Consider the following 487,587-nt stretch of genomic DNA (forward strand, 5'->3'; position numbering starts at 1 on the left):
AATCGAACAAAAAAAAAACAATAAGCAACCTCCAATTTTTCAGTGATATAATACTCACATTCCCATTTTACTTGTAGTTACAAAGTGAGTGTATTCAACTAAGTTAGTAATGTTTATATTTCCATATAATTATCATCTAATATATGAATATTAATAAAACAATAAGAAATTCATTATAATTACTATTATTATTCAATCATATTGAATTTGACTAGAGTTATCGTTTTCACACCAAAAAAAAACTTTGTAAGCTATGACCTAAAGAAATTCACTATAAATTATTACTATTATTCAATCATATTGAATTTGACTAGAGATCGCGTTTTCATGCCAGCAAAACTTTGTTGGCTCTGTCCTAAATACATCATCGTATATTTACCACCTGATGAGTTGATACAAGATATATCGTCATCACTGAATTGCAACGAAATACGTTTTGGTAGCCATGTTTTAAATAATTTATCATTGCTCACATCTTGCAAAGTTAATAAAATTGATTTACCAAATCGTGTAGAATAAGTTGACATATTTTTAATTATGTACACTTCATCAATTGGCAATGATGATAAGGCCTTTTGCTCTAGTATTTCAACCTCCTGTACAATCAAATTATTAATTTTATTCAAGTCTACTTTTGAAACGGACATGATGAAAATATATATGAAAATATAAACAATTTCCAACAGACAAATACACTCACCGTCTTCCTTCTATTACGAACTGAATAACACTCTACCAATTGCTAACTGCTGCAGATATATTCGTCTACTGATTTCATAGTGTGCCAGGCATTTCTTTTATATTAAACAGTGTGAGTCACCCCCACCATGAAACCGTGAAAGATTCACATTGCTAGTTGCTATCCACTAGAGATGCCTGACGTCACAGCCAAGCCCATCTCCCAACTTGATGCGATAACAGTTGCCGGTACGAGCAAGCAGTGGTCGTTGCGGTCTCGGAGAGGGTAGACGCTAGGCAAACAGTCCTCGGCTGCCGTTGTGTCACCATCGATAGCGGGGCTAGAGCGAACCTTCATCGCTTCAGGAGAGGTGAGGGCAGACCGATGAATACGCATTACTCTGCCACACGTCGTGGAGTGAACATGTCGCTCTCTAGCCGTTGAACGGTTATTGCTGTGACGTCACTCCACTACTAACTTGGTGCCCTAACACCGATGGAGCATTTATTACTTGGAGGATCTTCGAAGTATGCAGACGTATGTTTGTACATAGACAAACAAGCACATGATGAAACCCTGTACCGTGCATTCTCCTACACACACACATAAACACACAAAATCTCATATGAAAAAAAAATCTGAACGATCCATGCACCAGACACTTCAAGGTCACAATGCCTTGACTTCACTGCACAACAAAAAAACTTCACCAAACAACAACCAATAAAAAAAGCAATTAATACGTCATAGTGGTGGGGGGAGGCCGAGAATCAGCTGTAAACAACTACTTACGTGATAGGCAGCATTGCATCCACTACGGCAAATTCTACGAGAGATACGGGGGAGTCAGACTCCACGAAAGAAGGGCTTACCCCAAAAAGTACCATCACGAGTTACAAGTACGCATCCCCGAGGAAGAGTCGGTAGTACTAAAACGCGTTGCGGCCATCGAGGCCTCTACTCCGCCGGGCAAGACCATTCATAGCTTACATGGAAAACGCTACCGAGCTGACAAAATACCAGATACTTCATAAGAGTAGTAAACCACTGAACGCCACGCTTTTGGCTGAAGCCAGGGATGCGGCTAGGAGAAATTCATTAACTGGTCTTTTGGCCGGGAATGGTAGCTCAGCCACAACCAGCAAGGCCACTACACCTACGGCCAAGTCGGATGCAATGCTGTCCTTGACAGCAACAACTATAGAAGCTAGTCCACCTACGGCCGAAATAGACGAAGAGCTAAAGAAAGAAGACGAACATCGCAATGCCTCTCTAACGAATAATATATCAATTCCGGACGCAATTGACAATAATGACACAACTTGTGCGGAGGAAATTGAGTTGGAAACAACTACCTACGCCACCCCAACAGCTTCAGCAATGCTGGATGATACTGCGGCTATCGATGGCTTGCCTTTTCAGACGCCTGTCGCAGTTAGCCCTCTACTGGCGCCTTCGCCATTATCATCAATACCGAAGAGGCTAGTAATACACACATCTCAGGTTGTCGACCTTTCCGACATAAAGTTGGTTGGCACTCTGCCTCCCACCCTAAGCGCGGGGTCTGCAAGTGACCCTTCCCCCGTGCAGATCAGAGCACGAATCAAGAAAGTGACGTAGGTCAATCATCACCCCGTCGCCCCCGAGGTACAGGAGGCCAGGAGGCTTCGAATTGAGAGGTCCACGATGACGACAACCTCTAATAAGCCCGCTGTAACTATAGCAACAACGGAGCATCGACCAAAGTTAGCTGATAGCACCTCCACCATTGTGCAACACTCTTCAAGAGTTGTTCCGAAGACGGTTATGTCACCCGTGGCCATCCCTCCCGAGCTTGAAACCTTTCTTTTGCGTTTGCAAATCGGGATCGAGGAGGAACTAGATCGCTAAGTTGACTAACTGAGGCTGGGCTCACTATGAGTGACGCCAAACTGTCACAATTCCTAATTGTCGATTGGCGTCACATACTCTGATTCTTACTGGTAGAGGTCCTCGCGCAGCCAATTATAAAAAAGCGCAAGACCTCTACTGCAAGACCAAAAAAGCGTTGGTTGACCGCATCCTGGCAGAAAAAGCGCTCGACCAGGCTGATGTCTACCTTAAAATGAGCGATTTGGAGACCCTCTTCGGTGGAATACTGGAATACTCATCCCCTGAGGACGACGAGGTGGTACCTGACCCCAAACCACCTATTAGGTCCACCTTCTCCCCTATAACTGTTGAGGAAATCGACAAGGCCAAAATCAACTGGCCCACCTCCGCCCCAGGGCTGGACGTTATAAGTGTTGACAAAGTGAGAATGTCACCGAGCAGGCTGCTGTCGTTGCTCTACAGCATAATTTATATGAGAGATGCACAGCTGTCTGCCTTCAATAAAATGCACAGAGCATTGTCGAACCGCCTGAAAACGTCCACGTCTCTGACGCGGCTTTACAGACGTGGATGGGACACTGGCCAACTCTATGATACTAGGCACTTATATTAAAGAAAGGCGAGGTGCTAGGAAAGGCTACTGTGTGGTGTCACTAGACATTCGTAAGGCGTTCGACATGGTAAGCCATCATTCCGTAGTTAGGGCACTTGAAAGACTGGGTATCAATCTTAGAACGGTCTTCTGGCCTCTTCATCGACGACTATATAGTCTGGTGGCGAACATACCAGGGATCTACGTGTCCGTAGGGAGGTTATGCAGGGGGATCCGCTCTTTCCAACGTGGTTTTGGACGAGCTCGTAGATAAACTCAACAGCAGGGAGCATGGCGGCACGCACATCGCTGAGGGGGTGAGGGTGTCCGTTATGGCCTTTGCCGACGACCTTGTCCTTCTGGAAGACGAGGCTCCCAACATCCAATCCACACTAGCCTTGGTAACGGACTTCTTTACCAGAAGTGGGATGGAGATAAATGCCCGGAAATCGTCATTTGTAACCAGGCTGGTAGCTGGGGGCTCAGTAATCTGCTGGACCAAATTCGACCTGAGGATTGGTTGTCAATTGATCCCCGTGGTAACTGAAATATCGTCCTTTAAATATCTAGGATACCAGGTCGGTGGCAGCGGGTCGCTAAAGCCATCGTTTGTCAACTTACCGTTCTGGTTGGGCAACCTTAAGGATGCGCCACTCAAGCCAGATCAGAAGCTGACAGTCCTGAAGGACTTCGTCGTTCCTAGGCTTCTATATGGGCTCCAGAACCCCAGAGTCACGGGGAGAATACTGCGGGCGGCGGACCGCCTGATTAAGAATTGTATGAAGACTTGCCTCCATCTCAACGAACATACTCTGAACCCAGCTTTGTACGCGAAAATTCGCGACGGCGGACAGGGTCTGTTAGAGTTAAGACACGGCATTCCTGGTATGTTTGCTAAGATACGAAGGTCCCTCCTAGAGAGACCGGACTGAGGCAGGATAAACTGAAAACAGCCCCCACAATTGTTGGGCTAGTGCAGTCAGCCGACGACACTGCGTCAAGAAGCTAGCCAGCTTCTTCCGCAGCCTCAGAATAAGCCCCAAGGCTGGTCAGGGAGGGACTTCGTCCGTGCTGTTCAGTTACGGACAAATAACCTCCCCACCAAGGGGATGTCTCATATCCCCCTATGTGAAAGGAAGTACAGGGCTGGTTGCGAGAAATCTAAAACTCTCTCACATGTCCTACAGCAGTGTCTGGCCGTACACTGGGAGAGGATACGTCTTCATAATAAGTTGGCTAAGAAGATAGCCGACCATTGCAGGCACAAGAAGTCAATATTAATTTCGATTCATTGAAGATCATACCATTCAAAATTGAACAAACCATCATCCAGCTCACTGTTTTCATTTCATGTCATTTACAAATGATCATTAATTAATATGTCATCTTTTTTTCCTAATTAGATCATATATGTGAATTTCTTAATTTGTCAAATTTTTAATATATCAATTTTTTTTATATGTAGCCTTTATTTATACTCTGTCATTATATTAAATGTCCTGTAAATGGATTCAGCTGTTGGGCAATAAATTTTGTTTTTTTTTTCTTTTAAATATGGCAATGTGATTCAGTGACATATACACTTATGGTACTAGTCATCGACGAGTTTTTCACGCCTATATATGAAATACGAAAAAAAAAAGAAAAAACTTTTTCAAGATATCTACTTTTCCAGTAATATATGAAACATATGAAACTTGTTGATAAAACAAAATTTTAACAACAAAAATTGAATGAACGTAAAAATTATCTGTTTGAAATGTTATTATTTATTCGAAGAATCGAAAAAGAATCAGTATTGAAAAAATTATCACCGAAATATTCGGACAGTAAAGTCAGGAGTGAAAATAATAGCGAAATATTAAAAAGAGAAGTAAATAATGAAATTGGATGACAAAATAATATACAGTACACGCCACGGCTGATGGCGAGCGATCACGCAGGTATAGTCACTCCCAACTTAATTACTATTGGATTATGATAAACCCCTAGCGGAACAGTATCGTACCTATAATTAGTTTTAATTAGGGTAGCGAATGGAACATAATTTCTCTCTAATTTCTTGTCATATTTTACTTAGTATTATAGGTAGTAATACAGTTCATTAAAATGTTATATAATGATACACTCATCCAAAAATAAACTTCAATCAGTCACTATCTGAATTCAAATTAATTTCATCTTCACTGCTGCTTGTGCTGGTATTGCTATCGTCGTTTAAATTTATAATCACTGGATTAACCTCTGTTCGAACGTCTGTGAATGTTTCATTTTCCCAATATTTCAGCTCTATATCGACTACATGTCGGCAACGTTTTTGCCATTTCTCGGAAGTAATCAAACTCGTGTCTCGCCAGTTTCCTCACATCTTCCAACTTCAAAGTTACATTCTTTTGGTATACGTTGTTTTTGACAATAACCCATATGAGTTCAATGGGATTCAAATCCGGATGGTAGGGTGGAAGTCTGAACACATTCTGTCCGTGTTCAAGCAGAACCCCATCCAATTTGTATCTGATATGATGATTTTAATTTTTTTATCAACTCGTATAATTCGGTTTTAAGCAGGTTGTTGGTGAAAATAATGCTTTTTTCGTGCAGTTACTTCACCAGCCTTCCCAGAATTTGTGTTGGGGGCTGAATTAATTTCAATATTATGTTATGGAGCATTACCGGTGACGACTATCGAATTCACGACTATCGAATTCGACTTCTCTCGTTACCATTTATCATAATTTTCAGAATTCATTTTTCAATGATAATCCCCTGATGTTGTGCCTGATTTTAATATGAGCCGACAATCAGGTGTAAAGCCCATGTCACCTCCTGCATGGACAATAATGAGTCTTGGCCCCTTCGCAATATTTTCAAATAACTCTTTGGTTGATTCATGCGTTCAGTTCTTGGGAGATGTATGTTCATTATGAAGGTATTGTAACAGAGGTAATTGAATTAAACGATGTTTACTGTTCGAAAGTATGCTTTATCATGTCTTCAAATATAATTTTCACCTTGTTCAATTACTCAGGTTTACATAAGAATCCAAACACAAAGTAACAAAACGTGAGCCTGACTCAACCCTAAAATGACTAATTAACAGGAGTAGAATAAAATATATACGATCTTCCATTGTTTTGAATAACAACAGCTTGAATAACAATAAAAATTGTGATAACATATGCTGTATGTTTCATCAAGAAACAATTAGTCGCTGTTGGCTACGAAAATAATTGATTTTTTGTAAATACATTATCTATTGAAATATTACTATTATTTTCAGTCCTCCATTTGAAACATATTTTCTTTAAAATTCTACGAAGGGATTTTTCGGAAGCCACAATTCCCAAAACGTCAATAATTTTGTGTTGTGATATGACACTCTTCCTTCTTCTGTAAGTCGTAAATATTTCGTCTACTATTGGAATACTCATACTCGGTTACTAGTGCTCTTGTAGGCCACCTCTTTCATGGGGTGGAACATTTTATTTCTGCGTTATTTTCAGAAATTATTTGCTCCCCCTTTTTAACCACTCTTTCAAACGTTCTCATTGAAATACCTGATACAAAATAAAGATTTGCTTTGAAATAGTTATTTTTTTTATATTTATATAATGTTGACGTTAGACAGAAATATTTCATTTTTCACATTTGATAACGTATCCGACTCATATTCAACACTTTGAGAATAATTGAATCATTTCACGTGCCTGACTCTTGACGACTAGTTTTTCAGAATGATATGTTTTCAGATGACATTTTTTCAGGAACAACACAAATTATACAGACAATTCCGAACGCCATCAGCATTGGAGGACAAGTGATGATACGCCTCTGTACAGAGCATTTCTGTCTTGCAAGAGCTGTAGTGGAGGTTACATTGAAAATAAGTTTATGCGCATGGTAGCGTGCTCGCCATCGCGTTTGGCGCTTGCTGTAAAAACTGTAAATTGTAAGGAAAACATAGAAACAAAATTATAATATGGATTACAACAAAACAAATTATATTCCATGATTAGTGAACTGTTTGTTATTTTTTTTAATTAATTAGTTATTAGTTATTCGAAAATATTATTAAAACAACGATTAAAATAAAAACAACAATAAAAATTAATTGGCGCTCCGGGGCGACTTCATTGATTCCAGTGGCGCATTTGCTTATTCAGCTGCAGGAAAACCCGCAAAAAATCTGCAGCACCACATCATCTGAAGATCTTGATCTACCAATATCCTCTCTCTTATGAAACAAAATGTAGGGTGTTTCCAGAGGCTCCAATAGATTCAATGCATCGTCAGAACACTTCGTCAAACATAAGCGAGTATGTTTCGTCTTTGAACAAGGCGTAATAATGACCAAATTCACCCCCAGAACCACAGTGAACAATGACTGCACGAGAACTATAATAGTGGTCTGCTAGATTGAAATGTTCATCAATTTCGAACCTTCGAAAGAGTTTTTTGCTTCCGTCAGAGGTTGAGTCTTGTTTGAAGATCATCAGTGTTATCATTAGATTGACTGGTGCCTCAGATATACTTATTTCCTTTCAACAGTCAGTTAGTTTAGCGCATGTTTGGCAGTACAGTCGATCATTACCTGTTGAAAATTCCATATTCAGACAATAAGCTTTGCACGGAATGGTTATTAGTCATATTAGGAAAAGCTAGATGAAGTTCCAGAAATTCACACAAGTTTTCTCTACCTCTTGAACATTTCCTGCAAAGTAAACAAGTGAGGATTTTTCCAGCAAAAGATTTACAAACACAAGACGAAATGGACTGTACGGAATCATTCAACTTAGAGCGATAATGTTATAACAGTTCAAAAATTCAATAGAAGTTCAAATTCAAAGAGGTATTTTCTTGATAAGATAAGTTTTTGGCTTTCTACTCCTTTATCTCCATACAAAAATTTTTATTGAATTTGTAAATTTTGTGTCTTCTACTAAGGAGGATGAAATTTTTGAGATATTTGGTTGAGAATTTTAGAATGCTTCGATTTCAAAAAAGATTGCATCTCCGCATTCACAATGGCAATAACACTGTAGTGTAGTACGAGTATATAATTATTAGGAGTGCGATTTGGAAGTTGGGTATAGTTCTTCAGAAACTGTAATGTTTCAATTATTTTAAAGATGATCTCAGGAAGTCAATTTGATATATTTCAAGACTGCTATCTTTTCATTTCTCTAGCTTCACAAATAACGAATATATCTCTTGTTAACTAAGATCTAGGACACCTTGCATATGAAACTAAGAACATATATTATTTCCAAACCTACAAAAGATATTCAAGACGTAGCAATCATCTTGGGAGCATGTTCCAGTAAATTCATTAGAATTTCAAGATGAAGTTAATGAAGAATTATTTTGAAATATTTCCAAATATGAAAAATATAAAAGGTAATAATACGATGATGATCTCCTACCACGTAGTAACGGCTACATCAATCAATTTATCATTGCAGTTATTCCTTTGCTGATTTTTATTTCTCACAAATCAGCAATGAGCAAAAAATAGCTGCATATATATTTGTATTCTGTTCATTTTTGAAGGCGGAGGTAGATTTTAGCCTCCGGAACATTAAGATGAGTATTGTATTATTTCCTAGCCATATTTTTAACAGCCAACATTTTCAAATACCGCAAGTTACTGATAGATAGACCATTTTTCATTGTGAAAAATACTTTGATTTTACGCAGTAACTTATCGGGATAAACTGAAAGGTTTGCCCTTTCATATACCATATTTTCCATATTTTTCAGATTGTAGAAGGTGAAAAAACCTAAAAAAGGTTGATAAAAAAGAAAACATTGTTATCGTCTTTTGATTAATTCAATAAATATTATAATGTTTATGGTGGATATATATTGGTGTATGTTGAGATATTTTCTATTCAACTTTTGAATTTTCAGAAGTACTTTTCTGGCGGAATCTGGATATTGAAAGTAATATATATCATTTCATTTGAAAAACCTAACTTTCATACGACATGCTTCTACTAGTTACCCTGTATGACTAAGGATACTTTCAAAAAGTCAAATGCATTTTTGTCTGAAAATTTCATACTCAATAAATATCGAACCATACATTCGTTCTACAATAACGAAAGTTTCATACTCATTTTATTTTCCTATATCAGTAACCAATTATTCTGAAACTTGTTGTATGGGTTGTCTATATTCATTTGCAGTATTGTATGGTTTTTGAACAGAACACGTTTTCTAATTTGTGATAATTGTATCCTATTCTGAAGTGTTCGTTTTTTTAACTTCGGCTTTGTCTGTCGAAAGACTACTACATAATTTATGATGAACGCTTGGAATGACATTTCATTACTTTTCAAAAAGTGGTTGAAATTATGTTTAATAAAATTTTTTATAGTTAAACGTATGCTGTTCTGAAGAAATATATTCATATATGTATAATGGAATTGGCCGATACTTGATGAAACTCCATAACGTATTCAAAAACAGTTTTTTAAAAACTGTTCAGTGAAAATCACACAAGTGATCTTTCAAATATATTCAATTATCAAGGAATAGTCAAAATCTCAAGGAAGAGATGAAAAATCCTGAATAATATTCTATTCGGATGAATCTTTTTTTTTATAGAGTTTCTTGATACTTGCTTCTTGTTACTTTGTAGTAAAATATAAAAAATTATTATCGTACATGTAGTATTCATTGAGTACCATTGATATAGTTGAATTCGATATAAAATATAACAATATAAAAAAATTAATAATAAATAAAAAATTCAGACACATTTGAGCATTCGAAGGAGTTGTCCCTCTGTAATACTGAATATATCTAGTTCACAGTTTCTCACAATTTTGTTAACGGTTTCGAGACATTGTTGAAGAGGAGACAAATTGTTTGAGACACGAAATAGATTGTCTCGTACGTCAGGTACAATAAAATCAATAGTACAGGGAAATTCAGGTATTTTCAGTTTTTTGAGAACGTTATAAACACAAATCATTTCCGAGGACTCACGGCGGTCTTTCAATGGTTGCATATTAAATTCATGTAATTGGCTAGAATACGATATAAATAAAGGACAGACATTGTATTTTCAAAAAAAAATGTTCTTAATAATCGTTTCTGGACTTTTTCTATAGGTCTTTGGATTCCAAATGACGTAACCACATTCCAGCGAACAATGGAGTTAAAGAGTAACAAATCACAAATAAGTATCATGGCTAGATCTCAAAACAGAGCTCATTTTTCTATAACAGTAAGTATTTAATGTGCCGAGAGAAACTGAACACAGCATTAAAAATAATTCCGAAATCTTTCATCTCATTGATTGTTTGTAAATTGATGTGATTAATGGAATAGTCCTTGACAGTGGGTGACTTCCATCAAGTGAAACTCATTATTTTGCATTTTGCTTCGTTGAGAGATAGGTCAGATACTGAAAAGTAAGTAGATAGATTATTGAAATAATCTTGAAGCATATCAGAATCTCTTTCGCTTTCGATTCTTCTGAATAGCTTGAAATCATATAGGAGGAATTGAGAATGCTTGATATACCGTAAAACGTCATCAACAAATAACACGAAAAGGAAAGGTCCCAAAATCGAGCCCTGCAGAACTCCCGAAGTAGCGGTGAATTCGAACGAAGATACGTTGTTGAGCTGTACGAACTGTATTATGTTGGATGGATAGCAGTGAAAGAAATCAAGTGTGTTGTTTGTGAAACCGAATGCTTTTAATTTCAGGATCAAAACCCCGTGGTTAACTCTGTCGAATGCCTTGGCCAAGTCAGTGTATATAACTTCTATTTGATAGCCATTATCTATTCCATCCGTAACAAAGTTACTAAAAGTGCATAAATTGGTAATGGTAGATGTATTACGAATAAAGCCATGGTGTTGGTTGATTATTACTGAGTTTACGTGTTTGTATACTCGATTATATATTACCCGTTCAAATATCTTCGACAAAGCCGGTAAGACTGTTATGGGTTTTATTGTCGCTTTTGTGTATAGGGGTAAATCTGTCAATTTTGAGAAAGTTTGGAAAACGATTTTCTTTCAGAGAAAGGTTGAATATCGTCAGTGGTTATTTTAACAAAGTCACAGTAAATCTTGAAAAAGTAGGCTGGAATGCCATCGATTCCAATGACTGCTTTGGGTTTCAGTATTTTAATAGCATTTTCAACCTCCTGTTCCTTAATATCACCAATTTCAATGATGTCTAGGTCATACTCAGGAACTAGTGTGGGGTTTTTCGGCACACCGCTATTCGTGAAATATGACTAGAAGAAAGTAGCAAAACCGTCTGCAATATCCTTATCATTGAATAATTCATCATTATCATAAGTGAATCTGTTAGCAACGGCACAGTTTTTTCGACGTTCCTTGAGATAAACCCAGAATTTTTTAGGATCACTGTAAGTCTTTCTTCATTTCTTTTATAAAGGATTCATAACACAAATTATGCAAACGTTTCACATAAATTATGAGGTTTTTGTATTTTTCTTAATATTTTTTTGACTTTTTTTTTCATCATTTTGAAAATGTGTTCTTTCGATTTAATTTTGTGCAAGAGTCCTTTTGAAAATCATGCAGGAAATCGATTCTGGATGAAAGTAATTTTTTTTCCAAGCATTTCTCAAAAACGGCCTTCAGGCGATCATAGAAACTATCTACACATCCGTCGACATTATCCATACATAGAATATTTATCCACAAAAGTTGGGATAGCATTCTGTAGAGCTCCACAAAGTTTCCCCTCCTGAAGTCAAATGCAGTACCGTGCTCACTTTCGGACGATTCGGTTACTTGTTGAAAAGTGACAGTTTCGAGAGCTGAATGGTAGTAATCCAACTGCACATTCGCCCACAGTCGCTTCCGTGATATTTGTTAATATTAAGTCTAAAATATTGTAGCCATTAGAGATATCATTTATGGGATATAGATCATACTCACACATGATGGAATGGATTCAAACCGCTTTTGATTCTCCTTTTCTTGAGTTATATTTTGAATTAATTATTTCAGAGATGTTGAAGTCACCTACTAACAACAACTTTTCGGTGGCGTTGAGCTCATTACAATTTTCCAGGAATTCAGAAAACTGTTCATAAAACAATAAATTATACAATAAAACTTTTTTCTATTCTGTTTTTACTCCAAACATTCGTTATGGAATTGAATCAGATATCATTTGAACAATTGATACACAATATAGAACATGAAAGATAAAATTTCAGTAGCATGGAACACTGTTATTCTCAATGGCGTACATCTGAAGTTTCGAAATTAGAAATTTGCTTTATTGCCTCTTCAGCACCAATCTGAATATCGTTACAAGATGAAGCACAAAATTCATTGATAAAATTAGGACTTCATGTCACGAATGAGTTAAATCTACTTATATCATCAATGACATCGATAAAGTGTTTATATGAATTCAGTTTTTTTCTTTCAGTTTGTGTCTGAAAGTCACTTCTTTGCATGATCTTCAGACCATTGTGTGGAGTTTATTTTGAAATTGATTGGCTTTCTTTCTTTCTCTGGAAGATTTCCAATTTTTTTGTATCAGATGGTATTTTCAAAATGTTGAACGTGAAAGTAGCCTTCAAATTCAACGAATGCTATGTAACTCCTATGTATTCAATAGATCATAGATTGTGACAATAAATGGTTTCGAATAAACACCTATTACTGTAAAGTCGGGAGTACCACAAGGTTCCCATCTGGGTGCTTTATTATTTTTATTCTTTATAAAAGACGTGAAAAATGCTGTATATTTTCCAAAATTTTGTTGTACACTGACGACCTAAAGATATTTTTAAGAATGAAGTCAAAGGGAGACTTCTTAAACGTCCAATCTGACCTTTATCGATTCGCTCAATGTTGCAACTGTAATAGATTGTTCCTCAACTGTCCATTGTTCCTTGATTGTAACAGATTGTTCTCCGACTGAGACAATAGACTGAGTTTCAATTTACATTGCGAATGAGAATTCACATCGCCCCAGTAACGAAAATTTTGTCTATTCACTTCACCACTCAACATGAAAGATTTTTCATCTGAAAAACATGTATTATATAACAGGTTTGGGTAATTGGTCAATTTCTCGTTGAACACCTCACAAAACTGAAGTCGACGATCAGGATCATCTTCGTTAAATTCCTGAACTAGTGTTATTCTGAAAGGATGGAATTCGCAGACTTTCAAAATCCGAAACACACTAGTGGCTGATACACCAGATGCTCTAGCTACTTGTCTGATAGATTGTGGATTATCCATTTGTACATGTCATAAAACTGCAACTTCAACTTCGTTATTTCTGACAGGACGGCATAGTTCATGTTTTCTGCTGTGAACATAACTGATCAACGTAGTGATGGCTGACGCTGTGGTCTGGATGATTCGTATCATAGATTCTTGCAGCAGTTTAGCATTCATCATTTCGATAATATGTTGCAACAATTTCTATTCTTTCTTCAGTAAAATAAACCATGTTGGAACACAGTGAACAAGGATGACTGAATAATAATTCGTGAAGAAGTGACGGCCAACTATCAACTTTTTTTTCTGCGACAACTTGATTCAACAAAAACTACCAGTGTCGAAAAATCCAATAGTGTCGACTATTTCAAAACGTTTACTACTAATTAATTAAATTCTGTGACAGAGAACTGTTCGGGAATGCCGATTTCTGACTCTGGACATCTGCAATAATGTAAGGAACGCTTTCGAAAGTAGACTATATTATTGTATGGAACTAGATGGAGGTCATTTTGAACACTTTATCCGTTGATTATGTTACCATTGATATTACCTTTGTTGATTTTCCCATTAAAATGAGCGACAGAGAGTTTTCTGTTTTTTCTTAAATAAAACGTCCAACAATCAATTTCTCAATAACGAATAAACCAAGTTCGAAAAAATTTTACAGAGGAAATAGAGGGTCAAAAGACCTTTTGAATGATGTATCACTCGACACACGATGCCTCTGAAAAAAATCTGGGGATAGTTGCTGATCGCAGGGGCGTGAAATTTTGGGTATCACTTCCATATCACAATCAGTCTCCCTAGAAATAGAAGTTGACGTGTTCTTTGAAATTTTCGATTACACGTCCGTTTCTGACTCACAGTGGGGGTCAAATTTTCGTTGGAAACGCCCTGTTAATCGAATATAAACCAAAATTTTGCCAATTCACAATGTTTTGTAATGTACAAGATGTTTTATTCATATCTGAAATGCTTTGTGTATCACTGAGTAGTGAGTCTAGTAAATTATCCACGATGGCACATTCTGAGACACACTGTACATATATTGTTTTTTTTTCTATAAATCTTTCTCTAAGATGACTAGTAAATGGAAAAACATTATATTGTTCTCTTCTTTATTGACATTTTGAATCAATACTTTCTTTGGGTGCTGAATTAGCACAATTTCTAATATTATATAATGATCAAATGCATTGAAATTGAATAAAAGTATCCAACCACCGAAAGAATGCAGTTACTCGTGCGTGAACATTGTGGATATATTTATATTTGGGGTGTATGTGTTAAACATTCTTCAAGCACGCAGTCATGCTTGGTAGGATATTTAGTAACACTTGTTATCGATTTCTAAAATTATCCAATTCCTAATCAATTAGATCACTCACTTCGTTAACTTGAAATCATTCAACAAGAATTCCAGCAAAAAGGCAATTTTCAACCACTACACATTATATTTGGTAATCAATATCGAGAGCATCTTCTGATAGAAACCAATATGGTGATTGCCACAACAAAAAAATGGAAAAAACCAATATCTTTCAATTTGCTTGTTCCAGATGCCTAGTCAAGTTCGAGTCATATGTTTAATCGAAATGTTTTTGATCCAATTATAAGTTACGTTAAAACTCACAGAATAGACATGCATATGACCGCTAACAATATTGTTTCACTTTTCTCATTAATTCATTATGTATGTCCGTCACGGTAGATGTTTTTTTATAACTGATTATCTCATATTTTTGGATGTAATGAAGAAGTATATAGAAAAAATGACATCCCCGTTATTAAAAAACTTCTGATGTTTCCAAAAACGTTGAAACTATTTCAACTATACGTTTGTTGAAATCCTTATTTCTATATATTCTTGCAGATAAGTCTACCATGAAGTTGATATAAATAAACCGTTCGTTAATATATATTATCAACTATTTAGGTATATGAAAATCTGTTATTTAATATCAAATATCATTTCGTGATGATGGATATGTAACAAAATAGTTCCAAATACTTCAGCTTAATTAACTGGAGAGATTTATCATTGACTCTCAACTGATGCATTTGAATATGCATAGCTCATATTCTTACGTATTATATGAAATTATGTTGGCCATATTAAATATTTGTTTATAAATAATTGATATTGATGGATATATTAGGTCGTTTCAGGAGTTTTGTCCGTTTTTATCAGTCAACTTTAAACTGTAATATATCACTGAATACTTATTTTATGTAATCGAAATAAACGCCTTTTGAATCATTACTCATTTTCCAACGTAACAAAAGTAAATTCATTTCGTCAGAATGAACATTGTGTGCTTGGGATTTGATAAAGTCGATGAAGACCATTTTTGCCCGATGTTGATTGGCAAAGGTTCTAATAGTAAGAAAGTTATGGGAAGTTAGATTGGTGAGGCAGAACTTTTCGTGATTTGTGAAACGTGCCTACGGATCTTTTCTGTTGACAAGTGCCGGTTGCCAATAATACAATTTTTGGTAGATTTCGTCGATTTCCTTACATTGAGACTCTGACGTGATGATTTCTCCCGGATGTAGAAAGTTATAGTAAATCACATCATCCGCTGACCGTCATTCAATAATCATGGTAGGATAATGGTAGAATAATCATTTCGGTAGGATTTTGCCTTTGAGAAGAGCCTGGGTGGCTCATCAGTGTTCAACTACTGTTCTGTACGTCTCCTGTTGTTGTAGAGGATCTACTCTTCATCACACCTGACGATTTTATCCATTGGTTGCGTCAGAGCAATGAAGAATATACTTCGAAACGTGACAATTTCTGTCGATCGTTCAAATAGTGGGCACCCACTTTGAGGCTTTTTGGCCTTTCGAATACGTTTTAAACCATCAAAAACTGCATGAAAGCTGACGTCCAGTTCTTCCACCGTCTCACACACCGTTTGTGATGGGTCAGTCTACAACAGTGTTCTCAAATCCTCTTCCTGAATTACTGTTACTCTACCACTTCAAGGGTCATCTCCGAAGCTGAAATCTCCGGAATGAAATTTCGCAAACCATCTACGCCAAATGGCTGGTTAATATTTCGGTCTCATTCGAAGCACTTTGATTTAATTTGAAATCTTTGAAAAAAATCAGTTGAAAAGCGGCAAAAAATTGAAATTTGGAAAACAAAACAACAGTTCGAATGTACAATGTAGGTACGAATTCTTTAATCAATCAGTATGCACCACGAAATAGTGGATTGATATTCATTAGAATATGAAGCTACAAATCACATCTCATTTAAATTGATGAATCTTTTCAAACAAACCAATACATATGAGACAACCCTCTCATATAGAAAATTTTACCGCTGAAAAAATGTATTATTTCAGGTATCATTAATATTATATCCGTTTATTCATGACAATTGTGCTGGAAGGTTTCTATATATATATATGAGTGGATCTATTACATCAGTCGTGAAAGGATCCACTACGAAAACCACCAATTCATCCAGAAATATTTTTGAGGAAGCACACTTCATCTTCACTCCTCCTGGTTACTTCTGTGTTTATTTTTCTCGCAGTTGATAACGTTCGATGCCAACACGTGATAAACCATTGAAAAACGATTCATTTGATGACGATATTTTTTGCAAATTTCACTTTTGCTGTCAGTTTCAATGACTTTCGTTCTCAGAATACTGGCCAAATGAAAACTCTTGTTTACTGAATAAAAAAAAAAAGAGAATCGTGTGACCATCTTGATTCTCGTAATGAATATATAACCAAACTTGAAAATAACAGGATTGAGTAGTGGGATTGAACAATTATTGGTGCAATTTTAGCATCGCTACCAAAATTATTTTCATTTTCACTTCTTCAGTGAAAATTCAGGACATGAAAAAATACTGAATTCACAGTTTCATTAACATCATATGTTTTGCCGTTTATTTTCAAACAATATTTACAGTAAACTAAAGGTATCACGCCTATTTATAAAACTTTAAAGAGGCTATGTGGTTCCTGTTGAGACACATATAGTTTCTCATCAGTAACTACAAACTCCAATTTGTAGCTTTCACAGAGAATTGGTTTTAATAGTGCCCGAAATGACCGTAGTTATTTCCTCTGACAGCTGCATGAGCTGCAAAATGCGCGGCCTTAGCAGCTTGAACTTCATGGGTTTCAATGGGCTGTCCGTCTGGTCCAATTTGGGCTGGTGGACCACCTGGGCCGCGGTAATATTCTGGCGCGCCATACTGAATTGTCTGAGGATGACCATAGTAGTTCACAGCTTCAGGAATATTCTGACCTGGACGACTGGCAACTTTAGCATATTCAGCAAAGTGATGAGCTTTTGCTGCTTGCACTTCTGGGGTCTCTACTGGTACGCCATTGTGGTCAATGACTGGATAATGGAGAGGGTAGACTCCGCGACGCCTCCTGTAGTGAGATCCATGGGCACGAGCTGCAGCTTCAGCATGGGCAGCGAAGTGAGCAGCTTTCGCATGCTGGACTTCGGGAGTATCGACTGGAAGACCTGGGGCGAGTTGAAGGTGTCCAACGGAGACTCCGTTGCGTTGAGCGGCTACAGCGTAGTCGTGGAAATGTTGAGCTTTGGCTGCTGCTACTTCGGGAGTGTCCAAAGGAAGGGCGTTATGGGCAAGGGGTTGACCATAGTGTAATAACGGTACCACTGGAGCGCCATACCTTGCTTTAGCGTGAGCAGCGAAATGGGCTGCTTTAGCTAGTTGGACCTCGGGAGTGTCTAAAGGAGCTCCGTTGGGTAGAATAACTGAGTTATGTTGTGAGTAGTAGTAAGGTGATGCGTAGCCAGCTTCACAGATGGCGAGGGCACAGGATATTAAAACCTGAAGAAAAAATGGATGACGTTGAAATTGTTTCTATGATAGTTGTAACTCATATTGTGAATTATTTTTAGATGTATTCAAAATGTCATCAAGGAATGGAAAATAATCGAAAATACTTCAAATCGAACCATCATTTCCAAATTTATATTTACTGTTCGAATCTTCATATAGATTGTAAAGTTAGTTTTTGTATTCAACGTCATTCACAGAAAATAGGTTTAAAATTTTTGGGGTAATGAAAACACTTCTGAAACAACGTTGAGAAATGTTGATTCAACAAATGTCAGCATCATTATTCGGGACAAAAAATGATTCCCTTCGGAAGTTATATGACTGTTTTCCAACTGAAGTTTTTTGTCATCGTTTAAAATGAAGTTGGTTCAGTCTCAGATGTCAAGTATTTGCCTCCATAATCGGTCCTCTCTATAACTCTCTCATGATATGAATAATATCCCATGTTCTTGTTTTCTGATGAGTTCATTCGTTTAAATTTATATCAGTAATGACTTATTTAAAGCCTTAAATCACTTGACTAACTATTCTATGTATGACAGTTTTTTTAATTTTCAGATCAATGAAATCAAAATATAATTTTTTGAAGAAACCACCTCATTAGTAGGAGAGGAGAAAACTTTCGTCTAAGTATGTGTTTGATAACTTTACCCTCGACTCCTGTAATGAAATGAATTAGGTGAATTTCCAACTACACATTGATGAAGAAATACAACTGCATAGAAACATTACTTTTGAGAAATCGAATCAGTGTGATAAAGCAATAAGTGAGTCAAAATATCCTGAGATATTTTAAATGAATTCTTTTCTCGAGGACTCAAAACTGGGTATATGTTTCTCAAAACAAAAAAGTAATCAAAATATCACGTTATAAGAAATAAGACTTGTTTCAGAAAGCTTTCGAAAAAGAAATATATTTGAAGTAAAGGGTCTGAATTGGTAAACTATTTCAATTTTACAAAAAAAAATTACATGGATAATAACGCTGAACATTTTTAAATTGACAATTCCGGATTTTAGCCATTATTTCTATTTTTGACAACATTAGAGTTTTCTCTGAGGCTGAGGCTGATTAATGGAGATGGATGGAAAAGCTATTTTGTGACAAACAGAAACCACTTGAAAATTAATTTTTCACATGAAACTTCAGGAAATTATTCATATTGAAAAAATCAATATAAAATGATTAGTAATCAGGCAAGAATTTGAAGAATTGATTACCTATTGAATTTTTGTTTGAATCAGTACGTATTTTGTTACACAGAATACAAATATTCACGTACGTTTATTTCAGAGAAAATCAAAATCATGCATGCTCAGTGGATTTTTTTGCAACTCTGACTTTTTGTCCGATTGTTATGTTATAGGTTTTTAGGAGGCAACAATTATTCCAACCCATTATGAAATAAAACACTTCATTTATAAACGAACAAATCGGATTCAAAATATGACAGCATGTTAAATTCAAATATATATTTCGTGAATCTGAAAAAAAAACAGCAGATTGACTGTTCCACACAGTATAATGAAGAAAACATTGACTTCGACCAGAACACAAAAAAATTACTTGTTTGATAATATAATACTAATACATCTTTTATTGAATCGGTAAGTAGTTACCACCTAGTTACCTAGGTAATAACTCATTAGAACTCACCAAAGAGTACTTGAAATCCAATTTTCTTGCTTCATTCCTCAAAATTCTAGTATCGATATCTATGAGTGATCATTAAGAGGATGAATCTGTGTTTAATGTCTTGAAATGAGTTTTTTCACCGAGCTTCAACCCCCTCATGCACGACAACAACCAAAATTGAAACATGTGCGAGCTAAAGATTAACGAGATTTCACTATTGAACATACCATTCCTGGCATGTGATTGGGTGATATGATTATGACAGGTACATCATTCAAAAACTTGATGAAGAATGAATTTCAATTGTTGGACTACATGATAATGTGATGAAACTATTTTTTGTATCAGGTTATATCTCAAAAGTGATGATACATCAAAACTTTCACGAATTGGTTTGATCAAAGTATAGTCTGAGATACTTATACGATGTACTGAATGTTTTGCGAATTAATCGAATAGAAACCAAGATAGCATTGTTTTTATTATCATTAGACGGAATTAAAGAAATAGTTTGAATTTATCTATCTGGATTTTACCCCAAAACAGAATGCTGTTTCAGTAATATGTCAACAATTATGTCATTGAATCAAATACCATACAAAACCTATAATTTCATATTATTCATAGAACAGTTATTCATTGCAGGAGATGATTACGAGTATATAAAAACTTTTTTTTTAGTTCTTTGAAATTTCAATAACTCGCTAGACGAGATGCCTTTGCAACCTCGTGTCAACATCCACACGTTTTTTGAAAAAATCTTCCAAGGTTGACAAACAAGTACGCTCTCAATATCCGCATGAGAATTCTTTCCCATATTTATAAAGTTATTAATTCTATCGCTCTATTGAACTTGATACTGATGTAAATGAAGTAGACATATAGAATTCAATTTCAATTTCAATGAAAAAAATGTCAGTTTTATGAGCTCTTGTGGAAATGAATATGAGATATAACTGGACCGCATTTGATATTTTATTCATGACATTACTGCTTGCACAAATAGGAAGAAATGTGCTCGAAATTCAATAGCTCTGTTTCCTAGTGTTATGAGCAGAATAGAAAAAAGCTACGATATGTTTTGATTACAACTCAAAGCCAAGATACTTATTCTTATCACAAATCGCATGTTGAAAAATTTTACACTTCTTGATGACGAAACTATTTTCTGCTGGAAATAAATCAAATTCAAAACTTTAATTCTAATTCACATGAAGTTTACAAATGACCTACTGAAGATTTATTGTTCATTAGTACAATAAATAGAAATTTTGTATCATGCATTTCTCCTAAAATTGCTTGTTTATTGTACATAGTTTTCAACTTCCCCACCATGAAAATACATATTTTAAATTTCAATTTAGTTCAATTCGGAGTAGTATTTTTCGAATCGTGGCCATGTTATTGAAATATTGCACCAAAATAAATGTACACCATATATTTTTTTGAATGTTTTGGGGTATTATTCATATTTTTCCGTTCGACTTGAAAATTCAAATACCTATTTATCCAATATATTTGTTCAACTCAATCCAAATATGTATAAATAATAAATAAAAAAAGTCAACATGAAATCATTCGGTATTTAATATTGGCTCACAAAAAAATACTAAAATAACTGGTGTCAAAAGTTTTATTGGCTGGTGAAAACTATCAGGTAGAGAATAAATGGAAATCTAGTAGAAAAATCATTTGATTCAACAAACATGTATGTATTGTGTGAGAAATTATCAGAATATACACAATGGAAACGAAGTGTGAATTTTCTGAATATATTCTGGAAAAGTTTATCTGACTTGTGATAATCGAAATGATATGTTACAAGGAATGTTTGGTGAATTCCCATGAACTTGAAAGGATTTCAGATGAGAAAGAAAATATATTCTACGATAATATAACAGAAGATAGTAGACAATTGAAAAATCAACATTATTCCTTTCCTAAGTTCGGAAGAAGCTTTGTCATGAATTTTGAAAAGGTACTTGAAGTAGTCATTCTTGAATGTTTTGAGCAGTATAGAAGATTTTTGTTTTGATAAAGATCTTGGTGGTGTGAACAGAAAATTCTCATCGTAAATTGTAGATATCCATCAAGTGATTCTTTTTTAGAGACAACTTTCAAATAATGGACAGAAACTAGAATATATCAATAAAAAGTTTGCACGAAGACGTTCAGATCATGAAGTAGTGTTTTTTCCTGAAACACATACTGGAAGCATCGATTCGAAACAAGTCCTTTCTAGGGAAAATTTCTCTTAGCGAAAAAACTTCAAAACTTTTTTTCTAGATAATTGTATTTTTCATACCACTGGTGACGACGATAACATATTTCAAAAATATATCAATTTCAATAGTGTAGTAATCAATTATATCATAAATGTAAGCTAAATTGTAGATATGTTACAGACCAGTAGAGGTTGGAGATAGACTTTCTAACTTCACAACTTTACATCTATATCTGAATGTTTTTCTTCTGTTTTTTATTCTTCTGCCGTTTAACTGCAGAAGAATAACTGCCGCATTTGCAGTTGTAACGTTTGTAGATTATAACCAAAGAAAACCTCGGCAACATCCAAAAACCAATCAGAATAAATATCTCAATAGTTCAATGGAGAATCAAAGTTATCATAACTGAAAAAGGCATTTGAGAACATCAATCATTAAGTACTCATATAAGAATCTTTGACACTGCAGCAACTCAGCATTTTTTACGATACACCTCAGTAAAACACTCATTTGAGGAGAAGCATATGAGGCATTAAGTTTTCAATACTAGATGATTCACTTCCATCAAATTCTTCATAAAAAAAAAGAAGCTGATGAAATAGCGATTTATAATGAAAACAAATATTTTTATAAACCTTCATGAGGTATAGCAATAGAAAAATACTTTATATTAATATCAACGTCAACAATTTTGTGACATATCTGCTGTTGAAAGGAGATATTTCATAATTCACATCAATTTTTGAATTGATTATGATTTTAGACATTCGACTGTAAACTGTCTTTTATGATGAAGATATATCATGTACGGATCTTAACGATGAAAAGTTCATTGAAATAATAAAAACCCTAATTTTTGACAGAATATTTCAAAAGTAATTATCCATATCGATTCATCACAATGTATTGAAAACTACATCACTTCGTAATAATTACTGAATCAACGAAAAACACTGTGATTATAACGTAAAACGCAAATAGGATACTTATACCGAACTGAAAATTTTTCGAGTAAGCACTTCATCACTCACTATTTCACGTAACTTACCAAAATCATCATGGTGTTGATATTAGTTATGAACCTCCTAAACACTAGGACTGTTAACGAATATTGATTATTGTTTCTCTCCACCTCTGTATATATAAAGCCCCCAATATCCTCATAGTTCCCCCAGCTCACCTTCCTTTCGTGAAGAGCAAGGTCCCTTTCACATTATGTGGATCTGCAACGCCCAGAGAAGGACAAAGAAAACGCAGAAGTAGGAAGGAAAATAATGAATTATGAATGTTGAAATATTTGGCGGGACTTACCACAAAAAAATCTGCTTGTTTCAAAAAAAATAAACTTGAAATATTTGTTTCCGGTGCAGCGACCGTAATTAGTACACATATTTCTTTACCTGACGAAAGAATGTAGCAATGAATGTTGTGTTCAGTTTACTTTACCAAACTATGTTAACATACTCAGAATTTGTCCAAAAAAATTGAAAAATTCTCAGTACATTTCATATCAAGAAATTATCTTAAGTGGAAATAAAAGTAGTTAGATTTATCAAAAGATACTTCGATTGAAAACTTCATTTCATTTGTGGATCATAGCATTAATTCGATCAAATTTGAAAATTTTTCATTTCCATCGTTTGGATTGATATATTAAGTATGCTGAGTTGAATATTTTCAGGATATTTTGCAAAAATCAGCAAAGTCATAATTGTTTTTTTAATAAAAATTTAATTACAGTCAATGATAACGAAATTTTGTCAGTAGGTGAGTATAGTTCATTGGCACTACAATTGATTCTCTATTCTAAGCAAACAGTACTTTTGATATTTTCAGTTAGTTATCTCAATTCACCCCACATTGTTTCAAACTTTGAAAGAATCTTAAGCCTCACCAGTCTGGACTTGTGAACGCTAAGGATTAACATAGTTTTACCATTCAACGTGCGATTCCTATCTTGTTGCAGAATAAATTTCACTCTCATTCAATTCATTTCGAAGGTTAATTTTTTTATCAATAATTTTTTGTTAGTTTATATAAATTTGACAAGTGATTGTTTTCAAGTAGCTGAAATTATGTTTTTAGCACCGACATTTTGAGAGATTTGGCTGAGAAATATATCAAGCACATTAAGTCGAATTATATACAATGATATCGTGGTATTACATTGAATTTCTTCAAGTCATATCCTGCAAACAGATACCAAACAGTTTACCGTGATGAAAATAAATCTGATTTTGAAATGGTCAGATACGTGGTGCCTCAAGGGTCGTCCTTGGGACCCACTTCATCCATAATATATGCGAATGATATGTGGTATAATTTACATTATTTTTGCTGACCATGTAACACTAAATAAATCAAGTAGGTAATGGTAGAGAAATCTTAGACTTTTCCATCATGTCAGTTGAACAGAAAGCTGGTGAATGGTTTGTAGAGGATAATTTCAAGCAGAATCGTGATGGAACACAAAGAATTAGATTTTCGTGGTATCCTCTGAATCAAATGGGTGGAAAAGTCTAGTTCTAGGGCTAGGGCACTGGATCCGTCTCTGAAATGGCAGTGGGACAACGACACACTAACTCCAAGTTTCATAACTAGTTATACCTATTAAGACAACACAGAGGAGTAATAAGCTGTAGCTTGTAGGCTTTGAGAATAGAATGTTTCTCTTTTCCATTTCCAAATCTGTTATAGCTTTTGGCTTATGGCTTTAGGCTTTTGGGTAGCTCCAGCCTATCTTCTACAGTCTTTTTTACAGATTCATAGAAATATTTGAAAATTTCAATCTCATTTTCCGTTACATTACAAGATATAATAATCATTTGCTATTGACTCGGTTCAGGCTTTCTACATCAGTCTGTAATTCTCTTAATTTGAATTTGTTCAATATACTCACTCCCAAATGAGGTGAAAAATATGAGTCATTAAAAATTGAAAGTTTGAATACACAATCAAATGGTTTTTCCTTACAAACTTCTTTTGCACTCGTGACGAATATAAACTTTGCCACCTGCATTTCTACAACAATGAGTTAATATGATGGTGAATTTTTTCAAACTTCTAATTTCTCACCATGTATTAGTTTCAAGTGAATTTGAGCATTTATTTCTATGTATACCAACTATATGATATTTTCATTATACTTGTGATATCAGCAACCGTAGTTATATATTTTTTTCTCGCTGTATATGTTCATGTTTTGTGACTTGCTACAAATGTTTTCAACATAACGTAGTCAAATGAAGTACCTTCAATGATAATAATAATACTAATGATAATAATTCTTTATTTCCAGTTAGATAATGAAATTGTGTAGAAAGCGTCAATAAAAAATACAAATTGAAAGTGAAAAGAAAGGGGGAAGACAAGCTGATACTTCAAAACTGATATGAATGTATCTAATTTTCTAACAAATAATTCTTTGATGATTTTTTGAACACAAAGAAGCTATTCAAGGCCTTTAAATGATTTGAAAGGTGGTTATATATATATATATATATATATATATATATATATATATATATATATATATATATATATATATATATATATATATATATATATATATAATTCGTGGACACAACACTCAAAAAATAGGGGCAAACCGTTTGCCCCTATTTTTTGAGTGTTGTGTCCACGAATTATTTCATTCTTGATTTGTATCATACACACTCGATAAAATCTCTATCTGTATATATATATATATATATATATATATATATATATGTATATATATATATATATATATATATATTTGGACCAATGTATTCCGGTCCACATGACGTTACTTTGAATCTAGCTTAGGGTAAATGAAAATTATTCTTGTTTTCAGTATCATGCTGATGAAGTATCAGATTTGCTGTTCAAGTTGAATAATTTTTGAACACATACATACATAGTTTGAATATATGAACCAATATTAAAGTTAAGACACTATACTTATAACAATTTGCTATGCACCTCTGAATACCTCTGAACACATTTTCTACTGAAGTAGGTCCACACCAGAAACAGACATAATTTCTGAGTCTTGATCCTACTGGGGCAAAAAATATATATTAAGCAACTAACTTTTTGTTAAAATTGTTCGTGAGTTGATGGAGAGATACTGAAGTTCATTGGTGACAGTGGGTTTTCTAGTTTAGAAACTCATCTGGAATGATTCTCAATAATCTTCCATTGTGATCAGTATTTCTTGGGGTCACATTGTTCACCATAAAATATATGCTTTCCACTTTGTTTCGGCCAAATGCGAATACAAATAACTTCGGTTTCGTCTGCATCGAAGGATCATTGTTATTGTTAATTATCTATCATCTTGGAATACTCATGGTGTAGGATTTTTATCATCGTAACCAATTGAGGTTTTTTAATGAATTAAAATAATGTAGGTCGTAGCAAAACTAGCCAAATATTGGGAATATTGAATTGATGTATCATGTTGCTGTTTTTAGCTTTCTTATATGAACTCATTCCATGAAAACGAAGGTTATTATCGAAGTTAATTTTCATGATGAAAACATCTTTTATATTGATATTATCTAAAAGACTTCTCCGCCTACAATTGCAGCCTCAAAGCATGTTCTTCATCAATTTGTTATACTTACCTATATAATCGATGAAGCTTTAGCATATTAATCAATTCAACGCAACGATATTTCACTTAATATTTCCTACAATTTTTTAGTGGGACTGGCGATTAGTGATGATCAATTTGAATTTACTGCTGATTTACAAACTATTTATTGAGAAGAGATCAGATGAAATGAAAGTGGATTGTTATTTTCTTCTAAAATTGTATAGTAAACTGAGGTGTACCAAAGTTAACCCGTTAACGCAAATGATGCCGGTTAATGAATAGTTTGGACGAAATACGTTTATCAACTGGAGTTTTAAATTTACCAATCAATTAAATTAGAGTTTTAAAAATATAACATGGGTGGAAAAAAACTGATTGGAAGTATTAGTCTTCACTTATGATCATGGACAAAGAACATCTACTGGTATTCATTCAGATTTTTATATTCAAAAATAATGTTTATCGGATGGCATTATATATTCCTCTTAGAAATATATGTTATATATCGAGATACGTTTATGTGTGTTTTGTGGATGAACAGGATGATTTTTTGATCACACAAGTACGAGGGTAGTCTGAAAAGTTTTCAACCCAATAAAGATACAAGATATTTTTTCATATTTTTTTAAAAATTTTTCAACGTAGGCGGATGGTCAAGCAAATCAAACCGTAAATCATGGGTTTTCGTAATGGCAACTGCTGAGATGTAAGAAGGTGCGTTGCCTTGGTGAAACAGGATTTTTTTCTGCAAATGTGGCGTTTTTCCGTAAGTTCTGCCTTGTCAAGTAATAGTGCATAGTATATCCCTGTTATGGTTTTTTCTCTTTGACGATTGATTGAAATGATTCCATGATCATCCCAATAAAGAATCGCTATCACTTTCCCAGCCGAAGAAACGTTTTTGTTGGAGCCGGTTCCCTCTTTGCAGTCTAGTGTTTGGAATGTATTTTTGTTTCGGGTGTATAATGGTGTATCCAAATTTCATCAACTGTAATCGTTCGGCGCCAAAACTTGGATTTATTGCGCCTAAACTGAGCCAACAGATCGTTGGAAATGGTCAATCGAACACGTTTCTAGTCTAACGTGAGCAAACGCGGCACCCAACGCGCGGACAGCTTTCTCGTGCCTGAATGTTGATTTGATTTGTAACAAATAAGTCCTCAAGACATGTTCATAACCCCTGATATGTTCCTCACTTTCGTTTCACGGTCATCTAGCATCATTTGGTGAACTTCACCGATGTTTTCGTCTGTAGTTGCAGTTTTTGGACGTCTCGAACATTTATCGTCTCCACGGCCACGTTTGAATTCAGCTTCCCAGCAGAGTCCTCATGCACAGAATTCAACTTATCTTTGATTTGCGTAGGAGTATTGCCTTTCAAAAACAAATATTTGTAGAGGTTAATACTCCATTTTGTACATTTTCATGAAAACATATCAACTCACTCAAACGACTGTTACATGACAACTGCCCCTCCAAAATGGCTGAAACTTTGCTGAATTACTGTCAACAGCTGAACAACAAAATTCGTCAACTTTCATTTACGACCGCTGGCTGTTATCTTCATGTTGAGGTCGGAAACTTTTTTCTTTTTTCAAGATTGAAGAGACCGATGACAGGACGACCTTTTGTGACTATTCAGGAGATCAAAACCGAATTGATGAGAGACCTCGAAGTCACACCAAAAGGTGCACATCAGAACTGCTTTGAAGACTGAAAAAATGCTGGGTCGAGTGTATTATATGTGAGGGGGAATATTTTGCAGGGGAAAAAATAGAAATTGATAAATAAATGAATAGTTTTTGAAAAAAATTAAAATTAATTTTTTTTAATAGACTATGTTTTTATTCTGTAAAACAATTGAAGTAATTCGAAACTATTACTTTCGTAATGAGATGTTTGAAAGTGATTGATAAATCATGTTTACATGATCGCCATTTTTTTGAATGAAATATTTGGTGAAACATTGAATTTCATAAATGAGTTCCATTCAAATAATTTTTTTCAAGTTAATAGAAATACGTATGATATTCAATTTTGGTATTATGACAAACTGTAAATGAGAGAAAATTTGGATGTTCAAAATCTGTTCAGATTTTGATCAGATTGAACAGAATAATGCATTCATGACTGAAGCCTGAAAGATTTGTTCTGAGATTTGAAATATGACTTTGTCGTCATTGAAATCATTAGTGAAATACATAACACCATAAGTATATCCGATAATATTCTTTAACTGTTCATAATTGAAAATCTCAATGTTTGGTAATGTATTCATAATGTTTAAAACGGTGAAAGTTATTAGTGATCCAAAGTAACTTAATTTTGAGGCTCTATGAAAGATCAACCTCTTGGAAATATAAAAAGGATCAATTATTATTTTGAATCTTTATGAAACAGCTTGTATATTATGTGATTAAGACTGTCATCTGTGAGATGTTTATTTGGGGATGTTATATGCATGTTAATTCATGCTTCATATATTGAGTAATACGCATTGGATTGCGAACTAATATATGAGATCATCTCCTGTGAACTGAAAAAAATAAGTACTTTTCGATTTAGGGAATTTAGTATTCATAATAATGATAATAAAATAATTATAAAGATAGAAGTTCCTGTGATGTACTTGTGATGCACTGTTTGGAATCTTTGGTGTATTAATGGATATTGCTGGAGTTTAGTCCCAACACCAAACCGTTATTTTTAACACCTCGGCACGTGTTTCAATCAAGTCAATCAATTACGTACTGCATTAAAATTATTCACCCTCAACGAATTGATTGAATGAATTTACACGACGAAAATACAATATTTATTCTTGAAAAATATCATTCATAACAAACAAAATAAAAATCTACTCTGACATGTATTGAGATATGTCCAGTAGTAACCAAGATATTTTCCAACAAATAGGTATTTAGTTGAAGGGGATTGAAAAAATTTTGTTTTTTTGAAGGCTGTATGAATAGATATTCCTTCGAATTATACTGTCAACAGACACATCGCACCCATCAATAAGACCAACTTGGCTTTTTAGCGGGGTTATTCGTGATATTCTTCAGTTGACTTCGGGAACGCGTTGAATAAACAGCTATACAACATGGAAGGTAGTTGTTTGGGAATCGTGAAACGTCCGAAATGTGAAACGTCCGAAATTGTCACCATTGAATATAAATGAAAAAACAATTGTTATGAATGTATATATTCCTTCAAGATTACAATATTCGCCCGAAATGAAAAGTAAGGAGGAAATAGTGCAAAAATGCGCGAGTATAACCGGTGTCTATAGATCGACAATTTTCAGAATTCTCAAGGAATTCAAGGAAAACAACAACTTTTTCGAGCCGAAAGTATCCACTGGTAGAAAGTGTTTCGTTATCGATGAAGAAGTGAAGAATTCTATTAGGAGAACAGTACACTCTTTTACATAAAAAACGAAATACCTACATTAAATGAAGTTTTGTCAGTTATTCGTGAAGAAAGATCGAAAGAACATGTTAGTAGAAAAATCGGGAGATTGTAGAATAAATAAGAAACTATTTAAGAGAAATGAAGAAAGCCAGAGCACTAGGTGAATCTATTTTTTATTTGGATGAAACATGGGCCAATGAGGGTCATACCGTCTCGAAGGTTTGGCAAGATCAGAACATCAAAAGTGAAAGATAAGCCTTTATGGAAGGTTGGTCCACTAGTTTGAAAATAACAGTTGGAAAAGGTCGTCATCTCATCATCACTCACATAGGCAGCAGTGAAGAATTCGTGAAAGATGGATTGATAGTGTTTGAATCGAAGAAAAATGGGGATTATAATCAAGAAATGGATGCCACAGTATACGAAGAATGATATAAAAACATTCTTGGTGAAACTTCTGCAGGGATCCGTGATAGTAATGGATGAGGCAAGTTACCACAGTAGACGAATCGAGAAGCTGTCGACGTTGTGTTGGAAGAAAGTAGGAAAGGTAATCTATTTGAATCGACTACGATAAAAGCGAAGCTCCTCAACTTGGCTAAATTTCATACGTCAAAATTCATCAAGTATGACAACGATGAGATGGCGAAGACTGAAGGAATGTCGGTTCTTCGGTTGCCGCCTTATCACTGTGAATTGAAACCAATAGAGTTGGTTTGGGCTCAAGTTAAAGGATTCATCCAAGGAATAATAAGACCTCCAAGCTGAGTGAAGTGGAGAAATACCTATACAGTGCTCTGGAAACAGTCGACCAAAAAGCTTGGGAAATGTGGATCTGGATGATCGCATAGACTCATTAGCAGAAAAAATTATTCCAGTTGTTATCAATCTTAATGAAACTGATTCATTCAGTGAAGAATCACTCAACGCTGTAGACTTTTTTCAGATTAAAATTATCGCAATGTCTTATTCGAAGTAGGTATTCCCATTAAATCTATAAAACTGTTTCTGAATCAACTATAAAATCCAATAAGGAATATGAATCTTCATTTCCAAACCAACAAGAATATATAAAGTGTATCTCTCAGTGGAGCCATACTTTTCTACTTCCTGAAAATGTCAATGTCGACTTCGAAACGTCGAACAACGCAAAATTTTGAACGCGGTTCAACTCGAAATCAGATGTTCAAATTTCTAACCGCGGAAATCTATTCTATCTGTATACTTATCTGGTGATGTTTCGAATACTTTATCCATCTTCATTATCATACCGACGATCAATTTGATATTATCAGTGTCAATGATGTCATTAATATCAAATTCATTTACATCAGAAGACGAATCATAACAACAAAGTATAATGTTTTGATTTAAACAGGTTGGATAAAGAAAATGGATAGGGTCTGCAAAACGTCACCAGATGATACATATTTCTTTTAATATGCAAAATTTGTTAAATCCAAGTTAATGACAAATTTGATTTTTTTTCAAAAAGCTAATTTATCAAATGCAGTAATTTTTTGCCCTTTCTACATTTGTATTTATTGATAAATTTAATATTCTGATTATTTTATAGATCTGTAGAAGGTAACAATTCGAAATAATAAAAAACTATTTCAAATATAAATTGTCCTTTCCAAAATGAAATATTTAAATAAAATTAGTTTTCACCATATTTTAATTATCTTCTCATCATACAGAATATATTAATGGAGAATTTATATTAATATCCCCAGTCCGACGCCTATTATTATTATCTTAAACGTAATATCAGAAAAACATCGAGCGGTTCTTTTGGCAGTATTTTCGCGGTGTCTTCGCGTTCTTTGTCGTATATCCCTATTTTAATGGCTTGTTAGCGGCGTTCTCAAGGAATATAGAGGGTAGATATATCTCAATGATTTTGTGGGTGAATTGCAGGGTTATTTGCTTGAGACGACTATGTTGTTTTTTATGATGTAGTGACATGTTTGCATTCTTGAAATTCTTTTACTCTCAGACAATGCTGAATGAACTATAAGTGCTTGAATCTTCAATGAATTCAATCTTGCTTTTGAAGTTGAGGTGTTAAAAATAACGGTTTGGTGTTGGGTCTGAACTACAAAAATATTAATTACTCGATGATCAGAGTTACCATGGTGATATTGAACATTATTATTATTCAAGTACATAATGGAAATCAACATTCAAATAATATGAAAAATTGAAAATCAATTATATTTCACCAAGTCATACATTTCATATTCTGTCCCGTTTCTTATTTGTTATCTTCAATTATATTCGTCCGTTTTCATGATTACTTTTCAAACTGTAATATCTCCGTGGAAACTTACTTCGAAGAAGTTGACGATGGCCGTTTTTGCCTTTTCCTGATAAACAAGGTTCTACCGGTGGTAAAAATAATCGAAGTACTAGAGAAGATAGTAGTCGGTTGGTGAGAGATCTAGAGTATGGTGGGTGAGGCAGAAATTCGACGCTCAATTTTCGATATCATCAGTGATATCAGTGATTTGTGAAACGTGCAGACGGGCGTTGTCATGGAGCAGGATCGGACCTCTTCTGTTGATCAGTGCCAGTACACCGGTGTTGACCAGTGGTACATTTCGTCGATTTCCTCACAACAGGAGTGAATCACACTTTCAATTACACGCGACGATTTGATCCAAAAAATAATCGTTTTTGTTCGGTGAAAAGAATAACGGACCAAGAAACGTGATAATTTCTGGTTGAATAGTGGGTTATTCACTTTTTGAGTTTTTTGAAGTTTCCAGTTCGTTTTATATCATTAGCGCTTTAGTTTGATTTGAATTCTTAGAGGAAAATCGCTCAACGACATCATATAATAGTAAGCTGAAATGGAGCAAAGGAATTAAAATTTGGAAGAAATAGAACACCATTCATTTATAGAGTACAAAATTCTCTATCGATCAGTATATACCACGACACAGTAGAATGAATACTTATACCACTTTAGTCTTTGGTACGGAATTACAGAAAAGTTATTTCGTTGCCTGTGATTCCTGAGTGTTCTGATAACCAGTATCTGTATCTGTAGAGTAGGGAGGGTGAGTGTAGGCCCACGCACTTAGGCCACATGTGACCAATTGTACATCCTCCCGAGGAGTTGTCCTCCTAGGTCATCGTCCATCCTGTCCTTTCCAGGAAGGTGGACAGGTCGCTGGGAGACATCTCCTTTATATCGGCAGGTGTAGGCCAAGACTCGCCGAACACACACTCTCCTATTGACAATAACTCCGGGCACTCGCACAGGACATGCCTGGCAGTCTCATCTTCCTGTTCACACATCCTGCATAGAGGTGTGTCCACTAGCCCCATATTATGTAGGTGTTTCCTTAGCTGACAGTGGCCAGTCAGAAATCCTACTGTAAGGCGTAGATTTTTCCTGGTCATCGCCAGATATTTCTTCGGCGCCAGCTTCCCAGGGTCGCCCAAGGTGATCCTGGCAAGGTTACATCCTTTGATTTTATCCCATCTCTTTGAAGATTGAGCATGGGTGTAACATTTGACTAGTTCCGCAATTGTCGAAGTCATCAGGCCGTGGGTGCCACTGGGTCCTAAAATTCTTAGTCCAGCCGCTTCCTTGGCTAAAGAGTCGGTAATGCGATTACCTTTACTCCTGTCGTGCCCTTCAACCCACCTCAGGATAATGTTATTATCTACCAAGGCTTTGGCTAAATCTTGGTGGCACTCTAATGCTAGTCCTGAAGTAACACGCTGTCTGTTCAATGCCAATAGTGCTTGTCTGCTATCAGTGCAGATTTGTGTCCATGTATGTCCCCACGAGTAGCAAGGGAAGGGTTGGTTACCTTTGGCAGAGCCCCGCATTACCAGAGGAAGGCTAGTTACAATGAGGTTTCGCCCGGTTCCTCAAGGGGATCGTTGGTAACCGCATATAACCCTGCGGCCATTCAGCTGTCGACACGATTCCTTACATCTCAGCTTGGGTAGGCTGGTCCGCGGTGGCATGTTTTGCAGGGCTTTTGGGGGGTTTTAGTTCCCCTCACCCTACTTATTCCTGCCACTGACCAGAAGTCCGTCAACCCCGTCCGTTAGGCCATATTGGCTTCCCGGACAGGACCTCCAGTCCCCTGGCCGTTCCCCTATCCGCCACCTGGGGACGCGCCCGATAGGTAGCCCAACCCACGGGCTGATAACCAGTATATAGTCAATCTATTCTCGTCCGACATCTTCCTCATTGCTTCACGGCCATGTGAGATCAGTCTCGATGTTATTTTTGAACTCGTCAGTGTCTCAGGTGCAGCCTGGCTGTCTGTAGAAAAGTTGACCTGCTTATTTTGTTGAGACCTCAAATTTTTGTTCCTTGCACATTGCAAGATTGTATACACTTCAATCTGAAAAACTGACGTGATCTGACCGAGTGGGTAGCTGAAATGAGGATTTATACCGGCACAGAAAAATCCAGCTCCAGTTCCATTTTCGGTTTTTGACCTGTTTCTATGTCAGGTGTTCCTGTCGAGCATGTTCTCAGGATTATTGTTCATTCTCCACATTTTGCGGTTTATTACTTCAACCGCGGAGTTTATGTCGAAGATATATTTCATGAATCCGAGAACGTTCGATCCCATATAACTCATTTAGTTTTCCATTCTGAATCAGCCCACTCTTGCCTTCCCTATCATTACTAGATGTGGACAGGAAAGATTCAATAGTGTCTCGAATGCAGCTAGCTGGCATTGCTCCCGTTGTTTCCAAACAGGAAAATCTCTGCACCCTGACCAGTTTGTAAATAGCGATCGTTTGTGTTATACTTGGTGACCAGACAATAGATGCATATGTTACCGTGGGTTAACCACCATGTTTGTTTGAAGGTGATTGACAATGTTTCGTGATGAATTTCACTAGTTCGGACTTCCATTGTCTACTATATAAAATGATTTGAAATCCCTGAAACAAGTAAAGAAGAATAATTAAAAAGACTAGTTGAAAATAACAATTATATTAAGCAACAATAAACCTGAAATGAAATGATAGTGAAATAACCTACAAGTAAAAATATAATAACTGAATAAATAAAAATTAAAGGAATGAAAAAAGAAAATAATAAAAAAATAAAAAAGTGTAGAGATTCCAAGTCACGTTAGTTCACGACGTTTCGATTGTTGGTATCTACAATCGTCTTCGGGTGATGACTGGACTGATTCCTCCGAGAAATGACTATTTTATAGGTCGTTGAAATACTTTTACTTTCTTTACTTTCCATTTTCCGCTTCACTGATTCCGTGAGAGATGACCGTTTTGGCGGGAGTTGGTCATTTTTTGTTTGATGATGGGTTTCCATATGTTTCGTATATCTACGACATGTATGCGGCTTCCTCAAATTTTCTCCTGAACCAATGTTCCTCTCTGTGCAAGATCTCAGCTTGGGACCACTCGATGATGTGTTGATGGGTCCAAACATGGTCTGCTATTCCTGATTTGCTGGTTTCTCCTCGCTGTGTGTGCTTCTTGTGCTCAGCAATGCGAACATTCAATGGTCTCTTAGTTTCACCAATATAGAATTTTCCGCACTCACAGGGTATCCGGTAAATGCAATTCTTGGAATCGCAGTCCGCGTTTGGGGGCCTGGTTTTCGTGAGGCTGCTACGGATAGTGTTACCGGATCTGAAACAGGTTCTAATGTTGTACTTGGAACCAATTCTTTTTATCCTCTCCGATAATCCTCTGATGTAGGGAAGTGCAAGCACTGGTTGTGACGGCTTCTCTTCCTTGCGAGGCTCCTGCTGTCTTTTAGCCAAAGTCTTTTCTACCATCGCTTTGGAGTATCCATTCCGCTGAAGATCATTTTTGATGATGTCTAGTTCCTTCTCGAGACCTTCCGTTGTATTACAGAGCCCAAAAGCACGGTCTAATAGAGTCTTGATGATTCCTCTTTTTGTCGATTGATGGTGGTTGGATTCGTGGTTCAGATACTGTCCCGTATGAGTGGGTTTTTGGTATACAGATGTTTCCCACTTAGTGTCGGTCCTCTTCACCAAAACCTCTAAGAATGGCAATTCATTGTGGATTTCCTTCTCCATTGTGAAAGTGATGGAAGGTCTCACGCTGTTGATGTGTTTCAGAAAGGGTCTAGTTCAGTATTCCCATGGTTCCATATTATGAAGGTGTCGTCAACATATCTCAACCAGACTCGAGGTTTCTTGTGGGCTTCTTCAATGGCCAGAGTTTCAAACCACTCCATATATATGTTGGCTATGACTGGTGAAAGTGGCGATCCCATTGGCAGTCCCTCATCTTGTGTAAAGAATTCGTCCTTCAGTTGGAAATAACAGTTTCGTACACAGCATCCTAGTAATTCCATAATTACTTCTATAGGTAGATTCGTTCTCTCTTTCAGGTTCCCGTCTTCGGATAGCTTTCTCTGTATGATTTGGAGTGCTTCTTCGACCGGAACGTTGGTGTAAAGGCTTTCCACGTCGAAACTAATTAGTTGATCTTCCTGTGTAACCTCAATTGACCCTAGTAGTTCGACAAAAAGCCTTGAATTCTTCACAAAAGACGATGTTTTTCCTTGTAATGGTTGTATTAAGGGAAGTAAAAATCTAGACAAGTTTTGAGTAGCCGAATCTCTGGAGCTGATGATTGGTCTAAGCGGAACGTCCTTCTTGTGGATTTTGGGTAGACCATACAAGTGAAGGGGCTTACTGTGGTGCGGTGTTAGCCATGATCTTTCCTTGTCCGAAAAATAGACTTGGTGTTTTTTCAAAATCTGGTGCAACTTCCTTTCGATTGATGCAGTAGGGTCCCGTACGATCTTTGTGTATCGTCCCTTCTGCAGAACCTCTTCGATCTTCTGTTCGTAGAGAACGGTATCCATTACCACAGTAGCGTTTCCTTTATCTGCAGGTAGGATCTTGATGGTGTTGTCTCTACGTAGGCCGTTCAGAGCTCTACGTTCTTCCTTGCTGATGTTAGATGTTGGAACTAGTTCTCGATCCAACTGTTCTCTAATTTTCCATCTGAACTCTTCTGCCTCGGTCTGGTCAATGAGGAAACTGGTAGATTCCACTGCAGTAATTATCTCCAAAGTGGGCACAGATGCTGGCGTAATGGCAAAATTCAGGCCTTTCCTCAACAAGGATTCCTCTATTCCCGTGAGCGGGCGGGAACTCATGTTGATGACGTTGGTGGCTTCATAGTTGTCCTGTTTTCGGTCTGTATTTGGGCATTGTTTCCTCACTAACTTCCCCCACTTTCTGTTGTGAGTATTCTCCATGTCTTGCCGGATCTTCAAGCACGTGCTTTCAATCTTGGCAAAGATTGGTCCATGATCATCTTCCAATGTCTCTCTTCTTATTTCTTCGAATCGTTCTGTGGCATCCTGCAGCGAAGTTGACCTCTTCCAACGGTGATAATTGATTTGAGACCTTATCAGTGATCGGCTGGCGCGTTCCAATATGCGTTTAGCTCTCTCTCCTGGGATTGGCGTTTTCAGTAGAAAACCTTTGGGGATGATGTTATTGTCTCTGGCTCTGCACAGAAAACTGAGGTGAGTTTCTTCCTTTGTAAGCTTGACCATAGTCTTCTCATATCCTCGGAATAAGTCGCTGGTTCCGGGTCCGTACCGGGTATTCAACGTTTGTTTCAAGGTGATTGACCATGTTTCGTGATGAATTTCACTAGTGAAATTAACCACCATGTTGTTGAGCCAATATATCACGTCTGATTTGATTCTCCATGTCTTTCCGTAGGTGCGTCTGGCCAGCATCAGTGCTGATCTTAGGCACTCTTTGGAAGTTTTCTAGTGCTTCAACATCGATTTCTCATTCCTTTTTCTAGAACTCTCTCGATCCGGTCGGTAATATTCTTCACATAAGTTGGACTGGAAAGTTCGTAGGCTAACATAAAAAGAAATATTAAAATTTGATTCAATCTTCAATATAGTTGCTTCGAGGGCAACATAATGATTAAGGCGGTCATAAAATTCTTCGATAGCATTTTTGCTAGCATTGTCTTTAGCCGTAAAATTGGCGAAAAATTTTCATTTCATCCAGCATTTTGTTGAGGTCTGAGAACAGGAAAATGTCGCTGGAAGGTCAGATCTAGATAATACGGTCCAAGCAATTCGAAGCCCAATTCATACAATTTTGTAATCGTTTTCATTGATTTGATTGTCTTGGTAAAACAGCACATTCTTCTTCTTGAAGTTTTTTTGCAATTTCGTCCTTCAAACAGTTGATTTTCTTGATGTAGAGTCCATATATATTTATTAAGCCAAGCATTGGCTTCATCAAGTTTTTCGGCAAAAAGCACTGCTTTATTGAAATACAAAATTTTTTATATTCATTTCCTTCAAACTGACAAAAATAACTCCACTCAAGTTGTTCTATCCCACAAACTGAAAATACGACAGCTGTGAAATCTGTACACGAATCTTTTGAAGATTGGGGTTTGATAAAAATGATATGTGTGTTAACCTGTGAACTGTTCAGTCCACCATATTTAATACGAATGCTTTTTTATTGACAGACCCATTTGGACCAAGTTGAGAAGTTGTAACTTGAAGATTCTGGAGAACTTTTTAATGATTTCCGAAATTTGTTCTATTACTAGGGATTTTTGTTCATTTAGGAACTGCATGAGATACAAATAAGACTGCAATACAATACTAATGATACTAGAAAACAAACTTCAATTTCACATTCGATTTATTTACAAAATGCTTAAACATTGCCATGTCTGGAGTGTCTACTTTTTGGCGAAGGTGGTAGTTGTCATATAATGCGATTAGCCATTTTTAATCACAAAGGGACGATCTTCCCATCTATATCTCAAAATCAACATTTTTCTTCTTTTGGGATTCGTATAGCTTTACCACTTTCCTCTTTCCAGATTTCGTAGTAGTATTTTTGATCTCTTTGGATTTTGTCAAGAATAGAAAAATAATGTTTAACTAAAATTCAAATTACGACAGCACACTCACCTCGTCATTTCATTTGGATTCCAGGACATCGATTGCGCATGCACATCTTCACTGGCAGTAGAAGGTTATATAGCTTAATGAGGATTTAGAGGTGATTTCGAGTTGGGTTGAAAGTAACCAGATTGATTTCAGTGCCACGAAAACCCAAGTATTGGTTTTCTCCAGAAAGATAAATATCTCCGAAACTGATATTATGATGTCAGGACGGATAATTTTGCTTTCTGATTCGATAAGTTTGTTGGGGGTTAAAATGGACACCAGTATGGCTTGACAAAAACTTGCCTGGAATTGCAAAGGCTACTTCTCTAAAGCTTGAAACAGTGTTCCGAACCATGGAACTGTACACATCTTAGCAACTATTGATGCTTTATAGAGCTCAGACCAGAACTTCTTCGGAGCTCTGCCCCAGAGCATATGAAGCTGCTGGATATTATCCAAAAAAGAGCCACCTGGCTATTGGAGACACGAACATCACTTGCAACCTCAATAATAATAATAATAATAATAATAATAATCCCACCGCTGTCACCAATAAGCAGGGATGGCCACTAACACCCTTGGCCTTTGGTGAGTTGCGACATCACTTACCCGAGCAACTGGTGCAAAACCGGACCGGCAGCCCAGGCGCACCCGGGAAGGAGAACTCTATTCTTCCTCCGGTGCCGGCCGTGGGTCCACAGGGCTAACCACCCGGTGGACCCAACACTTGGTTCCCAATAATCAAGGAAGGGGCCCCCACAATCGACCCGCTCGGAGGGGTCAGAGGCAAGGTGGTGGGGCCCAAAACGATGATTTGCCTACTGATGACAACCCTGGCAATGAAAACGGACGTTTTGAGTGGACGCATGAACTAAGAGATAGCCTTATGCATTGCTACGAGAGTAGTGAGCCCGCGCGAAGAGGGTACATGGCGAGATTGCATGCTCTGTGGTGTGAAACACATCCGGAGCATGCCGCCTTTTCCGCCCAAAATCTTAGGGATTACGTATCCTATCTTCGGCGGCAGGGCTATATAGCTCCTTTCCAGCCTGCTAACGAAGTGATGGAAGTGGCAGTTCTACCACCCGTTGGCACGGCTGGAGAGGGGACCAGCACCATACCACCAATGGAGACGACAATCAGAACACGCAGGGCGCTCCACAGGATTAAGCCCCTGAAGCCACAAGAACTGGCTCGTTTGGATGCGGAGGTTCATAGTGTTCTAACAGAAGAGGCTGACATCTGGCAAATCAACACCGCCGTGTATAACGTCGTCCAATCGCTTTCCGAATCGGAAGGACGAAATCCCGGCCTTGCGGTTCGGAAGATTGAACGGCGTATACACAAGATGGAGGCTAAAATCACGTCGGCGAGACAACACGCGTCTCGTATCCAATGTGTGATGGATTACAGGGCAGCCAACAGGCCTTTCACGCCCGCAGTGCGGCGAATAGCCGCCAATCTACGACGTATCCATCACACTTTGAGCCAAGGCGTGCTGCTGACCACCAAACAGCACTGCCTTGATAGGATACGAATGCTAGTGGCTGCTAAGAAGTCACTAGTGAGGCGAGCGAGAAGTATCGCGGAAAACCTTAGGTTCCGCGAGAAACCTTCTCGCTTATTCCAAGAGCCTCCACGTGTTGTGGATAATCCGCCGACCGCTGATCAGGTGGAATCCTTCTGGAAGGATATCTATGAACACCCGCAGCCACTCAACTTAGACACTCCAGCCCTAGCGCAGTTCGAAGCTTTCAACAGAGAGCTTCGACAGCCTGAGCCCAATGAACTGCGCAACCCGATAACCCCAGATGACGTTCGAAGGGCCCTCGTTGGTTCCAAGAACTTTGCTGCTCCAGGCCCAGATGGGCTGAACACTTATTGGTGGAAAAAACTACCAAGTACCCACCACCATCTGGCCAGAGTTTTCAACTCGTGGCTCGATGGAGAGCAGCCGATTCCGGATTGGTTTGTCGAGGGGCGGACCGTTCTTATCCCCAAAAGCGGAGATTTGTCGATTCCTAAGAATTACAGACCGATAACATGCTTGAATTCGTGTTATAAGTTGTTTACAAGCATCTTATACACACGAATACTCACCGCAGTTGACCGAGTTTTCGAACGGATATATGAGCAGAGAGGGTCGAAGAGAGGAGTCGCTGGATGTAAAGAGAACCTGCTCATCGATAGATGTGTAACGCAGGACTCGATACAATATAAGCGTAACCTCTCTATGGCCTGGATCGATTACCGTAAGGCATTTGATACAATTTCGCATGAGCTCATCTTGCATTTGCTCAGATGCCTTGCGGTACCCGACAACATAGTGAGATGCATTGAACAACTGACACCACTTTGGCGAACTCGCTTCACCATAACATCTGGTCAAGCAAGAGTTCAAACAGGGTGGGTCACTTTCAGAAGGGGTGTATTTCAGGGTGATTCCCTCAGCCCCCTTCTATTCTGCATCTCACTATTGCCATTATCCGTTGCGCTCAGAAAGACTCGAGGATATAACTGTGGCACCCCCGGAAACCGGGGGCACAAGGTCACCCATCTGTTTTATATGGATGATCTTAAACTTTATGCCTCTGGAGAGAAGGATCTCTATCAGTCCTTGAGGGTGGTGGAAGAGTACACGCATGCTATCGGTATGAAATTCGGGATAGACAAATGTGCAATGGTTCATCTCAAAAGAGGACGATGCGGGGACTACGGAGAGGATGTGCAGCTCGTAGATGGAAGCATCCTACACCATCTGGATGCCGGAGAGACGTATACTTACCTCGGGGTGGAACAACGCCACTCACAAGAGGTAACTGCAGTGAAAAACTCTCTCCGCGGCAAGTATCAGCACAAACTTCGACAGATCTGGTCATCGGAACTGTCGAGGAAGAACAAAGTAGCTGCAACAAATATGCTTGCCGTTCCAATCTTACTCTACTCCTTTGGAGTAGTGAAGTGGACTCGGGAGGAGCTGTATCAACTCGACGTAAGGACCCGAAAAATGATGCATCTCTATAGGAGTTTGCATCCCAAATCGTCCGTTCCACGGTTGTACTTCCCCCGACAACAGGGAGGTCGTGGACTTTTGAGTTTGGAGTGTCTACATGACAGAATGGTACTGGATACAGCCTGTAAAGTCGTCAGGAGTTCGGATCCCCTTCTCTGCATGGTCCGTGACCATGAGAGAGCAGGAATTGGAGCATTTCTCCTTAGGGCAGCTGCTCGAGCAGCTGATGAACTCGGTATAGTTTTCGACTCTGAACGAGGTGACTACAACTCTGTCACCGAGTTGGAACCCGTTCAGCAAAAAGCTGAGATAAAAGCCGCAGAGATCACCTTACTTCTGCGGAGACACAGGGATAAGCCGATGCATGGGGTCTTCTTCAATAACATTGAAGACCTTGGCTTATCAAAGCGCCTGACGTTCGCTTTTCTCAGGTCGAGTGGGCTGAAGTCGGAAACTGAGGGGTTCATCATGGCTTGCCAGGATGGTGTCTTCAACACCTTAGTCTACCGCAGTCGCGTGATGGGTATAGAGGTTCCTGACACAAGGTGCAGGGCCTGCCGCGAGGCGCCCGAGACCCTAATGCACTTGCTATCAGCATGTCCAGCATATGCGGTCTCGGCCTATATCCATCGACATAACGCGGCCCTAAGAGTGCTATATTACCATCTACGGCACGCTTACGGTATTGACGAGACACCGGTGTTGCCCTACGCTCCGGGGGATATTGAATCCGTTGTGGGGAACGAGAAGTGCCGAATCTATTGGAACTATTCGTTCCCCACCCTCAGGCTCATACAAGCTAATAAGCCTGATGTAGTCCTTCTCGACCACCAGATCAAAACGATATTTGTCGTGGAGTTTTCAGCTCCTGGCGTGACGAATATCGTCAGAAAAGAGGAGGAAAAACGGATAAAATATCGAGATTTTCTCTTCGAACTCCGCAGACTCTATCCAGATCACTCTGTCAAGATGGTCGTTCTGATTATTGGAGTCCTTGGTGGAATGATGTCTTCTCTACTCTCAAATCTCAAAATCATACCGGCTTGCCGCACTAAGGCAGAAATCTTAGCCGCACAGATGCAGAAGGCTGTCATTCTTGGCTCACTGCGTTTGCTCAGGGCACATGATTCTCGGACCCAATGATCACTTACCCCACGGTGTGGGGAGTGGTCATTGGTTGATTATGCTGGCGCGCCCTCCCGAATGTATCGGGGCTTCGGGAGATAGGGCCTGACCAGCGCACACTACGGTGAAAAAAAAAAAAAAATTATGTTTATTTCCAAACAAAAAAGTTACAATTATATCAACAACAAATTGCTTAATTAAATTCAAATGTACTAAGTTAAATAACATCATTCAATACTCTACAAAAATTGCATTTTGAAATAAACAAACGAACCACTAAGGCTAAGAAGCCAGCGCGTGGTTATGGTACGTTATATTTTGTAACACAATTTAGTGTAATTGTTTGAGAATAATTTCTATATTTAAACAAACTATTGTAATAATGATATTCTATACTACATAAACAAAATAATTAAATGATCATAACATGAATAATTTTTTAAAAGTTGCGCGCCAATGTGTATGAGAACCATTTTTTGTGAAAATGTCATTTTTGTATAGTTTTCCTATCTTTCAATGAATATTACCGCAGGGAATTCGGGTCTATCAGATTATGTATTTTTTTCCTCTCTATTTCGTGAAACTACTGCTTTGTTTTTTTTTGAATAAAACAATTGTGGTCAATATTTCTCAAACGACTTTTATTTTTATATTGATCTACCGCTACACGTAGAAAGTAGATTTGTCTGAGGTCCAGTATTCTACTTTCCGAATATAGTAGGGTCGATGAATACGTTTGACATTTATTAAAACAAATCTTTAGGAATTTTTTCTGTAAAATATCTAGATGATTCAAATAACTGCTGGCGACACCACCCCAACCTAGGATTCCATACGACAATGTAGACTCTATTAATGCATGGTACAGGATTTTCATTTGGTGGGTATTCAATATATCTTTAAAGTATATAAATTTAGAAATGATATTCCTCAGTGTACCTACAGTTTTTTTTTTATGTGAACATCCCATCTGATGTGTCTATCAATATAAACACCTAAATATTTAACAAATTCTGAGGACTTTAATTGAATAATATCATCAGCATTTTTTATTTCAAGATATTTTAAATTTGGGATGTGGGATGAGTAACAAGCGAAAGGTAGGAACGAAGTTTTTTCAAAGTACAGTGTTATTTTTTTTATTGAAACAATCTATAATTTTACTCATATCACTTTCGACTTTCTTTTTCAGATTTTCCCAGGATGCATCTTCATAGAATATTGCCGTGTCATCTGCGAAACTAATGATATCTCCGTTGATCTGTGAGGTGAGTATATTATTCATGTAGATAATAAAGAGTACCGGTCCCAATACTGTGCCTTGCGGCACCCCATATTGTACTATTCTTTCTTCACTTAGTGTATTGTCGATTATCACCTGCTGCTTTCTGTTGTCCAGATAGCTTTAATAGTCTGGAACATCGAAGAAACGTTGGAGATTTGTCACTCTTTTATAGATACTTTCATGGAAGATGTTTGAGTGCCTTAGCACATTTGATTTCACCAAGAGCGGGACATAGCAGAAATATTTGACGAACTGTGAGGATCATCGTTTTGAGGTTCAACTCAGTTCACTTCGAACTTCACTGTTCAAGAAATCTTTCCTCTGGAGAACTTCGTTTATGTGGAATGAACTGCCTAAGAACGTTTTTCCGAATGAATGCAATCTTCAACGATTCAAATCCAACGTAAATCGCTACTTTCGCACAGGCACCGCCGTAATAGCGCCTTTAGGATTTTTATGTAGCGCTTTGTTTTGTCCTCAAAAAAAAGTACCTGCCAAGTTTAATTTATTTTTCAATGAACTAATTGAAATTTGCAATATTTCCTTTCCACGAGACAATTGTAAATAATAACAACATTGAACATAACTTATATCCTCGTGGCCAAGTCACTTTATTATATTTTATTCTGGTTTCTTTTGGTATTTCATGTAGTCATCAAGAAGCGTTCTCTTCAAAAATACTTCAGTTATTTTATCTGTGATCGAGATACTATCAATATTTCCTCCTCATTATTAAGTACTTTCAGCAGTTTTGTTCGTTTTGATAGCAAGTATTTCTATATCTCAATTAATATTTATTTCACTATGTCGTGGTATATACTGATCGATATTAGGTAGTATGTAAATTGATGTTCTTTCTTTAATTTTATTTTCTGCTTATTTCACCTTATTACTATATGATGTCATCGAGCGATTATTGGCCAATTTTTCTCTACGAATTCGAATTGAACCAATGCACTGCCGAAACAGGAAGAAAAATCAATCCGGCATTTGACAAAATGTGTTAATGAATGTACTGTTCGACGTTGGTTTGCGAAATTTCGTTCCGGAGATTTTAGCCTCAAAGATGAGCTTCGAAATGGTCGACCTACAGTAATCCAGAACGAAGATGGAGACTGACCCATTACAAGCGGTGCATGGCATGGCAGAAGAATTGAGCTTTATAGTGGTATCATTTCTATCCGGGTTTGAAGGCCATCAAAGTTTGGAACTGCATTCTACAGTACAGGCCTTCAAACCCGAATGAAAATAGTAACACTGAAAATTTCAGCCGTGAAAGCCTTAACCAATTTAACTGAACGTTAACTCACATATGGTTTTTGGAAAGGTCAAAAAGTTAGAAAAAAGGCGATTATTTCGATTGAATTGAATGTGTATTTACTGAAATGTTACAGTTCAAGGTAGACTCATAAAATGGACTAAATTTTTGAAACTACCATGACTAATGGAGAACTAATAGAGATATATCTGATTGGTTTTGCATTTATCTTGTAATTATCGATTTCGAAACCTGTGTACAGGTCATTCTAGAATCTATATCATTTTTTGATATTTCGTCAATAGTTGACCCGAATATATCTCTTTATTCCTCACGAGACAGCCATAATAATATCCCAAAAAGGAGTTTCGGGATTTATTAAAGTGCAAAAAAATAATATACAGGGGGATACCTTGTACCCGGTTAAGTACCTCCTTCAAATATGAGCTCCATATATAAGGCCGCCCGTGAAGGATAAAGGATCAAGATCAGTAAAAAAAATTGATCATCAGAAATTCTCGAGCGCGTCAGATTGAGGTGGGGTGAGTTAATTACCTGCTAAAAAGTGTATTTTCCAGTAATCTGACAATTTGAGAGTGACGTGAAGAAAGGGGAGGGCAGCCAATTTGTAAAAAAATAACGTCAATTCGACATTCTCGATCGTAGCTGATTTTTTTTTATTTTGAAAGAAATACTTTAAGGATAACCAAAAATATATAATCTGACGATTTCCGCAAGCCGAAATAACAAATTCGTCGATAAAGTTCAATGCGTGCAGCAGTGTGATACCTATATTTCCCTCTCCGAGTTTCTATTCCTCTTTCATCTATTAATCTCTCACACCGTCCCCACTCTGAATTCTGTTGCCATGACGTCATCACAGCTGATCACAGAAACTCGTTCGTGATGAATTATAAAAAACTAAATTTTTTTGAGCATTTAAAAAAATTATTTTCTTATGAATACAAGTATTCTACTTGAAATACATACACTTATCCATCTGCATGCTATTTCTTGAGCTTGTCAGATTAGGCGAATCCCTCTAGATAATCGCCAGATTATGAGACATCACATCTAGAACATGAAGATGAACCATATATATCCTAATCTGATGCGCTTGAATATTTCGAAATGGCGAAATTTTTTGCACATTATAATAATGACCGTGAGTTTGCGTCAGATCGAAATCGTCAGATTATTGAAAGAGAGCTTTTCTTTTGTTGCACTTTACACCCCCTTAGAAAATCTGACGCGCTCGATTAATTTTTTTTTACTTTTCACTTTTAACCCTTACATACAACCACCCGCATCATGTAAACGATAAGATTAACATACGAACATTATCAAAAATACGTAGGAAATTGATGCTCGATATCTGACGCGCTCGAGTATGTCCATGCAACAGTATTTTTTAACATATTCAAAAATCTATAGCCGCTTCCCCCACCGATGAAAAAGTATAGTGTTACGGTTTGGATGATCCACTCCGTAACTTCATAATCTGAATTGGTCCGATAAGTCGATCGCCGTTTGCTCGCAGTTCGCCCGAATGGGCGAAAAGAAAAAAAAAAGCGAACAACTGATCTGGGTTTTGATAAACAAGTTATCTTCTGGTCATGTGTATGTGTTGGTATTTCGGAATTGTACCCTTCTCTCTATTGTACAATAAGATTTGAAGTAATGTAACTTATTTACTTGACTTACAAGAATAAGGAAGGGCACTAAAGTGAGAACTCGAGTAGGAACGTTATGTAGAAGTAGAATGTGGCTTATTATAGTTAGTTATAGTTATAGTTAGTTGGGTGCTTCAAAGTTGAGAAGGAATTGGTTTTCATCGTTGTCTCTGCTCTTGGTTGTGGTAGAGTCTAGTATCTGTGGGGAGAAGCATTTCAAAGCGATATTAGGAAGAGCGTTTCGCCAATAATATTCACTATAGGGCGGATAAAATACTGGATAAGCAATTGTGCGTTTTCCTTTGTTACTTATTTTGGATACGAGAGGTTTTGTGGACGTAAGGACCCTCAAGAGGTAATTTAATATGTATTCAAGAGCAACTGATGAGTGAATTTATTTTTTTTGTGCACTTTTTAGGGTTCCAGTGAGGGGCCAATATTCCTGATTCAACTTGTTATCGAAGTTAATGAAGTAACCAGTTGCTTCTATATACAATATTGCTGTCTTGATCAAGTGAAATCGGTAGCCCTCAACTCAATTTCCCGTCTGAATTCTCCAGAGAAAACCGTAAAACTTGTAGTTGTTAGGAATGCTGATTTATTCAAATTGCAAGTTTTGAAATGCCCTTCCATGTTTATTGAATTATTGGTCAATACTATTTTATTCAAGCCCTCTGGTTCGGTAATTTAAGCAAGAACAATACAAATGGAATAGAAAAAAAAAAGATATGAGATTACACTTGAAATAAGAGAAATAGGAATTTGGAAGAGAATTTCAATGACGTTCTTCTTTGAAAAAAAATTATTATGTGTTTTGTTCCTTAGGTAACGTGTAAGCGACAACGTGACGTCACTGCGGCGCGTTAGCTGAGTTTGTTTTACCTTCTTTTCTTGTTGTGAGTAAATACATATTAGATGTTTAGGGGTACTCCTTTTCTTTGTGTGAATTGATTATTTAGTAATTTGTACCGATATGCATAACCTGTCTATTTTTGTAATATAATTGTTGATCAGCTTTATATCGTTCCGATTTTTCTGTTCATACCCAGTCATTCTGGGCAGTCTACTAGTTGAGACTGGCTCATTGATAACTAGTGGCGCCCATTTAAATCAACTCAGAAAAATCAAATGAAATTAATCTCGTGTGCCCACCCCAATCGACACTTGAGCTTGGGTACGAGTTCACGCACTTCAGCTAATGGACAGATGAATAAGGGTACCTAATATTATTTGAGTAGTGCGTAAAAATATATTATATGATTTGTTTTTCTTCGTATCATCTGAGCTTTGCAACCTAATATGTCTCTATGGCGCTCGAGTGAATCCCCATTTTGCATCGTGGGCTCCCCTACTATAATGTTTTATCCATATAGTTGTTCAAGCATACCCTTGATTAGTCTCTGTAACAACACTATAACAGAAATGATAGTTTTTTTGTTCAACTTCACGGAGTTTTTTTCATCCTTCAACGATCCTCATTTTGAAAATATCTAATATTTTTTATCTAATTTTGTAAAAAGTCAGTTCAGATCAGAAACAGTTTTTTTAATCCGTCCAATTACTGAAAAAAATTTCCCAATTCTTTTATATTGCTCATAATCTTTTCTATATTTTTTCTTTCGTGTAATTCAATGTTTATATAGAAGGATTTGTTTCGAGGGGGTTTCTTTTCTAGTTTGTACCAGCAAGTGACTTCTATGCATGATCTAATCAACTTTTTTTCACAAAGAAAGAATTTTGATGCTTGCAAAATAGTGTTGGATCATGAAATTTTTGTTTATGAGTCTTGATTTGAGATGATTCAAATTGCTGATTTATTTATTGTTTGTATTTGTTATCATGATAAATCAGTTTTTTTTAAGGATATTGGGATATTTGATTTTCAAATGTGTCCCATTCGGAAAACCATTAGAAATAATTGTCTATCCTGAGTAGTGGCATTGTTGAAAAATCTGATTCATTATATCAACTGGTTTACTCCTGAAGAGAAAACTCCTGGAAAAAGCTTCACTTCTGAATATTTTCAATAAATGAGATGGGGAAGGTAATATCATAGGATGGAGTACCATTTCGAACATAACATGCTCATAGTCAAAGACATTGTTTGCTTCATTGGGGTGGAAGGATTCAGAATACTATGATCAGAGACTAGAAGTTGCATAATTTTCCACTCCAAGGAGCATTAAATTGATTAACTTTCGTGAACAAGGTGTGATGAGTTTCACTATGAATGTAAATAGGGAGCAAACAATATGTTTACTACTCATTTTGCTTCCAAAACAATTTTAGCTCTCCATGTGAATTATTTCATGCATATCTGAAAATGATACAGAAACAATTTTCCGATTCTTCACTCACAGAAAACAAAATGGATGAGAGGAAGTGCAAGTGAAAATTCGACAAAATAGGCCATGCACTAATTTTGTTTGTTTTTAATAACTAAATCATTCATCTATGATTTGTCTCAGAAGAGACAGAAGAGAATAGTTTCAATTCAAACTGGAATATTATCACGAAAACAGAAAAATCGAAATACTCGATGCTATTTGTGATCTTCTATTTCGTTCGATTCAAGAGATTTCTCGAAATCATGTGTGACAAATGATAATCTGCCAAAATGTTCAGGCATAAATAAATTACCATTTGATATTTTTTTCTTCTCTACTCAGTGTCTACAGTTTTCCATTTTAGAGCCAGTACCTATATTCCGTTTATCGAATTTTCACAGTATTATCTGAAGCACTATCCGAAATACTTTCGAAGAACAGTTGATCTTCCGAATATTTTTTTCAAAAAACATATGTGTTATTTAATAGAGGGTGTTTCAATTTCGATCCTCACCATTGGGATCTCGGAAATTATGAGAGATACGAAGATGGTCAAATTGGGGAAAAGTTGCGCATTTACCTAACTAACAATATGCCGTTGGGAAAGTTCTGAAATTCCAAGTATATCAGAAACTTTAGAAAGTGGCTTTTATTTTGTTCTGGCTTTATTTTTCGAAAGATTCGAAACTAAATTGCACTTCCACATCGCAGTTCTTTCCCTGGTACATAATATTTATTTTTAGATTTGCTATGTGACGTTTCGTCTTCCAACTACTGTCATCAACATTCTGTTTTGAATAGGAACAGATTTAACATTTTCTATGATGTATCAAAAGTTATCATTCTCTTTCGAAAAAACGAGATATTCAAATTAATTCTTATAATAATAGGCTTCGACTTTATGTTTCTAAATTTGACTTTGGCTTTGGAAATTTGGCTTTTACAAATGAAGAAAAACGAGATATGATACAACATTTATTACAAATACGATAGAAACAGTGTTAGGACATCGAAAATATAGTCAAATTTATATTCCGAAAGACGACAACCACATCGAGCTATGTTCAAGTAATTGGATCAAAATCTCACCGAGTTTGGTTCGTTTGAAAAGCCAATTAAAAAATACGGGGACAGAATCAACAACCAAAATTTGATAAAAGAGGTGTGTATGAGGTAAACTAGACATTGTGTCTTTTTCAATGAAAATATAACTTTGAACAAATAACAAAAATTAACTGAAATGTAAAGACAAAAGTAAAACAAAGCAAATGCTCAAAATGCTGGCCTTGTTCATGATAACACAACTGTGCCTTTCTTCGAATCAAATATTATTCACTGCACGAATAATATCCCTCCTCCTCAATCTTCCGAACTCTTTAACAATACTGTTCTCAATATTTTGATATTCCCCATGACCATAAACTCTTCAGCGTACCCCATGAGAATGTATCCATAACACTTAGGTCTGGAGACCTTGCTGGCCACCTCATCGGCATCAGCAAACATTTCAGTCAGGTAATTAGATACTCGTCTAATAGTGTGCGATGGACCACCATCTTGTTGAAACCAGGAAAGTAGATCATCCAAATAATTTCCGAAAATCGACATTGAAAACTGGTGATAGGTTTCTCCATTCAGAATTTTGTCAAATGAATGAGGACCCACAATTCTATCTTCGTAAATTTTTGCACACACTTTAATACTAAATCGCACTAGAGGTCGAATTTCTCCGAACTGCCTGGTGTTGTTTATGCTCCAAATGTGTTCGTTATTTCGGTTGAATATCCCACAATTCATAAAAGTGCTTTCATATGTCCATATTACATTTTCCAGGAAATCAGGAAAATCATGTCTTCTCATTAGCCAATTACAAAATTCTATTAGCCTTTCGGGATCACCTGGATGCAATTTTTGAGATATGTGTATTTTGTATAACATTTCAAACCGCCTTTTTTGGGATATCTCCAAGCACAAATATTCATTTCGGAGGAAATTTGACGTTTAGATTTCCCCGGGTTCATGTTTGTAGGGGTGCGACATCTGGTTAACGGAAAAACAGATTTTAAACCTGATAATGTATCTGAATATAATATTTTTCCTGATTTTTTTTATCAATAACTAATGTATTTTCCAAGCTCTGCGAAAGAAAGTAGACTGCCTGTTACGTCATTCTCAATTTTTTCAATTAATGTAGAACAATTGTTATATTCTACTGTCACAATAACCTCAACTGTAACTGTGGAGAACATCAGCAAAATGTATTTAAAATTTCTATATAACGGTAGGTACATCACAAAAATAACTAAAAATCAATATCAGTCCTAGGAAAAACAGGTAATCCATAAATATGTTAATTCTTGGTATTTTATGAAAACAATGGTGAGTTAATAACTTCTTGCTGTCATTGGAAAACAAATTTAAATGTTTGCTCAATTGATTTCCAGAGATTTCGGAAGTTCAAATACTTCAGCATGACCAACAGACTCACCAGTATCTTGATGCCATCTTGATGCCCTTGATGGTAAAACTTTTTAACAGGGCAATTAAACCCTCACATTAAAAGTAACATCAAAACCTACAGATTACTCAGATATACAGAAAAATCATCAGGTGGAATGAAAAGATCCCTAATGAAGGATAACAACAATATAACATATAAGACTGGTAACTCCTTGGGTAGAGATATAAAGAACAAGTCAAACAAGGACGAAGATAACATATTACGGGTCCAATATCTAACATATAGATCATGACCAGAAGTTTATGTAGGAAAGACTTCAAGTAATTTTAGGTTCTAAACTGAAGAAAACCGATTTTATCTATACTTGTCTACTTTTAGATAACAACAACGATTTCAACAAGGACTACGACATATTGCATATATAAAATAGAGAACGGAAATGAAACCTGCTGGAATCTCTGGAAATCAATGAACGCAAAAATTCCGAATATCTATCAAACAACCAACGAGAGGCGCTGAAAATCACAATAGAGGTATTATGATATTGGTATTGCCTGCTGACAAAGGAAATACAATCGTCGCGATAAGCACCAATGATTATGATGTAAAAATTTTCGCCTTATTCGATCCAGGGACATATAAAAGTCTTTGTTTGACTTCCGGATTTTCAGAAAAATTGATCTCCTAATCCGTTCATTAAGTCTTGGAGAAACAGCGGAAATGGCCATACAAAAATTCGAAGACTTATCGCCACGTCTAAAGAGAATGTGCCAATAAGATCTATCGTAAATGCGATAGGACCACCAAATTATGAGCTGGCCAAATACTTGCAGCCCTATAAAGTCATTTATCGAAGATTTGGGACTCTTTATCGAAAAGAATAGATATATGAAGAGGTCCTGGACACATACTAGTGAGCTTCGACGTGATACCCTCATACGATGGTTCTATCAAGGACACAATGAGGCTAATTAGCAAAGTATTTCCAGCAGATACAACTGTTCTCTTCGCTCATTATTCGTCATCAACTCATTTCCCGCAGGACGGTGTTTTTTACGAACAAATGGATAGACAATTTTGATTAACTGGTCTTAGACCAAACAGCCGTGAAACCATATTGTTGGCTACGCTATATTGATGACACTTTCGTGGTATGGCAAGGCGGGTTAGAGACTCTAAACAAATTTCTGTTATATCTGAACTCTGTCAACCCAAAAATCCAATTCACCAGAGAACGAGAAACCCAAGGGAATTTAGCCTTCTTGGATGTTCTTATGAAGATACATGAAGATGGTACATTGGGCTACCTAGTGTACAGGAAACCAACACACACACAGATAGGTACCTGAACAAAAATTCTAACCCCAGCTACAACAAAAGACAAGGGTAATAAAAACGTTGCTTGAGAGAGCACCACATACAGGCTGATTCACGGTGGATGGCACATTAGACGTTTCTGGTGAACCAGACAACGGATCACTTTGAAAATTTATTGGAGGAAATATTCGGACATTTTCTAGCCAACTAAAATATTTTCGACAATGCGGTGTTGCCGCTTCTATTAGAAAGCAGTAGCAACTTTGATTTTTCAAATGTAACACTTTGTGTATAATATCATTTTTGGAATCTCCAACAATTGCCCGACAACTTTTCTTGATATTTCCCTATACCTATCTGTTACCGTTTTCGAAATAAAAATTAATTTCAATTTTTTTCTTCGAAAATCATGACTTCTAAAAATGCCGATATCTTTCAGTTAAGAAGTACTATGATATCGAAATTTGGTTTGGAGTTAGGTGATACTTGGACACTTCCCACACGTCAGCCTAATCTCCGTTACTTCAATACAGGGTGGTAAAAAATACAGTTTTTTCGTTTGCTTGAAAAAGTTGCTGAAATTTGATTATTTCAAATGGAACACCCTGTATATTATTGAAAATTCGGAAAGCTGCTGAAATTTGCTTTCTTTCTATGTATATCATACCTATACCTAACTAGTCAAGTTTCGGACTTATGAACATTTATTTGTGAAAATATCCCTTCAGAATGGTATATCCATTCGGTATTTGGTAAGCAGGCCATGATTACTATTTGACAGTAGCGTTGTGACATTCTCCTAATAATATCGACATTTTCGTCACTTCAGAAGTTGCAAATACCTTCAAAACGATGGAACAAAACTATTCAAACGAAGTTCTTATGAATTTGTTTATTATTTTTGGACAGTGTGACAAAATTATCAGCAGAACATGTAGAAAGTTCAATGAAATGTATCCGAATCTACCGCCAATGAACCTCAAGAAATTTATACGAATTCAGAACAATTTCAATATGTTTGGATAAACTTTAAAAAAGCACCAAGAAACTTGAAATTGGAAATATTGATATGAATATGAATATGAAAAAAGTAAAAACAAACATGTGGAATATTTCAAAATATATTCGAATCGCTGGCCGTTCACTTCCAAGCACTTTAAAATGCGGGTGTTGACTGCTTTCGTGGTGGCAGATCTGATTTCATTGGGATCCAAATCTTCAAATGTTTGGGCAATCCTTTCTAACAATTCATCTCTCGAACGCACGGGTATTTTGTTAACTTTTTCTTTAAACATTCTTCACAAATAAAAATCTAATGGATTAAGATCGGGTGATCTCGCTGGCCAATTCCATGGTCCCAAGCGCCTCATCCAGCGATCATCAAATAGTCTATCCAGTACTGCGCTCACTTCTCTTGTGCAATGTGCAGGAGCTCCGTCTAGTTGGTACCAACAGTTTCGATAATCTTCGAGTGGCAGATTATCCACGAAACTGTCTACAGTATTCTCCAAAATATTCAGGTAGCTTCTGGATGTTAATGACTCCTCGTATATCACGTACCTCAATTTGTGTGACAAAATTATCAGCAGAACATGTAGAAAGTTCAATGAAATGTATCCGAATCTACCGCCAATGAACCTCAAGAAATTTATACGAATTCAAAACAATTTCAATGCATTTGGATCAACTTTAAAAGCACCAAGAAACTTGCCTCGACCCGTAACTTTCGAAGACAACCAGATTAATGTCTTAGCATATTTTCACGCATTTCCCGAGTCATCGATAAGAAGTGCTGAAGAAGATTTGGGTATAAAATATTCATCGGTTCAAAGAATCTTGCGAAGACATAAAATGCATGATTATAAATTCACCAAAATTCAAGCAATGAAGCCTCAAGATCCTCAACAGAGAGTAGAATTTTGTGAAATGTTGTTGACACGCATTCAAGAGGATCCACTTTTTTTAAATAAAATTATTTGGACTGATGAATCGAAATTTTCGAGAGTAGGGATTTTCAATAGAAAAAATCGTCATTATTGGTCCAGTGAAAATCCTCACGTCACAAAAGAAGCCGGATTTCAAGAAAAATTTAGTTTTAATGTCTTCTGCATGTTGATGGACAACAAATTGAGGTACGTGATATACGAGGAGTCATTAACATCCAGAAGCTACCTGAATATTTTGGAGAATACTGTAGACAGTTTCGTGGATAATCTGCCACTCGAAGATTATCGAAACTGTTGGTACCAACTAGACGGAGCTCCTGCACATTGCACAAGAGAAGTGAGCGCAGAACTGGATAGACTATTTGACGATCGGTGGATGAGGCGCTTGGGACCATGGAATTGGCCAGCGAGATCACCCGATCTTAATCCATTAGATTTTTATTTGTGGGGAAAGAAAAAGTATACAAAATACCCGTGCGTTCGAGAGATGAATTGTTAGAAAGGATTGCCCAAACATTTGAAGATTTGGATCCCAATGAAATCAGATCTGCCACCACGAAAGCAGTCAACACCCGCATTTTAAAGTGCTTGGAAGTGAACGGCCTGCGATTCGAACATATTTTGAAATATTCCACATGATTGTTTTACTTTTTTATAATCATTCATATCAATATTTCCAATTTCAAGTTTCTTGGTGCTTTTTTAAAGTTTATCCAAACATATTGAAATTGTTCTGAATTCGTATAAATTTCTTGAGGTTCATTGGCGGTAGATTCGGATACATTTCATTGAACTTTCTACATGTTCTGCTGATAATTTTGTCACACTGTCCAAAAATAATAAACAAATTCATAAGAACTTCGTTTGAATAGTTTTGTTCCATCGTTTTGAAGGTATTTGCAACTTCTGAAGTGACGAAAATGTCGATATTATTAGGAGAATGTCACAACGCTACTGTCAAATAGTAATCATGGCCTGCTTACCAAATACCGAATGGAAATACCATTCTGAAGGGACATTTTCACAAATAAATATTCATAAGTCCGAAACTTGACTAGTTAGGTATAGGTATGATATACATAGAAAGAAAGCAAATTTCAGCAGCTTCCCGAATTTTTAATGATATACAGGGTGTTCCATTTGAAATAATCAAATTTCAGCAACTTTTTCAAGCAAACGAAAAAACTGTATTTTTTTACCACCCTGTATTGAAGTAACGGAGATTAGGCTGATGTGTGGGAAGTGTCCAAGTATCACCTAACTCCAAACCAAATTTCGATATCATAGTACTTCTTAACTAAAAGATATCGGCATTTTTAGAAGTCATGATTTTCGAAGAAAAAAATTGAAATTAATTTTTATTTCGAAAACGGTAACAGATAGGTATAGAGAAATATCAAGAAAAGTTGTCGGGCAATTGTTGGAGATTCCAAAAATAATATTATATACAAGGTGTTTGTTCCATTTGAAAAATCAAAGTTGCTACTGCTTTCTAATAGAAGCGGCAACACCGCATTGTCGAAAATATTTTAGTTGGCTAGAGAATGTCCGAATATGCCCTCCATTAAATTTTCAAAGTGGTCCGTTGTCTGGTTCACCAGAAACGTCTAATGTGCCATCCACCGTGAATCAGCCTGTATATATGAACCAGAGATTTTTTCTAAGGAACCAGTCAATTTGTTTCTGGTACAACACGTGTCGAAAAGAGCGACCTTGGAGGAGTTCGTCAGGCATTGATGGGAACCACCCGAAGATGTTCATCATAGTTATGGGCAAAACATTCGGAGTTAATCTCTCTGTTGGATCTTGATAATCCAGCCCGGATAACCAAACATCTAATTTAACTCCTCGCAGTGAATGTTCAAAACTTCAATTCAACTAGTTGTGAATTCTTGAAAGTCAAAATGATAAAGGAAATGAACACGTTAACAATAAAGTATTGAATTGTTTGAAACATGAATCGTCCTAAATCGCATCATTTTTGTTTTTTTCCAATTAGAAAGTAATTTGTTTTTGTAACTTTCAGAAGAACAGTTCTTTTTTTAAATAACCCTATAATAACACGATAAGGTTTAGGTTGGGATATTCATATCATCTAAATCATGGTGAGGTTGAAGGGCATTGTTCTACGAGAGTATCATTATAACTCTAGACTATGAATCTCTGGAATGAGCTCTCCTCTCGCTCTACGACACTGGGCTTACAATTAGTCATTATGGGTGAAAGGGCGCTAACCCACCCAAATCCGCCCCAGAGGTTTAGTTTTCCGGACCAGATGCCGGATCTCCGCCAAAACAAACTCCATCAATCAATCAATGTTCTGCTTTCTGGAAGACCGGCAGTATTTCCTGGTTCTCACAAACATTAATAGTAGAATTCACCAGCTCGATTTCGAGCATTATTTCGATGATAACCACGTGAAAACGTTCAATAAATTCTTGTCTGAACCTCGGGAATTTTTTTTTTTTTTAATGTAATGAACAAATATACGAGTCGACTTTTTCAAGACCGAGATGTTGATTTTGTAAATATTTGAAACTTGATTCTTGAGAAAAATCAGTTTTTCTTAGGATCTTTCTAAGGATTTTCACTTTCCATTATCTGAAAACAATTGAAATTGTAATGGAGAACTCAAAACACTGTATTATGACAAAATTCTGATAGCTTTGATGTTGAAAGTCATTTTACGGACGTACGATAAAATTACCAAGGTTTGAAATTGTCCCAATTTCAAAATATCGGACAAAACTGAATAGAATTGAATACAGTGGAATAGAATAGAATATTTATTTACCAATATTTGATACAATACTGTAAATTCGGCACGTCAATTAAATACAATATATTGATGGATGTAGCTGTTACTACGTGGTAGGAGATCATAATGAAAAGAGAAATGAAAATGTCTATATTTTTTACCACTTTTAATTGTAACTAACGTTACTGCAGTTTAGCCCTATATGGACATTCTCAAACTCATCCAATAAACTGTATTTGTACTGTATTGTAACTGTATTTGTAAACTGTAAAGTTTATTGTATAAGTTTGAGAATGTCCATATAGGACGAAACTGCAGTAACGTTAGGTACAATTAAAAGTGATAAAAAACAGAAAATTTCATTTATCTTTTCATTAGATACAATAGAGTCATCTAAGAAAATATATGTTGGTAAAACAGATTAAAAACTGAATCATCTTATTTTTACACATGAAAGTATTTTAAAAATATGATTGTATGATATAATTTATACTTGTGAAATTCACAAAAAAACGGGTGTATAAGGGATAAAATAAAATATTTACACTGCATAAAAAGTTTACACAATGAAGAAATTATTTAGATTCCTCATTCTTCCTATTTTCAATTTGACAGCTCATTTATTTCTCCTCATCTATACTATAAGAAGCATTCAGCATCGAATATTTTTTTATTTCATTTTTAATTGAAGATAACTTCATTTCTCTGACAGGCAAAGAAGCACAGTTAAATGAAATGATACACTTATAGTTCAAAGAGTTTTTAAATGCAGCTGTTTTATGCCCAGGTATCGACAATAACTTTTTATGTCGTGTATCTGCCTTCCCGCAGAAGTATTAAAAGAAAGTATATTAATTTTCGCGTACACCAGACATTTATAGATGTCAATACTAGGTACCGTAAAAATATTATTATTCATAAAAAAATTTTATAGCTATCTAAGCGATTTGTATTGAAAATTAGTCTCAGTAATCTTTTCTGAGCAACAAACTCGCGCTGTAAATGACTCGATCGTTCCCAGGTTAATATATTCAATGAAATATGTGAATAAGCTAAAGAATAGTATACACTTGAAAGACATTGTTTGGCAATTGGGTCTTTAAGCTGTAAAATGGCAAAATAAGCTTTATTAAGCAGGTTGCAGATGTGATCAATGTGTGGTTCCCATGTCAACTTGCTGTCTATAAAGGTGCCAAGGAACTTGGTTGTTTCAGATGAAACAAAATTACAGCCGGGTGTTAATGGTCTCCTAAGGTTCAAATTCATGAAAACCATTCCCACATGATTTAAAATAAGTTTATTTCTTTGACTCCTCGCATATACTTCGTCAAGCGTTACCTTAGTTTTGTGGTAAAGTTTCTCCTCAGTAACACCCGACACAGTAACAGTGGTATCTTCAGCATACAAAGTGGTGGCACCATATTGAATATGATTTGGTAAATCATTAACATAAATTAAAAATAGTAGTGAGCCTCAAATAGAGCCATGTGGAACACCAAGAGTTACGCCATGCATGTCCGATTGAAGTTCATTACATTTCACAATTGGTTTCCTATTTTTCATGTAGGAGTTAATATAGCTCAGGAAACATCCTCTTATACCGATATAATATAATTTTTTAGAAAATATGTTTCTGTCTACAGAATCAATAGCTTTAGATTGGAATTGTTGTGGAATTGGCCGCGGTGGTAGTGCGTCCGACTCACGATCGGAAGGTCGTGTGTTCGATTCCCGCCTCGACCAGAAATTTTTCTCGAGAGAATTTATCTGGTTGAATCACACGTTAAAAAGTAAGACCTCGTTAGTCCTCAGCTCGCACATGTTTCTTAACTTCTGAAAGTTGTCGTTCGTATGGGGAGCGGCAGCTGATTAACGGAAAAACAGATTTTTAAACAGATAGGTCTCTATTGATTTTGATGGCGGCCTAAATTCATGTTGTCAATCCGTGAAAATATTGTTCACTTCAGTACCTATATGCTAAAATGCGGTAGTAGAAAATATGGATAGAAAATAGGGATTATACAAGCTATTTTGAGAAGATCAGGAAACTCTCCGCTAAGAAATGACTGATTTATGAGGTGCAAATATTTCTCATGATGTGAGTAGTAAAACCATTCAAACCAGACGACTTTTTACTTTTAAGATTACTTATAAGAGTTGCTAATTCATTTTTACTCACTGGATAAAAAAATATGGAATTTATCCAATGTTCGGACAGAATACGTGGCAAAGATAAGTTATATCCTAAATTTTCGGTGATATGATTAGTCACAACGCTAGAAAAATTGCATGCAAATAGTCTAATCAACAAGTTCAAAAACATGAAAAATAGAGATAAATGTCCTAAAAATATGAGCGATAGCTCATTCGATTCGGAATTACCCCTAGAAAAATGTTTTTGAAAGATTTTGGTGTAGGGGAAAAATTGCAATGTTATTAACGAACTAAGAATAAAAAAAAATAGTATTTAGTTTTTGTTAATAACTCAAAAAATATTAATATTTGAGCTGTTTTGAAAAAAACTCGTTGAAGAGGAAGAAACTCTATCTCCATTATTCATAATTTTAATTTGACGTTGAAAATAGGGTTCCGCGCGGCTGTTACGGCATGCGAGCGCTACCGCTAAAGAGAGTTTAAAAAAAATAAATAATTTTTTTTAACATAAAATGTCATTTTGAAAATTAAAAAAAAAGTATCTTTTTAACACTTGAATGAATCGAGTCCCGTAGAAAAAAGATTTATCACCATTTTTCAAAAAGTTATTCAATTGTTAACTAACAAAATTTTTCCCAATCTCCGTTGGCATAAATAATGGGATAAAAGGTATGAATAATTCGCCGATAGATTTTAAACTTCGTGGAGCTCTTTTGATATATATACTCCATACGATCCTGCGATGAAAGTTTATAAAAATTTATTAATTTGTTAATTATGATTTTCTATAACTATTGCAAAATGAAATATCTGAAAATTGTTGATAATTTTTTTCAATTGATATTCAGCTATGTCTGTTTTCACATTGAACAATAGCAGTTATTAACGTAGGATATGAATTTCTTACGTAATTTTTTATTGAATTGTTTCAAACAAATAGAGAAATTCAATATTTTTGAATAATTAGTTAAGAAATAATTTTGTTTTTATAAATCATAATTAACACTTTTGAATAGTTTGTCAAAAAATGTTTTTATTTATTATTCAATTGTTTATAAGTTTAACCATTTGTTATACACAAATATTGACCAACGTTATATTTATTTTTCTGGAGCAGAAAAATTTTATAAAAACAGCTATATATAAAAAAGTGCCATGAAAATTATTAATTGATTGATATTAGAAAGTATAATAATAATAATAATAATAATAATTATACAACACCCAACACCAAATCGTTATTTTCAACACCTCGACACGTGTTTCGATCACCAAGTGATCATCTCCAAAGAGGAAGATTAAAACTCTTAAATAGTTTGTCAAAAAATTTTTATTGTTTATTAGTTCAACAATTTGCTATAAACAAATATTAACTAACGTTATATTTTTTTCTGAAGCACAAATAAATTATAAAAACAGCTATACACAGGGTGTTGATTTAGTATGTACCATAAATTCAATAGACGATTCTATAGGTAATTTTAAGACAAAATGTTCATATAAACATGGGTCCGCAAATCCTTCGTTCTCAAGATACAGGGTGTAGAAATAAAAAAAATTATTCGTAAATATCTTAAATATCCTTCACCTAATTATGTTGTAATTTGGCAATGGTATTTATGATATTATGGAGCTTATTTAACCCAAACGTGATTCAATTCATTAAGTCCAGTGACGTCTCGAGCGGGATTTGAACGAATATATTTTATTTAAAGATGTACGCCACTGACTTTTGTGCAATTTTTATCATTTATTTGGATTTAGTAATAAAAAATACAACTTTTTTGTCTCTTGAATTTTTTTCGTATCTTGCTTAGTTTTTAAGTAAAAAAAGTCGACCTAATTGCATATCCCTGTACCTCACAAGAAATAATATGGGGAATTAAATGTTTCTTTTGTAAATTATTATTTTCACAATTTCTCATTACTGATAATGTAACAATAACAACAAATATTAAATAGCATTACCATCTAGATTAACGAATTGCACTGAATTAAGTGTTGGAAATGGCCTCCTTCGGCTTCAATACAACCGTCTAGCCGCCGTCGCATCATTGAATTTCGCACTCTTCTGAATATACCATAAATAATAATCAAGGGTTGCTTCGGAAAACGATTGCAGTATTTAATAAACCACTTGACAGTTGTTGTCAACTTTATAAGCTTTTAATTTATAATTGTTATAACCATTTTTGTAAAACATGGTTCAATTTACTAGAAGGGAAATGGCAAATATGCATTTTTGTTATGGAATGGCTCACGGAAACTCGAATGCTGCAAGACGCATTTACCATGAAAAATTTCCTCAGCGTGTAGTGCCTAATAGAAGAACTTTTGAACGTCTCCATGCACGACTTTCTGAAACAGGCAGCTTTAAAATATCGACGGTTGTCATTGGAAGGCCTGCAATGGTACGAACAGTTCAAATTGAAGAAGCTGTTTTAAATGAGATTGAAGTAAATCCTCATACCAGTACTTGGAAAATAGCTGAAGAACTGAATATTACCCATGTCACAGTGTGGTAGATTTTAAGAGCCCAGCAGCTATATCTCTATCACATGCCTGTAAGACATGCCTGGTTACGCGGTAAAATAAGAAGAAATCCAGGTTTCCTAAGTCGAATATTGTTTACAGATGAAGCTTGTTTTTCTCGCAATTCAATTATTAATTTCCACAACAATCACATTTGGGCCGGAAACAATCCACACGCCTTGATAAAAAATAATTTTCAAGAGCAGTTTTGTTTTAATATTTGGATTGGAATTGTCGGTGACCATCTTATTGAGCCTCACTTCCTTCCACCTAGATTCAATGGAGAAGAATACCGAAGGTTTTTAGAATTTCTTTTACCTGGACTTTTAGAAGAAATTCCAGTCATGGAAAGATTCCGTATGTGGTACATGCACGATGGTGCTCCACCACACTTTAGTGTAGTGGCACGGCAATTTTTTGATGAAAATTACCATAATCGCCGGATTGGGAGAGCAGGCCCACACCAATGGCCACCTCGCTCGCCCGAAATGAATCGCTTAGATTATTTTCTCTGGGGATACCTTGAAGTGTTGGTATACAAAACTGCTATTCAAAGTGAAGAGTATTTGCGGAATAAAATCATCAATTCATGTGACATAATTAAAAATACGCCAAGTATTTTCAAGTGCGAAATTCAATTATGCGGCGGCTAGACGGTTGTATTGAAGCTGAAGGAGGCCATTTCCAACTCTTAATTTAGTGCAATTCGTTAGTCTAGATGTTAATGTTATTTAATATTTGTTGTTATTGTTACATAATTAGTAATGAAAAATTGTAAAAATAATAGTTTCCAAAAGAAACATTCAATTCCCCATATTATTTCTTGTGAGGTCAAGAAATAATATGTTGTATTTCTAATTGCTTGATCCAAAAAAAAAAAAAATTAAAGAAATTGCAAAAAAGTCAGTGGCGTACAATTTTAAGTCAAAAATATTCGTTCAAATTCCGCTCGAGACACCACTGGACTTGAACCACGTTCGAGCTTAATTAGCTCCTTGATGTTATAAATACCATAGCCAAATTACAACAAAATTAGGTGAAGGATATTCAAGATACTTATCTACGAATAACTTATTTTTCATTTTTATTTTAACACCCTGTATCTTGAGAACGAAGGATTTGCGGACCCATGTTTATATGAACATTTCGTCTTAAAATTACTTAAAGAATCGTCTGTTGAATTAATGGTACATTCTTAATCAACACCCTGTATATAGCTGTTTCTATAATTTTTTTGTGCTTCAGAAAACAATATAACGTTAGTCAATATTTGTTTATAACAAACTGTTGAACAAATAAACAATTAAATAATGAATATGAAAATATTTTTTTTGCCAAACTATTTGAAAGTTTTAATCTTCCTCTTTGAAGATGATCACTTGGTTATCGAAACACGTGTCGAGGTGTTGAAAATAACGATTTGGTGTTGGGGAAAAAACTCCAGTAATATTCACTATTTAAAAGTGTTAATTATGATTTGTGAAAGCAATATCATTTCTTAACTTATTATTTAAAAAATCAAAATGTAAAAAAATCGATTTAAAAATTGAAATTGACAAAAAAATTTTCAAATCATAATTATCTCTGGACAACAAAATGAAAAAATATTTAATGAACAAATCACGTAAAAAATTTATAGGCCAATTATTTATAACTTTCATCCCATCATTTATGCCATCTGAGATTGGGAAAAAAATTTGTTAGTTGACAATTGAATAACTTTTTGAAAAATGGTGATAAAACTTTTTATTCTATGGAACTCGATTCATTCAAGTGTTATGGAAATATTAGATTTTTTTCAAATTTTTAAAATGAAATTTTATGTTATAAAAAAATATTTCTTCTGATAAACTCTCTTTAGCGGCAGCGCGCGCATACCGTAACAGCCGCGCGAAACCCTATTTTCAACGTCAAATTAAAATTATAAATAATGGAGATAGAGCTTCGAGAGTTGGGACTTTTTCATCAAAATGTCCCCCTCTTTAACGAGCTTTTTTCAAAATTGCTCAAGTATTGATATTTTTTGAGATATCAACGAAAAACTAAATACCATTTTCTTCAAATCTTATTTTGTTAATAACTATTGCGATTTTCTACCTGCTCCAAAATCCTCCAAAAACTTTTCTCTAGAGGTGATTCCAAATCGAATGAGTTATCGCTCATATTTTTAGGACCTTTATCTCTATTTTTCATGTTTTTGAACTTGTTGATTAGACTACAAAGCTATTTGACACTTCTCTCCCATCAGCAGTTAAATTGTTTTGAATATTCAGAGTAATATTTCTAAAAACAGTTTTTGAATTTCCAAGCTTCTTATTAACTAGAGCCCATGTCTCTTTGGATTCATTTGTTCATTCTAATAGAACTTTTGAATTATGTATAGAGAAAACCTATGTTCAATTCGAAAATAACTTTTAGCAAGAAACATTTGGTATTGATAGGGGTTGGTTTCCTCTCATCCTATTTTTTTAAAGGACAAAACACAAACACTATAGAAAAATCCTTAAGGCGCTCTCAGAGCGGTGCCTGTGCGAAAATATCGATTCACATTGGATTGAATGGATGGAGATCAAATCCATTTGGAAAAACGTTCTCAGGAAGTTTATTTCACATAAATGCAGTTCTCCTGACGAAAAAGTTCTTAAACAGTTAAGTTGGAGGCGAAATGAATTGAACCTCAAAACAATGAGCAGGCACAGTTCGTCTCGTATTTCTGATATGTAATGCTCTTGGTGGAATCAAATGTGCAAGTTACTTGAACATCTCCCGTGAAATTATATATACAAGAGAGACACATCTCTAACCTTTTTTCGATGTTCCAGGCTATCAAGGTTACACGTGATGTTTGCGTCTCCAGTCAGGCTGATGGCTCGTTTCTGGATAGAATCCAGCAATTCCAGGGTATGTTTGGGACCGGCGGAGCTCCATATATGAAAACAATACTCCAAAGAAGGTCTGATCTGAGCTTTATAGAACATCAAAAGTTGCTGAGGTGTGTATAGTTCTCTGGTTTGGAACAGTATTCCAAGCTTTTGAGAAGCAGCCTTTGCAATGTCAGCGATTTGATTGTGCTAAGACATATTGGTGTCCATTTTAAACCCCACCAAACTAATCGAAGGAGAAGGCGGAATTGTCTGACCTGACATTATTATATCCGTTTTAAACACATCTATATTCTTGGAGAAAACCGATGCCTGGGTTTTTGTGGCGTTGAATCGAACCTGGTTACTTTCACTCTAATTCCAAATCACTTCTAGATCCTCATTAAGATATGCAACCTCCTCCTGCCGGTGAAGATGTGCCTCCGTAACCGATGTCGTGGATCCAAATGGAATGACGAGACACGTGTGCTGTCGTCAGCAAAGCAATATAATGAATTCTTGGTCTTTCCAATAAGTCGTTGATATTTCAGTAATAAATATATGGAACAATTTGAAAAATGTTTTGTTGAAATTTTCTGATTCATTCGGCCGTTACTGTATATCAGGTGAACCCTCAATTATTATTACCTGAAGCATATTATTTCAATTCTACATCAACAATAATAGGTATGTCTACGAGGACTAAGATAACATTGGTTTTCAAGAAAACAAATTCAATAATGGTGATCTATTCAAATCCAATTGGTCATTCAATATAATGTTTGAATTTTTAAGTTTAACAATTTAATCAATTTGTTGTTTGAATTTGTTAAACCCTTTAGAACGGACATATATGTGAACGGTTTACTGCTATTTCGTATAAAAGTCATAACGATCTGAATACCCATTTCAACCACTCAAATGAACAACAACTGACAAGGAAGTTTACAATAGAGATGGAACTGGATAGATGGTCAACTTTCTTTTCTTGGTGTTATTTCGAAAAAGTCATCGGATCAAACTGAGTTCATTGAAAGAAATTACTACTGTCGTATACCTCCACTACAATATCAAACCATCATGCAAGTATGGAAGAAAGGTTAAATAAACTGCCTTCATAAGAACGTAGACACGGTTTGCAATACAGCGTTGAGTTTCAAAGATGAAGTAACATTCATGAATTTTTTGAGATCCCCGAACGGCCAATAATTGCAGGTAGCCAAATCTGGCGAATACGGTGGATGTGAGAGCAATTCGAAGTTCAACTCATGTAGTTTTGCCTTTGTTTTGATTGACGTGACGCGATGCGTTGTTTTGATGAAAACAAATTTTTCTTTGCTATATACAGTCGTATTTTGACAATTTCGGTCTTCAAACGCTCCAATAACGCTATATAATAATCACTGTTGATGGTATTTCCATTCTCAAAAAAAAGGGATTTATTTTCAACAGGAGCACCCAGTTACAGGAAATGCTATTATTACAGAGTATATATGGAATAAATATTAAAAATAATGGAATATAAAAATGTATAAAAGTAAATGCTAAAACAAAGTGTAAGTAAAATTTCAAAAGAGGAATGAAAAATTCAGTATATAATACAAAAAGTTACAAATCATGCAATTTAACAGTACTGACACAAAAGCTATTTATAGTATTATTAAAAGTGATTGTGGATACAAGATACCAAGGCGTTCAGAGGGTAGAAATGAATGTCGCAGTGTTCACAGATTTTATTGAAGATACTACACATAAAATAAATTCAATGGTGACATTAAATGTTACACAGAGCCATACTCTAACTTAGATCTGGCATACGCAAAATATAGCAATTTTGAAATGGCAATACTTTTGAAGCTTTTGCCATTTCTGTAAATGAATCCAAGCTTTACGAAAGCAGTCCTAAATATAATGGAATACGATTTTTCAATCATCTCCCAAGTGATATCAAAAACGAAAAAAATATTAACAAATTCAAAGCAAGTTTGAAAAACTATTTAGTGGAGTCTTGCTTTTATAACATTTGTGAATATTTTGCTAATTCCTAGTTTTTTTATTTTGTTGTTTGCTTGTTTGTATGGACGATATGTTTAAAGAAATATAGTTATATGTTTATCGTATGTATATGTATATATATGTACTTATATATGTCTGTTTATTTACATTTTATGACTTGTCCTATATCATGTGTATGATCTTAAAGGATGAATAAAGATTATTATTATTATTATTATTATTATTATTATTATCATCCTATTTGCATCGGTAGTCATATATTTCTTATATGTGTTGTAAATGTTAATTTACTGTCGAATGCCAAGTCATTGATAAAAATTAAGAATAAAAGAGGTCCAAGATTAGAACCTTGTGGTACCCCAGATGTAATTACGTACTGGGCCGATTTGACAGATTTATATTCGACAAATTGTTTTTTGTTAACTAGATATGATTCAATTAGAGTAAGCAGTTGGTTAAGGAGTCCCAATTTCGTCAATTTGCTGAGAATAACGTAATGGTCTATTTGATCGAAGGCTTTTTGAATGTCTGAATAAACAACATCGACTTGTTTTTGCTTGTCCAGGTACGTACAGAGATATTGATTTGAACATGCAAGATTTGTCATACATAATCTTTGTTATACGAAACCATGCTGAGTAGGTGAAATAACTTTTTGAATACGGAAGTACATAACATTTTGCACACATATCACGGAGAGAGAAAAGTTAAGATAGTCAAGATATTACACCCCGCCTATCTCGAAATATCGAGGCCATAATCTTTCCAGCCGATTGTTGTACTTTTGGGCTCTTTGGACGAGGTTCACCAGTTGCTCAGTAGTCAGATGACGATCGTTTTGATTTCGGAGAGAAGTGATGTATCCATGTTTCATCCATTGTCATATGTCGACCGAAGACTTCCGATTTGTTGTTAATAAACATGTCCAAATACTTCGCAGAATCATCAAGACGTCCGTGTTTCTGGTCAACAGCGAGCTTGCGCGACACCCACTTTGAACATAGCTTTCTCATAGTCAAAAGCTCAAACACAAGCACGATCTTTTGATATCTTCACAATGTCAGCTAACTCACGCAACTTCACTCTTCTATCATTCAAAACTATTACGTTTGAAGTTATTCAGCCCATGTAGTACATTGACTGTAATAACCGAATGCCACTACAAACAGCAACACCAATTCAACATCCACCAACAATCACCAATGAAAGGAATGACTTCTTTCACAACTAACGCCATACGTTATATTCCATGACTATCTGAACAGATAAAAGAATATTGAGAATATATATGATGTTAGAACAGAACAAAAAGTTCCATTGGTAATATAGCTAGGAGAGTACTTAACCATTCCTTATGGAAAAACACGAGCAGGTCCATTCTGGCGTTTTTTGGACCTCAGGCCCAGTTCATACGTAAGGGACAAAGGTCAGCGCCTCGTCTCTACCAGACGTCCATTATGTATGAACTGAGCCTTAGCCTTGAAAGCCCACTTCAGACCACCTCCACTCCTTCACTTTCACTGTCATACAGTCGACCAATCAGATGCTGCCTCGTGTGCAGCGGGAAATTCAAATCCAGTAGATGAACAACACCGATTCTGGCCCACTTCAAGGTCGCGCGTCGTTGGTAAGTATATCAGAGAGTTTAATAAGTGGGCCAGAATGGACATGCTCAATTTTATACGTATTTCTCCATAAGGAATGGCTTAGAACTCTCCTAGCTATATTACTTTCATTTACAATATACCTGGTTCTTGTGTTGGAAGTTCTATAGGTGGAACTTCAAGAACATTGGAAGTGCTTGAGAATGCCAGATCACATTAGAAATTGATAATTGAAAATATGAAAATTGCTTGAATGCGTTTCAAAATCTGATGTTGATCGCTAATGAACCACTCGCTATAAGACGTAAACTCAAGGAATTATTGTACATTCTTATATCTGAAGAAAAATGGATCGCAACTGGCTACCTGTTACGAAGAAAGATAATGCAACAAAGTTGCAACAGACTAATATTGCCGTGTATCACATCGAATGTATCAAAAGTCAATAATCATTGACTATTAATATATTTCACGTGTCAAGACGTTTTACAACCCTGTCAAAAATACATCAAAACAAAGATGGTAGACGACTAGCTATAGTTGGGATTTTATATATAATAATAATTATAATCTTTATTGAAAGAGGAAAACTAATATATACATATCTATGAGTGTAATAATAACACTAGCACAATGAAATATAAAAAAAATGTATGTGAATTTTTTTAAATTTAAACAATTTGAGATTTAAACTAGCATGTAGCCGGACAATGAACATCACATATAAAGATTTCTGTATCATATGTTGGGTAACATTTAAATAGATAATGAAATATAGGTACATATATACATTAAATTATTATTCAAACAGTGATATTTGGTTTCATTACAGATACAAATACCCTAGTGAACAATCAAAAACAATTAAAAACAATAGATGATAGCCAATAATGGATATTTTTTTTTATTTATTATTATTATTATATGTATTTTATTGGAATTTCTTGTATTATAATTATGAATGTTTTTATTGAATTTGATGTAATCTTCAAAATGAGTTGTTAGGGATTTTTGTAAAATCTAGGGCTTTTTTAGTTTGAAGGTGATTGAAAATGTTTCATTATGAGTTTCATTAGTTCGGGCTTCCATTGTTTGATATTATATAGAATGATTTGAAATCCCTGAAAGAACTAATAAAAAAGAAGAATTGAACAAGAATAGCTGAAAATAACAATTAAATTCAATAGAAAAATTCTAAAATAAAATAATAGTGAAATAAAATACAATTGAACAAAAATTGAAAATAAAAAGTTAAGAGATTCCAAGCCAAGTCACTTCACGACATTTCGATTGTTAGTATCCACAATCGTCTTTGGGTGATGACTGGACTAATTCACCATAGCTTTTTCTGATATGCACAATCATAAAATAACAGTTATTGATAAATAGGTAGCGCATTTTCTTCTGTGGAAATACATTGAATTCACGCAGTTACTTATTAAAATGAGTTGAAAGTTTTTTCTTTCTGAACCTGTATAAGCTTACCATCACAATTCCTAGTTTTGTTTCAGATTATGGAAGGAAAGGAAAATGAAAGAATTGATATTTTCAATAACTCACTTGAATTTAACAATAAAACTTTCCATTATATGAGGAATAATTCAATTACGGCATAGTTGACTAGCGCGGTACTGTTTATTTTCTTTTTTACTGCCAATATTTAGGAGGCGAGCAAATTGCCATAAAATTATAATGGAGTAAAATTGGCGTATGAAAGGAGATTTTCAGTTCATCAGTGCAGTGAATTATTGGCTTTATACAGGGATATCCAAACTCTCGTCAACTCTAAGACATAGAAAGCCGCCTAATGATGAAAAAATTGACTATTTGGAAGTACTATCAACTATTCGGAAGTACCAGTGAATGATGGAAACTATGATGTGACTCCTTTGATTTTCATCGAAGAAAACGAAATACTTCCAAATTATATTTCATTTAATAATAATAATAAATGAATAAAATTATTTTCAGCCATTCAAACGGCTTTGGAAGCTCTTGTCTCTCACCAAACAATGTTCCATTCAGTGGACTGCTAAAAAAGACTTCCCTCAATACTGGCCTAGAAGTTAATGAAGCTGCTGACTCGCAGCCGCAAACGGTTCTAGAGATCCAGATCTGTCATTGGCATCGCTTCAGGCTCTGCCGAATAAATACTGAACACCTGTACTGGTGAAATCTACCGGGATTTGAGGGGTGTGTTACCGAACAATTATTTGACTAGAGTAGAAATGACCCAAGTTGCTCAACAGGTCTGCTTATTGGTCACTGCCATATGAGTCATATAAAGATATTATTTACGTTTCATTTTATGAATATAATTGATGCCTCCAACATCTCAAAACACCAAATATGATAATTTTCACATCGCAAAACCAGTTGGTTTTTTTTTTGTGTTCAGAGGTCGTCATTCGAATGAAATTCTACAGAATGTTCAACAATTCAGATGCCACGAAAATTTCATCAATTTGTTTTTTCTCCTCATGAAGTCGTTATCACAATCTTATTCATACACACAAATAAAGACCATTACCCAAGTTGAGGACACATACCTTTTGTATTTCAATTCTGATTGATAGAAAAGTCACACTAAAATTCGGAAACCTCTGCATTTCTATCAGAATCAAGACCTTCAAGATCATTTATATGGTTGATATTATTGCATTTGATTCATAGTCTTCCGTAGCCCAACATTTCCAAATCTCAAATTTTTCCATTACTTTTCTCCATATCTTCCATTATTTTATGAATCACGAAATCGTTTATTATGAGTACCCACTTCAGCCTAATGAAACGGTTATGAATAAAATACGTTATGATGCCCCCTCTTGGTTTCCAAAAATGGACGATTAGGTTTCTTGACATCCAAATGATTCCGATGATACCACCATCAGAAAAATTGGATGACTGAAGCGACCTGAATTTATCTTTTTCTCAACCTCCCGGGCTCAAGGAATCCAAATATATATCATTTGTTTCCTTCTACAATTTTTTTCCATACCAAAACTGCCTATTCTTGCATGAAATGTGTACATATCATAAATCATAAATCATAAATGGAAACCCCACCCAAGTCAACGAGATACCCCAAATCAAGGACGCTCTCGAAATCAAGAAATCACCCCAATTCAAGGACCTGTCATCCATCACACTCCTAAATGAGTCCAAATCGGGCGCTTTTACCTAATTGAAGACACATGACATGTCAACAGTCACATGCCATCTGCCTTTTGTCAATTGTCACCTGCAATCTGTCACTAGCTCAACTAACTCATTTCTTCATACAATACCATAGTTTGCCTTCCTTTTCGCCTTGTCTTCTGTCATTCCCATTTTTCTCGCCATCTGGTAACCGTACCCATGTCAATTCTCACCTGCCACCCCGTTATTTCTTCCCATCATGTCTTCTGCCAACTCAACGTATCCCGCCAAAACCAAGCTGACCTGAAATCCTCACTTCTGGCGTTACAAAAACGGTGTAGGTTTACTAAAAAAAAAAGAGATATACTTGAATATCAGAAACTTTACATACGAAATTTTTGATTATCCTTTTCCACCTCAGATTCACTATTTCGATATCAAATTTTTTATGATAATAGTTCTATTTGAAAACACAAACAATATATATATGATAACCGGTGCAAATAAAAGTCCTTTTTTTATAGAAAAAAATATATAGAAACTTTTCTCGTGTAAGACACTGAAACATATTTCGATCACTGTCACTCTTCTAATCGAATTGAATCAATGAAATTGAATATCGAATCTTAAAATCATACCGGCTTGCAGCACCAAGGCAGAAATCTGAGCCGGACAAATGCAGAAGGCTGTCATTATTGGCTCATTGTGCTTGCTCAGGGCACATGATTCTCGGACCCAATATTCACTCGCGCCCTGCCGAATATATTGGAGCTTCGAGCCTGTTCAGCGCAAACTACGGTTAATAATAATAATAATAATGAATGCTTTTATTGAAAGGTTGCTCAGTACGAGAGATACTAACCTAAAAAATGGCAGAATTCAACATCTGCATATGATGAATCAAGGCAGATATTGCTTTTCGATCCAACCTTAATATTGAAACTTCTATAGAAACTCACAGGTTTCATTTGATATCATGAAAATGACAGTGACTAGACCCTTACTCCAATGAAACAATTCCAATGAATATGTAAATCAAATAAAGTCACCAAAACAATGAATAAATACAAGAGACCGAAATGAAAAACGAATTGCTACATTCATGCAAGCTTTTCTTGTGAGAGGAAAGAGTGAAAGAAGAAGAAACTGATAACGAAACAGTGGCGGAAAAAACGAAAAATGAAGTGAACGGAGAGGTCACAGAAAAAGTGAAAAAGTTCAAACGACCAACTCGAGTAGATAGTCTATTTGGCACCAAACGGCGGGAGTAAACTGTCGATGTCTATATGGATGGCCGGGGTGAAGCCAATAAGAGAGACCCCGCGATGAGTAACCTTCTATTTTCAATAATAACAAAGTTAGCTATGTCATTTACACTTCTGAAAATGCTTAGATATGGTTTTTTGATATCGGGATGAATCCATTGATGTCGAAATTATTGAAATCGGAAGACAGGAAGTGGAACCGAAAATAACCATTTCATTGTAGATTTGGGCTCTCCTCAATATAGGCAAATCGAATTCACCATTAATTTCCTTTCATTTCAATTTTTATAAACCGGAAGTGTTCATTTTCCGATGAATCGTAAAGGTCCGAAACTTCGTTAATTCATATATTGGTTACCATCATCGTTGATGAATGGTGCTGATGTATCCCCTCGTCGATGGTGGTGACACAATTCATGGATTGAGAACCGAAAAACTTCATGCCTTTTCTCATAATAATGAATAAATGTATACATTCTGTATGTATATGCATATATATTTCTCAATGACATAACACACGCGCGATCATGCTCTTCTTGAACGATGAAATAGACACTCTGTATACGTTCGTGATTGGGATCGCACACACCCGGTATACTTTTCTAATTGAGATCGCATGTTGAAACGTTAGACCACTCCTTCGTTGAACTGTCATGTATTTTTTCATGAACAATATTTTTGAAACCCCCTGTAGATTTTTTCTGTTACGTTCACATACATTTGAAAATTTTTAGTCATTTTTTAGTCATTTCTTGATGAGATGATGCTAACTGATCAAACGCGCGTCGAGAGTCCATAAATGAAAAATGACAGGCGGTCATTGTTTTTTCTCGAGTCAAATCGATGATCAAGTCAAGGACCAACTCAAGGACCAATTCGAGGACCAACTCGAAGACCAAATCGAGGACCAAATCGAGGACCAATTCGAGGACCTAACCTCAATTTCTGTGCCGCACCTCCAAGCGAAGACCACCCCCAATAGTCTAATCAACAAGTTCAAAAACATGAAAAATAGAGATAAAGTTCTTGAAAATATGAGCGATAGCTCATTCAATTCGGAATCACCTCTGGAAAAATGTATTTGAAGGATTTTGGTGCAGGTAAAAAATTGCAATTGTTATTAACAAAATAATATTAAAAAAATGGTATTCAGTTTTTCGTTAATAACTCAAGAAATGTTATTATTTATAATGTTTTGAACAAATAGTGAGCAACGTTATATGCAGAAAAAAATTATAAAAACAGCTATATATAAAAAAGTGCCATAATTTTATTTTATTTATTATAATACTAATAATATTTATAATATATAGATGATTTTATAATTTTTTTGTGCTTCAGCAAAAAATATAAAGTTGGTCAATATTTGTTTACAACAAATTGTTGAACTAATAAACAATCAAATAATGAATAATTTTTTTTGCCAAACTATTTAAAAGTGTGAATTATCATTTTTAAAAGCAAAATTATTTCTTAAGTAATTATTTAAACAATCGAAATATGAAAAAATCGAATTTAAACAATTAAAAATTAAAATTAAAAAAAAATTAAATCATAATTACCTCTAGACAACAAAATAGCAAAAAAAACTTTTCAAAAATCTGAATTTCTCTATTTGCTCAAAACAATTTAATAAAAAAATTACGTAAAAAATTCATATCCTATGTTGATAAATGCCATTGTTGGATGTGAATAGGTTGACAAAACCTTCTTTTCTACGGGACTCGATTCATTCAAGTATTAAAAAAATACTAGATTTTTTTCAAATTTTAAAATGACATTTTATGTTATAAAAAAAACTCTCTTTAGCGGCAGCGCGCTTATGTTGTAACAACCGCGCGGAACCCTATTTTCAACATCAAATTAAAATTATAAATAATGGTGAAAGAGTTTTGGGAGTCGTTACTTTCTTATCGGAAATTTCCTCCCCTTCAACGAGCTTTTTTGAAAATTGCTTAAATATTAATATTTTTTGAGTTATTAACGTAAAACTGAATAACATTTTTTTAAATCTCATTTTGTTAATAACAATTGCAATTTTTTACCTGCACCAAAATCTTTCAAAAGCATTTTTCTAGAGGTGATACCGAATCGAATGAACTATCGCTCATATTTTTAAGACCTTCATCTTTATTTTTCATGTTTTTGAACTTGATTAGACTACAAGGGTTGCTCTTCACATGGTCTTTCTTTTGCTTCACCCCGCCGTTTGACACCGAATCGGCTTAGACTACCTACCTCGAAAATAACTATTTGGCCATAACTGGCTCACTAATAACGAAAATACCACTGCAATTTGAGCCAAAAGACAATGCCAACGGATGGTGGAAAAGATCAGTTCTAGTATAGCGAACTCGGGTACTCTCCAAAGCATTTTGGAAACTTTTGAAGGCAAATATCAAAGGATTATAGAAGTTTTCAAGTAAGTATACCAGAGCCAGCTCGAAATCAGATTTCAACAACTTTAGGATATGGTACAGGTATATGAGCATATATCGTGGTAGTAATGATATAGTATGTCCTAAATTGTATGACCATCATCACCATTCTGATTCTGTAGGATGTAAGGAAGATAAGCTATAAGGAAACAAAGCTAGAAGTTGATATTAAGTGTATTTAGGTTGTACTAATTGAATGAAGTCATTGATTTGTTGAGTTCATTGAAAATCTCCGACAAGTAGTTGTTTAAAAGTTGAGAAAAAAGCATTGATTCGTCAAAATGCGTCTTTGCATAATCATTTTGGATGATTTTTGATAAATTATCAAATATGTGGATAGTTTAATCTCCAAATATACTTTCCTTCACTTCACGTGACTCTATTACACTGCCACCATATAATATATGAAGAATTGTTGATTTGCTCTGTAACCCAACAAATGAAAAACGTACATAAAAAACATGAAATGGGCTATATTTCGAAGAGAAGATGACGTAATCTCCTTTTTATGCGACGGTAGGGTTAATTCGAATGTTGCGGTGCCTATTACTTAGTCTACTCGCTGTGAGGTATTACGTGTTGTAAATCGATCGAAATTATTTGATGACAACTGAATTGGAATATTCGAGGAGTTCTCAAACACAAGGCTCTAGTTCCTGCCAAGTTAAAGAGCGGAATTTCGAGATTACGCTGGAAGGATGGGAGCTATTATACTTCCTATCAGATCGAGAAATTTTGCAAACAAAAGGATTACAAAATGACGTATATAGCCCTGAGTGATTCAAAATGGAACATGTTTCATTTGTAATAATGTTTACTTGAGAAATTTCCATTCATATTTGAAATATCTACGGTTTCTTGAAATATTCCATGATTTTTAAGATGAACCCTGATTGAATTTATGATGGCAAAAATTTGGGAATTGCCTAGATTGGAATCCGGCGCATAAGAATATTTAATGGTACAATCCAAATATAACCCAACCTAACCTAACCTAACCTCTTACCTAACCTTCAATTACTAGCACTGATATTGAATTATTGGATACTTGAAAGTCAAATTGAAGTGCGCCGAGACTCAAACCAGGCAATGTCACAAATTTTTCTTTGTTTTTTTTGGGTTTATTCTCTAATAAGAATCGACGAGTTAGAAAAACTCAACCTAACTCTTGGTCTAAAGATATATAAACACATCAAAAACACATAATACAAACAACATCTCCTTCGTGGAATTATAAAACTGACGAATCAGAAATGTTTTCAAACTCTTCTGGAAAAGTGCAACAGAGAAAAACTAATTTTATTTCCTGGAGTAAGTTATTGAAAATGAGGATACCAACATATTAGTGGACATTTTTAATGCTGAACATTTTGTAAGAGAAACATGGAAGTTGTCTGGAACAAGGAATATATTCAATAGTCCACCAAGAATAATATACAACTTTTCTCACTTTTTCCTGTTTCACAGTGTCTTTAAGAAAATTCCGTGATGAATTTGAAGAAACATTTGACTTGGCCGAATGATGAGAAGAAGAAAGGGATTACCTTTCGTATGGAATTTAGGTACGGATGAAATTCATGGAATGATAAAATTTCAATCCTGAATAATATTTAAATAAATTGATGGATGTGTTCGTTACTACGTGTTAGGAGATCATAATGAAGAAAAGATAATTGAAACTTTCTATGTTTTTTACAACTTTTATTTGTAACTAACGTTACTGCAGCTTCATCCTATAAGGATATTTTCAAACTTTTCTTCATTATGAATAATATTTGATATATAAATTATTTGATGTGATGCATTCGAAATTCAGTATATACTTCATTTCTTATTTATTTCTGAAAGTCCCATCTATTTCAACACAGTGTCTTGAAGATTTTCTAAGATAAGTTTGGCATAGTTTTCGTGAATAGGAGTACGCATCTGGTGTATGTACACCAGAAATTATTTCCAGCAGTACGACATACTTTTTTTTTAAGTTGAAATTATTTTTGAAATCCTCATTTCTTCTGCGGAAATATGGATTTTCGAAATTTTTTCTACGTTTGAAGTACGGTTTTCGCCAAAAATAATAATATTGATACTGAATATCACTCGAGTTCCATCTCAACACCAAGCCTCTATTTTCAACACCCCAACACGTGTTCCAATCACCAAGTGATCATCTTCGAAAGGAAGATTGAACTATCGAAAATGATCATCTTCAAGAGGAAGATTGAAACACTACACCAAAAGTTCCAAACAGTTCATCACAAGTAAATGTTATTACTAATAAAAATAATGATAATAATAATAATAATAATCGTCCGTTTCACAGTTGTACTTCCCCCAACAACAGGGAGGCCGCGGACTTTTGAGTTTGGAGTGTCTACATGACAGAATGGTACTGGATACAGTTCGGATCCCCTTCTCTGCATGGTCCGTGATGATGAGAGAGCAGGAATCGAAGCATTCCTCTTTAGGGCAGCTGCCCGAGCAGCTGATGAACTCGATATAGTTTTCGACACTGAACGAGGTGACCACAACTCTGTCACCGAGTTGGAACCCGTTCAACATAAAGCTCATATAAAAGCTGCGGAGCTGACCTCACTTCTGAGGAAACACAAGGATAAGCCATTGCATGGGGTCTCCTTCAATAACATTGGCTTGGCTTACCAAAGCGCCTGACTTTTGCTTTCCTCAGGTCGAGTGGGCTGATGTCGGAAACTGAGGGGTTCATCATGACTTGCCAGGATGGTGTCTTCAACACCTTAGTCTGCCGCAACCGCGTGATGGGCATAGAGGTTCTTGACATAAGGTGCAAGGTCTGCATCGAGACGCCCAAGAACCTGATGCACTTGCTATCAGCATGCCCAGCATATGCAGTCTCGGCCTATATCCATCAACATAACGCGGCCCTTAGAGTGCTTTAGTACTCTAAGGGCCGCGGAGAGCAAGACGATCTGTCTGTATCTGTAGAGTAGGGAGGGTGATTGTGAGCCCACGCACTTAGGCCACATGTGACCCATTGTACATCCTCCCGAGGAGTTGTCCTTCTAGGTCATCGTCCATCCTGTCCTTTCCAGGAATGTGAACAGGTCGCTGGCAGACATCTCCTTTGTATCGGCAGGTGTAGGCCAAGACTCGCCGAACACACACTCTCTTATTGACGACAACTCCGAGCACTTGCACAGCACATGCCTGACAGTCTCATCTTCCTGTTCACACATCCTGCATAGAGGTGTGTCCACTAGCCCCATATTATAGAGGTGTTTCCTTAGTTGACAGCGGCCAGTGGCCGTAGATTTTTCCTGGTCATCGCCAGATATTTCTTCGGCGCCAGCTTTCCAGTGTCGCCCAAGGTGATCCTGGCAAGATTACATCCTTTGATTTCATCCCATCTCTTCAAGGACTGAGCATGGGTGTAACATTTGGCTAGTTCCGCAATTGTCGAAGTCATCAGGCCGTGGGTGTCACTGGGTCCTAAAATTCTTAGTCCAGCTGCTTCCTTGGCTAAAGAGTCGGCAATGCGATTACCTTTACTCTTGTCGTGCAAGACGATATTTGTCATGAAGTTTTCAGCTCCTCGCAAGATGAATATCGTCCCAAAAGAGGAGGAGAAATGTATAAAATATCGAGATTTTTTCTTCGAACTCCGCAGACTCTATCCAGACCACTCTATCGATATGGTTGTTCAGATTATTGGAGTCCTTGTTTGAAAAATGCCCTCTCCCCTCCCGAATCTTAAAATCATACCGGCTTGCCGCACTAAGGCAGAAATCTTAGCCGGACAGATGCAGAAGGTACTGCGCTCAGGGCACATGATTCTCGTACCCAATGATCACTTACCCCACGGTGTGGGAAGTGCTCGTTGGTTGGTAATGGTGGCGCGCCCTTCCAAATGTATCGGGGTTTCGGGGGATAGGGCCTGGCCAGCGCATACTTCGGTAAAAAAATATCTTACTTGTCCTGTCCAGTCAGGTTTGTGAAGAAAAAACCAAAACAAAACTCAAAAAATATTTTACATAGGTACATGAAATAACAGAAAGTTGTATAAGTAAGTGAATATGAATTATATTGAACGAACAAAGTTTGATTGAAAAAATTGAAAAAGCACGAATTGTCATCATCTAAATATTTTTCACCCACTGACTAGTAACCGTTTTAGATTATATTCATATGTTTTGTTATTGAGGATGTTTTGGGAAAAAGCTGTAAAAATCAATGAAAACTATGTTTTGATAATCATTGCTAATATATAGGGTGTATAAAGGGAATATCTTAGGTAGGTCTTAGAGCCTTTCTCAAAAATATAGAATTGCGTGAAAATCTTCTACCATTCATAAACATGTTTCTGACTCAGAGTACAATGAGCGTATGTTAGTGTCAACAATCCAAGTGTTCTTGAGCAGTTTATTCATATTTTTTACACAAGAATTGCAAATTCTTTAATCAATTTTTTTGACTACAGAAAATCGCTAAACACGCAAAACACTTCTAATTTTGATGCATGTCACCAACAAACCAAACATGCCTGAAATTGTGGACATATGTTCGAGACGAGTATACCAATCTAACAAAATGAATAAGTCGTCAATCGAGAATGTTCTGAGCCCGTACATATATACTAGTATGTGACTTACAAAACACAAATTGTGTAATTCCATATCCGCCATAATCAGAAGAGCAAACTCAATGAAATAAAAAGTTGAGGAACGTGATATCAAAGTTAGGGATTTGTCTAACTATGTTCAACTCGGTTACATGAAACCGCTCTACTTTCGACCATCTCTACGAAGTTATCGCAACGGATCGTGCAGAATGAGAAGGTGGAATTCGGAAATGCATTCTTAGAGAACTGAGATAGTTCAGAAGCAGATCAAAAACGAATATCAACCGCTTTTAGCTAAGAAACTGAATATCTGAGTGTTTGAATTTGAAACGTGAGATACTGGAATCGAATGAAAGTATATATATATATATATATATATATATATATGAAGAGTATACGAATATTTTGATCTTTGTTTCTAAAATATATTCATACTCAGTAAGCTTGGTCCTGTTCTGTGAATCAAATCATTAATAGATCTAAAGAAAAATCTGTTTTTCCGTTAATCAGCTGTTGCTCCCATACGAACGACAACTCTCAGAAGTTGAAAAACTTGTGCGAGCTAAGAACTAACGAGGTCTTACCTTTTTACTTGTGATTCTCAACATTGCGTTACTAAAGCAATAAAAAATAACTAAATCGAAGTGTCTGGGCGGAAAATCGAACCAGAGTTGTGTAATGAATTAAAAAAAAAATAGCCACCGAAATTGTAGAATTTGTAAAACTGGAATATGAAGCCGTCATGCACAACTTGTATTTGAAGATACCAAGAGGTGAGCAACTTCATCAACTTATGCTGGCAATCAATGGCTATCAATGTCTTCCGTACACTACCGTAGAAAAGTGGACTGTGAGCTTCAGAAGAGGTAAATTGTCCCAGAGACGATGAATATCAACCGGGAAGGTCGGAAGCTATCTCTGAAAATATTGATAGATACCCAAATATCAGAATATTGACTAGAAACGTGCAGCGTGCTTTGTTTAAGAAAGGAAAATTTCTGAAAGCATAGTGATACTGTGAATGAAACTTGCGTATATTTATAAGATCCAAAAACAAAGCAGCAATTGATGAAATCGAGGTAAGCTAGTTCTCAAAAACCTGAAATATTTCGTACTCAAAAAACTGCTGGGATTATTCTTGGTTCACTGTTTTGAACTTGTGAAGGAGTATTCAATATTTAAATATATATTGACTGACCTCTACAAATAGTAATTGTAGAGAGGAGACCCGGAAATTTATCAAAAGATATTTTGTTTATGTAGCACGATGCCCAAAATTTCTGCAGTTGTCGGTTAATTGGTCAAACCACCAACACTGACATAAAAACATGGCGAGTTGACTTGGGTGTCACACCAATAGGTGGTTCCACTTATGTCTCGCTTGCGTTTACGCAAGCGAGACTTTTCTTTGTTATTCACATTTTGTCTTCAATCGAGGACCGCCTACGCGATACTAACGGTGCCCAACAAACTGAAACAGCTGTCTACCGGTGGCTCCTACATTAGAATCAATATGGGAATGATCAGAATAGTACTTATCTTCCTCACAGAGTTAATTTCATTATACATACAATTTTCCATTGATATCGTAAGTCTACTATCACTAGAAAAAAAGAAAATTTACGATGCTATAATCAAATTCACGAAAAAATATAAATTGAAAATATAGAGCAGTTTATGCCCATTTCAAATTTCTGTGGCGAATAGAATACAATCAAAAATCAACTCCCTTTTTCCCCCATCATCATCATCATTTTGATGAGGGATACAAGCAAGCACATATTTCATGCATAAAATGAATTCAAATATCTATTTGAATTGTGATTAACTATATATTTTTCACTCACCATCATTTCATTTTATTACTTTTGATTCATAATATTGACTAATGTATTTCAAATACTTGACGTTTAACAGTTTCATATTTTACTTTTGATGCAACGTTTGGAACCTTTGGTGTAGTAATGAATATTACTGACGATTTTTTGTCACACCAAACTGTTATTTTCACACCTCGACACGTGTTTCGATCACCAAATGATCATATTCAAGAGAAATATCACCAAGTGATAATCTTCCTCTTGAAGATGATCACTAATGCTATAGCCAATAGCCAGAAACACGTATCCGCGGTGTGCCCCCATTTTTTGAGTGTTCTGTCCACGAATTTCTCCTTTTGATTTATATCATACACACTCTATAAATCTATATCTCTATATTTATATCCTGGACCCGGAAGTCACGCAGGTAGCTATAGCTGCCTACGTGGTGATGTTAGATGATGCCTGGAAATGCTAGGTCTTCTAATTGAAACCACAAATGTGCGATTAGCTCCTGTTGGTGACACTGTGCATATGTGATGTTTTTCATCTTTGGTAACCAGTTGTTGTCCATGTTTACAATTGGCTGCACCGCGCTGATGAGGCCAATAGTCAGTGTATGTCAGTGTTGGTGGTTTGACCAATCAACCGACAACTGCGGTAGCAGAAATTCGGAAAGCTAAAAAACTTGGCAAGTTGACTTGGGTGTCACACCAATAGGTGGTTCCACTTATGTTTCGCTTGCGTTTACGCAGCCATTTTTATCAAGTACTTTCATGGTTTTTCTCATTTTGTCTTCAATCGAGGACCGCCTGTCCGGTACTGACGATGCCCATTAGGCTGAAACAGCTGTCTACTGGTGGCTCATAAAATGAAATCAATATGGCAATGATCAAAAAACACTTATCTATTTATTTTTTGATTTTCATGGAATTATTTCCAGCAGCTTGACTGCATTAACTTTTCTAGATTCCATATCATTTCTAGAAACATGTGGATTCGTTTTCCGATGGCATTTCAGGTTAGCTTTTCAAATTTTTGCTACCGCAGTTGTCGGTTGATTGGTCAAACCACCAACACTGACATAAAAAACTTGGCAAGTTGACTTGGGTGTCACACCAATACGTGGTTCCAATTATGTTTCGCTTGCGTTTACGCAGCTATTTTTATCAAGTACTTTCTTGGTTTTTTTCATTTTGTCTCCAATCGAGGACCGCCTGCCCGGTACTGACGATGCCCAATAGGTTGAAACAGCTGTCTACCGGTGGCTCTTAAATTGAAATCAATATGGGAATGATCAAAAAGTACTTATCTTTTTTATATATACACATTTCCTTACCTGTTCTATCGATCTGAAATATTCTCAGCATTACGGCGTTGCCACTACCTACTATCAAAAAGTCCTAGCAATTATATTTTTTTTTAATAGAACACCCCATATATTAATACATTTTTGGAATCGCTCTAGTATTTTAATACTTTTTTGTCAATAATGTCCTATACCTATCTCTATCTGTTTTTGAGATAAAAAATAAATTGTGCCAAATATGGTCCAAAACATAGCCTTAATTGAAATTAAGTACATCAGTACTCTTAATTCATGAAAAGTTGATATGTATTTTGATGATAGTTTGGACAAACTCGAAATATTCAAATAACACCAAGAAATCGACTCCATATCATAAGCGCGTGCAAAAATTACTACTATTTCCATTGCGCATAAAAGTGGTAGAAAGTTCATTTTTTCAAATGAAACCGCCTCTATATTACTCGATAAATTGAAAGATGGTGAAAAATGCTTCAAGATGATATACATGTCCCTATACCTGAATACGTCAAGTTTTCTCAATAAAGCCGTTATTCACGTTTTACCTACTAGTGTTGAAAGTGGCATTAAATTTTGTGAGTGGGGATTATTGCAAAACGAGCGTCAACGAGTGGAGCAAACTCACGAGCAAAATAAAATCACTTTTAACAAAGGTATCATACAAATTTTTTTGTATAACGTTACTGCTGATAATAAAAAAAATTATAGGGTCCATAGGATTTGAACACACGATTATGGATTACAAGGCATATGTTACAACTACATACGCCAACTCACGTCATTTTAAGGAGGATCATTGATTAGTCATGAAGGACTTTCTATAGTTGGACTGAATACTACTTCGTCATCGTCAGTAACTTCACAGGGATTTAGTATTACCAATAGCACGAAGTGCATGTGTGAACTTTTCTAAATGATTTACTGGTAGGTGTTCTGATTGAAGTGTTTCTATCAAAGAGATTTTCAATAACAGTTGTACAAAAAATAATTTTTAAAGAATTTGATTCCTAGGTAGCCGTGGAAATATCAAGCTTATGATAGTTTGGTAACTTTTGTAAGTAATTGATAGATGGTTATTGACGGTGTTTCAAAAAATCGACAAAGATGAATGCAAATATTGATTATTCAAACGAAGTTCTTATGAAATTATTTATTATACACGAACAATGTGATCAAATCATGGCCAGAACTTGTAGAAAATTTAACCAAATGTATCCTGCATAACCACCAATGAACGAGAGGAAGTTTGTAAGATTACAAAATGATTTCCTTAACTATGGCTCCATGTTAAAAGCGCCTTCAACATTACCAAAACCTGTTACTTCAAATGAGGACAATACTGTTAAGGTTTTGGCATATTTTTATGCATATCTGGAAGCTTCAATTCGCAGTGCAGAAAAAGATTTAGGTGTATCACATGCTTCAGTACAATGAATTTTGAAAAATCACAGAATGCATTCGTATAAATATACCAAAGTTCAAGCTCTAAAAGCAGAAGACTTCGAACGTAGAATGGATTTTTGTGAATCCCTTTTAATTCATACACAGGAAGATCGGGAATTTTTGTCAAGAATAATTCATAGCGACGAATCAAAATTTACGAGGGATGGTATTTTAAATAGAAGGAATAAACATTTCTGGGCTGATCATAATCCTCATGTTACAAAAGAAATGGGTTTTCAAGAAAAATTTGACCTGAACGTTTTCTGTATTCTGAAGAACAATAAAATTAGCTTTTTTATTTATGAAGACACACTGAATGCAGAGAGATATCTCCAAATATTAAGGACGACTGTAACCGATTTTTTTGAAAATATATATATATATATATATATATATATATATATATATATATATATATATATATATATATATATATATATATATATATATATATATATATACAGAATTCTGATTCCATACAGAATGTGTTTCCTTGTTGTAGTGAAATCAACATCATAACATCCAAATATCCAGTGCTTATTTAACTAGGTCAACCCCATCAGTCTATTCCAGGCAGGCAGTAGTTCATTATCCAAAGAGATTTGTATCTCATCTGTAGGCGCTTCATGCGGAAGCACTGCCAATTAAGATAAAATTCAAATTAGCATTTATAGCTCCATATAGATAACAACTTGTTACGTTCTTCTATTCAGCGAAGTGGGAGAGCGTCTAATAAATTTTTGATTACACCTAATGCGGAATTAACACAGTAGAGTGTTTACAACATTGTTGTTCTCCATTAATATTGGAATCAAAGGGAATACGAGGCTCAGGTGGGGGCGATAATACTAAATGGTGACACGTTTTGGTTTAACTTGTGTCATTTGAAACTTCGGTAATGCGATTCGAGTCGAAATGGAACTGTAGATTGTGTGATGCTCAGATTGCTTCCGAAGAACTGATATTGGTTTGTTTACAGGATGATCAGTACATGTTCATAATTTATCACGAAAATCTTGGAGGAGCCCTTTACTGGTGATTGAATCATAACAAATTTATTCGGAAAATGTCACACAACACAAACCGAAAGTGTATGGAAATTCCCTGCCTCTGCCAGACAAAAAGTGTAGCGAAATCCAATATATTATTTCAAGTTTTTTTGTATGGTATAGGAAATATTTTTATTCTCCAATGAAAAAAGTTTTACCTTTTGTTTTCAAGATGAATTCCCAACTTCAACCAAGTAAAGTCGATTTCACTGTTCAAATATTCAAATACACTGATAAGATGAGATAAAGAAGCTTCTAATCAGTGTACTCCATTAGCTCACGTTATAAGAGTTCAAAAAAATTTCATTGTTTTGTCAACTATAATTTTTTATAGTAACAAAAAAATGAATAATCGACGTATTGTTTTTATTTTTTAATATTTATTATCATATTCCCGATTTTGTATTGGATATTCGTAACTGATTATTCATGATTATTCGGCTATATACGTGATGCATTTCATTTACAATTGATCTGAATCACAAACAATTGTTATGAATCATTTAATCGTTTCAGAGAAAATATCATGAAATAAAAAAGAGATACCTTTTCACTACATCAGTGGGAGAATAGAATAGGTTAGGTTAGGTTAAGTCCAAAGTCAGTGGGTCTGTTCGACCCTCCACCGCAACCCGCAAGGGTTTATTGTGGCTCACACCTATTCACGCTCGACCAAATAAATTCAGATTCTCAACGAAGCCAATCAGTTTGTATGCCGAACTCTAAAACACTGATCGGTCCCCAGCGGGGCAGGCACAAAGTATATGCTCTGCTGTTTCATCGTTAATGAGGTAGTCGAAAAGTCAAGGTGCAAGATTCCCACTTTGATACCCGCGACAACCTTCCCATAAGTGATTCTGTTATTCCCGTATCCAGCGAGGCTACGTGGAAGCAGGCATCCGATGGCCGGTTTGCTCAACCCCCACATCCCAAGTGGGCAGTGAAAGAAGAACAAGGACAGCCAACCTGCCGAGAAAATAGTTTAATGTCATGCCAAATATTTGTAATATGTGTAATAGAATACAAAACGATTTTTACGAATTATTCACTTATCAACTGCTTCTTTCATATAAGTACAAAAAATGAATTCAGAACTCAATGTTTGATTTGAAACTTTTAATATTCCCAAATATTTCATATTTGTGTGTTTCGATTGCCACATAATGTGATTTTTCTCGTTCCGAGTTGAGAATTCATATCATTTTATGGAAAAGAGAGTACTTTTATTTGGTGGAAGACGAATTAATTCAGAATTTCTTTATTTTTATCAATTGAAGTTTGGATCATTCTCTCTATTAGCTCTAGATAACATAATCTATCTTCCGAAGTATTTTTCAATGAACCACTTCCAAATTATCCAATCAAAGTCTGATAAACATCAAATAGAGAAGCTTTGAACGACTTCACGATAACATCTGGTCAGGATGAAGTTGTATTAGTTAAAGCGCCCATTCTAGTTCAGGATTACGACTTGTCCCCTTAATTGAAACTCATTAATGAAACGACATAGTGTGAGTCAGAATCAGGAGATTCACTAATAAATGCGAAGAGTAAAAGACAAGATAGAATACTTTTTTGTAGCGAAGTTGAAAACATGCATGCATCTTCCTCTGTTTTGTAATATGAAGGGTTCTCAAGAGGAACTTCCGAACTTTCACAATTCATAACGGCCATCTAACAAATCAGTTGTCATTCATTCAGTCTCTTTTGACAAATTACAATGGATGGCCATAATCGTCCTACCGAAAAGACTATTCTCAATGTGGTGGATAAATTTGGGTTCACTGTTTCAATAAATGATCGATCACTACCCGTACGTCGACGAAACGCAAGATATGCCGGAGATTTGTAGGAGAACCAAGGCAGTTGATTTCGTGGCGCTCATAAGATCTCGGCTTTTCGCAAACTACATCTTAGCGAATTTTGGGTCATGACTTGGGCCTGCAACCAGGAATTATTGAAGACAAATGACCATGGACAACAACAAGTGTTCGCTGAATGGGCTTTGGAACAGTTGCCAACTAAACCTCATCAACATCGAAAAATCATCTTCAGCGATGAGGCCCATTTCTGGATGCATGGTTTCGTGAACAAACAAAATTGTCGAATTTGAAACGATATCCATCCGCATCTGATCCAAGAGCGTCCAATGCATTCAGAAAACGCCATTGTTTGGTGTGAAGTTTGGGCTGGTGACGTAATCGATCAAAATCTCTTTAAGAACGACGTTAGCCACGCCATCACTGTCAACGACGAGCACAACAGGTCGATGATTACTAACTTCTTTTGGCCCAAATCGGATGATCTGGACACCGAATGCGAATGATCCACTAACCACAGCAGTCCTCAAAAAGTTAATCTAACCCATGCCATTGCTAAAATTCAGCCTGATTCAGGCACCAGAAACATGGAAAATTGGACGCTTTGAGTTTTGGATACGCTCCAGCCAGAGAAGTCATGGCGGGCATTTGAAAGATGTTATATTACAGACGAAAAGGCATCAATAGGTATTTCAAACAGACAGAAATTTCGATGATATCTGACACACACTTTGTTTTATCCGACACAAAAATTTGTGTAGATGTAGAGATGAGTGTTTTTGAAATTATTACTATTTTTGGACACCAGTCCACACCACACTATTTACTGACTAGTAAGTTGCAAGTGCCCAGTGAAAATATGTAATAAACATGTGCAAATCTGTCAATACGAGTATATATCAAAAATAAAAACTGGACGGCGAAATGTCGTCTTTTGAAGAACTTCCGACGAATGTACTATGGTGAATAGGTACTTGACTTGATAGAGAATTAAAGCAGAAAAAAGACCGGGAATATTATGAAAAAAAAACAATAACAGAAAAGACAAAAAATTATCATGAAAAACAAGAAATAAGTCAGCAAGCATGATGCAATTGTTATCTGGATTTCTCTATTCTTCTGCGATGGCCCATTACATTGCAAGTGAAAAAGTCCAAACGAAACAACGGGAGTATATAGTCGAAGTAAACGATATTGTGAACATTTGAAGTTGGCGACACTCTCAAAGGTACAAATATTCAATACATAGAAATGAACCGGCTACGAAATAGTCCACGAGGACTGCAGAATTGGCGGAAATTGGGGAATGCGCGTATGGTTATTGCCATTGTGTTCAGTTCAGGAATTGATCGCAATTTTAGTGTTGAATCTCGATATTGGTGCAGTTATAATTACTTAAAATTTTTGTTATATATTTAAAATGTGGTCTCCTTGTACAAGTACTAATGGTTATAACGAGTGTGATAACAACACAGACTTTTTTCAGTGTGGCAATTCCAATAGCGATGGTGAACAATGCGAAAAAGAGATACCAGTGAATATTGAAACACAGAGAATATGTTTTATTATATATGAGAATATACATCTCAAGTTTGGTTTCGAGGGAAACGAACTATCACAAGCAACATCAGATATGTCCGAAATTCTTTTCTCAACTCTACCAAACTCTACAAAACCAAACCACATGACTGCAAGACGTGATGTGATACAGGAATACCTTCAGGTGTTCATCTAATAAAATCATTAAAAAAAACAATATACGACTATTACAAGAGCAATGAGATTCCTACAACTGAAATCATAAGAAAGAAATTGAATACTTCCGGCCATAATGTGAGCTGCTATGACGAAATAGAATTGAATAAAGAAACTAGGATTCAAATTTAAAATAATGAACAAACGTCAAGCAGTTGTGGAAAGCAGAAGAACAGTAGAATTGCGACACAGTTACGAAAGGGTGGACTGATGTTTTGAGAATGTGTACGCCTAACATGCCTGTAAACAAAAGATCGCGACTAATCATTGTGCATTGAGGAGGAAGTAAAGGATGGGTTCTGAATTCTCAGAAATTATGAGGAAAAAATTTGAGGACTGCAATAATGACTATCATAAGAACAGAAAGCTAATATTTTTGAGGAATGGTTTGAAAACACATCGATCCCAAATTTGGAAGCGAATAGTGTGACAGTTCTTGACAACGTTTCCTATCATTCATGGCAGCTCATCAAAGTACCGAATAAAAATTCGAGGAAAGATGAAATACAAAGTTTCTCAATCCCATCAATTTGAAGAAAATTGATAATAAGCATCAGACGCTGCTGCTGACGCAATCTTTGGTACATTTCATCGATTTCCTCACAATAAAACTCTACTGTTGTAGTTTGGCTCGGTTGCGGGTTATAGTGAATCACACCAACCGCTGACCGTCATACAGTAACCATGGTCTTTTTTGATGAGTTTTCTCCTCTGGGAAGCACCCATTTTTTGAACTTTCTACCTACCCAGTACGTTTTAAACCAACAAAAACTGCATGGGAGCTGACGCATCCTAGATAGGTCAAACACTTCGAGGCTTATCTTCGACGCCAAAATCTCAAGAACGAAACTTCGCAAATCAACGTCGTTCATTACTATCATTGCCAAATGACTAGTTAATTTTTCGCACGGTTTTGATAGCGCTTCAGTTCAATTTGAATTCATCGAAAAAAAAAAATGGCTGAAAATCGCTTAACGAAATCATATAGTAGTAAGCTGTAAAGAGGCAAATAATTAAAATATGGACAAATGAACAGCATAGTGCACAAAACATTATATCGATCATTATATAACATGACAGAGTAGAATGAATATCTATTGAGATATAGAGCTACAAATACACAAATTGAAACGGACAAAACTTTGGAAACAATCAATATTTTGACCACTATTCACTAGAGATAGCTTTTTATTCAAAATGCCCCAAATATATTTCGGGGCCATTATAATCATACAGTCACATATATATTTCATGCTTATTTTTTTGTACCACCTGAAATGTAAAATATTTTCAACTTTATTTCAATAATAAATCAATTTTAAAATATATAATCATAACGTAGCTGTTGAAAACAAATTTTATGAGGTCATTTGATGTAGTTTAGTTCTATTATGATATTGTGTAATATTATGAAGATAATTAAATGAAATTGATGGCTATTTTGCCTGATCCAGCCGGGGGCAGTGAGTGATATTTCAAGTGGATGGGTGTCAATGAGAATTATACCTTACTTCTCACTATTGACCCTGTTTCAAAAATGTATTTCGGCAAATGTAATATGTAACAAGTGTATCCTGTCTCCGCTGAAGATAAAAAGAACAAAAAAATCTATTCAATTGAAATCATAAAAGTCAATTGAGATCATCTATGGTGACATCCATTAGAAGTAGTTTAGTGTCGTCTTAGTTCAGACACATTAATTTTGCATCAGATTCTTGCCTCATATGAACAATAATTGAGTACGTATTGAATCAATATTTATACGACGAACAAAAACATTGCATTTCAGTTAATTTGGGTTACAACCTTTATTTCTATTTACATCATGTTACACATGTATAGAATAATAATAGAGCAAAACACAAAGAAATGCAATATAAACATTTTCATCAATACGAAATTGACACTACAAAACTCATTATAGATTTGAAGCATGATTTCAACAGCTGCAACTTTCATGTATTCGATAGAAAAATAATTACATCAATTCCCTTCTGACAACTGTATTAGTTCGAAGTCAAGAATACTTGTCATAGGTTAATTAGGTGGTGGAACAATGACGAGATCCTTTTGATGAAAATGCAATTATGTTATTTTCTTTAACTTTTCATACACAATCACCTTTTCGTTCCAGAATGTTTTGGCGATTTATGAACTAATTCAGTAGTTTACCTGTATGTATCTGCTGGAAAATATAATGGCAATCCTCATATTGTACTGTAAAACATCGTAGGCTGAAATTCATTAGGATTTGATTTGAATGCTATAATTCCATTCAAATATTTCACTCACTTGTTCCCATCTTCAATTATTCATGATTAGGAATATTCTCATTGATATAGACTCATTTAATAAAATATATTGTGTTGATCTAAGGTTCATTCTATGCTATTAGTGATTTCAGAATAGTCGTTATCATTAGTAGGTACTGTCGTTGAAAGTGAAAACTGGAACATCTGATGTAGCACGAATTTACTACGAATATTTTTTCCGCCTACCAGGACTGCAATCTTTTTTCGACTAGCATTTCAACAGTCAAGTTGACCTTATTGGAAGATGAGCTTTACTGAATTCCTGAATCCAATTTTGCCTATTTATATCCAACAGAAAGATCTCTCACCTCCATAAATCATTCATTTTGTGGGATCAAATCAATGACAAATTACCTAGAGAAGTTTCTACCACTTTTGGGGGAGTAGGTCATGATTGAAAAACACAATGGGCTTTCTGGAATGAAACTTTCAACACTGTTCATACTTTTCGTACTAAATTTTGCCTAAGCGCAAAACATTCAGATGACTGATGTTATGTACCAGTCTCAACAATACGAGAAGGTGTCATTTATTGTCCGATATTGTTCCAAAGCGTGTTACACGACACCAGATACTTCCCTGATTCACAAAATTGATTATTACCAACGAGTTTCAATAGCTCATCTACTCTTAGCAGATAGTTGTTGGTTCACTGATGGATCAAAAATACCTTCCGGTTCCGGTGCAAGTGTTTTCAGTCGCAGACCCATGACAGAGATATCAAACTGCCTGGGAATCTATGCGACTGTATTTCAAGCAGAAATTTATGCTATTGAATAAAAATATTCTCAGACAGTCTAGCGGCGTTGGAAGTAATGTCTAAATTGGTAGCAAATTGCCAAAAATACTCTCCTGGATAGGAAGACTCAACAGATTGTCTCTGGTCCGGATTCCTGGCCATACTGGCCTGGAAGGCAATGAGGCTGCTGACTCCCTTGCAAAGTAGGGCCATGAAACCTTATTGACATCGCTTTAGGCTTTGCCACACAAAGATTGAACACCTGGATGGCAAGAAGATTATTGGACTTCTTACAGAATCTTCTAGGATTGCCTCACTCCAAAGCGTCCATTCACCCTTCGAAGCTCGATACTAAACAGTTGTTGGACTACAGTAGGGATGAACTACGATGCCTTACAGTCCTCCTTACAGGTCACTGACATCTGAATCATCATATTCAGAGACTTGGACTGTTTATAAAATGATGAAACAGCAGAGCAGATACTTTGTGCCTGCCCCGCTGGGGAACGAATCAATTTTTTTTAAATTCGGCAGAGCCGTTCTCTTACCATCTGACCTGAACGACCACTCACCATACATACTTATCGGCTTCGTTAAGAAGCTGGGTTTATATGGTCGAGTGTGAATAGGTGTGAGCCACAATAAACCCTTGCGGGTTGCAGTGGATGGTCGAATAGAACTAGTCACTTTGGACCTAACCTAGCCCAACCCAGTCTCAGCAACGAACTTTTTCATGAGGTTATTTTCCTGTAGGATCACCCATCACTAGTTAGTGTGACTAAATAGTTTTGAAAACTACTCTCATGTTCATCTATACAAAAACAGTTTCAATTCTACCTTCCAGTTTTTATCTTCCCAGTAGACCCAGGACTACGCCTAATACCACTTATGACGTATATGATAGAGCTAAACGATGATGTTTGGCATTGGACCACGAAAGCAATGTTTTTGGACTCTAGTATCATTCAATTGTGATTATATTTCAGTTACTATTTATTTTGAAATCAGATCATTCAATGAAATTCCTACCCATCATTTCTATTTTTACTTGTGGAGGGATTGCATATTCTTATTCAGCACATCAGTGTTTTTCAGGCTTTCCGTTAGATGTGTAGTGTACCTATTTAATATCGAATTTTTTTACTGACAGCAATTATAAAATCTGTTAGATCCCAACAACAACCTATGTTATCACTTATTACAACCGATGGCTGTCATGTCCTCTGCTACATACAAGCCGTTTCATTAATCATGTAGTAACATTGCTATATTCTAAACCGTAACAGAAACGGAGGGCACTAAATGTCGTTTTGGTTTTCCCCAGTTATACGAGGACAACCAAAAATGCTGTTTTTCGTATTTTTCGAATGGAATTGTTATTTCGAAGAAAATCAAAAAATTGAAACGGAACATTTTATTGTATTCGAAGTGAACTATGACGATGTGATAATAAATATTCGATAAAACGTTTCGTGTCAACATGGCCACCATCAACGTTTTTTTACGGCCTTCTTTCTATCACACATATTGATAAAGCGATAAATTCTCAATCCAACGGTATATCACATTCGATATTTATTTCATCAGTTGGGACTTCCATTGTCTAATACAATAAATATAAATTGATTCAAAATCTCAGAAAGAATCTGTAAAAAATCAAAAAGATTAACCGAAAAATAAAAATTTTATCAAACAAAAACTGAAATTACAAAGAAATAACACGCAAGCAACAACTAAAAAAATGTAAAAATGAAAAAATTTCAATATTAATGAGAGCTGTAAATAAAGGAAAAATGATTATTAACAAGAAATGAAAATTAAATATTGAAGGATTCCAAACCAAGCTACGTCACGACTTTTCGATTGTTAGTCTTCGAGTGATAACTGGTTATCACCCGAAGACGATTGTGGATACTAACAATCGAAACGTCGTGACGTAGCTTGGTTTGGAATCCTTTAATTTTCAATTTTCATTTCTTATTAGTAATCTTTTTTTTTCAGCTCGTAGTAATATTTGATTTTTTTTAATTGTTTTTTGAATGTTATTTCTTTGTTATTTTAGTTTTTTTGTTCAATGAAATTGTTATATTTCAGATAATCTTTTTGATATTTTACAGATTCTTTCTGCTATTTCGAATCAATTTATATTATAGTTCGAACTGATGAAATACACTACGAAATATTGTTAATCACCTTCAAACAATTATTTGATATTTTTTGTCGCGTTTAATTTGAAATAACCATCATCATCAGTGACAACAATCAAACAGAAAAACGATTTATTTTATCATGAACTTTTGGGAAAAATGAAACCAATACGGAAAATCAAAGCTACATGATAATCTACATTGAATGCTCGAATTGACGATCAGACAATTCCTGTGGTAATTTTCTAGCATAATAGGTGTAATAGTAATACATGCATCTCTTATTTTTTGTTTGAGATGGTTGATATCTGTTCTTGGTGTTGAATAAACTTTATCCTTTATGTATCCCCAGACAAAAAAAAATCTAAAGGAGTAAGATCTGGAGATCGAGCTGGCTAGTTATTTGGTCCATTGTTTCCAATCCAATTTTATAGGAATTTTGCTTCTAAATATTTCCTTACTCTTTCTGCATTATGGAGAGGAGCGCCGTCCTGTTGAAAATATTGTATCTCATGGCGGATATTCAGTGGCAATTCATCTAAGTAGCAATCGAATCAATTGAATAAAAAATGAAGATACATTTCACTATTCAAATTATCATCGTAAAAAAGGCCATAGTTGTTTGTTCCCATAATTCCCAACCAATCATTCATTCCGGACCTTTCTTGGAAATTAGTTTTTTCATGTAAATGTTCATTTGTATTCAATTTGTATTCAATTCTCTTTTTTTCATTATGATTTTTTACCACATAGTTACGGCTACATCCATCAAGATATCAACAACGCATTCATTTTTCCTGCCATACAAACAAAGCAAAATTTACGCGTTTAAGATGGTAAATGAATTGAGATGCTATTTCATCATACCAAATTATACAGCAATCGAATTTTGACCAAAAACTAATGTTTTCGTTACTTTCAGGATTGAGAATTATAAAAAAGTACGAATTTTCATTGTGTTACGGTACCTACCTGTCAAATTTATTGGGTTGTCCAAACTATATTTTGAAGAAATCAAAACAATTCACTAAAGAAATAACGTAATTTAAAATGTTGTCACAGATGATGGTAGTTATTTCAAATGAAACGCTATAGAAATATCACCTTGGATTGTGAATTTATTGCTTTATCAATATCTGTAATGAAAAAGACAGATCCGTTTAAAAAAAAGTCATAGTCCACTTTCCATTTTTTGATATTCTCCGAAATAACAATTACATTCGAAAAAAACGAAAAATAGCATTTTTGGTTTTTCGCTCGAGAAGGCCTAGAGTTATTTTAAATTTTTTTCGACCTTTGTATTGTTCCTGATAACAGTTACCTTTTTTCCCCATTTAATCGTCTTCGTATCTGTTACGGTTTAGAATATAGCAATGTTACCACACGATAAAAGGAACAGCCTGTATATCATAACATGTCCCCAGGGATGCAGCAATTTTGATATAGATTGCTTGATGGTTCAGACTAGTGAAAAGTGGATCGTATCATTTTTCTACTTTTTTTCTATTGCAACAACTCTGTTCCAACGTAAGTGAACGGGAATGGAGAGGGTCATAAATACTCGTGAGGCCACATTCCCATTTCTGAAACAACAGCATTTCCTGTTAACAATTTCTTTGCAGTTACTTGTAAGTTTATGGATCAAAATTCCAAACAAATATTGATAAATACCGTCTCCATACTTACTTGTTCAGATTCTTTATGATACCTATTAATTTTTTTTAATAATGTTATGCGCTTCAAATGATATATCTAAAATCATATATCCAATGATAATCTAATTTTGTATCTGGGATTCTACAGCCCAAGAAAGCCGAATAATATATACAGGCGACTAGATTTTTCATGGTATTTTCTTCTCTTGAAATGTATTCCTGATATTTTCTGATCTATAACTTCTTAGAATCCTTTGTTTCATTCATACATGGTCTGGGCCCTTCTGGAATTTTCACAAATCCTTTCAATTATCCAAACAGTAAATTTGATAAGTTAATTGAATATTACAAATTTGGATATATTAAGCAGGTTCATCACACTATCATTGATGGCTAGTAGTAGTGTCAGATTGCCACAATTGGAGCAACGTGTTTCTCTGACCAATTCACAGGTCTGCAAAAAAACTTAAAAAAAAATTGTGTTCATTTCGTTAACTGATCTGTATGTAGTTTTTTGCGCTAATTTCAAAAATGATATTTGTTTTTATCTATCACGTAAGGTTTGCCTACAAAATAAGGATGAAATAATTGGAAAAGTACAAAAAAACGAGGAATTGTGAATTTATTTTTATTACTTTAACATGAAGTAAAAGCAAAAAAAAATGCTACATAGCTAAACTAAGCATAATAGTGATACATAAGTGTTTGCAAAGTGATTATAAGTCTTTGTAGAAACGTTTTCTTTTTCCGTCAAGGCTCCTTTTGGTACTTTTTCGACTGTGTTCTTGTGAATTTTCCCTTTTTAACATCAAACAGTAGTCTGCCATCATGTTAACATTCCACCGACCTTGGTATCTGCGATCCATTTCTTTTATGTCTTGATGGAACCGTTCTCCTTGTTCCGCACTTACAGCCCCTAGATTTTCGGGAAAGTATTCCAGATGTGAGTGAAGGAATAGGACTAAGACACTCATGTTGCAGCTCAACATTTTGTAGTTTTGTATCAATTCAGCAACCAAAGTTTTGTAGTTTGGATTGTTTCCTGTTATAACAAGTTCAGATGAATTTCAGGCATTTTTTCTTTCATTTCCATTTTAGTGACAAAGCTTTCATCTTTCAAAAGTTTTCTTATGTAAGGCCCAACGAAGACTCCTTCTTTGAGTTAAGCATCGAATAGACCAGGAAACTTTTCAGAAAGATACTTGGAACAATCTCCTTCTTTGTCTAATGCTTTCACAAAATTTTTTCATCAGCCCCAATTTGATAAGGAGTGGTGGAAGTAAGATTTTTTTAGGATCCACTGAACTTTGTTTTTCAACATTTTTAACTGTAGGAATAAAACCTTTTCTTATTGGCCACACCTGCTTGCCATAGTGTTGTTTCCTGTCACGGATATCCCATTCACATGGGAAACATGGAAACTTAGTGTAACCACTTTGTTGACCTAGTAACATTGAAATAACTTTCGAATTTCCACAAATAGTCCCCTCATGATCAGAGTAGTTGAGCTTATTAACAACAAATTCAAGATTTTTGTAGCATTCTTTCAAATGGACTGAGTGTCCAACAGGCACAGAGGCATATTGGTTCCCATTGTGAAGAAGTACAGCTTTCAAACTTTTTTTTGATGAACCGATAAAAATTCTCCCTTTCTCTGGTTCACACGTTATGTTGAACATTTCCATGACGCCGGGTACATTGTTGCAGAAAACTAGGTCACCCTCTTGTGTAAAAAAAGAAACAAATTCCCTTCCTCTAAATCGGTTTCATGAAATTAATAATTCAGACTCAATTTACCGCTTATATAGGCTATATAATACAGAAACATCGAACCTATATCGAACCTAAAAACCCATTTAATAAGAAAATTTCAGGTGAAATTTGTGATTTATTTGTAGTTGATAGAATTTTTTTACTATTTTCTGCACACAAAATACTGTTAAAATCACTAGTTCAATATCCTACAATTTTTTCATCGCATACCTGTGTTATATTCAGGCCAAATGGAAAACCATGCTCCTTCTGGCAGGAAATCAATATGTATTTTTATTTTGTGGCCCGGTCTGCAACATTCAGTTCAGATTGTAACAATGCCGTTGAAATATATCTTCGTGAATTTATTGATGAAGGCAGGCAACGAAATTTCTTGATTTAGACCTAGTCTGTTGAATGTTGAATGTCAATTGAATATTTTCAGACGTCCTATTCAGACTATCTATAGCTGTAAATATGACCTACGATGGATCCAGTATTAACTTTTCCAAAACTGCAGAAGTTATTCAATAAAGTATTTCAATATTTACATCTAGTCGTTCTCAATAGTGCTGATATATTTTCATATTCTGATGAATAGATATCTGACAGAGAATATCTGACACCAATTTTTTGACGTAGATTATGAAGCAAAATACAAATTTCAACTGAAAATAAAAAAATATTTCAATATATTCCAATTTGAAAATAAGTAACTCTATACATGGATGTGTAGATTATGCAAAGAAGTAACTTTCATACACAAACTGAAAGAAAGTCCTCCTGAAACAGCTACTTCCATATAAACATTGAATTGCACGAAAGGAAAAAATTCTTTCGAAACAAATACTTCTATGTGAACACTGAATTATACAGAAGATATTTTTCTCTACTAAGTTTGTATTTCAAACATTCGTTGTGGAATAAAAATCAGATATCATTCACATGAGTTCTACTTTGAATGAATGGTAATAAATTGCAATTACATGGAACACTGTCACCCTGTGAGGGTGACAGTTTTTTTTTGTATCAAGATGGAGTAGTAGAAAGCCAAAAACTTTCTTTCCCAAAAACTAATCACACCTAAAAATATAACCCCTTCAATTCAGATATCACTTCTATTTTGTTGTTTTCTTCATGGCTACTTCTTTTCATGATTTGATTGGGTATTGGAATTCAAAAGTTGTAATAAATATCTGAAACAATATAAAATCTCACAAATATGTTAAATTTTTGACAATAAAGTTCACATTGATGACTTAGCAACCATTTTGTACTCAATCTAATAGATATATTTTTGAAACCCGAGTATTTGAAACATTTGAATGTGAAGTCCGCAATTTCCACAAAGCATTTGACCATGTAAACCATGACGTACTCCTGATAAATTTGACATAGTTCGAATTAAGAAAGAATTTTGTTGGATTGATAAAAAGTTATTTGGAAAATAGGAAGAATATTGTCAGAAACAAAAGAAATGCATCAGGAAAATATCATGCAAACTCTGTAGTGCCATAGGGTTCCAATTTGGGGCCTCTCCTCTTACATTCATAAACGATCTATCTTCGGTTATCAAGTACTTAGAATTCCTTCTATTTGCAGATGACCTCGAAGTAGGTATATGAAAAAATACACTCAGTCCGGGATTGTGTTATGCTGCAGAAGAATATGAATAGTATTCATGAGTGGAGTATGATTAACAAAGTGCATTTCAATCCCAGTAACTGTAAAATGATGAGTTTAACTCGCACTAAAGAGCCAGTTTTCTTCAATTATGAGATGGGGGGGAGAGAAACTAATCAGATAAGTATACAGAAATCAAAGATCTTGGTGTAACCTACAATATAGTTTTTTCATTTGCGGAGCATATAGAAAATATTGTATCAACTGCCAACACAACACTAGGATATGTGATGAGGCAATCTGCAACTTTCACAAATATTACCACAATAAAACTACTCTATTTTGCACTAATAAGGCTCAAGTTGGAGTTTGTATCAATACTATGGTTCTCGGAGTATGCATCCTCATTACATAAAATAGAGAGAATACAGAATATATTTTAAAGAATATTGTATTATAGAAAATAACGTTCGTGTCCTGGTTATATTACAGTCAGATCAACTAATTCAAGAAATAAATTTGAAATAAAGTCCTTGGACCAAATAGGAAATTAATCTGCTATTATGTTTCTGTACAAGGTGATCAAAAGTAAAATAAATAGTCCCGAAATTCTTTCACATATCCCTTTTAATGTACCTGAGCGCCGTACTTGTACAATACTTATATTCAATATACCAAATTCTCACTTAACTTTAAGAGCTCCTCTCGTTATGAAATCAATCAACAGTAACGAAAGTCTCGATATTTCCAATATTTCCATTGTGGATTAAGTACAAGCCCCTGCAATTCATTGGGGATACATTGATACGTATTATATTTATGATTTAGGTTCATAGCTCAATAATTACACCTCAAATATTATGTATAGTTGTAAACCATGTAATAAGGCCGTCTTGGCCTGTTTGATCAAATTGATAAATAAATGAATGAAAAATTCAAAGTAGGCTCACTAGTTCTACGTGAACTTAATAGTAGATACGATACTTTTCAATCATTTACTCGATGTCAAAATTGTTATTGAGGTCAAAAACGTATACTATTATTTTGCTATCGTTGTAGATACGATAGTACCGAATTCCAATGGAAGTGTTTAGGATTCTGATATATATATATATATATATATATATATATATATATATATATATATATATATATATATATATATATATATATATATATATATATATATATATATATATATATATATATATGCTATTGCCCCTATTTTTTGAGTGTTGTGTCCACGAATTATTTCATTCTTGATACATATATATATATATATATATATATATATATATATATATATATATATATATATATATATATATATATATATATATGTATATATAATATGTCCTGGTATAATAGTGATTTGTGATTTATTTTGAAGTGAATTTCAATTAATTTTTTATATTAATAAATGGGTTCCGAATTTACTTGTTATATTTTTTATTATTATTATATGTTTACTAAAATTTTGACAACCTGTACTTTAGGTGATACCCTATCCTAAAGGAAACTTCCTACCTTGTCTAGCTCAGCTCAGTTGGATTTAAACAGCATGCAGTGCCCTCTCTCTCCACAGGTAGAGTTCTTGGAAAGGTCTTTGATGTTTATCAAAATTTATTGTGCCAAATAAAATTTCAAAATGCTAAATAAATATAATGTAAAATTTGAAAAAAAAAAACAGCATTGATATTAATCACCTTATCACTACCTAGAATCTGCGAAACATAACTTAATCTAAAATGAGTATAGATTACCACTCTATGGTAATGTTTGTTCTATGATTTCTAACCTTTATCATAGAATGATAGTTTTCTGTTTGTGAATAAACAGAGATTGACTGGAAAGTGACAAATATTGATTTATCGACAAAAACAATTTTCACAATGTTATGATTTGTAAATTAATGTTCGAAATGGTGAAATAATGTTTATTGAGTTTGTGATCACTGAATGATGAAAAAGTCTCTCCTGCCTCCTTATATCAGCAACATATTTTGGAATGGTATATAGGTTTTATTTCACCTTAATATAATCTAGAAGCTGTGACTGGTCTAGTTGGAATTTCTAAAACTGGATATTCTGGTAAGTTTCAATTAGCTGCTTGTTCACACTAATTATCGTTACTGGATTTTTATTTATTTTTAAATATTTTCACCTACTATTTTCAAATTGAATTCAATTTTCAAAAACTTAGCAAAATTTCAACGTGTTTCCTCTTCCAGTGTTCTTCATCGACTCCCTTCGCTTCCCCAATCAATAAACTCCTCATTTCCTTGGCAACCAATTCTCGAAAATTCTAGATCATGTCAACTTGTTATAATTTGTAACTTTTTGGCACTTTATACAAACTAACCTTAGTTTATTCACCATTTGGATAAACATACTCAATCTAATATCTAATATTAACAATTTTGATTGTCTTATGACAGTTCACATTTTCAATTTTACAATATTTATTTTTGAAATCAGGAATTTGCACATTTTATGAACTCTTTCCATTAACAATAACTTAGTAGGCTTGACAACATTTTTACTACATGGTTTTATCATATACTGAGTGTTGTTTTCAGTTACACTTTGATGTACTTACTACATATTGATTTAGATAATTTTGAATGAACTTGTAATGTTATTTTGTTTGCTGATATTGATCTAAATGGTTTATTAATTTGTTTTTGTGTTTCAGGCAATATATATAAATGGTGATTGATCATTTTTAATCATGGATTGTGACATTTGAGCTTCAGTGGAAACAAACTGATTGAAGAAAGATTATTTGTTGTTAATATATGTGCGTAACCAGTATACTGAAAACAAACGATAAGAAATTTCTACTTAAGGTAAGGTATCTAATCTGTACTTCAAATGAACAACTTATGAGCTAATTGGGTTTTGTCAAAATTCCAATGAACAATACTTATATATATATATATAAATACAGATAGAGATTTTATCGAGTGTGTATGATACAAATCAAGAATGGAATAATTCGTGGACACAAAACTCAAAAAAAAAGGGGGGCAAACCGCGGACACGTGTTTCTGGCTATTGGCCTCATCAGCGCGGTGCAGCCAAGTGTAAAGATGGGCAACACTTGTTTGCCGAAATCAGGAAACAACACAAACGCACGGAGTCAACAACAGGAGCCAACCGCACATTTGTGGGTTGTTGCCCATCTTTACACTTGGCTGCACCGCGCTGATGAGGCCAATAGCCAGAAACACGTGTCCGCGGTTTGCCCCCCTTTTTGTATCATACACACTCGATAAAATCTCTATCTGTATTTATATCCTGGACCCGGATGTCACGCAGGTAGCTATAGCTGCCTCCGTGGTCATGTTAGATGTAGCCTGGGAATTCTAGGTCTTCTAACTGGAACCACAAATGTGCGGTTGGCTCCTGTTGTTGACTCCGTGCGTTTGTGTTGTTTCCTGATTTCGGCAAACAAGTGTTGCCCATCTTTACACTTGACTGCACCGCGCTGATGAGGCCAATAGCCAGAAACACGTGTCCGCGGTTTGCCCCCCTTTTTTTTTGAGTGTTGTGTCCACGAATTATTCCATTCTTGATTTGTATCATACACACTCGATAAAATCTCTATCTGTATTTATATCCTGGACCCGGATGTCACGCAGGTAGCTATAGCTGCCTCTGTAGAATGTGCATTTTTCAATCAATCTCAATTTTTTTTATTGAAATATTAAGCATGAAAAACTGTATCTTGACACTAACTTTCACAATTTTAGTTTCATTTCCAAGGCACTCTATGGTTTTTTTTGTTTGTCAAAAACGGCAAAAGTTTATTTGGCAATTTTTGTTTTTTAAATTTGACTACACCACTGGATTCGTAGTCGTTATAAATAAAAACTGTCAAATTTTCATTAAAAAATATTTGTTAACAACGAAGTTACAACAACTTCAATTTTGGAAACAAAGTATTTGTTTGTAATTTTTATTCAGATTATAGACATATTTGAGATCTAACAACACTGTCATCACCAAGTAGAACACCAGTGAATTTGTATAGTGAAAATCCGAAGTCAACAGCTCAATGCGTTCTACAGTTATAACTCCTGAAAATATGGTAATGTGAGAGATTTGTGGTGCAAGCGTTTTGTAATAAAAATCTTACTACGCCACTGGATTTGTGGATAATATTCCCTTAAAATCATTCATTTGAGTGTAGGTTACGAGAAGTGTATTCTAGAATAACAGAAAATTAAAAATTCATTTTCAAGTTATGCAGTACTTAGTAAATTCTTCCGCATAGCCGCTAAAATCAAATTGATTTAAAGCATGGAAATCATTTATTCAATAATAAAACAGAGAGCAGGACAAAAATTGTTCCCTGTAAATTCTTCATAACTCAGCTAAAACAATCTTTTAGAGGAGATATCAATAATTTGAGGAAGCTGAACTCATTATGCAAAGGTTTTATAATAAATCAACAGTAGGCTGTGATTTTGACAGTTAATCATAAATAAAATAATAGTTGTTAGTTACGTGCATTTAATAATGGCTTTGCAATTATCATTAGAAGAAAGAATTGAAATTGTGAGAATTTCTGGGGACAATTATCATAGTGAAAGAGAAGCAGCTAGGATATTTAATCACAGACATCCAAATCGACTTCCCATTGACAGAAGCACCGTCAGTGAAATTAACAAAACATTTAAAGAAACCGGTGCAGAGAGCAAACATATTTTAAAAAATAATCACCGAAGAAGAAATTTAAACGAAGGTGCTGTTTTAGATTATTTTAGAAACCACCCAAACAGAAGTTTACGAGTCGCCAGTTTGGATTTAAACTTACCGAGAGAGACTATTCGACGATGTCTTAAACAAAACAAAATGAGAGCATTTAAACCTAAATTTCTTCACTCTTTAAAGGCAGGTGATGAAGTGAAACGTATGGAATTTTGTTTGTGGGCACAAGGCGAGTACCTGAATACAAGAAATTTTTTAAACTGCATAATGTTTAGTGATGAAGCTTCTTTCAGCACCAATGGGGTAGTTTCATCGCAAAATGCTCTGTATTGGGCTACGGAAAATCCGCACTGGATCATAAATTGTAAAAGTCAATATTCCGAAAAAGTTAACGTTTGGTGTGGTATAGTACAAAATAGAATAATAGGTCCATATTTTTTTGATGGAAACATAAACGGGCAAAATTTTTTGGAATTTCTAAATAACCAATTATCGGACGAAATAGATGAAATGCCTCTTGCGGAACAAGTAAATTTATATTTTCAGCTCGACGGCTGTTCCGTGCACAATTCGAGGATTGTTAAAGAGTGGCTAAATAACCAGTTTCCAAATCATTGGATAGGACGAGGTAGTGACTTAATTGAATGGCCACCTAGATCGCCTGATCTAACAATATTAGACTTTTTTCTGTGGGGTATTCTGACACAAAAAGTATACAGAACAAGACCAACGAATCGAGCTGAACTCATGCAAAGGATACGACAAGCTTGTGCCGAAATTACAGTTCAACAAATAAGAAATAGTGTAAACAATATTCGGAAGAGATACGATAAATGTATTGAACTTAATGGAGGTTTGGTAGAAGCCACAAAAATTTGAATGTTTAGTTTTAAATCAATGTTTATTTTAGTATCAGTTTTTTCTTAATGGCAATTAATTGTTGAATAAATACTTTGAAACTTGTTTGTATACATTTTGTTTCCATCAGCTATAGAAGAAGGTAGAGTAAGTTCAGAATCTCATAAAATGTGATTTTCCAGGTGCGCTGTTACAAAAGTACTATTATTTATTATTGGGAAACTTCCAAAAAGCTTACAAGTATGACCATTAATACTCCAAAATTCTATCAAGATTTGGTAAAAGCGCAATTGGGAGATCCCATGACATGAGATTCTGAACTTGGTCTACTACTGCGTAACTTGAAAATGAACTTTTAATTTTCTGTTATTCAATTATTCAATTTTTATTTTAATTTTCACTTCTCGTAACCTACACTCAAATGAATGATTTTAAGGGAATATTATCCACAAATCCAGTGGCGTAGTCAGATTTTTATTACAAAACGCTTGCACCACAAATCTCTCACATTACCATATTTTCAGGAGTTATAACTGTAGAACGCATTGAGCTGTTGACTTCGAATTTTCACTGTACAAATTCACTGGTGTTCTACTTGGTGATGACAGTGTTGACAGATCTCAAATATGTCTATAATCTGAATATAAATTACAAACAAATACTTTGTTTCCAAAATTGATGTTGTTGTAACTTCGTTGTTAACAAATATTTTTTAATGAAAATTCGACAGTTTTGATTTATAACGACTACGAATCCAGTGGTGTAGTCAAATTTGAAAACAAAAATTGCCTAATGAACTTTTGACAAACAAAAAAAACCATAGAGTGCCTTGGAAATGAAACTAAAATTGTGAAAGTTACTGTCAAGATACAGTTTTTCATGCTTAATATTTCAATAAAAAAAATTGAGATTGATTGAAAAATACACATTCTACAGGGGTGGTTCCATTTTAAATGGGTCACACTATATATATATATATATATATATATATATATATATATATATATATATATATATATATATATATATATATATATTCACCGATAGACATCTGTTTCAGCCTATTGGGCATGTCAACTTGCCAAGTTTTTATGTCACTGTTGGTGGTTTGACCAATCAACCGACAACTGCGTTAGCAGAAATTTGGGAAGCTAACCTGAAATGCCATCGAAAAACGAATCTACATGTTTCTATAAATGATATGAAATCTAGAAAGGTTAATGCAGTCAAGCTGCTGGAAAATAATTTCAAAAAATAAATAGATAAGTACCGGTGGTGGCTCTTATATCAAAATCAATATGGGAATGATCAAAAAGTACTTATCTATTTATGTTTTGGAATTATTTTCCAGCAGCTTGACTGCATCAACCTTAATTATATATATATATATATATATATATATATATATATATATATATATATATATATATATATATATATATATATATATATATGATCGTATGAAAATTTTGATTTTTGTGTAGTTTGAACTGATTATTTTCAGTAATCACAAGAAATTGATTCCTTTACTCGAAATTATCAGTTTGGTATAACTCAATACCTCACCATGAATCTTAACACGAATAACATGGGTAAATAAAGGACTCGTAACTATCTTCACCACAATAAGTATTTTCTGTGCTGGTATTTGTCAAAAACAGAAATGGGAGAAGTCACCAGATACTTTGAGAATTGAGATAATCAGTCTTCAATGATTGTGATTATTCGGCAATGTAATCAAATTTGTTTGTATCTGGAAAAATATGAATTGAAACCACTTCGGTGTTCTGCTATATACAACTTTCATACTCGAATTTATTGAGAAACATTCTTCTCACACCAGAACAAAATCTTTCACTCTACTTGCATTTCGCTAACCAAGTTAGCATCACAAGGAGTAGTTGTTTACAGCTGATTCTCGGCCTCCCCCCACCACTATGACGTATTAATTGCTTTTTTTATTGGTTGTTGTTTGGTGAAGTCAAGGTGATGTGACCTTGAAGGGTGTGGTGTTTGGATCGTTCAGAAATTTTTCCCCGGTTCTAATCCCCCCCCCCACCAATATGACGTGTTATTTGCTTTTTTTGTTGTGCAGTGAAGTCAAGGCGTTGTGACCTTGAAGTGTCTGGTGCAAGGATCGTTCAGATTTTTTTTCATATGAGATTTTGTGTGTTTATGTGTGTGTGTGTGTGTGTGTAGGAGAATGCACGGTACAGGGTTTCATCATGTGCTTGTTTGTCTATGTACAAACATACGTCTGCATACTTCGAAGATCCTCCAAGTAATAAATGCTCCATCGGTGTTAGGGCACCAAGTTAGTAGTGGAGTGACGTCACAGCAATAACCGTTCAACGGCTAGAGAGCGACATGTTCACTCCACGACGTGTGGCAGAGTAATGCGTATTCATCGGTCTGCCCTCACCTCTCCCGAAGCGAGAGGTGAGGGCAGACCGCTCTAGCCCCGCTATCGATGGTGACACAACGGCAGCCGAGGACCGTCTGCCTAGCGTCTACCCTCTCCGAGACCGCAACGACCATTGCTTGCTCGTACCGGCAACTGTTATCGCATCAAGTTGGGAGATGGGCTTGGCTGTGACGTCAGGCATCTCTAGTGGATAGCAACTAGCAATGTGAATCTTTCACGGTTTCATGGTGGGGGTGACTCACACTGTTTAATATAAAAGAAATGCCTGGCACACTATGAAATCAGTAGACGAATATATCTGCAGCAGTTAGCAATTGGTAGAGTGTTATTCAGTTCGTAATAGAAGGAAGACGGTGAGTGTATTTGTCTGTTGGAAATTGTTTATATTTTCATATATATTTTCATCATGTCCGTTTCAAAAGTAGACTTGAATAAAATTAATAATTTGATTGTACAGGAGGTTGAAATACTAGAGCAAAAGGCTTTATCATCAATGCCAATTGATGAAGTGTACATAATTAAAAATATGTCAACTTATTCTACACGATTTGGTAAATCAATTTTATTAACTTTGCAAGATGTGAGCAATGATAAATTATTTAAAACATGGCTACCAAAACGTATTTCGTTGCAATTCAGTGATGACGATATATCTTGTATCAACTCATCGAGTGGTAAATATACGATGATGTATTTAGGACAGAGCCAACAAAGTTTTGCTGGCATGAAAACGCGATCTCTAGTCAAATTCAATATGATTGAATAATAGTAATAATTTATAGTGAATTTCTTTAGGTCATAGCTTACAAAGTTTTTTTGGTGTGAAAACGATAACTCTAGTCAAATTCAATATGATTGAATAATAATAGTAATTATAATGAATTTCTTATTGTTTTATTAATATTCATATATTAGATGATAATTATATGGAAATATAAACATTACTAACTTAGTTGAATACACTCACTTTGTAACTACAAGTAAAATGGGAATGTGAGTATTATATCACTGAAAAATTGGAGGTTGCTTATTGTTTTTTTTATTCGATTTCAGTTCCACCATTTAAAGATGTGGATGCAGTACGCAAGTCAAGATTGGGTCGATATTGTAGATCTCAAATCATCGGTTCAACATTTGTCGTCTAAATTGAAGGTGTTGGGTGATGGAGCCGAACATGCAAGCGTTTATGATATGAGTGTATGCTATGATGAAAAACAAATCGAATTATGCCTTCGTGATGCTGAGAACTATTGGAGTGGTGCAGAAGTTTGCAACAAATTTTTGGATAATGAATTGGAATTGTGGCAACTTTGTGAGGTTATGATTGAACTGAACCTAAGAAGATTCCTGTATAGCCTCCAACCATACTTGCCAGAATGGATTATTCATCACTTTGAATTGAATGATGAAAATCGAGAGGAAATTGAAGATGGTCGCGAAAATGATGATTATGAGGAAGAAGTTATTTTAGATAGTCTGTATGTTCCTATAAATCATGAATAATGTCAAATAAAAAACTTTGTATTATTTTCATGTTTTATTTATTTAAATCTGATGAAATACAATAGAAAATGATTACAAAACAATAAATATGATATAAAATACAATACATGATATAAGTCAGTTACAAATAAAAAAAAAGATCATAAAACAGTACATGATAGAGTGAAAAAAAAGTGTCAATATCTGCTATGAACTGAACCATCAAATGCATTGTATGTTAAAACTGTATCATGCAAAATTAATGCATATACTTTAGTGTTGTCTGGAAACTTGGTCTTCCTCGTCTCAAACTCAATCTTTATATCAATAGTTGATGATTTTGTTGCATTCGGTTGATGGGAACAATCAATGACGAATAGTGGATTCTCTCTAAATTGTCCAATGTCCATCAGAGGTTCACTCATATCTTTATCATAATAACTTCGCTGGAAACTCTCAAAAGCATAATAAGCAGGAGCATCAAGTTTTTTATCGAAATTCAAATTCCAACGCTCATATGGATAAACTTCAGAATTCAAGTATACTCGAATACTATTGATATCAGCAGTTGTGAATTTTGTAATATCTTGTGTTCTATCTTCAGATGTGGTAGTACTTTGGAATGCGATGATGACAAAACGAGGAGTTCCCAATGCGTTAGTTGTTTTGATGGCCCATATGTCTGAAGAAGTCCCATGTAATGATGGTAGTTCATAGAGGTCCCACATACGATACGCCAACTTGATTTTGGCATTCAGACCGCTTTTGTTTATTCTACTCAAAAGTTTGAGCTTGTGTTTATCATCTGGTACAATATGTCTTATTTTCCATTCGATTTTATTTATTTCCAAATCAGCATCAACCTCACCTATATATGAGTTTTTGAATGATCGAGCGATAATCAAAATCAATTCCTGTTTGGCATTCAAGATACTTTTGTTGTAATCTTCAGCAAAACACATCAAATATTTCAGTGGTAGTTTTCCACTAAAAACATGACTGTTTGTATCCAAGATATCTTGCTTCAATTGTGAAAGTCCCCAACCAGATGTCAATAATGTGTTAGCATGAGATTGTCCAAATGATATCATGGTTTTCATTGTAGATGTTATCCCAGGTTTTCTAACAACAGCCACTTGTTCACCACCCATTTCATAACGAATTTCGTCAAAGAGAAATGCAATTGCATTATTCGAGAGATAGCATGTTTTCGCTACATCTTTGGGGGTGAATTTACCTTCTATGTAAATGAAGCTCTCGGCAATATCTAGTATAACATCTTGATTATTGATTGCAATTCTGATTTCATCCGAATTCCTGAATAGCGGTGATCCATAGGGCTTATATGTGTGCTCATGTAAACTTATGAGAGAATGATCGAGCACTGGTTCATTGAATATATTCAACTTTTCATTGTTTGTTTCGAGCACCATTGTTATTTTCTCACTTTCAATCCAATCGATTTCAAAAATTTAGGATCACTCACAGACAGAGCGTTATGTGCTAACTGTTTAGCATACACTTGTGGAATGAGCTTCTTTTTATGCACACCTTTCTTTTTGATAGTGCAACTCGTTTGGGATTGTTCAATGCGATTTTGTCTATTATAAATGAAACCCATAACAACAGTTATTCGATTTTCTTCAATTCCAAAATAATGAAAATCTCTTCTTCACTTCCAAAATCGATAAGGTTATTTTTTTCATCCAAAATACGCACTGTAATGTTGTGAATCAATTGACGACCTTCTGGACTGACAGGCATATATATAATATTGTGTGGTTCTTTAGTGAGATTGTAGCCAGGTTCAACATCAATATCGAATGAGAAAAGAATGTGGGATTCTTCACCATTTATATATGAACCAGATATTATATTGCAATCTAAGCGGATAAGTCTCACAGTTGTAATGTTTATTGGTAATGATGATTCATGTATCTGATTTGGTGGAAATATTTCATGAGCGAACCCCATCATTTCTGCTATTGAATTTGGATGTGTCAGATCAATTTCATATTTGGATCGCATTTCACATTTGAATGTATTATTATTGGCGTGTAGATAGAAAATATCATCTGCAACGACATCATTTGGTTTTTTATCATGAAACAATCTGAACATGATATGTTTCTGTATGACGGCATTGATCTCTTCTATTTCATAAGCACCACATGGAATTTCAATTGTCAACTTTTGCGGTATCGATGAGTTGTCATTACTGATTCTAAAACTAACTAAGTTATTAGCTTCAGTTATATTATTGATTGTATTGCACCCATAGAATCCAAAAAGTCCTAATCCATAACGACTGTTCCTATCCAATTCAATTGGTGGAAAAAAATCCGCACTCAAGACACTTGTCCCGACAGCTTGTAGCTCGAACTTTCGTGACATGACTGATGAATATTTTGAAACACATTTCAATTCATTATTGTACACAGCAACAGCACATTTGAGACAATTTACACTTTTTGGAAGGTGTTGTATTGTAATAAGTATCATTTTTATTGATACCAATATTCACATCCTCTATATTACAAATACAACACATAGATTTCCGAGGTATAGGACCGTCATTAACATCCGATTCTGAATTTTGATCGTGGTGGTGGTGCTCATAACAATATCTTGTTTCATTATATCGATGTCATCTTGCAGATGCTTAGGCAACTTTTCCCAAACATATGCAATCTCATGTGCAACACATGCAAGTATCACTTCTTTAGGCATATTTGCAAGCATCACTTTATCCATTTTTTTTCAAGGTACCATATTTTGAAAACATTCTAAGTGAAAACCCCATTCCCTTGATAGCCTCCCGATCCAGTTTTGGTGTTGAATCCATTTTTATTTGGAAAATTATTTAGAGAGAAACTGCAAGCACAAGTGACCACAGAGAACTGTATTAAATTTCTGTTGTCGATCATAGTTATATTTGATTTTTACATTCGAACATTTTCGAAAGAATCGAGTCAATTCCAATGGTGGGGGTAGATCTCCAAAACTATCGAAATATGTGACTTCTTTCCCACATTTTTTATATGCCACCCAATGTGTTCCTGGTCCAGTTATTCCATCTAAATTAACAATAGCTGTCTCGTTTTGTTTTGGACCTGAAGATGGTAATCTATCACGCATAAAAACACCACGAAAATGTGGAATTTTCATTTTTTGTGCATAATAACTGAGATCGAGATCAGTAAGAGGCCTCTGAGGTAGGGGTTCAATTAGTTTTTTGTTTTGTTTGTGGCTTTGTATGGTTTTAAATATAGTCCTAAACCGTTACGGTATGGTTTGAGATATTCCACTTCCGCGTTTGCCTAATGCTACAGCCTCCATGGTTTTATTGTGACGATTGGCTTCCATTAAAGCCGCTCTGCTGGCTTTTGCCGAATTCACGGCCTTGGTAATACCAGCAGCGGCTCCCGCCAAACTTCCTAGTGCGGATAGTCCAGCAACAATTGGTATCAATGGTAAAAGTCCACCGATCTTGGGAACAGGAATTATGCGTGGTGTGCGGATTTTCTTCTTTCCACCGGCAGCTTTAAGGTATTTACGTGCCGCCTGCAATGCCACAGTGATAGCTTTTTTGCTATTATTCGTCACAAATTGATTCCCACCAGCTTTCTTCAATACATTTCGCACTTTATGGACTATCCCAGCACCAAATGCAACTTTTTTAATTTTATTTTTTTTCGTTTGTTTCCTCTTACATTTTTCCTTATTGGTACTACAACCCATGCCCATATGTCTTTTCGCTTTCATAATGTTGGTGACAAGTAATGCAGCTGCTCTTTCCCCAATACTCGCGTCCTTCGATTTAACCCTATCCCAAGCGCTGTATTCAAGTTCTTTGTCGGCTAAATGTCTTGCTGCAAGATCGGATGGATGCTTAGAATATTGAATATCGTGTTTTTTGCATTCAATATCTAATTTATCGATTCCAGGGTCGTTACGAGCTAAACGTTGTTTCAATTTTGTACCCGGTCCACAGTATTGATAACCTCCGGGTAGATGTAATTCGAAAGGAGGTTTGTTTATTAAATCATTAACAAAACCACAACCTCTTTTAATTTTACGATCACTTTCAATACGTCCGTATCGTTTGATGGTACACATTGAAATGAATAAGCTAATAACATTTATATAGTCTCCAACCACGGCACGATGCGCATTGTAAAACAGAAAGAAAAGTTTGCTGTAGATAATCTAGATGAGAAATTTGGGTGTGGATTGAATGGACAAAGGGTATTCAGACATGGTCCACTACTTCCATCATCAGTTCGAGGACTCATTATAGGACCTTCAAATTGTGGAAAGACGAATGCAATGATATCACTATTAACACATCCACAAGGACTGAGATTTAGAAATGTGTATCTCTATTCGAAATCACTCAATCAACCTAAATATCAGTACTTGCGAAGTGTTTTGGAACCTATAAAAGGATTAGGTTTTTATACATTCAGCAATAATGCAGAAATAGTGGAACCCTCCGACGCTAAGCCTAATTCTGTTTTCATTTTCGATGATGTGATATGTGAAAAGCAAGATATTATTAGATCATATTTCTGTATGGGACGTCATAAGGATGTTGATTGTTTTTATCTAGCACAGACATATTCACGGGTACCCAAACAGTTAGTGCGTGACAATACCAATTTCATTATAATGTTCAAACAAGATGAGACGAATTTACATCACATTTATTCAGATCATGTTTCACCCGATGTAACATTCAAACAATTCCAATTGATGTGTGTTAAATGCTGGGAGGACGGATATGGATTTCTAGTCATTGATAAGGATAGAAAAATAGATGAAGGTAGATATCGCAAAGGATTCGATAGTTTTATATACCCATGATCTTGTTTTTGGAACTTATTCGATCACTGAATATTGTAGAGGTCACTTCACCAACGAATTAAGCTTTAATTCAAAAAAAAAGGGCATTATGAATACAAAAAAAATCCTGAAAATAAAAACAATGAAATAAATTTGAAACGTCAACTAGTAGAGACAACAGAAGCTGTCAGGCAGAAATTCAACTCTATCAAGAATGATACTATTGAAAATCGTACGACACTTGAAAGATTGTATGAGCCCATAATGAAACCATTGAATGTTTTATCATCAAACGCTATTTCTAAATCACCAGTGTTATCACCAAATCATGGAACTGTTCAATCTACTTCAAATTATCCCATGAGTACTCCAATAGGAAGAAAACAATCTTTTGGTAGTGTATCATCTGTGAATAGTGACACGAGCACACTTCAAGACGATATGAGAACAACTCTATTCGAAACACCATCATCGTCCCACATCGATTCCTCGGATCCTGACATCTCACCTGTTATGAATGAAAGTGGTGAAGATGTTTTGATGAAACATTTGAATAATATAAAATCTAGAAATCCAGCATATGATGGAACATTTGGCGTACGTATGGATCCAATTACACAAAAGCTGAAAATGGGAAGTCTAGTGGTACATTTCAAAGATGGAAACATTTCATTTTGGGATGCTGATAAAGTGAAAAAATATGAATGCGCAGGTAGTCCAGAATTGTATGATATGATTTTTTTGAAGAATCCACAAGATGTTGATAATGAAGAAACTCGTCAAGTATATTCCAAAATATTGAAAATAACGAATGCTCCATATAAATAATATCATCTGAAGAATGGTTTTAAAAATACAAATTCTAAAAAATTTCGTGAAGTTATCAAACCTCTATTAGACTCACGACAATATCCAATAAGAAGTAGAAGTAAAATTGGTGGAGCACTCAAACGAGTGAAAATGGAGAAAATATATAATTCTAAACCTGTGAATTATGTGTACTGGAATTCACCGAAAGAGTTAGTTGCTCGCCTACGACTATTGGTAGCTTCAAAGTCAGCTGGACATATCGGACATGATAATGAAATAATTTCAATAATTGAGAAAATATATAATTCTGAACCTGTGAATTATGTGTACTGGAATTCACCGAAAGAGTTAGTTGCTCGCCTACGACTATTGGTAGCTTCAAAGTCAGCTGGACATACCGGACATGATAATGAAATAATTTCAATAATTGAAGAATTACGTGAAGAAGGTATAATATATTAACATATTCACATGTAATGATCACTGTCACATCATCATTCAATGCAGTAACATTATCACCAAGTTGTTATTGAATTACATAAACCTGCAAGACGTAATTTTCGTAGAAGAATAACCACCATCAAAGGTTTTGCAGATCTATGGCAAATAGATTTAGCTGAACTGCAACCTCATGCAAAAAGTAATGAAGGATACCGATATATACTTGTAGTGATAGATTGTTACTCCAAATATCTGTGGACTGTAGCAGTTAAAGATAAAACAGGTAGTACAGTAACTAGTGCAATGAAACATGTACTGAAAGAAGCCAAATACTCCCCCAAACACATACAAAGCGATCAAGGGAAAGAATTTTTCAATAAAAGCTTCTCATCTCTCATGCGAGAATATAATATCAATCATTATTCAACATTTAGCACAAAGAAGGCAGCTATAGCAGAAAGAGTGATTCGTACAATAAAGGCATGGCTCTACAAGGAATTTTCGATGAGAGGTCACCACAAATGGCTTGATATTCTTCCAATTATAACTAGTAGATATAATAATAAAGTTCATCGTACAATAGGTATGGCACCCATCAATGTTGATTCAACAACAAAATTAAAATTCAAGGGTATCAATGGAATTGGAGGAAGACAAAGTAAACCCAAATTCCAATTAAATGATATTGTACGTATAAGTAAATACAAAAATATTTTTGAAAAGTCTTACACTGCGAATTTTACCACGGAGCTATTCAAGATTGTTAAAATTAATAAAACCATCCCAACGACTTATAATCTTGAAGATATGAATGAACAGCCGATTAGAGGATGTTTTTACGAAGAAGAGTTATTACGAACCGAGAATCCTGACGTATATCTGATTGAGAAGGTGTTGAAGAGAAGAAAAAATAAAGTATATGTAAAGTGGTTAGGCCTTCCTAGCGAACAAAATTCTTGGATTGATGAATCAAATATGGTTTAAATGTATATAATAGTGACTTTTATGAATAAAGTAATATTAAAGTTCATTATTGTTTTCATTTCAATTATAAGTATGTGAACTGAAAAATATTGCAGCGGTAAACATTGCCCCAGCCATTCGCAATGTTCTGTGTATACCAAACCAAATTAATTGTATACTCCATTCCCGCTTATATTTTTCAACTCACGATATTGAAAACACATTATCATTCCCAAAACTAATCGCCGTCACTTTGAAATGCAGTATCCAACTCTTTTTGCCAATTATCTCTCACTGATAATGCTGTCTCATAAAGCTTAGTCGACTCCTCAAGCTCAGCCTGAGCTTGCATTCTCGAACGTTGATGGAATTGCTTATCTTTACCAATTTTTGAACGGAGTTCATCAGCATCTTTAGACATTCTAGCCAATTCAACCTTCGCTAATGCAATCTTGGCATCTAATGCTTCAAGAGTATCATTATTAGCATTAATAGCTCGCTCACTCTTTTCAAGTTCAGCAATAGTCATCTGTGCCTTTACAAGACGGCATTTTGCTTTCCTTTTCATTTCCCCAAACCGATGGAGGGGACTGAAAGAAGATAGCGGTTCAGCTTTCAAATCACTCTTCATTTCTTTAGGAGTACCTTTTGGCTTCCTCTTCGATCTGTCACTTTTCGTTGCGGGTTTTTTCTGTCGCACAACACTTTTGGATTCTTTCTTTTCTTTAAAGTCAGTGACAATCGATGAAGATGCCTTAGTAACCTTCCTCTTGATTGTTCTAGATTTCTTATCAACACCAAGAGGAAGGGTAGATGAAGAGTGTTTGAGTGATGATAATTGCGAAACGATCGGATTTTCAATAATAATTTGCTCATTTGGTTCTGGCACATCTGCAAAGTTAACGAAGTCGTTAATATCAAAATCATTTATCGAATCTTGACTCGATAAATGTAATACTGGAATATTTTCAAAATCAGTCTGATCGATATCAACAAGTGGTGAACCATCTTCAGCAATCAATAGCGGCATAGAGCTCATGATTATTAAGGTCTGAGGAATGATATGTGATAGCAATAGAATGTGGATAGGAAAGGTGATGATGTTACTGAGACCTCACCATTTATAGAAGAAAATAAAGTAGCGCATGCGCTCTTTCATCAACTGGCACATGCGCTCTCTCACTAAACTATTCACGCATGTAACAATCTTTGTCATTTAAGAGGAAAACTTTGTGTTGCATGCATGTATTTTTAAATGTTAGAAAATAATACAAATAAATTCAAAATATATATATATATTTATTAATAATAGAGGACAATAACGATAATAAAAAATGAAAAATGTTAATATGTCTCTGTGGATGTGGAACGTTCTTTGACTCTATTCCTCAATAGTTGTTGCTCGTGCGTCAAACACCAACATTGAAAAAAATGGATTCTCCTATTGGGGTAGAGTTGACCAACCTTCTCACACAGATCCCAAGTACTTCTACATGCATTGCATACATGATTCCAACAACAAAATGGAATATGTATCACAACGCAAACAACGTTGCAGTGGAGTTGGAACGGCAGCACAGGTACCACAAATATTTCTACAGATACCTATATTGTTAAATATTATAGGTTCGGAACACTTCAGACACTGTAACTGTTGTTGACGATAATCCGATTTTGTTCGCTTCGGTGGATGAGAAGGAGGCGATAGTTGAATCCGCAACACGCAATCACTACACATACCAGTACATGGATTGATTGAATCCTTAGGTCTACTTATTTGACAAAAGTAGCACACAATAGCCCCTGCAATCATCATTGGGTAGACACACACTTTTGGTTTTTCATTCCACTCTTTTGGAAACGGCATTTTACTAATTCGATTAGAAATATTAAGAGATGACTTACAGAAACTCTGAATGCTCTCTCCTATACCTACGATCTCTATTTATACAAATCAACATCATGTGGAAGTATAGTGGGATAACTTCTCCTACTATTCCACTCTAAACGAGTCAAGTGGGAGTCGCATCACCTCCTATATAAGTTGACTTGCAAACCTAGAGTTCATTCATTCACTCTCTATAACTGTGAGCAAACAACAACAAGATGAATTCTCCAAAAATAAATGCTGCATTAAATAGAATATCTGCTGTTGATGAAAACAATTGGATAGACGAATCAGATGATGAGGATGTCAATGTTCCGCTAGAGGAAGTAATAGTTGAAGCAGAAGATGTTGGAGTCGATGAAGATGAGATAGACGAAGTTGAAAACGAGGCCAACCAAAGCGACGAAGATGATGACGTGATGGAGTTTGAGAGGGTCATGGATGAAGAAGAAGATGATGAAGGGATAGAAGCTGACACAACTGAAGGTGATGGTGCTATGAGGATCGGTATGCGAACACTCAATGTCAGTGAGACACTGGAAGATCCCTTGGATTTGTATTGTGCAATGGATGCATACGTATTGATCAGCACAATAGATAGAGAGAACAAAAAACTATGTTGGTGCTGCTTTCGGTTTTATTCGCATAGAAACAATAATGGAGGGTGGTATGCCCATGTCAACACCCACAACACTGTCTCAATTATGGAAATGGGACAGAATTGGTGTGAAGCTTGCGAGAGGCCACTAACAAACTTCACCCGAGTATCTACATGTATTATATGTAATAATGTCCAACCTGTGGCACAATGACCGTGGACCTACTGGTCAAAAAAAACAACAGCCCTTTTCAGGGCTACATTATTCACACAAACAGTAGTTAGTTGTATTAGTATTCATAGATTATGTGACAAATGAATACTTTGACTAATAAAAGTCTAAGTTGGAAATTTGTTAGTCTTTGAATATCTATACATTATATGACAAATAAATTACTACTTTGACTGAAAAGTCGAAATTTGGAATTTGATAGTCATTGAATATCTATGCATATGATGAGTACTACTTTAAATGAAAGTTGAAGTTGGCATTTTGTCAATCATTGTATGCATATAATGATGAATACTTTCACATACGTATATTTCGTTTGAGATTATAATGTTAACATAATGTTAACAATGGTATGAATCTGTGTTTGAAAGTATAATGGTAGCTCTGAAAAGAGCTTTTTTTTTTATTGTTTCAGTCTTTAATTGTAGCCCTGAAAAGGGCTGTTATTTTTTTATTAATCCATGCAATGATATGGACTAACGCTCCTCATCATCAGAAACAATAATTATGGTATCGTCATCTGAATCAGATGATATACTAATGATATCATCCTCATAGTAGTCATCTGAATCAGATGATATACTCATGATGTCGTCGTCGTCATAATCATCTGAATCAGATGATATACTAATCACATCATCCGCATTATTATCGTCAACAGCATCTATGTCGTCCTGAATACCTTGTTCCACTCGTTCTGCGAAATCATCAGGAAGATCATAGATTCGCTGCAGGAATTGAGCGAAGGTTGTACTCAAATGATCAGACGTTGAATCTATTTCATGTACTTGGATGGGTCCTGTACTCGACATTGTGGAAGAATGATATAGAACTGGGATTGTTGCTATATTTATATTGGAAGAAATGAAATGGAGGGGTGAAATGTAGAACAGTGTTTGAGATTCGAAAACATCAAGAATGAAACTCTGAGCGATTATTAGGAGGAATTCTTAGTGATTATTATGGAAAAAAAACTAATAAGAGGGGGAGGAAGGGAGAGGAAGGGAGGAAGACACTGCCCCAGCCTCGCAGTGCCTCGTGTACACCAACCAAAAAGTGTGTACTCCGTGGAAGGGAAGGAAAGGAAATGATGGACGAGTAGATGATTATATGTCATCATCGGAATTGAGGACATCATCATCGATCAGGATTGGGGATGGCGGAGGACTATCCTCGATGAGGATAGGGGATGGTGGAGGACGTCTAACGTCAAGCTCGTCATCAGCATCATCGCCAGAGTCGTCGTCGTCATCATCGTCGTCGTCGCTGCTCATTGGGACAATGTCATCATAAGCAGGGTCCCACCATCCGTCAGGATCTGGATATTCCGAATCGTCCAAGTGTCCTTCGTCACTGCCAGTGACATGTTGAACTTGCATCCTGATGTCGTGATCCCGGTATTCATATGGCGGACTGTGGGGTGCCGTGGTAGAAGAGACTAGCGGTACCTGGCTGTTATCCCAGTAATTGAAGTTGTACCCCTGATCCGGGCAGCTATAGGGTTCGGAGGTTGAATCGGGTTCCATCTCGATGCTAGCTGATCAACTGAATGTTTCATCAGATGATTTCTACTTTTATACTTTCGAGAGGGAGTGGGAGAGGAGTGTGACATTGAGTAGGGGTAAATTGCAGTATGAAATATACTTGTCGATTTCTCTATGAAACATGTCTATTTTTTTCTTTTTTAAATTTTCTTCACATGAAATTATTTACAAGTGATTAGAGAACACAAAAATTGATGTGAGGTATTTGTCTAGAAGCACTTGAAATTGAAATAAAAAAATAATAATAATAATAAGAGGAAGTGAAGAAAAATGCTCCAACCATCGCATTGTTCAATGTGTACCAAACCAAAAAACAGTGTAAACCCTTTATTTCACTTCCTTTTCCTTAATTCAATATAAACTTAACAAATATAAACTTAAAACTACCATAATTAAATATTCCTAACTAACCTAAAACTAATCTTATATTTACACTTTATCTACAAAAAGAGTGTCCATAACTGTCACTACTTTTTTGTACAGCTGTATCGAAGAGGTCTCTGCTTTACACCTTTCCTGCAGAGATGCATAATTCCGATCTATTTCGGCCATTTCCTTTTGGATTTCCCTCCGTCGGTTATCCATTTCAGCCATTTGTCGCTTCATGGTAACCAACGCGGCCTCGCTAGATCGGGAAGCTCGTTCTGCTTCCTTACATCTCTGCAGAAAAACACTCATCTTTTCACTAACCTCTTCGATAGGCTGTGGCACCAACACCTCAGGATCCGCCGGTGTCGCTGGCAGCGGTGGTAGTCGCACCACCAACGGGGACAATATCACCAACTCCGGGGAAGGAATCCTCGGAATTTCCACTGCTGCTGGTGCTGCTGGTGTGGAGGCCCTCTTGCGAGAGGTCGAAAAACTACCTGCATAAGGATTAGTCCTATTGCAAGTAGCTCGGTACTTTGAAATAGGACCAACCCTTGCTGCAGGTCGTTGGCAAACCTTCTTCACAGCCCTGACTTCCTCCTCCTCCTCGAATAAGTCAGGGCTAGAAGATCTGCACCTAACTCGCGAACGCGAAGTGGTTGCCTGGTCACCCGTCACCGCTCTCGAAGATGCTGCCTCCTCCTGGTCAGCGGACACCGGCAGAATAGACGCCACAGCATTATTCACCTCCTGTGTATTGGTTGCCATTCTGAAAAAGAAGAAATAATACAAAGTTAGTTGATATAAAAAATAACATTCTTAATTTACTTACTCAAATATCAAGTTGGTCGTTGGAAGCTACTGCCTTGAAGTGGAGTGGACTGCTCTCGATGAGATGACTTCTCGAACTGAATGTTGTAGAGTGCTCTCCGGAGGGTATCGACTTCGATGCGTGAGTGGTGGGAAAATGGTGGGAGCGCACATGCGCGTTGAGGGTAGGGGTGTACATGCGCAAATGTTGGGAGTCGGGGGCGGGGCTTCGGGGAGGGGAGGGGCGGGGCTTCGGAAAGGGGGCGGGGCTTCGAGAAGGGGCAAAAAACGCGCCCCGAATGCAAGTGGTGGATGTTGAGCGCCCCAGGCCGCGAAGCGGCATGCTGAGCGATCGTGAAGCGATCGCTTCGCGATCGCCTATTAACCTATCGTAAGTATGCAGCTAACCTAACGTAACTGTTAACCTAACCTAACGAGGGAATACTAACCTAACACCTAACCTAACGTAACTATGCAGCTAACCTAACGTAACTATTAACCTAACCTAACGAGGGAATACATTCACCATGTTGGTTCCATTAATACATCATCAGTTGGTTTTGGTTTTGGTTGTATTATTCTATGATTTGGATTAATGTTCAGTCCTGGATATCCCAGTCCACCTGATGATGATGGCTTGACTTTATAGTTTCTCTCCAAAACTTCTTTATGGTTTTTCTCCAATACTTCAACTCTCTGTTCCAGTACATCATACTTTTTCATTGTAGTCCCTGTTATGTTTGACATAGCATCAAATTTTTTATTTGTAGACGCTGTTATGTCAGACATTTTTATGTCTACATCACTTGTAAGTTTGTCAAATTTACGAGTGAAAGTTATCCGAGCCTCTGCAATTTTATCGTCAAATGCTTGCCGGGCGTCCCGAGCAATATTGCCTATTGTGGATTGTATTGCAGCTTGTAGGGCTAGCAGTATAACTTCCTTTGTACCATTAATTTCCCCCTCAAGATATGATACAGTTACACAATCACTCTTGTCAATTGGTTCACTTGTATTTTTCAATATTTTCCTTTGCATGTCATAATGACCATCTTTTGTTAATTTAAAATTATTCCCAGGAGGACCTCGAATGACATTACCACCCCATTTTCTTTTTCTACCAAACTTATCGATTGTTTTAGACATTGTGCACTCTACGATGATTCTCTTCAAACTGATATTTCTGTCATTTACATTATACTATATATTGCAGTAATTGATTAGGGAAATAGAAATAATACAAATAAAATTTTAATCATTTTATATTCATTACAGTAATACATATACATACATACATAATACATTAATATCACATTACTTCTGTCATATATTATTGATTATAAATGGCTACATAAATATCAATATTGAATTTTCCGGTTTTGAAGATATTGAATGATATTTCAATCATTGATCTCGGCAGATAATAAATTAATCAATTGATCCAATGGGGTCTCCTGAGATTGTGATTGTTGAATAATATTACTTATCCAACGAATGTTCTCATTTGGATCGTTTTCATAAAATTCAATATCATTATGACCCCAAGGAAGAGTGTGGGTAGTATTCGGAATGATAAATCGTTTATCGTCGTGATATGATAATGCAACTTTATTTTTTAATTCAGTATACATAACATGTAACACGCTTCTAAATGAATTCATCTTTCTGAATATCATACCACCTTGTTCGACGATTTTTTGATAATCTTCGCATGTTAATTCATTCTTTATTACAGATCGTTTAACCCCTTTGGCTTTCTTAAATTCACCATCAACAGATTTCACATAATATGCTTTAGCACCTGTACCATAAAAACTCATGATTGGATCATTTGGAAATTCATCTTTGAAGTTACCCAAGACTGAACTTGTTACTGGAATATTGAATTGGTTAACTATACTGTAATTGGATGTATCAAATCTACTTATGTTAGTTTTTATGAATTCATAAAAATTTTCTGTGTTTACTTTAAGAATGAGCGAGTCGGTATCTGTGTAAAGTAAAGAGACATTTTCATCAAAGTGTTGTTTGATGCATCCATAGAAAAAGTCATACATGACTGTTTTAGATAATTCTAATACGGAAAATCCCAAATATAATGGTTTATCGTAATGAACCTTCACTCTACCCAATTGAATGGCAACGGAATTATCAGTGAAAATTGAACAATTTTTGAAATTTGGTTTGGCTATGAGAGTGCTGGCACCTATATTTTTCTTTATATTTTCCCAATGTGTAACGAGTCTAACATCAATTCGATTATCTACATTCTCCATTGTCTTTCCATACACCGCATTATTCATTAGTTTATAGAAATCTTTAACAGATTTGTTGTTAGACCTATTACGCATTTCAGTATTAAGATCTATATAGGGTTTCATCCAGCATGATTGTTTGAATTTCAATACTCTATGTGTATTCATTACAATCAATCCATTTTTGACAGCTTGCTGTAGATTCCTATAATGAACAATATATTTTCTTTTATCATTCAAATTTGGAATTAATTTGGGAATTTTCGATTGTGTACGAGGTGGTATTATTTTTTCGACTAAAAATGGAAGGTCAGAATGTTTATCATGCAACTCTTGTGGATAATGAATGTCCACTTCAAATACATACCCATACGGACTATCAGTACTCACATCCATCACATCAAGATTAAGAATTTCATTTGGTGTCAACCATGTAAATTCACTTGTTGGTAGAGGTTGTGACATACTGTGACCGTATAGATTTGTTGCATCTAAATATGTAATGAATGTGGAAGGTTCATTGGGATTATAATTGGGTAAAAATCTATTATTTGCTATATGTTTCCTCTCGCTACATTGACTAATTCCACCTCGTATACCTTTTTGAAAAAAGTGAATCATATCAATGTCAGTTAGTAATTCCAATTCAACATTAGTGAACTTCAACATGGCATCCCATGATAATCCAGGTGCAGTATAATATTGTGCCGGATCTAAGTTATATATCTCTAAACTTGTGGTGCGGAAGTTTTCAAAAATATCACATAGTAGCAATACATCCGACTTCAAATACAAATCAGAGTATTCCCCCAAATTCTGACACTCGAATAAATTCCAAACATTTCTAGCCCTATCATAATCAGTTTCCGATATATGTTCACAATTGAGTGTGTCATAAAACTGATTTTTTGTCGGAAGTAATGGATAATTCAATTTGTCAATGTCATCAACAAAACTATATGGAAATACACCTTTCTGTCTCATCAAATTGAATTTCTCAATTTGTGGGAAATGTTTGTGCATCTCCAAACATTGATCGGAGGTCAAGTTTGCACCCAACTTCTCCAACGAATTAGTCATAAATTTATAACTATCGATAAATCTCATTTTGAGATAATTCTTCCTAACCACACCATCTTTATCGGTATAGCTGTGTGTGAAGAGATGCTTCGTGAAAGATATATATTTCTCTTTAGTTTGCGGGATAACATCAACTTTCTCTTTATTCCTATACAATTCTTTTATGAATAAATGACAATCATAACCACTTAAATTATGAAAAATGATAGGTATGAAGTTTGGTATTTTGAAATTTAAATTACATTTCGAGTGAGCGGCATGTGATCTTTTCTTTCCTGTGACATGACAATGATCTCTTACTTTGACTTCACCATCAGTAAATGCTTTATTACATATACCACAAGTTCTGGCTGCAGCAAACTGTTCTTCTTCTTCGTCAGTTTGTGTATCCATCGGTTTAGGGTTTCTGAGATGATTTTCATGTATCTCTTTCAAATCATCTTCAATGCTACTCACAAATTTCTGAGCTGCATCTACACCCCTATATGTAACAAATTTTGACAAATCATCATTATATGAACACTTTATCAAATAAGCAAATGAATATGGGGCATGTTTGAATGTTTTAATCGTGTATGAACTTTCAGGATTTGGCTCATTCACATGAATCGGTTTAAGCACTGATTCAAAATCAGCATACACTACAAATGGCACCCTCATTTGCCTCTCAAAGTTTTCAAACATTAGTATATTTTCCGCAACCATTCTACCATATTTATTGATCTTTAAATCAGTAGTTGGTGTTGTGGTACTAATGTGATTACAATCATACATATTATGACGTAAAAGCAATCTCTCATCAGAAAAATATATCAAACATCCGTCACAAAAATATTTTTTCTGTCTATGAGCTGATAGTTGATTAGAAACTAATCTTGAAAGATCTTTGATCCAACAATAGTGACCATTACCGAAGTCATCAGTTATAAACAACAAATTGACATGTCTCCGGAGTCTTCTCTGTGAGTATCGCAATGGACCAATCACTTCATACTTCATTTTACCCTTCTCAAATGTACTTTCTAAACCGTAAACATTAATTGAAATATCATTCCTATCTTCGAATATTTCGATACTCTTATTATTAACTTTAACCGGAAAATCCATACCTGTGACATCTAAAACAGTGGAAAAATGTGGATATGACGTAAGTTCGGACACTCGACTATCTGCAGGATATAATGCTGATGTTATAGCCCAAGCAAAACAATATTGATCTTCATTACGAACATTCACAACAGCTTTCTTCCATTGAATACATTGAGGCAGCTTCACATATGAACGTCCTTCCAGTGGACTGTATTCATTAATGTTGACCTCGAGAAACAATATTTTTTCACAAGTCCAACCTGAATTATAAAAAAAAAATTACTATTCAATCTTATTGAAATTTTCAAAAAATAAATACCTGAGTCACGATCCTGGAACTCAGTCGTTTGAGCCACAATTACATCACGGAATCCATCAAAAACAGCATTCAAATCTGAAGATTGGTCCACTATTTTATTTTGGGAATTAAATGACTTCGTGTCCCTCGAATCATCAGTCTGAAGAATATAATTCCCAAAAACTTCCATATTCACCTTGATGCTTTTATGGATCCTGATGGCTGATTCCAGTAATTCAATGACCTTCTGCCTAATCTCATTGAAAAATGACATGTAGTCACTGGTTACAATCGAACTCTCCACCCTGTATGTAGCAATGCGGCAATTGAATGCATTCGTTATAATTTGAACACCGTCAGACAATTGAACACATGCATTATTTTTATGACTCATGGTTCTTCGGTGAGAATTCACTTGGGTCATAGGAATTGTCACATTACAACAATTGCACGTATACATAGGTGTTGCATTATCCACTCTCACCCGTTTCACTGCAGGCCCTCCTTGGCAACTCTGGAGCTGATGCCGACGAAGATTATCACTACGAGTGAAAGATTTACCACAGTCACAGGAATACATTTTATATAATAGTTCTCAATAACTCACTTGATGTAAACTGACATAGCCAACACTCGTACGCTTCTTAAATACACTCTGATAGGACCCGTCAAGGCGTCATAGCCAACCCCACTTCTCAACTACATGCGCCAAGATTACCTCCCAACTGAATGCGATAACAGATGTCGATATACGAGCAAGCAGTGGTCGTTGCGGTCTCGGAGAGGGTAGACGTTAGGCAGACGGTCCTCGGCTGCCGTGGTGTCACCATCGATAGCGGGGCTAGAGCGAACCTTCATCGCTTCGGGAGAGGTGAGGGCAGACCGATGAATACGCATTACTCTGCCACACGTCGTGGAGTGAACATGTCGCTCTCTAGCCGTTGAACGGTTATTGCTGTGACGTCACTCCACTACTAACTTGGTGCCCTAACACCGATGGAGCATTTATTACTTGGAGGATCTTCGAAGTATGCAGACGTATGTTTGTACATAGACAAACAAGCACATGATGAAACCCTGTACCGTGCATTCTCCTACACACACACACACACATAAACACACAAAATCTCATATGAAAAAAACATCTGAACGATCCATGCACCAGACACTTCAAGGTCACAACGCCTTGACTTCACTGCACAACAAAAAAAGCAAATAACACGTCATATTGGTGGGGGGAGGATTAGAACCGGGAAAAAATTTCTGAACGATCCATACACCACACCCTTCAAGGTCACATCACCTTGACTTCACCAAACAACAACCAATAAAAAAAGCAATTAATACGTCATAGTGGTGGGGGGAGGCCGAGAATCAGCTGTAAACAACTACTACAAGGAGATGACTGATACAAATTCTAGGGATGCCTTGATATTTTGATATGCATCTGATATGCATAACGTTTAAGTACGACTTATATGAGATTTTGACTCCACAGCTTGCCCACGAATTTTGTAAAGCGATTTTGCTTTCAGTTCAAAATTTATTAGGTTCAGACCTCCTTGTTTAATTGGTAAGTGAAGTTGCTCTCTACCCACCCTATATAGATGCCCACTCCAAATGTAATTTCCTGTAATTAATTTAATTTTTTGGCTCTGTTGTTTGGAAACTGGTAATACTTGTGCAATGTACCATGCTTTAGAGAGTACATAAATATTTACAAATTTAATTTTTTTTAAATAAATGTAAATTACGTGAGTAATTGGCTTGTAGAATTTTGTGAATATTTCATTCTGATCATGTCCTTAAATGTTGCACATACTCTCATTCCCAAAATTTTAATCTCTGATTTAACCTGAAAAATTTGTAGGTTTTTTCCACACTTACCAAGAGGTAGTATATATGATTCATCAGAATTCACTTTTGCATTAGATGCAGCGCAATATATTTTTATAATACCGTTCAAAATTATTATGTAATCACGATTCGAAAAGAAAACCGTCACATCGTCCGCATAGGCTGCTATTTTTTGCTCTCCGCTCGGTATTTTAATTTCTCCTAGTGAGGAATCACATATTCTTAAGAAAGGTTCAATCGAAATGCTTAATAAAGTCATCGATAAGGGGCAACCCTGTCTTATGGAGCTCCTAACTTTTTGATAGTTACCCGTTTACCAATACTGAGGAATTCACAGTTTTATAAATATTCCTTTTTGTCTGAATGATGTTATTGTTGAATCCCATCGCAGACATAACTTTCCAAAGATAAAAGTGGTTTACCATATCAAAAGCCTGGTTAAAGTCTATACTAATTATGACACCCCCAAACTGTTTGTCATCCTCCGCATGTAGTATTATATATCCCTTATCAAGAGCAGATTATTGAAAATTGATTTATCTGTCCCATAATTTTGTTCCTTACCTAAACTATTTACTATAACACTCTTAAATCTCTCAGCCAAAATTTTCATAAATAATTTATAATCAACATTTAGTAAGGTAATAGGTCTCCAGTGATTAATTAATAGAGGATTATTTATTTTCGGTATAAGCGTGATTACAGCCATTGAGAATTCTTTTGGTGGGGGCATTAAGGTTGTAAGAATTGAATTAAGGAGTTTAGTTAGTTCAACGCCAATTTCATCAAAGAAACAAATAAAGAATTCTTAGGGAATTCCATCTATACCTGGAGTCTTCTTTTTTGAAACTGAGTTCAAAATTGTTAGTATTTCATCTTTTTCATTTCTTTGATAAGTTGATAGTTATCTGCTTCAGATATTTGTTTTTCAACATGAGCCAACATATACCGAACATCTCGTTCTTGAATTTCCACGGACTTGAATTTATCTTCATAATGTTCAGCTGCATACTTTAATATAGTTTTAGACGTTTTTAAAGTCTCTTCATATTCCGTTTGCAATTTTGAAATTATTGAAATTTTATTTTTTCTTTCTTTCATCAAGTCAAACAAAGAAAAGTTTTCGTTGAACGGATCTTTATTTTTATTTGCAAATTTTTTATCTAGATACTTTTATTTTAGTCTGATTATAATATTTTTTATTTCTCTCATTTCACTTCCAACCTGCTCACTTTGCAATAGTATTTGTTTAGTTCCAATAAAGCTCCTTGATAGAACTCCATAGAATTTTTATGTTCTACAGCTTCCTTGATTTCCAAGGAAGCTGTAAGTATGATTTTACCTTTTTTTTATTACAAAAAAACACCATCTAATGAAATCATTATTATACCAATATTTTTGTTCAATTTTATGTATCTCCTGTTTGAAATCATTAATGATTTCCTCCTTGAGACAACATTTTTTGAATTTCCAATACCCCCATCCGTGCTGAAGCACGGATGTTATTTAATTTTGAGTGGAATAAATACATTGAGTGATCTGAAAATGCTACAGGTTTAATTTCTGCCTTGTACACAAAATCTTTGTGTTCTTTAGATATGTATGCACGGTCAATACGAGTAGCGCAGTTGCCTCTTATATAGGTGTATTCTATTTTGTTTTTATATAATACGTTCCATGTATCAACAAGATTAGTATTTTGTATAACTTGTGAGATCATTTGGCATATATTTGTGTTATTTCTTGAATTTTTTTATTCTATAACGCAACTAAAATCTCCTACTAATATGACTGGCAAGTTAAAGTTGAAATGGATTAGCAAATTGTTCTGGAAAAACTCGTTTCTCAATCTATAATTTTGTCCTCCTGATGGTGCATAAATGTTGACGTAACGAATATGTTCAATAGTAGCTGAAATGATCCTACCATCAAGAAAACAAAGCACGTCTTTTATATTATATCCATGTCTATATATTATTCCCGTCCCACGTTGACAATCACCTATATCTGAAAAGCGAATTTCAAACTTTCTGTATTCTGTTCTTGAACAAAAGTGATATCTACATCACGTTTTTTGATAAAGTCGAAAAACAAACCTTGTTTTACTAGATTTTTCAGACTATTACAATTTGTCGATAAAAGGGAAAGTAAGTTTGTTTCTATATTGATTTGATATAAAAAGTAAAGAGGCACAATAGAAAAGATCTAATACAGATCAGCGTCGCACACCGGGGAATCCGTTTCTGCATTACCTACTTTCTTCTGATTCGTGTTGTTTGTTCACATTAATCAATTGGCTACTGCTTGTTTTCAAATGTATCTGTAGTTTGGGGACTTTTCTTTCTTCTTCTTCCGAACTTCTACTGTTTTTCGATTTTTTCTTTCGTTTTTTTTCCATTTTCTTCTCGCCTTTGTCTTCACTGGGGGTTGGTTAAATCATGTCTTCTTCTTGTGTAGGCGCCACTCTCGCGTCCGCAGTTATGTTGAGAAATTCTCGTGGACGGTTATGGACAATAACTTCAGGCAGGGATTCAACGAAGAACTGACTATTCACGTTTCTGCTCTCTCTAAATGTCGTATCTGACTGACCACTATTTTGTTCCGTTACAACTTCCAACTCCGAAATTGTGTTCAAATTTGCCTGCACTTCATACAAGTCTCTATTAGATATATTTATATATCTAATATGTATATGTATCTAATATGTATATATCTGATACTCTTGGATTCTCTACAATTTTCGGAGCATTAGGTCTTCTAATTTCCAAAATTTTATTAATAGGTTTCGATGGACATTCCCTTCTTTCATGACCCGGTTTGTCACATATGAAGCAAGTTTTCATTTGATTTTTATATGTGACTAAGGAAGTTACTCCTTCAATAGTAACATAAGAAGGTATCTTCTTTTTCATTGAAATTAATATCGATCTGACACCACTTTCAACATTATAAAATTCGTTTCCTAACCACATTTCATTCCTAATTGTTTTCACTTTTCCATATTGAGCAAAATGTTCCATCAATTTACTATTTTTGAGTTTTGGGGGAAAATCAAAAATTCTTATCCATGTATCGTCTTCCTCTGTAGAAATATAGATTTCATGATCTTGTTCCTCGTCATTATATATCAATTTTACATCTTCATATTTCCTGATTGCCCTTGAAACTAGTAGTTCTGATATTACCTTTATGTATACTTTGTTACGTATATGATCAAATTGTATGCACACAACTTGATCATTGATAAAACTAAATTCACTTTTGATCCATCGATGTATGTTAATGTTGGGTGATTTTTTCTAACATTTTTGAAGTCCAAAATTATTGTATTTTCTCTTCTTAAGGACATGGCATGCCACTGTTTCACTGATAAAGGTACTCTGTTCTCTATGAAGGTTGAACAGACACTTAATGTTCAAAAGCAGTTTCGTTTCACTGAAAAGCCTTGATTTTCCAAATCCACTTATCAACGTTGTTTGAAGGATTCTCGTTACTATCAGCTATTTTCTTCATAACTTCTAAAATTTTCCTTGATATTACATCATTTTATTTTACACGCTTCAAATTAGCTTCACCTGTATGTATGTATGTTTGTTTGTAACTCTCAAGCTCAGGATCTGTATTTGACACAATTTTCGACATTATTGCTTGATCTATTCGCGGGCAGATGGTGCTGTACGTAACCTCATTGATATACTTCGAACTCACTTTACATGTATTTCTTCATTTAAAAAAGGTCTTTTTTTATTACCACGCGCGCCTACTGCCTTATTTGAAACCCTTCTTTGCGCGCCTGCTGTCTTTGGCTTGGTAGATAACTTTCAGGCTCCCTCTCCGAAATTGGAAAATATCAATGATCATTTTTCTAAACAATTTACGGCTGATTGATCCCAAAGTTTATATAAAATAAATAAAGTTTGAAAAGGCTTAAAAACACACTTTTATAGCATACGAAACTAAAAAATGAAAAGTAAATATAGTTTAAAAACTAAAGAACACTTAATTTGATACTTCCTGTTGCCTGACAAGTGAGCACTGACGATGACGAAAGTCGAAAGCGCTTTGTAAGAATTTTAAAAATTATACACTTTAATACAAAAACCTCTTCGATTCATCAAATTCGACAAACATTTATACAAGGTAATACCAGCCTGATGATGCTAATTCAGCGAATCGCACGTTGAAAGAGAGTATTTTTGTTCTGATGTGGAAAAAGCATTTCCAATGGAATGAAATCTTGCCAGATGTTCCAGATTTCTAGCTATCAAATTCATACTTGCCTTGATAGCACTTCTTTTTCCACCAGCTGTGAAGCCAATTGAGAAGGATGTAAATAATTGCACAATAGCCTTCAGATTGCAGACACATGTTGGGTGTACTTAATTGAATCATTACGGAGCGATTGATTTTCAGTTAACAGACTTTTCTTAGCATAGGAATAGATATCGAAAGCACAATAATTGATTGCCTATGTCAGTGAGAGCTTTATTGAATAACACTATATAGTAGTGTTTACAAACAAAGCAGGATTTTATTTGGAATTGATATTTATTTCATTTGCACAGGCAGAAATCACATCCTGGAGAGGAAAACAAATAAATTTTAATTTTCAAAAGGAATTATGAAGCTACGACGGATCTACCGATGAAACTACGGTGAGCGGTTCTTGAGAGTTTCAATAGGGTTTTGCATTGCCAACCTTCAAATGAATTGATCAACAAAAAAAATCTAGATCGATATTGGAAATGAATGTTCACTGTATGAAGAAATCACCGTGACACTTATTGAAACTTTCCACTATTTTCAATGATGATCTCAATGGGAATAATAACAAAATACAGGGTTTTACCGTTGGGTTCAATGCACTTAATCTTACAACTTCCAAGCGAAATCCTATTTCCAGAAACACTCCTCCAAGTAGACTCTTCTGATTCAAATTCAAATTTTTCAAATTCTCTTTCGGTGCTATATATATATATATATATATATATATATATATATATATATATATATATGTACTTGTCATCCTGTCGTCTGCCTCTTTATACGGTCAGAGCGACTCAACTCAGGTATTTCAGCTACTTCAGGTAAATTTGCCTGTATTTGTACTGCATCAGGTACTCTTCTTTGTGTTAGATCTTCTCTAGGAATGTGTATGGTTTTGCTTAATATATTGAATGTGAGGTCTTGTTGTGTTTTGATTTGTACTTGTTCCTCGATAAGTGATTTATGACTGTTAAATTTATGGATGTTCAAGTTTTCCCAAATGTCCATGCGGTTTCCCTTGTTGACTTGTTTTATGAGTTTTATGTTCTCTGGTGGGGGGCAATTATGTTTGTTTTGTATGGCGTGTGTTGCGAGGTTTGATTTATTTACTATTGGATGTATGTATGCCTTTTTGTACTCATTGTACCTTTTGATTAGTTTTTTCTTGGTTTGTCCAATATAGAATTTGTTGCAGTCCGAGTATTGTATACTGTATATCCCGTTTTGGTCTTTGTCATCTTCTTTCTCATAGTTGTTTATTTTTTGTGTTATCTTCGTGTTCGACTTGTATGTGATGTTGATGTTCAGTGGTTTGAAGATGTTTGTTAGTTTTTTGGTTTGGTGTCCTACGTACGTAAATGCTGTCCATCGTTATGTTGTTTTGTCTGTTGGGGTGGCTTGATCCTTGTTCTGAATTTTTGTTTGATTCTGTATTCTAGTTCATCTATTGTCTTTTGGGTGTATCCGTTTTCGTTCGCTATTTGGTATATGACTTTCCGTTCTTTGTTTCGGGCTTCATTGGTGAGTGGTATCCTCAACATTCTATATATATGAATGCGTTATAGGCAGCCATTTTGTGTGATGGTGGATGGTTTGAACTTGCGGGTATGGTGGAGCTAGTTTGTGTAGGTTTCCTGTATATTGCCATTTGAAATTGTGTTTTGTTGTGGTTATATCCTATGGTTATGACCAAGTAGTTAAGTTTTGAGTTGTGTTCTTCCTCAATGCTGAAACATAGTTTTTGATTTATTTCGTTAATTTCTTTTTTATTTGTTCTATTCTCATTCCATTGTTTTGTGATATGTACAGTCCATCGTCAACGTATCTGAACCATTCTCCTTTTTCATCATGTGTTTTTATTATTGTTAAGATTTTCTCATCTATGATTTGCAGGTATATTTCGGATATAATGCTAGATAGTGGGGATCCCATCGCTAGTCCATCTGTTTGTTTATAAATTTTCCCTTCAGATTAGAAATAATTTTGATTGAGTATTGTATTTAGACTGTGTTCCATTTGGTTAATGTAGGTTTTGTCTATGTTTTGGTGTTTCAGTTTCTCAGATATGATGTTTATACTTTCGTTGACTGGTATGTTGGAGTACATGTTTTTTATGTCGAACGAGAACAGTTTAATGTTCGGGCTGACATTTGTCGTAGATATTCTGTCTGTGAGTTCCATTGAATTTTTGATGCCGTGGTCGTTGTTCCTGTTGATTTTGTTTTTCAGTTCGTCGGCTATGATTTTTGAAATTTTGTATGAAGGTGCTTTGGTGAAATTGATAACCGGTCTTATAGGTTTATTTTCCTTATGTATCTTCATCTGTGGGTTGAGTTTTGGTGCTTTTGGGTTGTTGACTGTGTATCTGTTCGATGCTTTGTTGTTAAAGATCTGTTTGTTGGATTTTATTAGGCTATTAATTTGTCTTTCATGAAAAATTCATTGAACTACGAAAGTAGTTGTCATAAAAGAGCTCTAAAACAACGCATTTCAAATTCATCATTTCAACCTTTTTCTGTAAAACATTATTCAAATACTTGTAAAAGAGAAATGAAATAATGCATTCAACATTTGAAGGGATTCGTTTCTATTTCACCATTTGGCAACATCGGTTAGAGCTAATAAAGGGCAATGAATCTGTTACCTGTATGAGACAAACAAAGATGACATATTTCAGAGGCGTGCTATTCTGTTTACTTATGTTCCGAGTTCCGAGACATTCTGTGACATATGATACTTTGTGCACCTAACCTATCTTCCTCTATATGAATAAATAACAAAACAACTGTTGTTTATGTGGCTTATGGAGGTGGTATTGAACCCTAATTTATATTTTGCCTTAATTGTTGATTTATGAAGATAATTTTCCTTTTTTAAAGTGTAATATCTAGATACGTATAAATTATTTCAACTTGATACAGGCGCTGTTGCCAATATGTGAATTAGAAACAAATCCCTTTGAAAATTAAAACCCAATATTTGAAACATCAATTTGAATACTTTTCGAAGTGAATTTGAAAAACTCATGAATTAAAGTCAACTTTATTTTGTTCAAACTTGCATTTGCTGTGATAAACCAAATTGAGGAAAATTCCCCAAGCAGAAGTATTGAATACTAATAAGTGATAAATAGCAAGTTTTTAGAATATTTTTTAAATAGCTGTGAAAAATATTATGATTTTCCATTGTTCTCGATTTAGGATAGTAACAGTTTCAAAAAAGTTAATGAAAACTTATTCCAAAAAATAATTCTATTTCAATGATTACTACATTGCAAAAACTATTTGGACAGTTTCCTTTAGCTCTGAAGGTAATAGGAAGCTATGATACGAAATAGTTTTTGCATATAAATACATTTGATGTGTTACATTTCTGTGTGGAACAATATTAATATCTGAACCATTCAACTTCAACAACATTGGGAAATTTGTTTTGAAAGTGGTAGTGATTCAAATTCAGCTCAATAAATACGAATTCATGTGGTGTAGATGAGAAACTCTGAACGTTCAGTTAGTGAAGAATTCTAGACGTGGGCAAGTTCCGAAACTTTGTTCAGGACAAACATTTGCAGTCATCCAATCTACAAGCAATTGAACCATATCCAACCTCTGTGATATTCTGATCATTCTCATGCATGAAATTCATTAATTTTCGAGGGAAGCTTCAAAATTTGTTTGAGCACTCAACGAGTCTACTGGAGGCAAAGCCTGTGTGAGTAATAAACGGAAAGACGAACATATAAAAACCCGTGTTATTGATTAAAATATGAAACTTTTAGCAACACAAGCAGGCTGTCACAAAAAACTGATGGCAAAGTTGGTTGCCATTGTCGGGTACATGGGTGGGTACTTGAAGGGTTCGTGAAAGTTGATTATTATGGTGGCAATGAGGTAATGATTAGTGATACACTTGGTCAATACCTGACTGAATTTGATCGAACCAAATCTGTGAAAATTCTGTACTCGTTCTTGGATTGAAATATTGCAAAAATACCGTATGTAAAAACAGAATTGCAGTGACTTAATAAATGAAAGGAAGATTGTTTCAAAGATGAATGTAGCAAACATGTATGAATGTATATCTAATGGATCTGTTACAGAATATGCGGAGCACTGGTACCCAGAAGGTACTCATAGTACAGCTGTGTCTCTGAAATGAGCGAGCGAACGATAAATAATACATTCGAGAAAAAAATTTTGTATTGAATAAATTCCGCAAGTATTGACAACTACGCATATAGTAGTGAGAAACGAAATGATATATGATATGGTAGTTCGTGCCCGCGGCTTCGCCCGTGTTGAATTTAGTTTGTCACATTAAGTTTTGTGACAGACCATTTTGACCAAATGGTTTTACGATATTTTTTTAATGACTCACATCAGGTTTCCAACTTCAAAACTGGCAAAATTCAATACAAACTTTGGACCCCAATTTTTCCCCTTGGGGGTAGAAATTCCTGATTCCCCTTCTTAATGATTATTTACGCTATACAAAGAACCTACCTGCATATTTCAAGATTATAGGTTAGGTAGCTTCGGCTGTACGATAATACAAGGGCGGGCAACAGGTAGTAATAATATATTCAATTTGAAAATACAGCAACTATAAAAATATGCTAATTGCACTAAGTACCTAATGAATAGCTTCGAGAATGGAATTATGTTACCTATAAATAAATTCTAAAAACTAACACAACCCTCAACGATGTCTGCCTTCACGCGTCTTCCCGCGTTCGGGTCGCGTTCTCGGCGATAACGCTTCATTGCTTAGACCGTCCCTTCGCGCATCGTCCTCCATCGGCTTACAGTATACGTGACGTGTAATGGCTGTGTTGCGTCAAGTCAACCTTATCGTGATAACTTTTGAAATATTCGTCCAAATTACTTGAATACTGAAAACGACAACTGTACCAATTTTCATAAGAATTTGACAGACATTCCAAAATGTGCATGGTGGTATCTCACCACCATAAATATATAGCTATGAATATATAGGTCACTATTTTGTATATAGTGGCTACCACATAAGAGGTAGATATATGTTATCGCGGACTTTCATTTAAAACTATTTAGGATAAATGATTTAACGGTTTGTTATCTGCATCCAACGATATAGGCAGCGCATGCCAAGATAGCTCTCTGGAAGCAAGATTTTTCCGACTTACTCAATACTCATCGTTATATTATGACCAAAACTACACAAAACCTTTGTTAATTGTTTTTTATATGTTATTCTGATGTATAATCTGTATTAATGTAAAGTTTCATCTGAATCTGTTCAAATTTTTAGGTGTGAAAGAGTCAAAAACATACATACATACATCCTCACAAACTTTCACATCTATAATTTATAGAAGAAAATAGATAAACTCACAACCGATAATCAATGGATAATTGATGAGTTACTATTGATAATTATGAAACGTAGCGGGTAGTTAATCTATAAAACAATGCTTGCAATATTGATAATAACATACTAATATATACATAGATAGAACTCATATAATATTTACGAAGATTGGTTGCCAAAAGATAATAATATGTTTGTTTAGTGTTGATACATGGTTTTCGCCAGGAAGTGTTTCGATTCCGGATATATCATTATCTTCATTTTCTGAAAACTCATCCACATTTGATTTGAAAGATTTATATTTTCAGGAGTGACTAATTTTTTGGGAAAGGAACTTTTTGAATTTCTACTACTCTACCTTGATACGAAAAAATATGAGAATCTCCTAGAGAAAAGTAGGAAGCAATCAATTATTATTTATTCATTTAATAACTTGTGATGCACTGTTTGTAACCTTTGGTGAAGTAATGAATATTACTGGAGTTTTTCCCAACACCAAATCGTTATTTTTAACACCATGACACGTGTTTCGATCACCAAGTGATCATCTTCAAAGAGGAAGATTAAACTAGTAACTAATGTGAAGCTTACCACCCATACAGGTATACCAACCTAAATTAATTTCACAACTTTGCCTTATCTATTATTTTACAATATATGTTTAACTGTTATAGCTATATAAAAACAATTTACAGCTATAAAAAAATTAATTTCACAATATTGCCTATCTGAATTTATTTTTGCGAAGTGTCCTTATGTAGTAATCAGATAACCCAACAGCATTATTTAACAAGCTATATAGTATGCTCTTTGGTATAGGTCCGTTATCGTTATTCATAATATTATTGCGTTTACTTATTTCTATACTCTCATAAGCATCTAGTTGCCTGTTGTTGTTAACTTGTCCAACTTAGTAAGTCTAACTTAGTTAGACAAGTTAACAACAACAGTCTAACTAAGTTAGACTAACTCAGTCAGCCTGTTGACTAAGACTAAGTTAGACTAACTTAGTTAGTATAACTTAGTTAGTCTAAGACTAAGTTAGACTGACTCAGTTAGTCTAACTCAGTCTTAGTTAGACTAACTAAGTTAGACTAACTGAGTTATTCTAACTAAATTAGACTAACTTAGTTAGTCTAACTTAGTTAGACAAGTTAACAACAACAGGTAACTAGATGCCTATGAGAGTGTAGAAATAAGTAAATACAATAATATTATGGATAACGATGACGGACCTATACCAAAGAGCATACTATATGTATAGCTTGTTAAAATAATGTTGTTGGGTTTACTGATTACTACATAAGGACACTTTGCAAAAATAAATTTAGATAGGCAATATTGTGAAATTAATTTTTATATAGCTGAAAATTGTTTTATATACAGCTATAACAGTTAAACATATATTGTGAAATAATAGATAAGGCAAAATTGTAAAGTTAATTTAGGTTGGTATACCTGTATGGGTGGTACACCTGGATGGTTTACCTGTATGGGATATCTGTATAGCATGAATAGCGTTAGCTTCGCTTTAGTTTAAACTTCCTCTTTGAAGATGATCACATGGTAATCGAAACACGTGTCGAGGTGTTAAAAATAACGATTTGGTGTTGGAAAAAAACTCCAATAATATTCATTTATTCATTTATTTATTCAGTATAAACGGGAAACCCCTGTTTAACAATTATTGAATACAAAATTATATAATTAATATACACAGTAAAAAACCACTAAAACTGATATATAATCGCATTTATAACCAACATAGTAAAAACATAATTGAATAGAAAATACATAATCCTTGCCTTCCTGTTTAAATACTTCCAAAGAGTTATGGAAAAAATTGAGACCTGACTCGTTAGCCTCTCTCAGAATTCTTGATAGGGGATTATAGTGTCCATGAAGACAGATGTATCATCTCCTGTTTCACGTTGCATCACCTTAAAATCAATCAAACTGAGTGGTTCAGGACAATAAAAGTGCCCTGACAATATTCTATATAAAAAAAGTAAATCTATTTGAATACGCCTATTTTCTAAAGGAGTTAAACGAAGAATAGATCGAACGTCACTGTTATGGTAGAGACCTACTCGCATTCCTAATTTAAAAGCGGCAGTTTTCAAAATTCAATTCTGAATTCTTTCTAGTGACAGTTTGTGAATAGAATATGAAGGACTCCATACAATAGAGGCGTATTCCAAATTTGTTCTCACTAAGGAACATAATATAATTTTCAAAGTATTAGCCGAAAAATCCTTGCTTAACCTGGATACATAACTTAGAAGTTTGTTAGATTTCAGTATGATTTTGGTAATATGCGAAGAAAATGATAGTTTAGTGTCGAATGTAACACCAAGATTTTTGACTTCATTTACACTTCTGATTGGGAGGGAGTTTATGCAGTATAGGTAGGTAACAGGTGACTGCGTGCGATTGAAACAAATGAATTGACATTTACTGAGATTGAGATCCAAACAATTATTCTTACACCATTCATACGAAATATTTAAATCGTTTTGAAGTATTAGACAATCATCTACAAATTGGATTGAGCGATATAACTTGAAGTCATCAGCAAACAGTAATCCTTTAGAATCGTTAGTTCCGTCAATAAGATCATTGACAAGAATATTAAACAACAATGGTCCACAATGACTGCCTTGAGGAACCCCAGACGAAACATTAATTGTATGAGAAACATAATTGTTAATTTCTACTCACTGAATTCTCTCTTTCAAAAAGCTTTCAACCCACGATAGTATAGTACCGTTTAATCCAAAAGATTCAAGTTCATTTAGCAATATATTATGGTTGACCCTATCAAAGGCCTTTGAAAAATCTGTATATATTGAATGGACCTGATCCCGCATCTCAAATGCATCCAATATATCCTTCTGATATAATAATAAATTCGTCGCTGTGGACTTACCTTTTGAAAAGCCATGTTGTTGATTAGTTAGACTGCTAGAGCAATGCCAAGAAAGTTGTTTTGTTGCAAATCAATCAAATATTTTGGAAATGACTGATGGAATAATACTTCTATAATTTTTTTAACATTACATCTATCCCCTGATTTGTGAATGGGTTTGATGGAACTGTTTTTTCAAAACACAGGAAACGCACCAGAATCCAAAGATAAGTTGAATATATTGGAGTACTCAAGGTACAAACACATTTCTTGAGAAAAATTGATGGGACACCATCTGGCCCAGAACTGAAACTATTTTTAAGCTTACTCATTTCATTGAACACTTTAACTAAACTAACATGGCATTTATTGAGATTGACTGCATTCGAAATTGGCTTAGTTTGGTGGTCGAACTCAACATGCACAGATGCAAAAAATTTACAATATCGATACCATTATTGTTCACTTTATCATTATAAAATACTGAAGATGGATAAGAGTTGGCATTATTTTTTAAACTGGCATATTTCCAGAAGGTACGTGAATCATTAGTGATATTGTTTTCGACTTTCGATAAATATTTTGTATAGCATTGTTTCGTTAAAATTTTATATTTGGATTTCAATTCAGAAAAGTGCATGTAATTTCTTTCATCATTAGTTATTTTGAACAACTTATGAGCGGTAACTAGAATTTTTTCTAAGTTTCACAGGTATAAATAGAGTCATAGCTGAATAAATGATATCGTAAAATTGTTCCAAATCTAAGTTGGTATATGTTTCAATCAAATCAGTTATCCCAGTTAACACAAGCATAGTAGTTATTGATAGCCCTGATATCTGCTTCTCCAAAGTCGAAATGAATTCTTCATAGTTCAAAAAAGACATTTCGTTTGAAATAGGCAGTTCAAATGAATAACAACCGTGATGGATACTGGTTTGAGGAAGTAACTCAGTTTTAAAACAATTATTTCTACACATAGATTTCTAGATCATGCAAACAAATAACTTTCAGACACAAACTGAAAGAAAAAGCCTTTCTGAAACAGCTACTTGCCAATTCCATTGAATTACATGAAAGAAACAGCCTTTCGAAACAAAAACTTCCATATGAACACTGATACAAAAAACACTTTTCTCTACTCAGTTTGTATTCCATAGATTCGTTATAGAATCAAACTAGATATCATTCACATGATTTCTACACAATATACTGAATGAAAGGTAGAAATTGCAATTACATAGAATACTGTCATCCTCACTGGTAGATATCGATGTTTCGCTGTAAGACACTTGCCTCTTCAGTACCAATCTTGATAACATTGAAATAACACACAATTCATGAATAAATTACGATTTTTATGTCTCGGAATAAGTTTGATCTACTCATGTCATTGATAAAATCGTAATGACATTCATTCACTTATTTGATTAAATCCCAGCCAGAAGGAATCTTTTTCAAATTGAAAGGGTTATATTCTTAGGAGTGAAATTGAAGTTTTTGGCTTTCTACTACTCCATCTGAAAGTAACTTCTATGAATGATCTAGATGCACATCTATGTATTGCGGTACTTCTTTCAAAATTGATTGCTTCCTCGCTTTCATTTGAAGACTCCCATTTTTTGTGTCAAGATGGAGTATTAGTAGAAAGCCAAAAGCTTTCTTTCCCAAACATCGTCCTCATATTCCTCTTCTGATACAGTGTCGCTATCCTCATCACGTAATTCAATAATCAGATCATACACTGTGATGTCTATTATGGGTTCATCTAACATGAAATCGTTCTCAAATTTATATGCTCGTTCACAACGAGATTTCCATTGCTCGAAAGAAAACTGTTCAGAAAAATCGTTGTACCACTCATTTACTCATTTTCTTTACAAAATAAGTACAAGTGTTCGGATGGCACCTTTAATTGTATATAATCTGAAGCGACCCACTGACCCTCAGATAACCTGAAAGAAATCGAATTAATAAAAGAACGAAGCACAAAAAGTGGAAATGCCACAGCTTTGTTACGCCTATACGGTGTCTAGCCAAAATTGCCTTGCGGAAGAATTATCAAGGGTACACTTCTCCGCTTTCTGGGAATTCCCACAATTTCAGCCCGAAATTAATTATAAGAAAAAGTAGACTAAAGCGCGACTTAAATTTCCACGTTGAGAATGTTAGGGGATGTTCATGTAATTTATAAGTATTATTATTTTTTACTGAATATGAGTAGGTATAATACCTCTGTATTACTGCAAATTACAATTGATTCGTGAATCATTATCCAACATACGTTATGAATTTTCATCAAGTATCGGCCAATTCCATATACAGTGTATTCCATTAGAAACGAGCCACCCTTAATAACTTTTGGTACGATGTTTTGCAGGAAAAAAAAACATTTCAACCATAGTATACAATTGGTGTTTCTCTTTTTGTGAGTTCTTGAGAAGCAATGCTTTATACGCTTCGAGAACGGAATGAAATAGTGAGTTAGTACTACCAGAACGGAGTAGTGCTAGAGCTGCTGCCCGTATGTTCAATGATAATCATCCAGGAATGAATGTACAACACAAATACGTTTCGGAATTATTGAACAAATTTATGAAAATTGGATCTGTTAACAATGAAAAGTTTAGGGCACGTTGGACTAATGGAAAATTCGCAATTTCTTACTCACTTATCTCGAGAATCAGGAATCAGTCGTAAAAATGTTTTCAGGATCCTTCGTAGGTACCAATTTCATCCATATAAGATTAGCAGAGTTCATGAATTGAACGAAGATGATTTCGATAGATATATCGAGTTTGGTGAAAGGCTCACTGAAGCATCAGAATTTCTTGTAAGAAATTTGATTTTCGGATGAATGCACGTTCAGGTTGAATAGTTCATACCCAACGACCTCAAAAACTGAATGTATGGAAAGGCATTTTAGGTGACCACATCATATAACTTTTTTTTATCGAATTTGACTGGTGATAAATATTTGGATATGCTGGAGAATAGAAAAATACCGTGCATCAATAAGGCAATTGAGGAAGATATAAATTTATTCAAAAACGAAATAGTTTTTTAGTAGATGGTGCACGTCCTCACTATGACGCTCCAGTGTGACAATTTTTGGATGATCATTTTCCTGGTCGCTGTATTGACAGAAGAGGTCCTACAGAATGGCCACCAAGGTATCCGGATGGCACTCCTGTAGTTTTGTCTCTATGGGGGTCATTTGAAGTCTAGAGTGTATGAGATAGAATCAACAACATTAGAAGATTTGAGAGATAATATCATGAGGCATTGCAGAGAACTAACTCCCGAGATTCTCAACCATGTGAGATCGGCAATGGAAGCTCGTTTGTACCATTTAATGAAAGTTGGTGGGAAAGTTTTTTGAAAATTTACTTTAGAAAATTTTTTTCGTCTCATTGTCCAGTCATCAGATTTTGATTTGAGAATTGATAAAAAATCTTTTTTTCTGATTTATTTCTTCCATATTTATGCCTAGAACAAATACTTCAAAATGTGGCCTCCTGTATAATGGGAAATGTTCCTACTGACGAAAATCAAGTAGTTTTCATAAAAGAGCTCTGAAACAACGCATTTTCAACTCATCATTTCAATCTTTTTTTTTAAAGTATTTAAATACTTGAAAAAGAGAAATGAAATGATGCATCCAACATTTAAAGGGATTCGTTTCTATTTCACCATTTGGCAACATCGGTTATAGCTAATAAAAGACAATGAATCTGTTACCTGTATGAGACAAAGAAAGATGACATATTTCAGAGACGTGCTGTTCTGTTCACTTATGTTCCGAGTTCCGACACATTCTGTGACATTTGACATTTTGTGCACCTAACCTACCTTCCTCCATATAAATAAATAACAGAACAACTGTTGTTTATGTGGCTTGTGGAGGTGGTATTGGACTGTGATTTATATTTTGCCTTAATTTGACACTATTGACATGATTCTTCTTCTTCTAGCATACTACTAACCTGAACTTCGATCTAGTATTATAGGCGCCATTGCCAATATGTGAATTAGAAACAAATACCTTTAAAAATTAAAACCCAACATTTCAAACATCAATTTGAATACTTTTCGAAGTGAATTTGAAATACTCATGAATTGAACTAAATTTTATTTTGTTCAAACTTGCATTTGCTGTAATAACCCAAATTGAGGAACATTCCCCATGTTGACCTGTTTTTATCTTTCCTGCAAATCGTTGTTTCAAAAGTTATTCAAGGTGGCTCGTTTTCAACTCAAATAGTTTGTAGCTAACAAACTATAAGCTTCAGACCATATGTTTCATACTTCGTTAAAATCTACTCATCATGGAGCATCTGATAATGTGAAATAATATAGGGTGATCCATTAAAAAAAATGGTGAAATGCTCTGTGGGTGCGATAGGAAAAGTTAGATCAAATGTAAATATGTCAAAATGTGTTCTCTTGTTTACTACTATTGACGTGTTTTTCTGTTTTTCCTGAAAATCATTGTATCAAAAGTTATTCACGGTGGCTCTTTTCAAATGGAATGCACTGTATATTATAATTGAATTTTCAAAGAAGTTTTTTCATTTTTGGTATATTCACCTGTGTTAAGAAGTTTCATTCAACTATAAATGGGAGAAACACCTGAAACATATAATTTCATCGCTTTGTCTTTCTCACGTTTTATTTAAAATATTTATAATGATTGTAACAAGTAATGATCGAAACAAGTTTACCTCCTGAATTTCATGTCAATCCCATTCTGAGAATTTAACATTTTTCTTTTGTATTTTTGCTCATTTTTTTTTAACAACGAACCAACCATAAACGAAAATGTGTAAAATTTTTCTTCATCCTCAAATTTCTTTCCAACGATACCTCAAATCACTTCTCAATCTAGCCATCTTGAAAAATGTTACCTTCCAAATTCAAACTTCAGTAATGTTAACAATAAATTTCCATTATCTTAGAGAAAACTTCATTAATCAGCAAAACCATCGAAGAATCCAGCATGATAAAAACACGAGCCTGTAGGACGAGTTAGAGTTTATAACAATACAGACAATTTTTAGGTCGAGTATTCGTAGAGATTATTTTCCGAAATATTCCCAGCTGATTGCATTGATGAAAGAACAAAATAACAATTCTCAAATAAAATCAATTTCATCACCTGGATAACGAGAAAATTTAACAAAGAATATGTGTTCGAAAGTACAATGTTTGAATATATGAACAGAGTATGTAGACGACTAAACTCCTGTTGTTCAACAATAGGATTTCACTGTTGAAACCTATTGTGCCTTGACATGAGATCGCAGACCCTGTACCCGAGATATATTAACTGTATGCCTCGTATTTTTTTTGATTTCATCGAAATTTTTATTATTAAGGATAAAATTTCGATTCGAATCGAAAATATCTTATAATGCCATTGAGTTTCAATCAAGATATTGATATTTGTAAATATCACACATGAATTGTTGGTTTTCAAGGTGTAGTTTGAGTTGAAGAATTGTTGTCTTATATTGGTGAGGTTATATGGATCTGTAAAGTGCGACAAAAAATTGGTGCGTGTATTCTTTTTGTGCTCAACGTTTGAGCATAATGAAAGGGAATGGGTTCAACGAAGTAGTATTCGAGCAGGCCATACCACCCAGGAGGGAAACTACTATAGTAACCCAAGCAAGGCCCGTTGAGTATAAACCTTTCTTCTCTATGTCGAAAATATTGAAGGCTGCATTAGGATAATTTTAAAGAAGCATGGCGTTAAACCAATATTTAACTTAACGAAACCTACCACAGAAATTTTCAGGTCAACTAAGGACCCCAGAGAGCAATACCTAGAGTGTACCGGATTCCTTGTAGCTACGGGTCGGTCTTCATTGAAACAACAAGAAGAAGTATAGATGATACCCACCTCTCTGAACACAAGAGAAATTGTCGTCTCGTATGAACTGGTAAATTGGCCGAACATGCTCATCTCATTTAAAAATATACAAATGCTCATAATTTGAAATCAGTATCCAAAATATATAGCGAGGTGATAGAAATTCGGAAACAACGGATAATTCGAATAATAAGAAAAAAGCAATAAATAATAATAAAATCTGGCTACCTGTCCTTAATTTCACACAAAAAAGGTTATTCAATCCAATCAAGACGAACGAAGCCACGCGTACCTATAATAACATAAGAACAAAAAAGGAATTTCAGCATCATAGGCGAAGGATACCATACCGAAGCGATATTCCTAGACGTCTCCAAATCATTCGACAGAGTTTGGCATGATGGACCACTCGAAACAAATGGTAAAACTAATCGAATCTTTTCATGATGACAGGCGAAGCCGTCACAGAGTAGGACAAGAACTCTACACCTTGCGATTACTGGAATCAGGGGTCCCACAAGGTGCAGTCCTTTCGCCACACCTCTTCTCGGTATACACAGCAGACTTGCTCAAGCTAGAGAACAACTTTAACAAGTTGACACTCTACGCGGTCAACACAGCTCTGCTGGCGAGATCAACAAGCCAAGCGCTTGTCACCAGATGCTTGCAACAGCAGGCGAATAAACAAGAGCAATGGGCCAACCTTTGAAAAATCAGTTCAAACCCTGACAAGAGTCAGGCGATACTGTTTACCCGGAGGCTGGTACACCCGGAAGGAATCGTCACCTTCAGCGGACAAGTGATTCCGTGGACCAACGAAGTGAAATTCCTGGAAGTCACCCTCGACAGAAGACTAACGTCCAGGACACACGTACGACAGATAATTGGGCTGGCGAGAGACGCCAGACAAAACCTATATCCAATTATGGGTCGCATAAGCAACATGGGACTCCAAGTGAAGTTGCTGATAATAAAGACCGTATTACCAACAAAAAACCTTTATACCTGCAGTGCATGAGGCCAGTGCGCAGCGACATTCAGAGACCACCCCCGAGAGTCGCTATCAGGCGGCTCCGGTAAGTATAAAAAAATTGTAACCAGGTTCAAACTCACTCGTCTCCGGTTAGTTTTTGGGAACCTCATACAATAATTATATTCAAGTAAAGTCACGATTCAATAAAATATTAGATTAGAAAGTAAAGGCACCTGAAGGCTGGCTTTCGACCGCAGTAGGTCAGATGTCAATCTTGCTGAAGTAAGTTGAAGACCGCTCTGACGATGCGGGGGTGGATGGACGAGATGGAATATTCTGCACACGGTAACCGTGTAGGGAAGATTTCATCTCAGCCCATTCAACCCGGAAGGGGCATTGGGAGCATCATTGTCAAGCACTCTGACCATTACTTCATCGCCTTTGAAAATATATATCGCAGTAATAGACGAAACGTTAGGCATAAAAACCTAAAGACCACGGCCAAAAATGTGAAAAATAGCTTCGATATAGTTTTTTATGGCAGGGAAAGTTTACAGTATCTGAGAATGTGCTGGTTTCTGAGAACCATTTCAGAAATCAATGATTTTTGAAAATATTCAATGTTAACACTTTGCCTGCCGGGTATATCTCTAGCGATACACCGGGTGTGATCAACTCAGGCCCGGTGTATCTTTAGCGATACACGGACAACAGCATTGTTAGAACGGTGGTGTATCGCGAGGGTGCACCATGCCATTAGTTTTATATTGGGATTTTATAGGTTTGGCCTGTACAAATACATCGGTATGCACAGTTTTGGCCTGAGCCTTACGTGAAAAATATATGAGTGGTTGAAATATGACATGTTGCAAATGGGCTAAAAAGAGGCAGAATAAATATGTTGGTTAAAATCTTTTCATTATAAAACGTATTATAAAGGTAATTAAAATGATTTTGCAAGGAAAAAAATAAACATCAAGTAAATATTAAACGCAACTAATTTTTTTTGATACAAAACTAATATTGAAAAAAATCAACTCGTCAACTCTAACGATATTTTTGTGATAAATAAAATAACTCAAAAAATGATTTGAAACACGATTAATGTTTGGCATTAAAACAATCCCGACAGAAGTGGGGATTTCCATCACAAGTGTCACAAATAGTAATAACTTGCGATGCCATTGTTTTCTTTCCATTTACGATTTTGCCTTTCTTCCCATATATTTCATAGCATTTTACACACCTTGCCCTCTTTTTTTCTGCGTGGGTAACTAAGTGGTGGGTTACACATTTTCTTTTATTACCAGTAGTATTTTCTTTACCTTCCAACAATGGAAGAATTACTTTTTGTCGAAATTGCGTGATGTTCAAATCTCTGCCATTTTTGTATACAAAAAATATGCATTGACAAGAGATGTACCCCATAAAATCTCAATAAGGAGTTTTCTATACCATTTATTACAGCGTCTTAGAGCGTATTATAGGACGCTAGTTGGTCGCTTACATCAACAGAAGCCTTTCCTTTGTCATAATCTACAATGCATTTAGGTTTTACTTTTTCTGTTTGACGTCTAGACGTAGTAACAATGGTCTCGGTACCCAAATGGCAAGTAGACAACATTCGTACATCTCTTTGGTCCCTCCATTTTATAATTGTCACCCCTTCCGGTGACTCTTTCGCTATTATTTCACATTTGCGTAGTTTGGCATCTTGAATAGCTTTCGGAATATATTTCCGGTTGGCACACATTGTGCCTAGTAAATGTGTTTGTAACTCAAGTAATTGATAAGCTAAAGGCACACTAGTATAAAAATTATCCACATACAATGTTCTTCCCTCATTGAGAAGATCCTCAATGAGATTCATAACGACATTGTATGAAGCTAATCACGTCTTATCAGTCGTTTGATCTTTTCCCACGTAAATGGTGGCGTTCCAAGTGTAGCCATTTTCAGTGCATAATTTATATAATTTCATTCCATAACGGTGTCTTTTTGACGGAATATATTGACGGAAGCTTAGCCGTCCTCTAAAGGGTATCATCTTCTCATCTATGCATATGGCTTCACCTGGCATGTAAGCATTTTTGAAATTTTTTATAAACACATTAAAAATGCCATTTATTTTGCGCGTACGATCTCCTGGTATTGCTTCGTCGTTATTAGCAAAATGCCAAAATCTGAATAAAAGCTCAAAACGATTGCGTGGCATAGTGTTTTTTGGTAATGGAAATGAAAACAATGGATTTTGAGACCAATAATAGGGAAGTTTGGGGACTTTCACCACGCCCATCCATCCAAGCAAACCCACAAACTGTTTCATTTCGTTTGCATCAGTTGGCGTCCAGTCATGCAGACGTGAAGAACTCGGGACATCATTTGCACGTTCAAGATACTGTGTGGCAAACAAGTTAGTTTGATTTACCATGATATTTATTATTTCATGGTCAAAAAATAGCGAAAAATAATCGATTGGTTCAGCTAATGCCAATATTCCTGAGATTGTTGGATCCATACCACATTGAGCACTGAAAGTGAAGTACTGCTGTTTTCCGGCCGGGTCACTCCAAATAATATCTTCAAAACTATCTACTGCAGTTGCAGTTCCAGCTGACACAGGGGATGCGTTTTGGGGCGATCCAGATATTTCTTGAGTTGGTGATCTGTTTGGTGAAGTTCCAGATGTTCCTGGCTTTGGGGAACTATTCGGAGGGCTGTCAGAAACTCCTGGAGCAGTGAGATTATGTCCTGGTGTCGAATTTTCACTATTACTGTCGCTGGTATCCGTTGCCGGGGCATTATAATCAGGGTCATCCTTTGAATCCAAAGACTCTTCGTCACTCATGCTTACTGAATCCCAATATCGTTCTAATTCTTCGTCTGTAAGATATTTTCTAGCCATTGTCTTCACAGTCACTCACAGTTAACACTATTACTAAGTAATAAAGTCCACTTTAATTTTTTATGGTCTTTTTCCACTTTGTGTCGCAAAACATCTACCTGAAACAAAAAATGTATACATTTCCAGGCCTGTGGAAAAAAAAATCAGGTAGGCCGCGTGTATCGTTAGAGATACACTTCTGAAATTGCTGAAAAAAAACACAATGTCATGTTGAAAAATGCATTCACTTAAATTCTAGCTGAATATTATGCCAAAAATTAAGAAATAACATCATGGCCTGGGTGGAAAAACTGCTTCAACCTGCTCGGCAGTCAAAGTGTTAATTTTATTGAACAAAACCGTTTTTGCTAACACCCAATTAATTTTCTGCATACCTTCATGAATAAGTATCTATATGTGGTTACCAGCCATATATCGCAATAATTGTGGATATAGGTTCAATTCGATTTGAAAAAAATAGCTGCTGTTCATATCCTTCGAATGGCCTCACATCCTCACATCGAATGACCTCCTGCTGAAAGGACTTGAAAGGATACTGGACGGACATATCAGGAGGGTAGCATTATATGCATCCCCCCTAAATAACCACCAGTATGCTTATCAAACCGGCAAATCTACAGATTCAGCATTGAACAACCTCGTTGAGAAAATCTCCCAATCCCTTGATAACGAGGAGATTACAGTTGCTGTAGTTCTTGATACTGAAGGAGCATTTAACAATGCACTACCTAAATCTATAGGATTGTCTTTGGCTAGGAACGGTATAGAATCGACCATTACTGGCATGGCATACTATGCCATGCTAGTAAACAGAACTGCAACTACGACTCTTCAAGGCGAGGCTATCAGGTTCAGGGTCACCAGAGGCTGCCCTCAAGGTGGGGTACTATCTCCTCTCCTGTGATCGCTCCTGGTGGATAGTTTGCTTGATGCCTTCGACAGAAGAAAAGTTGATCTGCAAGCTTATGCAGATGACCTTGTCATCCTGGCAAGGTCCACGTCTGGAAGGGTACCTTGTAGTATCCTTCAAAGCGCGTTGGACGTTGTTCAGAGTTGGTGTCTGAGGAAGCAGATGTCTGTCAACCCCAGCAAAACTGTGTTAATCCCCTTCCCCAAGAGAAGAAAATTAGATGATCTAACGCCACTTTCCCTCAATGGTGTGGTCATTCCATTTGGAACGAAGGTGAAATATCTTGGCATTGTTCTTTATAAAAGACTCACCTGGAACGCTCACTTGGAAAAAGTTTCACACAAAGCCAAACTGTCTCTATGGACATGTCGAAGGATATGTGGTAAAACTTGGGGTTTAGGTCCCAAACAAATCCATTGGATTCATGTGATGATTGTCAGACCAATGATCACATATAGTGCAATTGCTTGGTGGCCGAAGGCTTTACAGAAAACGGCCCAAGCGAAGCTCTCTGGCTTACAGAGACAGGCTTGTCTGGCTATCAGTGATGCCATCAGTACCACACCGTCAGCGGTCATGAAGATCCTTCTAGATCTACCTTCTCTCCACATTTTTCTGAAGATAGAGGCTAGATGGACTGCATACAGACTTGTGCACATTGCCAGATGCACAAATCAATTCAATGCAGAGTGCAACAGACTGTTGGTTGACATTGGAAGTCAGAGCATTCTGAATGCTCTGACTTCCAATGTCTCTTCTGCCTCTCTTCATGCCTCCAACTGTCAACTACGAACTGCCTTATAAAGTACTATTCCCGAGTAGAGAGGACTAGATCCTCCGGGAGAAGAAAATATCAAGAGCAGATAGTTGTTGGTTCACAGATGGATCAAAAACACTTTCCGGTTCTGGTGCAGGTGTTTTCAGTAACAGACCCAGGACACCTGTCTAGAAACTTATGCGACTCTATTTCAAACGGAAATTTACGTTATTGAATTGTGTGCGGAAAGATTGGATGAATCCAACCTGACTCACAAGTCAATAAACATATTCTCGGACAGTCAAGCGGTGTTGGAAGCTTTTGGCTCCTACCGAGAAACGTCTAAATTGGTTGCATACTGCCAAAAACCAATCTCCTCGATAGGAAGACTTAACATATTGTCTCTGGTCTGGATTCCTGGCCATACTGACCTGGAAGGCAATGAAGCTGCTGACTCTCTCGCAAAGGAGAGTGCTGCAAGCGGCTTCATTGGAACAGAACCTGTCATTCGCATCGCTTTGGGCTTTGCCAAACAAACACTGAACACCTGGATGGCATGAAGAGTCATGGACTTCTGGCAGAATCTTCCAGGATTGGCTCACTCCGAAGCGTTTATTCACCCTTTGAAACTTGATTCCAAACAGTTGTTAGACCTACAGTAGGGATGAACTACGATGTGTAACAGGCCTTCTTACAGGTCACTGTTATTTGAATCATCATATGCAGAGAATTGGACTGTCGGAAGACAGTGTGTGTCGCCTCTGTCTGGAAAATGATGAAACAGCAGAGCATATACTTTGTGCCTGCCCCGCTGGGGACCGAATCAGGTTTTTTGAATTTGGCAGATCCGTACTCTCACCATCTGACCTGAAAGACCACTCACAATACAAACTAATCAGCTTCATTGAGAAGCTGGGTTTATTTGGCCGAGCGTGAATAGGTGTGAGCCACAATAAACCCTTGTGGGTTGCGGTGGAGGGTCGAATAGACCCACTCACTTTAGACCTACCTACAGGTAGGTTGTGTCATTATTCATCTCTCGTATATTTTCCAAATTGTCAAAGCAAAATTGATGCACACACTTTATTCGACGAAAAACATATTGGGAGACTTCCAAGAAATTTAATTTGTGTGAAAAAAGTGCATCAGGGCTCTTTATTGACTTCATATTGAAAGAAAACAAACTCCTGAGTTTACCTGGCGTATATCGAATTCCATTCAAATTTTCAACCTTGCCTTCGCCTACTGAAAGGTGTGTCCATAATATATAACATTATTTTTCTTCAATTTTATGAGTGTTGGCGTCAACGGAAATATTCATAGACTGAATGAAGTGTAGTCCATAAACCGCAAAAATAGAAATAGTAGAAAGTTGTAGATAAGATTCAAAATTTCGGAAGTGACTGTAGTAGTAAGCTACCTTCGGAAATGTCTTTCAGTATACAAAAATAACTGAAATGTGGGAAAGGAAGTTTTTGGCTTTCTACTACTCCATCTTGATACAAAAAATGTGGGATTCTTCCAAAGAAAGAAAGCAAGCAATCAATTTTAAAAGATGTAACTCTATACATAGATGTGTAGATCATGCAAAGAAGTAACTTTCAGACACAAACTGAAAAAAAGCCCACCTGAAACAGCAACTTCAATATACATTTTTTTTGTATCAAGATGGAGTAGGAGAAAATTTTCTTTCTTTCCCAAAAATTAGTCACTCCTCAAAATATAACCTGTTCAATATAAACTGAAATGTATTTTTTGAATACGTGAATCACTAGTTTTTGCGGCAGAAATTTCACTTTGCCAATTATTTACTGCATTTCGTTTTTTAACGATAATTATTAATAATTCACGCGAATGCGAACGGTATGAAAAAATTCAGCGATAATCTCTGAAGCTTGTGTCTATCTTATGTTCAAAAAATATGTTCAAAATGTGTTTTTTCCGTTAACCAGCTTTCACACCCCTACGAACGATAACCCTCAGAAGTCGAAACTTGTGCGAGCTGAGGACTAACGAGGTCTTACATTTTAACGTGTGATTCCTAACACGGGTTGGACGATAGCAAGTGGAAATCGAGCGTTCATCATGGGGATTGAACCATCGACTCACACATCGGCCGATTGAATGAATGAACAAAGCACACACGTCGTATCGCCCGGCTACCAACCGACCCGGCTACTGCCCAAACTACTACAGTTTTCAACTTGAAATAAAATATCGTTTTGAAAAGATACTTTACCATAATTCCAAAAGGATGTGTATCAACAGGTTTCACTTTTCATTCTCAGAAATTACCACGGCTCATTCGAAATTTACTATTAAATTTACTCTGATATTTTTTATGAAACTTGTTATCTTGAAAATCCTACAATAAGTTTTGATATGGATTTTCAGAAGATATCTGCAGGTTCGATTACATTTTTATTATCTCTCTTCAAGAAAGTACGACTTGAATGAAAGTTAATTATTTCTTTGTACGACAGTTTTTCAAGTAATAGTATGAATAAATTGTTGCACGATGACAAAGAATTTCAAACTGAAACGAGTTTCACTTGTGCAGCAAGTCTGAGATATATATTATGCTGAATATCGAAGAATGCATTTTATTCGATAAAATTATTCTTTGAGTGATTTCCAATGGACTTTGTTTGTAAATAACTGATATTCCAATAAAATTTGTTAAACCCCTTTTTTCGTATTGTGATTTTTAATTTTCTGAATATTTCCCTTGTTCAACTGGAATTTGACTTAATTATATTTCTCAGCCCACGGGGATCATTAATCTGAGGTGTATTTAAAAATGTCGCACATTTCTCATTAAGTCATAATACATAACTCACCTTTTTTTAATAAAAATTTATGGTCATTTCTCTCAAGGTTTCTTTAATGACAAATTCACGTCAATAATCGATCCCATTAAAATTAATTTATGGAATATTGAACTCTGACTTGTATAATATACATATCAGATACGAGCATAGATTAAACTAATTCACCTAGTACCAGAAAACATCTCATAAATCTCTGGAATTGGGTGGAGAACATTCTTGACAATGGTGTCGAGTACCTTCAGTTAACTCATAAACATATTTCTGAATCGTTCAACATAATTAAATATAATTTTGCGCCACACCCAGATATGTAACTGGTCTTCTTTTATGTAGCATCGTGAATATCTTGAGATGATATGGATTCGTTATCTGAAATATTTAACACTGTGGAAAATTATAGAGTATTCTTCCTTCAGATTTTTTTCAAGTTATTTGTTTTTAGTTCAAAATACTATTCATCTTAAATGATGAAAGAGGGAACACAGTTCATTGAAGTTTATTCTTGAGAAATTCTGTAACTTCATACACGAATGAAATGCGTGTGTGAAAAATAGAGAAACGGTTTCCGTCATAACCAGATGAGTAACAGCTAATGTCACTCTGTGACGAGAAATAGCAGAAAGCATACACATGAAAAATCGATGAAATTTCATATAATACCTATTCAAATCAGCTACAGGATGAAATCATTTTTGTCGATATTGTTACGGTGTTAAAAAGAAGAGTTACAAACAAAAACTAAATAATAACATTTTTTTTTTGGTACCTTGGGAGCTGTCTGACTTGTCCATTTAGTCCAAGTCTCCAGAAAACACTGCAGCCTCTTGGGCTTATTGCGTTTATTCTCCCATCTTCTCATGACACCCATTCCATCAGTCTCGTTCCCTGTACTAGTTTGTATAGGTTCTGTGTTGGATGTTCGTCATATTCTTCTGGACGTAATTCCGTACGTCCATATATTGCCTGCCACCTGTGATTCAGTGCCTCACATTCGCATATTGAAGTAGTTCTTCGGTTCTTTTCTCGTACGGTTCCCTAATGAAGGTTCTACTATGTTTGTTGCCAGGTACTTTTGTCCAGTACTCTGTGTGCTTCTCATTGGTCCATGTCCTAATCTAGTTTCTTACCAATGAATTTGGTACGCTCAGAGCTGGTTCAGGACCTATATATAAAGTTGATGATCCGCGTTTAGCGCATTCATCAGCTTTATCATTACCTGTGATTCCTGAATGCCCTGGCACCCAGTACAAAGTTAATTTGTTTCTGTTTGCGAGTTCATTCAGTTCTTCATGGCACTCCAAGACCAATTTTGATGTCACCTTCGGGTTTGTCAGAGCCCCTAGTGCGCTCTTGCTGTCTGAAAAGATATTGGTCCGCTCATTTCCTTGAGGTCTCAATTTAATAAGCCTTGCACACTGCAAGATAGCATACACTTCCGCCTGAAAGACGGATGTGTATATTCCTAGTGGATAGCTGTAGTTTGAATTCCTATCCGCTTGGTATATTCCAGCTCCCGTTCTATGTTTGGTGTTCGATCCATCTGTATACCAGGTGTTTTTTCCAAACATGTTTTCGGGATGACTAATGGTCTTCCACTCTTCACGACTTATGATTTTGGCCGTGACCATATGACACCGAAGTTGTACTTCGGTGTCATATGGTCCGTGCACATATTCAATATGTGCTCCTCCACTTGTTCCGAAATTTCTGTTCAGTCCGATCTTTTATAGTTCGGTAAGTTTTCCAGTCTGAATTGGCCCATCCTGGCGTCCCTCATTATCACAAGGTATGAGGAGGTAGATCCAGGAGTGTCTCCAATGCAGCTGTTGGGGTAGTTCTCATTGCTCCCGTCATTCCCCAACATGCAAGTCTTTGCACCTTGCCTAGTTTGTTGATGTCGGTCGCCTGCTTTATCTTTGGCCACAAGACCAGAGATGCGAATGTTATCATGTGTTTACCCACCATCGTGTATAGCTAATATACCATGTCTGGTTTTAGCCCCATGTTATTCTATGGGTGCGTCTCCGCTTTCCTCTTTATCCTGTGCAAGTGTTGGTTCCAGGTCAGTTTCAATAATAACATAATCTCAATCACTTACTATCATAATTCGATGCACAATGAAAACTTTCCACTTGCTCAAAAAGAATAAGAAATAACGTTCATTCACAGTTGGAACTACGTAACTTCATTTCATCAGTTTGGACTTCCATTGTCTAATAGAATATAAATTGATTTGAAATTCCTGAAAAAATATTAGGAAGAATAACAAAAAATAACAATTTTATTTGAACAAAAAAACTGAAATCACAAAGAAATAACATGAAACCAAACAACAACCAAAAAATATAAATTTGAGTAATAATAAAAGCTGTAAATAAAAAATTAATATTAGCAGAAAATGAAATATAAAAATTGAAAGATTCCAAACCAAGTTATGTCACGACGTTTCGATTGTTAGTATCCACAATCGTCTTCGGGTGATAACTGGACTTATTCCTCCGAGAATCGAATAAGGTCAGTTATCACCCGAAGACGATTATGGATACTAACAATCGAAACGTCGTGACATAACTTGGTTCAAAATCTTTCAATTTTTATATATTGAATGAATTATTTCTCATTTTTTGTTAAAAATAATTTTTAATTTTCTACTTTTATTATTATTTCAATTTTTATTTTTTGGTTGTTGTTTGATTTTATGTTGTTTCTTTGTAATTTTAGTTTTTTTGTTCAAATAAAATTGTTATTTTCGGGTAATCTTTTTAATACTTTTTCAGATTCAGAAATGTTACGAAAAAAATGTGAGCCGTTACGGGATGCCTGACAGATGTAAAACATTGTTGAGTATTGAAATATTCATAAAAATTATGTAATTAGAATAAACATGTACAAATTTTAATGTGGCTTTATTATACTAGTGAACTCAACAATCAGCTAGTTTCATTTCTGATGTTATATTTGACTCTTTGTTTGAAATACTACCAACTCATTTATATTATTGAATGGGGGCACAAATTTATTATAGTTTATTCTTGAGAAATTATATGAAGTTGTACACGGATGGAATGTGTGCGAAATTTTGGGAATCAGATAGTTATTGCAATATATTTCTAAATATCTTAAATTATAAATATCGATGAAAAATATTTCGAAACAAACACCATTATTGAAAAACAATTTCATTCATCAATTTTCTGATGTTCATGTTGATAACAAATAAGAAAAACATTCGTGCGCTGCTCGCTATCAGCTCTGATTTTGCAATACAGTTTTGTCAGTCCCTATGAAATTTATTTTTCAAGCAAGGGTTTTGGTGCATTATTTTTCATAAGAATGAAATCAAAATTTTTTAGAAATTAATTCAAAAACATTATATGCTATGAAAATCTACCAAGAGAGTAGATTACACTCAATATAAAAATATAATTAACTTAATATGGTAATGGAAATAAAATAGTGTTTGAAAGCATTCTAATAAAATAATTTTTGAAGTTACAGGAAACAGTTATAAAATAAGCTTGAAATAGTTTCATAACTTACATAAAAATCTCGCAGAAAAGTGTTATAAAACTACTACATAACAATTTACTTTTATAGGAAAATAAGTTTTATGAGTTAGTTGTAAAAACGTTTCCGTGATAATTTCCTGACTATTTTATAAGGGTTTTTTAATTTTATTTCATAAACTTTTCTATGATGAATTTATAAAACACTTTTATTGCCTACAACTTTATTGGGTCCACCGATCATCTAATACAATCAATTAGTATTTTGGAAGTAATTATAAAACACTGATAAAATAAAACTGTTGCAACACCATGGAATTATAAAACAACTTTGCTGGTTGGGTTACTGATGACTTGATAGTGTATTGTTGTATGATTTTGATTTATTTGCAGGAGGCTACTCACTTTCACCTTCTGATTCTGAATTATTTATATTTTATAATTGATTATTTCTAAAAATTCTTTATTTAGTAAAACAAAGTTTAAATATACTGTAGTAAATACGACTGTATACACTATGGTGGCGAGAGAGACAGCATTACGCTGAACCAGTGGGAAGATAATCGCATAGTCAATTGTGCATGGCGACCCGTCGCCACAGCATGTGTCGCCATGGCAGAAATCAACGTATCAGTACAGAATTTGAATTATTAATCAAAACTGAAATTAGGGAATTTTACTATTTTCTAGTCATAGAAATGTCGACTAGAAAAAAACTCAAATACATAAGTACATAATCTCAATAAACATTGTATTGGCCAGTTCTATTTGAAAAACATAGTTTGGTCATATTGGACCAAAAAATAAAAGTAAAGCTACCTAAATTCCCATCAAGCTGAAAATCTGTAAGACTATTTAAAATATGATTAAAAATAAAATTTGAAAGTTCCCCATCTTTCCCCTGTATGGAAACATTTTTTTTCAAGGTCAAACTTCAAAGTTTTTTGCGATTTTCAACAAAACGGTGGGTTTTATCATAAAAATACTACAAACAAAAATTGTAGACCATAAAATCATCTACAGAAATGTTTTTGAGATATAATGATTCAAAAGTTGTAATCGTGCATGAGTACGCCACGTTCCAGAGTAACTGTCGTATTTGATGTCTATATTGATTGCACGAAAAATACAAAAGCTGCATGACAAATACTCACAACAAGTCTCGGTTCATTTCAATGTTGAAAGAAAAATTTACTGCTGAAAATATATTGGTGAAATAAGCTAATAATGATGCTTGTGTATTGATAATTGAAACAGTAGTAGAGCATTTCAATTTGACAAATCCACTATTGTTGTTGGTGAAGATGTAGACTTATTCGTATTACTCACTGTTCGAACTCCAACTGAAAAACTGTTTTATTCTTAAAACCAGGGAAAGCTTAACATCAATTGGAAATATATTCATCAAAAAGTTTATCTACTTTTGCAAAGTGTCAAAATCATGTACTAATTTTACACGCAATAACAGGCTGTGATACGACATGCGCATTCTACGGGAGGGGTAAAATAATAGTTTTAAAAATATTTGAAAAATAAAATTTCGTTCAATGTGCTGAAATTTTTGGAAATAGTAATTCAAATCGACAAGAAATTATCTCTTTATTCTCTCGATGTACGGAGCTCCTGAAAAAACTATCTGGTTAGATAAGTATAGATATGAATGTTCCGTTAAAAATACCAAAAGTAAAAAACAAGCACAATTACCTTGTCTTTCTCCAACCTCAGTTGCTGCTCATCAACATCTTTTTCGAGTATAATACCAAGTTCAAGTGTGGCTTCGTTATCAGCTAGACCCTACAGACTGGGGTTGGAAGTTGATCAACAATTCATTAGAACCAGTCCAAACTTTACTTCCACCTGCTCCGGAAAAATTGCTGAACACGATTTTTTGCAATTGCAAAAAGGGGTGCAGTACTAAATTTGGTTGCAAAAAATCCTGACTGTTTTCTTCCCTGGCATGTACACATTGTCAAGGCCGGTCGTGCTCTAATATTGAATCACCAACAGTAAAGGATCCGTTTAATTCCAACGAGGCGACATGCGATATATCGCTATTAACGCAGTTAACATGTACTCAGGGTAAAGATGAAAAAGAACAAGAAGAACAAGAACAAGACGAACAAAAACAAGAAGATCAAGAAGAAGAACAAGAAAAAGAATTTGAAAATTACCACTCGGACGAATAACTTTCACTACTTATTTTCAACTTGAATTGCTTTATTTTTCAAAAACTACACCCCAACGATTTGATCTCCACAAACTTCTTTTGAAAAATATATCACAACATGTTTCGCTGAGACATTAGCTTTTTCAAGTGATTTGTTGGTGAACAAATCACTTGAAAGAGCTAATGTCTTAGCGAAACATGTTGTGATATATTCTTCAAATAAAGTTTGTGGAGATCAAATCGTTGAGGAGTAGTTTTTGAATTTACTATGGATCTTCATCAAATAACGGACTAATCAATCATAAAATTAAATTGCTTTTATCTTCTCAATCTCTGCTGATATCCATTATTTTGCAATAGTTTCACATTAAACACGATCACAACTGACCCGTGGAATAGGCCTACGTGGCCTACGTGGAACAGGCCTACATGGGAAACCACGTTAAAAAAACGCGCTAAGTACACTACCTCATAGGTGGCGTGGAAACGTATGTATATTATGACGATTACAACTTCAACAACTTCTTGAATCGTTATATCTCAAAAACGGTATCTCGTAGATAATTTTATGATCTACAATTTTTGCCTGAAGTATTTTTATGATAAAACTTCCGTTTTGCTGGAAATCACGAAAAACTAATTTTTTTTAACTTTGACCTTGAATAATTTTTTTTTCCATACATATTTTCAACAATCTTACTGATTTTCAGTTTGGTGGGAATTTAGGTAGCTTCAAATGTCTGAATTGACCGGACTAACATACTAGTGAATAGTGAACAAAATGAATTCATATTGTCGGTGGCTCATTCACATAATCCAGGAAAAAACCAGAAATATTTTCACTGTGTAACTGATGCGTCTTTTCATAATGAAAAAATTTGAATCATGTGGCATTAAATGCGTGAATTCAATTTTTGGATTTTCCAATATTTTCTGAGAACCAAAAGTTTCCACTTATTGCCCTGTCTTTGATTTACAAAACAATACATGTTGACTGACGATTACCAAAATGTATACCATGCCAAAATTTTTGAAGCCTTTTCATAAAATCAATGCATATATGGACACAAACAAACGGACTCAAACAGACAAACAGATGAAAATTCTGAAAATCATTGTTTTAGGTTAAATCGCCATAATAAACATCCTAAACAATAGAGAGAACATGTTACAATTCCATTAAGTAGCGTGTAGATTTGAAAAAGAATTATTTTGTTTGAATCGTAATTCACGAATGAATTGTGTGTATTTTCTATAATGTTATCCAATTTGTTACTGGAGAGCATTAAGGCAAGTCTCTTACGGCGAAACATCGATGTATACCAGTGAGGATGACAGTGTTCCATGTAAGTGCAATTTGTTACCATTCATTTGAAGTAGAACTTCTGTAAATGCTATCTGATTTTGTTCCATAACGAATGTTTGGAATACAAACTGTATAATTCAGGGTTCATATAAAAGTAGCTGTTTCAGGAGGACTTTCTTCCAGTGTGTGTTTGTGTGATGATCTACACATCCATGTATAGAGTTACTTATTTTCAAATTGATTACTTCCTTCCTTTCTTTGGAAGATTCCCACATTTTTTTTTTGTATCAAGATGGAGTAGTAGAAAGCCAACAACTTTCTTTTACAAAACATATTATTTTGTCTATGATTTGTGAAGTATTTCACGAGTTAGTCGTTAACTGTCTATTGATGTACCAATGTGCAAGACTGTATTAGGGTACATCCTAACTACAGTACGAAACATCAGAGAGAGATTCCATTAGTTCGGACTTCCATTGTCCAATATAATATAAATTGATTTGAAATCCCTGAAAAAAATAAAAAAATTAACCGTAAATAACAATTTTATTAAACGAAAAACTGAAATCACAAAGGAATAACATACAAGCAACAACCAAAAAAATTAAAATTTTAAATATTAATAACAAAAAATGGAAAATGAAAATTAAAAGATTCCAAATCAAGTTACGTCACGACGTTTCGATTGTTAGTATCCACAATCGTCTTCGGGTGATAACTATATTATATTAGACAATGGAAGTCCGAATTGATGAAATACACCACGAAACATTATCAACCACCTTTAAGCAAAGAGGAAGATCCATTGGGTTGGTTTAAAAAAAAAGTTCCTATGAACTCATCGGAGTTGCTTTGTTTCTGAGATACAGGGCGTTGAAGTTAAAAAAAGTATATATAAAATATCATGAATACCCTTACATCGATTTGGTTGAAATTTGCTATAGTTATTTGAAGTAATAATGCGCTAATTTATTCCAAACTAGATCGAGATTATAAGGTCCAGCGGCATCTCAGTAAGCACCACAGGCGATAATATTCAGAATAAAAAAGAACGCTAGTAACTTTTTTGTGGTTTTTTATTTTTTCAGATCAAATAACTAAAAATACAACTTTTTCGTTGCTTGTGTTTTATTCATATCAAGCTTCGTTTTTGAGAAAAAAAAAATACTTCAAAAAACTGTCCATGGACAACATAAAATAAAAACAAAAAGTAAATAATGAACAATTTCTATCTTTGAGTAAACGAGAAAAATGTCCACTTCCTGATAATACATGACTACATTCGATTTGTCATTGACTGTTCGATACGTTCAATAATACACGAAGTATTCCTTATGACTTTGCAATTATCAATTATTTGATTCCTCAAGTCATTCACATCTAGTTTTATGAACGAGAGCTCTCAGATGACCCCATAAACAGAAATCTAGAAGATTCATATCAGGACTGCCAGCTGGCCAATGTTGAAGTTCGGCACGTCCAATCTAGCGATCAGGGCTGGAGCTTCGTCTTGCATAAACCACATGTTGCCTCTCACAAGTACCGGCACTTCTCACAAAATTGGTTAGTGATCTCGCAAAAACTCCGTGTAGGATTCACCTGGTAATCTTGCTGGTAGAAAAAATTGGTCAATCAGGTATTCACCAATCTTCCCTGACTGAATGTTTGTTTGAAAGTGGTTGACAATGTTTCGTGGTGCATTTAATTGGTTCTGACTTCCATTGTCTAATATGATATAAATTGAATTGTAATCCCTGGAAGAATCTGTAAAAAAAATTAAAAAGATAAGCTGAAAAATAACAATTTGCAAAAACTGGAATTGCAATGAAATATAACATAAAAGCAACAAACCAAAAAAAAACTATTAACACGAGCTGAAAAATAAAAAAAAATTAACAAGGAATAAAAATTAAAAAATATAAAATTAAAGATTCCAAACCAAGTTACTTCACGACGTTTCGATTGTTATCATCCACAATCATCTTCGCGTGATACAGATTCTTTCAGGGATTTCAAATCAATTTATATATGACTAATAACCAGTCCGTGCAAAGCTTATTGTTAAATCATCTGAAAATGGAATTTTTAACAGGTGATGATCGACTGTATTGTCAAACATGCGTCAAACTAACCGACTGTTATAAGGAAACAAGTATAGCTGAGGCACCAGTCAATTTAATAATAACACTGATGATTCTCAAACAAGACTCTACCTCTAACGGAAGCAAGACACTCTTTGGAAGGTTCGAAATAGATGAACATTTCAACCTAGCAGACCACTATTATAATATTCATGCAGTCATTATTCACTATGGTACTGGCGTTGAATTTGGTCATTATTACGCCTTGGTCAAAGAAGAAATGAACTGGTTTAAGTTTGACGATAGTCGTGTCACGACGTGTTCTGGCGATGCATTGAATTTATTGGAGCCTCTGGAGACACCCTACATTTTGTTTTATAAGAGAGAGGACATTGTTAGATCAAGATCTTTAGATGATGTGGTGCTGCAGGTTTTTTCGAATTTTCCTGCAGCTGAAAAAGCAAATGCGCCACTGGAATCAATGAAGTCGCCCCGGAGCGCCAATTGATTTTTATTGTTGTTTTTATTTTATTTTTATCGTTGTTTCAATAAAGATATTTATATCATATTAAATGTAAAGAAATGAACTTTAAATGTTCAAGTCCGTTTCGAATATACCTACACAGTAGATTGAATGCACTGACGCCTATCAGAAAACTACTCCACTGGCTAATACCACGAACGGCGTTTAAAAATCTGTTTTTCCGTTAACCAGCTGTCGCACCCCTACGAACGGCAACCCTCAGAAGTCGAAACTTGGCGAGCTAAGGATTAACGAGGTCTCACCTTTTAACGTGTGATTCCTAACATGGGTTGGACGATAGCAAGTGAAGATCGATCGTTCAGACTAGGGCTTGAACCACCGACCACCACGGCAGTCAATTCGAGTGAGTGAACAAAGCACCCGCGCAGAACCGTTTGGCTACCGACCGTTGGTTTACATGACGAAGAATGAAATACTCTGAAAGAATTTCGATTTTCAATTATGGAATATCTTCGAATGTAGGTCGATGATGGTCACTATCTTGCACTGATGAAAGGCTAAGGAGCCCGTAACCGGTCTACAAGTGTGCCCGTTCTAAAATTGAAGGTCGACCCTTTCAGTTGTATTGCCAATTGCATATGCAGGAAATTTTCTGTGAAAATTCCAACGTCGTTCGTGGTATTAGCCAGTGGAGTGGTTGTTTTCTGATAAGCGTCAGACCATTCAACCTATTGTGAAGGTATATTCGAGACGGGCTTGAACATTCAGAGTTCATTTCTTTAGATTTGTCTACTGCGTGTCTTCAAACATAGCCCACTGACTAATAAGAAAGTTATATAATTTTAGACAATGAAAGTCCAACTGATGAAAGGTTCCCTAACTGAAAGATCAGATTGTTGCTGAAAATGACTTTCTTTAATAACGTGGGAATTTTCTTCTGCCCAAAAATAGATAATGTGAAAATTCAGAATAGCATCTGCCTCGTCCGTAAATGAAATATTTGGTGGGAAATTATTATTCTGTACCCTCGTGAGAATCAACCACTGGATCCGCTGTATGTGATATGGGTGTGAAAGGTTTCTTTTCATAACTGTCCATGGTTTTTGGGCTGACATCCAGCTGCATTTCATCGCATCCAGTATATAGCTTCTTCTATTTCAGGCGTTGTTATAATTTCTGGTCTTCCACCATCTGTATTTTTATTGAAACTCCCAGTTTCACATAGTCTTGCATGTAGCGTTCTGAATGTTTTAGCTCAAGGAATTACTCTGTCGAGATATCTGTCCTGGTGAATTATCCGTGCTTCTTTCGCATTTTCATTTGCTAATCCATAAATGGAATGCATGTCAGCCATTTCAGGGTTAAAATTATTCATGAGGCAATCACTGCTAATTGACAACTCTGACTTTCACTGATATGACAACACTATTACTTTCAGCTGGTATACAAAGCAGGTGTTCATGATATGCAAAGTGGCTTAAATTTTTTTTCTCGAAAACGAAGCTGGATGTGCAGAAAACATAAACGATGGAAAAGTTGTATGTTCAGTTGATTATTGAAAAAAAAACTACAACATCAAGTCAGTGGCTTACTTTTCTTTCCCAATATTGTTAGCTGTGGTGCCCACTGCGACGCCACTGGACCTAATAATTTCAGTTTAGTTGGGGTTGAATAAGCGCCTTATCCTTTCAAATAACTGTAACATATTTCAACCAAGTCGGTGTAAGGATATTAATGATATTTTATAAATACAGTTTTCTTTTTCTAAAATTCAACGCCCTGTATCTCAGAAATGAAACAACTCCGGATATATGCTCAATAAACCTTTTTTTAAGGACCTCACGAATCACCCTGTGAAGTTTCGCTCCGTAGTTAGGAAACACCCTGTATTTTGGTAAGTACGTTTGATTATAATATGTGAATTTGATTGATTTGAATATCTGAAACATATCCCATCACTGAATATTTATGGTGTGTTAGTCGATTCGAATGGCATAAAATCTTAATAGTTACCGAACGTCGGCAGTTTCTTTGTACACACTATACCTCCTGAAATAAACTACTCACGATTCAACACAATTCTAGAAGAAAAAGAGGAAAATCATCAACTTCCACTGAAAGTTACCTCTCATGAGGCTTTCACGTATTTTGAAAAGAAACAAACAGCATACATTCTTATTAGCAATAGTCCCTTTGTGTCCTGAAGAGAAATCAAAACAACCGCCTATTCACTTTCCTATGAGGCTTTCCGCCGACGTTAATCCTCATTTGTTATTGTGATTGCGGAACTTCGAAAGACTTTCTACCAAGAAAGAAGAATAGTCGACGCAAAGCAGGAAGCGGAAGCTCTTTCTCTTTCTTTCCCACAACAGCTTGCACCATGAACGCCTAGGAATGAATGATACTTAAATAATTATTTGATTCACAGTTTTACTTTGAACATAGAAACGAATGAAGTTTCCAACGGATGGAATCACGTGAGCTTTTGAAAAGTAATTGAATATTATTTGCACATTGGGTTTTCAGTTATAAGAAGAGTTAACGAAAGAGGGAGGACCCTAGACGAAAGAGTACCAGAGGGACTGAGAACTTCATGACATCATTGGAGTAAAATTAAGTTGGCAATATAAAAATGCATTCTGGTGACTTGAGAAAATTGAAAATTCTGAACAGAAGTTTTTTTAATATACGAGTCTGGGTATGATTGTAAACGCAACCAGCTGAATTGTTTTGTAATTTCATGGTGTTGCAACAGTTTTATTTTGTTGGTATTTTATAATTACTTTCAATATGTTAATATAATATGTTTCAATATGAGTTGAGTCTCTCGTTTGTATGATCGAAAACTCGCGTGGAAAAACTGTTCCTGACACCTGACTTGTTCTGTATTATGTATGAAATAGTAATGAGAACCAATTTCAAATAATTAACTAACAATATTATTATATTGAGTCCTTTTACATGCTGTCATACACTTAGGTACATCAATAACTATATTAATTTTATTGACTACAATTTGGATAAAATGTTTTTGATATTAATTTATCTTATACTAATACTGTACTATACTAACTTGTTCTATATTATGCTAGACATAATCTGAAAGATTATGAATATTATTATTAATATTATAATCAAGTCAACTATAAACAAGTCACTATAAACAAACAATTCAGAAAGTCCAGAATTCTTGTTTGAGACTTATGTATGGAATAAGAAGAAGAGACAGAATATCTCACAAGCTCAAGGAAGTAGGATGGCTAAATATGGAGAAAAGGAGAAAACTACATGCTGCCTGCCTCTATCACAAGATTCTCTTGTATAAAATCCCTTGTTACCTGCATAGGAAAGTGACGTTTCGAACCAATGTTCATAATATAAGCATCAGGTTCAAAGGCTCTTTAACACCTCCTATTTTCAAAACCCAGTTATTCAAACGCTCCTTCAGTTACCAGATAGCTAAAGTATTCAATGCAATTCCTGAACTTTAAAAAAAACTTTCTCAGTTTAAAATCAGAGCGGTTGGTTCACCATTCCGCTTTTCTACCTTCTTTTATTTTTTTCTTCTTTGAGCGTTTCCTGACCAATAATAGTTTGCTTACTTTTCTATCATCGCCATTCACTGATGTTTATTCATGTATTCATATACTTATGTTAATGATATGCTACTTCAATACCCATGCAGAAACTTTTTTAGGTTAAATGGAAAAACAATTTAGAAGTTATTTGCATAGCTGCGAAAACTGAATTTCGCCTTTTACTACAACTTTATATATGTAGTTAGAACTCAATATTGTTATTTTTTTTGTGTGATTATAGTAATGAACACGATTATTATAATTTTTTTCCCGTAGTGTGCGCTGGTCAGGCCCTATCCCCCGAAGCCCCGATACATTCGGGAGGGCGCGCCAGCATTATCAACCAATGACCACTCCCCACACCGTGGGGTAAGTGATCATTGGGTCCGAGAATCATGTGCCCTGAGCAAGCGCAGTGAGTCAAGAATGACAGCCTTCTGCATCTGTGCGGCTAAGATTTCTGCCTTAGTGTGGCAAGCCGGTATGATTTTAAGATTCGAGAGTAGAGAGGACATCATTCCATCAAGGACTCCAATAATCAGAACAACCATCTTGACAGAGTGATCTGGATAGAGTCTGCGGAGTTCGAAGAGAAAATCTCGATATTTTATCCGTTTTTCCTCCTCTTTTCTGACGATATTCGTCTCGTCAGGAGCTGAAAACTCCACGACAAATATCGTTTTGCTCTGGTGATCGAGAAGGACTACATCAGGCTTATTAGCTCGTTTGAGCCTGAGGGTGGGGAACGAATAGTTCCAATAAATTCGGCACTTCTCGTTTCCTACAACTGATTCAATATCCCCCGGAGCGTAGGGCAACACCGGTGTCTCGTCAATACCGTAAGAGTGCCGTAGATGGTAATATAGCACTCTTAGGGGCGCGTTATGTCGATAAATATAGGCCGAGTCCGCATATGCTGGACATGCTGATAGCAAGTGCATTAGAGTCTCGGGCGCCTCGCGGCAGGCTCTATTATTATTATTATTATTATTATTATTATTATTATTATTATTAACCTACTTGAAAATGTTGTCAACAGTCAGATGTAATCATTGAACCTACAGTTAGTTGTGGATAAAGTAAAACAATAATAAAAACATGAACTAGATAAGTGAAAATAATTATACTCCACCAAAAATTTGTAATGTGGCAGAGGAATAGATTTTTTTCAGAAGATAAAATGGGAGTAATTTCAAACTCAAATAACTTCATGTTATACCAATTTGTGAGCTTCGTGAAAGTTTCTTGAAGTATTCTGGCATGCTTTTTCATGTTGCTTTTCATGAAGTTCAATGCTATTACGCTTATTTGAGGCATTACAGAGGAAACTCATTTTCAATTATTCCTCACATGGGTCGTAGAAAGAGTATAGTATTCTATTCGTAGGAAATGGTCATTACTCGCTCGCACTAATCACGATAAACTACATTCTCTGACTGCTGAACACATTTCTCGTGTATTGAACATTTTTTTGAAATTGATTTTGTAGTAAGATATAACAATTGACATGGCAACAAACTGTTATAACATCTTCTGGGTCGAATGTTTCAGAAGTAAATCAACGACGTTGAAATATTTCATTTCAAATATTTCAAATATCTTAGGATTTGTCTTAAAGAAAAGCAAGGTTGTGGCTTTCTACTTCTTCATCTTTATACAAAAACTGTGGGAATCTTCCAAAAAAGAGAAATAAAGCAATTTATTTCAGAATTAACTTTTTACGAAGATGTGTACTTCATGAAAATGAAGTGCTCTCATGTAGTGACATGTGCTCTCATAAATAAGCTTATAACAGCCGACATATTCTAAATAATCCTTTAAATTTTATATGTGAACGCTCATAAAGAAAAGTTCTCTCAAGTGAAATAATTATTAGAAGCATATCACGTAGTTGTGGAGTGTTGCCTGTCGATCAATTATGTATAATATCCAGTTCTATATCTGTGGTCTACAAAAAAAAATAATAGCAAAAATATAGATGGCACAAAAACTTTGAATGATAAAAACAGTCCAACAGAAGAAAAAGTCTATCAACATCCAGATAAAGAAGTAATAGTCCAGTGGCGTAGGTAACTCAATTATTAATGTTGCCTTTATTGAATAATGTCGTCTAACTTCAAATGTTGTAAAAATAAGGAACTTTCAGTAGTATGCTGTTTACAATGTTATAACATTTTCCATAGCAGCTGTCTGTGGAAGGTCACAAAATCATATGTTCGAGAGAATGTTCCAACGCAAGAACCAGGGAGGAAGAGAATCGTGCGGCATTTGAATCTCATATGGTAAAACTGAAAGAAGAAATAAAATTGAAAGACTCGGAGGCAGCAACAAATAATTTCAAATACGAAGAAAAACTAGAGCATCTAATCGATACTGTGGATAAATTGAATCAAGAAATCAGAGAAAAGGATATGTTCATACAAAGACTACGAAGATCCTCACTAGATCTACAAGATGTATTGACTGATACGGAACAAGGCTATATCAAGGACATAAACGAATATAAAAGGAATATTGATGAGCTGAAGATAGAAAACGTAGCTATGCTGAAAAGAAATAAAGAGCTTTTAGATAAAAATGAGGAAATATCTAAAGAGCTACAAAGATTAATGAATGAAATTGAAGAATTCAACATCATCAAAAATAATATGCTAACATCAATTGAAACACTCACAATGGACAATATGGCATATATGGAGGAACTGAAGCTACTTAAACTGAAACAGACGACTTACAACAACGAAATAGAAGGTAGGAACATTAATATAACAACACTCACTCACCCTCGTAAGCCTGAAATAACATGTCAACGAACCAATACCTCTTTGAAAACAACCAAAAGAAGAATTTTGATAGTATCGAATGTCCATGGTAAAGACTTAGCTCATTACATGTCTAATAAAACGTTATTTTATTCTGTATCTTCTATTGTGAAGCAAGGAGCCTGTGATAGAGAGTTAGCTCGAACTGCACTCCAATTATCTAACAATTTCACCCACGACGATATTGTCATTCTGTGGACAAATCAAGTTAACCAGAGGATAGCTAAGGAATTCGTTGAACAATCTGCTCACACCCGAAGAATTATTATTTCAGAGCCATTTAGATACGACATTGCACATATAAATCAAGAGATTTATGAAAGAAATTTGAATTTCAAAAAATATCTCTCTAGACTTAGCAGTTGTACAGCACGATTCTTTGAGTGCAATAATGTTATTCGCAAAAAATACTACAACACTGATGGATTTTCACTAAAAAAGTTCCAAAAACTCATATTGCCAAAGCACTAATGGACCTCATTGATAATTGGGATTTAGAAACAATCAATTTATTATCAAGTAATGATTGCTGTGTGACAGGAATCACTCAGGAACAGTTCAAGAACACTGATACTTATTGTTCATCAAAAACTATACCTTTTTTATAGGTAAAGTCAGGAGTGAACAGTCAATGTCCTTGATGTTACTTAATATTCAATCAGCTAGGAACAAGAGTAATGAACTTTATGCATTTTTGACTAGTATAGGTGAACCTGACATTCTTTTATTAACTGAGCATTGGCTAAAAGCTGACGAACTTTTTTCTTGGCTGATTATTTAACTTTATCAATTTACTGCAGATCTGAATTTCTTCATGGTGGTACAATGATACTTATTAAAAAATCTCTTTCTGAGAAGCTAAGATTTGAGAACATAAATTTTACAAGTTTAACTATTGAAAAATCATTTGAGATTTCAGTTATATTCTGCAAGCAAATCAATATGTATATTTTATGCATTTACAGGGCTCCATCTTCTGATATAGACCTGTTTTTCAATCATTTGGAACAGGTTCTTGATCAGTTACCAATTTCTTCTACTATGATATTAACTGGTGACTTCAATATTAATTACAGTGAGACTTCCCATCAAACACAATATTTGAATAATCTCCTTGATTCATATAACCTAATGATGCATATTGACTCGCCAACAAGAATCTCACAGTATTCAGAATCAACTATTGATTACATCTGCTCTAATATGAATGATGATTCTATATCATGTAAAGTATTACCTTCAGGCCTTTCTGATCATGAAGCCATAATGTGTACCTTAAATATTAGCTTGGACAAGAATCAAAAGAATCATAGGTTAGGAAGAATATTTAGTAGAAGTAATTACAGTAATTTTCATAAAAAATGTTCAAACATCGACTGGGGAAAGATTCTTTCACTCCATGAAAATATTCAGTTCTCAGAGTTCCATAACTCCCTTTTATATGTCTTCAACGAATCATTTCCAATTCGAAAAATTAAAACTAAGAAGAAAAAAATTTGGATTACTAAAGGTATTAAAATATCAGAAAAAAATTTGCGTTGCTTGCATTATTTAAGAAAATATACCAAAGATGAAAGTTTTCACAACCATTTCTCCCAGTATCGAAATATTTGTAGGAAAATAATTAAACAGGCTAAACAGTGCCATTATAAAAATAAAATAATCGAATCGGATAATAAAACCGTTGAAACTTGGAAAATAATTAACGAACTTAGAGGAAAATCGGCTAGAAATAATAATCTACCTATTTCACCTAATACTTTGAATAATTATTTCTGCTCAGTCGCTGGTAATATAAAAAAAAACATAACATCAAATGATGATCCCCTAGAGAATTTTGAACGATTCAAAGTAGTAGAAACCTTTGTCTTGCATGAAACGGAACTTCAAGAACTAAAACAAGTGGTAGCTATAATCAAAAATAAAAAAACAACTGGGATTGATGAAATCTCCATAAGTATTATTGAGAACCTTCCTGATGAAGCACTTGAAACACTCGTTCACCTGATAAACCAATCTTTCAACACTGGAATATTTCCGGAACAATTGAAAACGTCAGTAATAGTACCATTACATAAAGGAGGTGACCCTAATGATCCCTCTAACTATCGTCCAATCGCACTTATTCCTGCTATTGCTAAGCTCATTGAAAAATTGGTGAAAGTAAGAATCATAAACTTTCTCAACAAACATAATATCATCAGCAATTCACAATTTGGTTTCCAAAATAATAAAAATACAATCGATGCCGTTTTTAACCTACTATATGATATCTATACTGAAATCAATGAGGGTGAGGTAGTTGCGGCAGTGTTCTGTGATTTCTCCAAGGCTTTCGATTGTGTTGATCATAGAATACTGCTGCAGAAGCTGAACTATTATGGTTTTAGGGGACTTTCATACCAGTGGATTGAGTCCTATTTATTAAATAGAAATCAAATTGTCAAGTCTACAGAATCTTCCTCATTAGAAACAATTAGATCTGGCGTTCCACAAGGGTCTGTCCTAGGTCCAGTTCTTTTTCTATTATATATAAATGATTTGACAAGTTTACATATATCCGGTAGATTCAATTTATTCGCCGATGATACTACCATCATCTGGCACAGTCCGTCTCTCCAGAATTTAAATAAAATAATCATTGAAGATATATCCAAAATTTCCAAATGGTGTGAGTGTAATATACTTTCTTTTAATATTAAAAAAACAAATCTAATTACTTTCAAATGTACGCTTAATGATATCAATATTGGAGTAAGTAGCATTGAGAGTAAGGGATATACTAAATACTTAGGACTATTTATTGATGGTAAGCTAAAATTTGATGAACATATTTTAGCATTAAGGAAATACATATCATCTGGGTGTTTTGCTGTTAAATTGGTAGCCAAGGAATTAGATTTGCAATCGGCAAAATTGATTTATTATTCTTTAATCGAATCCCGCTTGCGCTACGATATTGCATTCTGGGGAAGCTGCAGTAGTTATCTCTTTAATAGTATTCTGGTTTTACAGAAACGTGCTATACGATATATGTCCAAAGCTAATTATCGCGACTCTTGCAAACCTTTATTCAAACAATTCGGAATTCTAACTGTAATGGCTTTATACATTTTTGAAACTGTTATATTAATAAAGAAACATATTGACAGATTTGGGTCACCCCAAGTTCATTACACTACTAGACAAGACAATAATATTAAACTTCAGAGACCGACTTTCACTTTATTTAAAGATTCTTTCATTTACAATGGATGCAAAATATTCAATCATTTACCTGATGAAATTAAAGACATTATACCTCTTAAGCAGTTCAGAAAAGCTTTAAAAAATATTTTGGTTGTTAGACCGTATTACCACCTTGAGGAATATTTCAGTGACACGCTATCATAGTTGTACTATTCATACTCCAAAATTCTTAGTAATAATTCATTTTTAAATATTCGTAAAGCGATATTGTGGTTTAGGTATATGATTCATAATTTCACACATTGTTATCCAGATTGATATACATATATATATATATATATATATATATATATATATATATATATATATATATATATATATATATATATATATATTCTCTCTTGTAAAAATTGACTCAGGCTTAGGACTTTATTGTGTTTTTAATGTATGTACTATGCATGTGTGTGTCTGTTGGTGTGTGTGTACACACACCTTGTACTGATTTTAATATTTTATATGTATTATTTTGTACTATTTTTAAGCTTTGTAACCATGATTTATCATGTATACAATAAAGCATATTCTCTCTCTCTCTCTCTGACTCTCAGACACAAACTAGAAGAAGACGAAGCCCTATGGGAACAATTACATTGTTCATATAACATTGAATTACACGAAAGAAGAAAAATTTCGAAATAAATTGCTTTCTTTCTTTTTTAAGAAGATTTTTAAATTTATTTTATAAAAATGAAGAAGTAGAAAATTGAGACCTTTCATTCCCAAAACATCATCCTCTCCTAAAAATATTCGTAAAAATATTAAATAAGACCAGAAATTTTCAGAAAAAATTTTTATGATATAATTGATATTAGTATTCTGATAACGTAGGTAGTGAATATTAGGATGAGTACTTATGAAAAACTTTTTGATTATCGAATATGACAAGTTCTGTGTCCGTATCTGTAGAGTAGGGAGGGTGAGTGTAGGACCACAGCACTTAGGCAACATGTGACCCATTATACATTCATGACAAGTTATGAACATATTTGGAATTTTTTCCCAACACCAAACCATTATTTTAACCCCTCGACCCGAAATTTCGATCACCAAGTGATCATCTTCAAGAGGAAGATCGCACTCTTGAATATGATCACTTGGTGATCGAAACAGGTGTCGAGGTTTTAAAATAATGGTTTGGTGTTGGAGAAACTCTAGTAATATCCATTAGTACACCAAAGGTTCCAAACAGTGCATCACAAATGACAAGTTATGTTATGTTATAGTTATATTTTCATAAACGTCACCCATATCTGGCTGAAATTATTCATAAACTTCTTCAAGAATGCCTATTTTTTTTCCAAGGACGAAACACAAACACTACACAAAAATCCTTAAGGCGCTCTCAGAGCGGTTTCTGTGCAGAAATTAGCGATTCACATTGGATTTGAATCGCTGGAAAACAAATCCATTTGAAAAAACGTTCCCAGGAAGTTCATTTCACATAAACGCAGTTCTCCAGATGAAAGAGTTCTAGAACAGTGAAGTTCGAGGTGTACGGAGTCGAACCTCAAAACGATGAGCAGCCACAATCCGTCGCGTATATCTGATATGTACCAAATGTGCCAAGTCACTTGTAATACCTCCCGTGAGAGTATCTATAAAAGACAGACAAATCTCCAACCTTTCTTCGATGTTCCAGGCTATCAAGGTTGCACGTGATGTTCGCGTCTCCAATCAGGCGGATGGCTCTTTTCTGGATGGAATCCATCAACTTCAGGGTATGTTTGGGGACATGAGAACAATACTCCAAAGAAGGTATGATCTGAGCTTTATGAAGCATTAGAATTTGCTGAGGTGTGTATAGTTTTCTGGTTCAGAATAGTTTGTCAAGCTTTTGAGAAGCAGCCTTTACCATTTCAGCGACACGATTGTGCCAAGACATATTGGTGTCCATTTTAACCCCCCAACAGAGATATGCAACCTCCTGCTGCCGGTGAAGATGTTCCTCCGTAGCCGATGTCCTTGAATCAAATGGAATGACGAGACAAGTGTGCTGTCGTCAGCAAAGCAATATATTGGATTCTTGGTTATTACCAATTAGTCGTTGATATACAATAAAAAAAAGATTGTAGACGATATGGATCTCTGGGAAACACCACCGTTGTTGATGAAAGTATTTGAGAGATATCCATCGATGGCCACTTGTAGGGAACGTTTTTTCAGGAAGCTGAAGAGCCATATACAGAAATGATCCGAAAAGCCATAGCATTAAAGTTTGGCCAGCAAACCCTCATGCCACACATGGTCAAAAACCTTAGGAATATCAAGCGCAACAGCGCAACATATCTCTGATAATTGGTAGTCACAACTTTATGGATACAGTATACAAGTAAATACCAAGATGATAGGAGAACTATGTGAAGGCATTTGCATAAAGGAAACACGAAGAGTTTGTTCATGGACTCTTGAAATAATAAACTTAGTCTAGAAATTTTCAATCTTGAAGTGTATTCCATGTTTTTGGGTTCTTCAATACTTGTTGAAGGGAACAATCAGCTTTGAAAATTTGTCCCATTCTCAAAATTCTATGATTTCCATTGAAACAGAGATTAACTCATTGTGTTCTTGTAAAACGAAGAATTCACGAAAAACTTTTCAAATTGACATTGTCCAATCAATTAAGTCATCTGAATGATATCCATTACTTCACTTTACATTGCCAAATTCACACAATATATTACCGGTGAATTATTCTCAATATGTTTTTCATATTCTTGAATTCAAATGCTTCTGATGTGAAAAGTGGAGGGTTATTAGAAGTATATCTGAAAGTATGATTATCCTTCTTATATATATGAAGTTCTAAAGTCTTGAGGGCATTGCATGTAAAAAAATATATAAGTATGGAAGTTTCTTGTAATTGCTCAATTATTGTCATTATTAGTATTATTATTTTCATGAAGTAACCAGTCAGTGCATTCATAATATGAATATAGAATAAGTTTAGATTGAATTTCAGTTTACGAATTCCCCTATGTAACAAAATCAAAGTTGTACAAGAGTCATCGTATAAATCTCGAAACCCACTGACCTTTCGTCGGTCCACATAAATTTCACTGAAGCTTTAGAAGGAATCCCCTGAGGGGAAACACAAATTCAATTTTCAAAATAATGCATCACTAATTACCAGTTTCAGTAAGGCAACTTCCTGGAGTCGATGATAATAGGCTCTTACTCTCTAAGATTCAATTGTGTAATTGAAGATACGAGACCGACCGCACACATTGGGATAATGAAGTTACTTATAATCGGACTCTGATTTCGGCTGCTGCTAATGGAAACGAAACTATGTCAAAATAAGATCCTCTTAAATCCTTCTGTGAAATTTGCATCTCTTGGTGTGGTGTTGTGTTAATTGATATTCGTTTCCGAAACATGCAGTGATGATTTAGAAGGTTGTTACGAGACCTTGTCAAAAAGAGCTCCAGTTTTTTCATCGTTTGAATAACTTGTCGTTGTTTATTGTCTTGTTTCGACCTTGGGCGGTATGAGGAAGGAATACTGATGAAAGCGGATGATTAAAATTGAAAGTGATTAAATTTTAATTCCTTCGTGTTTTGATTCAGTTATTATGAAACGACACTGTTTGAAAAAAATCTGTTTGAAATATGATCATCCGTTAATCAGCTGTCGCCCCCATACGAACGACAACTCTCAGAAGTTGAGAAACTTGTGCAAGCTAAGGACTACCGAGGTCTTACCTTTCAACGTGTAATTCCTTACACTTATCCCTTTCATTTTTTATTTCACTAAGAAAATATTGAAAAAAAAATTCAATTGCTACTGAGTGGTTTCTTGAAATCAACCCTAGTTCTCCACCTATGCATAATATCATAAAGTATGCATCATGATATTTTGAATGGAGAATTTTTATGAAATATATCCTGGCGCGTTTAAAAATATCAGTAGAAGAAATTCTTGATAAATTCGATAAACATACATTTTAAAATCTTCCCAATTTTTCAACTATTATTATGATTCATACAGTCGCGGTAAATCCTTAAGGGGTAAATCCCTGATTACTTCAATGGAGCTAAACTAGAATTCAACACTGTATATAAACTGAATAGAAAATATTTCTTTAAGAGGCGATTGATGAAATACATCGTGAAGTATTTGACAAACAGAAAATATTCATGAAACTCCAAACGGAGTTTCTAACATCCCATCAGTCATTTATATTTTCTTATATATTTCATATAAATATATATATATATATATATATATATATATATATATATATATATATATATATAAGAAAATATAAATGACTGATGGGATGTTAGAAACTCCGTTTGGAGTTTCATGAATATTTTCTGTTTGTCAAATACTTCACGATGTATTTCATCAATATATATATATATATATATATATATATATATATATATATATATATATATATATATATATATATATATATATATATATATATATATATATATGTGTGTGTGTGATGGCCAATAGCCAGAAACACGTGTCCGCGGTTTGCCCCCCTTTTTTGAGTGTTGTGTCCACGAATTGTTTAATTTTTGATTTATATCATGCACACTCGATAAAATCTCTATTTGTATTTATCCTGGACCCGGATGTCACACAGGTAGCTATAGCTGCCTCCGTGGTCATGTTAGATGTAGCCTGGGAATTCTAGGTCTTCTAACTGGAACCACAAATGTGCGGTTGGCTCCTGTTGTTGACTCCGTGCGTTTGTGTTGTTTCCTGATTTCGGCAAACAAGTGTTTCCCATCTTTACACTTGGCTGCACCGCGCTGATGAGGCCAATAGCCAAAAACACGTGTCCGCGGTTTGCCCCCCCTTTTTTGAGTGTTGTGTCCACAAATTGTTGAATTTTTGATAATATATGTAGATATATATATATATATATATATATATATATATATATATATATATATATATATATATATATATTGAAATTATTCTTCGGGTTTATTGTCATCCCCGATGGGAATGAATTTCGCAACGTTTCGACAAAATCACATTTGTCATCATCTGGCGATTATTGTTAAGTGTTCGGAAGTCATCTGACCCTACTCGGATGACTTCTTACTGTGCAGGTACAATGTTGTCGTTCCATAAATACCGTTCTTGATTACCTAAGTTTGGTACCTGTATGTTTTGGTACCTCAGTTCTTCTTCTTCTCGATATGACCTCATCTCCCCGTAAATGTTAATCGAAGGTTTTCACGGACAGGAATATGTTGAAATTATTCTTCGGGTTTATTCCGTGTGGTGTATTGTCATCCCCGATGGGAATGAATTTCGCAACGTTTCGACAAAATCACATTTGTCATCATCTGACGATTATATATATATATATATATATATATATATATATATATATATATATATATATATATATATATATATATATATATATATATTTTCTTTATAATATTTCAAAATTTCATGGATTTGTTATCAATTATAACGATCATTATTTCAGGTTCACTCCTCTACTAGTGAGTACAATAAAGACCATTTGAAAAATGTGACGATCGTATACAAGTGTTTCCTGGCCTCATTTCATTCAATTTTTTCTAGAAACATTCATAAATAGAAGTCAAAATAGGAATCTGGCTCAATTAATGATTCACGTGATTAATTGAGAAATAAAACTCAAATTCGTTTTTAATTTCCCATCAGCGATTTCAAGACGAATACTTTCACTATAAATGCTCCAACCCTCTTGTTATTGTATATCAGCGATTCATTGGGAAAAACCAAGAATCCAATATATTGCTTTGCTGACGACAACACACTTGTTTCGTCATTACATTTGGATTCCAGGACATCGGCTATGGATGCACATCTTTACCGAAAGCAGAAAGTTGAATATCTCAATGAGGATCTAGAAGTAATTTCGAATTGGGGTGAAAGTAACCAGATTCAATTTAATGCCACCAAAACTCAGGCAATGGTTTTCTCTAAAAACATAAATGTCTTCGAACGGAATATAATTACGTCAGGTCAGAAAATTCCGCTTTCTGATTCGATACGTTTGTTCGGGGTTAAAATTGACACCAATATGTCTTGGCACGATCATGTCGCTAGAATTGCGAAGGATAATTTCCAGAAGTTTGGAATACTGGTCCGAACCAGAAAATTGTACACACCTCAGCATCTTTTAATGCTATATAATGTTTAGATCAGACCTTTTTTGGAGTATTGTTTATATCAAATTGTAGTAAACTTACCTGAAAAAAACATTATATACTAACTTGAGGTTGAACTCCCATATCCACTTTGTTATTAAAAAATTGCGTGAAATTATTTATCAATTCAAAACTCTTGAAAAATGTTTGCCCATCACCGAATTGAAAAAACTGTACTGTTCTCTTGTTGGGAGTCATTTGAGATTTGCTATTACGGTTTGGGGAAACGCATCTAGGATATAATTGAATCCTTTGGAAATAATCCAAAAAAGATTAATTCGGCTAATTCTTAATGAACCCTCAGATTTTCTTCCAATAGCCTGTATCAAGAGTCAAATTTCTTTGATATTGGACAGCTTTATTTCCTGTGTGTGAACGTCAGATTTCATTTCTGTAACTCAGAACCAGCTAAGTCAGAACACGAAACCGAAATGTACTCACCTACCCATACATTCTAAAGAAATCAATTTCTTAGTGAGCCTTTTTATATGTTTCGTTAAAATTTTACAATTCGGTACCTGAAACAATAAAAAATATCAATAATGAACATTTGTTTAAAAAAGCTGGGGGTATGTATACTCAAACGTGGGAGATATTTCGTACAAATGCTGAACTAAGACTTCAAATACTTACCAGGACTTGACACAACTTTAAAAATTCTCCTTACTCATTGCAGTTTTTGTATCATATTAGTGTATTGAAATTTTATTATATTGAAATTTTATCATAATGTTCATATACCTACCTGTTATTTTATTATTATAACTTTACTGAAAATTCATTACAATTCTTATAGATCTATTTAAAATAAATTTCATGTACGTTTTATTGCTATAACGAAACAAGTATTTACAATTTTCACATTCCTCATAAATTTTTATAATATTTTGTATTTTGTCATTTTTTCTAAATGTTACATGCATATGTTTTTCTGTACATAATACCATTCATACATATATGTCAATTTTTATGGGAAACAAGTGCTTTGCACTTATCCTGAAATCACTTTATTCATTCATTCTATGTTGTAACTTATTTGTATCTGTATTTGTATTTATCTTTTGTGAATAAAGTTATATTATTATTATTAATGAGGCTCCGCCCCCAAACATACCCAGAAGCTGCTGGATTCCATCCAAAAAAGAGCCATCCACCTGAATGGAGACGCGAATATCAATTACAACCTCGACAGTCTGAAACAACGAAAATCGGTGGGAGATCAATCTCTCTTTTATAAATACTTTAACGGAAAGTGTTCAAGAGACTTGGCATATTTGATTCCACCAAAAGCGGTACATATCAGAAATACGCGACGGACTGTGGCTGCTCATCTTTTTAAGGTTCAACTCCGTACACCTCTAACTTCAGTGTTTGAGAACTCTTTCATCTAGAGAACTGCGTTTATGTAGAATGTACTTTCTGAGAACGTTTTTCCAAATGGATTTAAGCTCCAGCGATTCAAATTCAATGTGAATCACTACTTTCGCACAGGTACGCTCTAAGAGCGCCTCAGGGTTTTACCTGTAGTGCTTGTATTTTGTTAAAGAAAACATTCAACCGATTATTCGATTTAATCTTTGCCATGGCAATCCTGTGAATGTTATCTTATTCATTTTCATAACGAATGTTTGGAGTGAAAACTAAATGGGAAGAACTGATTTTCCATAATTCAATGTTAATATAGAAGTAGTTATGATGTACTGTTTGGAAATTTTGGTGAAGTAATGATGTAATGTAATGTAATAGATGATCACTTGGTGATCGAAACACGTGTCGAGGTGTAAAAATAACGATTTGGTGTTGAGAAAAAACTCCAGTAATATTCATAGAAGTAGTTATTTAAAAAGTATCTTTTCTTTCCTGTTATTCAATTTTCATGTGAAAGTATTTGTTTTGAGAGGGTTTTTTCTTTCAGTATGTGTCTAAGATTCACTTCTTTGCATGATCTACACATGTTTGGAAAAAGTTCATTTTTGAATTGAATGCTTTATTCTTTTCTTTGCTAGATTCCCACATTTGGGAAGATGGAGAAGTAGTAAGCCAAAACCTTTTTCTCCTAAAAATCAGACTCTTCTCAATGAACACCCTTCTCAATTCAATTATTTTCCCTATGGATATAAAATTATGCAGAAATGTGTTTTTTTCTTCTAAGTTTTTTCATATTGGGAATTGAAAATTCTGTACCTATATATTTTCAGCAGTTCCCAATGAAGTCTGTTAGACTTTTTGTAAAACTGAACCATCATTCAAACCATCTTGAAATCGCTGATGGGAAATAAAAATACGACTAATTTTTCAAATAATCACGTGAATCATCAGTTGAGCCAGATTTCTACTTTGACTTCTATTTATGAATGTTTTTAGATGAAATTGAATTGAGTATCTTCATGGAAAGTAGATGTTTAGGGTGAAGTGCTTTTTTCATTCAGGGGTGCTGACAGTCCTTAGTTTGTAAGGCCAGGAAACCCTTGTAGATGATCGCCACATTCTTTATAGGGTTTTTATGTATATGTGCTCACTAGTAGAGAAGTTGAACTGAAATAATCATCGTTATAGTTGATAACAAAATCGTTGAAATTGATTGTCGATACGAGAAAATATAAATTATATCGATTCAAGTGACTGTTCAACTCAATAATAATTTGGGTTAGGAATTATTTTGCCTGAGTTGCTAAACATTCAAAATGAATGATGGGATGTTAGAAACTTTGTTTGGATAGTTGAACTATGAAGTCTTTTTCAACTAACCTGAATATATCACACACAAAAGCAACTCATGAATATTTTCTGTTTGTCAAACCCATCGTATTTCATTATTCGCCTCCCAGGAAAGTGTTTCATATTCACTCCATATATAGTATTGACTTCATCAATGAATTACCACTGAAGTATTTATTGTTATTTTTAAAATTAAAAAGATTCGAAAATTCATGTATATCGAATTGATCAAGAAATTTTTCTACTAATATTTTTAGACACTTCAGGATATACATATTTCACAAATTTCTGATGTTATATCCTATTTTAATGAAAATAAATAAGAACACATGAAATTATAATTGACTGAATGACTCTATTAATTGAAGTGTTTCTGTAGTGAATATATTGATCAGATAGATGCACCATTGAAAATTAGTAATTCAAAATTAATGAATCGAAAAAGTTTTTTGTATTAAAGTGTATAATTTTTAAAATTCTTGCAAAGCGATTTCGACTTTCGTCATCAACAGTTATCATCATCATCATCTAATTGAAAAGGAAGTTTAGTGAAAATAAAATAAAATTTCTTAACTTCAAAAATTTTAATAAATTTTTTCAACTTCAATTTTCAGTAAACTTTCTTTCCAAGTAGATCACTTACTTTCAGGTGAGCACTGCTAATGACGAAAGTCGAAAGCGTTTTGCAAGAATTTTAAAAATTATACACTTTAATACAAAAAACCTCTTCGATTCATTCATTCAAATAAGTGTATTCAGCTTTTTCAAATCTATTTAATTCAAAATTAGGCAATTCATTGTAACTTCACCAGTGGTATTCCTGAATTATCTCATGAATTTGAATGAATTGAAGATTTTTGCTCTGTTTGTTGATTTGAAATGATGATTTTTTTGAATTGGAGGGGTTATATTTTTAGGAGTGATTAATTTTTGGGAAAGGAAGTTTTTGGCTTTCTACTACTCCATCTCGATACAAAAAAGATGAGGGAATCTTCCAAAGAAAGAATATGTAGATCATGCAAAGAAGTAACTTTCAGACACAAGCTGAAAGAAAGTCCTCCTGAAACAGCTACTTTCATATGAACATTAAATTACACGAAAGAAAAAAATTCTTTCGAAACAAATACTTCTATATGAACACTGAATTATACAGAAGATACTTTTCTTTACTCAGTTTGTATTTCAAACATACGTTGTGGAACAAAATCAGATATCATTCACATGAGTTCTACTTTAAATGAATGGTAACAAATTGCTCTTACATGGAACACTGTCATCCTTACTGGTATACATCGATGTTTCGCCGTAAGACACTTGCCCTCAGGCTCTTCAGTACCAAATTGGATAACATTATAGAAAATACACACAATTCATTCATGAATTACGATTTTTAATGTCACGGAATAAGCTTGATCTGCTTATGTCATGACATGAAACAAACGGATCAAATTCGTTTGTTTCATGTCGTTTTGTGTTGGTGTTGTCTCGAAAATTTGTTGTTTGCAATGTGTTTTTCATTTTTATTTTTCAAATACGTATCTAATATATCTAATGATTTTTAAAATAGTATTATCATCAACACGAAAAACTACTTTTCGAGCCCTGAAGAAGAATTTAATAAAATTTCAAACGTCGGCAAGAATACAAATGTTTTTTTAAGGAAAATTGATCATGTTATCTAACCATCCCCCTTTTTCAGTAGTGTATAGCACTAACAGTTTTTACGGACTTGAATGAAAGGAATGAAAACACTACTATCTAATTTCACGCGACCGTTTTCGAGTTTTATCCCATTATCAAGTATAAAAACAAATTAATGCATTTGAAATCTAAAAAGCTGGTTATATTGAGAGTTTGTAGGGGAGCTTATTGGGAGTTTATCAAATGAACAGGGGTGCCTACTATAAAAATTTCAACACTGGAGATTATAGAAGTTAGTGGGATTGTAAAATTTATGAATTCAAGTGGAGTGAAGACAGACCTACATAAATCGAGTTGCTCGTTCAGGGTTTCGATTGATTTATTAATTTCCATGGCTTTCAATCAATTCATTCTCTTTCTTCCATCACATGTGTGAAGAATTTTGGGATTATCTTCACTTTTCTCGTGTTTTGATTCTTGCAGATGTTCATACATTGTGGAAAATTTGTCCAAACAGACGTGATCACGGAGCCTCACCTCAAAGTTTCTACGGAATACCGATCGAATAGTACATTCATGATGGTATGCGGAATATTGTAAAATGATTATCTAGAACACAATCGTGACTTTATTGGCCTCCTGAAGACCTTTCCAATATTCACACTTAAATTATTTTAACGCCCAATAACCGCCAAATCATGATCGTGATTTTTTTTTTAATTTCAAATCCATTCATTCACTAAAATTCAATTAATATTATTGTTGTTTATACTCTAGTTTATGAGTGACCTTTCAGCAAAGTGGTAGTGTCTTTCCAGATTCAATTCATCATTATCGACAGTTTTTTCTGAGCATCATTTGTGTTCATTTGAATATTTGAAATATTATCAGAGATAGAAATAAGTAGAGCTCATTCATTCAGCATTGATGAAATGAAATCGAAGGAATTATAGTTATCATTGAATTTTGAAATATGAACTGAAATTATGATAAATAGGACTGCTGTGATGGTTTGGCCTGGGTGCAGAAAGTTATAGTGAATCATACCATCCGCTGACCACCATACAGTAAGCATGGTCTTTTTTGATGGGTTTTCGCTTCTGGGAAGTACCTGCATAGCTCATCGGTATCCAACCACTGTCCTGAACGTCTTCTGCTGTCGTAGAGAATCCACTTTTCATCGTACGTAACTATCCAAACAGGGATCGTTTTGATTTTGCAATAGCAAAGGACAGACTTCGAAACATGACAATTTCAGTCGATCGTTCAAATCGTAGGGCAGTCACTTTTTGAGCTTTCTGATCTTTCCAATACGTTTTAAACCATGAAAAACTACATAGGAGATGACGCCCAGTTCTTCCGCCATTACACGCACCGTTTATGATGGGTCAGTCTCCACCAGGAACCTCAAATCCTCATCCTGCATTACTGCATATCGGTTACTTCGGGGATCACTTTGAGGGAAAAAAACAACAGCATCAATGTATAGATGATAAAATACTCTATCGATCAGTATACACCACGACACAGTAGAAGGAATATTTATTGAGATATAGAGCTACAAAAACACATGACATTAAAACAAGCAACGTAATACTCAAATGCAGTTCAAAATATTATTTTTTGTGAAGATACGATAAGACTTGTTGTGATGTTCGCGTCTGCAATCAGGCGGATGGAATCGAGCAGCTTCAAGGTATGTTTCGGAGCGGAGCTCCATACCAGGGTTAACGAGTATATACTGGATAATGATGGTTCTACAACTAGATCTTGTTGCACACCCACATACAGTGCCAGGTACCTAATAGTTCAACCAGACCTTGAATTCTTTGTATAGTTAATTTAAAATTTTTGGAACAAGAGAGAATGTGTGAGAATTACAAAAAAGTGGACATATGATTGAGCTTCAATAGCTGCAATAACTTTAATGAATAGCTCAGAATTTCACATAAAGACGAAAAAATATTTCAAATTCGAGTTTTTTCGAATTTTTCCATTTCCCGAGAAGATTTGCAACAGTGATGTATATTTTTTCACACTATCAGAAAGTGGAGATTTCAACGAACAAAAAGCGTAATGAATTTTTTAAAAATATATTTTGACGTGAGATGTTTCGCGTAAAAATTAGGGTAATTTTTCGATATCAAATTGAAATAAGAGGGGAAAATGAATATCTTTAATGAAAAAAATTAGTGTTTTTGGACATGAAAAAGTAAACTGTCACCAAATTTGTCACCAATATTGTAGAATGAATCGAAGAGGTTTTCGTATGAAAGTGTATAATCATAAAATAATTGCAAAGCGCTTTCGACTTTCGTCATCATCAGTGCTCACCTGAAGGTAAGTGATCTAATTGAAAAAAAAAATGTGAAAATTGGATTTTGCAAAAAACATTTCAAGTTTTATAAATTTGGGAAATTGTTTGAGATTACTTACTTAGCAGGCAGCAGGAAGTATCAAAATAAGTATATGGCACATTTGTAATATTTGACTTATATAATACAAAATAGGCTGATAGCCAAGAAAATACATTTTAGTATTGAAGCCATGTGGTTCAGTCAAAGTCATGGTTTATTTTCATGTCTATTAAAACAACGATAAAAATAAAATAAAAACAACAATAAAAATTAATTGGCGCTCCGGGGCGACTTCATTGATTCCAGTGGCGCATTTACATTTTCAGCTGCAGGAAAACCCGGAAAACCTGCAGCACCACATCATCTGAAGATCTTGATCTAACAATGTCGTCTCTCTTATAAAACAAAATGTAGGGTGTCTCCAGAGGCTCCAATAAATTCAATGCATCGGCAGAACACTTCGTGACACAACTATCGTCAAACTTAAACCAGTCCGTAATAATAACCAAATTCAACGCCAGAACCACAGTAAACAATGACTGCATGAATATTATATAGTGGTCTGCTAGGTAAGAATACTTAGCTTTCAGTTGAACTGGTCCACTTGAATTGAATGATTTTTTCACCTCCTGAATTTGACGAACTTTTTTTAAAATATGCAAATATTTTCCTGATTTCGATGAAAACTGGCTGAACTGCAAATTCTGTGGGTCTCTCTCATTGTTATGAATTGTGAATTATTTCGGCAGTGAAAAAAACAATTTTTTCACGATGAAAAACACTTTTTTTCACGATGAAAGTTTTTTTTTTTGGGAAAGAAAGTTTTTGGCTTTCTACTACTCCATCTTGATACAAATAAAGGATGAGGGAATCTTCCAAAGAAGGGAAGGAAGTAATCAAATTTGAAAATAAGTAACTCTATACATGGATGTGTAGATCATGCAAAGAAGTAACTTTCAGACACAAACTGAAAGAAAGTCCTCCTGAAACAGCTACTTTCATATAAACATTGAATTATACGAAAGAAAAAAATTCTTTCGAAACAAATACTTCTATATGAACACTGAATTATACAGAAGATACTTTTCTCTACTCAGTTTGTATTTCAAACATTAGTTGTAGAATAAAAATCAGATATCATTCAACACAACGAATGTTTGAAATACAAACTGAGTAGTGAAAAGTATCTTCTGTATAATTCAGTGTTCATATAGAAGTATTTGTTTCGAAAGAATTTTTTTCTTTCGTATAATTCAAAGTTTATATGAAAGTAGCTGTTTCAGGAGGACTTTCTTTCAGTTTGTGTCTGAAAGTTACTTCTTTGCATGATCTACACATCCATGTATACAGTTACTTATTTTCAAATTTGATTACTTCCTTCCCTTCTTTGGAAGATTCCCTCATCCTTTTTTTGTATCAAGATGGATACATCTTGTAGAAAGCCAAAAACTTTCTTTTCCAAAAATTAATCACTCCTAAAAATATAACCCCTTCAATTCATATTATATGAAAGAAGGACAACTTGTGACAGGATGTGTCAAGTGTCATGTTAAAATAATGGTACCAACTTGAGGATTGATCCATTATAGATTTAAATTTTTATGTTAAAGTATATTAGTAATAAATTTGATTGATTAACAATTCATAATCCTTTTATGAAGGGGAAGGAAATTTCTGTTTAAGTTTACTCTTCAAACAAGTCACATGTAGGGAAATTTTTATTATCTATTTTATGTAATATTTTCGAATTTCTGTTGGGACTCAAGTTATGATTGTGAAATTCAATGTGGTGGCCAAAAGCAGATTTTTCAGTGTTTTTTAAATGTTCATCAATCCGAGTTAAGGGAGGTCTACAGGTTCTACCAATGTAAGATGCAGAACAATCAGAACAGTCGAGCTTATAGACTCCACTTCTGTGTAATTTGTTAATTTTGTCTTTGGAATTTACTAAAAAGTTACTTGAGTTATTTTGAGATTTAAAGGAAATGTTTGTGCCAGATATGGTATTTTCTATAAATTTGAAAATAACAGTACACATATTTTGATCTAAATGAGGTAAGGAAAAATATTTCACAGAAGGTGAACTAACCAAGGTGGTAGAGTTGAAGGCCAATCTTCTATCTGACCTGTGCTTAAATTTATTAATTAATTTGTGAATGATAGATGGTTGATAACCTTGGTTGACAGCAGTCTGTTTTAATGTATTCAATTCTAAATTAAAATTGGAAGGTGATAAAGGAATGTTCAATAATCTGTTGACATAACAATTGAAGGAAGCCATTTCATGTTGCATAGGATGAAATGAATTGAAAGGGATGACATGATCAGTCTGGGTTGGTTTTCTGTAAATGGATAATTCTAGTTCGTTATTGATTTTTGTTATAGTAAGATCTAAAAAGTTTAATTCATTTTTTTTTATTTCAAGGGTGATTTTTTTTTTTGGATGTAAGTTATTTAAGGAATCGAGGATGTCATGTGCCAAATTAGAGTTGCCATCTATGAAAACAAGGCAGTCATCGACATATCTGTAAAAATTGAGAATCTTATCGATTTTATTATTGATGAGGGAATTTTCCAAATTTTCCATAAAAATGTCGGCTAGGAAAGGTGAAAGAGGATTGCCCATTGCTAGGCCTTCAGGTTGACTGTAAAATTTATTATTGAAAACAAAAAAATCTTGGGAAATGCAAAATTTAAGTAATGTTAATATATCAGTTTTAGTAGAATCAGAAGTTAAGTGTTGAGAAAGCAAGTTAGAAACTAAAGGTAGGGTTTCAGATTATTTACATCAAAGGATATCATGAGGGTGTTGGTCTGAAACAATTTTCCAAATTTCTTAACCATAAATTTTTTTTTGCAAACTTCAATTTTCACAAAACTTCCTTTAGAATTAGATCACTTACTTTCAAGTGAGCACTGATGATGACGAAAGTCGAAAGCGCTTTGCAATAATTTTATGATTATACACTTTCATACAAAAACCTCTTTGATTCATTCATTCAATAAGTGTATTCAGCTTTCCAAATCTATTAAAAATTGTAGAAGATAAAAATTCAAAATCAAATAATCGTTTTATAATTGTTCGCATAAGATTTAAAGTTATGAGTATTGAGTATTGATATAGAAATTGTAGATATTTTCATAGCGATAATCCATATTCAACCCTTAAAAACTCACCCCTTCCACTTCCCGACCTCAGATCGTCCGTATATTATTTTTTTCTTCAATCCACTTTCTCTTTTTCCAGTGAGTTAAATCTCTTCACCAATTATTTTTTGTTTCAAAAATAATCGGTACTGGACTAATTAGGAAATAATGAGTTTCGCATAATTCAATGTTCATATGGTGGTACTTACTTGACATTTACTTTTGATTTCGTGTAATTCAATGTTTATGTGGAAGCATTTGTTTCTGGAGTTTTTTTTTGCAAGTTTGTAAATAGTTCATCTTGAACTCAATTGCTTTCTTCCTTCCTTCGGAAGCTATTCACTGCAACTCTACAATAGCAGTGTACAATAGTGCATTGTACAATAGCTGTCTCAGGCGTGCTTACGCTGTATGTATATACCCAATTTATGAAACCGCAACACGTGTTTCACTATACAATAGCTGGAACGTGTTTATAATTGGTATGAACATACAGTACGAGGAAGTATAGTAAAACATAAATTACGGTTCTGTAATTTATTTAGTGGAAATCTCAAAATTAAGTGTTACTTGAATTTGAAGATGGCAAAATAGAAAGCCGAAAACCCTCTCACATTCCCCAATATTAATTTTCTGAATATAACATATAAACAGGTATTTTCAATATACCCTCAAATCACTCTATTTGAAACACCTTGTATACGACTATATTCGTATTATAATATCATGGATTGAACTTTATCATCCACCCGTTAAAGTTTCCTTTCGGAAGTGAGCAACGGTATTTCTTGGAGAAAATTAAGAAATCACGTCAATAAATCCAACTAAGTGTATTCCTCAATATATTCTGTGTCTGGAATAAACAGATGTTCTATTCAACCGAATAGACACGCCGCCTGATTTTCCCCTGTGAGATTTATTGTGCCTTTATGTTATTTACCTTTATATTCGGTTGGACTGCTGGAAAAAGGTTTCTATAGGACGGAAAATGAAAAGCACCTCAGACTTGAAACTCATTGTAACCCGTAATGATGATAATATACCTTCCGTACTTACAGAAATTATTTCAAAAAATATCGACCTATTTCTAAGGTTTGTTATGCCTCTATTCTGGGAGCTTATACAAGATTATACAATCTCATATTCGAAAGAACTCTGTAGTTTTCAAAAACTTTCTGTTAAAAATGTCAAACTCTTCACATGACTTGCATGTAAAAAGCTTGGAACACTGTTCTGAACCAGAAAACTGTACACACCTCAGCAACTTGTTATGCTTTATAAAGCTGAGATCAGACCGTCTTTCGAGTATTGTTCTCATGTATGCAGCTCCGCCCCTGGATTCCATCCAAAAAAGAGTCATTCGCCTGATTTGGGGATTCAAGTGTCTTGGAACATCTGATTCCGCCAGTTCTTATCGATATAAGAAAAATATTTCAATTTGAAGAAATTTCTGACAACTGTCACTTTTCGAAATTAACTGTTACTTTTCGAAATTAGTTTGTCAAATCCAGAAGGAAAAAAAAACAAATAATTCAAGTGGAGAGAGAATAGAGAAGCGTCTGCCCGAAATACAGCTAGCGTGGTGAGTTGGAGAAAGGAAAGCCAGACAGACTGGTGCCGTAACGCGTTATTTAACCGCGTGACTTACCCTCCTATAAGAAGTTATCTCACCCCCTAATATAGGCTGTGGTTACGTTTCTCAAATTTCATTAGATCTCAATGAAAGTGTTCCATTTGTTTTTTCGAATGATCTCCCATATTATAATCAAATCTATCTAAATGAGAATGTAACATGTACATTGTAGAGACATTTTACATGCTGCAGAAATTCGTAATCATGTCAGTGATCAGTATGCCATCTCTTTCAGCTCTATGGTTTCCAAGAAAACCACGAGCGACTGCCTCAAAACAGTTTCAGATTTTTTTATTCTCATTGCTGACTAACTCCACAATGAAGGCCTTCAAAAATTTCAGCTTTGATTTTCGCCTCTCAAAGCTTTGGAAAAAACTTTTCAGGTAGTTGAAAGTTTCAGACTCATGATTAAGACTCATGACCCAATTCAATATGCAACGGGGACATCAATAAAGTTTTAGGATAGACAATTGTTTCCCATTTAATATTGCATTCTCCACTTTGTACCCAGTACGAACAGACCAATGTTTTTGGCGGTAGTGAGCAGCATAATTTGTAATATCTTAGATGCAGAGATGATAAGAGTATTTACTGTATCCATTTTGCATTGCAGTCAAAAAACACACCATCTTGAAGTCTCCAATAATTTCTTACTTGTAATTCATATATTTAATCGCAGTTGATAGCATAATTTTCTTTAAAATGTACGGGATGTGCCAGTGGAATAGATGAATTTTTTTCCCATTTTGTAGTAGAACAGCTCTCAGACTTTTTGTTGAGTTGTCAATAATAATGAAAAGTAAAACCCATGAGCAAAAAAAATTGTTGACCAAGTTATCCAAGTTATTAATGGCAATCCGTGACAAATTGAACTGTTCAATTGCAATATATATCAAATTATCATTATGTTATGACTGATGTACGTCAAAACAATTTGAATAGAAACTAATAACTGAATATATGCAGATGACATACATTCACTGGCAGCGAAAACACAAATCTATGGAGCAGAAAATTGATAAGCTTTATTCCGTGAAACTAGGGATAATATATTCGAACTAATCGAATATTACAAGTATCATAAAAAATAGTAAGAATAATAAACAATATAAAATTTGTTCAAGAGGATTTGAGATATGAAAATGTATAGTTTTGTGTTTATTGAGAATTTTGAGAATTCAAGGTTTCATTCGGCTGTAGAGACCAATATTATTTTCGTCATGACTTGCTTAGTTTTTATGCTGGCTATTTTTTCAAAGAAAAATAATGGTGGTTTTTCCAAACACTCAATGAATTAATGAGTTTCGTTAAAAAAATTCGTTATTGGAAACTTCACTTTTAAAATTTTCATTTTGGTATTACATTCCATCTAATCTTCAACAAGCTATTACTTCGTTATTACTGGGTCTGCAGAGTCAAAAAACTCACAAGGTTTTCTACTTTCATAGAACTGAAGTTGGTTGAAATTACAAAATATATCCATTCCACAGGACTTATTTCAAAAGAAACATTACTAATCTCCGAGAAGGAAGGTATTTACCTCCAGAGTGAAAGCAACATCCTGTGAAGGGTCAACTTTGAAGTAGAATCTGAATCGAAATTTTCTAGCAGATCGGTGCTTATTGGCAAAATTATTTAATATTCCCATAATGAACTTCCAGAGAGCTGCAGGTCTTCTCAAATGTTTCTTATATATATTTTGAGCTGGGATATTGACCGTTCAAATTTGATACTGAAAGCAGTTATATACTTTTTTACCACCTTTGAACACCGATAATTCATTTTCTCGTGAAGCATGAGGTTTGGAGAACTTGATGCGAAATGAATGAGCAATCTTATGTTTTCGGAGGGTGATACAGAAGTAACCTCGACTATTTTCAGGAATCATGAGTAACTTTACCTTGTATCCAGCAATCTCTCTTAAACTCTCTCTACTCTGATACTCGTACCAGTAAGTATCTTATGACACAAACAGTTGTTCAGGATATGGAATTGGTTGTTAATTGAGAAAAATCCACAACGTATTCATGTGGGTTTGAAGGTGGTTGACAATGTTTCGTGGTGTATTTCATCAGTACGGACTTCCATTGTCTAATATAATATAAATTGATTTGAAAACCCTGAAAAAATAATGAAAAAATTAATAAGTATAACCGAAAATGACAATTTTATTGAACAAAAAACTGAAATTACAAATAAATAACGTACAAACAACAACCAAACAAATAAAAATTAAAATATTAATAAAAGCTGAAAAATAAAAATTAAAAAATTATCATTAACAAAAAATGAAGAATAAAAATTTAAAGATTTCAAACCAAGTTATTTCACGACGTTCCACAATCGTCCTCTTTCGGTTTTCGGCACTGAGATTTTTGTGCCACTGCTGGTAGGCGACATTTTTGGAGGCGACAGCTTGCTCTCAATATTTGTTGAACCAAGGTTTGCCGTTAGGAGGTCGTTTCATAGAAAAAAAAATATGTGCATTCATGAATGATAGAATAATTTCCGTGACTTCATAAGCACAAGTTGATAGATCTTTAGAGCTGAAACAAACTTCTAGCCAGAGAAAATTTCCGAAATGGTCTTGAAGATCCTTCCATTCAGCTGATCTGTAATTCCAAACTTTGCGTGGCTTAGATTGTTTCCCAATAGTTACCAGTAATTCACTCAACACCGAAATGAGATTGTGGTCAGAAGATCTCTATGAAGACCATAAAGTGACTGAAAATTTCTGGGTTGTTTGTTAGGTATAGGTCCAGAAGACTAGCATATTCTCCATCACGGTCATGAATTCTGGTTGGCTCATTTATACTCGTAATCTGAGTGAGTCCGCTGTTTATTGCAAAATATTCTGCTTCGCGACCCTGTTCGTCGTTGATATTTGAAAATTTGAGCCATGTGATATTGTAGACATCAAAGTCACTGAGATGATTGATTTGCAGAAAGTCAATGGTGTTCGCAAGTGAAGAGAATAGTGCCCTATATTGTGTAACACTAGGAGGTCGATAAACGCAGTATATAAATTTGGTGATATTCTGTAATATTATTTTGGACCACATAACATCAAAGTTTCGGGGTTTCAACATTTCCTCTCGTTGATAGGAGAGATCGCTTCTAAAAAAAAAGATATTCCAAAGTTACGTCTGAATCGGGAGTGGAAATCATAGCTAGGCTATAGAAAAATGATGGGGTTTGTTGAAGCACTGACTGGTTTCTAAGAGTTTGAATTTCTATATCTGGATATACACGAATTTTTCTGAACACCTCAGGTGGATTCTTGCTCAAAAAAATTATAACTTGCCAGGAACCAACACGATTTGCAGATATACATGTGAATAAGTTTTGGAAAAGACACAATCGAAATATGAATACCGAACAATTTCATAAACTTATGAAAGATTTGAAAAATTATAAAAATTTGCAAGACATCAATCCAGACTTAAAAATACGTTGTATGCTAACCAACTGTTGATGAAATACGAAAGGCACTTTATTGTGAAATTGTCAAATATCGGTTCTTACATGAATCACCTTTTTCTGTCTGCGAATGTAGGACAATCAGAACATCAGAAATGGAGGCTTCTCTCTTCGGAGCTTTGCAAAGAATTCCTCTTGTTGACAAAAAAGTTGAATAATTCTCTGTATCTCTGGATACCAACAATTAATCGTCACAAGTTCAAATTTCAAACTTTCATATTTCTGATACTATTTATTTTACAATTTTGATACATACTATCGAATTGAGCTAGATTTCTCTTCCTTATATGTACACATTTTTTATAACTGCACTTATGTCTAAATATCTTGATTTCATCTAAGCATCATTTAATGTTCGTAACTGAGGAAGCTTTTCACAACTCTTTTTTTTTCAAACATTTCATCCTTTCTAATCAATTCTAATGATTTCATTATTTGTAGCATTGGTATTGAATATTACGGATACCTGACCTTATCGGTGTATATTTGAGTAGTTGTCTTGTATTGGTTACTGGAAAATGGTCTAAGAAGCCGAAACCGATCGTAACAAATGATAAAATCATTAAAAATGAAAAAAAAATTATGTTCTTTATTATTTCGCCAGTTTCGGGGTGTTTGCCCCATCATCAGTACCTGGCACGGTCTTTTCAGAAAGGTTTGAACCTTCTGAGCATCACGACCAAACGAATATAATTCCAGCTAGTCCTGGAATCTCTCTGCACTTGATTCCGTGGGATGTCCACAGCGCCACCTGCAGACAGAGCCAGGAAACAACTCCACAAGCATACTCCAGGGTGGGAGTCGAAATAATGATTGATATTCCGGAGAGGTGCATTATGACATGTCCAAAGTTGCATCTTTCTTCTCATGCAGACCTACGATTTTTTAGGTACGCTTGGCAGATACCCAACGGAATAACAACAACTAACCCAGCTGAATAGACCAGTTTTGGGCTGATTGCCCCATCATGTATATATATATATATATATATATATATATATATATATATATATATATATATATATATATATATATATAGGGTGTCCCTGGACTTCCTCTTTTTCTCTCGGGAATGTATAGATGGGGTCAAAATATCACCAGTACTTCATATAACTTTTTTTCCTGAAAGTCTTCGTAACCAAGTTACGGGCCCTCGAAGTTACAAAATGAAAAATGTTTTTCTTTGATAACTTTTCAAGTGAATATTCAAAATCATCCAAATTTTGGTAATTGACTAAACAAATGAATTCCGTCGATGAGCTTCCATGCAGGAGTCAGTTGTTTTGCTACAAAGTCAGGAACGGACTACCCCCGATGGTCCACACCCCAAAACTTTGAAATGACAGATATTTTTCAATGGTTTTCAACAAAATAAGGTTACTTGGACAATTTTATGAATAAAAGTACTCGTGTGGAAAGTCGATCGGAGCAAAGAGTCTTGATAAAAATGTAGTTCTACTCGACGACATCAAACCCGCTCGTCCACCATTATTTGAAATGAATAATTATCAAAGCAGAAATAATAATGATAACGTTAATTCAACAACATTTATAACAGGAATAATACAAAGTATGCTAAAATGAAGTCGTAAACAAAAAGTACAGTACCTATATGGAAGTTTAAGTCACAATTGTGATAGCAGATATTTTTTCAAAAGAAATATCAAGTTCTGTAGATTCGTGGTGTTTTTAAACTAACAAGCTACTCTACTATGGAATATCGAATTCATTCCATATTTTGTATGTACATAATACGTGTGGAATAATCACGTTTCGTGTTGATCAGTTATCTGAATCTCATGAAACTCAACATTCGAATGTTTCAAATTCTTCTTCACAGCTAAACTGTTGAGGAGTTTCACTGATAATTATAATTTTATGGGAGAAATTCTTTAACACGAATCTAAATTTAGCTGAAAAAACGCACATCGGAAAAAATATTTACTATACTAATAAAAAGCAAACGAATGAACTACAAAAACGGCTGCACATGATCAGGTGAAAAATATCCAGGGAATAATTATGTTCCATTTCTTTCACAGATGTTGACAAAAAAACCTTTTAGAAAGTTTTGATAAAAAATGAGAAACTGGAATGCGATTTTGTTTTGTTGAGTGGTGCGTTGTCATATGACTATTGTCAATATTCTATAGGATATTTTGAATTTTTTGATATGGCCGAACAGTTTACATTCAATGAATATGCAGATATGCATGTATTTTATGAACGAGCATTTTGTAATGCTTCAGAAGCTCGTCGTCTGTATTCCGAGCATTTTCCCAATCGAACGGTACCGTCAAGAGAAACATTCGAGCGTGTCGATCGCAGCTTGAGGGAGACAGGTATGTAATAATTGATAATTAATTTGAGCACGTTGTTTTATTTCGATATTATTGTAGGTACAGTTTTGCCAAAACGAGGTGGTGAGGGCGCTCCTAGGACTGTACGTACCGTTGTATTGGAGGAAAATATTTTGGAAGCCGTCGCTGATGATCCTTCAATGAGCATCAGAAATCTATCAGAACAGTTCCATACATCCAAGTCCACTATTCATAGAATAATTAGGGAACAACCGCTCCACCCATTTCACATCCAGAAGGTACATGTCTTGACACCTCAAGATTTTCCAGCACGACTGGAATATGCCAATTGGTTCATGGATAGGCAAAGAGAGGATATGACTTTTATTAATCGAGTTTTATTCACTGATGAAGCAGGTTTCAGTAGAGATGGAGTTATCAACTCTCATAATCTCCATATATGGGCCGAAGAAAATCCCCATGGGATATTGCAAACCAAACACCAACGGAAATTCAACGTGAATGTTTGGGCTGGTATCATAGGAAACCATCTTATAGGACCATTCGTTCTACAGGACCGATTGAATGGAGAACGTTATTTGGAGTTCATTCAGAACGATTTGAATGGACTTTTGGAACATGTTCCATTGCAAACCCGAAGAGATATGTGGTTTATGCATGATGGCGCTCCTCCTCATTTTAGTTTGATTGTGCGTGACCATCTGAACCATATTTTCCACAATAGATGGATTGGTAGAGGTGGGCCATATTCATGGCCATCGCGGTCTCCGGATTTAAATCCATTGGATTTCATTCTGTGGGGGCATCTTAAAAGCCTTGTTTACGCTACACCTATTCACACAAGAGATGCATTGTTGAATAGAATAACATTACATTATGAAGCCATACGAAACGACCCTGGAATGCTATTTCAAGTACAGAGAGGGTGTCTTCGCAGACTAAGAAAATGTAAAGAGAGAGAAGGTGGTCATATCGAGCAGTTTCTGTAGCGGATTTTTCATTTCTGTTTGCTCTTGAGGCTCTTGAGTTTCGTTAGTTAAACGTGTTTGCATTATAAAAATTCGTTATGAACATTTTACCTATCATTTCCATTTTCCTTAAAAACTAATATTTTCGAATAATGGTAGACATCCCAGGATAAATGTTGTTGAATTAACGTTATCATTATTATTTCTGCTTTGATAATTATTCATTTCAAATGATGGTGGACGAGCGGGTTTGATGTCGTCGAGTGAAACTACATTTTTATCAAGACTCGTTGCTCCGATCGACTTTCCACACGAGTACTTTTATTCATAAAATTGTCCAAGTAACCTTAATTTGTTGAAAAATATTGAAAAATATCTGTCATTTCAAAGTTTTGGGGTGTGGACCATCGGGGGTAGTCCGTTCCTGACTTTTTAGCAAAACAACTGATTCCTGCATGAAAGCTCATCGAAGGAATTCATTTGTTTAGTCAATTACCAAAATTTGGATGATTTTGAATATTCACTTGAAAAGTTATCAAAGAAAAACATTTTTCATTTTGTAACTTCGAGGGCCCGTTACTTGGTAACGAAGGATTTTAGGAAAAAAAGTTATATGAATTACTGGTGATATTTTGACCCAATCTATACATTCCCGAGAGGAAAAGAGGAAGTCCAGGGACACCCTGTATATATGTAGTTGTGTTCGATCTCTTCGAAGAACCCCATTGTTATTTGAAGTGGATAATCTTAGTGACTGGAGAAATGTACGGTAAAATAGATTAACAGGGCCCCTCAGTCAAAAAATCAAAAATAAAACTCTGCTTTACTTTGCCAAGCTTTCGATTCTAATGTGGAGCTTCTTCAGGGCAGTAAAAATGAGCGAAAAACAATAAATTGAACATTAAATTGACGAGAAAGTTGTACATGTATAGGATTTTTTATCTATATATCTATATATATATATATATATATATATATATATATATATAGATATACATGTGTATTGATTAACTCAAGTGTTACTTAATTAACTTGTTATCATTTTGTGATTATTTCGGCATTTCATACGATGGCGATAAATGAGGTAGAGTGAAGTAGGGAGTCGATTCATTATTCATTTTAAGATCAATGTAGGCTTTCAATACAGGTTTCCAAATAATTTATAAGAAGCATTTTCTCACTGAAACTTTCTCCAAACTAATTTATTTTCTTCGATTTTTTCTTTGTAACGCTCCGTTTGTCGATTGAATAAAAAATTTCAGAGAAAACATTATATAACTTCTCAATGGCCTTTCATAATCAAGGTCCCGTCAAGAAAAAAAAACTTTCAACGAGTTTGTTTCAGTTTTAGTATCAATGAGCGGAACTTTTTCATTTCTCCCTCATCACGTAAACCCTGAAAGCAACTGTAATGTTTTTGTTGTAGATTATCTTCATTTGAGAACGATTCGCGCTTGTAACAAATTCCAATAATTCAAGTTGAGTGGTTTTTGACACTATTTTCACAGTGGCTTGGAGGTATTGTTCACTTCTTTGAATTCAACAACATGTTTTAACGTGTAATCAATTTGAACATGTTTTGTTTAACTTATATTAGTTCAAGTTATGACTTCTGTCGTGCATCCCAAAACACTCACGTGTTTTTATCTTGTAATATCGATTATGTAGGCCGCACATATCTGTAAACATTTCGGTTGGCAAAGTTACGATAAGTTTTACCATGTCGCAGAAGATGAAAACAAAATACGGAGTACGGCAGATCGGTCAAACCATTGTTTTTTGGGATTATTTCTTTCCGGTGATACCTCTGATAAGTGTATCAATTGCCACAACATAACATTTTTCACAATTTGATTTCATTTCAAGATCCATCGGTAGACATCGGAAGACAAACCGTTACTGTTCGATCATCTTCGTGTATATCAGGATGGAGCCTAGCTTCCTTACCCTTGTGGCTAGCGTTCGTCAGAGGAACAAACTGAAATCGATATGGCGGCATGAAAGTCCCCAGTTATCAGTACCGCCTTTTACGGTGAAACCCCTACCTGGTTGAGGTGAGTGGATGTGAAGAGTGTTCATCCGTTAACGGAGGACATGAGGGCCTCATTTAGACAGAGTGCTGGGGCCTTCTATATCTGGAGGTTTCGTCTACAGCATAATCTATTGCTTTCCCTACTAACGAGCTTTCCTAACTGAGGACAAACCGTCACACACACGCCCCCCATGCCCCCTCCCAGGTTGAGTGCCCTGAGTTGAAATCTTCTCCACACGGTTAATGTGTGCAGAACATTCCATCTCGTCCATCCATCTCCGCCCCTCCGGAGCGGTGCTCAGCTTACTGATGGGACACTTCAGCAAGATCGACATCTGACCTAGATGCTTTCACTTCCTGATCTATTGAATTGTTTTATCATGACTTTCCTAACTGAAATTTCGCATAGAGTCCCCAAAAAATAAACCGGAGACGAGTGTCTTTGGTCGCGAGCAAGTGTGTTGGTTCTCAGTAAATCTGAAAATGAGAATAATTTGACGTCTGAGTACGAAATTTTTATACTTACCGGAGCCGCCTGACAGCGACTCTCGAAGGTGGTCTTTGGTTCTGTTTCGTTGGCCTCCAATGTTTGTCCCTCTCCCGGAATCTGGGGTCATCCCTATTCAGTGCGTTATGTAGGTCGCTTAGCGCTGGATTGTCGTGCGCTCGGATTCTATCAAAAGTGTCCTCTGCGTGTTTCCTCATGTATGTACAGGTCTAGATTTCGGAATATGTGCCTATTTGGTACATATCTTGGAGAGTTTACGGCGGCCCTTATGCACGCGTTCATAAACGACTGGATCTGTCTTTTGTATTTCGCTGTGCACTGGCCCCCAGGCAGTGCAGGTATACAGGATTATCGGTAGTATTACGGTCTTTATCATCAGCAGCTTCACTTTCAGTCCCATGTTACTTCTTCGACCTATTATTGGTAATAGGTTTTGTCGGGCAGATCTCGCCATTCTTATTCTCGGCCATACCTGACCCTTATTAATCTTTCGTCTAGGTTGACCCCCAAGTACATATCTTCGTTGGTCCACGGAATCTCTTGTCCATTGAAGATGACGTTTCCTTCGGGGTGTACCATCCTCCGGGTGAACAGTATTGCCTGACACTTGTCAGAGCTTATACTGATCTTCTAGAGGTTGGCCCATCACTCTAATATATCTGCCTGTTGCTGCAAGAATCTGGTGACGTGCGCTTGGTTTGTTGATCTTGCTGTGTCGTCCACGTGGAGCGCCAACTTGTTGAAGTTGTTCTCCGGCTTAGGCACGTCTGCTCTGTGAACCGAGAAGAGGTGTGGCAGAAGGACTGCACTTTGTGGGACCCCTGCTTCCATTAATCGCATCGTTGAGAGTTCTTGTCCTACTCTGCAGCGGAATCGCCTGTCAGACCTAGAAAAGACTCGATTAATCTTACCATTGGTTTCGTGTAGCCAAAGTTGATCATTTTGGTCAGAAGTCCATCATACCAGACTCTGTCAAATGCCTCGGAGACGTCTAAGAAAATCGCTCCGGCGTTGTATCCTTTGCCGAGATTGAAGCCTTCCGTAGCAAAGTCTACTACCCTTAGGACTTGCAACTCTGTCTAGTGTTCTGATCTTGAAGCGAATTGTTCGCGTGGTAGGATTCCCAATTCGTTGGTTTGGGCCTCTAATCTCTTCAGGATGACACGTTCTGCCACTTTGCTCGAGGAAGGGGTTCAGCTGATTGGCATATGGTTATCTGGGAATACGTAGTTCTTCTTTGGCTTCGAGATATGGATAACCATCGCCTTCTTACGGGTACGGGAAGTGCTGCAGTCTGGTTTCGGCCTGGGGCTATCCGAGTAGCTTGACGTCTTACGATGTCTTTCACTTCCTCGGAGGATGTTGGTGCCAGGGATTGCGCATTTTCCCTTCTTTATCTTATGAGTCTACGTACCGTCGTTTCCACCTGTGTCTCTATTCCTTCTACTTTGTCCGTGAACGGGACACTGCTTTTCGAAATTGTCCGCGAATGCTTTCGCTTTCTCTTGGTACTTGTAGACGATTCCTTGCTCGCCGTGTATTGGCGTGCATGGCTTTTGAGGTCCCGTCCTACGAGTTTTCTGCATTCTCCATGCAGATGTGTCTTCTGTATTCAGTTTTCCAGACGGGTTTTCCATTATTGATCTCGGATTGCTATCTGGCTTCCTAACTTCGTGTTGCGCTAATCGGTTTTGACTACTAGTACCGCGCTCCCGCGGCGCGGTTGCCTCTTGGCCTGTCTGTACTATATAGGTTGTTTCATGGGATTCAGTAGTTATCCGTGTCTCCTGTAATGCCATGACGTCTATGTCTATTCGTGATATCAGTTTCAGTAGCTCGTTCCTCCTGTCTGTGAAACCATTGATGTTCCATGATCATATCTCTAGCAATTCTGGAATCTGTGCTGGCATTAACAGTTTTCAGGTGCTTGTGATAATGCAGCTAGTACCGCTTGCGCGATCCTCTGTTGTTCTGTCGTAACACTTCCTAATAATTTTATTAGGTGGAGTCGTTTTCTTGGCTGACGGCTGCTGCTTGGGCCTTTGGCTCTCGGCTTGTCTGGGGCTGTTCTATGCAGACGTCCTCGGTTTGGGGAACATTTTTCATGAATGTCATTCAATGACATCCAGGCTCAGCAGGCGGGGTACGTATGGAAGTCTAATTTTTTATCTTCCACGTATCTGGTGGCTTTGCGCCACTCCGCCTCGTCATTGGTGTGAATACATATACCGTCCCTGGTTAATTCAGCTTTATTGTATCTAATTTTTTTGGTTTCAAGATCTTTGGATATCTCGCTCCACCTCTTGCTGTCGTGTAACTATCGGTGGCGGTTTCTTGATTCTATGGGTGGCCCCATTTCTTTGTCATTAGTGCTTAAAGTTGGCACCACTTCTTCAGTGGTTTGCTTCTCTACCTTGTTGGTTGGTATTCGTGCTTCGGTTGGTACCACTTCTTCAAAGGCAACTTTTCCAGTTCGATCGTTTTCGTTTCCATTTTTTGCTTGCCTGCTATTTTCGTGACTGCTTCTTGTGCCACGCGTCGTCTTGTGCGTCGGTTTGGCTTCTTTTCTTCTTTTTGGAATCCGTCTTCCGACTCGGATTCTGATGTTTTTGCTGAGCCTCGTGGCCTTTTGGAAGTTCGCAAGTCTACTTTGCTATTTATTCCCTTCTTCAGGGAGTTTTTTGTCACTTGCTTTTTTTTTGGTTCCCTTCTTCAGGGAGTGTATTTTTTTGTCCTATTTTATTCCTTCTTCAGGGATTTTTTCAGCGGTTGTTTTGCGCTTTATTCTTCAGGAATTTCTTTCCCTTCGTCATTACTAGTTTCTTTTTTCTTCGCGCTTGTCCGCTCTTTTTCGTATATCCTATTTTTTAGCATCTGCATTACCTCCTGCATTGCTCTCAGGTCTCTCTCTTACTGTCTGTTCACCACCTATAACTGGCGTATCTCGTCTTTCTGCTCCTTGTTCTCTTCCTTCAGTCTTTTGTGATCTGTGTGTAGTGTGTTTTTGTCACTCAACACTAGTCACTTTCACTTGTTTAACGCACAGCGTTATCTTTTCAGATAACATTCACTTTCTCAACTTAACACTATACTAGGAGATGTACTCTCTACGGCATCTGGTATCGAACTGGATGTCATCTTGGTTTTGAACATGTTGGAGACTGAATCTGCTACTCTCACGGCTGGTGTTCGTCAGAAGGACAAATGGATCATGACTGAATGGTGGTGGCGGTATGAAAGTTCTCAGACATGAGTACCGCCCTTTACGGTGTACTCCGAGCTGGCTGAGGTGATGAATGAGAAATTGTTCATCTGTTGACGGGGGACATGAGGGCCTCATTCGACAGAGTGTCGGGGCCTTCTATATCGGAAGGGGTCGTCTACAGCATAATCTATAGCTTTCCTAACTAACGGGACAAATCGTCACGCTGACCAAGCGTCTTGATTTCAATCAGGTTGGAACCCAGCTTCCTTACCCTTTTGGCTGATTTTTGTCGAAGAAGGACAAATGAGTTCATGACTGAGGGGATGTTGGCGGTATGAAGTCCTTAGACATCAGTACCGCCTTTCACGGGGTACCCCTACCTGACTGGGGTGAGATGGATGAAATATCTATTCGTCCTTCAACGGGGGACATGAGGGCCTCATTCGATAGAGTGCCGGGGCCTTCTATATCGGGAGGCATAATCTATAGCTTCCCTAACTACTTGAAAATCTTGAAAAACTTGAAAATCAAGACGACTACTTCATCAAAATCACTGAGTGAGACATAAATGGAACCATCTCATGGTGTGACAGCCAATTTGGCTTGTTTTTATGTCAGCGTTGGTAGGTTGACCAATCTTTGAAAACGACAACTTGGCGGAAATTTCAAAAGTTCTTCGGGAGTGCCATCCGAAAACGATTCCATATATGATTCTAGAAATAATATGATATTTCTTGAAGATATTGCATTATACGATAAGCTACAAATTATTGATACCAGTTGATATTCGATCAGTCAATTAATATTTCCCCCTGCGGTTCTTGTATATGGACAGTTGCGGTTATGAATCATTATGTATTATGGGGTTATAATTATTATGTATTGTCATCATGTATTAGTATTGAACTGAAATTATTTCTTCATGTAGTTTGGCTAATCAGCCTGTTTGGATGGATGAATGATGAAATTAATAAATGAATGAATAAAGTAGACAACTGCTTTCTGAAATGGTTATATTTTCCATACATTCCTGAAATCGATACTTTTTTTGTAATTAGTTAAAAATCATTTACTTCCAATGCAGACTCTGGACTCCATCTTACCTTAGTTGTTTCAATATTCATGTATCTTTATCTAGATTTTATTCTTTGAATCAATGAAATTGTTGTTTTTGTTGTGATTAATGGTACGATTTCTGAGGTGAATGATAAAATGTCATGAAGATAGAGAGAGAGAGAGAGAGTTCTCTCTAGTAGGTACTACTTCCATAATTAATACTATAATTTTCGAAAAACCATGGTTTGAATATAAGTAATGAAAATTTGTATGTATATATTTCTTAAGGTAGGTTCTCATGTATTGAACAGGGATCTGGATCTGGGTTCTTCAGTAGCCTATAAGGGATTCTACTTTCACCTCTTCGTTTCCATATTGACGTGACCTGACGTAACGTGAATTCAATCACTATTCTCCAATTCTACATCCAAACCACATTTTTCGTCTGAGGAACGGCAAAGTCCTTCATACGAAGTTTTCTACTCATCTACTCATTCTAATGGTGCCGTTTTTATAACATTAACACTTTTTATTCAACTTCTGTATCTGTACAGCTTCCCAATTCATAAGCATACACAATTTTTTTCACTGGTTCGGTTTTTCTGTTGATTTTATTTTCAGTATCATTGGGGAGTGTTTTTGGAGTTAATTCTAATAGATACTCCTGAATGAGAATATGACAAACTTTTTTTTGTCAACTGAACTGAAATCCCCCAAACTCCTCACATGTTGGATGATGATGGTTGCCAAAAATGCCAATCAGTGTTCCTGGATTACACATTTTTTATTGAGTTCATCTGTGAGAAAAAACATAGAAAATTAAATGTCTCAAAGATAGTAACAAAATAATTAACGGTGATGGTACCACGACTAGAGAAAAATAAATGAACATGTTATTTTGTTACTGACAGTTTATAAATGAAGTTGATATGTTACTTTCGTCATTATCGATTTCTATTTGAATTTCCTGATACTGAATCTCTTCGATTGCTCAGGCAATGAATTGAAGAGTTTAACAGCATCGAAAAGAACTAATCTCTTAAACTGTGCAGTGCGATGTCGTGGCATACTCAATTTGTTTCTATTTCTGATATTCATTGAGTGGATATCTTCACGCAGAATCAGTTTTTGTAAGAAAGGTAGAGTGTGGGGAGAGTAATCAATTTACTAACAACAGAACCCATATGGTGAATCAGACAGTTTTTCATATTGAGCCAGCGGGAGTTTTTGAAGGCTTAAAAAATGGAATCATACTTACGAATCCCATAAATCAAACAGTAACAAGAATTTTGAAGCTTTTGTATTCTGTCCTCATTGGAATCATATACGTATGGAAAATTTATTGAGTAACAGTATTCAAAGTGGCCAGTACCAAAAGTACAAAAAGTTTTTTAGAGAATGGCTCAGAATAAAACGATTCAGTATATATATATATATATATATATATATATATATATATAAATATATATATATATATATATATATATATATATATATATATATATATATATATATATATATATATATATATCTTGAACTTTTTGTAATTTAGAGTTGGCATGTAACTCTTTCAAATTCAGTTGACTGTCTATAACTCGCAATCTCAAATGCGGCCACTCTGTAGAGGTATCTTCATACGCCATATAACAATTGGTAACTTTGACGTGCTTCACTATAGTCACTATTTCTACTACGCAATATCTGTTACTGGTCTTTTAAATGTGAAGAAATTTCATTAACAGCAAGTTTTGTCATCCTATAGCCATTGGAAAATATGTTAACATGAACAATACGACCTAAACCCAATCCACGTAGTGTTAATGTAATCACTCACAATACAGTTATCACGGATCACTGAATATGCCTTTTTTCTAGCCATATTATTCATAGTTTTATTTTGTCTGTTACGCTTCTTGGTACGCGCAAAGATATATTCATAATTGACAAAGTTTCGAAAAAACAACTGTGGTCGATTGGGTAATTTTTTTATGAAATTCAACCAAAATGTGTGTTTATGCAATATGCATTATTTCAGGCTCTACTAACTTGTGGATATTTATGCTATTCATGGTGATAATGCGTTGATTGTTGTAATGAATATAATCCAGAATAATTAAAATAGATCATCATAAAAAATGTGAATTAGATTCTAGTTGATTCGATTGCACTGGCATTCAGGGCAATTGGATTACTTCATTGCCAGAAAATTAATTCAAAACTTTGGGTTATAAGTGGGAAATTATTGATGACGATCAAGAAACCTTTTAAGTTGAAAGTATATTGAAATGGGTTTATTTGTCGGAGAGAATACATTTTGGGAAATGAAGTTTTTGGGAAAAAAAATTTTTGGCTTTCTACTACTCCATCTTGATATCTGACTTAATTCCATAACGAATGTTTGGAATACAAACTCACTAGAGAAGAGTGTTTTTTGTATAATTCAGTCTTCATATGAAAGTATTTGTTTCGAAAGAATTTTTCTTTCGTGTAATTCAATGTTCATATGAATGTAGCTGTTTCAGGAAGGCTTCTCTTCTCACATTGTGTCTGAAAGTTACTTCTTTGCAAAATCTGCACATCTATGTATAGAGTTACTATATTTAAAATTGATTGTTTCTTCCTTTGTTTGGGAAATTCCCACATTTTTTTGTATCAAGGTGTATTAGTATAAAGCCAAAAACTTTCTTTCATAAAAACTGAAGTTTTTGAGTTTCTACTTCTCCATCTTGATACAAAAAAATCTGGGAATTTTCCAAAGGAAGAAAGGAAGTGATCAATTTGAAAAAAAAATAACTTCATACAAAAATGTGCAGATCATGCAAAGAAGTAACGGTTAGATGAAAACTGGAAGTGAAGGCCTTGTGAAACAGCTACCTCAATATAAACATTGAATTTTACCAAAAAAAAAAGATACTTTCGAAACAAATACTTTTATATGAACACTGGATTATACAAAAAACACTTTTCTCTGTTCAGTTTGTATTTCAAATATTCGTTTGAAAAACCTGAAACTTCTTACGGTTGTTGGGATATATATTCATAAATTATGTATTTTTGTTTATAATAACAAATTGAGTTTTTTATCCAACAAGCAAACTCATGATTATCCAACTCGCTCTGGAAATTTGCTAGTACCTCGATCACATCGAACAGCCCTCTACCAGAAAAGCCATCTTTATCTCGGACCAGAAATTTTGAACAAATTAGACGTGAATATAAAGGCAGCCCCTAATATAAATATTTTTGAATCAAGATTGAAAACTTTTTCAATTGAAAAAAACTGCTACTCCTTGGATGAATTTCATCGATGATTTTATCCCTCTCCATGTTATTTGTGTTTCTTTTTCATTGTGGCAAATCATTTGTGAATGTTTTTTTTTTCTTTTTTTTAAGTTGACATTTTCATTGTTTCACATCTTTTTTTTCCATTGTACCTTTCAACAAGTGAAATATTTGATAATGAATGAATAAATAAATAAATTACTATGGATCTTCATCAATTAACGGCAGACTCAATCAGATAATTCGTCATGATATAGAATCAGATATCATTCACAGAACTGCAACACAATATAGTACATGAAAGAGAAAAAATTTTACTGACATAGAACACTGTCATCCTCACTGTAGACATCCAATGTTTGGCTGTAAGACACTCACAGAATCAATTCAATTCGATGGCAGTACGTAGTGACATTTATTCGCTTATTTCGTTGAATCCCAGCCATAGGAATTTGTTTAAATTGAAGGGGAGATAATAATGAATGTCATTATGTACTGTAATCGACTACATCACTAGATTGAACTCATTCTGTGAAATTATGTGTTAATTTTTTGAATATTCTGAGTGTTTTTTCTTATAATGTTATCCAGATTTGGTACTGTACAGCTGATAAGGCAAGTGTTTTACGGCAAAACATCGGATGTCTACCAGCGAGGATGACAGTTCCATGAAAGTGCAATTCCACCTCTTTCATTTACCATATTGTGTAGTGATCTTGTGAATGATATTCGATTCAATGTCATAACGAATGTCTGAAATGCAAATTGAATAGAGAAAAGTGTTTTTCGTATAATTTAGCGTCATAACGAATGTTTGCAAAGCAAATTGAATAGAGAAAAGTGTTTTTCGTATAATTTAGCGTTCTTATGAAAGTTATCTTTTCTAAAGTATCTTTCTTTTATGTAATTCAATGTTGATATAAAAGTAGTTGTTTCGAAAGAGCTTCTTCTTCCAGTTTGTGTCTGAAAGTTACTACTTGGCATTATCTATACATCTTTGTATAAGGTAAATTTTTGAAATTGAATGCTTTCTTTCTTTCTGTGACTGAAAGCCACTATAGAGAAAAACGTCCTATACATTGGAGATAGGGGATATACTTTTGAAGAATTGATTGAAGAACCAGTCGTTGAAAATCTGATATTGAGCTCATCGGAAAATCTTCGTGAATCGGAAAAAGAGGAGCTGTTTAAAAAACGTAAACTATAGATCTGACTATATAATGAATAAAATAATAGTTGTCTATATAGTGTTTTTCAGTATTTCGTTTCTCATAGTTTTTAGATTATTGGGTAAATTGTAAATGTGCATGGTATACATAAATAACGTACATGCTATATGAGCGTATGTTTAAATTTGAGGCAGGCCAAACTAGATAAAATAATTCTACACATACACAATAAATGGACCAATTCATAAGGGATTTCGAAGCGGATACAATTGATACAAGTAAAGTTGATTCTATACAGGCATTGAACGATATGTTCAAAACAGAAAAACTCAAAAAATCCTTCTCAATATGTCACATCAATATACGTAGTATTCACAAAAATGTCAATCAACTAGAAGTATACATATCGCAAATACAACGCCATTCAGGTGTATTTACTGAAACTTGGGAAATTAAAAATGAATTATTATATACACTAGATAATTATAAAGTCATACACAATGAGGAACGATTAAATCAAAATGATGGGATCGTGGTATATATATATATATATATATATATATATATATATATATATATATATATATATAGGGATTTTATTGAGTGGTTATGATACAAATCAAAAATGAAACAATTCGTGGACACAACACTCCAAAAAAGGGGGGCAAACCGCGGACACGTGTTTCTGGCTATTGGCCTCTTCAGCGCGGTGCAGCCAAGTGTAAAGATGGGCAACACTTGTTTGCCGAAAGCAGGAAACAATACATACGCACGGAGTCAACAACAGAAGCCAACCGCACATTTGTGGTTCCAGTTAGGAGACCTAGAATTCCCAGGCTACATCTAACATGACCACGTAGGCAGCTATAGCTACCTGCGTGACATCCGGGTCCAGAATATAAATACAAATAGAGATTTTATTGAGTGGTTATGATACAAATCAAAAATGAAACAATTCGTGGACACAACACTCCAAAAAAGGGGGGCAAACCGCGGACACGTGTTTCTGGCTATTGGCCTCTTCAGGTAGCTATAGCTGCCTACGTGGTCATGTTAGATGTAGCCTGGGAATTCTAGGTCTCCTAACTGGAACCACAAATGTGCGGTTGGCTTCTGTTGTATGTATTGTTTCCTGCTTTATATATATATATATATATATAAAATATTTATATATATATATATATATATATATATATATATATATATATATATATATATATATATAAAATGTTCCATTTACTCACAAGATGATTGAAATAGGTGTTGTCAATGGTATCCAACTTGATTTGGAAATTGATAATGAATATTTCAATATATTAGCTGTCTTTAGACCCCCTCCACGAACGAATTTGAATTTTTAAATAACCTTGAAATTTTTTTGAGCTCTGAGTATTATCATAGTTGCGATCATGTTTTCATCGTAGGTGATATGAATCTCAATATTCTCCACAATTGTCCAGAAACTGACCACTATCTAAACTCACTGTCTGCAAATGGTTTTATTTCTCTCATAAACAAAATGGCAAGAGTCACAAACACAACCTCTTCTTGTTTAGAAATTGCAAATATGATTCATAACCTGCCTAACTGAAAGTAGCAATAACTGATCATTATCCAGTACTAGTTGCACTCAGTGGTATCGAAGAGAACGAAAATCCTACGCCTCAAAATGTCTTCAAGAAATTGAACGAACAAAAATTGATACACTTATTAGAGATCCAATGTTGGGATCAAATTTATGCAAATGAAGATTCGAATAATGCTTTTGTCATATTCCATAATATATTTGAGGGTTTAATTGAAGCCGCGACAACAACATTCACATGGAAAATGAAAAGAAAAAAAACCGTGGATAACACAGGGACTAGTGAATTCAATAAGAAAACGGGGCAAACGATTTCAAATCCATATAAAAAATCCGTTAGATGATGACAAGAAAATAGAATATTCAAATTATAGAAACTATCTGAATAAATTATTGAAAAAATCTAAACGAGATTACTTTAAATTAGAAATCAAGAAATTTCAAAAAACACCAAAGAATTGTGGGCAGTCATTTCACGAATCAAGTTTGCCCAGATACAAAAAAATATGTTTCGAGAACCAAGATGTGAAATTGACAAAATCAATGAAGTATCTGGGGACCTTCATAGATAACTTGTTGAAATGTGATATTCATATCGAAAATCTAAAAGAGAAAGTGAGATCAATCTTTTATAAATTCTATTTATGTCGTCAAATACTAAATATCACTGAGCTCAAAATCATATATTTTGCTTTGGTCGAATCTCTGCTAGGTTATGGAATTATTGGGTGGGGCGGCGTTAGAAGAATTCACCTCCAACAGTTGGAAGTAGTCCAAAAAAATAGTTCTTTGAATAATGTCATCTAAAAAAATGACTTTTTCAAGCAATCAGTTATTCAAAGATCTGACTATTATGTGTATCCGACAATTATATGTCAAACATTGTGTGAATTTCGTTTTGAATATCCCAATATATTTTGAAAGGATATGTCACACTTACAGAACGAGAGCAATAGTTGCTGATAATTTTAATATTCCAAAAGCCCACAAATCGGTAGGGCAGAGAACCCTAAGAATATTCAATGCATTGCCAGACAACAGAATTAATAATAATAAAGTCAGATTCAAGAAAAATGTGAAAAAGTGAATTCCCGAAACGGATAGAAACTTATTTCATATGATGATAGAATAAAATTAGGGGAAAGGAAAAAATTGGGGAAAAGGAAAACAAGGAAAAGATAAAAAAACTGACTATTAAAAACAGGAGTTGAACTACTGCCAATTGAACTTTATATTTTTGATGAAAAATATTTGAAAAAAGTTTGAATTCGAAATTTTGTTCATAATAAAGAAACACTTTCAGATATTCAAAACAATCACTTCTTGAGGAGCAATTTGACAGAGGAAGCTAAAAAAATTATCAGAAACTTTCTTCTCGGAAAAACTTCATGCAATAAATTTACCTATTCACGAATGTCAGTAACTAACCATCAATCACTTTCTGAAATTCAGAATTTAAATAAAGAGTCGTCGAGTGGTTTGAGGATTATGAGGATATGATGATATAATTAATAAACATTTATGCGTTCCCAAACACTTGACGAGCCAACTAAACATTGGGACTCGGTTATAATTCACTTAGTTTAAGAAAAAATTGATCAAATTACTCTTCGTGAATGGGTAATAAGTGAGAGTTCAACCAAAATTGAATGAGTTTTTTTAATTCCTGAAGAAAAAGGTAAACTTTTTAAAAATGTACCCAACTATTCCAATCAAGATTTTTCAAAGTTGAATTATCATATGCAGTTGAGAAATCCGGAACATGGAAGTGTAATAACTTATACTTGCGATAAATTTCTTGATCTCTCAACGTCATATCGATAGGACAGATTAGGGGGCTGAAACCGTGATTCAATTGCTTATGCACTGGTCATTTCAGTCCGAAATTTTAAAAAAACAAGGATGCAAAATTTGTGAATGAAAGCACAACACTCTTTTACATGAGGCTTAATATTCCACTAAACTTCACTCTGAAACTAAAACTTCGGATTCCGTCAATAACTCTCTGATATCTGATGAAGTTTCACAGGAATAAATTGTTGTTGACTTAAATTCTCAAAAAATCAAGTAAACTTTCTCTCAAAACTAAAAAAACCGTTGCATTAGCATCGCTAAGGAATTGTTGTATGACGTCAAACGCGATCTAGATTTGCTTCGAAGTATCATAACTGTGACTAATCTTGAGTTTATGGTTATGACATCGAAACCAAGCTCTAATCGTTCCAATGGAAGAGCATAGGAGAGCCAAGGCCAAAAAATCACGTCAAGTTCAATCAATTGTCAAGGTTTTGCTCACCGTTTTCTTCGTTCACCGTGGCTTAGTGCATCAGGAGTTCTTGCCACATATTCTTACGGTCAATAAGGAGTATTGTATTGGAGTTTTGCGCTGCTTGCGAGAAATAATACAAAGAAAACGTGAAAATCATGCATGGAATTTGGCTACATCTGGGCATTACTTGTTCGTAATTTTTTGGTTGAAAACAACACCGTAATCATGCCTCAGCCACCGTATTTACCAGAGTTGGCTTCCTGCGACTTTCTTTTCTTTCCATGATAGAAGAGACCCATGAAAAGATAAAGTTTTGCAACGACTGAAAAGATAAAATCTGAATCGCTGACAGCTCAAGGTCATACCAAAAAGTGCATAGCAGAATTGTTCTGAGGATTGGGAAAAAAATTCCAAAAGTGTATTATATTCATGGGGGACTACTTTGAAGGAAACAAAATTATTGACCTAATTTTTTTGAACAGACCTCGTTAAGATTTTCAATAACTTGACTCGCAAATTGTTTCACATTGGTTGAATTAATTTCCGGCCTATTCACATGTTTTGTGTGAACTTCAGCGATCTTCCCAAATGGAAGCTTGAATTTACGGACAAGTAGTCTCCCTTGAATTTAATACACTTGACGCAATTGTAGAACTGTACACCAACCTCCCCACCATACTCATCATGAAAAGTGCTATACACTATCTGCTACAAAATTAAGAATCACAAATTCATTTTATGTGAATTCCAATCCGATTACAGCAACAGAACTTCAAGTTGCAATCTCAAGTTGGCAATCTCAATGGAATGAATCATTCTCGAAATTATCCAGCATCAAGGCATGGGTTCTACCATGGAAGAACACACCTGATAACAGGCGAAAACAAGTAATCCTCCCGCGACTTCGACTGGGTCATACACGCGTTACTCATGGACATCTTCTGACGGGCGAACAGCAACCTAAATGTACAGTGTGTAATTCTATTTAAAGTGTTGAACATATGGTAACCGAATGTGTTCTATATCATAGTGATTGACATAATTTCAATATCACCCGTTCACTCAAAGATATATTAGGAGAAAATTGTAATACTGACAATCTTTTAGCTTTTCTCAAACACATTAATATGTTACACTAAATATAGCACTAGAATAATCTGTATCACTGAACCTACGCTAATAACCCTACGTGGTTGAAGCGTCTTTTTCAATTAAAAAAAAAATATCAATAACCAGTAAGGAAACAGCCGAAAAATATTTCGTCAGTTCAAGAAAAACTCAAGTTGATTTAAAATTAACTTTTATTTTCTTCTTGGAATTGAAAATAGGAAATAGTGCCCAAATTCACTGGGTAGACAGTTATATTTTTATTGAATTATATATAAAACTGCTCGTGAATAGACAGAAGGAGTGTCTAGGGATAATAAAAGTATTCTGATTACGAGTGTGAGATTTATTCTGGGATGAAAATGTTACATATCTCCTTAATAGGTAATCTGATTTCTTTTTCAGCAAAATGTTTTGAGTTGACACCAGTAGATGAAAGAAACGAATTTTATTGAGTCTCAACCAGCCAGATTCTTTGATTTTTTATGAAATGTGGTCGTTCTTACAAATCCCATATGACAAGTTTGTGATATTGATGACTTATTTATTTTGTGGAAATTCATCTTCAATTGAATGATATAGATATAGAAATGAAATACTTTGTCTAATTTCCACTTACTTAATGTATTGATTTTAATAACACCAAGTAGTGTAGAATAAATGATAATGGTGTGAAAACCGAAACCTTGGTCGTAATAATATCAATACATTGAGTAAGTGGAAATTAGACAAAGTATTTTATTTCTATATCTATATCATTTTATTGCATATGACAAGCGAATGCAGTTCTTATGTATTTTTTGAAGGCTCATTGCCTCAGCTTGTGTCAATGCAGGACTATGAATAAAATCACAATATGATATTTCTGACATAGTAAGAGTGTTACATAATTTCAGTTTCAATCTGGATGGCATTATATCTCTACTTTGATATAATTGACGCAAAATACTATAAGAATTATTGCACCTTGTTAAGAATCACACGTTAAAAGGTAAAACCTCGTTAGTCCTTAGCTCACACAACTTTCTCAACTTCTGAGAGTTGTCGTTCGTATGGGGGCGACAGCTGACTAACGAAAAAGCAGATTTTTTTTTAAACAAATTTTTCATTTGCCAAAGCCAAAGTGACAAATTCTTATCTTCTGAAACAACAGATAATTTATTTTTTCCTAATTTTATATTTTTCGACTCGGCAATTTGGAGTCGTTTTCTTCGTGGACCAAGAAGAATTATTTGAGACTTATTTGCGTTCAAACTGAGATTATGTGCAGTAGATATGTCTAATAAGTTCTGACGGTTCACATTAACTTTTTCTACTAAAGTTTGCCAGCTGTCATAAGGATAAGAAGAATACAACTGGGTATCATCAGCATATTGGTGTGCAGAGGAATTGTTTATTATTTAAAGGAAGGCTAAAATGTAGAGCGGAAATAATTGGGGTCTAAGAATCGAGCTTTGAGGAACCCCATGAGTTACAGGCAAGGTATCTGGGTATTGACCATCTGATCATATGGTTTGGGTTCGACAGCTGAGGCAGAAGGAATATGATTCGTTTCTTAAATTTTGTTGATTGATGAGATAATCCTCAACAACATTTTACACTGTTTATATACTGTTCGACTTGAATAGGTGGTACTTGAGAAAAACATAGCCGAGGTTCGACACGGTTCTGGTATTTGCTCAATAGTTTTGCTATTTGAGAAGGGTGGTTGATATTTAAGAAATGATAATTTATCAGGTTGGGCAGTAGATGCAAACTTTGTTTCTGTTTCAGAATATACTTTAAGAATGCTTTTTTTTCCGACGTATAGCTCTAGTAATATAATTAGGAAAATCCCTATAACTTAGCTAGCCCACGAAAGATTTCGTTAATTTAAATTTGCTCTGATCCTTGTTTCTAAATTTGGTTTTGTATTGCGGATGTTTTTAATAAGTGCATGAACACTGAATATATTCATCAAATTTATGATAAAACATTCTACCATTTCATCCACCGTTTGTAAATTGAATATGATATTCCAATTCACCAACCGTAGGTTATTTTCATTTCATTCATTTTCATTTCTATCAATTTTTTTAAAATCTCTGTAGCACATTTGTTTGTGCTTAGTTTTTTATCTGTAATGAAACTATTTGACAGGAGATTGCTAAATGATCAGAAATTCCGTCAATGTCCAGAATAACAATTGATTGAAGTCCATTTTTATCCGTCGTGACCAAGACATCAATAAAGGTTTGACTGGTAGCAGTGATTCTAGTGGGTGATTCAATAACTTGAAATAATTCATAACGCTGTAAAAAGTCAGTTGAAATCTGCACGGGCTTATTTGTAGTCAATAAGTTAATATAGAGATTTTCAACAAGTATAAAGAATAACAGTTAGTTAATGAATTAGAAACTACATCTTCAAAAAATTAATGCTAACGAAGAGGATGTATTAGCTTCTGTAGGACGGTGAAAAACTACGGTAAATATTCGTTTTGAGGGCACCCGACGATTTTGAAAAAATTTTTGAGTGTACTTACGCATTTTGATGTGTAGATTACGAATCCGAAAGAAAAAAGTGGTGCTCTCCCTCATTTTTAAAGTTACGGCCCTTCAATGTTCAGAAAAGGACAACTGTTCAGCCTTTTTTATCACAAGATGAACTATTCAATAACACAAGCATTTATTTACTAGGTCACCTTTACACCTTATTACTCCTTAATTCACACTTTTTAATTCAATAAATCAACATTTTTTTATAAGAAACTTAATTTAAAAAGGAATGTTTGCATCAGTCGTACCAACTATGCCATTAACCTCAAAACGTAATACAGAGATAATATATAAACAAAAAGCAGCTCCGTACATTCATTAACATTTTCAAAGTATCTGTACCAACTAGTTCCATACAAATAGTACCATTCTGAGTACCCTTTTGATCCTTGCATCATTTTTGAATCTTGAATGGAAATAATTATTCTTATCAACTCATTAAAGACGAAAAAAATTTTCATTTCGTGAAAACGTTTAAGTTTTTGATGTACACTTCATCTCGAGAATTTTTGAAATGTCTGATAAATCACGAATTCTCGATTTTTTGAAACCATAATCTCTTAGTTGATCAGTTGACATACCTCTACTACCTAGATCAGCGGGATTTTTCTAAAATTGTTACCGTCAATTCAAGCTTCCATTTTGGAAGACCGCTGAATTTCAGCGACCCTGTTGCCCACAAAACATGTAGATTGACTGGAAATTAATTCAACCATTGTGAAACAATTTGCGAGTCAAACCATTGAAAATCTTCACGAGGTCTGTTCAAAAAAATACAGAACAACTGCATTCGCTTGTCATATGGGATTCGTAAATACGACCACATTTCAGAAAAATTCAAAGAATCTGGCTGGTTGAGACTCGACAAAATTCATTATCTTCATCTGCTTGTGGCAACTCATAAAACTTTGCTGAAAAAGAATTCAGATTATCTATTAAGAAGATATGTGACATTTTCATCCCAAAATAAATCTCACACTCGCAATCAGAATACTTTCATTATCCCTGGACACTCCTTCTTACTATTCACGGGCAGTTTCATATATAATTCAATCAAAAAATATAACTGTACCCAGTGAATTCAGGCACTATTTCATATTTTCAATTTCAAGAAGAAATTGAAAGTTCAATTTAAAGCAACCTGAGATTTTTCTCAAACTGACGAAATATTTTTTGGCTGTTTCCTTACTGTTTATTGATTATTGATTTCCTTATGATATAACTCTTAGTCGAATATTCTTTCTACCCTATTTAATCAGACATTCTCATTCACTGTGATGTATTATATGGCAATATTCTTTAGAGCTAACTTGGAATTTGTAATCATTTTCTTACTTTATTTTCAATAAATTGATGGATGTAGCCGTTACTACGTGGTAAGAGATCATAATGAAAAGAGAAATGAAAATTTCTCTGTTTTTAACCACTTTTAATTGTAACTAACGTTACTGCAGTTTCTTCCTATATGGACATTCTCAAACTAATACAATAAACTAACAATGATTCATTACATTCGCCAATATATACCATTCAGGAACTTGATTGAGTTCCTGAATTTACAGTTCAAAATGCGGATGTGCCAATTTAAAAACCGGACAGTGAATAAAAGCTATTTAATCATTTAACAGGTTGCACCCCCAATGTTTATGATTTTAAATTTCCAAATTTCCAAATCATTTTTTCCTAGTCTAAAGGACCTTTCATGTTCAGCATACCGTTTTTGGAAATTTTGTCCGCATTGTCCTACATAAACACTATTCCACTCCGGACACTTAAGCTGATAAACTCCAGATTTTTCCAACTTGTCGACCTGGCATTGAAAAGGAAATGAGATAACCTGGCATGTGGTCTGAATACTACTTCCACATTGTTTTTTCTGAAGAAATCTGCGATTATTTCTGTTTTTTTTTTCCAAAATATGTTAGCGCTACCCATTTCTTGATTTCTGGTTGTTTGATCTGAGGATATATTAATCTGTGATTGAATTTCCGTATTTGTTTGGCGAATGTAATGAATCGTTGTTAGTTTATTGTATTAGTTTGAGAACGTCCATATAGGACGAAACTGCAGTGACGTTAGTTACAATTAAAAGTGGTAAAAAACATAGAAATTTTCATTTCTCTTTTCATTATGATCTCCTACCACGTAGTAACGGGTACAGCCATCAATCTATTGAAAGAAGCAAGTAGAGCTAGACAAGCTACATAATACTTTGATCTGAAAATGAAGTACCATCAAGCATCGCAGAATTTATGGTTAAACCAAGAATACCTGAGAAGAAAAATTACTCCAAAATACATTAACATCAGGACCAGGAAAAAAACACCAGCAGCGGAAAAGGCGACAATGAAGGCACGAGTGATCTGACTGAAAGAAGAGTGCAGTACACTGTTCTCAAAAAGGAATATCCTGCAACATTATTTGGAGGTATTACACTCGGAAATTATAAACTTCACCAGATAGAATTTGACATTTTTTATGACCAAGTTAGGTCTATTATTAGTGATTTCATGTACCGAAAGTACCAAACTCAACTCAAGAAACTTAGGGCACTAACACAGAAACAACAACATATCATAAACAGCGAATCAGTCGAACCTGATATCCAGGTCAGCGAAACAATCATTAACTTGACCAAAGTAGAATTTAACAAAGAGGAAATCTCAACAATGTCCCAGGGACCGAAATATACACCAACAATAATTATTAAAAATAGTTTGGATACGTTGATAACAGATACAGCTTTTGCATTGAAATAGACAGATAATAGAGTTATAGGGGCATACAAGATAAATGAAGTAATTCAGAACCATCCATTCTCTTTATCAAACAGTAGAGAAACCGGCATAGTGCAAACTATACAACAAAAAATAAGAAATAATGATCTTGTTTTCACGAAAGGTGATGAATCGGATGCCATGGTTATCCTTGGACGAGAAGCATATGTTCAGAAAATTGAGTCAGTCATTCGAGATGAAAACCTTACTGTCATCAAGGAAGACCCGACGAAAAATAGTCAAAATGAACTGAAAAATTTCCTCTAAGATACTGAAATCATTTTCACGGAATCAAAGAAACGGAGAATCATCAACATGAACCCCTCTTGCCCTAAACTGTATGGCCTGATAAAAACACATAAAGAGGATAACCCCATAAGAACGGTAGTTTCGTATATAAATAGTCCGTTGAGAGAACAAAGAATACGTCTTAACAAGTTGTTCAAAAATATAACAATTTCGTCCCACCTCACAGCATCAAAAATTCACTGACTTTAGTAGAAAACATAAGGAACCAAACCACGCCACATGATTCAATTTTAGTTTCATTCGATATGAAGAGTGAGTTCTCCAACATACCGTATAACGATTGTAAGCCCCTCATTTTAGACATATTAGATCAAGCCAAAGTAGACCATATCACTTCCTTTGAAGTTTCAACAGCTTTCGATGTGTGCCTGAATCAGAGCTACCTACAGTTCAACAACAAATTCACAGGATTCAGGTTTACCAATGGGGTCACCCCTTAGTCCACTTTTAGTGGACATATTTATGAACAACTTGGAGACCACTATAGTAAACTCCGACCTGGGTAAAAACATATTCATTTTTGATATAGATATGTAGACGATATTATCGCCTGTTTCAGAGGTACTACACGACAGCTGAACCAATTTATGACATTGATGAACAATCTCAATAGCAACATTCAGTTCACACTCAAAACAGAGATAGAGAAATAGACCTGTCCATGGCACATAATCAGAATAAATTCGAGTTCAATATTTTCAGAAAACCTAGCTATACAGACATCACCATCCCAAGCGATTCTTTTCATCCAGACAGTCATAATATAGCAGCCTACAATTCAATGTTGCACAGAACATTCGCACTACCTTTGTCTGCAGACAATCCAGCTAGGGAAATTGATACAATTACACAGATAGGTCATAATAATGGTTTCAACGCTGATACTATCCAGAAGTTAGTCAGGAAACAAAGCCGGAAATTTAATCACAGACTAATATACCCTCAGGTCAAAGAACCAGAAATCGATAAATGAGTAACGCTAACATATTTTGGAAAAAGAACAGAAATAATCGCAGGTTTCTTCAGAAAAAACAATGTGGAAGTAGCATTCAGACCACATGCCAGGTTATCTCATTTCCTTTTCAATGCCAAAGATAAGGTCGAAAAGTTGAAAAAATCTGGAGTTTATCAGTTCAAATGTCCGTCGTGCAATAGTGTTTATGTGGGACAATTCGGACGAAATTTCCAAAAACGGAATGCTGAACATGAAAAGTCCTTCAGACTAGGAAAAAATGATTTGACGTTTTGAAACCATTCCTTGGCATGCAACCACAAGTTTCCGAATGTAAACGATACAGAAATTCTGCACTAGGCAAGGAAGGGTTGCAAACTCAATTATTTAGAATCCTTGGAAATTTACAAGCATAAACATTGCGGGTGCAACCTGTTAAATTATCCAATCGATTTAATTTACTCTCCGGTTTTTAAATTGGCACATCCGCATTGTCAACTGTAAATTCAGGTACTCAATCAAGTACCTGAATGGTATATATTGGCGAATGTAATGAATCAATGTTAGTTTATTGTATTAGTTTAAGAATGTCCATATAGGACGAAACTGCCGTAACGTTAGTTACAATTAAAACTGGTAAAAAACATAGAAATTTTCATTTCTCTTTTCATTACTTTATTTTCTTCTCTTTTTAGATACCTTTTATTTATTTTTCACCTCAAGTTAATGGGTTAAGTTGTAAAACAGCGTAAGCTGAACTTCGCCTTTCATCGGCAATCTTGTAACTTGTATACAATGCATATTATTTATTATAAACAGTGAAAAACAATACTCATTCATTGTAGTGAACTTGCCTGTTGACTTAAATAGTGCGATACCTATCTCAGTAAATAAAGAACATACCGGTTATTGTCTAACATATTTTCAAAAAACCTCCACAGAAGGTGTGTTAATAAGATAAAAACTACAGATTAAATTCATTATAACAATAAAATCAACAGTTCAAAAATAACTTTCCATAATACTCGATGGTGTGAACTCGTTTTCTCCTTTTCATAAAAGAGAATGTATGCATCTCCACTTACAAGCGATTCTGGTGAAATTGGTGACACGTGTGAATCATTGTATTCGTGCCACTTGCCAGTATAGGGATGTCTGCAGAATGCTGTATAATATCAGCTGTAGGTAGACCCACGGTGATTCGAAAGTGCATATAGATTATAACGACAAGGAATCACATTGTCTAAATAGTTTGTTGTTAATTGAAGTTCGATGAGAAGATAAACATGACACATGAAGATAAACCTGGGAAAGGTCTTAGGTGTTCGAAACTATGCAGGCTGATTCAAACTATGACTATGACTGACGGAATGAAAACAGAATTGAACTAAGAAAAAAAGCACGAAGAAATGATATTGTCACATTTGTCATGAATATTGCGAATGAGAGAAATCTGCTCGTTGAAATTACTTGAACTCCCAATAGTCTCTTTGGCATCAACCTGGTTGAACAAGATATCAACAACATATATCAAATCGAAATAAAGTCTTTCAAATCCTCCGTTGTTCTTGAACTTGTTTTGTATCTGAAAACATGAAATCTATCCAGAAACATTAGGGAAGTACTCTAGAAGTGCTCACTGTGGATGATCTACTGGGATTAGAAGAAGTTCAGAATAGAAGTGAGTCAAAAGATAACTGTACATAGGAAAAATCCATTGTGTTGCCTCCTCAATTTTGGATACAACAAACTAATAAAATTATCGAACAAAAAACTAGGGTCAATCAAAAACGAAAGAGGACGAAAATTCATTACAGCCCAAAAACACGAAACAGAAAACTGGAAGTCGATAAGATTTGAACAGATAAAAACTTTGTTCAATAATTTCGATTCATTTTATTTGTTTCCTTCCTTTAACATTTTTTTGCCTTGGTGGAATCAACCATAACACATAATTTTTTTGGGAGTTTATCTGTAATCTTCAGCCTTAGTTATATTTTTCTGTACCGAAGGTTCCCGAGGAAGATCAGTCTGACTGATCGGGCTCCTTTCAATTATACTGGAGCTATTCAGCTTTATTTCATTTTATTTTATGTTATACACATATGGTTAATGAAGGTCATAATTATTATCATTATTATTATTATAACTAACAATTTTCCTGAAACTATCAAATATTTTTATAAGGGTGCTAGTTCATTTTCGAAAGGAAATGAACAAAATTGTCGGAAAAGTTCAGAAAAATGAAGAGAATAGCGGAAAAAGGTACAGATTATTTTAGACGAAAAACTCGAAGTTATTATTACTAGTTGACAAAAAAAACTCTTTCATCAGTTACAAAAATAATATTTTATTCATGATAAGTAAACTAAGTTAACAGAAAATAGTACATTTAATATAAATGGATGAAATATCAAAACACATGGTCAAAGTCATGTACAAGAGTATATATGCATATTAAATCTGGAATACCATATTCCAGCAAGAAAATAACTATAACAAAACTTCTTGCAATTCATTGTACCGTGTATCGAAACACGTGTACGAGTTCGATACAACAATTTTATGAAAATCTTATGTGAATTATTAATCAGTGAATCAATTAGTTAAAATTTTCATCAAGTATCGTCCAGTCGCTATAAAAATATAATTACTACCAATTGCTTGTATTCAGAATTATAAGGCATAACACAATACTCTTTATTTTCAGTTGGACTATAAAAGAAATCTTGAAAATTCAAAAATATGATAATACGCGTTTGATGAGTGTTTACCAATGAATAAGCCAAACCTCAGATCTGTTTCATGAATATAAGTACTATGACATTCCAAAAGCACATCTATCTCGTCTAAAAATCACTATATGCTATAGAGTGGTCATTCATGATCACATTGAATATGTAGAAAAATACGGACTACCACTTATATGAATATTACAATAAAAAACAAGTTAGTAGATGAGTCAAGTGAATCCTATTCAACTACACGTTAATAACTTTAACAAAATGTTTTCAACTGAAACCAAAGTAACATGAAATAAATAAGGGTCAAACAGTTGAGTATACTTGGCTAGGTAGATGTTGAACTTATATAAGGGATATAATAATAATACTGTTATCAGTAGTATTGTAAAGGAACTTCAAAAACTTTATTCATATTAAGAATCGAGGAGATATCTATGGATAAAATGAATTGGTCATCTCCATCAAGATGACAATATTTGAAAATATGTGTTTTATGAAAGGCTGAATGAAACGAGGTCTTACCTTTCTGCGAATTGGATTTGACTTCTATAATCTCCAGGCAGACTCACCATGGTTTTACTATCCATCAGAATTTTCGAAATTCTGAAAACTTACTTTTCATAATGTTTTTAAAAATTCAATAATATGGATATTATACTATGAATAGTGTAGAAAGATCATAATATAGTCCTGGTTCACTCTTGAATTCCTTATACACCACCTTATCACCAAATGATTGATATTCATTCTTAGTCTTAGTCAGTTTCACTAAATGAAATTGGGTTCAGGCTTTAAACTTTTTTATCGCAGTTGGGCCATAACAGTAAATCATAAAGACATGAAAAATACTTTCTCATCACAATATTTTATATCAAGTGTGATATTTCATCTGTTAGAAGTAGATATTCGTTGGAGCTGGCTTGAAGTTCGGATTCATTGGTATCATCCTGTATCAACTAGAAACAAAAGTTGAACCATTATTCAATCTACTTGCCGAACTAGTTGCCAACCTTTCTCAAAACGAAGGAAATTCAAGAACAGATTTAAAAAAAACTTCAACGGCAGATTTGTCCTTTTGACTTATTGGTTGTCATCCAAACAGGGTAGCCAATTTCAAGAATGGACAACACTTGTGTTGCTGGAAACAACACAAATCCATGGCGGACTTCTGTTGCAGTTGGCTACACCGCCATATGTTCTTTGACAAATAATTTATATTCGGTTAAAAACAGATATCTTTATATGAACTCTCGGTACAGACATTTTCTCATAAAGCTATAAAGACTTCACCAATCATTGGAAATTATGAAGTCCGGAATTATTTAGCGTTTTGTATTTTTCAATATCACTCTTTATTTCAGAGGTGGCGCCTCGTTTTACTATTCTTGATATAGACATTTGATTTGAAATACTCATCTGAAATTTCCAAAAAAGTATGAGAAATGAATATCTCATTTGAGGGATTTATAGTAATTAATGAAATGTAAGGGTTTTCTTATAGGCTACAGGCATATAGCCAGGAAGCCCAGACAAATTTTCATCTTGATGGTGATTCCTGAATAACTTGTTCTATGTGATACAACACGAATACATTCTTTCCGATGGATATGATGAATTCCATACAAGTATGCATTAGCTCCTCCTTTAAATTCCCTAATAGTCTTTCTTCAAGTAAATATTGAGTTCTTGTCATCTAACTTAAAAACTAACGAAACAAATTAATGATAACTTAAGTGTCATATATAAAAAAGCCAAATCATGCATTTCAACTATAATCTACTGAAAAAAAATCTCCAAAGGTTGTTTAACAAACCAACTTAACAGTAGTATACTCGTAAAAGCTAGAGATCACAGATGTTACTAATCGTATAAGGCACTGAGAAACGCACACGGCGTCCTCTATTTGTTTAGAGCTCTAGCAAAAATCACAATTTCGTTTTGTAAATGCCGTCTATAGGTTCGTCAGAGGAGTCTGGGCTGAAAGTAGGATTGAGGGCACCTTTTTTGCATTCTAGTATATTCGTACTTGTGGCTTCTGACTTTTCTCCTGATGCTCTGTGGCACGTTTCATATTTCTCGCTTTTTTCGTCTAGACATTCCACTTTCTGAGAATAGATGCGTTTTTTACCAGGGAAGTATTGTGCCATTTTTCTTGCTATGGGATGAATGAGTTCTTCATCATATCTGTCGTCTGAACTACCGGTGAAGTAGGAGACTGTCCAGCCAAACAAGATGGTGATGAAGCAACCGATGAAAGCATAATACATATAGGTGATTGAGTAAAGTTGAGTCAGCGGGTCGCTGGAATAAAAACAAAATCAAATTATTTTTAACAGAATATCCATTTCTATTGAAATTCTGACTACTTCACAAATAACAGGATGTTGAGCAAACGAACAAATTAATGTATGATTTATTGGCTTGACACTATGATTTTTGATTTGATGGAAAGAATAAATGATTCGATTTGCTAGAATTTTCTGTTCAATGCCTGATAGTCCAAGTATGCAAGATACAAAAAAAGGCGTATTCAATAATCAACTTTGTGCCCTTGAAAGACATCGGCTTTGCATCGAAAACCGCAAGGAATCTTGCAATTTTGGCACTTGTTTTAGTTGTTCGAACATGATTCGAAAAATGAGCACTTTCTAAAGGAAGCCCTCACATACAAATCAAAATTGATGAAATTTTTTTAGAAGATTCATATAACAACTTGGAAATCTAAATATGTGACTCTGCAAAAAGGCGAGGACCAGTAAGGTTTCTAATTGACAAACCTGCTGATGTGAGAGGAACGGCCCAATTACTTTTATTGATTCAACCGCTAGTAACTGGATGTTTTGAATGAATTGTCCATATATTGGTACAAATCATCGATGGAACATGACATTTTGGATATTTATAGCAACTGATTTTCAGTAGCATTTTACTGGTAGTACAGCTGGTTCAACATACAGAATATAAAATATGAATTTACATGAATGAAATGAATAAATAAATAGATTCAATATAGAATAGCAACATTTTGAGTCAAATGAATCGATATATCAAAAAATATATTGAATTGTTGAAAATATGTGTACACATGTATTCAATTGGTTTTTAACAAAAATGAAAATATTTATTTTTCTTAGAAGCAGGCATTCAATTGTTTTCTCTCCAAGAATCATAATATTTTTTCATTTCGAATATTTTCGCATGAAACATTCGACTGAATTGATCCTGATTTGTTGTTAGCTAGTCTACACTATAGGTATATGCTTCTCTCCAACATCTCAGCAAATTATTGCTGCTCATCTCAATAAACGCACAGGGATCCCTCAGGGATCAACATTGGGCCCGCTACTTTTCACTATCTACAACTCTCAATTCTGTAAACATTTGAAACATGTAACAGCATACTTCCATGCGGATGACTCGCAGCTTTACCTCGCTTTTGATGAAGTAGATATTGTTGCTGCCTGCAATGAGGCTAACAAAAATCTCGCGAGACTTGTCGATATGTCAGAAACTTTTTGTTCATCCATTAACCCAATTGAATCCAAAGCTATATTTTTTGGGAGCGAATCGACCAAAAACCCCTGATTTCCCATTCACATTCGCAATGAAACACTCTGTCATACTGCAAAAAAAATATAATCCTGTTTCTTGATGACTCTCACATTCTTCACGCATATATCACATGAAATCAAAAAAAACTTTTGTGAACCTAAAACTTGATCTATTCCAACTGAGAGATTTTAAATAGAGCATGAAAAATCAACCTATGCGAGTCATTAGTCTTGTCCCAGCTGAATTACTGTGATGTTGTTAACGGGCCGGCTATCAAAAACTCCGATAGAACTCGCCTACAAAGACTTCAAAACTCTTGCCGACTGATATGCAGTATCATTACGAGTTACATTACTGGACTAGGCTGGTTGTCTATGAACAAAAGACGTATTTTGCATCGCTGTGTATAATGTCACAAAATTCTACTCACATACAAACCTTCATAACTCTACTCAAAAATTCAGAGGCTTTCAGAAGCGTACAATGTAAACGTCCGATTTCGACAAAAATTATCTGTAACCATACACAAGAAAAATATCAAAGACCTGTTGTTGGATGGGACTTGTGATATATTAATGAACTTATGTAAATTTCATATTGAATGATGCAACTAATTTTCCTTCATTTTCAGTATTTTAATATTAATATAAGTTACAAAAAGGCTTTGAAGCTTTATAACTCCTATTTAATTATATGCGAGCGCTTTAGACAGCTGGTCGTGCTATCATCATCAAGGCTCTAATCAAACTGAACGTGCCAACCTCTTGTTTTTCCTTTTATTCGGTCCGAACGCCTTAGTGCAAGTAATTTAGGTGAATTTGCCTGTATTTGGGTTACACCAGGTAATATTCTTTGTGTTGCGTCTTCTCTAGATTAACTGTTTCTAGAAGTGTGTATTGTTCTGTTTAATATATTGAATGTTAGGTCTTGTTGTGTTTTGATTTGTATTTGTTCCTCGATAAGTGAATTATGATTGTTGAATTTATGGTTGTTTAAGTCCATACGGTTTCCCTTATTGACTTGTTTTATGAGTTTTATATTCTCTGGTGGAGGGAAATTATGTTTGTTTGGTGTATTGCGAGGCTTGATATATATATTTCTTGGTTTGGCCGATATAAGAAAAAACTGATCCAAACGTACGAAGAGCACAAATAGGCATACGTGAACTCAGTAATATATAAATCAAATCTCGCAACACACATGCCGACGTTATTGCGCAAGATCTGCCTTCAGTTTGTCAAGTAATGATGCATAGTAAGCTCCTGTAATAGTTTTTATTTCTGAAGATAATCGATTAAAATAACTCCATGACTATCTAAAAAACAATAACCAGTTTTTGCTTCATTTGGAATCGGTTCTCCCTTGGTAGCCCATTGTTTGGACTGTATTTTTGTTTCGGGCGTATAACAGTGTACCCAAGTTTCATCTACAGGACGTCACCTTAGAGTTACACTGTTGTATGTCGCATCTTTCTCGATTTTGAGTATTTAGTATTAAATAGTTGAATGTGCATTGGACCGCGGCCCTACAGAGTTTCACAATTCCAACTCACATCCTTAAACGAATGCAACCAGAAATACATAGTTGTATAGATTACTTATCAGAATTACAAAGTGGTATGTGACACATACCACTTTGGTATGTGACACATACCACTTTGTAACAGTAAGAAATGAGAAATATGTTAATAGGATACTACATACAATTTTGTTATTCTATAACTAGACCTTCAGCATATCGTGCAAAAATAAACATTGTGAAATTAATGGACTAAAAATAAAATAAATAGCATTGTGTCGCTGTAAATAAGTTGTGATAAGAGTTGAAGATATATTCTGTAAAGTCTCAAGTGAGTGCTAAGAAGATATAGAGGATATATCATTGGAAATAAAAAGAGTGAGGTTAGGTTACATTTACTGATAATAAAGTTTTGTACTGAAAGTTTATTGTTATATTTTAGAGACGAGATCTTGGGTGATATGGATATACATTCAAGAGATTCTGAATCTGATAACGAACCACTCGCTAATTTAAGGTAATAATGCTTGTTAATATATTTTAATTTTGGGTTCATAATGTATGCATTTTGTTATGTTTTAGGGCCAAGATTAACAAAAATGAGGCTGCTGCAGCTGCAAGAAGCCTAAAAACTACCAAGAAATTTTCAATGGGTTTGATGGATATGATTCAGACATAGACAAAGAATATTTACCACGTCTGAGAGCGAATCTACCGATGAGTCGTCCCAAGGTAATGCAGTTGAACTTGCCCAAATTACTTTGCCTAGTTATGCAGATTCACACGTTTGTGCTGATAATGCAGTCGAACTTACCCAAACTGTTACATTGCCTAAATCATTGAAACGAAAGAGAGTAAGAAAACCAGAAACTTGGAAATGTAATGTTAGAAAAAATGCCCACAGTGCTGGTAAAGAATATGTCTCGATTAGAAATAAAGTAGTTCCTGAGAAACGTATAGAGACACTGAAAGACTGCTGGAATAATTGTTTGTTTAAGTGCCAAACTGAAATCAGTGAAGATGAAAGAAAAGCAATTTTTGATGGATATTATACTTTAAGCGACCACGCAAAAAGACTTTTTATATTGTCTACAACAAAAAAGTTTCAGGTTGACCGTCACAGAAAATACAAAACTGATGTAAACAGTAGAAGAAAGTTCTCATTTGCGTATTATTTTCAAATTGGAAGTGATGAAATTCAAGTATGCAAAGTATTTTATCTGGGAACTCTAGCTATCAGTCAAACTCCAGTGTATACTGCCCATTCCAAGAAGGACATTTCAAATATACCCGACACACCGAAGGTTGGCAAGCATATTAAACATAGAATACCGGATGAAGATGTCAATTTCGTAAAAGAGCACATAGAATCTTTACCCAAGATTGAATCGCACTACTGTAGGACAAATACACAAAGGGAGTACCTAGATCCTACCCTCAGTATAAGGAAAATGTACAGTCTATACGTTGAATTTTGTAATAATGCTCAAACGAAACCTGTAAAAGAGTCTTTTTATAGACACATTTTTTGTACACACTATAATTTATACTTTCATGTTCCAAAAAAAGACAGGTGTGACGTCTGTGAAGAGGTAAAACTAAAGGAAAAGGAGAATACGCTAACTAGAGAAAAGACTGAAGAATATGAGAACCACATAAAAGAAAAAACTGCAACTAGAAATGAGAAAGCGAAAGATAGAGAAAACAAAGAATGTCCGTTTTTGGTTTTTGACTTGCAAAATGTTCTGCCGTGTCCCAAAGCAGAAATTAGTAACTACTATTAGAAAAGCAAACTTAATTTATATAATTTAACGGCTATATTGTCAACTACAAAACAAGTCTACTGTGCTGAGTGGCATGAAATGTTAATGGGTAGAGCTGGCAACGATTTAGCCAGTGCTTTGGTTAAAATTTTGGAAGCTGTTTTTGCTGACAATAAAAGTTTAAAAAACCTAATTCTCTGGAGCGATAGTTGCGTACCACAAAATCGCAATTCTCTTCTGTCCTATGCAATAGCATATTTCTTACAACTTAACCCTTCAATCGAGAGTATAACTGTGAAATTCTCAACTCCAGGACATTCATGTGTTCAGAAGATAGATTCAGTCCATAGCTGCATTGAAAGGGTTCTAGACAAAGTTGAATATTTTTCACTACTATTGCTCTTAAGAATTCTTTTAAAAATTAATTCTGTTCGGCCTTACAAGATTATACAGATGTGCGCAGAAAACTTCAAAGATTATAAATCATGTACTACTGCTTGTAATTATAAAGTCCTACCTTTCTCAAAAGTAAAAGCTCTCAAATTTTCAACTTGTTTTACCGAGGTAGAGTTTAAAGAATCACACCAATCACTAAATTGGAAAAAAGTTTTAATCAGACCATTACAGAGAATCAGATTCACTTGTAATAATGAAATCTCCGAAAGTTTCAAACGAAAAGAAAACCTTATCTGCAGAAAAAATTAAAGCAATTAAGAGTATGTACCCATGGATGCCGCAAGTAGATGAAGAATACTTTCAAGCCATTTTACCAAAATAATGATTACTGTGTCAAAGTAATAATATAATATACATGAAACAAGTTATTTGTATACATTACACCCCTTTTCAAATAGTTTTACTTAGTAAGTAGTCAGTAGTTTTGCATATTTTTGTACTCATCCTATATCATTTAATAAAAAGTATTTTGTAACAGAGTTGTATGTGACCATTTTTTTCAAATTCATGTGTTTTGTGATATAACAAAGTTGTATGTGTATTTTTCAGTGCCAAAAAAACTAGAGTCTAAGATTTTTTTTATACATTTTTATACGAAAGTATGTCAATTTCAATAATTTATGAATACTTTAACATTTCAAGCAATGGTAGATGTGTGGCATATATGCAAATTTTCTTTTTGCTATAACTCAGAATTATCAATAATGTACATACAACAGTATAACTCTAAGGTGACGAGGAGTCAATCGCCGCAAAACTCGGATTTATTGCACCTAAACTGCGCCAACAGAGCGTTGGAAAGGTTCATTCGATACGTTTTTGGTTTCGAACAGTTTTTCTATGTCTAAATGTTGATTCAGTGTATGACAAACACGTTTTTTTGACATGTTCATAACCCCTGCACCATTTGGTGAACTTTGGCGATGTTTTCGTCGATATTTTCAGTTTTTGGACATCCCGAACATTCATCGTCTCCCAAACTCTCACGGCCACGTTTGAATTCAGCTGGTGAATGATGGAAAATGGTCCTCATATACCGAATCCAACTCATCTTTGATTTGCGCAGGCGGATTGTCTTTCGAAAACACTTATTTAATGTATGATATTCGATTTTCCTACAAAGCTTATGCACATCTACGAATAGTATGTCAACAATTCATACCACGAAATCGTATATTGCGAGCTTCCGGGCTATTAGTAGATTCGAATTCCTGTCCAATAAACTGTGTAAGGCGCGCAGTGCAATAATGAAAATTTAGAAATTCCGTCACGTCAATTTTCGATCCCCACTGACCGCATCAGGCATAAGAATGTTACGATGGAATCAAGTGGGCGGTAGTAACATGATTTATTATATTAGACAAAATCTATTTGGTTCAGCCTTGTTTGCCAGAGATAAAGTTGAATTATTTGAGGGAAGAGAAAATTAAATACATGTATTTTTCTAAAATGATTGTTTTCTCACTCATTTTCGCAAATTGTATGAGTATTATTTTCCTTGGGAAACTTTTTGGTTGTTTGTGAGAATTTTCAATTTTTGGAATGTTGTAAATTTTTGAATGGAATAGAACAGGCCAATACTTGATAAAAATCCATATTGAAACTTATTAATACAGTTTATTGTATGTATTTCAATGTAAAACCCTTTATAGTGAAAATCATACAATAAACTTTAATAATGAGTTTTTGTATATATTTTTGTTCGAATACCAACAAAAATCTGTACTATATTATAATTTTTAAGTAATTTTTTTCATAAATAGATGAGGCGAAGATCTGGGACTTGTAGAATCCAATGCCGTTTCTGATGATTACAAAAACGATATCTCAATCCAGGAAGATAATTTTTCAGTTAGTATGTTATAGATTTCGTCATTCCAAATGTTCCATCGTTATCTTCTAACGCTCATGTCTGTGACTCCAGTATTTCTAATCACTTTGTCACTGAATATGCAGTAGGAATCATGCCAAAAAGTAAAGCTACTTTTATGTGTACTTTTCACGACATCCTTCCATTGAGTTTCTGCTTCAACTAGGAGAAAAGTCACTTAAAAAACTGACATCGTAAATCTTAATATCGTTTCAATTGAATTACCATTGAATTGCCCTTAACAAGAAATTCATGAACTTTAGAGAAAAAGTTTCGTGAAATGCAAAATAACCAGAAATAAAATTGATTGCAGTTCTATAAAATCTATAAACTACAAAGTTACTGAGAACAATGAATTTATATTCAAAACATTAACTCAAATTCACTCAAATGAAAATCCTAACGACGAATATTAATAGTGGAAAACATTAAGAAAAAGTTTCATTTGTATGCTCCTAAAACCCTCTGAATCAAATCAAACATCAATTCATTGTATTATGAAATTAATTTTGTATAAAAACTTATCGGGATCAAGTTACATATTGTATTCTCGTTTATCTGCATACAGGTGAAAGTCGAGAAGTTTATTTCCTTCTTTCAGGATAATGCAAATGGAAGCTTGTTTTTGTGAATGTTTTTCATAATTAACGTATTCAAAATTCAAAAAACACAGTATAATGTGAGATTCAAACTTTGGAGTTTACAAAACTGAGACACGTGTTCCGCTATATGATAGCATCTTTGGGCGTCACATTACTCAAAAGTATCTCACATTGGAGTGTGCTTTTTGAATCCGTTATGATGTATTTTAATTAAGTGTCGGTCAGTCCTATCATATCTTTCAATTTTTGTTTTCTTTTTCAGTTATCGCTGGACATTTTCCTCAGTCTCTTCATTAAATGTGATAACATTACATTTATCACTTGAATCCTTTCATTTGATATCCATGTCATGGAGTGTACATAAACATAGTCTGCCATCTTATACAATACGTCATATCATAAAACTCATATTACAGAGTTTACTGTGAAAACTATATGAATCATAAAAAACTGTACAATCAAGGATTATTCTTTGCTGTCAGACATTCACCATTGGATTTAATAGATGTAATTACTGTAAAAATATACTTATTATCTAGAAAAAAATCGATTAGCAACAAGATTGACATTAGTGGTATTATTTTGTCTAAATCGATATATGCGATCAATTGATGGTTTCGTGATCTCTATAACATGTTTTCATATATTCTGGAGAATATTCACTATAATAATTCTAATATAATTCATTTTGAGTTGCTGAAGTGTTATGTTGAGTGTTATTTGAATATGTCATTTTCGAGAATAGAACAAATGTTACAATAACATCTCGAATTCATAAACACATTGAAAAAATATATAGAAATATTAACAAAGAATACATGGAATCTAAAAAAATCTTCATAATATAAAAAGACTAGTTGTTGTCCGCGGCTTCGCCCACGTAGAATTTGGTTGGTCACATTAAGTTTCGTGACAGACTATTTCAACAAAAAAGTTACAATATTTTTCAATTACCCAAATCTTCAGGTTTCCAACTTCAAATCTTTGACAAAATTCAATACAATCTTTGAACCCCTATTTTCCCCCTTTGGGGGTGGAAATTTCTGATTCCCATTCTTGATGCTTATTTACGCTATACAAAGAACCTACCTGCATATTTCGAAATTCTAGGTTCAGTAGTTTCGACTGTACGTTTATATAAGTGTGTCAGTCAATCAATAGATACCCACTTATATAATATTGAATAACATCAGCAAAAAAACTGAGAGGATGGAATACATTGGTAATCCTACTCCTACTAATATTATAAATGTGAAAAGTTTGTGGGGATGGATGAATGTAATGTATGATTTTTACTTTTTCACGCCTAAACAGCTCAACGGATTCAAATGATAGTTCTTATACAGGGCGTTTATTGAACATGCAGCAAAAAACTAAGGGACCATTCCTTGAACTATTCTAAAGATATTTTTTCTTTTGATGATTTTTGATTGGACGCTTTGTTTCGAAGATACGGGGCGAAAAAGGATTTCGACAATAATTATTTTGGTTATTTTGAAATTATTAACGTAGTGGAAATAAAAGTATAACGTACTACATTGGGCCCACCAAGAAATATAACAATTCTGTCAGTACCTATCAACAACATTCCGATTACAGTGGAAGATGTGGATGATTTGAGAAATCGGAAAATTGCTAAGTGTAACGCAATCAGAAACTATCCTGGTGTTTTTGAAAGAGTATATGTAATTTTTGGTAATGAATTGTTATTGTCGAAATTCTTTTCCGCTCCGTATCTTCGAAACAAAGCGCCCTATCGTCAAAGGACAAAATATCCTTAGAATAGTCTGAGGAAGAGTCCTTTAAATTTTTGTTGCATGTTTAATAAACACCATGTAAAACAGTAATATATATTTTTACTTTAAAAAGACAGTAAAAAAAATATGCCAACTGCACTAAGAACTGAATAGCTTCAAAAATGGAATTATGTTATCTATAAAGAATTTCGCAAAACTAATACAACCGTCAACGACGTCTGCCTTCACGCGTCTGCCCGCGTTCGGGTCACATTCTCGGCGACAATGCTTCATTGCATAGACCACCCTCTACCCCTGCGCATCGTCCCCCGTAGTCTTACAGTAGACGCGACGCGTAATGGCTCACTACATTGCGTCAAGTTAATCTTATCGTGATAACTTTCAAACGATTCGTCCAAATTACTTAGTGTGAAAGACAAAGTTTACCTATATTAAATACCTAAAATGACAATTGTATCAATTTTTATAAGAATTTGACAGATATTCTAAAATGTGCATCCAATTTAATTTTGCATGTGGAGGCTACCACATAAGAGTGAGATTTATGCAAGGTTACACGAAACTTTTGTGAATTGTAGCCTAAATGTTATTCTGGTGTATAAGGTGTATTTATGTGGAGTTCCATCTGAATCCGTTCAGTCGTTTAGGCGTGAAAGAACCATAAACATATATACATACATACATACTTTCATCCATCCTCACAAACTTTCACATTTTTAATATCAGTATAGAAAATGTTTGTATATCACCTAATTTTGGTTACTAAAATTCAATAACATTCAACAATGAAATGTGATGGACAAAAAATCTCAAATTCTAAATCAAAATGTCCTGCGGTTTTGGAAAATTGTTATTTTTCCCAATCCCTATCAATATTTATTGACTGATAGTCAGTTATTGAACCTGGAAGACATGTTTCAGAAGTGAAATTGGAATCTGCAAGCACTGAGCACACAAGCACACATGAGATGAATTCACAACACAACAAAAAAATATTTTTTGAATGTTTCCTACACTAAATTAGTCAATTTCTACTAATTTTGGGGTGATAAAAACGAAAATAACAATGAAAAATTTTTATTAGCTCTGGTTTTTGAGATACACAATACTTAATCTTAAAGAGTAGTTATACTATACGTGAAAAGTGAAAGTACATAAAACAATATTGTTATGTTCCTTTCAGAATATTTTAAGTACAAAATTAATAAAAAAAAACCTTATTCTTAGTGTTTTGACAAATAAAAGAAGTTTGTACCACCAAATTTCAATTAAGTCCATCCGATTCATTGTAAGATCGCTGTCGTTCAGCTTGTCTTTTATAAAACACTTCTGGAGCATCCCTACACACAGACCAGCAGTAGTCTGCAAGCATTGCTTCATTCCAACGGCCCTGATATCTCTGTTCCATTAAGGCAATGTCTTGATGGAATCTTTCTCCATGTTCGTCACTCACAGCTCCACAGTTTTGTGGGAAGAAATTAAGATGAGAGTGAAGAAAATGAATTTTTAAGGACATGTTGCATCCAAGTTGGTGGTAAGCTTGAAGAAGCTCTTTAACCAATGCTGTGAAGTTATCATCTCTTTTGTTACCTAAAAACCCATGTACAACCCCCTTAAAGGCTTCCCAGGCTCTTTTTTCATTTCCTGTTAAAATCATGTCAAAAGCAGGATCATTTACGATTTCACGGATTTGAGGCCCAATAAAGATGCCTTCCTTGACTTTAGCATCACTCAACCTGGGAAACTTTGCTCTCAAGTACTTAAAAGCTTGTCCTTCCTGGTCCATGGCCTTCACAAAGTTTTTCATTAGTTCCAACTTAATATGTAATGGGGGAAGGAGAACATCCTTAGGATCTACAAGACGCTCGTAAACTACATTTTTCTCATTAGGGTTTAGGTCTCGTGTAGGCCAGTTCATTTTTTTATAGTGAGATTTTCTATCCCGACTGTCCCACAGACACAAAAAACAACAGTACTTGGTGAACCCTGATTGCATTCGTAGGAGTATAGCAATGACTTTCAGATCACCACAGATGTGCCACTTGTGTTGTTCATATTTGATTGATTGAAGAAGTGTTTTCATATTTATATACGTTTCCTTCATGTGAACTGCATGACCTATAGGAATAGAGGGTAGCTGATTTCCATTATGCAGAAGTACAGCTTTTAAGCTTAGTTTTGAACAGTTTTGAACAGTCTCCATTCAGATGGAGTGTGATCCAAATTCAAGCAGTCCATCAAACCATTAACATCAGAACAACAAACTACGAGGTTTTCTTTTTTCTCAAAAAAAGGAAGCAAATCTTTTTGACGCTGTCTGTACTGAGATATTTTCACATCATGTTTTGGAAGATTCCACTGTTGTAGTCTTGACCCTAACAGCTCAGCCTTTTCCTTAGACAAGCGAAGATCTCTTATAAGGTCACTCAACTCTGCTTGACTAATTCTGTGCGGATCACTAGACCTATCGCTTACCTCAAAATCAGGGTCATAGGATGTAGAAGGATGGGTTGCTCCTTCTAAACAGTCTTCATCACCTTCCTCTAAAATTTCATAGTTTTGGGGTGGAGAAGGGACTGGCAAATTGTCTGAGTGTGGTACAGGCCGAAGAGCAGATGGGAGATTAGGGTATTTAACCGTACCTCTTTTCTTCATAGATAAACCTTGCTTAATGGGAGGAGTTAAGCAGAAATAACAGTCGTATGATTGGTAGGCTCACGCCAAACCATAGGTACTGCAAAAGCCATTGCCCGGTTTTTATTTTTCAGCCACTCTCGCAATATGACGGAACAAGAATTACAACATATATGAGGAGCCCATGATTTATCTTGGTCCCCAACTTTCACACCAAAATAATGTTCATAGGCTGTCTTAACGATAGGTGTCATTTTACGTTTCTGAGCCTTAAATGTTATTTCACCACATATATAGCAAAAGCTATCGACAGAATTCACACACTTTCGAGGCATTTCAGATCAGCACTCAAATTAATTTAAAAATCAACTTCACACGATAATTTCAATAGCAACCACGTGCGTACAATTGACAAACTCACATAGGTTATGTTTACTACTTAAGAACAGCTGATGAGAGGGGTGTTATGTAAACAAACATGTGTACCAACTGTTGGTGATGAAATATTTCATTTGTTGAAAACTCAATATACATATATATAATATAATGATACTATATCTTGAAAACAAGAGCTAATATATAATTTTTATGGTCACTTTCGGTTTCAACACGTGGAAATACATTAAAATCATCTAATTTCAACCCCGAAACAAAAACTTTGTTGTGTTGTGAATTATTGTTCGACATATCCAATAATACTTACGATGGAGCCGCTCTAGTAGTGTTCAGCAGAGTATGTGTATCATTGTAAATATGATATGGAGACGGAGTTGTCGTGGGGGTCCAGCTGAGGGCCCTATGTTCAGGCTTCAAAATATGATCATTGAATGATGTATTGCTGCAACCATCTGTATAAAGCGGTAGTACTTTTGCTGGTGGTTTATCGACTGTGAGTCCTCCGAAAGTTATCCAGAGAGTAACCAAGTGACCGGCAATAACACCTATTGAAGCACCCTGTAACAAAAATAGTACGAGTTTTGAAAATACTATTTCAAAATTCTGAAAAATATGTTTTCTACATATGAAATTGAATGGTGAACTGGATGAAATGAAAGGTATTGAAAGAAAGTCATCCTTGTGAAGAGAGTTAAGAGTTTTCTTTCGACCTACTTCGGACGTTTAAATCTTCCACAATCTGACAAATATGAAAATTGAATAGGAGAACTTCATATACGTGTAGAAAGAGCAACATTTTTAGTTCACCTCGATTAGTTACTGCATGAAGCTTGAAAGTCATGCAGATACTTTTCTTAAGTTATATTGTGTCAAGGGTTCCATGCAGTATATATAGGAAAGACGAAACTATATCTAAAAGAACGTATTGCAGAACAAAAAAGATATACACAACTTTACAATTCAATACTGAAGAAAAATGAAACTTCCTCATCAGAACATGCATCTAACTATTTACGTCAGTTCAATTTTGACAACACCGTGAAATGACAGAAATTTATGAAAATAATTATAGTATAGATAAAAAAATACTTGTCACTGGGGGACTAGCATTTAACATTTCCCGTTAATAAATCAATCACTGTGGATCGATCCATGCTTTATCATTCAAGTTTTGGAAAGTATATGCAATGGAAACAAATGATGTTTTCTGCATTTCATAATAAAGACTGAAGGTGAAAAATACACCAGTCCATTATTAACCCTCAGAACAGCAGGACACTTGATAAATGTAACACATGTTTGTAGATGTTATCCAATGTACAATGCATACTAACTTCTGACCAGAATGAGTGAGATCTAAGGTAACTGTTATTAATAAACTCAAAAAGTATCACCAAAGATTAACATACAATTTTGTTTGGAAAGTTTCACCAATTATTATTATCACTATTAGTATTGTACTTTCAGCACTTATGAGTATGGTTTATTAAAAAACCCAGAAGTTGGGATGGATTTACAATTGAACCTCTCTCCACCTTGAAATCTTATATTAACGTTTTGGAGGTTGAAATTTGCCTTGGAAAATAATCTAAGTATATCGGCAGTTTTTCCCTGCTGACTCTCTTCATTTTTCTTTCTTGACTCATCTTCAAATTTGAATGAAACAAAGGGTGGGTTATCGAAGTTTTTTATAGCTTAGAATGACAAATTAATGCCATTATGTGTTAAATATAACATCGTTCAAATATCTACCACGGCTTCTCTGGGTGGAGCGCAACGAAACGTCCAATTCTCCATGACTCTGGCGCATAAATCAAGCTGAATTTGACCGACGACATGGGTTATGTTGGCTTTGAGAACCGCTGTGATTTGTGGCTCATTCATAAATCACCTGCGACTTGAGAAAACCTCAGAAGAAGAAGTCTAACGGGATCGAATCGCACGATCTTGATAGCCAATTCACATCACCTCCACGTGAGATGACCATGCACTTGTGCAGAATATCTTAATGTGCCCAAAAAACTATTTTACGATGATCCTGGCAAAAAGTGTCAACAGTCATTTTAAGTTGTAAGAAGTGAACTTGGCAACGATGTATGAAAACAGTCAAGAAAAATGTATGTAATGGCCGACACTCAACAGAGTTGTTTTATTTGAAACCTTTGGACTTTAGGAAATCACAAAGGGTGCCAAAGCCAAAAACATTTGATGACTTTGTAAGTAACTTATGTATGGGAGATGATGACGATCCAGATTCAGTTGAAGATGCTATATCCAGGCCAAATCGGGACTGTTGGATGCGAGCCATGCAGGAGGAGCTACAGTCATTCTAGGATAATGCAGCTTGGGAGTTAGCTGATATTCCAGAGGGTTTTCCAATTGTGAAATGTGAGTGGGTATTTAAGTGCAAAAGTGATAGTGCTGGTGGTGTGAGATAGGCTTGTGGCCAAAGGCTTCACACAAAGACAAGGTATAGACTTTGATGAAACCTTTTCACCTGTAGTAAAACACTCTACTCTAAGACTTTTATTTGTTCTTTCAGCCAAATTAGATTTGATCATTTTTCATCTTGATGTTGAAACAGCCTTTCTTAATGGAGATTTAAAAGAAACAGTATTTATGATGGAACCTGGAGGTCTGGAAATTCAAGGTTCTGAAAATAAGGTTTTAAGGCTCAAAAAGGCTATTTACGGTCTTAAACAATCATCACGATCTTGGTATGAAAAAGTTGATTATCTTCCTGATAAGTTAGGCTATGAAAGATCAAACTTGGAACCCTGTTTATAAACCAAGTCGAAGAATCATTTAAAAACTATTATTTCAATTTATGTGGATGATTTTTTCATATTAACCAATAATAAAACTGATTCAGATGACCTGAAATTGAAATTAGGTGAGATTTTTGAGATCAATGATTTAGGAGAAATTAAAAGATGTTTAGGTATCCGAGTAACTGAAGACAGAGAAAATAATTCCATATATCTTAATCAAGAACAGTATGTAGATCATTCACTAAAAAGATTTTAACATGTTCGAGTCAAAATCAGTTAGTACTCCTATGGAGATAGGAGAATTATAGATTGCATTTTTGTAAAAATGATGCTTTTCTTGAAGGTTTGTTGATGCCGATTGGGGTGGCAACACATATGATAGGAAATCGTATACTGGTTTCTGTTTTCGATTTTCAAATGAGGCTATCGCCTGGGAAAGTAGAAAACAAAAAACAATTGCTCTCTCGAGCACGGAATCAGAATACATGGCAATATCAGAGGCCGCTAAAGAAGCCAACTATTTGAAAATTTTATTATATGATTTGATAGGTTTTCAAGGGTGTGTAACTTTATATAATGATAATATGGGAGCTCAAAAATTATCAGCTGATCCCATATTAAATAAACGGACGAAACACATTGATATAAAACATCATTTTATAAGAGAAGCTATTGCTCATACACATGTTGAACTCAAATTTTTGGAAACTTCCAACATACCCGCCGATGTTTTGACAAAAAGCTTGTGTGCTGTTAAACATAATAAATTCATTAGAGAGTTGGGTATAGTGGAGGTGAAATGAAATACTTCAAAAATTGTTTGGTATTTATTGTTTTGTTCAAATAATTTTTTGAGCTAGTGGGAGTGTTGGTAAAAGCCCAAAAAACTATTTTACGATAATCCTGGCAAAAAGTGTCAACTGTCATTTCAAGTTGTAAGAAGTGAACCTGGCACCGATGTATGAAAACAGTTAATAAAAATGTATGTAATGGCCGACACTCAACGGAGTTGTTTTATTTGAAACTTTTGGACTTCTCATTTGAAAAACTAACACTGAGCGCGTGCTAAGTTTTCCGAATGGAATACCCATTTAATCAATGAGGATGACAGTGTTCCATGTGAGTGAAATTTCATCTCTTCCATATACTACATTGTGTAGCAATTATGTGATTGATATCTGATTCAATTTTATGAGGAGTGTCTTCGTGAAGAGTTTATTTTGGAATCAATGGCGCCTTTGTTTTTTTGAAAGATTTCCACATTTTTCTATATAAAGCTAAAGCAGTAGAAATCCAAAGTATTTCAAATCATTTCGAACAAGAAAATGAATTTGGTTTCCATAGCATTATGTCTCTTGCAACTTGATATTGTAGGATAGAAAAAAATCAAGAAATAAAATTTTCATTTCTTGGTATCATAGATATTTCCATATAAATGAATCTGATGAAGAGAATATAATCTCCACACTTATATCCACCCCGATTGAAATTGGAGAATTCGCAACAACAAACTCAACAGATGCCATTTTCCGTCATGTCAATCCACCAGTCTCCCAATTGACCTACTAATCAAAAGTTGGGGAACTTGGTAATGTATATTCAGCTTGGGTCGCCAGCTTGGGAGACATAATTTTGAAATGTATAAATAATACAGAGTTTTGCTCCACAATATGACGCGTTCTGGGACGTGACTTCATAAAACGTCTTCTGATATTCCAAAGTTGCATCTGATATGGACAAAATAATCCCAGGTGATGAATACTATTATAACAATTTCTTCACAATGGCACAATTACAAGATGATAACAGTATTGCGTTGAAAAATCTGTTACTGGAATATTCAAAATGATTCTGATGTGAACAAATATAATTCAGAAATAGTTATGCGAAAATGAGTATTTCGAAATAAATTTCGACCTAGTAAACGTCTGTCGTAAAACAACTACTTTCCCGGCTAATAACACGCTGGATATTGAATTATATCCGACATACATTTATGCAAGATTCCTCACAAAGGCTTGTCTTGCAGATATTTCTCGTTCATCCAGCAGCAGGACCATTACCAAACCCTACTGTGAAGGTAGTTGGGGGAGATTATTATTTCGGAATTTATTTCGAAATATTCATTTTCTTATACGTATGTATCTCTCCTCAATAGTTTTCACTTTTGCTTTCTGTTAGAAATAGTAGTTCAGAATTGAAACTCTCGTGAACTCTTCTCAAGTTTGGCTGAGGATAAAAAAAAAGTTCTCAAAATCGATTTTTCAAATTCGAATACCGAAAAATACTGAAGATATTGCTTGATAATGACTGAAAACTATTGTACTGACTGAGTGTGATACATATTCATTCATTTTCTACCAGAAATTTGTATCCAGTGTGAAAATGTTGGACCATTGAAAATTATACAGATTGGATGGTTCAACAGACCCCAACAATGCTTTGAGAAATTAAAACAGCTGGTCACATGAATTTGCGAGAGATATATATCCTTGAACCCCACACATTCACCCAAAATTAAAGTTTGATATCATAACGTTACTTTTAGAGTATAAAAACATTCTCTACAGGACCAACATTGAATAATCGTCTATGTTTGAAAAATATGTTTAAATGTTTTTCCGTTAACCAGCTGTCGCGCCCCTACGAACGACAACCCTCAGAAGTCGAAACTTTGCGACCTAAGGACTAACGAGGTCTTACCTTTTAACGTGTGATTCTTGACACGGATTGAACGATAGCAAATGAAAATCGATCGTTCAGCTTGCGGCTTGAACCATCGACTCACACATTGGTCTATTGACTGAGTGAACTAAGCACCCACGTCGAACCGCCCGGTTACCGACCAACTATAGTTATACAAATGCTACATAAAAATAGTCTAGGAGTTCTGTTGAAAAAATTTTGTGAATTTTTATTTCTGTCAAGAAAACTTTTTTTTCATCGAGTCTTATTTTGTCTCTTTGAAAATAGTCCCCCCTAGATATAATCAACTTGTGCCAGCGTTTTTATCAACCCTCAAAGCAGTTGGTATGTTTTAGAGGTCTCTCAGCGATTCGATTTTCAATTTCTAAGTGGAGGTTTTCCTCGTATTGTTTCTCGCAAGCGGCGCCTAACTTCAAGATATTACTCATAATTGATCCATGTGACAAGAACTCCTGATGCAGTACTCCACGATAATCGAAGAGAACATTGAGCCTGATATTTGGTCGAACTTTGTGTACTTTTTGAGGTTTAAAGATTCACTTCATTCATGAAATTACGACTTTATGTCACGGAATGAGTTCAATCTACTCATGCCATCGATGACAGTGTGTTATGACATTCATTCGCCTCTTTGATTGAATCCCAGCCAAAGGAATCTTTTTTGAATCGAATAGGGTATAGTTTTAGGAGAGGTTAATTTTCGGGAAAGAAGGTTTTTGTATTTCTACTTCTCCATCTTGATACAAAAAACTGTTTGAATCTTCGACGGAAATAAAGGAAGCAATCAATTCTAAAAGAGTAACTCTATACAAAGATATGTAGATCATGCAAAGAAATAACTTTCAGACACGAACCGGAAGAAAAAGCCCTCTCGAAATAGCTACTTTCAAATAATCATTGCATTACACAAAAGCAAAATAATTTTGGAAACAAATACTTTTTCATGAACACTTTTCTCCACTCAGTTTGTGTTCCAAACATACGTTTGGAATTGAATAAGATATCAATCATAAGATTCCTACATAATATACCAAATGAAATAGAAACACTGTCATCCTCACTGGTAGAGATCATAAATTTTTTCCGTAAGACACTTGCAACACGTATGATCTATCATTAAATCCGATTGGAATCAAATCGACTCAAATAAGTGAATATATGCGTACAGTTACATTTTAGACAAATTTTCACATTTCCATGAAAAATTCTTACACAATCTTCTTTGATTGGTCGTTTGGGTATTATTAACCGTAACTTCCGGCAAAGTTCAATTTAATTAAGTATATATTTAGATCGCATAAGCTACCAAACGTTTTTCCATTATAAACACAATTTTCATTTTCTTAATGCATTCAAATCTATTTTTATCGTTCCCAAGCATTTAAAATGCTTTGTAGTGATTGGACGTTTCATTACATTTATTAAAATGTACTCTGAAACATTCTGTGACTAGGTCGGTGGTAATAGCATTGAAAGTGATCGTTTTCTAGGAGTTCTAGAAGCGTTTATCTTTGTAGGATTCATTGAATGAATAGTTATTTGGTTTGATTCAGAAATTCTTATATACTACTTGAATAACACAGCTTCTTTATTGAAATCTAAAATTGAACAGAACATAATCGTTTTTCTTTAATTTTGCCACTCTGCAATCGAATAGCGTCAGTCAGACAATTCTACATCCAGTTTAAATGGCCGCTCTTCAACTGATTCAACATAATGTTGTGAGTTCTGCCGAAAATTTGAATATAACCTTTTTTTTAACCATTCGAAATTATTGTTACGTTTATGTTTATTAAACGAAAGAACCGCCACTGACAAGACCGCTTGGGCGTGAAAATACAAGGAGGTGGATGAAGTTTCTATGGGAGCCATCAAGAAGTTTGTAGCATATACAACTTTTTTTTAAATTTTTTTGTATCACAGGGAAAATATCCCTTATCCGATTTTGAATAAATGTGGCAATGTTATCTTCAGTAATGAAAGGTTCATTTAGCCTCAAAAGCCAATACAAAGTGCACTATGCATTGAAACGACAACAACTAATTGTTGAGCAATGAACAATTGGTCAGGATGTTTTTCACCTGTCAAGTTACATTCATTGTGACAAAAAAATATTAATAATTTCAACTTGTTAACAATGCATTTTCAGAACTACATTTGAATGAACTTTCTAAACGCTTCCTACACATTTTTTCACTACAATTAGTAAACACCCTGTATACACCAGAGCCTCGACGGACAGCGTCAGTTTGAATTGAAACGCGAATTAGTTCGAACGCGAGGAAGTGACAGCAAATAAGTGTAACAATTGCGAAGTGTGATTGAAGTGTGAGAGTAATTGTGACATATGACTTCAATTCAAATACTTGTAAGAAGGATAATGGGAACTTATCCGAGTGATATTTCATCGTTAGATTCTCAATTGACAGTTTACAGAACCGCAACACGTGTTTCACTATACAATAATTCCGTCAATAATAACAATCCGTTTTTAAAATATGTTTATCTCAATTTTTCCATTAATTATGCATTTGTTGATTGATATTATTGTATGAACTGAAAGTTAATATAAAAACCCTGATAATTAAAAAACTAAAATCCTAGAATTTTTTTCACTTCGGGAAGTTATTCTCAATAGGCTAATGAATAAATCGCCGTTGCAAAAATTACAAAATTGTGATTTTCCACTTTTTTATTAACAAATGAAAATAAAAAACTGAAGAGAAGTGAATGAATTTTTTTTAATTTTGATCGTTTCTATGTCTAATAGTTGAAACCTACCCAAAAATATATTTTTTAATTTCTTACTGTTATTCTTAAAAAATTGTTATAAACAAATACATTGTTTATGAGTAAATTTTTTCTTATATTGTCACGTAGAAAGTTTGAAAGTGTTTAACTTCTTTTTTCCACTCCCTCCATTTCAATGGTAATGGCTCACATTGCCGAGCACAAGAAGCACACACAGCGAGGAGAAACCAGCAAATCAGGAATAGCAGACCATGTTTGGACCCATCAACACAACATCGAGTGGTCCCAAGCTGAGATCTTGCACAGAGAGGAACATTGGTTCAGGAGAAAATTTAAGGAAGCCGCATACATGTTGTCCAACAACGTATTCAGCCAGGCCAGCGTAGATATACGAAACATATGGAAACCCATCATCAAACAAAAAATGACCAACTCCCGCCAAAACGGTCATCTCTCACGGAATCAGTGAAGCGGAAAATGGAAAGTAGAGAAAGTGAAAGTATTTCAACGACCTATAAAATAGTCATCTCTCGGAGGAATCAGTCTAATCATCACCCGAAGACGATTGTAGATACCAACAATCGAAACGTCGTGAACTAACGTGACTTGGAATCTCTACACTTTTTTATTTTTTTAATATTTTCTTTTTTTATTCCTTTAATTTTTATTTATTCAATTATTATATTTCTACTTGTAGGTAATTTCACTATCATTTCATTTCAGGTTTATTGTTGCTTAATATAATTGTTATTTTCAACTATTCGTTTTTAATTATTCTTTTTTACTTGTTTCAGGGATTTCAAATCATTTTATATAGTAGACAATGGAAGTCCGAACTAGTGAAATTCAAACTTTTAAAAATTATGAGATATGTAACATTTACTCTGATGAATATGAATATGATCTCATGAATACATTCAATTGTCCAAAAGCCAGAATCAGTGAATTTTCTCAACAAATTCTCTTCAAAATCGAAATAAAAATCATATTTCCAGTGAATTTATTGTTCAACAGTTTGTGGGTTTGTGGGTTTGTGGGTTGAATCTAGTTACATCTGTGTATCAACAAACATTTGTTTTAATTATGAGTTGTCATTCTACTGAATGAGATACTTCTCGTAAAAATTCAAAATGAGAGATAACGATCAAGAAATTTGTGCCACCCCACTATATATTATCGTGCAAGCAAATATTGCGATGAATAATTTGCTGCCAGCAAAATCAAGAGAAAAATACGAATATAATTTCGAAATTTTTATGAGATGGAGAGAGATGAAAAACATATCGTTATTCTCCGATAACGTTCTTCTCGTTTATTTCGAAGATGTAGCAGAAACTTTGAAACCATGATCATTATGGGAAATTCACTCAATGCTGAGAAGTACCTCGAAAAGAAGAAGAAGAAGAAAAAGGTGGACATCAGCAAATATTCCAAATTACGTGCCTCTCTAAAACGCAAACCTGATGGTTATAAACCGAAGAAATCGTCGACTCTCACCAGTGAACAAATAAATTATTTCATTAAGGAAGCTCCAGATCGCAAATATTTGTTTTCGAAGGTAATTCCACTCCGCTTTTTCCTTCTATTGATTTTTTATGAAATTTTTGCAACAATTTTTGAAATACTAAGACACAACATAAAGGTAAAAACTGAATTATTCAACCTCACCAGCCAACAGCCAATCATATTTCATTTGCCAGACGCCTCCAAAGGAAAGGCTACTTCCGTTAATTTTATGAACTATATATAGCAGCCAAGCAAAAGGATTTGAAAATTTTTTACAGACCAATAAATACCTGTTCGCATTTGTATTTGAAATTATTGTATTATTTAAAACACTCTAAATTTATTTTTTCACTCACAAAATAAATACTTATCAATTATGTTTAGTCAGACAACACATCGGTAATCACCAGAGTAGCTCAGGGGTAACGCGTATATATAATGCATATATTTTTCTATAATCCGAGATCAAATCCTACTGCTGGAAGTCTTTTTTACGTGAATGATATAATTATATATTGGGAATATTTAAATTTATTTCTAGGTTGCAATGATTTATTGCCATTTCTGGAGCATGCCGAAAAATAGAACTGAAAGGTATGCAAATAGATCATATTAAAGATATAGACCATGAACTATACATCAAAGTACTGGAAACAAAAACTGAAACCGAACGGTCATTTTTATTGTTTCTGACAATTTATATAATATTTGTGAAACATGAACCTGAAACCAAAAAATGTTGACAACTACCAATTTTTTTTCAATAGTCTAAATGGGAAATGCTCTTGTCAAGTTGTGGGACTTAATAAGTTGGGTGATCAACCAAAATTGATTTCCAAATTCTTACATTTGGAAAATCCAGAAACATATACTGGATACTGCTTCAGAAGATCATCTGCAACTATCTAATGGGGCTGACCTAATGTCATTGAAGCGCCACGGTGGCTGGAAAAGTGAGACCGTGGCCGAAAATTATGTAGATGATTCTATGGCATCCATGAGAAGCACATCAAATGTACTCATAAATAATATAGAAAACATTTGTATTCCCACTGTTTCAAATTCTCAACACAACGGAATAAGACCGTTTTCTTCCCATATCGACGGCGGAATATAATTGAATAATTGTAATAATGTAACTATAAATGTACATAATTATAGCAAAAATGAACCCCAATAAACTAATTTGTAGGAAATATTGTCACCAATATTTAAATCATTCAATTGTGCCTGACTGACTGACTGAATGAGTTTATTATTCAAAGTCATAATCTCAAACAAATAATATATTGTACCATTTCTTTCTACGGTCAGTCGTAGAAAAAGTATAGTTAGTACCTCGAGGATAAAATCAATTACGTTCACTCGCGAATTATGGCACTCGGCTAACTGCTGTTATATTCGATGGGAGAGTACATTCGAAAGAATAAACGATCAATGTTGAATATATATTATTGGTGTTTTCAGAAAGTCATGTAGTATATTATGCAGGTGGAATTTTTATCTCAATTGTAGGAAAGTAGAATGTGATGAAAAAGGACGTGCATATTTAAAAATATAATAAATACCCTGAGCGAGGCAATATGTCACCAGCTCTTCTATTATTAAATTGTAGGAATTTCCCTCGTGGAGAAATTGTATTTTAGACATATGAATATCGCCTTCTCAATATCTCTCTCTCCCTCTCAATCTCGTAATAATTTCCGAGAAAGGCCTCACGTTTGACATTTCACGAATAATTCATCGTCATTAGTTCCTTACGAATTGTATCGACCTACCGTTCCGAAGTTCCACCGAAGCATATAATGATGGAAACCTAATAGATTTGAATTTACCCAATGGCAATATTGTGATGCATACACGGTTGCCAATGAATTATTAAATTCTAGCCTAGTGGAATGTATCGCTATCCGTCTGAAGGCGAAATGTTAATTTGATTGATAAACGCTGAATTGGATTGATTGCTTCACGGATCGCAGGAATCATTTATGTGATTAGAAAGCTGGTGGTAGGGGCCGGTGAGAGAAGCCAAAATGAAAAGAAAACAATTCTGTTTTCATTAAAAGTAGTACGGAATTGGATGGAAGTCACTGAAATAAACTAAAGATAAGATAGAGTTATTTGCACTACTGGATCTAGGGTAAATTTCAGCGGATGGAATGCAGTACTTCTATTGAAAGTCAAACATCTTCACTCTCAACGACATTTCATTGCGATACCATTGGAAAAAATATCATTGTTACCCAGTCTGTGCAATTTCCATTGAAGGTTTGAGATGAAGGAGTGAAGTTTCTGGGAAACTTTCATATTTATTCCTACTTTATTAGTTCACTTTTGAAAAATTGAAAGCAACGTGTTGTGATAAAGGGTAGTCAGTCTGATAATATGAGTGTATGTCATTATCTACACATCTGACTTCTCCCAGGTCTATAAGTTATTCAACATTCAACATATGCAGACGACACTAATTTGTACTACTCCGATAAGGTAAATCAGCTTATTGGTCACGAAACATCGCTCAATAATGATATAAAAAATTTTTGGGAAAGAAAGTTTTTGGCTTTCTACTACTCCATCTGATACAAAAAAAGGGATGAGAGAATCTTCCAAAGAAAGGAAGGAAGTAATCGATTTGAAAATAAGTAACTCTATACATGGATGTGTAGATCTTGCAAAGAAGTAACTTTCAGACACAAACTGAAAGAAAGTCCTCCTGAAACAGCTACTTTCATATAAACATTGAATTACACGAAAGAAAAAAGAAAGAAATTCTTTCGAAACAAATACTTCTATATGAACACTGAATTATACAGAAGATACTTTTCTCTACTCAGTTTGTATTTCAAACATTTGTTGTGGAATAAGAATCAGAGATCATTCACATGAGTTCTACTTTGAATGAATGGTAATAAATTGTACTCACATGGAATACTGTCACCCTCACTGGTATACACCGATGTTTTGCCTTAAGACACTTGCCCTAAGGCTCCTCAGTACCAAATTGGATAACATTATAGAAAATACACACACTTCATTCATGAATTACGATTTTGAATGTCACGGAATAAGCTTGATCTGCTAATGTCATCGATGACATGGTAATGACATTCATTCACCTATTTGATTTAATCCCAGCCAAGAGCCAAGAGGAATCTTATTTGAATTGAAGGGGTTATATTTTTAGGAGTGATTAATTTTTGGGAAAGAAAGTTTTTGGCTTTCTACTACTCCATCTGATACAAAAAAAGGGATGAGAGAATCTTCCAAAGAAAGGAAGGAAGTAATCAATTTGAAAATAAGTAACTCTATACATGGATGTGTAGATCATGCAAAGAAGTAACTTTCAGACGCAAACTGAAAGAAAGCCAAAAGCTTTACAATTTATTACCATTCATTCAAAGTAGAACTCATGTGAATGATATCTGATTCTCATTCCACAACAAATGTTTGAAATACAAACTGAGTAGAGAAAAGTAACTTCTGTATAATTCAGTGTTCATATAGAAGTATTTGTTTCGAAAGAATTTCTTTTTTTTTTCTTTCGTGTAATTCAATGTTTATATGAAAGTAGCTGTTTCAGAAGGACTTTCTTTCAGTTTGTGTCTGAAAGTTACTTCTTTGCATGATCTACACATCCATGTATAGAGTTACTTATCTTCAAACTGATTACTGCCTTCATTTCTTTGGAAGATTCTCTCATCCCTTTTTTTGTATCAGATGGGGTAGTAGAAAGCCAAAAACTTTCTTTCCCAAAAATTAATCACTCCTAAAAATATAACCCCTTCAATTCGATATAAAAAATCTTGTTCAGATTTCGCAGCAACACTGTCTAAACCTTAATCCTAGTAAATCATCTTCAATCATTTTTGGAAAAGCCAAAGATTGTGGAAGGGCCATAGATAATATCGATTTGTATATTGATGGATATTCTGTGGAATTGACTGACAAAATAAAATGTTTAGGACCTCAAGTCAAAACTCTCATTCAAAGGTCGTACGGTACTCTGAAACATCTGTATTCAAACAGACACTATCTCAGTAGGTCTCTCAAAATTACCCTCTCAGACGTACTGATTCTATCAATGTTTAATTATTGCGATGTCGTCTATGGCCCTTGTATCGATTCCATAACTTCTGCAAGAATTCGGAAAGTACAGAACGCCTGCATTAGACTAATATTCAGCTTGAATTACAGATATCATGTGACCCCTTCCATGAATCAACTTGATTGGTTAAAAATGCAAAACAGAAGAGAATTGCAATTCGCTTGTTTCATTCCATTCCAAGGATCCACTTATTTGGTAAATAAACTCCTTCCCAGACATCAGATACACTCAAGAAACCTCAGATTTAACAATAATTTTGACATTCCGAATCATAACAGCACTTTCTATGAACGATCCTTCACGTATCATGCTGTACCAATGTATAATTTATTCAGTGAATCTTGAAAAAATTCATCACTAACGCTTTTCAAAAGTAAACTTGAAACTGAATTGCTCAGCCAACAGTGATCCAATCATAAACATTTGAATTTAATCTTACTATTGCCCTGAAGTGCCCATTTATTTTTTTAATGTTTCTTTTTTATCAAACGTGGTTGGGTGGAAGAATAGCGCTTTGCTAAACTCCGCCACGTAAAATAAAGACCATATATTATTATTAATATTATTATATGAAAGTTTTATACAAGGTGTTCCCCAACTACGGTACAAAACTTCAGAGGATGATTCGTTAGGTCATTAAAAAAACATCCCATGAACATTTGTCCATAGTTGCATTTCTACGATACAGGGCGTTGAAGTTGAAAAAAAATTGTATTTTCAAAATATCGTAAATAACATTACATCGATTTAGTTGAAATTTGCCTGGGTTTCAGTGGCATTGAATTCAACCTAGTTGATTTCACCCCAGTTCGAAATCAATCCTAGAGCCTCCTTAAGATATGCAACCTCCTGCTGCCGATGGAGATGTGCATCTGCAGCCGATGTCCTGGAATCTAAATGTAATGACGAGACAAGTGTGCTGTCATTAGGAAAGCAATGTATTGGATTCTTGCTTTTTTACAATAAGTCGTTGATATCCAAAAAAAAATGTTGGAGACAATATGGATTCCTGGAGAACATCAGTATTGATAGGAAATGTATTTGAGAGATATTCATCGACGGCCATTGCAGGGAACGTTTTTTCAGAAAACTGGAGAGCCATACACAAAAATGATCTGACAAGCATAGCATCGAAGTTTGGCCAGCAAATCCCCATGCCACACACATGATTTTTGATATCACTGATAGAAAAGCAACTGGTCTATATTTGTTTCAAATATTTTCCTTGCCTTTTTTGGGAACAGGCTGAACGCGAGCAATCTTCCAACAAAAGTACGATGACGGGCACTTTATCAAGCCAGACGCCTTGTTGATATTAAGCTGTTTCAAAATTCGCCTGACTAGATATTGTCGAAAAGTAATTTCTGGAATTGTGGATTTTAGTTTGGGAATAGTGAGTGGTACCTTTCCCAGAAATTCGATTGTGTAATGGGACGCAAATTCTAACTGACAAAAACGACAATCTGCATGGAAGGAGTAGAGAGTCGGGCCAAATTGGACACTTCCGAAAGAAAATAATCTAATCAACAAGTTCAAAAACATGAAAAATAGAAATGAAGCTCCTAAAAATATGAGCGATAGCTCATTCGATTCGGAATCACCTCTAGAAAAATGTTTTTGAAGGATTTTGGTGCAGGTAAAAATTGTAATTGTTATTAACAAAATAAGATATAAAAATGGTATTAAGTTTTTCGTTATAAACTCAAAAAATATTAATATTTGTGCAATTTTAAATAGAGCTCAGTAAAGAGGAGGAAATCTCCGATAAAAAAGTCCCGACTCCCGAAACTGTATCTCCATCATTTATAATTTTAATTTGACGTTGGAAATAGGGTTTCGCGCGGCTGTTACGGCATTCGCGCAGCTGTTACGGCATTCGCGCGCTACCGCTAACGAGAGTTTATCAAAAGAAATAATTTTTTTGAAAATTTGAAAAAAATCAAGTATTTTTTTTACACTTGAATGAATCAAGTCCCGTAGAAAAAAAGTTTTATCATCATTTTTCAAAACGTTATTCAATTGTTAACTAACAAATTTTTTCCCAATCTCCGTTGGCATGAATAATGGGATGAAAGGTATAAATGATTGGCCTATAAATTTTAAACTTCGTGGAGCCCTTTCGATATATATACTTCATACGATCCTGTGATAAAAGTTCATGAAAGTTTATTAATTTGTTAATTATGACTTTTTATAACTATTGCAAAATTGTTGACAAAAATTGTTTTCAATTGATATTCAACTATGTCTGTTTTCACATTAAACAATGGCAGTTATCAACATAGGAAATGCATTTCCAAATTGTTTCAAACAAAAAGAGAACTTCAATAGTTTTGAAATTTTTTTTTCGCTATTTTGTTGTCAAGAGATAATTATGATTTAATTTTTTTTTTCTTTATTTTAATTTTCAATTGTTTAAAATTGATTTTCACATATTGCGATTGTTTGAATAATAATAAGTTGAGAAATGATTTTGCTTTTAAAAATCATAATTTATACTTTTGAATAGTTTGTGAAATTTTTTTTTTATTTATTATTTAATTGTTTATTAGTTTAACAATTTGTTATAGACAAATATTGATCTTCATATTTTTCTCTGAAGCAGAAAAAAAATATAAAAATAGCTATATATAAAAAAGTGACATAAGTTTTTTTATTTATTAAAATAAAATTCTTATCATGCACTTTTTTATATATAGCTGCTTTTATAATCTAAATATAAATATAATTTGAACAATTAAAAATTGAAATTAAGGAAAAACATTTTTCAAGCAAAGTTATCTCTAGACAACAAAATAGCAGAAAAAAATTTTTCAAAAATATTGAATTTCTCTATTTGTTTGAAACAATTTGATGAACAAATTACGTAAAAAAATCATATCCTATGGTAATAACTGCCATTGTTTAATGTTTAACAGAGAGCTAAATATCAATTGAAAAAAAATTATCAACAATTTTAAAATATTTCATTTTGCAATAGTTATAAAAAATCATAATCAACAAATTAATAAATTTTTATGAACTTTTATTGCAGGATCGTATGAAGTATATATATATATCAAAAGGCTTCACGAAGTTTGAAATTTATAGGCCAATTATTCATACCTTTTATCCCATTATTTATGCCAACGAAGGTTGGGAAATAAATTGTTAGTTAACAATTGAATAACTTTCTGAAAGATGGTGATAAAACTTTTTTTTCTACGGCACTCGATTTATTCAAGTGTTAAGAATATCTAGATTTTTTTCAAATTTTCAAAATGACATTTCATATTTTAAAAAAATTATTTTTTTTTGATAAACTTTCTTTAGCGGCAGCGCGCGCATGCCGTAATAGCCGCGCGGACTCTATTTACAACGTCAAATTAAAATTATAAATAATGGAGATAGAGTTTCGGGAGTTAGGACTTTTTTATCTGAAATTTCCTCATCTTTAACGAGCTTTTTTCAAAATTGCCTAAATATTGATATTTTGTGAGTTATTAACGAAAAGCCAAATACCAATTTTTTTCAATCTTATTTTGTTAATAACAATTGCAATTTTTCACCTGCATCAAAATCCTTCAAAAACATTTTTCTAGAGGTGATTCTGAATCGAATGAGCTATCGCTCATATTTTTAGGAACTTTATCTCTATTTTTCATGTTTTTTTTGAACTTGTTGATTAGACTAAAACTCCTGTTTTCTAACTAGATAGATGAAGGCTGATGACTGTGTTTGAGGATCAAATTTTTCGACCAACTTAATGGTAAAAAGAGCGTACCTATCGATATTTATTACCGTTTCCTGAAAATGTGCATTCTCCAAAAGTTGCTGTAACTTTTTGTTCTGTCAAAAATTTCGATGGTCTAAAAAATAAATAGAGCTTAAAATTATCTTTTCAAAAATGTAGCACACTTGATGTTTTGCTGAAGTCATCTTTGAAATACAGAGCTTTCAGTTTTTTTTTCATGTTGACTTTGAAACACATACTTTAATAAAGTAGGCTTTGGACGCTGCGGCGATGAAACAGAATGCAAATTTTTACTGATAGCTATCAAGTTTTGATTTAAGCAGTAAAAATGCTCTTCAATTAGTGATTTTTGTTGAATTCCCGAATACATTCGCAATGAAGTATAGAAAATATGAAAAATGGGGTTTGAAATTTGAAAATATCAACAGGCCTACCGAGAACTAACAAATTCATGACATACAGGATAAAAATACTTCATCTACTCAGACCAGGAAATTTTGAACGCCGCATGGCTTTTTGCTAGTGGTTCCTGGAAAGTTGTAACCAAGTGCCTGATTTTTCGTTGAATTGTATTTGGACAGACGAAGCTTATGTGAGCAGTGTCGGTATTTTCAACCGCTACAATTTTTCAACTTGGGCACAACAAAATCCTCATTCTATCATGGATTACGGAAGTCAAGGAAGATTTTGATTTAGTATGTGGGCAGCTGCCGATTGTTTTTAGGAGTAGAATTATCGGCTCGTTTATTTATAATGGTCTTCTCACATCTCAGCTGTATTTAGAAATTTTAAGGCTAAATTTTGAACTACTTTTTGATTAATTACCACTAATAGAGCTCAGAAAAATTAATTCTCAACAAGACTGAAGAAATGTTTTATCAAAAAAATTATTTTTCATCAATAACTATTGATATCTCATTCAAAAAAAATTGATTTTTACCATTATCGATAGATATTGATATTCGGTTTTCACTATTGCATTTTTCATAACATCTGACCCTCAGACACAGCCATCAGTTTTCATCTATCTAGTTTAAAAACAGGAGTTTTCCCTTTGAGACTCGTATATCAGAAATATGCAACGAAATACACATTTCATATTGTCTTCCACCTATAAAGCGGAATTCTTGTGAATTGAGCTTCCCGAGACAGTTTTTTAAAATGAATCTTTATACAGGGTGTATCTTAAATTATGTCAATAATTACAGGTGTTGATAACTTGTCATATTTGATGAAAAAGAGTTCACATATATGTATGTCCTAACTTTTTCCGTTTCCGAGTAATGATGTGTCAAAGTTTCACCAAAAATATTGTTCTTCCATCGACTAGGTGTGTTTGTTAGCAAAAACAATTTTTATTGAAGTGATAGGTAACCACTTATAGGAGAGTAAACAGCTTCGTTACCTTACGCGTAACGGAGCCAGGTAATCTGGCTTACCTTTCTCTCATGCATACATCAGCGAAAGGCAGGCTCCTCCTTTCTCGTCAGAGAGACTATCAGTGTTTAGTATGCGTTGGATATGTATTGTTGACAGCTTTATAAAAATCTAACCAGCTAACACGTGATAACATGTGATCCATGGCTCTAAAATGATAATACTAATTTTGCTTGTGTACATTATTATTCAATCCTATTATTACTCAATTCTACAAAAGTACCAATTGGCTTACAGTAGCTATAATACATGGACATACAAAAAATAATTATCGAAAGATTTCATTATTAAATAACCTTTCCATACATTATCATATTGATATACATATACTTTAGATAATAACCCGAGCTTTTCTCAATTTGAACGATTTCAATATCAAATGGTTCATCTCAGATTAGTTTAAGTTAACACTTTTGACGCGCGTTCCGAGACGCAGACGTTATTCTATAAACATTTTTCAATCGAAGTAAAAATTGAATATGTATTAAAATAAAGGATACACGTTATTTTATTTTGATTTGAATACCTGCCAAAGTCTTGACACTAATTTAGGTATTTCAATTAAAATCAAACCCAGCGAAAACAGTGACGTAAAACAATGTTCACCAAAAATATCAATGAAGTAACCCTTCTCGACACCACTAGAACTGAAATTCCTAATCTCAATTCCATGATAGAAAGCTACTTGTTATACTGTGACACTCCGTTACTCGGAAACGAAGTAAGTTAGGATACACGTTCATATGATTTTTTTTTAATTGTGACAAGTTTTCACCATCTGAAAGCAATGACATCATTTGAGATTCACCGTGTATAAAAAATAGTTGAATATCTTTTAAAACCCGATTGAGGTTATCACAAATGTTATCGAGCGAGCATGATCAATTGTAAAGTCATAATAGGAACAGAATCAGAAATATCCATTCATAACGAATTCCTAACGTTATTAGACTACGGAATATTGCAAATCGATCCACTGTAGTTGAAGAATGAGTCACATGAGACGAGTACCGTATTCAGTTAAAAAAAAAATCTATTCAAAATCTGTTTTTCCGTTAACCAGCTGTCGCACTCCTACGAACGACAACCCTCAGAAGTCGAAACTTGTGCGAGCTAAGGATTAACGAGGTCTTACCTTTTAACGTGTGATTCCTAAAACGTGTGATTCCTAACAGTATACTGTTTTAACAGTAGATTTTTAATATGGCTCTGCAGCGACTACGTGAGAATTGGAAACTACTAAATTCACTTCCTACAATGATTATTGAATATTCGAATAGCATTAATCACCATGTATGTATGGTGATTAATGCACCATGTATGTATGCAGATATAATATATGGATTTTGCTGCTAGCTTCTACATTTCCATTGAAATGATATGCTTTGTCAGGAATGTGTATGAGAAATTTATAATTGAAATATATGAAAAAGTAAGTTTATGTCGAGATACCGATCGAGACGGTCGATTAGTACGTGCTCATAGAACTTGGGAGCTTTTTTAACATTGTCCGCAAATTGACTTCTTCAAGTTATTGTGTTTTTTGTCACCAACAGCATGGTCCAGTGCCGTGCACCTCTACATAGGTTTCGATCAAATGGGTACATTCAATCAATCAAATCCAATTTTTCCTAGGATGGGTACACTTAAACTTAGTGTCCTTATAGGGGGAAACGGCAGTAACGTTAGTTACGAATGAAAGTGGTGAAAATAACTATTAAATTTAATTTTCAATTTTGCCACTGAATCTGCATGCACTTCTCTAATACAGAACTGGTAAACACGTTCATGAATGAACACGGTACAATCACTATAGGCAGCGAAATCTTAAGAGCGAGGAGAATAATTACCCCGTCTGAGAGATTGAGTTTATCCAACATCAACCCTATAATTTTTCACTCTCTTCTAGAACAGACTCTCCATCAAATAGGCCTGAAAATATTTTCACCAATAACATTTCAGCGAGTCAACATGACAAATCCCGATTTTGCACACATAATAAGTTTCAGAAGGCAAGTCTATATGGATCCACCAGAAGATGTCAACATTCCAAAATCGATTTTAGTGGTTCACGATAATACGTCGTACAAAGTATATCTGTCACTCAATAACCTTACATGTTTCAAGAGCCGTCAACCCGGCCATATATCTTCCCAGCGTATTGCTGAATTTCAAAAACGATTACCTGAGCTCGACACTTCACCTGCTACAGAAATAACCAAAACTTCAAACGAACCATCGCTCCGATCCTGGTCATAATGAATCTTCTCCTCCAGAAATATCATCGGAATAATACGAACAAACTCCACAACCTAGCGAATCACCTGTTTCTACAAACTCCAGCAGCTCGAACAAAATAGCTATTACCGAAATACTGAGACCAACTGATGAAACGATATTCGACCCATTTGAGAAGCCATCATCGAGTATCTCCAAAGAGATACCAGCTGATAGCAAGGAAACAAAATCCGATGAAGAATTTATAAAACCATCTAGAGACTTCATCGAGATTGTCATTGATTACAATTAACTCAAAGATTTCTTTGAGGATGTCTAAGGATCCAATGACCCTCTGAGCGTAGCTAATCAGTAAACTTACGATGTGCGAGGCTTATTGGGTATGATAGGAAGCATCTATCCGTATTTAAATGAAAGATCATTTGAAACTAGATGTACGAAGCTCAAAAAGAAAGATAATGAAACAATAACTGGCCGAAGAAACATCCTTTATCGATAAAGAGAGCGACGCTTTTTCACAATAACTCCGAAAAATATTTTCTTCAGCCCCGGTTTTGCGACACGACAAAAGTTCAGCATCCGTTCAGAATTGAAGGCAGTTCTTCGAGAGCAATGCACCTTTGGAAGTGTCATAGAGTTCTTAGCATAAATAGACATTTACATAGGATATATTATTTTTCAATGTCAATTGTTTTCAGCCTCGAAGTTGTAAATAGTATATATTTCATGAGATGTTGATGTTTTGCTGCTAACAACCCAAGGGGTTGATGCAACTCTATTTTTCAAATGAAAAAAAGAAATTATTTGAATTTAGAAAATCACACCAAAAGTTTGTTGGTGAAAAATACTATAAAAATATCGTTCAGTTGATTCGACTAAAACTTTGGTTAGGTATATTCAAGATATGGAAACAAACTTCGAAACCTCACTGTATTATCTGCAAACAGAATTTTTTTGAGGCGAATAAAATTATTTATATCACTCATTAAGATAATGAGTACGAAATTTATATAAAAATTGGGTTTTTCGTGAAACAGATTACGTATATCAATTAGTATAAAAAATAACAATACACCACGGATTTACGTGATGAGTATGGCACTATCGTTGTTTTTGATAGAAATAATAATGATGGAACTGATGGTTCTGAGAGAAATATTGATGAAATCCATGAAATTGAATACGTACGCATGCATATTTGAGTTTTCGAAAAACTCGTTAACTGATTATGAACAACTATGCAAAAATGTCATTTGTATGCTTTGACGTTTGATTTATTTCAATTTCTATTTGTTTATCAGAAGACTAATCTTTAAAACTATTGAAAATGAAAAAAGAACAGATAGGAATTTCAACTGGTATAACTTCAGTTCCTCTGAATTACATTGAGTAATGTAATCATTTTAACGGCAAGAGACTAGAGGTTGAACACTATCAGGATTTCGATTCGTATGAAAATGTTGCTTCAATGCACTCTCTACTCCATCAGTTCATGAATAAATTACTCTACAAGTATCGTTTTTCCTCCCCAAGTTTTTCCTTACCTTCCAATTTGCACAGGGTATTAACATCGCCATCACGAACACCCCGAGCAAGGGCCCTGAAGTGGCGGAAGTGACTAACATAGAAGACTCGATAACACCGTCCAACAAGCCCACTCCAAAACTTATTCCCATGATGACCAGGCCGTAGACGACTCCGATGAATTTGATGGTAAATAGCTCGTGGGCGTCTTTCATGCCTTTGAGAAGAGGAATAGGTTTGATAAAGTCCTCGAAAGTGACTGTAGCCAACGAATTCAGATTGGACACGTTCAAGCTGAAAGAAACATAGAAGAATTTGTTCATTACTCAGTTTTTGTTACTGTTTGAAAAGCATGTTTTTCGTCGAATAATTATTGTTCTTTGGAGTTTTCAACTTTACACAAACTGAAACATTAATGACTGTCGCCCAACAAAGAAACTGCTCAATTGTAATGAAGTGCAAACTGGAAAATTCATTTGGAAAAGTTACTGATCAATATAAGCCTATGAAAAGTCTAGTCAATCACTAATTTGTCTTTGAACTTTTGTCTTTTGAACTATTGATTATGATACTGATGGGCAATTAAACTTTTCAAAGGTTTCTATCACGCAGTAACTTTTCACTTTGATCTTCATATCACTTGACCATCTTTCATATTGATTTAAATTTATTTATTTTCCAGACTGGATGGTTGAAACACCAAATGATATCAGAGACCACCTCTTAAATATAATCATATTCAACAACGTAAATCCAAAACAATTTCATGACTTTCATAACATTTTCATAGTACTATCAAAATGATATACTTTTGATCGTCGTAAATCGGAGAGTTGTAGAAAAATATTTCTAGGATAGTAATATATTTACCTACCTTACAAAAACATATTTTCTATACTAAAATTCTATAATAGTAGCCACTAAATTCTCAGATGTATTATTGCATTGAAACGAATATATTGTTGTCAGGTTGTTATTCCATATATTTTATCATTCTATGTGATTTATGACATGATAATTCTATATGTTTTTATCAGATGATAAAATATATTATAGAATCACAATATGACAACAATGTTTTGTTTCAACCCAATAGTATTTTTGAGAATTTAGTGCCCACTATTATGGAATTTTAGTATAGCGATTGAAAACTGGTCAAAATTCAAAATCTCCAAAGCGGGGTGAATCAACATTTCAAAAAAAATATTCGATTTTCCCTTCGAAGAGGACTTCGGGTAGTATGCGTCAAATCCGGCAGTTTGGATGTTTTGCAGACTTCTTGTGGTGTTGGCCTAATGAATAATCCAATTATTGTTTTCGTTTCAATTGTTGACTGGCTGGCTGCCCATAACGTGAGTGCCGTTTGAAAATCTACAAAATGTCTGATCCCAGTCCCAGCCTAGGTTTGTGTTTTATATGTAAGGAGACTTTAAGTGAAGGTCAAGTGCGCCTAATGAAAGGAAGAGGTGTCAAAACCCTTCTTCCGTCGAGTATTTCCCTCAAGAACATAGAAAATCAGCGTTTTTTGATGGGCGTGAATGAGGTATATGTGCACAATGCTTGTCAGATAAAATATAACAATCCGGAGTTGATCAAAGCAGCTGTTAGCAGTAAAGAATCGAATATTACGCCATCAAGGGCCACGAAATCAATCTTTGAGTAGTTCAATTTCAGAGAACACTGTTGTCTATGTGGAGACAAAATAACTGAAGAGTTCCTTGTGGCAGAAAGGAAGAAGAAGCTAGAAAAACGGAACAATGTCATTACTGTGGAAAAGTTATCTCTCAGTGCAACAATCTTGAAAGCAGCTGAGAAACGTGGTGATGAATGGGTTCTTAAAATTTGAGATCACAGCCCTCGATCCCAGATATCATCGGTATTGCCAAACATAGCTCTACTAGGCACCACCAACAGGAAAGTGCAGGGGAAATCTTCAGCACACACATTTCATAAGGCCATTGGAAAAATGTATTCATTTCTGGAAGTAAACGCTGAGGAATGTCAGTTCTCTCTAGATGAACTCATGGACCAGATAGAAGGAGAACAACCTCAACTACAAACAGTCAAAAGTCGCCTGTTTGCAAACTATGGGGAGGCTCGTTGAGGGACCTTCCAAACACACGACTGCTTGTTTTAAAAACACAGGTCACAAAATTCTCACCAGTACATGGTATGACAGTAGAAGCTCAGATCCTCAAGCAGAAAGACTACGCGTAGTGAAAGCAGCAGCTAAAGTTATACGAGAGGATATACGGTCGCAAGTGATTTATTTTTAATATTACTCGATTTATTACAAATAAAATTAATAACATTTGTTGTACTTATCTTTTTAACTTCACTATTCGTATCTTAACAACTAATAGACGAAATCAAAAATGAAATTGTTTTATTTCAAAACTTACTTTTATTTTTGAAACATATGTTCCATTACATGAATGAGAATTTATCAATTCTTCTACATTTCTCCCCATCCTCTTTGAGTTGTTTATTTCAATGTCTTTCTAGTTCTATCTTCACATTCAAACAACATCGTTCACACTTCTCATTTTTTTTAACACCCCATCATAAAAAGCTTCGATGGTATAACCAGGGTCAAAATTAAATTAATCAGAAAGGAAGAATTGCAAAAAATTGCGAAATTCGAAAAAAATGATAAACTTTGAAAGGCTTGATCTCGGAAACTATTGGGTCTACAGAGAGAGTTCTAGTATTATATGTTAACAAATTTAGTCTACTTTGAAACTCACACAGCAAGTTTTTTCAAAAACTAGTCCTTCAGGATTTTAATCGCCAAAATTTTGAAAAACTTGATTTCTTCGATTTTTGACAAAGTTGCGTTCGGCGCTAGAGTTCACATCATAAACAAGTCTGCAAAAAATCAGAACTACCAGATTTGAAGCATGCTGTGATGTATGAAGTTACTGAACTATATGTTGTACTCCATGTTAAAATCATAGCTGTTCGCTGAAAGGTAGCAAGCATAAGTGGATTTTTTTCAGTTCAAAACTTCTCTTATGTTCGGATATCCTCGTTTCGAAATTTCTTGAAGTCCTTCCTACATAAACTTTTGGGCACGATCTACATGTCAGTTTATAGATCCTTGAATTATCTTCATTCATTATTGACTTGTTGTTTCTCAAATTTCCACCCAAGAAGTTACCAGTCTTAGATGCTTTGTTAATGTTCTCATTTGTTGAATGTTTTTCCAGTTTATCTTATGATTTTTCTGTATGTGAGTATTTTGTAGATGTAAGTTATTTATAATTAGGGGTGTATTTGGTTGATGCCCTTTTTGGAAAGTTTTCTGTCGAAGATGTGATATGCATGACACAGATGATCATGAGAACAATAAGTGTATGTTTACTGGAGATATTACATGAAATTGATTTTTGGAATTTTAGACATATAATTTTTGGATGTCAGTTGCCCAATTTCTTAGGCAAACCTTCTGAAAAAGTATCAGTTAACACTTATACAGTTGCCAATTTCCCACATCAATTTCTTTTTCCACATTCTGGGAAGCGAAAAAAAAAACAGACAGTTCACATATTTTTCAACTGTTTAATCAACACCACCCGGAAAATATTCTCCGATGATGAATTACCTCACTTCACTTGCTATTCCCGAAGTATCAAAACCATAACAAAAAGGATAATTGCTTATATATCACTCACCTTAGTGCTCCGTTGAAGAGACTGGCCATAAATAACCCCAGTAGTCCTGGTAAATAGCTGAAGCGGTCTTCAACAAAAAAGGGAAGGATCTCATCATATTTTTCGATGTAGCCGGAGGAAAGAGGGTCGCAATCTGCATAAACGGCGTAGACTACCATGCCGACTACCCAGGATAAGCTGAATAATACGGTTATCACGGGAATATTGCACATCATTGTTCTGAAAAAAAAATCCCATCGGGCAATGCATTTATTATTTTCGCAGGAAACGAGATATAAGTTAAATGAGTGTAAAAGAACTCTGCGCCTGAGTAATTATACTCACAAATTGCTTCTCATCTGTGGAAGATTATGAGATATTACTAGATGAAAAATAAGAAAAAGCCATATAATTTTTAAAGTAGGATTTTGAAAAAATCCAAATTACATTGGGTTTTCTCAGCTGAGAAGATAATTGATTTTAAATAGTAACATTGAAATATATTCAATTCAATGAAACGCAGACTTAAGAGTCTCTGAAACAAAAAAAAAACAAAAACCAAAACTGCAACTTAGTCATCCTATTTCAGGTGGTTAGGTATTGAAAAGATCTAGACTTGAATGGCTAAAATAATTTTAGAATCAACCACTGAAGAAATGGTTTTCCCATCTGAATATCTGTAGATAGTGATCACCCAAAATATTCAAAATAATGTTATCAAACTGAAAGAGCTACTGAACTCTCCAGAATAGAGTAATTATTATCTCACGTTCCTTCCTATCTTCAATTCGAAAGATACATAGCGTTTCACAAGTTTGGAAGGGCTAAGACAGATGTATATAGTATCAAGTGATGGAAGATTACAAAATGGCAATGAATATCATGAGAGATCAAAAAGATCATAATTTTAGGATCATTATAAGTTTGCACTGCTAGTTTGAAGGTGATTGACAATGTTTCATGATGAATATCACTAGTTCGGACTACCATTGTCTAATATATAAAATGATTTGAAATCCCTGAAACAACTGAAGCAGAAGAATTAAAAATGAATAGCTGTAAATAACCATTATATTAAGCAAACAAAAACCAGAAATGAAATAATATTATCATATTATTCAACTGTTATTTCATTTCAGGTTTTTTTGCTCAATATAATTGTTATTTACAGCTATTTGTTTTTTATTCTTCTTTTTTAGTTGTTTCAGGGATTTCAAATCATTTTATATATTAGACAATGGAAGTCCGAACTATTAAAATTTGCACTGCTAACTAGATACTCTGAAGCTATGAAGTCCTTCAATTTTATGCTGGATGATCCTAATATAATCCACCTACGAGAGAGTTAGCTTGTGACGTAAAGAAAATTGAGTGCGGTGTTTAGTGAGAATTGGAAAGGCTGAAGTAGCCTTTTCATTAGCCAGGATTGGACAATTCAGATTGTAAAACTCACCGAACTACAAAAGATCGCACCGAACAGAAATTTCGGAACAAGTGGAGGAGCACATATTGAATATGACACCGAAGTACACTTTTAACACAAACTTCATGGCCAAAATCATAAGCCGTGAAGAGAGGAAGACCATTAGTCATCCCGAAAACATATTTGGAAAAAATACCTGGTATACAGAAGGATCGAAGACCAAACATTGAACCGGAGCTGGAATATACCGAGGGGATAGAAAGTTAAACTACAGCTATCCGCAAAGACTATACACATCCGTTTTGCAGGCGAAAGTGTATGCTATCTTGCGATGTGCAAAGCTTATTAAATTGAGACCTAAAATAAATTAGCGGATCAATATTTTTACAGAGAGCAAGAGCGCACTAGGGGCTATGACAAACCCGAAGGTGACGTGAAAACTGGTCTGGGAATGCCTTGAAGAACTGAATGAACTTGCAAACAGGAACAAATCAACTTTGTACTGAGTGCCAGGGCATTCAAGAATCACAGGTAATGATTAAGCTGATGAATGCGCTAGACGCGGATCATCAACTTCATATTTGGGTCCTGAATCAGTTCTGGGGGTACCAAAATCATTGATACTTAACCAGATTAGGACATGGACCTATAAGGAGCACACAGAGTACTGGAGAAAAGTACCTGGCAACAAACACAGTAGAACCTTCATTAGGGAATATAGTAGGGACCGGCTCAGAAAGATTACAGGGTTACTAACCGGTCATTGTCCGCTTAGACAATTGGAATTGGTGCGGTGGTAGTGCGCCCGACTCACGATCGGAAGACCGTAGGTTCGATTCCTGCCTCGACCAGATATTTTTCTCGAGATAATTTATCTGGTTGAAGCTGGGATGATTCTGCAACCGTATTAGGAATCACACGTTAAAAGGTAAGACCTCGTTAGTTCTTAGCTCGCACAAGTTTCTCAACTTCTGAGAGTTGTCGTTCGTATGGGGGCGACAGCTGATTAACGGAAAAAAATATTTTTTTTAGAGGACACCTGAATGTAATGGGGCTGTATAACGGAGACCTCAGCTGCAGATTATGCAACGAAGGGATAGAAACAGCTCTACATATCTTATGCGAATGTGAGGCACTGAATCACAGTAGGCAGCCATATATTATGTGGATGTACGAAATTACGTCCAGAAGAATGTGACGAACATCCAACACGGAACCTGTACAAACTAGTACAGGGAACTAGACTTATGGATTGGGTGTAATGAGAAGATGAGAGAATAAACGCAATAGCCCAAGAGGCTGCAGTGTTTTCTGAAAACTTAGACTAAATGGATAAGTCAGACAGCTCACAAGGTACCAAAAAAAATCATCTTCAATAGAATAGGTCCGATCCTGTCGGACGACAACGCCCGTCCCCACGTTCCACAAATCACCGTCGGAGTTTTGCCTCACCCAGCATACTCCTCAGACATCTCGCCAATCGACTACCATCTCTTCAAGCACTTCGATCACTTTCTCACCGGTAGAACCTCCGCCAATAACAACCAGGCAAAAAAAAGAGCCTTCGTTGACTTCATTGAATCACGAGCAGACAATTTTTATGCTGACAAAATCAATCGACTCGTGTTACGCTGACTGCCCTGATTCAAATAGCGCTCATTTCAATTGAAATGAATGAGTATTTTACAGTTTGAAGTAGATTCATAAAATGGGACGAAACTTTTGAAACAACCTTATACTTTCCGTGAACGTTCTCTAAAAATATTCGTTCAACGTTTCCCGCTACCCCAAAATCTCCTATGTCGGTTGTCTGCTAGAACGCGTCGATGATAGTATCAGGTCAAGAAGTTTGATTATCGAATTGTTATCAACCCTTGGGAATGAAACTTTTCGTGTCGGAAAAAAGTTTTACGAAAACTCATTTGGGTTTTGAAATAACTCCACTGAGAAAGCGGAAAGTTCTATAACAAAATTTCATTTCGATAGACGCGTAAAATCATTTGACATTGAATAATAAAGCTAGGGAACATCGCATTGGAAAATCGCAAATATACAGTGCATTTCTTTAATGTCCCCCCCTTTTATTTTTTGAAGGGGTCAACTCAAAAAATGCAAATTTGGTATCATTAAATTAATGCATGAATACTTTATTTTGAAGTGAAATTGACAGATGAAACTTTCAAAATGACGACTGGCCGCCATCTGGGAACAAAAACTAAATTTAAAGGAAGGTCTTGTGACATACCATATTGAAGCTCCTGACGAATGCTTCACAACTCCACAATATAATTTCAATATCTTCAACATGGCGAAATTTTCAATAATTTCCTGAATACATTAACTTTTAACTACATACTATGAGGTAATGAGCTTGAGGTCAGTTCAGAAGAAGCTTGAAATGGCTGCCATGAACTTCTTGACATATGAACAGCCTATCCGGCATTTCACGCCGAACATTTTCGAACACAGTAACTTCAATATCTCTACAAATATGTATTATTCTCTGCCGTATATCCAATATTGAGGCAGGTTCAGTTTCGTAATTCGTTCACCTTTTGCTTCGAATAGCCGCATGACACAAAGTCCAAAAGCGTCAAATCTGGCGAGCGGACTGGCCATTCTGTAGGACCTCGACGACCAATCCAACGACGGGGAAAAGAAATATTCAAATATTTTCTTACTTGTTTGGAGTAATGTGGTGGTGCTTCATCTTGTTGGAATACAATATCCATATCGAATTCAATAGGATTCGCTACAACGATTTGAGTGATGAGAGGGTCAATAGTAGTTTCCAGCATATTCAAATACAGTTTCCCTGTTGAGTTTTGAGCAATAAATAGAGGTCCTACAATATGCTTTCCTAAGATTCCTGCCCAAACGTTATTTTTTTTTGAATATTGGGTATTTGTTTCCCGAAAAACATGAGGGTTGGTGTCACTCCAATAACGGAAATTTTGTCTGTGAACATTATTGTTGAAAAAATGTAAATTCTTCACTAAAACAAATATTGAGGAGATATGTAAGATGCCTTACGATGGTTTTCGTCATGATTTCGCAGAATTATATTCTTCGATCAGGATCATTTTTAGTTGATTGGTGTATCATTTCAATTTTGTATGGATGATACGTATTCGTTTCCAAAAGTCTCCACACAGTAGAAGGAGACACCTCATAAACATTCGCGACGGAATAAGTAGACTGTTCAGGATTTACTACCATCTCACCAATTATTTGCACTTGCTGTTCTTCCGGAATGAACGATTGACCTGGGAGCTTTTTGTTAAGTATACACCACCGGTGTGAATTTGGATACAAGTTCCCTCAAATATTTTCTACAGACAGGACGATTCGGAAAACATTCATTGAAAATCCTTTCGGTCTCGTGAAAGTTACGCGTCGCACCGGAAATAAAAATCGCTCAAATTTTTCCTTCCAATGAACCAGAATTGACGATTTTAGAAATTGTTGACGTGTTACCTTTCAACTAGTAAAACTGAAAAAATAAATAAGAATATTCTAATTGAACAATGATGTTCATTGTCGTTCTGACATTTTTTGTAGTTTTTATTGACGAAAAATAATTGAACAAACCTTATCGGATTGTTGTTATTGCCATATGGAAGATAATAAGGAATATTTCTAGAAATATCGATATTAATATGTTTGTCTTCAGGAAATTATTAAATGTTCCGCCATTTCATAGTTGGTGAATATATTGACTTCATATTCTAGGGTTGTGAAGTATTCGTCAGATGCTTCAAAGTAATGGGTCACAAGACCCTCCTTTTCATTTAATTATTTTTCCAGATGGCGCCCAGTCGCGATCTTGAAAGTTTTATGTGTCAATTTCACTTCAAAATGGAGTATTCATGCATCAATTTGATTATCCCAAATTTCAATTTTTTGAGTTGACCCGTTCAAAATTCAAAAAAGCGGGGACATTAAAGAAATTACTGAGTTATGTTATTTACAGTGAAATTGATATTTGGTGGAATTGGATGGATTTAGAAATGAAGGTAGTTATAACTTCTGCAATTTCAGTGAGTATTTTGAGTTCCCCTACTAATCATCAGATACCTTTCAGTTGAAATGGAATAAGCGGCAAATCAAAGAGGAAGCATGGAACATGAGAAATACTGAAACGGTCACTGCGACATCGGAATTGTATCAACGAAAACAAATCTAGAGATAAAACAATAAGAGAAAAACAAATCCATTATTTCCTGTGAAAAATCATCGAATATTAGGAAGATTATCTCACACTTGTGGCATACGCTTTACTATACCTAAAAATGATTCATTTTTCAAAATCTCTGTTGAAATCTATTGGAATCTCTTTTCCGTAAACCGTTAACGGGTTGGACGATAGGGAGTGAAAATCGATCGACCAGCCTTGCGGTTCGAACCACTGGTTCCCACAGCGGTCAATTGAATGAGTACAGCAAACCCGTCAACCCACCAGGCTACCGCCCTACCGTCCCATGTCGAATAATGGTATTAGTATCAGAACGTATATCTGTTGAAAACTATTTCCTTGATAACTGAACAAAATCGTTGTGACTGGAATTGAACTTTTCAGTTGGCTGAATACTTTTTATGAAATGTTCTTTTGACAAAAGCAGATGTGTCTCTTTTAGTATTGTATTGTTCTGTGGGGATTGAGTGAATCTCCTTTCAAAGTTATTTGGCAAATGTTGATGAGTAGTTGTTCCACCCCAAACTTGGTACATCGGCAAATTTTTTTTTGTTAAAGAAATTTCATCAGCACTGTTTCATACATTACATTGTGTAACGTTTCTGTGTACGAATATTCAAAGCAAGCAATTTTTCTTTCGAATTATATCTCCAAAAAACTGTTGTGTTATTGTTGTTTATTTCAAAAAGAAATGAGATTCAATTTTCTTTTGTGGAACATGAGCAAAAAAGCAATGCCTGTTGAATAATGCAGATATATGATTGCAATGAAGTGGAAATGATAGAAAACAGTTCATAACAAAACACGCGACTCAGACTAATTTCTGTCTGTTTGGTAGATTTCGAATTTCTAGTTTGTTTCCGGAACGAGAAATTTTTTTTCTGTTTTTGAAAACGAAACTAGTCGCAAGGAAGTCCATTTGGTGAAAATTCATCTCTACTCGTATATGTACCGAAAATATTGAAATTTCTATCCGGTGGTTCATGATATTCTTCATTTGTTTCGAAGAAAGAAATGATTAATAATAACAAAAACGTTGTGACGTGAGTAAAAACTGAATTGAACTCATTGAAGTCTAAAATGAACTGGCCTTATACGTACTTTGTTACTTTCTTCTGTGAATCCATACTGCAATACCGTTGTACAAAATTTTGTTGGCATCCAAAAATCGAGAGTGACATGAACAGCTGGCCAATGATAGCTGTAGTTGTTGTTACTCTGGCGGTAGGATCAAAACTGAAACTGAAATAAAAAAAAAATGTTACACAATTACACCCAAGAAAAATTATCGCATTGAACTAATTTTCGAAGTATAAATCTCCCGTCTAGAAAAAAAAAACTCTGAACATTGAAGACTTGCGAACGTTGGGGCACTATTGAGCTTTGATAAGATGTTGACTTAATTCAGGATAGTTTAGTCATCATGCACGGCATCGTCATTTTACTGAAATGTTAACTGTTACATGCTTCTTTTTTGCTTGTCCCTTCCCAGTTATCATTGAATACCCAAAAGCAAACTCACCAGCTGGAGAAAGACATTCAAGCTCATAGGAAACATTAAGATAGACAATCAACCTGACAATGAACTCTCATGCAACTCCGAGATTGACAGGGTGGTCAAAATTTCTGCTGGTAGATCATCAAACTCTACGCCTCATACTGTGATGCCCAATTGGTGAAACATCAGTATAGGAGAACGATTGACGATCCACTGCTTCTGCACCCATGCCAGTCTCCCAAAGTGGGTCTTCCTGGAGATACTGAGCAGTATATTGTCAATTATATGTAACAGTATATTGGCAAGTGAGACTCACTGTTATCTTTTCGATAAACAAAATTCCTTCACATTAGTGAATTTATCCCAAAAATCAACAATTTCTGGATCAAGAATGATTTCATCACTTCAAAGATTTATGAGATGGAATCTGAACAAATATCCAATTTACTGGATGATAACCCAACAGCTTCAGTAATGGTAGTAACATGCTCGCTATTTATGGTTCGATATTACATCCAAAGTTCGCCATCCCACGCACAAACAGTGCGTTGAATGGCAAAGGATATGGGCGTCAATTTCCATGTGAATTCTGATGTTTTACAACATATTGCAAAGATCAACAAACTAGAAGAGTGGGTGCCTCACGATTTGAACGATCGATAGAAATTGTCACGTTCTGAGGGCTGCTTTTCTTTGCTTTCGCGCAATTAAACCGATCCTTCATTGAATAGGATCGTCACGTATAATGAAAAATGGATTTTCTACAACAGGAGATGTTCAGAACAGTAATTGGACACAGATGAGCTACCCAGGCACTTCTCGAAGGTGAAAACTGATCAAAAAAGACCATGGTTACTGTACGGTTGTCAGTGACTTCAACCGGGCCAAAACATCACAGCAGTGTCCTATTGAGAGGAAATCGACGAAATTTACCAATGATTGCGTCATCACCATCCAGCACTGTTCAACAAAAAAAGTATAATCCTGCTTCACCAAAACAAAACTCCGTCCGATAATCAAACGAACTGAGCGACAAACATCTGCCTCACCCACCATACTCTCTAGACCACTCGCCAACCGATTACCATCTTCTCAATGGTAGAACCTTTGCCAATTGGAACCGGACAAAATGGCCTTCGTCGATTTCATCGAATCCCGAATACACAATTTTTGTGCTGATTAATTGATTCGTATTATGTTGGCAAAAGTGCACTGATTCAAATGGAGCTCATTTCGATTGAATTGACCAAGAATTCACTGAAATGATATAGTTTGAAGTTACCTCATAAAAACGGACAAACTTCATCAGGGCCGATCGATTTGTTGATATTGAGCTGTTTCAAAATTCGCCTGACTAGACTCTGTCGAAAAGTAATTTCCGGCATTGTGAATTCTATTGTGGGAATAGTAGGTGGTGCCTTTCCCAGAAAATCTATAGTAGAGAGGGACGGAAATTGTTCAGCTAGTAGATTTGCTTTTTCTATGGCTGTTGGTGCAGCTGAAACATCGGCTTGCGTTAGTGGTGGAATTGTGGATTTTGTAAAGTTCTGATTAACAGTTTTAGCTGCCGACCAGAAGGATCTAGACCTGTTGGGATTGGCAAGCAGTTTATCCCTTATTCTCTGACTGTGAAGTTCTTTGCTTTCATTTATACAGAGTTTGCATTTATTGCAAGCATTATCAAACCTAGTTCGGATTTCGGTACTGGAACACTGTTCCAAACCAGAAAACTGTACACACCTCAGCAACTTTTGATGCTTCATGAAGCTCAGATCTGACCTTCTTTGGAGTATGGAGCTCTGTCCCCAAACATATTCTGAAATTGCTAGATTCCTTCCAGAAAAGAGCCATCCGCCTGATTGGAGTCGCGAACATCAAGTGTAACCTTGATAGCATGGAACATCGAAGAGAGGTTGGAAATTTGTCTCTCTTTTATAGATACTTCCACACAAAGTGCAAGTGACTTGCACATTTGATTCCACCGAGAGCGGTACATCCTTTTGAGTTTCCTGTGTCCAAATTGATGAGTACATATTGATGAATAACTTTATTTATAATTAATATATTCATATCATCAAAATATGAATGTATTTATGAAATACAGCAGGTCATTTAATGGAAGCTTTGTTCACAAAACTGACTGGGTACGATCCATTAAATATGATGAAAATCATTGGAGATTCACCCCTCAAAACCATATCTCTGTACTTTGACAAGTAAAGTTGTGATTGAATCAGTAGCTCACGAAAAGTCTTGAAAGAAGCCTAGAGCTACTTTTGACTTATCAGATATCCTGACTACCTTGGAAACATGTGATGCTTCACATAGCTCAGTGAATTTTCTACAGAAACTCTGATGAGTACACCATGAAATAGATTAATTCATATACTTGTGCGTTATATAGTAACCACTTATTTTCCCAAGAAACATACATTGTTTATAGCAGGAAGAAAAAACAATGATTCAAAAAATAACTAACTACGTATTATAACTGAATGCGAACATATTGAATATGATCATCAACATACACATTAATGCACAAACAATATGAGAGTTTGAGACGGAGCAATATAACAAATACACGAATTTGGCACATTTGTTCATCAAGTGTATCGATATTCACTTGGCCGATCGTAATTGTAAAATTATTCATCACCATTATAATTCAGTAACTTAGTGTGGACATAAAAAATGAGTTAGTTCATTTTTGAATACAGCTGATGAAGTGAAATTTCTGATTATTAGTAACACAACATGATGGCATTCTGCCTATTGAATCCGTAAAATTAACAAAACTAAACTGATAGGGAATCTGTTTATCGAAAGAAAACTCATACTAATAGATATCTCCACTATTAATCTGATCACCACACAAGCGTCAGAAAAGATATAGTTACATATTTTTATGATAGGGCAAAGACAGTTTGCAATTCAGTTCATGATATGAAAGAGGAAATAATTATCATTATAACAATTTTGGAGCAAAATGCATTTTAATGTAAGAACAACTACCAACACAACGTGATCTCAACCGGAAAATACGGCCGAAAGAACGAAAGATTGTATTTACAGTATACCTTGTTATATGCAAGGAAAATACAGATGGTAAAATCGGAGATAGCGAAGCACATTCTAAAATCATTTGAGATATAGTCAGTCGGCATACTTGAAGACTGGCTATAAATCAAATCAACTAAAGGAACAATTCGTTCAGGCCAGCCACCTATTAGAAAACAACTACTCTCCTGGCTAATACCACGAAGGGCATTGGATTATATCTGAAAGGTATCGGTGCAGGATTCTTCACTGAAGTTATTCCTGCATATGCTCTTGGCGATATAACTGCTGCAATAGATTTTCAAATATTGGAACAAACAGGCTGTGTGGCCACTCGTGAGAGCAAAGTAGTGTCTATCATCAACATAAAATCAATGATTTTCAATAATTGTTGTCTGCATCAGCCTAGTTGGAGGAATGATACTCTGAAGGAATTTGATTTTCAATTATCGGAAATCATCGACTTTATGTTGATGATAGACACTACCTTGCACTGAAGAGTGACCAAACAGCCCGAAATCGGTCTGCAAGTGTGTTCTATTAATTGAAAATCTATTGCGGCAGTTGTATCGCCAAAACGGTTTCATGAGGGGTATTGTAGATGACATAATAAGGAAGAAGAAGTTTAGGTTAAGAATGAACGAAATCTCGACTTTCAGAAAGGACAAAAACCAAGATAAATATATCTCAGTTCCATACCACCAATACATGAAGATTTGAAAAGATTTTCAAGAAACTAAGTATGAAGGTGGTTTTTGAAACAAGTCATACACTACAGAGCCTTTTGGGAAGTGCAAAAGACAAAGTCGAGAATTCAGAAAAGTCTGGAATTTACGAAATGAAATGTAAGGACTGCGGTGCAAAATATGGAAGACTAAACCCTTCCATAGACTTCATAGATTAGTTGGAAAAGTTAACAACAACAGGCATCCAGCTGCCTATGAGAGTGTAGAAATAAGTAAACATAATAATATTATGAATAACGATGATGGACCAATACCAAATAGTATACTATACAGCGTGACGCACGGTCGATGGTTGGTTATACGTTTCTGGAAAACGCAAAGCATTATTTTTTTGAACATTCCACCTCTCACATTTCCTTAACTGTTCTATCGATCTAAAATATTTTCAGCTTTGTGGCGTTGCCACTTCTATCAAAAAGTCCTAGCAACTTTATTTTTTTAAATGGAACACCCCGTATATTAATACATTTTAGAATTGCTCTGGTATTTTAATAATTTTTTGTTGATAATGTCCCATACCTATCTCTATCTGTTTTCGAGATAAAAAATAAACTGTGCTAAATATGGTCCAAAACATAGCCTTAGTTGAAATTAAGTACATCAGTACTCTCAATTCATGAAGAGTTGATATTTTGATGATAGTTTGGACAAACTTGAAATATCCAAATGACACCAAGAAATCGACTCCATATCATACAGGGCGTGCTTAAATTACTATTATTTCCATTGTGCATAAAAGTAGTCAAAAGTTCATTTTTTCAAATAAAACCCCCTGTATATTACTAGATGAATTGAAAGATGGTGAAAAATGCCTAAAGATGATATATCCTGTCCCTTTACCTAAATCGTCAAGTTTTCTCAATAAAGTCGCTTCTTCTAGAAACATTTTTTTTTAGAATTTGGATTTAGGTAGCAGTGGAGATATCAAGTTTATAGCAGTTCGGTTACTTTAATAAGTAATTGATAAATGGTTATTGACGGTGTTTCAATAAATCGCCAAAAATCAATGCAAATATTGATTATTCAAACAAATTTCTTATGAAATTATTAATTATACACGGACAGTGTGATCAAATCATTGCCAGAACTTGTAGAAAATTCAACCAAATGTATCCTGAATTGACACCAATGAACGAGAGGAAGTTTGTAAGATTACAAAATAATTTCCTTAACTATGGCTCCATGTTAAAAGCGTCTTCAACGTTACCAAAACCTGTTACTTCAAGTGAGGACAATACTGTTAACGTTTTGGCATATTTTTATGCATATCAAGAAGCTTCCATTCGCAGTGCAGAAAAAGATTTAGGTGTATCACATGCTTCAGTACAACGAATTTTGAAAAATCACGGAATGCATCCGTATAAATTTACCAGAATTCAAGCTCTAAAAGCAGAAGACTTCGAACGCAGAATGCATTTTTGATTCATACACAGGAAGATCGTGAATTTTTGTCAAAAATAATTTGCAACGACAAATCAAAATTTAGGAGGGATGGTATTTTCAATAGAAGGAATGAACATTTTTGGGCTGATCATAATCCTCATGTTACAAAAGAAATGGGTTTTCAAGAAAAATTTGACCTGAATGTTTTCTGTATTCTGAAGAACAATAAAATTGGCTTTTTCATTTATGAAGACACACTGAATGCAGTGCAAATAATAAGGACGACTCTAACCGATTTTCTTGAAAATTTGCCTTTAGAGGAATATAGGAATTCGTGGTTTCAACTGGACGGAGCGCCAGCTCATTCCACCCAGGAAGTTTCCAGGAAACTTTGTCACCTTCTTTCTATCAAGATATAGAAATAAGGCGATAATTGCTTTCGGCTAGCTTTTTCAGGGCGGCAAGGGCGTAGGTCGTTACAAGGTGAAGGTTCTCAGAAATCCAATTTTTGACTGAGAATAAGCTTGATTTACCTTGATGTTACTTTGGACGCCATCTACAGTTTTTAAAGTGGTTTCAAACTCATTCTCAGACCCGTCTCTGTAGAAAGACTTTCTTGGGTGTCTGAAATCCCCAAAATGCAAATGATACAAATCAATTTGTTTTATTAATTTAATTTGTTTGTTGGGATCACTTCATATGAAATAAAGTTTGCTACAATTTATTATGAAATACCAAAATTGATACAAAATCAATGGGAACACTGTCCCTTTTTACATTTCAATACTTGAATAAAAATTACCGTATAGTTCCTTACCTAAGTATGAATGCATTCAAACCTTTTTTGTATTAAGAATAATTTTCATAAAGACTAGTTTAACTCCTTTTATCTGCCCAGTGATAAGAATGTGATGGTAGCTCCCAGAGATCTCTAACGTGGAATTCAGGTCCGATGAAACTTATAGGTTTCCTTCCATTGTCATATGATTAAAAAAAAACACAAAACTCCTCAAAAAAAACTTTCTTGCTTTGTCTTCCACTTTTTTTATGCATACTAATCTTCCTGTATACCAAACCTGTATACCAATTTTTCTATGTATACTAATTTTTTCCAAGTATACTAATTTTTCTAATTATACTATTTTTTCTGGCAGAACTAAAAGAGACAGAAAGAGAAATGAAATTACCTCTTAAATGTGTCTAAAAAATATATATATATTTTTATATTTCTCTTGAAGCTAGTTTAGATTATTACTTAAATGAAAATAATGATATTAGATATTTACCTCTTGACTTATTAATATGGAATTCACTATCTTATAAGGTTTTCAGAATCTTTTAATTGTTAACCTCACATGAGTTCTCAGCGGCGCCAGGACAGAAAATGGCCAAGCACTTCCGTCCTCTCCAATTGCAAAATTCTAATTTCAATAAAAAACATTTCCTATTTTCTAAAGGTTACCAACAATTTGGAACATAAATCCCAAACGAAAATTCGCGCTTGCGCTATGACCCATATTTTCCACTAAATGATCATCTGAGAATCCATGTTAATAAAACACAAACTAGACAAGTGTCTCTCAATTCTACCGCCTGATTTACTAAAAATGAAGAAGAAGAGAACAAAGCAGTGTCACTGTTATCGTTCTTTTCACATAACCAAAACAGGACTGGATTTATTTACAAATTAAATCAATAATAAAAGATACTTTTCGGTTGAACGCCGCATCAAAGATCTCGGTGAGCTGTGGAAATAAAAGTATTATACATCGAGAAATCACAATTCATGTATGTCTTCAATAACACAAATTTATATGGTTTACAAGTAATAATTGAATGGAAAAAGGTACACTTTATTCTTCTTTGATGAAGAAAGTAACGATTACACAATTGTAAACGTTACAACTTGACGAACTCTTCGACGATCGTTGGTTTAGGCGTTTAGGGCCGTGGGATTGGCCACCGAAATCACCCGATCTCAGGCCACTTGACTTTTTTATGGGGTGTTTTAAAAGATAGGGTATACAGTACTCCAGTGCCTACCGAAGAAGAATTGCGACGGCGAATAGTGCGGAATATTGAAGATCTGGATACCAGGAAATTGAAAAAGCAACCACAAATCGCGTAAAAAAAACATTATAAAGTGTTTAGAATGTAATGGACAACATTTTCAGCATTTATTGTGAAAATGTGATATTTTGTTTACAATTTTGTTATTTTGAATCATCCTATTCTCTTATTGTCTGTACTTTCACATGTTTTAGCTCACAAAATCTTACTTTTTACCTAGAAATGACTGATTTTTGGTACAGTTGTTCCCTGGAAACTTTGAGCCATAGTTACGGAAATTATTTTTTAACCTTACAAACTTCCTCTCGTTCATTGGTGTTAATTCAGGACACATTTGGTTGACTTTTTCACACGTTCTGACAATGATTTGATCACTTTGTTCATGTGTAAAATAAATAATTTCATAAGAACTTCGTTTGAATAATCACTATTTGCATTCATTTTTGGCAATTTTTTGAAACATCGTCAATAACCATTTATCAATTAGTTATAAATGTAACCGAACTGCTTGCTATAAGCTTGATAATTCCACTGCTACTTAAATCCAAATAAAAAAAAAAAAATATGTTTCTAAATGAAGCGACTTTATTGAAAAGCATTTTTCACCATATTTCAATTTACCGAGTATTATACAGGGGGTTTCATTCGAAAAAATGAACTTTTGACTACTTTCATACACAATGGAAATAATAGTAATTTTAGCACGCCCTGTATGATATGGAGTCGATTTCTTAGTGTTATTTGAATATTTCGAGTTTGTCCAAACTATCATCAAAATATCAACTTTTTATGAATTGAGAGTACTGCTGTAGTTAATTTCAATTAAGGCTATGTTTTGGACCATATTTAGCACAATTTATTTTTTATCTCGAAAACAGATAGAGATAGGTATAGGACATTATTAACGAAAAAGTATTAAAATATCAGAGCGATTCCAAAAATGTGTTGATATACGGGTGTTTCACTTAAAAAAAAAGTTGCTAGGAATTTTTTATGGAAGTGGCAACGCCGCAATGCTGAAAATACTTTAGATCGATAGAACAGGTAAGGGAATGTGAGAGATGAAATTTTCAGAAAAATCATGCCTTGCGTTTTCCAGAAACGTCTAACCTACCATCGACCGTGAGTCACGCTGTATTGTTTGTTGAAAATAATATTTAATTTTTAAGAGTAACCTGACTATTACATAAGGACACATTGTAAAATTAATTTAAGATTAGTAGATAAGGTAATATTGTGAAATTAATTTAAAACTCTCAAGACGCAGGTACCTAGAACAGGTATCTATGGTATAAAAAGGATAGCTTTGTGAGTAGATAAGTTTGATCTCCCTCTTGAAGATGATCACTTGGTGATCGAAACACGTGTCGAGGTGTTCAAATAACAGTATGGTGTTGGGAAAAAACTCCATTAATACTCATTACTACACCAAAGATTGCAAACAGAACATCAGAAGGTTATATACTCAAAAGAACAGAAGGAAGTATTGATTCCATTGTTTGAAATCAGTAATGCCAATGTAAGTTCGTCTAAAATTGAAAGTTATTGAATAATCTAACAGTTCGTCGCAAGCCACCGAATATACTGTGAAATATGATGCCGAACGTGACAAGTATCGATTAAATTCATGTGAAATTCTTGTCATTTCTGCTAGCATATCAATTGAAATTTCCAAGCATGCAAACTAAAGTTGGCTCAATTTATCGTTCACAAGTATTTCGCGGAACTGCCTCTCATAAAATAATTTGCCTTCGAAGCCGTTATTAAAATTTCGTTCTTTATTAAACTTTGGTTCACGCCCATCCAGTTGGCTGGCAGTTTATTAAAAAGATACTTTCAGCAATTCGCCGATAGATGACAAATTAAAAAGTTTTTCAGTCTAAAAAACAATATCCAGAACGGAAGTTATTTTCTAAACGAGAAACATTCCATTTGTGGAATTTTTGGGAGTGCAAAAAAGCACTGGATGGCAAATTTTGATGTTATTTAAAATATGTGAGTACAAATACAAAGTGTTCAAATGATGCGTGAGTGGTTGACAACTGCTTCCCAGCAGGATTTGAATAACCATTTCGTGATCTTGTGGATCTTCATCAGGTATCAATTTCATAATTCAATATGTGTTTCTCAGGTTTTTCAAATGAAATACTCTATTTTCACAAACTACACTTAAACGATTTGATCTCCACTAACTTTTAGTTAGTTAGTTAGTTTAGTTAGTTAGTGGAGATCAAATCGTTTAAGTGTAGTTTGTGAAATTACTATGGATCTTCATCAAGTAACGGCCGAATCAATTAGAAAAATGAAATACTCTATATTCAAGAAAAATTTCATCGTGGGCAGTTTACAAAACCACAATACATATTTCGCTATACAATAGCTTCCTCAAATACTTAAATACTTTCATAATAAGGATACTTCATCTCTTGAAAAAACTGGTAACAGAATGAATTCAAACTATTTCTACAGTCATGAGTTCACAGCTGTTATTGAAACAATTTTCCATATTGTGTTATTGATGAATGAGATTTTTCTTAAATTTTTCTTTCAACTTCGATTGAAGTTAATTTCATGATGAAACGGAGAATTCTTCAAGTCACTGGGTTATCTCGATAAACTTTTCCTTCAACACTTCTCCATAGATACAAATCTGGAGGCTTGAGATCTGGAGATCAAGTTAGCCGCTGAATGGTTCCGTTTCCATTCATTTCTGTGCCAACTGTTGAGAATATTTCAAGCTTATATACACTGTGGGTAGTCATGTCTTATGTCAATGAATTTGGTGAAACATTTCAGACGAAGTCTATGTCAATTTCTTCACTCAGTGGCCCATCAAAAAATATAGTTCGACTTGTTTTCGTAATGAAGTTATCTATCCTAATCAGGATTTGCTAGATACAGTTGTGCCTATTGATCATATCATTGCTTCCAAACGTTCATTCACCACTGAAGAGAACTTTTCTCAAAACATATTGATGGTTACATATTATACTCAGTGATTTCTGGTAATATTATTTATATTGATATTCTGTTTACTTAAGTAAACGCTTTCCCTGGCACTGACATGAGGATTTTCAGTTGTTGAAAGTATCACTAAAAGTTCCTTTTCTCCATTCGTTGCAATTTCATGTACAATTGTTAGGTACAACTCTTACCTAGCCACTGCAAGTTTTCTCAAATCCCTCTTTGATCTTCCGAAAACTCTCTGGTTACATAAACTTAGGTTAGGAAGGAAGTCTAGTTCGATCGAATGTCAAGGTTTTTTCTATTGTTTTGTCCGATTACTGTGGCGTAGTGTATCAGGAGTTCCTGCTACATGGTCGTGCGGTCAATAATAAGTGTTACACTGTTGTTATGCGTCGCTTGCAAGAAGCAATATGGAGAAAATGTCCGATATTGTTGAGATTCAGTTCATTTACATCATGATAGTACACTTGCTTACTCGTCATTGCTTGTTCGTAATTTTTTGGCCAAAAACAACAACCGTATTTACCAGGATTGACGCCCTTCTACTTTTTCCTGTTGCCAAGGTTGAAGAAACGGCATTTTGCGACGATTGAGGAGATAAAAACCAAATCGCTGGTAGAGCTGGAGGACATACCAAAAAATGCATATCAGGGTAATCGTATTGCTGACTCTTCAGCCAAGGTAGCGGCTGGACCTACGGCCTGATGATTTCGACAATTGTGAAATTAACCAAACGTTATCCCCATGCTCAATCCCTAGAGATGGGATGAACTGAAAGGATGCAGTCTTGCCATATTCACCCTGGGCGACCCTGTGAAGCTGTCAGGCATGTCTTATGCGAGTGTCCGGAGTTATCGTCAATAAGAGAGTGTGTGTTCGGCGAGTCTTGGCCTACACCTGCCGATATAAAGGAAATATCTCCAGTGACCTGTCTACCTTCCTGGAAAGGGCAGAATCGACGATGACCTAGGAGGACAACTCCTCAGGAGGATGTACAATGGGTCACATGTGGACTAAGTGCTATGGGCCTACACTCACCCTCCATTCTCTACAGAAGTGCATATCAGAACTGTTTTAAAAATTGGTAAAAATACTGACACTAGTGTATTATATCTGAGGAGGACTATTTCGAAGAGGAAGAAATATGAATTGTTGAATAAATGAATATTTTTTGAGAAAAATTGAAATTCATCTTATTTTATGAACAGACACCGTATGTTCGATATGCGTGCATGTCATGTTGTGTTTCATTCGATAGAGTTCGGAAGTTGAACAAAGAAATTGGAAAAGCAGAACAATCCGTTGATTTCAGAAAATCCACAAAATTTCGCCGATAAGGAAGTATGCCTCAATAAACTTCATTGAAGAAAGACAATGAAATATGAACACGTTAAAAATAGAAAACGTGAAAATGATGTTGGAGGCGATACAGACAGATATAAATCGTATTGTCGATGTGATAGACTCGAAACATTTAATTTGTTCAAACTATTTATTCAGACATTTTAGGTGAGCTGGATTCCGTCAGCTGCACAAGTTAGAATTACTTTCCATTGATCACACTTTCATTTTTTGTGCATGGGAAAGTGTGCCTTCACAAGTTTCATGGTTCTTCACAGAACGCAGTATTCCCATTTGCATTTTTGATACCATTTGGTACACATACGGCGGTTTTACACGATAATGAAGTAGAAAACGTAGCTAAAATGTCAAATGCTTTATCAAATGTTATAGAAATGCGTCCTTCACCGCTTTATGGAATATTCACATGAAATGACCATACTTATGAACAATTTTAGTATATAAACCACATCTGAACTTATAAACAGTAGCACATCAGACGGAATAACATCAAAAGTTATCACACGAAGACGATTGTGCAAACTAACAATCGAAACGTCATGAAGTAACTTGGTTTGGAATCTTATGATTTTTTAATTCTCATTTTTTGTTAATTTTTTTTTAATTTTCATCTCGTTTTTGTATTTCAATTTTTTTTTTATTTTTTGGTGGTTGCTTGTATTTTATTTCATTGTAATTTCAGTTTTTGTGGTTTAATATAATCGTTATTTTCCAGCTAATCTTTTTTAATTTTGTTTCAGATTTTTTCAGTGATTTCAAATCAATTTATATCATATTAGACAATGGAAGTCCGAACTAATGAAATGCACCACGAAACATTGTCAACCATCTTCAAACAAAAGTTAAATTGTTATTATTTGAATATTACTGGAGATTCCCAACACCAAACCGTTATTTCAACACCTCGTCACGTGTTTCGATCACTAAGTGATCATCTTCAAGAGGAAGATCAAAACTCAATTCAGATTAGTATTAATGTTATTGGTGATTTCACACAAAGATTAATTCGATGGTAGAGTGAAAAGTACAACTGCCAATCGTTCTTTATATAGATTACAACTCACTTGAAAAAATCTAGTCGACCATCTTGTTTGTTCACTGTGATGACTCTGGCTGGACCATCCGCTTCAAAGCAACCTTGAAAAATGATAGCCATCGACACCACAATCATCGTCAATCCTTGCATAACATCTGCCCAAATTGCAGCTTTCAAACCACCCTGAAAAATATTGTGTTATAGAAATTCCATCGATAAACGATTTTGATTAACACAATCAATCATTCAATCAATCAAACTATTTTTGAATATCAAAGAATAACATCTTCTTGACAAAGCGTTTGTATACAAATGTAAATGTAATTAAATTATTAACATTTAATAAATGTATAAAAATAGTCCCTACCATATAAAATTGAATCAAATAAAAAAAATCAGTCACTTATTTGAAATTCAAAATATAACAAACAATAGAAGGTGTATAGTGTATAGAAAGTGTATATAAGTGTATATAAAATGTATAGTTTTGGTTTACTTATCATTCTATTCTATTCACATACTATCCTTCCAAACTATAATTGATAAGAGTGTTCTGAAAAAATCACAAATAACTTATTTACTTTTGGAATTCAATCAGAGTAATGTCTGGTTGCTTCAATGCAACTGAACATGTAATATGTAACTGTTATTCACTCATTCATTTCCAAAAATATACAATGGTTTATACAGGGAATTATTCAAACAAAAAATATTCAAACTTGAATATATAACTTCAAAGAAAGCTATTTCAAAATTGGTCCAATTGATAATAAATTTGATTATGTAAATCGATGAAACTAATAGTTCTCAAATGCTATTATCAATTTTTCAGTGTGGTAATTCATTATATGCAATTATTCGCCTGTATAATGCAGATTTTAGGTTTTTTGTTAACAGATTAGCGAGCTGTCTTGTCTGATGACCATGTAAATTTCTATGTTCTACAAATTTTATAGTGGAAACTTTTTTATTTTCTTTTACCAGACTGCAGAGAAGTGCACACTTTTGATTCATGAAAGGATTCGGCACTAAGTAAACGCTTTGGTTCATTTAGATTTTCAGTTAGTTCTGAGAAAGGTAGATCTAAAATACATTTGATAGTTTTATTCTGTTGACTTCTCAATGGTTTCAAAGTTGTATTAGAAGCAGTTCTCCGTATACTACCTAAATACTATAATTTTGAATGCATAATTGAGAAGTAAATTAGCTACAGATGCTTTACAGAAATACTGTTCCTCATTTATTGTAGAATCCCAATGCCTGGAGATAGCTTTTTTCGTATGATATCGATCTGGATGTTCCAGGAAAGAGTTTCATTTATATGTTTTATTTTATTTATATGTACTAACTGAATGCTAGTGGATTTTTCAATTTTCTTGTGTCTCAACACCAATTTGGAAGTTTTTGTCTCACAGGACTTTTTATCAATGAACATAAATGAAGATTTTTCGAAACTCAAAGTGAATTTGTGTATATTGAGCCAAATATGTATTTGTTTTAAATCGGCTTCCATTTGTTGGTGTATTGATTGTGAATCTTCATTGCAATAGATCGAAGTTGTATCATCAGCAAATGCTACTAATTTTCCAGAAAGCTGTAACTCCCAAATGGAATTTATATAAATGAGAAAGAGTGAAGGTCCTGACATAAATAGCCGCGGTACTCCACAAACAGTTTTTCTCAATGAAAAATTCTTATTTTTCAAAGACACATATTGCTTTCTATCACTTAAATGATTTCTAAACCATAAAAAATGTATTACCACTAATACTAATATCAAATAATTTTTTTTTACAAAATTTCATGATTACCAGTATCAAAGACTTTACAGATGTCCAAAGGGTGAATTAATTTTGTATGTATATCATTTTATGAGTTGAAAAATGCATCTGGTGAATGTTTCTGTATTTTCCCGAAACTGAAATGAGTCTTGAGTCTGATAATGAAAGCCATTTGTTTTGAATCAGCATTCTTTAAACCAAACATAAATGAGTGGTGAGGCTTGAGTAACAATGATTTATAACTGCCAAATATGTTTTTACAATGAATAACATCAATTCAAAATGTTATTGAAACAAATTTTTTCACATCACAAAATGCAAAATCAGTTTTATCTCTGCTGAACACAATTCGTATGTTTCCGAACAACGCAACGAAACGAGATCACTCTTATTTGGAATGCAAATCCCGTATTGTTGCAGTCCATATATGCATCTGATATCACAAAAAACGTGCATCACGCTATATGAATCGAATATTTTTATGTTGATTCCATATTTATGGTTTCATGCAGATTCAGTGGCAGTCCAAACCGGGATGTTCGATTCATGAACAAAACTTTCACCTAGTTTTCGAATCGGGTTTTGGTGTCATAAATATTTGATAGAAATTACGATTAACAAGGACATGCACGACAGCAATCATCTTTCTAATTTTCCATCATTATAAAGAGAATAATTTATCATTAGATGGGCTAAATCGTTCGTGAACTAATACTAGTATTGAATCCATATTATTTTAGTTAACTCTAACATTAAAAAGACACCTGTACGAAATTTCAAAAAAATATTGTTGAAGCCAAAGTTTGGCTTGATAAACATTATTTGGACTTTGTACCAAGAAAACCAACCATTGAGGAATGGATTGCTAGATTTAAACGAGCACTGTATCCGGTGAATGCAATTCTTGGAATCGCAGTCCGCGTTTGGAGGCCTGGTTTTCGTGAGACTGCTATGGATAGTGTTCCCAGACCTGAAGCATGTTCTGATGTTATACATGGACCAGTTTTACTTATACCAGTAACATTAGTCGTTGAGAAATGGATTGCTAGGTTTGAACTAGATGAAATGAGCACTGAGGAGGATGCATGCAGTGAAAGTTCCAAAGAAGCTGTTGCCAACGAATACATCAGAGAAGTCCACAAAATACTTTTGGATGACCGCAAAATGAAGTTGATCGAGATACCTGCTAGTATTGAATCCATATGATTTTTAGTTGACTCTAACCTTATAAAGACACGTGTACAAATTTCACAGCTGTCGGGCTATTGGAAAACAACTTCTGTTAATTTGAAAAAAATTAATGAAAAGGAATTTCGCGTTTTGAGAAAGCATTGTTTTTTGATGAAAAAAGTACTGTTGAGGACAAGGTTTGGCTTGATAAACATTATTCAAACTTTGTACCAGGAAAATCAACCGTTGAGAAGTGGATTGCTAGATTTAAACGAGGAGAAATGAGCACTGTATCCGGTAAATGCAATTCTTGGAATCGCAGTCTGCGTTTGGTGGCCTGATTTTCGTGAGACTGCTATGGATAGTGTTCCCAGACCTGAAGCAAGTTCTGATGTTATACTTGGACCCAATCCTTCTTATCTTTTCCGAAAATCCTCTGATGTAGGGAAGTACAAGTACTGGTTGTGGCGGCTTCTCTTCCTTATGGAGCTCTTGCTGTCTTCTAGCTAAAGGCTGTTTCACAATCACTTTAGAGTAACCATTTCATTGAAGGTCATTTTTGATAATGCCCAGTTCCTTTTCGAGACCTTCGTTTGTATTGCAAAGCCCGAAAGCACGGTCTAGTAGAGTCTTGATGATTCCTCTCTTAGTCGACTGATGGTGGTTGGATTCCTGGGTCAGATATTGTCCCGTGTGAGTGGGGTTTCGATATACAGATGTTTCCCATTTAGTGTTGGTCCTCTTCACCAATACATCTAAAATTGGCAATTCATTATGGACTTATTCCTCCATTGTGAAAGTGATGGAAGGATGATGGAAGGAAGTCCATAAAGCATTGCCATTCTTAGATGTATTGGTGAAGAGGACCGACACTAAATGGGAAACATCTGCTTATCGAAAACCCACTCACACTTGACAGTAATCCAACCAGGAATCCAACAATCGAAACGTCGTAACTTGGTTTGGAATTTTTTGAATTTATATTTTTAATTTTCATTTCTTGTTAATAATGTTTCAATTTTTTCAGCTCATGTTAATAGTGAAAGTTTTTATAGGTTTTTTTGGTTATTGCTAGTATGATATTTTATTGTAATTTTAGTTTTTTGCTCAATAAAATTGGTTTTCAGATAATCTTTTTAATTTTTTACAGAATTTTTCAGGAATTTCAAATCAATTTATATAATATTAGACAATAGAGGTCCGAACTGATGAAATGCACCGCGAAACATTGTCAATAACCTTCAAACAAATTCTGAGCTGTGTTTGAAGCTGTTCCATCATAAAAAACCCGAATTTATGCGTTTACCGTGGCGTAGTGCAACAGACGTTGTTGCCATATGGTCGTACGATCAATAAGGAGTATTATTTTGAAGTAATTTGCCACTTGCAAGAAGCTATATGAAAGCACTATCCGGTATTGTGGAAAAATAATTTATGGCTTTTGCATCGCGTTCATGCACCCGCTCCCTCATTTCTAGTTTTTTGATTTTCTGGTCAAAAACAACACCGAAATCATACCTTAGCCACCTTACTCCCCAGATTTGCCCCAGCAAATTTTTTCTGTTTCCAAGATTGAAGATACCGATGAAAGGACGGGGTTTTGCGACGATTGAGGAGATTAGAGAGACACTGGCTCCAGTGTATCATATCTGACGGAAAATACTTCCAAGGAAACAAAATGATGAGATAATGAAAAACTTTACCATAGTTTACATGGTATATGTAGGTATCCTTGGGTGAGTAAATGGAGATATAATTTCATTTGAATAGATTACGATGCAGATGAAATAAAAAAAATGGATTGAAAGCGGTTTCAATTTTCTCTGACACTGTCCGCTAATTCATCAAAGATGTGAATTAGTTTCCAAAATTTGGTTGAATTTTGGATTGTGGATTTGATTTGAATCTAGTGATATCTAGTCGAATTCAACACCTTTTTTGAGAAGATACCCGCTTGACTTCACAATCGTATCTCTGTGAGATAAAATATTAGAAATTCCACATTCCATATACCAAATATGACGATTGTGAAAGTATCTGTTCAAACTAAGACATTATTATTTGAATATCTCAAATTGGACGTGTGTTGGAAAGAGATTGAAATGGAGGTTCTGGTTTTCTACTTCTCCATCTTTAAACAAAAATGTGGGAGGATTTTCCAAAGGAAGCAATTATTTCAAAGAAATCAACTCTATACATAGATGAGAAAATAAAAAACCAATTAGAAAAATAAAGAATATTGAAAATAATTTGGTGTGAAACATTTTCGGACATTTCATTGGGTATAATTTAATTTTCATATGAGAGTAGAGGTTTTGAGGGGTTTTCCTCCAGTTTGTGTCTGAAAGTTACTCTTTGCCCAATCTAAACATATTTGTATGTAGTTAATTTTTTGAAATTGATTCATCCTTCCTTTCTTTGAAAGATTCCTATATTTTTATATGAAGATGGAGGAGTAGAAAGCCAACATCTTTCTTTCTCAAAAATTATTCTTTCCTAAAAATATACCCTCTTCAATTTTTGAAATAATTGTTATCATAACAAACTTTTTCTCATTAATATTTTCTGCACTTTCTCTATCATATCATAAAGAAGGTTATACAATATATGCCAACGTATGAATGAAATTGAGTTTCCATATACATTCGAGAGATTATTTTTGAATGGCATTTCTGCCAAATGTATCAAATTCAATTCTATTTTACCGACAATTTGATTCAGTTCCATACTGAAAGGTCCATTCTGGACCGAAAATAATGATTTTGATGACAGTTAACAAACTCCACTATGTTGAATGTTAAATACTCACAACATTTGTTGATGTAAGTCAATTTATTTTTTGTTATCTTCATATACAATATTCTCACGACAAAATTGCTTCTCGAAATTTCATTATTTGTATTCGATGCGCGGCTGAATGATATAAAATTTTCGTTACTTGCGTTGGACTGCTCGATACCACGCGATAAATGGGCCAACCATACCTGAATGGCCTGATATGATGATATCTGTAGAAAATTACTCATTCAGGTATGTACCTTTCATCAACATGACATGTGGCGATCTTTTTCAACTATCAACACTGATCAATAGTCATATTATTCGTAGTTTTACGAATTAGTTGAATTAGTTGAAGACTCGACTAAATCTTCTTTGAAATAGATGGTTGCTCGTCCCGTATATTGGTTTGTGATGCCCGATGAGACGACCACCTCATAGCTTCAGATTCGAAAGCTCCATTCTGATAATAATAATAATAATATATATTACAGGGTATGCTTTACATTGTTTTGCAACATAAAAACATAAAATACAACAAGTCAGACAGATTGTACGAACATTGAAAAAAAACATCAGTATGCAGTAGAAATAAAAACATCTTAATATAATAAATATCACTGGAGTTTTTTTCCAATACCAAACCGTTATTTCAACACCTCGACACATCTTTCGATCACCAAGTGATCATCTTCTAGAGGAAGATCAAAAACTGTTTGATCTCCAAACAGCAATTCAGATATTCATGAATTGAATATGGTTCCAAGTCTATAAGAAAATCTTTCACATGTTTTTTAAACATTTCAAGGCTCTCACAGGATTTGATATTTTGTGGTAATTTATTGAAAAACTTGATTAATGCATATAACGGATACTTTTCTGTTAGTGTTAGTCTATGAATAGGGAAACATATATTTGCATTCCGCAAAGGGTAAGTTAGGTTAGGTTAGGTCTAAAGTGAGTGGGTATATTCGACCCTCCACCGCAACCCGCAAGGGTTTATTGTGGCTCACACCTATTCGCAATCGGCCAAATAAACCCAGCTTCTCAACGAAGCCGATTAGTTTGTATGGCTAGTGGTCTTTCAGGTGAGATGGTAATAGTTCTGCTCTGTCGAACTCTAAGAACCTGATTCGTTCCCCAGCGGGGCAGGCACAAAGTATATGCTCTGCTGTTTCATCATCATCACACACTGACAGTCCAAGTCTCTGCATATGATGATTCAAATGACAGTGACCTGTAAGAAGGCCTGTTAGACATCTTTGTTCATCCCTACTGTAGTCCAACAAGTGTTTGGTATTAAGCTTTGAAGGGTGAATATACGCCTTGGAGTGAGCCAATCCTGGAATATAGTGCCAGAAGTCCATAAATCTTCTTGCCATCCAGTTCAATGTTTGCTTGACAAAGCCTAAAGCGATGCCAATGACAGGTTCTGGTCCAATGAAGCCTCTTGCAGCCCCCTCCTTTGCAAAGTCGTCAGTAGCTTCATTGCCTTCCAGACCAGTATGGCCAGGAATCCAGACCAGAGACAATCTGTAAGGGTAGGTATGATTTGATCCTGCTTCCGAAAACTTTTCTCTATGTTTGAATAAATACATTAGACATTCATGTACAATGCATGTATTGTCATTATATAATTGGCTTTGAATTTGCTCCGACAAGATTGGCAATACTTCAATTTGAACATAGTTCTTATCACCCTTATTTGAATTCCAAATATATTCGAGATGCCACTGAAAGAGTCCCAGAATAATATAGCAAAATTTACTGCATTTATGATTTTTAATGATTTTTTGTTAATAAGTACCTACTAATAATCCTCACACTGTAGCAGACTTGATTCAATTTTTTTCTTAAATTTATAATATGGGTATGCCAGTGAAGATGCTCATTGGTGTGTATACCTGAGGTTTTGTTGAGGTTTGTACTTCCATTTGACATTTTGCTAATTGAACAGTTGTTGGTGACTCAATTCTTTGTTGAAGGGTTCTGAATGGAACCTAGGTTTTTCGGTTTTGAGAATAAGAAGATATATAACAAGTGCGGTTATCATTCATGAGATCCTTCAGATACAACATTTGCCCATTTACCTTAGCTTCAATTCTGTTCTATTATATTTCGTTGGGGTAGACACATGCATGTCAAATTATGAACTGGTTCAGTGATGAAATACTTAATTTTGAAGAAAAAAAATTCCGCATGGAGATTTTATATTAAATGCATCTAACAATTTTCTCCAACAGATTCTGAGATAACATGAGTTGCACAATTTAGAATATGAATTTTGCAATAATACTTAAAGATGAATACTCAAAAATAAATATTGTACAAAGATTCGTCGTTCATATTTAATAAGATTACATTGTAATTATTTGATTGTTTCGTACTTTCATACTAAAACATATCATTTCGCGCATTATCATAAACAATGCCTTCTTCCTAACTTTATCATATATACCTTTCAGTAAAAAATTGTTCGAATGATAATTTCAATGATTGTAATTACACAATTTTCACAAAAAAAAATTTGAGGCGCGTTTTGCTACACGATAGCTTCATCAGCTGCAATAATGAATCTGGCGTGTAGCAAAACGTACCTTAAATGAAATTTGTTGTATAAAATCGTAAAATCATATTTACTGTATCATGGACAGTGTATTTTCGAATAATAATTGTCCCACTTTCATATTTTAGTTTTTTCTTGACCAACTCCGGATAATTTATCTCTGACCAAATGGTTGAAACTTTTGCGGCTGAGGTTTTCAGTGTCAGTATTCTTCGGGTTCAGAGGCCGTGGATTTTTGGAATTTCTTCCTGGCGTTTCGCTGGCGCGGGCTTCTTCAGATGTTTATATATCCTGGATTAATTTCCGATGATTGAATATTACGGTTTCGTAACGCTTATTTATGCTGTGTCAGGTAGTTTTGAGTGCTAATACCTGTAACTGGAATAGGTAATTCGTCGGTAACATTCATTGACTGTGTTCTGCTGTCGTGCTGTTTCCTATCTTTGAACTTCTTAGAAGTTTTTGAAGAAGAAGTTGAACTTCTGAGGAGTTCAAGGATAGCAAACAGCATGAAGACAGGTAGAAAACAAGTCAAAGAAGAATGTTACCGACCTAATGCAGGTACGGGTATTAGCACTCCAAACTACCTGATACATCATGAATTCGCATTACGAAACCGTAATATTGAGTCATCAGGATGTATAAACCTCTGAAGAAGCTAGCCACTGGCGCCAGCGACACATCAGAAAAAAATTTAAAAAATCCTCGGCCTTGGAACTCGAAAAATATGACAAATTTATCTCTGTTCGTTCTTCTAGAATTTGAAAGGGTTTCATAATTATTCAAAATGATTATTCATGGAGGCAATACTTATATCTGAATTTCAACAAACATATCATTTCCTAGAACCCTCCCTTAAAACAGTTTGTAGAATTTTCACCTGGTACTTTTTTGATAATATTATTTCGGAGGTTCTCAAGAAGGGTTACTATTTTGTGTTTTTGCCAAAAGGGTCTACCGTTGTTTGAAGTATTACATGTATGAATAATACAAGTCTACTTGTTTCAAGTCCACTATGTTGAATATATTTCTGATTCCATTTCCGTTCACTCTTTGATTATCAGTCTGAGCTAAAACTCGTGAATGGGGTTTATATTCCAAATAAAATCAAATTGGATCACCGAAGAACAGTTCCGTTTCGAAGTGAATAGGATTCATCACTAACATACGAGTAGATAACGTCAACCTAAGACGATATATTCATGAATGAAGACATGGATAAAAAATAGTGAAATTTCTGTCTAGTAGAGCTGTCTTCAACTTTCAGTTCCCTATATAGGGTGTTTCTCAACTACGTTACGAAACTTCAGAGGGTGATTCGTTAGGTCGTTTTATGAATGAAATTTGTATGAATATATTTCTGGAGTTGCTTCGTTTCTGAAATACAGGGCGTTGAATTTAAAAAAAAAACAATATTTTCAAATATCATGAATATCCTTACCCTAATTTGGTTGAAATTTGTTACAGTTATTTGAAGTAATAGGGCGCTCATTGAGCTTCAACTAGATTGAAATTGTCAGGTCCAGTGGAGTTTCAACGGGCACCTCAGCCAACAATATTGTGAAAAAAAGTACGCCACTGTCTTGTTATTGTAACATTTTACTTTCTCTTGATTAATCAACTGAGAATACAACGTTTCCGTTGGTTGTGTTTTCTTCATATGTAGCTTCGTTTACGATGAAGTGAATTGAAGCTACTTGGCATATAATGAAAATCTGCTTTGGTAATCAGCTGAGAGTTAGAGTGTTGTCATATTAGTGAAAGTCAGAGTTGTCAATCAGAGGTGATTCCATCATAAATAATTTTATGGAAATGAAAATGCGGAAGAAGCACGGAAAATTCACCAGGACAGATATCTTAACAAAGTAATTTCATCTGCTACATGCAAGAGTATGTGAAATAGGGAGTTTCAATGAATATCCAGGTGATAGAAGAAACTGTAACAAGGCCTGAACTAGAGGAAGGTATATTTGATGCGATAGAAGAAAATCTTTCAAATGATACCAGAAAGATTGCACTGCAGCTGAAAGTCAGCCCAAAAACCATATGGACAGTTCTAAAAAGGAACTTCCTGTACCCATATCACATACAGCGGGTTCAAGTCCTACTGCCTCGGGATTATTACCCAAGATTAATTTTTTGCAGGTGGTTGATTCATACGGTGGCAAACAATAATAATTTTTTATCAAATATTTTATTCACAACCAAAGCAAATTTTCCACGAGATGCCCAACCTAATCACTGGATTGGATGTGCAGGAAATCAAAATTGGCCAATTCGCAGTCCTGATATGAATCCTCCAGATATATTTTCATTGGTCATCTGAAGGCTCTTGTTCATAAAAATCCTGAACTAGATATGAATGAATTGAGGAATCGAATAATTGACAATTGCAATGTCATAAGGAATAATCCAGGTATTTTTAAACGTGTCAGACAATCAATAACGAATCGATTACAGTCGTGTATTTGATCAGAAGGTGGACATTTTACTCATTTACTCTAGGGTCAAAATTGTTTGATATTCATTTTTGGTTTTTATTTTATGTTGTTCATGAATAGTTTTCAGAAGTGATTGTTTCTCAAAAACGAAGCTTGATATGACGAGAACAAAAGCGACGAAAGAGTTGTATTTTTAGTTGATCAATCTGAAAAAATAAAAGACCACAAAAAAGTCAGTAGCGTTCTTTTTCGCAATATTGTTGGCTGTGGTGCTCACTGAGACACTACTGGACCATATAATTTCAATCTAGTTAGGGCTGAAAAAAAAATCTGTTTCAAATCTGTTTTTCCGTTAATCAGTTAGGGCTGAATAAACGCCATATCTGTTCAAGTATATTCATGATATTTCAATACTTTTTCTTTAGAATTCAACACCCTGTATCTCAGAAACGAAGCAACTCCGGACATAGGATTTTTTCAAACGACCCAACGAATCACTCTCTGGAGTTTCGTAACGTATTTAGAAAACACCCCACCCCGTATATTTTTAAATGAAATTCAAAAACGAAATATCTCATATATTTTTGGTTCATCAAATTTACAACACTCTGCATAGTCTATCATTAGAAGGATATTAATAGGGATATTAATGTCTCTAAACTTAATACTAGTAACTCACCAGAATGTTGAAAATGATGCTGACGACTGAAATACCGATTATCGAAGCCCAATAAGGAATTCCAATAACCGTGTTCAAAGCGACACAGGGGGTGAATACTGTAACTCCCTGATTCAGAAGTTGCCTAATAATGTACGTGCCAGACGCCAGACATCTCACAAGTCGGGACTTGAACCGGAGATCCAGATATTGGTAAACTGAAGTGATGCCTAGGTTGAAGTAAACCGGGACGAAAATATAACAAACTATGGGATAAGCCAGAACCATTCCGTAAAGGGTTTCCCACATTGTTGCTCCCCGGTAGAATAATTCCGATGGATAACCTGGAAAACAATTCATTCGAGTTATTTATAATGAACATATAATTCACTAGATTATTATTGATTTGGAATAAACATCCCACTACCTTTTGGTCTGTGCTACAAGGAATGCTATCACCAGTTATAAATTAGATACAGTTGTAAATAAGAATAATGTATCCAGAAAACACACTTTTTTTAATACGTTATAATGGATTTTCATCAAGTATAGATTGGTCCTTTCATATTTTTGATGAGTTTAGTTACCCGAATAATATTCTGAATATGAAACGAGTGAAATTATGATTTCAAAATTTTCATGGCGTTCTCCAGAGATAAACAATCCTATGAACCATTTCCGTCGAAATATTGAATCTTCACGCAGAGTCAACAAAAAAAATTCAAACTGTTTTTCTAAACCCCAAGAATAAAATTTTTACTACAGTATTAGAAGTGATTTTATGCATTTCTCCTAGAAAAAATTAATACTTTGTTCAGTTTTCAATCCGATGCAATGAAATCAATAATATGGAAAAGAAAGATTTCGGCTCTGTCCTATTCCATCTTTATACAAAAAACTGAACTCTTCTGAAAATATATCTTTTTCGATTGAAACACGACAATTTTTTGAGAATTGAAATCCTAAAAGCTCATCCGTGACATAAAATCGTAAAATGTTAAAAATTAATTAAGTGCTTTATCTTGTAATATTATCCAGGTTGGTGTTGATGAGGCAATAAAACAAATGTCTCGAATTGAAAGGGTTATATATTTAGGAGAGATTAGTTTTTGGAAAGAAAGGTTTTGGCTTTCTACTTTGGAAGATTCCCAAATGTTTTTTATGTGAAGATGAAGAAGTAGAAAGCCAAAAACTTTTTTCCACAAATGTCTCATTCCGAAACTCCGAAGTTTGCCCTTGCGGATGACAGGGGCTGGAGGAGCACGGATTCTGCTCTACCAATTTCACGAAGGAAATAGAGGATTGCATGTCTTCTTTCTTCAATATTGCGTCTTTCTTTCGCTCAAGCCACCCGACAGCTATGTCCCCCTCACCAACGCGACTCCGATAATAATTATCGGTGTATTATCGCGATTGCTCCAGTGTATACTAGATTAGTTGCTTCCATTAAGTATGCACGATTATATGTGATCGGTTTCAAATAAGGCTCGGGTTGCTTATCGAAACATCTGTTGCATCGCTTATCTTTTTTACCTTTCCAATACGTTTTAAACCATTGAAAATCGCATAAGACCCGACTCCTAGTTCTTCCGCCATCATACACACTGTTTGTGATAGTTGATAGTCTAAAATCTCCGGAATGAAATTTTGCAAACGAACAGTGCGTTCATTAACACTGGATGTGGAATTGGCCACGGTGGTAGTGCGCCCGACTCACGATCGGAAGGCCGTGGGTTCGATTCCTGCCTCGACCAAATATTTTTCTCGAGAGAATTTATCTGGTTGAAGCTGGGATGATTCTGCAACCGTATTAGGAATCACACGTTGGTTCAATTTGAATTCGTAGAGGAAAATAGGATAAAAATCGCTTAACGACATCTTGAATAATAATCTGAAAAGAGGCCAAAAATTTAAATGTGGAAAAATGAACAACGCCAATGTATAGAGTACCAAATTCTGTATCCGTCAGTATACTCCACGACACAGTAGAATAAATATTCATTGAGATATGAATCTACAAATATATATGGAATAATTGACAAAACTTTTGAAATCTCATTTCATGACACGATAATTTCTTCAATAATTGCGTTCAACATATTCGTTTTCTTTTATATTTTCAAGGAATAACGTCTGTACATTGAAGTGGTAAAATGTTGGAATTGGTACTTATCCAATATTTTTTAACATAATTTTTTTTCAGCAAAAATGTTGCAAACAAAAGTAAGAATATTCAAGTGGAATGTGTACACAGATGTGTTATTTGGTGAGAGACTGTTGAATGGCATATATAATAATAATGATAATGATAAATCGACTTCATTCATCCAAAAAAAGAAGAAATGTGGACATGAGCGTAAATTTTCAAATTACCCTACAAAAATAAACACTAAAAAAACAACAAGTATAGAATATAAGATAAATCAACTAACACAATGAAACAAGCTCAACCAAAATGAGTAATAATAAGAGCTTAGCAAAAATCGACATACAAAGCACCAATTACTAGGATTTGAGAAGAAGTTTCAAGCGTTTTTAATATACCATTATCGTTTAGAGTCTGAAATCACTGAACAATTTATTATACAGTTTGAAGAAAATATAGGTAATAAAAAGTGCCAAGCTGTGTTTGGGAATGATCAGGACAAAGAAAGCCATTTCGGGTATAATAGTTGTTGGTGTGGGAAAAGTTAAATAAATGAGTAATTAGGTTGTTTTGTTGAAAGTAATTTATGTATGTTAGTAAAGGATATGTAGACTGCGTAGTTTTTCAAACGTTTACCATCCGGAGTTTCCAAACCTACTACTGATGTGATCAAATTTATGTACACGAAAGAAAAAATTAGAGTTTTGAATTCTCTAGAGGCGATGAGAGTCATGTTGAGTAAGTACGAGTCCATATGCAATAGCATAGATTTAGAAAAAAATAAAGTTTCGCAAAGCTTGAGTTTGAGTAGTGTAGTAAGAATATCTCTATTTGGAAAAATGTGCCTGAGAATGTTATAAAATGATTTACAAAATTCACAAAGATGACTGATATACTTATGAATAAATTCAAATTGGAGTCAATCCTCGAACTCAAGTTTTTACTTTCAGGAGTGAAGGGCAAGGCAATATCATTTATGTGGATCTTAATGAGGTTAGAAGTCAGTGTCTTTTTTTATATTTGGGTTCAAACATGATATTTTTTGCATTCAATTTCGAGTTATGTGTATATGAGATGTACAGCGAATTGAAATATTCATTTATGAATTCTAGTCCTCTCAGGTTGCCATCAGGAAAAAATAGATGAATTTGAGTATCATCAGCGTAGAGATGAGTGCAAAATTTTATAATTCCATATGAACCTTAGATATATATGTTGAATAAAAGAGGAATGGAACCTTATGGAATCCCAAATTTGGTATTCGGAACTGTTGAATTGGATTGATCCAGGCTGATACATTGAGTTCTGTGTTCCAATAAGCTTTCAATAAGATCCACGGCACATTTATCCCATATCCCAGGGGACTGGACCAAATTATTTATAATTGTCAGATTCCGGTCTCAGTTGAACGTCTACTGATGGAATAATGGGTGATGAAGGGCAGAAAAAAAAACTAATTGCCCAGTAGAGGATAATGTAAAAATTAGTTTCAGAGTATCACTTTTGGCGATGAGTGGACTTGAAATGTTCGTAGCTATTGTGAAAGAGTTGCATGGTTGTACTTCGAGAAGCTTGTTTTCAATTCCAGGAGCATATACTTCCAAAAGGATATAAGCCTCAAAAGAAAACAATGATATCACCTTTTCACTGTTATCGAACTGGAATCATGTGTCGAAATTTCAAGGTAGTTTGAAAAATCATGGAATCGACTGAAGGAGTAGAAGTACCTTAACCATCCGATGTATTTTCATTGGACATGAAAATAATGTATTAATCGAAACCTCGTGAGTGAAGAAAAATTGAAAGTAGTAGGGGATAGAATAGAATAGAATATTTGTTAACGAGTTCAGGTACAGGTAGAACAGATGGCAAATGAATACTATACAAATCACATATGATATTTTCAAAAATATACAATCACTGACAAAACTTGAACGAAACATTTACAGGAACAGAAAAACCTTGATCAAACCATATAAACAGATTACACTGAAATCATTTAGGTATTCAGGTGCACTATAATATTTATCCACAAGAAGTTTTTCCACAACAACTTTGAATTTCAGTTTGTCAGGTAGTCATGCAGTGTTTCGGATAAAAAATAATGAAAACATTAAGAAAACCATTCTGAAAACATTGTGATGTCATGATATAATAATAGTTTCTCGAAGTTCTCTGAATATATTAGAACTGGCTTCACATATGTCCAAAATAAAATAAATATTGTGTTGGTGAAAACTATTCCATAAATTCATACGACCTATGTACTTCAAACCTATCGTCTTAAGAAGTCTGGAAAATGTGTCCCAATGAAAACTAGATCCAACAGAATATAGAAAATGTCACTTCTCTGCGAAACTTTTTCTAGAGTTCATTAAATGAACTGTCGTCAATATCACCATTAAGTAGATTATAGGTTGATTTACATCAAGCTAATTGTTAAAATTCATCAACTCTCGTGAATTCAGAAAGTTCTTTTATACCTGCAGGATGAAACTTTAGTTTCTAAAAGCTTTCTACATTTTTTGTGTTCGACAAACTTCAACTTCAGGATCCGCAAGTTTAGGATCTTTGATCACGAGAGAGTGAGTATACTTTCGCGATAATGCCTTGTCCGAAGCACAGACACCATATTTTGAAATGTTTTCGGAACAAAAGAAAGTTTGATTAGTTTTTATTGGCTTCTAGTCGATTTAAGGAATTTACGATAATGATACTTCATACAGTAGGTGCACTCTTCTATTTATTTGAAGAAAATGCTCTTCTCTTCTGGGAAAGAGAAATGGCGAGCTATTTTCACGATGATAACAATCCATTATCTGAGAAATGGTTATCAGTTGCTGATGGAAATGTGACCACACATGCAGGGCCTGGTTTGCACCAAATCAAATAAAATTTGTGATCGAGATTGTCAGAGAATAAATGGACACAAAAAACTACTTTATTAGATAGGAATTTTAGGAATTTTTTATTTGAAAAGTTGGTTCTACGGTTATAACTCGATCATAGGGTGGAGTATCCAAATATGAGAATTTTCTGAAGCGATCAATGAACTAATAGTTATTACTGAGGTGAAACCCAATAATCAAATGGGTCACATACAAACCACAGACCATTCCATCATTTCCATGAACTGTCAGAAAAGTGGAGACTATCTAGCAAAGTGCCTTTGCATATTTTGTCTCGGATATTTTCTTCAATATTAACTTTTTTTATTTCTTTCAATGAAGTCTGTCCATTTTCTATATATCACGTGATTATACTTAATTATTATTCTTCTCGCAATTCCATTCCAATTCCATTTCCGTTTTTCTGGGACTGGTGAAGCTAAACTTTATAATTCTGAAAGAATATTGTCATAGAATGATTTGGTTCTCTACTTCTACGACTTCATTATGCAAAAAATTAGGGTACCTTTCAAAGAGAATCAGGAATTATTTTCAAAATAAACTCTATACAGAGATGTGTAGTTATCAACAAAATACGAAAAATTTACTTCTCACCATAACTTTATGCAAAGTTCATTAAATCAACTGCCGTCAATTTCATCATCGAGTGGATAATACATTGATTTACAAGAAGGAAATCAATGAGATTCATCAAATCTCAAGTTTGTGTCTGAAGGTTATATCGTTGCATGAAATTTATTTGTATAGATCTTATTCGTGAATTAATTGCTTTCTTCATTTCTTTGGAAGATTCTCACATATTTTGTATGAAGATTGAGAAGCAGAATCCTTTCAGAAAAATTAATTTCTCTTTAAAATATACTCGATTCTATTCAAACAAGATTCCTATGGTTGGGATTGAATCAAATTAAGGAATGAATATCATTAGATACTGTCATCGACGGCATGAGTGGATTCAACTCATTCGTGACATAGTGTCGTAATTTCATGGATACATTGGGTGCTTCATTCCACGTTGTCATCCAGATATATGTTAAAAAGGCAATAAAGCAAGTGTTTTTTCCGAAACATAAGATTTCCGCCATTGAGGATAACAGTGTTTCATGTAAGTGAAATTTCACCTCCTTCATATACGATATTGTGTGGCAATCCTGTGAATGATATCTGATTCAATTCCATAACGAATGTTATGAGTAGGAAAAAGTGTTTTTTGTATAATGCAATGTTCATATAAAAGTAGTGGTTTCGAAAGTTTTTTCTTCATGTAATTCACTGTTTATATGAAAATAGTTGTTTCGAGAGGGATTTTTTTTCTAGTTTGTGCCTGAAAGTTACTTTTTCTCTTGAACAATACATCTTTGTATAGAGTTCATTTTAAAATAATTGCTTACCTCTTTCCTTTGAGAAAAGCCCGAATTTAATTGTATAATTCCAGTTCATTTCATTTCAGTTCTGACAAAAAGCAATTTCAGTCGGTTCAGATAATGCGAAAAATTTCAATTTCCCACTTTCTATACATATATTCATCAATTCGTCACTTTTGCTTTTCATGATGTAATTGTTTTCCTTTTCATCAGGTTGATCTGTTCAAAGACAATTCGAACATCTTTGGGATAGTAAATCAAATGCGCAATATTTCAATTTCTCACTTTCTATTATACATTTGTTCATCAATTCGTCACTTTTACGTTTTATGATGTGATCGTTCTCCTTTTTATCAGGTTGACCTGTTCAAAGAAGATTCGAACATCTTTGTGGTAGTAAATCAAGTTCAATCGTCTTTCATCTACATGACATGCAAATCGTTTGAGATTTATATTTCAGACATAAGGAACTGAAGAATAGAATTCATGTGTGTTGCGTCAACAATATTTTTTTGGTTAATACGTCATATAATATATACACAATTATTGCAATATATTTTTCGAAAAGTTTCAATATCATCATCTCTTCGTACTCCATTTGGTTGTCAACTTAAAAAAATAATGTTTGCATATCAGCACCCTGACTGATCATAACTAGAGTTTGTGAATGGACTGACCGATTACTTGATGGAAATCTATAACACTTCGAGATCCATGATAACAATGAAACAATTTCCACAAACATTTTTTATTTTCAGACGCCTTTCGTTAGCTCCGTATCATGAATAACTGGTTTATTATACTATTAAAATTATCCAAAACCGACAGGTATCAGTGCAGGATTGTATTGCCAACAGCATATCATATGCAGGATAACTTCAGTGAAGGATCCTACACTGACAACTGTAGTATTAGCCAGAGAAGTAGTTGTTTCCTGATAAGTGTCATTCTATTAACCTACAGTGTGAGTAACTTAAGAATTTGATTAACAGTCAGTCTTCAAGTATGCCTACTCAATTTGTGAAGTTTTCTTTCTTATACGAGGAATTGGGCAAATTTCGCATATGCGGTTGGCTTCCTCGTTCACAGATAGATGGGGCGAAAACAAATTTGTTTTTTGTTGTTCGCTTCAGCCTACTACGAGGAATGATATTATGAAGGAGTTTGACTTTCAATTATCGAAAATCATCGACTTTATTCTGATGATAGACACTACCTTTGTTTGAAGATGGTTGACAATGTTTCGTGGTGTATTTCATCAGTTCGGAATTTCATTGTCTAATATAATATGATTTGATTTGATAACCCTGGAAAAAATCAAAAAGATTAACCGAAAATAACAAATTTATTAAACAAAAAACTTTAATTACAAAGAAATAACATACAAGCAATAACCAAACAAATAAAAATTAAAATATTAATGAAAGCTGAACAAAATTGAAAAATTGAAAATATTATTAACAAAAAATGAAAAAAAAAAATAGGAGATTTTGAACCAAGTTATGTCACAACGTTTCGATTGTTAGTATCCACAATCGTCTTTGGGTGATAACTGGACTTATTCCTCCGAGATCTGACTATTTATAGGTCATTCGAGTGCTTTCACCTATCCCCTCTTCCCTAGTTCCGCTTCATTGGTTTTGGCGGGAGATGACCGTGTTGTGTTTTTCGCTTGATTAGAGGTTTCCATATGTTACGTCTCTCTACGCTAGCTTGACTAAATGCGTTGTTGGACAACATATTCGCGTCTTCTTTGAATTTTCTCCTAAACCAGTGTTCCTCTGTGTGGATGATTTCAGTTTGAGCCCACTTGATGTTGTGTTGATGAGTCCAAACATGCTCTGCTATTCCGAATTTGCTGGTTTCTCCTGGCTGTGTGTGTTTCTTGTGCTCAGCAATGCGAACTTTCAATGGTCTCTTAGTTTCACCGATGTATGATGCTCCGCACTCGCAGGGTGTCCGGTAAATGCAATTCTTAGAACCGCAGTCCGCGTTTGGTGGCCTGGTTTTCGTGAGGCTGCTACGGATATTGTTCCCAAATCTAAAGCAGGTCCTGATGTTATACTGGGACCCAAACCGTCTTATTCTTTCCGATAATCCTCTGATGTAGGGAAGTACAAGTACTGGTTGTGGCGGCTTTTTTTCCTTGTGGAGTTCTTGCTGTCTTCTAGCTAAGGCCTGTTCTACCATCACTTTGGAGTAACCGTTCCATTGAAGGTCATTTTTGATGATGCCTAGTCCCTTTTTGAGACCTTCCTATGTATTACAGAACTCAAAAGCACAGTCCAGTAGAGTCTTGATGATTCCTCTATTAGTCGATTGATGGTGGTTGGATTTCTGGTTCATTTTATCATTTTTTGTTAATAATATTTTAAATTTATCAATTTTGTTCAGCTTTTATTGTTATTCAACTTTTTATTTGTTTGGTTGTAGTTTGTATGTTATTTCTTTGTAATTTCAGTTTTTTGTTTGATAAAATTGTTATTTTCGGTTAATCTCTTTGATTTTTTTCTGGGTTATCAAATCAATTTTCAATATATTAGATGATGGAAGTCTGAACTGACGAAATAGACACTACATTGTACTGACGAGTGGCCAAAAAGTTCGAAACCGGTCTGCAAGTGTGTTCCAATAGTTGGAAATCTATTGCGGCAGTTTTATCGCCAACAGCATATGAAGGAATAACTTCAGTGAAGAATACTGCACTGACAACTGTTGAATATAATCTAACGCCCCTCGTGTTACTAGCCAGAGAAGTAGTTGTTTTTTGATAGGTGTCAATCCATTAACCTACAGTGTAGATGATTTGAGACTGGCCTGAACGAATTGTTCTTGTAGATAATTTGATTTATGGCCAGTCTTCAAGTATGCCCACTCAATTTGTGATGTTATATTATCCAAGTAACACTTCATTATCAGATTTTCACTGTGAAATCTCACAAGGAAATGGTACTTGAATATATCATAGATTTTCATCACGTATGTGGTTCGCCAATTCATCACTTTCATTTTGTCATTATTATATTGGAGATTTGCTGAAAAATAAAGTTGAAATAACATCGACAATTCACCTATGATCTGTTAACTGCTCATGCAATAAAATTTTTGAATTCTGAAATCATATTGACAAAATATAAAATTGCTCCTCACCAAGAAATGATCGCACTCCTAATGTTCCTCGAGCTATACTCAACATCATGGCCGCCATAGAAACCTTTCCTGCTGCGAAAACATAATCTGCTTTTGTTTTCTCTTTGGGTCCGAAAAATTTAGAATATACCGCCACAAACGTACTTGCAATGACGAACACTATGAAGACTAGATAGTCCCATATCATACTCTTCGCGTCTTTCGACATGTTGACAGGTTTAGGAAATCTGAAACAAAAGAAATAAATTGTTTCACGTAATAATACTTTTTTTCTGGTCGGATATCGCAGATGTATATCGCATACATTTTTGTCTGTCTCCCTACACAAGAATCTTATATTGTCAACAAAAATACAGAATAGGTAATGAACAATATCGAACAAAATTCAAATAATTGTTTATTTTGAGTGTTTTTTTCGAAAGTATGCATGCATAGAAAATTGACAAATTTTTGTTGGTAACAAGAAAAAATGGTTGGATCTAACCGGAAAATTTAATGAATAATTTGTACTATCATTATACTTGTTTGAAGGTGTTTGACAATGTTTCGTGGTGCATTTCATTAGTTCGGGCTTTCATTGTCTAATATAATTGGATTGATTGAAAATCCCTGAAAAAATATATACAAAATGAAAACGATCAGCTGAGAAAGATCAATTATATCAAGCAAAAAATTGAAATTACAATGGAATAAAATACAAACAACAACCAAAAAAATTAAAAAAAAATTAAAAAAAAACAGTGGTTCAATTTTTTACAGAATTTTTCAGGGATTTTGAATCAATTTAGATCGTATTAGACAATGGAATTCCGAACTAATGAAATGCATAATTTTAATTTCTTGAAACTAGAGCATACATTTTTCTGTGCTTGCCATCGTAAATGCGGTTTATGAAACCGCATCCTTTTAAAACTTTGGAGAATAAAATAGAAACTAGGATGAAAATGAAACTATGATGAAAGCCTATAGATGAAATACCACTGAAAAATAATTTTCAACATACTGGAAGGGATCAATTAGTAAAGTTAGGTAACACTATCACATAAAGATCTCATATTGATTTGATTTGTGATATATTGATGAAGTGGTGCTGTAGGTTTTTCTATTTGAAGAATTGGGTCCATCAACTTATGTGTAACGTGTCTCATAAATATTGAAAGGTATGAAATATACATGCATTCAAGTTACAAATGGGATGATATTTATGAAAAATCTTCCATTAATGAAGACTTTTAAGAGTTATTCCACGTGGAAAATCATTTTTATAAATCCATATTTAGAGAACATTATAACGAAGAACCCAAAATGGAACAGCTTTGTCCCTAACAAAGTGTCATTCATATTCGGAATGATGATAGACTGATGATAGACTGGGAAATGGTGGAAAAATTTGGTAAGTCACTTCTAACAGTATGGCGCTTTCAGGGAGTTCATTAACGTAGTAAGTGGAAGGAAAATGATGTTCTTACTGCTGGTACGCGGGACGCAATTGCGTCATCGACTCCCGAACTCTTTAAAATACCAGAATCACTTATGAGACATGCCATTCAAATTGAATATCTGCAGGCGTTTGTAGTAATCGGAATGTTGTTGATAGGTACAAACGGAATTGTTAGATTTTTTATCACTTGATAGGTCCAGTGTAGTACGCTTCACTTTTATTTTGGCTACATTAACAAATTTACAATTACCAGAATTGTTATTGTCGAAATTTTTTTCACCTCGTATCTTCGAAACAAAGCGCCCATTCAAAAATAATCAAAGAACAAAATATCATTAGAATATCCCAAGGAATAGTCCCTTAATTTTTTGCCGCATGTTTGATAAACACCCTGTATGCCATCATTCTCCGGTGGGTGTTTAGGCCCGCCATACTTTTTTTTGATAATGTTTTTTTAATTATTTTGTTGATTTGTTTCTTACAGGCTGATCTTATTTTGAAACGATTGTTTTTTTGTTAATCTTGTACGAAAATCACCAGACCACACCGTTCCGACGGTCCAAAATACCCGCCATACTTTCTCAAACATATCATTTTACAAACTTTCAGTATGTCATTATGGAATTATTTCAGATCATACACAAAATGAGATAATTGAACAACATGTTCTACAGATAATGTGACAAAGAGTAAGGATGATTAGATGTAAGTTGATGTGATTTATAGATTTTAGCAATGCTTCCGATGGAATAAGACATAACTTGATCATTGAAAGACTTATGGAGATCGGCATAGATCAACATCTACTGGTGTGGATATAATTATATACTACAGGAAGGCATCAAGTTGTGAATGTTAACGGTTACCAGTCAGAACCTTTTGTGGTTACATCAGGTGTACCACAGGAAGTCACCTGAGATCATTGTTCTTCATAATTTATATCAACAAGATTGTTGAAGAATTTGAACATTTCAATATTTCACTGTATTCTGATGACCTCAAGATTTATCGGACCATCAAAGAAATCCAGGACTGTGAGAAATTGCAAAGTGTTCTTTGCGCATTTGCATAAATCTGTGACAATAGCAGGCTATACCTGAATCATGATAAATGCCTCGAAGTAACTTTTACTAGAAATAGAAATCCCATTGATTTTAAATACCAAATAAGAAATTATTCAAATAAAACAGTAAATGAAGTACGCGATTTAGGACTAACAATGAATTCGTCGAACAATTCGCCCGTGAAACAGACATTTTTATAATCGATGCAAATCGTTGTCTAGTTTACAAAAAATAATTCTGAGTATCTCTCACAGATAGAAGTAAAATGACAGATATATTAATGTTGTCTAAAGTTATTAACAAAAATTTCTTTAGATACACCTTGCAGAAACCATGATCTCTTTGTTACCTCATTCAGAAAAACCAGTCCACGTAAAAACTCTCCTTAGTGCAGAATTGTCAGATCCATCAATAGTTATTGTGAGGATATTGAAAAACTGAGGTTACCTTTTCTTAAATTCAAAAACTATGCGAAATCTATTTTTATTTATGATTAATTGTCGGTTCTTGGTGAATTGTTCATTTCATGTTTTCTAATATTCGTTACTAGTGTACTGTACTTAGTGTTTATATATTGTTTACTCACTATATCTCATATGTAAAATGAGAATATTTTTTGGATTCATTCTGTAGTTGTGCAATAAATGAATGAAAAAATTAATATTTCATTCTTGCATACCTACATAAAATTATCATTCCAATCGAATATGGTGTGATTGTGAAAAATGTCGAAATCAAAACACCCATATTGGAAGTGGATAGGAATTCAAATAGAAAAATGAAAATAAAACTGAACCTTTTCAGTAAACCCTTTTTTTAATTTCAATGAATTTTCATACTGAAACTAATATCAATATTTTATGCACTATCACTGCCAGTGTGAATTTACTTCCTATAAATCTCATGATTTGTTACGTGTAATGGATTCAATATGCATGTGAAAAAGTTGCTGATTTGCATAAACGGGTGAAAGTACCATTATTATATTTATGTACTTATTTCCTTATTTCGTCCTATTTTACTTTCATCAATCTATTCATTTATATAGGGGCGAGTATTCCAATTATTACGTAGAAAGTGATACTGTCGAAGTTGAACAATTAAAATACAAACAGAGAAAACCACTGAAGTTGTGTAATGGTTTACAAATAATGTGTGGTGCTATATTACAAGTTTCATTGTGTCCAAGCCAAAAACATGGTTGATAGCAACATGCCGTGATTTCAAAGAGATACCAACAAAAGTTTAGTATAACTCAGTTAGTAATCTCCTATTTATCTACTGAATATAATGGTTCCTCTTCATTCATTAATTGTTGATTTTTCCCCAACTAAAAATCAAACTGAGAAACTGATTTGGTTTTGACAAATAACAACTCTGATCTAGGTGATGAACAGATTCATGACGTAAATCAATCAGCACTTTAATATGACGTACAGTTCAACTGAATATCTCTCCATAACTAATTTATTCAAGGGGAAATTTGCACTGAAAGCAAAACAGGAGTGAGATTGTTTGGGGAATAACATTTTAGGCCTTCAACTAATCTATCTTGATACAGAAAAAATTCCAAATAAAGGAAGCAAGCAATCATTTTCAAAAATTAACTCTACACAAAGGTGTGTAGATCATGCAAACAAGTAACTTTCGGATCGCTTTCCAAGGATTTAGATCCAATACGTAAATTTTTTACTTGCAATTTTTGATAGAAAAAAAAATTGTTTTTGGCTGTTAACAACGGATCTCTGCATATTTAGTTCACATCTGAAATTGATAACAACGTTAACCTTTCATTTTTAGATGTCTTGCTGATTAGAAGTAAACAGATTGCAGAATTTGACATCTTAAAAAAATACCAGAGCCAGTTAGATATATTCTTGATAACTCCTATCCAAAAATGGTGGGACTACACTTTCTTTTCCATAGGCTTGCTACTTTTCTCTCAATCGAGAAAAATACGATATAAAGAAAAGATTTTAGCAGGGATATAGCTAAAAACAAAGTGTATCCTTCAGTCATTATACATGAGTAGATTATAAAATGTACATTCAGGAAAGAAGAATAAATATTCGAGTTTTCAGAAATTAACTCAGTGAAAGTTAACTGTCAATACATATTAACGAAAATACACTATCAGATTGGATCAAATTTTCAAAAATTAGCTTTCAAAACTGTTTGTCTACTTCAACAAATATTAGATAACCCAAAAGATGGTTTGCATGTATAATGCAAACCATCTTTTGGGTTATCTAATGCAATGCATGTCGAACAGAACATTCTAGAGACTACTCTGCACATATCCAGTTTTGGAGTCGCTCAACAGCTCGTGAATAACGACCATAGAATAAATGAACATTGTTGAAAATAGTTGGGATCAGTACATGACACTAGACTTTTGGGTGCTTTCGAAAGTCCGAAAACAACAACGGAGTGTGACATAAGGACCAAGGACAGATACCTTCCCAACTAGTCCATTGATATTTTGAATTATTATTATGTATCAAAGTCAGCGAGAAATTTTACTGGAAATTATCCGTATTTGGCAAATATGGTGCAAATGAATTCACCATACTTCCCAGACCTCTCGTCAACCTACTACCATCTTTTCAAGCACTTTGATAACTTTCTCACCGGTAGAACGGTAGACTCATGGAAACGGGCAAAACGTTTGAAACTACCTAAAAGATCAATAATTCAATGCTCTAGCTCTCATTATGTAGCTGTCATTTTCAACCATATTGGAATGTCCCCAATGAAATTTCGTTTGTCGAAATATCGGTTTTTAAATCTCTGTTTAATCTCTATTCAGATAAATCCAGTTGAGAATAAAACATCTATCGTGTATACCTATGGTGATGAAATAATATTTGATGTTCCACTTGCTGATAAAATATTTATCATATATAGAAGCGTTTTAGATATGGGTGAAGAAGTAAATATACATTCACTACAATATAAAATCATTTATAAGCCGATATTAGCTACAACAAATTCAATACAATATATTTTATGACATCGTTATATAAACATCATTTTGGCCTAATTTATAAAAGATAAAATTTATAATGCCCCCAATGTAAATGAATTGAAACTTGATAATCATTATTGTCGAGATAAAAAGTTATGAATACCAGTGGTGAAAGTACACAAAAAAAATTCATAATGTGTTTGTTTTATTCCTTAGAATGAGAAGGCACGATACGATGGGGCTATCTTTCAACCGATTTGACGATATAACTCAGGGTCGATAATACAGATTGATATAGTGTATTATAACATACATTATAACATTGAATGAGTATTTAAACCGTCAAACTAAGACTCATTGTTATGGCGCATCTAGTCATCGATATATGAGACGATCATTTCAAAGTCCTTATAATACCGAAACTGATAAATATTTCCAGTTTTCCTTTTTCTTCACACTTCATATACTTCTGGTGTGGCACCAAAAACCCATAACTTCAGTTGAATCGATCTAGTTTAAATGCTCCTGTCGTTCATTTTCATCCAATGATATGCTTTAAAGCACGAAAACATCCAAAGACCCTTTTCTCAATATCAGAGGAATTTTGTTCTCGAAATATGTGAAAAGTGCTTCTCTCAGTGCAGAGACAAATTCGCCCCCATAAAAAACTAGGAAATAGCTTCCATTTGTCAAATGGAAATACTCTTGCAATACATGCATATTCTCTTCTACTCGAAACAATTTAAATGTCCCACTTTTGATTCAGTGGCGCCAGAAGCACAATTAATAAAGGTCAGATTAAACAATAAGCTGTTAATCCGATATAACTCAATACATCTGATGCTTGCCCTATTTGGAGTTTTCGTTTATGTGGTTGCTATGGAGATTAATCTACTTCACTCTATCCACCCCAAGCATATCTCGCTCGGCAACCAAATGGTTACCAAATTACTGCCGGCATTACATAATACACCCGCACTCACATTCAGTACATTCTTTTTGTGGGCCATCCTATTTCATTGTAGAACGGTATTAAGCTAAATGTATAATTCAAATTAATTTCTCCTCTAATTAATCATATATTTTTTTGTAGTTTCGTGTGACTACTTGAATTTAGAGAAAATGCCGTTATTTCATAGTAGAGAACGATCTCTGAAATGTCTCAGTATCTTCGGATTGATTGGAAAATATATAATATAACATGTAAAAAAAATATTTCAATTACAATTCAAGTTGGATTGGAATTAGCTATTGCCATTTATATTCGATACAAAACTGTCTACACGAAAAAAGATTTTCATTTTTCCTATAAGTATTTGAACTGTTACGTCCATGGCACAATTAAGAGTCCGAGCGAGCAAGCGAACCACCTCTGGCACAAATCAGAAAACATCACATTTGTGACCCACCACCAAGAGACCATTTATGCATATATTGACTTTCTATAATCTATATAATCTCTCATTATACTGTACGTCTACAATTACTATTTTCTGTGCGCTGTTAAGTCAATCCACTGCTCATTTTTACACCATCGAGAGGGAGATAATTTTGATATTTATAATGATAACTCAACAAATTTTGTTACGAACCTTATTTCATTACAAAATTTTCCGCACAGTAGTTTCTTCAGTTGAACTGGTATATAAACTATTTTATGATATACTTTATACAACAGTGACTACTTACAGAACCCAATCAGTCATCAATGATTAATTTCAGAAAAACAGGTAAATTTTGAAGAAATTGGTTCTGAGTAGACAGATAAATTTCAAACAATGAGAGGTTCTTAACGATGAATCTCCTAATTTCATGAAAACAAGTTCAGTCAGGATGATCAACTTCTTGTTGGTTGTTCATTGAGGTATTTGATTGTTTTCGTCTATTGAGGTAGTGGAACCACTACATGCAAATTAATTTGTCAACAATATATTAAAAAGCTGACAAATTAATTTGCAGGTAGTGGTCCCACTAGTTAATTACCGAAAAATCAATTAGGATAATCATCATTTAACAAACACAGTCCACATCGGACCAGAAAACTTTAGGTATATAAACAGCTAACCCTTGTCTTTAGATTCAGTATCAATTTGCTTCTCCTGAAGATGCTAACCTTGTTAGCGAAACGCGCGTCGAGTGCAAAAATATCAGTTTGGTGTTAGGGTAATTGATCTCTAGAAAAAGTTTTCAACTTTTACACCAAAAGTTCCATCCTCATTGTTAAAACCGATTTTTGTGAATATCTTAGTGTTTTTGGGTACTTTCATCAATATGGCTTTCTGGAGACCTTTTGAAACAAATGATAACATCACTTGTGAAGAATCTGTGTCAATCTATAGGGATCCGGAATTTAAATATAAGGACTTGCATGTTCAAGTTCAACTAGTAATTTTAAATATTCATGAATGATTGAAGAAGGAAAACTGTCACACTTCACAGAATGTTATTGTGAATAGAATATGCGAGTTAACGAAACTAACTCGTTCGACAGTTCTTTGAGTCATTAAAATAGGGGATGTCATTGACCATGCAATGAAATGAAAACAAAGGAATAAAAAATTCGCAAACGTTGATGGTGCTACAAACGATGTGATTCGGCGAACAATTTATGGTATATACCAAAAAAATAAAGTACCAACCTTGGAAATGATTTGGTATAAATTACTCGACTATCCCGATTACAATTACAAATCTTTAGAAACCCTACGAGGTGTCCTATTGTCTTGTGGTTTCAAATATGAAAAATTGAACAATCGGATGGTCATAAAGGAATCGACACGCATTGTTCAACTCCGACAAGAATATTTGAGGCGAATGAAAAGCTACCGAGAATCCAGCAGACATATAATCTACTTCGACGAAACTTGGTTTGACACCCATGATGTTGTCAAATATGGCTGGGTAGACAAAACCAAGTATTGTGCTTTGAACACACCTTCTTCAAGGGGAAAACGTGTTATAATTTTGTATGCCGGGGATGAAAGTGGTTTCATACCTAAGGCTTTGCTTCTGTCGGCCAAAAATATAAAAGATTCGTCTGCTGATTACCACGAAGATATGACTGCCGATTTATTCGAAACCTGGTTCAGTGAGCAACTTCTTCCAAATATTCCTTCAAACTCGGTTATTGGTTATGGATAACGCTTCGTATCATTCTCGGTTATTGACTACAATACCAAACAATAACAAAAAAGCAGATATTGTTGATTTCATGCGAAATGATGACATGGAAATATCCGAAAAGATTTCAACGAAAAAGATATTACTGACGACCATAAAACAACGTAATTTCACAAAAGAGTATATTATTGATTCGATGTGTGAAACACGTGATCATATTCTCTTACGTTTGCCTCCATACTATTGTGTGTTCAAACCAACTGAAATACTTTGAATACTGTAGTGCTTGACAATATAAGGCGAGTGGTGAATGAAGTAGGTAATAGTGATGTGTGAAAGAACTGTGTGGCCCACGTTATGAAAGAAGAGAACATATATTATGTGCAAAGTTCCATAAATCCGATCGTTATTCAACCCGATGATTCCACCTCATCCGAATATAGCGAAGAAGAATTTTGATTTTTCTAGCAATTTTGTTGGCCTCTATTATTTTGTGAATATATGTTTGACGGGAATTCAGTGTGATTATTTGTGTTTCCATTGTATTTTAGATTTTCGACTCGGAAATCAACTACCTTGAATTTCGAAGTTTTTCATAATTACTCATGTTGGAAAAATTCAGTTGAGATAACTTCTTCATGGGGTGATCAATTGCTATGATTGTAAGAGTAAGTAACTGAAAAACTTACACAGAAAAATAATATGCTGACGCCTATGTCGAGGAGGAAATTCCTTCTCTGTGCTGTTCCAATTGGTATTGGAAATACTATAGCATTGTCGAAAGCATATTCATCAATTACACATCACGGTTGTCACATTTAAATTCATTATCACTCATTACTATATTATTATTCTAGAGTGACAATCATTTGTTCATATGAACCATAACTGAGTAAGTTGACGATTGAAGTCACATATATACCTACACTTCAACAGAGAAACAATATTTTCTGCTTCTGAAAGGAGTATTCTAAGGAAACGACGTTGAGCTTGGATGACCGAAAACCCTTGAGTAGCCTTGGAAGAAGTGGAATAAACAACAATAAAAGCTGGGAGCTGTCGCCGCCTCTAACACTTGAGAAATTAATCGTGGGGAGAATTGAAAAGAAGCTGTATGTAGGTCAACACTGGAGTTGAGCATTCTCAGAGAGAGGGTTATTTCTTTGTGAATACTCCCTTCGAATTAGTATACTGTCAAACAGAATTGGTAATCATATTTTGAAATACAATATGAATTAGACATAGGAGAATCATCTAACTAACGGAATTGAGAGAAACTATTACAGAGGAATATAAAAAAAATATTCACGAGATTTCAGAATTATTGGCAACAATTTACACAAGACTTCTATGGCTGGGATTCAAGCAACTAAGCAAATTAATATTAATACGTACTGTCATCGATGGCATGAGCAGATCAAACTTATTCGTGACAGGAAGTCGTAATTTAATGAATGAATGAAATACAAAATGGATAGAGAAATGTGTTTTTTGTATAATTCAATGTTCATATTGCAGTATTCGTTTCAAAAGTAGTTTTCTTTCACGTGATTCAATGTTTGTATGGAAGAAGGGTAAATGTTTGTTTTGAGAGCACCCGGCGATTTTGAAAAAAATTTTGAGTGTACTTACGTATTTTGATGCGTAGAATACGAATCCGAAAGAAAAAAGCGGCGATCTCCATTATTTACAAAGTTACGGCCATTCAAATTTCAGGAAAGGGCGACTTTTCAGCATTCTTTTTCACAAAATAAACTATTTAAAAACACAAACATTCATTCACTAGGTCACCTTAACACCCTATTCCTTCTTCTCTGACATTTTTCACTTCAATAATCAACATTTTTCCAGTAACAATTTTAAAAAATGTACGGTTTTGATTACATATTTCTCTATTTTACGTTTTTAAGGTTAATGGCATGATTGGTACGACTGATATAGTCAATATTCCTGAAGTAATTCAAATGTTTTTCACCTCCATTCTTTAAATCGTAAATTGGTTTTTAGTGGTGTATTACGAATTTGAAATAGTAGGCGGCGGCAAATACCAACCGCTTTTTTCTGAAATGTCACTAGTAATTAACCTATAAATAGAAAAATGTCACAAGGAGAAGCATTCGTTTTTAAATTTATTTTTTTTCATAAGAAAATGTTGATTATTGAAGTGAAAAGTGTCAAAGAGAGAGGAATGAGGTGTGAAGGTGACCTAGTGAATAAATGCTTGTGTTTTGTGTTTTTAAATAGTTTATTTTGTGAAAAAGAAGGCTGACAAGTCGCTCTTTTCTGAACTTTGAAGGGCCGTAACTTTGTAAATAGGGGAGGGCGCCGCTTTTTTCTTTCGGATTCATAATCTACGCATCAAAATACGTGAGTACACTCAAAAAAATTTTTCAAAATTGCCGAGTGCCCTCAAAACGAAAATTTATTGGAAGAAAGTGTTTCAAAAGGGCATTATTTTCAGTTTGTGTCTAAAAGTTACTTCTTTATATGATCTGAACATCTTGGTATAGAGTTACCTGTCCTTGAATTGATTGATTCCTTCCTTCCTTTGAAAAATTCCCACATTTTTTTGAATAAAGATGGAGAAATGAAAATCCAAAATCTTTCTTTCTCAAAAATCAAACTTTCCTAAAAATATACCCTTTTGATTCAAACAAGATTCCTATGGCTGGGATTCAATCAAATTAGCAAATGTATGCCATTACGTACTGTCATCGATGAAACGAGTAGAATAAGACAATGAGGCAACAAGGCAAGTGTCTTTTGCCGAAACATCGGTTGTTTACCGGTGAGGATGACAGTGTTCAATTCAAGTGAAATTTTACCTCTTTCAATTAATATATTGTGTAGCAATCCTGTGAATGATATCTGATTCAATTCCGTAAAAAATTGATATTTTGTGTCTGAAAGTAACTTTTTTGCATGATCTACACATCTTTGCAAAGAGTTGAATCTTCGAAAATGACTGGTTTCCTCCTTTGTTTAGAAGATTCACGAATCTCTTGTATCAAGATGAAGTAGAAAGCCAAAAACCTTTCATTCCCACCTGAAGTTAGTTTTGAAATGTTGTGATATTTCAACACCCTTTTGGAGGAAAAACATTTCAAAAAGTTATTTCAGTTTGGCATTCTATAGGTTTAACATCGTTTTCGTGATATATTAAATTGTATTCATCGTTATAATTATCAATGAAACTTGTTAAATTTTCAATTGAAAATCTAATGCTGATCAAAAATACAGATCACTTTTATATCACTTATTATTTCAAGTTGTGTTATAATTGATGAGTGAAGAAAAATATGGTGACTGAAGATCCATAAAAAATGAATTAATAAATTATTGGAACAATTATCCAATAATATTTCCGATGGTATTTGATGAAATTTTTCCATTCCACAATTATAACCAATTTCAATAACTCCACAGGCTGATATGAATAAATTGGTTATTGAAAAAGTAATGTTATCGATATGATATTAATAATAATCAGAACATCTCTACGAACATAACGATACATGAATTATCAAGTACGTAAAATTTAATTTATCTTCTATACTCTCTCGAATAGAAAATTATCTATTGACATAGTTCAACTTAGATTCATAGAAAATAATTGGGCCCAAATTCGTCAAATCGAAAAGTTCTCAATATGTGATTTAATAAAAGATAAAGGTATATTAGGCTGATTTGAATACACTTCTGCTAAGTAACTTGATTGGGTAATCAGTTCACAAAAAAATCGGAAGTTACTGAAATCTCGTATCACCTAATTCTTATCACACAATAGAGGCTCTCATAAGTACTCGTAGTAACACGAATCATCAGAGTGATAGATAAATATGAACAGTAATGTTATTTTTTCCACTTGAGATGCACTGTTTTACATTATTACATTTCGAAAAAGAAGGTTTGAAACTCGAATCTTCCGAAATGCTTGGAATTCTGAAAATTCAGTTAATGACTGAATATCGAACTTGAGATTCTGAACTCGGATGAAATTATTAGTCTTCGAACAGGTGAAAGGACAAATGATTCAAACCTCATTTAGAATTCAGTCAGTATCAACAGGCCTAAAGAACACAAGTGTTGCGTTTTTGTCAACTGTTCAGTTAAAATCCCCCAATGAAGTATTACCAGAATATGGAAAACAATCTCCAAGATATACTCAATGAATAGTATCAGAAAATTATCAATTCTGATAAAACTCGTATAATTCAACGTTAAATCAGTTTGAAGTGGGTTTTGAAATTATCACATTCCAAAATGTAATTCTGTAGGAACGAACTTTCTTATCAGTAAGGAAGCTCTTGATTTGCTTTCGAAACAATTTCTCATGATATTGCAGTTTCCTTATTTCAATTTTTTTTATATATATTTTCTCATACAAAATTTGTATCATTAGGTGAAAGTGAAAAAATCCGTTAAATGAAAATTTGCTTATTGAAAACATAATGTACCAACGATATAATAGAATATAATAGAACATTTTTCTCTTCTGTCGTTTTTCGAAACAGTTTTCAATAGAATAAAAGATTATTCGAAATTTTATACCAAACTGGGCTTTTGCAAAGTATTCACTTAGGGAATAAGTAGAGCAATACCGAACATAATAAGAAACAAAATATCATCAAAGTCTAGATTATGCGACCATGATGCAGGCAGTATTATTGAAAGAAGTTATGATAGTTCAGAGGTGTCAGTTGATATAATAAACAAAGATATTTGTTTCATTCCAGTTTGTCAAACAATAACAGATAGAAAACAATTTTCATTTCAAATCATTACACATTTCATAATATTTCAAATGTTTACGTTCGTCTTTAGTGATTAACTATCAGACTGTTGGAGGAGTTCAAAAGATTATGTAGGTCAAATGCATCGAAGAAAAATATTATATTATTTACCTTAAAAAAGTTATCGGCTGGTCTATTCATGAACAATGGACTTTCTTTTTCTTTAGGTCAATTCGTCCACTTCTCAACAAACACTAAGCTACAATGGATACGATTTGGATAACTCGCTGTATATTTAAATGAATTTTGTAAGGATTACAAATATTTGAATTGAAAGAATTATTGCTCAAGCTGATAAAGACCACGCGAAGATAATATTTGAAATCGTGCATATCGACCAACTCAATAATATCGCAAAGCTAAACATGACATATTACAAACATCTCCAGAGAAATATTGCTACACTGCTCAACCTGATGTATGCTCTCGATATCAGGGGTATTACTCCTGATAATAGTATGGCAATATGGAACATCAGGTAGCCAAAACTTGATGTTTTCAGTATCGGATTGTGAAATATGAGAACTTACTTTTCCAGGTTTTCATGCTGTGTGTATTATTCAGATGTCGACGTTTCGCCATCATCTCAGTTGGTGGTGTGACGTAGCTGATACGTCTTCAAAAAAGTTCACTATGGTATATGTATATCTTTAGAAAGGTAAATACATTAGTTAGCCTGATCATTCCATGCACACCATAATTAACTATTACACCATACAATTAATATCAATAGTTTGAGAGGTATAGCAAAATTGAAAGTATGGCGCAAGAAAATTGATTTGAGCGGCCTGATAAACCGATGGGACATTTTGGTTTTGTGTTGCCTTCATGTAGATAGGTACTGACCTATTTCAAAAGTGAAATTAAATTAATATACTCAGTATACTTTCATTTGAGTTAATTTTAAAATAATTATTATTAGTTACTGGCCAGGGGACCCGGGCTGTGGTCAGAAAGTTGAAATGAGATTGTGTGGTAGTGTGAATGGTTGGCAAAACTTGTTACATACAGGGAAAAGTGGGAAAATTGTATTTTTATTAGGAAAAATTAAAAATGTTAAAAACATTCTATTTCTGGAACACCAATCAAGTTTTCAGTTCCTTTTTTACAGTAATAACATATATTCGAAAACTATAAACCTCAGTTTGTTGAAATCACGTCGAAATCATATGTTACGTATCTCTACGATAGTTCGGCTAAATGCTTCGTTGGACAATACGTATGCAGCTTCTTTGAACCTCCTCCCTAACCAGCGTTCATCCCTCTGGATGATCTCAGCTTGTGACCACTTGATGTTATGTTGATGAGCCCAGACATGCCCTGCTATTCCAGATTTGCTGGTCTTTACTGAAGAAGCTATTGTATAGCAAAACACGTGTTGCGTTTTCGTAAAACTGTTTAGTGAAAATCTAACAATTAAGTGTTTCTTGAATATATTTTTGGCAATTTTTTCTCTGGTCTTATCGAAAACTTTAATAACTATTCTTAAAAAAAAATAGTTTCTCATACTACGGCCAAAGACATTATTATATAGTAAAACACTCTCGTGAACTCAAAGTGAAAATCTCGAAATGAAGTGCTATTTGAATACGTTTTGATGGACTTTCATTATATTCCTTCATTTCGTATAGTTTCTATTACACAGTCTAACGAAGCCGACGTTCAACTAGTTTCTGATATCATCCGCTTACTTGTTCATAGCATGTGAAATAGCTACAAAATGAACAATAATTCCATTCAATGTTGCTTTCCAAAAAGTGTCACAGGAGACATGGCGGGGTAATGTAAATGTAAATAGCTCGCATTACCCGAAGTAATGGAACTATCTTAAAAAATATTGCTGTACATGTACATGATCGACACAAAATACAACAGAATAATAAACGCTTGAGCATTTACTTTGGTTACGAGATCTGTCACTTTTTCTTACAATGTCTAACGAAACTAACGTGTTTTTGTTACCGACTTACACATGCTTCTGAACCGACCAGCGGTGATCGCGTGATATAACCGCATGTTTCTGAAGCAATCATTGATATTTTTGCGTAGGTTATAAGCTTCTGTATGTGTGAATTGTAGTGTCCTCCACTACCCCATAGCTACCATTCAACAAGTCTCCCTCAACCCTACTAAAGGATTGCCCCACCCATACAAAAAGTACTTCAAATGATCTGTAATGTTCCAGAATGATCCATAGCATCGAAAACTGCTTTGGAATGTTTCACAATGATGTTTCACATCCAGACCTCATACCTTCAATAGCACACTCCTCAGGTAAATACGTAAACCTGCTTCTTGGATGGTGGATAGAAGGCTACCACACCATATAACTTCTTTCGTCGTTTCACAATGATCTCTGGTATGGTCCAGGATATTCTCGAGTATTCCAGACTATTACCGAACATTTCAAAATGTTCCAGGTTGTTGTGGAATACTCTCGAATGATATCGACTAGCTTGAGTACGAAAGTTCATATCTTGAGAAGTACGCCTTCCAGCTGAAAATTTGCATTATATAACTTTCTCGATCGTTGCACAATGATCTTGGATCTAGGAATTGTAATTCTAGCAGGTTTCTGCAACACATTTGAATTATCCTTACCTCTCAAAATCATGTAGCGACTTATGAAAGGAATAACTCCATATCAAGAAATGATGACTATTACTGGAGTTTTTTCCCAACACAATATGGAATGAGAAATAATTTTTGAATTGCACTTCCCCAAGTATTATTACCAATAATCATACTATTTATTGAACAAGTGAGTGTGTTCTGATGATTAGGTTTCTTTGCTTTCATTAAGAGAAAATGAAAAAGCTTATAATAGGAAAGAAAGGTTTTGGCTCTCCACTTCTCCATCTTGACACAAAAAAATGTGGGAATCTTCCGAAGGAAGTAGGGAAGCAATCAATTTCAAAAATTAACTCTAAATGAAGATGTGTAGCTCATGCAAAGAAGTAACTTTCAGGAACAAACTGGAAGAAAAAACCATCTCGAAACAGCTATTTTCATATTAACATTGAATTACCCGGAAGAAAAATACTTTCGAATCGAATACTCTTGTATGAACGCTGAATTATACGAAAAACATTCTTTTTATTCCTTTCATATTCCAAACATCCGCATCCATAATGGTATAGAATCAGATATATTTCACAGGATTCCTAGCCAATATAATTTAGGAAAGAAGCAAATTCCACTTACATAGAACACTGTCATCCTCACTAGTAGACTTCTTGATGTTTCGTCGTAGGACACTTGCTTTCTTTGTTGGCTCTTCAGTACCAAATACGGATAACATTATGAGAAAAAACACTCAATTTGTTAATAAAATTACGAGTTTTTGTCACGGAATGGCTCGAATCCACCTATATCATTGTGACAGTAAGTAAATGACATTCATTGGCTCATTTGATTGAATCCCAGCCAAAGGAATCTTGTTTAAATTGAAAGGGTATATTTTTGGGAGAGAATAATTTTGTATAAAGATGGAAAAGTGAAATGCTAAAACATTTTTTCCCAATAATTATTCTTTCCTAAAATATACCCTTTCAATTTAAACAAGATTCCTTTGCCTGGGATTTAATAAAATGGGTGAATGAATGTTATTTACGTACTGTCACGATGACATGGGTGGATTCGACTCATTTCGTGACAAATGGTCGTGATTTTATGAAAGAATTTCTTTCTTGGGAAGATTCCCACATTTTTTGTATCGAAATGGAGAAGTAGAAAGGAGAAAATTTAAGGAAGCCGCATACATGTTGTCCAACAACGTATTCAGCCAGGCCAGCGTAGATATACGAAACATATGGAAACCCATCATCAAACGAGAAATGACCAACTCCCGCCAAATCGGTCATCTCTCACGGAATCAGTGAAGCGGAAAATGGAAAGTAGAGAAAGTGAAAGTATTTCAACGACCTATAAAATAGTCATCTCTCGGAGGAATCAGTCCAGTCATCACCCGAAGACGATTGTAGATACCAACAATCGAAACGTCGTGAACTAACGTGACTTGGAATCTCTACACTTTTTTATTTTTATTATTTTCTTTTTGCATTCCTTTAATTTTTATTTATTCAATTATTATATTTTTACTTGTAGGTTATTTTACTATCATTTCATTTCAGGTTTATTGTTGCTTAATATAATTGTTATTTTCAACTATTCTTTTTTTTAATTATTCTTTTTTTACTTGTTTCAGGGATTTCAAATCATTTTATCTAATAGACAATGGAAGTCCGAACTAGTGAAATTCATCACGAAACATTGTCAATCACCTTCAAACAAACGTTGAATACCCGGTACGGACCCGGAACCAGCGACTTATTCCGAGGATATGAGAAGACTATGGTCAAGCTTACAAAGGAAGAAACTCACCTCAGTTTTCTGTGCAGAGCCAGAGACAATAACATCATCCCCAAAGGTTTTCTACTGAAATCGCCAATCCCAGGAGAGAGAGCTAAACGCATATTGGAACGCGCCAGCCGAGCACTGATAAGGTCTCAAATCAATTATCACCGTTGGAAGAGGTCAACTTTGCTGCAGGATGCCACAGAACGATTCGAAGAAATAAGAAGAGAGACATGGGAAGATGATCATGGACCAATCTTTGCCAAGATTGAAAGGACGTGCTTGAAGATCCGCCAAGACATGGAGAATACCCACAACAGAAAGTGGGGGAAGTTAGTGAGGAAACAATGCCCAAATACAGACCGAAAACAGGACAACTATGAAGCCACCAACGTCATCAACATGAGTTCCCGCCCGCTCACGGGAATAGAGGAATCCTTGTTGAGGAAAGGCCTGAATTTTGCCATTACGCCAACATCTGTGCCCACTTTGGAGATAGTTACTGCAGTGGAATCCACCAGTTCCCTCATTGACCAGACCGAGGCAGAAGAGTTCAGATGGAAAATTAGAGAACAGTTGGATCGAGAACCAGTTCCAACATCTAACATCAGCAAGGAAGAACGTAGAGCTCTGAACGGCCTACGTAGAGACAACACCATTAAGATCCTACCTGCAGATAAAGGAAACGCTACTGTGGTAATGGATACCGTTCTCTACGAACAGAAGATCGAAGAGGTTCTGCAGAAGGGACAATACACAAAGATCGTACGGGACCCTACTGCATCAATGGAAAGGAAGTTGTACAAGATTTTGATAAAACACCAAGTCTATTTTTCGGACAAGAAAAGATCATGGCTAACACCGCACCACATTAAGCCCCCTCACTTGTATGGTCTACCCAAAATCCACAAGAAGGACGTTCCGCTTAGACCGATCATCAGCTCCAGAGATTCGGCTACTCAAAACTTGTCTAGATTTTTACTTCCCTTAATACAACCATTACAAGGGAAAACATCGTCTTTTGTGAAGAATTCAAGACATTTTGTCGAACTACTAGGGTCAATTGAAGTCACACAGGAAGATCAACTGATTAGTTTCGACGTGGAAAGCCTTTACACCAACGTTCCGGTCGAAGAAGCACTCCAAATCATACAGAGGAAGCTATCCGAAGACGGGAACCTGAAAGAGAGAACGAATCTACCTATAGAAGTAATTATGGAATTACTAGGATGCTGTGTACGAAACTGTTATTTCCAACTGAAGGACGAATTCTTTACACAAGATGAGGGACTGCCAATGGGATCGCCACTTTCACCAGTCATAGCCAACATATATATGGAGTGGTTTGAAACTCTGGCCATTGAAGAAGCCCACAAGAAACCTCGAGTCTGGTTGAGATATGTTGACGACACCTTCATAATATGGAACCACGGGAATACTGAACTAGACGCCTTTCTGAAACACATCAACAGCGTGAGACCTTCCATCACTTTCACAATGGAGAAGGAAATCCACAATGAATTGCCATTCTTAGACGTTTTGGTGAAGAGGACCGACACTAAGTGGGAAACATCTGTATACCGAAAACCCACTCATACGGGACAGTATCTGAACCACGAATCCAACCACCATCAATCGACAAAAAGAGGAATCATCAAGACTCTATTAGACCGTGCTTTTGGGCTTTGTAATACAAAGGAAGGTCTCGAGAAGGAACTAGACATCATCAAAAGTGATCTTCAGCGGAATGGATACTCCAAAGCGATGGTAGAAAAGACTTTGGCCAAAAGACAGCAGGAGCCTCGCAAGGAAGAGAAGCCGTCACAACCAGTGCTTTCACTTCCCTACATCAGAGGATTATCGGAGAGGATAAGAAGAATTGGTTCCAAGTACAACATTAGAACCTGTTTTAGATCCGGTAACACTATCCGTAGCAGCCTCACGAAAACCAGGCCCCCAAACGCGGACTGCGATTCCAAGAATTGCATTTACCGGATACCCTGTGAGTGCGGAAAATCCTATATTGGTGAAACTAAGAGGCCATTGAATATTCGCATTGCCGAGCACAAGAAGCACACACAGCGAGGAGAAACCAGCAAATCAGGAATAGCAGACCATGTTTGGACCCATCAACACAACATCGAGTGGTCCCAAGCTGAGATCTTGCACAGAGAGGAACATTGGTTCAGGAGAAAATTTAAGGAAGCCGCATACATGTTGTCCAACAACGTATTCAGCCAGGCCAGCGTAGATATACGAAACATATGGAAACCCATCATCAAACGAGAAATGACCAACTCCCGCCAAATCGGTCATCTCTTACGGAATCAGTGAAGCGGAAAATGGAAAGTAGAGAAAGTGAAAGTATTTCAACGACCTATAAAATAGTCATCTCTCGGAGGAATCAGTCCAGTCATCACCCGAAGACGATTGTAGATACCAACAATCGAAACGTCGTGAACTAACGTGACTTGGAATCTCTACACTTTTTTATTTTTATTATTTTCTTTTTGCATTCCTTTAATTTTTATTTATTCAATTATTATATTTTTACTTGTAGGTTATTTTACTATCATTTCATTTCAGGTTTATTGTTGCTTAATATAATTGTTATTTTCAACTATTCTTTTTTTTTAATTATTCTTTTTTACTTGTTTCAGGGATTTCAAATCATTTTATCTAATAGACAATGGAAGTCCGAACTAGTGAAATTCATCACGAAACATTGTCAATCACCTTCAAACAAACATAACACGTGTTTCGCTATACAATAGCTTCCTGAGGTTCAGGAGAATTTATTAAAAGCAATAAAGACAAAACTTCAGTGTCGAATAGATCAGGAGTATATACATTGGCGTGTGGCTCTTGTCGAAACTTTATATTGGTCAAACGGGCCAAATCAAAAAGAATTAAAGAACATAGAATATTTTAGTCATAGTTTGACACTAAACGGAAACCTAAGTATGAGCGGTTTTTCAATTTGTGTTTTGGGGTGGGGGAATCGGTAACCATGTTTTGGTACGGTAAGGTGTTATTAACTTCTAGCTCCTAGAACATATACGAAAACTTATGATACTTGATCAGACCGAGTAAAGTGAAGTAAATGCGCCTAACCTAATGAAGTAGTTCACTTGAACTTTTTCATTTCAAACGAAAAGGAAAAATAAATGAGGAAAAAATAACACAATAATAAAACAATCGTTAACCTTCAATTTTAATTTGAGATTTCAGAAAAAATAAATTGAGTTTTCATTGACAGGTGCACCCATAAATGTATGTTCCAGTCTATTGTACACATAAAATAAATAAAACATAAATATAGTTCATCCAACTAACGTATTGTTTTTATTGTCGTTACATTCATAAATGTAAATGTATTCCAAAATGAGTATCGAGCAATAAAAATATTATTTCCTACTAGGCAATTTACTATGATATGAATTTAACAGAGTGAATTGTTGAAAATTTATGTATCTGATATAAATATGTTTTGTTGCTCCGATAAAGCATAAATCGAAAAAACAAGGTGGCAATCGTTTCAAACGCGATGAAACTTTTATTATGAAATCTCGACACGTGTTTCGCTATACAATCGCTTCCACCATCAGTATTCACTCACAATTCAAAATCATTTTGTATTCTAGAAACAGCTGCTACCTAAGCCTCAATCAAGTTCTCGGATAGATTCTTTATTGACTACTAATAACCGACCGAAACCTAACGAGATTCTGTATGATTTCTCAGTGAGAACAAAGTTAGCAGAATTATTCGAATCAACTTGATCGTTTCTTTGATATTGTATATATTGATTCACATACTTTCCAGAAGGTTAGGTTTCTAACATTCCTTCTGGAAATGAAGAAATTCAAAACCGTCATTGAGGTGGATGAGTATCCACCATTCGCTCAAATTACTTTTATATATCAATATTCTTTTATGCGTACTTTAAATGTTTTTCCAGTTTGGTAAAACATCTGATTCACACGATATCTAACACCAAATTCTGGTTTTTGTAAATTTTGATATGAATGATCAAGTTATTTTAAGTTCAAGATGCTATATTCACAACATTATTTTTTAATAATGTTATTTCAAATATTTATACTGAGTTAGCCCAAATGGGTTAACGACCTGTAATTATTTTCATGTCTCTTTGAATTAGGTATATTTTTTTATGGTTTTTTTGGTCATTTGAGAATCAGATTAGTGATGATTTCTGTTTTATTGAGTACAGTTCTTCACTGAAATTCACATCACTTTATTGTGAGATTTTCACTAAATTGTTTTACAAAAACGCAACATGTGTTTCGCCATACAATGGCTTCATCTGGCGTGTCTTTCAACAAATTCTACACATTCCATACTAAATATATATATATATATATAGTTTAAGGAGTACCTGAAATCAAAGTACCTGTAAACAAAGTACCTGGATTTTAAGTAGCTGATATTTTACCTGAGTTTCTAACGAATTAAATTACCTGCACTTATGTACCATTTTCACATTTGAAAAAATATATTCAGTAACGGAGAGTTATTGAGTTCTAATTGATCATTCAGTAAATTACCCGAATTCCTGAATCTATTGATTTCTAAACATTCTAGAAGATTAAGTTTCAAACTCTTTTCTTCTAAATTGTGTAGAATTAGTTGAAAGACACGCCAGATGAAGCCCTTGTATGGCGAAACACGTGTTGCGTTTTTGTAAAACAATTTAGTGAAAATCTCACAATAAAGTGTTTTTGGAATACGTTATGTTATCAAGTCTAGAAACTTTATCGTATCTTATTCTTGTATCTCCATAGTGAAAGTGATGGAAAGTTAAAAAGAACTGGGTAAATTTTTTGGGAAAGAAAGTTTTTGGCTTTCTACTAATCCATCTGATACAAAAAAAAGGGATGAGAGAATCTTCCAAAAAACTTTCTTTCCCAAAAAATTTATCACTCCTAAAAATATAACCCCTTCAATTCAAACTGGGTAAATCTAAGAAATCATTCAATTGTCTATTTATTTCTGAGAAAACAAACTAAAATTTCATTCATATGTCTCTACCAATTAAAAAAGTTTTTCACAACCTGTTCACTATCAATTTGTTGCGAATTTTATGAGTATGTTGACGAATTATTAACAAATACTGCTTCCATATATTGAACAAGTAACAATCTTCATATGTTAGGTTTCATCAACCAAGTTGTCGTCATCAGGAGGTGAACTCTTACTTAGGATATTTATATTCAAAAGGTTCAACTTTCAATTGTCATTAATGAGTTCTTCGGTGAATAGTGTGAATATTTTCTATTGTACGTGCTAAGTCCAACAGAATATTTTCACTTTGCTGTTTCCAGACTTTTGAGAGCATACAAATATCTGGTGTCACGTAGTGGTGTCAGAAATTTCAGGTCATGCTTATTTATTCCATGGTCCAAGATATGTTAACTTACACTAGACTTTTCTGGTCTCTGAAATGGAATTTGTGCAGACTGTCGTTAGATAAGAGTTTCAGTAGCTTGTTCAACCTGATCAATATACTTTCATCAATGACCATTGAATATAGTATTGATTTTGTGGCCGTTTCTTTTCGAGAAATCAGTCATAAGTCACACATACCGAATTAAACACAGTAGTAACTGAAATAACTTTATATCACACCAAGTGACTTAACAACCATTTTTTAAAGAACCCATTGTTTTCAGCTATTTTCCTGATAACATTTTGCCTTGCGATACCGCAATTCTCATAATAGAGGGGAAAGCAACGAGCTTATGTTCAAGAAAGTACTGCAATTTCTTCTACAGATATCGATTTCTAAACTGAGGGCAACTCTGATAGATGAGCCATCTCTAACTGTTGTTTTTGATTGAATATATGAACACAATATATATGTATTCTCACGAGCAAGTGGGCTAAAAATACAGTAATCTGTATTTATTTTCAATGTCAATGTTTCGAAGATTATTTTTGCCTTCTTCAGGGCTGCAATGAAAAAATAATTTCAAATATAAAAACACTACTCAAGTTATTGTACTATTTCGGGAAAATTCCAGTGCAATTCGAGTACAATTCTCACCGTAACTGTTATGAAAAATGATGATGTTCTAAATGTTCAAATTTTCCTTAAAATCTTGAAAAATTTTGACCTTTATATCCGATAATCTGTTGTTGGGAGTAGAAACAAAGTCCTTTGTCTCAGTTTTATTTGTATCAACAATCTTCATATCGGATCCGAATCCGAAAAAAGGAATCCAATTTCTTCCTTCCAGTTCAAATCTTCTCTATGAGAGATAAGCTATGAAGAAAAACAATTGGTTTTTCATTGAGGTGCTATCTATTGAAACAGTTGCTGAAAATTTCTGTTCCATGCAGATTTGTGGTAGCTGTTTGTATTCTTCAACTATTGGATCTTTGAATACCCTAAGAAGATGTCCCAAATATTCAATAGTATAGGAACACTTGAAAATAACGGAAATACATCAAACAATTCAACACTGTTTTCATGATGAACAACGATTTTTGTAGAACCATTTTTCGAATAAAAAAAATGTTTATGTCCACCAAAAGAGAAACGAGTCTTGCTTTCTTTTAAATTAATGAGGATTTGGAACGTTGATAAAACTGGTTCTCACAAGAAATTTGACCAAATTCAACATTTGTCTACTGAGAGCATTGTCAATTATGTGTGTCATTGTAGTGGAACATGTTGGTAGTGGAAGCATGGATTATGTATGAAATACTTATGTTACGAGTAAAGAGTTTCCAGGAGTATAACAAAGAAAATAATAATTTTCTGATTGATTTAGACGTTTCTTGATGAAGACACATAGAAATTTCATAAAATACACCTTACGATTTGATCTCCACAAACTTCATTCAAAAAAATATATCACGATATGTTTCGCTAACACAGTAGCTTTTCGGTATTTTTGGACATATTGGACATACTTTGGACAAACAACAGAAAAAGTGGCTTCATTTTTGATTGAACGAGATATTTAAATTGCATATAGAACAGATAATACGTTGGGAAAGATAGGTAAAAACCTACGGAGGTGGCGCCTGTTTTCATGACACGGGAGGTGGCGCTGAGTCTGAGAGATCCATATTCAAAATACATACGTGGCATTTTTTTCTTCAAATCAAATGATTAGAGGTGATCAAATAGACGTTTAATTGTCCCAAAATGTGAAAATATAATGAAAATATAATGAAAGGCATAAATAAACGAAATAAATGAAGTAGATACACAAAAATGTTACTCTTATCAAAATATCCAACAACAAATAAAATATTATAAAAATCTCTACTATTTTGGTATAACTGTGTACTCAATGAACCAAAATGTTCATTCCACAAGTTTATGATTGAATTGGTACATTCAGAACACCAAGCTTTGAGGTGGGATACACAAATACATTTTCCACACTTTTCACATGAAAATCTTGTTTGATAGTCTTTTTTGCAAAAAAAAAAACATTTTTTGCGTACTCCTGGAACATGTTCTTGGGACAGCTGGGTTGCAGTAGAAGAGCCAGCATAATCTTGCCTTCGTTCCCTCACTTCTTTTGGTATATTCACCTCCAAAGAACGTCGCTGTATATACATTTGGGTCAATCCTTCAGCAAGGTTTGTGAAATATTTTCTACGAATAGTTGAATACTTTTTGTTATTCGAAGCATAAATGACTTGTGAATTTACACCTGCTATATTTAGCAAAGTATAAAAAACAACCATTGGCCATCTTCTTGTGTTTCTGGCCGCGTTATATGTAGCACATAACTTTTCTAAGTTATCTACACCTCCTTTTGTTGAATCATAATATGTTATTATTTCAGGCTTTGATTTTTCTTCTGTTGATAAGTCGATTATGTCGTCGTGGTGTAAGCTTGGTATCAATAGAACCGTTTTATATTACTTGGGGATATATGATACTAGTGTCATATCTTCTTGAAAACCAAATACGGTAGAATATACTGGTCTCTGTCTCGTGTTTATGAATTCTGGTGGTAGTTCTTTTTTATTTTATTCAATGGTTCCAACAAAAGTTATTTTATGGTTTATTAGTAAATTTTTGATCAATTAAATACTAGTAAACCAGTTGTCACAGGTCACGTTCCTATTAGTTCCAGAAATTGGCTCAATTAGCCGTAAAACAACGCTATATGGATCAGTTTTTCGATTATAGCGATTATAGGGACCCTCCGGTTGTTGTCCAATATAAACCCCCAAATTATTGCAGTAGCAGCATCAACCAGAGCAAAAATTTTAATTCCATATCAATTTGGCTTACTAGGAATATACTGCTTAAATCCACATCGACTTCGAAAGCCTTCAAGTTCTTCATCTATAGTTGTATTTAGTCCTAAAGTATAGGCTTTTTTACAATTCTCCACAAAAAGTTCAAAAACAGTTCTAATTGGTGCCAATTTTTCATATTCTCTTCTTTCATTTTTGGAAGAAAGATCATCAAATCACAAACAATTTAGTAGAAATCGGAAGCGCTGTTCAGACATTGTTACCCAGAATCTTTCAACTCCCATTCCTTGTTTATCCCAAATATCTTTGGTATTCAAACGGCAACTTTTCAGAGTACCAGCGAGATATAATAGTTCAAACAGGGCTTTTATTTCAATCAAATCAGTTGGTCTGGCAGATCTTCCCCTCGCATAATTATCTGCCACACTGTATATATATATATATATATATATATATAGACATGGGATATCTTGGATTTTTTTCTGGAGGAGGTACTTCCTCTGCTTCAACTATATCTTCACACTCTTGTTCTGATTCACTATCTGTACTTCTTGTTTCTATAGTATCAATTTCTAAAGCTAATTTAGCTTCCTCATCATCAGGTACCTCTGTAATCTCAGCAACTTCTGCCCACATTTGACGTAATCTCTTCTGCTCCTTTTCATAATCCATTCCTGGAAACAATCATACCATCGATAAAAAAACTATTCACTAAAAATCTCGATAACTTACCGAATGAATGAAAAAACACAACTAAGCAACACCAGAGGTGGCGCCGGGTCTCTCAGACTTTTAAGCTTATATCTCACGAATAATGAAATAATACTCCGTCTGCGCTTGTTACACGGTTACTACTAACCAAAATAGGAAAGTACTGGGAATGACAGTTTTCTCGGATAATCCCCCGAGAAATACCGAGCGAGTGAATATGCGTCGGATCTGTCAGACTTGGCGCCACCTCCATAGGGTTAAAAAAAAATAAGACAAAACATCCTAATCCAAGAAATCAGGAGTATATATTTTGAAGTGTGAAACGTGTCCTGATGTATATATCAGTCAAACTGGCAGAACGTTTAGAAATCATATCCAGGAACATCATAAGAGCAATATAAAAAATTAAATGAGTTCAATATATTCAAATCATCTTTCAGAAGAAAATCATATCTTTAACGAAGATTTCGAAATTTCACACATAGAAAATGAAGGTTTGAAGCTGAATCATTTGAAAGCAATGGAAATTTATAAAATTAAAAATTCGAATATTTTATTGAATGAACAACTAGATTTTAATAGATCACCAGTATTAAACTTGTTTTTCTGAAAACCGATGAGGTATTGACATAGAATTGATGCAATATGCTTTTGTAATCAAAATTGAAGCTGTACATTAGGTATATAAAAGTTGTAGATATTTCAGGTAATTAGATCGAGTGAATAACAAGGTAGGTAGTCGTATTTGTGATTACGTAAGGTATATAAATACCAAAGTAAGAAAGAACTTATAGGTACTTAGTTCACTACAAAAAATGTACTCCGTTAGCGAAACATGTGATAATTTTTTTCGAATAAAGTTTATGGAGATACTCGTGATGTGTAGTTCAAAAGAGAGGAATAATAATAATAATAGTAGACCTCACTAGGCTTGCACTCAACATTATCATCAGATGAATCAACTTACTAGTGACATGTTAGAAATTTTCATTTTTCCCTATGACTTATTCAGTTTCAGTTTTTCACTTTCACAAAACACCCTATCATTATACCCGGTCATCGAGAAAATATAGTTTGTACGAGTATACCAGGAGTGCTGACTACCACAGACCGCGTTCAATACTAACAATTCATTCAATTCGTGTAATATTTCATAACATAAACATGTCATATAATTCAAACAATCATCGAAGCAGTCATGAATGATTCAGCTGTATATGTTATACTTTTTACACTTCCTATTCCATAACAAGAAGGAAAGTCTACCTTGACTGGAAACGTCGCACAAACTTTGAGAGTCCTTAGAAAGTACGGAGAACGAATATACTACACTGTCCAAAACAGTGTTCAAAAGCACTCTTCACAAAAACAGAACTACAACATCCTCGTCGCGCGATATGAAGTACTGTCACACTTCAAAAACCGTAACGAGTCTATGTACAAATATGAAATTACAAGTGTAGGCCCTTCATCTCCTGAAGACACCAACTCGGATGGTGAAACGCGCGTTGAGAAAAGTGTTTTTGTTGTTTGAGAACAGTGCTTTTTTTGAATTCATTCTACGACAGGTACCACCGAAGTTGTAGACGGAACGTCAGGCATAAAAACCTGGCAAAAGTTCCGGAAAATTTCTTGATACAGTTATCTCCAGCCGTGAAAAATCACATTATTTGATCAAAACAATTTATTATTGAAACGTCTCACAAGATATGAATTCTCTAAAAATATTAGGAAACTTTGTTCATTGTGAATGAAGAATGCGACTGAGACCAACTTTATGAATCGAATCAATTACTGCAAAAGAACACGTGTACTCTTAGTTGCCAAGATTCATCTGTTTCTATTTTGAAACCGTAACTCAGTTGGAGATTATTCATTGAAATCTCGAAGGAGACTTAAAAATACATGGATGAGCGATCCAATCTGTGTGTAATGAATTCCATATATTGGTAATTTTCCAAAGCTGTTGGCAACGGTGAATATGAAAGTCACGGCGAATAAAATGGAACGTATTTTCTTTGGGTGAATTCCCAACGACGTGACAAGTTCTACCTATTCACGTAAAAGTACATTTTTGACTCATTTCAAAATAGTATCAGAATGTTTCTTGATGTGTTTTGAGTCTATATAATCATTTATGAACTGAAAATTTAATGAATATGGATCAACAGAGAATCTGCTCAAGTGTAATAGAATGCGAACTGAAAAGTTTACCCAGAACAGTTATTGCGTAATATAAATCGTTGAAGAGACCAGTTAGTTAGTAATTTGTCAGATTTATAAATTTTGTGTACAAATGAACCTATTAATTGAAAGTAGAGGAAGAAAATATCAACCTAAGTTGATTCCTCGGTAAACATACTGTATGTTTGTATTCTTATAGACTATTGAATATGATATCTTGACTTGCCATTCTTTTGATATTTGGCAAAGTAAATAGGTTTTAAAATAGGTTACAAATAGGTTTTGAAAATGGAATCGAACTTTTTTCTGAATCTTGAGCCTCATTGAGAAAGTTGAATATTTAAACTTTTAGTTTTTCAATTATTCAGTCAAAATATATAAAAAGATGGAATTACTGACTGGTTGGACTCTGTTTGAATTTTCAAGTTTCTTTTTTATTACACTTGTTGGATTATTATGGTTTGTAGTAGATATACAGACATCATAAATCTATCATTATAGAGGGAAAGTAGAATCAGAATTAATTTTTTTTTCTGTTAATCGGTCCTGTTCAGTGAATTATTTGAATTCTCTTCTTCGATTCATTTTTTGTAAGCCTACGATTATGCCGGTTGACAAAATATCATTTTTGAATACTTATTATTCTATTCCCGGCGAAGATAAATCCAAAAACACAAAAATCATAAACATTGGTCCAGCTGTTCTACATTTCTTTTATTATTATTATTGAATAAATATCATTTTTCAATACTTGTTATTTTATTCCCGACGAAGACAAATCCTAAAACACGAAAATCATAAAAATTGGTCCAGCTGTGCTTCAGTTCTTTTATTATTATTATTAAATAAATATCATTTTCCAATACTTGTTATTTTATTCCCGACGAAGACAAATCCTAAAACACAAAAAACATAAAAACTGGTCCAGCTGTGCTTCATTTTTCCTCGATTTTTATGTGCTGGGATTATTATCATATAAAAAAATCGTCTATGATGAAAAATCATTTTCATTATCTTCCAAAAGAAGTAATCTCCCAATAATCTTCCATCACTTTGGAGCACTCCGCGAAAAAATATAGTAATTGGGATTGACAACTTTCGACAACTGGCAAATGTGATCTCTTTTTTATTACTTAATTCATTCGCATTTCCCAAAAACTCAATAAATGTTACTTCAAATGATGATACATTGAATCGAATGATTTTCAAAGAGAAAAATTACAAAGTTGTATCCCAATACCAAACCGTTATTTTTAACACCTCCACACGTGTTTCAATCATCAAGAGAAAGAATAAATGTAATCAATTTTACTTTTGAAGATGATCACTTGGCCATTGAAACACGTGTCTTCAAGAGGAAGATTAAACTTAATCAATCTTACATTTGATCACGTGTTGAAAGAAACTGAGATGCGATTTCTCAACTGGTTTTCAGTATAACTTTCTAGGATGTGAACCAACAGTTCACAGCAAGTAATCTAAACTTGTAAATTAAACGGCCCTAGGTAATTTTTGGCAAATATTGTAGTATTGTTTCAAGATGAATATTTGAATATTCGTGTGCTGGAGCGTTTCGGGTAGAATTGGCTTAATCGTTAGTTTTATATCCTTCTCAAATTGAATACCTTAAGCATCTCATGCTTAAATTAATACAATAAAAAAATTACAATAAAACAGTTTTATTTTATTGTTATTTTACTGAATTAAATGACAGAAAAATTTTCTCATTTTTATTCTATTTTCATTTTGTGAATTTATTGAGAATTTTTAGTTGTACACTACTTCCGATATTTTTGGAAATGTACTTCCTTAGCCCATTTAGCTATTTTATATTACTAACTCATATCTTCAAAATATATTTCACAAATGACATAGCCATCTTCATTTGTCAAACAACTGAATTAAAATAGAAAAAAGTTTGATATTTCAAAGATAACACCTTTAAAATGATCAACTGAATGGTAATATATTTGGGCTAAATCCAGTGTTAAATCGCATTCTATGCAGCAATAATAACTAGAATAGAAAAAGAAATATTTATTTACCAATATTTGATACAATAGTGTACATTTGGCACGTCAATTAAATACAATAGAATCATGTAAGAAAATAAATGACGAAAAGACAAAGAAAACTGAATTGTCACATTTTCACACATGAAAATATTTAAAAAATATTATTGTATAATATAACTTATACTTGTAAAATTCACAAAAAAACAGGTGTATATGGGACAAAACAAAATATTCACAAAGAACAAAAAGTTTACACAATGAGGAAATAGTTTAGATTCCTCATTCCTCATGTTATCAATTTGACAGGTCATTTATTTATTTCTACTTAGAAACTCATCTATATTATAAAAAGCATTCAGCATCATATATTTTTTAATTTCATTTTTTAAAGAACATAACTTCATTCTTTGATAGGCAAAAGAACACAGTTGAATAAAATAATACAGTTATAGTATAGAGAGTTTTTAAATGCAGCTGTTTCATGCACAGGTATCGACAATAATTTTTTATGTCGTGTATTGTACATGTGCCTTTCCGCAGAGGTATTCAAAGAACGTATATTAATTTTTACGTACACTAGATATTTATAGATGTAAATACTAGGTACCGTAAAAATATTATTATTTATAAAAATTTCTTTACAGCTATCTAAGCGATTTATATTGAAAATTATTCTCAGTAATCTTTTCTGAGCAACAAAGACGCGCTGTAAATGACTCGATCGTCCCCAGGTTAATATATTCAATGAAATATGTGAATGAGCTAAAGCATACTACACACTTAAAAGACCCTGTTTGGCAATAATATCTTTAAGCTGTAAAATGGCAAAATAAGCTTTATCGAGCAGCTTGCAGAGGTGGTCAATGTGCGGTTCAAATGTTAACTTGCTGTCTATAAAGGTGCCAAGAAACTCATGTAGTTGTTTCAGATAAAAAAAAATTACAGCCCGGTTTTAATGGTCTCCTAAGGTTAAAATTCATGAAAACCGTTTTCCCATGGTTTGAAATAAGTTTATTTCTTTGACACTTCGTCAAGCGTTACCTGAGTTTGTGGTAGAGTTCCTCCTCAGTAACACCCGACACATTAACAGTGGTATCGTCAGCATACAAAGTGGTGGTAGGTACCATATTGAATATGATTCAACATGAATTAAACATGAATTAACATGAATTAAAAATAGTAGTGGACCTATAATAGAGCCTTGTGGAACACCGAGAGTTACGTCATGCATGTCCGATTGAAATTCATTACATTTTACAATTAGTTTCCTATTTTCCATGTAGGAGTTAATATAACTCAGGAGACATCCTCTTATACCGATATTATATAATTTTTAAGAAAGTATGCCTAAATCCGTGTTGACAATCTGTTAAAATTTTGTACACTTCTGTAATATGCTGAAATGCGGCAATAGAGAATTTTTATTTATAATTTTTGAAAATTCACTTAGCAAGGATATTTGTCTATAATTTTCTACTTCACTCATATATCCCTTTTTAAAAATAGGAACTATACAAGCTATTTTGTGATTTATGAGGTGCAGCAGTGGACCTATGATGTTATTGCAAATATTTTTTATGATGTGAGTAGTGAAACCATCCACACCAGACGACTTTTTATTTTATAATAAGATTACTTATAACAGTTGCTAATTCATTTTTACTCACTGTATGAAAAAATATGGAAATTATCCTATGTTCGAACAGAGTACAGGCCAAAGATAAGTTATATCCGAAATTTTCGGCGATATGATTAGGCACAACGCTAGAAGGACGCTATAGACACTAAAAATAACAATATTAACATGCTCTGATATGCGAAAAGATATACTACACATTTCTATTTCACATTCCATAGATAGTTCATTAAATGTACTAACCTGAGTAGCATCAATATCGTTTCTAACAAAGATGAGTGATCCACCAAGGTTATAATTACATCGAGAATAATTGCTAATTATTTTATAAATTTCGAGAAAATGGTCGGCCAGAGGAGGATCAATATCGTTTCTAACAAAAATGAGTGATCCACCAAGGTTATAATTGCATCGAGAAAAATTGCTAATCATTTTATAAATTTCGGGAAAATGGTCGGCCAGAGGAGGATTTAACATAGTAGCATCTGTGTTTGAGGTTAACACCAAATCGTTATTTTCAACACCTTCACACGTGTTTCGATCACCAAGTGATCATCTTCAAAGAGGAAGATTGAAACTGTTTTAACCAAATCGTTATTTTTAACACCTCGACACGTGTTTCAATTACCAAGTGATCATCTTTAAATAGGAAGATTTAAACTGTTTTAATCTTCCTCTTTGAAGATGAGCACTTGGTGATCGAAACACGTGTCTAGTTGTTAAAAATAACGATTTGGTGTTGGGAAAAAACTCTAGTAATATGCATTACTACACCAAAGGTTCCAAACAGTGCATCATAAGCTTCCAATATAGTTTATTTGGCCTTCAGTTAATTTATTAAATCTATATAAAAAATCGTTCAGCTTACTGTTATATTTGCATATTTATTTATTCTTGACGACACCATATTTCTTATAGGGAACAGACATAAAAGAAAGATTGGTATGCCCACACAACTTCAGTTTATTACAGATTATTTTGAAAGAAGGTATCTTTCGTCTGTCCAAGATGTTCAATATTTTCAATGACACTTTCTATGTGTGCTCCTGGCTTAACATTTGTGAGAATGTCATATACATTTTTGTCAATGTTTCGTTTAATGAGGCTACTTAAATCTTTGCCATAATCATCACTTAAGAGTGAGAGTCTTTTTTTCATTATCAACAATATTTTGTATTTGAATATTAACAGATTTTCATCAACTGTGTTATTATCAGTTGATCGTTCCTCCTCATCACCGACTTCGCTAAATAAATGTTCTTTAACAGAGGTAGATTGGTCTCTATTAGTTACAAGGTTAGTTTGTGTACTTACTGTTTTTGGTTGGGTTTTTGTTCTTTCGATAGTATTTAAAGATGTGTTTTTTTTGAGTACTCTTTTCTGTCTTTCTAGTTTTCTGATGATTTCTTCCTGTTTTTGTATAGCCTGGCTCATTTCATCTTAATTGCCTCTTCCATAAACAATTTATGTTCACGTTTCAATTTTTCGATATACTTATTTTTTGTTGCATTAAGTTCACTAATTGTTTTTCCAGTAAAGTGTTTTCTTCTTTCAGGTTGTTGAGAAAACTGTCATTTTCGTCCATACAACACAAAACTTTGTTGTCTTTTATGAAAGAAATTTGGTTTCTAAATCTTGGCGAGCAACTTTTATGAAACACACTGGAGCATTTTGTACATACATAATGTATAAAGGGTTTGGTTTGCAACATTTGAAAGAAATAAGAAAATAAGAAGTAGAGCTTGTTATCGACGTGTTACTAGTACCTGGCGACATAACTTTTTATAAACCAAGCATATGAACTTCACTTACTCGTGCGAATCAAAAACTAGTTTCATAATGTACTATGAAGGTTGCAGTTTATGTTCCTATGAAAAATTATTTTTCTTGAAAAAGTAACCTAAAATATTTGAATTAAAGGGGTTATATCTTTATATCGAGATGGAGTAGTAGAAAGTCAAAAACTTTCTGTCCCAAAAAATAACTTGAAATAGTTCTGAAAGTCAATCGCCTTTACTTGTAGTTCCGTCATACGATTTTGATTTTCTATGGACTTTATTGGTTGTTAGGAACTTTGAGAAGCAGTGTATATACTCCATGTGATAATAACCGGGAGAAGAACTTATCACAGAGATAAAAAAATTATTCTAATGAATGATATTTGAAGAAAGTTTAAATGATCATTTATTTGAATATATTATTTTGCACGTTGAATGACAGTTAGTCGCGTGGTCTTTCAACTTCTTAGTTGATTCTGAACAAATAACGGCGTACTTATAATCTTATCAGGTGCGTCAATTGGATTTTGGTGATTAAAATATGTATCATTAACAAACGCTCAGCTTCTCTAGTATGAATGAGATAAGTTCTACACTCACACTCTGTGGAATATTCCTTTTACAGAGTGTTGCTTTCAAACTATATATATGATAAATTCAGAATGGTTTCAATCGTCCTTCGAATCAGAAAAAAAAATTCTTTCGATTGAATTGGAAAGAAAAGACTCTTTAGGAGGGCTTATATTTTGGTGAAAACCTCTTGGACTTTCTACTTCCCCATCAGTATGAAAGAAATGTGGGAAATTTACTTCAATTAAATACATGTTTCAGGGATTTCAGTACAATATGTCGAATAGTGAATTTTCTATTAACAACCTTTTCACTTTTTATAGAGTCAATTCTTCACAAAAGTGGCCCGATGTTTCTCTTCAATTTGTTGATTTTCATCCCGTGGTTCTACCTGAATTGACCCAAGTATGGACTGCCCACCAATAAGGAATTTAAGTAGTGTGAATGGGATGGGAATAATTGTAGAAAACGAAATAAGTCATGTGAGAATCATGAATGTATATGACAAGCCAGGGGGAAAGACGAACGTGAGATTGGATACAATTCGAAGAATCTTTGATGGATAGGAAGGAACAAAGATTCTGGTTGGAGACATGAATGCGAAGAACGCAGCATGGGGTGGCAACACCTGGATGAAAGGGGAGAAGATGTTCTAGAATGGGTAATGGAGAGAGAGTATATGATAGAGAATGACTACGAGAGTCCAACCACTTTCTCCAGCAACAGTGGTGAAAGCTGGGTTGACTTGGCCATTAGTGAGAACGCGTGAATGAGTGGTAGGTGTGCATGGAAGAAACAATAAGTGATCACAGAATGATTGAGTTTTACTTGTTGGGGTTACCAAAGATGAGGAGGTCAAATGTCAGAGGAACCAACTGGAATGGGCTCAAGCGGACGATGTCAGAGTACTACTCAGGGAAGTTCAATACAGAAGAGGAGATCGTGAGGGAAGCGACGATGCTTCAAAATAGACTGAGAGAAGCATGCATGAAGTTTATATATACCTAGGAGTAAAAGTGTAGTGAACACGGAGAGAGAATGTTGGTGGCCGTAGGCTAGGAAGCCTATGTGGTCGTAGGCTAGAAAGCCTACGAAGACAGGTAAGAAAAAAGGAGAGATGCTCAAGACACGAGTGAAGGTGAAGGAAGGAGGAAAAGGATGGATGTGTACAGGAGAGAAAGGAATAGGTATAAGAGGATGATTGGGAATGCAAGAGTTACATGGTTGAGGTTGAGAGTGGGGCGGATCCAGAATGAGAATCCGTGGGACTGAGCCTACCGACTTCTCAATAATGAGAATGTCGAATGCCGTCGAATGTCTTGAAAGAGAATGTTATCTTCACCAAGAGGAAAGAAGACACCAGTAGGCATCTGCTGAGCAAGTACTTTCCTAAGGACGATCCCCTGGGAGACACTCCAGTCAGGCGTTGGTGGAGGGACAGAGAGCACGAAGCATGGGAAGAGGACCAGCTTGGCTTTTCGATGGAGGAGCTGCGAGCGGTGGCAGAGCAGTTTCTAGACGGAAAGTCGACTAGGGTGAATGGGATCCTTAACGAAATTATTCGTGAAGTGATAGAATGGAAAGGCGACTGTATGATGGAACTCTTGAGCGCCTGTCTGGAAAGAGAGATTTTCCTCAGGGCATGGAAGCGCACGAAGGTTGTCTGGATACCAAAGAAGGACAGGAATTCCAGACCAATCAATTTGATGACGGGCATGGGAAGGATGTTAGACAGGCTTCTTAATGGTAGGATGCAAATCTGGCGCGAAAGAAAGTTGAAATTCCCACCAAACCAATTGGTTTTAGAGGTGAGATGGATACTGTTATGGCAGTATAGAGAGTGGTGAATAGGATAAGAGAAAATAAGAGAGGAAGGCGTTGTGGCGTTAGACCTGTCAAACGCTTTGAATATCGCGTAGGCAACAGCAATTTAGGTGAGTCTGAAATGAATGGAAATGCCGAAAAATGTGGAGAGGACATGCATGAGCTTCATAGGAGAGAGAACAGTCACTTGTCCCTGAAACGGTGAAGAGAGGCTGTCCACAAGGTTCAAGTCTGGGAACGACACTATGGTTGGTGATGGAAGCATTGTTCGAGCAAATCAACAGTATGAAAGTCAGACAAGGCAACTGGAGTACAAGTGCAGGCCTACGCGGATGACCAGCTTGTCATCATTGAAGGTAACTCCGTCGAAAGCATTGAGGTCAGATGGAAGTTGGTAAGGAATGAATGTAAGGCATGGGAGAAAGATATGTGGCTGAGGTTCTGTAGAACAGTCGGATATAGATCATTTGATCTGCCGCGGAAGGCTGTCCAACTGCTCAAAAGGCATGAGATACCTGGCAAGATTCAACCTGGGTCCGGAGGTTCCTTACCCCTGTGAATATGGGGAGCCCGAAACGGCAGAGCACGTGATTGATAGATGCATGAATGGGGACAGGATTGGGTGGCGAGAGTGGAAGGAGAGGACTGAAAGCACGAATGATGAGATTATGTTGAGAGGCGTAAATGGGAAAAAGGATGCATGGGTACATTTTGTGAATGACTGGGCGGACAATGTGGTGAAGGAAAACAGAAAAGGATAGATGAAGAATTGCATACAAACAGGCGTAGCAATTCAAAACAAGGCCGCATCAAATCTGAATCTAATTGAGGTCTTTGATCTTTTGCGGAAACTGAAGCAATGCCGATGAAAAAGAAACCTCCAAATTATTTAAAGTGCGGTTTAGAAGAAAGTGAAAATGGAAAAAAAAATTTATACCACTAGTATTTTTAACCAACGTTACTGCAGTTCCATCCCACATGAACATTTGCGAACGAAAACAATGAACTCAAATAATCAACACTGTACACCCTTGTATACCTTTACAACCTTTACACAGTAGGTAATAACAGACGGTCGCTAATGACTTTATCACCTGAATTTTGTTTACCTGTAACAATGTGGGTACGCTAATCTGAAAACTGGCGAATAGACCAGGCCAATTCGGTCATTTGGTGGATTACATCCGCAATGCTCATGTTTACGAACTGACGGATTCCAAATGATCGAGTTTCCAATCCTTGCGTTCATATTGCAGAATTTTCGTATCGTTTAGATCCGGGAACTTGTGATCCCAAGGAATTGTATGAAAACGTCGAATTATTTTTCACCTAGTCTGAAGGACTTTTCATTTTCAGCATACCGTTCAGAGAAATTTCGGCTATATTGTCCCACATAAACACTATTAAACAACGGACAATTAAGCTTATAAACTCCAGATTCCTCTGTCTTGTCCTCTTTATCTTTAGCAGTGGAAGAGAGAATAGGTAACCTGGCATATGGCCTGAATGCCACTTCTTCATTGTTTTTTCTGAAAAATCCCGCAAGTGTTTCTGTTCTTATACCAAAATATATTTATAACAAATTTCTTGATTCCTGATGTTAGCGTACCCACATTGTCACAAGTGAGCAAAATTTAGTTATTAAAATAAAGGTAATAATAACTACTGCATCGTCAATTAGTTCTGTGCATTGTATTCGTTAGAAAATGTCCATGTAGGACGAAACTGCCTTGATTTGTCGCTTGTAGTGGCTTACGTAAATTATACTGAATAAATTAACGGAAATACAATTTTTTTTAAATAGATAAGGAAAAATGATAATAAAATATATAGAATCACAACCTTGACAACAATGTTTTCTTTTTAATGCAATGTTTCTGTGAATTTACTGCCTACTATCTTGGAATTGTACTATAGTTACAAATACAATTGGCACAACCAGTAGGCTCTCTTACCACGTGAACCGCCCGAGTTGCCAGGGATCTTCAACCGCTCTTAGGATTAGATTTTGTAACGCGTTCAGTGCTGTAGTATCGAAGGATTTTACGGTACCACGGACATCGGATTAGTTATAACAAACGGTCGGAAATTGATATTGTTTCCAGTTTATTCGCTGTTGTTATTATTGTTTTCAGTTTTTTTAGTTGGTCATAAGTAATTTACTATAGTCTACTATATCCTTAAATTCCATTTTTATATGAGCGCATGCCTATGGTAAAAGAACGAAATTGGCTCCGCACTTTGTTTCGAGGTCGAGGAATTTTGTGAATTTATGAATGAAAGTAGTGGGAATGGACTTACTGGTTGATTTTTACTTTGCAAGTGGTATAAAAACACAGCAAGGTTTCATTCTCATTTTTCATTATATGATGTCCTACTACGTAGCTACATCCATCAATTCATTGAAAATACGATCGATGATGCTAAAAAATCAAAAAGAATTTGAGATTCGTGAAAATGAGCATAATAATGGATTTTCTACTGACTGAATCATTGAGAGAAATAATCGACGCGACGCCCAGAGCAAAAATTGTTATCGTCATCGACGGTTAGCAAAGTTAACCTGTTGAGCGAGTGATAAAGAATGTAGGTTATTCTGCTTGAAGTTTCATTGACAATCGAGTAAAATTACGCACCCAAACATATTAAACTATCTATATTCTTATTGAAGTCGAGGTCGTTAATAGCACGAAGAAAGTCATATACGTATCCACGACTATCAGAGATGTTATTAATATTACTTTTTTTTGGGCGATATACAAACAAATCTGTTTTTTTCAATATCCATTTTATATATCGAGGTGTTTCCTGAATTTCCAAATAGTTTATTGTTTTGTTATCATTACTCAGATAAAACATTTGTAAAATAATGACATTAAAAACTTGTATAATGAACATTGTCAAACCAATTGTGATTCCTGACTTCAGGATGGTATATATTTATGATTGTTAATCATATATTTTGTACATTTCAGTATATCAATCAGAAACAATAATAAAACACGTGAGTCATTTTTTGTAAAGAAAATCAGAGTTTGTATCAAGCTTTTTTGGGTATTTTCATCATTCACACAGTTTGTATAAGGTGAACATACCTGAAGAAGATTGATAAAAACTAGAACAAAATATTATAGCATTTGTTCAATTTTTTCAGAAAGATCGACGTTTCGATATCGTCATTTTATCAAAAAGTTTTGGGATACGTGAGTTACCTCAAGAATAGTTTATCCATTCGAAATTTAATGAATTCATTCAAAGAGCAAAGTTAGTCTAGATATTCCTTTTGTCTGTTAATCATTACTACAAACATGTTTGGTTATTTGAAAGGTTGAACTGGCATTTGGAACTGGCAGATATTATTTAAGTAATACAAATTTCTTACATTTTTCCAGTTGCTACTTAACTATTAAAAGTGGTGGGATGATGAATAAAAATTGAAGACAAATCTGGAAGATAAGCTAACTTTCTTCCTGAAAATTTTTATGATACAAGAACATAGGCTTTCACGACCGGGGTCACGATTGGAGAGTGGTCAAAATCCGGACTTCTAGGCTGAGGTCGAATGAAGCCTGAAGTACCGAATGTTTTGTCTGTTACTGCAGCAGACATCAGCATCAGCGTGTATGTAATTAACTTCCATCCTCGCAGTCAATGCACACACGACTGATGATGTCTGCCGCATTGGTACACGAAACGTTTGGTATTTCAGGTTTCATTCGACCACAGACTATCAGGCTGAAATTTTTTCTCTTTAATTTTTAAATAAGATGTATTTCAATAATATGATTTCAATTTGAAAAAATATCAGAAAAAGAACAACGATTTTCAATGAAAGTTGATCTCAGTTAATCTGAACATTTCGATATCTAGAGAGGGATGAACTCCCGAAAGAAAAACACAAAATTATATCGTTAAAAACGCACTACTCAAAGATGCATAGACCATGAACAGGAAATATTTTCAGAAAAAATAAACAGAAAAAAATCCGGAATAACTACTTCTGATTACGAACATTCAATTACGATCAATAAATAGATAATTCTTTATGGTCAGCACAGTATGCCTCAAACTACACTCTTAAAGATTATTTTCACTTAAATAACGGGATTTTTGTGCAATAAATCACCCGAGTTGTTTGAGATTAATATCACTATCGCTACATGGAAAACAAAGTCCCCATTCGGACTATCTAAACGTGATAAACTCAAAAACTACCGAACGGATTTTCATACGGTTTTTACCAATGGACTGGTAATTTAACAAGAAAGTTCATATGTATTATTTATTGATGTTTTTTGGGGATTGGTTGTAATATATATTATTCCAAAACAATTTTATGAAGAGGAAATATTTGTTTGTTCCTCTTTTTGACACGCTTTTTTTAGCTTCGCCTCTATGTTATGTATGTTTATTTGTTTGTAACTCTCAAGCTCGAGATCTGTATTTGACAGAATTATCGACATTATTGCTTTATCTATTCGCGGGCAGATGGCGCTGTACGTAACCTCATTGATATAATTCGAACTCATTTTACAGGTATTTCTTCATTCGAAAAAAATATATTTTTCATTAACACACGCGCCTGCTGCCTTGGGCTTGATAGCTGATTTTTAGGCTCCCTTTTTGGAATCGTAAAATAACAATGGTCATTTTTCTGAACAATATACGGCTGATTGATACCAAAGTTTAAATAAAAAAAATATACTTTAAAAAGACTAAAAACACGCTTTTATAGCATACGAAACAAAAAATAAAAAATAAGTATAGTTTGAAAAACTAAAATACACGCTTTAAAAAAAAATAACTGAAAATTTACTAGTGAATTTTAGTAGTAAAACTATTATTATTGTGAAAAAACCGTGGGCGCTTTGTGCCATATTTTTTGTATATCAAGCGCCCGTCGCTTTTTCCACAATAATACTAGTAATTTTCGTTCGTTATTGTTTTAGGCTTATTTGAAAAAAATATTTTCAACTTTTCAGTTCGATGTTCTTCGATGCTGTTCGATGGTCTCCTTCACTAAGTGCGTGTTCTGCCAAAGGTAACTCGTTTGTTTGGCCTAGCCTGCAGTTCCTTTTATTCTCTTTTAGTCTTGTTCCCATGGATCGTTTGGTGGTTCCGATATATACCTTTCCACAAGTGCACGGTATGCGCTAGACCCCTGCTGCTGATAATGGGTCTCTTTTGTCTTTAGTCGACCTGAGGCTTTGTTGTATCTTCCTCGTGGGTTTGAAGACTGTTTCGATGTCGTTTTTGCCCAATAGTTTTCCAATTCTGTCCGTGACCCTAGGGATTAACGGTAGATATGCGCGTGCAACCATCTGATCCTTTTTTGCTTTCTGAATCGTGGTGCCTTCGGTTTCATGGCTTTTCTGGTCTCGGAGGCACTGTATCCATTCGATCTCAAGGTCACTTCAAGGTATTTCAGTTCCCTCTTCAGATGTTCTAGTTCACATATTCTCCGAGCCCGTTCCGTTAGAATTGAGATGACTCCTCCCTTTTGGCTAGGATAATGGTTCGATAGTACGTGCAAGTATCTATTTGTGTGTGTGTGGATTTTCGATACACTTTGTGGGTTAGTCTGGTACCACATCGTTCTACTAGTACATCTAGGAAAGCTATCCGTTGGTCTTGCTCAATCTCCATGGTGAATTCTATGCTCGGGTGTTGGGCGTTCAAGTAGTTTAGGAAACGGTTCAGGGCGTCTCTTCCATGTTTCCAGATGACGAAGGTGTCATCCACGTAACGTAGCCACAAGGTCGGCTTCAATTCAAAAGTGTCTATCGCCTTCCCTTCAAACCGTTCCATGAAATAATTTGCTATCACTGGGCTAACTGGACTCCCCATCGCAACGCCATCTAGTTGCTTGAAGAAGTTTCCCCCCATAGGGGGGGAAAAGTATTTGCGGGTTATTGGTCTTAGTCGCATGTTGGTTTTGTGTATTTTCGAAAGCCCGTAGAACCTAAGTGGAACAGCTTCAGTTCTAAGAATGACTTTCTGTGTGGTTTCCGACAGTAAGGAAGATCTTATGACTTTATTCACGTTCCTTAACTTAGATTGCGTTGGGTCCCGTTGAAGTTTGCGATAGTTTGCCGGGTCTAGTAGTTCTACAATTTTGTTGTTATATTCTTCCGTTTTCAGAATTACCGTGGCATTTTCTTTGAAATACAGTGCCTCCGAGACCAGAAAAGCCATGAAACCAAAGGGCACCACGGTTCAGAAAGCGAAAAAGGATTAGTCTTCAAACCCACGAGGAAGATACAACAAAGCCTCAGGTCTGCTAAAGACAAAAGATACCCATTATCAGCAGCAGGGGTCTATCGCATAACGTACACTTGTGGAAAGGTATATATCAGAACCACCGAACGATCGATCCATAGGAACAAGACTAAAAGAGCGCAAAAGGAACTGCAGACTGGGCCAGACGGAAAAGTCAGCTGTGGAAGAACACGCACATAGTGAAGTAGACCACATAATTTTTTTTGAAAACACAGAACTAATTGCCCCCAATCAGGGATATTATAGCCGACTGGTACGGGAGGCAATACAGATCCACAAACACATGGAGAATTCCAACAGAAAAGAAGAAGCGGTGAGTCTCAATCGAATATGGAACCCCATTTTGAGGAATTCTAGAATAACGAACAGAACAACAGGCAGCAAGATTGTTAATGTTCCAGGTTTAAGTGTAGGTATGAGTGCAGGCACAAGTGCAGGTACAAGTACAGGTAGAAATACAGGTACAAATAAAGGTACAAATAAAGGTACAAATACAATTGATTACCTGGCAAGGCATAAATACGCTTCACAAAGCCTAAAAGGTAGTCATTGGACAGCAAGCCATGATGGTTAAACCTCTGAAGAAGCTAGCCACTCGCGCCAGCGGAACGTCAGAAAGAAATTCCAAAAATCCACGGCTTTCAAACTCGAAAAGCAATGACCCTGAAAACCTCAGCCGTGAAAGTCTAAACCATTTTGTCATATTTATTTATTCGTTCGTTTCTAATGGATGAACTCAAAAATTTTCTAACCAATTTGAAAATTCTTTTACCCACAAAAAGCTACATTATTATCATGGGGCTATATGTAATTTTTTGAAAAATAAAGAATCCCACTTGCATTACAATAAGCTGATGTGTTATTGTGTGTCGTGGTACCTGTCGAACATTGCACCGCCGCCCAGTTCCATGCGTTACCAATAGGCGGAAAGGATGTAAACGTCTATAAATGAGGTAACCGGCAAGGAATCTTTCATACGGGGAGCTTCACGTCTCTCTCTCCTATACGGGAGCGTTTTCAGTTCCTGGCTCTTTGAGGTCAGTCGTAGAATAGATCGCACGCGAGCTGTTGCCATATACCTTCTCTACCGTCGACACAAACGTTGATGACAGGAACATCAACGATCAAGAATGGGATAGAAAAAGTTGCAAACTCTACCTTGAGCACCTTGCAGACTTCCACCCAAATTTTTACGACTTCATTTCGGTCCTTATAAATGTCGAGACTTGTATCCCAAAGGGCGGGTCGGTTGCAGACATCACTAATTAACAGATCCACATCGTAATCCGCCATGATGAATAGTGTGGAGCGTCAACTAGGGAGAGCCGTTTTCACTCCTGTGGAAGCCCCCATTTATCCTTATCCATTTTGAGGTGCAGAAGTGGCTCCCCGGCTCGAGGTGCAGGAGACGTGAGATCTCTCGTCTTCCGAGACGTGACGGCTCCCGCTCTTCGTCTGAAAGCTCCATTGGGCTCGTTGCTTTTTGGCGCTAAGAGCCTTCCTTTCTGTCAGGAGCGAGAGATGTGAAGCTTCTCGTGCGAAAGGGCGCTAACGGTATAGCTTAGTCGCATATTTGGCTTCTCATGCTCATCAGTTGCGAGGGGTATCTTAACAATTCCATTCTTGAACATTCCTTCTCATCATTCATTATTTTCAAATAGTATACACCCACTAGGGAATTTCATGGAATTACACACTCGCCTAGCGACCCTCCATGGCATCACTCACGTGAAATCCACAGTTTTGATTTCATTGCGCAAAATATTTGAAACGCGCGGTTTTTAAATTTAACTTCAACTATTTTCGATTGATATTGTCTAAGTTGCACTTTTGCAGTATCTGCAGTATATAACTAATTCAACCTTACATACCGATCCCGAGGGGATATCAGCATGAAACATAAGTATGAAAAATAGCCTAAAATGATTACAGATATTTTAGCTTTCTGAAAGTGGAAGAATCATAGATATCGGTTTGGTAGTTTCACAGAATATCGTTTATAGCTGACCCGCCACGACTTCATACCACGACTGCTGCCCTAAAACAAAACTACATCATATATTGTCTACAGGAAAGTTCTGAAGTGTCTTATATTGCAGTAAATGAAACATTCTTCTGGTAATATGAACTCATTTTACCTGGCCAGCTGCAGCACCGCCTCTGAGAATGTTTGCTATATAACTCCAATTGAATGGATGACTGTTGTGTTCTCTTGATCCAAATTGAGTCAGGTTTGTTATCTTTCTGATTACCCGTACGAAATCAGGATGTGTCAACTGTAATCAATAAACTGTGAACATACTGAACTGATTTCAATTATCATTACACTATTAGAAGATTATGCAGAAGTAATAAATGCTTCTTTTTTGTTTGAAGGTGGTTGACAATGCATCGTGATGCGTTTCATTAGTTCAGACTTCCATTGTCTAATAGGATATAAATTGATTTGAAATCCCTGAAAGGATCTTTTCAATTTTTTACAGATTCTTCAAGGGATTTCAAATCAATTTATATGATATTGGACGATGAAAGTGTGAACTAATGAAATGCTTCTTTTTATCAAGATATACCCACGGGATCGGGCACTACGCGAATTAATCAGTTATTTTCAATAGTTCAAGCCGAAGAACTAGTGGTATGAATTGATTTTATATGAAGAAATCCTGAATATTGTAGTTGCATTTTTAATCTGTGATTCGAACTACATTTCAAATTCAAATCAATCATGAACCGGGTCGTCTTGCTAGTATAATTTGCGACTCGACTCTAAAAAAAATGTCTTCTCTTTTCTGAAACCGGTAATTTTTATATCTAAATATCTCATTTGAAAGGGGCATTGGTCTGATATTTGTGTGGATTGAAGAATAGATATGTTTGAAAAACTATGTTCAAAATATGAGCTGTCGCACACCTACGAACAACGACCCTCAGAAGTCGAAGCTTGTGCGAGCTAAGGACTAACGGCGTCTTACCTTGTCACGTGTGATTACTAACACGGGTTGGACGATAGCAAGTGAAAATCGAGCGTTCAGCCTGGGGCTTGAACCATCGACTCGCAGAGCGGCAGATTGACTGAGTGAACAAAGCACCCACGTCGAACCGCCCGGCTGCCGACCGACCGATGATACATGATATCTGACCAGAGGATAAACGAGATATGAATGAATATAATTTATGGATACATAGAACCCTTATGAAGGTGTCTATATACCGCTTGAAAAGAACTGTCTCAGATATAGTTCCATAACTCGTAATATCAAGTTTACATAGAGATAAAGTTCAGTTTCTGCTAATGAATATTATTTGAAATACATTTTTGCCAATAATGGTGATTTCAAAAATTATTTTAAATATCAATACAAATTTATAAAAATGTAGGAAATAATTCATAAGAATCTACGAAAACTAAAAATTGTCAAAACATCAATATAATCGTTCATTTAGTTTTGAAGTTTTTGGAGACGAGACGAAAGATAAAGTAGTTAACAGATCGAACTTATACCAAGATGACTTGTTACAGGTCTTGAAACACAACCAAAACTGTAATTATCAGTGAAGCGAATTTAATAACTCAAAACATCTGAGAAAGTAAAAGAATGGGATAACCTATAGTTCATCAATACTGAAGCACATATAGCTGTTCTTCCAACAGGGACTTCAGAAATTTAACTAGGTATTGATAACAACCATCTTGTAGAAGCTACATCTGTCAAATTAGTTGTCATTCAGTCTGATTTGTGAAATCATCATGGACGAATATAGCATTCAACATCACGTGCAAATAATAAAATTGTTATATCAAAATGGATGTTCTGTTCCGCAACGTACCGCGTGCTTCGGCCATTTTACGGTCACCATAATCATCCTATCAAGGGAACTATTGGCAATGTGGTGAATAAATTTGAGTCCACTGGTTCAGTAAACGATCGAACAACATCCGTACGTCGATTTCGCGTCGATCACAAGAACTCAGCATTTCGCAGAGTGCTGAGTGGTGCTCGTGATTTGGACATGTACCTATCAAAATTGAACTGACTCAGGAAGTGACGAAAAACGATCATAGACGTGTGTTTGCTGAATGGGTTCTGGAGCAGTTGGCAAATGTTCCTGATCAACTGCTCGAAAATTCATCTTCTGAATGAATGGGTACGTGAACAAACAAAATTGTCAGATTTGAAACGATACCAATCCAATGAGATCCAAGGACGTCCAATGCATCCAGAAAAAGTCACTGGTGTAGATTTTGGGCTGGCTGTATCGACGGTCCAAATTTCCTTCGAGAACGATGTTGGCAGACCATCACTGTCAACGGCGAGCACTATAGGTCAATGATTACCAATTTCTTTTAGCCTGAATTGGATGATCTGGACACTAACGACATGTGGTTTCAACATGACAGCACTACGTGCCATACATCTCATGCCACACATACTTTTTTCTGTTAATTCAATGATAGAGACCGCCCAATGAACGACCCTTTACACGAAATATAGTAAGAAGAAATATACAGGGTCCTGCAACAGTGGCGCGGTGTTCCATATCTCAATTTAGGAAACAGATAGGAATTTAAATTTCTATCATATTACCTTATTACTCTAGCTCGACAAAATAAAAATATTGGCGGTCACACAGGGTGTTAAATTTTTTCTGGGCGGATCCCAACTGTGTTTTTTCAAATGACAACCTATATTTTTATCGTATTTTCGGTTTCTACATAGAAAATAACAGACTCTCCATGTATATCTCCACTTCGAAAATATTGACGGTTTTTGAGATATCTAGCATGACAGGTTTTTTTTTCCAATATTCGTCACTCAGAATATTTGAAATTATAAAGTTGTGCCGAGTCCCATTGAATTTTTTCTTTTGTCAAATATTCTATATTGGTAACTCTCTCAAACGATATATCTGAAATCTACCTGAGATATACAGGGTATGAAAATCCGCTTGCCACATATTGTAAATAAAAATTTGCAGAATCTTCCTTATTTTAAATGAAAAACCCTGTATATTATTGATCCATAAGGAGCGCCAACGAAACCTCTTCAAATTTCATTATGTATTCCCTATGGCTAGGTTCAATATGTTTTATTAAGGAAGCCATTTTTTTGAAAAAATGGTCGTTCTTATTATTTTTACGCCATCAACTCGATGAAATACTTTTTTCAAAGCGAAATCCATTTGACGACTGATAAGAATTCTTATTTTTTTTTCTAAAAATGACAACTCTCTATTGTATCGCCATGATATCAATGATTTTTTTAATGTGAAACCCATATGTGACGGCTGTGATCGAGATATATGTTATGATTATAACACATTTATTTTCTAAATAGAACACCGTGCAATTTCTTCATTTGATGCATAGTTTTTGTCCAAACCTTTTCTAAAAATATCGCCTAAAATTACCTGTTGCTAGATAAACAAGTTTTGAATTACACCGCAAAATGTACGTTCTTGAATAATTACAATAATTTCAATAATTTCGAAATTTGTGTCATATTTTTTCGGTCTAAAACAACCTTCAGCGAATAAAATAAAATCAAACGATTTGTTGAAACTGGATGTATCAATTATTCTGAACATGAGCGCATCAAGCCAGCTAGTAATGAAGATAATGAATTGCAAGTTCTTCTTGCTGTTGAAGAAGATCCTAGCAAGAGTCAACGACAAATTGGTGAAATAATAGATATAAGTGAGAGATCAGTGCAATGAGTTTTGAAGAAACATTGCTTTCATCCATCTCATACTACTGTATGCCGATTTTGAGAAAAGAGTGGGATTTTGCAATTGGGCCATGGGAAAAATTCGTCGAAACGAATATCCGACCATTTTATGGTCGGATGAATCGACATTTCATAAAAATGGATTTGTGAATCGACATAATTACCATTATTATTCAACAGAAAATCCCCACTTATTGAGACAGGTGAACTATCAACATAGGTGGTCGATAAATGTCTGGGGAGTCATCATTGTTCAATATGTAATTGGTCCATACCTTTTTCAGGGACATATGAATGGAACAATGTATGTGCACCTGCAAACTATTCGGCAGAAGTGAGAGATCATCTAAATGAAGTATTTCCCAATAAATGTATAGGACGGAATGGGCCTGTACGGTGGCCCGCTAGATCACCAGATTTAACTGAACTGGATTTTTTCTTATGGGGATACATAAAAAATATGGTTTACGTCGAGCCACCGAGCCAACAGCTTCTTTCGAAAATATGCAACTTAGAATAACGAATGCTTTTGGCAGCATTACACCAGCTGTATTGCGCAGGATAGAACAGTCTTTCAAACATAGACTTCAGCTCTTCATTCAAGAAAATATTTTATATATGTCGAACATATTTTATAAAAGTTTCATTACTATCAACAACCTTCATTAAACTCTTCCTTTTCAGTTTTGTAGTTTGTCAGTTGACAAATTTAAATATCTAGAACTTAAGCCCTGAATCCATGAATATACACCATAACATGAAAAAAAAATGAGTAATATTTATAATGTTTTTTCATTTAATCTTGTTTGGTTTGATATTTATTGCACGATTTATGGGAAAAATTCTGCATCCAATGAAAAAAATAATTTTGCATTTAGAAAAATGTGATAGGTACATACATTTATTTCGTAAAAAAATATTTGTTTGGACACGCTATAATATACCAAATTGAAACAAGATATCTTTTGTATATTTTTATCAGTGGTCAAATGGACATCAAGTTTATGACGTAGAAATAAGAAGAACGACCATTTTCCGAAAAAAATGCTTTTACAAGAAAAACTATTGAACCTAGCCAGGGAATTTGTAGAGGTTTCATTGGCGCTCTTCATGAATCAATAATATACAGGGTGTTCTATTTAAAATAAGGAAGATTCTGCAAATTTTTATTTACAATATGTGGCAAGCGGTTTTTCATACACTGTATATCACAGGTAGTTTTCAGATATATCGTTTGAGAGAGTTGCCAATTTAAAATATTTGATCAAAAAAAATCAATTGGACTTGGCATAACTTTATAATTTCAAATATTCTGAGTTACGAATATTGGAAAAAAACCTGTCATGCTAGATATCTCGAAAACCGTCAATATTTTCGAAGTGAAGATATATATATATATATATATATATATATATATATATATATATATATATATATATATATATATATATATATATATATATATATATATATATATATATAGTGTCTTTTATTTTCTATTTAGAAATCGAAAAAGCAATAAAAAATATAGGTTACTATTTAAAAAAACACAGTTGGGATCCGGACAGAAAAAATTGAACACCCTGTGTGACCGCAAATATTTTTATTTTGTTGAGCTCGTGCAATGAGGTAATATTATAGAAATTTAGATTCCTATCTGTTTCCTAAATTGAGATATGGAACACCGCGCCACTCTTGCAGGACCCTGTATATGATGGAAGGTTCAGGAAAAATTGACTGAGGCAACATTACATTCATTCAATGGAAATCAAAAATTCGAAACAAATGTGAATCGTTCATTGATCCGAAAAATTGGCTAAGCCTAATTCCTTTATGCACCATGCAAGCAATTGAATTATTATCCATTTATTTATACCATATTTATTTTATTGAAAATTGTTTTTTCAAGTTATCAAAGAATTTATATTATTCGGCTATAACACGATATTGTTCAACATTTTTTCAATTTTCTTCAATGAATTAATTTCTTCAAACTCTCAATCATATGTTTCATTCACTTACTCACAACAAAATTTCATTGCACTGTTCTTGTTCGTCTTTCTATTTAACCACTTTCAGGTTTCCACTATATTGTAGAGATGTACCAGAACAATAACGAACCAAGTCACAAAAAGTACATATCATGTGGCAATGAAACTTTTTCAATGATCTCAATTATGTTGTTGAAAATATTCATGTTATTCATAAGTTCAAGAGTGAACTGGAAGGTCTGCTAATGTACTACCAGCATTATTTTCTCAATGATTATTTGAACGTTGATCTTATGATGTGAAATTGATGTCATACCTCTCTTGACGCCAGTTCATTTCCTGTTACTAATTTGTTTGGATTTAGACTTGGATGCATAATATATGATCAATACATGAATCACGAAATGAGGGATGATTCAAGATACGCATAGTTCTCAGTTGAACGTTTAAATCATGCCCATTTATCGAACTTTTCTTTACTGAATTTTTTAAGCTAGAGGAGAGAGGTGAGTATAATTTAAAAATAATAATCACCCGAAAATCTCAGGAACTAATACAAAACCAACGTTGATTGTGTAACAAACTTGTGAATGATATCCGATTCAACTCTATAACGAATGTTTGTGATAAAAACTTGGTAGGAAGAAGTGTTTTCTATATAATTCAATGTTAATACAAAAGTGGTTGTTTTGAAAGTAATTTTCCTTTCATGTAATTCAATGTTTATGTGAAAGTAGTTGTTTCCAAAGGGCTTTCTCTTCCAGTGTCTGAACGTAGCTCCTTCACATGATCTATCGATCTTTGTAGAAACTTCATTTTGAAATTATTTGTTATTTGTATTGAGATGGAGATGTAGAATACCAAAACCTTCTCTTTTCCTAAATTCAATCTTTCCTGAGAATATATCCCTTTCAATTGAAACATTAGATAGATAATTATGTAATATAGTAAAGAAGAAAGTCATACAAATCATAAAATTAGGAAACAATTCAGGAAAAAATATTACTGGAGTTTTTTCCCAACACCAAATCATTAATTTTACACCTCGACACGTGTTTCAATCACCAAGTGATCATCTTCAAGAGGAAGATAAATTTCCACTTATATAAAATTAGTTTCACAATATTGTCTATCTGAATAAATTTACAATGTGTCTTTTTGTAGAAATCAGTAAACCCAACAATATTATTTCAACAAGCTATATAGTATGCTATTTGGTATTGGTCCGTTATCGTTATTCATAATATTATTATGTTTACTTATTTCCACACTCTCATAGGCATCTAGTTGCCTGTTGTTATTAACTTGTCTAACTAATCTTAAAGAACTGAAGTCTATGGAATGGTTTTGTTGCAAAATATGATGGGCGACTGCTGATTTTTCAGGTCTTCCATATTTTAAGTGTGCTATGTGTTCCTTATATCTCACTTTAATAGATCTTTTTCTCTATCCATAATATTTTGCATCGCAGTCCTTACATTCAATTTCGTAAATTCCAGACTTTTCCGAATTTCAATTCCTTTGCACGTTTGAATAGAGAATAAAACCTCTATCATATGAGCTGTCACTCACCTCCCCATGCTCTTTAAATTCTCCGAAAGGGTTACTCCCCTCCATGTACATAGGCCTTTTCATCATAAGACGAGCGCAAGCGTAGCAGTCATATTCAAATGGCGGTAATTCAAAACATTCGTACTGTTTTAATCAACAATGGCTGGGCAAGCAATATTATCACTACAAACAAATGAATTTGGGAAAAAAACCATTGATGATGCTTCACTTGTTTATAATTCAGTTGAAAAAAAAAGTTAAAGAGGTGGTTAAAATTTCATGGGCGTCCGCAAAAAAGGAAAACAGTGAGCTGATTGAGAGGTTAGGTATGAGCATTTGTATCTGAAAACATATAAAAAAATAGTATTTACAGTTTTATTCTTATTAATAATGTCAATTTATTCGATGTAATTGAAAATATATTTCAGTTGAAAACAGTATTACTTATGGAACTAATAAATAAATCAAGCCATTAATATTTTGAGGCTGTACATATGACATTATTGATTAGACAAATTTGTAAATACTAAATTGAATATGTTTAGTATTTTTCATCAGAGGGAAATATTTAATACAACATAATATATATGAAATTTATGAAATACACAATCAAAAATGCAATAAGGAATAATGTACGTATGTTGAAACTCATGATGGCTCTAAGGATCAGGATTTTGTTCACTTGGACCACTTTCTCCAATGAAATGTAGTGAGCAAATATCCTTGGTAACATCATCAATAATTTAAAGCCTCGGTCACTCCTGCCATATTTTTTCACCCATAATTAACATTTCGCACATTTTGCATATTTTGATTTAATATGTAATTTGCTTGATGATTTGATTTTTTTGCGATATTACAGACAATGCAATGACAATGCAATGTGTTGGTTTTGAATGATTTGTATCGTGTATCACTTTTACATACCCCATAACAACACCGTTTTGTTATTCCTTTTCGTACAGATAACATGATTATAATGGAGTATAAAAATTTTTTCCTGATTATTTTGACTTACCACTTTATTTTTTCCCTTTTTTTACAATTGATAAACTTCAATTTATATTTTAATTTTTAAAACATGAGTTGCGGGCTCTTCAACATGATTGTTGTTTCGTACAAAAAACAGTACGAAAAAGATGGCTGATACTGACGCATGCGCACAAAAAAAATTGTGATGAAAAGGCCTATTGTAGAAATCTTAAAACGACGTGTCTCGGCGATTTTCCAAACAAGAGTCCAGTAACGAGTTAGATAGGGGGATTAACTCTCATGATGCACATTGTTCATGAAAACGAATTCAACTAATTAACGAAAAGTGCAATCGTTGCAATAGCACCATTATAGTAGGCATCAAAGGGTTGCACAAATCCCTCTTCGATTTGAAAGTCTCCTATCACACATATGGTGATATAATGATTTCTTAATTTTCTTTGGGAGAAAAGTTTCAATCCATCAGGTGGACCATCACAATTTGGATTGTACTATCATGAACATATTGTGATTAAATTTTCAAAATAAAATTTGATTGGTTTAACATATAATCAGAAATTGGTTAAATGAAATACTGTTTTTTTCTCTCATTCAAATGTGACAAAAAATAGTAGAAAAACTGAATCTTCAATTAATATTATTTGGGAAAGAAAGCTTTTGGCTGTCTACTACTCCATCATGATACAAAAAAATTTCGAATTCTTACAAGGAAAGGAAGTAACTCTATACATAGATGTGTAGATCATGCAAAGAAGTAACTTTCAGACACAAATCTGGAAGAAAAAGCGTTCCCTAAACAGTTACTTTCATATAAACATTGAATTGAACGAAAGAAAAATTCTTTCGTGTAATCAATAGTTCAAAGAAATATGTATTTATTTTTGTTTTTAATTCATTAACATAGTGTGCAATGAACGACTGCGTTAATATTTTTATAACTATCTAAATGAAACAAACAAATAATAGTTATTTGTAACGTGTCAAGGGTACAATAACATGCCATTGGAAAGTAAACTTCCATAAGAAATATGTTCGAATATGTTCGGTCAATAATTATTTCTTATTATTCGTCATCATTAGAAATCATTGTGAACATAATGAAATAAAATTGTTTCAGACGAGAGTTAACGGACAACTTAAAAACATGAGGTGTTATTTTTCCCACTAGAACTCAAATTTTGTAAACAAATTATAAATTATGAATAATTTGTGATGATTGATGTGGATATATTTAAAAGTCCTAATGTAAAACAGGCGATAACGACGGCAAGTTGATGGAAACATTTTTCACAGGTAAACAACTTGAAATGCTTTTTACTTCTTTTAGCACTTTGGTTCTTGTGAAATAACTCATCTGATTGGATTAATGAATAGTGTAGAATTCACTTTCATCTGTGAATATCCGCAATTCAACTAAAATTTATTGAAAAAAATCAAATTGAGTTATTTGCTCTGAAACTTATAATTAATGATATGGTTATAGGATATGCAATGAGATTCCTTTTTTTTTCTTTCGAACAATTTCACATCATATCAAGAGGTATAACTAAAACTTACTGATTGGAATGTAAATCGGAGGAGGACCCCCACAGATGAGTATTGATATTACTCACAAGCAAATCAATAAATCTATAAATATTCTTCATTTGTTTTACATATATTCAGTGGGCATACTTGAAGGCTGGCTATAAATCATCAAATCATCTAAAATAACAATATATTCAGGCCAGTCTCAACTTCCTACACGGTAGGTTAATGGACTGACACCTATCAGAAAACAACAACTCCCCTGGCTAATACCACAAAGGGCATTGAATTATATCCGACAGGTGTCAGCGCAGGATTATTCACTGAAATCATTCCTGCATAGGCTGTTGGTGATACAACTGCCGCAATAGATTTTCAATTATTGGAACACACAGTGTAGGGAGTTGAGACTGGCCTGAACAATTCGTTCCTTCAGATGCTTTTCTCTATTTGTGGAAATGGTCAAAAAGTTAACAAAAATTACTGTCCCTGTAATCTCCACCACACTTAATATAAAAAAACAGTTTTTCAGATATTATTGATAAGAGATACTTAACAGTGATATCGGCGCATTAAAATATATGTACTTCAACACCACAATTCAATGGTTGACTAATTTGAATATCCATTATATTATTAGCACCTTCATCAGTAAATTTATCCCTAATTCGAATATATTTAGTCAAGTGAAACAGTAATATTTATCTTTGCTTACTATTTTCATTAGCAGAGCCGAAATGATGCACAAATAGATTTCTGCGAGTCAATATAAAAACTGTGTTAATTAATGGATATTCGAGAAAAGAAGTAGTTAGTAATCCTCCGTATCTGTTTGAGATATCTTCAATAGTTATTCAATTACTAGTGTAAAGAATTCAAGGTATACAATGAAGGAGATAATTTTGCAATGCCATGTTCAATTTACTCATAATTTTCCAGAATCTACTTAAATCTATCCTATATGAAAACTAAAAAGTTTAAGGCAAATTGCACACACACCGATTTTGGACGGCTGATTTTATACCGGTCGTCCATATTCCAATAGTGAGCCACATATGGCAACGGAAACTTGCACACATGCTTACCGGTGATCGACGCCGATCACCAGTCGGCGCTCCAGAAATTATTTGATTTCAATTTAAGAGCCACCGGTAGACAGCGGTTCCAGCCTGTTGGGCATAGACAGTATCTTTTGATTTTTATGGAATTATTTTCTAGCAGCATGACTGTATTAACCTTTCTCGATATAATTTCTAGAAACATGTGTATTCTTTTTCCGATGGCTTTCCAGGATAGCTTCCCAAATTTCTGCTACCGCAGTTGTCGGTTGATTGGTCAAACCACCAACACTGACATCAGCACTGACATCATCAGCACTGACAATCAAAAATCAAAAATTCTGCTTCACTTTGCCAAGCTTTCGCTTCTAATGGGAAGTTTCTTCAGGGCAATAAAAATGAGTAAAAAACAATTAATTGAAGGTATGACAAATGTCATACCTTCACATAAATTATGTGAACATTTATGTGTTCAATCATTTGTATTTTACTCATTTTTACTGCCCTGAAGAAGCCTCTCACTAGAAGAGAAAGCTTGGCAAAGTAAAGCAGAGTTTTTAATTTTTGATTTTTTGACTGAGAAACCCCGTTATTCCATTCTACTGTATATATATATATATATATATATATATATATATATATATATATATATATATATATATATATATATATATATATATATATATATATATATATGGTTGATCTTTCGAGAATGTTTATTCCCTTTATCAAGTCATCTACAAGAAATTGGCATCATTGCAGCAAAATTGTGAAACAAATAGGTAAAAAATGTAAAAATGTACTTACTGACTTGAGGTTATAATAAAATGTCAGACGTTGCAATGAGAAAAACAAAGTAAATACTTTTCATTATGTAGAAAAGTGTCACACATCCAATTTTAGAGTTTCAGAGAGAAAGTACAATAAACTTATTTAATTTGAACATTTAACAGATTTTGAAATTTCAAATTATTTCACTGGCCATGCTTGGCACTTACTAGTGGCGTGGTAGAAACCATAAAGAGAGAGGAAATTTGATAATCGACATTCTATATAGACATTTGAAGTTTAAAAATTTGACAGTAAAAAACAGAACAGGATTACCAAAAGGCACACCAACACCATGATTGACACTGGCAAATTCAAAAGTATCTGAATATGGGTACAGTGCCGCCAAACACTCACAAATGAAGTGACTGGTTGTTTTGACAGACTCAGCACTGTGCCCAAAACCAAACACTATCTGTTGCTTGGGGAACCTGGAGGAATGAGTTCCAATTTCAAGATGTAATTATAAATGTTGCTGGGGTTGTTGAACTCAATCTTTTTGTTCATGTTATTGGTATTCCTTTTGATAAAGAACATTTCTTTAAACAACGGTTTTTGTAAATTGCTTTCAGTACACAAAACTCTAAGTTCGGTGTAGTTCATTGTGTGTTTAGTGCTGATGACATGCTCTGCAAGTGCACAGGTGGTTTTGTTTATATTACAATTACTTCTATGTAACGTTATGCGTCCAGATAAAATTCTAGATGTTTGACCAACATATGTCTTGTCGCATGTATGACAAGGAATTTCATATACTACATTTGACTTTTCTGAAGTTTTCAAGAAAGTTTTAATTTTGGAAAAAAGACTATTCGTAGTAGTGACGATGTATTGAGCAAATTTAATATGTTCACTCTTGAAAACGTTCAGGAGTTTAGGTTTTAAAGAATGTTAATGTTTTAAAAAATAATAAATTTGGAGTTATCCCTCCACTATTTGAAATATTTAAATTGTTATTATTTATGGAATGAATTGAATTGTTTGGATCAGTATTCATGACTGACAGTCATGAATACTGTTCGAAACATATAACAAAGAGTATCCTTTAAACAACAGACCAGTACTTTGACTGCATCCCCAACAATATAACGTTCATATTTGTATTTCTGGGACCCGGATGTCATGCAGGTAGCTATAATTGCCTCCGTGGAGATTTTCATAGTTTTTTTCTATACACAAGATCTATTGACTGAAACCACAAATGTGCGGCTGGCTCCTGCTGGTGGCTCCGTGCATTCTTATTTATTCCTTCTGGTATTGTGTTGTGTTGCCCATCCTCACACTTGGCTGCATCATACTGATGATGGGCCTAAAGCTCGAAATACGTGTCTATGGTTTGCCTGGAGCCGAATGTCACGCAGGTAGCTATAGCTGTCTCCGTGCTGATTTTCATAGTTTTCTTGTAAACACATGTTGGGAACACAACAATTAATTGTGTGAATTTTCCATCAGTGTAGAGTTCTGAGCTGATATTCTGAGTTAATTATAACAAAACATCATTGAGTTCTTCATTCATAATATCTTGAAGATTCATTAGGATATGATCGTTATTATAACCGAAAATGAAGGACTGCAAGTGATTGTGCGTTTTCCTCATCAAATTTTTCCACAATAGCTATAAGGCACAAGCTCCACAGATTTAGTACCAAGTTGGATCTACAGATCCAACGTGATTCTGTACTTAACTTTGTTCCACGAAAAGTTGCCCCAATTTGACAAAAAGAATAAATAAAAGCACTGGGAGCAACTGACCGCGCGTATGATGAACAAGGATTCTTCATAACAAAATCACGTCGTTAGGGGCACCGTGTTAATTTGTCGGATGTGAGCTTTTTCTGTAATGAAAAACAACGTCTGTATTCAACCAAGCCAGTTAGTGTGGCTTCAAAGGCTCATTTCGTTAAAGCGCGATTATCTCCACTGGTGGCATGATGCGATATTACGCTTCCTTGTTGCCACTTCTTAAATGACTTATGAAAATTTCAGAGAATTCAGAATCAGTTTTGATTGACACTCACCTAATAGAAGTTGAATGAGGCATGATAAACTCGTAAAAAATATCAATGTTAATTAACAATATTAGAAAGGAATCACTGATCACTCAATATGAGACCAGGAATCTGCATGACTTGAGGTTATCAAATACGACGAGTACAAATCACTGACCTACTTGAAAACGGTTACCTTCAAAGTACCAAACAATATTAAATTATTCAGAAACTTATCGTATTCTGAATTTGCCTATCAGAAACCTGTGGAATGAATTAAATTACCCATTTTAAAAACGTTGACTTTGAAAATGAAACATGATTATTGTGCTCTCTTGTCAAATGATAATTCTTTTGATTGTAGAAAGTTGAGAATCACAAATTTGATTCAGAATGTTTATCTCACTCACGAAATAGATTATTCCTATTACAAAAGTGATGGAAATGTGGTGGACTAGAGAAGTAAAAGATAAGCTAGATATTTTTGGAAAAAAAGTTTTGGCAACAACTCCTGATGCCCTACAACACGGTTATCGAAGAAAACAGGGAACAAAACCTTGACATTTGATATAACTTAGCGCGCTTTTTTCGGTCCTGGCTTTCCTGGGCTCTTTCATTGGGACAATTGGACTTTGATTTCAATGTCATAATTATATGCTCTTGATTCATCACCAGATATGACCCTTCAAAGCAAAATTCAGCAATTTTGGAACAAACTTCGCTGCCATACGATTCATACCCGAAATTTACGAAAAAAAATGCATGGCATGAGGCAAACGATATGCCGATATCATCAGAAACTCCTTTGATGGTTATTCGATGATTCTACATAATGATTTCCTCTACATTCTCAACTTCCATCAGTTGCTGGGGCATCCAGGGCCAGCGTCTCATCTTCTCGACCTTCTGTGGAAAGCTTGTAGGTACTAGTTTCAGATATTTTTTCGCTCAGTGTATAATCAGCGTATGCGACTGTCAACATTCCGAATGTTTTCGAGTCCCAAATTCAATTTTTTTATACAAAATCACATGCATTTTTTTCCGTATCAGAAAACTGCCGAACACGCTAAACATTTGTAACTTTTATGCCTCTCGCCGATGAACTAAAAATGCTAAACAGTTGAAATTGAGAAAATACTGTACCAACATAATTTTTTTTTAAATTCCAATCGATTGTACGTAGCTCGCGAATTTTGAACATTCACCTTATTTTTTGAACTGCCACGTATACAATGTTCATATTCAAATAATAATTCTCATTCGTGAACATGTTTGCGATAGAGGTACAAATGGAAATCAGTCACCTTTCCGAAAATTTTCATTGCATTTCAAGTGTTTTATAATAATATAGTCAGGATGATAGAGTGCTGTTGGGTTCTTCTGTGGTATCAGCAGGACATTCGACTCTGTTGATGATGTATACTCATTTGGCCTGAGATGAAAAAGAGAGGTTGCATTTTTTGATGCAACCAACTGATCTTCACCTTTTTCCGTTTCAGTTAATGTTCACACTTATTTATTTTATCATTCTAGGAATAAAGACCTATTACTATTATTATTATTAAGAGTGAGTGGAGAACCTCTTATTAGTAATACTATATTCAGTTAGACATAATTTTTTTTTTTCAATAGAATCAACTTTACTACTAGGAGAAATTTTTGAGTTAATGTTAATTCTTAATAAATTGTTGTATTTGTTAGTTTTATTTGTTAGTTTTATTTTAAGGTTAATTCTTGGTTCTATGATTCAGAATGTTTTTATACAGGAAGCTGAAGTCAACGTTTCACTTGTGAATGATTCTGAAATATAGTAAATGAGGTTAGTTAGGATGAAATTACACGTTGAATGTGTGAAGTTTCTTTTCAACTTTGTAACGTTCCGTGTTTCCACTGTTTTTGTTATTGAACGTAAAGAAATCATTTTTGCCCATTTCAACTTATAGATTGTAACATACCATTACTTAAATTTCTATTTTACAGTTATAGGGATTCTTCTGAGCAGTCTGCAGCAGTACTCCAAATAAATCATAATCAGAATACTGACACCTATTTAAAGTCCATATTGTTTATTCTGATTATTTTTCTTCAAGTTACGGTTAGGAATACAAATAGAAGTCAACTAGTTATGTCCTTCGTTTGTTCAGTCATATACTTCATTTTCATAGTGTGGTTATAGTGTAAAGTTAGAAGTGATGTACAGAGATATATATCTACATTTAGTAATGTCATTCTTAGAATCGGTGGGCTTTGTTTGAGTATATGTCTATTTTAACAAGTCGTAGAATGGTTTGAACTTTGAACCGATACCGATTATGTCTCTCAAGGATGAAGTTTGGAAAGGATTTTTTCTGTGCTTGGCTGCGGAGAGAGAACAAGTAGTGGTGATTCAAAACAAACTCTGATAATCATCAGTTTTACAATCTTATTAATAAAGTTCATTATATGATTTTTACTATAAAGGGATTTACAAATACCGCAACACGTGTTTCGCTATACAATAGCTTTCCCAAGCGTAAACCAGAAGTAACTTCTAAATTACAACTATTTTATATTCTCACATATCACCTACTTGTATACCTACTTTCTGATGAATGAATCTACCTGAAAAGGTCAGGTATAAATTCATTACCTATATAAATGAATTGAATTTCCCAAAGTACAGTAATTATACTTTTTTCTCACCTGGGAATGAACAGATTCAATAAAGGCGAATTATTCAGTTCAGTTTGATCGTTCATAAGATATTAAGAATTTTTGAATTTATTAATTTCAAAACTCTTCAGCAGGTTAGGTTTTAAACGTTTCTTTTGAAAATGAAGGTAAGCCCCTTCATGGTTGAATTCATCTTCTTCTGTGATTAAATATGTGGGCTTTATTTTTCCATTCTGGGTTCATTTATGCGGGCTTTGAACGTTCTTTCAGTTTGACCTATATAAACTGCGGTCGTGACCGACATAACTATTTATACAGTCCAGATTTTTCTGAAATTGAACTTTTATCTTTGTTTTTCTTAATGTGCATGCCTGAGTTTTTGTTGGTTTCGAAAGTGATATTTACGCCTTTGCTGTGCAGACAATTTGAAATATTCGTAGTGGGTTGGCCTAAGTAGGTTAAGGTTCTATAACTTTTATCCTCATCTCTTCGAAAAACTTCCTTGGAAACTTGGCTGTATAACGTTTTTTGATGATAGATAATGTATTAGACTGATATCTTATTCATTGTTGGCATTGTTGACGATGATCACTTGGAGTTCGAAGAGAAAATCTCGATATTTTATCCGTTTTTCCTCCTCTTTTCTGACGATATTCGTCTCGCCAGGAGCTTAAAACTCCACGACAAATATCGTTTTGGTCTGGTGGTCGAGAGGGACTACATCAGGCTTATTAGCTTGTATGAGCCTGAGGATGGGAAACGAATAGTTCCAATAAATTCGGCACTTCTCGTTCCCCACAACGGATTCAATATCCCCCGGAGCGTAGGGCAACACCGGTGTCTCGTCAATACCGTAAGAGTGCCGTAGATGGTAATATAGCTCTCTTAGGGCCGCGTTATGTCGATGGATATAGGCCGAGACCGCATATGCTGGACATGCTGATAGCATGTCCAGCATATGCGCGGAGAGAGTTTTTCACTGCCGTTACCTCTTGTGAGTGGCGTTGTTCCACCCCGAGGTAAATATACGTCTCTCCGGCATCCAGATGGTGTAGGATGCTTCCATCTACGAGCTGCACATCCTCTCCGTAGTCCCCGCATCGTCCTCTTTTGAGATAAACCATTGCACATTTGTCTATCCCAAATTTCATACCGATAGCATGCGTGTACTCTTCCACCACCCTAAAGGACTGATGGAGATCAGTCAGGAGAGGCATAAAGTTTAAGATCATCCATATGAAACAGATGGGTGACCTTGTGCCTCCGGTTTCCGGGGGTGCCACAGTTATACCCTCGAGTGTTTCTGAGCGCAACGGATAATGGCAATAGTGAGATGCAGAATAGAAGGGGACTGAGGGAATCACCCTGAAATACACCCCTTCTGAAAGTGACCCACTCTGTTTGGACTCTTGCTTGACCAGATGTTATGGTAAAGCGAGTTCGCCAAAGTGGTATCAGTTGTTCAATGCATCTCACTATGTTGTCGGGTACCGCAAGGCATCTGAGCAAATGCAAGATGAGCTCATGCGAAATTGTATCAAATGCCTTACGGTAATCGATCCAGCCCATAGAGAGGTTACGCTTATATTGTATCGAGTCCTGCGTTACACATCTATCGATGAGCAGGTTCTCTTTACATCCAGCGACTCCTCTCTTCGACCCTCTCTGCTCATATATCCGTTCGAACACTCGGTCAACTGCGGTGAGTATTCGTGTGTATAAGATGCTTGTAAACAACTTATAACACGAATTCAAGCATGTTATCGGTCTGTAATTCTTAGGAATCGACAAATCTCCGCTTTTGGGGATGAGAACGGTCCGCCCCTCGACAAACCAATCCGGAATCGGCTGCTCTCCGCCCAGCCATAAGTTGAAAACTCTGGCCAGATGTCGGTGGGTACTTGGTAGTTTTTTCCACCAATAAGTGTTCAGCCCATCTGGGCATGGAGCAGCAAAGTTCTTGGAACCAACAAGGGCTCTTTGAACGTCATCCGGGGTTATCGGGTTGCGCAGTTCATTGAGCTCAGGCTGTCGAAGCTCTCTGTTGAAAGCTTCGAACTGCGCTAGGGCTGGAGTGTCTAAGTTGAGTGGCTGCGGGTGTTCATAGATATCCTTCCACCTGATCAGCAGTTGGAGGATTATCCACAACACGTAGAGGCTCTTGGAATAAGCGAGAAGGTTTCTCGCGGAACCTAAGATTTTCCGCGATGCTTCTCGCTCGCCTCACTAGTGACTTCTTAGCAGCCACTAGCATTCGTATCCTATCAAGGCAATGCTGTTTGGTGGTCAACAGTACGCCTTGGCTTAGAGTGTGATGGATACGTCGTAAATTGGCGGCTATTCGCCGCACTGCGGGCGTGAAAGGCCTATTGGCCGCCCTGTAGTCCATCACACATTGGATACGAGACGCGTGTTGTCTCGCCGACGTGATCTTAGCCTCCATCTTGTGTACACGCCGTTCAATCTTCCGAACCGCAAGGCCGGGATTTCGTCCTTCCGATTCGGAAAGCGATTGGACGACGTTATACACGGCGGTGTTGATTTGCCAGATGTCAGCCTCTTCTGTTAGAACACTATGAACCTCCGCATCCAAACAAGCCAGTTCTTGTTGTTGTCTCCATTGGTGGTATGGTGCGAGTCTCCTCTCCAGCCGTGCCAACGGGGGTAGAACTGCCACTTCTACCATTTCGTTAGCAGACTGGGGAGGAGCTATATAGCCCTGCCGCCGAAGATAGGATACGTAATCCCTAAGATTTTGGGCGGAAAAGGCGGCATGCTCCGGATGTGTTTTCACACCACAGAGCATGCAATCTCGCCATGTACCCTCTTCGCGCGGGCTCACTACTCTCGTAGCAATGCATAAGGCTATCTCTCAGCTCATGCGTCCACTCAAAGCGTCCGTTGTCGTTGCCAGGGTTGTCGTCGGTAGGCAAATCATCGTTATGGGCATATTATTATTATTATTATTTTTTCACCGTAGTGTGCGCTGGTCAGGCCCTATTCCCCGAAGCCCCGATACATTTGGGAGAGCGCGCCAGCATAATCAACCAATGACCACTCTCCACACCGTGGGGTAAGTGATCATTGGGTCCGAGAATCATGTGCCCTGAGCAAACGCAGTGAGCCAAGAATGACAGCCTTCTGCATCTGTGCGGCTAAGATTTCTGCCTTAGTGCGGCAAGCCGGTATGATTTTGAGATTCGAGAGTAGAGAAGACATCATTCCACCAAGGACTCCAATAATCAGAACGACCATCTTGACAGAGTGATCTGGATAGAGTCTGCGGAGTTCGAAGAGAAAATCTCGATATCCGTTTTTCCTCCTCTTTTCTGACGATATTCGTCTCGCCAGGAGCTGAAAACTCCACGACAAATATCGTTTTGGTCTGGTGGTCGAGAAGGACTACATCAGGCTTATTAGCTTGTATGAGCCTGAGGGTGGGGAACGAATAGTTCCCCACCCTCAGGCTCATTATTATTATTATATTATTATTATCATTATTATTATTATTATTATTATAACTAGGAATCCAACCACTCGAACAGTTCGGTTTCAGATCAGAACACTCGACAGACTTGCAAGTCCTGACGCAAAGGATACAACATCGGAGCGATTTTCTTAGACGTCTCGAAGGCGTTTGACAGAGTCTGGCATGACTTCTGGCCAAAATGAGCAACTTTGACAACACTAAACCAGTGGTAAGATTAATCGAGTATTTTCTAGCTGACAGGCGATGCCGCTGCAGAGTAGGACAAGAACTCTCAACCATGCGATTACTGAAAGCAGGGGTCCTACAAGGTGCAGTCCTTTCGTCACACCTCTTCTCGGTATACACAGCAGACGTGCCCAATCTGGAGAACAACTTTAACAAGTTGGCGCTCTGCGCGACCGACACAGCTCTGCTAGCGAGATCAGCAAGCCAAGCACACGTCACCAGATACTTGCAACAACAGGCAGATAGATAAGAGGAATGGGCCAACCTGTGGAAGATCAGTATCAACCCTGACAAGAGTCATGCAATAGTATTCAGCCGAAGGATGATACACCCGAAAGGAAACGTCACCTTCAAAGGACAAGAGATTCCGTGGACCAACGAAGCTAGACATCTGGGAGTCAACCTAGACAAAAGATTAACGTTCAGGTCTTACATACGGCAGAGAATAGGAATGTCGAGATCTGCCCGACAAAACCTATTACCAATAATAGGTCGAAGAAGCAACATTGGATTGAAAGTGAAGCTGCTGATGATAAAGACCGTAATATTACCGATAATCCTGTATGTCTGCACTGCCTGGGGCCAGTGCGCAGTGACATGCAGGCAACGCAGTAAGCCATTACGCGTCTACTTTAAGACAACGGGGCAATGCGGGCGGTCTAAGCAATTAAGCAACATCGCCCAGAATTCGACCCGAATGCGGGCAGACGCGTGAGGGCAGACGTCATCGACGGTTATCTCAGTTTTGCGAATTTCTTTATAGGTAACGAACAGCCGAAGCTACTGAAACAAGAATCTTGAAATATGCAGGTTGGTTCTTTCTATAGCGTAAAAAAGCATCAAGAAAGGAAATCAATGTTTACAAGTGAATGGCCAGCATTTCAAGCACCTGAGCTACTGAATTTTTGTCATGTCAGTATCAAATGTCAAATAATTACGAAGCTAGTTTCACAATACCATCTCTTGTTTTTTAGAATTATTTTGGTTGTCAATTTAATTTTGAACAGTGTTCGTTCTGTCGAAATAGTAATGTTTGTCTTACACCCACTATGAAGGTCCATTGATATATTCCATTAAACCTTTCTGAACTAATATGAAGTTATTATTTATTATTCGATGTGTTCAATACTACATTTTTACCGAATTTTGTATTTGAAATGTTATATTTGTAAAGACGCAAAAAAATTATAAAATAATTCATATCTCATAAAGGGTTGTGACGTCGATCTATCGAAGTTTTTAGGTGAATGGCAAGCATAAGGGAGGGATAATTCAGTATCAAATGTAACCACCAGAAAATCAAACCTCCAAAAAAATCTAGCTTCGATTGTTTGCCATTTGATGCACTTGATTTTTAATTTTATTGGAAATTATATGCTTGCATACTTGCATAGGAGCAATTTTTTTTAATAATTCATATCTCATAAAGGGTTAGAGATAGGTATAGGACATAGTTGATCAAATTTGTTCAAATTGGTTGGTTGAATTCGAAAATTGAATAATATACGGGGTATTCCATTTGAAAATAATTAGTTATGGTCGTTTATCAAAGATACAAATTAGAAGTATTTTTCAGACACTCTGTATAAAATATGATTTGAGTTTTGTTCTGAAATAAAAACCACCATAACTTATCTCAATGTTGCCAGAATTTGAGTTCGGTCTATCAGTTAATTCATGCGATATTAAATAATAAAATAACCATTATTACAAAATAATTAATATTTCAAAAACGGTGAGAGATAGGTATAGAACATGGTTCACAAAACTCATTTGGAATTCGATGCAGAATTCAAAAATGATATAATATATAGGGTGTTCTATTTGAAATTTCCAAGTTGATGTCTGTTACATGTAGGTGTGGCAACAATTTCACCCCCAAGGGGAAAATATGAGTTCAAAAATTGAATTTCGACAGTTTCGAATTAGAAAACCTGAAGTTTTGGATTGATAAAAAATATGGTAACTTTATGTTTAAAATGGTCTGTCACGAAACTTAATGTGACAAACCAAATTCTACGCAGACGAAGCCGCGGGCAACAACTAGTTTTGGTTTTACATCATTGTTGGTATCGTCAGTTCGTCATGTGTAATCGAGTTCGAAGGTGGATTCAGTATATTTTTCAGTGATAACTTTCATTCAGCTGTAATATTGTTAGTGGAGAATTATCGAGAAAAAGTCTCTGAACGATTTAAAAATTCAACTTCCTAGTCAAATACTTGGCATATTTTCAAATGAAAGTTTGTTAACCGACACATGAATTGATAATCTTCAATTTTAATTTTTCAATACTTACAGTTACTTTTGTCAGACTCTGTTATTGTCGAGTTGAACAGAGAGATAAGTTCTTTTCTATTACCGTCCAGCAAGCACGTGTAGACAACTTAATTTCACCTGTAGAGCGACATTAAAATCAAATTTGGCGTTGTGTATTCCTCCATCCACATCTGAAAATGAAAATCATTATTTGGAGAGTTATTCGTATATGAAAATCAATGAAAGTACTTCGATCAGCAATAAGTGTAAGTGAATTTTTCAATCAATTTTCAATTTGTGTGCGAGGTCTGTTGAGAAAATAAGGTGAATGTTCAAATTTCGCTGGCTATGTACATTCGATCAGCGATTTTTTTTTATGTTGATACACTCATTTCTAACATATGTTCAGCTGTTTCAGCTACTCACTATGTTTAGTTTGTTGGTGAGAGGCATTGGAGTTATACGTGTTTTTTGCGTGTTCAGCGATTTTCTGCTGTTGAAAACTATGTATCAGAAAATTTGCATCAATTTTCGTGTAAAAAATAGAATTGAGTGCTCAGGAACCGTCGCATACAGTGATTGTAGTCTGAGTCAGAAAAATGTTCACAGAAGTCCGAGAAGATGTGGATGACAATGCTCGTCTTGGCATGTGCCCCAGCACATCAACAATCGATGAAAATGTTGTATAGAATCGGTTGGCCCATTCCTTGCCGAATTTTGACCAAAAAACCGTCGTATGAACATCGCTTAGGAATTGTTGAATGACGTCAACGGCGATCCAGATTTGCTTGAGAGGGCCATACCTGGTGACGAATTATGGGCGTATGGTTATGAGATCGAAACCAAAGTCCAATTGTACCAAAGCCCAAAAAAGTACACCAAGTTTGATCGGCTGTCGATGTTTTGTCCTCTGGTTTCTTCGATTACCGTAGCGTAGTACATCAGGAGTTCTTGCCATATAGACGTACAGTCAATAAGGAGTAATATCTTAAAGTTAGGCCCCGCTTGCAGGAAGCAATATGAAAAAAACTTTCGGTATTGTGGAAAAACAATTCATGGCTTTTGCATCACGATAATGCAGCTGCTCATTGAACGATGACGTTTTGAAGACATGAAATCCGAATCGCATAGGACATATAATATCGAAGAGTGCATATTATTAATGGTTTAAAAAAACGCTAGCACAAATGATTTTCATCTCAGGGGGACTACATTGAAGGGGACAGAATAAAAATTGGTGAGAATGAATATTTTTTGAGAAAAATTAAAATTCGCCTTATTTTTTCAAAAGAACTCTCATATATAGTTATGTCAACCAAATGGAATAATTTCGATCATACATGGGAGCGTGTTCTCAAAAGTCTCAGACGCGTCGATTGTTACTTTCAGTGACATACTGTTTTTATGAAAATAGAGTGCATATATAGAGTGCCATGCCATTATCAACTTCCTTATTTCTGATGCGGAATCTTTGGAGCATTCTATATACAACATACAATCTTTTACACCGAATTTCAGTTGTTCTAGAAATTTCCTCAACTAACTGAAAAAATACACCATAAAATAACCATTGAAGAAACTCGTTATAACAGAATAAAGAACTGATTTATATTCTGATAATAAAAAAAACCAAAATATCATTGAGGTTGATGGAATATTCAAAAGCTCAACGCTAACGTTTCAACACATGTGGAAATTTCTTCCAAAGTTACTTACATCTCAGTAAAATCATAATGGTTCGAGTTTTGTACAATACTTTCGATATATTATCACGAGAGTTAGTCTTATAACGTTAGATCAGGAGATCGTGCTAGTAGTTTCATCGATCTTTGCCTCCCCATCCACCAAGTTGAGATACTGCCTAACATGTATTCGGTAATGTGAACTGAGTTATTGGAATATTAGTTTGGTAAAGTTAGCACGGCGTTACTTTCACACTTTCACATGGCAATCTATGAAAATAGGTTCTATAATAGTATTTTCAACAACTTTTGTCCAATCATTCACCTCTACAGAGTATTGCATTCATTCATGTCTCATCCGGTGGTATTTTCTTCAAATCACTGGTGGCAATTTCGACAAATAGCATGAAATTTCGAAGTGGAATCATCAGAAAATTTAACAGGTTTTTACAGGTCGCAATGGTCATTATTTGCTCAAAAAATACGTTCTCCAGGATTGAAATCATCTCAAAGAAATAACTTTCACTCCTTTGGGACAGTGAAATTGATATCTGCGCGATTCTTAGCTCTTTCGTGAAAAATATATTGGACTCAGGCAAAAGTTCATAGTAGGAATTGAAAGTTTAATATTTCTACAACTGTATGAAATTCCCCATGAAAACTTCATTTCTGAAATGTGGGGTTCCACACAAAAATAAGCATAAAATAACTTTTATTAAATACTTGACTGCGACAGTTCAAAAATTTGAGAAGACTCAAGAAGGAACTTACCAGAATTTTGGGAAATTCGCACATTTTCATTAATCAGAATTCCATTCTCGATGGACCAGCCCATACACGAAAATCGTTGAAAATATTGCCATTTATTTTCTTTAAGTTCATGTTGATGTGTATGCCTTTTCCAAATATTCAATTTCTTTCAGTATATTTTACCTGTGACTGAAATATCACCAAGAGAATAAACTATTCCGGGCATAATGAATATTCGTTCCATGTTATTGAGAAATATTCCTGAAGAACAAGTTATTCCTTCAGATATGTTTGTGAGACTGATAAAAGTCGTTATTTCAACCAGTTTTCTCACAATAAACTTTTAACAAATTCTGTAGGTATGCCTTTGAGAAATTTATTTAAGAAAATTCTTTCAATTTCGGTTTGCAAAATTTTGGAATATCATAGTCCTTGACTTTCATAGAACTTCATAATTCTTTCAACATACCAATTTCACTTTCGAAGATTCCCTCACAAGTTTCTAATGGAAGTTTCATTTTGTCTGAAGATCAGATGACTGATATTGGTGATCATCATTTCATTTGAATTTACAGATTGCTATACTAAACACACTCAAATCACTGTTACCGATTAGAAGTAACCTTCGTTCCGAATTACATGAGATGTCAGTTCATTCGGTTGATTTTTGAGAATAACTCCTTAACTTTTCAATTTGATATTAGTTTGTTTCGAATATGATAAATGTTAACAAAAAAATACGCATTTCTAGCGCAATGAGACGCTGAATGCTTCTATAAATATACTTCCACTGGTAACGAAGTAGATACGCCTGAAGAAGTTATTGTATGGCGAAACACGTGTTGCGTTTTTGTGAAATTGTTCAGTGAAAATCTCACAATGAAGTGTTTTTTGAATACACTGGTGACAAGTTGTAACGACCACATATTAAAGTTCTCGATGAATGATTTTGTTGTGACTTCTTTTTTTTGTAGCACAATCAATTCACTTCTCAACACACAATTTGAAAGAAATTCACTTTCACGTATGAATTTCAAGAGACACAACATTCCGAGGTATTTCATTTTTCCACTCTTCCCAAAAAAGCACTACCATTTGAGATGGCGACACTTTATAACAATTAGAGTAGAGGCTGGTGTAGAACAATATTTCTACAAGGATCTCCATCTAATTTTAGTATAGCACAACTGAATTTCTCCATGAACTGACAATTCTATTAATGTCTCTCGGCAGCTGGAAGACTCTAGCGTCAACATTTTTCTCTTGATATCTCATATAAATATAGATCAGTTTTCGCAATAACAACGACTTTTTGGATCAAAGAAGAATATCTGTTTTAAAATCTGTTTTTCCGTTAATCAGCTGTCGCCCCCATACGGACGACAAGTCTCAAAAGTTGACAACTTGTGCGAGCTAAGGACTAACGAGGTCTTACCTTTCAACGTGTGATTCCTAACATCATTTGTACTCTTTACAGAACTATATAATTTGTTAGGTTGTGAAAAAACATTGTGATGATTATGGTGACATTATTTATTCCAATCGACAATTATTGGCAGGCCGATTGTTTTAAGAAAGTCCAACTCATTGAGTCAAAACATGTCTGAATATCCAATTATTAGTCAATATTCAGAATTATTTCAATTATATTTTGTTGTTCAAATCGAATACTAAGCGTTACTCATACATGAGTTCATATTAGGTAATTTGTGTGAACAAACAAATTGCCCATAACAATTTATTATTGATGGATAATGCCAGAATGAAAAACAAAGATATTAAAACACAGACTGCTATCAAAAATAATGATTTGTAATGAAAAATATTTCAACAAAGAACAACTACAACAATTAACTTCAAATTTTTTTGGTCATCAAGGGTTATTGATGAACATATTCTTATGAGAATTTCTGAATATTCTTTCTGAAAACCCCGAAATTGCTCGGCTCGTTGCAAAACATTACTGTTGGTTCCAGAGGTATTTCGAATTTGGCCTCACACATAATTCCGTAACGTAACCGAACGAGGTACGAACAAGACTGCCTAACAATTCGGCGGATCCGCTTGTAACGTTCACGCATGTCTGAGTGGTTACAGAAAACATGCAAGAATCACAACATGTTACGTCACTTTACGGCTCCGTGGAGACGAAGTACTGATCCATGTTATCCGTAACCATTAGAAGCCGAACCATCAGTCATCAGTTGGGAATCCTCGCATGAACGCACTGTTAGAGTAAAAAATTGTGACGAGTATGGGATTGCGTAACCTTGTTCGGTTACAATTCTTAATGAACAAACACAACTCACTTATGAGTTTTAGGATGACTCAGTAAGAAATCCATTATTTGAGTAGTGGACATTATTCAAAGATGGTTTTCTGATTAACCTGTTGGATTAATGAAAATGCTTACTTTTTCATTTTGAGAAAAGTTCATGGTACTATGTTGCTGCTAGTAATATATACGTAATATTCTCAAGAAAATAAGTTGTGCGATGACAAATTATTCTCATTTGGTTGAACTGTTGGGTTGATGATGAACTGAAATTGTAGAGGGATCGGTTTTGTGAAATAAACAGGATTCAAGTTTCTTGACAGGAGTCAGTACGTTCGAGTCTTATGGTAATTCCTAGGGTCCATAAAAAAAATACCGATCGCCATATCACAGACTATATATGGGGTGTATATGATGTAAAACAAAGTGTGTGTGAGATATAATCAAAATTTTTGATTCGTTTGAAAGACATATTGATGCCATTATGTGTGAAATATAACATCGATTGAATGTCCGGCACGGCTTCTCTGTGTGGATCATATCAAAAACATTCAATTTTCCATGTCTCTGGGACAAAAATCAGTCTGACTTAGGAAAAGCCCACAAGAAAGATTCTAATGGGGATAAATCGTTTGATCTTGGTATCACAGCTTGTGATCACCTCCACGTGAGGTGATCACAAGCTGTGTGGCACGTAACATCAATCTGCTGAAACTACATGTCGGTAGTATCCAGATCATCCAATTTAGGCCAAAAAAAGTTGGTAATCATCGACCTATAGTGCTTGCCGTTGACAGTGATGGCCTGGCCAACATTGTTGAGATTTGAATCGATGACGCCGCCAGCTCAAAATCGACATCAAACAGTGATTTTTCGGGATGCATTGGGAGATTTTGGATCTCATGTGGATTTGTGTCGTCCCAAATTCAACAATTCTGTTTGTTCACCTACCCATTCATGCAGAAATAGGCTTCATAACTGAAGACGATTCTTCAATGAAAATAAGGGTCAGTTGCCAACTGCTCCAGAGCCAATTTCGCAAATACACGTCGTTGTCTATGGCCGTATATATTCAGTTTCTGGGTCAGTCGAATTTTGTACAGGTGCAGGATCAAGTCACGACGCCAAAGACCAAGTTCTTGTGAGCGACGTGAAATTGACAGCCCCGGATTCTCCTGCACACTCTCACAGACAGTGGCGATGTTTTTGGCAGATCTTGCTTTTCGTCAACGTAAGGGTGTTGATCGATTGTTTACTGAACCAGTGGATTCGAATTCATCTACCGCATCTTGATAGGACGATTATGGCGACCGTAAAATAGGCGAAACGCGTGGTACGTTGCGCGAACTCATTTTGATAAAATAATTTTATTATATGCACGTGTTGTTGAATGCTACATCACTCGGTGATTGAATCATGCGCTGTCAAAGTTATATGAGAATAATAATGTATCTCTCATTTGGAAATCTGAAATGAATCGAAGGCATTTGCTCCTATTCATAACTTACGATAATGAAACCCTTTTCAAAGTCAAAATGAGGTACGGTGGTGGCCTTCTCAATCATAATTACTTTGAAGGCATTCAAAGTTTCCCCATTTTGCAGTGTATGGAATGGAGAACTAATTGCAATATATCAAGTGATTGAATTGGCTGAAGACGGAGGGATTAATAAAACACTGACGTTATTGGGTCGACAAAATTGCTTGTGATGCTATGATTGATCCAATACTGCAAGAGTCTATTGCCCATTGATATCATCTGAATGGAGCGGCTCCAGAACGAAGTTGAGAGAAAGCAAAGCATATATTACACGATGCAACAGAATTTCTTTACTTGAGAGACATACTCAATATACCCATGGACATATGTTGAAGGACGAGGAAGGAAAGATATGTTTCATGTTAACGTGTTAGGAATCACACGTTAAAAGGTAAGACCTCGTTAATCCTTAGCTCGCACAAGTTTCGACTTCTGAGGGTTGTCGTTCGTAGGGGTGCGACAGCTGGTTAACGGAAAAACAGATTTTAAACAGATGTATTTGGTACCAATGTTAGTCAATGTTAGTCAGAAATAGGCATTCTACATAAGCTACAGTACTTTCAATGTCACATAGTAAATAATTTTTGTAATTTCGTCGATATTGTATTTATGAAATGTCAATTTTTAGTTGGTGATAACTCAAGTGATTGATGCAACTTGTCCTTTGAAATAAAAAAATTAAACAAATTTTGATTGAATGACAGAGTGAATGAGGGTGAATACTGTTGGAATACTGTTGACAATTCAAAATACTGAATACCCTAAGTTCCTGTAGTCGACACTTTCAAAAAATCCCTGTATCAGATAGTCGATATATTAGTCAAAGAATATGACGTGGCTGACAGTACACCATGTTTTCAGGGTCGTGGCAGATATCAGTGGGGTGAAAGTGCTGTTTGGAAAGTTTTCCAACTAAGTAAAAAATCCATATGCATCTCCACTTCTGAGCATATTCATATATTTGCACTGGTACAAATATTTAGTTCGGTACTTTTATTATTCCATCTAATGCTCATTTTGCAACAAATTCTAGACATGAAAATATTACAGCATTTTGAGGTTATGGAGGGTTTGTTGCAAATTTGGTATACGGGCAGGTGAAGGCAATTTGGAATTTTCTGAATTATATGCACAATTAGTGTAGAAAACTTGGGCTACTTCAAAGTTGATCGTTTCCACTACCTCTTACAAATATGAAAAACAAAGAAAGTGGAGTCGAGAGGTTATGCGTGCTGCAGTAGAAGCTGTTCGAGAAAAAACTCTGAGGTACTTAAAGGCTGCGAAAGCTTAGAACGTACCAAGAACTTCAGTATATCGGCTTGTAAATCAAAAATGACTTCCAATGCCAGAAATTCTCTCAAAAAAGTTTGGTCCAAAGCAGTGTTTCCAATCCAATTCAATCCAAATATCCTGAAGTAATTTCTCGTCGTGACAAAAGAAAAATTGGAGCCGTAACGTCCGCTGAAAGAGGTTCTCTCATTTCGATAGAGACCTATAAGAGTCCTGCCGGAATTTATAGACCGCCGATGCGAAATTTAATTCAAAGGTTCTTCTGTGGGATCCCTTGGACGGGCACATTCATCTGATAAGATACGGACACATTTGTGTACGCAGTGCCCAACCCAGACATTCTAGACCTCGCCATAGTGCAAAACATCCCTACATCGGAGATGGAAATACTAGACGAAGGTTCAACAGACCACAATCTCATCCTTTTCATAGTAGGAATAGGTGAAAGGGAACCAGACGAACCAATAAAGAGAATCATCGACTGGAGTAGATTCCAATGCGAAACCCCTGGCACCGACATCTCCCGAGCAAGTGAAAGGCATCGTAAGGTGCCTAGCCCTTAGGAAAGGCCCAGGCCCGGAACATATTCCAAACTGGTCTCTGAAAGTCCCAACGAGGAAGGATATAGCGGCAATGACGCTATACTCAGACTACAACATTTCCCGTACACGTTCAAGAAGGCAACGGTCATTCACATCCCGAAGCCAAAGAAGAACCACCACGGCTAAAGTTAAACAAATCAATTCATTCCAGTACACTCATGAATTTATTTCCAACTATTATTTTATCTGTTAGAACACATCAGAAAAAACCATGCTCCATAAAAATTGGCTTTCAAACAGTTCTTCCATACAGTAATTTACTAGAACTACATCAAAAACATAATAATAATGAAAGATGTATCAATTAATAACTCTTTCATTACAGTGAAAAATTATCAAATCATCATACCCATTGAAAAATGACATTTATGTGAAGGTATGACATTTGTCAAACCCACAAAAAATCGTATATATGTTAACTTTTACGTCAATTCATATCTTCAATTTATTGTTTTTCACTCATTTTCACTGTAAGTATGATTTGTAATGTTATTCAAAGACGAAAATATTCAAAAATCATTAAATTATAGGCCCTGAAGAAGCTTTCCATCAGAAGCGAAAGCTTTTATATAAGGCAAAGTAAAGCAGAGTTTGATTTTTGATTTTTTGACTGAGAGACCCTGTTATTCCATTTTACCATACATTTCTCCAGTCGCTAACATTATCCAATTTATATATATATATATATATATATATATATATATATATATATATATATATATATATATATATATATATATATATATAAATAGATAAGAACTCTTTGATCATTCCCATATTGATTTCAATTTAAGAGCCACCGGTATACAGCTGTTTCAGCCTATTGGGCATCGTCAGTACCGGGCAGGCAGTCCTCGATTGAAGACAAAATTAGAAAAAACCAAGAGAGTACTTGATAAAAATAGCTGCGTAAAGGCAAACCACCAACACTGACATAACAACAAGTTGACTTGGGTTTCACACCAATAGGTGGTTCCACTTATGTTTCGCTTGCGTTTACGCAGCTATTTTTATCAAGTACTTTCTTGGTTTTTTCTCATTTTGTCTTCAATCGAGGATCGCCTGCCCGGTACTGACGATGCCCAATAGGTTGAAACAGCTGTATACCGGTGGCTCTTAAATTGAAATCAATATGGGAATGATCAAGGAGTACTCATCTACATATTTTTTAATTTTCATGGAATTATTTTCCGTCATTTGAAATGGAGGCGCTAGAGTCAAAAAACCTAATTCGACAATTCTAGTTTTTGGAGAATGTTTCATAAACAACCACTGATATACTCGATCTGAAAAGATTTCATATCAGTTTCCTTGAATAAAAAGTTTCCGTCCAATCCAATCGACCTTGTAGGTCTTATCGTTTCCGAGATAGCAATAGTGGGGTCAGCATGAGGGTTTGTTGGCCAAACTTCGATGCTATTACTTGTGGAATCATTTTTGTGATTAGCTCTCCAGCTCTCTGAAAGAACGTTCCCTGCAAGTGGCCATCGATGGATATATTTCGAATACTTTTACCTTCAACGCTAGTATGCTCCAGGAAATCATACTGTCTCCAACCCTCTTTGTATTTTATATCAAAGACTCATTGAGAAAAATCAGGAATTCAATATTTTGCTTTGCTGACGACAACACACTTCACTCGTTATTCCATTTGGATTCCAGAACATCGTCTGCGAATGCTCATTTTCACCGGCAGCAGCAGGTTGCATATCTGAATGAGGATCTGGGGGTGGAGGTTTTCTGCAATTATCTACTAAATTTAACCCAAATGAATTGATGGACCACCTGGGCAAGCTGAATAAAACCGCATAAAAACGGTATTCATAATGTCAAGCGAGTCTAATGAGAAATCTATATTTTTTCACTCTCATTTAGGTGGAAGCTGAAATTACCATTCCTTATGGTACATTAACTCAGTACCCAAGATATTTGAGGTTGGGTGTTCAGAATTCATTTACTGGATATAAGATGAGTTGAGATTTTATGCTCGTTAACTTTAGTATCTCCAATGAATTTTATAAAGTGCTCATAAACTGAATAGTGGAAGCTATCTTCACCGTATACAATTTTGCAATGAACTGATTGAGTGTTTATCAAAATGAGAAAAAAAGCTTTCGTGATGGAAGTGGCCGAAACTTGATGAAAATCTATTATAATTCAAGTAACACTCTATTGTGGTTTTCAGATAAGTTTACAAAATTGCAACATATGTTTCACTATATCGAAGCTTTTTCATGTGTGTTTATGCTGTATAATCGTGCTTGATGAAGCTATTTCATGGTGAAGCACGTATTGCGGTTTTGTATGTTGTTTGGTGAAAATATCACGATGAAGCGTTACTCCATAATACGTTAGTGTGAAGTAGTATGGCGTGGTACCTTCAAGACATCCCTAGTTGACTTCAAAGTGGTTCAAAATTCATTAATGAAAATTATGATGGAAAAAGATAGGAGGTATTGTACTCAGTCATTGTATGATGAAACTGGATTATTAATAGTTAGAAAAACTTACATTTATCAGAGTTTACTATGGAATGCTAGTTCTCAAATTGAATACGTACAGCATGCTTTTAATACTCGTAACAGTTCAGTTGAAACCATGAATGTTTCACGATGCAGACTCACGTATATTCAAAAATTTATAACGTATTTCGTATCTCTACGTGAATCATTGAGAGTCATGAGAAACAAACTCAAATTCAGAAAAGAGTTGTCCTTAGTTCGCACAAGTTTGTCAACTCCTGAGAGTTGTCGTTCGTAAGGGGCGATAGCTGATTAACGGAAAAACAGATTTTAAATAGACAGACAGCTTATATAAACGATATTGTGGGGGATCAGACAGAAAAATCAGTAGAAGCATGGCTACAAAAGGGATTTCTAATACGTAGTAGCAAAGGTACATTCAACATGGTAGATGAACGAGTACGACGAGCAGGCAAATGAAATGGTGACATTATTTTGAATTAATCTGAGAGGTGAGTTGATCGATAGTTAGGCCATAAATAATAATATTCAAAATACAGATACCTGCGAAATTTATTCTGTAGTTTTTCGACCTCTTTTAGGGTGGATTGATATTCTCCGCTCCAAATCGTGCATGCAAACTCTAGTTTTGGTCTAATTAAGGAATGTAGAGCATTTCAATAATATTAATATTTGTGTGAATCCTAACATACGATTTCTTGATTTACCTATATCATGAATATGATTTGAGAAAAAAAAATATGTTACTCCAAAATCTAACTTCCAGTCGCTGTTTCAGAAATTCCCCATCCATTTAACCCTTAATTAGATAGGTCGAAAATTTAACTTTAAAACAAAACTATGAGTCCCGGGACTCACATTTTAAAATTGGCTAAAAAAAATATTATTCTTGATGATATCATAAACTACTATTTTTTTGTAACAAAAGTATTTTCGTTAAATAAAACGACAATTATATAAAAAAAACTTTATTCTAATAACCGAAACACTGCATTTACTAAAATAGGAACATAAAGTGTATGCTTATTGTTATATCAAATAAAAAAATGTAAGATAACAAAAACCTTATAATATTCTATAAAAAATAAACATAATATACTAAAAAACTCAAAAAAAATATTAGTTTTGGTAACATATATCACAAGAAAAATCGTGCATATGCTAAACATGTAAAAAAAAAATATTCTCTTTGTACGCAATTATTGCAAATTTTTTTTGCGCATGACAAACAAATGGGTTTAAAACATTTACAGCAAAGGTATGCTGGTTTTGTTCTTTTTTTATAATGACATAAGGTACAATATTGTCTTTGGTCTCTTAGAAGTTTCTCAATTCTTGGGTCAACTTCTTCTGGTACTTCTATGCCTATGATACTTGATATTGAGGTTCGTAGCTGGCGAGGAATCTTTGTGTTGTATAGGCGACTTCTAAGAATATTTTCATTAAGATTAGCAGCCAATGCTTTTAAAAAATTAAGTCTGGATAACTTATTAGCCCTTTTATGGCTTTGGTGCAGTATATAGGCATTTAGCCAGCCATATCTGAAATTCTAAAAAATATAGCCATGGGCCAACGTGTAGTTCTGCGGCTACAGCTGTAAATCGAACACTTCTGGTCAATAGAATCTACACCTCCTTTTGTATTGTTGTAATCTTCTATAATGATGGGTTTACCAGTATTGGGGCCAATTTCATTACTATGGTGCATAGAAGAATAAAGAACCACCGCTTTATTTTTCTTTGGGACGTAACTTACTAAGGTACAATCATTTGTAAATCCAAATAATGCAGTGCCAACATCTCTATTTTTATTGGGAAGGAACTCTTTAGGAATTATGGCTTTATTTTTTTTTAGAGTCCCAATTGTAGTTAGTTTCCGTTCTCGTAGGGAAGTAAGTAGCTCCATTGAAGAGTACCAATTGTCTGTTGTTACATTGCGGTTTGAGTTGAAGATAGGCCTACAAAGCCGCAAAACCGCTTGGGTGGGAATAGACTTTCTTATGTCTTCTGGAAGTGACTTGCTTGCATCAGAACCTTTTCCAGTATACAAATAGGTATTACAAATGTAATGAGTCCTAGAATCTGCTAAGCATTGCATTTTGAGGCCATATTTGGCGGGTTTGCTAGGCATATACATTTTAAATTTGCATCTACCTCTAAATGCAATAAGCATTTCATCAACTGTCGCATTGGCGCCAATACTATAGCACTTTTGAGAATTTTCATTGAATAAATCCAAGACTTCAGAAATAGCGCATCCTGGATCTACAATTTTGCGTGCTTCTCGGTTCTCAAAATCATCAAATCGTAATGCGACCAGTAATGCACAGAATCTTTTGATTGACATAGAGGCTCTGAAGATTTCACGCCCAGTTCCATCTGTAGTAAATAGTGAAAGTATACTTTCGCGATTAGACTTGAACACTGCACTATAGAAAAGAAGAGAAAAAAGGGCCTTCAGCTCAATAATATTGCATTCTCTAAAATTGTATTCCCCAACATGTATTGATCTTATTTTTTCAAGTTTTTTGTTAGTCCATTTTAGAACAATATCCATCATACGTAGATCAAAAATGTGTTGAAAAGACTCCAATGGGCTAAATGGATTTTCTTGAGCAACGGCGGGTTTATTACAAGGAAGACGAATTATATTATGCGCTAAAGTTCTAATATTTCGTGTTGGAGGTTTGGAAGACCACTTGAACCTGTTCTTACCATAATAATAAGTATTCGATGGTGTTTCGATGATTGAAGTATCGGGCTCGTCTAATTCTGGATCTGAATCATTGGACATTTCTGATTCTGTTTGATGTTCACTTTCAGTATAATCACCATCATCAACATCTGATAGCAGCTCTTCTAGTACATGTTCTTGTGGCTGAGTACCAGCATCATCCTCATTTTCGTCCAAAGCTTCCAACTCCCATAGCCAGGTACTAACGACGGTTTCGTAATTATCATCTAATGGATTCACCCTACTTGGGCCAGGTAAATTTGCCATTTTTTGCCAAAAAACAAAATATTTATGTAAATATAATCGTACCGTAACAATACACTATGAGTCCCACGGACTCACCTCCGGATGGTACGTACCGTAAATAATTTTTCGAAGGAGCATCCGTCCGGCGGTCGATTCGGGATCTGACTGCAGGAAAATTCTGTAACGCACGGCGGATTTGGCGCAAAACAGTGGGGGTCATGAGCGATTAAAATTTCAGTATGAGTCCCCGGGACTCAGGTGTCTAAGTAAGGGTTAATTTTTAAAAAAAAAAGATTTATTTCGGAAGAGTTATTGATTTTATGCAACACTTCTCTAAACTGAAGTAAAGTTTATTTGTGCAGCTCCATTCATGAATTTTGTTCAGATCTTTCTGCAATAACACATAATCTCTAATCGTTTTTACCTGTTTGAATATCTTTAGATCATTCGCAAAAAGTTAACATTTCGAAAACTTCAACACATACAGCAGATCATTAATAAATATGACAAATAAAAGGGGTCCTAGAGTAGAGCCTTGTGGCACTCCCGAACAAGCAAGAAATTTACCAGATGTGTTACCATCATCTCTCACAATGGGCAATCTATTCTCCAAATAACTTTTGATCAATTCCAATGAATATATCGTTAATCCATATTCATTCTATTTTTGTAATATTATGTCATGATCTACCTTGTCAAAGGCTTTGCGGAAATCAGTGAAAATCGTATCCAGTTGTATTTTTTTTCTTGTGTGTCATGAACGTTTATGAAAACGTTTACAACGTTGGTTGAAACTGACTGGCGTCATTTAGGAAATGCATTCAGATGCATAAAAAACGACCACTTCGAATTGTTAACAAATTTTGAAATAATTTTTTATTTTCAGCCTACTTTTGATATTATTTTTAATAAATGGGTAGACCATTCATTTCACATTGATAGACATCAAACATTTAGGAGATAATGTCCAATTTATACGCATTATACAAGGGAAAACAAATAGTTATGTTTCTATCATCCAGGTTTGAAACACACTGCGGTTAAATACACCTTTCAGATGATACCAAAAACAATCCTGTATGCAAACTTAGTTCATTCAAAATACATTGTTTTATTCATTCAATCGATATCACGATTCGTTTCGGATTTATACGTTTTTGATTGGCGTATCGCGTTTTCTCTGCATATTCTTTATTTTTCACGGTAATTATCGAAACATCAACAACAATAATAAAATGATAACACAAGCAGCAAACGGTGTTGTCACCTCTAGCTTGGACAATAACTTTCATTCTTCGAATTAGTTTCGAATATACTCCTGGGGTATATTACTCCACTCCTGTATGAACGCAACAGGAAGTAAATTTTTGAACTTGGGCAGTCCTTCGCGACTTTTCACACATCTACCTCAGTTCCAGTTATGTTCAATAGGATTTGCATCCGGGGAGCATTCTGGATGGTTCCATATGTTGAATATTCAAAAAAATGCAATTATTCATACATTTGACGAATATAGTGATATCATGATAGATGAAGAAACAATGTATAGGAAATGAACTAAGCTTGCATCCGAAAGCTGTAGTTACTTCAAGATATCTTGAACATAGATGACAGAAACGTAACTTTGTTTTCCCTCATATAATGTGTGAGAATCAAGCCTTATTGAGAAATCTAGTTGATGTAAATTGACCTGAAATAAGTTTCTCAGTTCCATCTGGATGGTTGGAAAAATACGTGCGATAGCTCATTTGATCCCGAATGATAATACACTGGTTTTATAGCACAAAAATTAGAAAAGTTATAAAGAAATTGAGATAAGGTATTGAGATTTTTGCGAATATTTCAAAAACAATAAAGAATCGAGAAATTCGTAAATAAATTCGAAAATTCCCAACAAAAATTACACTTCCCGAAACTCTATCTCTAATATTTGTAATTTTAATTCAATGCCGAAAATAGGACTCCGCGTATGAATTTGGGAATGCGGAGGGGGAATCTAAATCGAGTAAATCACAAAAAAAGTCACCTATTGAATGATAATTTAAAAATTTATAAATATTAGAGTGTATTCTAAAATACTATGAAAAATTGGAATGTCGTTTTCAAGTTTATCATCCAAACGAAACAGAATATAAACACTTTCATTTTTATCAATAATAGATGTTTTTGTCATTCATTTCGATATTTGTAATATAGGTGAAATTAATTTTGTTTATTATTATTCATAATTGAAAGTAAACTGAATATTTATATTTATTCTTTACACTATTTTGAAAAATAATGAAATGATTTATAACAATAATTTGCTGTTCAAATCCATTGTAAATGAAATCATCACAAATAAAGTAGAATACTAAAGAATGAATAGCTACAAACACGAAAATTTCAAAGAAATTGCAAGGAAATTAATAAATAAATGAGAAAATAAATTATTTTTTCATGGGTTGCAGATTGAATCAATAAACGGCATTTTCCCAAAGATATATTATCAGATTCACTTTATTTAAAACATCAAAAAATCCTGTAAATTTTATAAACAGATGCAAATGACAGTTGATTAATAGTAGTCACAAATTTGTTAAAAAGCTCATTTGATGGATCTAAAAATTCTCTATAGAAATATATTTGATGTTTATTTTCATATATCTGATAGATTAATAGTTATAATAATTCATTTGTTCAAAAATTGAGAAATTCATGCAATTTTTGTAGAACATAATTTTCAAAAGTACAACAGCAAATCAAAAAAAAATTGGGAAAGTTTGGAATACATAATTGTTTTTGTAACTTTTAGCACATTGAGAAAATAAATCGCGGATGTGAATGTGTCTATAATAAATTTTTCAGTTGAAAATTTATTATAGACAGTTGGAATTTTTATTGATTTTTGTTTCTGTTGATTCATAGAGGCATTCCCTATCTGATCATTTGAACATTCGAAATATAAAAAAGCCGATCATAAACATTGAAAATTGTCATTGATAATTTTTTTCAATCATATTATGAAGACAAGAAAATTATTAAACAACGATTTATGATACTCACATAGTTTATTCGTTTATTAAGAATTTATAAACAAATGACGCTAGAAATTTTTCCTTCAACTCACCCAATGTCTTTATTTATTACAAATCAGAAATATGTAGATGAATATATGAACAAGATTATAACAATACGTAGGTTATTAATTTTTTTTCACTATACACAATTGTACTGAACAGAATATTGAAATTTAACAAACTTTCATGACGCGATCTTATTGAAAATACTTATAAAAACAGCTCCACAAAGCGATTTTTTTTGACACTTATTTTAACATTTTTGTGGTCTTCAATGAAGAGGCAAGTCAAGTAAAATATTGTTAATTAGTAATTTCCTAGCTTTTCCAATAATTCACTTTCAGATTTTTTCCAACAAAATTCAATTTCTTATAGTATTCAAAATACATCTTCATTTATATAGATTATCAAATCGATATTCAATAGTTGAAAATTTTTTTTTGTGACGTACTCGCTTTAGATGCCGCGTCCGCATCTCCAAATTCACCCGCGGAGACACATTTTAAATTAAAATTATAAATAATAAAAATAAAGTTTCGAAAATGGTACTTTTTTTCAATTTCCTCTTCTATGAGGATCTTTTTTGCAATTTCCTGATTCTGTATAGATTTTGAAATATTTGAAAAAACCTAAATACTTTATTATTTACATCTCAATTCGTTTGAAACTTTTGTAATTCTGTGTGTGCTGAAAAACGGTATGAACTGAAATGTTTTTATATACTCACGCAGTTAACAAACTTCTTCACAACTCATTGATACACCCTGATCCAATGGCTGTTTCTACGATTGAAATCAACCTTTCCGGATTTCAATGAACGACACTTTTTTTAAAATCACACAATTTTTTTCACACACAAAATTCATTCTTGAATTTTATTCATGCCATACTTGTTGTGGATTATTAATAACCGAACAAAATGGATATGTCTGAAAATCGACTACCAACAGTCCAGGAACAACTGATATTATCGATAATATCTACCCACGTAAGAAGGGATATGACTTGTTTCAAAAAACAATGCACAGTATTCAGAAGAGTTGAACTGAACATTATAAGTCTGAGCATTTCACAATACAGATATCAAACGCAATCATTCTCAGGAAGCCTGAAAGCTGGGTGTGGACGAACTGCAGGAAACCTAGTCTTCATCAATATCTTTTGTGTGCTGAAATCTCAAATATCCTGCACATCATCAATACATGTAAAAGCCGTGTTATCCAGAAGTACAGTAATAAAATGAATAAATGATAATAACTTCACAAATAGAGTGGGCATACTTGGAGTGTGAATCAAATTATCTGAAAGGACAATTCGTTCAGGGCAGTCTCCGGCAGTTGTTTCGCCAAGCCAACAGCACATGCAAAAATAACTTCATGCACTGACATCTGTCTGATATAATCCAACGCCCTTCGTGGTATTAGCCAGGGGAGTTGAGGAGTAGTTGTTTTCTGATAGGTGTCAGTCCATTAATCTACAGTGTAGGTAATTTGAGACTGGCCTGAACGAATTGTTCTTTCAGATAATCTAAATGATAATGATAATTTATTCATCAGTCGATTATTATTCATATCTCGATTACAAGGAATTTTTTTTATTCCCAGATTGCATACTGGACTTTTCACCGGTTGATTCAGAACAGATTACAGTAGCTTGATGATTAGTGATATGAAATTCACAACCATGGACACAAGAGTTTCTGTCGGACACTAGATAGTTTTCAGAAATATATGATCAATTCAAGTTTGAGAGTGAGCATGTATACGAGTATACTCATTATTCATCGGAACAAACTTGTGTGTACTGAACGATTCAGAAAACATTCGTTAAAAATTCTTTCGGTTTCGCGGAAGTTACGCATCGCACCGTAAATGAAAATCGTTTCAATTTTTTTTTCTTCCAATGTACTAGAATTGACTATTTCAGAGATTGTTGACGTGGTACCTTTCTACTAGTGAAACTGAAAACTAAATGAAAATATTCCAACTGTACAATTCTGTTCATTGTCGTACTGACATTTTTTGTTGTTTTTATAAACAAAAAATAACTTAACTTGGAATTGCCATATGATAGATAAAAAGTCATATTTCTAGAAATATCGATATCAATGTGTTTATCTCCAGGAAATTACTAATTGTTCCGCCATTTTGTAGTTGGTGAATATATTGATTTCATATTCTAGGGTTGTGAAGTATTTGTCAGGAGCTTCAAAATAATATATTACAAGACACCCTTTTCCATTTAACTTTTCCCAGATGGCACCCAGTCACCATCTTGAAAGTTCCATCTTTCAGTTTCACTTCAAAATAAAGTATTCATGCATTAATTTCATTATCCCAAATTTCAACTTTTTGAGTTGACCCGTCCAAAAAATAAAGAGAGGGATGACATTAAAGAATTGCACTGTATATCAACAGTTGATATTACCAGGCCAATCATTTGACTTATATAGTGGAAAATAAGTTTCAGTTAACTTATTTTTCCAATCCATGTTTTCTTTTCTGAATACGGTATCAAAAAACAAACGAAATGATTCAAACCCCATTCAGAATTGTAACATTCAAGATAACAGTCGTACCAACATGAATTTTCAATATTATATTAGACAATGGAAGTCCGAACTGATGAAATACACCACGAAACATTGTTAACCACCTTCAAACAAACAATGAAATTTCAATCTCAAATCTTTCAATTCCACAACAAACTACCAGAAAGCAGCTCTGACAAAAATAGATTTTTTCACAAAATAAAATGAGTAAAAGAATTGTTTTCTGTTGAACGATTTTGAAAAAAAAAGATAATAATGATGTCGATGGCGTACTGAAAACTAAAAATAATTCTCAAGGTCCTAAATAGAAGTCATCAATCACATCACCCTCCTCAGCAATCTACTGTATTTATCAGATTAAAAATAATAAAATCGATGGGCATAGTGTCTTCATATTTACTCGTGTTACGCTTAGATTTTATTATTTCTTCAACTGATCAATACCGTCAATTGCTGAAGAAAGCTCAGAAATCAAGTTTTCAGTTTCTCATTTTTATCCACCCTAATTTCACACAATTCTCGCACGTTTCAACCTGTTATTTTGACTTGGGTGGTGTATCGACGTATCATTTTAAGCCAGCCTAACGCCACACAGTCCTAGACACGATAAAAAATATTGACTTGGGTGGCAGATCATACTTGTATCCCGATTCCGAGTTGACAAAGTTGTACAAATTACATTGGAATCGAATCTTTTTCAAAGGGTACTACCATTCTTCTAGTCAAGCCCCGTCATTTGATACCCATATTGAGGTAGTTGTCAAAACATATGTAATATGCCATTTTGTATCTGCGACAATCTTCGATTTACAATGATATAGATTTCATTATATTGTTTTGTCATCATACCTCAATGTGTGTACCAAATATCAGATCGATTTGTCAACAGGAAGAGGGTCAAACTTCAATGTCTAAATTCAACCCAAACAAACAGGCCAAGCTAAAAAAACTTTTGGAGAAATGTAAATTTATGCTGGAAAAAGTATAAAACAAGATGAAGTGATTTGCAAAATTGATATGACGAATGAAATCATCTCTAACGTATTTTGGTGTGGAAAAGAAGATGGAGTATGGCCTTTTTTCGACTTTTGAAGGGCAATAATTGCCGTACAGAGGAAAACCGCTGCGTTTTGACTTCAGAATAACTGATATACTTTTTAAGGATGAAACACAAGCACTACAGGAGAATGCTCAAAGTGATCTCAGAGCGGTACCTGTGCGAAGTAGCGATTCACATTGGATTTGAATCACTGAAGATTAAATCCATTTGGAAAAACGTTCTCAGGAATGTTATTTAACATACACGCATTTCTACAGATGAAAGAGTTTGCTTGAAGGTGATTGACAATGTTTCATGATGAATTTCACTAGTTCGGACTTCCATTGTCTACTATATAAAATGATTTGAAATCCCTGAAACAACTGAAAACGAAGAATTGAAAATGAATAGCTGAAAATAACAATTATATTAACCAAAATAAACCTGAAATGAAATAATAGTGAAATAAAATACAAGTAAAAATAGAACAATTGAATAAATAGAAATAAAGAAATGAAAAAAGAAAATAAAAATAAAAAGTGGAGAGATTCCAAGTCACGTTAGTTCACGACGTTTCGATTGTTGGTATCTACAATCGTCTTCGGGTGATGACTGGACTGATTCCTCCGAGAGATGACAATTTAGAGGTCGTTCGAGTACTTTCACTTATCCCCGCTTTCCATTTTTCCGCTTCACTGGTTCCGTGGGAGATAGATGACCGTTTTGGCGGGAGTTGGTCATTTTTCGCTTGATGATAGGTTTCCATATGTTGCGTATTTCTACGCTGGCTTGGCTGAATATGTTGTTGGACAACATGTATGTGGCTTCCTTGAATTTTCTCCCAAACCAATGTTCCTCTCTGTGCAAGATTTCAGCTTGGGACCACTCGATGTTGTGTTGATGGGTCCAAACATGGTCTGCTATTCCTCACTTGCTGGTTTCCCTCGCTGTGTGTGTTCGCATTGCCGAGCACAAGAAACACACACAGCGAGGGGAAAACAGCAAATCAGGAATAACAGACCATGTTTGGACCCATCAACACAACATTGAGTGGTCCCAAGCTGAAATCTTGCACAGAGAGGAACATTGGTTTAGGAGGAAATTCAAGGAAGCCGCATACATGTTGTCCAACAACGTATTCAGCCAAGCCAGCGTAGAAATACGCAATATATAGAAATCCCTCATCAAGCGAAAAATGACTAACTCCCGCCAAAACGGTCATCTCCCATGGAACCAGTGAAGCGGGGATAAGTGAAAGTACTCGAACGACCTATATAGTCATCTCTCGGAGAAATCAGTTCAGTCATCACACGAAGACGATTGTAGATACTAACAATCGAAACGTCGTGAACTAACGTGACCCAGAATCTCTCCACTTTTTATTTTCATTTTCTTTTTTCATTTCTTTATTATATTTATTCCATTGTTCTATTTTTACTTGTATTTCATTTCACTATTATTTTATTTCAGGTTTATTTTGGTTAATATAATTGTTATTTTCAGCTATTCATTTTCAATTCTTGTTTTTCAGTTGTTTCAGGGATTTCAAATCATTTTATATAGTAGACAATGGAAGTCCGAACTAGTGAAATTCAAGATGAAAGAGTACCAAACAGTGAAGTTCGAGCAGCCACAGTCCGTGGAGCATTTCTGATACGTACCGCTCTTGGTGGAGTCAAATGTGTCAAGTCAGTTGAACACTTTCGTGAAAGTATTTATAGAAGAGAGACAAATCCCCAACCTTTCTTCGATGTTCCAGGCTATTGATGTTGCAGGTGATATTCGCGTCTCCAATCAGGCGGTTGGTCTGATGGTCATGTCTGATCTGAGTTTTATGAAGCATCAAAATTGCTGAGGTGTGTACAGTTTTCTGGTTCGGAACACTGTTTCAAGCTTCTGATAAACAGCCTTCGCAATTCTAACGACATGATTGTACCAAAACATATTGGTGTCCATTTAAACCCCCAATGAACTTATCGAAGCAGAAAGTGGGATTGACTGACTTGCTATTATTATATCCGGTTTGGAAACATTTATCTTCTTGGAGAAAACCGATACCTGGGTTTTTTCACCCCAATTCGAAATCACTTCTAGATCATCATTAAGATATGCAACCCCCTGCTGCCGGTGAAGATGTGCCTCCTTAGCCGATGTCCTGGAGTACAAATGGAATGACGAGACAAGTGTGGTGTCATCAGCAAAGCAACATATTGGATTCTTGGTGTTTTCCAATAAGTCGTTGATACACAATAAAAAGAAGGTTGGAGACAATATGGATCCCTGGGGAACACCAGCGTTGATGGTGAAAGTATTTGAGAGATATCTATCGTCGGCCATTCCAGGGCACGTTCAGCTAGTAGATTTGCTTTTCCTATTGCTGTTGTTGCAATTTAACTATCCGCTTGTGTTAGTGGTGGGATTGTGAATTTTTTAAAGTTCTTATTACTAGTTGTAGCTACCGACTAATTCAACTAATTCAACCAACTGCTGACTCTTTCTATCTTCGATATATCAGCAGGATCTACATCTGTTTGTGTTAGTTCATTTTTTCTAGAGAAACAAAATTATGCGTTCGATAAAGAGATATATTGAGAGAGAAAATAGATATTTCAAATTACGATATTAACGATCTCCTAGAAAAAAATCATTCAACATATGAATATTTTGTGTGACGATTGTATGAAAGTTTTCATGATAGCATTATCATCATTTAGGAAAATTATAAACACGACTGAATCATATAAGAAACATGCAAAGCTATACCTTCAGGAAAATTCATATGAATTGTCAAATTGAAAATTTCGTACGGCAATGGCACATAGTCGAACTTAATGCTTAACCATTTCATTCTGATACGCAGGATATGAGGGTGCACGGAAATAATCCTAGTGAGATTCTCAAACACATTATGCCTATAGCAATATTACTCGTCTCAACTGATCTCTTCATTTCTGAAGATTAAACCCACAAACTTCACTTTCGTATCTTAATCGGGTCATAAAGAGGATAAGAGGAGAAAAAGTTAGATTACGTATCTCAGCCTTTACGAATAAACCGTACTGCCTTGAGACAGAAATGCAGAATTTTAAAAAAATATGCATTATGAAATGAACAACAGCTTCGACTTCCGTTTGTGAGGTTGAAAAAACATTTTTTTCACGGAATAATAGACATTGTCATCAATTTTTCATACCAAAAGAACAAATGTTCCATGGGCTTCGATTTTAATGACTTCATTGATGTAATATGGAATGATATACGCTGTCTGTTAAAAAAATGAGGTGAATTTTCATTTTTCTTCAAAAATATCCATTTATTCTACAATTCTCATTTAGCTCTTTTCAATGTAGTCACCTTCAGATATCATACGCTGGTGCCAGTGTTTTTAACAATACTCGAAGTAGTTCTGATATGAAGTTTTCAGTGTGTCCTTGAAATTCTCAGCGATTAGGATTTTGTCTCCTCAATCATCGCAAAACGCCGTTTCTTCATGAGTCTATTCAATCTTGAGAACAGAAAAAAGTCACAGGGGGTCAAATCTGGTGAAAACGGTGAATGAGGCATAATTACGGTGTTATCTTTGGACAAAAATTTACGACTGAGCAATAACGATTGGGAAGGTGTTATATCTTAATGCAAATTCCACAATACTGAAAAGTTTTTTCGTTTTGCTTGTCGCAAGCGGTGCATACCTTCGAAATAATACTCCTTACTGACAGTATGACCGTGTAACCTTGACATTTGATCGAACGTGCTTTTTTCATCTTGGCTCTCCTGATCTCTTCCACTGGGACGACTGAACTTAGATTTCGATGACATAATCATATATCCATGATTCTTCATCAGTTATGACCCTTTTGAGCAAATCTGAATCGCCATTGACGTCATTCAACAAATTCTGAGCGATGCTTTCTTTGGTTGAAATTCAGCAATTTTGAAAGGAACTTTGCTGCCACACGCTTCATGCCCAAAATTTCTGGAAAAACTGCATGGGATGAGCCAACGATATGCCGACTTTCTCAGCCACTTCACTAATAGTGATTCGACGTTTCTTTATAACAATTTTCTTCACTTTCTCAACATTTTCATCGGTTGTTGATGAGCTGGGACGTTCAGGGCGAGCGTCGTCATTAACATCTTCTTGACCTTCTGTGAAAAGCCACTTGTAAACATTTTTCTGACTCAGAGTACAATCATCGTATGACACTGTCAGCCGTTTGAATGTTTTTGAGAACTCAATTTTATTTTTCATACAAGTCAGCAGAAAATCGTGGAACACGCAAAATACGAAATTTCAATATACCCCTTTATGTTTTGAACGTACATTCTCATTCGAGATGAATTGAGAGGAAATGGTTGAACTTACAATCGATAATTGATAGATAATTGAACGCATAGTTACTAGAAACGATTATGAAACGTGGCAGGTAGATTATCTACAAAACAATACTTCCATTAATAATAACACACCACATACAATTCATATAATAGTTTCGAAGATTGGTAGCCTAAATATTATAATAAGATTTTCTGTCTATTGTTGATATATGGTTTTCTTCAGGAAGTGTTTCGTATATGCAACAGTCACGTACATACTACATTGTTATTGACAGCTTAGAGACTCCCTACAAATATTTAATGTCTTACGGAAAAACACGGAAATCGAATAAAAAATATTCATTTCTGAAAATTTTGAGATTTTGATGAAGATACAAAAGCACTATAAAACATTTTCATTATACTCTGAGAGTAGTGTCTGTGCGAGAAACTAATTCAGAAAGTTTATCCCATAAGAAGGCGGTTCTACATACGGGAGTAGTAAGAGTTATTATTAAGTTAAACGTATATGCTTTATTCCTCTGATGCAAAACCTTTCTCGATAAAATCAAGCAGGCTAAGTTACTTGAACCTTACTGATGAAGGAGTTTTCACAAGAGAAACTGACCCTTATCTTTTCTAATATTTTATAAATACTATCAAAGTTGCTTGCGACTTTTGGATCTTCAATTAGGCGTATAGAATGTAGTAGCTTTAGAGTACAGATACAACTGTCGAAAATCTGTCAGACCTATAAATGAAGATTTTCGGGGTTATACATTCTCACAACCTCGAATTCCAATTGTGCTTCAGTTCCACATATCCCTGGAAATATACCGTGTAAAAACATTCAAAATGCCACAATATTACAACATTTCAGATCATTGAAGCAAACAAATTAAAATGATGGTGTTATCTTTCATGACACGCGAATCTCGAGTATTTCACATACGAGTGGAAGACTATCAGGTCTTCAAGAGGACACAATTTTACGTGTATTGAGTAGCTGAGTATTTCAAGTGGTATTTGACAATAAATAATTTTGAGAGATTCATTTTTAACTTGTTTTGTGTAGTTGGTACCGAACATAACGTCGTTTGGCACATTATCAACATAAGTGGAAGTTCAAAAATAAATCGTATTAGGATGATTGGCTATTAAACAAAACCATAGAATTTGAATATTTTTATTTATTCACGATTTTCACTTGATGGGCGATGTTATGGGCTGTAAAATCCAATGAATGAATACGACTTGATTTATTCGTTCTTGAAGTCGATCTGATTATAAATTATGGTATACTAGTTGTTTACCGCGGCTTCGCCTGCGTATAATTTGGTTTGTCACATTGAGTTTCGTGACATACAATTTTTAATAAATAGTTGTAATATTTTTTTCAGTCACCCAAAACTCCAGGTTTCCAACTTTAAAACTGGCGAAATTCAATACAGTCTTTATTTATTCATTTATTATCCACACAAGCTATTACAGCCTAATTACATGGATAAAAAAATTAAAGTTCATATAATCCTTGAAATACTTATGAATATATAAAAATAATAAAATAATAAAATATGTACCAGAATTGTAGAGGGGAATACTGCTTAAATAGGTAAATTTAACATATTTTCCTAAATTTTTTGGCGGAATGCTGATTGGGAAAGTGTCCAATCAAGATCTATTGATATATTCAAACTATTGACTAACTTTAGTAAGGATATTAGTGGTGCTTTCGTTGCGGTACTTACGGTTGGAATATTGAACATGAGCGAAAATCGGGTGCGAAATGGTAACATACTGAGAATTTCTGAAGAATCAATGTTGTTATTCAAGAGTTTATGGATGAATATCATTGCTGATAATTGGCGTCGCTGTTCTAAAGATAATATTTTAAATTCATGTCGTAGGTCCAAAGACCTTGTTGAGTTATAGTTTGGTCACCTGTGATATCGCTTAAAAAATAGATACCTCAAGAATTTGTTCTGAATTTTTTCTAGTTCTTTCATATAGGTTTGGTACTCCGCAAACCAAATAATAGAAGCAAACTCCAATTTCGGTCTTACTAACGAAAAATAAAGTAATTTAATAATGTCTACATTAGAGAATGAAGAAGTTTGTCTGATTACAAAACCCAACATTCGACCACCAGATATCATAATATCTCGTATATGATCAGCAAATGAGAATTGTGTATTATACCTCAATCCAAGATCTTTAGTATCAGTTTTTCTTTCAAGAACCACACCATCAATCTCATAACTAAATATGATTGGCTCCTTTATTCGAGTTATTGAGATGACTGAACATTTATTGAGATTGAAGTATAATTTATTCTTCAAACTCCAATCTAAGATGTTATTTATATCCCTTTGCAGATATGTACATTCTCGGGCTGTTTGCACTGATTTAAAGAGTTTCAAACCATCAGCGAAAAGAAGAGAGTCTAAATATTTCAGGGTTGATGGTAAATCATTGATGAAAATTATGAATAAAAGTGGACCTTGTGGTATACCTGACCCAGCTGGAAATTTATCCGGAATTTTTCCATTATGTTTGACAATGAAAAACCGATTTTGAAGATAATTTTCCGTTAGTTCTAGAAAGTTCCTTGAAATTCCATATTTACTAAGCTTTTCTATCAGAATATCATGATGAACCTGATCGAAAGCTTTACGAAAATCAGTGAAAGCAACGTCTAATTGAGTTTTATTATCTAAAACTTCGAAGGCTTTATTACTGAATTCAAATAAATTTGTATTGATAGACTTTTTTCTCATAAATCCATGTTGTTGAGGTACTATATATTTGTTGATGTATACACTGAGTTTCTTAAAAATGATATGTTCGAATAATTTTGCTGGTGAAGACATGATTGATATACCTCTGTAATTTTTAATGTCCATTTTGTTTCCAGATTCGTATATAGGCGTCGTAATTGAAGTTTTTCATACACCAGGATAAGTATTTGATTTGATGATTAAATTAAATATGTGTAGGAACTTGAACCCCTATTTTCTCTCTTGGGAGTAGAAATACCTGATTCCATCCCTTGATGCTTATTTACGCTATACAAAGAACCTACCTGCACATTTCAAGTTTCTAGGTTCAGTAGCTGCGGCTGTACGTTAATATAGGAGCGGGTAACAGGTAGTAACATATATTTTCACTTATTCAGTAAAAATATGCCAACTGTACTGAGTGATGAATAGCTTCGAGAATTTAATTTTTACCAGGCAGGTATTTTCCGACTTACCTTTTACTTATCATTATATCATGACCAAAATCACACAAAACCTTTGTACATTGTAACATAATGTTATTCTGATGTATACGCTGTATTTACGTGAAATTTCATCTAAATGCGTTCAGTCGTTCAGGCGTGAAAGAGCCACAAACATACATACATATATCCCTCATCAAAAACATTCACATTTATAATATTAGTTTAGCAAGCTATCCACTCTCGATGACTGGTTTTTTGTTAGGCGATGACATTTTTTCAGAAACAACACAAATTATTCCGATAATGCCAAACGCCGACAGTATTGAAGGACAAGAAATGATACACCTCTGTACAGAGCATTTCTGTTTCGCAATAGCTTTAGTGGGAGTTACATTGAAAATAAGTTTGAGCGCATAGGGGCGGCCTCGCTACACACGTGTGTTATTTGCTGTATAGATATAAATTCAAGAAAAACTTCATTGTAGGATAAACGTAGAAAGAAACAAACGACGATATTTGAAAAGTTTTTTAAAAAGAATTTAAGAATCGAAATTTTCACTTATTCACGTATTTTGCTTATTTTTTTTTACATAATTCATCCGAAAAAAACTCAATAGAAAGTGATACTTTTTGAACTTTGAAATAAATAAAATAACTATAATAAATAATAAATAAATAAATAAAATAGAAATAAACCTCTGTCACCGCTGAAAAATGTCGAAAATACTAAGTTGTTAATTTTTTTGTGCCAGTAAAAAAGTGAAAGTGTTAACGATGCTCATGCTCTATATTATTGTTAACTAAACTAATAACTCACTTTTTCACAGGCACATGAGAATGAAAAACATTTTTTTAGTGAAAGAAGGGCACTTCGATGTCAAAGTTCAAAAACTATCACGTCTCATTAAGATTTCCGAAATGAATGAAGTGAAAAAAGTTAAGATAACGTACGTGGATCAGTGAGAAATTTCAACTTTTGATTTTTCCTTCGTTTTTTGACAATATTTCCATATGTGACGTCAAAGTTCCGTCATATTGAATTTGGAGAAAATAGCTCCTACGCCGCCATTTTAAATGGGAATGGTCATAAGTATTATACCGTTGAAAAGGAAATTTTGTATACCATAAAATGGTCAGGAAATATACAGGATTTCATACAAAATTCTTGATTTTGGTTCATTTCCGGTTAACCCTGTATCGATTTTTGAGTGTTTCATCGATATGAATATCGGCTCCAATTAACAATATTTTAATTTCGAATTGCAAATGTCTTACCTCGTAAACGAATCAATGACGTCGTGTAGAATGATTTCGTTGACACCTGGTATGTGAAAATCTCACATATATTTTTGTGGGACTCACGTCCATCCATATTACTTAGCAAAGACATGTCAGAACCAAATCAAAAATAGATTCCAAAATGAGTTTATATCATTTGCATAACAGTCGCTCATGAAGCGAAATATCACTGTAAAATAGCCTGTAGCGGTGAAACGAACAGTTGATGTTTCGTTATTTGAATAATTTGTATCGGTTTGTTTGAGGTTGAGTTAGTAAGTTATAGATAAACATAATTGTTAATTATGCAGCAAAATTACGACCGCAAAAAAGAATATATAAAGAAAAAAATAGATTTGAGAACGAAGAACGTGTAAATCAGGCAAAACCTTCTCGAAACAACAACTTCTATCGTAAACATTGAATTACACGAAAGAGAACGTACATTTGATACATCTACTTTTATTTGACCATTGCATTTAATAAAAACACCTTGTAATTCAGTCTGTGGCCAAAACATTCGTTATAAAATTGAATCAGATATTACTCACAGGATTGCTATGCAATGTGATATACGGAAAAGAAAATCATCATGTAAAGTTAGAAATGAAATTTCCTGTTTTTATACCATTTGTTTTTGTAACTATCTTTACGGCAATTTCCCTATAATGACATTTTGGAACGAATACAATAAACTGAAATAATTAGCAATGTTAACCCTTATACACCACTGTAGGTAATAACTTAACAGAGTACCTGAATTTTGTTTACCTGTGACAATGTGAGAACGCTAATTTGAAAGCTGGCGAGTATACCAGATCGATTTTGTCATTCAACAGGTAACATTCGCATTGTTTATGCTTATTAATTTCCAAAGATTCCAAATAGTTGAGTTTCCAATCCTTCCTTGCATAGTGCAAACTTTCCGTATCGTTCAAATTCGGAACCTTGTGGTTGCAATTCAAAGAATGGTTTGAAAATGTCGAATCATTTTTATTTCGTCTTGAGGTATGCTAAACATGAAAGGTGGGATCTCTTAAAAAATATTCGTTCGAAAGACCTATTGATGCCATAATATGTGAAATATAACATCGTTCACATGTTCGCCACGGTTCACGTTCAATTTTCCATGACTAGCGAATACATCAGGCTGAATTGGACCAATGCCGATGGCTTGCGTTATGTTGGCTTTGAGGACCGCTGTGATTTTTGACTTATTTGCATGAACTCTCATCTCGGGAAAACCCTACAAGAAAAAAAAATATTAATGGAGTTTATTCCCAACACCAAATCGTTATTTTTAACACCTCGACACGTATTTCGATCACCAAGTGATCATCTTCAAGAGGAAGATTAAACTGGAAACACATACAGGTATACGACACCTAAATCAATTTTACAATTAGCAACGTGTCATATTGTAAAATAATAGATAAGGCAAATTGTAAAATTGATTTAGGTGTGGTATACATGTATGGTTTACCTGTATAGTATACCTGTATAGCATAAATAGCGTTTGCTTAGGGACGTTTTTAGTTCAATCTTCCTCTTGAAGATGATCACTTGGTGATCGAAACACGTGCCGAAGTGTTGAAAATAACGATTTGGTGTTGGGAAAAAACTCTAGTAATATTCATTACTGCACCAAAGGTTCCAAACAGTGCATCATAAGCCTACAAGAAAAACTCTAACTGGGTCAAATAGCATGATCTCGGTGGCCAGTTCATATCACCTCCAGATGAAATGACAATGCCCTCAACTCGCTCGTGCAGAATATCCAATGTGGCATGAACTATGTGGCACATAGCGCCGTCCTGTTGAAACCACATATCGTTGGTCTTAAGATAATCAAATTCAAGCCAAAAACATTTTGGTATAATCATCTACCTATAGTGTTTGTCGTTGACAGTGTTGGTCTGGCCAACGTTGTTTTCACATATAATATAGTCCGATGACGCCGCCATCCCAAAGTCTACACCAAACAGTGACTTTTTTGGTATGCATTGGTCGCTCTTCGATCTCATGTGGATTGGTATCGTTCCAAATTCAACAATTTTGTTTTTTCACGTACCCATTCATCAAGAAATAGGGCCTCATCGCTGATTTTTTTATGAAAATCAGGGTCAGGTTTCGACTGCTCTAGAGTCCATTTACGAACGCATGTCGTCTATGGTTGTGTACCTCCAGTTACCTCTAGTTACGGGTACAGGCCCAAGTTACGACGCAAAATTTGCCAAGTAGTGGTCTGCGAAAGGCCAAGTTCATGTGAATGATGGGAAATCGACTGCTTCGGATTTTTCTGCACACTCTCACAGACAGCACCAATGTTTTTGGCAGATCTTGCGTTTCTTCAACGTACGGGCGTTGGTTGATCGTCAACGAAATCAGTGAACTCAAATTCATCCACCACATTGCGTACAGTTCTCTCAATAGGACGATTATGGAGTTCGTTAAGTGAGAAAAGCACGCGGTATGTTGCCCGAACTGAACACTAATTTTGATAAAACTATTTTATTATTTGCACGTGTTGTTGATTGCTATATCCGTTCATGGTGACTTGGCAAAACAGACTGAATAAATGACAAATAATTTGACAGATGCAGCTTCAACAAAATGTCCGTTATCAATTGTCAAAGTTCGGAAGTCCCTGTTGGAAGAACGTATTCATGGAATCGAAGCTTGTTGCGAGGTTAAGTGTGAAAAAACAATATAGCTCTTTGTGATATGAGTAATTCTGACAAAATATGTCATCAATTGAAAACACTCTCTCAATACCAGAACAACGGGCGTTTCGCTAACAAAGTTAGCGTCCTCGTGAGATCATTATGATAACGATCACTTAGTTAGAAAAACGCAGACCGTAATTTATGTTCTGGTGTTGGGAAAGTTTTTTCAATAGATTCATTTTATGCCAGAGGTTCCAGTACGGACTATTAAAATATGTAACTTTGGATCCCCGAAGAACACCAGCATTATTGACGAAAGTGCACCGATACCACAAGCATTGTAATAAAAACCGACAGACTTTCCATTGTAGCGATAGTTGACTCTCTCAACTTTTCTTGCTTCCACTAAATATATGAATTTGACATATATGACAATTCAGCATTCTGATGAAATAATGTAGACTTTACAATGTGACAGATTGTGTTGGTCCACAAAAGTTCTTCAATTCACTAATGAGTCCTCTGATTGATTCGATGAATCAATCTGAACGTTCATTCGAAACTTTAGCACATTTGTATCGGTTGGAGCAATCCATCAGAAATTTTTTGTCGAATATAGGAGCTTGCATTACATTCAAAAAGTATTAGTTATTATCTACCTTACATTTCGAAAATACTATGAGCAACATTTTCTTGTGCTGTTGATATCTTTGAAGCATGAGGATCTGCGTTTTATGACTCAACTGATGGTACTTCATTGAGTTTACAAGTATCTTGTTCATTGTGTTTTGTTCAAAAAACGATACCAAAGGTGAATTGATCAATTGAAACAATCAAAATATGTGAAAGTCTCATAGAAAAAGGTTTTCACCACGTTGGATTTTCATCAGTTACCGACCAAGTCTTTTAATAAATAGTTTTATGTAGCTTTCTTGCCATTATTCAACTTTCTAACACAGTATTGACAATATTCCTATACCACTTCAAATAACCCACTTCATCAAATGTCATTTCGTGTGGTAGAAAAGTATACAGTCGCCATAACGCCTGTTGCATCTATATTTGGAATAATGCTCTCAACAAAAAGAAATATAATGCATGTCATCAGGAAACAGTTTATGGATAATGAGGTGTACATCAACAACACTCGATTTTGTTTCTGAAAGCAAAATATAATCTGCCAGACACAATCTCACATTTCTGTGAAAATAGAAATGTTTGCTGGCAGGAAGTTGAACTGGCCCTGCACTGAAAATGATTCCAAAGTTTATGGAAGGGAACTGCTTCGTTACCTGACGCGTGACGGCGCCAGTTTGTCTGGCTTCCCTTTCTCTCACGCATATGCCAGCGAAAGGCAGCCTCCTTCTCTTTCGTCGGACAGAAACTCAGTATTTACTGTTCGTTAGACATATACTGTCGACATCATTATAAAAATCTGACCAGCAAGCACGTAATAATTTTTTATTGTGTGAAACATGGCTCGAAAATGATGATACTAAGTTTGTGTATGTACATTATTTGTATCATTATTTGATTCTACAAGAGTAACAATTGGCTTATGGTAGCTATAACATATGTACCTACACAAAATAATCAATAAAATATTTCAATAATAAATAACCTTTCCTCCCATTATCATATTGATATACATCGAATTTAAATAATAACCTGAGGTCTCCTCAAGTTGAAAATTTCAATATTGAGTAGTTCAATTTACGCTAGTTGCACACACACACACACACACACCGATTTTGGACGGCCAGTATAAAATCGGCCAATATTTTATTGGTAGCGGGTGCTTGCACACTCACCGGATTTTTATCGGTCAAACAATCAGTTGCTTTGTTGTCGTAATTAGCACGCACTACCAAAACGAATTTAATGCGTAGTAACTACAATTTTATCGAGCATTCGAGACTGGAATGGTCGGTAAAAAATCGGTGAGTATGCAAGAGTGTATTTAGTCATGTACGCCACTACTTCCCGGTACTGCCGGCGATACAGTGGCAGTGGACGGCTGCTCACCGGTATTTTACCGACGACGATCACCGGTCGGCGTGTGTGCCAGGTCCCGTTCCCACATGTGGTTCACTATTGGAATTTGGACGACCGGTACAAAGTAGGCCGTCCAAAATCGGCCAGTATAAAATCGATATTTTATTGGTAGCGGGTGCTTGCACACTCACCGAATTTTTATCGGTCAAAGAATCAGTTGCTTTGTTGTCGTAATTAGCACGCACTACCAAAACGAAGTTAATGCGTAGTAACTACAATTTCACCGAGCATTCGAGACTGGTCACCGGTATTTTACCGGCGACGATAACCGGTCGGCGTGTGTGCCAGGTCCCGTTCCCACATGTGGTTCACTATTGGAATTTGGACGACCAGTATGAAGTCGGCCGTGCAAAATCGGTGTGTGTGCAACTAGCGTTACGCTAAATACACACACACCGATTTTGGAAGGCCGATTTTATACCGGTCGCCCAAATTCCAATAGTGAGCCACATGTGGCAACGGGACCTTGCACACATGCTTACCGGTGATCGACGCCGATCACCGGTCGGCGTGTGTGCCAGGTCCCGTACCCACATGTGGTTCACTATTGGAATTTGAACGACCGGTATAAAATCGGCCGTCCACAATCGGTGTGTGTGCAATTAGCCTTAGATTAGTTTGAGTTATCACTTCTGTCGGACGTCCCGAGACGCACACGTTTTTATATTTTCACCAGACTATCTCATGTTATCCGATTCAAAATAACAAAATATTAAACTATTGAATTTGGAACAAATATTTGAAAATTCCCAATTCAGTTCAATGACTTGGTCGCATTCTATCAAAGCGAAAGTCAACTAATTATGCAATCTTATGAATTGGCTACGCAGCGGCCAATTATCTATCTGACATTGAAGTGTAATGAACTTCAGGTAACATCGTTACAGGATGTGATAAAAGAGGTGTGTATACTCACGATCCTGTTTTCTGAAGTTATGACAACAGTGGTTTGTAAACCTGAACAAGTGTATGTTGGATTACATTTGACTCGGGTCGTCATAAGGAACAATTTATTCATAATGTTGTGTACGACAATATCCGTTATTTATTTTTGATTCTGTTTCCGATAACAAAACTTAATCCGTCAAGCACAATAAGATCTCGCACTTCTTTAAAAATAGAAATACCTGCTTGAAGGACGTTGAGCTGGCCCTGAACTGAAAATAATTCCCCAGTTTATTTTGATCCACCAGCCTGTGTTATTCTGTTTATAAAAAAATATTAACTCATGATGGCCACGTGAAACGTCAACCTCTGCATGATTTTCAAATAGCACTCAGACTGCGGAACTGACAAATGATTTATTGTTCTTTGATGTGAATATTGAATGAGAATCATTTTTTGTGGAGAAAATTTAGTTTTTTATCGACTTTGGGTATTTTCACCTTCCACATTAAGAAAAATGTGAAAATTATAATAGAGAACTTTATACAGGTTTTACTGCTTTACTGCGTGAAATAAAAGTATATTTCACAAAGAAAAATGTGCCATTTATCAGTAACTTGTCGTATTAAATCATTTTGCCTATCAACAGAGTAGCTAAGAAATAATACAATACTTATATTAACGTTTCGGAGGCCAAAATTTGCCTCCGTTTTCAGAAATGAACAAAATTTTAATATATAATAATAATAATAGAAATAATAATACGTCTTTATTCACCATAAAAATACAAATGGAATAGACAATAATAAAATAAAACATAATACAGGAACAATAACAAAAACAAAGAAAAAACACTTCCAATATATGGTGAATAGGCGGAGTATCAGCCAAGGCTGTTTTTCAACTCAACCTGGGAGAAACTATAGATAAACAATATGAACACAAGTGGAGTTAACAATATAAAAAAATTTTAGTTATTGCTTTACTTTAGAAAATTCATTTTAGAAATGCCAAGGTCCGGAACGGGCAAGAGGCTAATGGGATAAATAAGTCTTCAGTCTTTTTTTAAAGTTCACGATGGTGTATGATCGAAATTCGCAGGGTAGTTCAAAAATCTGTTGAAAAAACGTTGATTATAATATTTGGGTGCATTATACGAGAAGCAGCGGGTGAAGATGGAAGATTTGTATTCGGGGATGACTAGAACTGAAATGTTCCTTGTAGTAAAGCTGTTAATCGTAGAGAATGTTTTAAGCTTCTTCAGTAAATAATCAGGTTGTCGTGTTATCAAAACTTTATGTGTGTTGGTAAGAAGGTGTAGAGTTCTAAGTTTCTCAACATTTAACCATCCTGATTATTGCATTGCTGGGGATATATGGTAATATTTCCGAATACCAAACGAGAAACGTAGACAGCTATTCTGAATACGCTGTAGTCGGAGAGCATCCGATTGTTTTAAAGCAGGTCCATAAATACTGTCGCAATAGGAAATTTTTGACATAATCAGAGACTCGCATAGTCTAAGTTTTGAGTTTGTGTTGAGCAAATCACGATTAGGAAAAAGCTGTCTGAGAACGTTATAAGAAGATTGGTTCAGATAGCTGACATGTTTAGTAAAGCGGAGATCCAGATCAAACCACAATCCTAAATTTTTTATCTTGTCCACGGAGGGAAGTATATCGTTTTCGATGCGAACTTGAAAGGTAGATTTGGTGAGCTCTCTGTTCTTCTCAGCTCCGAACATCATTATTGCGGATTTGTCTGAATTGAGCTTGAGCTTATGGGCAGTGGAAATGTCAAAGATGGCTTGAAGATCGTTATTAATATGCGACAGAGCAAATGTAGACTCGCCTGGCGAAAAAGAGAGATATAACTGCGTGTCGTCTGCATAGTGATGTATATTGCATTTTTTCACGGACAGATAAAAGTCACAAATATACAAGCTAAAAAGCAAGGGTCCAAGGATAGATCCTTGTGGCACTCCCTTCAATACCGGCAGGGTATCTGAAATAACTTCATCCACAACAACTCTTTGAGTACGATTCTTCAAATTGTTTTCTAAGAGAGACACTGCTTTCCGAGAAAAACCGAAGTAAACAAGTTTGTCACACAATATCTCATGATCTAGAGTGTCAAATGCCTTGCTGTAATCTAGAAGTATTAAACAGGTCAAATTTTGTTCATCTACAGCTTGAAAAATATCGTCAGTAATTGACAGAAGAGCCGTGGTGGTACTATGCTGAGGTATGAATCCTGATTGTACAGATGTTATAATATGATTTTCGTTTACTGATTGCTGATTTTTAATCTTCAACTTCTTCGACAGATGCCAAAGGAGTTTTAAAATGTGAATTATGTCAATATTGCTAGTCGACTCCTGAAACATTCGATGTATTCCTCGATATCAGTTTTTTGCTATTTTGTCACTATCCATATTTTTTTTCAAGACGGGTAGCCAAATAGGATCTATTTCTAGGTTAGGGTTGGTTAGGTCCAAAGTAAGTGGGTCTATTCGACCCTCTACCGCAACCAGCAAGGGTTTATTGTGGCTCACACCTATTCACATTTGACCAAATAAACCCAGCTTCTCAACGAAGCCCATTAGTTTGTATGGTGAGTGGTCTTTCAAGTCAGATGGTAAGAGTATGGCTCCGCCGAACTCTCAAAACCTGATTCGGTCTCCAGCGGGGCAGGCACAAAGTATGTACTGTGATGTTTCATCATTTTCCAAACAGAGGTAACACACTGTCTTCCGACAGTCCGAGTCTCTGCATATGATAATTCAAATGACAGTGACCTGTAAGAAGGCCTGTTAAACATAATAGTTCATCCCTACTGTAGTCCAACAACTGTTTGGTATCAAGCTTCTAAGAGTGAATAAACGCCTTGGAGTGATTCAATCCTGAAAGATTCTGCCAGAAGTTCATTAATCTTCTCTCTATCCAGGTGTTCAATCTTTGTTTGGCGAAGTCTAAAGATATGTCAATAACAAGTTCTGGTCCGATGACGCTGCTTGCAGCACACTCCTTTGCAAGAGAGTCAGCAGTCTCATTGTCAGTATGGCCAGGAATCCAAATCAGAGAAAATCTGGTGAGTCTTCCTATCGAGGAGAGTCGTTTTTAGCAGTTTGCTACCAGTTCAAACGTTGCTTGGTAGGAGCCAAGAGCTCCAACGCCACTAGACTGTCGGATAATATTTTTATTGACTTGTGTATTCACCGTTTGATTTCAAAATGTATTCTGACAATTTAGATTCTGGTAATTGTCTACTTTTGATATAATTTTCATATTTTTCAGATTATGGAAAGTGAAAATACTCAAAAAAGGTAAAAAAACTATTATGACGTTTCGTTTCAAGTTGAAAACCATAAATCAAGAATTACAAAAAATATTGAATATGTGCTTTGTCGTTCGTAGGGGGCGACACCTCGTTAAGGAAAAATAGATAAAAAGAATTCGTCACCTCTGAATCATTTTGCTTTTTTCAATACTAATGAAATGTTTGATGATACATGAAATGAATTGATATAACATTTTTTCCACTTTCTTTGACTTCTTTATAACACTTTCAATACATCCAAACTGAAAAATCGAAATCATTATTGAATATTCGAATATTTGAAGGATTTTTTAGGTGTCATGGAAGAAAATTGCTTCCAGTTAGCGAACGGTTTTTATGGGCAACATGAGGATACGGCAATGAAAAATCCGTTGCCTTTTTACATGACTGATCTGTGTATAAAATTGATGTATGAAATTGAAAAAAATAACGAAGAACTACCATTCTTAGATATACTGGTTATCAGAAATGTCGATAAGGGTCTAGAGTTTGATATATGTATATAGAAAGAATACGAGCACTTTTAGGTATATTCCTGACAGCTCCCATCATCGCCCACAAGAAAAAATGGCGAGACTACATGAAAGGTATGAGATTGAGATAGAAGTGATTAGAGAGGTGGCTGAAAGCAACGGGTATCCATCAAACATAGTGGATAAATTAAAAATGTTCTTAGATAAATGGACTTTTCTTTAAAATCAAACCTCGTTATTTTGGAGCGATACCAATCGAGCAACCAGTAATATCACGATTGTTCTTTAATGGTATTGCTGAATAAATGAGTTTTTACTGAAAAATGAAATTTCATTAGGGTAATCTGAAGTCAAGTCTGTCGTAACTTCGTCAAGTTCTTGAAAATTCAAGTAGTTTTGATATCGCTCGACGTAAATTAATTTTAGGCTTTCTTGTCGGATGAATATAATTATACAACAAGGATACAAAACTAATTTCGCAACAAAGACTCCATTTGCCAAAAGTAACAAAGAAAATACGCCCAATAAAATGATTTTTTCAGCGTATAGAACAATCCATGAAAGTAAATCTTAACTATAGAATAAATAAATAAAACAAAAAGGACCAGTTACAACCAAACAAAACTTTTTTTTCCATCAGCCTCAGCTGATTTCGGTACCTATAAAGTATTGTAAATTAGTTCATCATTGTCAACCATGAGTGAAGACACATGGGGGTTCAAACAGATTCATTGCCTAATCTGTTACAAGGTAGTATTTAAACTCGCGGGATCTTGCTCAACGACGAAAGAATGAATAATTTTTTCTTTTCTTTTTTTCTTACTTCCTATACTCTGTGTTGTGTTCCGAACTTCAGATAAAGTTTCTTCTGGTAAATATTCTGATCCATCGTCTTGAAATGGTTCAGATTCTCTTCCAATGTATCTATTGTATATTTACCTCCCTGTAAATTTAATTCAGGAGCGAGAGCTTCTCAACTCCCCAACTCCTGATTTAATAACTGAACCTAAACTGAACCTCAAAACGACTTAGTCGTTTCCTCAAGAGCGGGGTACCTTATAAAACCGCCTTGCACCAAATTCTTGAGCGGCGTAAGCAGAATCTGTCTCAGGTGAAAAAACAAACCCCCCATGAGCAAGTTAGCAAACGTTTGCGCTCAAGTGATAATTCACCAAAACCAGATGCGAAAACGCCCTGCACGGTTGAATCTAAGGCATCAACAAGTTGTCACGGGTATCAAGGTGGGAATCTTGCACCTTACCTTGTCTATCCAACTACCTTTCAACGATGAAAGAGCATAGCATATACTTTGTGCCTGCCCCGCTGGGGAATCAAGTTTTTAGAGTTCGGCAGAGCCGCACTCTAACCATCTGATCTGAAAGACCACTCACCATACAAACTAATCTGCTTCGTTAAGAAGCTGGGTTTATTTGGTCGAGTGTGAATAGGTGTAAGCCACAATAAACCCTTGCGGGTTGCGGTGGAGGGTCGAATAGACCCACTCACTTTGGACATAACCTAACCTAATCTATCTATTTGAGTCCAAATCTTCTCTTTTGGACGTTTGCGGATAACTAACCTAGAAAAACAGTCTTTGGCTTTCATATAGTTATGGATGTTTTGAGCGGTTATAAATTACGATTTTTCCAATACCACCGTACCGGTCTTGAGAACGGTCGTTAAAACAAGAGTTTCATTATCAATGACTACACTTTAGGCCTTCAGTGGGAAAAATGTAATTTACCAAGTATCAAGTAGTCTGTAAATGCTCGATCACAAGTCAAGTCAACCATTTAGGTACGTTGCAAGTAATTTCTTTGTCAAGTCAAGTAGTTCATAGAAATATCAAACTACTTGATTTGATGAGTCCCTCTAGCTATTGAAAAAATCACAGCACAAATATACTGAAAATGAATAATTCGATTACCATACTCGTTATGATTGTTGAAAATCATCCTGTTTGCCTTGATATGAACTTAGAAAAATGAAGTGGTTACTCATAAATAATAATCATTCAGACAGCGATATCGTAATTGATAAATTGCTGTGGTTCATCTGGATATGTTATCTCAACAACGATAAATGTCATGAAATGATTTGTTGATTTTTCAAGGTATGACTGACGTATTTGAGAGTAGAATCAATTGATTCATATTCAGTGATTGAAATAAATATTTGAAAAATCAATCCCACATAAATGAGCTATATGAAGAGATCCCTATCTTGGCTCATGATCAAATTTCCACATCTTGCAATTTTGATATATTCACGACGATGTAATTTAGATTCATTTGAAAAACGTGATAAATAATGGTGAATCTATGCATGTTAGTTGCACATCGAATCTTCAAAAAATAGGGAACAAAATGTTGCTTTCACAAGAAAATTGAATTCAACACTCAGATAGATTATTGTGGAATCACCTAAGATTATTTCCCTGAAGCCTGAAACACAACCCGATAAACAGTCTCACCTCCCACCTCAACTTTTGAACAGAATAAGATATCAAGGTTGTACAAGATTCAAATAGAAAGGTGTCAACTAGAGTATTGTTCGAAGAGAGAGATAATTTTGTTGTATCAGTCGTTATCACAGAAGGCGGTACCCACTTTTTTCACAATAGAAACTCTCTCTCCAACATTTTTTGACTTCGACACTCAAATCAGCCATTCTTGAGTAATCAGAAGTTTCATATTATATTTCTCCAGATAATTCAGTTCATTGCAGTGAATTTTTAAATTGGTCACCATTTATTTCCCACAGTAATGAAGTTCGTTAACGAATATTATGAAATATTCCTGAGATAATTTCGTTAGGAGTTCCTATCTAAAGTCTTCTCCTAAGCTCATGGTTATTTTAACCATGGTTATTCTAACCATAAGTTTGACCCAAACTTTGGATTTCACGAATCCTCACGGAAATCTGAGGGTGTCGTAACATGTAATGCAGCGAGTCATTCTAAGGTAGCACATTCTCCTATCCACTAGTATGGATAATTGTCAACTTGTCAGCTTTTCGTACCGAAGAAGCTCCTCATCTCACCAAAAACTAGTTTCAGCTAAAAACTCATTCGGTTTTTTTGTCTAGACCGATCATCAGCTCCAGAGATTCGGCTACTCAAAACTTGTCTAGATTTTTACTTCCCTTAATACAACCATTACAAGGGAAAACATCGTCTTTTGTGAAGAATTCAAGACATTTTGTCGAACTACTTGGGTCAATTGAAGTCACACAGGAAGATCAACTAATTAGTTTCGACGTGGAAAGCCTTTACACCAACGTTCCGGTCGAAGAAGCACTCCAAATCATACAGAGAAAGCTATCCGAAGACGGGAACCTGAAAGAGAGAACGAATCTACCTATAGAAGTAATTATGAAATTACTAGGATGCTGTGTACGAAACTGTTATTTCCAACTGAAGGACGAATTCTTTACACAAGATGAGGGACTGCCAATGGGATCGCCACTTTCACCAGTCATAGCCAACATATATATGGAGTGGTTTGAAACTCTGGCCATTGAAGAAGCCCACAAGAAACCTCGAGTCTGGTTGAGATATGTTGACGACACCTTCATAATATGGAACCATGGGAATACTGAACTAGACGCCTTTCTGAAACACATCAACAGCGTGAGACCTTCCATCACTTTCACAATGGAGAAGGAAATCCACAATGAATTGCCATTCTTAGACGTTTTGGTGAAGAGGACCGACACTAAGTGGGAAACATCTGTTTACCGAAAACCCACTCATACGGGACAGTATCTGAACCACGAATCCAACCACCATCAATCGACAAAAAGAGGAATCATCAAGACTCTATTAGACCGTGCTTTTGGGCTCTGTAATACAAAGGAAGGTCTCGAGAAGGAACTAGACATCATCAAAAATGATCTTCAGCGGAATGGATACTCCAAAGCGATGGTAGAAAAGACTTTGGCTAAAAGACAGCAGAAGCCTCGCAAGGAAGAGAAGCCGTCACAACCAGTGCTTGCACTTCCCTACATCAGAGGATTATCGGAGAGGATAAGAAGAATTGGTTCCAAGTACAACATTAGAACCTGTTTCAGATCCGGTAACACTATCCGTAGCAGCCTCACGAAAACCAGGCCCCCAAACGCGGACTGCGATTCCAAGAATTGCATTTACCGGATACCCTGTGAGTGCGGAAAATCCTATATTGGTGAAACTAAGAGGCCATTGAATGTTCGCATTGCCGAGCACAAGAAGCACACACAGCGAGGAGAAACCAGCAAATCAGGAATAGCAGACCATGTTTGGACCCATCAACACAACATCGAGTGGTCCCAAGCTGAGATCTTGCACAGAGAGGAACATTGGTTCAGGAGAAAATTTAAGGAAGCCGCATACATGTTGTCCAACAACGTATTCAGCCAGGCCAGCGTAGATATACGAAACATATGGAAACCCATCATCAAACGAAAAATGACCAACTCCCGCCAAATCGGTCATCTCTCACGGAATCAGTGAAGCGGAAAATGGAAAGTAGAGGAAGTGAAAGTATTTCAACGACCTATAAAATAGTCATCTCTCGGAGGAATCAGTCCAGTCATCACCAGAAGACGATTGTAGATACCAACAATCGAAACGTCGTGAACTAACGTGACTTGGAATCTCTACACTTTTTTATTTTTATTTTATTATTTTCTTTTTGCATTCCTTTAATTTTTATTTATTCAATTATTATATTTCTTACTTGTAGGTTATTTCACTATCATTTCATTTCAGGTTTATTGTTGCTTAATATAATTGTTATTTTCAACTATTCTTTTTAATTATTCTTTTTTACTTGTTTCAGGGATTTCAAATCATTTTATATAATAGACAATGGAAGTCCGAACTAGTGAAATTCATTACGAAACATTGTCAATCACCTTCAAACAAAAATCATTCGGTTTTGATAATTTGTCAAAACGGTAGACTGCCAAAATTGACTCCTTAGAGAAGCCCATCAGATCACCTGATTCATTTCAGAACTCGAGGATAGGAAAAATGTGCTTGCAAAGATTTTGTAGCCCAGAAACATTTCATGATATAGTAAAAGAAAAGTAAACAGACTTCATTATTGTGATAGAGTGAATGAAAAACAAAACATTTTGAATGCTTATTAGAATGAACTGGAGTAAGTTATGAGTAATTTTTCTCTTGATATTATGATATTTATAGTTTGCAGATTCATAAGATGAATATAGAACTGCTAATTACTCGTGAACGGCTGAATGGATTTCCAACAATGGAAGAGTATTGGTTTGACAATTGAAGTAATCTCTTTCTATTCGAGGAAAAAAGTTGGTAGCGCCTTCTCGGTGACGTGTGATGCAACACTATTGTATTTTTTATCATAAAGTATTGAAGATGATACTGTTTTAGGTGAATTTTGTGCGACCTTGATATCTTGATCCGTTCGAAACTGTATATTACAGTTCCTTAACGAATAACTCACAATTCAGAGGTTCTAGTAAGAAAACACTCTAAAATGCAGATCGCAGACTGATATTTTCGGCTTATTGATGATGGTATAGCCACATGCAAGAACGAGCAATACTCGGTTGAAGGAAACAGTGTGTATAAACGAAGTTATCACTTTTTTCCCACGAAATCTTTTTGATTTTCCCATGAAATCTTCTCGTTGGAACTTGTGGGATGTGTATTAACAGAATTATGTAGATGTTGAGTGGAATGATCAAGTTGGTTATATAAAAAGATGTTATGTTAATTCGTGAATTTACATATTATTCATCGAAATAAATATTATATAATTTTCGTGACAATACATGTGTATAGGTATTGCTAAAATAACAAGATAATTTATTTTTGAAATCATCTGTAAATGAAATAATCACAACAAAAATATATTTCACAATATGAGTCCGCAATGAAGTAATTTTACTGAATTATCGTATTCATTAGATTCGTGATAATATTTGTGTGATAATTTGTACTGATTCGGGGATAAATCATCAAAATCACAGTGTCATAGGGTAAAAGTGAAAAATTCTTTTGAAACGATACGCAATACATCGTACTTCATTCTTTACTGAAATACATAAGATTTTTATCAGATACAGGACAACTTGGTGAATATATTCGTTTCGTAAAATATATTTTAATCTGGACCATGTGGAAGAGACAAATCTCGTACTGATTACTTGCTAATGACTGGTTGGACAGTGAAGTGGATCCAAATGAATGTCGAAGAAATTGAAATATTGTGTATCTAGCATTTTGCTAAATTTTGGTATTGGAACTCTGCCGCCTATACGAAGTCAATCCGAACAGCTGAAAAAAGTCCAGGTCTGATAAATTTACAAGAGGATACCATATGAAACCTCTCACGTAAAAATAATGATCAGACCTCGTATAAATACCACGCCGCCCATGCCATATAAAGAAATTGCCGACGTTTGGTATCTATTTAGTTTTTCATGCCATTCGGATTGACTACGTATGTACTATAACTGGTTTCGCGTTCACACTATCCTAGCAGACAATTATGAACCTATCAGTTTTCGACTTCAGAAAAGCAAAGGTTAGTGGCGAGTCGATATATGCATACATCAGCTTGGTATAGGTTATTTTTATTATGAATTCATTTCATGTGACTGTTCTACAATGTTCTACAAAAAGTCACATATATCAGTATAAATAAAGTGGCAATTCTTTAACGAACATTCGTTCACCAAATACCCTAGTGAGAGTAGATGAACAAGGCGAGTTCCTGACATCAATCATAAATTCAAACGCTTACCCAAAACGATAATGTTTCTGACATAAACATCCAATTTCTCTTCAAATTATTTATACGGAACAGTAAGGGAATAAAATCAAATCGATAGAGAATTTGAAATGAACAAAATATACGTTTAAATCATTTGCACGAGAAAGAATATAAACTAATAACAAAAATATGTTTACAATTCTCGAACATTTTCTATCTAGAATGTGACGATTAACGTTCACAAACGAAATCAAACAGTCAATAGACACAGAAGACGCAAAACCGGTCTTTACAAATCATACCGCCACTTCCAATTTCATAAGGAGAGAGTCAAAAGACAAATTAATGAAATGTTTCTCCCTGGTCATCCCCAGTATGGGTTACCAAAAAAAAAATTAGAGACATCTAGAAAACAGAAATGGCGAGTAGCTGTTGACTACCGAAAGTTAAATGAACTGATCGTAGACGACAAATATCCTCCTCCAATAATGTCAAACCTTCTCGATCAACTTGGAAAATGTCAATACTCCACTTCCCTTGACTTCACTTCTGGTTTCCATCAAGACGAAATCGATGATAAAGACATCCCAAAAACGGCGTTCATGGTGGAAAACGGCCATTATAAGTTTTTCAGAATGAGCTTTGGCCTCAACAATGCCCCATCAACGTTTCAAAGAGTGATGGATAACATTCTTCTCGGGATCCATAATGAGTGATGTCTCGTTTACATGGACGTCATCATCATTGACTCCCCTACCATTCATGAGCATATATCTAGACTGAAAGAAGTATTCAATAGACTCCGTCAATCTTGCAATCCAACCAGATTAGTACGAATTCCTTAGAAAAGAAGTAGCATATCCTACCCATTCAATCACAAAAAATGGAGTAAAACCAAACCTTAACAAAGTTGACTGTATTATAAACATCCCAGGGGATTGATTGTAAGAAGTCATGAGGCGAATTGAAACAAACTTTTGTTTCGACCCCAATACTAATATACCCAAATTTCGAAGACACTATCAACAACAGATGCTAGCGCATATGCTATTGGAGATGTACTATCTTGAAGCCGCATTGGAAGAGATTTACCTATCGCATACGCTTCACAAACCCTCTGTTCAGCGAAATCTTAATATTCTACAATTGAATGAGAATTACTAGCCATAGTATGGGCAGTTGAACACTTCAGACCCTATCTCTTCGAAAGAAAATTTGAATTGATTACAGACCACAGACCACTAAACAGAAACGCTGACGCACTTTCAAGAATAAAAATTGATCCCACGAAAGCATGCCTCGTTTTCAGCTCGAAATCAATTACAAAAGGTACTTTCATGTCACCTACAGAAAAAGTTTCATACCTTGAAATAATTCAGGGATCATCTGAAAACCATGTCAACCTGCGACGTTTGTCAGAAAACCGAACTGAACCACTGACTGAAACCACGAAAACCGCATTTGTAAGAATAAATATTGACATAATTGAAATCCCAAAAAAAATGATGTCCTTAGTATTCGCCACAGATTTACGAAATTTACACTAGTCCATCCAATCCCAGATAAAACTGTAAGAGTAATATCAGACACTCTTCTTTTATATTTCGATCATTATGGTACCCCGTTACGAATTCATTGCGACTATAGACGAGAATTCGATAATGGCCTACTTAGATACCTTTGTAACCTATTTAACACAAAATTGACATAATCTAGCGTAAACCATCCTCAATCCGATGGATCAGTGGAAAGATTTCACGCAAACTTACTTGAAATGATTAGAGCTCATTTGGCAGAACACCAAAATGACCACTTTTTTAACGTATTACCATATGCTGTAATATGTCATAACAATTCTGTAAGTGAATCTCACGGATTTACCTCTCACGAACAAGTCTGTGATCATACAGCTTGTAGATCTCACGAAACCTTGTATAATCAAGAACAACTTATTACTAAATATGTAAGAGACCTCAATAATAGGATTTCTCACGTACGTGAAAAAATCGAAAGAAAAAAGCAAAAACTCGTTTCGACCGGAACATCTCAAGCAAACCACCGGATTATAAAGTAGGTGATGAAGTCCTTGTGAAAGAATCACAAATTGAAGACAATCTACTAAATAAATTCAACGGACCGTTCATGATAGAACAAATTTTTCAAAATTCAGCCATACTTCTGAATTTACAAACAAACCAACGAACAAAAGTAAATTTTGGTCCTATGAAACCATACACAGAAAATTAATTTATTCTCAGGTTTCTCCTACTGGTCGGATCAGCAGTCATCCGTGTCAGTAGACAATTACAAAATCGAACCAATCATCAACACCGTAGGTGTGCATTACCACGAAACTGGCAACACTGTCCTTACAAATGACAAGTGGAAACAACTGAGTTTCAGTCTTTCTCATTTATTCTTCTGAGATTTTTTTTTCTTATTTTCATCTCGATAATTTTCAATTATTTTTTCATACTTTCGTTTTCTACAGTTCTAGGGTTCCTATTTTATTCTAATTCTATAGCATCAACCTGTTGACGGTATTTGAAAGTCACAAGAAAGTCACTACAAGAAAAAAGTATGGTAGCTGTGCAGTCGTCGATAGACTCAATAGCAACTTTCAAATCGACTTTTGTAGTATGAGAGGAGTCAACTCAAATATTTATTCGGTTCTCCAACACCTGTTGATATTTTGATCTGACGCGTTCTCTCTTGTCAAGGAGAGGGAATGCTGTCGTCTTTTTTCCTGGTTATAAATCATGTATGCTCTTGAGGACACTGAGAATATCCTGTCAGATATGAATGCATACATTACCTTTTCGATGAGATGACCTTCTAATGAACTATTTCTCAACAAAAGTGGCGAGAAGTTGATTACGAATTAAAAATACTATTGAATAGAACTGGTCGATACTCAGTGAAAATTTATATCTGATACAATTCACTGTGAGATTTTTACTATAACTGTTTTACAAAAACCACGGTTGGTGTTTCCCTATAGAATAGCTTCCTCAAGCGAGAATGATGTCTTATCATCATCATCATCAAATACTTGATTTTATTACAACCACAGCTTGAGGAAACACAATTTTATCAGCCAAGGTTATCTGAACAAGAACTTGTGACATCCCAACAATTTATGCTATGCCACATTGATTAGAAAGCATTGGCTAATATTTGAAAAGAAAATGTTCGTTTTGTTCATATTCGACAAGTGAATCGATTATGTGCCCTAATTGTTTTTTAAATGGATACATTCTTTGATAGCTATAACAGAAAAAAATCAAAATAATAATTATCGAAAGCGAATAATTAGAGTAAAAATCAATGGTCTAGTCAGAACTGTAGAAAACCCAGTAGTAAAAAAAAATATCACTAACTTAACTTCATGTTAGGAAAACATTATAGGCTAATAGAAAATATTTTTCTCTGCAACTAATAAGGGAATAATTAGAGCAAAATAATGGTATAGTCAGAGTTCTGGGAAAATCAATGAAAAAGTTGTATTGCTAACTTGACGTGAAGTCAGCGAGAAGCCACTTATTTTTCAAACAAAAATAAAATATAATGATTTTCTCCGCAACTAATCAGTGAATATTGAGAACCAACTAATGGTCTAGTCAAAGTTCTGAAAAACTCAATAATAAAATGTTGTATCGCCATCTTGATATCAAGTTATCAATACAACCTGTATATTTTCAAAGAGCGGAAAAATATTTTCCTACGCATATGGTAGGAACACTTTTCATTCCCAGAAATCTGACTAGTGAAGTGTATCTGAATACATGTTTGAGAAAACGATCAACCTTTTGGTAACAAACGAAGCCCAAAAACGTACTAAAGCTCAACACCTGAACCGCTGAATGATTTTCAACCTGATTTGAACAAAATATCCATTATTGTATGAAAGTTAATCCATTTTTATCGAAAATAATGTCACTAGATAAGTAACGAGCTTTGGAATCTGTTTAGGAAAAAACTCACTCAAAAATTAGAGAAACCAAAATGACTATTTGGACTCGCACAAACTGAGTGATTTCAAATTCACAACTATAGGGCACAACGCCATTTTTAAATTAACTGAAGAAGTGGAATCCAACTGGAAAAGTAATTTCGAGCCTTTCCAAACGAAGTATTACTCGAGCCCTGCAGCCCTCATTCAAGATATATGGGCTACTGCCTACCCCAAATAGGGGTTTCAATTAAAAGTGTTCAGAATACGCATGCTCTATCGGAGCATTTTTTGTTAAAAATCAGACCAGACCAGAAAAACTATATGGATACTTTTTGTTGGACCACTTTGAATGTATACTTATAAATGCGAAAGTCACTTGACTCTCATTCATCTCTGTTTCTCTGTACTGGTAAGTTCTAGAAAGCTGAAATATAGATGGTTTATAGGTGCTTCTTAGGTCTTATTCTTACTGGGAAGCCCCCCTGGGGGTGAAAGGAAAGCGTTTTTATCACTGTTTCTCCATACCATTATATTTTTGTAGGCAGAAATTTTGTAAGTAGGTACATGTAGATGTACAATAAGAAAGTATTTTCGAATATTCCAGTGCCCGTGAGGGAAAAAAACGCGTTACCATAAAGTTACCTTTTCATCAGTGTTTCTCCATAACGGTATATTTTCGGGGGCTGAAATTCTGTAAGTAAGTTCGTTACTTATTGTAGATGTGCAATAATAAATGATTTTCACTAGTTCGGACTTCCATTGTCTACTAGGTATATAAAATTATTTGAAATCCCTGAAACAAGTAAAAAAGAATAATTAAAAAAGAATAGTTGAAAATAACAATTATATTAAGCAACAATAAACCTGCAATGAAATGATAGTGAAATAACCTACAAGTAAAAATATAATAATTGAATAAAAAAAAACTAAAGGAATGAAAAAAAAAAATAATAAAAAATAAAAAAGTGTAGAGATTCCAAGTCACGTTAGTTCACGACGTTTCGATTGTTGGTATCTACAATCGTCTTCATTTTCAATCGGTCATTTTTCGTTTGATGATGGGTTTCCATATGTTTCATATATCTACGCTGGCCTGGCTGAATACGTTGTTGGACAACATGTATGCGGCTTCCTTAAATTTTCTCCTGAACCAATGTTCCTCTCTGTGCAAGATCTCAGCTTGGGACCACTCGATGTTGTGTTGATGGGTCCAAACATGGTCTGCTATTCCTGATTTGCTGGTTTCTCCTCGCTGTGTGTGCTTCTTGTGCTCGGCATTGCGAACATTCAATGGCCTCTTAGTTTCACCAATATAGGATTTTCCGCACTCACAGTGTATCCGGTAAATGCAATTCTTGGAATCGCAGTCCGCGTTTGGGGGCCTGGTTTTCGTGAGGCTGCTACGGATAGTGTTACCGGATCTAAACAGGTTCTGAGATCTTGCACAGAGAGGAACATTGGTTCAGGAGAAAATTTAAGGAAGCCGCATACATGTTGTCCAACAACGTATTCAGCTAGGCCAGCGTAGATATACGAAACATATGGAAACTCATCATCAAACGAAAAGTGACCAACTCCCGCCAAAACGGTCATCTCTCACGGAATCAGTGAAGCGGAAAATGGAAAGTAGAGAAAGTGAAAGTATTTCAACGACCTATAAAATAGTCATCTCTCGGAGGAATCAGTCCAGTCATCACCCGAAGACGATTGTAGATACCAACAATCGAAACGTCGTGAACTAACGTGACTTGGAATCTCTACACTTTTTTATTTTTTATTATTTTCTTTTTTCATTCCTTTAATTTTTTTTTTATTCAATTATTATATTTTTACTTGTAGGTTATTTCACTATCATTTCATTTCAGGTTTATTGTTGCTTAATATAATTGTTATTTTCAACTATTCTTTTTTAATTATTCTTTTTTACTTGTTTCAGGGATTTCAAATCATTTTATATATTAGACAATGGAAGTCCGAACTAGTGAAATTCATCACGAAACATTGTCAATCACCTTCAAACAATAAATGATTCATTGATATGGGAACTGGGGCACCAGTCGCGGAAGAAAAAGGCGCGTCTATAAAATAAAATTATATTTTCATCACTATTTCTCCATGAACTCAAATTTCCGGTGGGTGAATTTGTATTTACTATCGACATTGCACCTGTGCGGAGCCTGCGCGGGTCGCTATCACCTCATGTGCGTAGCGAAATGAAGTATTAATGAGTAATAATCGAAAAAAGATTGATATGAAATGAAAAGTATTTCAGTTATATTTGGAGTTATGATGAAGAGTATATTCATTAAATTTTAAATTATTTTCGTCATCAACTTTTTCAACCGCCATCACTTCAGGTAGGTCAGGTCGATCGCTAACGGTAGCAAATAATGAGCTCATTCGACCTCTACATAAAAATCTAGTGGATCAGCTAAACTCAAAATCACCAAAAGTAGGACTGCATCAAAAGTTCCGATACAAATTTTGTTTTCAGAGGCATCCTTCGGGGACATTCAAGAAACAAAATTAGAAGTCGTTACATGTAGTAGAAATTTCTAATTCATATGTCATTGTTCAATATATTATTTCTACAAGAATTGCCGTCCTTCAATCTCATCATTTGATTAAATACGATATAATAGGGGAGCCCAAGCGGGGATTTCAGGATTTACTAAGGAGCGGCAGATTAATATACAAGGGAATACCTTTTACCCCGTTAAAAACCTCCACCAAATATGAGCCCCATACATAAGGCCGCCCGTAACGGATAAAGGATCAGATTAGTACAAAAAATTGATTGATTGATCATCAGAAATTCTAGAGCGCGTCAGATTAAGGTAGAGTGAGTTAATAACATGCTGAAAAGTGTATATTCCAGTAATCTGACAATTTGAGAGTGACGTAAAGAAAGGGGAAGAGAAAAGAAATAATTCAAGGATAACGAAAAATATTTAATCTGATGATTTCCGCAGGCCGAAATAACAAAAGTTCATCGATGAAGTTCAATGTGTGCAGCTATATGATACCTATATTTCCCTCTTCGAGTTCCTTTTCCTCTTCTTGGCCTGTTTCTACTACTCTCTCAATCCGTCCCTACTCCAAATTCTGTTGCCATGACGCCATCACAGCTGATCACAGGAACTCGTTCGTGATGAAGATGAAGATGATACATTAATCAATTGATTATAAAAAATTTTTTTTTTGAGCATTTTGAAAAAATTATTTTCTCATATTATATTTTCATATTTTACTTGAAAAACATACACTTATTTATTTGCATGGTATTTCCTGAGCTTTTCAATTATTTGAGTTCAATGATTTGAAAAAAATAAAAAAATATATATATTTTTGTCAGATTAGGCGAACCCCACTAGATAATCGTCAGATTATGAGACAGCACGTCTATAACATAGAGATGAACCATATATATCTTAATCTGAGGCGCTTGAGTATTTAAAAATTGCGAATTTTTTTACACATTAAAATAATGGCCGCCAGTTTGCGTCAGATCGAAATCGTCAGATCATTGAATGAGAGCTGTTTTTGTTGCACTTAACACTCCCTTAGAAAATCTGACACGCTCCATTAATTTTTTTTTCTTTCCACTTTCAACCCTTACGTACAACCACCCGCATCATGCAAACGATCAGATTAACATACGAACATTATTAAAATATGTAGGACATTTATACTATCAATATCTGACGCGCTCGAGTATGTCCATGCAACAGTATTTTATTACATTTTAAAAATCTATAGCCGCTTCCTCCACCGATGAAAAGTTATATATTATATGACATTTTTTTTCTTATCATCTAAGCTTTGCAACCCAATATGTCTCTATGACGCTCGAGTGAATCCCCATTTTGCATAGTGGGCTCCCCTACTAATAGAAAAATAATATTGGGTTACAAGTGATGCAGAGAGCTCTTGGTAAAAGCTGTCTGAAATGTCTTCACTATTCAGTTTTATTGTTTTCTTCCATTTCCATTTGAAGGATAATGTGATAATGTCTGATCGAGTTCAAATATTTTTGCTATCCTTTCATTAAAAAATGTCTGAAATATATTTTGTCACTGCTTTTAAAACTGAAGTTTTTTCTATCTAGTCAAAATTTCTGTAGATACTTACTCATATTCTAATATTTACAGATTTCATCGTTTGTATCATTTATAACGACTGATACTCTATACAGACAGAAATATTCATCGCATCAAATCTTCATTAAAATGAATAAAAGGTTTTCTCTCATCGCTCTTATTAATATCTACACTGATTTTTTTATGATATGCATAGAAGTCTAGGAGTCTAGGAGTGACGTTAACGTCAAGTTAACGTAAGTCAACGTTTCTCAAGTGTTGAGAAACGTTGTTATCTTATATTTCATTCAGAATGTAGAGTAGATATTTATCTAATAGTCTCGATAAATAAAAAATATTCTGATAATCTATTGAGGAAGTGTTTTGGAGATATCCAACACAAAAATTGTTTTTACAAATCAGAAATGCAACAATATTCGTGAGAAAAGTGTCAGTTGGGATCACTTGGGAATCAACTATACTATACAGTACCTACCTTTGCGCATCTTTCAAGAGTGCATGATGTAGAGACACGTGTTCAAAGCGCAAGGATTTATATATTATACAGGGTGGGGCACCGAAAACGAAACAGATCGAATATCTTCAATACACATGTGTTCTGAAAAGAAAGCAAAAACCCGTCGATTTGTAATCCAAGGGGGATATTTTCCTATCATAACCTCAATTGTCATACCTCTTTTCCCACCCCTCGGTGACTATCACCCAAACAATTTGAATAGGGAAATTAATAAGTTTGACATATCGTGAAATAGGTTATTCAATAAGGAATTCAGCCATGTCAATTTTAGCTACCTTACTTTCGATTTTGGCGCCTTCTTGCGGGAAAAAAAACTGTTTCGTATTCCAATACTTCATTCGCAAGCTAATTTGACAAAAATTCGATGACAATGCATTATGGAGTTTTTTTAGGGGAAGAAACAAGATGGCGGCTTCACAATGGCGGACAATATTTGCAATTATAGTCCGATTTGATTCAAAATTGACAAGTGGTAGTTTTCAGGGTCGGAAATTATGAATTGTTTTTCAATGCAAAAAATCAAGATGGTTGCTCCAAAATGGCGGACAAAATTTATAATTATGATTCTATTTAATCCGACACCAATTTTTGTTCTTCTATTGTGGATTGTTCACATTACCTTTCGAATAAAATGTGAATTGAAAAACTAAACAGTTGTTTTTCCTGCAATAGAGCGCCAAAATGAAAAGCTAAGTAGCGAACACTCACTTGTCTGAAATCCTTATGGAATTACCTTCTTAATGTTGTGTCACACTTAGTACGTTCACTAATCAAATTGTATGCGTGGGGCGAGAAGTATAACAGTTGAGGTAGTGTTAGGATTTCCCCCTTGTATTTAAAATTGACGTGTTTTTGCTTTGCATTATGTTCACAACACATATATTTTGAAGAATTCTTTTTCGGTATCGGGTTAAATCGAACCATAATTACACCTTTTTGTCCTCCATTTTAGAGCCACCATTTTGTTTTTTTGCATTGAAAAATAATTCATAATTTTCGACCCTAACAACCACCACTTATCAATTTTGAATCAAATCGGACCATAATTGCAAATCTTGTATGTCATTGTGAAGCCGCCATCTTGTTTTTCCCCTAGAAAAACTCCATGATGCATATTCACCGAATTTATGTTAAATTAACTTGCGAATGAAGTATCATAATTTGGAATACGGAACAGTTTTTTTCACGCAAGAAGGCGCCAAAATCGAAAGTTAGGTAGCTGGAATTGACATGGCTGAATTCCTTATGAAATTACCTTCTTAACGATATGTCACACTTACTACTTTCCCTGTTCGAATTGTTTGAGTGATAGTCACCGAGGGGTGGGGGAAGAGGTATGACAGTTGAGGTTATGATAGGAAGATGTATCCCTTGGACTAAACATCGACGTTTTTTTCCCTTTTTTTTTCCAGAACACATGTGTTTAGAAGATATTCGATCTGTTTCGTTTTCGATGCCGCACCCTGTATATTCATAATAGACCAGGGGCAATAATTTTTAATTTGAAACCAAAAAAAATAATGGTAGGATGAAACCCATGATGGTAGGAGGGGAATGTGATAAAAATGAAAGAAAAAATAAATTACGGGCCATGTGAGTTCGGGAAGTGGGAGGGTGTGAGTTTTCAAGGGTGAAAAATGATTTATCTCGAAGAGTTGAATATTAAAGTTGTAGGTTATAGAAAGATCTACAATTTTTGTTTCTGCAGTTTTTTCAAATAACCTCAAAATTTATGTGAAAAAATTGAAATAACCAAGTTTTTGATTGTTTATTTTTTTCTATTTAAGGAAAACATTGTCTACAAAATTTAGTGGAAACTTACCCTTTTATATTCCAAAAACACTATAATTTATTTGATTCAAAATATTCATTTTTTCACCTTATTTTGACTTAATATCAAAAAAGCTCTCTTATTATCAATCGAAAATTCGCGCATCAAAATATCAGATTTTTGAAAAAGTTGGTATGCTTTTTGTTCATTGACATCTCTACTTTCTGATGGTGAACAAAAAAATATACATTACAGTAATAAATGTTCTCAGACAATGCAAACAATCGAAAAAAACTCTAATTCGAATTTTTTCTTCGTCATTATGTACCATTTCATCAAAAAATGTGAGTGCTGCAATTTTATTCAGTTGAAAAGTTTATATTATAATTCAAATCATAGAAAATCTCATAAAATATAAATATACATGTAAAACGTAGTATTGAATTCAGATACTTCTTTCTGACTATATTATTAATTATAGTATTTTTAAAAACCTTTTCAATTCTAGTTGATCTTGGAAATCTTCCAGACCATCACCTTTTTCGTCTCCAATATCATTTCTAGGCTGCATTGATTCTTCATCCACAATTTCATCTGAATCATTAACTTCCTCGTAGGTTTTTTCTTCCATATTGGAGCAATTTTCAGATCCATGACAATTTGAGAATGAATTTGTGCATTTTAAACCATATTTTCGACAGCCACATTTTGAACTGTTACATCCAGTTTCACAGCTGCAGCAAAAATTTTTAAGCAATACTTCCAGAATTGATATTTTTTCTGTTAATTTGGACATAATTCCACGTTGTTGTTGCTACCAACCCCAATCGGTTGCCGTCAGTTCGTTACCCAACCAAGTTTGAAGCTGATAATATGCCCTGTAACAATGTTGTTCAGCTGATCCTTTTGTGGGTCCGAGGTTTACCAAAATGAAATATGATTTAATTTTTGCCAATTGATATTTCTGAAATCTTCACTGATTCAGTGTTATTTTTCCATTTTTACATTTATAGATAGATTTGATTAATTGTAGTCCATTTTTTATATCTTCTTTACTTAAGTTGCATCTTTCTTATAAAAAACATTGGACGAATTGTCAAATTTTTATCGTCTAATAATGAATTTACAATACTTTCTTTCATTTTCCGGCAAATCCCGATGTTGTATCGCAACGGGAAAAACAATGCAGAAATGCAACAATATTTTTGAAGGATTCATGTATGAAACTATTAGACGTAAAAATAGATCCTTCACATTTCCAGAACCCGGTTTGAGAAAATAAATGTCATGTAAAATAAATGTCATGATGATTTGAATTCAATTGGTTTAAAAGGACCAAAAGATCAATATCTTGACCTAGAACGATGACAGTTTTATTAGTATGTAACATGGAATCTTACGTTTCTTGAGTAATTGAAGTAAGTGTAAATTCTAATAAATAGCTCAAAATTGTACGTAATGATAAAAAAAAATCGAATTCGAGTTTTTTTCGATTTTTTGCAATTTCGGAGAAAATTCACTCTAGTAATGTGTTTTTTTTTTTTTCACCATCAGAAAGTAGAGATTTCAACGAAGAAAAAGGACACCGAATTTTCGAAAAAAACTTATATTTTGGATTCTGATAGATTCTCCAACAGTTTTCATATCATAGCGTTTTTTTTTGTTACCTGATCTCCATTGTTGAGAAATAAAAGTTCGCATTCTTTTTGATATTCGGTGGAAGTTACACTAGGTTTTTGAGGATATTTGGAAATCCAACCAAAATTAGTGAAGAACCAATAATTATGATTGAAATGTATGTTTCAGTATATTCGTGACGGTTTCAATGACAAGAAAATGAAAAAAATATCTATGAAGAAGTATCAAGATGTCATCAAGTTTTTCTATGCATGTTTAGTATTGTTCAGTTCATAGAAATGATTGTTAACACCTATGTCATTTTTACAAGCAGTGGAAATATCGGATGACTATCTTTCTAAACAGTTATGACAGCTTCACATTGACAACTTTTTCAAATAATTTTTCAAACAATGATATAAATTCAGTTAGTTTTCGAAAGAATCCAAACACCAGCGTTATAGTTTTCAGCATACCTATATTCGCATACCGAAGCAATTTTTTTCATGTTCCATTCACTACTTTGTCCTGCATTAATATATCACCAGACATCGAAATATTTGTGAAAGCACTTGAATTACACCTCGCGTTGTTTATAGAAATCCTAAATCATGTTATTCGAAATAGAACTTTTGTAGCTGATCTCAAGCAACTATTAAAATATTAGCGTGCGCTTGATCAACGAGATTTAAAAGTTCTCAGTATGCAGCTAGCCTTATTCAGTTACTGAAAAACACGGAATTGTTCGAGAAATCTGGTGTTGAAATTAACTTTTTTCAGCCACAAATGGGTTATTTCCATTTTTAGAAACCATGAGAATGCATCAATGGGTTCTTCAGATTACAAAGTGATATGAACCATTTTTGTATGAGTATATGATACAATTTCCAGCTGGCTTTGCAGCAAATTATCTTAAAACATAATTCGTTCAGGCCAGTCTCAAATCAATTACACTGTAGGTTGATGAACTGGCACCTCTCAGAAAACAACTACTCCTCTGAATAATACTACGAAGAGCATTGGATTATATCCGACAGATGTCACTACAGGATTCTTCACTGAAGTTGTTCCTGCATATGTTGTTGGGGATACAACTGCCGCAGCATTCGCCTTTCAATTCTTGGAACACATTTGCAGACCGTTTTCGAGCAATTTGCTCACTCGTCAGTACAAAGTAGTGTCTATTATTAATATGAAGTCGATGATTTCCAATAATTGAAAATCCAAATTTTTCGGAGCATCATCCTCGAAATTGGCTGAAGCGAACGACAAACAACATGTTCGTCATCGCCCCATTTGCCTGTGATAGAGGTAACTCCACGAATTGCTTTGCAGCAATTTCTAAGAGAAATCAATCAGCACTTCGTCAACTCCTCAAGTTTCATTTTTTTCACATGTTACAGTTCATATTTTGATACAACATTGAAATGACTGGTTTTATCGCTGGATGAAAACATATGACGTCTATGACGTTAAAATACATTAAACAGTTTTTTTTTTTTCAAATATGCAGTGTAGAAAACAGATTACAATTCCCATCAGGATTTCAATTAACTTCGAGCAATAAAATATGTATATGGTTGAGTTTTATTATCGAATGTAGTGAATGAGGTAAACATTTCATATGAATCCCAAAGTGAATATTCAGAAGAAACATGTGGAATATGAAAAGATACACTCCAGATAAATTCAACAGAAAATTCAAGAAAATATTTTTTTGTTATCATGAATGAAATATTTCTTATTGTTTTTGCCATATTCAAGGTGAAACAAAAATCATCGCGACGTCTGAAAAAATTAATTACCTAATATTAGAAAGCTATTTTCATATCAAGTATTATGTGTCTAAAAAGTATACAATGACATTGAACATGAACGGAATCACAAATTATTCACATATGAATTAGGAATATATCTATAAAGAAGCGATGACTCATCGCGAACACACATACGAGAAATACGACTTTCACTGTATCCTATTTTTCACACATTGTCACGACTAATTTTATGTATGAGCACGTTTAGCACATATACAAGTGTTGTTTTTGGAGTAATAATGATATTCTTGCTATTGTAAAAAGAAATCTCACCTAGCTTGTTTTACTATAATAATAAAAATGAAAGGTGTTGTTGGAAATATCCTATCTACGAGCGATTGTCAAACTACAACATTATAAGGATATAATTTCGAAAGGGTTATATTTTTAGAAGTGACAATGTTTATATGAAAGTAGCTGTTTCAGGAAGGCTTTTTCTTCCAGTTTGTGTCTGAAAGTTAGTTCTTTGCATGATCTACAAATCTATGTATGAAGTTACTTCTTTTAAAATCGATTACTTCCTTCCTTTCTTTGGAAGATTCCCACATTTTTTGTATATGGAGTAGTAGAGAACCAAAAACTCTACTATCGCTTTTATAGAATAAACTTGTGACTTAAGGGGAAAGGAGATTGGAAGAGATCAGTGAGTGGTTGATTTACAATTGGACTTCGGTGACTGAGGTGACTGAGGTATGATCATGGTATTGTTTTTGGCCAAAAAATTACAAACAAGCAATGGTGAGTGAGCAGGTGCATTATCCTGATGCGAAAGCCATAAATTGTTTACCCACAATACCGAACATCTTCTTCCTATGGCTTCTCTCAAGCGGGGCTAAAGTAATACTCCGTACGATCACAGCCGTATGACCATGTGGTAATAACTCCAGACGCACTACGTCACGGTGATCGAAGAAAACAGTGAGCAAAACCTTGACATTCGATCGAACTTGGCGTTCATATACCAATTAATTCATCACCAGTTATGACCCTTCTGAGCAAATCCAGATCGCCGTTACAGTCATTCATCAATTCCTAAGCGATGATCATTCGACGGTTTTTTTATTCAAAATTCAATAATTTTGGAACAAACTTCGATGCCACATGCTTCATTTCCAAAATTTACGAAAAAATTACATGTCATTAGCCGAACGATATGTCGACATCCTCAGAAACTTCACTAATAGTGATTCGACGATCATCCACAACGATTTTTTTCACCTTGTCAACAATCGCATCTGTTGTTGATGTGCTTGTATCACTTGTAAGCATACTCATGACACAGAGTACAATCACCGTTTGCCACTGTCAATATTTCATGTGATACTGAACACTGAATTCCATTTTTCACACAAAATTGATGCAAATACTTTGATCCATTTTTGTTTTCGATAGCAGAAAATCGTCGAACACGCAAAAGACCTTTAACTTTCATGCCTTTCACAAAATAACTAAACATGCTAAAAAATCAAAATTTGAATATACAGTGCATTTCTGTAATGTGCCCCCTCCCCTTTATTGAAATTTGGGATAATGAAATTGATGACTGAATTTATTTTGAAGTGAAATTGACAGATGAAACTTTCAAGATGGCGACTGGGCGCCATCTGGGAAAAACATTAAATAGAAAGAGGGGTTTTGTGATACATCATTTTGAAGTTCCTGACGAATACTAGAATAGGAAGTCAATATCTAAACCTACTACAAAATGGCGGAATATTTGATAATTTCCTGAAGACAAACATATTAATATCGATATTTCTAAAAATATTCCTTTTTATCTACCATATGGCAATTCCAACAACCCGATAACATTTGTTAAATTACTTTTTTTTATAAAAACGACAAAAAATGTCAGTACGACAATGAACACCATTGTTCAGTTAGAATATTCTCATTTAGTTTTCGGTTTTACTAATAGAAAGATACCACGCCAACAATCTCCAAAATGGTCAATTCTCGTCCATTGGAAGGAAAAATTCAAGCGATTTTTATGTTCGGTGCGACGAGTAACTTTCACGAAACCGAAAGTAGTTTCATTAAACGTTTTCCGAATCGTCCTATCTGTAGGAAATATTTGAGAGAACTTGTATCCAAATTCACAACTACCATTAGTGTACATAAAAAAAAGCCCCTTGGTCATCCGTCCATTCCGGAAGAACAGCAAGGGCACATAAATGATGAGATGGTAGTAAATACTGAACGGTCTACTTATTCCGTCGCGAATGTTTGTGAGCTGTCTCCAGTTAACTGAAGATGACCCTGATCAAAAAACAAATTCTGGAAAATCATGACGGAAACCATTGCAAGGCATCCTACCTATCTCCCCAATACTTGTTTTAGTGGCGAATGTACATTTTTTTCAAAAGACAATGTACTCAGACAAAATTTCCGTTCTTGAAGTGACACCAAACCTCACGTTTTCCAGAAAATACATACCCAGTAGCCAGAAATAAATAACGTTTGGACAGGAATATTGGGAAACCAAAATGTAACAGGGTAACTGTATTTGAATATGCTGGAAACTACTGTTGACCCTCTCATCATTGAAATCGTCGAAGCGAATCCTAATGAATACGATATAGATATTGTATTCCAACAAGATGGAGCACCACCACATTACTCCAGACACGTAAGAAACTATTTGAATGCTACTTTTTCCGGTCGCTGGATTTGACACCTTTGGAATTTTTTTATGGGGCTATATGAAGGAAAAGGTGTACGAAACTGAACCTGCTTCAATATTGGATACACGGCAGAGAATAATAAATATTTGTAGAGATTTTTACGTTACTGTGTTCGAAAATGTTCAGCATGAAATATCGAATAGGCTGTTCATATGTCAAGAAGTTCAAGGCAACAATTTCGAGCGTCTTCTGGACTGACCTCAAGCTTATTACGTCATATTATGTAGTTAAATGTCAATGTATTCCGATAATTATTTAAATTCCTGCCATTTTGTAGTAATTAAAGAGATTGACTTCATATTCTAGGGTTAAGAAGTATTCGTGCTTCAAAATGATATGTCACAAAATCCCTGTTTCTTTTTATTTTTTTTTTCCAGATGGCACCCAGTCGCCATTTTGAAAGTTTTATTTGTCAATTTCACTTCAAAATAAAGTATTCATGCATTTATTTCATTATCCCAAAGTTCAGTTTTTTGAGTTGACCCGTTCAAAAAATAAAAGAAATGCACTGTATGTTCGGGATGGGTGTACCAACATAAAAAATATTGAAAAATCGCTAATCGAATGTAAGGTGAATTTAAAAATGTACCTTATTTGTCAAACCACCACGTATGCCAAGTTGAGAAATCGATCATGAATAATAAAACGAGGAGTTGAATACTCGACAAATATTGAAGTTAAATATCATCAGATTAAACCATCTACAAACAAAATTGAATAATATTTCCCTGTATATGAAAGCGTTGGTATTTGGTTTTTTACTACGCTCCACTATCGAACTGAAATGTTTCGAAAGGATTTTTTCTGGTTTGTATCTGAACAAACGTTTTTGTATAAACTGCGTATCTTCAAAATGTTTTTATTGTAATTATTTTTTCTCAAAATGAGTTCTCTGACTTATTATTTTATTTTGAGATTAGGAAGAGTGAAGAGTAAGGGTTGAACGTAATTAAAAAACATGAGGAAGGGTTGAGTATACTGCCTCTTGAAGATTCCATTGTATCAATATGAATATGATGATATACTGTTGATTATTAAAGAAATGAAGTTATTCGTTATTATTATTATCATTATTTTTAATGCTCCGATACATTCAAGAGGGCGCACCAACATTATCTACCACTCCCCACACTGTGGTGTAAGTTTTCATTGGGTCCTATAATCATGTGCCCTGAGCAAGCGCAGTGAGCCGAGAATGCCAGCTTTCTGCATCTGTTCGGCTGAGATTTCTGCCTAGGGTGGCAAGTCGGTATGATTTCGAGATTCGAGAGTAGATAGGATATCAGTTTCAGTTGATACATCAAAAAGAGTACTTCGACCACGCCACTGAAGATGACTGCAGCAGTTGCAGTTGAATATTGGATATTGTACCGAAGAAAACCACGGCAAAACCCGGAAACCGTATATGTGTTCGATTTGACGTTTTTGATACGTTACAAAAATATTTCATGAATGCAAACTATTGCATGGTTGGCTTTTATTTTGTCTGATTTCTTCAAAACATTTCATTGTGAATAATTAGTGGAATCCCGATCAAATATTAATAAACAGATTAACAACAGAATATTTCACAAACAATTAAATAAAAACAATGACATCAGTCAGACATTTCATTCATATCACACAATATTTTACAAAGTATTTCATATGTTGAAGCTGGTAACTGACGAGGATGAATAAATTTTCCAGGTGGGGTTTCCCGTGAGTTTTCATAAAAAATCTTTCAAAGTTTATAAGAAAGATGAATTTTTTGGTTTCAATTTTGACGCCTGTGGGGAGGTTGTTTATGGTCTGCAATGAATACAAACTGATTCAAATATTTCTTTGATGCAGGAAAACTTGTCAAACCTAACAAATCATTCAATATATGCATACCTACTTCATAAAATACATGGTACTTGCAAAAAAATAAAACTTGTGAGCTTGAAAATCCACTGGCAAAATTCTATAATTTTTTTTCTACTCAATAAATACTAAGAATATATTTGAAACAAGCACGTTTCCCAAAAACCACCGTTTCCAACGCGCCAATCGAGAACGGTATATAGGAAATGAAAAAAAAAACATATAAATGAATTTTACACTTCAAAGAAAACTGGAAAATTTCTGAAGGGAGAAAGCAAAACTCTTCACAAAGATGTACAAAACATACAAAGAACCTTTTAGATACAAACTGAAAGAAAAAGTCCATCCGATTCAACTACTTCTGAGTATATGAACATTCAATTCCAACGGAAATCATTTTTTTTCACTCAATACTGTAAACATTTCGTAATTAAAGAAATATAAATCACAAGAACAGTGTGATATATGAACAATGTGATATATGAAGAGCACTGATAGAAAATTTCACTAATAAGAAAAACAATCATACATACGGTTGCGCGGAAGGACAACAACTTTTCATTATTTGTTTCTGGAAATTTCCGATATTCCCAGTCAAAATTTTGAGTTTGATCTCGGCATTCATTACTTGAATCTAGAAATGTTGCCTTCAGTTTCATAATTTCGGATTTTGGAATTGTTTTATTGTGATCAGTTACCAGCTGCAATTTACGAAACATTCTGTAAATTATGATATAATATGCATGAAATTTCTGACAGATGTCATTGTTTTCATTTCTTTTTTTGTTAGAGATTGTTATTCTGTTTGTTATTATTTGTTTTATAAAATCACTAATTTTGTTGACATTAAAATGTTTTTGAAGACTGAAAATGAATCAGACAAAACAAGAGCCAGACGTTTCAAATACGTCATTTGTAGACAAGAACGTATCAGAAAAAACAAGTCTGGAGTAAAAATATAATTGGTCTGATATAAAGGGTGTTTTCATAATATAATGTCGATTTTAAGGGGCGATGATTCTTCGATGATTTAAAAAAAATCTTCACACGCAACTGCTTCATTTCTGAGACAAAGGATGTTGAAACCGAATGAAAAATAATTTCTCCCCTAACATCTCTCAAACCGCTTTGACTTTTTTTCATTTTCGATAGGTACATGCGAAGTACACATACAAATCAATATTTGCCAATGTTTTTCTGATGTTAATCAGTAGCGTCCCTCTCAACGTGCCCTGCTATATTTTGTATCTCAATCATGATATGCGAATATTGGAAAACAAAATGCTTTCATTTGCTTGTCCATATTCGATCTTTTGTTCGATTCTCAAATTAACAATGTGCTAGTTTCTTGCTATGGAAAATGATATTGGTTTGCTTATAGATTGATCGAGTTAGAGGTATTATACTTATCAAGCCTAATTGGTCCCAAGATTTCTTTATATTTGCAGAAAAAAGAACAATTCGAAAAGCAAGAATTTAAATTGGCCGCATGTCTGTTGACCAATAAAATTGATTGTGTCTAGAGCGGAGTTGCCAAGTGTATAATCACATATCTGATGATCCGATTTGACACGCCATGTTTGTTGTTATTGTTGTCAACTCGGTGTGAAAACACTGTTAAAATTATCTAATTGAAGAATGTTTTTTTGTGAAAGGTAGATCTCGGCAGTTGCCTATTTTGCTGCATATTCCGTGTCATTAGTTTACATTCCAAAAATTATTTCTATCAGATTATTTTTGGATTAAATTTTTCCATTACTACCACCAAAATGGTTAAAATATGTTTTATACCTTTGTAAAAACAGATCATCCATACCAGACAAAAAGTTTTTCAGTGTTCCAAAAAACAACACTCTAAGATATTAATGGTTTTATTCGTGTGGCTAATCTAATATAAAAATTAAATCAAAACTTTCCATTCTTCGATAAAAGACAAAGTCTGAAATGAATGTCATATAAATAAAAGGGACCTACTAAATATATCACTTATCGTTTTAATTTTTCATTATTCATTTTGGTACCAAAATATTGCAAATTTTTCAAGTAAAATTCATCGATAATTTCAAAATCGACTCTTGATAAGTTGTCGGAGTCAGCTTGAACAAAACTAGGCTCAACATTCATTTTGAAATTATTCTAACATAAATACGAAGTTATGTGTGGAAACCATTGACATTAGAAAGAACACATTGTCACATACACTACAGTGGGTGCTGGCTGACTGGATGACAATATGGCTAATATACCAGTAACGTTGAATTTCTTATTTTTGGTGGGTGGCATGCATGCATAATTGATTTATTTTATTGGGGTTCATGAGAATTCGAAAACCATTTGAAAATACAGCTCGTTAAATTCTATTCAGAATCATAATTAAATATAACTTGTACTATATCAGTTATCAAGGCAAATATTATTGTCCATTTTTATGCCTAATTCGTGGATTCGAACGATCTTACTATTGTATATTTATTTGTTTACTCACTTTATGAATGAATAATTACAGAAAATTTCAATTGATCGTTCATTTTCTCAGGAAAATGGAGTACCATATCACAATTTATTGGATTATTCGGCATTGAGAATGTATGTCTTATTGGATCCATTCTGCTTGTTTTTGCAACATCGAGTTTCAACTTTTTCTTAGCTGATAGCTCGCGTAGGACCAATTCGTTTTTTCATCGAGTTTAGTTGGTGTATGTTTTAAAAATGTTTTAGAGATATATTTGAATTTTAATTTGGTGCATTCTTGTGCTGATTTCAATTATGCGAAAAGGCACAAGGAAACAGAAAGCGCATTGGTTTATAAGTGAGTTATTTCATATAATGAGTTTAGGTTCCCAAAGGATGCAATGATGAGAAAAATATGAATGAAAGTATTGAAAAGAAAGAGCTACAATGCTTCTACTCTTCCAAGACTTTATAGAAATCATTCAAAATGTGACTATGAAAAGGAAACGGAAATATTGAATTTTATGACACATTTTTTAATTTCAACTTCAAGTATTCCCCAAAAAAAGTATTATCTGAAGTTAATACTGTTGCTGAAAGTATGAAACAAAATGAATTAATGAAAAATCAGGTGCTTTTCATTTTACTTCATTAAATTTTATCATATGATTAATGGTATTACCTCAGAAGCTTTTGTTGGATCAGGAATCACACGTTAAAAGGTAAGACTTCGTTAGTCCTTAGCTCGCACAAGTTTCTCAACTTCTGAGAGTTGTCGTTCGTATGGGGGCGACATCTGATTAACGGAAAAACAGATTTTAAATAGAACAGAGACAGACAGTTCGAGTACAATCAATTTTGTCTATACTTGACCTCATTCAACCTTCCTCTCAAGTTTTGAAAGATTCAACAGATTACCCAAGCGAGCCTATGCCGCTTGAATTTAGTAGCAATATTGAAAAGAGGTTTGTTTTTTTATAATAAATTGCAATTGTGCAGATTGAGGATTGTGAAATGAATTGAATATTTGAAATGATTCTTTAATCCACTCTGCTATTTTTTTTTTTATTTTTAACTATATTATTAAATAATGCATAAAATCATAGTTCAGGTAAATAGTTTTTGATCTTTCGACTTTGTGTACTGACTTCAGATATAGAACTCATTTCCAAACATGATTTTTCGTGTACATTTCATTCCATGTGGGGAATTTTTCATATACACTTATATATACACAGGTAATATACACTTCCGTAATTGAATTGATAATAATAGGCTTCATAAATTTTACGATTTGGTGATGTTGATTATTACTACGGTTCCTGTTGGTCAATCGAACAAGAGGCAGGAATAGGCCCGTGACGTCACCGGCCTACCACATTCGATTTTCAATAATTAATTACGAGAAAACTATGGTACTTAGAGAGCGGAAACAAAGTTCATTGTTTTTCAATTTGAAATTTTTATCAAGTGAACTATAAACCAAAAATCATGAAACAAGCCCATTGTGCTTTAATACTGTCAAGATGTTCATGAGTTTTTATTTATGATTTTCATACTATTCATTAGTTATTCAGTTTTTGTAATGGATATGGATAGAAATATATTCCTTGTTTTTGACAACATGAACAGAAATGAAGAAATCAAATCAAGTGTTCAAAATGTCCGCCTTCAGCAGATATGCCGGTACTTAGAGAGCGGAAACAAAGTGCATTGTTTTTCAATTTGAAATTTCTATCAAGTGAACTATAAATCAAAAATCATGAAACTAGACCATTGCGCTTTAAAAGAGTATTGTCAAGGTGTTCATGAGTTTTTATTTACGATTTTCATACTATTCATTAGTTATTCAGTTTTTGTAATGGATATGGATGAAAATATATTCTTTGTTTTTGAAAACATGAACAGAAATAAAGAAATCAAATCAAGTGTTCGAAATGTCCGCCTTCAGCAGATACGCCAGCTCCAGCTCTCCTCCTCATTGGCTTGCATACTCGGAAAATTAGTGGGATATTTCTATTTGCTTCACAGAAAACTATTCGATGGTTTCACAATTCTTCTTCAGTTTAAATTGGTTGACTATATACCAAAGTATTCGAATGCCCCAAAAAAAAATAAACAAGACTTTAGTCTGGAACTCTCGCTGATTATGATTTTGTCCAATGCTTCGGAATTGGCAAATTATTTTCAAGAAATCGGCGATAAGTAGGTGAAGAAGGTCCAGTTAGGTACTTTTTTATAATTTCATATCGGACATTTGATGGGAACTGCTTCTAGTGATGAGATTTCACGATTGCATAAAGAACTTCTGGTAAGTATTTGTAGAAAATATTGGAAAGAATTCACTCGTTACAGAAAATTTTGAGGAATTAGATCCTGATCACGTTGAATGTGATAGGGATTCAATGAAGAATCATGCAAAATTTCATACTAGAATATGAGCGATATTTGAATTATTGGCAACTTGCCTCGTACTCATTTTAGGATTTTTGCAAACTGAATTGGAAACCGCTACCTTAATTGCAGAAGTTCTTACAGTCCGATGTGCTCCTTTCAAGTGATGATTTGGCTCCAAATATCCTGTTTCTGCGGGTGCTTGAAATCGCTTGGGTTCATGTGATAGATAGACATGTACTTCATTGCCCAAGAAAATACAATCTTATTGAAAAAGCTTGTTAAAAAGTCTGGTATATATAGCACTTTGAAAAATAGAGAAGAAACAATTTATAAACACAAATAGCCAGATACACAATTTGAGTTCACATATCTAATAGATGAAATATAACAATGAAAAATTGAATTCATTCACGTTTATCGAAAGACAAGTTTGTATGGTTACTTTCAAAAAATGTAAAAAGCAAATACATACATTTAGAACATGTCATGGCAATAATAATTATTTATGTATCAAGGGAATTAGGAGGGCCTTAATTACCGATGGCAAAGTTTGCGTCCCGAGGGCCTCTGGCCCGAGGGACAGCAATTGCCTGAGGTTATTAAGGCTCATTAATTCCCGTGGTACATAGATAATTTTATTTCTGACCGATTTCAATAAAATTTTGTTCATTTTTGAAACGGAAAAATGTACCAATTCATTACCTTCCCGGTATATTTGAATCAGGTACCGTTGATTATAGTAGAGTTTTCTTGTTGCTAGGTTGTTGCTATGTTACTTGTTTATAAACAGAACTTTGTTATCAAGCTGTGTTTGCGGTGAAAACGTGTTTTCTACCCCAAATATAATGGAGGATATTTTGAAAAAAGCTGAACAAGCAAGAGAATCATTAATTCCATCGAAAAGTGAAGCCGTATACCAAAAAGAATACAAGATATATCTGGACTGGCTGACACGGAAAAATGTTATGCCAAAAGATGTCACTGAAACTGTATTTCTGGCATATTTTCAAGAACTGGTAAGGAATTTTTTATGTTTTTCGGTAGATTTGGTAGTAATTGTGTTTATTCGTTTCAGTCAGAAACGTATAGTCCGAATTCTTTATGGACTAAATGGTCAATGCTAAAATCGATGGTGACTATACATGAGAAACGAGATATCACCAAGTTCAATGAACTACAGGCTTTTTTGAAACGGAAGAGTAAGAGTTATAAGCCGAAAAAGTCTGCTGTTTTATCTCCTAAAGATGTTATCAGATTCCTAAAGGACGCTCCTAATGATATTCATTTATTGCATAAGGTAATTTTTTTCTTATTTTCCTTTTTGTGTGTATTTATTTCCTTTTTTTTTGTTATAGGTTGTTTTGATTTTGGGTTATTTTGGAGGATGCAGAAGTCAGGAACTTTTGAATATGAAGATATCGGATATAGAGGACCGGGATTCCGTTATGGTAGTGAACGTACCGGAAAGTAAAACTGGTGTATCGAAGAAATTTACAGTTGTGGATGAAAAAGAATTCTCCGCTTTGCCTTTATTAAGACTTTATATGTCTTTGCGTCCTAAAGGTATTGAACGATTTTTTTTGAGCTTCCGACAAAATAAATGTACATCTCAGCCAATTGGAAAAAACATGTTTGGGAAAATCCCCAGCAAAATCGCAATGTATTTAGGATTGCCAAACTCATCTTCCTATACGGGACATTGCCTTCGTCGCACTTCTGCTACTGCTCTAGCCAATGCAGGAGCAACTATGACTAACTTAAAAAGACACGGAGGTTGGAAAAGTTCCACGGTGGCGGAGGGGTATTTGGAGGATACCATCGAATTGAGAAATAAAACGGCGCGTATGTTGTCTACTTTGTCATCAGAAGAGGCAGGTACCTCGACTGTAGTGAACAGAAGCTCCAGTCATACAAAAGAAGAAATTGTTTCCAGTGGCGGAAGTAATTTTCAGGGAACATTTCAAAATTGTACATTTATCATTTGTAATGACGTGAATAAATAAAATATGGTTCAGTTTTCATTTCTATTTATTTTTACTTGTGAAAGGTAGAGGGAATTATAAAATCTATAATGTCCCAAGGGAGTTATGACCCTCTTTATTGATAGCGTAACTATGACGATATAAGCTTATAATATCCCGGTCAGAAATAAAATAAGATATATCACAGTTCAAAATATGATTTGAAGTATAGGTGTCAATATAAACAATAACAAAAGTAACCACATATATATATATATATATATATATATATATATATATATATATATATATATATATATATATATATATATATATATATATAAATCGATTTAATTCGTGAGGTTGCAGTCAATAGCTGGGCTGTTACAAAGAAAACTCTTTGTTATATGTCAAGCTTTCGGTATATTTCACACCTTCGTCAGGACAACTACAATAATAAGATTATATATCTTGTAAAAAATATATAAATATGGAGAACTTACTAACGTGAGAATAAAATATAAAATGGTTCAAAAACAGATAGAAAAACATTAATAAATGACCGTTAATAAAAATTTTGGCTGACAATGTCAAGTGGGAAAATTCTGAATGATACTCGAATTACTAGATTTTTTATTTTCTTTATCATAATTCAGTAGGTACGTGTGAATTTTGCGGAGACTATCAATATCAGTTCGTTTATTCATTGAATGTTCTTCGTTATTAATATGTATCATTTCCAAAAATATTCTTTTCGTTGTATTGGTTTCTCTATCTGAAATATTTGGATTTTCAAAATTCATTTTACGATCCTCCGAATTAACATGTTCTGTTAATGCACAAGAATTAACATTTCGTCTACAGTCGCTCTTATGGGAAGTGATGCGACTACTTAGAGGTCTAGATGTTTGTCCTATATATGTTTTAGAACAATCCATACAAGAAATTTTGTATACTGAATTGGATTTTTGTTTATTTGAAATTGGAGCTTTTACTTTACTGTATAATTTAGATATAGAAGTGACATTTGTTTTAGATATTTTGAGGTTATTATTTCGGACGAAGGTGTGAAATATACCGAAAGCTTGACATATAACAAAGAGTTTTCTTTGTAACAGCCCAGCTATTGACTGCAACCTCACGAATTAAATCGATTTATAGTTAATCCAAACACTAATTATTCTGTTATATATATATATATATATATATATATATATATATATATATATATATATATATATATATATATATATATATACAGGGTCCTGCAACAGTGGCGCGGTGTTCCATATCTCTATATAGGAATCAGATAGGAATCTAATTTTCTATAATATTACCTTATTGCTCGAGCTCGACAAAATAAAAATATTGGCGGTCACACAGGGTGTTCGATTTTTTCTGGGCGGATCCCAACTGTGTCTTTTTGAATGGCAACCTATATTTTTTATCGCTTTTTCGGTTTCTTCATAGAAAATGAAATAAACTTTATGTATATCTGCACTTCGAAAATATTGATGGTTTTCGAGATATCTAGCATGACAGGTTTTTTTTTCCAATATTCGTCACTCAGAATATTTGAAATTATAAAGTGGTGCCAAGTCCAGTTGAAATTTTTTTTTGGTCGAATATTCTACATTGGTAACTCTCTCAAACGATATATCTGAAATCGACCTGTGATATACAGGGTATGAAAAACCGCTTGCCAAATATTGTAAATGAAAATTTGCAAAATCTTCCTTATATTAAATGGAACACCCTGTATATTATTGATCCATAAGAAGCGCCAACGAAACCTCTACAAATTTCATTAAGTATTCCCTATGGCTAAGTTCAATAGTTTTTCTTAAATGAGCATTTCTTTCGAAAAATGGTCATTTTTTCAAAGCGAAATCCATTTGACGACTGATAAGAATATACAAAAAATACCCTTTCCTTAAAATATCGCCCATTCCTGAAATTACCTGTTGCTAGATAAACAAGTTGCGAATTACACCACAAAATGGACGTTCTTGAATAGTTACAATAATTTCAAAAATCTCGGAATTTGTGCCATATTCTTTCGGTCTAAAACAACCTTTCAGCGAATGAAATATTTATTGGAAATCAAGTAGTCTGGCAAATGACAGAACAAAATATTTGGCTGCAAATGAATATTGAAATTTTTAGTCAATCGTGAAGTTGAACTGTCGGTATAATTTCATCAGAATGTTATCAAAAAGTGATTTGATTGATATGATTTTCATATTAGGTGAATCAGACAGGAATTGTTTATTGGCAAGTAGAATTTATTCTCAACGGTATCCAGATAGAAGGCATCCAGATGAAAGATCTTTCCGAAAGGTCTTGGGACGATTCGTTGAAACTGGATCTATTAATTATTCCAAACATGAGCGCATCAAGCCAGCTACTAATGAAGATAATGAATTGCAAGTTCTTCTTGCTGTTGAAGAAGATCCTAGTAGGAGTCAACGACAAATTGGGGAAATAGTGGATATAAGTGAGAGATCAGTGCAACGAGTATTGAAGAAACATCGCTTGCATCCATACCACGTTCAGTTACATCAAGAACTACTGTATGCTGATTTCGAGAAAAGAGTGAGATTTTGCAATTGGGCCATGAACAAAATTCGTCGAAACGAATATTTTTTCAATAATATTTTATGGTCGGATGAATCGACATTCCATAAAAATGGATTTGTAAATCGACATAATTACCATTATTATGCGACAGAAAATCCTCACTTATTGAGACAGGTGGATTATCAACATAGGTGGTCGATAAATGTCTGGGGATGCATCATTGGAGAATATGTAATTGGTCCATACTTTTTTGAGGGACATATGAATGGTACAATGTATCTCAATTTCTTACGAAATGATTTACCAGGTTTGTTAGATGATATTCCTCTTGACCTCCGCAATAGAATGTGGTTACAACATGATGGTGCACCTGCTCACTATTCGGCAGAAGTGAGAGATCATCTAAATGAAGTATTTCCCAATAAATGGATAGGATGGAATGAGCCTGTACGGTGGCCCGCTAGATCACCAGATTTGACAAAACTAGATTTTTTCTTATGGGGATACATAAAAAATATGGTTTACGTTGAGCCACCAACTTCTCCCGAAAATATGCGACTTAGAATAACGAATGCTTTTCGCAGCATTACACCAGCTGTCTTGCGCAGGGTAGAACAGTCTTTCAAACATAGACTTCAGCTCTGCATTCAAGAAAATGGAAGACATGTTGAACATATTTTATAAAAGTTTCATTATCAACCTTAATTAAACTCTCCCTTTTGTAGTTTTGTAATTTGCCAGTTGACAAATTTGGATATCTAGAACTCAAGCTCTGAATGAATATAATAACATGAAAAAAATAGTTATTTATAATGTTTCTTTCTTTTAACTTGTTTGGTTTGATATTGCACGATTTATGAGTGAAATTCTGCATCCAATGAAAAAATAATTTTCCATTTAGCAAAAAGTGATAGGTACATACATTTATTTCGTTAAAAAATATTTGTTTGGACACCTTCTAATGTACAAAATTGAAACAAGATATCTTTCGTATATTTTTATCAGTCGTCAAATGGATTTCGCTTTGAAAAAATGACCATTTTTCGAAAGAAATGCTCATTTGAGAAAAACTATTGAACTTAGCCATAGGGAATACTTAATGAAATTTGTAGAGGTTTCGTTGGCGCTTCTCATGGATCAATAATATACAGGGTGTTCTATTTAATCTAAGGAAGATTTTGCAAATTTTCATTTACAATATTTGGCAAGCGGTTTTTCATACCCTGTATATCACAGGTCGATTTCAGATATATCGTTTGAGAGAGTTACCAATGTAGAATATTCGACCAAAAAAAAATTTCAACTGGACTTGGCACCACTTTATAATTTCAAATATTCTGAGTGACGAATATTGGAAAAAAAACCTGTCATGCTAGATATCTCGAAAACCGTAATATTATAGAAAGAATCATCTGCTTCTTATATAGAGATATGGAACACCGCGCCACTGTTGCAGGACCCTGTATATATATATATATATATATATATATATATATATATATATATATATATATATATATATATATATATATATATATATATATATATATATATATATTAAATCACAGCAAAATTTAATTACAATATTCATCAAGTTTGAAGTACGCTTTTGTTGCAAGGGAATCTTTAATGAGATTGCTGAACTTTTTATAAGCTTTTTTCCTTCCTAATTCTGTAAGGTATCTGATTATACGGCTTTTTACTTTCATAAATTGAAGAATAATTTGCCTGACTTGTTTTTGAAACAGGAAGTTATATTTCATTTTCTGTCAATTGCCGGTTTATGTAGTTTATATATTGCGGAAATCCAACCATACTATGTTTTTTGTAAATTAGTCAAACAGTTTCCAGAATGAAAATGCAAGTGATAGTAAGAATTTTTTCTCTCAAAAATAATGGTCTACAAGACTCACTCACTCCCACCTTGCATAAGTATCTAACCGCTTGCTTTTGCAAAACAATCACTGAATGAAAGAGTTGACTGCGAAATCCCCAGAAGGCAACACCATATCTCAGGTGAGACAATCAGAAAATAAAATATCATTTTCGTTGTGGATGTACTCAGTTCATTTGAAACCATCCGAAGTGTATAACATCCTGATGCCAATTTTTCATTCGAAGCTGTAATATGTTGATGAAATTTTAATTTGTTATCCAAGAAGATTCCCAGGAATTTGAATTAGTTTTTATTCTCAAGAATTGGTCCATTCAAGTATAAATTATTAATATCACAGCTGGAGGTGAATAAGTTTGTTTTTTTAATAGTAGTTTGCGTCAAACCATTTTTGCACAACTTCTAAATCAATAGAGAGATAGCTGCTTTCATATTAGAAGTATTTTTCCATTTCAAAGGAGAGTGGTGTCATCCATAAAGATCGTAAAAGTTCCTGGAGTTGAGGGAGTAACAAGGTCATTTACATATATAAGGAAAATAATCGAACCCAGTACTGATCCTTGTGGAACGCTCCATAAGATACCATTAGTGTGTGATAGTTTTTTGTTTCCTATCACTTATGTTAGACCTGAACCAGACATTAAACACTTCTCTAAAGACATAGCAGTCCAACTTTTGCAAAAGAAGTTGATGATTTACATAATCAAAAGCTTTGGAGAAGTCGCAGAATACTACAGCTACGACCTCACCATTGTTGAGATGTGTGTAAATATGTTCAAGAAAAAAAAAAGATTGTATCATTTGTGTCTTTTGCCTTCTGAAAGCCAAATTCACAGTTGGTTTATATTGATTGGTGTAAATTGCATTCATTGAGAAAAGCTAATACCCTTTTTTATCCAGTTTTTTATGACGTTTGGGAGTGTTGACAGCATGGAGACAGTTATTTGGATTTTCTGCATTATCGCCTTTGAGAAGAGCAATTACAAGAGCTGTTTTTAGACACGAAGGGAAATTTCCAAGGGTAGAGGATTTATTTATAGCCATTCCTAGTATATTCAAAGCGGAATCAGAAGGTTATTGAATGAAGGAAGGTTATGAAATTTTCACTGAAATGTCTTCAATGTCCGTTGCATTTTTGTTTTTCTTTCAGCCATAATGAATTTGTGTCTTCTAAATGAAAGTTGTTGTACATATGAACATTATTTAAATTATTCATAGGATTCGAAATAGAAACAAGGGATGAAGTTAGTTTTTGAGCAATTGTATAGTAAAAATTATTGAGTGATTCCGGGCCTACTCAACAAGTTCAAGTCAACAAGTGATGCATGTCTGCTAATACGATTTTCGTAAAATGAATAAGTTTTCATAACGTACACTCTAGATGTGTCTAGACTACAAAATAATCCTACTACACTTCAACGGCTGCTTTCACATACAGACGAATAAATGAATGTGTTTTATATTCTACCTCAAAAACAGTTCGCTGAACGAAAAAAAGGCAATTCAAAAAATATTTTTATTTAAAAAACGGACAGCTGATTGCATGATAAAACACTTTGTATAAGTATAGGTCAACATTCTTTCGTCAGTGCTATTGATGAAAAACTGTAGAAATATATTGTTTGAAAGAAATTAATTTCGACTGAGAATTTATGTTTTTCTTTTTATTTCGAAAGAAATCGAAGTCACAGTTTCGAATTTGAAATTGAAATAATTTCAAAATTCAAAGTCGGAATTTTCAAAATTCAAATGATGAAAATATATGGCCGTATGCGCTTATGTTCAAACTTCCGATGTACGAGGTCTGTTCAAAAAATAGGTGAATGTTCAAATTTCGCGACTAAGTACATTCGATTAGCGAATTTTTTAATTTCTTTTTGTTGTTGATTCTCTCTCGATATATGTTCACATATGCTGGTGAGAGGCATAAAAGTTTGAAATTTTATACGTGTTCGGCGATTTTCTGCTATCAAAAAAATTGTATCAATGAATTTGCGTCAAATTTTGTGTAAAAAATTAAATCAAGTGCTCAAAAATACCTGAAATATTGACTAAGACAGAAAAATGGTTACACGTGTACAATCTTTTCAAAGAAGGTCGAGGACATATGATTGCTGACGCTCGCCATTCAATCCATGACAAGTAACAAAATTGTTGAAATGAGTGTCATGGGAAGAAGGATAAAAAACAATGAGCGGCATTCTATGGAGCATGGGATTAATTCAATATTTTTCTTTCGTTACTGTTCGTCATATTGGGTGCGTTAAGTTCGAAATAGAAAGAAGCGAAAATGAACCTATTCTGAAACAGCTAAGCATCAAATATGTCTGGCCCTGATTAATTACTTGTCATCGTATTTAAATCACGTGCCAAGGAACTTTGACCACCAGTATTTTGCAGGACCTCTAAACTTTATTACAAAAATAGATTTTGAAAATAACTGGTATTTACATCATAGCTGAAAAGGTCATGAAAACTATGCGATAGTGATATCGAAAAATATGTGAATTTACGTACTGAAAATCAGCAAGTGACTATCACGGATCTTAAGCTTTAGCATTTGAGTGGAAAAACTTCATTCATTTCACAAATTGAGTAGTCATACTTGGAGACTGTGAATCATATTATCTAAAAGAACAATTCATTCAGGCCAGTCTCACACCACCTTCTCTGTAAGTTGATGGACTGACATCTATCATAAAACAACTACTCCACTGGCTAATACCACGAAGGACGTTGGATTATATCCGACAGGTGACAGTGCAGGATTCTTCACTGAAGTTATTCCTACATATGCTGTTGGCAATTCAACTGCCGCAATAGATCGGGTAGATGGGGCGATAACAAACCTGTTGTGTGTTGTTCACTTCAGCCTAGTTTGAGAAATGATACTCTGAAAAAATTCGGTTTTCAATTATGGGAAGTCATCGAATTTATGTTAATGATAGATACTACCTTGCACTCACGAGTGGCCAAACAGCCGGAAACTGGTCTACAAGTGTGTTCCAATAATAGAAAATCTATTGCGGCAGTTGTATCTGTTTGAAGATACTTTATATTTATGATAAGAACTTTATGGAGACTTTTTATAATTTTTATTTCTGGTAAAATATAACAACTGAACTTGACAATATATAACAACACACAACCATAGAAACATCGAATCAAAAACATCTAAATATAATGTGGCTCAAATTCATTTTTGTTGTTAATCTCCAACACCCCTTCTCAACAATAATGAATTTTCTGTCTTCAATCCAATCAAACTTCTTAATGTTGACAACTTTTCAGGCCCAAGTGGTTTTATCAGAAAATCAGCCAACATCGAACTGGTCGGACAATACTGAAAATTAATTTTGTTTTTCTGCTTCAGATCTTTGATAAAATTGTATTTCGTTTCTATATGTTTTGTCCTGTCACTCATTTTGCCACTGTCAATCATTTTAAGACATGATTGATTGTCTTCGAAAATAATCGTCTCTGAGATCTCGATTTGAAAATCTTGAAAAAGTCCTGTCAAATATATGGTCTGTTGACAAGCTTCTGACAGGGAGATGAATTCGGCCTCGGTAGATGAAAGTGCCACACAAGTTTGCTTTTTACATCGCCAATCGAACATCGCTCCCATGTATTTGAATAAATATCCACTATTTGACTTTCTGTCAGTTTTATCTCCAGCCCAGTCAGCGTCGCAAAAACCGTATAAAATATTATTTCCTTCTGAAAGATTTCCCAACTTAATTTCTATATTCAGAGTTCCTTTAAGATATTTCATGATCCGTTTTACTTCTGTCCAGTCATATTTATGAGGATTACTAACATTTCTTCCAAGAATTGACGTAGCGATACATATATCTGGCCTCATATTCACAGAAAGATACAATAGTGCTCCTATTGCGCTACTATAAACATCTTCATTATGAAATTTTTCATCAGTGGAAAATATATTTTTGTAATATCCTGTATCCAAAGGAATGCTAGTTGGTTTGGCAGATTCCACATTGAAATTTTTTAATAGTTTTGAAATATATTTCTGTTGATGAATATAATAAATTCCATCACTATTTCTTCTTACTTGTATTCCAAGATAATTTTCAATGTTTCCCAAACTTGTCATTTTGAAAGTTTTTTGTATCAATTTGGCTGTTTTCTCGATAATGGTGATGTTTTCACAAGCTATTAGAATATCATCCACATATATCAGTATGTATATGAAATTATCTTCCTCTTTTTTAGTGTAGAGACATTGATCATAATCACCCCTTCTAAAACCGATATCAATGAGAACTTTGTTTATTGTTGAATTCCATATTCGAGCTGATTGTTTTAATCCATATATAGTTTTATTCAATTTGCAGACCAAATGTTCTTGTTCTTCTTCAATATAGCCTTGGGGTTGTTTCAGGTATATTACTTCATTCAAATCCGCATTTAGGAAAGCCGTTTTGAAGTCATAATGATGAACGTGCATTTTCTTCCTCCCAGCAATGGTTAAGAGAAGACGAAATGTTGTTTGTTTGACAACTGGAGCAAAAACTTCGTCATAATCAAGACCATATTTTTGAGAAAAACCCTGAGCAACAATCCTTGCTTTATATCTGGATATATTGCCTTGATTATCGGTTTTTGATTTAAAAATCAATTTGCTTCCAATTGCCGTTTTATCTGGTGGTAATTCAGTCAATGTCCAAGTATTATTATCTTTCATGGAACGTATTTCTTCGTCCATAGCCTCGATCCATTTGTTCGCATCTCTCCTCTGTAGAGCTTCATTTCTACACTTTGGCTCGGTTTGAATGTTTTCCACTGAAAATTCTTCAGAATATTTCTTGGCTGGAACACCTTTATTTATTCTTTGTGATCTTCTCAAACCGTGAACTTCATCTTGGATTTCCGCATTACTTTCTTTCGAGGTTACACTTTCTTCAACTTTCTGGATACCAGTCTCTTCATCAGTCATTTCTGCAGAGTATTCTTCAATATTTTCTGTTGAAAATTCGGCGTTTACATAAATATTTCCATCAGAAGTTGTAGATTTTTGACAAAATGATATTTCAACTTCACTGCTGTCATTTTGACATTCACAATCACTTCTATTTTTAGTGTTTTAAAACTCGTTCATTTGATGAAATCCGCTATGAGCTTCTTCTAAAATATGTACATCTCTGCTAATGGTGATTTTTCCAGTCGTTCTGTCAAGAAGTCTATATGCTTTGGAACCAGCTTCGTAACCAACTAATACGAATTTCTTTGCCTTTTCACTTAATTTATGGCGTTTTTTTTAGGAATATGTGCATAAACAATACTGCCAAAGGTTTTGATATGATTTACATTTGGTTTCTTCCCGTGTCATACTTCAAAGGGGATCCTATTGGTTGACCTTGTCAGAACCAAATTTTCAAGTAAATTTGCTGTCATGGTTGCTTCGCCCCAATAAGTATTTGGTAGATCAGCATCAATTAACATGCACCTGACCATCTCTGTTAAATATCTATTTTTCCGTTCAGCTACACCATTCTGCTGACTTGAATATGGCGCCGTGAGTTGCATTTCTATGCCTTCATTTTTCAGGAAATTCCTAACTTCTGTGTTCATATACTCGCCTCCTCTGTCAGATCTGATGATTTTTGGTTTTCTGTCGAATTTATTTTCGACCATTCTGACGTAATCTTGAAGTTTCTCTGATACTTCGGATTTCTGACTGAGAAGATAAATAATGGAATATCTACTATAATCGTCTATGAAGGTGAGTATATACTTCTTTCCTCCAGGAGTTATAGTACGCATGGGACCACAAACATCAGTATGCACCAAATCCAATACTTTAGTAGATTTTGTCAAAGATATCTTTGGGAATGATTTTCTTGACAGTTTACCTTTAATGCAAGTTTCACATGTCAATAAACGTCCACAATTTTTGATTTTCATTCCATTCACCATGTTTTTATTTGTAATTTCTCGTATAATGGTAGAATCACGGTGGCCAAACCTTTTGTGTCATAAATGAATGCAGCCGTCATTACAGCCTTCCCATACAGTCATTGCTGAATTGTACTGATTTAGTTTATATAAATTACCAACCAGCGTTCCTTGAGCAACAACTGTATTATTTGATTTGATGAAACAATGCTGCTTATCAAATTCGACTTTGAATCCAAGAAGTGTTAATTTCTTGACCGAAAGTAAACTTGTACCGAGCTCGGGTACATAAAGAGTGTCCTTCACTGTTATTTCTGTTTTCTTATTGTCATCCAGAATACAAGTTAACTGTCCAGTTCCTACACCATAAGAACGAACTTTTCTACAGTCGGCTAATTCAACTTCACTCAGCGAATCCTTGAAATGCTTGAAAAAATCCTTATTGTTTGTCATATGACTACTTGCTCCGGAGTCTATATACCATTCATGAGCTTGAGCTTTATCACTAACGTTAAAACAAACATGAGTGTTTTCTTCAGTTTCTTCATTATCTGTAGAAACTACATTGGCTGTATTTGATTGTCTTTTCGATTTCTTATAATGAAAACAATCTTTCTTCATATGTCCCATTTTCTTACAGAAATGACATATCACATTTTTCGAGTTGCAGTGCTCGAATGCCTTTTTAACAGACCCTTTCTTGTAAACTTTTAGAGCCATTTCACTAGTTGATGTGGAATTCTCCTTCCGCCTATGATACTCCTGTACTAATTTGCCTTTTACTATTTCTAGAGTCAGATCACACTCTGCCCTTCCTTCTAATGCTGTTACCAGATTTTCATAGCTTTCTGGGAGACTGCATAAAAGTAGGGTAAATTTTCGTTATCTGGACACCCGGCGATTTTGAAAAAATTTTTGACTGTACTTACGTATTTTGATGCGTAGATTACGAATCCGAAAGAAAAAAGCGGCGCTCTCCCTTATTTAAAAAGTTACGGCCCTTCAAAGTTCAGAAAAGGGCAACTTTTCAGCCTTCTTTTTCACTAAATAAACTATTTAAAAACACAAGTATTTATTCACTAGGTCACCTTTACACCTTATTCCTCCTTCTTTAACACTTTTCACTTCAATAATCAACATTTTTCTTATAAAAAACTTAATTTAAAAACGAATGCTTCTCCTGGTGACATTATTCTATTTTAAGGTTAGTTACTAGTGACATTTCAGAAAAAAGCGGTTGGTATTTGTCGTCGCCTACTATTTCAAATTCGTAATACACCACCAAAAACCAATTTACGATCTAAAGAATGAAGGTAAAAAACATTTGAATTACTTCAGGAATATGGACTGCATCAGTCGTACCAACCATATCATTAACCTTAAAAACGTAAAATACAGTGATATGTAACCAAAAAGCAGCTCCGTACATTTTTTAACATTTTTGTAAGAAAAATGTTGATTATTGAAGTGAAAAGTGTTAAAGAAGGAGGAATAAGGTGTAAAGGTGACCTAGTGAATAAATGCTTGTGTTTTTAAATAGTTTATTTAGTGAAAAAGAAGGCTGAAAAATTGCCCTTTTCTGAACTTTGAAGGGCCGTAACTTTTTAAATAAGGGAGAGCGCCGCTTTTTTCTTTTGGATTCGTAATCTACGCATCAAAATACGTAAGTACAGTCAAAAATTTTTTCAAAATCGCCGGGTGTCCAGATAACGAAAATTTACCAAAAGTAGTGCTACTTGTAGATTCTCTGCTAGATTTTCTCCCAATGTGACTAACTGATCGATAATGCTCATCATATTAGCTATGTGCTTTTCCATGTCACCATTTTCAGGTAATGTTGTTTTACATAACCGCTTCAGCAGAAAAACTTTATTGGTGAGAGTTGGTTTTTCATATTGTTTTCTCAAATTCTCCCAAGCTTCTTTGGCTGTTTTACAATTCTTAACATGTATCACTTGTGAATCTTCGATTAGTAAACCAATTGTAGCTCTCGCTTTACCATCTTTTGCATCCCAATCACTGTTCTTTTGTTCAGGTGGGTTTTGATTGACTATTCTCCATAGTTCTTCTTTCAGTAGAAGCATTTCAACCTTGTATTTCCATATTTGGTAATTATTGCTATTCAGTCTGACTATGTTGAATTTTGTCACATCCATATCAACAACAGTTTTACTTATATATGCCAGTTTTATTGAAACGTGCCTGGGCCCATAACCTGTTTGAAGATACTTTATATTTATGATAAGAACTTTATGGAGACTTTTTATAATTTTTATTTCTGGTAAAATATAACAACTGAACTTGACAATATATAACAACACACAACCATAGAAACATCGAATCAAAAACATCTAAATATAATGTGGCTCAAATTCATTTTTGTTGTTAATCTCCAACAGTATCGCCAACAACAGATGCAGGAATGACTTCAGTGAAGAATCCTGCACTGACACCTGTCTGATATAATCCAACGTCCTTCGTGGTATTAGCCAGTGGAGTAGTTGTTTTCTGATAGGTGTCAGTACATTAACCTACAGAGTAGGTAATTTGAGACTGGTCTGAACGAATTGTTTTTTCAGATAATTTGATTTACATTAATTTGGGAGTAACTAGTTCAAACAGAGTTTCAAGATGGGTCTCCGACGTACTAACCGATCGAATTAAATGGAAGATTACGAAAACAGTCGGATCCATGGAAAACTATCAACACCGATTCTAATTTGGATATAGTGAGAGAATTTCTTTTGAAAAAGTTAAGAAGTATCTTATATAAGTCACTTTTGAGATCATAATATTATATAATGATGTTCATTTATTGTTTTTTTTTCTAGTTACTATCGAAAGCTGCATGAATATTTTTTTCAACAATTCGAAATTCGTTGTATATATCAATTTAATTATTTAAAAAACTGGTGTCAAATGAAGGAAAAACAGCACTTCAATTTCGTTTGTGAAAACCTTTACTATGATCTTTGAGATTTTGAAGTAATCCAACAATACAAGAATTGAAGTGTTGCAGTTCTGGTTTTTACGGGCAGTGCTTGTTTTGGATTCATTTTATGTCAAATGTTCCAGTGCTACCCTACATCAAGGTTCAAAATTTTAATTCAAAATGGAAATACTAGTAGTATAATACGTTTTCGTGGTCATTATAGCTAAGAAAGAAAAGGCTATATGGATTCAATATTTTCTCATCTGGAAGAAAAATTACTTGTTTAATTGCTGATGAATGTGCATTCAATAACTGACTGAATTCTTGTGATTATAATAACGAAAATTATCAAAGGTACATTATTATTCGGTTTGGGGTTGGAAACTGTTCCTCAACCAACTGGAAGTTCTTTGCGATGTATGTGAATTGGAGCGCTAGTAATTCTTTTAAGATATCAATTTGAACTTCAAGAACGCATAGAATGTCCATAATTTTGAAAGATAAATCATTAGAGACTTCATTCAGTTTATTCTTTGTTCTGCAAAGTTGCCAAAATTTGACTTAGCAGTCAATCAGATGATCTACACTGATTATTAACGGTTATTATCAATGTTATAGAATAGTTCATGATGAACCTTACTCTTATATTTCTGGTATGACGGTAGAATTGTGTTAACGAGAAAACTGCAGTTTCCGATAAAACTGTTAACGACATCATGCATCATCCATTGGAAAATCTGAATCAATCACTTTTCAAAAAAATTACTCTATTTGGAAATGACATTTCCCTCAATACAAGTTTGTGCACACAGAAAAAAATGGGACTGAACATTTTCATTTGAAATCTTGCAAAATGCTTGAAATTCCAATCTGAACTGTGTTATTTATGTAAATCTTGGTGTACTCATGTTTTATAATTAAAATTCATGAAACATAGGCTACTGTTCGAAAAACATTCATGATGACGTATCCTAAACTCAGAACACACATTGAAATGTTCTTTTTTATACAAAATTTTACCATGCGTTATATCATTTGATATGTCCAGATGACTTGAAAAATATAGAATTTACTTCAAAAGTATAGTTTCCATTATCTGTTAAGCTTCATTACCAATGAATTAATAATGTTGAGAAAACTCAAAAATATAATTGTTGATTATGTTTTCAAAATGATTTTATCTCAGACTAACAAAAGACAATAAAGAGGCCTTTTGCACCCTTACATTGAAGGCAGCATAACTTTGTTTGTTTACGGGAAGTAAGTTGGACAATAAAACAGTAGCGGTTGGTTTAACTGATGATCGGAGGGATATTATATATTTATAAAATAAATCATTTCAGGTGAAAATGTATTCTGTTCGAATAGTTCCTACAGAAAATCTGATTTATTATTGAAGATTATGGAAATGCGGCCAGTTTTTCTACCAACTATTAGATTTTTATTTATGTATGGCTTTATAATGAAGCGCATGGTTCACTGAGTTAAAATTAAATTATTTCAAATGAACTAATTCATAACAATGATAAATGTTAATTTCAAAAGTGATGAACTTTGCTTCATTAAACCAAATGAAGAAATTTGTGATTTATTCTCAGATTTGATAAACAAGCGGTACGGTTTGTGACGTCCGATATAAAAAATTTTCGATTAGAAATCATCATATATTTATAATTTATTTTTCAATATTTTTGATGTTTTTAATGATAATTTTTTTGATCTTATTCTCATTAATAAAGTTTTTGAAACTAGGTTTATTTTATTTCATTATTTGAAATATCCCAACCAAAAAAGGTTACAAAAATAACGACCGTCATTTCTTATTGAATATTGTCTGTATGCAACTCGAGAGCCTTGTGCAAAGAAAAAAAAAAACCAAAACGGAAATTATATTCTTTCTGTGACGTAAGTTAGTTGTTAATTGAGCAATAACAGATTTAACATCGAATGACTATTTAGTATACAAACTGAACATTGAGCAGAAAGCTTTTTAATCTTTAGATCACAGAATGAATATGACCTATGTCACACATATGAAAAATTTATTTTTCATTTTTGAATACAGTTTTTATCATTTACAATAATGATTTTTCGTAATTATAGAATTAGTCAGCATGTATTATTGAAAAAAAACATAATGTCGGTCCACAAAGACCCCTAGTTACCAATTTTGAATGAAATCACATAATAATATCAAACCCCAATTATAATAATAAATATTCATGATTTCTAATCGAAAATTCTTCATATCGGCCTCATTTCCATAATCAATATTAATAAATCAGATTTCTTGTAGGAAGTATGTGAACAGAATACATTTTCACCTGAAATGATTTATCTTATAAATATATAATATCCCTCCGATTATCAACTAAACCAACCGTCACTGTTTTATGCTCCAACTTACTTCAAATGTAAACAAACTCTCCATAATCTCTCATTACCCGCCACCCCCCTCACTCATAAGTTGTACAGAAAAGGATAGTCCGATACCCGTTTCAAATACATGTTTTGTATTGGTATAGACATGGCAACTCTATGTCTTATTATTACTCTGAGGATTTTATCCTGAACCTGAAGTTATTGAAACACGATCAACACATTTATTTCTCTTCATTCAGAGAGTCGATATCTCTTCGACTGAAATGATGATATAATGGGATGATTCTGAGTTTCGATTCTCTCAATCTACTACATAATGACTGAAACCATAATGCTTAAATTCAGATGAAACATGCTCACTAATGAACAATGACCTTAATACAGCGAGAAATCGAACGGAACCTGATCAAACAGAATAACAAGTGACTAGTAATTACTACATAGTGATGCTGATTTGTCAGACAACGCAATATCTGCATACCTAATAAGTGAAGGAAGGTAAACAAAACTACGGAACGAGTTCTCCTTCGAGATGACGATTCCCACGTTTGCTCGTTTCCTCGAGATTAATTGAGAGCCTAACAAAAGAGGAAATAATATTTTGGTGCGTGAGAAGCTAAATATAACAAGGTAACTTCTAATAATGTAAAAAATGGTTTTAACCGACTATTTTCTGGCTGATACCACGAAAAGAAATATAGGAACCTGTCTTTCTAAACACAAGAGAAATTGTCGATTCGGACAAACCGACAAATCAGCTGTAGCCAAACATGCTCGTAACAAAGAAGGCACTCACATTTTCTCATTCGAAGATACAGTAATACTCACACATACATACACATTACCAAAACCATTCCGACCAATTAGTCTCACATCGTTCTTTTTAAACAATTGAGAGGTGATGTGAGCGGAACATAAGAAATGCTCTAGTTCACAACCCCTTCATCCAAATCAGCAAGCATATACTCCGGGAAGGTCTACTGTTTCGGCCCTTCACCATGTGGTTGGCAGAATCGAAAGATCATTGGACAATAAAGAATCCACCCTGGGTATATTCATAGATATCGAGGGAGCGTTTCATAAAACAACTTTTCTAACAATTACCCACCAACTTCCCTCCAGGAATGTACTTCTGGTAGTAAGAGAATGGATACTCAAGATGCTCTCTAGTAGAGCAATAAATATCAATGTAGAAGACATCACAGTTAGAGGACTGGTCATGAGGGGACGTCCCCAGGGAGGGATCTTATCACCTCTTCTTTGGAACATAGTTCTGGATACTCTGATTAATACAATAATGGATTCTAGACAATCGCATATGCAGATGACATAGTTATCATGCAGACATGCAAATTTGTAAACACACTGTACGATAGAGCGCAGGATGGGCTCAATTAATAGAAACATGGTGTAAAGAACACTCACTGTCGATCAATCCCAAGAAGACTGAGATGGTCCTTTTCACTAGGCTTTCACTGGCTTAAAACCTCCCAAAATCGTAAAAAGCAAACTAATCTTCTCTGAAGAGGTGAAATACCTCAGTACTATGGAACTCTCACCTGGAGAGTAGAGCTAAAAACATATGTGGCTTATGAGCAATGTCGAAAGACAGTGGGACGCTCATGGGGTTTTTCACCTCATGTGGTCACCTGGATCTATACTGCAATAATGAGACCTATGTTAAATGAGATATATGTTAATGTACGGGAACCGAAAGTTTTACAAGCAACGGCCATCCAAAAATTATATCATCTACAGCGATTGGCTTGTTTAAACATCACAGAAGCTATGAGAACAACACCAACCGCCACAATGAATTGATTACTGGTATGTCCCCTCTGGACCTGTACGTTAAGGAGGTTGCGTTAATGGCCCATATTACGATTGCGCAAGGCTGGTGTGAACCTCAAAGTGGGAATGGGTCAATTGAGGCTAAGTCTATGGCGAGAAGCGCCTACTGCGCAACATCTGCTGCAGGCAACCACTGATGCAATTGAATTCAGGTTTTTGTTCAATAAACCCTACAAATTACAATTAAAACAGAACAGAGAGTCAGATGCTACAAATGCAATATGCATATATACAGACGGCTCAAAAACCAAAGAAGGCTCAGGATGTGGAGTGTACTCCAGATCAATAAGCTTGAGAATCAAATGGGGAATAGGAAAAATACCATTGTGGTTCAAACAGAACTGGCTGGTATCTCAACCGCCACAAAATAAATAACTAGGAAAGAAATTTCTGACAAAAACATAACAATCTGCAATGGTAGCAGACAAGCCCTATTAGCCTTGAACATATAACATGTTACCTCAGGGCTAGTACTAGAGTGCCAACAAGATTAAGCCAAAGCCACGATAGATAATAACATTATCCTGAGGTGGGTTAAAGGGTACGACAGGAGTAAAGGTAATCGCATTGTCGGCTCTTTAGCCAAAGATGCGGCTGGACTAACAATTTTAGAACTCAGAGGCACCTACGGCCTGATGACTTCGACAATTGCGAAACTAGCCAAACGTCACAACCATGCTCAATCCATGAAGATATGGAATGAAATCAAAGGATGCAGTCTGGCCAGGATCACCCTGGGCGACACTGGGAAACTGGCGCCAAAGAAATATCTGACCAGAAAAAGTTTACGCTTGACAGTAGGATTTCTGACTGGCCACTGTCAACTGAGAAAACACCTCCATAATATGGGGCTAGTAGACAACAGGCATGTCTTATGCGAGTGTCAAGAGTTATCGTCAATAAAAGAGTGTGTGTTCGGCCTACACTCACCCTCCCTACCTTACAGATACAGAGATACTATCCAAGAGTATATATAGAGAAGCAAAAGAAATTCAGAATCACAGGTATAATTTCAAGAGGAAAGAAGAGGCAATGAACATTTAATTTCTTGCGGCCTATCCTTCTCTCATTTGGAGGTGGATTAATAATGGTGTGAGGGGAATAACACCTAATGATCGTACAGAATTTGTAGACATTTGCAACGGACCCCTGACTGCCTAAAGGAACGTTAATGAGGTGTTGGATATCTAAATATGTCTCAGAGCAGAGCAGAAGCAGAAGGACAGAATTTCATGTTTGTGCACGATGGGGCTCGTCCTCACGGTACAGGGAACAATATCACCATTTTCGGGTGGCCCGCTTGCAGCACGGACCTGAATCCTATCAAACATGTCTGGGACCAACTGGAAAGAACATCCATAGCCGTCAAAATGAACCCACCACTTTGGATGAGCTGGAAATTGATATTCGAAAAGAGTAGGTTCGTTTGAATCAAGCTTCTTATGAGCCTCCTAAGGCTCATGCTCCGGCGAATGCGAGGTGTGACTTCTGTTCGAGGAGCAAACACAGGATACTGAGCCATTATCTGTGACACAAAAACAACTTTTTGTTCACTTTCGATTTCAAATATTACAGGGTTTTTATCTTGATTTTGGTACTTTTCTCACGTATCACGTAATACACAACAATATATCATTTAATAATTCAGCATGACTTTCTTCAAAATAATATACCTAACATTCTGTTAAACAGTGACAAGCTCATGAAGAAGTGATCTTTTAATTTTTTTGATGAGTTTAGCTTTCATACAATAAATCATCTAGTTGATATAGTGTCTGATTGGAACATCGATTCAGTGATATATTCCGTTAAAATAAGCCGGTAAACAACACAACCCTCAAAAGTCAAAACTTGAAGATCAATAAGGTCTTACCTTCTAACATGCGATTCCTATTAAACATGTATCATTAACAAAAACTACAGAATGAAAACCGAGACTCGACTCGACCACCAGAGCAAGACAATATTTGTTATGGAGTTTTCAGCTCCTGGCGAGACGAATATCGTCCGAAAGGTGGAGGAAAAACGGATGAAATATCGAGATTTTCTCTTCGAACTCCGCAAACTCTGTCCAAACCACTCTGTCAAGATGGTTGTTCTGATTATTGGAGTCCTTTGTGGAATGATGCCCTCTTTACTCTTGAATCTCAAAATCATACCGGCTTTCCGCACTAAGGCAGAAATTTTAGCCACACAGATGCAGAAGGCTGACATTCTTGGCTCACTGCGCTTGCTCTGGGCACATGATTCTCGGACCCAATGATCACTTACCCCACGGTGTGGGAAGTGGTTATTGGTTGATAATACTGGCGCGCTCTCCCGAATGTATTGGGGCTTCGGGGGATAGGGCCTGACCAGCGCACACTACGGTGAAAAAAAATAATAATAATTTTATTAATCATTATCGGTAAATAAGATACATACGGTAAGTCAATAATTGTAATATATGTTATATACATATTGAGAATAAAAATAATAGTTAGTCATACTTGAATAACAAATTGAAGAACAAAGATAAAATATAAATATAAAAACATAAAAATCTATTTTTCCGTTAACCAGCTTTCGCACCCCTACTAACGACAACCCTCAGAAGTCGAAATTTGTGCGAGCTAAGGACTAACGAGGTCTTACCTTTGATCGTGTGATTCCTAACACGGGTCGAACGATAGCCAGTGAAAATCCACCGTTCAGCCTGGGGCTTGAACCAGCGACCAACACGGCGGTCGATTCGAGTGAGTGAACAAAGCGCCAACGTCCAACCGCTCGGCTACCAACCGACCGACCGACCGACAATACTTTTAATTATTTATCAGTTATTTCAATGAATGAGGTTACGCAATCAAAACCAGAATATAAACAAGGCGAATTGCATTTCTAATATTTTTTCAAGCCCCTTAGAGAAGACTGTTATATAAGATATACAAATGAAAGTGAAAGAAAAAAAATTGTATTTTGGATTTTCAGTATAACTGAGAATATTTCTGAAAATAAGCAATACAGTTTTCGTCTCCGTCAAGATTAATGACCATTTTTTGGTAACAGTTCGTCACGAAACTAATGACAGGCCTTTGAAAAATCACATGAAGTAGGTTTTTTTAGGTTATGTAAATCCGAGTATGAATCAGACTTTCAGAAACAATAGTTATTCACGTAAGTCCTGAAAATACTGTCCGGAAAATTAGAGTAGACAAAATTATAGGACAAGACGTAGGCGAATCCAAAAAAATTGTTTTCGGATACGTTACGTACACTATTTTTTTGGCAACCGTGTATAATAACATATAGATGAGATACATTTCCTCATTATACAGGGTGTAACTGAATAAGTGTAAAACATTCAAGGAGGTGATTCCCCATCGAAAAAAAGATAGGATATTTCATATGAAGAAACTTCATTGGAGCATCCCTTGTTGAGATACAGCCCCTTGAAGGGAGTACATAAAATTTGAATAACAATTTTTTTCACAAGCACTGAAAAAGTTACAATATTGAAATTACCCTGACGTTCTGTACTAACAAAAAGACACTTAGCCAGTAATTTATTTGGTTTACCCCATGGTTGTAAGGGGTGGAAAACGCAACTCCTAAAATTTATTTCCAATGTAACTTTTTGTCTTATTATGTGTTTACCATTTAAATTTTTTTTTTCTGATAGCCTGTTTCATTCTAAACAAAAAATGTCTCTTGTGTGTTTGCCCAAAATAAACCAGTTCGCAGCAAAACATTATTTTACGAACAACTACAGAGATACATCGTCATAAACTGGATTTACTGTTATTTTGTAGTTAGTACCTGCATTAAACGATTAAAGGGTAACAAACATAACTAATTTATTAACAACAAAACACACAACATGTAGAAATCATAGTAAATGTTCAATATGTCTACCTTCAGACATTACGCATGCGTCTAGACGTCGACACATTGAGCCACGTATTCGCTCAAATATTTCTGGAGTCTCTCTGATTACCCTGTACGCATCGATGATGCGTTAAGTCCTCTACATCGCGAACAGAAGTACAATAAACCAAATGCTGTAAATGTCCCCAAATAGAGAAATCGAGAGGATTGAGATCCGGCGATCGAACGGGCCAGTTCTGTGGTCCTCCTTGACCTATCCACTGATTTGCATATGTTTCAGTTAAATGCTGACGTGCTACTTGACTAAAATGGGCGGGAGCCCTATCATGCATGAATAACATTTCCCTTCTGGCGCCCAAAGGAACTTCCTCCAGCAGTACTGGATGCACTTCTTCTAAAAATTGAACGCATGCCTCACCATTAAATCGAGGAGGTAGAAAATGAGGCCCAATTAAACCATCCCCAATAACTTCGAGCCACACGTTAGGAGAAAACTGTTTTTGAAGGTTAGTTTCGACAATAGCGTGAGGGTTTTCATCAGCTCATATGTGGTAATTATGAAAATTGATAATCTTGTCCCGAGAAAAACTACATTCGTCTGTGAATTCTATCGTCTTCAGAAAGTCACAATTTCTTCTAATCATTTCCAGCATCCAATTGCAAAATTCAAGACGGTTCGGAAAGTCTCGCGGTAATAGTGTCTGTACTCCTTGCAGATGGTAAGGATATAAGAGTTGTTCCTTTAGAATTCGAAATAACGTCATATGATCAACATTTAGCTGGAAAGCAATCTTTCTAGTACTGGTAGTAGGTTGTTCTTCAATCAAATTAAGTACTGCTTCCTCAAGCTGTGGTATTCGTACTTCTCGATGGCGACCACAATCCTGCGTTTTTTTGTCGACTGAACCATATTCTCGTAATCGTTGATGAAGTCGAGCAAATATTCTATGTGAAGGATGCTGCCGTTGAGGATACATTTCAGCATATCTTCTAGAAGCTTCTAACCCATTCCACTGCGACAGACCGTAAACGTAATGCATATCAGCCATTTCCTCATTTGTGTATGCCATTTTAATAACAAGTGAATTATTAAAGTAACAAATTAAGAACAGAACAGCAACACAAAATTAGTATTAATTCAATTTCGAAAATTCACATACTGACAACGTCATACCAATTCAATTGTCACTATCGCTAATAGCCGACCTACTAGATAGATTAGTTTCGTATTTTCGCATTCATGACGATGTATCTCTGTAGTTGTTCCTAAAATAATTTTTTTGGTAGTACAAAACGTCAGGTTGATTTTGATATTGTAACTTTCTTAGTGCTTGTGAAAAAAATTGTTATACAAATTTCATGTACCCCCTTTAAGGGGCTGTATCTTAACAAGGTATGCTCCCATGAAATTTCTTTATATGAAAGATCCTATCTTTTTTTCGATGAGGAATCACCTCCTTAAATGTTTTACACTCATTTAGTTACACCCTGTATTTCTTTGTAAAACGAAATTTCGAACATTTTAATTATTATTCTTATTTATATTCTAATTTATATGAATATTCAAGTAATTGCTACTATTGAACGGCTTCAATTTGTTTGGAATGCTTGGTATATTAAAATGTCTTTTGATGGAGTCAAAACAAAATGGTCTCGACAATTTTGATTTTGTTCGTGAGGGAGTCGTCTATACAGGGTGTTCATTAAACATGATGATAAAGGCTATTCCTTGGACTATTCTAAGGATACTTTGTTCTATGATGATTTTCAATAGGGCGCTTTGTTTCGAAGATACGGGGCGAAAAAGAATTTCGGCAATAACAATTTTGGTAATTTCAAAATTATTAACGTAGCCGAAATAAAATTGAAGCGTACTACACTGAACCTACCAAGTGAAAAAATCTAATAATTCCATTGGTACCTATCAACAACATTCCGATTACAGTGGAAGATGTCGAAGATTCGAGAATTCGGATATTTGCTGGGTATAACGCAATCAGAAACGATCCTGGTGTTTTTGAGAGTTCGGGAGTCGATGAGAAGAAGATTGAATTCTTGCATCGGAGCGGGGGTAGTCATTTTCAACAGTTCTTGTAGATTAAGAAACATTACATGTAATTTTTAGTGATACCTTGTTATTTTCTGAAACAAAGCACCCTATCAATAATCATCAAAGGACAATATATCGTTAGAATTGTCCAAGGAATAATCTCTTGAATTTTTGCCACCTGTTCAATAAACACAATGTATATCCTTAAGCGACATCGGTAGACTTCCAGCCACCGTGTCGCTTCAAATTTGGAATGTTTCCATCATTATCAGCAATTAACAACGCTGAAGTTCGACGAATGCTATGGTCTGTGTGTATTAAGAGAGTCATAGTTACGACCGCACCGGGGGGCCTGGGGGGCCGGTTAGGCCCCCCAGACGTACCCTGGCGTTGGATGCGATCGGGCGTGGAGGGGTGGATTTTCGGGAAATCCTTGCGGGTACCGCCCCTCACCCCACACCAACAGGATTTCGCAGGGCTTCCTCCCGCTCACCGAACCCGGAATTGCTTCCTTACATCTACTTAGTGTGGCTAACCAAGAGACAGGACCATCGGCAGCGTTCGACCGAACGTTCGTACAAGTTAACTACGCTCTTCTTTCGCCAGAGAGTGCTCGCGTCGCACACCTGCCCCCGCCAGCCATGCCAAATCAATTGGGACAATGGTCCCGGAAGTGACCGGCCGGGGTCCTAAGCTCGGATACTAGTAGCTCCGTCCATCCGGGTTCCGACACCTCAAGCGTCTGCCTTGGTGCCCTCCAAGGCTAGACTCGGATACTAGATCCCGGAAGGACCGCAAGCCCCGACACCTCGAACGCTTGGATCCGTACAGAAGCAGGCGAGGATCACGGAACAGCATAAGCCGTCCAGTGCCTCATAATGGGGCTGCAATGCACCCATGAATGGATTACCGCAGCCCTGTATCCCTTTACCCGCTAGCGGAGCCGCTGCCCCTAAGAGGCCAACGCAAGTTGGAGATGAGGCTCACTAGCCTCCAGCCGCGAGCGGGCACTCACCTCCCCCCTAGAACTCATGTTAGGAAAGCTCCCTTTCCAACGTTTGATGAGTAACCGTCGAGGACTCTCGCGAGCATCCTCTACCACACATCATATGTCGAAGATGTCGCGCCCATTCCCCGTGTAGGTGCGGGATAGGGCGGTTCATCTACGACTTTTGGGCGTACGCCGTGTGGTCTGCACCGCATACCCTTACGTTACCCCGAGGGGCACTCATGTTAGGAAAGCTACCTTTCCAGCGTTGGATGAGTAACCGCCGAGGGCTCTTGCGAGACACCTCTACCACACATCTAGCTTGAAACCGGCCAACGCCTGTTGCCCGCATATGCGGGATAGGGTAGTTGACCGATAACTTTACTGGGTGAGTGCCGTGTGGTCTGCACCGGAGGACTGTCAAACACCCATAAGAGAGAGACAGTGGCCCCCCGCCACTCACCCCGTGCTCTCAACTGACATGTATTTCTTGTCGTTTATTAGATCAGTTGACATTTTTGTCAGCATCAGATATGTTTCATTATTTTCTTCGCTAATGAATTTATTGATATGCTTGCTATTGAAGACTTCTGATTTCTTTATTTTATACATTCTACTTCCTAAGAAATGCGATAACCTTTGGAGGAGGGGCTATGTTCACATTTTTCTCCACTAAAATGGTGATTTTCAACATGTAGTACATGATTCACAAGGTAGAGGAATTGACAGTTCCAGATGTTTGCGTCACAAGCCATCCATCATATCCATCCATTTCGAAAACAAATCATAAACGCTTTTGTACCTGAACTTTATATAGTTTATTGCAATAAATGTGAACAAAAACCATACTAACTTACAAAAATGAAAATGTCAGCTAATTTCATGTCGAATAGCACTCAGTTGTCATTTCACTGCTGAGGTAGTGATCAACTGCATTCTATAAAACCATACCTACCAAGATTTTTATATTTAAAATGACATTAACGATAAGATTCGATAAGTAGGTACGTACTTCCCGGACAAGGCTTAATGGTCCGGGAAGTGGGTACCTTCCAGACGGTGGCCGAAAAATTATTATTTTTCTGTACGAGACACAGGGTGGGTGCACTGCTTCCAACATTATAATGCTACTCATCAGTTTGAGGATATTGAGTGAAAAAATCCCTGCTCAATTGAAGTTAAACTGAGTTGGGAAATATATTGGTCAAAGTTACCAATGGATGCAGATACGATTAAAAAAGGACACATATTTGTGTGATGTCCAATTTTCTTCGAAAGAAATAACAAAAACTGAAATTATCTGAGTGTGAATTATCATCAAAAGTGATTATCACTCATAATCATCCCTTAACGCAAAAAACTTACAATGAAAACCGTTGTATGAAGGTAGAAAATATAATTGAAATCAAATTCATTATTACACAAAAGATGTACGACTATATTCAATTATAACTACGGAATACGCTTCAAATTGAATTGTTCAAGGACCATCATCAAATTTCAATCAAGAGTTCATAGTACTAACTTCATGTCATGACAAAAAAATACTATTATTGAAATTGCTTTTCATTGTATGTTCATGATATATCGATACCAACAGACAGTTTACGCGATTTAATTACTGCATTATCAGTTTCTTTATTATACAGGGTACTCCAAAAATTCTAGAACATGGAAATATTTTCCTTGTCTCCTGAATACATGGAAATTAGTTTCGATTCTCACAAATTTTTTCAAGTCCTTTTGTATTCTACACTACATTTCAAGACTCATATTGAACAGTCAAAAAATGGCAACACAGGTTTCACTATTTTTTAGCTTCTTCAAGCGTGTGACTCGTAACCATAAACGAAAAATTCATTCGAATCCGTTCGAAAATATCATTCAGTACCAAAAAATTTGCATAATGCCATAAGATTGATTGCCCAGTTTTTTAACCCTCCCCCCGCCCCGGCGTCAAACCGTTGTTTATTTTGGCACAAAATTTTATAATCAGTCGAGATAATAGTAATAATAATAATAAATAATATCGTTTATTATGCATAAAAATACATTTATACATAAAAGGAAAAGGGTTAGCCAAGGGCTATCTTCCACACCTCCCAAAAATTATACAGTGAGTATAAGAAAATAATTATAAACATACTTATTTACTATCATAACAATGATAGAGAAGCTGAAAAAATAATACATCATATAGTTGCTAATAACTCTTAATATTCTTAATATTATTTTGGTCAATTTAACGATTTCACTGCACTACCATACATTGAATTTTAAATTTTTCTAATTAGCATTGAGCAGTAAGCGTATGTGATTATTTTTCTTTCTTAAATTGATGAATATCATGATTTAAAAGGGGTAAAATTTCATTCAGATAAGAAGGGGCTATAAAAGAGAAACATCCTTGAAATTTGGAAGTACGGTGCCTAGATATGTTGAATGAGTTAATTCTCAAATTGACCATATGTATGTCAGGATGCCTGCTTGATAAACTATATAAATAACTAGGTGTTTTAGTTTGAAGCAACTTGAACAAAAACATTTTTATCAAATATTTGACTTTACCTCACATTCAGCTCCTTCATTTTTAACAGAAATGGGGTGACATGTTCACCATATGGTATAATGCATACGAATCGCATGCAAGCATTTTGTATATGTTGTAACTTCTGTTTGTTATATTGCGACAAAAAATTGTAATACACAGAACAATACTCGATATGGGGGTAAATGAGAGTTTTAACCAACCTGACTTTCATTTCTTCTGATAACTGATACTTGAATTTATATGGCGATTTGAGTTTGAAGAATAATACTTTGAAAATGTTTGTCACATGTTCATGAAAAGACAAAGAGCTAGCTATCTATGGTCACACCAAGATTTTTAGCACTGTCTACCCAGTCAATATCTGCGTTATCGAGAGTGAGCCTATAGTTACACTGAGTGTCTACTATTTGTCTTCGAGACCCTATGCATAAGGCCAAAGTTTTATTTGGATTGATTTTCAGTCCATGATTCTCCGAGTATAGGAATGTTTTGTGCAAATCTGTGTTTATATTGGCCAAGCAACTTTCTGTATCGGTGTTATGAGAAGACAAATATAACTGTATATCATCTGTAACTATATATCAATAAACAGTGAAAACATCAAGGGTCCTAAAATACTTTCCTGCGGTACACCTGTGATTGTTTCTTTTAGAGATGATCATGAGTAATCAACCATTTTGACCCTCTGTGATCGGCCTGTGAGATAGCTGGTCATCCATTTAAGAATCCTGTGAACTTGAGCTTGCTGATGAGTAAATCGAAATTAACTGAATCGAAAGCTTTACTTTGATCAAGCAGTACTGAAATGGTGACTTTTGATTGATCTCTGAATCTCGCAAGATCGTCGATTACTTTCAAGGTGCAGTCTGTGTTCCATGTTTTTTGCGAAATCCAGACTGCTCGTGCGGAAGTATTCGATTTTCTTCAAGAAACGCTCTTATTTGATGGAAAACATTTTTCTCGAATATTTTAGAGAGCATGAAAACTCATTAAATCTCTCATTTTTAGCAATATCTACTTCAGAATCTTCCATAGGACTACTGTATTCACGATGCAACTTTTCGAAGAAAATTGAATTGCAAATTGGATAATTCAATAAAAAATAATTTGAAAGTGAAAATTCATTTTTTGAATCAATAATTTCATTGGCCACCATTCAAAAAAAAACTCCAAGAGACATAAGAGTATATAAGACATAAGAGTATATATGAAATAAGTGTGGTGCCATCTATGTGTTAGGCCCGAGACTTCTCAGCTATGGAGTATAAACAAAGATTACAAGATGAATATAAGCTCGCCATGTAATATCAAATGTGATGAGAGGTACTTTTTCTCTTTATCTGAAATGTTGTCCTATGAAAGGTTCTAAATGTGATTCATTTCATTCCATACAGACATAAGGGCATAATAAAAATGATTATTTTCAATTTATATACTATGCGTCCAATACAAGTTCTGACAGCATGAAAGATATAAAATCAGTTTGTTGAGAAATGAGTTGCACAATTTGACGCTCATTCAAATTACATTTTAAATTTTAGAAAATTGTGTCTTATTAGTTTCAGAGATATTCGAAATAGAACAAAATTTCACAATTTCGCACATGATCGATGAATTTTATGCCGCTTAGAGTCAGAGTCAGAAATGCATAATTGTCATAAAAAAATAGGTTTTGTTGACAAAGCAGCCTTAAGAACCTAAACAATCTGAAACATTAACATAAAACTCAAGAATTCAAAACAAGATATTAATATGGCTCAAGCACACTTCAAAAAGTCTATGGTAAAAGTATGTGATAAAAATATTTATTTGTTGACAGCATGAAAGATATAAAATCAGTTTGTTGAGAAATGAGTTGCACAATTTGACGCTCATTCAAATTACATTTTAAATTTTAGAAAATTGTGTCTTATTAGTTTCAGAGATATTCGAAATAGAACAAAATTTGACAATTTCGCACATGATCGATGAATTTTATGCCGCTTAGAGTCAGAGTCAGAAATGCATAATTGTTATAAAAAATTAGGTTTTGTTGACAAAGCAGCCTTAAGAACTTAAACAATCTGAAACATTAACATAAAACTCAAGAATTCAAAACAAGATATTAATATGGCTCAAGCACACTTCAAAAAGTCTATGGTAAAAGTATGTGATAAAAATATTTATTTGTTGACCAAACAGGCTTAAGGACTAAAACAATCAGAAACATTAAAATAAAGGTCAACAATTAAAACAAGATATTAATATGGATCAAGCACACTTCAAAAAGTCTATGGTAAAAGTCTGTGATAAAAATTTTTATATGTTGACCAAGCAGGCTTGAAAACTGAAACAATCAGAAACAATAAAATAAAGGTCAAGAATTAAAACAAGATATCAACATGGCTCAAGCACACATCAAAAAATCTATGGTAAAAGTCTGTGATAAAAAAATCTAAAGCAAATGAACTTTAAACGTTCAAGCCAGTCTCGATATATCTACACAGTGGGTTTAATGGACTGACGCCTATCAGAAAACAACTAGTCCCCTGGCTAATACCACGAAGGGAGTTGGATTATATCCGATAGTCGTCACTGCAGGAATCTTCACAGAAAATTTCCTGCATATGCAATTGGCAATACAACTGAAAAAGTCGACCCTCAATTTTGGAACGGGCACACTTGCAGTCCGGTTTTGGGCTCATCAGCCACTCGTCAATGCAAGATAGTGACCATCATCGACCTAAAGTCAATGATATTCCAGATTTAATGAATGTGATAAAACATTTTAATTGTTGACCAAGCAAGCTTAAGAACTAAATGTTAACTTTCTGATTGAAAGGGGAAGATGATTGAAATCTTTTTTGCTATTATAAAGAATCGAATTTTTGATTTGTGCTGTTGACGGGATAGGAAGAGGAATATTGAATGTGAGACGAGTAGCATAACTTTGAGTTGAGTTCGAGATGTTATCTTGTGCTTTCTGTGCATTTGGCAGACTGTTTCTAAAATAAAGAGGCAGTAGACTGTTGAACAAACAGGCTTACAGAAATCTTGAACTCTGGTTCTGGTAATGAATCTCAATGCTCTTTTCTGTATTGTGAAAACTTGACTGATTAAGTTTTGACAGCTGCTCTCACTGAAACAAACTCCGTACCGCAAGTGGGATTCAAAAAGTGCAAATTATGCTTTTCTAGCAGAGTGATAGTCCAAGGGGTTATAGATAAATAAACGCATAACAACTTTAGGATAATTTTTTGCAGAGAATACTGATATGCGTTCCAAATTTAAATTTCTTGTCTATGTTGAGGCCTAAAAATTTGTTCTCTAGTTCATGATCAATGATTTGTTCTTCAAGAATTATATGGTCCATGTTACATTTGAAGGACATTATATTAGTCTTTGATATATTGAAAGATAATAAATTGGCATCACACCATTGTTTAACTTTGCCTATATCATGCTCTACCCTAATTTTTAGTGCATCAGTGCTTCTTCCATGCCAAAGTATAGACGTGTCGTCAGCAAAACTTGTGAATTCACCTTCAATCGATATATATATATGCCAGATCATTCATATATAGTGTGACCCATTTAAAATGGAACCACCCCTGTAGAATGTGCATTTTTCAATCAATCTCAATTTTTTTTTATTGAAATATTAAGCATGAAAAACTGTATCTTGACATTAACTTTCACAATTTTAGTTTCATTTCCAAGGCACTCTATGGTTTTTTTTGTTTGTCAAAAACGGCAAAAGTTTATTAGGCAATTTTTGTTTTCAAATTTGACTACACCACTGGATTCGTAGTCGTTATAAATCAAAACTGTCAAATTTTCATTAAAAAATATTTGTTAACAACGAAGTTACAACAACTTCAATTTTGGAAACAAAGTATTTGTTTGTAATTTTTATTCAGATTATAGACATATTTGAGATCTGACAACACTGTCATCACCAAGTAGAACACCAGTGAATTTGTACAGTGAAAATCCGAAGTCAACAGCTCAATGCGTTCTACAGTTATAACTCCTGAAAATATGGTAATGTAAGAGATTTGTGGTGCAAGCGTTTTGTAATAAAAATCTGACTACGCCACTGGATTTGTGGATAATATTCCCTTAAAATCATTCATTTGAGTGTAGGTTACGAGAAGTGTATTCTAGAATAACAGAAAATTAAAAATTCATTTTCAAGTTATGCAGTACTTAGTACATTCTTCCGCATAGCCGCTAAAATCAAATTGATTTAAAGCATGGAAATCATTTATTCAATAATAAAACAGAGAGCAGGACAAAAACTGTTCCCTGTAAATTCTTCATAACTCAGCTAAAACAATCTTTTAGAGGAGATATCAATAATTTGAGGAAGCTGAACTCATTATGCAAAGGTTTTATAATAAATCAACAGTAGGCTGTGATTTTGACAGTTAATCATAAATAAAATAATAGTTGTTAGTTACGTGCATTTGATAATGGCTTTGCAATTATCATTAGAAGAAAGAATTGAAATTGTGAGAATTTCTGGGGACAATTATCATAGTGAAAGAGAAGCAGCTAGGATATTTAATCACAGACATCCAAATCGACTTCCCATTGACAGAAGCACCGTCAGTAAAATTAACAAAACATTTAAAGAAACCGGTGCAGTCAGCAAACATATTTTAAAAAATAATCACCGAAGAAGAAATTTAAACGAAGGTGCTGTTTTAGATTATTTTAGAAACCACCCAAACAGAAGTTTACGAGTCGCCAGTTTGGATTTAAACTTACCGAGAGAGACTATTCGACGATGTCTTAAACAAAACTAAATGAGAGCATTTAAACCTAAATTTCTTCACTCTTTAAAGGCAGGTGATGAAGTGAAACGTATGGAATTTTGTTTGTGGGCACAAGGCGAGTACCTGAATACAAGAAATTTTTTAAACTGCATAATGTTTAGTGATGAAGCTTCTTTCAGCACCAATGGGGTAGTTTCATCGCAAAATGCTCGGTATTGGGCTACGGAAAATCCGCATTGGATCATAAATTGTAAAAGTCAATATTCCGAAAAAGTTAACGTTTATTGTGGTATAGTACAAAATAGAATAATAGGTCCATATTTTCTTGATGGAAACATAAACGGGCAAAATTTTTTGGAATTTCTAAATAACCAATTATCGGACGAAATAGATGAAATGCCTCTTGCGGAACAAGTAAATTTATATTTTCAGCTCGACGGCTGTTCCATGCACAATTCGAGGATTGTTAAAGAGTGGCTAAATAACCAGGTTCCAAATCATTGGATAGGACGAGGTAGTGACTTAATTGAATGGCCACCTAGATCGCCTGATCTAACAATATTAGACTTTTTTCTGTGGGGTATTCTGACACAAAAAGTATACAGAACAAGACCAACGAATCGAGCTGAACTCATGCAAAGGATACGACAAGCTTGTGCCGAAATTACAGTTCAACAAATAAGAAATAGTGTAAACAATATTCGGAAGAGATACGATAAATGTATTGAACTTAATGGAGGTTTGGTAGAAGCCACAAAAATTTGAATGTTTAGTTTTAAATCAATGTTTAGTTTTTTCTTGATGGCAATTAATTGTTGAATATATACTTTGAAACTTGTTTGTATACATTTTGTTTTCATCAGCTATAGAAGAAGGTAGAGTAGGTTCAGAATCTCATAAAATGTGATTTTCCAGGTGCGCTGTTACAAAAGTACTATTATTTATTATTGGGAAACTTCCAAAAAGCTTACAAGTATGACCATTAATACTTCAAGATTCTATCAAGATTTGTTAAAAGCGCAATTGGGAGATTCCATGACATGAGATTCTGAACTTGGTCTACTACTGCGTAACTTGAAAATGAACTTTTAATTTTCTGTTATTCAATTATTCAATTTTTATTTTAATTTTCACTTCTCGTAACCTACACTCAAATGAATGATTTTAAAGGAATATTATCCACAAATACAGTGGCGTAGTCAGATTTTTATTACAAAACGCTTGCACCACAAATCTCTCACATTACCATATTTTCAGGAGTTATAACTGTAGAACGCATTGAGCTGTTGACTTCGGATTTTCACTGTACAAATTCACTGGTGTTCTACTTGGTGATGACAGTGTTGTCAGATCTCAAATATGTCTATAATCTGAATAAAAATTACAAACAAATACTTTGTTTCCAAAATTGAAGTTGTTGTAACTTCGTTGTTAACAAATATTTTTTTATGAAAATTTGACAGTTTTGATTCATAACGACTACGAATCCAGTGGTGTAGTCAAATTTGAAAACAAAAATTGCCTAATAAACTTTTGCCGTTTTTGACAAACAAAAAAAACCATAGAGTGCCTTGGAAATGAAACTAAAATTGTGAAAGTTAGTGTCAAGATACAGTTTTTCATGCTTAATATTCCAATAAAAAAAAATTGAGATTGATTGAAAAATGCACATTCTACAGGGGTGGTTCCATTTTAAATGGGTCACACTGTATAATAAAAAACAGCAAAGGTCCGAAAACAGGTACTGGCCTGAGGCCTGAGGTACTCCGCATTCATTGCTCATTTCATCTGGAGATGAAATTTTGAAATTCACTACTTGAACGCGATCAGATAGATATGACTCAAATCACAACAAGATGTTTTCTCTAAATCCGTAGATTTCAAGTTTTTGAAGCAATATTTTGCGTTCTTGATATCGGATAATAATATTTTTAATCTATTCACTTTTTCTGTTGCATCTCATCTTTTCATTTCACAAAAATTAATGAACCAAAACCAATAATTCCTAGTAGTAATAGTAATGACTATTAATGAGGCATTCTGAATAATCATTCGTAAATTTGGCTAGTGACCTTGGGAAAATCTCGGAAGAATGTAAAAATATAAAAATATATTATTATTCACCTAGATTATACGCTCACATTCTCCTCAATGCAATAAAATAAAACCAGTTAATTGAGCACACTGCTATAAAAATAACGCTAAAATGGCACCTGATGAAATTCAACTGTATTAGTTGACAACTTGAAAAATTCACAAGTATTGAATATTATCCATGAGTTGTTCTTGATGTGAAAGAAGTTTATTTCTGAAAACTGACATCTGATGAATTGCGTCAAAGTTATTTCCTGGGTTTTAGGCCGTGGTCTACAGGTTTCTGTGCCTGACGTTTCGTCTTCTACCGCGATAGATGTTATCACAGGAGATGAGGCAACGGTCGAAGTGCTCGAGTTTTTCCCAACGTAGAAACTGACGAATTCTTATGTTGATATTCGTTGTGTCATATTCCTGACTGGCAAGGTTTTGGCTTTCAACTTCTCCATCTTCAAAATTTGGGAATCTTTCAAAGAGAGTAAGAAAACGATTACTTCCGAAATGAATTCTTTACAAATATGTGTAATTCAATGTTCATATACGACCCAACTAGCAATTTTATATTTTATAATAGTTGCGAAAACTTCTCGAAAAACAAATTATAAAACTGTATTCCTTCCAAAAATGTTTTCAATATGTTTATAAAACAGCTATAAGTAGAAACCAAACCAAGAAAAAACTGATCCAAAGGTGCAATGAGCACAAAAAGGCATACATAAATCCAATAGTATATAAATCCAACTTGCAATACACGCCATACAGAACAAACATAATTTTCCCCCACCAGAGAACAAAAAACTCATAAAACAAGTCAACAAGGGAAACCGCATGGACATTTGGGAAAATTCGAACATCCATAAATTTAACAGTCATAAATCACTTATCAAGAAACAGTACAAATCAAAACACAACAAGACCTCACATTCAATATATTGAACAAAACCATACACATTCCTAGAGAAGATCTAACACAAAGAATAGTACCTGATGCAGTACAAATTCAGGCAAATTTGAAAGCGCCCGCAGATGATTAATAGAAGGTAAAAAGCTTCAAATCCTTTTTGTGAAATTTAATATGAAAATACTGAAAATAAGGGAAAATTGGTAATATATATATTATATATATATAAGTTCATATATATATATATATATATATATATATATATATATATATATATATATAAATTAATTTTGAGTTGGGTATTTCAGTCAATATCTGCGGGCTATGGAAACACTATTTTTTGTTATTCAAGCTTTCGGAAATATATTTTTTCCTTTATCAAGAATATCTACAAAATATCTTCTCCCAAAAAAGATTTCCAAGTTCCATCTTTATTAGCGGACTTAAAGAATATTACACAGTCTTTTGACCAAATTGATCACTTCCTCAATAAATATTATGATCGATGTAAAACTTTTCTCAAGCAACATCCCGAAATTTACATAGTCAAGAGTGATAAAGGCAATGTAACTGTTGCTATGAACAAGCATGATTACTTAAATAAATGCCAAGAACACCTTGATAATCCACAATATTACACTAAACTAAGAGGTAATCATGTTTGAACACTGCAACAAAAAGCTAATGAATTAATTTCAGACTTGATTAATGAAAAACAATCAGATGACATTACTGGCAAACAAATTAAAATCTATAACGCTACTGCTCCCAGATTTGACGCTTTACCTAAAATTCATAAACCATCTATTCCAATGAGACATATTGTTTTCTCTATTTCTTCTCCTAATGGCCCAATTGCAAAATTTTTGACAGATATTTTAACTCTTGCCTACAAAACTGATAATCATTTTTATATTAAAAACTGTTTTCATTTTAGTGAAATCGTCAACAATTTTCAGTTACCCAATCAATATAAAATTGTAAGTTTTGATGTTGTTTCTCTATTTACTAATCTTCCTTTACAATCAATAATTAAAAGTATTGAAAATCATTGGAACGAAATTGAACAATATACCACTGTAGACAAAAAAAATTTCCTTATTTTGTTGAAATTTGTAAACACAAATATATTTGAATTTAACAATCAATATTATAAACAAATTTTGATAAACCTATGGGTTCTACTTTATCTCCAATTCTTTGCAATTTTGTACTAGATGACATTCTGACTGAAATTTCAATAAAATAAAATATAATATCCCCCTCCTTAAACGATATGTTGATGTATTCTAATGGAAAATTCATATCCTCCTTAGCTTTTGAATAAATATTCATTCAACTCTCCCAAATTCAATCTCAATTCAAGTTATCCAAATTTATCTACCCTAACCTCACGAAGTATTAGGTATGAAATTTCCGAAACAGATAATCCTTCTTCTATTGACAATAATCGAATTATATATAATTATTCCATAAGATATATTCCAAAATTAACCCCTAAACTACTTAATATATTTCGTGACATAAAAAGTATTAGAATTTCTACCAAGATTTATAAAACAATTTCAACCCTATATTCTAAAATCAAAACCCCTCACAGCAACAAACGAAAATCTAATGTTATATATAGTATTCCATGTTTTTCTTGTAATTCAATTTACATTGGTAAGAGCACTTGTAATATATCTGGAAGAATCACTTCACATAAAAGTGACTGCAGACTAAACAAACGTTCCTGTGGACTAGCTGAACATGTTATCTCTTCAGATCATGTTATGGATTATTAAAATACTAAAATTTTAACAGTTGAAATATATCTTTCATTTTGTTCAAAACTTTTTTCTGTACTGAATCACGGGTAGTTTAAAATATTTAAATATTTCATCTGTAGTACAAAAATTTCGCTAGCATTTATAATTCCTAAAATAGGTTTTTTATTTTGATTTTCTTTTCGTTAATTTCTATCCATTCACTTTGATATTTTTATGCTTTATAGTTTTTATATTCTCATACTTACATTTATGTGTTGCATGAGAATATTCATTATTATTATTATTGTTATCATTATTATTATTTATTTCAATATGTAGCATATATATTATCACTTTCTGACTACTTCTTCACCCCAAAATGCTGAAATCACCAAATGTTCAAATATTACTTTCAATTTGTATAACTTAAGTATATTCTTTAAAATAATAACACTTTGACAATAATATTTTATCTTCGACAATATCTTTTAACTTGTGTATCTTATATTTCTTAGAATAGTAACACTTTGTCAATGAGATTTCATCTTCAACAATAAAGTACATTTTTATTTGATTTGATTGCAACAATTAATACTTACGTACAGCGCCATCTGTTCGCAAATAGATCAAGCAATAATTGATAGTTACGTACACCGCCATCTACCCGCGAATAGATAAAAAATATCAATTAGGTTACGAACAGCGCCATCTGCCCGTGAATAGATCAAGCAATAATACCGATAATTCTGTCGATAAAGATCCCGATCTTGATAGTTACACACGAATATTCATACAAACAATCATACATACATACATACAGGTGAAGCTAATATAAAGCGTGTAAAAAAGTATTTTTTGTATAATCAAATGTTCACATAAAATAAGTTGTTTCGAAAGTATTGCTTCCTTCGTGTAAGTCAAAGTTTATATGAAAGAGGGCGTTTTTTTCAGTTTGTGTCTGAAAGTTACTTTCTTGCATGGTCCTCACATCTTTGTAAAAAGTGTTTCCTAAAGCATTTGCTTTCTGAAGGCAAATAGTCACATAAATTGAAAAACAAATAAATCACTCAAGAACTGCAGATCAAGGCAAGGAAAGAAATATGTTTAATTATGTACTCGTATCGTAACTGGTTGTTCTCGCCTAATACAAAATAAGTTGAACAAGTTTAGTCTGATAAACTAGGTGATGAATACATGGGAAGATCAGTTTCCACGGACTTATTACCAAATATAGGTGAGAACAGTGAAAAATGAACCACTCAAGCATACTTTATGTTGATCTTTCAACCTTCATAAACAAAAGCAGAAGCAAGGAAATTTACGTATTAGGAACTCATTTATTTCTGGCAACTACCTTACTATGGTTCGAAAACATCCTGTTCATTGACTGAGATGCAGATGAGAATTAAATATTATCAGGTGAAAACCATAATATTGAAATAATAATAACCCGTTCAGCAGAAGGCCCAAAACATCAGCGAAGATCACTTCCCCCTTCATCAACAACATTGAAGACCTCATGGTCAAGGCTTTCGGTGACACACACTTTCTTCCGACAGTCCGAGTCTCTGCATATGATGATTCGAATGGCAGTGGCCTGTAAGAAGGCCTGTTAGACATCGTAGTTCATTCTTACTGTAGGCCTACAACTATTTGGTATCAAGCTTTGAAGAGTTAATAAACGCCTTGGAGTGAGCCAATCCTGGAAGATTCTGCTAGAAGTCCATAAATCTTTTCGCCGTCCAGGTGTTCAAATCTTTGTTTGGCAAAGCTTAAAGCGATGCCAATGACAGGTTCTGGTCCTATGAAGCTGCTTGCAACATCCTCCTTTGCAAAGGAGAGTCGTTTTTGGCAATTTTCTACCAATTTAGACGTTGCTCAATAGGAGCCAAGAGCTTCCAACGCCGCCAGACTGTCCGAGAATATTTTTATTGACTTGTGTATGAGGTTGGATTCTTCCAATCTCTCCGCACACAATTCAATAGCGTACATTTCCGCTTGAAATACAGTCACATTGGATCCTAGGCAGGTTAATATCTCTGTTCTGGGTCTGAGACTGAAAACAACTGAACCAGAACGGTAAGCTATTTTTGATCCTCCTGTGAACCAACAACTATACACGCGATCCTAACAGTGCTTCATGACTACCTACAGTACTTTTTCGGTATTGACGTGACACCGGTGTTACCCTGCTTTCCGGAGAATATTGAATTCGTTATGGAGAACGAGAAGTACCAAATTTATTGGAACTATTCACTTCCCACCCTCTCCACCCCACCATCATACCGGCCTGTCGCTATAAAGCAGAAATCTTAGCCGGCCAAATGCAGAAGGCTGTCATTCTTTGCTCACTGCGCTTGGTCAGGAAACATGATTCTCTGACTCAATAATCATTTACCACCCCACGATATGGGAACTGGTCGTTGATTAATAATGCCGAGGCGCCCTCCTAAGTGCATCAGGGCTTCGGAGAATGGGGCCTGACTAGCGCAAACTGAGGATAATAATAATGTTTAATGGCAAGAGTGAAAAAATATATTTGTATATATATTTGAGGGAAAAGAAAATTATAACAATATTTTTTCACATTTCGGCGTATTCTGCCAGAAGAATTTCACTGCTGATAAACAATAATTTCTGCTGATGCAGAGCCAGTGCGCAAGCGCATAGTCATTGGTATAATTCTGATTTACTTACGCATAAAAAGTGAAAAAAAAATGTTTGTAAAATATATACATGCATGTAAGGGTAGAAGTTGCATGAATATTAGGAATATTAGGATTGAAAATTAATTTGAATTTCGCTCAGACAATTCACAAATAACCCAAAAAAAACTGAATTGGACATGCACATTTATATCAGGTTGAAAATTGAAGTAGATGAGTTCGACTTCAATAGATCTATCAGGCAATGAATATCATTAGCTCATCTGCCCCACTGTTTTCGTTCGAAAGAAAACATTCAAACAAGTTTCTATATTCAGTCTTCATATGAAGCGAAAAAGTAGAACCCATTACTATTATTCCATAACCATTTTATCAGCTTCACACCTTTATTAGCGTCACTTGTATGTTTGTTTATTTGTATCCGACTCCTTTGGACTCGATTTTGACTAACTTTGAACGAACAGATTGATTTCAATCTCTATACACTTATCAAGAATCGGTGACAATACAATAATTTCATAAGTTCATCTCATTATCCTTATCAGGTTCGCCAGGATTGAATAATTTTCTCATTCAGTCTCTGTGTGGGGGCAAGAAAGACAACCAGGCTGTATGCGCATGCATATATGATTCATATTAATGCAAATGGACTTGAAATAGCAAGCCAAACTAAAATGTAGAAAATAAGTGATAGTTTGAAGAACTGAGAAACACACTTCAATAGCAACACAAACTAAAAAATAAAATATAATTCGAAACTAATTTAAGATTGTGTTCAACGTCCATAATAAGTCCTATAGATTGATGTAACCAATGACTTTCAATAAGTCTGAAATAAAAATTAATCTATTTACAAAAAAATTAATGTTGTTTTGAAAAAGCGTAGGGTGCTAAATATCTATTGCTATAAATACTCGGTTAGCTGTTTCCCAGATTGGAGCGATGATAAAAATATAATTTGAAGCAACTAACGCTTTTTTACAACAATTCGTTTTGTGAATACGTTTATTCTTATTGCAGACTCATTGAAAGTCATTAGTTACATAAAGTCATTTGACTTGATGTTGAATATAATGTCAAGTCAATTTCGTCTATGGATGTTTTTTAGTATTCGAAATTTGATAGCATGACCCCAGATAATGTATTGTTGATGTATTGTTCCAGTAGTTCTACTTCAACGTGTTTCCGATGGTTATCAATAGATAAGGATTCGAAATTCGGTAGCAAAAGAGAGGAACCAAGTTTTGTGGAAGATAACAGTGAGTATTTTCTGATTAAATATGTTTTTTATTGATTTAAAATCCGTTTTCTCTCAAGTGTTTCCATGTTTCTGATTCAAAAATGATAACATGATCGGTCCCAAAACTGTTCCTTGTGGAACAATTTCTTTGTGACTTGGGTTATCATTTACTTGCATGTATTGTTTTCTGTCTTTCAAATAACTTTTCATCAGATCATGTGCTGTGCCTCTGAATGCCGGGATCAACATCTGAGAATGATCATGATAGAACGATAACTCAGGATATTATATTCATTATCACGTTCTGCTTTGCAAGCAGAAAAAAATCGAACTCTCATCCTCTATATTCTCAGAAGTATTGAAATTGTTGAAAAAATTGAGGGAATTCAACTTGATTCATTCACTCACATATTTCGTGGATCATTTTTGAAATAAAAGTTATCAATGGTTTTCAAAATTTCAATTTTAATATTTATAACAATTTGGATTTTTTATTGAAATTATGGACGAAGACTTTTGCTAATTGTTCTCTCATACTAAGTAGTTATTATATTTCCCATTGTTTTTTTACAAATATTCCTCTGTGGAATTTTCCAGATTGACAGAGTATTCATAGGTACTGACAGTGAAGTCAGGGATTGTCCTTGGGAAGTAGTAATGAAATTACTTCTTCCCAAGAACAACTGAAAGCAAAAGTCATTCTTTTGTCGAACATTCACCAATGAAACAAAAGTAATAAATATTTCACGACAAAGGAAGGATATAAAATAATTATACTGAGGTATTTACCTGAAAATACTGAAATTATCAAATGGAAAGAAAACTTGAATTGTACTTGAATTGTACCTACAAGGGCAGGTCAGAAGTGAATAGTGGGCCTATTCGATCCTTCACCGCAAGTTGCACGGATTTATTGTGGCTAGGACATTCAAGTGACATTCAATTTTGACGTTTTATAGACTATAGAAAATCTAAGAAAGTGATTTGATGGGTATTTCTCAAACAAATTTATAACACATTGAATCAATGATTTGGCTAATATTTTTTCATTTCTAATGTTATCCTTTTCTTCTGCAGTCATTTTAGAATTATGAACGGCTTATTATTTTTCTGTAATTTACTTTTTTATACAATTGATAAATTTTTGTTGTTTTTCAATCTGAATATGCTTTCATTCTTGTCAGATGGTCTATTCTGAAAATCACGAAGTTGTTTGATCACTTCTGTTATATTTGTTTGAAGGTGATTGACAATGTTTCATGATGAATTTCACTTCTTCAGACTTCCATTGTCTACTATATTTTCAAATCATTTTATATAGTAGACAATGGAAGTCCGAACAAGTGAAATACTTCTGTTATATTTATGCTATTTTTGCGGTTTGATTTCTAGGACACTAATTTTATTATTAAATATTTTCTTCAATGCTTCTTGATCACTCTTAATCCACTTTATCTATTCAATAAGTGTTAAAAAATTGGCTCAATCATAATTTTCAAAACTAGATAATATTCATTGTAGGTGTTTGACTGATTTTTATGTAAGTACTTATTTCTTAGAGGATTCCATAAGGTTAGTACTATAGTCCCGCTTTTTTCAAATAACAAGGATAGGTTCCTTAAACTATTTTCATAGGCTCAAATAAGCCAATAAAAAGAGCAAACAAGTGATGGACCCAAATGAGGTCCCTGAGGAATACATAAGTTGATTGAAATGATGAGTAACTGACTAATGTTGTTCACAGCTCAAGTTGATGGCTCTTTTTGCATGTTTAATATGGGATTTAAACGTTCACAAAAAGAAGAGCCTTTGTTTTGAAAATCATGCTGAAATTGAATAAAATTTTTGTTGACGATCAAATTATACATGTTTGTCAGTTTCAAACCAGATTCATTTATAAACGTAGTTACCTGACTGGTTTTCTATAAAAGTACTATATGAAAGCATCTTCATCCAGTCACGGAGTCATCTGCCAACTCGGCAGATCATTTGGACAAATATTATTGCGATTATTTCCTGTTTTTCCAGTTTTTCGAAGGTATATGTTATTGTCACTGAAAATGAACTATTCGAAAAGATATTTCAAATTACTGAATTCAAAAGGAAAAAAAAAACTTCGTCGAAACATCATGATAATGATAGTTGAGGATAAATGAGTAAATATTTTTTTATGTTGAAGAAATAATAACCTGTAAACAAATCGTTTGCTATCAAATATTCAGACTGATTGTATCTGCACCAGTATATTTTCGCGTGAGAGTGTATTTCAATGAGATGTAATTTGAAGTTTTTCAAATCAAAACACCATATTTATGAAATATCCATCACCCTCAATAATTAAGAACACATGGAAAAATCATTGTTACCTTTTCAATTGATAGATGTTTGTTGCGATGTATCCAAAATACGTTCCAGCTCCTCAGTCTAAATAAAAGAGAACTATGCGCGAGTATCGAATGCAAATCTGCACACCGGTTCAAGAGCTAGCTCATCGAAACAAAAACTAATCGTTTTACACTTGAAGGCACATTCACTTGTTTCTCGCTGTCTGCATCATCGGAAAGAGCCCGTATACCAACTGGTCCCCACCAAAGATGGTAGAACCTTTTTAAACTGATGACTTTACGGGTGAATTCCCGTTGAGGTACCTCTGATCTGTGCGCCAGGTAAATACGAGATTTTTGTAGACCGAGTGATACAAGAAAGCGGAGAGTGTGGAACTGGAAATGAGTACCATAGTTCTGAAGGATTATTAACTTATTTCAGGCATGAGGGGATTTAAAAAGTCTTCCGCATATCCGCATACATTAGTATGCTGCAATGAAAAAACTGAGAATTAATTCATAGTGGAGAGTGATAGTGAAATAGAATTGACTCGCATGATGAGGTAGTAATGAAGGTGAAACTAAAATTTATGACAGCGATTTTCAGAAAAAATGTGATTGATCCCATTTTACTTTCTGAAACTTTTTATATACCGCTAATATTTTTGTTTTTGTGAATGATAGATACCCTTAATCAAATATATAAAATTCTTTTTTTGAAATTTCATATGTATGTTAGTCTAGATTACAACATCTTTTTTTTGGAACTGCTATCCAAGGGCACCGAAAATTATGATTCAAGCTCTAGCATCTTTTACAGA

The 487,587-nt window shown here is 34.7% G+C and overlaps 4 protein-coding genes across 6 annotated transcripts; 1 reads left to right on the top strand and 3 right to left on the bottom strand.

The window, feature by feature from the left end:
* Positions 1-17,263: 17,263 nt before the first annotated feature.
* On the bottom strand, positions 17,264-23,284 carry Cpr92F (Cuticular protein 92F). Its single transcript, XM_023170580.2, has 2 exons — positions 23,143-23,284; positions 17,264-18,221 (listed from the first exon to the last, which is right to left on the bottom strand). The coding sequence occupies exons 1-2, from the start codon at positions 23,152-23,154 to the stop codon at positions 17,445-17,447; spliced, it is 789 nt and encodes a 262-aa protein (XP_023026348.1). The 5' UTR covers positions 23,155-23,284; the 3' UTR covers positions 17,264-17,444.
* A 98,129-nt stretch (positions 23,285-121,413) lies between these two features.
* On the bottom strand, positions 121,414-122,454 carry LOC141482201 (uncharacterized). The gene is made up of 2 exons (XM_074175182.1): positions 122,241-122,454; positions 121,414-122,177 (listed from the first exon to the last, which is right to left on the bottom strand). Exon 2 carries the CDS (start codon positions 122,174-122,176, stop codon positions 121,469-121,471), a length of 708 nt encoding a protein of 235 aa, XP_074031283.1. The 5' UTR covers position 122,177; positions 122,241-122,454; the 3' UTR covers positions 121,414-121,468.
* Positions 122,455-226,487: 104,033 nt separating this feature from the next.
* LOC111506188 (sodium-coupled monocarboxylate transporter 1) lies at positions 226,488-487,038 on the bottom strand. 3 transcript variants are annotated; one of them, XM_074175184.1, is made up of 10 exons: positions 486,809-487,038; positions 373,719-373,869; positions 306,404-306,630; positions 296,856-297,178; positions 285,469-285,623; positions 272,423-272,563; positions 265,725-265,943; positions 262,071-262,344; positions 239,587-239,837; positions 226,488-227,032 (listed from the first exon to the last, which is right to left on the bottom strand). In XM_074175184.1, exons 3-10 carry the CDS (start codon positions 306,609-306,611, stop codon positions 226,657-226,659), a joined length of 1,947 nt encoding a protein of 648 aa, XP_074031285.1. In that variant the 5' UTR covers positions 306,612-306,630; positions 373,719-373,869; positions 486,809-487,038; the 3' UTR covers positions 226,488-226,656. The 3 variants fall into 3 exon arrangements, with proteins under 3 accessions (XP_074031285.1, XP_074031286.1, XP_023016960.2); XM_074175185.1 differs by lacking the exon at positions 486,809-487,038 and adding an exon at positions 391,066-391,382; XM_023161192.2 differs by lacking the exons at positions 373,719-373,869; positions 486,809-487,038 and adding an exon at positions 319,901-320,058.
* LOC141482203 (uncharacterized) lies at positions 442,585-444,079 on the top strand. Its single transcript, XM_074175183.1, has 3 exons — positions 442,585-443,074; positions 443,134-443,355; positions 443,414-444,079. The coding sequence occupies exons 1-3, from the start codon at positions 442,904-442,906 to the stop codon at positions 444,059-444,061; spliced, it is 1,041 nt and encodes a 346-aa protein (XP_074031284.1). The 5' UTR covers positions 442,585-442,903; the 3' UTR covers positions 444,062-444,079.
* Positions 487,039-487,587: the final 549 nt, after the last annotated feature.

The sequence above is a fragment of the Leptinotarsa decemlineata genome, unplaced genomic scaffold (assembly GCF_025532065.1).
Source record: "Leptinotarsa decemlineata unplaced genomic scaffold, Ldec_3_MD MMD2_tig00000882_RagTag_RagTag, whole genome shotgun sequence".
In the NCBI taxonomy this organism is placed as follows: domain Eukaryota; kingdom Metazoa; phylum Arthropoda; class Insecta; order Coleoptera; family Chrysomelidae; genus Leptinotarsa; species Leptinotarsa decemlineata.

Bases quoted from the DNA above. Each gene is read 5' to 3' on its own strand.
- LOC111506188 (XM_074175184.1), bottom strand. From the start codon at position 306,611: ATGTCGAAAGACGCGAAGAGTATGATATGGGACTATCTAGTCTTCATA. The intron at 297,179-306,403 runs GTGAGGAGCAAT...ATTGTTTTCCAG, and splicing joins AGGAGTGCGATCATTTCTTG to GTTATCCATCGGAATTATTC. The intron at 239,838-262,070 runs GTAAGGAAAAAC...TTTTTGTTACAG, and splicing joins TACCCTGTGCAAATTGGAAG to GGTGCTTCAATAGGTGTTAT.
- LOC141482203 (XM_074175183.1), top strand. From the start codon at position 442,904: ATGGAGGATATTTTGAAAAAAGCTGAACAAGCAAGAGAATCATTAATT. The intron at 443,075-443,133 runs GTAAGGAATTTT...TATTCGTTTCAG, and splicing joins TGGCATATTTTCAAGAACTG to TCAGAAACGTATAGTCCGAA. The intron at 443,356-443,413 runs GTAATTTTTTTC...TTTTTGTTATAG, and splicing joins ATATTCATTTATTGCATAAG to GTTGTTTTGATTTTGGGTTA.
- LOC141482201 (XM_074175182.1), bottom strand. From the start codon at position 122,176: ATGGCAACCAATACACAGGAGGTGAATAATGCTGTGGCGTCTATTCTG.